The sequence below is a fragment of the Podarcis liolepis genome, assembly GCF_965112155.1.
Source record: "Podarcis liolepis genome assembly, chromosome: 6".
In the NCBI taxonomy this organism is placed as follows: Eukaryota; Metazoa; Chordata; class Lepidosauria; order Squamata; family Lacertidae; genus Podarcis; species Podarcis liolepis.
In genome coordinates this window covers 52491727-53028380 of record NC_139559.1, presented here as the reverse complement: position 1 = coordinate 53028380, position 536654 = coordinate 52491727, and the positions used below count along the sequence as shown (strand labels likewise).

At 43.0% G+C, this 536654-nt stretch overlaps 6 protein-coding genes and 5 long non-coding RNA genes across 20 annotated transcripts in view; 4 read left to right on the top strand and 7 right to left on the bottom strand.

Annotated features, from left to right (window-relative positions):
* The first annotated feature begins 22625 nt into the window (after positions 1-22625).
* LOC310709711 (uncharacterized protein) lies at positions 22626-46835 on the top strand. Of its 2 annotated transcripts, none has more exons than XM_083509761.1 (3): positions 22626-22701; positions 23587-24355; positions 44700-46835. In XM_083509761.1, the coding sequence occupies exons 2-3, from the start codon at positions 23965-23967 to the stop codon at positions 44879-44881; spliced, it is 573 nt and encodes a 190-aa protein (XP_083365887.1). In that variant the 5' UTR covers positions 22626-22701; positions 23587-23964; the 3' UTR covers positions 44882-46835. The 2 variants fall into 2 exon arrangements, with proteins under 2 accessions (XP_083365887.1, XP_083365886.1); XM_083509760.1 differs by lacking the exon at positions 22626-22701 and adding an exon at positions 22839-23245.
* LOC310709746 lies at positions 38394-44781 on the bottom strand. Its single transcript, XR_014527669.1, has 3 exons — positions 44673-44781; positions 44230-44299; positions 38394-38459 (listed from the first exon to the last, which is right to left on the bottom strand). It is a non-coding gene; the product is annotated as an uncharacterized lncRNA (long non-coding RNA).
* A 29370-nt stretch (positions 46836-76205) lies between the features above and the next one.
* Positions 76206-97463, bottom strand: LURAP1 (leucine rich adaptor protein 1). 2 transcript variants are annotated; one of them, XM_083509731.1, is made up of 3 exons: positions 88110-89116; positions 78511-80386; positions 76206-78424 (listed from the first exon to the last, which is right to left on the bottom strand). In XM_083509731.1, the coding sequence occupies exons 1-2, from the start codon at positions 88308-88310 to the stop codon at positions 79685-79687; spliced, it is 903 nt and encodes a 300-aa protein (XP_083365857.1). In that variant the 5' UTR covers positions 88311-89116; the 3' UTR covers positions 76206-78424; positions 78511-79684. The 2 variants fall into 2 exon arrangements, with proteins under 2 accessions (XP_083365857.1, XP_083365858.1); XM_083509732.1 differs by lacking the exons at positions 76206-78424; positions 88110-89116 and adding an exon at positions 97297-97463 and having other exon boundaries at positions 78514-80386.
* Positions 97464-97489: 26 nt separating this feature from the next.
* On the top strand, positions 97490-124959 carry POMGNT1 (protein O-linked mannose N-acetylglucosaminyltransferase 1 (beta 1,2-)). Its single transcript, XM_083509593.1, has 23 exons — positions 97490-97751; positions 100027-100229; positions 104768-104873; positions 105457-105572; positions 106513-106578; positions 107523-107636; positions 108673-108790; positions 109221-109319; positions 109508-109635; positions 110724-110794; positions 111512-111587; positions 112572-112655; positions 113109-113150; positions 113558-113616; positions 114115-114187; positions 114368-114496; positions 114898-115023; positions 116415-116479; positions 117154-117198; positions 117950-118085; positions 118281-118390; positions 119461-121532; positions 121676-124959. Exons 2-22 carry the CDS (start codon positions 100116-100118, stop codon positions 119555-119557), a joined length of 1974 nt encoding a protein of 657 aa, XP_083365719.1. The 5' UTR covers positions 97490-97751; positions 100027-100115; the 3' UTR covers positions 119558-121532; positions 121676-124959.
* A 20342-nt stretch (positions 124960-145301) lies between these two features.
* Positions 145302-165293, bottom strand: TSPAN1 (tetraspanin 1). Of its 2 annotated transcripts, XM_083509733.1 has the most exons (9): positions 165192-165293; positions 164443-164589; positions 160577-160641; positions 154067-154273; positions 153143-153217; positions 150837-150935; positions 148831-148968; positions 147928-148011; positions 145302-146667 (listed from the first exon to the last, which is right to left on the bottom strand). In XM_083509733.1, exons 1-9 carry the CDS (start codon positions 165211-165213, stop codon positions 146614-146616), a joined length of 891 nt encoding a protein of 296 aa, XP_083365859.1. In that variant the 5' UTR covers positions 165214-165293; the 3' UTR covers positions 145302-146613. The 2 variants fall into 2 exon arrangements, with proteins under 2 accessions (XP_083365859.1, XP_083365860.1); XM_083509734.1 differs by lacking the exons at positions 164443-164589; positions 165192-165293 and adding an exon at positions 161607-161755.
* Positions 165294-172559: 7266 nt separating this feature from the next.
* On the bottom strand, positions 172560-178667 carry LOC310709728. The gene is made up of 3 exons (XR_014527642.1): positions 178540-178667; positions 174342-174426; positions 172560-173504 (listed from the first exon to the last, which is right to left on the bottom strand). It is a non-coding gene; the product is annotated as an uncharacterized lncRNA (long non-coding RNA).
* A 765-nt stretch (positions 178668-179432) lies between these two features.
* LOC310709640 (phosphatidylinositol 3-kinase regulatory subunit gamma) lies at positions 179433-428221 on the top strand. Of its 7 annotated transcripts, none has more exons than XM_083509579.1 (16): positions 179622-179773; positions 180471-181227; positions 199492-199587; positions 200114-200191; positions 253450-253581; positions 275501-275702; positions 276725-276810; positions 404970-405081; positions 407563-407661; positions 409962-410142; positions 410830-410955; positions 414538-414680; positions 416322-416498; positions 417745-417816; positions 418380-418550; positions 420757-428221. In XM_083509579.1, exons 2-16 carry the CDS (start codon positions 180909-180911, stop codon positions 420953-420955), a joined length of 2193 nt encoding a protein of 730 aa, XP_083365705.1. In that variant the 5' UTR covers positions 179622-179773; positions 180471-180908; the 3' UTR covers positions 420956-428221. The 7 variants fall into 7 exon arrangements, with proteins under 7 accessions (XP_083365707.1, XP_083365708.1, XP_083365705.1 ...); XM_083509580.1 differs by having other exon boundaries at positions 179767-179936; XM_083509581.1 differs by lacking the exon at positions 253450-253581 and having other exon boundaries at positions 179433-179773.
* On the bottom strand, positions 298833-379724 carry LOC310709730. Its single transcript, XR_014527646.1, has 4 exons — positions 379620-379724; positions 325591-325731; positions 323682-323774; positions 298833-299473 (listed from the first exon to the last, which is right to left on the bottom strand). It is a non-coding gene; the product is annotated as an uncharacterized lncRNA (long non-coding RNA).
* On the top strand, positions 300349-320775 carry LOC310709749. Its single transcript, XR_014527672.1, has 3 exons — positions 300349-300408; positions 318477-318552; positions 320265-320775. It is a non-coding gene; the product is annotated as an uncharacterized lncRNA (long non-coding RNA).
* LOC310709721 lies at positions 407668-424637 on the bottom strand. The gene is made up of 3 exons (XR_014527630.1): positions 424540-424637; positions 412608-412672; positions 407668-408218 (listed from the first exon to the last, which is right to left on the bottom strand). It is a non-coding gene; the product is annotated as an uncharacterized lncRNA (long non-coding RNA).
* Positions 428222-480589: 52368 nt separating the features above from the next.
* The window catches only part of LOC310709805 (microtubule-associated serine/threonine-protein kinase 2-like), a gene marked incomplete at its 5' end in the record, with an annotated part of 57686 nt that continues 1621 nt past the window's right edge, over positions 480590-536654 (bottom strand). The window contains 26 exons of the mRNA XM_083509845.1: positions 480590-486246; positions 486696-486883; positions 487321-487457; positions 488909-489031; positions 490252-490478; positions 492010-492225; positions 493210-493496; positions 495011-495162; positions 496878-496987; positions 499377-499499; positions 499884-499985; positions 500223-500388; positions 500986-501118; positions 501825-501963; positions 503540-503748; positions 505164-505249; positions 505719-505786; positions 506585-506717; positions 510036-510137; positions 513994-514203; positions 515916-515991; positions 519190-519344; positions 520703-520781; positions 523886-523906; positions 527763-527838; positions 534830-535010. Coding sequence (XP_083365971.1) covers positions 484142-486246; positions 486696-486883; positions 487321-487457; positions 488909-489031; positions 490252-490478; positions 492010-492225; positions 493210-493496; positions 495011-495162; positions 496878-496987; positions 499377-499499; positions 499884-499985; positions 500223-500388; positions 500986-501118; positions 501825-501963; positions 503540-503748; positions 505164-505249; positions 505719-505786; positions 506585-506717; positions 510036-510137; positions 513994-514203; positions 515916-515991; positions 519190-519344; positions 520703-520781; positions 523886-523906; positions 527763-527838; positions 534830-535010 — 5604 coding nt within the window. The 3' untranslated portion in view covers positions 480590-484141. The remainder of the gene's footprint in view (positions 486247-486695; positions 486884-487320; positions 487458-488908; positions 489032-490251; positions 490479-492009; positions 492226-493209; positions 493497-495010; positions 495163-496877; positions 496988-499376; positions 499500-499883; positions 499986-500222; positions 500389-500985; positions 501119-501824; positions 501964-503539; positions 503749-505163; positions 505250-505718; positions 505787-506584; positions 506718-510035; positions 510138-513993; positions 514204-515915; positions 515992-519189; positions 519345-520702; positions 520782-523885; positions 523907-527762; positions 527839-534829; positions 535011-536654) is intronic.

The following is a 536654-nucleotide window of genomic DNA, read 5'->3' as shown; positions in this document are numbered from 1 at the left end:
ATAGTGACATTAAGAGTTTCAGAAAGGAGAATCAATTTAGAGATGGAAAACTCTTAGCAATCAGTCTGTATTGAAACACAGATAATCAGGTAGACAATAAAAATAATGGAAGCACCATGTGGGCTTAGCTGATTAGTGGATAAAATGGCAATGTGGTTGCATAAAAATGGCACAAGGCAGGAAGTGGTGTGGAATAGTACAATAGCTGCTTCCTTAAATTTAATAATACTGAAATTCAAAATCTACAGGTATGCATCTTCAGCAATTAGGGGGTTACACAGATACTTGAAACTAGTCAAACAAAAAGCCTGTTCAGAAATGGAACAATCTCCTCTCCAGTTTCCAGTGACCCTGGTTCCAATCTCAATGTATGTGCTGGGACACCTGGAGCCTCTCATCACTCAGAGACTGGTTGCTGGTAACAATCCTTTAATCCTGGGATTCAGATGGCCTGAAGTTACAAGAAGCTACCACCTTGCTGAAGCAAAAGTATATATATATACTACCTCAGGTTCCAAGATGAAAGGCAGAATATAAAAGTAATAAAATGAAAATAAACCCTATGATATACATTTTAAGATATGGACGCACAGAGGACATACATATCCAGCAAGATTCTTATTCTTAAAAAAAAACAAAAAACTCTTGGAAATCACTGACTTGAGACAAAACTCTGTTACCTCCATCTGTCTTGTAAAGAAGGCTGTGACTAAGCTGATGACATGCTGTCCTGTGGCCAATTTGTATCTGTCTGACTGTTGGCTGCGGAGAACAAGGGGAGACATGGAGATTATGTGCTGGCTGTCAGTCTTCATTGCATAAAACTCTGCATCCTCAGATACCCATTCATACTTCCCAGAGGGTTGAGGAGCTAAGCTTCCATTCCTGCCTCTGCTGTTCCTCGCTATGGCTCATATCTGCTTGGAAATGGGTCACTTCTTTTATCCATGCACATATATATGTCTTTTCAACACATACCGTCAAAACAAGTAACTCCTATTTCTCTGTGCACTTTGTGAATAAGAGTTCTGCATTAATTCTGGGCAACTCAAAAATAAAAGTGAGCTCAACATTCTAAGTGATATCAGATGTTAAATATGCAAAATACAACCAACATTAATTTGCTTCCCAAAATTCATATCTGTGCATTCTGATGTTGAATATTCACCAATCTGAATATTCAGAGAGTCACTGTCTATTGTATATGTGATAACAACATTAAACATTCATTGATATTGGATTTAACAGACTTGTTGATGGCTAGCTCACGATAGTCTTTAGTTTTTGATAGCTGAAAGCTTATGGGATTTCTTAATTGGCCGCAGTCAAAAGCACTTGCATTTGGAGATGAAATTGTGAATACACAACCTTAAATTTCACTTTTGAGTGCAAAATTCATTTTGGCTTTGTTGGTACCTATACTTGGGTAATAGAAGAATCACAAGCTGATGTAAAAAGTATAATCTAAGGGTGTTTTGGCAGAGTTCCAAATCCCCTTGATTAGTAGTATATACTGAAAACTTATTAAGGATTTGTAGATTTTAGAGGGAAGCAAACATTCTCAGGTACGGAATATAAGGATTAGGATAAAATAATACAGGGATTTGATCACCATCCTTTGCATGATCAGGACATATATAGTATTTGAACTCCAGACTTATTGAACGCTAAGGAAGGCCCACTGGGACAAGCTGTCCATGCACCTTTGTTTCAGCAGTCTTGGTTGGCCTTCCGTTATGCACAGTCTTCAAGATCCATGGAAGGAAACGATGGGATCTCAAGTAACACAAGAGCATTTAACTTGAAGACAGAAGATGCTGGCAAAGCAGGTTTGTGTCAAGATAAGATGAACTCACTCAGGTTCTCCCAGAACAAATTGTTGAAGTTTAAGACAAATGAAAAGTGGCTGCACCTAGAAGAGCAAAATAGATGCTAGACAACATAACTCTCTTTCTTGCAGTTTGCTCTAAGCACATATGAGAGAGAGAGAGAGAGAGAGAGAGAGAGAGCGCACGCAAGAAGGCCACTCCATCTTCCACTTCCTTATTTAATAATATTTCTGAAGTACATCTCAAGGGAGGCACTGTTGTTGACACGTCCCTTACATTGTCAACTCTCTGAGCTGGGAAAGGCCCACTCCTCGCCTGCTCTTGCCACTCTGAGCGCCATCACAGCAGAAAGAAGTCAGAGAAATTATCCTCCGCATGCTCCTGCAGCGGCCTGGCATTTCAGAAGTACACTCCAATGTCTCCAAAGGTCAACTACATTCGTATTGCTCAAGCAGCACCTTGTTATGTACTTAGAAAACTAATTAGAAACAGAACTGCTACCAAGCAATTACTTGACATTCCTATGCAGCATGATCAGCTACCTTTTTGGGTTTTTTTTATAAACCACTGCAAACATTACTAGTGTGGCCATAGGGTGCAGCAATCTTATGCAAGCTTACTTGGGAGTTCATAAGACTTACATCGGGAGTAAGTTTTGCTCTACAGCAAGGCCGGGATCAAATCAGCATCTGGGTTCCTTTGTATGGGCAACTTTTTTATTTCATTAAAAAAATGTTTACCAAATATCTTTCTTAAGGATCTCTGAAGGGACTCACAGCAAAGGACTCATACAGAGGACCCACATAAAACCCCAAAACAGAACATAAACAAGCTGGTTACATAAATTATATAATTTACGTGTCATTAAATTACAAAAAAGGAACACCATCTTCTAACGGTACAGAGAAAGGAAATGTAAACCATACCTTTGGGTGCTCACAGAGAGCAAATCAGGCCTCTGTTTTTCAGTGTCCAGTTCCAGGATTGCCTGGCTATTGTTTTCATTCACACACATCTTGATGACACCACTTCTAGTCAGGGGACGGAGGAAGAAAGACATGTCCCCTTCAGCTTGCTTCCAGAAGTATCTCCAGCTGCTTAGTTTTAATGGCAACACTTTTGCCCACTCTTGCTCCATGGAAGATGGAGCATGCTTGTTTTCTCCTGCTCTGGAGGGTAAGACCTGAACCAAGGCCTTCAAGTTACAAGAAAGGAGATTCCAACTAAACATCAGGAAGAGTTTTCTGATGGTAAGAGCTGTTCAACAGTGGAAGGCACTCCCTCAGAAGGTCTCTCCTTTCTTGGAGGCTTTAAAGCACAGGTTGGATGGCCATCTGCCATGGGTGCTCTGGTTGAGATTTCTGCACTGCAGAGGGTTGGACTAGATGACCCTTAGGGTCCCTTCCAACTATACAATTCTATGATTCTATAAAATCAGATACTTTACAGACCTGGCTAGACCATTTACTTAAGAAAGAAATTGATTTAACTATTTCAGCAGTCCCATTTTCTGCAAAAAGCCCATCTTATAGTTCCAGAATCACAGGTTTTAGAAAACCCATTAGTCTTAACCCAAACGTATTACAATGTTGTACTGCAATTAGAAAGGCAAATGCTAAATCTTCTTTTCCATGTGGATTACTGCTAGAGAAGCTGAATAATGTGTCAGACAACAAGCAGCAGCAACAGCATGCCAACAAAGATGAGTTTTCTGTATTACCTCAAGCATCAAAATAGAAGTGTCACAGGCAGACCCAAAAATCAATGCATAATGTATAATGCATGGCTGGCACCTGATTTTAACAGAGAAAGGTATGCACAGGTGAGGACATAGCTTAGTTCTATGCAATCTCTCCTCCTGAATCACTTTCTTCTCAACTGGAAATGAACTTGCTGAGGGCAAAAGTGCTGAAGGAGAGAGAGCTGCAGTGGCCAGGAGGAGGGTTATTCATTCCTCCCCCATCTGCCCCTTTAGCTCCTTAAAATACATCCTCACCTTGACTTGTTCCATGATTGTGACAGATGCAGGTTTAAATATGTGAATTGGCCACTATCCCACTACGTTGACCGTGAGAGTCCTGTGTATCTACCTTCCTTCCACCCTGTCTCCAATCTTTCAAAAGCAATCTGCCCCTGCTTTAGGAGAGCCTTTCTCAGCAAGAACCATCTTTAATTAGTCAATCAATAAACTAAAGCAAGCACATCTCAGCTGACAAAACTCCAGATGAGCGGACCAGGGTTTTATTAGCAAAAGCAGACAGTGTCATGGCAGAGTAATTAATCAGTGTCAGGCTGAGAACAGGCTAGAACATGGCATTGTACCAAGGACCTCACAGAGCTGTAAATCACTGACTGGAAGGAATGGAACAGTGTGAGGGCAATCCCGTTCTGGTTGGAGAGTAGCTGGACACTGGACCAGGGAACTATGTGCATGTGTTTGACATCTTTCTGTCATCATGACTATCAGGGACAATCCACTGTGCATTGGACTCACTTAGAGGAGGAGGAGCCATCCTTGATGAAATAAGTGACTCTTCCTCAGGATGCTTCCATATTGCAGATATTAATATTGTGCAGCTTGAAGCAACTGGGTGTATAAAAACTGACTCCTTTTAGAATAAAACATTGCCCAGACCATTAGATGGATTCAAAACCTTACCTGCAGAACCTTCTTCAAAACAGAACAAAAGCACCAAAGATACATACAAATAATTCCATACAATATGTTGTGCATGTCCAGCATCTTATAAGAAATAGAAGATAATTCCAAACACACCTAGAAGCAAAGGTCTCTCTCCTTACAGCCTCCATTTTGCCTGGAGCTGTATTCACTCACCAAAATTACACATCCTTCCCCCAAAGAGCCTAGTAACAAAAGAACAGCCACCACCCTTCCAAGATAGCAATTTTGCAATTCAATAAGCTTCATGTGATTTAAAGTTAAACACCCCATCAGAGCTAGCAGGGAACAATAACAGGTTGATTATCAACCCATCTAGGAGTTCAGAGAGCTTAATATAGCCTCATGAGAAATCTCTATGTAAAAGCCCTCAGTAATACAGTAATACACACAGGCATTCTTCATTTCAGTGTGAATTAAATAATAATACTTAAAATTACTCTGATTCAGAAGAGGAGCCTTCCTTAGCATCTCCCCAGCCCCACAGGAGTGCCAGGTAAGGTGAGGACCCTTTTGCAGCCAGCCAGTCATCTCCTGGCTGATGTTTACTAAGTAAGTAAACCAACATAGATAAGGCTTCAGTTAGGTTCAGGTGCTTGTAGAGATAGCTCCTAGTGCAGCGAACTCTGGAGGACCCTGAGAGTTGTGGACTCCTGACTCAAGCCATTGATGGGGCACTATCTCTATAGCTCTCACAGAACAGGTTGTTCTCCATTCTTCCTGCTTTCCTCCACCTTCTGAATAGCAAATAGCTCAAATTCCTCCTTCAAGTAGATAATTCAAGCTTGGTGGTAGTAGAAAAGGAGTCACAATTCCTGTAACAATAATTTATTTCTATGGATCATGCACATCATGATCAGTACATCAGTACAGCTGGCATATGTATAATTTAAACTTACTCCCCATGAACTATCTGTGAACCTGGTGAAAGCTCCTTTCTCCTATGTGACCTGTACAGAACAGCTAACCTCCTGACCCTAACAGTTGCAGAAAGGATCACAGCACTAATCCTTGTATTTGCCAGAAAGATCTAATTGTCAACCTCCTGTAGGCAGGAACCAGAGTTCACACAAATGAAAATCTCTTTTTAAAGTAAACTTATGATGCAGGAACTGTAAAGACAAAGATATGGTCTCCTGACACTACTGTACCATCAGGTGTAATTTTCTGTTCTATCTATGCTGCTCCAACTTGTAAACGGTCCTGAGCATGTAGGATTTCAACCTCCAAAAGCTACAGGTTTATTTCCTGCTTTGAAAGTATCAGTACAAATATGTTGTTGTTGTTTTTTAAAAATGGTACTGTGTCTCCATCAGGAACTGGAACTGGGAATCAGATTTCTGAGATCATGAGATCACCCTGCACCCAATTCCTTAAAGATACTCTCTTATACACAAAGAGAGAAAATTTCCAGACAAGGTCCTGCTATTTTTTTGGTGGGGGAGGAAGATGTTCCCAGGAAGAAAAACAACACCAACTGGGCTGCTTTATCACCTTCAGCTTCCATCTGTCCTGGATTCTTCTGTTGTGAATGCTTTAGCTGAGATTCCTGCATTGCAGGGGGTTGGACTGGATGACCCTTGGGATCCCCTTCAACTCTACAATTCTATGATTCTATAACTTAGGAAATACCTTAAGATAAACCCTGTGGCTCAAAGTAGTCTGTAACATCCTTGTTTTTATCCCTTGAAGGCTCAGTAACAAGCAGATCACATGCTAAAGCAACCTGTAAGAATATCATAATTTGGGGGCAGGGGCAGGCAAGGGAATGAAGGATATTTTCTTAGAAAACACAGAGGGAGGGAAAGAAGCTGAGAACCAGAGCATAACATCAAAGAACACAGTTCCCATATTGTCTTTGATCGTGACTCTTCCCCACAAGGCAGTAATGTTCATTGCTAACTCGACTTAGGTTTGCATTGGATGTGGGATTGTACCAAGGCTAGGATTCAATAATTTCTGTCTGGAAGGAGTGAGCATGCTGTGTTGAAACTTTGTTTTGTTTTATATGTAGCCTTGGGGGTATTATGCGCCAGGTTGTCTAGTGTGCCAAGGAGAACATGATCAGAATAACATTAGGATGCTTTCCATGCATTGATTTCTGAAGAGGGCTGGAAGGTAGATCTCAAGAAAGCAGGGAATATGTTAAAATTATGGGGCAACTTACATAAAATAAGGAAACAGCAAAAGAGACATCACAGAGCTTTGTAGACCACAGAAGGACTTGAATGTTGGAAACAGAATCCATTACAACAAAAACAGGAAAGATCAAAGGAACTTGGCGTTCTAATCTTACAGGAGAGAAAACTAAGAGGGTAAACAACCTTTTCCATGTATGTAATAGAGTGTTAAAAGAAGAATTGTGGACAAGTGCCAGGTTGCCCTGAGGGCAAGGCCAGTGTGGAATCTCCCACTTACATCTGCAACCACCTCTCAGTTTCATCCTAGCTCCTGAAGAAGAGGAACTCAATGGGAGCTGTGGGTTAATTTTCTGCCTGTGATGAAGCAACTACCAGCTAATTCCCCAGTTACCATTGTAGAAGTTCAGCCTGTTTCTTCTTTACCTCCCTTTGTATATAAGGAGTATATAGTGTCGTTGTATATAGTGTCAAAAAGTGCAGGCCAACACACAGGGGAAAGATTGTGCAGTCCAACACACAATGGAAACATTGTCAAAATATAGTGTGAAAACCCAGATTTCAAACTGGGAAGCTATTAAGATCAAGGATGGATATATAAGGGGGTGAACAGATGGAATGCATAAGAAGAAGCAAAAGAGTGCACCATCTATAATATCTAGTCCAGACAATCTTAAAGAGGAATCTCAGAATTACAGTACTAGTGAAGAGAAAGGCTCATCCATGATATTCAGTAGATGACAACTTCTCATTCCCCCTCTAGTCCTGTGGAGTCAGCAAATGGGGTTGATGGATTGGGGGAGGGTCACCCCATCAGGCATGGTCATGTGAGTATGATATACCTTAATGGAAGAGATTAGGACATGGCAGGTCCAGCAGGCAGGTAAGGAGCACCCAGAGAGATGAGCCACCACACCTCCACAATCCAGGAAAGAAAACTTTTGAGAGATTTCAAACAAGACAGAACCAACCAGCCTGTGTGCATGGAAGATGCTCAAAACACGACAGCTAGGGATGCAATCCTAACCATGTCTGCTCAGAAGTAAGTCCCACTTTGAGGGAAACATCTCCATGTAAGTGGGGATAAGAATGCCACCTAGATTGCTATGTAACGGGGAACTAGGCCGTTTTGCAAAGTACATTGCTGACAGGTAAGTATTTTATTCTTAAGCCTCTCTCAGCTATGGTTACTTGTAGTCTCATTTACATCAAGTTATGTTCACGGAAGAGATTGTCATTTTCTCCAAATGAGCCTCCTAACACCTCTAGCTAGGGTAGCCAACATGGCGCCCTCCCCATGTTGTTGGACTCCAACTCCCATCAGCACCAGTCAACATGACCAATGGTCAGGCATGGTTGGAACTGCAATCCAGGAATCTCTGAAGGGTGCCATGTTTGTTACCGCTGTGCTAGAGGAAAACATCTGATGGGGAGAAAAGAAGAACAAAATACTCCCTCCTAGAAGTGTTTAAGAAAAGAGCAGAAAGATCAGTTGTAATAGGTTCAACTCCACCCATGACTACACTACACAAATGCAATAATAATATATATTTTTAAAGAAAATGAGACAAAACAAGTAATTCAACCTAACCGCTCCCCCAGATCCGGAGTGGGGGGGGGGGGAGAGAGAGAGATAGAGAGAGAGAGAGAGAGAGAGAGAGAAATTAACTAATTCCAGGATCCTGAGACTATAAAAGTGAATAACTAATTCAAGGGCTAATCTTTCTTACAGCTACATACTTACACCTCGGCTACCCACCTGAGATGTTTGTACTTTGTATTTAGCTGATTTACCTATTTGCTTGATTTGCCCTCTCCCCACATACATGAACTGTACTTCTGAAAGAACATCTTTAGTAACACCTGATAGGTTCGGTGTTAAAAGAAAAGGGAAAGAAGGTTAAGATCAAGTGAAGGGTCTGTAGTGCAGAGAAGTAGGACATTTTCTGAACAAGGTTTAATTCTCTTGAGTTGCTTGACAACTGAGTCATGACCGAAACTGATAATTTGTAGCTTGTGCATGTGAGATGTAGGCAGAGTCTGCTATTAGAAACCTTTGCAGCCCTCATCTCCTATTAGAGATTTCATAATGGAAAATTCTCGTTTTCTTGTGAGAGTCAGACTAGCCAGAATCTTGGCAGGTCAACCAGTCAACAACAGTTGTACATTACATATTGCTAATTCAGAAAGAAAGAGAGAGAGAGAGAGAGAGAGAGAGAGAGAGAGAGAGAAAAGAAAGAAAGAAAGAAAGAAAGAAAGAAAGAAAGAAAGAAAGAAAGAAAGAAAGGATCTTCTATGTAATTACAAAGTTTCTTCATTACTCACTGCAACTCTCTTGCATATAAACAACAGTCATTCTCTAGCTTGGGTTTCTGAAGCAGATAGTTATTAGGTAGAAGGACTTGGATTAAAAAAATAAAAATCAATCCCTGTCTTTTCCAGAGAATGTTTTCCTCCTGTCACATTTCCTTTCCCTTGTGAGCAACTTTGATTGGTTATCTCTCATTTCCATACAAAAGCAATAATAAAGGAACTTTTTTGTCTTCTTTTGTTTATTAGAAGGTTGTTAAATGTTCCCAAGAGTCAGATTTTCTTGGAAAGTATCTGGGTTGTTTTGTTTGTAATTTTTAGGAGATTAAAAGCACAAATAATGCTGAGAGAACAGTAAAGCATAGTTCACTTCTTATTTCCTTCAAAATCAGTTTAAAAGAAATCTACCTGGATTAGCACCTCTGTCCAACCAAAGGTTCCTGCTGCAACCCATTCTGTGTTTAACTCAGTGAAATCTACTTCTGGCTCAGTTTTGTAGAGCAATATCTGTGCACAGCAGTACATGTGAAAGGGTTCTTCTACATCTCAGCTGAACGTGAAGTAGCACTGCAATGTGGCAGCTAAAAAGGTTAATGCAATTCTAGGCTGCATCAGTAGAAGTTTGGTGTCTATATCACAAGGAGCACCACCACCATTTTATTTTGCCTTGTTCAGACCTCATCTGGAATCAGTGCTTGGAAAGCTCATTCTAAAGTTCATGTTGTCCAAATAGGAACTAGTTCCAGTTCTAGTTTGTCTTTTTACAAAATGAGCTAGCTCAGTTCAAGTTCAGCCAAATGAACTTTTTAATTCATAGAAAGTCCATCCTTGGCCAAAACAATTGCAGGATTCAGAATGTTACAAACTGCAAGTATAGGGTCCAAAAGTAAACCAGGGGTCACACACAAGTAATAAGATGTCCGACAGACAGAATGTCAACAGGTGAAGCTTTCCCCCTAAATGTATCTTGATATTAGAAAAGGTTGGAAGAGAGTGAATCTTTTCCAGGGGAAGATACAGGAAATCCCTCACATTGCTTCCTTTTGATTTTTTTAGCATCAGTGACTAAACAACCATAGCAGCAGCATCGCCTCCATATCTTCCAAATAAGCCTTAGAATGTCACCTCTACATTTTGCTTTATAGAGGTCTGGTTGACTTCTTGAAATAAAAATTAATGCTAAGAATCCAGGCCTCTTACTGGGTGAGGAGAAGAGTAGATAGGAGGGGATAAATTTGAATATGAACTAGAAATCATTCAAAGTTCTACACCTTTAGTTTGCCTAGCAATTATGGGAATGACTTTCAGGTGTAGTTCAGATATTTTTGAAGTAGTTCAGTGAACTTTGTGCACTGTACACACACACAGCAGGGAGGCAGACTTTCCAAGGGCGGGAGTTCACCTAAGAGAGGCTGAGGAATGGAAGGTAAAGAAGATGAAGCTGGCTTTGGAAACAGAGATGTCAGCTGTTGAGTTTCCCCCACTAGAAATGAGAGGACTACAATTGTGGAAATGCAAATGAATTCTGGTGCCAGCTGTAATAGACTGACTGACTAAACGGCAATGGAAGTCAGCAGCAGACTTTAGTAACTTCACTGCCTGTGCTAAAGGACCGTATTAGAATTGACACAAACGGTGATTCTATAGTAACGGATTTGGAGTGCAGAAAAATGTTCATGGAATGGAGTGTAAGTAGGTACATAATTCTAGAGAGCAAGTTATAGTGTACATTTTTCTGCCTTGGATCCTAAAAAGTTAAGGAAGTTAAGAAAGGAAAGTTTCTTATTCCATGAAAAGCCTCTCAAGATGGACAGGCCCCCTCTTGAACCATGGAGGGTTTTTTTTGTTCACCCAGGCACTTGGTACTTGAAGTGTAGAAGGATTTTAGCAGCCTTGGAAATTGTTGTTGTATATGGCAAAACTATACTCTCAGTAGTTTTATTTTTTTATATCGTTTTTCAGGTATTATACAGTGGTATCTTGGGTTAAGTACTTAAATTGTTCCGGAGGTCCGTACTTAACCTGAAACTGTTCTTAACCTGAACCACCACTTTAGCTAATGGGGCCTCCTGCTGCCACCGCGCCGAAGGAACACAATTTCTGTTCTCATCCTGAAGCAAAGTTCTTAACCCAAGGTACTATTTCTGGGTTAGGGGAGTCTGTAACCTGAAGCGTATGTAACCTGAAGCGTATGTAACCCGAGGTACCACTGTATAGCCATCCTATACTCTCTTGGGAAGAAAGACAGGATAGAAAGTATTATTTTCTCAGTGAGGATTGGAGTACATGACTGTAAATTGGAATGCAAATATGATTCTCCCATCAGTTATCACTGATTTCTATGGGAGAAAGCCAGCCCAAGAAAAGAGTGGAGATAAATCACAGAAGAGAGCAGGGCAGGGATGAAAGTGAGCCAGAGCATGGAGAAGGCAAAGAAGCTGAACTGCTCCTTTCACCCACTGTCGGAGATGGGAAGTGGGGGTGATACACTGAACACAGTCACAGTGATGGGACTATTGGCGTATTCCAGTGCCCTGTAAAATACCCACTTGGTAGCAAGGGAGTTTGCTGCAGAAGACAGGAAAACCCATCAAACCATCCCTCTTCTTGCATCATATCAGAGCCAACAGTACATGACTGTGGCTGCAGTCCTATAGGGACTCAATGGAATTTACTTGCAAGTCGATGTGTAGAAGATTGCTTTGTAAACCTACTTGCGAATTAGGTGCCATGCCCAATCTGAATTCCCAGAGTGAATCTCAGATATTTCACTGGGTGTGTCACTTACATGCCTTATGCAGGTTCATTAGCTAAATGGGTGACTCCTGCGAAGGGGTGGGATCTGGGAAAGAATGCATAATGGGGGAAGTGCATACCTTAAGCATACAAAGAAAAACCAAACACAGCACACATTTCTTCAGAGTGCTAATCATCATTCTGTCTTCTTTGTTGCTCTTCATGCCATCAGTTCAAAGCTGTGCTTTAGCTCCCTGGGGGGGGGGAGTCCCCTTACCTCTTCCTATTCATAGCTGAGGGGTAATCTATTTCCAGTTGCTTGTGCATATGGCACTTGTTCTTCTCTCTCCATCCATTTCCTTAATGTAAGCCTTCAAGAATTCTGTCATAAAGTTAAATAAATGTACCCTTGAGATAGAGGCTTCTTCTGACATATTCAAGGACATTTTTGGCATACAAAAAAAAAAGTCTTCAAGCTTCCACAGGAATGATGTCTTATTAGAATATCCCAAGTTCCCTTGTGAGCTACTGCCAGGGACCACTTGCCAATGATGGGCATGGCCAAAGACAGAAGTGGGCTAGGCAACATTTACTCTTCGCTACATTCCAGCCATGCAAAAATCAGGGGTTTGTATACATACAGCACCCCAACATTCAAGAGATGTTGAAAGACACATTCTAGCCAGGCAAAAGCAAGAATGGCCCTCATCCACTCCATCACTGTGCCCAGATAATGGTCCAGAACATGCACAACCTCTCTTGACTCAGATGTTATAAAGAAGTAGAGCGGCATGTCATCCGTGTTCTCATGGCACTTTGCCCCCAAACTTTGCATGACTATACTCAGTGGCTTCTCTCTTCTGCCCAGCCTCTCCATCTGCACACACCTCTGCCCACCTCACGCCAGCTTGCTTCTCCGAGAGAGAGAGAGAGAGAGAGAGAAGCCCTGCATGCTGGCTCCTCAGAGAAAATGATGTGTGGGGGAGAGAGAGATTGACGAGAAACAATCACATGATCTACAAGTCGATTCCGATAGACATGTTGGACAATGCTGCTTTATGGAAACCTTAGAGAGCCAGTGTGGTGTAGTGGTTAAGAGCGGTAGTCACGTAATCTGGGTAACCGGGTTCGCGTCTCCGCTCCTCCACATGCAGCTGCTGGGTGACCTTGGGCCAGTCACACTTCTGTGAAGTCTCTCAGCCCCACTCACCCCACAGAGTGTTTGTTGTGGGGGAGGAAGGGAAAGGAGAATGTTAGCCGCTTTGAGACTCCTGAAGGGGAGTGAAAGGCGGGATATCAAATCCAAACTCTTCTTCTTCTTCTTAAGGAAAAACATATTTTGTTTTGGAAAACACGTGGTCTGAGGCTTGTTATTCATACCACATCTAATTGCTAGACCTCTTTTCACAGAACTGGGAGTAGATTGGGTCTCTTGAAGTCCAGAAAGGTAAAGGAGCAGCCAGAGTAAATTAAAGATGTCTACTTGGTGACAGCAATACAGTTAACAAATAGGAAGGGTTGTTTGTTTGACTGGCCTACCTTACCTCTCAAGGTGCAGGCTGCAGCCCACGCTATCACAACAACTATCCACCTAAATGGTACAGCACATCATATCTGTGTAACCAAATACAGAAAATACAGAAACCACTTCATAAGGTTTAATAGCCATGGCCAACATCACATTCTCCACATGTTGCGGCACTACAACACACACTATCCTTGATTATTAGCCGTGTTCAATGTGGCTGATGAGAGTACTGTATATTGTCACTTTTTGTCCTATCACATGTGACACTGCTTTGTGAAAAAGAAATGTTTAAAGTAACATTTCCCCCGAGCATTTGTTTCTCCCAGTAATTTGATCCAAACTCACGTTTCTGTTGTAATCAGTGCTTCTGCCTATGCTGGGATTTCTCTCTGATTAGCCTTGATTAGCTGTTGGCTGTTTAGCAGCTTCAGCAGAGTTTGATTAAGAGATATGCTTCCTTCCTCCAGCTCTTCAACATTTTCTCCAAAGCTTTCTAAGGGCTGTACCTGGCTGAACCCCAGCAGAATTTATTAGATGAAGAAATAGGTCCACAGCCTATGTCAATTCTGCCTGTGTACAGTAACTCATCTCCCAAGGGATAATTACAATGGGGAAAAGGTTTCATTAGAATACAGTGGTACCTCGGGTTAAGTACTTAATTCATTCCGAAGGTCTGTACTTAACCTGAAACTGTTCTTAACCTGAAGCACCACTTTAGCTAATGGGGCCTCCTGCTGCTGCCGCGCCACATTCTGTTCTTATCCTGAAGCAAAGTTCTTAACCTGAAGCACTATTTCTGGGTTAGCGGAGTCTGTAACCTGAAGCGTATGTAACCTGAAGCGTATGTAACCCGAGGTACCACTGTAGTGAGTTTCTTGAGGAGTTGACTTTCCAAACCTTACAGACTTGCTTCTGGTTCTGTTTCCCTTAAGCAGGTGTTTCTGTTTGTCTCTATGATAGAGATTTCTTACTGAATCCAGTTTACCCAGTCTCACCAAGATATTGCCAATATCGAGTTGTTTTATACCTCTCCTGCTAGAGCCAGTACTTTTGGGGCATATGGTATCTGCCCATCATGCATGATCACAACATTCAAAAATTTGCAAAAAGCATGTGTACTAAGAATAGTTAGTTGAGCAACATGCAAAATATATTTTAATGTAATCTGGAACAATTTGGTTCCAAATTGTTGTATCCAAGCAAGTAATTCCATTAATGAAAGGGATTATGTCTGTGCAGTGAGCCTTCCTCCCCTGGGCCCCCACAAACAATCTATTCCGTGGTTCCCCCCAATCCTCCAGAAAAGACTAGAGGCCATAGGAATGTGCGGGGAGAAAAGAGGGAATACGTTCTGGTGTACTCATGATTTATATGTGTTTTCTTAAACTAAGTTTATCTCATGCATTGCAACGTATAAAGCAGCCCTGAATCAGACAAGTAATAAGTGAAGCTGGTTAGAGTGTCATAGGAACTGTGTCTTGTTTTGATGTTTTCTTCCTCTTCCTCTCTTAAGATTAAAGTGCCATCATGCCGGAGCACTTCCGACCACTAATGAAACACCCTTTATGGGTTAGTGTATCTAACACTGTTTTTCTCCTTCCTTACAGTGCTCAAGTTTGCTTTGTGGTTTTCAGATGTGTGCAGCCTCCTCAAAGTCGCCTTTCTGCTTGCATATGCCTAGCTCAGGGAGACCACACAGCAACAAATGACAGCTTGTTGAAGACCAATCATTTGTCCTTTTCTTTCCCTACATCCATAATTTGCTTAAGCTTTCTCCTGCTGTTTTTTATGTTTGAACAGTAGCCTGATAATGGGTAGCGAGAACTCCCAGCTGTTCCCCTGTTATTTCTTCCTTCCTTTGACTTTTTCTTGAAGTTATAAGAACAGCAATTTCATCACCCTAGGAGACCTGAGTTCTACTCTTGGCTTAAAAAAAATAACAACCAGCAGTGCAACATTGCTTCCTTGTGGCTTATGCTTCCCTCTTATTGATGGATGGAAAATGCAGAAATGGGTGTGTGCGATTCTTTGTACCACCAAGGTCCCTCTAAGCCCCAAAGCAACATAAGGAAAGTATTTTGCTAGGAATCAGACCAAAGTACTGTGTAATCCCAACACTAAATAATGCAAGTTATCTGTTGCGCTGGGGTCTTCCTCAACAATTTTCTGGTTGATATTTGTGTTGTCCAAGCCAAATAGCTCGATAGAGAGGCCTGGAGACCTCTGATCTAAGCCATCAAAACTCATGCTAGGGGGGAAGACTGGAAGGAGGGGCCAATGCTTAGTCACTAACCACTCCTCAGCAAGCCTTGGTGGTCCCTACTCTCCTTGAAGGATCAGCCATATACTGTGTATGGGGGTTGGCAATACAAATATGATTGAGTAAGAGAAGAAAAGGGAACTTTACATGGACATCCAAATAAAGGAGTAAATTTCTTGTAAATAACATTTCCGTCAAGAACCTCTGCTAATTAGAAGTTGCAAAATGCAATTGCCACTGACTCAGTTAAAATCCACTTACACCTAATTTCCCCCCTTTTTTCCATATCTCTGTTTATTTATTCTGGTAAGAAGCCAAGGTACCACTGAGTACACCCTATAATTTATCTGATCTTTCAGATAAATCCCACTTCACTCATTAACACTTGCTGACTCCCAGAAGAATACAGGCTTGATTGGGATCTAATTTATGGCGTTCATCAACATATGATTTATTTATTTATTATGCAGGAGTGGGAGAGTGACAGCATGTGCAGGTACTCTTCCCTAGAAGCCATGTCCTTTTACTCAGACACAGACAGGAACTACACCCCATAATTCTTCCCACATCTTTATTCTATGCTCAGAGTCTCACTGTGCTGAATGCTGTTGCTGAAAGCTACCAAGTGTGATGTAGTGATGGACGAATCTGTCAGTTCTTCCTTCTCTCCAATTTCTCGTTGTTTTTCCAATCTTAAATTCCGTTTTCTACTTTTCTGCAGCAATTTGTGAGCTGTTGTTTTTTAAATCCTTATGATTTTAGTGTGAACTTATCCCAATAAACACATTTTTTTGTATACAGGGTTGATTAATGTACAAACTTTTACAAGCAATTTCACAAAATGTACTGCATTTTTTGTATGTTGTTTTCACAAATATATGCATTTATATGCACACTTTGCACTGCATTTTTGTACCAGTTGCTTGGCTGCAGAACTGCACCGCAAAATTTAGAAAAGTGCAAATTTCCAAGGATGGCTGTGCTTCAGTTCCTGTATTGTTTTGGATTGTGTGGAGTTTGCCTTTAATTTCAAACTGAATCCAATTTCTCCTCCATCCCTGGTAATGGTAACACAAGTGTCATAAATACAAATTTATCATATGTGGCATTAAATTGGAAGACCCAACTGTATGACTAACTTTAGAATTAATGGGTGGATTTGATGCAGCACAAAATCTTTCAGTCTGTCGACACAAGGATTTCTCCTTGCACAATGGAACTTCCTCTCCCTCTCCTTCCCCCGCGTGTCCCCTAAATCTGTGCTAGGGATTCCACCAACCATCTGGAGCAGATTTGGGGAGTGAGTAGGGTGCACAAAGTGTGAGGGGGAGCCCCATTGTGCAAGTGGAAATCCTTGCCCTGATGGGATTTGTTAGCAGAATACCATTCAATGTTTCTTCTTCTTCTGACTACTCAAAGGTCACAACACTCGTTGAAACAGACAAAGATTCCAAAGTGAAATCAGCAAGAAATATTTGAAAAAAGAATTTATATGAATTTCATAGAATCATAGAATAGAATCATAGAATCATAGAGTTGGAAGAGACCACAAGGGCCATCGAGTCCAACCCCCTGCCAAGCAGGAAACACCATCAGAGCACTCCTGACATATGGTTGTCAAGCCTCTGCTTAAAGACCTCCAAAGAAGGAGACTCCACCACACTCCTTGGCAGCAAATTCCACTGTCGAACAGCTCTTACTGTCAGGAAGTTCTTCCTAATGTTTAGGTGGAATCTTCTTTCTTGTAGTTTGGATCCATTGCTCCGTGTCCGCTTCTCTGGAGCAGCAGAAAACAACCTTTTCCCCTCCTCTATGTGACATCCTTTTATATTTGTTAGATTATATTTGTTATACCCATAATTTGAATCTGATTCTGTTTGAACTAAAGAATCTCTCCGTAGGTAAGGGTTTAAGGGTCAGGATTCAATTTCTCAGCCACAATGAATAAACCAATTGAGATCTGATCTTCTCTAGTTCCTACCACCATTATGTCTTATCCACATTACAAGCTAAGGAATCTACAGTTCCATTGCCTGGAGACAGAACTTCCCAGTTCCCTTTTAATGTTATTCCCACCTGTTAGGCAGAATTGGCAGCTGTCTATTCTTTCCTGGAATCAATCAAACGTTGGCTGTGCTTAGGGATCTAACAGTGGCAGACAGCTTCCTCTTCTCTTATTGACAACTAAATCCACAGGCCTCGTTTATGACAGATAGGCAGTGAAGAGAAAGGAACTCTGTCATTCATCTACTGTTGCAAATGAAAATTAGGATCCTGCTTGCGCATAGCTCATGGGGGAGGGGGGAGGGGGACTCATCCCTGTAAAATCTTGAATGCAGTGTGTCCTTTGTGGTATTTGTTATTATAATCTCGACTTCATGCTTCATTCCAGAGAAAGCATGAATAATCTAGCAGCAAAGGAATGCAGGAAGAGAGACAAATGCACACATCTCCCTTTCTGATTTCAGCCTTTAATGATGTTTTTGTTTTTGTCAGTCCCAAATAGCAAAATGAAATAAGTGAGAGCTGGCTGCAGGTTGTCATTTCAGCACCCCTTTCGTGCAGAAGCCTTCCAAATTTTCCTTGCAAATGTTCAATAGGAATAATTTTGCTTTCCCTTTGAAATAAAAGAGGCTGCCATATTTTGTGATGCTCCATAAACCATTTTAGGAGCCTATGCTCTGAAGGTCAGACAGCCCCACCATTCACTTCAGTGACTCTCAGGAAACATGCCAGAAAATTCATACTGCACTGAACAGGAACTATAACATTTCCCCCTCAAATTACTCCCTTTTGTAGTGATGGAACATCCCCTGCACTGTAAGATGAGCAGTCCAATGGAAGATTTCTCTGAACATTAGAAATGTCAGCATATATGTGACCAAGTGGGTTGTTCTTTAAATCCTTCACCACAAGGAGACCAGAGGAGAGAGACTTTCATCATTTCTAGAACAAGGGCACAGAGAATGGAAATCACATGCTCTGACCTGGAAGTCTTTCCAGATTGTGGTCCACTTGTGATAGACAATATGGCATACTAGTTAGAGTGTTGCATTAGGATTAGAAAGACCCCTGCTCGGCAGCTACCCTTGAAACAGTCACACTTGCAACCTAATCAACCTCACTGGGTTGTTGTGAGGACAAAATGAGTGGGGAGATGGTACGCACTGCCCTGTGCTCCTTAACATAAGGGTGGGATTAACCAAACCAAAAGACAAAGTCTTATGACTTCAAATAAATCATTTGTAATTATCCAGGACTGAGTTGTAGTATGGAAAACAAACAATCAAGACTAAACCGTTTAGAGCCCTGTCTCATACAAAAGTATGCCTTATTACCCATGGGTCATTGCAATTTCTCAGGGTGACCTCTTAACAATACCATCCATGCACACTGTCTGGAGAGCAACGATGCTTAGGGGAGAGGATCAAAGTGGTGGTGACTTCACCATGGCCGAACTATGAGTGTCTTTCATAAAGTGTTAGATAAGATCTTTGTTCTTTGTTGTTGGATAAAGCCAATGTGGTGTAGTGGTTAGAGTGTTGGACTAGGACCTGGGCGGCCAGGGTTCAAATCCCCACTTGACTGTGAAGCTCACTTAGGCCAGTCATTCTCTCACAGAGTTATGAGGATAAAATGAAGAGGAGAACCATATGCATGGGAGAAAACATGGGGTATGAATGCAACTGATTAATCAATAAGCTTCCCAGTCATAGCATCACCATGCTGAGAAGCATAGCTGTCAACATTTCCCTTTTTTTAAGGGAAATTCCCTTATTCCGAACAGGATTCCTCACAAGAAAAGGGAAAAGTTGACAGCTCTGCTGAGAAGCTTTGCCCCACCCCCAAACAATCAAATTTCTACCTGTCACAAAGCTGTTGAATATATAGCTATAGAAAGGTGGCAACCTTATTCACATGTCTGGCAGTCCATTCTCCCTAGCACATACCCCCTCATCAGCTTTTTGCTATAGAGCCAAAAGCTTTTATGTGCAGAGACAATGCAGCTGGTTCCAATTTGCTGTCTGGGGCTGCTGCCTCCCACAATTAAAATCAAAGCAGCAACAATGAGGTCTCTGGTACCAATTTCACCTTGGCCAGGCCCAAAGCTTATCTCATCCTGGTATACAAAAGGCAAAGGAAACCTTTTTCAGATGAAGGTTGGCTGGCCAGAGTGGATGGCATTGAAGACAGACGTGCAAAAACAGAGGTGAGCTTGAAGAACAATTCCATCTATTGAAGGGACAGCTTTCACCTGGGTGGACAGATAGTTATCTCAAAATAAAATTGCAAGAGTAAGGAAAGAAAGCAATTTATGATTGTAACTCCTATCCTTCTTGGCAGTGCTTATTGTTCAGAATCGAGAGACCTGGGAACTATACGCTTGGCTGTCTGGGAGAATTTGCATGCCCTGCAATAATGCCCCTCATGTTTCTGATGGTGTTAAAATAAACCCATAAATCATTATGATGATTGTACAGTGCTGAAGTTATGTCTCATATTTCCTCCTTCCTCCAAGATACTGCAGCCAATATACTAGGCTCCCATACTAGGCTTCTGTACACATGTCTAAACAGGATTGCAGTAGTGCTGGGTATCTCAGAAATGGGTCCTTGGAGTAGCTACCATCAAGCAATGCTGGTGTTGACTACACAAGTGTATTTCTTTCACTGTTGTCTTCTCCAAAAAGAGTTACAGGAACAGTATACAGGTACTCATTATCCTGCAGTGTAATAAGCAAACTTCACTAAAGTGCTTGGTTCAGCTGGCACTCATGGAACATCCCTGGAATACCCAGCTGCCAACAAAAACACCTCTTTGTTGGGTCATTAACTAGCCCTGGTGAGATAAAAGCCAATAGGAGCTCTTAAGAACAGTTGATAGTTCTGTATTTTATTATAACCTTCCTGGGTTTACAGAAAGTTAAGTGCAAGACACCAGGTTCTTGTTTTTTAAACAAACAAACAAAATAAGTTTATTTCCACATGCTGAAATCACCCACATAAATATTGCTTCGTTTTCCATTTCTGCAGGCTCAAGCTTAGTTTCTCCAAGTGCATTTGGAACAGCAGCTAATCCTGAAAATATGTTTGCCTCTGTAATCAGTTCCTCTGTCAAGAGGCATTGGGCAGAATTGCAGTTATGATTATTTTTATTTAAAGTGATTTATCAAAATCAGTAACCATATCCCTGTTAATCTTCCCCTTGACTGAAGCAAAAATGTGAGCTATGATTTTGAGTAATCCAGGAAAGTTTTAATGGAACAAATCTTTTTCTTCCAATACTGTCACCCTACTCCTTTAATGAAATGGAAAATATTCTGATTATAAAGATTTTGTCCTTTTTACAGGAGATGGAGATAGGTGCATGCAATGAATAATTGGGCTAGCTCTTCCTTTATGTTGCATTTGCAAGAGGAGAAATGAAAATGGCTTGCTAATTCTCTTGTAGGCGAAACTCAATGTTTTTCCAGCAGTAGTTCTGAATAGTAAACATAAAGTCATGTAAATTAACTAGTGCTAGGTAAGTAATCACCAATGCATTTTTAATTTTGAAAGGATAAGGGTTACATTCAGCTAGCTCTAGCTATTTACTTACCTGTGAAGTTTTGAATAAATCGCAAACTTTCTGGAGAATTATGTGATTTGTTAGAATAGGATTTGGGGTAAAAGTAATATTTACATTGCTGCAAATTCTTTGAAATCCATGACAGTTTTGTATCCCTCTTTAAACGCATTTCATTTGCTTTTATTTTCCTCCACTGATTGGATAAACTAGGCTCAAGATTGCAGGAAATGAAGGCTTGCTTCAAAAGGTGAGGATAAAGGGCACAACCCAAAGTCCACTGAATATAATGGGCAGAATAATGTAGGATGCAACGGCAGCAACCAAAAGATCTCCAAAAGCAATGATGCCTTCATCCTTTAAAATTATGGATACCCTGTCCTGATGCTGAAAGCTACATAGAACTAACATGGCCAACCCTTTAGCAGGGTAAGAATTTGGCAGGATTAGCAGGGCAAAATCTCCTTTGTGAATGAAGACTTTCTAATTATGTGTGTACCTGCTGATGCTAAGATAGTTTATATTTTTAGAACTTTTTTGTCTGTAGTATACTCACCTATATCCAATAAAGTGGAATGAACAGAAACCTCAGGATTGTAACACACTCTATGTTAGGTTGCCCTTGAAAAGTGTCAGAAAGCTTTAGGTGGTGCAAAATGTAGCTGCAAGGTTGTTGGCAGGAGTGCGGATATTTGACTGTACCATTCTGGCATCATATTGACTTCTAATTACCTTCTGAGACAAGTTCAGGGTGCTGGATAAACAGTTTAGGACAAGGGTATCTGAAAAGGTGTTTCCTCCAGCATGAACCTGCCCACACACTGCCATCAACAGGGAAGGTCTTGTTGCGTTTCCACCAGTTTTGCATGGATTGTCTATTGCAATGTTCAAACTTAAAATGCTAAGATATAAAAGATTTTGAAAATACAGTGGAAATACTTTTGCTGTGATTCACCCTCTCTTCTTACAGTGCAATTGTACACATGTCTGCTCAGATATAAGACCTATCGAATTCCAAGGGATTTATTCCTAGGTAAGTGTGTATAGGATTGCCACATAATTATACAAGCACCACTCTGCAAAAGGTAACGCTTTTTGTTGCTGAGCTTGTTTCAATTGTGAGGAAGAGTTAGCTCTTCTAAAACTGGTCTTTTGTGTTTGGGGTGCGTGTGTGCTTTACCTTTTGAAGCTTCTCCTTGGTTAAACAATAGGCTTGGCTATGAATGTGGGAGGTAAGACCTTAAACAGTTCTCTCACTCGTTCCTTATAATAGTACTGGTCTACCTTACAGGATAGTTGTAAGGAATAATGAGCTAGAGCTTCTTTAAGTGCTTGTATCATTCTAAAGACCTCTATACATGCTGAGTAGAATCATTTGCAGCCCAACTTTATCAATGCTTGGAACCAGAAGTTTAGCACTACTGAGTTCCACACAGTAAATAATAGATCTGTACAGAGTTGCTGTGTCTCCCCCTCCCACCCCCTACAATTTCTCCTAAGAGCCCATGGCTCATAGGTGAAGGGTTTGAAAATCACGTGGTATTTTTTCCCTTCCTTCAGGACAAGGAGCTAGATAGTCTTTGCTTTGCTAGGAGGAATTAAATCACTCTCGGGCATTAATGTTGGGCATCCTTGAACATGGATTGGTAGCGGAGGTGAGATCCAACTTCTTGCTGCATTTGCAAATACAGTCCCCATGTTTTGGCACGGAAAGAGTTTGTGCAGGGATTAGTCGAAAGGGGAGGGAACAGCAAAGGCAGAGAGAGAGAGAGAGAGAGAGAGAGCGCTGATCATATGTCACTGTCTCATTTTTATCTTCCCCTCCCCCGATTTAAGTATAACGGCGGGGTTTAAGTCTTTCGACATCATCAGAGCTCCCTCGGCGGCTCTATTAATCTCGGAGGGAAGCGTTCAGCACCTCGGCCAGCTCCTCCGCGGACGAGAGCCGCTGGGCGTGAGAGGCAGAGAGAGAGAGAGAGAGAGGAAAAAACTACAGGTGGGGAGAAACAGACGAGTCCAGACTCACTCTCTAGACAGCACCACTACACAGGTCAATCTGTGGGCGTCTGGCAGTTGAGGACAGTCAATCGAGGCAGTCGGTTGTTTCTTTTGTCTCTTTCTCCTTCCTCTCCAAGCAAACCTCAAGAGAGATTCCCTGTGTGTGGCAACGAGGCGTCCTTCGAGTCGACCCTGACTTAGGTTTGTTAATGCTTCGTCCCGCTGACCTATGAAGGAAAGGTTGGGGAGCGGGAGATTCTCGGGTTTCAAAAAGTTATTGAAAGCCTTCCTGGCTTATCTGTGTTAGATGCTGTCGATGATGACCCAAACTAGTGCGCTTTGTCCTTTAGTTTGGTCAGTGGTGCGTGCAGACTCTTCTCCGTCTTGCAGAAATGAGTGTGACCAGCTCAGTCCTCGGAAGGTCGCTGTTTAGTACAGCCCCTGACACATTGAGGCTGCTAAACAAACAGTAAGCAACTGAAAAATAAGCCTCATTTAACACAGCTCTGTTTATTTGTGCTTGTGTTTCCTTTCTCTTGTAGGTGTATCCTGAGATACTGGACTCCATATTTTCTGTCCAGATGAGTGAAGCCAGCAGCCAGCTTGTATCACTTTATCTTTTCCCATTTGGCACCAGGAAGAGTTGTCTGGAAAATATCAATGACAAGTGGAAAGGGCAAATCTGCTTCTCTTCCAGGAACTATTCCTTGTTTTAGAATTTGGATTTATACCTTTTACGCTTTAAGGATAATGTGACGCCATTGGATCCACATAGACAATCATGTGAAGTTTGAATGGCAAGTCGCTCTTGGACAGACTGATTTCTGTTTCTTTACCTGTAGGGATGGTTTACATATAGGGGGGGAAGTGCATTGAGCTGCTCCCGGGTTTGTGAAAATCCATTTACCTCCTTTGCCATTATGATCATTTGCAACATCAGTGCAATAAAAGATTGGAGCACATTTCTCTCCCAGATCCTCCCCAGTGTCAACAAGACTCTCAACTTGGTGCAGCAAGTGGAAGCCACCACCAGCTCTGTGGTGAGTGTTCTGCAAGATCCTGATCAAGGCAGCTATTTGTCCAACAGCCAGTCCATGAATTCCAGTAACTTTACCACTGGCCTGGACCACCTTTTCCAATACTCATATTCAGACAATGACCAGCTTTACAAGGAGTACAAACCTCTTCCTCGGGATGCAATCCCTTTGCCCAAAGCTGTGCTCTACCTTCTTATGGCAGCACTTGTGGTGGTGGCAGTAGCGTATGCCATTGTTGGGCATCTCATCAAGGATCTTGTCCATGATTTGATAGGTGAGTGTTGGAGGAACACGTTTTTATATACCGTGTGTAGCACTGGTGACAATGTCCATTTTCAAATGGAATGCTGGAATTGGTTTCTACTCTCTCCCCTCCCCCACCACCACATATCAGTAATTCCAATGTTGATGGGCAAAATAATCCTTACTGGGTTCTAGAGAGTGGCAGAGCCCACACCGCTACCGCCAGTGATGCTCCTCTCTGCTGGTGGAGGATAAGTTCATATATGTCATCCTACCCGCCACCCCACTAATATCAGAAAGTTAGAATTGCAGCCTAACAGTACCTGTCTACTCATAAAGAAGCTCCATTTGATACTATTAGACTTACTCCCAAATAAGTGTGTGTAGAATTATAAACTAAGCATTCATTTGAGTTGTTTGTTGTTGTTTTACGTTGTGCCATTAATGTACATGGTATTTAACAAAGTGACTTAAAAATATGGGCAGGTCCCTGCCCTGATGTGCTAACAACCTTAAAACACTTATAATGTACAGTTTCAAAATTACTCTTTTCTTTTCTATCCCACATTAATTATGGGATAGATGCTCAAAGTTACTTTAGGTGTTACATGAGAAAACACCAGAAAAGAATCTAATTCAGAACAGGGTGGTGTTGATTCAAGTTTTTTATTCTGCTCTGTTTGGATTTGGATCTAATATGTACTGCCTTATTAAATAAAACTACTACAGCAAAGTAATGTGGCTAAGTAATAATGATCCATAATGTTAGAAAGAATTAATGCTCCCTTTATTCAAAGGTAGATCATTTAAAACTTTGCATTGTTTTTATATCTCACCATGTACTCCCATGTAGCATGCCCCATTCATCCCAGAATGGTTTCCATTATTATTTTTCCTGCTTTTCCTGCTGAATTTTTATCCCTGGCTTGCCATCTAGCTGAAAGAACCTTAACTTTTTTAATGGAGCAGCATACAGGTCTGGATTATGCAAATGAAGACCAGGTACTATAGTAATGTTCAGACTTTGAACAGCCACAGAGATTAATTGCTGAAACATTTGTAGAAGCAAAGTGGATCCTTCATAATTTGTGATTGAACTGACACACAACTTCTGGTCAACAGAGAATTCCGAAGCCTAATCAGGTTTCACCATCAGAATAATACTTTAGACAGCAGATCCTTGGGAGCAGGGACTGTTTCTTTGATCCATTGTAAAATATAGGACTACAATCTTTAACTGGGTTTCTTGCTTTTCTAGATGCTGATTAATTGACTTATGGGGTAATATAATGCATGGTAGCTATTCATATAGTCATTCATATCAGTAAGAGTGCATGTGTGTGTTTGTTTGTTTACAGTTAATATTCCAGAAAGGAGTATTAACATGAAACATTACTGCCATATGTGCTGGAGTTAGGGGAATCAAAATATCAAGATTCTGTTTTCAAAGGATCCAAAACATCTACTGTGCAGTGTAATCCTAAGCATGCTTACTTAAAAATACGTCCCCCTCTCTTCAGTGGGATTTACTCCCAGGGAAGTGTGTATAGGATTGCAGTGTTTATAATATGTTTTAAAAGAGCTTTCAATAATCTTGCTCAGTCCTGTCACATTTAAACTACATTAGTTCCTCAGTTTTCTTATTCTGAACATTTTAAGCTTTGACTAGTTAACATCTACAGTATGTATGGATTGTTGGACAGATATAAATCTGCTAAATCAGTAAAGAGGCAGAAATGAGCAGGACAAGTCAATGCACATTTACTCAGAAGTAATTTCCATTGAGTTCAGCAGTGCCTACTTCCAAGTAAGTATAGATAAGTTGTAGGTCAAATTGTATAAAGCGTGTTACAGCCATGTCTCATTTTATTATGAATGATTAACATGTACATCTATGTGTACGCATTTAAAAACACACACATTGTTTTCAGAATCAGATGGGCATAATATTCACTGTGCAAACACAGATGGACATCTGCAAGGCTTGTAGCGTAAGACACTAATTCTGCAAAAACACAAGCATATACTAGACTGGGAGCAATGCAAGAGGATCTTGCATAAGAGCTGTTCGACAGTGGAATTTGCTGCCAAGGAGTGTGGTGGAGTCTCCTTCTTTGGAGGTCTTTAAGCAGAGGCTTGACAACCATATGTCAGGAGTGCTCTGATGGTGTTTCCTGCTTGGCAGGGGGTTGGACTCGATGGCCCTTGTGGTCTATTCCAACTCTATGATTCTATGATCTTACCTGGCAGGATTCCAAGGAGACCTGCTGACATTGTGTGACCTTGATCAGGTGCCAAGATCTCTATGCATTTTCCATATTAATTAAATGGGAATTTAGATTATTTCCAAATAAGCTATGCTATGTTGATGGTGATTATCATAATTATTGATGTAACTCTGGCAAAAGGCTTCAGAACATGCTTAATTTTAATGACATTCATCCGTATTATTAGGTGTAATCCACAACAGGAACAATCCACACAGATTTTATTTGATCTATAATGGAACCACTCAAAGTGTGTGTGGGTGTATATGAATGAGAGGGAGGGAGAGAGTGCTCTTGGTTTGTGCCATTTTTCTAGGTCTTCCCAGGTACTCCCTCATTGCTGGGAGATGGCAACTGTTCTCCAAATCTGATTCATTTCACTGGGCTCACAGATACATCCTTCATCTTGTCAGAAATAATAGCTCTGCTAAAGAGTGAGTTTTGGAACTCACAATCTTTTATTTATGATCAGAACAAAAATTTGTACCTGCTTTCACCTCATGCAAATAGAAAATGGAAATGAGTTTCAGGGGCACCTCAAGTCTACTAAAGTGAAGCACACGCTCCTTGGCAGGCAGTACATGCATTACTCATATTTATATGCTCCAAATTACTGAATTCTCCAAGGAGGGAGAGGGAGATGATGTTTGTTAACATTGTCAGGTGAGTCATCATTTTCCCTTCCTCCCAAGAGGGATCTTCATTTGAATGAGTTTGCATAAAACGACTTCTGGGATCAGACAGAAGGTGAAAGGGAAGTGGGAAGCAACTCTCAGTTCGATCTGAATTCTTTTCACACAGTTGCCATAGTTAGGTCGTTTTCAGTCATGCAGCCTTTCCCTATAATTAATTCCCATTTAATCAGTGTGCTGATTATGAGATGGAAGGTAGAGGACCTACAAGTGCCAGCCCAAGCACCCCGCCCCTGCCTTTTAGCCAATTGATGCACATGAAGCTGCCTTATCAGAGTCAGACTATTCACCCATCTAACCCAGCGGTGGGGAACCTGTGGCCATTCAGATACTGTTAAATCCCACCATTGTCCATGCTTCCTGAGGCTAATGGGAGTTGGAATCCAACACCATCCGAATGGCTGCAGATTCCCCAACTCTGAGCAAATGCAACATTGTCTGTTGTGACTGGCCGGAGTTCTCGACAGTATCAGGCTGGGGTCTTTTCCAAGTGTATTACCTGAAATCCTTTTAAGTGGATATGCTAAGGATTGAACCCGAGACCTTCTGCATCACAAAGGCCCTCTTAGAATTTGAGCTTTGCACCTAATGCTGTTTCTAAATTGTGTTGCTAAAGCATGCACCACTATCTAGAAGGCTACAACGTGTCTGGGTTTTTGTTTTGTTTTGGATTAAGGCATAAATAAATACATTGTGAGTTTATAGACTTTGCTAAATACGTGTATTTCAGTCAGATGGCAGGTAATATACCTGTATGCACAGGTTCTTAGATAATGTCAAAACATACTGCTTTGCTCTTTACAGTGAACATCTCTCAGCAAATGAGGTGAACCAGCTTTCTTCCATTTTCAAGGTTACTCAATTTATTCAGATTGAAAATTCAAAGGGAGTCCAAGTGACATTGTAGCCTTGAGAAAAGTCTCTTTTGAGGGGATATAAAACCTTTTATAATGTGTCTCTGACTTATGGAAAGGGATGAAGGTTGAAAAAGTTGTATTTTTTTATTTTGCCAACAGGGAGTGAGCAGAGTGAGATTGGATTCATTTTTAAAAATGAATGCAGAATAGGATAATATTCCCTGTGAGTTGGGCAAATAAAAGGACACCTCTCATTAAAAAGCATCAGGACATTTTGCTCAGCTCATTTTAAAAACACACCAGAAGGTGCCTAGAGTTGCCAGCAAACTCTGAAGCCCAACTGTTTGCTAGATTTGAGGAACCTGTCCCTCACAGATTAATTCTGGCTAAAGCTCTAGAGCAGGCATAGGCAAACTCCGGCCCTCCAGATGTTTGGGACTACAATTCCCATCATCCCTAACCACTGGTCCTGTTGGCTAGAGATGATGGGAATTGTAGTCCTAAACATCTGGAGGGCCGGAGTATGCCAATGCCTGCTCTAGAGCGGAGACGAGGGCATTGTGGACCTCCAGGTGTTGTTGGGCTCCATCACCCATCAGTGTGGCCAATAGCCAGGGAATTGGAATCCAACATCTGCAAAGCCACAGATTCCCCATCTCTGCTCTAGGGACTGTTTGCTGTAAAATGGATCTGGACTGGGGCTCTGAATAGCATTGGCTTCTAGGCACTGGCATGAGGCAATTACATTATCATTACCATCCTAGTTGTCCCTACTAATACATCAGTCACTCTGTGTATAATGGGGCCTGCTTCCTAGTTGTGTATTTACTGTATTTAGTATTGCAGCCTATATGTTACTCTCCAGTAACATTGATAAGGAGTCATGTGGTGGGGTGACTTCCCATACCATTATTGCCTGCCTCTGTCACCCATTCTTGTCTGGAGGAAGGCAGGATGGAACATACACATACAAACTCTGAACAGCCATCAAGGGTGGTCCATTAGAGATCATGGTACAATGTTCTAGGTATGAACCACATGAAGTATGGTTGCTCTGACTAAATCTGACCTCCCAGAATGTTCACAAACTTCTTGAAGCAAGCATAATTGGTGAAATGCAGTGCTGGCAGGAGCAGTGATCTATGCAGGAACACTCAGAGGCTGCTAACCTGAACAACCCTACCCTACACCCAGGTAGACAATTCACACATGGTCTGAACTGTTGATATGTTGACAGTCTGTTGCTCTGAGCCCTTCTTTCAGAAGCTTGTTTGGATTATCCATAAATTCCATGGGGGAAATATGAAAGCGATTTGCCTTATTTTTGAATGAACCTTGATTGAAAATATTCAAAATATTTGTGTTATGCTGAAGAAATTCAGGCAATGTTGTTCCCGTACTTTGAGAAATCCTAAAGCGGTAGGGAGTTCATCACAGCATGGTTTCCTACCTTCCACAGATGACAGAGCTTTCAGAATGCATTTGCACCTGCAGACTGAAAACAAAAGTTTGTCTTGCAACAGTGAATTTGGATAACAATACAGCTGATCTAGGGAATATGACTGCGTACAAAAGAGAAAGCAGAACCATAAGCAGGAAATTCTGTCCAGCTGAATGAAGCACAAAGAATTTGTAAAGCAAAGCAGGAGAACCATTACTGAAAAACTAATTTAACCTGTAAACACTGCCCCTGTCTTCTTCATCCAACAGCCAGTATAGACATGGCATTCGGTTTATATCCAGATACAAATGCTCAAAAACCTGGCCATGTTTCGTAAGAAATGTATAACTAAACGAACAACCCCTCCTAATAGCAATAATAAATCCAGTTTCTCACTGGCCTCCTTGCTGGATTGTTCTTTTTCTGCCTTATCTCCAAACACCATGTTTTAGGCTTCTCTTTTGCATAAGAAACATTTTCTTTAAGTGAGTGACATTAGGACTGTATTTAGAACTTCTGAAAGCAACTGATAACTGATTTAAGTGGGGTATGAATGAATTTGCAGTCATTCTAATCTGGATTTATGAGAGAGGAAAAATGCTATAACACATCTCTAGCCACTTTTATTTGTTTGTTTGTTTTAGTTATTACTAGCTAGCTTTTATCTTCCAAGCTGGTGTACATGGTTCTCCTCCTCCCTGTTTCATCTTCACAACAAGCCTGTGAGGTAGGTAAGACTAAAAGATGGTGACTGGCCCAAGGTCACCCAGTGAACTTCGTGGCTTAGTGAAGTTTCGAACCCTGCTCTCCCAAACATTCTAACCATGTATGGCTTTATTTTACACTGCCACTGATACTGCAATTTCCCTTAAAATATCAACAACAGAGTGGGAGTGCAATTCAACACTGTGGACCATTCTTGAAGTGAACCATGAGCCAAGGAGGTAACAGAGCCATTTTGTTTCTCCATTTAGCATATCTGAATATTATTTATATGTGCGTAATAGATACAACTGATGCTTTTGAATTATGGTGCTGGAGGAGACTCTTGAGAGTCCCATGGACTGCAAGAAGATCAAACCTCTTCATTCTTAAGGAAATCAGCCCTGAGTGCTCACTGGAAAGACAGATCATGAAGCTGAGGCTCCAATACTTTTGCCACCTCATGAGAAGACTCCCTGGAAAAGACCCTGATGTTAGGAAAGATGGAGGGCACAAGGAGAAGGGGACAACAGAGGACGAGATGGCTGGATAGTGTTCGTGAAGCTACCAGCATGAGTTTGACCAAACTGCGGGAGGCAGTGGAAGACAGAAGTGCCTGGCGTGCTCTGGTCCATGGGGTCACGAAGAGTTGGACACGACTAAATGACTAAACAACAACAATAGATACAACTAGCGGCAATGCTGGAATTTTTTTGCAATGTCAATTTATACATATTTCCAGTGTGAGACTAGAAGTGGCTGGATAGTTTTGTGAATGGCTGCCAATTAAGCTGGGCCTCCATTAACCCCCGATAATGTTAAGCAATTAAGCAATGAAAATGGATGCTCTCCAAAAGTATACACTAATTGAGGGACAAATGCTTTCCTGAGAAAATTCCCCTACATTTCAAAGAACTTGGATGACTTCTCTTTGATCAGATGAGCTTCCTTTTCTTAAGCAGTTTGATTATCACCCTGGGCCTTTCTTTTCTCACACCCTTTCCTGTGTGGATTTGAGAAGAACCTTGGTAAAGCACACGTCATTGAGAAGCCCTGCTCAGTGAGCTTACCTGGTGACAGCAGTGGGAGCAAATAGTCCAATGACACCACCATTTAAATTTTCTACAGTGATCTAGAGTGACACTATATCAGTGGCACTATGGAAATTGCAAATGGTGCCTCCCCTAGGACCTGGGAGACCAAGATTCAAATCCCCACTCAATCCTAAAGCTCATTGGGTGACCTTGAGCCAGTCACAGTCTCATCTATTGTGGGGATAAGATGTGGAGTTGGAGAACCATGTACACAATATTGAACTCCTTGGAGGAAAGATGGAATACAAATTTAATAAATATAAATTAATAATTGCTACTAATAAATCAGTGTATCTATTGAATAACTGGCCAAACATGTCACATTGGCTTAGATCATCCCTGCATGACAAGCTGGAAAAGCAACTCTGCTTCTGCACAGCTGCAGGTTGAATCCAATGCTAGTCCTACTCAGAGTAGATCCATTGAAATCAATGGCCAAGACTAACTTGGTTTAAAAAAAAAAAAATCAGCAGATCAGAATAAAACTCTGTGAAATGTACAGGAAGCCTGTCCTCCTCCTTGCCTCTCACATTGGACTCACTCATTAGAACAGGGGTCAGCTACCTTTTTCAGCCAGGGGCCGGGCCACCGTCCCTCAGACCATGTGGTGGGCCGGACTATATTTTGAAAGGGAAAAAATTAACGAATTCCTATGGCCCACAAATAACCCAGAGATGCATTTTAAATAAAAGGACTCATGTAAAAACACACTGATTCCCAGATCATCCGTGGGCCGGATTGAGAAGGTGATTGGGCCGATTCCGGCTCATGGGCCTTAGGTTGCTGACCCCTGCATTAGAACAAGGAAAAGTCCCAAATCTGAACTTTCCAGGATTTTCAGTAGAGTTGAAGCCTTGAAGTTAGGTGAAGTCACATTCTTCAGATTCAATATTCAAAGTTAATGCCTGTCCCCACCTCTTTCAAAGTTCCAGCAAGGCCACTTTTTGTAGAGTAAAAATCCTGACACCCACAAAGTTGTTGAGCTTTCTTCCCCCTGGCATTTTGCAGATTCGGCAAAATTCCCCCCAATGCCATTTTTACACCTGGAAACCAGGACACGTCAGGAAATTTTCCTGGCAAGCCTGGTTGTGGCAGTACCTGCAAAAAAGATGTGGATTATTTCCTTACCTGCCACTTTGATAAAGTCATTTGTTAAACAATTACAGGACTCCTGGCCTTGCTCCTCAGGAGGACATTTCCCGCATGAGCTGTCACAGCTGATTTTTAAAATGTGCTCTTCACGAGCATAAGGGGCAGCTGCCATCAGTTTCGAGTCATCCAAGAAAGGACTTATAAAAGGGAAAAGGATTGCAAGCTGGGGGGTTTTATTGGGTTGTTTGTATTTTGATTTTATGTATGTGATCCTTTATGTGAACCACGCTAAGACCTTCGGGTATAGGGCGGTATAGAAACTAACTAAATAATAATAATTGTTACCTTTTTATGGCTTGCTTTGGCCTTCGCTCAGTCAGTAATATGATCTGTACCTTAGTTTTTTCCAAATGTATATCCCAGACTTAATTTGAGGCAAAGCTCACCAGGTGAAAAAAGTGAAGGTTTTCTCCTGATGTTAGAGCTCAGCTCACTTAAAGTGTCAGTTTGAGCATCTGAAGACTGTTTTCCCTCTTGCCCTTGAGGAACCACTATCAGCACCTACATACATGGGATCAAGGCCTGGGTATAACTCTGAGACAGGCTTCAGTCATGACCTCTTGTATTTGTGAATTTAATTAAGCTTTAAGCACACAGAAAGGTTTGCAGAAGAAGGATCAAGGCATTTAGAGGCAGCATGGGCAGTTTCAGCAGAGGGTGTGTTGATCCTAAAAATCAGGTAGTATGGCATGTACTGGTGTGTGTGTGTGTCAGTCGGTCAGTGTGCCTCCTTGGACACATGGTGTGGGTGTGTAGGTGTGTGGACAGTCATGCAGTGGCACTCCCAAGTGTGCCACTACAAAAGCTCATTGCTCAGCATGCTCCCTCCCAAGGCCACTGGACAGCTGCTTTTGGGAACCTCAAAAATAGGGTATGATTCAATCTTCTTCATTTTGTTACAGATGCTGACCATTGGGGCTGATAGACCAACTATGCATCTTTTCTTTCTTAAAAAAGCAATCGAAGCTTGTGGCAATTAATTTTACATGTTGATTGTGCATTAAATGAAGAAGAATGTTATTTTCTCTGTTTAGAACCAGTTTCACTGGATGACTCCTAATGTTTTGTAGGTTTGTTCATTCATTACAACTAAACAGAGGCACAAACACTTTACCTGTAGAGGTGTTTATGTGAAAGAATTGACAGCTTGTTGATTTGTATAGCTCAGCTGTTGTGAACACAGACCATGTTGCATGTGAATGTTGCATGTGAATAACTGCATGAGTAATCAGCTCTACTATTGTGTACACAAGTACAGATTTTACACTGCTTGAATGTACGGTTATCTGTGAACACCCTGTGAACACCTCAAGAGGCCACAAAATACCAGCTGGTGGGGAGCAATAGAGGGAGAAGTCTATGATGGTGAGCTGGATCTCATTTGTGGATTTGGTTGCTTGCTGCAGAAAGCAGGCTGCTTGACTAAATGGACCCTTTGAGTTCACCCAGCTGATCTTTTAACATTCTTAATGGCATAGGAGGGTTATACAATTTTCTTTTTACAGATGCAGTGGTTTTTGACTCCTTTATACTGGAACAGGCAAAATTGCAGCATGGATAAAACCCATAGGATTCATAACTGTTGAATCCTGCTTCCGCTGGCTGTTGTCAACTATTGCTCGGTTAAAATATTATTGGTTTGTAACAAAGGCAAAGCATGGCATAAACTCAAAGGCAATAGCCACCAAAGGTTACCATAGCAGGAGAGGGCAGTTAACACTTATTACTATTACAGCATCTAAGGTCACTTTCAGACGTCTGCATTTCTGCAACTATCTCTTCAATGTTTGGATAGATGCCAGTGTACGGCCATTGCACAATAAAAGTGCACCTTCATTAGTCACTGCACAGAAAGTGGGTACATTGTGAAAAATAGCAACAGTGCAACAAATTGGCTTTCAAAAAAAATCAAGACTTGGGAGGGGGAAAGAAAAGTTATGTGAAGCTGCAGCAGCCTATGCATGATAACAACCACTTGACAGTGGTGTTGTATAACCTCCGCACTAAATTTGTAGAAATAGATGAGGACAGTTGCCTGATATATGCTTTGTCTGGAAACCTAAGCTTCCCCAAAGGAAGAGCTTTCTCTGATCTCCCTAATAAAGACCTCAGCCCTGTGCCTGGATATAAGGCCTTGGATGCTAACAAGTCTTAAAGGTACCTTTGCTCTCCTTGCTCATAGAGAAAAATCCTAATAGCATCTCCTTAAGTACTAGCTAGCAACATCCTAATTACCTCTCCCTGCGGATGACATATTAAATCTAGAAGGTCCCAAAATAATCCCCACGGAAACCATCTTGCAGATTAGCCTGTGAAGAAATAAGCCATCCTGTTATTTACTTTGGAATTAGAAAAGGCTTCCGTTATATAATTTCCCCCTGGTCTGCTGTAGTGCACTGTTTATACCGAAATCAGTCTGAATTTCAGTTTGCAAGGCGTGCCCACAGTCTGCAAGGCTTACAAGGCAATTGCCGGAGCTTCTGTGCTAGCTCTTTTTTGCAAGCAAAATTGAAATCTCTTGATCCAAAGTGCTATGGAAACATTTGGGAATGCAGAGGAATATGCTTCTGTCCTTGGCAACCACAGTAATAGCAATTCACATCCTTCTGTGGTCGACCATTCACTGTCTTCCTGCAGATGTTGTGCAAATTCAAATCCAGTGAAATCAGACATGGTGTTATTGTGATCTCCAATCCACTATATGTTTCTAGCATGGAAACTGGCAAAACCCCAGGGGTGTTCACATGGCTTCAGATACAAATTTTAAATCTGAATTTCAAGACTTCAACCAGTTTTGAACATGTGGCATTTTATTTGTTGAGACAAGTGACTGGGAAATTGTCTTATTCTCTGTAGGGACTTTTTGGCTTCTGATCCAGCAACACTGAGTTGTGGTCCTGCTACATTGTCAGCAACCCTCTAATGGGGTTTACCTAGGGCTGGCTTCAACCTATTCTGCAACCTCATTCTCCACACAGGCCTAATGCAATTCCTCCAGGAACAATGTGCAAAATGTTGTTATCAGCATATTTGAGATCCTTGTTGTTGCAGGAGGCTTAGACAATGAGTGTTGTATTTTAGACAAGGTCAGTTCAAAAATATCACCCCCATAATTGCTCTCCAAATTTGATGAAAAAGATATTTCAATGGCCATCATGGTCAGGCTGGCTTGGACTTCACCGTAATGACTACGGCTATCCAAATAAATATGGCTGGGTCACCTACAGACATTGCTTGAGCAAGAGACTAAATTTACATTTGTGGTCCTGTGCCTCTGTCTGTGTTATCTTCGTGTTCCTTAGAAGATACCAAAACTCTTTCTTACACTGGAGATAGTCTGCCATTACTTTCTTCACTCATAAAACTCTCTTACCTTCTAAACCATAGCCTCCTGTTTAGTTAAAGGTAAGGGTAAAGGGACGACTCTGGGGTTGCGGTGCTCATCCCGCTTTACTGGCCGAGGGAGCCGGTGTACAGCTTCCAGGTCATGTGGCCAGCATGACTAAGTCGCTTCTGGTGAACCAGAGCAGCACACGGAAATGTCGTTTACCTTCCCACTGGGAAGGTAATTGCCTTAATGCAGGCATGGCCAAACTTGGCCCTCCAGCTGTTTTGGGACTACAATTCCCATCATCCCTGACCACTGGTCCTGTTAGCTAGGGATGTTGGGAGTTGTAGTCCCAAAACAGCTGGAATCTGTGAAACATTTTAATGTTTTGCATTAGAATGTACATACACTGAACATACAAAGAATGTTCAGTTCTGTTGACTTGTCTTCAACATGTGAAAAGCCTCCTCCATTTAAAATAAAAAGTATACATTGTATGATGTGCGTCTTATGCCAGAGTAGCACAAGGGCTTTGCAAATAGTCGCCGGGTGTCTAGGTCAATTTTATTCAACTGTAGGAAGGAAGAGCCTTACTGAAAAACTAGCACTGTGTTATCTTCACCCCATAAAGGTAGTTTGGGCAGCTGCACAGAATTACATGATCTCCACTAACATTCTGGTCCCTCTGATTCTGGAAAATCCTTATGCAAGTTTCCATATTAAGAACTTTTGAATTAAACCTAGTCCAATGTCTTTATTACACACCTCTGGGCCTATCTTTGTGCCTTCTCAGGTCATGAATTATCTCCCATCACGGTATAACCCACCTGCTCCCAATGACATTTGGCCACTGACGTCAATGAACCTTAATAGTATCTGCAATCTCATTATGATAACACTCATCCTCCCACATCACTTCCTGTTCCTTTTGGAAGCAAGAAACAGGGAGATATAACAGGTCAGAACAGTCTAAAGCCAAGAGGTTCTACTGCAGACTGCTGCAGGGAAGGAGGCATAGATTAGCCAGTAAGAAAATGTCTAACTGGCAGAGTATTTTTGCTGGCAATTTAAGATTGCACCCAGAGCCAGAAAGTATCTAGCCCTCATGACTAGAAAAAGGTTTGAAAACATGACAGGGGAGTGCTAAAAATGCTCAGTATCACTAAACAGAGCACAACTGCATGGTTGTTTTGGGGGTTTTTCCAGACACCCTACCTTGTTAGTTTTGTCCAATCAGGGTTAGAAACAGTGGCATACATATTATTTATTAAATTTATTTCCCATCTTTCCTCTGAAAGGAGCCCAGGGTGCCACCAGCTTTATGTACAATAACCTGCATTTGTACAGTGCAATTCCAGTATATTTCCTGTGATTTCCTGTCCCACCACCTAAGTTCACCAGGGCTTTCCCTTAGCCTTCATGCTTAAGATGCGGCCAATGCTAAAAGAGTCTTACGGAAAAGTCAGGAAGAAGTGTCGATATCTTGTTTAAAAGATTGACCAAATGCCATAGTGATCTCTTTTTAAGTGCACTGGCTCCAACAGGCTCACAGTTGCCCCCCCCCCCATGCCCATTTCCTGGAGTTCTTCCAGACATGAGAAGCTTTTAATCCTGAGCAGTGAGCTGAACGAGGTCAGCTGAGAGCAGCCGCAGATGGGACTTACTTCAATTGGCATTATATTTCAGGGCTTATTCATTCTCAGGATAACACTCTTCAACCCTAGATTAATTAATCCCAAAGAACTAGCAGCAGCCACCCTTTCAATCCCCCCCCCCACCTCAATTCCATCTATACTATAATTACAAACACAAACACTGATTAGAATCACCACTCCGCTCATTGGCCAGAATTGAAACAGTGGGGGGAACCCACCCTTTCCCCAGTTGGACTGTGCATAAGAGAGGATGTTTGGAGGAGTGATAAAGAGTAACTAATCCATTTTAGCAGGCTAATCCTATGAGCTGCTACACTGACACAGTGGCTCATAAGATCAATACGCCTGCACAGGGATTCAGCCTCAACTTCACTGCCGAAGGAGCAACAGCCACGGCCGTTGCAAAGGATGCAGGGCTGGCAACGGCAGTTGGGCCATTTCACAGATTTGGTGGGGCAGAGTAGGAAGAAGCAGGGTGGACAGCACTCAGGGATGGCTGAGAACGGCATCATCCTAAAGACTTTTTGAGCCGAAACCTCGGCATTAACATGCAACAGGTGATCGTCCTTCCCTGCCGCAGAAACTGTGGTCCTCCAGGTGTTGTTGAACTACAGCTCCCAGCACCCTGCAGCATTGGCCATTCTGGCTGGGGCTGACGGGGTCTAGTTCCCCATCCCTGCTGCAGCAGATGCTCTCTTTGCAAGTCAAAGAGTGTGTCCATTTGAAAACAGCTGAAAACAAATGAAGGCGGACTCAGCAATGGAGTGTATATCTCTAAGCCTGCCCAATGACGTTGTGTAAGTCATATTGCAATCTCTACTTCCTTCTTCCTTCTCTTGGGGCACGCAGGAAAGAAATTGTATGGATAACCAAATCAAGGGGAGGACATTCAAACGTGTATCGCATAACCAGAATTACTCTTGCTGACAGCAGGATCTAGAATCCATCTAGATTGAAAGCAGCATGCTGAGGATGAGCATGAATTATTCCAGACTGAGGAAAAATTACATTTTTGTGCTACAAGCAAGTTACTGTGTGTACAGCCTTACATCTTAAAAAAAACCAACTAGAGGTGTCAATGATTGAACCCATATAACACAGAGAGCATTATTTCACTGAACTATGACCTCTACCCTAAGGCTGCCATTTTCCCCACCCTTTCCTGGGAGTAAGCCAAACTAAGTGGGATTTATCTTTGAGTAAATATGCAGAGTCTCCACAACACTCCACTTCAAAGGGCAAGACTTTTGCTACAATAAACCAATTGTTTGGAAGGCAGAAGCTAAACCAGACTCCCCAGAGGATTTCAGTTGTTGAACTGAAAGGTCTTCTGAAAACAGAGAAAAAAATACAATTGCCAGTGTTCATTGATAGGACAGAGAGTGAAAATAATAAAATCTTGTTTAGAAGGAAAGAGTCCTTTATTCAGTTTGGGAGATATGAGTCAGACGCAGTGGGAAACAGGGGTGCCAACTTGAATAATATATTTGGGGGGCCCAGGTAAGCCCTGCCCCATCAATCACAAGACGTGGCTCACGCACATCATGGCAAAGTCCATCAACTTGGCGGGCATAGCCCCCTCTAATATTTCATTGGGGAGGAGCGAAGGGAGCTCAGCCCCTAGGAGTAGGCTCCTATGGTGGGGAATCATGTTGCCAGTCTGTTTCTAACCACCTCCACCCTCCACACAGACACCTTTTCTCTTATTGTGGGCTGAGATTTAGTGGGTAAAATTTTTGTCATAATTTCATCTCCATGCTCGGCGGTGTGGGGGACTTTACCTGCTAAATTTCTATGTGATATCTGGTAAAAGCATAGAAGCTTTTGCCAAAATAAATCTTGACAACCCTACCTCTACCCAATGCATTAATGGAAGTGATATCTATTAAATGATCTAGTTAGAATATGTGTCTTTCTAAAACAGACAGGTTTCATTGTTTGTGGCCGCATGGTAATAATCTCAGCTCTACTTCATTAGCTGAGATTTTGCTTATCAGCCACAGTCTTCTATTTTCATAACTGCTGAGGTGCCCTGACTCTGCTGTACTTATACACAGACAATTGGAACCATACAGCCTTGTGATTGTGTTTTAATGAGCACTGAATATAAAACTGCCATACCACCCCCTATCTCTCTCTCTCTCTCTCTCTCTCTCTCTCTCTCTCTCTCTCTCTCTCTCCCTCGCTCCCTCCTCCTCTCCATCTCTCCCTCCCTCCCTCCCTCTCTTGTACACAGGCTGTGCCCTGCATGTAGCCTTGGTGTTCATGCCATGTATATACATGCATTTGCACTAGATAAAACATGTGTGATATTTAACTTCCGGGGATTCTAGGGAGGGAGGCTGAATGCATAGCATTTTACACTAACAATATCTTAATAAAGTATCGCCAAAATTGGGGGGAGGGACATCTGGCAGAGTGGTTTACCTGAGGGCTTTTCCTGCTGCTTTTCCTGGGCAAAACTGCTCTTTAATGCTCAATCATAGCAAACAGCAATTTGGGATTTCCCCAGATTGCCATTTGTTCCAATCTATCGCTAAAGAGCAGGTTTTCCCTTGGAAAGGAGTGGGGCAAGGGGAAAACCACCCAGACCCATGGATTCTAGGCATGGTGCAAGCGAATGTAAGGATGAACCCTGAGACCCTTTTGAAAAATAGAAACGGTCCCTGGTATATAGGGACCATTAGAGCATATGATTAATGTTGCATTCTTCTCCATATTCACTTCAGAAATTAAGTAGGCATCTTCCTAGCGAATACAGCCTTTGCAAGAAAGATGTAGTGTGGGAGGATGTGCGAGGATGGTTGCATATAAGCAGGGCTGGATTGACACCTTTAGAGCCCCTAAACAGTTTTTTAAAAATGGTGCCCCCATATATAATTCAAAATATAAACAATAATAAACCATATATCATTAAACTCTGTTATTACTATTTCATTATTGTTATGGTGTGTGTGTGTGTGTGTGTGTGTGTGTGTGTGTGTGTGTAATTTTTCCATTTATAGTGGGAGCCTTTTTTGTGGAACCTAGATCAGCTGCACGATATGGTACAGTTTGCTAACAGGGTCTCCCAGAGTGAAGTGTCACTGAATTACATCTAGAGTGAAATGCAAACTACAAAGAGAAAAGCAACTTTTTTTACAGAGAGAACTGTTTGGTTTGTGTGTGTGTGTGTGTTTTCAATCAGAGTGCATAGATATGGAATCCTTAATATGCCTGCCTTTGTGGCTGAGAGACATTCTGCATCTTGTCACTTAGAATCTATTACCAAGTCTACATTTCTGCCTCTCGGGAGCCTTTTCTAAATTGGTGCCTTATCTTCAATGAGCAGACTGAAATATTCCTGCTTTTGGCATTGGCACTTCAGGGCACTGGCTGGAGACCGTTTCCTTATTGGGAACTGCCATGCTCACTCCAGAGCTCTCTCCATCTCTTCTGTCTACATCCTGACAATAATTCAGCTGCTTTTTTTAGGGGTCAGCAAATTTAACATTTTCAGTTTCTCTCCATTTCTCACTTCCCTAGTCTTAAGTTCAGTTCTCCTCATGTCCATATCTGTTTACTATTTGTTTTTTCCTTTTTTAAAAAAAAGTTCTCATGAAAATTTGTCAGTATTTTGGTGCACATTGCTGTATGCAATTTCACCTAATATACACCCACTTTCAAGCAATTCTCCCTAATATAATGCTTTTTTTGTATATTATTTTCACTGAGATATGTCTTTTTATGCACACCATCCTTTAATATGACACTGTTTTTTGTACACATTTGTCAGCTGAAGAACAGCATAATAAAATCTTGAGATTTGTGGATTTTGAAGGATGGCTGTGTTTTGGTTCATGCATTATTTCAGGAAGTGCAAATTAAGTAGGTTCGCATTAAAATGCAAACTGAAACAAGATCCTTAACCATTTTCTCATCTCTTTCATGGGTTTTGTCTTTCTCGGTAGGTTGTTTGCCACTTGCCATTCTGCAACAGTCACTTCCCTTTTATATATGTATTTTTGATATTGATTGGCCATTAACAACATCCTCTGGGCAATTTGCCCAAAATTCAGACAGTATCAACCAAGTTAGAACACTTACCTTCACTACAATACCCACATAAAAACCAGCCTATTCAACATAAAACTATTCTAAAAGCCACATCCCTAAAATAATCTGTCTCAAGAACTAAACATGGTACTAAAAGGCCTGGAGAGATTAAGGTATTGCTCTCTATTGTATATTACTTAGTAACTATTGTAGCTAAGTGATATAGAAATTGCTTAAATAAAAAAAAATACAAAGTATCATCAAGCAAGGCATTCTGTGACTGAGGCACCACCACCAAAAAGGCCATCTCCCTAGTGGAGAACCTGGAGGTTTGGCTTAAGGTCTGGCTAAGTATATATGGAAGAAAACAGATAAGCTAAAGCTTTATATCAGTAATACATATGTTATCTTTGTTCCTGTTTCCTCAATAGTCTTTCTTTTTTGGTACTTCTTCTTGGTAAATCATTGCCTCTATTTTGCCTTTGGGGGAGATTCTGGAGATGCCTTTTCAAAAGATATTTTTTAGTGTGCACAAATAACCTGTATTAGAGTTGGCAGTCTTCAGATTTCTGCTCCCTCCTCCAAAGTTAAAACTCTGCATCTGATGTGGCACAGCTTAGTCCATGAAAGCTTATGCCGTAAGTCTGTCAGTCTTTAAGGTACCACAAGATTCTTCATTGGATTTGCTGTAGCAGGTTAACGTTATTATATGGTGAGCAGCATCACAAGTCATTTTGTGAATGATCAGGACCAGGATACTCTTTTCTCATTTTGACTGTTAATGTCCTTCCCTTCCTAATTGCCTACTCCAGCAGTGGATAGCATGGTGGGGCTAAATCGCTCACCAGCCTCCATCTGGCTGAGTTGCTGCTGCAAGAGAAAGGGAGGGGCTCAGCGGTTTGGCTCCACCAGTGCTCCTTCCCCCTCTACATCTTGGTATGCTGCAGTGACTCAGCTGGATGGAGGTCAAGCGAGCAGCGCAGCCTTACTGTGCTGTTGGCTGCTGGTCTACCCTTTTCAATTCCAAATTTTAGCACCCCATTGCCTTCTCAGCCTCTCTGGCTGAGTCACTCCTGACCAATGGGCACCAAGCAAGTTATATAGAAAACAAACACCATAGTTCCATGTCTGCAGCATCATTCATTTCTGTTTGTGGTGTCAGTGGGCACAAATCCACTGGTCACAATGCTTTAAGGACATAAGAAGCTCTATCTAGTCCAGCATCCTGTTCTCACTGTGGCCAGTCAGATGCCCAGGGAGAGCCCACAAGCAGGACCTTAGTGCAGCCGCATGATCCCTCTGTGACTTCCAGCAAACACATAGGTTGCATTCCAGCACTGCTAAATATTAGGCTACTTCCCAGCAAGGAACACTTCAAGTGGCAAGTCTCTTCTGACAGACCTAATTTGGTTTTATTTCCCCTGGGAATTAACAGTTCGCTTTCATTTGCATTCCGCAGTCTTTCCTCGGGAAGATGAAGAGTAGATTTTCTCTTTCTCAGACAGCCAAGAAGGGCTGACGGGCTGAATAAATGCTGAGTGATGGGAGATGCTTAGGGATCTGGGGATTCAAAATCCCCAGGGATGTTTAATTAGGGAAGAGATTCCAATACATTCTTGCTTGGGGAGATTACAGTAGCTGTAAGTCCCCTAGGAAAGTGAGTGGGGGGGGGATGTGTGAGCCCAGACAGGTAATTATCTCCAGAGTAGACTTGTCTTAGACCTACATATTTGAAACCAAGTGCCATGTCACCAGAGACCACGGAACACTAGTGGGGCTATTTTTGTTCAATGGTCATACAAACACTTTCCTTCAGTAATGAAAGCGGGGAGTTATAAGAACTCCACTTAGTGCAGAGTAGTAAGACCATCGTGGGTGCTATGCCACCACAAGTGGTACTCAGAGGCATTTTTGTGTGTGAACACCCTCCCTTACAGCTGCAATGTAACACCAGCTGTATCTCTTGCAATATCTAGTACTGTTGCTACAGTCACTAGTGATACAAAACTCCCTCGCTGCATCTGAATATTTACAGCTGCTGACTATGACCACTCTGCTTTGTGGTCTGAAATGCACTCCCAACAGAAGAAGTTGGCAACATCTTCTGTTAAAACTATGTGTATCTTGCATTCCACGAACTGCATTAGAGATTGCAAAATGGTTGCTTATTTTTATGAGGCAAACACTGTGTGATAAAGGTCTCCATGTAGAAAAGAAACAGGAGCCCTGAGACAACCATGAGAAAGTGAACATTTGGGGACCAAACAATTCAGTGCTAGGTTAGTAAAGTGTCTTTCTTTTCATTTAAAAAGTATACCTACTAATTTCTTCCATTTCTCAGCATATCTATTTCGTTCAAGTTCCCTGTCCTCAGGCAAATTATTAAAAGACACCTCTTTGATGGATGGAAATTTATCCTTCCCTATGTGTTTCTTAAAATAATAATAGCAATACCAAAATCATGACTGGAAGGCTGTTGACGGTGGCTGTGACCCAGAAAGCAACACCAGCAGCACCACAATAAACGTATCCTACTTTGTTGGATACAGATGCAGAAGAACTAATACAAGAAACTTTGTGACATTAGAATACCCGGGAAGCAATTAGCTATGTGAAACAGCTTCAGGACATATAGATATCCAATCTGGTATAAAATGCCACAGTTGAACCAAACATACTCACCCAAATCCCTGTTCCATCATGAAGCTTCATTGGAGACTTTTAGGCCAATCACGCTCTTAGCCTAACCTACCTAGAAGGGAGGTTGTTGAGAGAATATAGTTAGAAACACCAGAGAGAGAGAGAGAAATTAAGTCCTCCATCCAGACAATCAAGAGGCATTATTAGAGTTCAAGGACTGATTACAACCAGGCAAAAAGCACTTGGAACAGAGCCAGTTAAAGACATGGTCTGAGGAGAGGGGGTGTGGCTTAGGGGGGATTACAAGGGCCAGATAGAAAGGCCTGCAGGGCCACATTCAGCCCCCAAGCTTAAGGTTCCCCACATAAATACCCTTTTTCAGGTAGATTGCTAAATAGAAAGCAAACCCTGAATAAGCTGCTCCTCCTACACATCAACCATACCAGCCTCTCGCTCCCCTTCCCATTTTCATTGCCAGCACTTACTCCTACATTTTGTTGTTCTGATTGCAGACTGGATGTTTGGTCCCAACGCTGATGACAACAACAACAAGAGCGATGTGAACTGCGTCAGCAATAACGTGAATGAGATGGGCGAGATTCAGGGGACGCACAATCACCAGGAGTCCCAGCCTCAGGATGTGGTGATTTCCATCAGTGAACCTTCTTCTTGTCATCTACCCCAGCAGATATGAACAAGCTGGTCCCTGGATATATGCAGAGAGTGCTGAGAGGGTGACAGGTAGAAAGGGAAGGGCTCCCCTTTTTTAAAAGGTACTTTCTCCCCACCCTCAAAATGACTTTGTGACTTTGATGAGGGCTACATTCTCAATTCTTGGCAACCTTGTACGAATACTGGAGTGTGCAATGTCCCTTCCTTTGGGAGCATCCAATGACCAGTGCAACAAGCTAGCACAAAGCAGCTCTATACCAACAAACACTGCAACTTTATACATAAACAGAGGGTCGCAGCTTTTTGAAACACTCCACACAGACTTCCAGAAATCCCATGGGAAGCACAATAAGGAGCGAATCTGCAAGACAAGCCATGGTTTTTCTGATCCCAAAGTGTTGTGTAAGATCTGCTTTCCCTTTTGGGTGGCATTCTCCTTGGGAAGAGGCTATGGAGAGTATTCAGCAGAAGTATTTGATCCTGAGGATAGCATTTCTTGCTACCACAGCACTGCAATGAGCGATCCTGCTTCTTTGGTTAATTCCTGCCACCGCCACTGCACAAATATTAAAGGCTCAAAAGCCTGCTCTGCGTCTGAAGCTGGCAACCTTCAGCACAAGGAGGCTTAGACAGAGATAAACATGAGGACTCTGAGACAAGCATGGGGACTCTGTTGCCAGGCAGAAAAGGAGACATTATCCACAGATGCGGAAAGCATTGCCAATTTCAAATGAAGCCTCACAAAGTGCAAAAGTGCAAAATATATGCACCATCTTTCTAATTTTTGCTGTTAATCCGCCTTCTGGTTAGTTTAATGTCTGCCCTTTTTTTTTAGCGGAACAATGTGTGCCTGGACACACATATTAGCACCATCTTCTCTGTGGAACAATTTGGGGTTTTTTTCTTTGTTTCTATAGGTTTCCACTTCCTGTTTCATTTTTTTTAGTGCAATAGTAAAAAACAAGATTTTGAAAATTGCTCAGCCTCAGAAATGATTGACTCTTCTGTCTTGTCTTCTAAAAATTAGAAGCAGCCGCCACCCTGCACACAATCCTTTTGCATTCTCAGCCTTTATTTTTCATTGCTGCTTCTCCCCATCGTACAGATGTTTCTGTTTCCTGAAGCACTGAAGCAGGGAGGCACAAAACAAATGGGCAGGGGCAGAGCATCTGTTTCCACCGTGTTCTCCACCAGGTTCAGCCTGGTGGTATAAGATGGGCACAGATGCAAGGAGGCCATGTCTCTGCTTGATTTTCCTGGCTGAATTTTCTCTGACGGCTTGCAAAGAGAGAATGGCAGCATTGCAAGCCACCCTTGTATTACACTGGAACATAGGAAGTCAAGACCATTGGTCCATTAAGCTCACTACTGCCTACCAATAACTGGCAGTGGCTCTCCAGGGTCTCAGGCAGGAATCTCTCCAAGCCTTGCCTGGAGACACCAGGGATTGAACCTGGGACCTTCTGCATGCAAGGCAGATGTTCTACTGCTGAGCTAGGGCCTTTAGCTTTCCCTTAACTGTGGAGGAGAGTTTTTAATTATTTGCCCTGATAATTTGCCCAGATATTTAGGGGTGTTATGCTTTTTAAAAAGTGTTACCTGTAAGAATCATCAGGCCCAAGCAAAAACATGAAGATCCTTTGCAGATTCATATTGTGTGATAGTGCCCCACAATGCAAGTGGGAACCCAAACTTCCATGCCTCTCCTAAGCAACCTCTTCTAATCCCATTCTGCCTTGTCAGTTGACTTCCTTGCAGTACTTCAGGCTAAATTCTGTTTCTTATGCTGGTCAAGCTACCAGTTGGCCTGTGTCCTAGCCAGGCCTGCGTCCTGGCCAGGCCATAGCTCTCCTGACAGATGATTTGGTCTGGAGCCACAGTGTGGAAATAAAGGAGGAGATTGCCCACCAGATACCAGGCACTCTACTATTCAATTTAGGCCCCAGTCTTTTTCTTACAGTCCCCTTCTCAATGTGCCTTGTTTGAATTAATCAATTTCAATTTAGCATGTGAATTCTCAAATTTTTCTTATTTAAACATTCAACAACTTTTGTACAACTTTTGAGAGCCAGTGTGGTGCAGTGGTTAAGAGCGGTAGTCTTGTAATCTGGGGAACCGGGTTCGTGTCTCCGCTCCTCCACATGCAGCTGCTGGGTGACCTTGGGCCAGTCACACTTCTCTGAAGTCTCTCAGCCACACTCACCTCACAGAGTGTTTGTTGTGGGGGAGGAAGGGAAAGGAGAATGTTAACCGCTTTGAGACTCCTTAAAGGGAGTGAAAGGTGGGATATCAAATCCAAACTTTTCTTCTTCTTCTTCTTCAATCTTGTTTATTTTCAGTAACCAAAATTATATCAACAGCATATACAAGCAGAAAATTTATTTTCCCATTTTGTAGTTTTTTCCATGAGACATCAGTTGAATTGGACCACATATATCAGGATTAATAAGTTACAAAGGCTCTGTTGAACTTTTCTGGCTTTGCTTGGGGGATAGAAGGTCTTGTTTCCTTCCCCAACAAACAATGTTGACAAACTTCACTATTTAGGTCAACTTTACAAGGTTTAAGTCTTTCAAGATTGGGTTTTTATCCTGAAGAACACAGCCATCCTGGGATTTTCTGGAGATAATTTCTAAAAGCCCAGTGCAGAAACCTAATAAACAACCTTAATACATTTCACATTGGGTTGAGCCAGAAAACTAAACTATGGTAGCTGAAGCCTGCTCTGTACAATACTTAGCATAATGGTTAGCCCAGTCCCGACAGTAGTACCCAAATATTTGCTAACGAAACCCACCAGCCAAGGAGGGAATGTCTCTTTACGGGTAATACAAAAATATTACTATCTGAAAAGGGAGGGAATATGTCAAAATGAAATAAACGTGATACATTTTGCTCTTTTCCTTTGGTCAGAAGACAGGAATGAAAGACAGTTAATAGTGCCCCATCTTTCATTCAAAGTTACTTTTGATTTCATAGAAATGAAATGCATTGGGACAGGGTTAGGAAACATAGCAAATTTAACCTGCTTTTCAACTCCTACCAGATGTATTTTTAAACAAGGGAAGGGGTCTCACCTGTACACTGATGATTGATTGTTCCTGCTAATGCAGAAAAACATAGGGCCTGGTCTTTGTGAAAGAAAAGCCAAATAATGGACTGTTGTGAATGGTACTCCCATAAGACTTCCACTGTCTCATCTCAGTTTTGTTCCTGGTCCTGTTCCATTGCCTCTGACAGGTAAAGGGATAAAATGATGAAGAACAGAGATGAAACTGCATTCCCTTCATTTTTATACATATGTCCGGCTGTTGTTAAACCAAAGGCGCAGGAAAACACAGAACAACAAACTCGACAGCCCTCATATAATTGGCTGCTATTGACCACTGAAGCCCTTAGGCTTTATATAGAGTAAGGCATGGATGGCTGTACAAATTAACAAAAAATATGTTTTAACATTGTATGCATCTGGGACAGCAGATTTCTCCACACTTCATTCTGCTTGTTTTTTGAATTTTTTTATGACGAAAGAAACCAAGTTCCCACTCATTTATTTTACTGCTGTCACTCTTAAAGAATGGTATTTCTTTTCTCTTGGAAGGGACTTAAAAATAGTAATTCTGCTCCAGTCCATGAATGAGTAAATGAACACTTGTTAGCATAGAAATGAGATCCAGCTCATTGTCAGCTAAATGTCTGTAATTGCATGAATGAGAGCCATCCTCTTCTCCTTTTAAAAGCAGTTCTGACAACTGAATAGGCAGTTAATACAAAAAAAGAGATTTCAATACATTGCACTGATATCCATCAAGGAACGATTTAGATCAAGTGCATTCTGCTGGAAGATAGAATGCTGGGAAAGTTACACTGATAGCCATAAGCTTGATTTGTTCCTTTGAGAAGGAGAGGAAAGTTTCAGCCAGGACAAGATCAAGCAAATTTGACACTTCTAAAATAATAGTCCTTTTACTGTTCTAATCTTCAATTTATGGAAACATATAATTCAGCCAGGTGTACCAGGGGGTGTTGGTGGGAGTAGAATCATGAGCAGTAGCTGAAATCCTCTCCTGTACTTGACAAAGGGGCCCTTACCTTTTGGGGCCAAGGAGCACATTAATTTAAGTGTTGTCACAACTGCAAGTCACGATTAATTCAGCACTTGAAGTATATCCTCTGAGAGAATGGCCAGTTGTAGGTTAAGCAAAGCATATCGACCCATGACTGTCACTGAAGAGCAACCCATAAATGGCTAGAATTAATGTATGGGTTCTTGCATGGTCTCTCCCATTGTATGCAGCATTAACACACCACCACTGCTTATTCCTGGGGCACTGGGGTGGATCAATGTGCTAACTCTTCTTGCTTTTTCCCCAACACATGGGGAAGAAAAATGAAACTGTTACCCTCCCCCAAGCAACCACTGGAGGCAACAGTGGGAGGGGAGGTGTCCATTTGAATTGTCCCTAAGAGAAGTCAAGGAAGGAGAAAGGCCGGCTGCTGGCTAGCTGCAATTGCCGTATCAGCTAGGGAATATAGCAGGAGAGCCCCTAAGGCAGCGGTTCTCAACCTGTGGGTCCCCAGATGTTGTTGGACTACAACTCCCATCATCCCTGAGCTCTGACCTTGCTAGCTATGGATGATGGGAGTTGAAGTCCAACAACATCTGGGGACCCACAGGTTGAGAACCGCTGCCCTAAGGGATTAATCTAGGGTGAGAGGTTGGGAAGTGGCAGCTGTTTCAAAGGAAACATTGAGCAGAGAGAGAGAAATGCTTTTTAACAACTAACTGATGCTCCCTTGCTGTGTTCGTTTCATTGGCTGCCTCACAGTACCTTCAAATGGCAGGGGATGCATTTCTGAAAAGCCCATCAGCTGTGATGTGACGGGTGCTGCAGGGAAGGTTTCCAGCAGAGCCCAGTGGCAGCAAAAGAAATAGCGCTAAAGGGAAGGGTGCTTGCATAAGCCAAATGGCTGTGAAATTGGCAGCCTGAAGTTCAAACCTACCTTCAAGACATGAGTTTAAAAGCTTTGGGACCAGAAGAATTACATGGTTTGTTCCCAAATCTATGGTATGTGTAGTGCTATCAGACAAAGCCTCTGGATGTTTTACATCATACTTTGGCATGGAGAATTTATTTTTGTCCTTGGTTATTAATTAGGATCATGAATGGCTGTCTTTCCAAACAAACCTCACGAGATCAGCAGAGAATACCCTGGACAGCTCCAGGCAGGACTTGGGCTGAATACTTCATGCAAGCAGACTTCGGGTGTTGCTCCAGCAGCAGTTAAACAAGCCTTAAACAGGAGTTTGAGTGGGTAGCTGTGCCTTCACTGAGAAGAGCCTTTCATTTAAAGGAGTCCAACCTTCTTTGCCAGTTATTATTGTTGTTTATGTGTATACATAAAGTATATCTGACTAGATTGCTCCAGCTGAGTGGGAGAGACTCTAGTAGTTGCATTTAAGCTTTTGAACTGGGTTCCTCAGAGTCAGAAGAAAGGGATGAGATGTCATTGACCCAGAGGAACACCAGCACTATATGATCTTCTTGCAGAAGTACTTCCTGTCGGTTAGATGCTTCTGGGGCTGCCCCTGACGGCAATTCCTTCTCACACCACAAATCCCCAGCCTCATCCCCTGAAAAAGGGGAGTCTGACCCCAGGGTCAAGACACTTAAAGGTCATCAAGTTCACTGTTCACTTACCAGTTTTTCAAGAAGGGGGTCTTTGGAATGGATAGCTAAAGGCCTGTCTCAGCTGCCTGATTCAATGTCCCTCAAATTCCTATTCCATATGTCAGCAACATTCTCTTCTCAGGTGCGCTGACTCAACACATTCCCAAGGATTTCTCTTCCAGGTGTTTGTACAAGCATTCTGTCCAGCTAGAATCTGAGTTATGAAGGCTCGATCTCAGTCTGTGCTAATTTTTCACTCACAAATGTGTGTGTGTGAAAGGAAGTCTTTGAGGGGTGGGCAGTGTTTCAGAGATGTAAAAGGTTTCCAGGCATGCAAGCAGTCTTCTAATGCTATGGGGGGGGGAGGTTTTAGTTGACTGACTGCACAAATTTATGGTGTGACTTTCGGATGCCTCATTGCATGGATTGTTTCTGTCACTGCCACAGGGAAAAAGGCAATGCTCAAGGATCTATGCATCCAATGTCTGAAAGAATAGGGTAAATGTAGGAAGTAGACCAACCAGGAGAATAATGTTTGAGTAATTACTGAGTATTGGGATTAGGAAATTGGGATAGGTTCTTAGCTGTAGCGAAGAGCTTTGAAACCGAGCTGCTAGCACGGGGCTTTATGCTCACAAACCTTCCTGCATATTAATAGCATTTCCAAGCCTTTCATGAAACTGCTGTTCTCCCACAGTTCACAGATACTAGCGGAGCAGCGTGATCCAGGCTGCTAGAGAGTGACAGAGCCAGAACAAGCTCCATTGGGTCAGCTCTGATAAGGAGCTGGATTTACTAAGGCTACTCTGTATTAAAGCGAGAGGAGGTTCAGGAGGAGAGGCACCAAAAAAAAAAGCATGCGTTGAACAGTAACAGCCTTGCTGAGGAGCCTTTTCCCCAGAGCCAACTGACAGAAGCAAGTTCACATCAAATCCCTGTTAAAAGAGCTTAGAGAGCACAAATCCGCCATCCTGCCTGTTTAATGATTAGTAGGGCAGTCTTCCCAAGTGTCCTCAGTTGGGCATCATGCCTAGGACCAAATCTTAGGCAGATGTAAGGTCAACAGAAGCACATTCAATCCAGGCTGGTGTACCTCTGGCACGTGCTGGCTCTAGCACATATTCCCTTAGAAAGATGTGTGCTGAGCTAGCTGTGTCAGGGAAGAGTTATGAACAGGACCTCCTGTTATTCATTTATTTAAGAGAAGTTTAATTCAAATTAAGACAAGAGTGCTTAGGTGGAGGAGTAACCCTTTCCTATATGCCAGACTTTGCCAACCTGCTGCCTTCCTGGTGCTCTCCAAATACTTGGTCATGTGCTGATGGGGGCTGGTTAAAGTTGCAGCACAGAGCATCTGCAGCTCACCAGTCTGGAGAAGGTTGACATGTGTCATTTTCCCAATGGCAACCACCACCTACCCAACCAGCTGCTATAGAATAAAACATAACAGTGCATTTGAGGTACCGTTCTGCTTTGTCTCTTGGTGAATCTACTGTTTCTGCATGCTTCTCTCTAAGGTGCTAGCAGAAATTTCAGGAAGAGGACAATGTAGAAAGTAGATCAGCATTTTGTTGGAGATGTAATAAGGATAATGCTTCTTTAAACCATGCTTGTACAATGTTAAGTTTTGGGAGAAAGTAGTGAATTATATAAATATGACTGTACGAAAGGAGCTAAAATTTTCAGAGGATAATAATTTTTTTCAACTACATACTTCCTATATGGAGTTTGGCAACTGGCCTAAGTGCATGCTATGTTAAATATACAATGTGTGAAGCAGAATAAGAATAAGAATAATACCCCGCCCATCTGCCTGGGTCTACCCAGCCACTCTGAGTGGCTCCCAACAGAATATTAAAAACACAATAAAACATCAAACATTAAAAGCTTCCCTAAACAAGGTTGCCCTCAGATGTCTTCTAAAAGTCAGATAGTTGTTTATTTCCTTGACATTTGATGGGAGGGTGTTCCACAGGGTGGGCACCACTACCAAGAAGGCTCTCTGCATCTTAATCCAATACATAAGCACAAGGAGCCCTGACTTTCATCAGAATTGTATCATGAGGGAAGGCGAAATTTAATCCTCCCGTGCCCAGCCAAGATCATGACAAAAATCTCTTCCCCATCCTCATATGGCTATGAGGCTTAGGGGGAGAATCTTCCACTAGTGCCAATGGAAGCTTCTTCTTAGTCCCATAGCAGCACAAGGGCATGACTGGAAAGAGAAGGATTAGACATCTTTGCAACCATCAGTCTTAATGCAAATGTCCTCCCTCCATGTAAGCATTAACTTTTCTCTTAAAAAAATAGTATTGATTTTTCTTTTTTAAAAATAGAGAGGATAATGCATACTACAGAAATATCCAACCACCTGCTAGTAATTAGCTGCCACAAAGAGTCATGAACAGCCATTCTGAACTATTATCTAGCAAACAAAAATGTTCCTCAACCAGTCGCTGTAAAAGTATATAGTATTTATTTCCCCCAAATATTTGCCATGTAGTCAGGTTTTCTTGAAGAAAGTCTTGTTTTGCCAGAAAATGTCTTCTTATTTACAGATTCTAATTTTGAAGAACCTTTGAATTTTGGAAGTTTATGTTTTCCCAAACCCAGAATCATATATAATTAAGAGTACTAACATACAAATATTTTATCATTTGTTGACTGAATTCTGCAAAAAGCACACCCGCCATTCTAATATAAAGTTATAATGACAAATTCCCTACAAAATCTGCTTCATAAGCAAACAAATCCCGAATGTGTTCCTGAGTTGTTCAGTCGCAGCTGCTGTGAGAATAACTTGGATGAGGCTGTTCTTAAAAACTGATCCTCTCTTAATTACTGTAAGATGAGAAGCAAAACCCTGAGGATGCTGGGTAAGAATATGCAAATGAGGTTAGACTGCTGCTGTGGAACCAAGATTCAGTTTTGGCATTACTTTCAAAAATGACTGTGAAGTGCTGCCACTGACGCTTTAGCATGACACATTATTCATATCCTCACAAAGCAGCTGGATTCTGGATAGGGAAAACCAGGTAGCTATGCTTAAGTCTCAGGCTGTGCAGAGCAAAGAAACCTTCATTTTAATGCCATTTCAGAGTATTAAAATCAGGGCTTTTTTTCAGCCATTGCCATTCTAAGAGGGGTTGATGGTGAGTTCCGGCACCTCTTTTTCTAGAAAAATAGCACTGATAAAAAGAAAGCACTGATTAAAACCCTTGAAAATTCCATACCCCCATTGTCACCATTTTCCCTAATGAAATGGATGAGCAAATGGTTCATCTTTAAGACTTGAGACCTTACAGCAAGAAGAACCAACCATTCATTCCTTCTATGGCAAATAGTATATTTTATGAAGTTGCCACTTTATTGTAAATCATAAAGCAGGGTGGTGAACCTTAGGCTTGGGGCCAAATGTGGCTTTTCTATTTGGCCCTTAGAGCAGGCTTCCTCAACCTCAGCCCTCCAGAAGTTTTGAGACTACAATTCCCATCATCCCTGCCCACTGGTCCTGCTAGCTAGGGATCATGGGAGTTGTAGGCTAAAAACATCTGGAGGGCCAAGGTTGAGGAAGCCTGCCTTAGAGCTTTCTCCAGGCCACATACCTTCTTCCCCAGGTTCTGCTCCACATCTCACTATCCCAGCTTCACACCCCATACATTATTCCCGCCTGGAACTATGATCACACCTCTTGCTTGTCTGGATGGAGGGCTATGTGAGTGTGCATAGAAACTAGCCTACAAGGCAAATTTTACATTTCTTGCTCCACTCACTTTTGCCACTGGCCTTGACCACTACTGGGTATGTAGCCCTCAGATCAGTGCTTTTCCCCCCTGGGGGTACTCAAGGGTACACAGTACAGGCACCTTTTTTTCTTGGAGAAAAGCACTGCTTCAGATGGTTACCCAGAAGGAAAGAAGGTCCTCAGGCTGAAAAGGGTTTCTCATTCCTGGATTGCTCAACAGAGGGTGCTTCTCATAGCACAGATAAATTGTCCAGTCTATCCATTTGATGATGGTGAGACTGAAGGCTCAAACCATTCTCAAAAGCCAAACTAGGCAATACTGGAAAGGCATGATCTTTTTATAATAATAAAAAATAGCAGGTGCTATTAACGGAGAGCTGTATATCAACAGTTGTATTTGAATTATGTGGAATGTAAGTTTACTGTTTTCTAAGTCCAGGTCTGCAAGGCTCTGTAATTAAAGATCGTGTCTGGAATATGTGAAGTCGGTCCCTTGTGGCCATTTCATATCACTACAGGAATTATTTATGCAGCCCATTAGTCAACACACATAAACACTTGTGGTTCGCTAGATATTGGTGGCTTCTTAGTGACGTTCAGAACCAGTCCTACAATTAAGCAGAGCAAGGCCACAGATTTTGGGTGCTAAAATGGTGACATGTTGCCAGTTTCAGCAGCATTGTAACTTCACCCAAAGCAGTCAAGAGACACCTAAAGGTATCATGGGTGCAGCTAGGATCTTTTTTAGGGGAGGCAGTTAGCTATGTATTTTTATTTATTTTTATTGACTTGGAGGGGCAGCTGTCCCTCCCTGCCGCCCCCCTTGGCTACTCCCCTGAAAGGTATAGAACCTAAATGTAGAGAGTCCTGAAACAACATATTAGAGCAGGGGCTGCCCCTGATAGGGCTATAAACTCTGTCTCCATTGATGTCCATGGCTAGAGGTTTGCTTTTCTCTATTTCACTTAGTATTTCATATGTATTCATATTTTAAATGTGTTGTCGCCTACTTGGAACTATTGAGATCAGGTTGGGTAAAGATATAAATGAATGGGGGGAAAGATATGCAGCAAAGCATGCGCCCAAGCGCTGTGTGAATCAACCCACATTTGCTGCTGGCAATTATTATTAGAATTGATGGGCCTCTTTCTGGTCCAGTGTAACAGTGATCATGTTCAAGATGCAGCTGCTATCATGACCTCAGGTGGCAAAGCAAAAATCTGCTCTCTGCACCAGGTATGTTGAATCCCTGCTTCTCACCAAGGGCTACTCCGAATCACATTTCCCCCCTGTGCATAGTAGGTCAGCCTGACTGGTATTCTGTCTGTGTACCGTATACCTGATAAGACAAGCTGAAAGGCTAGTGTTCCCCAGAAGGTGGCAGGCCTGCACTAGGAATAAGTCATCAGCTTCAGAGAAAACACATATTCCAGATGCCAAACAAATAGACTGAGCTTAGAGGCTGAAAATACGCACACAGGGCTGAGCTTTACCCAATCCAGCTACCAATGGTCTATTCCCATCCATATAACTTTTGTCTTAAGTCCATTCCATGATGTTTCTGCATTAATAATCTGAATATTTTTTAAATTCATATTTAAACAGGTTTTTTTAAAAAAAATCTCAATATGCATTTCTCAGTGTTTTTTCTCTCATTTTAAAAAGTTTTTATAAAAAAGTTGATAATGACACTAGAACGTTCAAGAAGAGCAAACTTAGTCCAAACAATAGTTTGTGAGGTGCAGCTCATGTTTGTTAAAATCAGAATCCACAAAGATCAAATTCCTCAAACACTCTGACCTGGTTCACATGTGATACTAAGCCAAACCATGGGTAAGTGTAAATGACTAAGGTTGCTGGTGTGCAGTTTGAAAATCAAGGCTGCCTTATTCTTCCCCAACTCTTGTACCTACAGCATTACAGGGACCCATGGTTTGGATTAGTATTGTGTACCAATCTGGGCTTGTGGTTTGTCTCACTCCAAACAAGCAACCAATTGTAAACAAGGTTTGTTTTGGCCTTACTTATCATGACTTGTTTGGGGGAGACAAACCATATGCTTGAGTTTACACATAATGCCAAGCCAAACTTTGTATTAGCTCTGGCTAGTGCATGAGGCGCATGGGAGGAGCACAGTGTCCACATTTTTCTAGTTGCACCAGCAGATTTACTCATACATGCCTAACCATGGTTTTGTTATGTGCGAACAAAGCCAGTGCATAGTTACTAATGGAGCTTGTTTCCACAAGATGAGGCGATGAGGGCCATCAACTTAGATGGTTTTAAAAGGGTGTTAGACAAAGTCATGGAGCAAAAAGGTTACGAATGGCTCCTGGTCACAATGACTATATGATACCTCCAGATACAGGGGCAGGGTGCCTCTGAATACCAGTTGCTGGGGATTATACATGGGGACAGTGCAGTTGGCCTTACATCCTGCTTGTGGATTTCTTATAGACATCTGGTTGGCAAGTGTGGGAAACAAGATGCTGAATTAGATAGACCTTCGGTTGATCCAGCAGGTTCTTCTTATGTTCAAATCCCTATCTCCAACTCTAGAGCTCAACACTATTGTTGTGTGATTGGGATTGGGCTAAATGGGTTGGGGGTGTCTTCAGCCCTGTGACTCTGTTTGCAAAAAGAGACTGCTTAAGCAGTCAAACTGCCCAACGGGTCCTGTGATTTGTTGCCATAGGAGCTAATGAATGGGGGTTCTTCTTGGAAAGGGCATGTCTGTCTCCCCTACCCCCTAGCTTGGTCAGAAGTAATGTCTCCTGAAACCGAGGCAGACGAACTTTCAGATGGTAATATTATCATAGTACGTGGGGTTTACTGGAGGGAGCTTGTGAGCACAGACCTTAACAGCTGTCTTAGAAGCGTGCATTTTCAAATGGGAATGATTTCCCATAAATGTTGGATGCCTGAGTCTTATTTCCCCATCCATGGTTTGATCTCAGGGGGAAAGTCCTGTGAAGTTATAAAACTTCCTCCCACTGCCTGTCTCATGCCCCAATGACATCTTCACAATCTAACCGAGGTCACAAGCACAAAGACGCAAGGTTCATAAAACTTCATGGGAACCAAAGCCAAGGAGGAATCTTGCCATCCCAACTCTCAGCCATAAATCGTTCACCAGTGCCCCCGCCTTCCCCATGCAGTGGTTATTAAATGCAAGGGATTGGTTTCTAAGTCTGCTTTTCCTGTCCTAAGCATCTTACAGGAATGTGGGGAGAGAGAAATGCAAGGTTATTTTTAACAGCCTAATCCAGACTCACTGCTCTGTTTGCTACTTCTTTCCAAATCCCAAATGGGCTGAGCTGCCTGTGACAAATAAACAGGGAGCTTTTAATTGAGGTGATGGATGAAGAAAAAGTTTTTTCCTCCCCCTTAATGTTTGGGGTGAGACTTCTTGAATTTATCCCAGTGTTTTGCATTAGGAGCCCCAGGAAGCTCCTCATAAATGCATGCTTGTAGGGACGTGTGGGTCAGGAGGTTGTACTTGGCATCCTTAAAAGACTCCTATTTCTTCCCAATATCCATGAAGTTAAAAAAGAAAAAACTCCATGACAGCCCTTCTCTCTCCAGGTCTGTGATCCAGGCCATTACCCTATCGAGTGCTGGTGTGTACCTCTCTATGGAACCAAGAGAAGGAGCAAATTGCTAACTCACACTTCATTAATGACGTGCAAATTTCAGGAGGTGACAAATAATTACCTTCACCAAGTTGTGGCACATTCACAACTCAGAAGTAGGTCTTATGAAATGAAGAGGAATTGTAATGTTTCTAAAACCGACTAAAAGCCCTTTCATTCACTGCTTGGATTGTTGAAGGATCTTTGATGATTATACAATAGAAGAATTTTCCCTAGCTAAAAGCCATCATTACTTGAAGACCCAGGCCTGTGAAAAAAACTTCTGGGCTGATTGCCCTTCAGAGATATGCACTGTTATTAACCTTAAAAAATGTTAATATAAAAACGCCTACACCTTGAAAGAACCTCCTGCCTTGCTGAGCTACTACATTGCCTCAGACAGACATAATGGCAGTACATTTTCATTTGCAAAATGAAAATTGTAATGAAAATGAATAATGTTTGGGGGGGAAACAAATTATATGGTGTATCCTGGGGAGAAATAGCTGACTGTACAGAGGGATATATCAGTGCTTTTTTTCTGGGGGGACACAGAGGGATGCATACCCCTAAACATTTTGTGAATCTTTGTACTTTTGTCCATTTACTGTATTTATTTTTCCCGATTTGAACTATAAAATGGTGCTTTTCTTGAGTCAGAATGAGAGTAACCCTAAACATTTTTTAAGAAAAAAAAAGTACTGGATATACTGATAGACATACCCTGGATTATCACGCCTCCTGGGTTTCCTTACAAATCAATTGCAACATAACCATCTGATTGTAAGTAACAAGGCAGGCAGGTGGAAGCCATCTGGCCAACAGAGTGAGCTTGCTGGGGCAGTGTTCCATTTGCCCTAATTGGTCAGCTTGCACTGCCCTAAACTCACTTTCTCCTGTCACCTATCCCTTTTGTCTCAGTAGTTTCTTCATCCTCAACTCATCCTTCCTGGCTTCCCCCTCCCCTACTGCCCATTTACTTTGAAACTGCCTCCCTGGAGAGCTCCATGAGCAGGATCACATGACTGAAGGGTGTCATTTTAAAGAGAGAGAGAGAGAGCTGCTTTGCAGTTCCTGCATGCTGCACATGTACAATAATACCATACCCTCCAACATTTCTCCGACGAAAATAGGGACGTCCCATTCCATAATAACAATTTTACTATTTAAACCCCACACATCTTACTGGGTTGCCCCAGCCACTCTGGGCAGCTTCCAACATATATAAAAACATAAGAAAACATTAAACATTTAAAAAAAAACCTATACAGGATTGCCTTATGGTTTGTGGGTTGGATAACTCCATACCCCCCCCCAACATTTCTCCAATGGAAATCAGGACATCCTAATGAAAAGTGGGACATTCTGGGATCAAATCAGAATCTGGGATGGCTTCTCTAAATCAGGGACATCCCTGGAAAATAGGGTCACTTGGAGAGTCTGTAATACATATATCACCACCCACATCCATACCCCAATGTATTACAAGGAAACCATGTATAGTTTCCTTCGTGTCCATGTGCAAGCTGGGTGAGTCACAATTGGTTGCAGCTTCCCAGCATGTGTGCAAACTAGCACAAAGTTAAATACACACAGATGGCATGAATTTCCTACTCCAAAATGATTTCCATAAAGGATTAATATTAGACAGGCGCCTTCACTGTATTTTTTCTGGTGCCTGCTAAAAATTCTTTTGTTTAGGCAAGTTTACAGAAACATGTAATGTTATTCTGTACATTTGTTCTAAAACTATTGCTTTTATGTATAGCTTGATAAAATTTATGTTTTCATTTTTTGGAAATTTGGTTTTATCAGTTTTTTATTATGAACATTTCTTATTGGTTTATGAAAAGGGCTTAGAGCGTTTGTTCTTGATTAAGTGGAATAGAAATCTGGTTAAATAAAATAAAATGTTCATGTTAGAATGGCCTGTTCATTTGGAATACCTGCCCCAAACCATGACAGTTTGACAATGTCAGTGAGCCCAGGAAAAGGCGTGCCTGGAGACCTCCCCCAGCTGCACTCGATTCTCAAAAAATGTAAAGAAAATCCTAAGAGAAATTCTATTCCTGCCACTTTGGCTTGTTCTGTTTCTGGTATCTCACCTGGCAATTAATTCTTGTTGAAATCGTGTTCTCAGAACATGTGTCTGGACTGCAGGGTCAGCACAAGACATTGTGCTCCCAAGGCAAAGAACAAGATGGCGGCCCCACCCCACCCCCACCCTCACCCTCACCATCCCATGTACACAAGTCAGCTGGCAATTGGATCTTGTTTCAGTACTGGCAATGGAAAAGTGTCCCACTAAATCTGAGAGCAGCAGGTTCCTTAGACGCAGGGGACACTGTGTGCCACACACAACTCTGTACTCCGACCTGGCCCCCAGCATCTACCAACATTCTCACCTTCCTGTAGGGCTGGCCTGCGCAGGTTGCATGTTAGAAAGCACTGTGCGGGCAAAATAAGACCACAAATGGATTTGCAAAGGAGTCCTAAGATTTGCTGGAGGAAGTAATGGAATATAATATTGATTTAATAGTTAATAAATCAGCCCAGAAGATAAGCAGCAACAAGCAATGGAGGTCACATCCGCACCATTTCTTTAAAGCTCTTATACCACATTAAGAGTTGGGAGTAGGGAGGAGACCCCTCACTGAGCTACAATTCCCAGCACCCTTGAGAAACTACAGTTCCCAGGCTTCTTTGGGTTTAAAGTGGTATAAGAGTGTTTTTTAATGGGTGGTGTTGATGTAATCACTATGCTGCTACTGTTTTCACACACAGAGGGCTTACCCCTTGTGCCACTGCTTTCTCATGGGGGAAACTGCTCTTTAGCACTCAATCAGAACAAATGGCAAATTGGGTTTTCTCTAGATTGACATTTGCTCCCATTTGGCACTAAAGAACGGGCTTTCAATGGGGCAAGGGGGAAACTGGCCGGGCTCATGCCTAGAAAGCACAGATCAAGCAGAAAAACAGCTCAGACCAGCGCTTTCTAGGCACAGGAGGAGCAGAAGTGTGAACAAGCCACCCCTCTCTCTCTCTCTCTCTCCCCCCCCCCCAACTTACTAATGAGGTTTGTTAGGTCCCTGCTGATCATCTTCTTAAAGCATCCTGGTTCAGCAATCTAATCTTATAATTTTATTTCCACAATCTGGGATTACTGCAGCCTCAGGTTAGTGACATGTGAAGTGGGTTAATTACTAGCAAAAGGGGAGAAAAGAGAGTGGAAAGCTGATGAACAATGGCCTGGACCGAAACATCTGAAGCAAAATACAAACTCCATCTAATCATGCCATGCAATTAAGAGAAGCCAGCAGTGCCCTCCAACCAAGCATCAAACCCCTGCCACATCCTGCAAGTTTCATTACTCATACAATGAAAATATTGCATAGATACACCTCTTTTACTTGAGTCGGTGCCAGCCCTTAGCCCAGTTTAAAAGTTTAAATGGTCCAAGGTAACCAAGAAAGCTGCAGCTTCTTGCATCTCTCACCCCATTCCTCAACTAGTCCAGTGTGGTGTAGTGGTTAAGAATGATAGACTTGTAATCTGGCGAACCAGGTTCGCTTCCCTGCTCCTCCACATGCAGCTGCTGGGTGACCATGGGCCAGTCACACTTCTCTGAAATCTCTCAGCCCCACTCACCTCACAGAGTGTTTGTTGTGGGGGAGGAAGGGAAAGGCGAATGTTAGCCGCTTTGAGACTCCTTAAAGGGAGTGAAAGGCGGGATATCAAATCCAAACTCTTCTTCTTTTATCCATTGTTCTTCCCCACTTGCTGTAGACACCAGAAAGACCTAACCTTTGCTCCAAAGTAAGGGTGGAAGGAAGGTAGCCTATGGAAGATCAGCACAGGAGGTGCAATGGTTGCATCCTTTCCTATTGCTGTAGAACATTTAGGTATTGGATGAAGTTGTACTTAGAGCAGACCCATTGAAATGAATGGAGAAGTCACTTAAGTTCATAGGTTTCAATGGGTCTACTCTGAAGATAGGTACGGTTTCTGGGTATGGAAGATAGGTACGATTTCTGGGTGAAACCCTTACTGTAAACACTGGATTTTCTCGAGAGCAAGGAATACTAAGATGCGAAGAGGTTTTCATTTTAAACTAAACAAAACCTGGAAGCAATGTAAAGATCCCCTCGTTCTAGCTAAAGGGTGGAAATGGCTTCCATATGAAGGATGGACCTTCTGCTGTCAGTCTGGAAAGTTGCCACCAAGAGGACTTGACCTCCCTGCTGGATACAATTTGCTGATATAAACACTTCCTGCTTCTTGCTGTAGCCAAGCCAAGTTTCATACAGGGAATCAGGGAGGAGAGACACCCAATCGTGTGGGACTTTCATTGGGAACTCCCCCAAGCATTTGGAGATGGTGTTCCAAGAATCTGGAAGTGGTTTCATTCATTAACTCCTCCCCTCACCACAGAGTGTGTGCACACATGCAGGCAAGCAGACTCATGCACGAGCACATAAACAACACTCCTTCCTCCCACAATAGCTGCTATCCAGAGCCCAGTTGCTTTAAAATGGCCTAGACTCAGCCTGGCCAGGGGCAAGAAGCTTTGTGCACCATTTAATGGAAAAATTAATGCAACAATTAAGGGAAAGGGAAATTCCAGCAAACAAAAAATGGCAACTTATTTCATACAAAATGATTTTGTTTTGCTGGATGCTTCTCAAACAAAGAACATGACTGGGACCCTCCAACAGCATACACATCTTTATGTAAATATGTTGTTGTTGTTTAGTCGTATAGTCGTGTCTGACTCTTCTTGACCCTATGGACCAGAGCACGCCAGGCACTTCTGTCCTCCACTGCCTCCCACAGTTTGGTCAAACTCATGCTGGTAGCTTCGAGAACACCATCCAACCATCTCATCCTCTGCCGTCCCCTTCTCCTTGTGCCCTCCATCTTTCCCAACATCAGGGTCTTTTCCAGGGAGTCTTCTCTTCTCATGAGGTGGCCAAAGTATTGGAGTCTCAGCTTCACGATCTGTCTTCCAGTGAGCACTCAGGGCTGATTTCCTTAAGAATGGAGAGGTTTGATCTTCTTGCAGTCCATGGGACTCTCAAGAGTCTCCTCCAGCACCATAATTCAAAAGCATCAATTCTTCGGCGAACAGCCTTCTTTATGGTCCAGCTCTCACTTCCATACATCACTACTGGGAAAACCATAGCTTTTACTATACGGACCTTTGTTGGCAAGGTGATGTCTCTACTTTTTAAGATGCTGTCTAGGTTTGTCAATGCTTTTCTCCCAAGAAGCAGGCATCTTTTAATTTCGTGGCTGCTGTCACCATCTGCAGTGATCATGGAGCCCAAGAAAGCTCTCACTGCCTCCATTTCTTCCCCTTCTATTTGCCAGGAGGTGATGGGACCAGTGGCCATGATCTTCGTTTTTTGATGTTGAGCTTCAGACCATATTTTGCGCTCTCCTCTTTCACCCTCAGTAAAAGGTTCTTTAATTCCTCCTCACTTTCTGCCATCAAGGTTGTGTCATCAAAGTTGTGTTAGGATATATGTAAATATATCCTAAGCTAAATATGTTATATGGTTATTTCCCTACATTATTTCATTTAATTGCGCAACATACGTTTACTTGTGACATGTCCATTGAACATGATGTATAATAATATTTTTTTATTGACATACCCTCTTTTATTATTACTATTTGTTTCATAAAATTTATATACCTCTTGACTGTAAAGAAAAACCTCGAAACAGTTTATGTTTCTAATCCAAATGGTTGGCTTGGCATAATTATGCCTACATCTTTATATAATGCTCCTTACATATAATTTTTTCTTTTGCGTTATTTCTTTATATTCCTATGGTATATCCATTTATTATATTCAACATTTTTCTGTGTATGCTGCATAGGTTTTGATGTAACCCATGATGCTTTATCCTGGATGACTTGCTGTCATCTATGTTATATCTTACCATACTGAAAAATTCCAATAAAAATATGATTGGTTGAGTTAAAAAACAGAAAACTATGTACACCCTTGCTGCTATCCACAATGCAATCTCATGATAGTTTTCACTTGCCTGTACTTAGACACCTGCCTTTGGCAATTGGTATGGACTTGCTGAGTCTCTTCCTGTCACTTCTGGGGTTGTGGCGCTCATCTCGCTTTATTGGCCAAGGGAGCCGGCGTACAGCTTCCGGGTCATGTGGCCAGCATGACTAAGCCGCTTCTGGCGAACCAGAGCAGCGCATGGAAATGCCATTTACCTTCCCGCCAGAGCAGTGCCTATTTATCTACTTGCACTTTGACGTGCTTTCGAACTGCTAGGTTGGCAGGAACAGGGACTGAGCAATGGGAGCTCACCCTGTCGCGGTGATTTGAACCGCCGACCTTTTGATTGGCAAGCCCTAGGCTCTGTGGTTTAACCCACAGCGCCACCCGCATCCCACTGGGTGCTTAGCCTTACCCCCCCCCAAAAAAAAGCCTTAAAAATCTTAATTCCTTTGAAAATATCATGCATACAGTGAGCCTTTTAGGAGCAAACTGGGATTAAAACTCTGTTCTATCCCCAAGTGTTTCCTCTGTCACTGATTAACTTAGATGTATCACTTTGTTTCCCGGAGTAGGAGGTCTCTGATCAAATTTACACACAATGTTTCTTTTACAAGCACCTTTTATTTGGGAAGTTTGTTTTTTCTTGGTGCTTTGTTTCCATATACAGTGGTACCTCGGGTTACATACAGTTCAGGTTACATACTCTGCTAACCCAGAAATAGTGCTTCAGGTTAAGAACTTTGCTCCAGGATGAGAACAAAAATCATGCTCCAGCAGCACAGCAGCATTAGCTAAAGTGGTGCTTCAGGTTAAGAACAGTTTCAGGTTAAGAACGGACCTCCGGAACGAATTAAGTACTTAGCCCGAGGTACCACTGTATAAAATGAGAGCAATGTCTTTGGACCTGGTACTCCAGTCCCAAATACAAGAGGGGCTGTTAGGATATCTTTGCAGTGAAGAAAGAGCACTCTAGTCTTCACATAGTCAGACACATTCACTTTTAATTATCACTTCACGTATTCCAAGTCACGGGCCTGGCATGTTCTGCAGCTAAGCACTGGCTCAGATTAAGCCCCATGCTCTTCTAGATCTCTCTTTGGCAGGGATTCATCTATGGAGAAGACTGCAGTGCTCGGTTACCCCATAAGCACGCAAAATGAATTTGGAACTCCATTTTTCTTGGCACGCTGTTGCCAGGATGAACCCTCCCCACTTCATAGTCTCTTTTTCCCAGAAGCTCACCATCTGAATACATGGAGCAAAAAGAGGAGATGGAAAGTCAAAAAGAAAAAGAGAGAGGCTCAAACCTATCCAGGGAAGCAGTGGCTGGTGTGGCAACAGATCCTGCTGAGCCCATTAACACTTTATTGACAGCAGATTATGTGATGTACATCTCCTTCCTCCTTTGCTTTGTTAACCATTTCCTTTTCCACCCACTCCCCTTTTTCCTACGGAGGCCAAACCCTGAAACCACGAAGTATTTCAAAGAGCTGGGGATGTTGAACACAAAAGCAAACCCATGGACTAATTAGTTGATTTTGAACTGTCTCTGCTGCCTCATTCAGCAGCTGCCTGCTCCTTTGCCAAAGTCCTGGGTGACGGTGCCAAGTTGGGCAGGCAAGCAGCTGCTGTGCCAACAAAGAAGCAAAAGAAAGGGGGGAAAGAAAAAACCAAGAGAGCAGCCGAAGCTGATGCCGGGGATCCCAGAAAGATCCCTTGAGATTTCCCACATTGGACTTCCGGTGTCTGTTCCACCAATGATGAGTACATGCACTCTATACACTTGGAAGGAAGAGAAGGCTCCAGTTATATTTTGGTGCCTGTGTCCCAAAACACCTTCCAGTCATGCCTCAGGCAGAGCTTTGCATTGCTCTGCTTATAAAGCCCACTGGGGATTGCTAAGAAAACTTCTACCTACTATGATGAGAGAAGCTAAGGAGGTAGACAATAAACTGCTCATTCTTAATTAATCCCTGGGAGACAGTGAGCAGAAACAGGCTGCTTTTGTGAAGCTCCTGCAAAGGAAGAAGATGTTGAAGTTGTGAAGGACAATGACATCTCATCCCAGCTCCAACCCAGTAGAGTAGCTCACTAGCAATGGGTGGCCTGTCCTACTTATCTCCTCTTGCCACAACTTGCTTATCTGTGACCAAGGGCAAGGGGTGCAGGATTCCCCACTGCCTTCCAGTGGTCTGCTCAGGTATAGCAGGGCTGCCAGCAAGGTCCAAGTCTCCTAACTGGCAACTTCAGCCTATCAAATCTCCTGATCTCCCAGGTACTTTAAGCCAGGGGCATAGCACAAACAGCCCTCAAGTGTATACAGAAATCAGTACAGTCATTTAAGAGGTGTATAAAATGGGAGGGGGAGAGGAAACAGGAATTATTCATAATCAGAAGGAAAATAAAACACAAAACCAGATTATTGGTCTAACTAGTCATGTTTTGGGCAAACTGACATAGCAAAACTAATTCTTATGGTCACCTCTGACACTGGTATACCTCCCAGCTGCCCTTACTCCTGGCTGACGTTCGCCCCCACTTCCCTCCCTCTGCATTCCAGCTAGAGCCCCCACACACCCATGTCCTCAGGCTCGTCTGCTGTCCCCCTCACAACTGCTGTCACCATCCACCTCACCCACTTGCCCATTTACCCACTGCCATCACTGTTCACTGAGCAGCCTGTCATAGGACTCCCCACCCACAGACTTCCATGGTAACCATAGAGAGAAGGAAAGTGGCAGGCGATCACCTGGGCACTGCCATGTTGATGGAGGCAGGGTGGGGAAAGTCATTGTTGCCATTGGCAATGGCTTGTGAAAGATCCCTGGGCAAGGAGCATCTTTCGATTCATGTGAGAGTGTGGGACCAAAAAATGGGACATTCCAGGATCCAATCAGAAACAGGGATGGTTTCTGTAATTCCACTGTTTCCCGCTCAAATTGGGATGGTTGCAGGGTATGTGTAAGACTGTGTACACACCTTTAAAGGACACTTTGCCCCTCAAAGAATTCTGGGCAGAATATTGTAGTTTACCCTCACAGACTTACAGTTCACAGCAACCCTTAGCAAACTACAGTGCCCATAAATATTTGAGGGGGGAAATGCTTTGAATGTGCTTTAAGGGAATAGTGTGTGAACAGTAGCCTGTTCATCTCAAGGAAATGGAAGCTGAGTGAGTAATATGGTATTTAAAGGGGCAGTCTGAGGGTAGGCCAGAGATGCAGTACAGAAGCTGCTGCGTTGAGGAGAAAATGAGCATTGCTAGCCAAGGCTTTTATCTTATTGGCTCCTGTGGAGAAAGGTGAGGTGGCTCAAACAGATTATTATATTGACTCTGGGAAGCTTACCAAGACAAAGACTGAGAGCCTGCTCTCACTTAATCACACAGGCAGGGAGGAAATGGAGCAATTCAAGATGGATTTGAGGCCTAGAAACTGCACTGAGGCTATTTAATGCTAGCACCAGAAGCAGAACTAGTAAATTACATGTGTAAGCCATCAATACTTCCATTATTTTCATTTTATGGTGTTCACCAGGACAGCTCTGTGATGAAGCCTCAAGGGGGTAGGAATGTATAACACCCCTGACACCCCCCCCTGCTTGTTTGCTTCACTAGTCCAGGCAGCCATCGAGTTGTTACCCACCTGGCTCCTGTACAGAGGTGTCTGCTAACCTTAGGCGTACTGAGCTAGTGCTGCCCCTTGATGACAGCATCCATCTCAGAGCTAATCAGCTCTTCAGAGGGACAGCCCTGCTGCCAGGTTACTTGTGGGACCAGGAATGTTGAACACCTGACACTCCAATTGCTATGTGTCTCTCCAATACCCCCAGAACATTTCCAGGACATCCCAAGGAATACTAATTCCTTCCAGTGAGTAATTCTATCAACCAACTCTAGGTTGGTCTGTTCTAAAGGTACAATCTAGTCTAGCATGTAATGGTGGCATGAAACAAGGGCCCTCCCCTAATAACTGGTTTTCAAATGTACATGGTGGTTCTATTTAGATATGGTGGCTAATAGCCCCAAGAGGCCTAAACTTCTATGCAGTTTCCATGCATTCATTCTAAGCATTAAAGTAGTTTTATAGAAAAATCCGCTGCAGTGCTAGACCGTGAGAAATGTTAATTGAACAAAATGTTTAATTGACTATAACGTGAGTATGAGAGCCTTGAGACAAATGCAGCGCTGGGATGGATGCTTTGGAAGGGGAGATAATCCCAGCAGCCCTGTGAACTGTCCCAAGGCTTTTAAAAAACGCCTTGACTCTGATAGAACAATTAGGAAGGGTTGGCTGGTCCCTTGCTATATGCTGCTTGAGTTCCCCCCATGCCACAGAGAGCAGGAGGTGCATTTGCTTGTTTTGAGAGTCGCTGCATTCTTCATTGCTATACGAGACCTCATCTCAACCCATCATAGTAAGGAGGGACAGTATCTATGTGGGTCAGGAAGATTAAACGGAACAGGCAGTTGTGAGCTCACTGGAAGGGAATTCAAGTCAAGAGACTTGCAGGGGGGGGAGCGCCTCTGTTTTCCTGCTGCCAAGGTTCATGCACACACCCTGGACTAGAGAAGTGGGTGAGGTGGCAAAGATATGACCCATATGGTGAGCTGTTTTAAAAAAACCAACAACCTCACTGAATTCTGTCCCTGACAACTAGCATTTATTAAACACATGTTAGTCTTCAACTCGAACATTGTGGTCTCGTCTCAATAAAAGGGGTAGGGGAGAAATTTGGCTCAGGTTACATTGTTATGTTAAGCTGCCTAATCTGTGGTTCGCAAAACAATGAGCGACCCAAAACACAGCTCTCTGAATTTTGCAATGCTAAGCAATGTGTGCCAAAAATAGGTATATTAAAGAAAAGTGTGCATAAACATTTGTTATACCAGTGAAAATATAACAGAGAAACTCATTACGTTCAGGAAATTGCTTGGGGAAAAAATGTGTATAATGGGATAAATTGCATACAAAGATATGCATACTGGGAGAAATGCACAGTAAAATGCTGACAAATTCTCACAATTTACAAATAATAATACTAACTGCAAACTAATCCCCAAAAGTGGACCATTGAATTTAGGTTGGGGGGAAATGATAAGCCAAAATTGACAGATTTGTCCAGCCTTACTCAGTAATCTTGTTTGTAATCCTGTTATCTGAGGCTGTACCTGAGTGATAGTAGCTTGCCTAAAGTGACCTAATGAACTTGTGGCTGAGGTGAGATTTCAGCTGGGATTTTTCTGGTTCACAGTTTACTCTAGCCCTCTGCAGGTGTTCGGCTTGGATACGCAAGGGCAAAAATGCGCAGAGGGATACGGTATGTGCTTGAGCCCCATTTCCAACGTCACCAGGCACGCCCCCTCCACTTCCATCCTTAGTTGGTGTAAGTTGGTGTCCCAGAACAGGAACTTACAAGAATCCCCTTGCAATTGGAAACTTTTCTCCGAGCAAGAATTAATAGGATAGTATTGTAAAAGTAGCCCACTTCAGGTTTTTATTGCAGGGGTATCTAACATTGTGCCCTCCAGTTGTTGGACTACAATTCACATCAGCCCCAGCCAGCATGATGGGAGTTGTAGTCCAGAAACATCTGAAGGACACAGCATTGGCTACTCCTGCTGTCATCTCTTCTTACAGGAATGCTAGAAAATCCACATCAAGGGACAAAACCGAATTGTTTCCTCAAACTCTGAATTTATGCAGCTGATTCCCAGACTTAGGGGCCAAAGATCAGGGAGTTGTTTTGGTTGTGTATTCTTTAATTAAGCAGAATGATGAGTGTTTGTTTTAGAAACGAGACCTGATGTTCTCATTGATGTAATAAAGGATTGGTAATGTCACAAACAGTTTTACGATCCTGGACCCGATTCCTAGGTAACCATTGGGACATTGCTCTGTCCTTGAAAGTCCCCTGAGCATAAGGCCTACAATAACCTCGTAGTCCTTTTTATTTAAGCATTTAGACATATTTGATTGATAGGTGCTGTTGGAAAAGATGAGAACTGCCAAGGCACTCGGATGAGAAAATTATGTTTTCTGTTGGGGTGGCAGTGGAGGCTAGGAAACTGGAGATCATAATCTGTAGGGGGCAGGCTCTATCGTTGCTCCTTGCAACTATATTTTAAGGATTTCAAAGTGGATTAAGATTCTGCTCGCTTAAAAAATAATGAGGCAGCTGGGGACTTTAACCACAGCATGCAAGCAACAAGCTCTGTTGGTGCTGCTAGATCAACATTTAAAATAAAAAGAAGAAGTGGAACCTGCAACAAAATGTTGCAATGTATTGTCACCTCTAAATCAAGTGTTCCTGTTCAGTGTCTGAGCTAGATTTTCCTTCCAACCAGGGCTCGTTTTCAATGGATTCTCAGCTTTCCACAGCTACTGAGCATGCTCAGCCTTATTTGGATTGCTGGGGGGGGGGGTATGCCCTTTGGGGTTGTTGCTGTTTACAGTTGGCTAGTGCCGGTCCCTAATCTGGCCACCATATTCCACATCTGAATTCTAAATGTGTATTCCTTCTAATTGCTCCCACCCTTCCCAACATGATATAAATTGCCCGATATCCCATGGCTGTGCAGGTGTGGGTGTGGGTGTGGGTGTGGGTGGGTGTATGTGTGTATACTGGCTTGGATTGCTGGAGCCTAGGAATCCATTCTCTGCATCAAGGATAATAAATCTGCAAAGCAGAAAGCCAAACAAATGCAGAGGTGATGGGCTGGAATGCTGCTAGGCAACTGCAAGGAACAAGCTTATGCTAGGTTTGGTTTACATTGGTTGCCACGGGCATCCCTGCTGTAGGCCTCTGCTGTGCCAGCCTCTTTTGCCCTATATTGATGTCTTGTCACAGATAAGCAAAGTGTGTTAGAGCCTAGGGAGAGACTGGGAGCTGCCAGAGTTGCACTTTGGTTGTAACTAAGACATATCTCACACCAAGCACCCTGGCTGTGGCCTGCTAGATGCTGCCAGTTAGTAATTCTTTGGGTAGTCTAGGAGCAACTGCATCCATCCATTGCCTTGAGATTTCCTGGGGTGGCGAGGCAAGGAGAGGAGCCCCAAGGATGTTGCACAGCCCAAATAGAGAAGACCCTGAGAAGAGCCTGGAGCCATGCTCAGCCTCGGGCTTTGGTGGGTCCTCAGGGAAACAGAGTCTTACAAATGTGGGTCAGCTACAGAATATGCCTCTCTGCTTTCCCACTGCTCACACCCAAGCCCCTGCTGTCTTCTAGTTGTCTGGCTGGGTGTCTTTCCTCACAGTCTCTCTTTCCTCTATTAGGGCTCTGTTTATAAGCACACTTGCTCCACTGACCTAAGCCCCAGGAGCACAGCCAGGAAGAGAACGGATGTATTCAAACACAAGACAATTCTCTCTTCTTTTCTTCTACTGGTTAACTCATGAGACAGGTGCCGAGGCAGGGGTGGCACAGATCCACGGGTGTGTGGGTGGCCACATATAATGCAATGCACAGCACCGCTTATCACAAATGCTGATTGGACAATCTGTAGCAAGAAAAAAAGAAATTTGAACTATTTGAGTGAGCAGGGGCGGATTAGATGGAATATTGGAGGAAGGAGGGAGGACAGTGTGGGTGTGTTTAGCATGCCAGCCTCTGCTTTTCTTTTGCTGAAAAGAGTTCTTTCAATTGCTTTTCATCCAATTAGCCAGAGACAAGGGGCTTCTGTACAGCAGCTAGGCTAATGCCCACACTGTCAGCACATTAGGGAGAGACTTGCTTCCAAATGTGCCCCCCTCCATTAATATCCTAGACAATTGTCCCCTTTTTATACACCCTGGCACCAGCTTGGACCCAATCATGCAAATGGGACCTTGTCTCATGGGAGGGGGAGACTGCATGCTCAAGAGAGTCACGGTCGGAGGTTGCTTGCCCTGCCCGGGTCTTGTCTCTTCCTTCCTCCCTGGCCAAGTAACAAACCCCTTAATGTTCCCCTGAGGCAGAGATGGCTACAAATGGAAGCAGAATGTGAAACACTCGGGCTGTGCCCACTTTGCTGGCTCAAAACGCAGCTAATTGTTCTTTTTCTCAGTTTGGATGAAAGCAGGTTTGGAGGAAAACACACCATAAGAAACAACAGATACAGGATAGATAGGGATTGTGGCGAATGTCGTGTACACAGCTCTTCCCAAACCAGTACTGTATTGGAGCACAGTGGCTGCAGAGTAACAGCCTCAGAGTCAGTCAGGTCCTTTCTCCCAGACTGCTTGTGATTCTGAGGTTTCTGTGCCTTTGCACCTTCTCATTTGCTTGGGCTCTTTGGCCATGAAACAATTTAGCAGCAGGTAAGATTTTGTTGAAATACATCTTAGATTGCTTGAATGCTTTTATTTTTGTTCAGTAATGCAGGTTCCCTACCACCAGCAGCATGACAGTATGTCCCTGGAAGCATGAAGCGCTGTGTACTGCACTCTGCCAGATACCACTGCACTCTTTCTGCTTTACTGGCCTCTCCTTATTTAAAACATTTTTTAATTTTTTTTTTTACAGAAGGTAAAAGTGAAAGGACTTCTGCCTGCATAACGGGACTTCTCCCTCTCCTCTCCTGGTGTGCATACCCACCAAACCTGCTCTGTGGAGTTTGGGAAACTCCAGAACAGATTTGGGGGTACAGAGGAGAGGAGGTCCTATTGCACAGGCAGAAGTCCAGATGGGGTGTCTTTATTGAATGGCTGTGCTGTAAAGCACAGTGCTAGCCAGATCCAACCCACCACACACATCCTTTCGGGCCATGGGCCTGTGTCCTGAGACTTCTAAGTACCTAGTAACAGGCTGATGGCTTACACCAAGTCAAACCATTGGCCCATCTAACTCAGTATTGTCAACACTGACTGACAGCAGCTCTTTAGGGTTTCAGGCAGGAATTCTTCCCAGTCTAGCAATGCTCCTGAATGTTGCCATTATTTTCAGGAAACTGGACTGTTTCTCTCCATGCTGATCAGCTGGCAAACCATATCTATGGTCCCATGTCCAGCTGCAGCAGTAATTTAGCATGCCAGGAGGTGGGAAGGCTTATTTGTCCCCATCAGTAATGTAACTGACAGCCATAGGCCCACAAGCAGCATTGCCTCTTTTTAATTATTAAATTTTTTAAAATTAAATTTCCAAAAATAAAGAAAAACATTGCATCTTGCTCCCCTCAGCTAAGCCCTGAGAACGTTTCCCTCTACTCTGAGGCTCCAGCTGTTTAGGAACAGGGCTCTGAGAGGAATATCCTGCCCTGTTCTGTATAGAAAAACATCTGAGGCTACCTCAGTGTTCATTTCACCATGAATACATTTCAGTTCCCCAAGGATATGTGGGCGGAATTATTTTTAGCTCCAAAGATAGTGAAGCAAGGCCCCCCAAAAAGGAAAAAATAGAGCGAGGAATTGACTGCTTGAATGGATATTATGCTTTTGAAGAATAGATTCCACAAGGCTACACATCCAAGGAATGCGCTTGCATGTGGTTAATGTGAATCTCCACCAGGCACCTTGAAGGCATTCCTTTTTCTGGTCAGCCCCTGTTATTATAGTGCACATGCTAGGAGCATATGAATGATCTGGAGTATGTGGTTAATTGCTATAGTCTCCTTACTATTACTTACTAGGGGTGTGCATTTTTTTTGGAGGAATCCTTAGCCAAATCAGGCACATATGTATGGGACAGCTACATATTCCTGCATTGCAGGGGTAGGACTAGATGATCCTTAGGGTCCCTTTCAGCTCTATAATTCTAGGATTTAGAGAGATTCAGCAGGGTGGGTATCCTCTGATGTGCCCTGCACACCAAACTGAATGGCTCTCTAACTTTAGGGATGTCTTGTTTCTCCTGAAATCCCAGAGCACTCAGACTGTCTGTCTCTTTAAAATCATTACATTTCCCCAAGTTCTCCATACAAGGGCAAGTCTATGGCCCATAAGCTGACCTGTATACAGTGGTACCTCGGGTTAAGAACTTAATTCGTTCTGGAGGTCCGTTCTTAACCTGAAGCACCACTTTAGCTAATGGGGCATCCTGCTGCCGCTGCACTGCCGGATCATGATTTCTGTTCTCATCCTGAAGCAAAGTTCTTAACCCGGGGTACTATTTCTGGGTTAGCAGAGTCTGTAACCTGAAGCAACTGAAACCTGAAGCATCTGTAACCTGAAGCATCTGTAACCCAAGGTACCACTGTATATGAGGCAACTGGTTGTTTTTATATTTGCCTGCCTTGCTTTTAACTTTGTATTTTGTTGCTGTTTGATTGTATTTTATTATACGTTACCGTATTTGCATCTGAAGAAGTGTGCATGCACACGAAAGCTCATACCAAGAACTAACTTAGTTGGTCTTTAAGGTGCTCCTGAAAGGAATTTTTTTTATCGTATTTGCATGGTTGCTGTTGTTGTTTTTTAATAAGATATTTATTAAAGTTTCACAAATTATATAGACAAACACAATAATACAAACAAGCACAAACAAAACAAAAAAAACAAGTATAATTTCAAACCCTTATTTTCGTATGACTTACTTCTCCGACCTCCTCGTACCTCCCCTTTCTGCATTCCAATTTCAAATTTTAATTCAGCAAATCCTCACGGTTGCTGTTAGCCTCCTTGAGCTCCATTTGTTGGAAAGGTGGAATACAAATGTAACAAAATAAACAAAGTCTTCCATCTCCGATCCCTGCTTGGGAGAAAGAACCCAAAAGAGTACTCTGAGCCAAGCCCTCACTGATGCAACAGGCACAGCTATGAAACCTCTCTCTGCCTTGCTGACTGTATGTTGCTAGTACAACACTGTCTCCTGCCCAGTTCTTAGTCTTGTGGTCTAGCTCTGACTCAATGGCTGGACAGCTCCCCTGATGTTGTAGAAATATTGCTCCTTACTGTGCTGGACTCCTCACTGGTAAGTTGAGGAGCCCAAGGCACACAGCTCAGAGTTGGTGGGAACTGAATTAGGGAGGGGTGAAAACACAATTAAATACATTAGCAATTCAGAGTTTACTTAACATTTTATGGAGTAGTTGTCTTTGCATCCAAAAGGAAGTGGCAATCACAGCTAATTCCACAAAATTTAATATGCTGGGCTCCATCTGCAAGTGATTGTGTCTATATAAGAAAGCAAAGAGACATCACCAAAGGGAAGACTGGAAATTTTTATTTGATAATATGATTTGCATTATCCCCTGGAATGCACTGGGATTTGTTTTTCTCATGCACAATTGTGGTTTTAAGAATCAACCTCAAGAGGCCGTCTTTCCCAGCTATGCAAGAGAAATGTTCATGAGTTATAAAATGCTTTGCTCCCTGCAAACAGCACAATGAATTCTCCTAGGTGAGAACACTGGAAAATCCCATCAATTTTGTTAGGGGAATAAAAATATTTCAAAAAGGGTCAACATCCTTAAACTCCACCTAGTGATGTGTGCTGTAACCAGATGAACAATACATTAATATTCAAGGCAATTTACTCTGCATTCTAACAATTTGGAGAGAAGCTTCCTTCTGGTCATATTGCCTAAAGAACCTGCATTTCTTTATTTGCCTTATTCTGCAGCATATAGCTTTGTTCTCTGTTTTGAATCATTTGAGGCCATTTCCTGTGCAGGCTTTGGTTTTTCCCAGCCGTGCACCTGCTTGGGACATTCTGTGATCTGGATTGGGTATGTTGAAGCAGCTGCTTGGGCTGTCCAGTCTCTGGGCAGGAAGTTGGACCAGATGAACATTGTTCCCTCTCAGTTTTCGAATTCTCAATTTCTGGGCATATTGTCCAAGTTTTGCAGCAAGTAGGAGTGAACTATATATTTTAAGCAAACTCATCCCAAATGTGAAGCGTTCACATTGTAAGCATCTGTTTGTTCTTAAGTTGCTTTGAAAGCAAATGTTAACCTGCCACATTTGTGTGCACTGATTTTGACTGCACATTTATTCGGATGAAATCAAATATGTACGAACTTGTTTTTGAAATGTCATTTTCAGGCTCTGAAGTCAAAGTTTGCTGATATGAATCGTGATGTAGACTTTATACTGGGCTCTGGTTTCAAGTGACAGCTGAAATTGGCCATAGGCTGCCTATAAGTTTAACCAACGTGGCCTGATAAAGGTGGAACAAAGAACAAGGTGCTTATCACATAACCAAAGTGGTGAACTTTGAAAGTTCATTGGAATATTGGTTGTTTGTAGTACAGTATTTGTTGTTGTGTCACCATTGTAAAATGAATATGGCAGCAAATTAAACAAACCGAAACAATTCCTGATTTCCAAGCAACCCATTGTTGAAACTTGGGGAAAGAAGCATAAAGGATTTTATTGTTCTTGGGGTTGGAAACATGGGCAGAGGCATTAGACAACATTGCTTGTGGAATCTATTCATAATCTTCACATCATTCACTGACCCACACTACTGCTGAAAGCTGGCTTTTTGTCCTTTCAAGCCAAGATGTTGGTATACTGACATGCATACAAAAAGCTTTAAGGGTGGATATAACTGACAGATGAAGCAATATAGGTCTCTTCACAGAGGGCAGCCACTGCTGCTGCTACTGCTCTCATTTCTGAGTTTGGATTCTTCATGTTTTTAAGACCACATAGTTTGTACCAACCCACAGCAGCTCAGAAGAGGATAATGGGGCGGGGGGAGGCATTGGGGGTCAAATTAGATTGGCCATCATCAATTGCATGATTGAAATAAATGTGTCTTGTTCTTAAAATGCATGTACTGTAGTTTATCTTTAAACATGCTGTTTAAATTGCACACACACACACACACACACACACACCCGGTGGTGCAATCAGGATCAGGACTCAAGCATGTGGGGAAGGGACTAACCCTTTTCCAGCCCCGTGTCACAGTTTGAATGAAAAAGGCCTTCCTCTCTAAATTTTGCTCCCCACCCCCAAAAGTAGCAGTTTGGGAAGGAATAGTATCAGGGTGATAACATAGGGGGAAAGGATTAAAGTCCCCCTCCCCACCATTCAAAGTCGAATCCTTTTTTTTTAAAAAAAAGTGACAGTTGCTGTTATACAATTAAGGGTTCTGTGTAATTTCACCCTTTGCAATTCAGCATTACATGGGAAATCTGTGTGTTTTCCTAGCGGCCTGAGAAAACAACAAGTCCTTAAGGTTGTTGATGCAACACTTTGAGGTGTTGTGTGTGTGTGTGTGTGTGTGTGTTTTCCTCATTAGAATTACGTTGAAACCTTCAGGAGAGGGCCGTTGTGACTTTGTTGTCAAAACCAGAATTCAAATGCATAGTGAACTCTGTCATATGCTGGACAGATCTACTTTCATCACACGGCATGCATAGCTGAGTGCTGAACGTTGTATTGCAGCTGAGGAACTGGCGCCTTTAAGAATGATGAGCATAACAGACACGGAAAATTTAAGTGAGCCTTCACAGAAAAGATGGTAAGACCAGATTGGCCGATGTCATTTTGGCACGCAAGGTTCTGAAAGAAAATCTAGGGAGAAGATGGATGCTCCTCAAATATAAAACCATGTTTAAAAGGATTTCAAAGAAAATACCATGAGGATTCAGAATGTAGCATGCTGTGCTGTGAAAAATGGTTTTGAAACTTGCAGGATGAAAGTGCACAGTGGCTCAACAGAAGCACTGCAAAATTATGTAAGGCTGACAGATATCTGGCGTTACTGACAGCACCTGTCCACCCTGCTTTTATGAATTTGACATTGTCTACAATGCTGGCAGGTCAAAAATTGCAGCAATGTGGGGCATGGTGCAGCGAGGAGGAGGGAATAGCAAATGAATTGTCAAACCTTACAGGGAAGAGACTGGAGGATTTGCATCAGAGAGAGTCCAAAATTGGTCCTGTTTCAGCCTTAGCCAAAGTGGGTTAAAGGGACCATTAATTTAAACAAAGCCGAAACTACTTCCGCCTGCTCCTTTATTCCCTTTCTTAAAAAAGAGGAAGATTAGATTTTTGCTTTAGCAGGAGTCAAACGTTGGCTTTATGACATCCCCACAAAATCAGGTAATTCCATCTCCCTCTTACTACAGGGTAAATTGCATGGGAGAAAAGCTAGTCAACTTCTTTGAATCCACACCAGAAACAAAGCACATGGGGTTGAGGAAAACCCAGGTCCCTGGATATCAGCCTGAAGGTAGTGACAAAAGCATATCTGTCTGTGTCTGTGTCCCTCTGTGGAGCTGACACCGGAAAATATGCTGGCTCCCGAACATTTGAGCACACCCTCAGTTCTTCTCCCCAGGATTTTCATTGATCAACTTCCCCCCAATCTGGTGCCCTTCAAATGTTTCCACAACAACAACCCTGTTTGCTCAAGCCAGCATGTAGCAAGGGTCAGGGATGATGGGTGCTATAGTTCAGAAACATCTGAAGGGTACCAGGCTGATGAAGGCTGGCCTTGTAAAATGTGTGAACATCAGAGGGAAGCAGTGTCCTGTCTCCAAGCATGATTCCTGCCCCCCCCCTTTAAGCTTGGAAAGAGATCTGGGGCTTGTTTGTGTACCTCCACAGGCAGTACCTCCACAGGGGGAGGTACTGCTTGGCAGGGGGTTGGACTCGATGGCCCTTGTGGTCTATTCCAACTCTATGATTCTATGATTCTACTTGGGCTCCCTCAAAGCATGGAACTGGGGACAGGGAAATAATCCCCAGAGACATGCTACATTTGGAACACCTTCAGTGCAACAGAGGCACTTCTAGACAAACTTCTGGGGGCCACATCTGAGTGGAGGGAAGAGCCAGGGGTAGAAGTGGGCAGAGCAATAAATGTAAATGTTACCATTGTACAGAGTAGGCACAAATACACACACCTCTATCCTCCATCCAAGCAACCAAGAAGCATTTTCAGAGTTCAAGGACACATTCCAGCCAGACAAAAACACCCAAGGAGGATGCAAAGTAGGACTGGTGAGGGCTGTGGCCACAGAGGAGTGTAGCTGGGGGAAAGCAGTCTGTAGGGGATCCCTACAGGCCAGACAGAGAAGTCTGGAGGTCTGTGCTTGTCCCCTGGATCTGAGTGTCCCCATTCCTGCTCTAGCCCTTCTCAAAGTGCCTTTGATGCCCATCAGAACTGTAGGAATGGTTACTGCCCCCCCCCAATTTCTGCTCCAGCTCAGGTGGAGGCAGCGAAGAGTAGAGAGGAATGCTCATCATGGTGAGTGCTGCAAACAAACCAGAATTTGTTTTCCCCATTCCTTTCTCAAACCTGGGACTTTGCTGAGCAAAGGAGGGATAATCTCCCCATCAAAGTGCATAATAATGAAACAGATGAGAAGGGGAAGTGGTGTCAAAGGCGTGACTCTGCTTCCCATCTGAAACCCACGAACAACTCTCTGTTAACATGAACAGGAAGAATAGGGGGCAGAGTTCTCCCAAGGAAAGCCACATGGGTTGCATCAAGGTATGTGCGCCTCGTTGCTCTTAAGATGAAGATGTTTCTCCAAACCTCATGGATGCGTAGAAGCAGTGATGTGCCACACATGACAACACAGCATCTCTCTCAGAGACTAGAAACATTATTGCACAAGACTGAAGGATGCCGTGATGGAAGGCCAAGAACCCCTCCAACAGGTATCGCTCGACCCAAGAGCTGTTCCTAGAGGTGGTTAATGACAAGGAAGAACCATGCAACTCTATGTTGTGTCCACCAGCAAATGCAGCAAACAGAAGCAACCATTTTGGCAAGGAAGACAGATGGTCCAATCCAAAGTGCAAACTGCTGTAGCTGCATGAGGCCCTGAGCCCATAACCTGCTAGCCCAGGCAGCAAGTCTGGGATGCTACAAGAACGTCACATCGTCTTGAGACTGAACCCACTGCCAATGGGCATCATACTCCAAGTGCCTCCTGCTATTCAACTTGCAGTTCTCCAAGTCAACTTTGCTGCTCCTCAAGGCCTTTGCTGCTGGGCTGCTCAACTGCTCGGCAGCTGCCAAGGGTAACTTAACCTCAGTGCTTTGCTCCAGCCCTGGGACATTTCTGCCCAATATCCCATTGGCCATTGGTGGTGACTGCCCAGCAGCTCTGTTTGGCTCACTTGAACACTGGCTTTTAACGGGGACCCTCTCGAGGCACATTTTGCTTTTCTCTGGCTCTTTCTCACCCTTGGCAGGAAAAGCCCTCTCTAGGTCAGTCTTTGATCTTTCCAGCTCGGCTCTGGCCAGTGGCCTGCCCGGGGTGGAGGACATTATGGGTTCCATGGAAGAGCTTTGCCCATACTCATCCATATCATCAGCAAGTGTGTCCAAATAGCTGCCAATGGAGATGCTGTCCAACTTGTCATTGGGGTCTTGAAGGCTGTTCCAGCTGCCCCGCCGGGATGTCTCCTGACTCTCCACCAGGCTGTACTGGCTGCTGGTGAGGCTGCTGCAGCGGCTGGTCAGCGTCCCTTTCTCCTCCAGGAGCCACTTCACTGCCTCTATGCCCTCGTGCACTGCTACTAGCTGCTGTAGGATCTTGATGTCTACTGCTCTCAGGTAGGCCTGTGGGATAGGAAAGAAAATGCAGTATGAAACTATTAGCTGCAGGAGATATGGAATGGAGGACCTTCTGGAAGGTATATATGTATAGCACAGGAACATGGGAATCTAGCTCAGTCTTGTCTGCATTGACTGTTGGTGAGATTCAGGAAGGGGTTTCTCCTAGCATGATCCTAAGTGGAAATGCTGGGAACTGAAATTGTAGCATTCTGCATGCTATGGCCTTTCCCCTTGGTCACTCAGTGCAACGGCCCTGCTTTCATGAAGAACCACCAAAGTGTTCTGATGATGCAAATATAAATAAATACAGTAACAATGCCAACTGGCAAGGGGTGGTTCTTGGCACTGGACTTCTCTCAGTTGGGCCAGGAGCTTCTCATGTGCTCCATGTGGCAGGCAACAATGAAAACGAGGAAAAAACACCAGGTGGCTGAAATGAAATGCAGCAACAACAGAGGTCTCACCAGAATGCTCCATGTATTGTATGAGAATTTACTGCCCCTCAGGAAAACAATCCCCCCCCCGTCAAAGTTCTCCCAGTTCTCCCAGTTGTACACAGCATTTGCTCTTAAGTGCAGCTAGCACAAAACTCCACGATGCTGTCACAAACTCGGAAGAGAGGCAAGGATCTTGAAAAGCTAGCAAATGATTTGTTTAGAGAAGTTTTGATTTATTAGGCTAGATTCAAAGGCAGTGGTATTGGTAAATGATTCCAGCTGGACAAGATGCCATTGAACTAGCTGATGAGGCATGTGAGCACCATGGACAGAGGAGAAACAGTTCCAACAGCACATAGCGAAACGGGAAAACAAACAGCAGGCCTGTCTTCACCTAGAGACCAAGTGCACCACCAAAGGCCAGTGAAGACCAACACACAGAAAGAATGAAAGCCATCAACTAAGGGCAGCTTGACACATTATGATTTCTGCAGGCAACACCAGCATTACATTAGTGCTTCCCACAGCGGATGTCAAAAGTGTAGGTATAATGTTGACCTGCATCTTTGTGTACAGATGTCTAATCCAATCGGGGTGCATAGCATTTGAAATGTACATAGTTACTGCAAGAAGCACCAGTGTGATACTTGTGTTTCCTGCAGCAACTCCAACATGAAGAGCTGCTCTGAAATGTATGTATAAACATTGAAACCCTCCTTTTCTTCTTCTAAAAGAAAAAGAACTTTAACTAACTAATTGATACCAAAAATCAGTACTGGCGATGAGTGTTAGAGTGCCAGATTCCAATGTATTCAGTGGAGAATAATTAGTACTAGACCAGATCTGTTTCAGGTACAGATGACTTGAATAGATGTAGATATATTCTCACATTTTCTGCTCATGAGCTCAGACATGGAATAAATCCTCCTTTTTTGGAGAGCAGAGTTACCGGTAGTTGGCCAGGGCACTCAGTTGGGCACTTAACAAGGAATGACGAAGCGTTAATCGTGTCCACTTTTCCTTCGATAATACCCCATAGCTAGTTTTGGGTTACAGGTTTCAAGCCATTTTACATGGGCTTGAGGTGGCAAAATAATATTTACATACCAGCAGGTTTGCACTTCCATTGCAGCTGGTCTTGGAAAGGGGAAGTCTGAATGAACAGATGGAGGAACTGTGACTAAGGAAATACTTGTCCAGGAAGTGCTTTTTAAAAACCAGGAAAAGACCAGAGAACAAATGGCAGGTCTGCAGGACATGGATCCTGTTGCACTAATGTATAGTTCTATTTTTGAATAAAGGCAAATAAACAGAACAGCAGCTGTTCTTTAAAGAGATGTGACTGCTTTGTAGTGGCAATTCCCAGTGGGCGGAATGAATGTGTTCAGTCTGAAATTGGATGGATGCAGGCAGTGAGCATAGGCTTCTGAATTGTTTTCCAGAGTCTCTGCTTCCATTGCATCTTTTAAAACATGTTAAGACCTAAATTGCTATAGGTTTAAAGAAAATACAGTGGCAATACAGCCTACATCTCTGGGCTGCACACTTAAATAAAAATGGCTCTGACTGTGATGCAGATTGTTAGGGGAACAGTCTAAATATCCTACTGCATGTGGACCACAGGGATACTCTGGATATGTCCCCCTGGACCTTATAAAAACGTCTGTGCTGATGTTCCCATAGGGCAGCCTTCGTCAACCTGGTGCCCTTCAGTTGTTCTTAGGCTACACTTCCCAGCAGTCCCAACCTGGATGGACAACAGTCAGGGTCAGGGATGATGGGAACTGGAGTCCACTAGGACCTGGAAGGCACCACAATGCCTACCCTAATGTGCTAGGAGCTAGCAACATATCTCCATGGTATATCTTCTATGCCCAGGGATGGTAAAATATGTAAGAATTCAATTTGCTTGATTAATAAGGGACAGAAAACCACCACAAACTAAGAAGGAAGACAAATTCCTTTGTGGGCCAATAATTATGTAAACACACCCAGTTTGATGCTGGGAGAAATGTATAGGATGTTCCACTGGATGGCCATCAGGGTCTTAACTGTGCAGCAGCTGAATTCTTTGAAGTCCCTTTCCAGGATTGTGTCAAACCAATTCACAAAACAGAAAAAAACACTTGTTTATTTTTAGTGTAGGGTGTTTAAGGCCACAATTCATTTCAGTGGTATATTACTGAAAAATACCTGCCTCTTAATGACTGCCAAGTGAATGATCAGTCGAAGTATAAGCTCACAGCATGTTTCTTAAACTTATTTGTTTCCATTCATAACGCACCTATCTTTCATCTAGAACCCAAGCAGGCAGGCATGCGATTCCCAGCTAGTCACCCATCTAGGCATGGACCAGACCCAGACCTGTTTCATTTCAGCAGGGAGGTGGCCTCACGTGCCTTCGGAGTACAATGAGACATTGCAGGATTAAGGACGCTAGGCATTGCAGCAAGTACAGGATTCACTAAGGCCAGTATTCTAAATACCTTACTCTTAAGTGACTTACTTTTGAATAAACAGAGTAAGGTCTGGGCTCAAAGACTGCAGTGAAGTTATCTGATAGCGGTGGAGCCAGGGCTGTACGAAAAGCAAGTTTTAACAACCAGCCGCCAAGCGCGAAGTGGCTCCTTGAAATTGCTGAAACCATTGGGACCTGCAGCTTCTTGTACCAATCATGTACAGATGACAAACTCCCACCCCCTCTCTAAGAACTGCATTAATCCACATTTGGGTACATCTGTGTAACATATTTGCATGGCAAGCACAACATGGGTGGGGATACCATTGCCCTGAGCAAGCTTCCACCCACATATCCAAAGACAGATAAGGAGTCTCATGTGGAAACATGTGCCTCACACATTATTCCCTTCTGCCGCTTTCTCTTACACACACACAATTTAGGCTGAGTGGGAATTTGAACCCTGGTCTCACAGGTCCTGCACTCTAATCACTACACCACACTGGCACCAAACATGTGGAACCACGTTATGTAAAGGTAAAGGACCCCTGACAGTCAAGTCCAGTCGCAGACGACTCTGGGGTTGCGGCGCTCATCTCGCTTTACTGGCTGAGGGAGCCGACGTTTGTCCACAGACAGTTTTTCTGGGTCATGTGGCCAGCATGACTAAGCCGTTTCTGGCGAAACCAGAGCAGCGCACGGAAATGCTGTTTACCTTCCCGCCGGAGTGGTACCTGGAGTGGTAACTGTGCAAACAGTTACATTGTGTTGCTTCAGATCTTGGGCTATATATATAGGCCCAAGATCTAAAGCAATGCAGCGTAACTGTTTACACTTAACCTTAGCCTGAGAAAGAAAGGAAGAATACAGAAATTGAGACAACCTGGTGATTCTGAGTTCTGTGCGCCAAGGCCTCTCAGCTGTCATATTTATGGGCATGCTAAGTTCCCCGGCTCTCTTACACTGACAAGTACCATATCTGCCTGCTTATCTGTTCAAAAGCAAGATGCTAAGGAGAGCTTTAGCAAAATGAGCCATGATTTGCAAATAATGTTGAGTAGTACAAAGAATTGGTTGGGTGTTTTTTTTAAAAAAAAGATACTGGGATTTCATTCCTCCCTGCTTGATATCTCTCAAGTGCTGCTGCAGTGGCACAGTGTTCGCCCCAAAGGCACTTGGTATTAATATTAATTAGTGATTAATGGGGATCAAGCAGCACATTTTCTGGTTTGATCCAAATCCCAACTTTCCCAGGGATTAAGAACAGACACAAACTTCCCCTTTGTGCTTGCCGCTAGTAAAATCAGGTCCCTCTGTCTTTTAGGATTGTAACCAAATTGAGAAATCAGTTGTGCAAAGTACAATTAGAATCCAGCTGCACTGGCTGCCAATTAGTTTCTGAGCCCAAGTCAAAGTGTTGGTTTTGACCTATAAAGCTTTAAATGGCTCAGGACCACAAGAACTGCCTCTGCCCCTATGAACTGACCAAACCCTGCGATCATCATCTGAGGCTCTTCTTCATGTGCCTCCTCTACGTGAGATCTGGAGGGTGGCAACATGAGAACGGGCATTTCTGCAGTGGCTCCCTGTTTGTGGAATGCTCTCCCCAGGGAGGTTTGGCTGGAGCCTTCATTAAACACCTTTAGGCACTAGGCAAAAAAAATATTCCTCTTAAATAGACCTTTGGCTGATTAGCATTCAATGCCCTTTTAAATGTATTAAGGGAGGGGAGATTATTGGTTTGCTTTGGTTCCTACTTATTATGTATTTTGTGCTTTTCATGTTGTAATTTTGTGTTTTGACTCGCCCTGAGATCTGTGGATGAAGGGCAGTATACAAATTTAATAAAATGAATGAATGAATGAATGAATGAATGAATGAATGAATGAATGAAAATTTTAGCCTCATCAGCGTATGTGCAACAAACCCCTGACTTCAGTCTAAATAGAAAATATCCCACTTGTTTCAAAAAGACTTGATCCAATCCAGCAACTGGTCTAACTTAAGGGTGAAGAGCAGGAGTTTTGATGAGACAAGAAGTTCCCAGTGCAAGTTACCGTATTTTTCGCTCTATAACACGCACCCAACCATAACACGCACGTAGTTTTTAGAGGAGGAAAATCCGTAGGCATGCCACCCGTAGGCATTTCCTCCATAACACGCACAGACATTTCCCCTTACTTTCTAGGAGGGAAAAAAGTGAGTGTTATGGTGCAAAAAATACGGTATATCTCAGCTATAGCTCACTAAGTGACCATAGGTTACCGTCATTCTCTAGCTCCATCTCAGTTAGAGGATAGTGAAACTGGGCCATCCACAAATCTTTGCAAAATTCACTACTGCAGTTACAGCTAGCTACCGTCTCATGTTCCTGAGGTTAGTAATTCCCCTTTGGGGCAAGTAGCTTACCAGACCCACTGCTTATTTGACTAAGAAACATCTAGGTATGTGCAAATGGATACAGGCAGGCTACACTGATATTTTATTTTATTTGCATTCATATGGAAGGGTGTGTCCCAAGGCAGTGGGACTCGCCATATTTGGAAATCAGTCTCCAAAGTTAGCATTAGCTCTAAGCTAATGTATCCCAACTGTTTTCTTCCCCCATTTCTCAGCATCCTTGCAAATAAAAATACCTCAGCATTTGAAACTGAATGGATGATAAATGAAGCTGAATGCCGCCTTCAACCTCCTCCCTGCAGCCTTTCTACCAGTTCAGAAACCTCAAGAGCATCTTTCTCATGCTGTGGAGCAGATGTATCCCTTAGGCAAAGAGCCAGCCAATCTGTGGAGGACAAGAGGCTGTACCCTTGTATACTATTTTCTCCCTGAGGAAGCAATCTAACAATAAACCACATTTCTTATTGTTCTCTTTTTTATGCTGATGTCTGGGAAAGGATCACTTCCATGCCAAGATCTAAGTGGAAGATAATAAAAGGCTCAGAATAATTTCATCAGCAATATCTATGGATTAGATTGATATTCCTGCCGTTTATTGCATTTTTGTCACATTAACAGGCAAGTTGGAAAAGGCTCCTGGCAGTGGTTTGGGTTCAGTTGTATTTGAACTCACCTGGAAGTAAGCTCCATTGAAGACAATGAGACTCACTTCTCAGTAGGCATGTATATTGGATTGCATCAAAAGTTTGCAGACAACAACATTTAGCATTTGTACTGTGGATTTAAAGTGTTTGAAGCATTTCATAGTCATTATTTTTTAGCAATTCTTAAAACATTCCTGTAAGGTGGACCACTGTTAGGATCCCCAGTTGCAGAAGAGAGGCTGAGGCTAAGACTGAGTGACCTTAGTAAGCCCATGACTGAGATGAGATTTGAGCCATGAGCTTCTCTGTTCATAGTTCACAATCTTAGCAACAACACTTTGCCACACACATTATCATAGAATCATAGAGTTGGAAGAGACCACAAGGGCCATCGAGTCCAACCCCCTGCCAAGCAGGAAAGCATTATATTTATATAGCATGTGTCTGTATATGTGTATATGTATATAGTGCAAACTGCAATCCTACGCATGCTTACTTGGGAGTATGTCCCACTGCATCCAATGGTGCTTTACTTACTCTATGTATCCTTAGCTCTTCAGCATCAGTCCATCATCAAATATCCCGTTCTAGCCAATATCTCAAAAACAGACATTATAGAAAGAGTATGTGCTTAATCAGTCCAGATTCCCAATGAAATCACATTTCCACTGAAATACTGGCTGAATTGACACCATGGGTCCCGAGACCCTCAGTTGGTCTGTGAAACGGGGACTCGGGACTTGAAATGCCTTCCTGCCTCCAGCATCTGAAATGCAGGGAATCACTCCGGTTGTTGCTCAAACCCCATCGCTCCCAACCAGCATGGCCAGTGGTTGGGGATTATAGGAGTTGTAGACCAACAACATCTGGAGGGCCACAATCCCACAGCCACTCTCTCATGGCAGGAGATGGCAGGAAAAACATAGAAAGGGAAAGACTGGTTGATTATTGCTAGAAGCACCGTTCCAGCAGAGTCACTTATGACAGGCAAAACATGGTTTGTGTGCATTAGAACTGGTTTGCTGTGACCTGAGGTTCAAGTGGAAGCAGCCACTTATCGCAGATGCTGCAATACTGGAGTTCCTGCATAAGTAGGGGGTTGAGCTGGATGACCTCTGAGACCCCTTCCTATGATTCTAATGATCAGCTGCTACATGAATTGGAATGAAAAGATGCACGTATAAATGGTTGGGGTGCAGTTAGCAAATGTAATGTGATGCAAATGTAAAGTAACAGATCCTCTGGATAAATGGACCTCCCTCCCCAGCAAAGAAATGATGCACGCTTATTGTCTCCAAACATTTAGGTTTAGAAAACGCAGATTCTCAATCCCACACTGGAAGGCACAGTAGAGGTGGAACTTGGACAGAGTTGCCCAGCACTTCTCTCACACAGGAAAGGAGGACTGTATGAAGAAGTGGATGGTGGCAAATCCTAGCAGTGAGGATGGGGAGGCACTGTCCACCTACCCCCGAACGGCCATGTAGCCCAGTGGGTACAGCATGCGTTTAGAAGGTCCCAGGATCTCTGCCAGAGCTGGGAGGAGACCTCTGCCAATCAGAGGAGGCATGCAGGGCTGGAAGGACCAATGGTCTGAGTTCATGGGAAGGCTTTTTTCATACACCACTGAGCTGTTAGGATGGGAATGAATCGTTACCCCGTTCTACGGGAGCAGGGAGGGCGTGCTTCTAGCTCCATCGATAAAAAGAAAAGAGAGGGAGTTTCGAGTCGTGCTTTTCCCCTGTCACCCCACAGGTAACCCCAAAAATGGGGACAGCATAACTCACCAGCTCCAGCTTCAGTGCCTTGATCTTCTCTCCCAGGCCGTGGCGCAGACCCCGGCTGGGGCTGCTCCGGAGCAGATGAGCGGCGGGATCCTCCCTGAGCCAGCGGAGCAGCCCGTCGGGGGCCTTCTGCCCTACTTTGCTCTCCAGATCCTTCAGGTCGTGGGGCAGCGGGAGCTCGGCGCAACTCCCCGGGATCTCCATGCCCAGGAGACTGGAGCCGCCTTCCGATTGGGGAAAGGGGCCCTGCCTGGAGCAGTAGGAAGCCAAGGACCCCCCTCCCTAACTCCTTCCCAAAGTCAAAGCGGGCGGGCTCTACATGCGCTCGCAAGTAGCAACGCGCCTCGCTGCTTAATCAAGAAATTGGCAGCCAGCGCCTCGGCCTGCACCCCAGCGCACCCCAAAGATCTGGGGCGGGGCTGGGGTGGTTCAGCAGGCAGCAAAGCCTCCCGCCCCAAGGATCCGGGGTGGGCCTCACTCTGCAAACATCTCGGCTCCCAACTCTCCCCACTTTCCGATCTCTCTTTTATCACTGCTCCCCATCTGGGATTTGGCCAGTTATGAAACCCCCTTTGCTTCGCTCTTGCCTTCTCTAGGAGAGGCGGAGGGCAGCTGCCACCCTTGCTTTCTCCTTCCAGGACCTTCGGGAGAGGCGGACACCCACTTCTGGCTTGAGTTGACAGGGGGCTCCCTGCAAAAGTTGCCGCCCCACGCAGCAGCAGCGGGAGAGCGGGGAAAGGGCTGCCGCCGGGAGCTGTGGAGCTGTCTGTTTTCCAGGCAGCCCCGAAGGACAAAAGAGATCCCTCGTCCCTTTAGAGAGTCTCCTCCCGCGCGGGGCCGTCCGGCAAAGGCAGGTCACCCAGTGACGTCCCACGCGGCTCCTGCTGCTGCTGCTGCTGCTGCTTCAGCCTCTCCCACCTGCCCGAGCAGGGATAGGAAAGCACAATGCAGAGAAACAAACTGCTACAAGCCCGGCTACCGTAATGCACCTCGGATAAGCGCATCATGACGCTGCTGCCTTATTTCCCCGCGTGGAGAGCCATGCTAATAAAACACACTGGTAGGCAAAACGGTTTAAAAGCTGAACATCCCGTTTAGCCTCCTCGCTTTCCCGTGCTTCTCCGTTGCGCGCTCGCCCCCCACTCTGGTCTGTCTTTCTTTTATTATTACATTGATATCCTGACTTTCTTCCAAAGTTGAAGGCAAGGTGGCTTGATCTCCCTGCCAAGCACTGACCAAATCTGCTTAGGGTCCTCAAAGTTGATGTTGCGTCATGGGTTGGTCGGGCTATGTCCAAGATGTCCACAAAACCCATCTACTATGGTTTGAACAGAGACCGTGGCTGCAGACAGACAACAGTTTCTAACAGGGAGTTTAGTGTTGCGTTGTGCACTTTCCATCCCATCCTTTGCGCAAACGGAAGAGCGCTGAGTGGGAGGCAGTGGAGCCTGGTGCCCATAGGGCAAAAGACAGGGAGGCCAACAGCAGGGGGAGCCAATGACTGGTGGAACTGGAGCCAATGACAAGCGGAGTCAGCTTCTCCTTTTATCCACACCATTCTCTCTGCTGTGTTCTATTAATTAGGGCAACCCAAGGAGACAGAAGCCTCTGCCTAGACTGGACTTCTCTGTTGGCATGACTATCACCACCCTCAGTTGCTGCAAGGAGGCAGAACCCCACTGACCATTCTATGGTCCTGAGGGCCTTAGTTATTCTCAGTCCAAAACCCACCAGCAGATTCTGCCTCACTGATTTATATGCAAGAAAGAGACCTGAAGGGACGAGGCTGGAGGTCTCTTTGTGATATTACTTTTCTCCATGACAGCTGGAGACATTAATAATAAATCCGGGCAGAGCAGATAGGCTTACTCCAATGGTTTTCAGCCAATGTGCTGTGGCACCCTGGGGTGCCTTGAATAATGGTCAGGGGTGAGGCAGGCAACACCAACCTCCTTCCCTCTTTCTTTCTTTCTTTCTTTCTTTCTTTCTTTCTTTCTTTCCTTCTCTCCCTCCTCGGATGCCCTCTCGTGTCTCTGCCTCTGCATGCAAGGCTGTTTGCTGCAGCAGCCCTGGCTACAAGCTCCCTTGGCAAATGATGCCTCTGGGGCTGGCCAAGGGGTGCTGGTTGCCAGGAGCTGAGGTGGCCTCGGAGTAAGCAAGCAAGTGGACAAGGGAGCCCAGCCAGCCAGTCCACCAACCCTTGCAGTTGGGAATGGACGGACAAGTGGGAGGCTGGGCAGGCAGACAGGTGCTGCGCTGGCCTTTTTTGTGCCTGCTGTGTGCAATGCCTGCCTGGGAGCTGAGTGCCAGGTGCTGAAGGGGTGCTCTTCTGCAATGCAGGCCTGGCAGCACCCACTGCTGCCTCTTTGGGGCAGGGCAGGAAGCCCAGAGGAACCCCAAGGATAGTGGAGGCTGAGGGAACACTCCACAAGAGAGGGTGTTCGAAAAAGGCTTGAGAGGCTGCCAGCTCTGCAGGCAAGGGGTGACATAACTGGGCTCCTGAGCCCCACAGGGGTGCCGCAGAAAGAATGTAGTTGGTCAAGGGAGCCGTTGACGCAAGGGCCACATTTCCTCTTTGGCAACCTTCTGAGGGCCACATTCATGTGGTGGGTGGAGCTAGAGGCAAAAGTAGGCAAAGCAACAGGTATGCCTTTTCCCTTTGTACACAAGTTATGGGTTTCTGTACACACACCTATTCACAAGTACCTGCCTATCCTCCATCCTAGCAATGCAGAGGCATGTTCACCACTCAAGGACATATTGCGCCCTGGCAGAAGCACTCAAGTGCAGCAAAGTGGCCTCCCAGTGGCCAAACAGAGAGGCATGGAAGGCCACATTCAGCTGCTGAATGTATCCCACTCCTGCTCTAATGAATCTTATGGAATCTGCATGGGGCCAAACTGCATGTGATGATGACAGCAGCCTCATCTCATTAAATGCAGGGCCTGCCCCAGTCAGGTGTGCCGTAAAGGAGACAGAGGTGTAATCTGAGGGGTGCAGAGGCAAGGTGGATGACATCTCCACTGCTTTCCTCTCCCTGCCCCACCCTGCTCTGTTCCTGCAGTCTGTGCCCCCAAGGTAAATTTTCTTCAACCTGGACTTGAATACTAGAAGTCAACCTAAATAGGAGAAAAGTGACTGGCGGGGGGAACAGTGGCTGGGAAAGTGTTACACTCCCCTAACCCACATCTTTTTGAGCATTAAATTGCATTTCACCCCTGCTTTATTCATGATTAGAGAAGCATAGTGTTTAAAGCCACTGCCCCTTGTACGTACATAGAATAAAGGTGGTTATTTGGACAATAAGAGGTTTCTTTGAAACTTGTTGGAATATTTCCCAATAAGCATTGTTTTGCACCATTTTGGATTCTTTGTGATTGTGACACGACCCTCCAACACTGGGGGCCCCTTTGGGGAATGATCAACGTTGCCCTTGCAGGGAAATTGATTCAGTTTAGAATCTAGACCAGCAGGGGATTTCAGATCAATGAACCAAATCAGCTATCCCCTTTCATCATCCCTAAGCCAACTCCTTTGACAAGTTAAATAACAAGATTGAGCCATCAAGTGGGGAGTAGGGGAAGGAGGCGTTCTTACTTCTGCATAATTCTGTGCCTCCCAACACAGGAAGAATATAAAGCATTAAATTGGCAACTTTCCCATAATGGATAGCTTTCTGCTCGCTGCACTCTGTGGCTTCATGCTCTGATGAAACCAGCTGGCACATGGCAAGGCACTGCAGCGCTAGCACATGGTTGCAATATCTCATTGATGCAATTTCTGTGGGAAGACATCTAAGCAGCCATGGATCGCCTTCTATCATGCAAACATCCCAGCACCGTTTAAGGCTCCAATTGTATCTGGCACCTTTTTCTGGAAAAATAGTAGTGTGTGTGTGTGTGTGTGTGTGTGTGTGTGTGTGTGTAATCTTCTGAACCGCCCTGAGATCTTTTGATGAAGGGTAGTATCATGTAGGTAGGTAGGTAGGTAGGTAGGTAGGTAGATGATAGATGGATTGCGTTTTAAGTTTGTTATTTCTCTCTTTGGAAGAAAGCAAAGCAGTTTTCCTCTGCATGCCATTGCTGAGAATCACAGATGGGCAGACTGTTGTCTCAAGACTCAAGTCACCTCCTAATATTCTGCCGGAATACCTCTAAGGGCATTCAAAGTCTTGACATTCTCATTTGTTTGTTTGTACAATATGGTAGGCACTTTCAAAATGCTGGTGCCATGATAGGTGTTATTTCAGGGCAGCTTGTGGAGTGCAGACTTCAAAGCCTGGGCTGGTCTCACTCCAGGTACAACAAAAGAGCCTGCATGCACTGGAGAAAGTGGGTGTTCGCTAGATGGAGATCCTTCATTCTTCAATAGAACTGTTCCAATAAAGGAGAGGTATGGCACTGCAATCACATGAGCAGCTACTTAGGACCCCTTCAGACATCCTTTATACTGTGCACTCATTATGACTTGTATTGATGCAGCTATACACTGTCTTGCTTTTAATTCTGTTTGTGCTTGCAAGAGTTCTGGGGCAGACATACTGCTTCGTTTCCAACCAGTGCATGTCCCATAACATCCTGCTGAAATCCTATAACAAATCCTGTAACATTTACCCGAGGTGGTTATCACCAGTGGAGGCCAAGGCTCGAAAAAGACCCAATATGGAGGCCGGCTGGCCGAAATATTGGGAAATAATAGAAAAAATTGGAGACAATTGGAGGCTGCAGAGCTTTGAAAAAATAAAGAATAAGGTGCAAGATTGGTTTCATTATGCTCAAATTCAAGAAGTTTTTAAGTTGGATAAAAAAACAGGATTCCAGGTGGAAAAATCGAAAGTAGAGACAGAACTGTTAGAACCTAAGACTAAGGTACTTTCGAAAATGTATGACTTGCTGCTTAAATGGAACACTCAGGATGAGACAGTCAAATCAGCCACGATAAAATGGGCACAGGATATTGGGTACAACATTATGTTTGAAGACTGGGAAAGGTTATGGACCACTGGAATGAAATTCACGGCATGTAATGCCCTGAAGGAAAACATTATGAAAATGATATATAGGTGGTACATGACCCCAGTCAAGCTTGCAAAAATATATCACCTGTCTTGATAATAAATGTTGGAAATGTAAGGGGGCTGAAGGGACATTCTTTCACCTCTGGTGGACCTGTCCAAAAGTGAAGGCCTTCTGGGAAATGATTTATAATGAGTTAAAAAAGGTGTTTAAGTACACCTTCCCCAAGAAACCAGAGGCCTTCCTCCTGGGCATTGTTGGCCAGAAGGTGCCAAAGAAGGATAGAACTTTTTAATGTATGCAACTACAGCAGCAAGAATACTCATCGCAAAATACTGGAAGACACAAGATCTTCCCACACTGGAAGAGTGGCAGACGCAATTGATGGACTATATGGAACTTGCTGAAATGACGGGCAGAATCCGAGATTTGGAAGAAGAAATAATGGAAGAGGACTGGAAAAAATTTAAGGACTATTTACAAAAACACTACAAGTTGTATGAATGTTAAGAATTTGCATGATTCGGAAATTTTAGCTTCAGTAACTAGATTTGGTGAACAGGAAACTAAGTTATAAGTAAGACAAGGTTGAAATTTAAAGTAATATTATGTTTATTTTAAGGTATAAGTAATTGACAAAAAGTACTTTAAATCCAGAAATACAACATTTGAAAGATACAAGTAAGATATGAAACAAGGTAATAATTTGCTGATATTTTTATTGTAAAGAACGCAGGGTGCGGGAGATGTGGGGAAGTCCAGTTGGATATGTAAAATGTTTTTGAAAGTTGGATTTTTTTCTTTTCTTTCTTTGTTTCTTTGTTTCTTTTCTATGTGTCTTATATTTCTGACTTTGTATCTGAAAATGTAATAATTTTTTTTAAAAAAAACACAAACAAATCCTGTAACATTTATAGCACAAATGTTGCAAGGTGTCCCAATTTTGTTGCAATGCCGTGATAACATTGGAGAAGCAGCTGATAAAGCAGCATGGTGTGTGAACAGTCCACTATAAGTCTACAACTAATGCACTATTATTGTATCAATGACATGTTGCAGAATATACAAAAAGCAAACCAAGAAATGCAGTCCCCGCCAGTCTGGAGGGACCCTCAACCACATTGCATCCTACTCCTTTTTCATCACATATTGCTGTAGAAGCATCAAGCATGCAATTTCCTCCCCAGAGGAATGGGTGGTTACTAATCCTAAGAAGTGTCTAGGCACCTAGTACCAAGATGGGATACTTAGTTGGATGGGAGGACGTGCTTGACCTGGTGAACCTGTTCATACTTTTTGACAGCTGTGGCCTCTTCTTTGTCCTGGAGTTTCTATTTGTCAATTACACCAGTCTGAATGGCTAGTAATTAGCAGAGCGATCTGGCTTCCCTTCTGGGAAATCACCCTGCTTAGTACAGCCAGACACTACAGGGCGATGCCTGGAGGAGCCAGCCAACCATTAAATTGTTAATCTGCTTCAAGGGGCCTAGCAGACTCCAGCCCACCCATGCACAGAGGAGGGGGGTCAGAAAGGACAGAGGAAGGTGATAAGACGCAAAGGAGGCCAAGGATCTCCTGCATTTAGAGGTTGTGTGGAGGCAGCAATTTCAGCAGGAGCAGCTGCACCAGCCAAAATTCCATATACTGCCCCAAATGGGCAGGGGAAGAAGAAGAAGAAGAAGAAGAAGAAGAAGAAGAAGAAGAAGAAGAAGAAGAAGAAGAAGATCCCCAGTCTGCCTTGGCCTGGAAAAGAATGCAGTTATGACCCTGTGCCAAGTCTGGCCAGATGCAAAGGATGACAAGGTGCCTCTATTTTTAATTTCTCCACCCTTGTATTAACTGTTTCCCTCTTCTCAAGGGCTCAGGAGCAGCTGGCCACCCTACCTGTTCTCTGACACAGCTTGGAAACAGAATGAAGTATTCTGATCCCACACTCTGTAAGAGAGACTCTCGTACATGGGCAGCATTCTAGTTACAGACAACTAAATAATGAAGCAGCTTCTCTGTGAACTAACGGAAAGGTCAGATTGAATGTTTAGCCATACCAATAAACTATACCTAAGATCAAATTCATTTTCATGTCTTGATAAGCACTACAGAGGATAATTCAACAGAGAGTCATTGTGCTTCATTCATGCACTCATATACAGTACTGCCTTTCTGCTATGGCACCAAAAAGTGATTCACAATTTTTAAATATAAAAACAAGCAAAAGTTCTCTCTGGCTGGCTGGTCAGGAGCCAATTAAACTTTTTTTTCCTGGTATCTTGGATGCAGCAGAGAACAGACACAGACACTCAAACCTAACAGGCGGAAACGATTTCCATGCATCTGTAAATAAGCTGTAAGACACCAAAACAAAAACTAATGAAACTATTTAACCTTACCTCTGAAGATTTTTTTTCCTTGAACAAGGCTGCTTAGCTTCTGTCCATGTTATTATGCCGCCACCCAGTGGTGTAATGATGCAATCTCCCCCTAATTGAAATTAGGACTGAATCCGTATAGGCTCAACATGTGAAAGCAAGAGGAATGTGTCTGCTTTCCTTGCATCCCACCTCCACCAGTTGCAGTAGCCATGGGTGCACAGAGCCTATAGCCCAATGCATGCATTATGTGCAGGGTATAGTTGCACAGAGAATGGAGCAGGGCTGCACTTTCAACCTACTTCTAATGCTGGCTCTTCCTTCTCCAACAACTAGGTGTGCACAGTTAGCTGCAAGGAAAGCCCAGCATGGGAGCTCCTGCTTAATGGGACTTCTCTAAGTAAACTTGTGTAGGATTGGACAGTAGTGGTTTTTTGACTGCTCCAACATGGGAATTCTTCTGTTATTTGTTTCACTCTAAAAATGTCGGTACGACTATCATATTCTCAGGGTTAGCATTTTTCTTTAAAGACAATGACTTAATAACTATTGAGTTCAATATTTTATTTTAGGAAATTCTAAAAGCTGAAATTATATATTGTGTTTCTCCAGAAGCCTCAATGGGGCTTGCTTCTCAGCAGGCACTTGTAGGACTGTGCTGAGAACCACCTGTAGCTGAAAAGGGCTCCAATGAGCAGAAGTTTAAACCATCACTGCTCCTTGATGGAGCAAGGCAAGGGAGCCTGTGGTGCTTCAAATATTGCTAGACTAAAAAACCCATTATCCCTGCCTATTGGCCATGCTGGCTGAAGCTGGTGAAGTCTAACAACAGTTACAGGACCACGGGTTCCACATCCCTGGATTATGTAAATTGGGTGGGACTTTTGTGTTGTCTAGATGAAAAAAAATAGATGGGGGAAAAAGAAACAGGAGGGGCACTGTGTGAGAGAGGCAATTGGGTGGGATTTCCCCCCCTTTGCATCTCCTTTCCTAATGTCATTTTAAAATAAGGTTACCAGACATCCCCGTTTCCTGGGGACAGTCTCCGGATTTACAAATCAGTTCCCTGACGAAATCCATCTATTTAGTAGGAAGTTGAAAAGTGTCCCCGGATTCATTGAAAAAAATCTGGTAACCTTATTTTAAAAGTTCTACCCTTGAGGCAAGAGCATTCATACTTTCAATCCCTCTCCAACTTTATTCCTCTCTTTGAGCTCTTGGAATAGGACATCCTTAAAGCACTGGATAAACCTATGACATACTAAACACTCGCCTGATAGTTTAGTGTGTCATGGGGTTTTTGTGTGTGTGTGAGAGAGAGCGAGAGAGCGAGCAGAGAACCTAAAAGTGCCACCTTACCATTCTTGAAGAATGCTCTAAGGGTGTAAGTAGCCTTCTGGCCAGCAGAAACGGCTGTGGTCATCTTTTATCCCCCCCCCCCGCGCCACATTCATCCAGAAATGTGGCGCAATCGAGGCTCCCCTTCTAGCTGGGGGCGACTAACGATCCTATGGTGCGCGGTTTTGAAGTCGCACTAGCCTCAGAAACTAACGTGTCGTGTTTCTCGGGATTTGCACCCACCCAGCAGAAGTCGACTTCAGGAAATCTGTCGCTGCCTTTTAGGTAACTCCTTAGTGTACCCACTTGTTACACGTGTGTGCGCGCGCGCGCCCTCCTTCCCTCTCTCTCCCTTTATACACGTGTCCTGGAGAATATGCTGCAGAAGAAGCAGCTTGGCTTCGGATCGAGGTTTTTCGTTTTTAGCCAACCTTTGGGGGAACAGATCTTGGCACGCCTGCCTGCCCTCGCCTGCTCGGGGCTCCAGCCTGCGGCTTGGAAAGAAGACTCCTCGTCCTCCTCGCCTGTTGCGCTCTTTCGAGGAGGGGCCGGCGCTTGGATCGGCGGCCAAGGGGGCCAATGGCACTGCTGCGTCCCTGCCATGCGGCGCCTTCTTCCGCCCATCGACAAGCAAGCCGAAACCTCCGCGGCTGCTCCGCCCCTTCTCGCCGCCCGCTGGCTCGTCTCCTTCTTCTGCCGCAGCCACTGCCGCCGCCGTCTCCTTTAAGAGCAGGCTGCGAGCTATATATCCCGCGCCGGAAGCGGAGGAGCATGTCGGGTTCATCCTCGCCGAGAAGGTCCCTGTGCCTGGTTCGCGACGGAGAGGAAAAGCAAGAGGAGACCAGCAGCTGCCGCCGCCGCCGCTGCACACTGTGAGCGGCTCCTGCTTATGGGGAGAGCGCCGGGTTCGACCCGATGTCAAGGCCGTGAGTAGATCCACATTCCCTTGGAACTGCATGCAGCGTGCTGGAACGAGAGATCCCTTCTGGCAATCCGCTGACCCCCCCCCCCTTATCCCCAGGCGCTGTGATCCATTTTGCACCATCACCATCCACCCGCCGCCTTTCGGTATGCTTCTTGTTTTGTGGAACCTGCCGTCGATCCCCTTCCGACGTTTACTCGGCCTGCCCTTCCTAGCAATCGTGGCGGCGAAATATGGGGGAACCTCCGTATTACCAGAGTTTACTGCTTGAGGCTTATTTTTAAGTCCCTTTCCCAGGATAGCCAACACAGACACCCCGCCCCCTCCAAATGTGTTGCACTCTGTTCATTTCAGGACACGCAATGCCGATTCGGGTTTGCTTTCCGTTGAGGGAGCTGAACATGGATCGTGGTGTTATAAAAGCGAACTAAAAATATCCTTTGTTTTGATGTAGTGTGCCATAAACGATACCCTCTGTGTGAAAAGGAGTAGTCAATAGTGCCCTCCCTTATTCTTTTAATACTTGCCTGGAAGCCGGTCTTGCTGTTTTTTATTTATTTTCAAACACATGTAGCCTTTGCCACTGAAATACAGGTAAAAGGTTACTCGCTGCTCCCACTCCAACAGCAAGCATTCCTTAAAGAAGGCAAAGATAAGTAAGTATATAATCTGTTCAGCTTTTGGCAAGTAGTGACAGGCTTCCATCTTCCCAGAGGAATAGGAAGCTGGCTTATCTGGAATCAGGTCATCCAGATCAGCACACTAGTAGTTTCTTTCCAGAGTTTTGGAGTGGAGTCTCTCACAACCCTATCTGGAGCCCCCAGGAACAGAAGCTGGGACCTTCTGAATGCAAAGCATATGGGAGCTACAGCCCCTCCCCGCTCCTTGCTAGCATTGGGAAAGTTGTGCACAGATTCTGGTTTTAGGCATATCATAGAGTTCAAAGAGGACCTCAAAATTCATCTAGTCAGGCCTTCTGCTAATACAGGAAATCTGCTGCTCATGGGTGGCCGTCCAGCCTCTAACAAAGGAGAGTGTACCACTTTCTTAGGTGGTGTCTTCTGGTGTTGAAGAACTTGTGCAGCTGGGAAGTTTCCCCTAAGAGTCAGAATCCGCTTATGTGTTATCTGTAACAGCTTTCATGTACAGTTGTACCTCAGGTTACAGACGCTTCAGGTTACAGACTCCGCTAACCCAGAAATAGTACCTCGGGTTAAGAACTTTGCTTCAGGATGAGAACAGAAATTGCGCAGCAGGAGGCTAAAGTGGTACCAGGTTAAGAACAGTTTCAGGTTAAGAACGGAGCTCCAGAATGAATTAAGTTCTTAACTCGATGTACCACTGTATTTGATTAATCCACTGGTCAATGTAGTGAGGAGATGTTGCAAGGACCTAGAGGTGTCAAGATGGTCAAGTGTGAGAAACTATGTCACCTCTAACACACCCTTGCTATCCTTAGATGTTGTGCCATCCAAGTCTCTGTCCTGTCCACCTGCAGAAAGTGTTAAGGATCTCTGGTGATAATTGTTTTTTTCTGCATCCTATTATCTTGCCGTGACCAAAACTGTGCCCCATGAGCTGGTTCACATGTAGCGCTAAGCCAAATCATGACTTGGCACAAATCGGAGGGTCCCTAGAGAGGGGATTGCTGCAAACAAAGCCAAGGTTTAGCTTAGGGTGTTGCCCTCACCTGTGTTCATGCATCGTCTTGCTCCTGGCAAACCTTGGCTTGTGGTTCGTCTTAAGTGAAACAAACCATGATCCCAGGTTTGGACAACACGCTAGGCCAAACCACAGTTTGGCTCACACCAGTGCAGCAACAGCAGAATGGGAGGAAGAGCAAAGCAGCAATAATATACTCTCTGCCCCCCCCCCATTCTAAACATAGTTTGACTTAGTGTTAAGTGGCAACCAGCTCACTGCAGCTCTAAAGACCATCTAAGTGGGGCTTGGGCCTGGAATAGGACCACTGGTCCTCCCCTTGGCCCTTTCCTTCCAGTGGCCCCTCATTCCTCTACCCCACAGCTTCCTAACAAAGGAAGACTTCCTTCTATCCTGTTCCTTGCCAAACTCTGACATTTTGACAGCTTTCAAGTGATGTAACAGAATAAATTATGTCAATGAAACACTTAATGCACACTTGCATTTTCTTTTCATTAATGGAGCAGATATTGTGCTGCCTTGACATAGAGCCGGACCTTCAGACCTTTGGAGCAATATTGCATTTGACTCATCCAATTTCACTCCTTCAACTTCTTCTGCTTTCTTTGCCCTGCCAGGTCTTGTTGGTGGTAGAATGCAACTCAGAGAGGCCAGATGCTGAGCGCTGCCTCATGTAGGTGTCCAGTTCCATCCGTTTTGCCCTACTATGATGGATGAGTGGAAGCCCAACCCAGTAGCCAATCCACGGAAGAAACGCAGCTGGTACCTGGCCTGGAAGTACAAGCTGACAAATCAGAGGGCTCTGAGGAGGCTCTGTCAGGTGAGAGAGCAGGTCCCTGGGACTCTTGGTTCTGCTCTGCTTGCTGGAGTAATGTGCTGCATCAGGTGCAATTAGGATTGGCATTATTATTAATAGAAGACTGTTGACTTTAAATGCTTTTGGGTGATGCGGTCTGCGTACGAGTGGAGTGAAGAAGATAAAGTGATTCTTTATAGGTACCAAAGGATATCTCTCCATTGTTTCTATTAAAAGGGCAGGATCTTGTGGCATTTTGAAAGCTAGCTGATTTTATTGTAGCATGAGGTCTTGCTTACAAAAGCCCTGGCCTGTGAAAGCTCATATTACAATAAGTATTGGTCAAGAAGGTGCCATGGGATATCTCTGTTGCTTAGCTTGTAGCAGACGAGTGCAATTACCCTTGACCACCTTTCAGCAAATGGAAAGGGAGTTGCGCTTTCTCCCTCCCTCCCCCATCTAGCTACATCTATACCTATAAACCAGTGGATTTACAGTGATGTGGATAAAAGTTTTTTTCAGACAGATTTTTTTAGATGCACTGATTTGCTCCCTGTTCTCTGTAGCGCAGCTTTTTCAAGAGATCCGTTCATGCAACAGAAGGTTGCTACTAAGTTGCCTGCCCCGCCCCCAGAAGGGACAGTCTTGTGACAATTTGAGGAAGAAAATATTTTTGCAAATTTTTATATACTGAGACGTAGAAGCTGAAGCGAAAGGTGGCAAGAGTTACGGCAAGGACAGTAAACAAAGGTGGGGGGATAAGCCTGAAAGAAAGTAGCTGATAACTTCTAGGGAGATGCTGAGGCTCAAGGCTACCTGAAAGGGGTTTGTGGTGCATATGGAAGTTTTGAAAGCCTTTTCAGTGCTACTTCTTTATATGTTGTTGTTAAGCATTGAAAGCACAGCCCTTGCTTCCTAATTACAGGTGACTAACCACAGAGCCTAGGACTTGCCGATCAGAAGGTTGGCAGTTCGAATCCCCGCAACGGGGTGAGCTCCCGTTGTTCGGTCCCTGCTCCTGCCAACCTAGCAGTTCAAAAGCACGTCAAAGTGCAAGTAGATAAATAGGTACCACTCCAGCAGGAAGGTAAACGGCGTTTCCGTGCATTGCTCTGGTTCGCCAGAAGCGGCTTTGTCATTCTGGCCACATGACCCAGAAGCTGTAAGCCGGCTTCCTCGGCCAATAAAGCGAGATGAGCGCCGCAACCCCAGAGTCTGCCACGACTGGACCTAATGGTCAGGGGTACCTTTACCTTTTTAAGGATGGGTTGGGGTTGAATGGTGAAAGAAATGCATTCTGTTGAGTCTCCAAAATCATGAGGGAGAACAAAATATTGCAGCATGGAATACTCCAGCCATAGTTGCTTCCATGATATTCCACTCCATTCCCCACCCCAAAAGTCATTCAGCATTCTGTAGCCACTGAACATGGTCAATCCTAAGTGGACCTTTTTGCAGGGCTCCCCCTTAACTTTGCTTTCCAAATAATTTTTGAACTTCTGCAAACCATAGGCTGTCCTCAAGCTTGTTCACACCTCCCCTCTTGTGCACAGAGAGTGCAGTTTTTCATATCTAGAGAACCACACTTGGAGAATGAGCTCAGTATTATAAGCTTATAATAACCAATGTCTATGGCATCTTGTAGTGCTTCATAAGCAAGAGAGAGGTGCCTGCCCCAAAGGAGCTTACAATCTAAACTTGAAAAGGGGGGAGAGGACTGGAGAAAATAGTGTGGAGGGGGATATAAATATGGGTAAATGGAGGTCATATTTTCAGAAAAAATTCCAGTGTTATTATTTTTCCTCAGAAAATATTTTTTGAATTCATTTGTTTACAAGTAAAATAAGCATGCTAAAATAGATGACCCTCTAGGGCATCAGAAAATTATCAAATCCAAATTATCCTACACATAATTCGCCAAGGAATTGTTTTTTGGAAGATGCACATCATAAAATGTGCTAAAATTGGGCGTGAGGATTAAGGGGGCCACATGGGAAGTGTGGACTTTGAGGAGGCAGAGAGAGAGTTAGCACTGCATGCAAGTTCAGTGGAGAGCAATGACCTCAAAAACACTTACCGAAATTTTCAGGTGTTCTTGTTTCAAGAATTGCGCAACCTTCCAGCAGCCTTCAAGAAACGTGACATTGCAATAGGCAGAGAGGCATAGCAAATGTGTTCCAATATCTTGTCTGGATCCCATGTCTCCAAACAGCAAGCTTAATACAAAGCTGTCAGTGTTGAGGGGAAAGCTGACACCTTAATTGCACACAGACAGGGCTCTTCAAGTTCGGGTTCCCATAGAAACCCATGTTGCCCTGTATTCCTGCATCATCGGGGGATTGTTCATCATGGCACCCGCTGTGGCAGTAGGCAACAGTTCCATAACAACGTGATGGAGGCAGTGGCGTTGGGCCTCCTCAAAGGGATATCTAAAACTTGAAGGACCTGTCACTGTCTGTTGAACAATCTGAGTCTTGGTATGGGAAAGTTGCTGTGTTCTGAAAACATTTTGCTGTGTCCTACAGGAGATTAGCAGAGTTAGAGGCTACGTAAGCATCTGAATTATGGGTCTTGTGGATAGTGTGTCTTCTGGGATGTTTTCACCTGTAAGGAAAGAGACAGCTGAAATTCTGCACTTCTAGGAGACACTAAAACTTGCAGCTATGGCAACCTCAGTTTCCATAAGTTAAATAATATTTGCAAATGAGGCTGTACTGAATACACTTAAATCTTCCTGCCAGCCATGTGCTACAGAGGATCACCGGAGCAGATTGGGGTGGTGGTGCAGAGACTGCAGAAGAGGGGAGAGGAATGGGAAGTCCCATTCATATAAGCTAACATCCGTTGCACAAGAAGGCTGCTTCAGCTGGATATGGCACAGCAAACTGAAGCGAAGTTTATTTGCAAAAACTTGTGTGGCAAATGCTGCATAGCTCTGGGAACCTTTTCCAGGCCAAGGGGTTCTCTTTCCTGTCCTCTCCCTTTGGAGAGTTGGAGTCCTACAGCATCTGGAGGTTCCCCATTCTTGATTTGGGGGCTTTATCTTGGTGACTATAGGGTGGCATTAACCATTTCTTACAGATATATCACATATTATTGCATAAATCAGCTTTCCAAGTTGTGCAGCCTTTTGTTTCAGGAGCAATAGGCGAGCAGGGGCTACACATTTTATTTTTAAAAAATAATTAGTATTTCTTGACTATTTTCTTGAATTACAAGACAAATAAAAAAGGAAAAGTACATATACCATCTCCACTTTCAATTCATAGTATTTTTTACAGTTCATTTACATTCGGTATGAGACACTAATGTCATAGACATCTTGCGGTTGCGGGAATAGAAAGGGGGGAGATTATTTTTTCATTCTATTGCATGGTGTTAGTGTAGACATTTGTGTCATCATCACATGAGTAGGTCTTTTATTTTACACATTTATTCATATTCCTTGGCATCGCAACCACTTTGCAACAATTTGTGGAGACACAGTGGGTCCAGATTCCTTCCAAGCAGCTGGTTTTCACTGACCTGAAATCTGATGTCACTTATGTCAATCTAATGTCAACAGCAAGTCAACTTGATATTGGAGAATGGCCATCTGATATTAACTACAGATCGTTGTAAGACAGTGCTGCTACACCCTGTGCTAGAAAGCTAAAAACTGCCTGTAATGACAATGGATAGTTTTCAACAACACCCATTTAAGAGGTGCCAGATGTTGGGAGTTGGGATTGTTTGTTTTTTAATTCTCGTTGAATGCCTTGCAAAGAGAATGTTCGTTCATAATGATCTAGCAGTTCATTGTTACTTGGTGCCCTCTGGCTTATCTTCCTAGTTCTGTGGGCTAAACCGGGATTGAGAATTGTAGTAACAATAGCTATTTTTCTTGGATCAGAGTGAAGAGACCGGCAATTGCTAAGGAAGCGTCTGTTTGGAATACAAGGCTACCAGACAAATGTTTCTGCAACAATCAAAATGTCAGAACAGGCTTTTGTTTTTCTGCTACGTATTTTGTAGGTAACATTTGAAATCCTCCTTGCGGCATGCCACTTGGCCTTGGACTCTGCCGAGTGCAGTTTATTTAAAGAATTGTGTGCCACTTGACGATATTGCCATTATCAAATGTTGGAAGGCATGCAGTATCTGTCACATGACCCCAAACTGATTTCCATCTCCAAATGCCAGCAACTCAGTTCTAAGGAATTTAAATAATGTCTGGTTACTTTCGGGAGAAAACCGAATATATTTGCACCTTTATGCATGGGAAAGGGAATGTGCGGTTATGGGTGACAAGCTTTAAGAAGGTAGGAGGGCCCCCATTGCCATATAAGACACTGTAATTTTTTTCTGGGGAAAACAACTCCTTTTAGATGTGAATGGAAGTAGCAAGTAGAGGTATAGGTAAAAGGTACATCAAAATAATTCAAGAGCTATGGTTCTGCTCTTTAGCCAACACTACATTTTTGCTTTCATGTCCTGCTATGCAGGAGATGCTTTTCAAGACAGAAGGACTTCTAAGGCATCAGATTAGTAATACTTATGGTCTGATGTTAATTGCTTTGCAGATGGGGGCTGTTCTCTTTTTGCTAGTGACTGTGATTGTGAATATAAAGCTGATATTGGACACTAGAAGAGCAGCCAATGAAGAGGAGGAATCTTCTCAGGATTATGGTGGGTATGGAGTGTTGTGTCTAGGTGACAGCAGCAGAATGTCCTTTACAGCAGAGGTCAAGCTGGTATCTCCCCTGCTCAGCATGCCCTAGCATGTTAAATCTCCTGTCTAATGGGTAGCATGCAACATTCCTAGATACAATAGTGTTGTTCGTGGTCTGCTGCGGCTTTGCATGAAAAGTCCTTTAAAGTGTATTCTACAGCTGGCTTGGAGAGAGAGAAGAAATTCCTTAGAGAAAGATGTATGGATGTAACTGCTTAATGACACCTTCCAGTTATTCAGATCCATCCAAGGAGACCTCTAAGAACCTCATCCGCATGGTCAAATCATCCACTTGGAGCATTTCTGTTAGATAATGAAACCTTTAAATGGAAGGAGAGAAATATTCAAGGGACATCAAATGGGAGGCTGCCACTAAATATCTAGTTTCCCTGAACTTGGGGGTGAAAACATATGTTGTATTATTCTCCTCTTGGAATCTAGATCTTTGGATTATATTTTCAGGGAGTGAGTTGATTGTGGGGGTTTTTAAAACAGAGTTTATCAGTAGCTTGAAGTAAATGATTTGTTTCCCCTCCCTAGATGAAGGCTTGCAGAACCCAGAGATCCCTCGACGACCTGTCAACAGCAGGAAGGTTCTGGATATTGAGGTGTACTCCAGCCGCTCCAAAGTCTATGTGGCAGTGGATGGGACGACGGTGAGAGACTCTGCTGTAGCTATAAGGGGAGATGCAATAAATGGGGAAACTGGAAGTTCTCATATGCATGGCTTCAGAGCAAAGCACAGCACCTTTTGAAACAGAGAGGCTCATTACGCTTTGCAGCACAACCCCACATGTTGAAGATGGGGAACCTGTGCTTCTCCAGATGTTGGTGGACTATAAATTCCATCACCCCTAACCATTGGCCATGGTGGATGCAGCTGATGGGAGCCGGAATCCAACAGCATCTGGAGAGCTGAATGTTCCCCCATCCCTGCTGTATGTGTTTACTTGGAAGTAAATGGCACTGTGTTTAAGAGGGCTTACTACTTGGTACATGGATTTAAGATTACAGTGCTTACCTACTATTTCTTTCTGCCGGGGCAGGGAACTAATGGCTGATGTTGGACTCAAACGTCCTTCAGCCCCAGCCAGCATGGTCAGTAGCGAAGCATGGTGGAAGTTGTAGTCCAAAATCTGGATTATGGGAGATGCAGTCCAGCATTAAGCTAACCATCTCTGTTTTTATAACTGTATTTCACCAACCACTGTCATCTGATGTGGCATTTGAACCTCAGCTTTCAAGTTCTTCAGTGTAAAGCAGGCTTCCTCAAACTCAGCCCTCCAGATGTTTTGAGACTACAATTCCCATCATCCCTGACCACTGGTCCTGCTAGCTTGGGGTCATGGGAGTTGTAGGCCAAAAACATCTGGAGGGCCGAGTTTGAGGAAGCCTGGTGTAAAGCTTACTGTATTCTCTTGTCTACACTTTGGGTGGTTTTCCTTAAACAAGAAATGCGTTGGTAAACTCTTTGGGGCCACAGGACTTCAGCAACTAGTGGGGGACGTTCCTGCAAGAAAGCTTATTTGTGCCAAAGGGGTGTGGTGGCAGCTAGAGGGATAGAGTATTATTATAGTTTCTTTTATCATAGTACAGGTTTTGGAAGATGAAGCCCGGGAGCAAGGCAGAGGCATCCACGTGATTGTGTTGAATCAGGCTACAGTAAGTGATTAAGCCATAGATTGACTTTCTGAAAGAAGCTACTTTGCATCTCAGAAGCCAGATGTATTTACAATTGTTCGGAAGTGACTGGTTAACTGTAGGGAAGTCGCTGAAATTAGAAATAGCTCTGATTGCATCATTGATTCTGAAGCCTGCTCTTCTAGATTTGGGACCCAAATCCCACCCGTTCTCCTTATCACTGGTGGCATCCTAGCAGGCAACAGCATGACAGCAATCTGCAACAGAGGCCTGCAAGCCACCTGTCTCTTTAACAACCCCACAATGCCCCGTGTGGCGCTACATTTGGGCACCATGGGGATATCCAGAATGGCAGCTTCCTCTCCACCCTCTGCTGCTGCTTGGCAGACTTTAAGCCAAGAAGCAGGGGTTGCCAGGAAAGCCATGCTCAGTTCCCAAGGAGCCTTCCCAGATGCCCAGTCTTTTTTAGCCCCTTGACCATGCCAGGTGCTGCTTCCAGCCCTGTGGCTTGCTTTAAGAAAAAAATTAAGTGGTGTATGAAGATACCTCACTCATGTTGGCGTGAGATAAAGACCAGCCTGTTTGCTCAGACACTAGAGGACGCCAATGTTAGTCTGCTGCTCCAATGGGAAGCTGCAAGTGGCTCTGTGGAGGACTTGTTCTACTTGCTCTTTCTTTTTAACCAACATAATTTTAACAGAATAGCAACCCACCCTGGAATCCTATGATGAAACGTGTGTGAAAAAAATATACTTTAAAAACGTGCGTAGAAGTCCCACCATGTGCTTATATAGAACATGAGGAAGATGCACATTGGCTTCAGTTTTTGGCTGACTCTTTTCCAAAGAAGCAGCTGATTGCGTTTAAAACTCTTGTTGTCATTAGTGGATCTCAGCAGTTGAGCAGGACTCATCCATCCACTGAGGCCATCATCTAATCTGCTTTTGTGTATGAATGCTTAATAGGGTCATGTGATGGCGAAGAGAGTCTTCGACACCTACTCTCCACATGAGGACGAAGCCATGGTCCTCTTCCTTAACATGGTAGCTAGAGGCCGCATTCTTATCTTCACAATTAAGGTAGGTGGGGAGGCTGGAGTTTTGGTTCTTTCTTTTTTTTCTCTGCTCCATAGAGATGAAAAGTGCAGATATGCTCAGTAGCTTTTTATTTTCTTTCAAAGTCATGTGAAATGAAACGCTTCAAAATATTCGGAGTAGGCAGACTTGGACTAACTTTAGCTTTGCAGCTACTGATTTATTTACTTTCCTGTGGCTATAACACAATATGGACTTCTATTTTATGCAGTTGCTGTACATTTACTATTGTGAATGGTATTGTTTTGTATTCTCTTTACTTAATGAATGATATGCTGGGTGGTTCACCCAGAGCGGCAAAAAACTAAAGAAAGTCTAAAGCTTAAATATATTTCTTGATGAAATAATTAGGATTGTATCCTAATCAGAATACACCCACTGAAAATAATGGACCTAAGATAGTTGTGCCCATTAATTTCATTGGACTTTCTTTGAGTAGGACTAGTGTGTGATGCAACCTCTTATTCACAAGATCGTGCTCTGCAGATGTTCTTGAGCCAAACGATTAAGTGACTGTGGTGGTACCTACTAACTTGTTCTCAGCCAAGACAACAAATGCTGTCATGAGCAATGGGCTGCTGGAGTTGGCTTCACTTTATGGTTGCATCCCTGTTGCTCCTTAGAAATCAGGAGGCAACAAAGGGGAAAAGGAGAGAACACTAAAGGGTTGGCCTAGCTGCCAACATCTGTCTTGGGTGGCTGAACTAACTAGTTCCAATTGCAGAAGCTAAGTACTGCTGTTATTCTTGCAGCACCCATTTATGGGTGCTCTTTTATGCTTTTATCTTTCTGTTTAAATAATACAGTTTTTAACTAAAATGGTAAAGTGGTGCTGAGAATAGGCTCTAAAACTCTGGAAATTTATCAAGCACAGATTTTTGACCTTAACTTTTTTTTTTTTTTGAAGTGACATTAGTTGTGCCTCTGTGACAAACTCAGAAGGGAAAAAATTGATTGTTATTACAAAAAATAGAGGGGAAATTCTATGTAATTACAGCCTGGCTTTTCTTCCATTTTTCAGGATGAGGGCTCCTTCCACCTTAAAGATACAGCGAAGAATCTCCTGAAGAGTTTAGGGAGTCAGATTGCGGCTTCCCTCAACTGGAGGGACATGTGGACATTTGTGGGGAAGAAAGGAGGTCAGAATCTGTTTTTTCCCCCTGACCCATATTCATGGGAGAATGTGGGAAAGAAGTTCCTTCTTCTACACCACAATAAAAGCAGAGGTGTCTCCATTCCTCCAGTGCCACTTGGTCACCCTAGATGGGTGCCTTGAGCAGCGGTCCCAGTAGGGCACAGAAAGAGGGCAGGCCTGGCTTGATTTCCTTGCTGAGGGTCATGGATCTTGCATAGAAATGGGGAAGATGTATCCTTCCAGACCTTGCTGGGCTCAGTCCCACCATCTCTGACCATTGGCCAGAAGAGCTGGGAGTTGAACAGCATGTGGAGGCCCAAAGGTTCCCTACCTGTTCTACAAGATGCATGTTGTTGCAGCAGCAGCAGCCTAGTGCCAGGTTGTACAAGTGGTAATTATATTCTGCAGACCCTGACATGCATTCTTCTCTCTAGGTGAGGTTTATGGTGAAAAATACGCCAAGTCCCCAGTGCTTTCCTCTTGGGGAGAGCCTGTCTTGCTGAAGACTGAAGTCCAGCTAACTTCTGTGGAAGGTATGGCCTGCTGGTTCTTCATCGCCGTTCCCTGAGCATCTTCTTAAGGGGGGAGTTGCAGAGGCAAGGGTTGGGATGACCCAGTGACACCATGCATTTAAAGGGTTCTTTGCCCCTCCTCTAAAGCATCTGTAGTGAGAACCTGGTAGAGACTTGTCTCAAAATAACCCCCTTTGTTGTACTCTCAGATGCCGAATGCCACTGGCCTGACACGGAGCTCAACCGGCGGAGGAAGCGGTTCTGCAGTAAGGTGGAAGGGTATGGCAGTGTCTGCAGCTGCAAGGACCCCACACCTATAGAGTTCAATCCGGACCCAGTGAGTAGGCCTGAGCAAGAGCCCCCTTCTTCCCCAACCTCTTCCAGGAATGGAAGTTGATGAGGAAGCACAAAGGCCTTCCTGGGATCTCCTTAACTAAGCAGCCAGCTGAGAGCTCTGTAAGACTATGGATGGAAGTCACCAAGTGACCTGTGAAGACTCTCAAATATGTAAAGGCCTACTGCCCATCATGCTCTGCCCAGTTCTCAGCCACTTCTTCCGCATTATTTCTAATTCTCAAAGTGATATCTCTCGTTCCTTTTGCTTGCATATCTGCGCCTTAAATCCAGTTTTGCTGGATCTCTGCCTTTGATACCATCGACCATGACATCCTTCTGGGGGAGCTGGGGACACTGTTATACAGTGGTTCCGCTCCTTCCTCCTGGGCCGTGTTCAGAAAGCCGGGGGGGGGGTGAGTGTTCAGACCCCTGGGCTCTCACTTGTGGGGTGCCTCAGGGTTCTGTCCTCTCCCCCATGCTTTTAACATCTATATGAAGCCGCTGGGAGAGATCATCGGGGTTTGGGCTGGGTGTTCATCAGTATGTGGATGATACCCAGCTCTACCTCTTTTAAATTAGAACCAGTGAAGGCGGTGAAGTTCCTATGTGAATGTCTGGAGGTGGTTGGAGGATGGAGGATGGAGCTAACAGATTGAGGCTGAATCGGGAAATTTTTAATGCCTAATGTTTTACAATTTTTAATGTGCTGTATGCTGCCCAGAGTAGCTAGGGAAACCCAGTCAGATGGGGTATAAATAATAAAATTATTATTATTATTTTGAGAGCCAAAAATTAATCCAAATTGTGAGGGTCTCTTCCCAGTTCTGGGCTGCTTAATTTGTAAGGTGGATTTCAAGAGCAAATGGGAAGATTGTTTTTTTGGAAACAGTTGAAGGGTACCTGGCTGATGGAAGTGCTCTATTTGGCATGTCATAAGAAAATCTGTACTATGCTAACTTAGTTTACCCTTATAAATGTTCCAGAGCAAGAAATTATATGGGTGTGAATAGGAAGAGGGAATGGGTTTGGGGGACAACTTGTGCTTTTCCTCTGAAACATCTGCTTTAAGGATCTTTCTTCTACTTTTAGCTCAAAGACAACAAAGTTTTTGATGTGCCTGTTGCTGTCATTGCAGGAAACAGACCTAACTACCTGTACAGGTGAGTTGAGACTGCCTTGGGCCCATTGACAGGGCACTTGGCTGGGGTTTCTAAGCACAGCAGTCGGAAATTGAAAATTCAGCTTCAGCCCTTGCACATTTATTGATAAGTGTAGAAACCTCAAGTTTCCAAGTTCCTTTATAAAGACCCATATTCCTGGCATGCATCTCCATGTACCCTTTAGCTGGGTGGTGGAAAGGAGAGAGCAAGCACAAAACAATGAGCCACAGAGCTGACTGCAGAATATCACCTAGGACAGCCTTGTTGGGCTTGGAATGTGGGAGCCTTGGCTTCTAGCCCTCTTCAAGTGTTGCAATTAGGGTTGAGTAAATGCACAGGCAGGATAACAGGGACAAGCAAACTAGCTCCATCTCCTCTCTGCCTCTCTGCTACAACCTTCCAGCTTGTGTAAGTTGATTATCTGATACAGGGAAACTTCTGTACTCATGGAGGATCCCTGTTCATATTCCTGTTTAGAACCCTGATATTCACTGCTTCAGAATAGTGGTTCTGCCTCAGTGTCTCCCTGCAGGCAGAAAACTAGCAAATGGGGAGAAATATTCCAGCTAGCTTTCTGTGTGCAAGACTTTGGAGAGGGGGAGACGTGCCCTCTTGCTGTGTAACAGTTACTCTTGTTTTTATTCAGTCATTTGTTTCTCTAAATTATATAGCAGGAAAGATCATTAAAGAATAAAAAATTGTTCCTCTTTCCCATAGGATGCTGCGATCGCTGCTGTCGGCACAAGGAGTCAATCCTCAGATGATAACAGTCTTCATTGATGGATATTATGAGGTGAGTCCCTTCTTCCGTTTCATCAAGAACTTTGCATCCTTTCTGATCACAGAATAATGTGCTTTAAAAAATCCTTCAGGGCTGACCCAGGAATTGAGCTTGCACCTTCTACATCCACCTATTGACAAAATATCCCATCTAATTCTGTTGAGGTGCTACTTCTGATTTGCTGAGATCTTCCTTTCCCCTTCCTGCTCCATTACTTCAGAGAAACAAGTGTCTCTTCTATCCTCCCTGCCCCGCTCCCAGTCCAGTGAGAAAGGCAAAATGCAGCTGTGGAGCATCAAGTTGTTGCTTGGGCTGCCTTTTAAAGCTTCTTCTGAAACCCCAGCTGCTCTGGAATGCAGCAGCCAAATTAACATATGAAGCGTCTGGTTCATTTCTGGGCACAATTCACAGTGCTCACATTAGTTTTTAAAGCCCGAAATGACATAGGCCCCAAATATCTGAAAGACCGCCCCCTCCCCATAGACCCTCTTGGATGTTGAGATAAGCAGAGGGGGGGCCCTTTTGGTCCTTCTGCCACCCTCTTGCTGTAACCCACCCTGGGACCTTACTGTGAAAGACGGGTAAGAAAACTAATGAAAATAACTTGAGGTGGCAACTTTACCTGGGGAATAAGCTGCGCTAGGAGTTCACTGGAACTTACTAGGGAGTAAATGACAGAGGAGTGCAGCTTTTACTGCAATTACATCAGACAGCATGAGGTAAACCTTAACTTCTTCCTGCTGCTTCTCATGAATGCTGACCATAGACTCTGGCTTACTAAAAGCACTTGGGAACCTTTCTTTCATTTCAAGGGCAATAAACACCAATTGTCTTCCTGTACCTTTGTGGTAACAATACCTTATCGATCAGTCTTTGAAGTCTGTTGTACTCCTCTTTAAGGAGTCAAAAATATATGTAGCCATGCTTTCCTTGCCTTGATAAAAAGGAACCAGGGTTGTGGGAGTGTGAATCTCATATGTTTCCTTTCCTTTCCAGGAGCCAATGGATGTGGTGGAACTATTTGGCCTGAAGGGAATCCAGCACACACCCATCAGCATCAAAAATGCCCGAGTCTCCCAGGTGAGGGACCTGTTTTTCTCTTCTCCCCTTGGAAACCATGCCCATGCATTGGGGCAGCCATCTTGCTTGCCTAGGAGCCCCATTACAAATGATTGACCTGAGTAACCATGCTTGGCAGCTGTGAAGCAACTGGACCACACAGAACTTTTAGTTCAAGTGTTCCAGTCTTTGTTCTCCAGCAATGTGCCTGTGTCTGGGACTGAGCTTAAAAAACCAACCTGGTGTGACTCCAGATGAAAGTTGCATGAAACTCCTGCTGCTATGCCTAAGCGTAATAGAGGTGACCTGCTCTCTGGCTGATGTTACCACCCTAGATGGACCACACTTGTCAGGCGGGGATAGAGACATATGACTTCTGTAAAGTAGTATTTCAGTAGCAAGTCCGAGTCACTGATCTGAATCAGTCGAGTTCTGAATAGTGGTGTAACAGATGGCATCGTCTTCCTCTCACAGCACTACAAGGCCAGCTTGACAGCAACATTCAACTTGCACCCGGTATGTGATCTCCACCACATTTCCCCACTTTCCCCTTCTGAGAGTGACTTCTACCTTTGATTATATCCTTGTATGCAATCGCTGGGGAGGATATTCTGTCCTGAATAAATGATTCTAATGATTACCTGTCATAGAACATGATGTAGCAGAGGCTTTTTTAGTTCAGCAGGCAGTTAACAAACATGCACAGTGACATAGCTGTCTCTTATATGGTGCTTGTGGAGGGGGTGGTACCTTCATGCACTGATCAAGCTGGCATAGTTCTGAAACTGAACTGTTGCTAGGAGCACTGGGTCCCCCAAAATTCCTGCATCCCTTGGGTAAGAACGTTGCTTCTGAACTTTGTATCTCATTGGCCTTGCTCACCACCTTCACTTTTCTCTCTTTGTGCTCCACCTTTTCTGTAGGATGCCAAATTTGCCGTGGTTCTAGAAGAGGACTTGGACATCTCCATTGACTTCTTCAGGTATTATCTGAACCCATCAATGAGCCCTAGCTGGGTCCTGATGTCTTTGCTCATTCTGACCAAAGTCACTTTGGGTCAACTTGCTGCATGACTTAGAGAATGCAACACCATTGTAAAGGGAGTATGAGACTGGTTTCACAAACCAGCCCATCAGGAAGGATTCCGAAGGGCTGGAAACTAGCCGTAATTCAGACCAATCCTTTATGTCAACCTCTCCAGAAATGTGTGCATTAGATTAAAGGGTAAGGTATAAAATAAATAAAACCCTTGTGGTCATACTTAGTATTTACTCAGATCGATCCATTCGCACCACTTGATTTGACCCCCTTGCCTGACTTACAAATCATGACTTTGCTCCATGTGTGATACTTTTGTAAAAGAATGTCACTGACCTTAGGTTGATCAATGATCAAAAAACCTCTTTCATCAACCTCATTAAGGTTGGCTTAAACAATGTTTCTTCTAACTCTTTTTGAATTGTTTTCTTTTGATGTATAGCTTCCTAAGCCAGTCCATCTATCTGCTGGAGGAAGACGACAGCTTGTACTGCATCTCTGCCTGGAATGACCAGGTGGGTCTTGCTTTTGGTTCTTCATTGCACTTTCCTGCCTCTTTCCTTTTTTCTGCATCACCCTCCTGTGATCAACATACTTCTTCCTTCCCTCCCGCCACCTCAAATCAGGGTGAAGGACTTCATGATATGCTCTTGTTATGGAAGTTTGCTTAGGTGCTTCTCTTTTTGGAAAATTAGGGATATGAGCACACAGCGGAGGACCCCTCACTCTTGTACCGTGTGGAGACCATGCCTGGGCTGGGCTGGGTATTGAGGAAGACTCTCTACAAGGATGAGTTGGAGCCCAAATGGCCAACACCAGAGAAGGTCAGTGTCCTCTCGGTTTCCCTTGTAAAACAAGGCCTGCTCTTTCTATTGCCAAATGGCTACCCTTTGCAGTAGGCATAAATACTAGAGATATCCCTTCTTAAGAGCGTCAGGGCTGTAGGCCTTCAGTTTTTATCAGCATTTTAAAATATTTTTAAAGGGCAAGATATACTTGTTCACACTTTCTAACTTAGTATGGAAATAAAGTAGAATGTCCCCCCAAAGGCTGTTAGATTTTGTAAAGTTGAACAAATGGACCAGGTAGGAAAATGGTGAGTACTGAGATGTTTGGAATTTTGGAACCTAGACAACCTTCAAATCCCCTGACCATGTGACCAGGGACTCTCCGAGAAGCCCTTTCTCACAATGGACTCAACTACTTTGTGCTCTCTTCCCTCCAGCTCTGGGACTGGGACATGTGGATGCGGATGCCGGAGCAGCGGAAAGGCCGCGAATGCCTCATTCCGGACGTGTCGCGCTCCTACCATTTTGGCATCGTTGGCCTCAACATGAACGGCTACTTCCATGTGAGTATCAACCTGAACAGAGAAGCATCAGCAATGTGTGCTTCTGCCAAGGGAACCCCCTTGCTGGCTGCCTTCTGCTTCCACATCCACCGGTTGTGGTCTCTGCTAGCTTCCCCTTCTTTGTTCTTCTCAAGGAGGTCATGACATGTGTGTTACTCGGTGACAAGGACGGTTGGAGCAGTCTGCATTTCCCCAGCTGCAGTTCAACCTTGGAGAAAGAAGCTGCTTATTTTCATCATCTGTGCATATTGACCTCCCATGCACCTATGCAAGCGTTTGTAGGCCATGAGAACTCAGCAGAAGTGCAGAGGAGGTTTCTCATAGGAACATAGGACCAATTCAGACCATGGGTCTCTCTAGCTCAGTGTTGTCTACACTGATTGGCAGCAGCTGTCCAGGGATTCAGGCAAGGGGGTGTTCCCAGTCCTGCTTGGAAATGCCAGGGATTGAACCATGTTCTCTACCACTGAGCGATGACTCCCATCCTTGGAACCAATAGAGAAGTCTAAGCCTTCATGCCTAGCTTGGCAGCCTCAGGAGAACTTGGGGGTCACCACTTTCAAGAAATAGAGTGTAGGGCTAGATCATCTTTCATCTGAGCCAGTACAGCAGTTCCATACGAGTCCTGTTCTGATGTTGAAAGCACAGAGCTATCATCATTTGAGGCATGAGAGGAGGTTGCCTTCTGCCCAGCAGTCTCTGCATCTTTGGAAGGATGTCTGCAGCAGGACTGCCTGCCAGTACACAGGGGCTATCCCAGCAAGCAGGAACCCTGAGCACTCGGGGTTTCATCTCATGGGGACCACCTGCCTGGATTTGGGAGGCTGCCCTGCTGCAGACATCCTCCCAAGCATGTGGACAATGCTGGGAAGGGGAGACTGGGCCTGGCCCTGCTCTGTGATAATTGTGTGTCCTAAACGCCCACATAGGATAAATGCCTTGTGTCCAAATGCATTGTGTCCAAATAACTTTTCCTGAAAGTCAATTCATGGAAAATAATGGAACCTCAGTTAGTCAGTGTGGTGACTCTGCTCTGAGTCGGTCTAGCATTGGATACAACTCTGTGTTCTTATGTCGATTTGTGTGCTAGCTCCCAAGTTGCCAGGCTAGTCCAAAATGAACTGATGCCTCCTGTTTATTCACTTAACACAGCTGCATTTCAGGCTTTGACTACTCCCTGTGGCCATTCCCATGCAACAAATCATTTATGGATAGTTGTCTGCCATGGGGCAGTGTTTTTTTTGATGTGGAGACTCAGTATCTGTGCCCATGTGCATCAAGCTAGATTCCCTCCCGAGTGTGCTCCAGGGATATGTGGGAATAAGGGGTTATACGTACATGAAAGGTGACTGATGACACCTAAATATGTGTTTGCCTCTTGGTTTTTCTAGGAAGCCTATTTCAAAAAGCACAAGTTCAACACTGTCCCCAGCGTCCAAATAAAAAATGTGGAGAGGTGAGTGCAGTATGTTCAGCCTCTGCGGAATGAGCCCTAATACACCCTGGGGCACCTGGGACTGACTTTCTGAGCCAGGCTTAGGGCTTCCTGGCTTATGCACCTCTCCAGCTGAGACTCACTCCTTTACCTGAACCAGAATGCCCTAAAAGTTGATAATATGTTGCCTCTTCTGTGGGTGGCCTTTAAAATTCATAGAGTGGTAGTCAGCTAAGCTTTACTCAGGGTAGATGGATTGAAATCAATGAAGATTGCTAAGGTAGGCCTATTAGTTCCAATAGGTCTACTCTGAATAAAACTTACTTGACTATTACTTCTAGGAGATTAATACTAGCAGGAAGGTGATTTCTTCATAAATAGAAAAAAAATACATTTATTTTCCTTTCCAACTGATGAGTTGTGTTTCCTGGAGTATACTATCTTCTTCCCCGTTTTCTAGTTTTTACCCCAACCCACGTTGGTGTTCCTACAATAGGGTCAAAAAGCTGATGGCTATCCTAGAATGCCTTTCATAGTAGCAAAGGTGGACTGTGGAATTAAATAGTGGTTTTATTGCAGTGGATTTACTAAGCAGGATGCTGACACCCAACAAACTGCCTCTAAGGTGTTAAGCATCAATATTTCTCTTCCCCCTACCCCCTCTGACTGTCTGTCTTTATCTTTCCATCACCCAGCTTAAGGAAAGATGCATATGAAATTGAAATCCACCGGCTGCTCAGGTAACTTGAATGCTAGGAAATCGGGCACATGTTGATGGTAAATGATGATATTTTGCAAAGTTTTAATGAGTGTGTGTGTAGGAACTGTTTCATGTTGGAGATGAATACTTGTTTGTCTGTTGTTGGGGAGGGTATTATGTTTTTATTCAGTTTTACAGAAGCAAGCATCAAAATTATGCTGATACATCTATACAGCTCTTAGAGTTGTTTGGATCACGGGCAGGCTGTGTCTGCTGTCGTTGCGTGGATTGATTTTGCTAGCATGCCATGCCTACAAGAGAGGTATTCTAGTGTCCCCATTTGTGGAAGGTGTGGCATCTTGTGTATGTGCTGCAGCATCAACTGTAAGAGGAAAAACAATAAGTGGTAGCCGGGAATTTTGCACAATTGGATCACAATGTTATCAGTCAATCTCTGAAGTGGGTGGGTGGATTTTAACCAATGTCGTTGTGAAGGGCTGGAAGCGTCCCATGTAATACGCGAAGGGGAAGGGTCCCAAAGAACAATGTAGTCACTTTGAATGTTTTGTCCGACGTATAACTACAAAGCTTCAACAATAGGAGCAACCTGAGCCCTTCCCACAAACTTGCGGCCTTTTCTTTTTTACTTTTCCCCACAGACTAATTGGCACTTTAAAAAAAAATTGCTGGAAACCACTGCGTGTGTTCATACATGTGAGTCTTACGGCTTTTATCTCTTCACTTTTTTGTCTGTCCTCACGGTCCCGGATTTATTTTAATTCCTCCTTCAGTGAGGCAGAAGTTCTGGATCACAGCAAGAACCCCTGTGAGGATTCCTTTGTACCCGACACCGAAGGGAAGATCTACGTTATGTACATTAAGATGGAGCAGGAGGCAGATTTCACCACCTGGACTCAGCTTGCAAAGGTAACTTCCAACTTCTTTGCCTGCCCAGCCTGTGACATAAGATGGACGGGGTGGGGTTTCTGTAAATCCAAAGCCAGTGCAGAACGGGAATTGGAAGGCAGCCCAGTCGACTTAGATTCTGGAGCTTCCATCACATGGGTGATTCAACCTTGATGGCATGTTGCTTGTATGATGTCCTCTCTCCACTGTCCTTAGTGTCTCCACATCTGGGATCTGGATGTCCGTGGGAACCATAAAGGACTGTGGCGCCTCTTCCGGAAGAAGAACCACTTCCTGGTAGTGGGAGTGCCTGCCTCTCCTTATTCGTAAGTTTCCTTCGTGGGCAGGGGAAACTCCCCCTGGTCCCCATGTTAGTGCCAGGCTGCTTAGTTGGGGCAGCTTTTCTCTGCATGTTTCTCCCAGAATTTCCTCAGCTTACCCGTCAAATCAGATCCTGCTCCCCAAGCAAGCTAGTTGAGCCTATGTGGTCTCACATGTTTTAAGAAAGCTCAGCTGGTTAGAGTGTGGTGCTGATAACACCAAGGTTGCAAGTTCGATCTCTGTATGGGACAGCTGCATATTCCTGCACTGCAAAGGGTTGCACTAGATGATCCTCAGGGTCCCTTCCAATTCTATAATTCTGTGTCTTCATAACTCGCTGCTGCTGCTGCTGCTGCTGCTGCTGCCGCTGCTGCCACTGCCACTACTGCCACCTGGTGCCAGGAACAAAAATTGCAAGGAGCTTGGAAAGAAGCAGAGGCAACGCCATTCTTCGCCATGGTTGCTTAGCAGTTCAGCTTCCTGGAAAGGTGGCCGTGTGCACCAGGTAGCTACAGCAGGAAGGGCTGCGAGAATAGCTGACTCAGAGCCATCTTGGGAGACCATAGCAAGGTGACTGAGAAGGGATGGGAGGCAGCTTCCAAAGGTGGAGATATATGGGGGGGTGTATTGTGTGTAGTCATGAAGCAGACTTGAAAAGCCAGAATTCCTCTCCAGGCAGTTATTAAGAGGAGAGGCCTTGACTCAGTGGCAGAGCACATGCTTTGCTCTCAGACAATCCCCAGCATCTCCATCTATAGATATTTTTGGCCTACAACTCCCATAATCCCTAGCTAGCAGGACCAGTGGTCAGGGATGATGGGAATTGTAGTCTCAAAACATCTGGGGGGCCGAGGTTGAGGAAGCCTGGATTAAGTGGAATGGGGATGTCTGAAGCCTAGCAATGCTGCTTCCAGATGGACAGCACTGGCCTAGATGGACAAATGGGGTTATCTGGTGCAAGGCAGCTTCTTATTTTCCTCTCTCCATGCTGTCCTCTCTGGCCCGAGACACTTCTTTAGCTCCCCCACCCCTTTCCCTTTTTCGTATCCAGCTCATTTTTTCCTTCTTCTCCTAGATCCAAGAAGCCCTCCTCAGTGCCCCCCATTTACATGGAGCCCCAAGCCAAGGATGAAGCGGTGGGAGCCGTGGGAGCAGGAGCGGAGCAAACTTGAAGCAGGGCTGGGGATTGTTGTCCGTGTTGCCTTCACAGCCTGCTGGGAAAAGGGGCTCAAGACGCCATGGAGCTTCGTGGGAGATTTGTGTGCCGCTTTCTTTGAAGGACTTGGGAAGAGGGGCAAAGACAAGGGGGGAGGGCTCCCCGCTGCCCCAAGGCAGCTGCTGAGTGTGAATACGTTGCACTGGGAAGGCAGGAGCAGGAGCCTTTAATATTTTTCTAAGCCACTGCAACAATACAATTTTGCGGGGTGGGGAGGGGGTTGGCCGGTCCCATTTTTAACACTGACGCTTTACTAACGCTGGCCACCCTTTCCCCCAAATTGTGGGTTAGGCCAGAGGGAGCTGTTTGGAAAGGTGATTGGTTCCCTTTTTAGGGAGCTCTTCTCAGACCACTACTTCAGGATATATACATTTGTTGTTGTTATTTATTAACTCTGTATGTTGGTCAACATCCTTCAAAAGGCAGCTGTCCTGCTTATGTTTCTGGTGGTTTCCAGTTTAGGGGGGGATTGTGATGGGACTCTTAAGCCCTGGAAAGCATGTGGAGCCATTCATTCTCCAGGCAGAGGAACCATCCTGTACATGGCTTGGATTGGTGGCTACAGAGCAGACAGCTCGCCTGAATTTGGAGAATGGCTTTTGTGCTGGAGGATGGAGAAATAGACCTTCATGGCCTTCATCGTCGGGACTTAAGGACACAAACCACAAATGGAACTGCATGTATCGGTACTGTGGGCAACCTAACCTGGATGCTCAGGCCCAGAATTCCTTTCCTCCTGTCTCTGCTCCTGGTGGATTGTGATGCAAGAAGGGAAACATCAAAATCTCTGGCATTATATCTACCTAGCAAGTTCTCCTGGCTCTAGCTGAGGCACCTCTTCTTGACTGAAATGCTCAATAAGAGCCAGACTGGCAACAACAGGTAGAGGCCTAAGGCTGCGAGGCTTGGTGGAGTTGCTCTTCTGTACAATACCCACAGAAAAGAGCCAAGAAGTGGTGAAGGTGTGTGTGTGTGTGTGTGTGTGTGTGTGTGTGTACAAAAAGTGCCTTGAGGGAGTATGTGCTGGCCTAGAAAGCCTGCTCAGAAAGGGAGAGTTGAAGTGAATGGATCAAGCCGAACCTCAATTATGTTTGCTCCATTGGAACAAAGCTTCTGTGAGCTCAAAGATCCAAATGCAGGAACACTTGTTAGTCTGCAGTGTGGATGACCTGTGACAATGGCCACCGTTAGTACCACTAAGCAAGGTCAAGCTCACTCCTGTCCTCCATCCTGTGGAGCTGATAGGCTTTGTGCCCTACCCTGCTCAGTTCAAGCCAGTCTTGCTCTTTTTGAGGCCTAGGTTGCTGAAGCATGTTGCTTGGAAAGGAGGAGCTCATAGGACCTCAAGGAAGTTCTGAAGAGGCTTCTTGGGGAAGTAGGTTCTTCTGGAGTCTGTGTTGGCTGGGCAGAGGTAACGGGGAAGGGAAAGGGCAGAAATTCAGGGACAAAGAGGGAATAGTGGTTTTCCTCTTCCACATCTGGTGCCTTATGAGGTGAGCGAAGTCCTTGGGGTCTAGAATGTAACTTTCTGTACAATGATTCAGGGAACAGCTAAAGGAAAGGGAGCACCACCTACGAGCAGATGGCCAGGTTAAAGTTTAATGTAATCCTTTCCCTTCCATTTGGTGGTTAGGTGTCTTTTTGTTTTGTGTTTCCTCTTCTTTCTCCACACCGCCAAGCTAACCATACATAGTTGATGCTGCCCGAGTCTTTAAGAAAACAAACGAATTAGGGTGTAGAGGACTAGAAAAGGAGAAAGATGGCATTACAGCGTTTAAGATGTCCTTAAGGCAACTGTGGCCTCCATCAATAAGGTACCATCTTCAGCCAACTCCTGAACCTAAGAGTGTCTTGCTTCACCTCACTTGGTCTGTACATTTTCCAAAAAGAAACCCTTTGGCTTCTATCCACGTTAGAGTCTAGTGACTGTGGTGGAGTCTCCTTCTTTGGAGGTCTTTAAGCAGAGGCTTGACAACCATATGTCAGGAGTGCTCTGATGGTGTTTCCTGCTTGGCAGGGGGTTGGACTCGATGGCCCTTGTGGTCTATTCCAATTCTATGATTCTATGACTGAGGGAAGACCATAGGGAATTTTGGATGGATGACTTTGGTACAGTCACTGATTGAATCCCGTTGATTTATTGATTAGTGATGCTTTACTGCAGGGAACCAAGACATCTTGTCAGTTCAGTCCATACCATCTCAGGGGAAATTGGTGGGTGTGTCTGCCTCTGGAAGATGGGCTTCTCTTGGTCCTGCCTGTTGGCCTTGATGCAGATACACTCAGCATATTGCAGCTGCAAGGGGAGCGTAACCCAGAGCTGAGAGTGCAGCAGTTCCTGCCAGAGATGAAAAGGAACGCTTTGGCTGCTGCTTTCATTGATTGCATCGCTTGCCATCACATTGCCAGTGCATCATGTTTCACTGGAGGTAAATGTGGACACAGCTGCTATTTCCCCCAACAGCTTTTGCAGGTACGGTAGAGCTAAAAGTTAGAGCTGTGCTGCATTTTTGCAAAAAGGATAATTTTTCTGTTATGCCTTCCTTGTCTCTCCTTGGCAAGCATTGTGATGCAGAAAGGGAATCTGTTCCTACAAACAGGCACCTGAAGGTTCCTGGATACAACTTTAGCATGCGTTTGCATTTTTAGAAACACGCATACAAGTTTTGCTGCAGAGTCTTACTACTGATGACATATGGAATGATCCTCATTGTGAAGCAGCTAGTACTTTTGCCATTTTTGTGGCAACATGGTATGGAGCATGGTTTTTATGTTGTTGGGTTTTTGGTTGTTTTTGTTTGGTTTTATTTAAGGCGCACAGCACCCTAATAAGGGGAAGGAGCACCTTCTAAGCAGAGTTCAGCAACCTTTGCCCTCCAGAAGCACATTACGGACCTTTCCCTTATTTATTTGGTAACCAGAATAGGGGATGTTTTGAAGCCGCCAAATCTCCAAGGCCTTATTACACTTGACACAAAGTGCAAAGAGTTGGGGCTTCTGCAAATGCACAGCAGCAGCAGCAACCCTGAAGGCTTAGTGATGGCTAACTGCAGCAATGCTGAATTAGCTAATGTGCTTCTTATTAATTTAGAGAAGCCATTTTTCACCCTTCAGAACCAGTCATGGGATTTCAGGGGCATGCCAAGTGGAGATCTCAGGAAGCCTAATGCCTAGACCAGCCTTCTCCAACCTGCTGCCTTCCATATGTTTTGAACGACAATTCCAGTCAGCTCCAGCCATTACAACAGTGCTGGCTGTGGCTGATGGGAGTTCAAAGCACCTGGAGGGGCACCAAGTTGGGGAAAGGTGGCCTGGATCTACAAATACCTTTGTCCCCAAAAGCCTTGATGGAGAGCAGAGCACAGGCCCCTCCAGACTTCATCTATATGTTTGGAGTGAGTGTTTAGTTGCGGCCAGAGGGAGGGGCTAGTTGCTTTTTGCAGCAGAAAGGCATTTCCTACCTATCAGGTGTATAAAATCAGGTCACTTTGTATAGTCATGATCAAAGTTCAGAGCACACTTTCGAAGGGGCTACATCTACCTTAAAAGTGTTCATGAGGTGTCTTCTGAAAGGAATGGTGTTCTGCTCTTGGCACTGTCAATAGACACAGCTCCTGCCCCACCTGACCAAGTGCAAAATATTATATGGTGAGGACATCCCAAGATCCTACGGAAACAGCATCGTTGCAAGAAGATTGTAGTTTGTAACTTTGTGAGGAGGCAAGAAAAGCAAAGATGGGTTGGGGTGGTTTCGCCTGTTCAGCCTTGCAAATGAGTACACTTTTACTGCAGTTCCTGTTCAGATATGTCAAAGGGTAGCTGGAAAAGTTGCTCTAAGCCACTACAGTGGTACCTTGGTTTAAGAACAGCTTAGTTTATGAAAAACTTGGATTAAGAACGCTGCAAACCTGGAAGTAGGTGTTTTGGTTTGTGAACCTTGCCTTGGAAGCAGAACATGTGGGAAAGCACGCCTTGGTTTAAGAATGCTTTGGTTTAAGGACGGACTTCAGGAATGGATTAAGTTTGTTAAACAAGGTACTACTGTACTTGCCCCTGGCAATATGCCAGTGGAAGCGGGAAGAAAAATAGCAAGAATATAAATTTAATTCAGTTTTCACTGTGTGTGACTTTTAAAATAACAAGTTTTCCCTTGCCAAAAGTTTGTCTTCATAAGTTTACCTGTACTACAAGTGCTGCTTCTAAAACAACTGTTTAGGGAAGGGAAATGTTTGATCTAAAGCATTTTAATCTTTAAAATATAGTCCAGCACCATGGACATGAGACTTTTGACTGAAATGGAAGCTAAATGGCCATATGGGGGTTGTGTATTTTGCTGGCATTGGATTTCAGTGAGGTCATCATGCCTTTCTCTGGATTACACCCAGCAGCTGCAATCCTATGCTTGCTTGTTCTAAAACCTCTTGGCTTCTATGTAGCCAGGGACTTGCTTATGAGTAAACCTCCTTGGGATTGACCCAAGTGTGAAACAACTGGAATAAAATGTGTTCACATACAGCTTCAAATTCCCATTTAAATACAAACAGTATTTAATCCCTTTGATTGCAGTGACTTCTTCTCGTCAAACTTTGCAAACAAGTCCAAGGATCATAACCCCTGACCTTGCTCTTTGCAAACTATGCGGGAAAGGATAGCTAAAAGTTCATCAACTGTTCTTCTCTTCCAGTTTATTTCCAGCCAGAATCTTTCTGGTTGTTAGTGACAGCATGCTTGATGCTTTGTCTGATCTATCATGGAAATTACTATTTTCTTGTAGCTTCTGGAGGGTTTGGGGGTTATTCTGGTGGTGGTGGGAAGTTGGAGAGGAGAGGGTTCTGTTGCAAAGCAGCTAACATTTTTCAGACCAACAGATGCCTAGGTAACATGTGATCAGTTGCCATCAGTTTTTCTTGTTTCTGCTGTTCCCCAAACTATCCACTGATAATGCACGACGACATCAGAATGTAAAGCTGTCACACCCTGTGGATGTTGGTACCAAATGTTAGGCTGCTTGGTGCCAGGTGCTTCAAACTGGTGTAACTTAAATGATACCATCTAGGACTGAATTAGACGTTCTTGCCACTATTTGGTTTCCACTTGCTCTTCTATCTTGTTCTTTATTCCTTGCCACCACCAGCACTCTTGTTTTCTTGTAGTTGTCTTTAACTTAATGCAAAGGGCAATGCAGTTTCCTGGGCTGGGTGCACCTTATTCCCTGGACAGACTTGGATTTCATTTGCATGCAGTGACAGGCAAGAACAGAGGCTGCTGTGTGCAGGGTGACCGACTGCTTTTGGGAATCCAGTTTTGCGTGTGTTCGGTTTTTTTTGTTTTCCGAAAATAAAGGTGGCGGAACTACTAGCCTATCCTTTTCTTTTCCCTACTTCCATGGATGGTCATATCTTGCACCGCATAAAAGCCTGCATGTTTTTAATCATTGCTCAGGAAAAATGCTGCCTTCACCCTTAACCAGTGGACACAAATGACAAAACGCTTCCCCAGTTATATAAGGATTCCTGGCTAATCATCTCAAGGCAAAACTTAGAAGTGTGACCAGGTTCATCTCTGTTTAATGGAAGTTGCCCATAAGCATATTTTGAGAGGAGAGAAAGGCCAGTTACACACACACCCCATGGTTAACTTCTTTTTAGAGCCCTGCATTAAAAGGCCTTTAGTATTGAGAGCACAGTTGAGCGTCAGAACATTGGCCTCGAAACGGGAAACGTCTGTTCCAATTTCACCTTGCACACAGTCTCACTTGGTGGCTTCTACAAAGGAAGAACACACTTAAGATTTATAAAGTTCCTGGAACTCTCTGCATGGTTAATAGATAAAAATGAGCTTAAAACAAGGAGATCCTTTAAAGTAGAACATGGGGAACCCTTTTCAGCCTGAGGGTTGCATTTCCTCCTAGGCAAGCTTCCCAGGACTACATGCACTCTTTACTTCTAAAAATAAAGGAAATGCAGCCCTATATCTTTGCCATCTTCTCATTTCTAACAAAAAAACCTTTGGTTCCTCCAACTTTGCCCTGTGATGCAAGATCAGGCAATTACTGTGTGGCTCCACTAGAGGTACTCAGTCTTGCATAATGTCCAAAAGTTAGACTTGAAAAAGTACCATCTATTTGCGTAAACAGGAGAAGGAAGCAACTCCTGCTTTTGAAAGACTGACTTCTTTTTTAACTACCAGGAAATACCACTATACTGCATCATGGTCAAAGGCTTATCAGTGGGATGTGATCATGACATCAGCTGTATGGTCTTTGATCTTCCTGCTTTCCTATCCTTGCCTGCAATACACCAAGAATGTGTGTTGTGAGTCTGGCTGAAGGCAAAATGGATTGATGGCAAACTTCAGTGCAGTTCTTGGAAGTAGATAGAGTAAATGTATCCAAGTGTCTGTGAAAAGTCTCTCTTTCCCCTATCAGTCTTGTGGACTACAAATCCTGGCCATTGGCCATGCTGGCTGGGAGTGATGGGTGTTGTGCAGCTACAACTATTAGGATATGAGTGTTGCTTATGTTCATATTATGGTGCAACATGGTCCCTTTGCATCGTTTATCCGGTCAGCAAACACAACTGTGCTCAAGTTGATTTCAAAGGGATTTACTTTGGAATAATTTAGTGCAGAGATCATATATTTTGGTCCAGGTGGCACATTTTAAATTCTGAGAGAGAGCCGGGGGTGCCAGCCACAACATGGCTGCCATGAGGCGCATGGCATAACACAAAATTAGATAAGAGGTACAATAGCTATGAAGAATGGAATCAAAGTTGGAAGAGATCCTGAGGCTCATTTAGTCCAACTCCCAGTTTTCCCCCTAGTTGTAGTTTCATCTGAGAAGAGGCTTAACCTGTTGAATTTCTGCCAAGAAAATTCGAATCAAAAGGTCAGGTGCATTAAAAGGGAGCAAGGAAGTGCAGCTCTTTAGGACCCATGGGATTCCTATTGCCTGGTGCCCAAACTCACTCATCAATCACAGCTCCTGGCTTTAATCATTGGCAATAAACTACTGACAGGCAAGAGCAGCTAGACTGGCTTATTTCACATAAATCTCTTAGAAGGCTATCTACCCCTTTCAACAATGGATAGCATCCCTTTGCTTCTATCCACTGATCTGACATCTTGGCACAACTCAGCCATAGTGCCTTGCATGACACAATGTAAGGCAATTATAAGGAAAAATATTATTTGATCATATGACAAGTCACCATTAGGGACTTAGGGAAGGGAGGGTGGGAATGGGTGTTTTTTATTTGTATTTTTCATATATATTCCATTAACACTCACACTGTGTGTGTGTGTGTGTGTGTGTGTGTGTGTGTGTGTGTAATATAAGAGGACTAGAGACCTGTTTTTAAAAAATGACAGCTCAGAGTCTGGGGCACCATGGTGCCCATGAGCACTGGGTTGGTGATCCCTGCTTTAGCACTTTCTTGACCATGCATATTGCCCTTTATGGGTTTGTACTAGATGCGACTGGTAAAATTTGCCTACGACAAACGATTATTCTGCCTAGTTGCCCATTCTTATGTGTGTCTCTAATTCGTGCCTTCTCAGAAGTAAGGCTTGCTTAGTTTAATGGGACTTACTCCCAGGGCATAGGATTGCAGCCTTTGCGCTCTTAGGGTTATGACAATGGTCTTAAAGTCCATGTAAATTAGAAACTGGAACAATCTACAGGAAATTCTTGAAGGGGTCAGAGAAACCAACACCCATTTGGCTGCGTGTTTCCTTTTAGAACATTTTATTATGAACTTCCTGTGTTTCTGCTTGTCCCTCACTCGAATGCTATAGCTTCCTTATTGTACAAGGGAGTTGCAGTTTCTACTGACACAGTTCTCCAGCCACTGCCCAGAATAAACTTGTCAAAAAGTGACAGAAAATTCCTGTAGACCAAGGAAGTATACCAGTGATTTACTGAAGAAATCCCCATGTAATGAATGTCCCTTGGGGCTGCTGCAATCCCACAAAGGCTGAATTAACAAAAGTATTCAGGTGCCTTTTGTGGCCCTCCATATATTTCTATAAGATCAAGTGTTTAAATGGTAATACGGTAACTTCTCTTGGCGTTATAGATGCAGTCTGGAAAAGGGGCTGAAATTAGTACCTGATGTCAATATCAGATTTGACAAATCCCCCCTCACTCTCCTAATTCTGCATGACCACAAGCAAGAGAATAAAAGTGCTTGTTTCTTTTAAAAAAATAATAATTAACTGCAGCTTGTCCTTTTGCCTGTACCGTCATTAATTACAGTTTGAAACTAGCCAAGTTAAAACCATTGGTTACAAAGCTGGCTTGTTTCAACAAACCATAGTCAAAATTGCCCCACATTTTAGGATTCAGATATAATACTAAACCACAGTTATACAGAAATGAAAACAAATTTTGATTCCCCTCCTTCTGCATTTGAGATTCACTGTGCCTTGCTCCTGTCAAGATAAGCCATTGTTTGTTGTGATGCTCAAACTGTCCCGTAGTGTGCAGTCAACTTGTGGGTCCAGAGGATTGTGTAGGTAAAGTACCGTATTTTTCCGAGCATAAGACTAGGTTTCCCCCCTAAAAAATAATGTACAAAATTTGGGGGCATCTTATACACAGATAGATCTCCCCCCATTTCCTTAAATCGGAACCCCCCAAAATAGGGGGCGTCTTATACATGGGGGCATCTTATAAACAGAAAAATATGGTATATCTGCTTACTGTGGCATCACGGAGTTGGTTGGGTAGTTAATTAGTTTAGGCAATTCATTTCATTTCATATGTCATTCAGTTTCTCAGTCCAAGGGTGTGTTCTTTTTCCCACAAACACTATCAATACCATTTTTCCCTGTTGTATTTTCTCTCCTACCATTATTACAAAGTGCAAAGCGGCATTAAGAAGCAAAGAACTGTGGGTGAAAAAGGTGATAAGGAGTAGAAAAATCAATATATTGTGAGCTAATGGCACTAGGAGCAAACACCTAAGGGCACTTACAACTGATGCCTGGATAAGATTGGCTTTTGACTGGTGACGTAGCTCAAGGGCACAGCAGCTGAATTTGGTACTGGGTGGCTATTTTCTACTAGGCTGCAAGAGCCTGTGGTGTATGATGCATAGGTGGATAAATTGCTATCTATAGCAGGAACCCAAACTTTTGCTCTGGTGAATTGGTTTTGCAAATTGGCTAGGTCTGACACAGGTAATTCAAGCTGGTTTGCATCCATGATAAATAGACATAGGTTAATTTATCACAGGCTCAAAGCAGGTAATGCCATTGCAAACGAAGGGGGGAAACTACACTAGAAACAACACCATAATACAACTAAAATAGGTCCAATCTATGGTTAATCCAAGTACAAATAGAGAAATCTTAATCACGTCTGGAAAATAATGTGTAGATTGGGCTTTGGGCTTTCAAGAAGGAAGTCTGAACCAGTGCCACTACATTTTGGGGGGTTGGTGGAGGAGAGATGATGGGGGAAGTGTTGGAAACTTCCATGGGAATACAAAGCACCCCAAAATTTTGAGCTTTCATTTAAAAAGCATGGTTGGCTCCAGCCCTCTCTGAGTTTATACAATTGGATCCCTAACATAGGAAGCAACTTTTGAACTATGAGGAAATCAGTTTACCCATTGCACTGTACCTTTGGGGAGCCTTTCAGGAGATTATAAACATCTATAAACCCAACCTTACCTAAATAAAAAAAACAGTCAGCAAACTACATTAATGTGATGTATTAGCTTCTCTATAGTAAATAACTCCCAGACATTTTGTCTTTACTACTGGGCTTTAGTAGGCAATAAGGAACAGTTCCCTTTACACAATAACATCTTTATATAGCTATGTACTTCTCTGTTTACAAAAGCAGTGAATAATGATCAATCTTATTTTTCAAAAGGAACACTAAAGGCAGAATTCAAAGAGCTGTACACTGTATTGATTGATTGATTGATTGATTGATTGATTGATTGATTCATTGCATTGCATTGCATTGCATTGCATTTCCATCCCATCTTTCCACCAAGGAGCTCAAAGTAGTATGCATAGTTTCTCCTCATTTTATCCTTGCAACAACCCTGTGAGGCAGGTTAGGAAGGCTTAGAGTGAGTGGCCGGCCCAAGATCACTCACTGAGCTTCATGGGGATTTAAACCCTGGTCTCACAGGTCCTAGTCCAAACTGCGCCTCATTGGCTCTTGTATAGAGCTTCCATTCACCTAGTGAAGCTTGCCCTCTGTATATTTCTGACACAGCAATATTATGTGGTTGAAGACTGGAAGGGAAGAACACTGTTCCTCATTTCCATTGCATCTCGCTTAGAAATGTGGTAGCAGAAGAAGACAGGAGTAGTGGAAACAGCAACTAGCCAAGTCACAGAGTCAGGAGTGAATTTCTATGCAAGAAGCAACATTTCCTGGTTTAGATTAATCCACGCAGAGCATGATCTTTTGTCCAAACACAGCTAGGCTCACATGTTACATCTGTTGTAAATAAAAAATATGCCCTTTTCCCTTATGGGGTATCCAAGAGCCCATATAGAGTCCTTACATAGGTTCCCTATTGGTAGGAGAAAATAACAGAGGCCAACCAGAGAATATTGAGAAGCAAAGCAGCTAGTAAGCTTGATCTTTATTGATCTGTTGCAACAGGGTACTCCCTCACACGCAGATGAGGAGGAGGACCCCCCAAAATGCCGTGCAAGGGCTTATAAAGACTTTTGAAATTCCCATTCTCTAGATCAAGACCACCCCCAGAAACATTATGCATACATCACAGAAATTTTAATGTTTTTTTTTTCTCCTGTCACAGTTTATCTCCTGTCTTTTCTGGCAAGTTACTTGATTGGATTGCCTGGGGAGCCTGGCCATTCTTTTGTAGTGGTAAAATACTTATTTCCTGGGCCAGGTCACAGGCTCACACCTTATTCAAACAGACATATCCTTGAGACAGGATTTGTGAGGAAAGAGACAATGGGGAGGCTTTTCCAGTTTAACCTTGCAGAGAAAGGATTTGGTCAGTTTAGGAATCAAAATGGTTCCAGGTTGGTCTTCCTGTGTTGATCTATGTATGTGCAGTTATGAACATTGCCATATATCTAAGACCATAAAATTCTTATCACACATCCCACCAACAGCATCGTGTGGGATGAGAGTGGGATTAGATCAGGCATCATCCCTGAATACTGGTCCTGTTAGCTAGGGATTATGGGAGTTGTAGTCCCAAAACATCTGGAGGGCCAAGTTTGCCTATGCCTGGATTAGATCATCTGCTTCTTGTTTGAAAACTGCTCTTCAACCCCAGCAGCTGTAAGATTTCAGTTAACCATGTGCTTTGTGGGTTTTCCTTCCTACATATCAACACAGATTGACAAGTTAGTGACACACTCTGTAGATACCGCAGGAGTTGTGTCATGAGGTCCATCAATATTGTTACGGCAACCTGCATATTGTACGAAACATTCTCGTGCATCTAAGATTTATTTACATTCTTGGCTCCCACTCCTTTTATGATCTGATTTTTTTCATTACATAATGTCTCGAAAGATAATCTGCATGTCACGGGTATGTGGCCTTTTGCCAAGCTCTGTTTTCCAGCATTACACCCCAGCCTTCCAACTACCAGTAGGTAATTCTGTCAACTAAAATGCTGCTTGAATACATTTCTACTATCCCTCTGCTTATTTGCGGGAATGATGCACCAGCAGTGTGGCATAGCAGTTAGAGTATCAGGCTGCAGAGATTCAGGGTCAAGTCTCCACACAGCCATGAAGTTCCCTTACTGACCTTGAACCAAGTGATCTCCACCTAACCTGCCTCTCAGGGTTGTTGTGAGGATAAAACAGAGAGGGAAGGAGCCACATGGACCACCTTAAGCTCCTCAGAGAGAGAGAGAGAGAGAGAATAGAATAGAATCGAAATCTAATAAAATAAATGCCACTAAGAATGGATGGCAGAATTTAAGAAATGAATGTAAATACATAAGCAGAACAGTTTCAGTACACACGGCAGTAAATACTTGGCAAGCAAAGTCAGCCCCTTTGTGAACTATTGGAACTTGCTTTGTGGACATGTGGACCTATCTGCACTCTTCATTTAGAGCAGCAACAAGCATGGCTTCCCCTGAAGAATCCTGTGAACTGTAGTTTATGAAGGGTTCGAGAGTTGTTAGGAGGCTCCTATTCCCCCTCACAGAGTCTCTCTTCCCGGGAAATTCTAAAAAGTGTAGCTCTGTAAAACCAAATTCAAAAAGCACCAACTTTTTGATGCAAAGTTCTGGGGAGTGTAATGAAGAGCACACACCCAGTTCTCCTGTTTAAAAAGTGGACATGGTTTGACCAAAATGGTAGGCAAATCACAAAGGTCTGAAGGGCCAGATTAGATCCGTGGGCCCAGGGTTCCACACCACTGGTCTACACGGACTGATAACATCCCTCCAGAATTTCCATCACAGGTTTCTCCCACCTCTTTCTGGAGATGCTGGAGACTGAATTTCGAACCATCTGAATGCAAAGCAGATGCTCTGCAAATAAGCTTCAGTCCTTTTCCTTAATTATTAGGGATAATGGCAGCTGTGGTCCAGAAACATCAGAAAGACCTTAGGTTCCCCACAGACTGCTACAAGGCATCGGAACCACAGTGTTGTTTTTCTATAGTCCTGCCATAATATTTCTTCTCAGCCTCTTCATGAAAGAGCTTGTTTTCTAAATGGCGAGGAACTGTAGGCAAGCATGAGTTTCAACATCAAACTGAACCGATCCTGCTGTCTCAAAGTGTTTTGTTTTTTAATTGTTGTGTTTCTCGTTCTTGTACCACACAACCGTATCCTTTTAATTAGTAACTTTTTCTGGTTTAATGATAAACCTAATATAGTCAATGGTTGCGTCATGGAGCCTTAATATACTCTGAAGGGCTTGTTCTATTCTGTTATCATCAAATAAAATCCAGCGGGGATTTTGAAGAAAGTTAATGGGAAATTTTTTGTAGGGGTTTTGCAATTTGTGAGTTCCCTCATTTACATTCAGATCCCCTGAGAACTTCTGAAAACTTTTAACTGAGCTTAATGAAAAGAAGTTCAGTCAAACCATGTTGAAACAGACTGTGTGTTAACTGTAACAAGCAAATCACTTGTCGCATAAGGATCTGACATTGCACAGATAATAAACAGAAAAAACTGATGAATAACAAATCCTGAGTAAAATAGAGAATTAAGTGATATTTGAGAAATAAGTACATGATAATTATTCTCATTTTACAGATTGGATATGGCAGGAAGTGATATGCCAAAGGTTACCTAACAAATTCAAGTCTACCAAGCATTAAAACCAAGGTGAACAAGAAAGTAAATGAATAATGAATGATATATTTAATGGGAAATTGAAACAAGAATTGCAAAAAAACAGAGAGCCTCCAAAATGAACCAAAAACCAAAAGAAAATGTGTCTATTGAAGAAAAAGATTGCTTTCCAATTTGCTTTAATGCAATTTGCTTTGAAAATAAAATCCATTTTTTCAAGAATCTTGTGACATGTTCTCTTTGGTTTACAGGAAAAGTGAACCCATTTTCATGACAATAGCTATTCAAATTTATGCTGAAATATTTGCACAAGGAACTCTGTAATTCTATTAGGCATTCAGCTCCATATGTGTGAAACGAAATGTGGTCCCCTTGACAATGATGTTTGTGCTCCAGAAACTATCCCAGCCAAAGCAGTTCACATTGTTTTGGAAAGTGCAAATTAAGCAGGTTTGCTTTTAATGAATCAAATTTCTCCTCCATCGCTTGTTAAGAGTTGCTCTTCTCTGTGGTCATTTGAATTGCATACTATGGGTTCTTGCTTAGCTCCTCTTCAGCAACCTCCTAATAATGTAAAGTTCAGCACACTAATTTTGTGTTGCTAGGAAAGTTTATCACCTCCTGTAAGAAAGAATTAGGTTCCGCCTAGACAACTGAGTTTCCTTCCAAAAGTAGTCATGATTTGGGAAACGTACAAGATAACCTGCTAGTTATTTCTCACAAGGGTCATGGTCCTCCCCACTTTAAACTGGGCAAGGTAAACAAAATAGCAAACATACAGGAACTCGGAGGAAATAAAGGGTCGTATGAAGGAATAAATGTGTTCTGACTCTAATCCAGGAAGACCTTTCCATTCTCCTTAAAGATAAAGGTAAAGGGACCCCTGACCATTAGGTCCAGTCTTGACCGACTCTGGGGTTGCAGCGCTCATCTCGCTTTATTGGCCGAGGGAGCCGGCGTTTGTCCGCAGACAGCTTCCAGGTCATGTGGCCAGTATGACTAAGCCGCTTCTGGCGAATCTGGCGAACCAGAGCTGCACACAGAAAAGGTGTTTACCTTCCCGCCAGAGCAGTACCTATTTATCTACTTGTACTTTGTGCTTTCGGACTGCTAGGTTGGCAGGAGCTGGGACCGAACAACGGGAGCTCACCCCGTCGCAGAGATTCGAACCGCCAACCTTCTGATCGGCAAGTCCTAGGCTCTGTGGTTTAACCCACAGCGCCACCCGCGTCCCTCTCCTTAAAGATACCTTGGTCCAAAACAGTACTTTAACTCCAGAATTTAATGACTGGGTAGCTCACAAGCTTCAGCAGGACCCACGTTTCACCCTATGTTCTCAAGGACCAGCTTCATGCTTTGCTGGACTACGGATCAAGCAACTGGTAAGAGAGATGCTGTAGTCTTGCTGGTGCAGGATATGAATGGAGAGAGCGTAACTCTCACATGGAAGGTACATATCTCTGATCCCTGGCTTAGGTTCCACTAACTTCAGGACAAGGTATACCCTTCCCCTCTTTCTTTCTTTCTTTCTTTCTTTCTTTCTTTACTTACTTATTTTATTCTGTGAACTGCCCTGAGACCTCCAGCGGTATATAAATTCAATAAATAATAAATAAATAGTGTGAGTCTGAGGCCCATTGCTGCACTCACTCTGCAGGCTTTGGGTAGTTAGGGATTCTTTTACTTTTAAGCTCAAAGTATGTCTGTGCTGTATGATCTTCTGCCTGCATGTATGCAATCTTGCTGTCTGAAGCAGCATCCATATACTCTTGTCTACCATATACCATTTACCATTTGGTAAATATACCATATACCATATACCATTTACCATATACCATTTACCATATATCCATATACCATTTGATGTTACACACCAATTTTTATTTCCTGACATGTGAATTTCTTATTGGACATAAGGTTAAGGACAGAAACACATATATTCATAAGGGATGTGTGCATTGACTTCCTAAACCTTTTGGGGGGGTGTTGCATAGGGAACAGGTGGACACCCATGCGGGTTCACAGGTACTACCCCAAGGTAAATGTGTGAGTCAACAGAGCACACAAAATCTTACTCCAGTCTTTTGATGCAGGGTATTACTGTATATCATCGCAGAACATGCAAGTAAAGTTGTTTAAACACATGATCACATTACCTGCTGCTGTTCTAAACCTCCTTTGTGTCGCAGAGCTATTGAATACCAGTTTTATCTTACAGCAAATATTTGCATGGCTTTTTATCTTCCCTCTCTGGGAACATGCTACTCACTATTGCTCTAGTTAAATTGTGATAAGCTCATGGCATCCAGGGTGTGGTGATCAAGTCTTTGAAAAGTCTCAAAGTCTTTTCAAGCGGACTATAATGAACACGGATTACGGATTGATCCACCAAATAAATCCTGTACTCTGAAAGAGACTGACAAGGAATACTTTTTTGTGCTCCTCTCTAAATGTATATATTTGCTCCTTCCCCTGAGGCCAGTAAGTATCCTGTCCTGTCCTCAGTTCCCATATTGCTGGTAGTGTTAACAGCAGTTTGACATCTAAATCCTTGCATGATGGTTTCCCAATAGTAGTCAACAGTATAAGCCAGTCCTTACTTCAGATCTCACCTCAGCAATGTACTGTTTGTGGCAACCCTCCTTTGACAATCCACTCTCTCCCCAAATCTGGGTCATCCATCTGTAAATGGATTTAATAATAGTAGCCTCTAAAAGAATGTATCCAATTTCAACAAGAAAGAAAAGTGGGAGGCATCTAAAAAAAAACTGGTGTGGCTCCATAAAGAGCTTACAAATGAGTTAAGATTTAAGAAGGGCATGCATGTATAAGAAATTGAAGAAAAGGGAAATCATAAAGAAGAGTATATATGAGTAGCCAACAGTTGCAGGAAGGTTGTCAGGCAGCCCAAAACTCAGAATGAGCGCAGGCTTTCAAGAGTGGCTAAAAATAATTTTAAAATGTTCCTTTGGCTGTGTTCAAAGCAAGAGGAAGAACAAGCTGCTTACATGTCGCATTGTAGCCTTTGGAGTTCCTAGTCTCCAAGCTCACAAGCCAAATAAAAGAAAGCGAAAATGTGTGCATACAAAAATAAATCCACAGCCTGACCCCCAAGTCAACCACACCAACGGATAGCTTTCCCTCTCACCCACAGCAAAGTGTGAGGGTCACATGATCGAGGGTGTTTCACAACTCTAGTGACATCACTGACATGCTAACTCCAGTTTGCTAACTATAGTAACCTTTTATCACACTCATTTCCTATTGCAAGTGTCCTGGAAAGGGACCTTTTTAATGCCATTCAAGCTGCTGTATACGTGGAAAGTCCAGTCAGACTATATCCAGTTTCATTTCCTCATACCATCTCATGACACCTCTAGGTTGTCCTAGCATTTGTTGCTGCTGTTTAGATTTCCTCTTGATCAAGATTTTTTTGTTCTTAAGGATTACAAAGACTGCCCTGTCCTTTAACCTCTGTGTGCCATTCTATCTGAGGCAAGGGGTCGGAACAGTCCCAATGCAATCCTAATTGCTACAGTCACTACTACATTGACCTGGTTTGCTAAGCATTGCAGCATTGTAGGAAACGTAACATTGCAGTAAAGTAGGAAAAGGAAACCAGGGGCAAGAAACCTGTGGCCCTCCAGGGGTTACCAGACTACAGCTCCTGGCATTTCTTTCCTTTCTTTCTGTAAAGTTTTCATTTCATTTTATAGTGTATATAAAACGGAGAGAACAATTATAGCAACAGACGAAAATTAAAAGATGAAAAACAAAACTATAAAATAGGCATGGACTCCTGAGTGGTGCAGCTAGCATATTTGCAAACGCTTAGCACAGTCTGGTACGGTTTCAAATTGGATGGGGGACCGTGTCTTGAAGTTAGACTAGAGTTGGTTCCCATCCAACTCTATGATTCTATGACTCCATATCTGAGTGGTGATATTGCACATGGGTTTAAATAACCAATTCCAAGTAAAGACTAACTCCTGACATTTTTGACCATTGGTTGTGCTGCCTGTCTGATAGGAGCTAGAATACAGCAACATCTTGAGGGTCATCTAGCCCCTCCCCATCTGTGAAATAGATCAATGCACATATCATCATAGGATTGTAGAGCTGGAAGGGTCATCTAGTCCAACCTCCTGCAAAGCAGGAGTCTTAACACTCAGTCTCCCATCCAATTATAAACCATAACAGACCCTGCTTAGCTTTGAAAAGGTGCTAGCAGTTTTATTGCTGCACCACCAGGAGGTGCCCAGAATCTCATGTTCAATCCAGTGCTGGGTTTTTAATTTGTGTAAACAGGATGTTGTTAAAAATGCATGTGTATCCTGTAATTTGTTATAAGACACTGTTTCTCAATCCAGCTTCACACAGGTTGGAGTTCTAAAGATGTTCCCAGTTCATCTTTAGCAAAGGTCTTAAGACCTTTGTGTGGGGTAATACATCCCTATCCCAGCAAGACCCCCTGGTGCGAACACAAACAGAAATGAATATGACACTAATGAAGCTGTGCTGATATGAACCGCTCAGTGGGAAAGAGTTGTGAAATAGCGGGGAAACTTCATGGGGTGGGGATTTCACTGCACTGTAAGGCAGTAATGTGGACATACCCCTTGTCTGGTAAAAAGAGAGCATGTCATAGGGTGCACAGAGAGAGAGAGAGAAATGGGTAGATAACAGACAATGGGTTAGAGCAGGGATGGGGAACCTGTGGTCCTCCAGATGTTGGACTACATTTCCCATCAGCCCCTGCCAGCATGGTCAGTGATAAAGGAGAATGGGAGTTCTAGTCCAGTAACATCTGAAGCCAAAGGTTCCCAATCCTTGGGTTAGAAAGGGGTTAAAAGTTGTAACAAAAAACTTTCCCCATGGTTAACATTGTGTGGCCCTCTACAAATTAATATACAGGTATTTGAGCTGTGCCCTCCTGATCTTATTTGTAACCCCCCCTGGGAGTCTTTCCCCCCCTTCACCAGCAGAAGGGGAGAGTAAAAAAATGTTTCGTGTCAGTTGTTTGGGACTACAGCTCCCATCAGCTCCAACCAGCACAACCAGAGGCTACCAGGTGGAAGACGTCAGCTTTAAAGGAAGGGAAGGAGAAGGAAGAAGAATCAGGGTTCAAGGCACTTTGTGTGTTTGCCCTGAGAAGGCAAACAAAACCCTGTTTCAGTTCAAGGTGACTGCCGGGTGAGCAAGCAACCTTCATGACTCCAGGAAATAAGATGTCTTTAATAACTGCTGTGCCCTTGGAAACCTGTTTTCTGTGGGTGGGGTTGAGAACGAGGTAGAAAGAACACTGCAGGAGTTGAATTGGAATAGGGCCACACAGGCTTATAGAAAAGCCTGCCTGCCATTATGGAGATTTCCTGAGGCAGCCTTCCTTTGAAATATTGGGGCAATCTAAGAAGGTACAATATCTACCATGTAAGTCAACTCCATGGCTTGCGACTGATCTGTGACTGGTCACCAGGCTATTTATTGCCCCTTCAAAACTGCTGTTTATTCCACAGGAGCAAAATTACAGGTATATGCATCACATATTTTCTGTATTGGCCCTAACATGTCTTTTTTTGCGGGGGGGGGGGAGGGTTATAACCTCAAGCTAGCGATCAGGAAAGGACAGAAATCTGCATCAATCTGAAATGTGACACAGGGAAACCAGAGGAAAGGAGTGGTGACTCATCACAAGACGTGGCATGAAATCAGCTTGGAACATTGTCTAATGAAGTGTACATGGTCAACATTTCTCTCCTGCCAAGCAGCAGGAGCATCACCCATAACCAATCAATTGAAAAGTGGATTTACCTATTTTTGTCATAATAGAGAAGCAGGTCTCATGCTCATGTTTTTGCAGGCTTTTCATTATCCAGCAGCCATCCTTACCTGATTGTATCAAAGACAATACATTGCAGGGAGGAAGCCATAACAGGGCAATGCCTGAGAGGTGATGGTGGTAGAATAAATATGTTTTTGCAAGTCAAGTGCAGGGTTATTTATCTGCAATCACATCCTGTCCCTTCTTTCTCTCATGCGTGCAATGTGATGTTTTGTCCAAAGATCTTTACAAAACGGGCCTACCACTGATCCTCAGTGGACTCTAGCAAAGCAGGCAGACACCAGCATTTCCATGTCAACACAGCACCATTTGCATGGCTTTGCAAATGTGGTCAGTGCAGGGCAGCAAAAGAACAAATCACCAGCTATGCTGAGGACACAGCTGATATTCTGCTGGTTTCATTGCAGCAGAGTCAATGAATAACTCCAAGAGCAGTGCCACACTAGAGTCAGCTGAGCTCTAACTTCTCCATGGTTGCCACTGTGATATGACACATTTCTTGGCTGCTGTCCTCAGAACCTCAATCTGGGGGAACTTAGTCAGGTCTATGAAATCAACTGGACTTGCTAGTCACAAATTGCTTGCCCCATTGGTTTTAAGAGAACTTAGGTACAACTTGCTTTTCATAAAGCAGCCTTTCCCAACATGGTGTCCTCCAGATTTTTTGGACCACAACTCCCATCATCCCCGACCATTAGCCATACTAGCTAGGGTTAATGGGAGTTGTAGTCCAAAACACTCAGGGGAAGGCTGCTGTAGATAGCTGCCATTATATTTAGCAATGCTCTGTATGCTGTCTATTTCGACATATCACAAGGCTTAATATTCCAGTTTTTTAATTAGCAAAGACCTTCAATGCATTTCCCCACAATAAATGTAAATAGGGTTGTACTTAATCTGAGTTATAATGCAAGTATAAAAGCTACACTGAGAAGCATTTTCCAAGTTAGACTGCTGCAACAACAGCAAGGAAGTGTTTTGTGGCAAGTTAAACATCTACTCTGACATAAACTTTCATGAACTACTGTCTACTTCATCAGATGCATGAAATGGAATCCTGAGATGCAGACACACATATCGGGGGGGGGGGGGAGAGAGACTGTAAAAAGAGAAGTCAGAAGAAAACAACATTCAGAAAAGTACAGAGAGCGATAATTACATATTTAACAGTGACTGTTCTCAAAATACAGTTGCTAACAGTGCAGAAATCCTGTTATCGTTATGACAATTAGCACATATAGTGTGATAAAAATCCACGGTGCCAATTCAATCCATGTACATGGCTAGCAAGTATGTTTGATTACTCTTCCACCATTCATCCTGCATTAACAAAATGGTACAAAAATAGAACACAAGAAGCTCAAAAGGTTTTAAGAGGGGGCACATCTGTAACATGCAATTACATTTCTCAGATATTGCTTTACAGTGTCAGCTCCCCTGCTGTCTTTTGGAGACAATCAGGTAAAGTTGTCATTGGATAACAATAGGGAACATTACTCTGCCTGTTTGTGATAGTATTGAATCTCCATCACACAGAAAGAGTTCAGACCCATATGAGATGGGGTCTGTCTTGTCAACCCATTCAATTTATGATGTGTGATTTGGCTGCAACACCACCCTACCCATCACCCCACATGGCAACGATATGACGTGGACCAACAAAACTCTGTCAAGCATAAAGCTCTTTGAATAACCTTGGACTGGTTGCTATGTGATAGATTCATTTGCCTTGCAAGATTGCAGCCAGGATAAAGAGGGAAACACCTCCCCACCATGTATTACCCTGAGTTCTTTGGAGAAGGAAGTGTTGGCCAGAAATATGATACTTGCTTATAATAATAAGTAAATGAATTGTGGATGACAACCTAATTGTCACTTCTAGTTAGTCAGAGGATCAGGAACATTTTCTTCTAGATTCGTTTGTATGGGACAAATTTATAATCTGTGATGGCATTTCCCCACTCTCCGTTCTTCCTTACATCTACAGCAGAAAGTTACTCACCACCTTTATTTCACAACCTCTGTGGCATATGCAAAATCGGCTTCTCTGGAATGGAAGAAACTTCGAGTTCATTTGCATCTGTAAACACTGCTTAATTTTTTTCAAAGCAATTGCATATCAGTGTGAACCAGATGGTACACAGGAACAGCAGCAGATATTCATGTGAACATAGCTGGGACGAGTGGGTGTTTTCTCTGCACATTGCTTGGCTCATGGTAACATTCAGGGTTGGCCATTCCATTAGGTAGATGAGGAAGCTGCCTCAGGTGGCAGTGAGACAGTGGAAGACCAAGTTGTGTGTGCCTCCTGTTGTGCGTGTGGCTGTATACACACCATACATTTAAAGCAACATCCCACACCCTGCAAAGACTCCTGAGAACTGCAGTTTGTTAAGGGTAGCTATGTCAGGGATAAACTACAGTTCTCATTACTGTATTCTTTTTTGAGGGGTGATTGCTTGGAAGAAGCCCTGAGGAAGGGGAGGCATAGAGATAGATGGCTTTGGGGAGGTGGGGACTTTCAATCTCAGCAACTGGTTTCATGGAGTAAGATCTACAGGACAGGAGCTGCTGTGTTCATTAGGCCTGAAACTCTGTCCAGTCTGTGAAGAACATGTTTCACTAATGAAGAGTTAATTCCAGCTTTGAACTGGGTGATGTATTCATCAACTGGCTCATCTTTACTGAGCAAACCAGATCAGCCCAAAATATTGACAAAGTTGTCTTTAATAAATTTGTAACTTAAAAAAAATTCGTGCGTGGCTGAAGGTCATAATAGTTTGGAGGTAACGGGAAACCTAGGCCAACAACATTCTGCAATAAATTATTATTGCATCTAGCTGATGAGGAAGGCATGATGCAATCTTATTGACATTGACATCTTGCCCAAGCGGTAACTACACAATGCAAAAGAGAACAGCAGCTGCAGTAATTATATCCACATGATTCCGCAAACACAAGTTCTCTGTGAGATTTCTTTTCCATGGATAACTATCTCACACCATTACTCCCACCTGCTAAATCAGTGCTGCAAATACCTCCTAGTCATTGCATAGGAGCTGTCAGCATGCGACAGTGCTTACACTCCAGGAGCGGCTTTTACTGGCTGGCTAAACCAAGGGAGGGTAGCTGATGGGTTTCAACCCTCAGTGAGTTAGGGACTTCCCCTGCATGTGAAGACAGGCTCTGGCAGATTGAGCAGATGAGACCAATAGCAGATACAACAGTCAAGAAGGCAGTTTCTGCATGTGCTATATAGAGGGAAGTAAGGAGCAAATGGGGCTCATCAACCTGGTAAGGTAGCCCATCTAGGAGAAGGAAACCTCCACTGCCTTGCTGGATATCTTTGGGAGAAGAAAAGGCTAAGGAGTAAACCCTACACAAATTCTGAGTGGAGTCCCTAAGACGGTTGGATGGCGGCAACTTATACGCCTCCTTCTGGCAACTCCTGCAGCCAAGCTGGTACCAAATATATTACTCTTCTAGCCTTGGACCACAGCAGAGAGGCCAAGAAGGGGGTCTTGTGCCTTGAGGAGGTCACTTCAGTGCTGCTAATGCAGTGGTTTGATTTCACCCCCAGAGGCCACTCCATTGTCTCTCAAGACAGTTGAGTGCCAACAATTAGTTTTTGGGGGGCAAGACTCCCCTAAGGGTTACAGTTTAAGCCAGGGGTAGGCAACCTAAGGCCCGTGGGCCGGATGCGGCCCAATCACCTTCTCAATCCAGCCCATGGATGGTCAGGGAATCTGTGTGTTTTTACATAAGTAGAATGTATCCTTTTATTTAAAATGCATCATCTCTGGGTTATTTGTGGGGCATAAGAATTTGTTCACCCCCCCCCCCAAAAAAAGAATAGTCCGGCCCACCACATGGTCTGAGGGACGGTGGACCGGCCCACAGCTGAAAAAGGTTGCTGACCCCTGGTTTAAGCAAATCTTTACATTCTTGAGTCTAGTAGGAGCTGGAGTTTAAACCAGTTTTTCCATGACCAGGAAACTGCCTGGCAGAAGAAGCATCAAGAGGTAATCACTGAAATGGCAGCGTCATGAACCCATTAAAAAGGCCATTAGCAGAGACTCTCTGGGCTGGGCAGAAAACGGGGAAAGCTACTTCCTGAGGTGAGAGATAGTAGAGACAAAAGACCAGTGTTTCAGGAGGGAAGGGCAGAATTTTAGTGGGCAATGAGGTAAGTGAACAGGAATAAAAGTGTCAGTTTTGCAAGCTGGAGAGGTGAGGGGACCAAAGCATGAGGTAGGCAGTTTTTTATGCTGCAGAGAGGGTCAGACCCAATGGTTGTGGTCTCTTTACATTGGAGTATGCAGCAATGGAAGGAACAAAACTCTTAAGATGTGAATCCTTTCCTCTCTCCCCATCTAGACACAGGTTGCAAATATGTGTAAATAATTCATGTATCATAAAGGCACCACAGACTCTCCTGTGCCTCTTTTTTCCAAAAGCAAACACAGACCCTGGGTTAACGCACCTGGGACCCCAGTATTTTGCACAGCCAGAGAGACTGCGGTGGCATGTAACAATATTAAAAGAAAAACACTTTCCCTTTTGCCTCTTCTCAAGGAAGGTCAGGAGGTTCAGTCCCTGCACACTCAAAGCAGCTGTGTTTCTGAGGAATAATTCTATGTCATAATATTCTCCCCACTTCTTTTTTTACACACAAAAGATATATTTATAAATAGAACCAATGTGCAAGAGGGGGGCAGGGCCATGCCAGATAGAAACGACCTGATGTTGCAAACATATTGGCCCTGATCCACAGAACCTCGCATGCACCCCAGGTAACAGTTTAGGGAGTGAGGAGGGGAGGGTGAAAGTATATTTCTTCTAGCCATGCTTGTTAAAAAATATCTATAACATATTAAACATATAAGTAACCAAAACACACACACACACAGTGCCAATTACTTCCTGTGAGTTATCAGGGGAGACTGATCTGGTTTCAGGCCTTACCCAAAGGCAGTTGCTGCTATTGATCAATGTTTGTGCTGCTGGGCCATTGAGAAAGAGCATGCAGAAATACACACCCTTCCATAGAACTCTGCTGGGATGACCTGACACTGCTTCTTGTGAAAATAGTTTTCTTGATTAAAATAGAACTTTTCACATGAAGTTGCGAGTGGAGTAAGCATTTCAACATAGAATTTAACAGGCAGCCAGAAAATGAATGTGATGAGTTTGGGAGCACCTTTTGACATTCCACAATCATAATCAAAGTTTGAGAGACACAGTCTCATGTTCACCCACTTACCACAGCAGCTTTGCTTCCTTGTACAATACCACCTTCTCCTGGATACGACGAATCCATATTCACCCCCAGTGCTTTTATTTGGAGGCGGTATGTGCCGGTACGCCTTACCAGCACCTCTTTCACCCCCTGTACTACACCTTGGCCTGCTGCCACTTCCACAGCAGCAGACGCAGCATCTTGGAGGTGCTTCGACACAACCCTTTTACGATCGCCAAAGCACCTTCCAGGAAGGTGCCTGGCGATCAAAAAAAGGTCGTGCCAGAGCAGAGGCACTTTGGGGCAACACTTTTACAATCACCCAGAAGGCACTTTCCCAGGTTTCATCTGAGGTTCAAGTCCCACACCACAGTGCGAAGCAGCAAATGCTATCACAGCACTTCAGACCAACTGGAGTTATTTTTAATTGAACCTGAGCCTCTTTGGTCCAAGTCCAACACTTCACCATCAGCATTCCAGTACATTTCCAAGAATGGTTTTTAAAATATTTGTTTTCATTACACATATACGATAGCATTGCATTCCATGTTTATCAGACAAGGAGTTTCCCCAGGTTCTCATGTCAATATGGTACCTTCAAGTGGGTGAAACTCATTGGCATCTGCACAGCACTGCAGATGGGTATAACTCAGGTGCGATGACTGGCAGGGTCTGACTCACCTGCCTCAGCGGAGATCTTTCCTGCCCCAGCAGCAATCGTAAGCAAATGAAGTCCTCAGTGTTATTACAATGCAAGGGGTACCTTACACCTCCTAAATATAAGCACAAAGTTCCATTTCTGTTGTGCCAAGTATTTCATGTTGAAAAGACCCCCACACAGGACAAAATAGTAAGCCATGGCATTACTTGTGAAGCTGTCCCAAGAACCCACCTTATTCTCCAGTGTGTCACTTTTGAATGTTAGTGCACTAGAGAAAGAAAAGAGTAATGCTAAGAACAAAATCAAATGGAAAGTAATCTGAATGAAAAGAATGAGAAGAGTAATGAACATACCATTTTTGGCTACCCGAGATCATAAAACCTTTTAAAATCAATCCTGAGTTCACTTCGCATCCTCAGTTATCTATTATGATCCTGTCCAAGGCTGACTTTTTGTTTCCAGTGATGTTTATTCAAAGTTGCTTTCCCTCCACCAGCTGGACTGCTCTTAAGCACCAGGAGTAATAGATCAACTCCAGGACCTGAGACCAAGATCCTCTCCCTCCCCATTTAGCCCTTCTAAAAAGGTCTTCAATGGAGAGAAATTCTGTGTTTCTACAGATGTTCCGAATATTTTTTTTCATTCTCTACTGTGCTGCAAAGCATCCATGACCGCGAAATGTAATTAAATAGTAGATTTTATTGCAATAGTCAAACATGCAAAACAAAATGATTTTGTAGTTAGATTATAAATTAAATTGTATCCACAAAGTGTACAAAAATAAAGGGCTAATATACAACAGAGCTAAGTTCTATGGGGGGGGGGGGCTCCTTCAGGTAGAGCCAGCTCAACCAGACACCCATACAGGTTTTGGTAAGTCACACTGATCATGTCAGCATGGAGTGGGGTGGGGTGAGGAACAGGAAAAAGGCAGGCAACTCCCCATATGCACCAACCTGCGGAGAGGGATTGAAGCATCCAGTGCTTTTTTTCTTAAAAAAATGTTTAGGGGTACCCTTGTTTTGGCTGCTCCCCCTCCTACTCACCCCCTTCCTCCCCGAAACCCCCAGACGAGGGACTCAAGACAGTAGCACTGAGAGGACTGGAAGGCCCCCGGCGACGTAGGGGTCGGCTTCAGCGAGGAGGGGCGAGTGCTCACAGGCTGGCTCTAACTCGGCAAAAGGAAGAGGAGGAGCAGCGCCATCGCCTCCACCGCGGCCGCCCCCAGACTCCCCTCCCTGGGCACCAGTGGGGAGAATGATGGTGCTCCAGTCCACACTGCTACTGCAGAGACAGCTGGCATGTCGATTTGTCCGTTGGTCAGTCAGGGCAATGCAAAATGTTTAGGGGTACGTGTCCCCCTCCGTCCCCACAGAAAAAAAGCACTGGAAGTATCATATCACCATTCTCCATAGCCACGCACCTTTTCCCCAGCCATTTACAGCAGCATATGGGTCTTCGCTAGTCTCCTGTGTTGTGCTGGTATTTTGTGTTGTGGAATAAAGGCCATGTTGATTCCCATTTATACTCCATGGAGATGGGAGTCTATTATTTGCAAATGAATGCAACCACAGCCTTTGAAAGCCACCAGCAGCATTCTGGGCCATTTACTCTCCTAGAGAGTATTTCAGGATGGCAGGTATCAAAGTCAGCGGAAAGCCCCCTCAACTCTACTGTGGCAGAGACTGTATTTAGAAGGCAGAAACACTGCTGGTTTTTCTCCCCACCCCACCCCACCCCCAGTCTTTGATTCAGTTATTACCGGCTTTCAGTATAAAAGCTGCTTGTGCTATTACAGAAGCTTCATATCAAACCACTTTTCATTTATGTTCACACTACAGATTCCAGCTCGGTAGAGTCAAAGAGTTAATCACACGGCATGCCTCAGGCCCGAGAAATATTTGATTGATGTGGACACAGGTTAAGGAAAGGTTGCTATGCGTGCCGTTCTCTTGCCCCCTGCCAGGGCGATCCTCCTAGCCATCTATCCCAGTCATTTCTCATCCAGGCGGCAATAAAGGTACATCGCTACAGCCATTGCTGCAACCTGGAAAGAGGAGGAAAAAAGCTTGAGTTTCTACACATCCCATCCAAGTGCTTTACACAGGCATTGTAGAATTAAAGAAAGTGAAGGCAGCTCCTTGTGCTCCTTATTACATCGAAGAGGAAGCAGGATAACACTGTAAACAAAGACCTGGCACAGCCTTAAAAAGAGAGAAGATTTGATCAAATTTCTAGCCTGCAATTTAAGATCTGAGAACCGTCCAATTCAGGATGAGAGGAGCTCCCTGCCCACACATTAACAACCAGTTTCCACCATATGAGAGAGCAATATCTTCCTCCAAAATTCTTGGGGGGGTTTTCCCCCTGGGCCAAAAGAAGCCAACACCATGCCAAGGAAGTCTGCCCAGCAAGGACAATGCCAGGCTCCTCAACCAGGGGCGCCGACTTATAAAAAATATTGGGGGAGCCCGCGAAAGCTCATGAATAATAAATAAGCTCATGAATATGCAGATAAAGTGGCGCCGCCTCCTCGTGAGCGAATAGGGGAGAGCGTGCTGCGCCTATTAATCAGCTCCGAAGGAAATTGGGTGGAGCTTTTGCTCGGGAGGGAGGGCAGGAGGCATGTAGCCCGACCCTGTGCATTTTGGGCTGGGGGAGGGGCGGCGGTGGCGCTCTGCTGGAGGGGCGCCCAAGATTATTGGGGGGCGGAGCCCCCCCAAACGAATTTTTGAGGGGGCTCGGGCCCCCTCAGGCCCCATGGAGTCGGCGCCTATGTCCTCAACACACAGTACAGTAGCACTTGCACATCTGTTATGCAATATGACAGTCACCTGGAAGAGGTTCCTGGTGTGGGAGCTGGAGTAAGGGATCAAGTCTTTAAGAATCCAACAGCACACATGCTCCTCCCTACCCTAGCACTGCTTATTCCTTTCTCCTCTCGCAACTTACAGGACTATTCACATCACTATATATCTAACTGTGAAGAAGTAACATTCTGCCCAGGGTTGTTTGCCATTTCATGTTCTAGAATGAACAGCCACGGGTGGCTCTTTAGGCCTACGCTTCAAATATCCTGTGGCATGCAAGCAAGAAAAGGTGCCAGGATTATAATGGTGGTAACCTTTTCATCATCAAGTGGTCACCAGGTACATGACTAGGAACCACAACCAGCAAGAACATCTCCCTGTTACATCTCATCATTGGAGGCAAATGCTTCAGTACAGAGAGCATCATCATTCGTGGCCACCAGGTCACAATAGTGGAATGGTAGCAGTAGCAGCACAAATCCGATCAGTCAACCTACCTCCAATGCACAGATCCCAGCTGCAACTCCACCTACTACACCAGCATTCTTGCGTATTTCAGACAGCAACTGAGGGAAGCAGCCCTAGGAATTTTTTGAAAAAGAACATAGTATAAAAAATAAGTCAAATCCACTGCAACGCCGTTTGACATGATCAAGCAAGTGACACAAATCAGAAATGAGTAATAGTTCCCCTTAGAGGAATTTCATAGGGAAATTACCCAGATGCTCCAAGACTTTGATTTTTGGGGGGAGGGTGGGTTCAATCATTTGGCAAAAATCACTGACCAAGGCCAAGGGAAGCAAAGAGGGAGAAAAGTATTACCTACCTGCAAAGCTGCAGAGGTTTCCAGGTGCTAGCCAGAGCCAGCAACGACTTTAGACTGTACTAGCACCAGATGGCCCGTCGCCATAGACGACACCAAGGAGCAAGGCCAAAGGAACCCACCCGTCATTATATATTTCAAAATGTTTACACCCCACCATTTAAAAACAAAATACACATTTTAATACACATATTGGGGGCAGCAGTACAGTCCTCTACTAACCATCAAAGGTGGTGAGGGGAAATGCAAAAGACCCACTTAAAATATGTTGTGGTCCTCCAGAAATCTCATCCCCAGAGACTCTGGGAAGTCCCCCAAATCTGCCAGCAAATTCCAGGTCAGCTGGAATTCACCAAAAGTTTTGTGTAGAATGCTTCTCAGCAGTGAGATTGACAGCTTGTCGGAAGATGAACTGTTACCCTCATGGCAAGATGCACTTCCCCAAGACAGAAGCTTCATAAATAACCAGCATCTTCCCTCAACACACAAGAGTCAGCAAAGGTTATTCCCCACTTATTCACCGTCCTTCACATCAAAATGCAGCGAGAAAAACAACAGCACTTATTTGTTTTCTTACTGGCATATCTGTTTTCTCGGCGGCGACTTCAGTGCAAGGAGGCACACTTCCACAGCAGAATGGTGGATACTCGTTGTTTTTCTCAAAGTAGTAGGAACCAGTGAAGTCTGTGTAATTCATTAGGCCACAGCATTTCAACTGAAGAGGAGAATGGAGAGAGAGAGAGAGAGAGAGAGAGAGAGAGAGAGAGAGAGAGAGAAGGGGGGGTAACTCACCACAGTATAGCCTTTACATCCTAGAGTCCTAAATGGCAACTGGTAATCAACTAATTGTCCCAGTGTCTCATTGGGAGAGCCTTTTCTTCAAGACGGAGAACTATGTGGTAACTTAGACAACAATGACCCCTCTGGGACATGAATCTGCAAAGAACTGGAAACGAATGGCTCACACTTACTCTAACACTCCCTCACATTCTTTCTAGAAACTGTAAATACAATGTACATACACAGAGTGCTTACACATCATGCACTACAAGACCCAACATTTCAACCAATTGAGCATGTCTCTGAAAAGTAAGAGAGTTTGTAAATACATCAGCAACAACCATTTTCCTTTCACAATTGTTGTTGTTTAGTCGTTTAGTCATGTCCAACTCTTCATGACCCCATGGACCAGAGCACACCAGGCACTTCTGTCTTCTACTGCCTCCCGCAGTTTGGTCAAACCCTTTCACAATATTGCATATTTATTTATTTATGTAGCAATTAGCAATCATCGCGCCTCAGATTAACCTCATTGGCTATGATACTGCCACTGTGCAAAGCTGCAATATTGCAACTGTATCAAATTTTGTTTCACACTTTCTCTCACGTTTCAAAACTTTATGTCCACATGTTTTGTTCTACCCTTAAACTGATGAGACTCTGCCATTGAAGTGGTTGCTTGATTGTCTTCTGCTGCTTGTATTGGAAGTATACACTTGACTCCTATGTCAGTAAGAATTTTTACATAACATACCAATTCATTACACAGATCTGATATGCCATTATATTCAGCCTCTGTGGAAGAATTAGCTACACTCCCTTGTTTTCTGGGGTTTTACCCAACTAGAGAATTGCCAAATTTAAACACTAACCCAGACACTGACTTTCTGCCTGGAAAATTTGCTCAATCGCTGTCTACAAAACACTTTAGTTACTCTGGTCCTGAGGACAACAACTTAAGACAATAATCACATGTTCCTTGTAGATATATGAAAACATGATTTAACCCTTTCCAAGCCACTTCAGTAGGCTTACTTACAAACCTACTCAATATTCCAAGAGAATAACTGAAAGAGGGATCACTTTGCAGCTTAAAAAAACAAAGAGCAATCCAACAGCCTTGCCCCCTAGGGTTACCCATTCCTCCAACATATTAACAGGCAGCCCTTGCAGCTATCTGACTAGGACAGCAGCCCAAGCATTAGGACTTAGAGTTCACCAAGATTCTTCCCTTGCTTGTTATGTGTCATGGCATTGGAATGGGCCTTTCAGCTAACATAGCAACCCTAGGCTCAAACCTTCTTCTAGGCAACTAAGCCTACAGGAACGGACAACCCAGCTTGCTCCCAATAGTTATTACATATATATATAGTATCTCCCTATTCTCCATGTATTCTCCAATAAGGCCTGCTCCACTGAAATGATAAACTCAGCTGTCCTGGTGGGCAGTTCTATCCTGAACATTCAGGAACTGAAATTACTATTCACCTTCAAAATTGGTTCTCCAGCTTCTGGCATGTATTAAAACCCCTTGTAACCTCTTGCTGCTCTTCTCTAAATGCTCTCTTTGTACCCACTTCATCATTTGCAAATAAAAGCCACACCCAGTAGTTTTAAAAGGCAGGCTGTGTCCAAGAATAAGAATTCCATTGTCCCCTTTGGTATCGTGCAGGCTACTATAAAAACAACCCTGGAACGCACTTGGGTTTCCATCTAAGTCAAGCAGAATACCAAGGACAATCAATCATCACTGCCAGTTTACCAATTCTTCATAGTCCCAAGCTGTTCTGTGGGCCAACTTACATCTGCCATTGTTTTGTTCCATACTGTAGTGAGGTCAGGGGACTTCCCATACTCTTTTTTCAATAACTGTGTCACTGTTCCTTGAAGTATAGTCTCGGCCTGGAAGGAGGTGAGAGATAATGGACAACAGCATGTCAGGACACCCTGGTAAACTCAAATCCCAAATTGCAGGCAGTGCACATCCCAAACAAGATCTGTTGGGAACGGTAACCTGAATTCCTTTGCTAAAGAGCAACATTTTCGGAGCTTTTGTATATTTAGGGTTGTATATATTTAGGGTTGCCATATTTTGAAGAGCAAAAAAAGAGGGCGCTATGATGACTCTCACTTTAAATACCCTTACTATATGTAGGCTATAGAAGCTGTGATATATTGCTGAGGGGGGACAGGAGAAGAGAAGAGAAGAGGAAAGCAAGTCTTCAGCCACTGTTATGTCTATATCTCATCCAGAAAGTATAGGCAGAGACATTTTGGCAAATTTAAAAAATCCACCCGGACAGAAATTTTACCCCTGAAAAGAAGGACATGTCCTGGAAAGAGAGGACACATGGCAACCCTATTAACCCCTAAGCCTTAAAAGCCAGTCTGGTCTAACTCCTATGCCTTAAAGGCCAAACAGTCATGCCTATTTTTTTATCTGCCTGCCCCCTTCTTTTTATGATATGGGGCTGTGGGGTAAGAAGGGCCCCAGATCTTCCCTGCCTTATCCCCCCCAATACTCTCACCCAATTCACCTTTGGAATAGCCAGGTTCGCTTTTGGTAAAACTGCCTGAAGTTCCCCTCATTATATTATTTAGTAGAAGAAGAAGTAGTAGTAGTAGTAGTAGTTGTTATACGCTTCATCCAAAGATCTCAGGGTAGTTCCCAATATAAAAAAAGATATTAAAGTTTGGCCCAGTCACCTTCCATTTTATACATGAGCAAACATGGCTCTTCAGTTACTTTTAGGCTGCATACATCCTATAATTCTAAAGCACATTGGAAGCACATTGTTCCTCCTCAAATAATTCTAGGAACTATAGTTCACCCCTCACAGAGTTACAATTCCCAGCAACCCAGCAAGGAATTCAGGCTATGCTACCTGTGAATAACAACTAATTTTTTTTTTTGTCAGGGATACACACAGCAACAACAGGCTATATTGCTAGGAAAAGCAGGAACTGAAAACAGATCGTTCTGAAAATGGGAGGTTGAAGTGCAAATATTAAACCGTGACAAACAAAGCTGGTCTTTGACTCTTATTTACATTTAAGTTAAAGAACCCTTGCAGGAGGGGGGAAGAGAAGGTTTCAGGTTTCCTTCACCCTTAATTCCCTTTTGATGTTAACAATTAGGATCTCCCTGAAGCTCTTGCAAATTTGCTAGACCCATGATTCTGTGTGTATCAGCAAAATAATCAAAAGTTTAAATGAATTTAAACAAAACAAACATGGTTGTTGACCCATCACACCCCGTTTGTTTCTAGACAGATGAAGGTCCAAACTAGGAGCAGCCATCTCTTCTTATATGTCAAGAAAATCATCCTGGTATAAATTTTAATTTCTAAATAAATAAATAAATAAATAAATAAATAGGAAAGTCTCTTTGTATTGCCACATATGCCTTTATTTGGAGATTTGTGTACCACCCCAACCTAGAAGTTCCAAACCATTAAGTAAATCAAAACCAATTCATTGAATGAAGGTATTTAATGTTCCCAAATGCAACATACAAAAACCATTAAGATATGTCAATGTCCAAAACACTGATGTAGGGATTTTGCTACTTTCAAGAAACTTTGGCTTGAACTACTCTTTGTAGCATTTCTCAACTGCACACCTTCCCCTAAAAGAGCCATGTGATACAGTGGTTGGAGTGTTGTTCAAGGGTTTGGGAGACCAGGGTTAAAATACTGTACCCACTCCACCATGAAGCTCAGCAGGAGACTCTGGGCCAGTCATGGTCTCTCAGCCTAACCTACCTCACAGGATTGTTGTGAGGGAAAAGTGGGGAGGGAAAGGACCATGTCTGTAACCCTGAGCTACTTGGAGGAAAGGCTAGGTTCTAAATGTAATTGTGAATAAATAAATAATAGCATAGCATTATTTTAGCAGAGGCTAGGAAATAAGGTGTGTGTTTTGTTTTGTTTTGTTTCCCCCAATACTGAAAGCCTATCACTCAAAGAGGGAGTGTTTTGAGACTTACAAAGGCACTTTACACCAAATGCTTTGAAGCAGCCGGAAGCTGAAACATCTACAGGCTAGGACAGCTACTTCAAGACTAAGGCACTTGTTCCATACTCATTCCTCTACTCCATGTTACTTACAAGAGAAGTGTAGACCAGGGCCACCACTGCAGCAGCAACTTCTATTATGAAGATGATCAGGACAATTGAGAAGAACTAGGAGGGAAGAGAGAGCATAGGGTCAGATTGTTCACTCCATAAAGTGTCAAATACAAGAAAAAGGCAAGGACTGTTTGGATCGCTTGGACAAGTGTGCTATACAGCTATCTTACCTTTCCAAGGATACCTAGCTACAAGTCTTCAAGAATTTGCAAATGGCACAAAGAGGGACTATCAACACCATGTTCTAGTGGGGATTTTCCACTGCTCTGGACTTCCTAATGTAGTATGAGGAGACACAGACCTGGATCTCCCACAAGAGAGAGACACAAGCACTTCTTCAAATCATAGCCTGGCTTCCTAGATCTTTCAGCATACTGAAAGACATTTTCATCTCAGTGCAGCAGTTCTGACTTTTCTCAGATCACTCTAGAACACATATATAGCCACAACTTCCTCATCAGATGAGAAGGCTTAATATTCACATGTCTGTTTTCTCTTAGCAAGAAGAGGAAGGAAATGGGGATCAAGAAACATGATGGCAACTCCAAGTACTATTCTCTCTATGGGTAAAAGATTTGATGACTTAGGATCCCTTCCTTCTTGAGTCAAGCATTCAGACAGGTTGTCTGACCCAGGGGTAGCCAACCTGGCACCTTCCAGATTGGTTGTTGACTACAGCTCCCATCATTCCTGGCCACTGGCTATGCTGCCTGGGGCTGATGGAAGCTGAGACTCCATCATCATCTGGAGGGCCACATATTAGCCAACCCTGCTATAAAAGGGCAGCTTTCCCCAATGTCTTCAGTGCTCAAGTTTATCAACAAGCACTTTTCCTTAAAGCAACACAACTGTACACATCTGCAGCAGGCAAGAGATGGAAATTGCTTAATGTCTGCATTTTACCATGATGAGGAGGCACTTGCTCTCCTTCTGAGCGCCACAGCATCCTAGGAAGCCCAAGAAAAACAGGACGGCTCCAATGGCAATGAGAAGGTAGCCCACATTCACAAACTGCAGGACACTGGAGGACAAAGGGCCAAACGTGTTGACAAAGTTGCTACTGTCAACACTGACCCAGATCCCAATGCCCAGGAGTGCTCCTCCGCCAATCTAGGAAAGAAAGAAAGAAAATAGAGTTATTTCAAAATGTAGGTACTGGAAACACAGACAGTGACCCATAATTATGACACTTTAGGCTTATGCAACAGATGGCACCCACCTAGCTGCAAACAGCTCACTAGGCTACATATTGTATGTAGCCTGTCAAGTTGAAGCACTAGACACCTTCCCCTCCACCCCATTTTTGCAGTCCCAGGCAGGCAACAGAAAATGAGATTCATGAGACTTTCATAGGTCATCCTACATAGCTGAAGGGCTGCATTTAACTTGGCAAGGCACAAGGTGTGCAGGTTTGCTGTACCTGAACCAGACAGGTTAGTGGAAACAACCTTTACAACTATTATTAGTCGTATAAAAGACTCTATACAACAACAGCTGCCCTTTGAAGCTTTTTCTTTTAAAAAAGAATGAAACTTCTCACAAGACATTAGGAAATGTAGGCTTCTGCCTGCCGGCCATCATTGGCAAGAGTGCAAGCCTTCTCCTATTCATTTTATTAATAAAACAAAGAGCCACCCCAACGCTGAGAGTGCTTAGGGAAACAATTGGGAATATCAGTAGTAACTATTAATTCCAGGGCATTTCCTAATTTTTCTCAGTTCTCATCAACAAAAATGTCTAGTCATGAAGATGCAGGGGGTCAAGAGTCCACAGATCAAGTTTGCATGAATTTTGGCTTTTGTTTCATATACAATTGTACCAGAATGTTGTTAATCTCTATTTCATCACCTAAGGCTATGCTAGGGACATGTGACCAGAATATCCTTAAAAGAATTAAACTGCCAATACAGAGGCCCTGGATCAGTTTAGGACCGTGATCTTGGAAGTGGTGGGTGGGCTGTCTACATGTTTCCCCTGCGGAGTAGATAGCAAACTGGGAGAAGTGGCACAGGCAAAACTTACTGCCCCCCACCACAATCCCATTATGATTTGTGGGTTAAGACAGCTTATTTGCTTTTTTTTTTTTAATGGAACATCCTGATCATAATTCTCCCATATCACTTCTATCTTGTGAAGTACAGAGGGACAATGTGTGTAGGAACTCATTGTTCACTGGTTTCTGGAGTTCAAACAAATAAACTGCTTTTGGGGGAGGGAGAAGCAGCAGAGAGAGATACAAAAAACAACAACTTATCCTTGGTTTTGTCCACATTATTTATGCAGTGCTCTTGGTAGGTATATACTGTACCTGTGTTTTGTATTGCCTTTTTTATTTTGTAAAATGCACTGTGACCATTTTTTGGGGAAGGGCAGTATAGATATCCCTTAATAAACCAACCATCAAATAAATACTGGTGCAGGTGTTCTGAAGGGATTGGGACCTTAATGGGAAAGACAAGTCACACACACCTTGTTGAACAGAGGTTCAACAGGCACCACTTTTGTGTTTTAATCTCATCTATCATATCTGTAACAGCTAGGAACCTACCCTTTTTCACACAACAAATAGTTTTAGTTGGCTCCTATGTCAGGAATAGAATACTGAAATAAACAACTGGAAGGCCAATGCTATTAGGTCACAATCCTATTTAACTGGGAGTAAACCCCACTGAACTGAGCAGGAGTCACTTCTGACTAGACATGTATAGAACTGTTAGTGGCTGAAGAAGCACAGCCTTCTCCTCTCAACTAAGGAGAGACAGGTTAATTCTAAGTTTAGAACAAGGGTGTCAAAACCAGACAGGACTTCTAAGAGCTGTGTGGATGATGTTTCCGCAGGTGCAGCTTCTTACACCTGTATGGCAAGGTGTGCTTTGCCAAAACTCCCTCTTCTACCTAATCATTAGTGGTTTGCGAATTATTTGCAAACGTTCCAAGGTCTCTTGAATTACAGCAAGCCAAGAGGTTGAAGAGTCCCAACAAAACAAGAGTCTTTGTCCACTTCCTGATTCCCTCTCTAGGCAAGTCATATCAAAAACCCGCTCCCAAGGCCTTGGTCCCAGTCCTTTGTTTATTTAAAAAAGTGAAGTATGCATTTGGCACCATGCAGAAATGGTCCCAAGCCATTCAAAGCAATTATCCTTGGCCGGAGCTGCCAGTTTTGTTTGCCCTCAAATAAAAGGGCAGGGCGGGCACTGATTCAGTACACACTGAAGAGCAGATTCCAGGTAGGACCTTGTTAATGAAGTGGAGGAAGAGTCAAGACAGCAGTGTTCCACCTTTGTCCTTTGGCAAAGGTGAAAGAGCCAAAGATCAGCTATGGCAGTGGGGCAATGATGGGGCAGGGCCAGAGGCAAAAATGAGCAGGGCAATGAATGCGAAATTCACCCTTGCACAGAGGCAGTGGCGGATCTTCATGCTCCAGCACCGGGGGGGGGGGGCAGAGAGCAGGCAGGGGCAGGGCTGGCGTGTGTCCTGGGGTGGGGCGTGCCACCCGTAAGGGCGTGGTATGTGTCCTGGGGGCATGGCATGCCGCCCGTAGGGGTGTGGTGCCCCAGCGCAGGTGGGGGGAACAGCCGTGATGGCACCCCACCGGGATCACGCACAGAGGGCTAGTTTCTACCCACACCCACTTGTCTCCATTCAGTCAAGCAAAATGCATTATCAGAATTCAAGGACACATTTCAGCAAGGCAAAAACACTCAAGGAGGATACAAAGCAGGGCCAGTAAAGTGTGTCTCCTGAGGGCCAGAAGGCTTATAGGGCTGTATTTGCCCCCCTCCATGGTGCCTGAGATTCTCCACACCTGCACTTTACTAGAGCAGGTCTTACTTTACACATGAACCCAACCCCATACCATCAGAAGCCCTTGTATATATACAGCTGTGTGTATATATACACAGAGGACTCTGTCCACATCATCAGGAAGCAACAGGTGGCAGGGTTCCTGATCACGTGGAAAGAGCCCTCCATGCTTATATGTACAAGGGTTCTGCTCAGAAACCACATGATCATGCAAAGGGGGAAATGCCATTCATAGTCATTGAGCATGCAACCTCACTGCCTGAATGTACCAAATCCATATTGTCAACCTCTCCCATGTAATTCTTTACCAAGAAGCTTGGTAAAGATTAGAGCAGCAAGGGATATTGTTTCCTCTGCTTTCAAGACTCTGCATCAGCAAACCCCCTTTATGAATCTTCCCTTTAAAGAGGAAGTTGCTCCATTCCAAGAAATCTGTACCCATGCCAGAGTCTGTTGAAGAAGCCCATTCTGGATCCTGAGGACAGGAAATAAGGACCACTTCTCTCATGTGAAGACATCTTCCCTATACAGATAAGAGAAGTGGCATATACACTACCATATATGATTACCATACAAATGGATGCCAGGAAGGCATAGCTGGCACGAACTATCAATGAAGCAATAGAGACAATGTGTGTAGTTCTCATGAGGATGTGCAGAGATGCAACACATGACTGTTCCCCATGTAGACAGCAGCCCCCCAGGGTTATAAACAGATTTTCTTAGATGCCCATAGCCCAATCTCTTCTTCTGCACTACCCCACAAACGTAGTAAGAAAGCACTGAAGATATACCCCCACAGTCTACTATTGTATTCATTATATTTTAATATTCCTGCTTATAAACCCAGCATTTGTCAGCACTTACCGACTGGCCTGCCCTGTGTATTATTTTACTTTTATTTATATTATTTATTAAATTTGTATATTGCCCTTCATCTGCAGATCTCAGGGCAGTAAACAATCTTCCTTTGGGAAACCCAAAGGAGTTCATTTAAAATTGGAGCTAATTCAGGACAAAACTTTTGAGATGATTTGGGTTGTATTCAACTAACTTTTATTTATAGCAAACCCATGGAAATTAATAGACCTAAGTTAGGCATGGCCATTAATTTCAGTGGGGTCAACTCCAAGTAAAAATTAGTTAAATGCAAGCCCTCAGATTTGGTTCTTTTGGAATAAAGGTCACTGGGAGCTAATGGTGTTATCTGTGGTGTGAAATTTACTTAAAGGTAAAGGTACGCCTGACCATTAGGTCCAGTCGCAGGCGACTCTGGGGTTTGTGGCACTCATCTCGCTTTACTGGCTGAGGGAGCTAGCATACAGCTTCCAGGTCATGTGGCCAGCATGACTAAGCCACTTCTGGCGAACCAGAGCAGCACACGGAAACGCTGTTTACCTTCCCGCCAGAGCGATACCTATTTATCTACTCGCACTTTGATGTGCTTTCGAACTGCTAGGTTGGCAGGAGCTGGGACCGAGCAACAGGAGCTTACCCCATCACAGGGATTCAAACCGCTGACCTTCTGATTGGCAAGTCCTAGGCTCTGTGGTTTGACCCCCAGGGAAGGTTCACAGAATTAACACAGCAACAGATCTTTCTCCCCCATTAAGTTTTAGAGGGGAAAGGGTCCAGGGCTTTGGACTCTACACAGGACACTAGCCCCAAGACTGCTGGATTGTTCTCTCTTGCCACCCACCCAGACCCTGAGATCATCACTTCCAGTTGGTTGAGGTGGGAAGACAGACAGTTCTTCAACTCAGCTTCCAGAGCTGTCTCCAGCTAGTTTCTATGGCAACAGTTTGGCCCAAACTTACTAACAAAGTAGATACTTAACAGACCTGGCTAAGCTATTTACCCAACAAAATACAAAAGTTTGGCCATCAACAGTCTCTCTTTCTGCAGAATCCAATCTTATAGCTAGAACAAAAAAGCCGAAAACCTATTTAGTCCAACCGCAAACTTATTACAGAATCTTGCAACACCCCATGGAGCTATTGCTCCGAACATACATACAGATTTCTAAAGCCCTAGATCCCCTCCAGCCTACATAGGGCACTCAACATAATGCAGATCACCTCACAAGAACTCACTTCAGCTAGAGCCCCAGTGCATTTAGGGAGCCACTTGGAAGCTATTCCTGTGGGCTTGCAGGTAGATGAAAAAAGACAGAGTATGCCAAAGGAATAGGCTTGAGCCAACATAAGAGACTTCCTTGAGAGTGTTGCCATTGAGGCACCAGCGGAGTGTGTAGGAGGGCGGCTGCACAGCTTGTAGAAACCCTATTAACAGGGCAAACATGAAACCAACACGACACCCACAGAAACCATAAAACCCACTCAGCCTGTCCAGAGACAAGGAAGGAGGCTTGAGAATACATTTTAATGAGCACTTTGGCTTGCGTCATGATAGTGTTCAAGCTACCCATTGCCGTTTTGTGGGCTTGGCCTGCCATTGCATGAAGGCACACCCGTCATCTGGGATCATAAACCACAACCGAATATCATGGTGCTGCATATGTTTGCCCCATGGGTGTGGCAGCTGAAGAGGCAGCCAAAGTCAGAGGACGTTCCCCACAAGCCAAGCCCCGCATTAGGCAACCGCTCCATGTTGTTCAGTACAAGGTTTATATGTGAACCAAAACCGCTGTAACTTGTGTAGGTGGACAGATTCTGGATTCCTTGAATGTGATGTGCAGGACACTGAAAGGCACAGTAAACCAGGTTCAGCACAGAATCAGAAAAGGCCAGCAGGTCATGTGATACAGGCTCTAGAGATGTTTATCCTGAGATAAAAGGCACACCTAGGTGAGATTCACACAGTTACTTGGCCTGTAGGGGAAACACATAAAGGTAGCCGTTTGGTATCACTGATCTCCAGCTTTATCTGGTTGTGCCCTAAGACACAGGGTGTACTTATGGTATGTCTCAGGCACAGTATCTTTGTAGTTAAAACTCTTCAGTAGCATCAGGGTTCAGCAGGTAAAGACCATTGTCCATCACTAGAATTGTTACAACAATGACGTGCATCTTGTTAACAAATTATATACGGGAAGCACGCTGCCAAAGAGAAAACCTAATATTTCTTAAAGTAAGATTTGTCCAAGCTAAGACTGTTACCAGTCCTTCTGTTTGGGGATCAGCATGCAGTACAGTGCAAAACCTATTTTCTTAAAAAGTAAGTGTCCTTAGGATTGCTGCCTATGTTATATTTTGGCTGTGTACACACCATATGTTTAAACCACATTTCTGCCCCTGCAAAAAATAAATAAATCAGGGGCTTACTCCTCACAGAGGTGTAATTCCCAGCACCCTTAGCCAACCACAGTACCCAGGATTCTTTTTTTAGGGGGGGGGTGTTGAATGTGCTTTAACTGTATGGTATGAATATTGTCTTTATCTCTCAAGATCTTTAAACATCCAGAGTGGGGGCTTTAGTAGAGTTACCTAGCAAGCCTTTAGTAGAGTTTACCTATAAAGTAGGTAAACTACCTATTTAGTAGAGTTACCTATAAAGAAAAACTAGGCATCTTATAGGGTTTGCCTCACCAAGTTATACTTTTACAAGACCAGCTACCTCGTTCCTAGGGAGGAAAGGGTTAATACTTACCACAATGGCCAGGTTAAATAAGACCATCATGACCTTCAAGAAAGTGAAGCAGCTCATCTTGATTGCTATAAAAAAATTAAGGAGGAAGTTAACTAAGAGCAACTCAAAAGCCTCTTAGTTTAAAGAGGTGTAATTCCAACTCATGATCCAGACATTTGGGCACAGGGTTTCCAATGCAAAGCAGGTTCACTAGGAATTCTCACTGGAAGATTCAGTGTAGTAAGCATGCTCCAAATTGCACCTTCAGAAACAGGTGGAACTTATGCAAGAGTACACATAATCAAACATGCCCCTCATGCACACAGACACACACAGAGAGAGAGAGAAACTGCTATGTTCTTCTTCAACTAGATTAAAATCCCTTTCTATCTTGAATCAAATCCTCTTTTAGATATATATTTTAGGAAACTTCCTCCCCACTACATTCTACAGAGCATTAGAAAGATACTTTAGTAAATGAAGAAGAAAGCATACCAGAAATAGAACTTTAAGCATCTCTGGTGGCAACAGCACCTTTTGCCATAAGGGAGGGGACCAGTTAATGCCATTTTGCCAGGGCAGCAGTGAGGGAAACAAACACCTGGTGAACTGAGGAGAGGACTTTGAAAAAGGTCTTTCCCCTCAAGCTCACTTTGCTATCTCCACCTGGGAGGGAATCAAAACAAGGAGCCACAAGACAACATCATTTGGTACCATCAATAGTACTTGGTATTCCTGATCCATCAAAATAGTAGCCTAGTCATTTACTTTTTTGAACCATGTCAGTTAAAGCAGCAGCTTTACAAACCTTGTACGGTCAATTTTAATAAAAGGCAATTTGTCCTCTTCACATTCCTCTGTAAAAAATTTTGGGAAGATTTCAAGGAGGAACTACACTGAAACAAGCCGCCCTTCAACGAGGTTTCTGCTTTAAAGGAAGAGACTTGAATCTACTTCGCACACTGATGCCAGTAAACACAGATCAAACACACATCAGTCTCCTTCTTCAACAACAAAACCTTTACAGACCAAAGAAGTTCCATAGACTCACCTTAAAAGGCAACAACCAACTCGAGAAAAAGACCTGGACAACTCCCAGCTACCTTTCCAGTAGGCAAAGCAGTCAGCTTTTAAAGTAAACTGAACCAGCTGTTGTTTCAGGCTATAATAAATATCCCTTCAGCCTATAAGATGTATCCCTTTTTCAGGCCAATCAAATCTCTTTAAGGGCAAAAACCACACCTCTCTAGCACTTTAATTTTTTTAAAAAAAAAAAAAGCAACAGGGAGTAGACTAGTTTTCTTTATTCTTTACTGCCCTCTGATGGCTGTAGGTGAATATTTATTAATGCATAAGAATTTTTAAATGTACACCGAGGGCAGCAAAGTCCTGCTACCTGGAAGTGTGTGTGTGTGTGTGTGTGTGAGAGAGAGAGAGAGAGAGAGAGAGAGAGAGAGAGAGAGTTTCTGTGCATGCAAGTGCAGTGCCAACAGCAGAAATGGAAACTGCTGCCATAGCAGTACATTCCACACCTAGCCATGGTCCTCCCTGTCTTTGCAAGTGACAGCCTCTGGCGGTGGAATTAAAGGAGGAGCATGACAAGCCATGAGAGGACGATAGACAGTGCTGGACATGCTGGCTTGCTCAAGCCACTCATTCTGCTGCCACTAATGCCAGCAGACACCTTGCATGAGCTTCTCAACCACTGGTGTCAACAAGTCCACAAAACCACCACCAGGCCACAAGAGTATATTCAGGGGCTAGGTACAGTGTCGGAGCTTCATGCTCCAGTACTGGGGGGTGGAGAGTAGGCAGGGGCATGGCACACCGCCCACAGAGGCATGGCATGCCGCCTGCGGAGGCATGGCGCCCAGCGCAGGTGGGAACAGCCGCAATGGCACCCCACGGGATCGCACTACCGGGGGCAGTGCACTCCCCGGCACTCCTCTTCCTCCACCAGTGGCTAGGTAGACTTACTTTCTCAAGTGATTTGCTCTACATGGACTGTGCCCTCCTGTGCTGCAACAGATCAGTGTGTCTGGCTGTTATCCAGAAGGTTGGTAGTTCAAGCCTACCCAGGGGCAGAATTCCTGCATTGCAGGACCTTAGATGACCCTTGGGGTCCCTTCGAACTCTACTGTTCTCTGATTCAATGACTTTAATATTAATGTATGCAGAATATAAATTCAAAGCTATGAAAGCAGTACCTGCACTGAACCACTAGGAGGACCTCTGTCATCGCATAAAAAGCCATGGAGTGCAACGGTCTACATGTCAGACTTAAGCCTTGCTAAATTCATTCCCTGCCATCTGAGACAATTGTCTCCGTTGGCCATAATGGGCCAGCTCTGCTCCCAAGTCAAGAAATTTTTGGTAGCCTTTTGAAGTTAAGGACTGAAGAATGGCAGCTCACACTAAAACAATCTTAAATAGGCATCCCCAAAAGGCAACAATAGGGACTAGACTGGGAGAATGACACTCCAATCCCAGTATATAGGGACATTTAGAGCATACAGATTTTTAGCAGCCTCTTCCTATAAACAAAAACAGCTCTTCTGCATCAGACCAGAAGCTCATCTGGTCCAGCATCTTATTTCTCAACCACAGTGAGCAACCAGATGCTTACAGAATGTCCACGATCAGATCGTGAGCCAACCCACCCACACAGCAAGATGGGATGACTGCAGGATCCACAGGGGCAGCAGATTCGACCTCCAAGGAATGCATCGCCCGCTGATGCGAAGGCTGTGGTGTGCTCCTTGGAGGCTGGATCTGCCTCTTCCTCAGCTGCTCACCCCCATGTGTCTGACGGCAACTCGGGCCTTGCCACTGCGAAGATTTCCTCAACCTCTGCTCCGACGTACATCAGCGACTCAAGCTTACAGACTTGAGGACACTTTACTCAGCAGTGTATACTGCGCAGCAGAAGAGGCTTGAGGCTGTAGATACATACTAAGCTACGTGTTTATTAAACATAAATCAGGACAAAGAAACATGTCTTCTCTCCTTGCCGTCTTCTCAGAAAGAGAGCCAAAAGCAACAGCTATACAGAGCGGAAGTTTCGCTTACGCCAGCAAGCTGTGCTGGAATGTAAACAGACACGTGACACGCAACAATCCCATGTCTGCAGCAAAAAGTGGAATGGAATCCCAACAGTGTCCTCCACAGTGCTCTCTTGGCAAATAGGAGACGCTGCTGGTCTCCTCCCACCCCTAGGGATGAAATGGCAGGGACTTGTCTCTGGGGTCTCCTGGGCTCTGCACCTATCCAGCATGATTCAGAGCAGACCCTTCCACCTTGCCCCCATGGCAGCCTTTGATTCTCAGTACAACCATCAGGTAAGGTTGATCTGATTCCCCTCCTAGTTCCTAATGTATATTTTCAGCCACCTCCTTGTTTCCAATATAGATATTCACTCCCCACCTTATTCCCAATGAAGATCTTCATTCATCCTCTCTTCCCTTGCAAGGAAGCGGGTACCATTTTGTGGTTTACCTCAGGTACTAAAATTACTTGATCAGGCCCCGAATGAAGTCCATAGCCTTCTTCCGCTTTTGTTCCTCAGTAAGTGGTATTTAATGTTGCCTCTGATCCTAGAGATAGTACACATCCATCCTGTTTCTCATAAGAAAAAGGACAGAGGTCACAGAAAGAGTGGAGGCATTTCTGGGCCTCCTGCAAAGAGACCACATGCTTTGCATGCAGAAGATCTCAGGATCTGGGACTTGCCTATCAGAATAGTTAAGATGAAGCTAGCTAGGCCAAATGTGTGGAGGTTCCATATGCATTAATCCAAGTAGTACCGCAATCTTGACAAACCTAACCTGTTTAACAGAAAACACTAGACAGCCAATGGCATAAGATAAAAGTGAACCAAATCCATTTACCTGGGTTTGTGAAATGCAGTTGGTTTTCACTGCATTTCCAAATGTCCCAGACGTGTTGTGACTTCATTTGACAGTCAGCTAGTTGCCCCAATGGTGCAGCTTCCTCTAGATGCTCAGCTTTCTTTGAACCTAAGAAAAATCCCATTTCTACAGAAAGGGGACAGTCATTTTGAGGGAAGACAGAGACTAATTACTTTAAATGTCAGAGAGAACAAGGAAGCAGATTATGTAGAACAGGTCACTACATGAACAAGGTCATTGGAGGTAATGAATCCGGTGCTCCTGAAAGGTGACCCAGGTCTTCTACATAGTTGTGCTGTCTCTGTACTCATCCCTTACCAGACTCAGATACATGTCTGTAGATCACACTGTATGCAGGCTTAAGACCCCCCCCCCTTTAACACTGTGTCCACGTCCATTCATTCAAAACTACACTGACTTCCCTTTCCTATCATTTTCAGGCAGGTGGGAAGCCCTGGATATTCTGTCTCTAGGGCTTCCCAATCAAGTAATTCCCCACCTGAGGTTGGAACAGATACCCCAGTCCTATGGCAGTTCATCTCCCACCCTTTTGGCCAGATAGCCATGGCTCTCCCCGGGTTGACTTTATACAGCCTTCCTTTTGCAACACATCCCATTGCTACTGGACTACTGTATACAAAGTGCTAGTTACAGAATTCAGAAGTGCAGAGGGGTTTTGCAAAATGAAGGCAGTCAGGCTGTGGTTATGTGAGAATCTGATTACTCACCTACCCAACCGAACCAGCTCATGTCGTCGTCTGATGCAAGGCTCCTGCATGGCTAATAAGGAGAAAGGGTTTCATTAGGAATTCTGATTCTTCCAGCCTTTTAAATTACAGCCTGCTGTCGAGTTCTGCTTTCTGTTTCAAATTCCTTTACACATCCAGTTTCACTTTACTGGAAACGGGTGGTTTTGTTTTCCATGACTATTTTCTGGCATGAAGATCTAGGTAAGTCAACTAACTACAAGTGCTTTATCAGCCAATAGGTGTAATATAGCCACTGATGCAGTATAGTCTATTAAGCACACAGAATCTCTCAATATGTTCCAAGCATGTAAAAAAAACCAAAAAAAAACCCCCACCCATTCTTAACCATTCTGAAAACTGTATGGCAAGTGTTGCTTTCAGGTGAAGCAGAACAAGTTGTGGGTAAATTAATGCACAAGAAACCCACTCACTGCATTTGAAAAAGAAAAATAACATCAAAAGGCAATTCATCATTTTTGAGCCCATTTCTCACAAATGAACTTACTAGGTAACTTCCTAACTTAAATGTTTCCACTGTCAACAAGTTGAAAGTTAACTTCGTTTCATTTCAAAGACTGTTTAAACTAAATTTATCTAGCTAAAAACATCATCATTAATCTTTCCAATGGCTGTCACCATCCAGTGAGAGGGGACGGAGGGAGGGCTCTTCCTTTCACTCTTCCAGTTCCAGCAGATGGCACTGAAATATATAGGAAAAAGAGCCCATTTATGTTCCTGTGGTACTGGTGTTATTTTAGCTTCCCTTTCATATAGCTGGACAGCAGGCAAGACTCCAAATGTGGTTTGCAGAACTTTGAAATGAATTGAGCCTCACTGGATTTTAGGAGGACACACGGAAGGAAGTGGTATTTATTTGCTGGCCACAGTTTGAGGGGAAAAACCTGCTGAGCAAGACATCTGAGGTGGTGAATGGAACTGTAAAATGAAGAGAAAGTAGTAGTTTCAGGAAGGATAGCCAACCTACTCAATGAAAGACATTTTGCTGACTATTTCATCAAACAGTCCAGATTTTGGAAGATTTGCACTTCCAGCTTAATGAATGCGTGTTTCATGCCAGCTGATACAACTTGTCAGGCTTGAAACTACTGTGCTTGATTGAAGCACAATGCATGGAGACCCTGGCATTTCAAGATTTATGAAGGCCACACAGGACCACACTTACCCTTAGCATGTGAACTGTTGTCAGATCAGATAGAATTCAGGTTGCCATGGCCTTCTCTCCTCTATTGGGGAGAAAATGAGAGCCTTGCTTGGCCAGCAGGCAGGAGAAAACAGTGGGTATGACAAAAGGTCAGCTTCACCCTGCCTTCCAATAGTAACCACAAAATATGGGTCGGTCTACCCAGAGATTTGCAGGTGCCAAAAATCTGCATCACACCACACCCTCCTCTCCCCCACCCCAACGACTGTGCAAATTGTGATTGGAATATCTGAATTCTCTTCTTCTCTTTGAGAGTTTCCCACCCTCTATAGAAATCATGGAGGTTGCCCTATTCTCTGCCTTCTTCCTGCTGTGGTCAGCAACCATGGAAACCTAGGTGGGTCTCACCCAAATGGTTTGAAATGGAAGGTATTCTGTTTTTTTGTTTCCTGATAAGTAAGTGGCACCTAGTTAAACTGTGTTTTGTTTTTGTTTTGTTTTTTATAATAATAAAAAAATAGTTTCCCACTTCTCAATCTCTCTCTGCTTGGCTCTTCAATAAATGTCCTTATTTTGAACAGAGCAGCTAAACCAATTACCTTAACAAAGGAACTGGTTTGACTGCTTCACAGAATTCCCTTTGATAGATTCTAACGTCTCAGATACAGGATCATAGATGTGAGAAGGGGCACAGGGGTATCTTCCAGACTGACCCCCCCAATCCTATAACAATATATTTCAGACATATTGATACATGCCAGCTTTTCCTGCAACAAAATGTATTCCCCTTATTTCACATGATTTAATGGCAATTATTAATTCTCCTGAATTAACAAGGCTCTGGATAGTTATTTTCATTCAGCTATTTGGCATCAAATGCTTGTATTGCACAATTCTTGGCTTGCAGGGGATTGGAGCAGATGATCCTCAGGGTTCCTTCTAACTCTCAGGTTCTATGAATAACTAAGATATTTGGAAAAGGCATTTTTTCCAACAAAATCTCTCTCTCTCTCTCTCTCTCTCTCACACCCACCCACCCACCCACCCACACACACACACACACACCCACACACACACAGGATCTGGATGGATAAGATTAATAATTTCTACTTTCACATGCAACCAGCATTTTTTCTTGTACAAAAAAGGTTGAGCTCTGTTTTCCAATAAGCCTCTAAGAAGCGGGAAAGAACAATGGATTAATCAAAAGCGACTCCAGACAGAAACGGAGACACTGTTTTGAAAACACAGGCTCAGACTGAATAGTCCTCGCATGCTCTCTCTTGTTGTGAATGTCGGCATTTCTGTGATGAGAATTCAGCCAAAGGAAAATGAACCTGGCACAAATGTTAATTATAACAATTCGGAGGAAGATGAAAATTATAAAAGCTGAGCTTAGCCAAAGAGAGCAACAATTGCATTTTGGAAACAATGGGTTGTCTGGGAACAGATGAGAGATGGAACAAGAAGATACCCACAGCAGACAGATGCAGCTGTGCTGGCACGCTTGCTACCCAGGCTAGCCCAGAAAGAGAGGCAGTGTGGAATATTTGAACCTCCCAAGAGCCAAGGTCATATTTGGCAAGTTCTTTGACATAATCTGCAAAGCAGTTCTTGTAACTGGTAGCTTTATTTTATTCAGCTTTTCTTTTCTTTTTTAAAATGCCCTTTCTCCGTTTTCCCTCCTGTTGGGGCTGCAGTCTGAGGTGAACAGGGAAGCAGGAGGAGTACGATGAAGCCGGGACTGAAGAAATCTTATACCAGAACACTGCAGGGTTCAGGAAGACCCCAGGAAGACTCCAGCAAAGCTAGGCCACAACATGAAGTCCCCTTGTAGTCTGTTCTATCCAAGACGCTTTTATTTTATTTTATCTATTCTTACATTTATATCTCATCTTTCCTCCAAGGAGCTCAAGGTAGCATATACAGTATTCCCTCTCCCTATTCTAACTTCCACAACTCTGTGAGATAGGTTTGATTGAACTGGCCCAAGGTGAGCTTCATGGCTATGGGGGGATTTGAACCCTGGTTTCCCAGCTCCTGGTGCTCCACTCTAACCACTCCGCCACACTATGACCAGCTCGGGATGGAACAACTCCCACACTAGGAAAGGTTATGGCATTTGGGACTGTTAGAGAAATTCTGAGTAAGAGTTGGCGGGGTAGTAGTTTGTTAAATTATTCATAGAAAAGTGGACAGAGAAAAGTTTTTCACCTTCTCTCATAGCACTAGAACTTGGGGACGTCCAGTGAAGCTGAATGATTCAGGACACATAATAGAACAGGCTATCCATAGTCACTAGCCACAATGGCTACGTTATACATCCACTATGCCTCCAATATGCCTCTTGAATGAATACCAGTGGGCAGAGTGCTATTGTGCTTGTGGGTTTCCTGATTGGCCACTGTGAGAACAGGAAGCTGACTGGACGGGCCACTGGCCTGATTCAGCAATTTCTACTTAGGTTGCTGCATTAACTAGACAGGAGGTCACTTCATGTCTTGCTCCCAGAGACAACCAGACAGCCTCTGACAGCTTCAGTATGCAAGTCTGAAATTCTCCTGCTCATACAGTTGAACACTACATACACATACTGTATAACAACTCCTAAGCCCTATCTAGCATTTGCAAATAAACAATAGCTCACCAAATCAGCAGTCCTTTCTGGGAGACTGAGCAGATCTCCACAGGGTCTCAGCTTCAGTCTAACATGGTCATACTTCTCTCTCTTTCTCATGTGAAGAACAAGGGATTTAAATACCTTTCAGTCCAGTTTGTTGACCTGTCCAGTCTAGCTATCTAAACTGTTACATAAGATATTCTGGTTCAGACACTGCAGGGCAAAGACCCAAACATTATACTCCTTTAATTACATCCTTCTTTAATAAAAGTACCACCACCTCACACCCAATTTCATCAAATACATAAAACAACAAGTTTTACGACCAATGAAAACACGATCTTATAAGTAATTATAAGACGGCTTCCTACTGATGAAAACTAGTTAGAAGCTTACAAATGAAACTGGCCACAATTCTCCTTCCCAGTCAAAGCTGCAGCTTCTGCCACCGATCTGTAGCAAAAAGATAAGGAGCTGGTCCCTGTAAACAGCAGCTCCTCTTGAGTAGTTGCCATACTGATTATGTTACAGAAGACGCGGTTTCTCAAAAATATAACAGTACTGTGCATGGACCCTTAAGCCACTGAAGATTGATGTGCTGCATCTGGACATCAGTAGCAGCTCAATAATTAATAACAGCTTTCCTTCCCCCTGCTGATCTAAAAAAAAGCATTGAAGTGGAGGAACTCTAAGTCTTAAGAATTTTGTGAAGGAAGAAATGTTTGGTGTTTCTTCCTGTGCATCCCCACCCCTTTGGTCTTTCATGGAATAAGTTGATACAACATGCACACTCTTCCCCCTCCCACAAGCTGTTCATATCTGTGCAGTTTCAATAGTGTCAGATTTGTTTCTATTTGTGTAGAGACCAGAAGGAAATGACAGGTCATTGACAAAGGTATGAACACCTTTGCAAATGTGTTCACACCTGGCTAGAAGTCTAAGGACTCCAATATTGGTGTGAAGCTCGTTTTGAGAAACAGTGCGTATTTTATAACAAAGTACAGGGTAGTTTAGCATTTTGGATAATGTCATGTGAACACGAATTAAAAACTCAGCACTGGAAATGCATAGTAAACGGGAGTGTGAACACAGCATTGACTGCAGCAGCCCAGGTCCTCTGTACTGCTCTGTAACCTCATGACTCCAGGTATTCTCTCGCTGCATTCAGTGGCTTGTCTAACTGCTGTTTTTGTAATGTCTGCAAGAATACTGAGAAGCTGCTGCAGGCACTTGGGGGGGTGGGCTTAAACTAGCACACACCAGTTATTTGCAATATGGCCAGTTTCACTGTGATTTACAACACACAGCTGCTTTTCCTGGCGAGTTAAGTCAAATTAATCCAGACTTTGCTACTTGGTGGTTAAGAAGCAAAGGAAGGCACTGTGCTCCACAGATTGGGGCACAAATTAGGCAAGGGGAATAGTCGCTTAACATCTCTCCTATGGGTGGAGTATGAAAATATCTTGAAATAGCATTAATTATGAGTAATAAGAAGAAGGGTTTGGATTTGATATCTTGCTTTATCACTACCCAAAGGAGTCTCAAAGCGGGTAACAATCTCCTTTTCCCTTCCTCCCCCACAACAAACACTCTGTGAGGTAAGTGAGGCTGAGAGACTTCAGAGAAGTGTGACTAGCCCAAGGTCACCCAGTAACTGCATGTGGAGGAGCGGAGACGCGAACCCGGTTCACCAGATTACAAATCTACTGCTGTTAACCACTACACCACACTGGCTCTGGGGAGTAAGGGGGGGGGATGCAAGGCCCATTTTCATGACACTATCTCTCTGTGTGGACATGTGGCTTTTCATCAGCTTCAGCCATGAGAACACTGACAGTACTACCCACACAAGCCACTGTAGACCAGGCTGCTCAGCAAGCCATTCTCACAGTGTTCTGTAAAGAAGAATCCACATTGACTTTGGTGCACATTGGTGCATGACCAGTTTGAAACATGTCAACAGGCTAGCGTGACTTTTGCAGCCCTGAAATGAAGCTGGAGATCTGACATGAGGGAGCAAATATACTAGGACATCTTCCACTAACCATAGTCCAAATCATAGTCCACTAACTATTGTCCAAACCATGAATCCATGATAACTGGAACATTTTGGTTTTTTGAGCTTCATATAATTAGGCTCACCAGTACAAAGGTATCCTGCAGCCCCAGTATTGAAGTCCAGCTCTTGAGAACGCCAATCTCACCTTCTGGACCATTACAGAATCAAGCAAATCCTATTTTTTCCTATGATACACTGGGTCTCAAACCTACCTGGCAGATGAAGTCCCATCTCTCAACCCTGGAAACCTTTACTCATAACTCCAGGTATATATGCAAGTGTTTATTGTGTGATTACTCCATAGTAGTGGTTGTAGTTGTGGCAAGCTGTTCTGGAAAAGCATGAATATGTTATTTTTATTTTTACATTCCATGAACTAACTGGGATTGCTCCCTTCCTGCAACTTGAGTCATGGTACTGCAAGCCACTGAGAGGCTCAGAAGGAAGAGTCATGCTCCTTTCCTAAACTCTTCCACACTCTGCTAGCACGTGTCAGGAAACTGACCAAGGCAATTTCCATTTCAAACCTGGGCTAGAAGCCAGTTTATGAAGTACTGTATTACTTAAACACATTCTAGGTTGCATATTGCAGGGGTCAGGGAACCCCAGGGATCAACAAGTGTCAACTTGAGATAAACAGTCTTTCTTTTTTAGTTTAGCTCTCTGTCCTCAGATGGAAAGCAAGTCTGTTAATGTTACAGCCCATATTAATTTAGAAAACACCGTTGCATCCAGTGTTGGTCGTTCTCTCAATCTCATTTGAAACAGAATTGCTGTTTCCTTCTTTCTCCCCTTTCTGTGAAGAGTGTGCAGGGAAGAAAAGATAAAGATCTGTGCTTTCTCACCTCTGCAATGTGATGTGTTTCTACCTTCCCTATACATTACATCAGGTCTACGTGCCCTGCTGCAGCGAAACATTTATGGTGTTCAAACACACCAAGCCTTCCAAATGGAAAAATCAATTGGTGTGATAAATGGTTCTTGGCTGAGTGAATCTAATGAGCGAGTGACAGGTGTTACAGGAGGATTACTTTTACACATTTTCCAGGGCCAACTTAGCCATTCACTTACCATCTTGTCCCAGATGAACTGAATTTATACAACCATGGATTTTCCCTTGAACAGCTTTGCTATGGATCTGTAACATCTTGAGAAGTAAAGCAGTTGCAGAAGCAATACTTTATTAATTATTAAAACACCAAAATGAAATAAATAGCTTGCAGTACAGCTTGAGCAGACAAGGAGTTTTGACTGCTACAGCTAAACGTTTGTTCAGCACCTACAGTGTGCTAGGCTTCTTGGCTGTTAGTGTCCCTGAGCTAAATTGAAAGACAGATTTCAGGAAGCATACACCTACATTGCAGTGACCAAATATCTTGTTAACATATTACTTATAATGCAACTGTCTTTTCTTTTTTAAAGCAAATAATTCATCCCAGTCACGTCACAGGAATGAAGTAAGGAAACTGTGTGCTCGCCTGTTGCAAATTAGAAAAAAAGAATTCATAACACATCTATTAGCCTCTGCAAGAACAACTATTGCTAGGACATGGAAATCATTACAAGTATTAACTATGGGCCAGTGGTATCATGCAATTTGGCAAACAGCATTATTGGAAAAACTGACACAAAAATTAAAAATAGCAAGAGGGCAAAAGGAGCACAACAATTTTCATGCAGTCTGGTGTGACTTTATTGATTACACAAATAATGAGGCATATGGTAGTACAGTACACATAGATTACAGCATGGCCTGGAATGCATGAAGTACATATTTTATTTTATTTTCTCTTCAGTCCTTTCCTCCCCCTCCTTCCTATAAATTCTAAATAAGTAAAATACCTTTTATTTATGGCCACCAATCTAAGCAATACATTTCACTATACATCATTTCATATCTGTAATAATTTTGTATTTATGCTTCGACACAACTTTGTCAAAATATTCAGAAATCTTTATCTGTGTGTTGTTGCCAGTCCAGTCAGCTTTTTGTGCATGGAATGGGAAGGAGCAAACCATTTTGTTCTTCACCTCAGGCGGCAAAATGTCTTGGGCCAGCCATTTTGACAACTTTCATTATATCCATGTGGTGCAAATACGTTCTTATTCTGCTCTTGTCTCTGAACATTTAGCCATGCAGCTTGTTATTTATGACGACACAAATAATAGCAAAAGTAACATTTAATTTTGACCATTTAAAAATAAGTACCTTTATGTTTGTTTTTAAAGTGACAACTTACAGGTTAATTTACATGCTCTGTTGGCCTAAACTGCATCCATAGATACAAGGAGACAAGGGTGTGTGTGGAACAAAGTGTCCCTCATGGTCATCATAGGCAATATCAGGACACTTTGGGGGAAACTGTTGCCCAAGAGCCACTGTTCTCTTCTGTCATTCTGAGTGCCTGAAGATAATTTCTGAAAGAGCACTTTCATCTACCTGCCATATCTCTGAATTGAAAAAGGGAACAAAAGCTCTGAAGGAGAAGCCAACAGAATTGTATTTGCCATGGCATTAAAGCAGCTCCTCTTACCCAGGATGCCTGAGAGCTTAATCAGCTGCAAGCCAAGCACCAGCCCGAACAAGAGAAACTCCACATGAATGCAAAAAGATAGATGAATCTTCTTTAAAGAGGCTAGAGGATTATTCTCCCATTTTTCTCTGCAGATTCTGAATACCCACTAATGTAAGCCACAGGAACGACTTAAATCGGAACATTTTGTGCCAGCCTGAAATGTGCAGCTTGATCACAACCAACAGCCATCATCAGATGCCACATAATAAACCAGAGACCTGGAACTTTTGTTCCTAGCTCTTATTATAATAGAAATAGACTTGATGTGTAGTATCAGTACAGTGGTACCTCGGGTTAAGTACTTAATTCGTTCCGGAGGTCTGTTCTTAACCTGAAACTGTTCTTAACAAAGAACAGTTCTTAATAAAGCACCAGTTCTTAATAAAGCACCACTTTAGCTAATGGGGCCTCCGGCTGCCGCCACGCCGCCGGAGCACAATTTCTGTTCTCATCCTGAAGCAAAGTTCTTAACCTGAAGGACTATTTCTGGGTTAGCGGAGTCTGTAACCTGAAGCGTATGTAACCTGAGGTACCAGTGTATATTCATTTATATTCACACTCCCTCCAGGTGCCATAGGAGCCAAGGGGGCTTTGCCACCTCATAAAATATTTGAGGTGGCTGTGTCCGTCCATCCCCAAGTTGATGGGCATTGCCATTCAAATGGTGTGTGTGCACCACATCATGTGATTGATTATGTGGGGTGGGGCTTACCTGCTGCCCATATTTTATTCAAGTTGGCGTCTCTGCCAGGTGCCTTAAGGCAGCTTACGCGGTCCAGGTGCTTCCTGATTTGTTCCTAATGAAAGAAATGGAAAAGTAATGTTCCAGAAATCAGTTCTGATAGACAACTAAGCCACTCATGGGGTTACAGGGATTACTTGCAGCCCACTTTCACAATCTGTCTGTTGCCTACTCCTACTGTTCAGATATAATGAAAGAGAAACTCTCCTTTTTGCAGTATTTGAAGGTTAGCTCACACTGAGCTAAACAAAAAACATGTCATTATTTGGAGGGGAAATTGAATTTCAAAGATAGGCATATTAAGAAGAAAAATATACTGTTGTCAAAGGTTATATATAACAATTTGAGGAACCATACGAAATTGATAGGCAACAAAATATGCCAGAAGAGATGTTGCATTTTTTTGGATCAGTAAAGGTTCTTGGGTTTCAAATAGCTTCAAAATTAGTATTAAATGGCTTCAAAATGACATTTATCTACATGGGAATATTAAAAAAAATATCCACAGGTGGTAATAAGAAGGCTAGTAAATAATGGTGGTAGGCATGACTAATGAACTCTTTTTCCTACAGATGCCTTTACATTCATTGGCTTATTGAACCCTGTAGCTTTATAAAAACCCATCACACATATTCATGATTAAGAGACAATATTATATATTTCAACTCCAGCAAGAAGCATGAAAGAATGAATTTGGAAAGAAAGGAAAACAGAATTACTTACTTACTAAGATCAGGAATCACTAGTTGTTAGGCAAGCTAATCACATAAAAATAATAATAATAAATGTGGATTTTGATACCACGAGGAATGGATGATCACCAGTAACAGAATAATTGGTAAATAAATTGCTAGTCTCAAATGATGAATACCATTTCATATAGAAATGAAGAATAAAGCCAATAATAAATAAATAGAGGATGCATGTCAATGGATGCAGCTAAATAAATAAATAAATAAATAAATTGTTATTTATACCCTGCCCATCTGGCTGGGTTTCCCCAGCCACTCTGGGCAGCTTCCAACAAAATATTAAAATACAATGCAATATTAAAATTGTATTTTAAAATATTAAAATACAACATTAAAATCTCCTGCACTGTGCATAGGAGAGCTGTGTTAAATCCTATGGCATACATTTGAGACTCCAGTTAAAAGATGTCATTTGGTCCACAGGACAGAGTGTTTACTATATACCTATTACACTATGTGCCAGCGATAGAATGCTGTTCTTTGCTGAAATGACTTTGGACTATATTTTTTTGGTTACCTTCACTTAAATAACCACAAATAACCACAACCGTAAAAACTGGTTGTGCAATTTGGCATGGGGGAAGGACTCACTGTCCCTTCCTTGACTCCTCTCAGTCAAGGAGTGAGCTGCTCTTACAACAGGATGGGCCTTCCAGTAATAGGTACATCTAATATGGTGCTAATACCTGCTCTGGGATTGCAAACCTTGATGCATGTGGTTGCTAAGATACACTTAATGTTCCTTAGAAGATTCACTATCAAACCAGACCTCTGGGTAATTTCATCCCATTCTGGTACACTCTGCTCTGGTCGGGAGTGCTAATAAATAAGTAGCAACTTTAACATAGCTTCGCTTTCAAGAGGAAAAAGGCCCTCCACACCAGGTGAAGGAGCTGTAAAGATGAATATACCTAATTAACTCAAGGCTGAAAGAAAATGGAACACAAATAAATGAGGCCTTCTTCTCTGGGCCAATGCTGGTTTTAAAAGCAATGGCTTATCAAAAGCTGTATTAAGATAAAAATCGTAATTACAGTGGTACCTTGGTTACGAACTTAATTCGTTCCAGAGGTCCGTTCTTAACCCGAAACCGTTCTTAACCTGAGGTACCACTTTAGCTAATAGGGCCTCCCAATGCCACCACTGTGCTGCCACCATGCGATTTCTGTTCTCATCCTGGGGGAAAGTTCTTAATCCGAGGTCCTACTTCCGGGTTAGTGGAGTCTGGAGGCCCCATTAGCTAAAGTGGTACATCAGGTTAAGAACAGTTTTAGGTTAATAACGGACCTCCGGAACGAATTAACTTCATAACCAGAGGTACCACTGTACTGACCATAGGGTGGAAGTACTACATGGCTCCCCAATCATGCCTTCCCTCTGACATCCGCGTGCTGAGTGTGGATATCCGTATAAGAAAAACCTATCTGTGCAGTGTAGATATAGCGAGTGAAAGCAGCTTAGGTGTTAGACCTTTTCTGTACTGTCCATCAGTCTGGAAATTCATCACAGTGAAAATGAGACATGGGCAATTTTCTCTCTAGCTGGCACGTTGCAAAATAAATTGGGTTGTTGGCTTTTGTTTTGTTTTTTCATGGCAGTTTAAATCCAGTAAGTCTTTGTTCATTCTGTCCAACTATAACGTATAGAAATACAAGGGATGTCTCATTTGTTATTCCAAATGTTAAGTTGTTAAAAGACATGCTGGCACTGAAAATTACTCTTTCAGTTCCAACATTATTCACTTGTAAGGAGCCCCTGGGATTAATTGACACCATAATCTCTTCTTGCTCAGGTCTTTCTTTCTCAACCAGAATTTAAAATAATAATAATAAAGGTCCTTGTCAAGGGTCTGACAGTAAAAAGACTAAAGGGGGTGGGATTGGAGAATGGCAAACGTGTGCTCATTCATCCTTGCTTTCTCTACCACCTGCATTCTAATAACCATTCAGAAAAATAATAATAAATAAATAATAAATAAAGCTGCTCAGAGGTTTCAAGCTGCAATGTCAAACATCAGCAAAAGTGGGAGGAAATGTAGTCCATCTGAAGGGCCACAAATTCCACATCACTGGCCAAAGCAGCACCTCCCCACCCACGTCCAATTCATTCCAGTTACAGTGGTACCTCAGGTTACAGACGCTTCAGGTTGCAAACTCCACTAATCCAGAAATAGTACCTCGGGTTAAGGACTTTGCTTCAGGATGAGAACAGAAATCATGTGGCAGCAGTGGGAGGCCCCATTAGCTAAAGTGATACCTCAGGTTAAGAACAGTTTCAGGTTAAGAACGGACCTCCAGAACGAATTAAGTTCTTAACCCGAGGTACCACTGTAGTATTATTTTCAAACTTGCTCAACAGTTGCATAGTAGCAGGGGAACAGGGAAGTAGCTACAATCTGTCATCTAAATCCGTGGAGAAGTATGCTTTTAAATTTAGTTTTCTAAGTTACTGATTTTCAAAGTCTTACTTTTATTATAAGGAGGTAAGGCTGGGCGTCGACATCACCTTGCTGACAAAGGTCCGCATTGTTAAAGCTATGGTTTTCCCAGTAGTGATGTATGGAAGTGAGAGCTGGACCATAAAGAAGGCTGATCGCCAAAGAATTGATGCTTTTGAATTATGGTGCTGGAGGAGACTCTTGAGAGTCCCATGGACTGCAAGAAGATCAAACCTCTCCATTCTTAAGGAAATCAGCCCTGAGTGCTCACTGGAAGGACAGATCCTGAAGCTGAGGCTCCAATACTTTGGCCACCTCATGAGAAGAGAAGACTCCCTGGAAAAGACCCTGATGTTGCGAAAGATGGAGGGCACAAGGAGAAGGGGATGACAGAGGACGAGATGGTTGGACAGTGTTCTCGAAGCTACCAGCATGAGTTTGACCAAACTGCGGGAGGCAGTGGAAGACAGGAGGGCCTGGCATGCTCTGGTCCATGGGGTCACGAAGAGTCGGACATGACTAAATGACTAAACAACAAAAAGGCTGGGTGTGTGCAGGCAGTGATGTGGCCAAAGCCCTGAGAGCAAATGGGGCAAATATTGTTGGTTTCATCCAGCCTTCTTTCCTTTCCCACTAAATCTGCAGAGGGGGGAACCTGTGGTCCTCCAGATGTTGCCCATTATCCCTGGCCCAATAGCCATGATGGGTGGAGCTGATGGGAAATGAAGCCCAGAAGTATCTAGGGAGCTACAGGCTAGCCATCCCTGCATTAAGATAAACAGGACACTGACCAATAAGTGGCTGGGGATGTGCTCTCTGTGCCTACAGCTTGTTCAGGACTGTTGCCCATCGGGGAATTTCTCCAAAAGCGCAACCATGTGCAATTCCACGGTCGTCGTCCCCCCCCCCCCCGCATTTTCTGCTAAGATGCAGCGGCGTGACAAACAAACATTAAAAGCCTCCAAGGAAAGTGACAAACCTGCCGAGTGAGAATTGTATTACAGGAGCCCAAACATAGAATCGTAGAAGTGGAAGGGATCTTGGAGGGTCATCTAGCCCAACCCCCTGCTCCTCCGTGCAGGATCTGCAATGCAGGAGGGCTGCTGCCGGGAGGCTGTTCAGCTCCCGCTTCTTATTTGGGGTAAACATACCCAATCTTATGCAAATAGGCTGCAACCCTTGGGGTTGCGGCAGTCCTCTGCACACTTCCTTGAGAGTTAAGCACTGAAGCCCGACTTAAGGGAGCAGCCATACATTTTTAAATAGCAAACTTGATTGCTACTGCATTCATATTCGCCGTCACTTCCTACAGCAGTGCGGCATGCACACGTGCACATGTCTCTTATAACACCCGTTCACGAGTTCCCGGAATGAAAGGGTCAAGTTTCCCAGACGCGGCTGTGCACAAATGCAGCTAATATCGCCCACGGGCTGCCTAGAATAACCCCCATTGCCGCGTGGCTTCCTGCCCCTAGAGCGCCCTCTTCCGCGCCGCTGAGCAAAGCACTTTTGTTCCACGGGATGCGGACGATTCGCTCCCCACGTCCACTTCGTATCTATCCCTTTGCGCTCGCCCAGCCGACACTGGCGGGGCAGCGAATTAAAACGTCTGTCCGATGCACGTCCGTCCCTTCCTTCCTTCCTTCCTTCCCTTTTCTCCCATTCTCTTTCCCAGCTTGAGACTTCATGTCACCACACAAATCTCCTTTTTCCTTACTCCCATTTTCTTTCCTTCCTCCCTTCTCTCCCCCCCCCCCCCCACTGCAGAGCTGCCTGGGCTCTCTACATTTCAGGCAACCGAGAGGTGTGTCCGCTGACATCACCAAAGAAATCCTGCTCAGCAGTGCAGGGGTGTAAAATTGTTTTCAGGCAGGCAGAGGATGGCGGTGGTGATGCACAGCGTCCGGTTGATACAACTGCCTCGGAATTACTATGCATAGAAACGGGGGGGGGTGGGGGCGGAGAGAGGAGCTGCCCGCCGGCAACTTTGGGCCCCACCCTTCTTCCCCCTCCCGCTCCCCCGCTGCCTTTTGCTGGGGACATCCAGAGATTGCGGGCGGGACGCCGGGCGCGGGACGCGGTTCGGAAGCGCGCCTGCTTTTTGTCCCCTCTGCCCTTCCCTCCAGGTTGCGGCAGCGGGCCAAGTTGTAACAGGTGACACGCATGGAACTAGAGGGGTTCCGGTTCCCAGAGGCTTTAGTGCAGAGTTGCCTGTAAGTGGATGGGTAGAAGAGTATGCTTAAAAATGCACCCCCCCCCCCTGCGCGTGCGCCGCATCTTGCTCCTTTCTGTTGCTTAATCAGGCTGCGCTGAGGCGATTTTGGAGGGATGTGCGGGGAGGGTGGAAACTTTCGTTGAATGAGTCCCTGGACTGAGGTTTGCATGCTCCGCGTAGTAGCCTCATTTGCGCAGGATAGTTTTTTTTTTTTCCTGGCCTCCCAGTTAAAACGCTTCTTCAAAATGCAGCGAGATGTTACCATTTGAGTTTGTTCTATGGGACCCTTGTTTGGGCTGTGGTCCAATAAACCTGTGGAGGTGTTGGTTGGGGTGGGGGAGCTTCTTTCTGGGATTTATTTCAAAAGACGTTCTCTGCTTGCTCTTCGGTGATTGTAGGTTCTTCTCTCAAGCACGCTGAGCTTTTTGGGGTTGGGTCAGAGGTGGGAAAATGCATTTGCACTCTTACAAGGTTACCAGCCGGCCAGAAACAGGTGTTAAGAGACGGGACCATCCTTCTCATGTGCCTTTAACAGCAGCTTCACCTGGCTTTTCACAGCCTAGTGTGGAGAAAAAATCATTTTCGGGAGATCCTCATGAAGCCATCCTTAAAAGGCACAGCTACAGAGACTGACTGAAAAGCTGGCAACTCGGTGTCTTTATGAAATCATTAATGTCACTGTCTTACTCTTACAGCAGAAGGCGCTGCCAAGGAATCTGCTGTTGATACCAGACTTGGAATCTGCAACTGCCTGAACAGAGAGAGGAGACCTGCCGGTTGTTGTTTTTTTGTTGTTGTTTTTTTTTGGTTCTCTGCCTCATTAAGTTGTTCAGCTGGGAACTGGCGGTACTTGTAAAGATGACCGCAGATTGATGGCCTGAGTTTTGCAGCCGGTTGAGCCTTCAGGGTTTGCTTGCTTCTGACATCATTCCTTTGTGAAACAAGGAGTTGTGCTCAGGGAGTTGAAACCAGGGGGAGCCAGTGGAAGGGCTACAAGTTTTTGCTTTTAAAAACCCAGGCAACTGCAGTTCTCTACCCCTAGTTACCTTCTTCCATCTTCTCCCAATGCCTGAGAGGATGCACACGACTGTCAACTTTTTGATGTAACTCAGGAGCCTCCCAGCTTTCTAGCCATGGCCTCAGTCGATGGATTGCAGTACCGTGCTCTTTATGAATATAAGAAGGATCGGGAGGAAGACCTGTCTCTCAGCCCCGGAGACCTGCTCACCGTCAGCAGGGCAGGGCATGCCTGTGTGGACTATAAGGAAGGGGATGAGAGAAACCCCCAAGGCTGGCTTAATGGCTTCAATGAACGTACCAAGGAATGGGGAGATTTCCCAGGCACTTACGTAGAGTACTTGGGTCCTGTGAGGATTGTGGCTGCCACGCCTAAATCAAGGCCCAGACCACTGCCACCAATGCCAACTGGGGCACCTTCCAGTAACATATGGGGTGAGTTCATATATATATATATTTAAATATTTCAAATGAAGTGTTTCTGTATGAGGCATGAAATATAGTTTTCCAGAATTATGGCAGTATTTCCCAACTGTGTGTCCTTCTGCAGCAATCTGAAGAGGGCTGTGCTCTCTGACTAGTTGGCCTTGAGCCATGCACTGAAGTTCATAGGACTTTCTCAAGCTCTACTTCCGTTGTCTGTGCACATCACTCCATTAATGGGAGCAGGGGGAATGTGCGTTCCCAAGAAACTTTCCTTGTTGAAATGTTGGCTTTGCTACTGAAGTGAGGCTTTCTTGAAAGCCCTATGATTTTACAGTTTATGGATGGTGTGGTTTGAGAGCCACGTTCTCCCAGAGCGTGATGTGTGTGAACCACTCGGGAATTTGAAGCAGGGCAGGCCAATTTTCCAGCTGGCGTGTCTCTTTTTGTGTGCAGGGTAATCATTTTCATGTGAGCAGCAAGTCACATGGCTAGCCAGATATGTGGATGCCTGTGCTGATGGTTGGGAACAATGTGTTTATACTGGGATGGGAATGGGGGGCGGGATTAGGAAGCCGCTTCTGGCTTTTGTTTTTATGAGAAATGAGTCTGACATTCTGAAATGTTCCATCTCTTTGAATTGTCCAGATGACTTGTATTAAAAAAAGTCTGCTGTTAATTAAAGGAAGGGCCAGCAGTGCATCTTCATTTGAAATATCTACAGATGATCTTGAGGGCCATTTGAGAAGACAGAATCTGGGAGGTGACTACTTCAGACCCAAGTGTTGCTGAAAGCAGTACTTTGCAGACACATTTCACCCTGGGGGGGGGGCTGTGCTCCCATTGTGTGAGTGTGGGAGAGCTGTATTCTCTCACTCTTCAAATCAGTATTCCAGCCATGGGATTGATAATGATCTATAAGATCACATGCATGAGAGAAAGTAGTTTCCACAATTATTTTTATTTTTTCAATGTATAGTCCAAATTATGATTGATAAGTTGTGGCCCAAAAGCTGCACGCAACTGTAAATTCTCTTTGGACAGGTATAGCTTTTATTTTATTTTTTCAGTATCAACATCTTTACCCTTTATGACTGTAGGAATAAATTGAGTATGTTTGGTGGTAAAGAAAAAAAGCGGGGGGATGGCCTTTGGTGTTAAGCAACAAGTTGCTTACCTTTGTTGGAGCTGAGGGATGTTATGGCAAAATATATCAGGTAATGCTAAGTCTGTGTTTTAACTTGTGGGTTCATTCAGTCCTTTTTTTGCTGCTTGCTTCGTGGCAGGGCCCTGAAGAGAGAGTGAGTGGATAGAGACACAGTTGGGACTACCTAAGGGCATTTGTGGACAGCATGGTCTGTGTTAATTCAGCACTTGGCTCTTTGCTTTTTACTCTCTACTCATGTAAACCAGGTCTAACCCAGGGTTAGGAGACTCCTGCAAATGTGCTGGCAGTAAGCTGCGCACTGTGGCCAATGTGAACACCATAATGCACAGCAGACAGATGGGCAGTTGGCCCAGGCCCACCAAATCCTTTGGAATTGCTTGTATCATTTTTATTTTATCCTTCTCTTCCACCCACTGAACACCCAGAGAGGATTACAAACCGGGGGTGGGATAGCAATATGTTAAAACAATAGTACAATAAAATGCAACATCACAACCACTCAAGGCCCACACGTTTCTCTTCCCCAATTCATGTACACCACACAAGTATGAGACCCCATGGAGCTAAAGTCTATTTCCTGCATAGAATTTCCATGGTAGATGTATATGTGCTTCAGCTACACGCTAGCAGGTGTATAAAGTTAGGTGTTTGTGCCCATTAAAATCTTACATAAAACAGCCTTTAGAACAGGGGTGGTGGTGTGTATGCAGTGACTATGGACTTTCAGGCTGCTTGGTTTTGTATGAAAAATGTACAGTGTGGATTGCTAGGCGGGGAGCGTGCAGAAAGGCAGAGAAACTGTTTAAGCAGGAATATTTGGTGGAGCTAATGATTTTGAAGCGGCTCCAGTATTTAATCAGAGCCATAGCAGCTGTGTTGATCCCATGGAATAAAATACTCAGAGCAGTGAGGCAATACCTTTTATTGGACCAAGGAAAACTCAATATAAGAAACACATTCAGGTTAACACAGCCCTATTCTTCTTATGTAGGCATATAGACAAGAGTGAAAGATGAACATTATACTCCCAGGCTGACGTTAACCCGTTAGAGTTGAGTTGAAAACAAAGGCATAGAATGTTTAACTTTGGAACAGAGGAAACTTTCCTGTTTCTTCACCTGGTTTATAGCACAGTCTTATACCTGTTTACTTATAGGTAAGTCGCACTGATTTCAGTGAGACTTCCCAGGTAAGTGGATATAGGGCTGCAACCATAAATTCATCCTGGGCATAGACCACGTTCATAGACCACGTGTTCAAGGTTCACGGTCTGCCACGGTCTATTCTGTCCGACCGGGGGCGGCAGTTCATCTCGAATTTCTGGCAGAAGCTGATGGGCTTCCTGAACGTCAAGATCAACCTGGCGTCGGCGAGACACCCGCAGACCAACGGGCAAGCGGAGCGGGTCAATGCCATCATGCAGCAGTACCTGAGATGTTATGCGAATCAACAGCCTGCGACGTGGGTGGATTACCTGCCGCTCGCCGAGTTCGCCTACAACAACACGAAGCACGTGTCCACGGGGGTCACGCCGTTCTTCGCCAACAACGGGAGGCACCCCAGAACCTTCCCGGGACTGGAAAGACTGGGGGAGGGGGAGCCGCAGACAGCAGATGCGTTCGCGTCGGAGTTGCAGGAAGTCCACGATCAGCTGCGGCGCCACCTGGAGCTGGCCAAGCACGCATACAAGGCACAAGCAGACAAACACAGAAGGGTTGGCGAAGAGATCCACGTGAGAGACTGGGTCTGGTTAGCAGCCCACGCAGTGCCTGCCAGGTCGTTGGCCAAGAAGAAACTAGGGCATAAGCAACTGGGGCCCTACCAAGTCGAAGAGCAGGTCAACCCGGTAGCTTTCAGGCTGGCACTTCCGGAGGGTTCCAGAATGCATCCGGTGTTCCACAGATCGGTGCTCACTCCCTACAAGGCACCGCACAGGTTTCAGGAACCCGGAACGGCACCGAGTCCGTTCAGAGACAGAACCGGGCACGCGGGAGTGGCACAGGAGGAGCGCATCAACGAAGTCACGGAGATTTTGGACTCCAGATGGGGGGAAGAGGGGGTAGAATACTTTCTCGCCAAGGAGGGCACCCCGGCCAGTGCGAACAGCTGGGTGCCGGGCTACGCCTTGGACGAACCTCTGCTCAAAGACGAGTTTCATGCCCTCTTCCCACATAGACCAATGCCAGCAGACTTTTTCGACGACTGGCTTTTCACGCCCATGCTTTCGGCCAGCACGTTCCGGGGGTTCGACTCGGACGAGGACCCGATACGAGACGTCCGTTCCCCGGAGGGGTCACCCTCGGGATCTGCCTCAGAACCCTCGTATTGGTGGGACGATAGACCAGAGGAGCAGTGGCGCAGGAAGTGGCTGGAAGGTCCAGGACGAGCAACGCCGCCAGGAGGAAGTGAGGGAGAGACGGACATGGACGTTTTCGGGGACGACCCTGGTTTCGAGCACGGCGGCACAGAGATGGAAGCGGAGGTGACCGTCGTCGACGAGAGCAGGGAGGAAGACCCGGGAGACTTCAGATGGAGGCCCGCCACGGGAAGCGAACGATATCCGACGTTCGTCCCTTTGACACAGCAGCACCCAGCTCCCGCACCGGAAGGAGGGGAGGGGGGAATGGGGGGCTTCGAGGGGGGGATGGATGTCAGGGGTTCAGGAGCAGAGGCAAGGGCAAGGGAGGAAACAGAGAGCGAAGGGGAGGAGGCAGAAGAAAAGATGAGTGATGACGACGACCCGAGATCTCCGAGTCTTTCCAGTGAATCAGAAGATTCACAGAAAGGAGCACCAGTGGCCAGGGCAAGGGGGGAGTCTAGGGGGGCACCCCAGGAAGATAGAGCCAGAGGGGACTCAGAGGAGAGCAGTTGGAAATCGGGACCAGCGTCACCGCCAGAGAGCAGGGAAGAGGAAGGGAGCCAGGGGGCAAGCGCTGGCAGCTCACAACAGGAGGGAGGGCATGAGTCAGGAGTGGCCACACCTCCATCGGGGAGCGAGGAAACGGTCAGACGGAAAGTGGAAAGTTGGGCGCGCGCGCCAAGTTCAAATGCACAGGAAAGTGACGCAGTGGGCAGCCCTGAAAGAGAGCCAGGTCCTAAAGCCCGGCGCAAGGAGACAGGAGGGTCCGGGGGGTCGGCGTCAGAAGAATCCAGGAAGGAAGAGACCCCGGGGGGTAGAGGGACCCAGAGGAGAACAGTCAGGCGGAAAAGGTGGAGCAGGGCTAGGATATTAAGTTGGTGCACAAGGGGCGGAGACTCAGACGGAGCTTCGCCGATCTAGCCACTAGACGTAGAGTTGCACGCAGCAGCTTGAGAATGGAAACTGTAACTCAATAAAGACTTTTACTTAATGATCGCTGGCTAGCGTGATCCTCTGTGAGCTAGGATCTGGAAGCAGCTCTGACAGGTGCGTATACTAGCCACATGGCAAATCTCCCTATTGCTGAGGGTGTGAATCTTAAAAAGAGTCTATTGCTTGGCCTTGGACTCTGAATGGGAGGGGGGGCGTTACTGGTTTGTTTGTTTGAGAGTGGGGCCCTAAGCTATAGCTTGTTTATCTTATACGTAAATCGGGCGCTGCATATTTATGTTTTGGGGCTACTTCTGTGTTTGGTGCCACGTGCGTGTCATTTGGACACCCCTAAACCATTTCCTTCCCTTTACCTTTTAATTTGTATACCGCCTTTCTGTATTACTAAACACAAGGCAGTTTACAGCAACAAAATATACAACAAAGAACACACACCTTATAATAATCCCATCCAATACAAAAAATCATAACAAAATAACTTTAAAATGGAACGACTTATATCAAATAAATATTCAATCATCTATTAGAATGTAATAGTACACAGTAAAATTAACTCTCAGAACGTCAGCAAATCATAATTAAACAGAATTTCACTCTTAACAATTATAATAATTACTAAACTATTATCAATAAAAATAACAATGCATAAAATACCACAATGCATACAAAGCCATGTAAAAGGATCAAATTGAGAAACAAAGACATACAACTGATAAAACCTTTTTTTAAAAAAAATAATAATCCCTGAACTCTTCTTTCCCCAGCTGTTCTTAAATCTATGGCCAGCTCAGCTGGGCTTGATTGCAAGTGGGGAAGGCGAGGCTCTTCTTTGCACTTCCTTACTGAGGAAGCTGACTCTGCTCAATTATTTTAGAGTTCTTATAGGGGTTTTTTGGGGTGGGACTTTTCTAAACAACTTCCAGCCAGGAGTACTGTGGACAGCAGGTTTGAGTTCCTTTGTCATTTTATGAAACATCAGTTGTTGCCTGTAATAAGTATGATGCCTTGAACCGATTATTCCTAGTCATGTTGATGTGGCGGAAGAGCAGGATTAGGTCCTTAATGTATGCTGCTTTCAGGAATATGAACAAAATTAGTTGGTCTCTAAGGTGCTACTGGACAATATTTTTTTCCATCCCCCCCCCCACTGCGTCAGACCAACACGGCTACCTACCTGAATTCATTAATATAGTTATTTTCAGATGAAGTGTTGATGTGTATGCAATTCTGTTAAATAATCAATACCACAAACTTAGGGTGCCCTGGGCAGTCAGTAAAAAGATTCAGGAAGTCTCTTATTAGAATATCAGTAGTTAAACAGGACTACAGTTTTGCTCTGGGGTTTTTTCTAACCCTGTAGTTCTATATATACACACATACCTGGGAGGAAGCTCCATTGAATTCAGTGAGGCTTACTTCTGAGTAGACCTATATTGTATTGTTATAGAGACTTTGCTTTGTAAAAACAACAACCCTGTATTAAATGAGACAGGATTGTATTGGCTTCCCAGCTGAATAATTAAATAGAGCAGAATATTGACCTAATACATTGTATTCAGTGTAACATTAAGTGACTATTTTAATATTGCCCATAGATGCCAGTGTCTGTACTGATTCGCATCTAGGGCTTTTAACAGTAACTTCATACATTGGAATTTAGCCAATTAAACTTTCTTTTAGGTGCAACTACAGTGAAGGGGAAAGCTTAATTAATTTGTGCATGTCAGACTGCTGCTCCTTAAAGTTGACAAATCTTAGTCTGCCTGATGTTTCCCCTTCCAGCCAGATATCATCTGGTCCAGAACTAAATTGCAGCATAAGGCCACTGGCTCTGTTGTTGCCTGGGAATTTAAGGATGCTCAATTGATTGCCCGTTTTATTTGCTGGGTTGCTAAGCCCAATATGGAGTGTCTAAAACAGGTGACAGGAATTGATGGACTGCTTTAAGGTAATGGATTCCTCCTTGCGAAGAGTGGAGTGTGTAACAGTTTCACTTTTATAATGCATTATTAATATCTTTCCTATTGCTAAGCACAATGCCGTTGTCTGATCAAAGGTAGTTTGCAGAGGTTTATGAAGAGTTTTGGCCAAGGGGAAGACAGGACAACTGGAAGTGTGTAACCACTTTTTGTTTTCGTCACCTCATTCTCTCTGCAAAATTTTGACTCTCTTGCTGATTATGCATCAGGCACGTGGTTTTGTTGTACTTAAATTGATTTTATTGTATTTAGTTGTTTTTATTGTATTTAGTTGTTTTACCATGAGCTGTTTTGGAGCAGGAGGCTTCCCAGGGACAAAAGGTGGAATATAAGTGTCATTAATATATCTATATCTATATCATATCATCTGTATCATCTATATCTATCTATATCATCTCCACACACACTTATATAAGTTTCTGTTAATTTTTCTTAGTTCTTGGATGCTTTTGCCATACTGCACTCTGAGCATTGATACTTATTAACTGTTTGAGCTGACTGATTTGCACACACACAGGGAACTCAGAGCAGATTGTTTCCTTTAAAGAGCTGCTTGCCAGTTTAAAGAGGAGACTGGGCCTCTGATTAGGAATGGACAAATAAGTTAATTTCTGGTCTGTGTCACTTTCACATGCGTTCTCATAAGTGCATTTCTGCACTAATTTACAAAAAAAAAAAATCACATGAAAATTTGCATCTAAATACATGTTGTTAAATGTGTCTTCCCTCAAAACACACATTTCTGAACAATTTTCCCCTAGAAACAGGCATTTCTAAACATACTGTACCTTAAAATCCACGGGTTTAGATGTACAATAGTACCTCGGGTTACATACGCTTCAGGTTACAGACTCCACTAACCCAGAAATAGTGCTTCAGGTTAAGAACTTTGCTTCAGGATGAGAACAGAAATCGTGCTCCAGCGGCGCGGCGGCAGCAGGAGGCCCCATTAACTAAAGTGGTGCTTCAGGTTAAGAACAGTTTCAGGTTAAGAACGGACCTCCGAGGCATCACTGTATTTTATATTGTTCCTGAGCTGAAAACTGTGTTGCAGTGTTGAGAGAAGTGTAACATTTGATGTGCAGCTATTTTCTGATCCACACCTTAACCTTCAAAGGTGAGGATCAGGTCAGCTTGTATCAGAATGTGTAAAGATTGAAATTCTCAAGCCATCCATTCATCTGAATCATTGCACTTCTCCAGCAGCTCCCCTCTCACAGTGCGCACCCACAGTGCCTTGCTCAAGGCGGCATATGTCTGACACACTTTCTGCCTTGGGCCGTGGTGCTGGTTGAGTCATACCTTTGCTATTGTGAACATATGGAGGAATTCTAATGCTTCATTGGTCACAGAGGTTGTTAATCGAGCTGTGAAAAAAGTGGTTCCTAACTGCAGCCAAAGTGGAGACAGCCACAAATTGACCTCAAACTGGAGCTCTCGTCATGATTTTTTTCTCCCTAGAAAGGGATCACTGAGTTTGGGACCCTGTTCCTCTTTTGAGGGCCATCCAAAAATGTAGGTTTCTTCTGTTCTACACAGTTATTGCCATAGACAGCAAGATGTATGGTGCCAGACGGGCCATTGAGTATATTAAAATATGTGGATAAATAGGCTGTATCCCCCCCCCCCGCATCTGCTCCAGTGGGAGAGCCAGTGTGGTGTAGCGGTTAAGAGTGGTAGACTTGTAATCTGGTGAACCAGGTTTGCGTCTCTGCTCCTCCACATGCAGCTGCTTTGTGACCTTGGGCTAGTCACACTTCTCTAAAGTCTCTCAGCCTTACTCACCTCAGAGTGTGAGTTGTGGGGGAGGAAGGGAAAGGAGAACATGATAAAGCGGGATATCAAATCCAAACTCCTCCTCCTCTTCCTCTTCTCTACTTCTGTTCCTCTAATTCTGTAGTTCTCTTCATCCCCTTACATTCTTTTGCATTTGTGCTCTTAAGAGTTCACAACCAAATTTTGTATGTTGGTTCCTGAAACCAAGGAGCAGGTTTTCTTCTCTGTTTAAATACAGTTGGACTCCATATTGAATCAAGATGGTGGGTTGAATGAACCATTTGGAACTGCACTGATTTTTTGTTTTATTAGAATTCCCAAGCAACACTGATAAAGGCACCTCTGCTTTGCCTTTCCTTGGCTGATTTTTCATAGAATCATAGAATCATAGAGTTGGAAGAGACCACAAGGGCCATCGAGTCCAACCCCCCTGCCAAGCCTCTTCCTTTTTAGTGTGCCTATGTGCACACAGTAAACTTCCCCAGCTTCTTCGGCTCACTTAATTCCTCTGTTATTTACCTAGTAATGTATACAGAAGTTGCTATTTGGGAAGTGGTATGATTCCTCCTCCTAAAGGTTGTGGGTGGAATGTAGTGCTAAGTGAACATCACATCAGTGCAAGGATTTCTGCTTGGTGTGCCCCCTAAATCTGTTCTATGGGTTCCTTTAAGCCTCTGAAGCAAATCTGGAGAGGCCATGGGGAACATCCAGTGGGAAGAGAGAGGGGCAGTGATTTTGTGCAAGCAAAAATCCTTGTACTGATGGCATGCAGTAGTTGAATACCACCCTGTGGGTTGTATCCAACTGAGTTCCACTTAGTGGGCCAGGGTAGACTGAAAGGAATGGGCCTAGGTTAGTCATGCCTATTCCTTTCAATGGGTCTACTTTGAATCCAACCCATAATCTTTAAGAGGTGGGTCATACCACCTCCCAAAGAGGTAGCATCTTCTCTCTACGTCACTTTTCTTACCTGCCAAAGCAGCACATGCAGGCAGGCTGAGGGGTGGGAAGGAGGTCATTTGGCAGTTGTGGCTGACTCCTGTTCCCTGAGCAAAAGGTTTGGAATTCCTTCCAACTAGTCACAGAGGACGACTGCCAACAATTTATGAAGCTGTGCTGTCCCACAAAGAAAGTCTCTCTCAGGGGACTGAGATATGGGTCGTGTTCCACATTCCCACATCAGTTTGCTTTTTGTTTTGTTTTTAAATACGCATTTCTGTCTGTTTCTCTTAATATATACATTTTTGCAAGCAATTTTCTCAATATAATGCATTTTAAAAATTATCTACACATTGTTGTGTGTACTCTTTAATGTACACCCCCCCTTTTAAGCTGGCCAACAGCATTGCAAAATTCAGAGCAATGAATTTCAAGGATAGCAGTGTTTGGGTTCATGTATTGAATCTAGTAGCTTCCTATTAAAATGCGAACCGAATGGATTTCTCCCCTATTCTTGGTTGGGTTTATGGTTTTACCATCTTCATTATCCCTAGTCACCCTTGCACAGATGCAGGGCTAAAAATAATTCCTAATGAATTAGGAGCAAACGTTGTTCATTTCTTCCGTGGCCTTGAAAGCCTCTGCTCTGAGAAGCATTAAAAATGTACTGATTAATTAAATTGAAGAAAAAGTTCTGGGGCTGTGTTTTAATTGACTTGGATAACATTTCAGGAAAGCTTGGTTTAGTCCACAGGCTGCAAGGAGCTCTTGTTGGCTCTTTAGAGACGTAAGGCTCATCCACACTTCCGCTATTTCCTTTCCTGGAAACTGCAGGTCCGAGCCATTTTCCTGCTTGACCTGCACTTTCTAGGCATGGGCCCACTAGTGCCAACTCCAGGGTGCCCAGGCACCTACAAAAAAATTGTTGTGAGTGCCCAGTTTCTGCTCTGCTGCCACCTCCCTCCATCCCTGGGTGGCAGCCTTCAGGCCACACACCCCTCTACTTCCTCTTCCTCTATCCAGGGCTGCCAAACCATACCAGATCTTGACAGAGCCGAAGAACTCATGACACACAGCCCTGGTCAACATTGCCAGTGGTAATGGATTATCAAAGTTAACCTTCCAACAGCTTCTGAAACATAGAGAGCAGCCTTCCACCAAGACACCTCCGTACATCTAGCTCAGTGTTGTCAACACTGACTTACAGCTGTTCTTCAGGGATTTGGCCAGGGATCTTTCCCAGCCGCACCTGGAGATATTGGGACTTGAACCTTGGTCCTTCTGTATGCAAACAGAAGTTCTGCTACTAAGCTACAGCCCTTTTGGACGGCCACAGTCTCTCACCTCAAATTAAATGTTGGCCTTAGGGCAATTCTTACTTTTTATCACCCCTCCAAAGTGCAGGAGTTAAAGGCGCCGCCATGAATTCCCCAGTCTGGTTTCATTTTGTGTACAGAGGAGTGAATAAACCTAGTCAGATCCTTGTTAACAACCTATTATTAGCAACCGGAATGCTTAATTGCCACCAAATCGAACCCAGTAAATTACCTTCTATAATAGAATGGCTAGATAAAATGTGGAGCATGGCAAAAATGGAGAGACCGAAGACTATAGAGACAAAATATTTTGAAGAGAGATCCTTTTAATTTGGAGTGAGGCCTTTTGGTTGGTTTAACATAAATTTAATAAGGGAGCCAAGCAAAGCACTGGCTAGAAGCTGTGCTTCAAAGCCCTCTTGCTCCTTCTGGCCGAGGTGAGAAGATGCATTGGGGTGGCGCAGTTATGTTTTATTTATATGCCGTACCAACTCCACACAGTTTCAGCATAAGAGTCTGAATCATCTCCCCCTCTGGGAATGGGCTGACTCTGGATCTGCCTCCACTCCCGCAACACTCTGCTACAGGGCCTTGTGGGGACTGCAGCTGTTGGGAACACTGCCAGAGGTAACCTGTGCTGTGCTGCTTTCAGCTGGTGCAGCAGGGATCTCTGCAGCGGTACATGAGTTTTTAGGGGATGTTAGAGATGGATGTGCTGATCTTGCTGTTGATATCCCTATTCTCCACAGGGCTCCTTTCATCCTTCTGTCTTAAAAAAAAAAGCCATGCACGATCATGTAGTTTTTCATTTGCATTGCAGATTTATTTTTTTTTAAACCACCACAAAATCTGGGTCAGTTTAATGCATTGGCCAGCTTCTGTACTAGCTGTTTCCTTTGGCCTGTACTGACATTAGGGCAGATTGAAATGTCAGGCTTAACGGTCCATTTCCTGGCTATGTGTGGCTGAAGTCAAAACTCCTTAGTGTTAAGACCTAGGAAGGACCAGGGGGCAAAGGAGGAAGGGGACGCAGTTGCGATGGTTTAATATGCTATTTGCCCAAGACCAATAGGAGCAATCCTGCTGCCTTCCACACCATTCAAGTGGAAAAGGGACGTCAATTTACTGCGAAACTCTCTTATTCCCCATAGTGTCACCTCCTTGGTTGACATTTCTAGATTTTTGCAGCTGTCATGTTAGCACAGAAAATGCTTCAGTGACTAGGCAGCTGGGGAATTAGACCTTATGCTCCAAGGCTCTTAAGCAAACCAGGATAAAAAGGTCCCCATGCACCTCAGGTAAGATGAGGAGGGACTTTTGAAGGTGGGTGTACAACTTTCCTCCAGACTGGCAAAGTTCCCTTTGCCCCTCCTTCTTTACACTGCCACCAACCTCAAATGCAGAGAGTTAAGCTGCATCTTCTGCTAAAGCAGGGATGGGGAATCTATGGCCCTCCAGATCAGTGTTCTTCAACCTGGGGTCTCCAGATGGTGCTGGACTACAGCTCCCGTCATCCCCAGCCACCTCAGCCAATGGTCAGGATGACGGGAGTTGTACTCCAACAACATCCGAGACTCCAGGTTGAAGAACAGCCATTAGCCATGCTGCCTGGGACTTATGGGAATTGGGAGTCCTCCAACATCTGAAAGGCCACCGGTTCCCCATCCCCGGAAGGAACTCAAGGCGGCTAATGGTCAGAATGAACACCAGTTTGTTAAATCAGGGTGGCCAAGCCATTCTCAGGCCAAGGGCTGCATTGACCCAGAGTCAACCCTCAGATGGGTGCTTGTGACTGCATATCAAAATGCAGGTGGCTAAAGTGTAAAAGTGGGCATGGTGAGAACTCCAAAAATCTTTCCCATCACCTACTATATTCGGTCAAAAAGTGATTTCAAAAATCATATTTTTATTTGGTAGGCTGGGGTCATAAACCATTTGGCATCACAGCAAGGCACCCGTGGGAATAGCCAGCAAATTTTAAAATAAACAAAAAAATTAAAAGGAAAAAAAAAACCAGTGTGACAGATGAGGGGGTCTTCCTGGCAAAGCCCCTTTTTGTGGAAGGGTACCCCCCCCCCCCGTATAATCACAATAGGTTGCTATCTTCAGACTGAAGCTCCTAACAAACTATCTGTCCAGCTACCTGTCAGGGAACTCTCTTTCCAGAGCAGCTCTAGGAAATAATAAAAAGAAAGGAGCCTTAGTTTTACTTTCCCAAAGCCCAGAGGACACCAAATCTTATAGAACCTTGTGAATTCTCCCCAGGACTCATGTGGTAGCTTAACAACTGTGCAGCACATACAGAAGAATTTAGCAAGAAATTCTAGGAAATATCCCTTTAAACCAATGAAGCCAGATTGTCAGAGCTTGTAAAGAAAGCAAGGCAACAAAATCAGAGTCTTGCACATAGAAAAAACAACAAAAACCACCAATCTGACTGAGCTGGTTACATTTTAACTGCTTGCCTGGCTGAATTTAACCAATTTCGGCCTCTTTCGTTGTCCCTTCTTTACACTCTCAGATTCACGGGATTGCCCTGGGGGTGGGGGAAAGATCCCTGAAAGATCATTAAATTGCATTTGGGGAAAGAAAGGAAAAACCAGTACAGTGTTGCTTTGCAAATGAAAGGCGTTCCAGTGTGGCTTGCACCCAGGAAAAGGAGCGCTGGTGCTTTTACTGGCCTTGCATAGCTCACGACCCGTGCCTATTTCAGCTACCATGGCCAGGCATCTGACTGTATCCTGCCCAGTTAGAGCTCTCTTTCTGCCCCCTCCTTTCCCTGGGGGCCTGGTGTCCTTGGCAGCCTTCCCTCCCTGCCCAGCTGCTCATGGCAAAGGTGTGAAGAGAAGCATCTCCTTCCGCCCATCCAGCTGTCAGAAAAGAGCCAATGAAACCAAAGAGTACAAACAAACTTGACCCAGTTTTGACAGGCAGGGTTTTACAAGAGGAGTTGCTTCAAACCAACACATAATAAAATGGGGTTTTAGTTCAACTAAAATTCCATCATTAGAGATTTCCCCCATCCTTTTAGAACACACAGCTCCTAACTCGTGAAAAGGCCATTGCTTTAGGCACATGGAAAAATGGCATTGCTGAGTTTGTGTTGAGTGGGCTGCTTGCACACCAATGTGCCTACCACTGTCCCTAAAACTTGCCAGCTCTTGAGGTTTGACCCATTTTTTTTTTAATTTCAGCATTTGATCTTTAGTTTTAGGATTGATTTGATGGAAATCCAGATTCAACCAAAGCTGAATCCTTGGGCCTTGGCCAAAGCCTAATTCATGAGAACCTGGACACATAGCAGCTGGCAGTACACTCTGCACATTATTCTTCTGTGCACACAGCATCCACTTTTCCAGTGTCTTCTCACTGCTGATCAGCATGAAAAAGCCAGTGCTGTCAGGCTATGTGTGGCTGGTGTAGAAACTGGTGACACTTTCCTTTGTGTACGGATTAGGACCACGTTACCAATCTGCATTTCAACATGGTACCAGAGGTACTGTGAATCAACCCTAAGGTGAGCCAGGATCAAGGTTTCATGGAGTACTGTGTGGCATTTGTTTCAGACAGCAAATTAGTTTGTTGGCAAATGGCAAATCTGGATTTTTTAGGGCACTGCAATTAACAGGATTATAACGAGTGTACAAAGGAAGACCTACATAAGAAAAAACACCTATGGCATTCCTGGAGGGAGAGTCATTCCATTTATTTGGTTGCACAATAAAACACCAACAGTAAAAGTACTTACAAACATTTAATATATAAAATGTCAAGGGTGCTTCCCAGCCAAGGCAGATAATTAAGTATTTATTCTCTATAGCTCTGGATATCTATCCACACCAATCTCATGGCTAGGCAGCTATTCCCAGCCCTGCGCTCTAGGGAGCATTTGCAGCAACAGGGGGCCACTCTCACACCACCAGCTTGCGTACCTTCCCCCGACAGATGCACACAGCCAGAAATTGCGCCTGCGTGGAAACTTTCTCTGTGCCTCCCATTTCAATTCCCTCCTGGCTCTGGGAGACAGTGGTGCAGGAATGGTTGGGGAAGCACCGGGCCCTTCACTTGCCTGACCTACCTCTTCCTCCAGCTCTGAAGTTTCCCCTGCCTCTGATCCTTGCCTCCTGGCTCATGCAGATCCCTACAAACCACTGCCCCCCAAGTTAGATTTCAGCCCCCCTTGCCCCAGGGCACACTTGTCAGGGGCCCGCCAGTCCCTCACATCAAATGATGGAAACAGCTGAATTATAGAAACTCTGGGCAGTTGATTGGGGGATATCTTAGTACACTGCAATTCACATAAACACTAGTGTAGCCTGAACTGGCAGTGAATGAGCAGGAAAAAAAGAGCTTGGGGTCATGGTGGATAATTTGATGGAAATGTTAACCCAGTGTGTGGCAGCTGTGGAAAATACAAATTCCATGTTAGGGATAATTAGGAAAGGGGTGGAAAATAAAACTGCCAATATCCTAATGTCATGTTATAAATCCATGGCGTACACCTAGAACGCTGTGTACATTTCTGGGAGCCTCTCCTCAAAAGAGATATTGTGGCGCTGGAAAAGGTTCAGGAAAGGGGAACAAATATTTGGGTGTTTTTAGTTTAGAGAAGAGGGGACATTATATAGGTGTATAAAATTATGTATTATGCTGCAGAAGCGGTGGCAGAGAGGTTTTTCTTTTTCTTTTTAAATATTAAAACCTGGTGTCATTAAGGGAAGCTGAAAGTTGGAAGGTTCAAGTCCTCTTCACACATTCCATCACTTGGCTGTGGAATTTGTTACCCCAAGGCAGAGTGATGGCCAACAACTTGGATGACCTGAAAGGGTGGGATGGACAAATGCATGGAGGATAAGGCTGTGAACCAGACGCAGTAGCATTCTCCTAGTGTCAGAAGTCATATACCTCTGAACGCTAGTTGCTGGGAATCACAAGAAGGAAAAGTGCTGTTGCACTCATGTCCTGCTTTCAGGCTTCCCACAGGCATCTGGTTGGCTACTGTGAGAACAGGGTGCTGGATTAGATGGTCCTTTGGTGGATGGCGCTGTGGGTTAAACCACAGAGCCTAGGGCTTGCCGATCAGAAGGTCGGCGGTTCGAATCCCCGTGACAGCGTGAGCTCCCGTTGCTCAGTCCCAGCTCCTGCCAACCTAGCAGTTCAAAAGCACGAAGTGCAAGTAGATAAATAAGTACCGCTCCGGCGGGAAGGTAAATGGCGTTTCCGTGCGCTGCTCTGGTTCGCCAGAAGCGGCTTAGTCATGCTGACCACATGACCCGGAAGCTGTACTCTGGCTCCCTCAGCCAATAAAGCAAGATGAGCCCTGCAACCCCAGAGTCGTCCACGACTGGACCTAATGGTCAGGGGTCTCTTTACCTTTACCTGGCCTGACCTAGCGTAGTTTCCACCCCCACCCCCCGAAGGTGCTACAGAGAGGAAGCAAAAGTGTGTGTAGAGTAAGAAATGATAGTCAGGTATCAGGTTGCCAGACAGTAGTTTCCTACTACGTGCCAGTTTTGTGGGAAATAAACCCTTATTCATTTATTTTTATTACTTGAAATATTTATATATACACTGTATTTCACTGGGACTAGTTACAGGATGTTTTGTGCTATTAAAATATCAAAGCAACACACACACACACACTTTTATTTATTGTTGATGGCTATTTTAGTTACCTGTTTTTTTCATGTTGTAAGCTGCCCTGAGCATGGTTTTATCTATGGAAAGTCAGCATACAAATAAAAGGATGTATGTATGCATTTATGAATACATATGTGTGTATTCAACTGCAGTGTCTCCTTGCCAGTTCCTTGAAAGCAGCTACTTTGCAATGGTTGACTCTGCAATCATTTATTTCTGCTGGAATTGTTTTCTGGTTTTTAGAGGTAGCTTTCACTTTTGCACTTGCCAATAGGAGACAGCTCAAGTATATTCACAGTGCACATGTTTGTTTAATCTCTCATATTGCTTTTCTGATTCTTTGCCCATTTCAAAGTTGGAAGAATTGCAGCATCCCGTTTTGCAGGGTTGTAGAGAATTGTGCAGTAGGCCTCATCCTTTGCACACTTACCTGAACCTAATTAGACTTAGTTTAGAGTAGACACTGAAAGAGCTTCTTTTACAATCTCTTGCATCATTCACCACAGCAATCAAATACACGGGAATGGATTTGGAGTGACTCAGTGCTGCTCTATGAACACTAAGACTGCAAATTGCAACTCCTTCATTTCCTGATGCAGAAAATGAGGCAACTCTAGTTTTTGCTGACCATTCCCATTTCACTCCTAATGTCCGCTCTTCCCGTACATCATGCTGTTGACACCCACAGAGTCTAGCTCAAGATGGTGATGCACTGAAGAGAGTTACAAATATAAACATGAATGTACAGGGTTTACTTCTGATTATAGTTAATATTTTTGTAACAATTTCTAGAGAGGTAGCCTTGTTAGTTTGTTGCAGCAAAGTCTAGTCTGGTGACACCTTAAAGATTTAATATTTACACATTTAAAATTTATTACAGTATGATGATTTGCTCTTCAAGGTATCATAAGATACTTGGGTATTTTTGTGTACCTGACAGACTCTGTTGTGCAAAGCTGCTGCAGAGATGAGCTCACTTTGGGTTTTATAATGTAAGGATCCCTTGTCCAAGCTCTGATGTCAGTAATTCCAGCTTCAAAAACCGGATGAGATTCCAATGCTGTCCATTTTACCGCTTCTTCGGGACTGGAACAGGACTCTGTTTTTTGTGGTTTTAGAGCCATCTGCTGGCCAGGATTCATGCTCGTAAATGTGCAATAGTCAGAGTTTGGGAAACCTGCACAGGAAAGTCAGGTCCATGTTTTGGAGATCTGGAGCTATGAAACAGATTTTCTGTAGCTTGCTTAAATACATATTAGAATTGGGAGACCATCTGTATCCACATGCATTCTCCCCCCCCCCAAAAAAAAAGTTCATTAAAAAAAAACTACAGACAAAAAAAAACTTCAGACGCAGTGTAGAATTTTCCTGACAACCACAGCAAAGAAAAAAACCACAATATATAGTGTACATAGATTGTTCCTTTTAAGATAAGAGTACTGTATAACAAAATCCATGATAAACAATAGCTTCAAAATACAGAGAACACAGACGTTTTGATGATAGAATATAGTTTAAGAGCACACGTGCCTCCTGAACCAACTGTGAAGTAATGAGCATCTTAGGAAATTACTAAGAGTCTGGGTGGTGCAATGTCATTTAATGTAAAGAATTACTATCTGAAGTTGCTTTTTTCCTGCTTCCTCCTTGACATCATGTCTATTAGATTATCAGCTTGTGGATGGGGACATTGTTGCTTTTAAATTTTTGTACAGCACTTAAAAACTTTAGGCATTTTATAAATAATAAAAAAATAGTTGTTATTAATTTTTTTAAAAAGAGTGATCCAGCAAAGGTGGGGAAAAGTGAGACACTCAAGTGACTTAATGCTCAAACTACATGATTATTTTCTGTTCTTCTAAACTCAATGGCATACAAGTGAATTGTGACTAGTGAGGGATGTTGGGAGTTGTCCATGGAGGAGGGTCACAGGTTCTCTACCTTTTCTTCATGCATTCAGTTTAGTAGCTGGAAGTAGCAACCAAATCAATTTTATTCTTTTTAAAGCCAGTACCTGGCCATCTAGCACCAAACATATCCTGCAAATTTGAGCCTGTAGGAGACTTTGACAATTTTGCTGCTTGACGTTGTGCTGGAATGAGGAGTGTATGAGTTCAACAGTCTTGTTTGCCTCTCTCTTCCTAACAGGACCTCCTGGGCAAATGGAGTTTGTTGACTGGTTAAATCTCCCTGAACAAGCACTGCTGGTTGTAAAGAGACTTGTTGAAGCTTTGGAAAAAGAAGGTATAAGAAAAAACTCTGTTGCTGCTAGAATTCATTGTTGCTGTTGTTTGACATTCCACATCCTAAACTGCTGATCAGTGTATAATGTTTGCTATTAGTACATATGCAAATTCCAGAGAAACAGTGGCCTTTGTAAAGAGGAGGCAGACGGCTCATCATTTCTGCCCCTTCAGACAGTGCCCAGTTGGTTCCCTGCTTTCATCCCAAGGGCCAGGTCCAACCCGGGCCAAACTTCCAGGGGCTGCATTCTGATAGTGAGCAGTGCCAGAGGCAAAAGTGGACGGGGTCAGAATATTGTGACTGAAATGCAGTTGTTCAAGGAAGAAATGATTCAGTTTATAAAGGGTGTGTGTGTAAATATAATTGGACCCTTTCTCCTGGTGATGTAATTTCACTGCCTGGAACTTCTTCAAGGCCCCCTTGATTAGTTGACCATTTTTGAATGGTAAGAAAATCTTACTGTGTTTCTCTCTCTCTCTCTCTCTCTCTCTCTCTCTCCCCCCCCCCATTTCTGTTGCATTTACAGGCTTAGATAACGAAGCCCTTTACCGATCACCTCCCAGTTCCTTTTGCGACGCTCAACTCAAGCAGCATCTGCTGACAGGTAAGACATGGCTTTGGGGGTTCTATGCAGAAAGCAGCATTCAAGCAGTAAGGTTCCAAACCCCCCCCCCAAGTGGAGTTCTCTCCCTGTTGTGAAGAACACAAGCCTTCTGAGTACAGTGGTACCTCGGGTTACATATGCTTCAGGTTACAGACTCCGCTAACCCAGAAATAGTACCTTGGGTTAAGAACTTTGCTTCAGGATGAGAACAGAAATTGTGCTCCGGCAGCGCAACAGCAGCAGGAGGCCCCATTAGCTATAGTGGTGCTTCAGGTTAAGAACAGTTTCAGGTTAAGAACAGACCTCCGGAATGAATTAAGTACTTAACCCGAGGTACCACTGTATAGGGACCACTTATGAACATGGACCACGAGGAGTTAATGGATGTAGATCTGAATTGTGTAGTGCTTATGAAGTCCTCTGCATTGGGTTAAAGGACTAAATTCTATTCTTGGTCCCAGTGCAATCATCAGGGTGATTCTGTCTATTCTGCAGAACCTCTTGGGTCACTCTTGTAGCAAGGGGAGCCCACTGCAGGAGCCAAGGGGAGCCCCAGCTGATGAACCACCTCTTTTTCAGCTGACAAAGCATCAAAGCAAGTTAAGTAGCTGGGTGAGTTTAGCAGCAGGGCAAGGAGGCCAGGACACACTACTCTGGGCACACTACTCCTCTCCATGACCTAAGCTTCTAATAAAGTAACTTAAGAAACTCCCCCCGCCCCCCCAAAAAAGCTAGCAGGTGTGGGCTTTCCAATGTCCTGCACTGTCTGTCATATGTACTGTCATGAGCCTGTAGCCCTGTTGGAATCAGGCTTGGATTTGCTGGCTCAGATGGAGAAGGAAGAAGAAACAGAGGGGAGGATTGTACTGTTGGAACCTGGGTTGGAGGAAGGGGAAACCTCCCCTTCCCGCCCCAATTTCATCCACTTTGGAAAGCGAAGTGGGCCCTCTCCACCGACCCTCCCTCAGTGGACTCTGGGGCGGGTTCTGACCAGCCCATGATGGAGGCTGAACAGGGGGGAGGACTACTGGACTAGAGATAGAATAGGAGTGTAAAGCCTTCACAGATAGGAGCAGACACACCTACCCTGATGCAGTGTGCACTTGCAAGCTCAATATTCCCACAAGGCGAGAGAGTCCCATGGGGAGTGCACCATGCCTTGTCTTTTAAAACTTGGTGGCAGAGGTGGGGAAGCTTATTGGGACATCTTTGTCACTTCCATCCAGTTCTGAACTTCTTGTCCTGTACCTGAACCCTTGAATCCTGACTCCTGAGCTTGGAGTGGTTCAAAAATGTAATATCAGAAGCTCAACTGGAGTGTATGGTTCAGATCAGGAGAGGTACTGCCAGGACCAAGAGGATGCCCTCTTTATTATAATTAAAGGTGTGCTAAAGGGGAAATTGCAGAGAAGCTGAATGAATTTTTTATTGCATCTGTCTTCACAGCAGAAGATACAGGGCAGATAGGGATCTGAACTAACTTTCCAGGAAAGGGAGTCTGGGGAACAGAGGAAAACAGTGGTGGCAAGAGGTGAAGTTGTAGGCCTAATAGAGAAAACAAAAACTGACGAATCTCTGGGTCCAGATGTATCCGCCTGAGAGTTCTCAAAGAACTCAGATGTGAAATTGCTGACACACATACACTGTTTGCTTGTTTGCTGGATTTCTCTCTTGCCCTTCCTCCCGAAGGATTTGGGGTTTTAAAAATCTGTACATACCTTCTTGCTGCATAGTAAATTCTGTTTTTGAATCATTTGGCCACAAGATGGCATTGTGGCACCAGGCAGTGTAGAAGACAGCTCTGTTCCTGGCTTACTGTGTTTGTGAAGGAGGCAGCGTGATGCTTTGTAGCAGCCTGCTGATCCACCCTCCTCTTACCTGCGCTGGTTCCTCTCCGGTCTGTTGCCTTTGAGCGGGTGCTGTTTGCAATGATGGGGAGGATGCGGTGTCAGACTCAAGCAGCCAGGCTCTCTGACAGCACAAGCCCAGAGGCTGTCACGCCAGTACGTGTTGCTATGGAGAGGAATCTGACGGGATATCTATATAAAGAAACATGAGCTCATCCATCCTCAGCAGAACTAAGAAGCCAAGTCCCGAGGTACCTTATTGTCTGTAGCAAGGCACAGTAGAAGCAGCTGCGAATGTTCTCACATTCAGCTGGAGAATGAAACATGGGCAATGTGTCTTATCATCTGCAGGCCAAGCCGCAAAAACAATTTTCAGGCTATATCTGTATCTCAGAACCTTCTAGTCCAGGTACATGTTAAAGGCATGCAGCTGGTATTTTTTTAAAAAACAACAATAACAAATTTACACCCCCCCCCCACACACGTCAACCTGTGGATTCCTCCCAAGATTCAGTAGGGGGAGCTATGACAGTTAAACTGGTGCAAAAATTATGATGGGTTGCATGATATAGGAACACATGCAGCAGTGGGCCATGGTAAGAGCTGGTGGTGTGTGGGACCATACACAGGCAGACTGACACCTGTACACAAAGATCATGGGCACTTGGGGAGAGCTGTCCCCGCCTGCCTTCCTCACCACCACAATCGCACTCCCCACCCCAGCTTGCCTAAACAGCTGTGGGGCCAAGGGATTCATAGCTTACATAGGGAGGAAGACACATGGGCACAGGGGACAATTCGGTGGCAAGAGGGTTTGAGTGGGTACCCATGGCGTGCCACAGTTGAAGGCCTGTGAAAGCTGCATGCAGCCAATGACCTGAAGCTTGTCCACGTGTGGTACCTTGAGGGCAAAGGACCACCCCTTTATGTGCACAAGAATTGCTGAACTAGGACATAAGAGGTTAGAGCTTTATTCCACTGCCCCCAAATTAAATATTGTGAATATTAAATATAAGCTTCTTGTCATTGTGTATCAGTTTGTTTCCTTTTTTCAAAACACCTCCACGGTAGCCACAGAAAAACAATTTGCTCTTATCTGGCTTTGAAATACTATTTTAAACAAAATCTGAGCATCTGGGTGATTGACTGGCTGCTGTCAATGCTGACCTCAAGTGGAAACAAAAGACCTTGTTCCAGCCATTATGGTTCACTCTCAATATAGTGTTTGGAAGCAACGGGATAGATCCTGGACTCATTCCTGTGGCTATATGCTTATGAAAGTGTTTTGTGCAAATGAGCCATCCTTGCAGCCTGCTTTTGGAGATAGTCCTGTGAACCGTGAAAGTATTCCTGACAGTTGGCAGTCTTGGGATTGTCTATGAACAAGTTGCTTAGATGACCAGTTATAAATGCCGTCAAAGTTATGAAGCCACAGAAATCGCTTCAGCTGCAAAATATTACATTAGAACAGGCCTTGTGTTAGTTTTTTCTTTGCTGAAGCTGAATCTCTCAGTTCAGTTGTGCTGAATTTGTGCAGCTGATTTCCACTTTGATATGCAAGGCAACTCGGCTAATTAAAGTCAACTTGAATGAATTCAATGAATTTTGACCTCGTTAAATAAGGAAATTAAGTGTACTCAGCGAAGCCGAGTTATGTGTGAACATTCCCAGGGACAATGCAAGTTTTCCAATGGAAAGTCGATTTAAGACGTCTGGTGAATGAATTTGCAGCTGCAAATTATGAAAGTCAGGGTTTCTGTTGTTGTTATTTTCTCTACATCCAGTCCTCACTCTTGTTCAACCTGAGTGCATTGCACTGACACAATATTTATTCCAAGCTGAGGCCCACACACAAACACTTCCATCCACATGAAACTATTTATCTAAGACCCAGAACAAGAGCATGTGTGTCCAGACTGTCTTAAAGTTAGCACTTTCATGCTATGTGCACAGGTTCCTTGTTAGATTATGGACACCATCTTGATACAACATGATTATAATTCACTTCACTTTTGACATACTTCAGGTACTGGAGACGATGTTTGCCTTGCAAAAGTATGGTTGTTGTTTTTTGTGTTGCCATTAATATAGATTGCTAGAATCTGCCATGAAATGGGATACATTTTTTTGCAGAATAATTTCCCCCTTTGGTTATCATGGAGATAATTGTGTATGTGTTGTTTTCTTCTGTAAGGGAAAAAGTAATAAGTAATAATCCATATGCATAACAGAGGTACGTGCCAAGTTGCCTGTAGAACCTCTAATCTCTCTAGGACAGGCAGGTAGGGAACCCTATCACTCTCCAGATTCCTAACATCTCTGACCATTGACCATTGTACCACAAGTTCCCCTGCCACTGCTCTAGAATAATGGATAAATGTGCCTCTCCTGCCCCAACCACACATGACACTTCACAAGCACCATTATAGTAGAAGCAATCATTTTTCAGCTGTTCACCTTACCTAGCCAAGTGGGAGACTTGTTGTGCTATCTAACATGGCTGCCATTTTGAATAAGGCACATCCTGCTTCTTTGCTGCCTCATTCCAATTGGCAACTCAAAGGAGGTGAGGCAGTCAATGTAGTGTTGTATGAGATGGGGAAATGGAGCTGACTGTCTCCTTCAATTTGAAAGTCAGTTGGGTGGAAAGGTCTTCTCTAACTCCACTATCACTTTTCATACTCCTCCCCGAAGCCCTCAGAAACTGCCTTACCCAAACATAACTAACTAGCAGAGGGATTTTGAGCTGTAATCTGGCACAAAAACTATGTGTGCTGTAGTGTCTGTAATGATTTTAATTCTTCTTCTCCCACCAGCAAAAGGTTGGCTTCTGAGACATCTTGCTAATTTTGGTTACTCTAATTTGACCCTAAACCCTTGTTACCATCAATGTAGGACGAGTTAATGTTACATAGTTGGGCCCTTGTGTGAGAGAGGCTGCCTTGGGTGCATTGCTGGGCCCTTGTGTGAGAGAGGCGGCCTTACTGTCTCTCTGGAATGTGAATTATAGTAATTACTGAGGTCTCCTCTGTCCTCAGTTGGCTGTTGCTGTGATTCCCTAGGACCCTCCTTGTAAAAGAAGCTAGAATAGATGTTTACACTAGTGGCTGATAATGATATGTGTGTAATTGCGGTACATTTTCATATCCAAGTGGCGTGATGCTAGACGCACAAAATCAAATGCCACCATCCAGTAAACAGGTGTGTGTGTGTTGCACCTGTGTAATCCATCCCCAGCAGCTGATGTGTATGGTGCAAATTCTGAAAGAGATGCTTGCTGTCCACTGTCAAAGGTGCTATACAGCAGCTGCATTCACTGTCTTGCCTCTCCATTGCACCACTGGTTTAGTGCAGGTGTTGCAGGGATTTGAGAGAGCCACAAAGATCAGGAAAGCTAGTGCCACCAATGGCTCTCCAACCCAACTTAGTGAAATCTCAGTCAGTCAAGGCAAATGGTTTACAACTTGCCAGGGTCACCTCTTTTGGGAGGAAGGGCATGTAACTACTGTTGAAAGAGAGGAGCATTAAGACAACCAGGGCCCAAGTTGCCAAAACATCCCAGCCTTTTGTGGTACAACTTGGAGGCAGGTTAGAAAGTTTAATTCTGGAGCATAGAGCAGGAGAAGAAGAAGGAAGGATTATTGGAACAGTCAAGCTAATTTTCACTTAGTTTAGCATTACTTCCCAGAAGGGCAATCTTTATCAATATTTTTCCTTTCTACTTTTTCTTTTGCTTGTTATTATTGCCATTTAGTATCTCTCTTTTTCTCCTCCCCCTCCTTCCACTTTTTCTTCTTGTAACTGGTTTGAGATGTGTTGAACTGATAAGAATAACAGGAACATGGTTTCAAATGACAGAGAACAACAGAAAAATTCAGTTAATATCAACATTCAAATACTACTGTAATTAGGGTCATCAGACAAGGAGAAGATTGAAGTCGTCCATAATATATTTGCAAATTGCAGAGTGGCTTGCCAGCTCCCAATCTAGTGGCCGGGGGGGGGGGGTTCCTCTGAATCTTGGCTGACTAATTTTTAAATAAAAAAGATACATTTATAAACCTCATGATTGGCATAAGGGCGTTAAAATGTCCAGGAGGCATGATATGGAGCTCATGAAACAACAGTCCCAATGCATTTCTCTTAACACCCATTCTCCTCTTATTTATTTCTGCACTGTGCCATGTACTCTGTCCATTGTTCTGTTCTGCCTGCAGAGTCCAACAAAAATCCCTACAACCTGGTGGATAAAAAAAAAAACAAATTTTGCAATTGAAAACAGTAGCAAGGCCAGATGCATTTGTGTCCATTTCCTAGATTGCATATCATATTCAAGAACCAGATACTTGCATTCTCCCCTCCCCCTGCTCCTCACCCCAGTGCACAGTTTGGGAGCTTGTACATGTCAGTACCTAGCAGATGGCATCTGGCCTTGCATCCTAGGGATGAAAGGCTCAGCATCCTGTGACATGGTTTCAGAGGCATTCAAGCCAGAGCAGTGGTGTAGAGGAACTAGCAGAATATCAGATGGAGCTTGCAGAAGGAAATGAAGGTTTTAATGAGTGAGTAATGGTTTCCAGAGGCTGGCAAGCAGAGATGTAGTATAAAATTAGATTGGATGCTGGAGGTTGAAAGCCCTGTTCATCTCTGCCTCTTGGGGGCACAACAAGGACAGACTTCATCAGCGTGTTGTCTATAAATACTGTCTCTCTCCCCCACTTGGAGATAAGCGGACCAATTTTCCAGACATAAGCAATTTAATAAGATGCTCTCAGGTTCCATTTAGATGCAAAAGTTAGCCCACAGTGTAGTATAATACGGTAGTAACCTCTGTGAGTGCAATTCAAGTAAGAACCGCCAGCCTGGCCAGGGACAATGATCTGCTTAGCCACCCATGGTTCTTGTCGTGAGAGACTGGTTTTGATAAGCAGGCACAAGCAATTTGGGAAAATTTCCCTCTTGTCCTTTCCCCAGCCAAATCTGCGACTGTAATGCAATGGGAAGGGGGTTCGCCCTTTTCTCTGCATCATTTCCCCAATGAAAATCTCCCCTTCGGTTGCTTGCCCTATTAGTATGAACTAACACAGAGGCAAAACAAGCGTAGAGATGTGAAATACAAGCGTTTCAGTGGAACCATTCTTTCTGCGTCCCCATCGAACGATGAGGAAAGAGGAATGCCGTACACAACACGCTTCACCCCTGATGGGTGTTCCAACCATTTTCCTTCTGGTAGATAATCCATTCTGGAAATGTTTATGAGAATTTGCTTTAGACTGCATTTGAAGCAAAAAACAAACAAACAAACAAACCCTAGAGATAACTGATTTTTTTTCTCCATAGCATGCCACTGCATGAGCCAGAACTTGTGATCCTTTATACTTCAACTTGGCCATTACTTTGCAGCTTGGAAACTGAACAATATAGACACTAGTACTCAGTCTTAAGGAAGAAAATCTGCTCTTCTTTCAGAACATGAATTCTCTCTTAGTTGCAGGCTCTCCACCGTGGCTTAGTAGTGCGACACATGCTTTATGAACAGAAGGTATCAGATTCAATTTCTGGCATCTCCAGTTTAAATGAAGAATCAGCTAGCAGGTGATGTGAAAGACATCTCTCGCCCTGAGACACTGGAGAGCGACTGTTAAGTCAGAGTAGGTGGTAGTAGGCTGAACAGATAAGCAAGCTGACCTTCACAGATGTTACCGATGTAAGGATGTAAACCTGAAATTGTAGAGTGCCTAAAACCATTCCTGTGGGCGGAGGATATATATTGCCATTAAGAAACTTAATAACTCGCCATACTTCTGAACAAGCTGAAAAGGACATACTATGACATACTCATATAATGTTGAGAATTTAACCCTACTTCAGATAAACATCATGTAGGATACTAGAAGACGAACAGATCTTGGCTATCCTATGGGAAGCAAAATGGGAGAACTGTTCTTTGGCTCAGTCATTTAATTATGATTTTGAAGAATTAATATTTTTAACTACTATTTGAGAGAGTGCTTGGCTCCTACAGCTGAAGGATAAGCAAGTGTTTTGAGAGAGGTCACGGTGAATAAGTGTCTACCTGTGTGTGCCTTCAGACATCACCTTTATTTTTGTCCAGTGAAGCAGCCAGTACCATGCATTTATTCATTGTAGCTGACCAGGTTACCTTTTTCTTACAGTGGTAATATGAAGGTGATTTGCCAGCAAGGATATTTACATATAAGATTCTAAGATGGAAGTTACCAATCCTTCTGAGAACCAACCAGCTAAAATAAAATAGAAACTGTATCTTATGAGCACCTAAAGGAGTAGAAATGGCTGGGCTGGTTTCAAATCCTTTGCAGTGACAGAAAATCAAACCATGCCCAACACAGCTTCTTCATCTCTGCCTCTTGGGGGGCATAGCAAGGACAGATTTCACCAGCATGTCGTCTATAAATACTGCTGCCTCTCTTCCCGAGATAAGCAGACCAATGTTCATTCAGAAGCCATTTAAGAAGCAGCTCTCAAGTTCTATTGGAACGTAAAAATTAGCCCAACATTGTCGTTTGTAATCCTGTAGTAATACTAAGAGCAATTTTCAAAAGACAGGTGAGAACTGCCAGGCAGGTGTTAGGTTTCTTTTCTAGAGGGCATAGCAACTTGTAGAAAAGTGCTGCTAATGGTTTTACTCCTGCACATTAGTAATGGACTTGCTTTACTTTTTGCACACACACCCCGGGTAACTATAATCACCAAAAGCACACACAGCTTTTAGTCAGTAATATATACTAGGTAATGATAGCTCACTATGTTAATTGGCAATCTTGGGCACTGCCTCTGAAACATCCAGGAGTGTTCCAGACTGGTGGCTCCTCCCAGTATTATTGCTTTTTTCCATGTAGGCTACAAGAAAAATTGCAATGGATTTTACACTCTAAAGTGGGTATAGCACTTTGTACATCTTGTGAGGTTCTGTCCATGCTACTGGGTGGGACATAGCTGTTTCGGGAGACAGGAGGACAACAACTCTGAATGCACCATTTTAGAAAAAGATCTGTTTTTAAAAACCACTTTTTAAAAAATTTGCACTGTAGTGTTTATATATAGAGAGGGGGGTGCTGCTGCTGCACAATTCCTTTCATATCTTTTTTTAAAAGTAGGCTAAAAATTGTTTCAGTTCTTAAAAGTTGTGTGGACCAGGGATTAGCACAATGCTAAAATCGCACTGACCAGAAAGATAGCATGATACTTATTTAAATCAATTTTTAAATTTGCACCAATACTTTATTCACTGTTGCACAAATATTTTGATAATGGTGCAGGGGGGAGAGCACAAACCAGATGATCAATTTATTTGTTTACAACATTTTAATGCCACCTCATAACATACAGTTCTCTGCATGGCTTACCATAAATAAGCATATAAACAAAGTAAAACCAACATAAATACAGCAAGGAAACAAAACTCTCTGCAACCCTCAGGTTAAAACACAGATGTCTGCAAACTGCAAAGCCCAGACTGTAGGAGTTATTTAAAAGGCCTGGTCCTGAAAAGGCAGAGATATCTGGGAAGACTGTTCCGACCATAACTGAGGTGTCCCTACCAAAGAGGCTGTCCTTCTGGTGGCTACCTGCCTCACTTCATTCAGCTCTGGTGCTCAGAGCAGGGCCTCTAAAGAGGATCTTAAGGTTTGGTTAGATAAAGCCCCTAGGGGACGATAGAGTCACTATTGTATGCTCAATGCTGGCTGAAGCAAAGCTAGCACAAGGTAACCAGCTCTTAACTTTGCTGGCTGAAGTGTTGTGGACCAATGAACTATTGGAGAGAGATGCCAAATGAGCTAGGGATCTTGCTTGATTTATTTTTGGCTCTGACGCTGATTCATCCTTGCAGTGAAATGAAGAGGTAATTAGCTTCGGTCATGTTTGCTTTGGGGCGGGGGCGGAATTCTACTGGAAGAGCTGTGTTAAAATAGGTTATTATTGTATATTAATTAATTTTATTTATTGTCAGAGTACAGAGTACTGAGAACTGTTCATACAGCTTGGTAGTCACTTTCCATGTGGTAGCTGCATAGTGTTATTTAGACATTTCCTCTGTTCCCTTTTCCCCCCTGCTTCTGGTGCTTAATTTCTACTTTGGTGGCATCCAGCAGCTAAATGAATCTATCTTTGTGACACTTTTCCCCACCCTGAAATATGCTCCCTAAAAAGGGATAATCTTGCTGCAATTGGTTTTCATTTAAATGCTGTTTGCTTTGTGATTTCTCATTGTCTTTGCTGTAAGTGGAGATGCTCAGTCAATTGCAGAAGAAGATTGCGAGGAGGCGGCTTCTCCAGAGGCGGTGGCAGGAGCCCTAAGAAATTATCTGAACTGTCGCAACTAAAAGACAAACTTTCCAGTTCTGCTCTCAACCAGCTCACTTCAGCAATTGTTTTACATATGCTTGTGGGGTCTGAACTGTCTGTGTCTGACCAGGAATGAGACCTTCTAAGCTTCTGTACTTATTCTGCATACACTCTTACTATCCCCTGCTCTTGTGAGGATTTCAAAACAAAGTACTGGGGTGGGTGTGTTTTGCAACTGAGAGCTACCTGTCAGCCGTGGCAGGGTCTCAAGTGGTGGTTATTCATTCTTGGCCCAATAAGCCAACAGTTGAAAGAGAACAAGCCTTTAACATAAGGATTGAAGGTCAATGGTGGCTTTCTCCTTGAGCACTTCTCAGGAAATTCCAAAGTAGCCATTTTACATAGTCCTTTCCCACTTCTTTGTGGGAGCCTTAAGGCCCTCGCTCCCCCCCCCCCACATACACCCTTAAATTGGCAGCGCAGGAGTTACTGAAGCTTCGGTCACCCCTTGATTAGCCTTATCATCATCTCAGTGTTGCCACAAGAAGCAGTTTAAGAGTCTTGGCATAAACCTCTCCCACATGGGTCACAGTTCTTCACGTTCCCTCAGTGCTAAGGGAAAGACCTATGTTTAAGTGGCTCCTATGCCATAACGAACATGGCATAAGAAGCACACCTGCAACCTGCCCAAAGCTCAGCAAAATCTACATGTATGCATTGCTATCCCTTTTCTTGTCTTCAGAAGTCTGTATTTGCCAACCTGCCCTCAAAGGCGGATCTAGGAGAACGCAACCATTTTGGTCATACCAGGCATGGAACTTCTGGGGCATTGCAGCAGTCACTGCAACTATGAAGTCCAATGGAAGGCGAAAGGGGGGGGCAGCAGATGTAGGTGTTGCACAAAGTGCAACTGAAATTTGAGATGCTAGAGTTCGCCACTGCTGCCATGTTGCACTGGCCACTTACGTCTGAGACTCCTTCACACTCTATGACTTTCTGGGGGAATGACCATCTTGTGTGCTATTGCCACTGAACTGGAGAGGACTAGAGGTTAGAGGGGGGCACACAAAACAGAGAAATACCAACAGAGTAAAGGAAGAAGTAGTGGTTACACAGGGGCTGAGATACCTGGTCGGGGCAGGGCGACAAAAAATGTGGAGTAATACAGATGAGGATGTATCCTGCAGGGGCGCAGAGAACAAGAGACAAAGTGCTATGGAGTGGAGAGAGAAAAAGAGGGTGGTTTAAGAAAGACTAGCTGTGTTGCAGAAGAGAAATCCTACTGTGAGGTGCAGAGAGAGAAATCAGAATGCTTTAAAAAGAAACATTTGGGTTAAGATTATAACAACAAAAAGCCCCCCCCCCCCCCGCTGCAGTTAGCACAGTGGTGTGTCTCTCCTAGAAGTGTAAAAGTGTCTTTCTGAATGGTTTGTGCACCTGTGGCCTGGCACCACTGCTAGAGGGGGACAGAGGAAGAGTGAACCAACCTGTGCCACTTTGCTACCACAAACACCCCCCCCCCCCGTTGTTTCCTTCCATCATAACTACAGAGGAGCATTGCAGCAAAACCTCTGTGCACATCTGGGACAATTCCTGCTTCCCAATGAGATAGGATTTCTCAAGCTGGGTGTCTAACTTGTGTCTTCAACTCCTATATTCCCGAGACCCACATTCTGCCCCTGATCAAAAGACTGGTGCCAGCCTAGAAATCCCCCCTTTGATTTCACTGAGATTAAGCTCTAGAATTCATCTGGCCCCAAAGTTAAGAAAATAAGCCAGGGGTCTTTGATCTGGGAGCCCTCAGCAAGTATTTTCTTGTGTTATCTTGACTATTTGAGAGAGAGAAAATTAATACTCTCCCTATCAGCCCCTCCTGTCTGTCACCCACTGCAGTACTGATCTTAGACCCATACATGACTTGTGTAAAGCCACTCAGCTTCTTTCTATCTTTTTACCTCTTATTTCATTTGCATAGGAGATGTTGGTTGGCTGCTGGTGATGTCACCGTGCTGGGGAGTCAATAAGCAATTAGTGCTATGGATTTTGCAGTAAAAGGAGTTGAACCGTACACTGCTACTTAAGCCGTTTTCTATTACAGTAATTTACTCTTCAGCTCCCTTTCAACAGAGAGACCCATTTATCAGGCATCTGATGCTGTTTCTCAATCAGAGCAGAGAGGAATCTTGTAAGACTCCGAAGAAGAGGGGTACCTTGATGCAGGCTGCTGTGGCAGACCCCTCCTCTCCCCCCTCAAAAAAAGAAAAAGCCCTGCATTGAGAGCCACAAAAAACCATCCTAATCTAACAGATCTCTATGAAAACTCTATAGCTTGATGACAAAATACACAATCTCCCACTCCCCCCCCCCCCCGGCCACTGCTGCAATTGCATGTTGCCCAACTGCCTCACAACAGAAAGGTAATCAGTCTTTGGGCAAAATGTTTTTTTGTGAACAGGGAAGGAATCTTTCTTTGTTTCACCAGTCCTTAAGCAGCCAAGAAACACAGTGAACTAATAAGTCCACAGCTAAGGAAGTTGCAGCACGCTTGTGAAATGATTTGGGGAGGGCAAGGAAGCCATCTAATGGATGGATGCATGGGTGACAGGCTGGCACTCACATTTGCTAACTCGGGCTGCAAGCCTCACTTTCAGTCAAACATTGGCTGCCATGCCAGGAACCGAACAGGGAAAGGAGCATCGACTCCAGCTTGCTTCCCTTCTAGTGCTGATTTATTGCTTTGTGGGTTCATCACACAGGCCGAACATCCGTGTCCTCATGATGGAGTAGCTGCTTCTTTGTGCTGTCCTCCAAGCACCCACAAAACTGCCTGCCAAGAAGAGCCTCAGTCATGGAAACCTGGGCTGTGGCCACTGATCTAGCAGCTTTTAAAAAGACCTTTCTGTGTTACCCTTTTTCCTTCAGTGTCTCTTCCAGCTGATGCAATATGCAGCATAATTCAGTGGTGTTCCTTAGGAGTGCGTGTCTTTAAAGAGGAGTACAGTGTGCAGGTTCAGAAATTGCTGTGGAAGTGGCAAGGTGTTTTGGGGTTGTTGTTTTTAATAAGTTAGCATGTACAAATGTGCACTGTCAATCCTTCACATAAATAACTTACAGCTTGGCAGTAAGTACGTGTGTGAGTGTAGAGTGTTTGTGAGTCAGCAGACACACTTGAAACATTGCACACCAATGCACTCATTTACGTACCAGTGCCTAGATACAAGCATGTATCTACAGTGTACATAGGCACTGCAAGAGCACACTCCCATAATCTTCACAGTGCTCTCCCAAGCCCCTCCTCTCCGTCTACATTTTCCACCAATAAATTCCTTCTTCACACAGCCAATCAGAGTGCTAGGCAACAGATGATATTTTGGGATGAGGGCTCAGAACTACCTAAGCAGCCTCTCAGGGCTCTGTCTGTGCAGAGAATTGAACAACTCATCTGAATGCCAAGCTGAAATTTTTATTTTTTTTAACCCACCCACCCACTCCCCTGCACAATCTTCTTTTACTTGTGCTAAGCATGTTACATCAGATTTGATCTGAATAAATATCCTCATGCTGGTGGATGGATCTGAGAGGAGAACGCAATTTTCAGATTGAAGCCTGTTGATTTCATTGGGATAAATAAAAGGATGCTTTGTTTGTAGTTTTTGTTTTTGTTTTAGTGCCTTGATACTTTGCTGAATCTCAAAGTGCTTTGCAGATTCCATTTATTTTCACACCATTACTGCCCATGCTAATTAGCCACACTACACAGAGAGGCTTGGGCATCAGCTTCTTGCGACTTTTCTGGGATAACAAGCAATAATACAAAATGAGGGCAGTTCCCAGAGTCCTGACTATTCCCTTCTTCCTTAATGTGAACACTGTCACCTTCAGCACCCTCCTTCTCCCTTCTAATCAGGGGCACCCACCTTGAAATCAACTCTGTACTCCTCCTGACTATCAAGCCACACACACACACACACACACACACACACCCTGTGCCATTAATCCCCCACGGGCCAAGTTTAAACAGTGGGTGGAGCAAGCTACCCATCAATCACCTGCTGTTACAATGATCTCAGGTGAGCCTTTTTTTGCCCGATGTGTTTTGAAATCAAAGTGTGCAGGCAAAGATGTAGCCCACAAAGCGCTGACAGTCAGCTGATTGTCGGGTCTTGCAGAGCCCTCAGTGGGTGCTTGCAAACCCCATTTCAGCTGAGCCAGGTCTTGCTTCATAATGTCAGGTGTAGGTCATGTGGGTATGGTGGGCCTGAGGTTCCCTACCCCTGATCCCCAAGAAAGCTAAATGTTTTGAGAATCTCCGACAGCACCCACTGTTCACTAGGTAGGAGCCATAGTGAAATAATCTGCTTTTCACTGATTTCCTGACCGGTAGCTCTTGTTTGTCTCCAATGCCGCTGCACAGTTCCTGTGCAAAATGCATTTGCCAGGTGTGCTGAATGCTACTGACTCCCCATACTAGTAATTCATAAACATCTCTGTTTATGAATTGTCTATTCTAGTCTTTATGCTTCCCTTTGCAAAGAGAGTCTCTTCTGTGGTTCAGTTTCTTGCTTTACTGCTCTGCTAAAGCAGGGGCATATTTGGATTCCAAAACCCAAATCTCAATGTCAGCAGTGGTGGCCCAATAAATTTCCTTGCCTGAAGTGAAGCTTAAATGGCCTCCAGCCTGTACTAGGGCCAATCCTTTGAAAAGTCTTGGTGCTCCAGTCAGACACCAATCATGGCCTTCATCTTTCACTCCCTCCTGGTGCAGGTTGCTTCTCCATGCTGTGTGGCACTGACAGCACTAGCCCTGGTAACAAAGAAGTTTCTGGATTAGGTCAATTGCTCATACCTATCGTCATAAATTTATATATGACTCTGGGGCATTTCTAAAAACTGCTTCAACCAATTTCTACTTAGTGGATAGCTCAGGCCACAATCCATTATAATGCAGGCACCTAGAGGATATTTGAATGGCATCTGGGTGTGCATTCACAAATACTCTGGTGCATTGTCTGAACATTGACGTGCATCTGATTTTGGTTTCTGTTTCACATCTTGCAAGTGTCAGACAGATGAAAATCTGCTTCTTTGCATGGATCTTCTCAAAACAGGCAAGGAAGTATGGATGGGGTGGTGAAAAGGGGAGAAGATGACAATTTTGTTGCCTTTCTCCTGTCATAAAATGTAAGGTAGCAGTAACTATTTTTCATGGGTCTAGGCTTGTCTTCTACTTCTGATCTTATCGTTTCAGCATCTTAATGTTTAAGCTAAAGCCCTTTATACTGGCAGGCGCCATAAGAAGGGAACTCAGACGTTTCTGCCATTCACTGGGGGAGACGGAGGGACACAAAAAAGCTCTTGTGGGTGTAGACAGTTCTGTGAGCACCAAACTGCCAGGTGAGGTAAATTGCTAAATTTACTATCTCCTATTTGACGCTCACTTAAATGTGGCTGCTGATGGTGTATCGAAAGGGAGAGATGGAAAGCATAATTTGCACTAACTGTGACACATTGGCCAGAGGAGAATTAATTGATGGAGCACATTCCACAGCTAATTTGACTGCTATTATCTATTGAAAAGCACGAGAGAGGTAAGCATATGTATTATGGATACATACAGGCACACACATGTGAGTGCACTGGCAAAGTAGCATGCCATAACAAAGCAGAGGAATGGAAAAGGAAATGTAACTTCAACTTGGAAGTTCAAATGCATTTTGTAGACAAACGCTTGTGGTGCTTGTTGACTGAAGGTGATGCCCTTAGAAAACATCTGCAAAACTTAATCTTCTGTCTTGGGGTGGGATAATAATGTTTGCTTGTTAGAATGGCTTCTTTGATGACCTTCCACCCATGCATTCATAGAGTTATAGAGGAGCAATGTGTAGCTGGATCTCAACAGCTGTGTCAGGGGCTACGTGGTTCAAAATTTCACTCGAGGGCTGCACTCACTCTGCCAGAATATACAAGTAACTTGCATCCTACACTTATTTAACTTACATAATCACAGCTTTGGGGTGGGGGGATAAATAAATGGAGAGCAGAGGAAACCCACTCTCCATTTATTTCACCCCAACCAAGTTGCGATTGCCGGCTTCAGGAAAGCAATGTGGGGGCTCAGACAGTATCCCAGAGCCCTCATACTGCCTTTCCAAAGTCAGGTAAGCAGCCCTCTACCTTGCAAGGGGGCTGGTTCCAGGGTCTCCTGGCTTTACACATTTTTACCTATATGTGTGGACCCCTGTAACCAAACCCCATGTAAGATGCAAGCTACCTGTAGTTTTAATTCAACAGTACAAGGGCTTTAGTAGTGATTCCACCCTCATCTTGTTGATATAACCCAAGGATAGAATCAATCTGAAAGGGGCCAAAATCTCGAGCTGAACTGTATTTCAGTCTAGCAACTCTCATTTTAATTGTCAGAACAGTACATTTAGGAAGTATGAATGAAAATATAAAGAGTGCCTTGCCTTCTAAAACACTGGGACTCGGAGTCAATTTAGAGTAGCAATTAAGCAACTGAGAATCTAACTCACTCCAACAATTTGAGTACGACATCCAGCTTTGCACAAATATTCTGGTGCAATCCTCAGGGTTTCAACAGCAACAGAGTATCAGAAGGGCACCTGTAGACGGTTGTTTTCACTGCATTCCTGATCAGCTGTTTTTGCCCCTAATTGGTTAAGGCTCCCTATTTTAGACACAAGATGGGGCCTTCTCCATGGTGGTGCCCTAACCTTAGAATGCCCTTTCTCAAGTAGGGCGGCCTGTTATGCATCAGCAAAAAAGGACAAAAAAGACACAACGTTTCTTAAAGCAATTTATATGTATTGTAATTTGTATGTGCAATAATTTATATGTACAATATTTCAGGGGGGAGGAAATGCTATACTTTAAATATCAATGCAATCTATCTCCCCATAGTGGGGAAGACGCTAGGTGACTTGTGTGCCTGTTCTTCTCCTGACAAGGTGCTGTTAATCGTTGATAGGCAACTTCAAGTCTCCTCCTCTCCCATTTTATGGCAGCTTATCTTTGAACCAGACTTGGTCTGGACTGTCTCAAATAGAGGGCACCTTCAAGTAGAGACTGTCTTCTGACAACCCTTCAAAATAGAGGCCCATCTCTGTAAAAGTAAGACACAGAGCAATGCAAAGAGGTGTGCTCGGTGCCAACTTAATTGATATTCCACTACCAGACTGAAACCCACCTGGGCATTTATGAATGGTTAGTCGCCACTGTGTTGAATATGCAATGGCCATTATTAGATCTGCCGTTGACTGTCTTTTCTTGTTGCTAGGTGTTTTACTGGCTTTATTACTTGTCTTTTATTTTCATACTTCTATGGTTGTTGGTTTTACTATTGTTGCAGCTGCCCTTGGGATTTATTCGCAGGGCAGGATAGAAATATAACTAAATGGAGTTTTGTCTCTTGTGCTGCTTCGTCTACTGCAGCCTTCCTGACCCGAACTAGTGCTTTGCTTGTGGCATCCTGTACTACTTTCCCCACCATGTTGTTTGCCCATGTTTCAAGATCCCAGCTTGGTTCCAGTATGTCCTTGATATTCCACTTGAAAATATCCTGTGGTTGAGATTCCTAATTTTGACCATTTTCATAAGAAAACACATGAGCGTTGAGAAAGTGTCCCTGCATGAGAGTACTGTACTGGAACCTGGGAGAGCCTTAGCTGTGCTTGCTTTGCTTATCACACTAAACAGCTATTCAGCTGAATATTAGTTTCTATTTTTTTCCAGTTGAAGGAAAGTTCCTAAAGAGGAAGAAGGGAAAAACTCTCCTCCTGCAAGTTCTTCCCTTGCCTTTTAAAAGAATCAGTTTTGCCCAGATATATTGTAATGTGCAGTCATGTACTGTAGTGGCTTATTCCCGGATGTCAACAGACAGAATGAATTACAAAACAAAGGGTAAAATCCCATCTAATCCCATCTGAGATCCTTAGTTAGTTTTAACAACATTTTGATTTCACACTGAAAATTGAGTGGTGCATCTCCTTTTGCATCACCCATTAACTCCTGTTATGTGTTTGGTGCAACCCTGGCCGAAGTACGAAAGGCCAGTCTTGTCACTGGTCTGTAGAAACAGGTGTTGGTATTGTATAAGTAGTAGCCACTTGGGGCAATTGTCAGGCTGGTCAGTGGATCTGCTATTGCTCTGTGCTTACAATGACCTCTTTTTTTGCAATACTTTGCAATCTGCCTAGGAACAGACCTGTATGAACAAGAATTAGGTCATGGCTCTTTAAGGATTAGGAAGCTTTCTAGCAGGCCATTGTCTTTTGAGCTGCAAGGGGATATTCCCATTGGCTTTGATAGCTGCTATAGCCAGGCAGAAGAAGCCTGTGATGGATCCATGGTGATAGGCTAAGAAGAGCCAGCCCATTTGTGCTTGGTTTCTACCTCTGTGTGAGGGAACTCTGGCACAATGAGAACCTCCGGCTTCCTAGCTCATTGTGTAACTGACACTCATCTGACAAACATTTCTATTCACACAAAAGTTGTGTACACACTAACTCATATGTAGCACAAAAATATGTTCTTGTTCAATACTGAATCATTCTCATCCTCAACATGCTGGTTTCAATCTAGATTGATTCCAGGTCCTGCCACCTGCAAGGGCGGATGGGGTTGCCTGCAACATGTTTGAAAATCCTCCCTGTGCATGCCACAGGAGAAAGAAGATGATTGTGATCTTGGCATGTGCATACCCACAATGTCCTTGGGCAGGTGTGGCTACCCTGGTAATTACCAATACCACCAGTGGACACACTGTGGGGTAATGCAGAATCAATGAGCTTTCATTTTTGGAATTGTCAGGGGTTCAGGAGCAGAGGCAAGGGCAAGGGAGGAAACAGAGAGCGAGGGGGAGGAGGCAGAAGAAAAGATGAGTGATGACGACGACCCGAGATCTCCGAGTCTTTCCAGTGAATCAGAAGATTCACAGAAAGGAGCACCAGTGGCCAGGGCAAGGGGGGAGACTAGGGGGACACCCCAGGAAGATAGAGCCAAAGGGGACTCAGAGGGGAGCAGTTGGAAATCGGGACCAGCGTCACCGCCAGAGAGCAGGGAAGAGGAAGGGCGCCAGGGATCAAGCGCTGGCAGCTCACAACAGGAGGGAGGGCACGAGTCAGGAGTGGCCACACCTCCATCGGGGAGCGAAGAAACGGTTAGACGGAAGGTGGAAGGTTGGGCGCGCGCGCCAAGTTCAAATGCACAGGAAGGTGGCGCAGTAGGCAGCCCGGAAAGGGAGCCAGGTCCTAAAGCCCGGCGCAAGGAGACAGGAGGGTCCGGGGGGTCAGCGTCAGAAGAATCCCGGAAGGAAGAGACCCCGGGGGGCAGAGGGACCCAGAGAAGAACAGTCAGGCGGAAAAGGTGGAGCAGGGCTAGGATATTAAGTTGGTGTACAAGGGGCGGAGACTCAGACGGAGCTTCGCCGATCTAACCATAAGACGTAGAGTTGCACGCAGCAGCTTGAGAATGGAAACTGTAACTCAATAAAGACTTTTATTTAATGATCGCTGGCTAGCGTGATCCTCTGTGAGCTAGGATCTGGAAGCAACTCTGACAGGAATGAAACCAGTTTTTCAAGAAAAATTTGCAATGGAACTAGATTGTTTGTGGACTAGATAGAAAAAACAAGCACTGAGTCTTATTGATTCCAGAATAAAATGTTGTGTGTACACAGCCCAACACTAATTCGCTTTCTCCTGAATTATGAATGTAGAGTTATGAGAGCACCAGCTGTTTTTCACCTGAAATGAATCCTTCAAAAAAATAAATAAATGCTAATCTCACCTGCAGCCTGTTCACTCAGTGGCACTCTACCTTAGCCTGGATGTCTGTGTGTAACAATAGTATGTTGTTAACCTTCCTGAGTTATCATGTTAGCCTGAACAGGAACAGGGTCCTAGTGCACACATAGCACTTCAGGGCCAGATGAAATCTGGCTGGAGATAACACTGGGCTGTAGGAAGTGCTCCAACCCTGCTTTAATGACTTCCGCCTTGGCATTGTGTCATTTGCCTTTCTATCTATGCAGCCATCCTCGCCAAAAGACAAGATTCTCTCTTGTTTGAGCATTGGGGCATTCATTATAATGACCTTGCAGAATCTCAATGGCACTGCTACAGCAGCCCATATGTATGATAGAGCACACAGTTATCTTTCAGTATATCCAGTGCTATTAAAAATAAAAATGAAAAAAATGAAAATTCTCTTTCTTGTGTTCTTGCATTCTCCATTACTCCACCCATAATGAAACTAATAGCTTGAAATCCAGTGTGCAACCTTTTTAATATTTGCATTCATAAAGCTCACATTCTTAAATGTATGCTATAACCAGAAACATTTGAATAGCTTCATATCACCAAGCTTTAAAGCTGGGCAGAGGACCGCAACCTTACCTTGGTTGTAGATTGTATTCTAGGCACATCCTTGGTAACCCCGCCTTCTGAGTTAAAGAAAAGCAGCTAAATAAGAGATCATTAACCAACACTGTATGAAACCTGAGCTGCTAGGTTGCTTCTTGCAAGATCTTAAACTGATTAGAATGATTTAGGGAGGTGTTTGAATTGCAAATTTAAGCTTGTTTGACACTGGCCGCTGAAGTGCTCAGCTCCTCAGATTAGAGTGTGTAGCTGGAGCCTAGCAGTTTTTCAAACTGGTTTAACCTGACAGATGGCTGCCAAGACTGTTAAAATACCTCCAGCAAAGGAGAGCCCACCACCTCCTGAGGCAGTCTGTTCCACTGTCAAACCGTCTGTGCTGTTAGGAAGTTGTTTCTAATGTTTAGTTGGAATATGCTTCCTTGCAGTTTCCACCCATTGATGGAATTTGCCCTGCGCTTCAGAGTAACAGAAAACAAGTCGTCTCCATCTTCTTTGTGTTAGCCTTTCAGATACTTGAAGATGTTTAATCTTGTCTTCTCTAGCAAACAGGAGGCAGATCCATGCCATATAACAGTCAATGCACATTTAAAGCACATGGCTCCCCCCCCCATAAAATCCTGAGAACTGTAGTTTCCCCCCTCCAAACACCCTTAACAAACTACAGTTCCCAGGATTCTTTGAGGAGACGCCGTGTGTTTTAAATACCATATGTGTTGAATGTGCTTTAAATATGGGAAATTCTTATGTGGTGTGGACCTGCCCTTTAAATTCACGCAACTGTTTCGACCATCTCAAAAGACTTTGTTTCCACAGCTCTCAGAATTTCAGCATAGGAAAAAAAGGATACCTGTATTTTCAAGGTATCTCTTTTGCTCACTTATCCATTTTCAGTTCTGTATTTATCTGCTGGTGGGGATGGAGGAATGACAAAGGAAATTACTGTCCAGGTAGACTTTGGGATGCAAAACACATGATCGCAGGTATGTGTAGAGGTGGCAGGGGAAGGAGAATATGTTTTCAATGAAAAGACTTTCAGGGAGTGATGTTTGCCTTTGTGATGATGGGCTTCAACTGAAATTACTTAATCATTCAGGTAACAGAGAAGTGATGATGATGATGATGATTCATTTCATTTTTATACCGCTTCATATTTTAAAGAAAAGATCTCAAAGTGGCTTACAAAACATTAAAGCATCAAACAAAACAATCCAGAATTTGTCTGTGTAGCAACTGGTATTTGCATTAGTGTCCTGATGGTGGAAATTGTGTGTGGCTCCTGGGTTTCATGTCCCTGGATTATTTACTCAGTCTTCAGGTTTGTCTGCCAGGGTCACTTAGCTCACTATGGGATGCATGGTGGCCCTGTGTCTTTGCTGTCTGCTTTTTTATTTATACCTGCCGTGTAAATAAAGCCCAAGTCCGTCAGAGTCATGAGCTCATCTGTTATATTTGGTGGTGATGAGAGAAGGGTAAATAAATGGAAACGCCTTGGACTCATCTCACAGACACAATGGGGCCAGGCCACCACTCATGAGTCATGCTTTCTCCTTGTCGTTCCTGGAGACAAAGCCCCCCTGAGGTCCCTGAGACAGAGCTGGCATTTGGAAGCATTTACTTTCTCCCAGTTTAAGGAGCATTACATCAGCCTGAGCCCCAGGTGCTAACATGAATGTCATCTGGAAAGAACCTACCTATGTCAGTCAACTTTTCATGAAAGTGTGATTTCCCTGTAACATCAGCAGACGCCTCGTCCCTTCCCACCCACCCACCTCTTATTTTAATCTCATGAACAGAACCAGAACTTGGCCTTGAGTTTCAGATTCCACAGTGACAGGGCTCTGTGATGTTCAGATCTGAGATCAAACACACCTCCAGACCTCCTCATCTCACTCCCGGCTTTGAGTGGGTGGCACAATTTTTCAAGCTAATTTTCTGTGCTTAACATTTGGACAGCTCTGTTTAGCTTTGTCTTTGCTGACGTTTTCTAAACATTGCTATCAGCATTAAACTGTCCAAGAGCAGTGGTTGCACTTCAACAACTCAGCGTCTCTGGGGTGAGGATCAAATTCTGACAAGTCCACGAGGTGGCGAGGTTGGCGCAGTGCAAATGAACTGGCTGAGCCAAACTGGTCTCCTGCCAGCTCCAGTTCATTCCCCGGTTTGAGGGGGGAGGAGTGTTGGGGTACCACAAACTCTATGGATCCTTTGGATCCATAACTTTCCCATAGTCTGTTCCCAAACCATCTCCACATCCCTCTTTTTCCCCAGTCTTACCGACATCAGAGCTCTTGCAGAGAGAAGTGGCAGTGAGGAGGGGGAAATGTGACATTGAAATCGAAAGAGTTGAAGCTCTTTCTCCATCTTAGTGAGGAAGATCCAGTGCACTCTGTGGTTGCTGAGATACCATCTGAGAAGCCATAGAACTGCAGGGTGAGATTTCTTTCCTTAGGGCATTGTACCCAAGTGCACCAATTCCTAGTTTAACCAGTTGTCTACTGAATATATTCAGTGTATGCATTCCCACAACTGAGGACTGCAATAAAATGGCACCATGTGGGAATGCTCCTGTTCAAGCTTTCTGTCCTGCCTCAGGCTCACCGCCCACAGACAGCAGCTCTTTCTTGTAAGTAATAAAGATATCTTTATTCACACATGCAACAGTACAGGCTTGGCTGCATTCAGGAGACACAATTCAGGATTTGAGGAAACAGGCACAACATTCAGACCTGGACTGAATCCAATGAAGATATCCAACAGTTTCCATAGCCCACCCACCAAACTTTTGAAGATGAGGTGTGACACTCTCTTCCCCCTCGCCCAAAGAATGCTGAGAACTGTAGTTTAGCCCTCACAGAGATACAGTTCCCAGCAGAACCCTAAATACACAATACTGTCCCCGGGATACTTGGGGAGTGCTGTAAAAGTATAGTGTGTACACAGCTTTAGGATCAAATTATTTGTTTTGACTAGGGCTGGAGAGGGAGGAGGTGGGAGTAGGCAATGATAGTCTGTAGTCATCTATAAGTTCCAGTGGGAATGCATTCACTTGTGTCACCCCTTTTGCAAGCATAATGGTATGATGTCATGATTGACCCCTCAACAAGGCATAGGTTTCTGACTGATCTTTATTCTTCCCCCACCACACCCCAAACTCCCCCCAATCTTTCCTCTTTCATGGCACCAATAGTAGCCTTCCACCAGGGAAAGGGCATTCTTAGGCCAGCATATTTTAATAATAATAATAATAATAATAATAATAATAATAATAATAATAATAATTTATTTGTACCCCGCCCATCTGGCTGGGTTTCCCCAGCCACTCTGGGCGGCTTCCATAGAAACCAAAAAAACACTAAAATATCATACATTAAAAACTTCCCTGAACAGGGCTGCCTTAAGATGTCTTCTGAATGTCAAGTAGTTGTTTATCTCTTTGACATCTGATGGGAGGCCGTTCCACAGGGCGGGCGCCACTACCGAAAAGGCCCTCTGCCTGGTTCCCTGTAGCTTTGCTTCTCGTAATGAGGGAACCGCCAGAAGGCCCTCGGCGCTAGACCTCAGCGTCCGGGCAGAACGATGGGGGTGGAGACGCTCCTTCAGGTATACTGGGCCGAGGCCGTTTAGGGCTTTAAAGGTCAACACCAGCACTTTGAATTGTGCTCGGAAACGTACTGGGAGCCAATGTAGGTCTTTCAAGACCGGTGTAATGTGGTCTCGGCGGCTGCCCCCAGTCACCAGTCTAGCTGCCACATTCTGGATTAGCTGTAGTTTCCGAGTCACCTTCAAAGGTAGCCCCACGTAGAGCGCATTGCAGTAGTCCAAGCGGGAGATAACTAGAGCATGCACCACTCTGGCGAGACAGTCCGCGGGCAGGTAGGGTCTCAGCCTGCGTACCAGGTGGAGTTGGTAGACAGCTGCCCTGGATACAGAATTGACCTGCGCCTCCATGGACAGCTGTGAGTCCAAAATGACTCCCAGGCTACGCACCTGGTCCTTCAGGGGCACAATTACCCCATTCAGGACCAGGGAGTCCTCCACACCAGCCCGCTCCCTGTCCCCCAAGAACAGTACTTCTGTCTTGTATAGTCATAGATATATTCTGCTGATGTTGCATGGTGTTCTGCCAGTGCAAGGCTGTTTAGGAGCAACCCTGTCCCGCCCAGCAGACATAACTCAAAATGCAAAAGATTCCTGCATTGCAGGGAGTTGGACTAGATGATTCTCGTGGTCCCTTCCAACTCTACAATTATGTGATTCTGTGAACAGGAGTGTTCTGTTAGCACAGAGTTGGGGTAAGAGATGAGGACGTCTAAAAAGTGGGTTTTGAAGACATAACCTGTCTTTGAGTGTTGGAAAGGAAATCAGGAGTATATTTAATAAAGGTGAGTGTAGTTGGAAAGATGCAAATCCAAGTGTGGGCGTCCTGTCATGCTGTTGCCTTCCAAGAGATTCTCCCTGCAGCTGTTCTGCTCCTCTACCACCTTCTCTAACTAAACATCCTCCCAGGTTACTGAAAGTAATGCTGGGCTCGCATAGCTACCCCTATTTTTGAGTGAGTCACACAGCAGCCTCCTTGCTTCGGCCCCTGTTTTATTTCAAATTGATGGTGAAGGTTTAATACCATTTCCTGTCTGGCTTGAGTCAGCTGAATTCCATGGCTCACAGCCCCCATTCATCCCATGAGGCAAAGGAAATAGCACTAGAGAGGTTGGCTTTCCTGTTCCATTTGTCAGACTTTGCTCAGCCCGAGCTCTGACGCTGGCCTTCCCGAAAGACCAACATTGCAGGCAGAAATGGCAACCAAGACTTGGAGGGGCGAAGGGGGTCATGCAGGTCCCAAAATGAGGATTCTCTCTGGCAGTTCTGACTTTGCCCAGTTGCTGCCTGTTATCTGGTTACCCTTCTTTTTCCTGCTAGGTTAACAAATTGTCCTGCGTTGGTTGCTCTGAACTTTTCCATTTAACACTTTTATAATTCCTCCATTGGTTCTTGTTTCTCCATTTTGTAAGACCTGCCCCTGCAATCTGACTTTGATCTACATATCTTAGAAGCATGACCAGGTCTTCAGAATAAATTCACCCAGCCAAAGTGTATGCATAGGTTATAGCCTGCTTTGCAGTACTTTATTCCTTCTCATGCAGTCCTGTGCAACGAGCTCTTGATGTTCCCACTTCTCAGATGGCAAGTTGCGGCTGTGAGTGTGTGGCATGCCTAACATCAACCAGTGAGGGTATGAACCCACCCACCCACGCCGGGCACAGATTCTGGGAACTGTAGCCCTTACAGAGCTACAATTCCAACACCCATAACAAACTACAGTTCCTATGATTCTTGGGTGGATGTTTCAAAAGTACTTTAAGTGTATGGTTTGTATGCCGCCTCAATCAATGGCTCAGCTAAAATGTTAACTTAAGACTTCTATATCCTATTTGTTATCCAGGTGTAATATGCCTACTAAATTCAGCTTAGAGTTTTCGGGGAAGAATCAAATATTTCTGCAGGAGTAGAATCTTTCTTAGTCTTTCTGTGGTAAACTTTGAATTTCTTATTTTGTGAGGAGATAAAGAAATATTATATTTCCAAGTGTTTACTGGTAATCAGGGTATCTTGTATGCCACGTGATGAAGTTTTAGGTCTCTGTGTTGTGTGGAAGTAACAAGCTTTGATATTCCTATGAGTCACTTATGGTCAGCTCGAAGTATCTTTATATGTTTGTATGGTATCCCAAGGCCTCTCACAGGTTTCGGTTTACTGCTGGCAGGAATCCTGTACCTTTAACAGCTGCAATTCAGGCAGAAATTAAATAAGTGTGGCTTTCTGAGGCATGGGGAGATTGCCAGTTGAATTTCTGCCAGTTATGCACCCATTAAAGGCACAAGAACTCTGCCAGAAAAAAGGGTGGCAACTATACCTCATAATCCTCATTTTACAGATGGAGGGCCAAGGCCTACAAGTGACCAGGGAGAGGAGTGTGGGTGAGGCCATTCAGTGAGATGAAAATCAAACCCACTTTTTTCTCAAAGCACTGTGTCATTTCTAGGTCACTCCCTCACCTGTTCTTTGAACCCAAAGTACACAGGTATGTGCGTAAAAGGGGGGTGGCATATTATGAAGTGGCAGCATTGCCTGTTTCACCACAACTAAAAGTGCATGAAGTGTTTTTTCTCATAACAGGGCTGGCTCGGTGTCTGAGGGGACCTCAGGAAGCTGGGGCCTCCCACTGGGCTGCTACTTTTAAAAATCTCCCACAGTTCTGCAGTACCCCAGAGGCAGCGTTTATTATTTAAAATGGCAGGTCGCTCCCACACACAGCCACCAACCATCCAGCAACAGTGGTGGGGCCTGCTTAGGTCCTAGCAGCTGCCTGGTGAGAATGTCACACGCTGACAGCCATATAACACACCCCTGACTGAAAGCAGAAACCAGAGTATACAGGTCACCCTGGACATGCCCCTGTCAGCCATACAGAGCTGGTGTAGTGCCATTGTGAGCTGTGAACTCCTTGGTTCAAGTTTCATTTTCGTCACAATCTTACTAGGTGTGTTCAGGCAAACCACTCTCTGATTTGGCTTCTGTGATGGCCTGGGATTCCGATTCGGAGGATGAAACAGAGGAATCCCAGCCTGCACAGGAGTCCCCGCCTCCAGGGCCGGCTGAACTGGGGCAAGGCCTAGAGGCTGAAGAGCCTGCACCTGTGGCAGTGCAGCAGGAGCTGGGCCCAGGTGAAGCCCTCCTGGCCCCAGAGGGGCCTGATGACTCAGTGGCCACAGGTGAGCCTCCTCCAGGGCCCAGTAACCCTTCGGCCTCTCCTGATCTGCAGAGGCTTAGGGCAGAGAGGCGAAGGGAACTAGTTGCCCCCAGGAGGAGTGCTCGCCTTAAGGCCATAGTAGGCGGGGCTCCTGGGGGTCGGGACCGCCCCTGACCTTAGAAGAGGATAAAAGCCCACTCATCCCGGCCCCAGGTTGCGGGAGCAACGTCGTTGTTGGCTTCGGACCTTCCTGTGATCCTGATCCTTGCTCGGCCTCCTGTTCCTGACTAACCGGTACTCCTGTTCCCTGCTCGGCTTCCTGTTCCTGACTATCCAGTACTCCTGTTCCCTGCTCGGCCTCCTGTTCCCGACCATCCGGTGTTCCTGTTACCTGCTCAGCCTTCTGTTCCAGCGTTCCTGTTCCCCGCCCGTCTCTCTGCATCGGACCTCGCCCCGCTTCGTGTGGACTCTGCTACACTCACAGTACCTTACCCCCGGGACCAGCACAGTTTGCTCCCGCCACACCCGCACTCCCCCTTTGTAGGGGTGCGTTCGGGAAGAGCCAGAGGCCATGGAGGACCAGGCGGCTGCACTGGTGACTTTGGCCCAGGAGAACCAGGCCTTAACTCACACCGTGCAACAGCTCAGTGACGCGGTCGTGGCACTCCAGCAACGCTTAGAAGCCCTACCGGCTCCTGGGGCCGACGCCCCGACTCCTGGCAAGTACCCAGTGGCTTTGCCTGAGAAATTTGATGGAGCCCCGGCCAGCTTTCCTATGTTCCTGGCCCAGGCCAAGCTATATATTCAGGGGCGAGCCCGGAACTTTCCTGACGACCGCACCAAGGTGCACTTTTTGATTAGTTTGTTAAAGGACCAGGCGGCCAAGTGGGCGTTGCCGCTACTCAGGCAAGACTCCACCTTGCTGGCAGACTATACGGGGTTTTGCAATCGTTTGGAGGCCGCGTTCGGCAACCCCCAGAAAGGGAGTCAAGCCAACCGGGCGATTCGGCGGTTGAGACAGGGCAAGTCCACGGTGGCCGCATACACCACAGAATTCCGGCTGCTGGCACAGGACTTGACCTGGAACGACTCGGCTCTCCGGGACCAGTATCTCGAGGGGCTTTCAGATGAGATACTGGACCAGCTGGCCACGATGGAACGCCCCACCACGCTAGACACCCTTATCCAATGGAGTCTACAGATTGACGATCGGCTAGAGGACCGGCGTCAGGCTCGGGACCGCCGGCACCTCCAGTTCTTGGCCCCAGTGTCGACCAGCAGCCCCACGGGTCCAGCTAAGTCATTGGAGGAACCTATGCAGCTTGGGGCAGTGCGGCCACGCCTCTCCCCCGCAGAGAAGTCGCGGCGTCGGGAGGGGAATCTTTGTCTCTATTGTGGCGGAAGCGGACACTATGCAAGGTTCTGTCCTGAGAAACGCCAGCCGCAGGGAAACCACCAAACCCCAGTAGCTGATGGCCCTGGCTATCGGGGGTCCCAAACAGCACAGAATGGGGCCGCACCAATTGAATTACAACACCTTATGGTTCCGGTACATCTATACCCTCCAGGAGGGCCATGGATTCTTACCCATGCGCTGGTGGATTCGGGCGCAACCCGCTCTTATATGGACGCTGCTTTTGCTGCCCAGCATCGGGTGCCACTGCGGAACAAGCCAGAACCGGTGCAGGTGGAGGCAATCGACGGACGGCCCCTGCGTTCGGGTGCCGTCACTCAGGAGACCCAGCCCCTGGTCCTGTGCCTCCAGCAGCACCGTGAGATGCGAACTCTGGATATTGCCTCCATGCCCCGGTTCCCCCTGGTGCTTGGGATGGACTGGCTGGAGGCTCACAATGTGCGGATTGACTGGGTCAAACGGACTGTACACTTCCCAGACCCCAGTTCTCCGGCTGAGACTGAGATGCTAGCAGCTGCGCCCACTGAGGAGGTTGCTGCAACGCTCCCCGCTGAATACCGGGACTATCACGACGTGTTTGAGGAACGGGGGGCAGACCAGCTGCCGCCGCATCGGTCCGTTGACTGTGGCATAGACCTCCAGCCCGGAGCGCCTCTACCGGTGAGTCGCTTATACTCGTTAACCGAGCCAGAGCGCGAGGCTTTACAGGACTTCTTGCGCAAGAACCTGGAGCGTGGGTTCATTAGGCCTTCTACCTCGCCCACTGCTGCGCCAGTGCTCTTTGTTAAAAAGAAATGTGGGGAGCTCCGCCTTTGCCATGATTACCGGGCCCTGAACAAAATCACCATCCCGGACCGGTACCCTTTGCCCCTTATTTCGGAGTTACTGGAGCGGGTGCAAGGGGCGCAGGTGTTCACCAAGCTAGACCTCCGGGGTGCCTACAATTTGATTCGGATCCGCGCCGGGGATGAGTGGAAGACCGCATTTGGGACCCGGTACGGACAGTTCGAATACCTGGTTATGCCCTTTGGTTTGTGCAACGCGCCTGCTGTGTTCCAACGGTACATCAACCACGTGTTCCAGGACTTGCTAGACAAGTATGTGGTGGTGTACTTGGATGACATTCTGGTTTACTCCCGTGACCCGGCGTGCCACGAAGGCCATGTCCGGACCGTGCTGCAGCGCTTGCGCGAGCATCGTCTGTATGCAAAGCTCAGCAAGTGCGAGTTTCATCAGCGGTCAGTGGACTTCCTGGGTCACCGACTCTCACCAGGTGGGGTGCAGATGGATCCTGGGAAGGTGGCAGCGGTTCGAGAATGGGCGGCACCTCGGAACCGCAAGGACCTGCAGCGTTTCCTGGGGTTCGCCAACTATTACCGAACCTTCATTGCGGACTATGCTCACCGCACCACCCCGTTGACCCAACTACTGCGCCCCAAGACGCCGTTTTCCTGGGACAAGGAGGCGGAGGAGGCGTTTCAAGGGTTGAAGGCCTGTTTCCAGAGAGCGCCAATCTTGCAACATCCGGATCCTTCTCGACCCTTTGTGGTAGAGACTGACGCCTCCAGTACGGCTCTCGGTGCCGTCTTGTCTCAGCAGCACGGACCGGAAGCGCCACTTTTACCCTGCGCCTTCTATTCCCGCCAGCTCCTCCCAGCGGAGCGTAACTATACTGTGTGGGAGCGGGAACTACTGGCCATCAAGGTAGCCTTTGAGGTCTGGCGCCACCATCTTGAGGGGGCACGACATCCGGTGGAGGTGAGAACCGACCACCGGAACCTGGAGTACCTCCAGACCACCCGCAAGCTGAACCAAAGACAGATCCGGTGGGCGTTGTTCTTTTCCCGGTTCCAGTTTCGGATCCGCTACATCCCTAGCTCTCAGAATCAGAAGGCGGATGCTCTGTCCCGGAAACCTGAAGACAACGCAGACACGGTACAGCAAGCAGAACCCACCACGATTCTACCTCCGGCTGCATTCCTGGCCACCCAGGAGGCGCAGCCACTGCAGGTTCGGGTGCGGGAACAACAGCGGGTCGACGCTTGGGCCCAGGATCGTCTCCGGGAGCTGGCTGAAGGGTCCAGTCCACAATATCCGGGGCTGGTCCTGCATCAGGGCCTGCTGCTGCACCACGGTCGTCTGTACGTCCCGCCAGGGCCACTACGGCTGGAGGTTCTCCGGATGGCCCATGATGCCCCAGCAGCGGGGCACTTTGGACGGTATCGGACCACCCATTTGGTCAGTCGGGAGTTTTGGTGGCCCCGCCTGAAGGCTGACGTGGCTCGCTACGTTGCTGGTTGTGATGTCTGCCGTCGCGCCAAGGGTCCTACCGGGCGACCCCCCGGCCTACTTCAGCCATTGCCAGTTCCACCGCGCCCTTGGCACACGGTTTCGTTGGACTTTATAGTGGAATTACCCTCGTCTCGTGGCTGTACCTGCCTTCTGGTTTTCTCCGACCATTTCACCAAGATGGTACACTGCGCTCCCTGTCCATCTGTACCCACAGCCAAGGAAACTGCGCAGCTGTACCTTCAGCATGTCTTCCGCCTGCATGGACTACCTGAGCGCGTGGTGTCCGACCGGGGCGTTCAGTTCACATCCCGGTTCTGGCGAGCATTACACCAGACCCTCGGGACAGAGGTCTGCCTCTCGTCAGCCTACCACCCACAGACCGATGGCCAGACGGAACGGGCGAACGCGGTGCTAGAGCAGTACCTCCGGTGTTACTGCAGCTACCAGCAGGATGACTGGGTCGACCACCTGGCATTGGCGGAGTTTGCCTATAACAACGCGGTGAATGCGTCCACCCAGCAGACCCCGTTCCAGGCCAGCTATGGTTATCATCCACGGCTGTTTCCAGAGGTGCTGCCGGCATCCGCGGTCCCGGCAGTGACGGAGTGGCTTCAGGAGCTCCAGTCCCAGCAACAGCTTTTGGTGGAGCAACTGCACCAGGCCAAGGAAGCGTACAAAGCCCAGGCCGACCGCCACCGCCAGGTGGGGCCGGAACTTCGCGTCGGTGACCTGGTTTGGCTCTCCACTCGCCATCTCCACCCCTCTCGACCTTCGCGGAAGTTGGACGCCCGCTTCACCGGCCCGTTCCCTATCGTGGACCAAGTCTCTCCTGTGGCATTCCGTCTCCGGTTACCCGCAACCCTGAAGGTTCACCCGGTCTTCCACAGGTCCCTTTTGAGTCCTGTGGCCCCACCCGACGAGTTCCACCCGAACCATCCCCAACCGCAGCCAGTGTTGGTTCGGGGAGAGCCTGAGTACGAGGTGGAACGCATCCTGGACTCCCGATACCGCAGGGGAAAGCTACAGTATCTCATTGACTGGAAGGGGTACGGACCGGAGGACCGTTCCTGGGAACCAGCAGCCAACGTCCACGCACCTGCCTGCCTCCGAGAGTTCCATGCGACGTACCCCGGCAAGCCGGGTCCGGACCCTCGGTTGAGGGGGGGGCCTGGGAGGGGGGATGGTGTGATGGCCTGGGATTCTGATTCGGAGGATGAAACAGAGGAATCCCAGCCTGCACAGGAGTCCCCGCCTCCAGGGCCGGCTGAACTGGGGCAAGGCCTAGAGGCTGAAGAGCCTGCACCTGTGGCAGTGCAGCAGGAGCTGGGCCCAGGTGAAGCCCTCCTGGCCCCAGAGGGGCCTGATGAATCAGTGGCCACAGGTGAGCCTCCTCCAGGGCCCAGTAACCCTTCGGCCTCTCCTGATCTGCAGAGGCTTAGGGCAGAGAGGCGAAGGGAACTAGTTGCCCCCAGGAGGAGTGCTCGCCTTAAGGCCATAGTAGGCGGGGCTCCTGGGGGTCGGGACCGCCCCTGACCTTAGAAGAGGATAAAAGCCCACTCATCCCGGCCCCAGGTTGCGGGAGCAACGTCGTTGTTGGCTTCGGACCTTCCTGTGATCCTGATCCTTGCTCGGCCTCCTGTTCCTGACTAACCGGTACTCCTGTTCCCTGCTCGGCTTCCTGTTCCTGACTATCCAGTACTCCTGTTCCCTGCTCGGCCTCCTGTTCCCGACCATCCGGTGTTCCTGTTACCTGCTCAGCCTTCTGTTCCAGCGTTCCTGTTCCCCGCCCGTCTCTCTGCATCGGACCTCGCCCCGCTTCGTGTGGACTCTGCTACACTCACAGTACCTTACCCCCGGGACCAGCACAGCTTCCCACCAGCCCCTGCCTGCAGTAGTAAGATAATAATGCTGATCTACCATACAGGGTTGTTGAAAGGATTACTGAAATAATGTGTCTAAAGCTCTTGGGTATTTGACTAAAGCAGTGTATCAGCACTATGTACAATGGAGGAACAGTATGGACTGCACGTGTGCCATGCAGGGGTTGTGTGGAGGACCGCTGTATCGCCCTTTTCATATTGTTGTTGTTGTTATTCATACCTTCCTTCAATAAAAATTGGCAGGATGGTTTACATAGGAGAGAAATATGTACCGTATTTTTCGCACCATAGGGCGCACCGGACCATAGGGCGCACCCAGTTTTTAGGGGGGGAATTCAAGAAAAAAAATCTTTTTACCCCCCGCAGCCCCAAAGAGCAGCGTACAGGCTGCACACAACCTCTCCCTGCCCGAGGGGTTGCGTGCAGCTATGGATCAAGCCAAGGCAGCGAGCGGGATGGATCCCGCTCGCTGTTTTGGCTTCCCCTTTAGCCCCGTGCAGCCTCTCCTTGGCGGAGGGGCTGCACAGGGCTTTCCTGGTTTACTGGGAGGTGGGGGGATTCCCTCACCTCTCCCAAAAGCCCGCAGAAGCCGTGCAAACCCTTTAAAGAGATCGCGGCTTCTCCTGGCTTTCCTGGGAGGTGGGGGGATTCCCCCACCTCCCGCAAAACCGGCAGAAGCCGCACGCCTTTTAAAAGGGCTGCACGGCTTCTCCTGGCTTTCCTGGGAGGCGGGGGGATTCCCCCACCTCCCGCAAAACTGGCAGAAGCCACGAGCCTTTTAAAAGGGCTGCACGGCTTCTCCTGGCTTTCCTGGGAGGCGGGGGGATTCCCCCACCTCCCGCAAAACCGGCAGAAGCCGCGCGCCTTTTAAAAGGGCTGCATGGCTTCTCGTGGCTTTCCTGGGAGGCGGGGGGATTCCCCCACCTCCCGCAAAACCGGCAGAAGCCACGCGCCTTTTAAAAGGGCTGCACGGCTTTTCCTGGCTTTCCTGGGAGGTGGGGGGATTCCCCCGCCTCCCGCAAAACCAGGCTCCCCCCCCGCCAGCCTTCTAACCAAGTCGGGGGACAGCGGGAAGGGCGCGCTGCGCCCCTGCCGCTGTCTCCCGAGTTTGCGGGGCTGGCGACGGGGAGGAGCAGGCTTCTCCCCCCGCCAGCCTTCTAGCCAAGTCGGGGGACAGCGGCAAAGGCGCGCTGCGCCCCTGCCGCTGTCCCCCGAGTTTGCAGAGCTGGCGACGGGGAGGAGCAGGCTTCTCCCCCCGCCAGCCTTCTAGCCAAGTCGGGGGACAGCGGGAAGGGCGCGCTGCGCCCCTGCCGCTGTCCCCCGAGTTTGCGGGGCTGGCGACGGGGAGGAGCAGGCTTCTCCCCCCGCCAGCCTTCTAGCCAAGTCGGGGGACAGCGGCAAAGGCGCGCTGCGCCCCTGCCGCTGTCCCCCGAGTTTGCGGGGCTGGCGACGGGGAGGAGCAGGCTTCTCCCCCCGCCAGCCTTCTAGACAAGTCGGGGGACAGCGGCAAAGGCGCGCTGCGCCTCTCCCGCTGTCCCCTGAGTTTGCGGGGCTGGCGACGGGGAGGAGCAGGCTTCTCCCCCCGCCAGCCTTCTAGACAAGTCGGGGGACAGCGGCAAAGGCCCGCTGCGCCTCTCCCGCTGTACCCCGAGTTTGCGGGGCTGGCGACGGGGAGGAGCAGGCTCCCCCCCCGCCAGCCTTCTAACCAAGTCAGGGGACAGCGGGAAGGGCGCGCTGCGCCTCTCCTGCTGTCCCCCGAGCTTGTGGGGCTGGCGGTGGGGCTCTCCTGAAGCCTGGAGAGCGAGAGGGGTCGGTGCGCACCGACCCCTCTCGCTCTCCAGGCTTCAGCGAAAGCCTGCATTCGCACCATAGGACGCACACACATTTCCCCTTCATTTTTGAAGGGGAAAAAGTGCGTCCTATAGTGCGAAAAATACGGTAATTCAGAGATTGCGAGTCCCGCATTGGTGCATCTAAGAGTCCCATAGATGCCCCCTGAGTGTAAGCCAGGCAGGCAGCAGCTATATTCACCCTTGTTCTGGCTTCAGGGCAAGTGTGCTGCTTTGTTCAGATGGAGATGGGGGAAGAGCTTGGCATATGTTCATTTATTTACGCATAAACAATTCAAAATAGCTTGGGACTGAGGCTCAGCTTTAAAAACCCAACCATAGGACAGGGCTGGGCAGTGCCAAGTTCCTTAGATCTTTTTTGGGAAGCCATGCGTGTTTAAGGCTATGCAACAAAGCCCATCTGTCCCTTCCTTGCCCTGTGCTGCGGAGCACGGTCCAGTCTTTCCCTTTGAAGGTCCTGAAATGTTTCTCAGAGAAAGGCTGGGGCAGTTTGGTTTGATTTTCCTCACCATAGGTCATGTCCAAAGAGCTGGAGTCAGCTTTAAACAAAGCCGCCCTTAAATCCCAAACAAGACGGCCAAGCCAGCTCCCTGGAATCCGTAGCATGGAGAGCATAATCAAATCAAATTCATCTGTGCTTAGGGCTTATCTCCTCCCACTACACTTGGCTATTTTGAGCTGCTCAGGAAGCAGCGCTGCCCTTTTCATCTCTTTGTATATGTGAGTGGGGATTTTTTGACTCACTCCTTCCAAGTTGCATGATGCAAGAAGCTGCCTTTCATTCTGAGACCGGACAATCGGCAACTTTAAGCTGCTTTTACGAGAAGGGAGTGTGGAGGGTCAGTCCTGACTGACCATTTTGAAGTCATGTAAGGACTGTACTGATCCATTCCACACTAGGCCAAATAGCAGGGCAGGGGCCAGACTAACAGCAGGGCTGGCCTAAGACTTTTTGCCACCTGAGGCAGAGAATAAGGTGGTTGGTGCCTTCCCCCTTTCACATACAGAGGCTGGCTGGACTAAGAGATGGATCTTACCTCAATGTTGGTGGCAGGGCAGCATCCTGCACCGCACCTAAGGTCAGGCCACTAGCTTAGGGGGTGCAGGGCAAGCTGCAGGGCACACACAGTTCTGCCCCACAACACTTCATTGACGCTGCATGCCCTACAGCATTTTCTGCTTGAGGCAGCTGCCTCACTCTTCCAAATTGTTGCTCCAGCTATGGTTAACAGGAATGTGGTTCAAAAATAACAATTTATGCTAGTGTGCACTATCTCTTCTTTCAGTGTCTCCTCACTGTACTTCACTGTAGGATGATTAGTCAGGTGGGAAGTTGTTGTCTGGACAAGTACTAAGGGGCTATTACCAGTGGCGTAGCGTGGGGGGTGCCAGGGGTGCCGACCGCACCGGGCGCAACATCTGGGGGGGGCGCGAGTCCAGAGGGAAGGGACAAGTTCCTTCCTCCGCCGGGCTCCCCGCCGCCACCGCCAGCCTTGCGCCCTAGCGCGCGCGCCCCCCGCCGTCGCTGTGGCTGCGCTCCGCTCACTGCTCGCAGGAGGAGCAGCCGCTGCAGCAGCGCCGACGCCGCCACCGACGCCTGGCCGGGCACGGGCAGCCTCTGCACCCTGCCGCCACCGCCATCCCCTCGGCCCAGCCACAGGCGGCGGCTGCTTCTGCCTCCATCCTCCTCCGGGCAAGCAGCGTTGTTTGCACGGCAGCGCCAGCGGCAACTCGCACGTTAGGGGTTGGGGGGGGCGCAAATTACTTGCCTTGCCCCGGATTAGGGGGCGCAAATTACTTGCGTTTCCCCGGGTGCTGACAACTCACGCTACGCCGCTGGCTATTACAGAAGTCAGTACATATACCCTAACTGGTATGTTTACTTCAGCACGAGCTGAAGCATCCCTAGATCTGCTGCATCACATTCCAAGAGCAGCTCACCCCACATTTAACACACCACCACAGTGTGGAAAGTGTGGGTCAAAGTCAGATGACAGAGTTAGTACACTGTGGATATGGGCTGAATGGAACAGTGCCAAGCAAAACTCTTATGTGCTAAAGTGGTTGTGGGATTGCTCCAACTCTATTACTCGATCCACATTTGGCAGCTTTGCCATGGAGGAGCAACTATGTACTGAGTTGGGCATATGCTGGAACAATACGCGATGGGGTGAAGCTCCTGTTGTTCTGTCCCAGCTCCTGCCAACCTAGCAGTTGAAAAGCATGCCAGTGCGAGTAGATAAATAGGTACCACTGCAATGGAAAGGTAAACGGCTTTTCCGTGCGCTCTGGCACTCGTCACGGTGTCCCGTTGTGCCAGAAGCAGTTTAGTCACACTGTCCACATGACCTAGAAAGCTGTCTGTGAACAAACGCCACACCCCATAGTCACCTTTGACTGGATTTAACCGTCCAGGGGTCCTTTACCTTTACCTTTACCGTTATGCTAGAACAATGAAAACCTGGACACCTGTTTGTTACATTTCATTTATTTCTCTCCATCACATTTTGAACGTTATTGTGTAACTTTAAAGCTTGCTTGCATGGACAATTTCTAATCTGAATAAGGATGCTTCTACAAATGGTAGCTACAACCTTGAAAGGAAAATATGCCGTGCCTGGTAGAAAAGGAACCTGTTGCCATGTGATTTTGTGCTGTTGTCACTGGTTTTGTATGACTGGCTCTGTTCCCCCAAGGCTGATTAGCAAAGCTGGTGTCTGGCTGGTAAGCATCTAGCATGCAGACATGTCAATTTGTTGGTCCCTTGCTTAAAGATTGTCATCAATAGATAAAGCCAGTACAGTGGTTACAAACACTTCAGGTTACAAACACTTCAGGTTACAAACTCCGCTAACCCGGAAGTAGTACCTTGGGTTGAGAACTTTGTCTGAGGATGAGAATGGAAAATGTGTGGCGGCGGCGGCAGGAAGCCCCATTAGCTAAAGTGGTACCTCAGGTTAAGAACAGTTTCGGGTTAAGAATGGACCTCCGGAACGAATTAAGTTCTTAATCTGAGGTTAAGAACCTGTATTGGGAGTCACCATGCTCCGACTTCCTTTCTCATCTTAGTACTGGAAAGGCTGCCAATAGCACTGGCCAAAGACAGCAATCGCAAACCAGCAGCAGTTTTCTTTATTTCTCCCTGAACCCTGACATGAAAAGTTGCATCCAGCATTTTAGAGCAGTTTGTCTGAGTCAGGGTAATTGTCTGACTTGCCCCTGGTTGCTTCTCGTTTTGAGAGACCAAGCAAACATGACTGTAATGCAGGGAAGGGGAACCTGCAGCTCGCTCGATGATGCTGGGACTATAGATCCCATTATTCTTGACCGTTTGCCACGGTGGCTGGGGCTAGTGGGAACTGGAGTCCAGCCACATCTGGAGGGCCACAGGTTCCCAGTCCCTGGCTGCAGTGTCTTAACAGCGAGGATTTAGAAGATCAAAGAGGGGCTTTTGACGCTTTAAATAGCAAAACACACACGCACTAAGGTAGCCAGTTCTGTTCTGTTCATTGTTTTTCTAATCCAGCATGGTCTGAATTTAGCATTTTATTTTAAAAGTTTGCACAAATCCTCTTTCATAGGCAGAGCCAAGAAGTCAGAAATGGAGTGGCTATGCTGGAATATTATATGGGATGACCCCCTGGTGCAAGCTTTGTTTTTCTAAATCCTAATCACTATTGAACATAAGTACTTTTATGATGTTGACTTGACTGTTCAATTTTTGTCGCTAGCACAAGTACTGAATAGAGCTCAGAGGCTGTCGCCGTGTGGTTTGGAGAGAAAAATGCTAGGTTGTCAATTCAGGGAGCTTTTCTCCTTCAGGAAACATCAGTTGTGTTTAGCTGGCTTCTTTGTGTGACCTGAGGTAGTTTTGAGACTTGAATGGGAAACTTTTAACTCTTCGCTTCTGCCCTTTAAAACAGCAATAAAAATAGTGGCACTTAGCCATCCCCCTCAAGGCTGAGTATTCATTCCTGGGTTGCAACAAGAGATAGCTCTTGCAAGGCAGAGAGGACAGCTGGGGTTTTTGGGTTGGTTTGAACAGAGACATAATCAAAACAGAGTAAAAAAATAACACAGTGAACAAATTTTGTCCCTCTTATCATTTTGGGAAGGGACAACGCTTCCTTAATGGAAATCTACAGAAATGAGTGGTCTTCCCATGACACCTGGTTAGCCATAGGAAAGAAGTGACATCATTAACTTATTAGAGATAGGTATATTCTTAACTTGATGTCTGCAGGGGGCAGGGGGACACCCTAGGCCAGTAATTGGATGGGGCAGGGAGGGAAGGCTTCCAAGGTCAACTATTCCACTCCAGCTGGAAATAGTGCAGGAGGTCTACTAGTGGGGATTACACTTGAGGCCATATTGAAGTCTTCACTTTTGGGCTAGCTGTAGGGCAATTTGATGAATTCCAGTTTGAGGGATTCCAGCCTTCCTAAATATACTTGTTGACTTTTACCTCCTTCTGAATGCTACAGCTCAATTCAGATGTAACAACCAACCATGGCTTGTTGTTCCTAGATCAAGCAGCACTATGGGCCATAGATCAGACAAGGACAAGGTTTGAGAACCTGTGGTTTGTGGAAACTTTCAATTTCCTTCCCTTGAGCATAAAGTGATGGGAAGGAGGGAACATGCAAGTCTAAGACTTGCTGCATATTGTTCTTATGATAAACCATGATTTGATGTTTCATCTGAATTGAGCCTACGTTTGTAGCTTCCCACCTCAAGTACAATACATACCCAGAGGCGTCCATCCTTTTACATGTCTAGGTAGGTTCATATGGAAAGGGGCGGTCCTTGAGGTATTGAGGTCCTAAGCCGTTTATGTTGTGTGATGAGCATTCATGTGTCTATTTCAGACAGAACACATAATTGGGAAGTGTTTTTGGCCCAATATGTGCCCAGTTGTTACATGTCACAGATTTTAGTTGTGCTTAGATTTAACGCAATGAGATCAATGAGACTTGAATTAAGAGGAAATTAAGTGCCATTAATTGCAGTAGTCTATTGCACATAGGACTAAGTCTGGATCTGAACCGCAATCTGCACATGCATTCCACACATTCACCTACAACTATGTGCTTCCTGTATAGGGGATGCTTAATGCTTGGGGTCAAATGTGATTGAGCCCCAAATTGCTGAAGCTGTGACTGCTTCCTGCCACCTAATGGTAGTGATGACACTTTGTGTGAGAGGCCTTACTTTGGAATGTGTGTGTGTATGTACACACACACATACAAGTCTTTGCCTTTGAAATCCTTCCCCCAAAGCCTTGTTATGAAGAAATATGCAAATGATCCAATTAGTTGAGGGAGGGGGTCCCTAGGGCTAATAGCCTAAGGCCTGTACCAATTAGGAACAGCTTTCCCTAGTTCAGAAGCAGATTGCTGCTGTTTCGTACCATCTAGTCAATCCTCATTAAAGCCAGGGCCCAGTGGCAAACTCTCTACCAACATACTGGATGAAGAACCATCCTGCCATTTCCCCCTCCATGTGGCTCCTGCCTGAGGATTAAGTTGTTATGTAGGAAGCGGAAGGGGCAGCCTCAGTTATGCTGTCCTTCCAGAAGAACTATCTGAAATAGCATAGAACTTCCTTTTCATGCTGTCACACACCCTTTCACCCTGGCACCGTCCACCCACAACATCATTACATGAACTGGTTAGCATTACTGTCTGGAGGTTGGTTGGTATTTTCTGGCTTATTTCCCTCCTTGACGTTGAGGTCAAGGCTGATGGGGAAATCCCTCTCTCCTGCTCTGGATCACACCAAAGACCCTTCTAGTCCCGCATCCTCCTCTCCTTCTCGCAGTAGCCAACCAGGTGCCCACAAGCAGGACATGAGCGCAATTGCCTTCTTCCACTTGTGACCCCAGCAACTAGTATTCAGAGGCATTCTGCCTCATTGCTTGGAGGTAATGGTACCATCATTGCTAGTAGGCATTGCTAATTTTTTCTTCTATGAATTTATATCATCCCCCTTTAAGCCATCCAAGTTGGGGGTCATTGCTGTATCTTTTGGCAGGGAGTTCCATAGCTTAACCATGTGCTTTGTGAAGAAGTGCCTCCTTTGGTCAGTCCTGGCTCTCCCAGCATTCAGCTTCATTAGATGAACCTGAGATCTAGTTTTATAAGAGAGAGAAAAACTTACCTTTCTCCACGGCAAGCATAGTTTTCTAGACCTCCATCATGCCCACCATTACTTGCCTTTTGTCTAAACTAAAAAAGCCCCAAACATTGTAGTCCTTCTTCAGAGTTTCTCTAGTCACCTGGACATTTGGGTTTCCCCTTGCTGCACCTTTTCCAGCTCTGCAATTTCCTTTGTCAGGTGTAGCAACCAGAAGTGAACACTGTATTCTAAGCATCCCTTTCCTAATGACCCTTAATGTGGAATCCACCATTGGTGCCAAGACCCCGTGACCCTGCAGTTCCCTAAGGGTGAATAACCAGACAAGACAACAGCATATGGTTTTATGGGATTAAATAGGCCACAACTTTTATTGATTACAGATGTGAGTGGTTTGACATAGGCACTGGGTGAAGCCAGGCAATATCAGATGATATCACTGCAGCCCATCTGCTGAGAGTGCATGTAAGGGCAAGCTACCATTAGGGGGAGTCCTTTGACCTACATCAAATAGGAGTACCCCCTGAGGGGTTCCCATTTGAGGAGTGGTATGGCCCTAGCCCCTGTGTGGGTGTCGGACAGAAGCCACTCCCCCCAAATCCCTTAACCAAGGATGGGCAGGCAGCAAGTAGAGAAGGTTTCCCTAATCCCAACAAGTGTGGCAGTTGGTGGTGTGATTGTGGGCAAAGGCTTGTTCAGTGACCATTGGCAAGGAATGAGAGCTCGGTCATAAGGGCCCTGTCAGATGAAACACGCAGTTCTGCAACCAAGCGGGCTTCAAACAGATGAGAGTAACCCTCAAAGCCATTTTGCACAGAGGGATGATATCATGAGGCTTCCCTTGTTTTGACTTCTGAGTCTAGATGTCAGTTTAAAAATCAGATGAAAGTGTGACTCATCACGTTGTCTCCCTAAGTCTGGCGCTGGCAGCACTGAGCCCAGGGCAGCGTCAGGTCACCCGATCGCAGAGTCACACCGGCGCAGAGGCCAGCAGAACAAAACACTTTCTGTACCAATATGACTTCATTGGTCATCCTTGCTGGCTGGCAAAGCATGAATGCTGCCCTTTGTCTTCTGCTTGCTACACACCAGGGATTGCTGCCAAACACAACCTTCAGGTCAGGGACTGGATCAAGATCTCCAGGGAAAGGGAGGGGATCCATGCCGCCCATCTGGCTTGGGACAGCTTGAGATCTAAGTGAATCCATTCCAAAGTGCAGAAAGGTCATTCTGCTATGTGGCCAAGGACAGACCACATCCACAATAGTGACCTGTGAGGAAATGTATTGGTCCCAGTAGTAAAGTCTCAATATAACAAAGGAGTTGGGCAACTGTGCTTGGAGAGGGTATTGCCAATTTATTTATTAAAGCGTTAGTTAATAGCCCTCACCAATCTGGTGCCCTCTGGATGCTAATAGGAGTTTTATAACACATTGAAACACAGAATTGTAGAGTTGGAAGGGACCTTGAGGATCATCTAGTCTAGCCCCCTGCAGTGCAGGAATATGCAGCTGTTTCATACGGGGATTGAATCTGCAACTTTGGCATTGCAGTCCAAAGCATCCAGAGGGCACTGCGTTGGCAAAGGCTGATGTAGAAATGTAGTTTTCTGTGTTACCTTAGCAGGGCAGCCTGGGGGGGGGGGCACAGTAAACCACATCCAGAAACAGATTAAATGACATCTTCAGAGAGAGGATAAAGAAACTAAGATGTAGACAATAAAGACCTAGCTAATGGAAAAGTCCCCTCAAAATTGAAAAAAATATAAGCTTAGTGTAGGATTTAGTTTTAGGTCATAAAAGGCAGCACACAAACTACATGTTAGAGCAGGCCTCAATCACGGCTGGTACAGAGAACCAGCAGATCTTTCTCTGCACCCCAGGGCAGCCATTTTGTGTTGGCACCCGCAACATTTTTATCAATATATGATCTCTCTCTTACAAAATAAATAAATAAAAAGCATTGGCCTCAGTCTAAATTAAAAGTTTCAGCTTTTAGTTCAGTTTAATAATAATAATAATTTAATTAATAATTTCCCCCAGCCACTCTGGGTGGCTCACAATTGAGTGTTAAAAGCAATACAGCATAAAACCTGTTAAAACCTAGTTCCATTTTAAACAAGAGCAAACTTAGAACGTCAGCTTTCAGTACAGTTTTCAAAACTAGAGAATAAGTTAAAAGTAGCATGTGCTTTTAGATTGTATAACATCTCCTGATATTATATATGAAATGTGCAGTTTATGCATATTTTAATTACATAAAATGATGGAGCAAAGGACCCAAACCCAATAGGTTCAAATTACTAGAAAAGGGATTTCAGCTAAACATTAGGAAGGCAGGAAAGGCATAGACCAAGAGAACGGCTGTTCTAGTGTTAGCAGCTCCTGACCTACAGCTGTAGTTTATTTCTGATACCACCATATTTAAGTTATTAACACGTAAGGAATATCAGCCATTTGACAATGTAGAGTGAGGAGTTCTTCTTTGTTGATGCTTGATTAGCTTCTGATTGGTCTTCATATAATTCCTTCTTTTTAATTATATTATTAAAGTACAATGTTGAGGTTGAACCTTTCACCTTCCATAACCTTGGAAGTTAAAAGGCAGGCCCTGGCAGAGGCCCTGTCATAGTGTCCATTGGTCTCTGTTTAGCTTGTTCACCATCTGATGGGAACTGGAACATCAGGGATTAGGTTTGTGGGGAAAGCTGCTTTGTGAATGTCAGAAAAAAGATGGGTTTGATTTATTTGAAATCCTACAACCTTTGAAAAGTGCCTTGGTTAGTGTTTTCAGAGCTCGTACCATTCCTTCCCAAATGGTGCAATCTGTGCAAAGGTATGTCGGGCATGATAACTGAGGCATGGGTTGGGTTTGGAGGGAATATAGTGGAAGCATATGTGCTCCACAGCAGTCTACATGTGCTGTAAAGAAGAAAAGGCCTTAAGAGCAGTGTTTACCAGGAAGGGTGATCTGTACAGGCAGGAGGCAGCCCAGTTGCTCAACTTTCTTTCACAATGGAAGCTCAGGCAAAAGATGGTCAAATGCTTATCCAGAAGTGCCCTTGTCGAGATGATGCTGCAGCTGTTAGAAGATAATTTACCACAAGTTTTCGATTTTCACATATGATTTCCAGCTAAGGAGGGGAATAACTAGTGCTATGCTGAAAATCTATCCAACCTTTCTCTATCAATTAATGAGAAAAGAAATTGCATTCAGAAATTATCAAAGGGGAGAGAAAATATTGGTGAAATTCTCATCAGGTGAGATGCAGCATTTTGGATGTGCTAACCTTATTTTTAAGGTGGTCAATGGGTGTTTGTGAGTTCCTTCCTTCCTCACCAGTGAGCTGCACTCTGCAGCCTTTGGGAATGCTTCAATCAAAGTCCAGTGGAAAACACTCAGAAATTTGGGCAGCCAAGAAGATTGCAGAGAGCTAGAGAAATGTTTACTCAGAAGAAAAAAAGTACGCTTCGTGCCCTCAACCACCTCACAACAATATTGTAAGCTCAAAGCCCTGCACTGACCAAAATTCTAAAGAAATTCTCAGATGCCCTAAGAATGGAGCAAATAAAGAATTGAAGTTGAAGCTTTTTTTTTTTCCACAGAGGAAGAAAACTTTTGAGAAACTGGAGGGCAGATTTCAGCACAGTGCTAGAAATAGCTGCTGCTTTATTTTTATGATCTTGTACTTTCAAACACAAGGGCCAGGCTGATCATTCTCTTTTCAGTTCCCCACAATGGATGCCATTTATGCTAATGGATAACCGTAACTGTGCCTCCATTAAGAACTTGCTTCAAGAAAGAGTTCAGGTGTCTATAGGCAGCACATAAAATACAGTGTGTCTTGTGGGGAACAGAGCTGAAGACCTTTTGGTCCAGAAATGAAGCAATTGTAGTAAAAAAGAAAGCTGCCAACACAGAGGTGTTAAGGGCTTTGCTGTTGTTCTTCATCTGATGTTCCATTCTGCACCATTATACCTAATAGGCAGATATTCTGGGACTTTATTTCATGCACTTGCTAATGTTCTTTGGAAGGGACTTAACAAAGACATAGTGAAGCAAGCAGAAGTCCTTCATATTGTTGATGTTATCTGATGGGATACTGAGAGATTATTTGGCTTCAGGTCATCATATCACTTGAAACTTGATGATCACTGATCCACAGTTGTTTCAGGCAGTCTACAGTAATTATTTCAAGTGTAAATTCAGAGGAGAAAATGGGAAATTATGCACAAAATGACTACCCAGGGGAGGAAGATAAATAATTGCCACCCATTATTTCCACATCGGGAGACCTGGTCAAAATTACTGTGTAGAGCAAAGAAAGGCAACATTTCTTCCTCCTCCCACTCTTGTCCAGAGACAAAGAAAAATAGAGATCCCATAATTAAAGGTACCCCCCCCCACTCCCACAAGAGGGATGTGCATGAAAGGGGATTAGGAGAAAAATAACAGGACTTGTTTTCTCATTTTTTGGCTAGAGGAATGGGGAAGGAAGGGCTCTAAATCAAATATTTAAATCTGAAAGCTGTTGTTTAGACCAACGGGGAGTCCACTGTTCTGAATGCAAGAGATCAGGGGCCCATGTAGAGCAAAATTTCAAATATAAGGGGTACCATGGAGTTGTGGCATCTGTTCCACAGTTTTATAGAGCTTTAGTATTCTGAAACAGGCAACAGCAGTGATAGTGTAGTAGAACTTGGATATTTTATTATGAGAGTCACTAAATTTTTACCTTTTAAGAAGTACCTGTAAAATGTTTATGTGGACATCTAAAAAAGTAATGTGTAAATCATAGACATGCCAGGGACCCAGGATTGCCTATGGCTCCCTACTGCATGTATCATAGAGTGGCAAACCTTAATTTACTGCTGTATAATGTGAGCTGGCCCTTAGAGACATCTGATAATCTTAAAGCTGCACAATCTTGGGATTGTTAAACACTTTGGACACAACCCAGCCGTTGTTAAGCACTTTTGTGCCACATAAGAGAATTATGCACATAATTAACTCATCTGTTGAAATCAACGGGATTTAAAGGTGCTTTAATGGATGTACTGAGCAGTGTGTCGTTTTCTCCCCAACAAGCAGCCAAAAGGAATCCAAAGTGACAACTGTTGCCATCCTTACACACCACATTTGATAATATAAAATTCCATCCCTTAGACTTTTAATATCTTTCCTGTGTTCCTGCAGCCTCAGAGCAATGAGAAACATCCAACTTGGCAGCAATATGTGGAGAAGGGGGAACATTTTAGAAAGCTGTGATTATTCTGGTGTGTTTATAGAGGCATAAGGGTGGTTAACCATGGCAGACAGGTCCAATGTAAGGTTGCCACTTTTTCAGTTATTAAAACCATTTAATCAACTAAAAGGTGCCCCTGTTTAATCAGACAGCAGGCTTTTCAAAACATGTCCCCATACAAATACTTATGAAAACTGCAGATAAGGAAAAGGCACACCCCTTTTCTCTCACGTAAGAGGGAATGCCTCTTCTACAACGATGCTGCCTTCAATACGTGTGTGTATTATCTAAAGAATGGTAGGGGGAGGAAGTATGCTTCTTTGCCTCAGAAATATTGGATGGTATTCTGCCAAGAAGTCCCATCAGAGATGGATTTCCACTTGCACAACAGGGTTTCCCCTCTCTCTTTCCCTCATGTGTGCCCCATACCTTCCTCAAATCTACTCCAAAGGGAACCCCTAAAGAGATTTAGGTGTGGAGTTTGGGGACGAGAGTGGGAGAACATTCTACTGTGCAAGCAGAAATCCTTGTGCTGACGCAATGTTCCCCTTAGCACTATCTTGGGTTCTACCCACTGTTTTTTACCCAGATGCAACTGGTGTAGTGGCTATAGAGAGAGTGTCATACTAGGGCTGGGGAGATGCAGATTCAACCTCCCCTCATCAGCCGTGAGGTTCACACTAGGTGTCTTTGACAATAAATGTAATTAAGAAAAAGAAAGAAAGAAAGACCCTCTAGGGCTGCTTCTAAATCGGTATTTTCACCTTGACCATCATGTGGTGTGCAGAGACAATCCTCATTCTTCCAAAACCTCAGTAATTTCCAGTGCATTGGTCCGATGCTCAGGCCCTTGGTTTAAGCCTCTAAGTCATCATAGATCTTAAATAATATATATGATAGTGACCTACATCACACAACAATTTGCATGGCAAACATGATGGCAATGAAGATGCTGTCTAGGGGAGGTACTGCATTGTCCCATATTACACTTTGGGATATATCTTGGGGGGGGGGCGCAGAAATACTACCTTGCTGGGAGACGTATGAACTTTTTTGTGCCAAAAGCTGATTGAATCATGCAGAAAGGGCCTTAGGGATACCACGCCAGATGGGATCAATAATATTTTTCATTCCTTGCTGGGAAGCTACATATGCCTTGGTTTCTGCCTCTCCCGCATTAGAGATTTCTAATGTTTCGTGGCACTTGTTTGAACTCTAGCAAAGGCAGAGAAGGGGAGGCATTTGGACCACTGCTGCATCTTGGCTTTTCTCTTTAGAAGCCTTGATAGACCATGAGTGGATTCAGATGAACAGCTAACCTCAAGGAATGACTGCTAGTATGGATGAGTTGACATGTTTCTGTATCTCAGTACAGTGGTACCTCGGTTTACGAACCTAATCCATTCTGGAAGTCGTTCTTAAACTGAAACCGTTCTTAAACCAAGGTGCGCTTTCCCTAATGAGGCCTCCCGCCGCCGGTGCCCTTCCACTGTTCGGCTTTAAAGTTTGCAAACTGGGGCACTACTTCCGGTTTTGCGGACTTTGTAAACCGAATAGTTCGTAAACAGGGCTGTTCTTAAACTGAGGTACCATTGTACAGTGGTACCTCGGGTTACAAACGCTTCAGGTTACAGACTCCGCTAACCCGGAAGTAGTACCTCGGGTTAAGAACTTTAGTTCAGGATGAGAAGAGAAATGGCATGGCGGCAGCAGGAGGCCCCATTAGCTAAAGTGTTATGAACAGTTTCAGGTTAAGAACAGACCTCTGGAATGGATTAAGTTCTTAACCAGAGGTACCACTGTAGTGAGATTGTAGTTCTATTGGTCAGGTATGCAGGTAGCAGTAGCCGTGGCAACCCTTAACTTAAGTTGAAGAGTAGGGGATTAGTCTTCACAAAATGTGAAAGACATTACTTCACCTCATGCACACACAGAATTTCTCTGTGAACTACTGTTCTGGCCCTTTTGTCTAGTATAACACGTAAACACGATGCTTCTTGTTTTGTTGTTTCATACCCACTTCCAGACTTCTGTATTTTGCTTCTGGGAAAACAGCTCAAAAGCAAAGCCACATTGCTTAATCTGTGCCATACTTGGCCAGGGCAGGCCAGTATCCCCGACGTGACACTGCTGCAAGCTTTCTCACGCTCTATGAAGAGAAAAAAGCCTGCCAAAGTTTGCTGTTTTCCCAAGGAGACTGCAATGAGGTTCGTGGTCACACTTGCGGGAACCCTAGACTATAAGATGATGTATCCAGCTGCTGGGTTAGAGGTTTTACTGCTGCAGATTCAGTCTGGGGTAGGGATGAGAGGAAAATGGATTCAGTTCACATTTAAAGGCAAATCTATCAAATTTGTGCTTAACGAAGCAATATGAGAACTGAAACACAGCAGTCCTTTGAAATTCAGACTTTCAATTTCAAATTTTGCAATGCATTTCTCCAGTGAACCAATGCTTGTATAAGGTAAAAGTGTGCATAAAAATGAAATAACATACAGAAATAGATTTTATTAGGAGAAATTGCTTCCAAAAATATGTACATTATTCAAAACTGCAGACGAAAACATATTTCTAGCAAAAATTCACACTAAAAAGCTGGCGAATCTTCTTAAGGATTTTTTTAAAAATTGTGGATTGCTTCAGAAATGTGGAGACCTGAATTTAAGATTGGAAAAATAAGAAACAGAAGTATCTGAAATTGGTGGCTCGATCCATCCCTAGTCCGGGATATTTGCTTCCCCCTTTTTGTTCAGCACTGTCTGAAGGGGTGGGGCAGCAAACCTTTTTAGACACTTAGAAACGCTGACTTTTTCTTCTTCAGCCCCAACACATTTAACCAGCTACCTTTCAGAATGGAATACTGAAGCTGTTGTCCAAATTTTACTTTGGCAGCCCACAGGGGAACATGAGCAAATTAGTTCCACCGTCAGAAGACTTCATTTATACCAAAGTCAGGATTTGTTGTCCTCAGCCTTCCTCTGACCCCAGCGCTTCCCTGTACTTTCCATGCAGGTGATCCAGCTTATTAAAGTACAACCAAACAGTCAGCCTCAAGGAAATGGACAGAGTCCTTTCTAAATACATTCAGGCTTTGGCCAAAGAAATCAGCAGTAAGAGCCACAGTTCTTCCTTCAGTCCCTTTCCATGGGAAGTATCTTTAGGCCTGGAAAAAGGGGGGGACAAGAATAATGCTGAGCTGCAGCCTCTGATTCCCAAACCAGGAAGATTCAAAATAAGGTGATTTGTATGCAAGATCTTGAAAGTGAAGCAGTGCTATCCATTCTTAAACAGGAGTTTTGAGATTTGGTTGCTAGATTTCCCACTGCAGGTTATTATTATTAATATTTCACAATCATCCATTGTATGCTATCGGTGACATAATGAGAGATTAGCTACTGATGCTAACCCAAGAGAAAACCCTCATGTCCTTTTGCTGAAAGGTGTGCGCAACAAAAGATAAGGAACCAGTTATACTGGCATCTTATTTTAAATTAATACTAGCTGCCTTTAGGCATTTGGAGGTGCCTCAGTTTTCCTATGAAAATCTGGGTGCCAGAAGTGTTTATAATGGAGCATTTAAACATAGGTTGGCACAAATGACTTAAATGAGGGATAGAGAACCTGGGGTTCCCCACATATTGCTAGACTGCAGCCATCATCCCCGTTGACTGACTGTGCTGGCTGGGGCTCATGGGGGTCCAATAATACTTGAAGGGCCACAGCTTCTCTATCCTTGGCTTAAAAACATCAGCACAATAATACGTTTTTTTAAAATATAGGGGGAAAAATCAGTATCATGTGAGATGCACACAAAAATAAACAAAGAATATTAAAAATCTAACCAAGAGATCAACTGTGTTATCAAATGGTAGAAAGAAGCAAGGGACGTGTATCTGTAATTATAGGGTACTAGATTTTTTTAAGCATCCATTTTTCAGAGCCATGTTTGGGACATCAAATACAGGCCATCAACTCTCATCTGCTTCAGCTCTATTGATATCAGGAACCAAAGCGTCTCACAAGCAGGTCCATAGAAGGAAGCAGCTCTGGGGAACACCAGAAGGGAACTGAAATGCAGGGCAGCAGCAACCATGTTGAGATCAGTTGCAATTAAGGGTTGCACAGTGTTAAGTGAAGTTTGTTCCAGATTCTTATCACATCATTTTATAAAGTTTGCAGAGGCAAATATGCTAGTACATGTTCTCTGAGAGAACAAATGAAGCAGAATAAAGAAGTCTATTCCATTATTATAGCAACACATAGGACACAAGCTGGGTCAGCATATGAGAAGCTAGAGTCCTGGTTTTTTAAGGAGTAGGTCAGCAAAGGGTTTCATCACCCACAGTGATTTGGACCAAAAGTTAGCTACAAGCCTTCCCAGAAGTTTTATGAGAGGGGAATTGTGAAAAGCCCATCAGAGAAACTATGCTAATTTAAGAATTCCTTTGTTTCCCTGCAAATGAAGTGTACTTTGAACCAAGATGTTACATCGCTAGATGATTTTGAGCAGACTAACAAAAATTTCAGACTTCCAGTTGCATAACTTTAGAAGCAACACAACAAAAACTCATCCCCAGATACATTATGCTATTAGAAACCCTAGTCTGTGGTAACTCACACAGAGATTTGGCGCTGTGTGTGGTTTTATGCAGTTATCTTGGTGTATGCCTCATGGGGTGCAGTAAGTAACTGGCTCCTCCCCTCAAACCACCACTTTGCACTTGACTCCAGTTAGTGAGAAGAAGGGAGGTCCTAATGGAAGCATCTGCCCACAGCAACTTACCCTAAACTGTGGAGTGATCAGGTAGAACCAGAAAGGGCAGTGGCTGCTTGACACCCTCCATGGGATCGTTTGGCAGGAACGAAGAAATTTGTCTAATATTCACAATACTTTCTAGGCTGATTTCAGCAACAAATAGAAACTAGGGTGGGGATGAATGGTCTTTTGCAGTGAAGAAGAGAAATATCTATAAGCTTAGATTGTGACCCCAAAGGAAAGTTCTGGAAGCCTGTTACAGCAAGCTAGACAAACTTTAGCAATCAGGCTAGTGGGTCACATTGCTTCCCCAGGACTATTGTGCAATGGTTAAAAAGTGCTTCTGGCATTCGAGGGGTAGGGTGATTGTGTCAAAAGGCTCTAAACATCTGTGGAGATCATTGGAATGGAAATCCCCCTGCATGGGCGGTATGCAGTGGCTTAGACACATAAATGGCTCCACGGAACTAGTGGCCTTGAGGCTGAGTTTTGCGTCACACCCCTTTTCCAAGGGGTGACATGTAGGACACAGGGGATATAATTAGGTGTCCCCATGGTTTGTGGTCACTTGCCATTTCTAATTGTCAGTTCTTATTTTTGGGCAAATTATAGGTTCCTCTCTAAGGAAAAAGAGCCAGTCTTTGTTGATACAATCCTTTTAATATATATATATCCCAAAATTGCTTTTCACAAATTTTGATATCTTGGAAATGGCCCCTTCCTGTTTTCAGTAATACAGTGGTACCTCAGGTTACATACTCTTCAGGTTACATACTCTTCAGGTTACATACGCTTCAGGTTACAGACTCCGCTACCCAGAAATAGTACCTCGGGTTAAGAACTTTGCTTCAGGATGAGAACAGAAATCATGCTCTGGCGGTGCAGCAGCAGCAGGAGGCCCCATTAGCTAAAGTGGTGCTTCAGGTTAAGAACAGTTTCAGGTTAAGAATGGACCTCCGGAAAGAATTCAGTACTTAACCCGATATCTTGGAAATGGCCCCTTCCTGTTTTCAGTAATACAGTGGTACCTCAGGTTACATACTCTTCAGGTTACATACTCTTCAGGTTACATACGCTTCAGGTTACAGACTCCGCTACCCAGAAATAGTACCTCGGGTTAAGAACTTTGCTTCAGGATGAGAACAGAAATCATGCTCTGGCGGCACAGCAGCAGCAGGAGGCCCCATTAGCTAAAGTGGTGCTTCAGGTTAAGAACAGTTTCAGGTTAAGAATGGACCTCCGGAAAGAATTCAGTACTTAACCCGAGGTACCACTGTATATGATAGGTAAGAAATGGTTTCTGTGGCGAATACCTAAAAATAAGTGGAGGCATCATTAATTTTTAATGAATGATGGTTAATTATAATTAGCAATCTAATTACAATCGACCACCTGAAATTTGCTATAAAATTTGAGATTGAATGAATTTGTATTGAAAAGTAAGCCATTATTTTACAGGGGCATATTACGATCATCGGAAATAGGTGGAGTCATTTGTCCTTTTGTAATTGCTCGTGCTGTTTATTGCAGAAGCTAGAAAGAGATACTTGAGACAACACACACACACACACACACACACACACACACACACCTATCAGGTGACTACAGCCTCGGTCCTGCTGGGACCATCCTTGGTCTTTAAGGCTACAATCCCAAGTCTGAGGACCAGAACCTGGCAATCCAAGATGGATTGTACTCTGTGTTTGCAAAAAAAATATAGAGTTTAAAGTCAAGCTTTTTTAGAAAGTGAGCAAATTCAGTGATTTATATGACATTTGGATCTCTGTGTATGTGTATACCAAGAAAAAGTATATGTGCAGCTGTAAAATAACACTTTTCCCAGTTGTTGGTGAATTATGTTTTGTTACACATAATAATCCTCTACGTTTGTGAGTTATGGTAGACTGGAAAGTGATATTTTTCTAGTTTTATACTAGTTGGGGAGACTTTTGTTTCCTTCCATTCTGGTAAGTCAAAACCACACACACACACACACACACACACACACACCTTTTAAATTGAGATATATTGTGTCCATTTATATGAATTAGTGGTATATTGAATAGGATGCTTGTTTCAGCATTTTTCTCCAGAAAGTGCAGGATATTAGAAGTCCTTCACATCCTTCAGTGCTTTTCAGATCTCTGAGTATCCAAGAAGCAGCCCAGTACAGAAGCTCTTGATGAGTAAATTCAAAATGAATGCAGAACAAGGCATTATTGGTATACGGTTCATGTTGTTCTCCAGCATCAGGATTTGCAATCCAAAGCTAGGTTCCTTCTGTACAAACAGCTCAATTTCCTCCCTACCCTCAGTTGCAAGAGCGCTCTGTAGGATAACCTGCCCTCCTTTTCTTCTTCCAGACTTGGGATCTGTTGATCTGGACCAGTTTGATGGGCAGATATTAGGTGAACTGCTCAGGCACTACCTTCAGGAGCTCCCTTGCCCCGTGATTCACCCAGCAACTTACAGTGAATTACTTTACATAGTTCAAGGTAAATCCCTGCTATTTCCTTTCTACCATTTTAAAAGCTTCATATTCCAGAGTTCTGTTGTGTCACACTTTTCAGGAAATAAAGGAAAAGCTGCCTGACTAGATACATCGGACTCAATCCTATTTTATTTTCAAAGGGGCTGCAGTTGGATAGTAGTGTTATAACTTTATACGTTTCTCTCTTTAAATATTGCTGTGATAATTTGAATTAATGTGTGGAAGCCTGTTGTGCTCTTGTATGCATGGATCAGTGAGGGCTGTTGTGATTGAGGCAGCAACACTCTAACTAGTGGTTTTTAGTCTCTGGCTGCAGTAAGGATGTGGTTTGATGAAGGTGTTTTAATTTATTGATCACCTTCCTTTTAATGGATTATCTTATTAATTAATCAGTTGCATTTAAATAAAACTGCATAAAACACAGTATAGGTATATTTTACTTAATGTAATGTAAGAAAAATTACAATCTACTTGATGTAATACAGCGTAAGATAATTTACAATCTAATAAACAAAAATCACCACTCACTGTTAAGAAGGAAATACAGTCTTAATGTTTTTAAACCCATAATTGCAAGAAAACACCAAAACAAAAGTAACATAAAAAATAAACCAAAGAGCTTTAGTTTTCAGAACCACTAGTTAAAGTTAGCTCCCACTGATCAATCAACTAAAGCTTGAGATGATTGATCTGCCAGTTAAAATGTGAAACTCTAATGCTGACTTGTATTAAAGTCACCCCCATCCCAAGCCAACTGATAATGTGGATTTGGCAGATAAATCAAAATGAGATCTAGGCCTGTCCTGTACAGAGTTCATGCTGCTAATGAAATGAGATGGGGAGGGGCTTTAACAGATGCAGTAGTAGGAATGCTGTGTTTTTCTTGGGGGTGGGGGTGGGGGGCAGAATGAGGATCGAAGAAGAAGAAGAGTATGGATTTGATATCCCGCTTTATCACTACCCTAAGGAGTCTCAAAGTGGCTAACATTCTCCTTTCCCGTCCTCCCCCACAACAAACACTCTGTGAGGTGAGTGGGGCTGAGAGACTTCAGAGAAGTGTGACTGGCCCAAGGTCCCCCAGCAACTGCATGAGGAGGAGCAGGGAATCGAACCCGGTTCACCAGATTACGAGTCCACTGCTCTTAACCACTACACCACACTGGATTGCCCTTCCTTCCAACACATAGCTTGGCTCAGTTCTTAAACAATTATAGCTCAGTGATAGAGCATCTGCATTGCAAGCTGCACGTCCAAAGCATCTCTAGGTAGGGTTGAAAGAGAGCCCTGCCTGGAGAGCCGCTGCCCCTCAATGCAGACAATACTGAGCTAGATGGTCTGGCTTGGTATAAGGCAGCTTCCTAGGTTTGTTCCTAGAATGTTTTGTTGTTCTGTTTATCAGGTTGCCTGGGTAGGTCCACCTCTCGTCTACTCATAGGAAAATATATTCTGAACAGCAAGGGTTAATGCATGAGATGTGGTTGTGGGTTAGTATATGGAGGAGCTTACCTTAAGGTCCAAACTAGTTGGGACATGCTATTACATGTATCCTTCTTCCACCTTTGTAAGAGAAAAAGAAGCAGGGGGAAAACAAACTTGGGAAGTTGCAAGTTTAAGCAGAATAATGGCAGGAGAAGGAGGGCTGTTCCACCACTTCTCCTCCGGCCATTTCTCTGGTCAAACTCCCAGCAAGGTATTTATTTTCCCCCTGCAGAAGAAAGTGCTGAGCTTTCCATTGTAGGAGGCAGTGCATAAATTCCCTTTATTTTCCTTCGCCACCAGAAAAAGCAGCATGTCCCAATGCACTGGACTCTATTGACAATTCTTTCTTTTAAAATGTGCCAAATAGCTCCCTTCAGGTGTGGATTAGATAACTTTTTGCGTGTGTTCTAAGAACAAAGGATGTGGTCTTGGCAAGCTTTGACGGCTGATTTACCTATTATTTAGATTTGCACCACACTTTCCTGCCCTGATTCAGTTTCCATTTATTGCATCATCCCTGCCCTTTCAAAGAAATGAGATGGCAAAAGTAAAGTAACAAGGTGGAGGCTAGGCATGTCTCTCGTTCCAGTTCCATTCAAGTTTAATAGAATTCCTGTGCTACAAAGAACCAATAAAGGCAAAATCAATTTATTAAATGTAACTCCCCTGCCTGAAGCTTCTGTGCTGGGTGCGGGGCTGTGCAGGTGTTGGCTTCAGACCAGTGTTGTGTTTTTCAGCTTGCCTGTGTACATGGTGGGTGCATGAGCATGTTGATAAGTGGTGGTGGTGGTGGTGGTGGTGATAGCCAACGGCCAGCTGAACATCAATGTTGTTGTGCTGGAGACAGCCAGGAGTTTATAGCGTTGGGAGAAATTAAGAAGGAGACTGGAAACTGTAAAGAGCCCTGTCCAAATTCCAGTTCACATTCTTCCTATTCTTAGTAGTCCGGACACACCAGGAGACATGGTGCTGCTGCCTCAAGCACTGAAAAGGATATAAGCTCAGACCGTGTATGTTACTCCAGGCCAGAAGCCCAAGTGGCTGCCAAGTCCCTGTGATACTGGCCTAGAAAGAAAGTGTTATTGTAATTTTTTGGCTGAGCTGCCTGGTAGGGTTTTAACTGCAAACGAGTCCTTTTTTGGCTTTATATGGGCATAGAAAAATCTCTGGGGCCTTTTTTAGTTTGACAAGTTGGAAGCCCCTCTTAGTTCTTGGGTGTTTTTTTATTCTCCTCCTCTTCCTCCTCCTCTTCTTTCCTTGGCCCTATATATAAATAAGTTTCTGTGTTTAGATTTAGATTTTACTGGAATTATTTGTTGGAAGCATCAGGCCAAATACTTGAAACTGTGAAAGTTAAAAGAAGCAGAACTCAGAAGAGGAGACTTTGACTTTTCAGTGATCAGCAGAAGAATCTCAACTACTTGATTCCAAAGCCCCTGTAAAATGCATGCGTTTTTAAAAGAATGCTATAAAAATAATAGCTAATAATAATGCTTAATGATACTTTCTATTACTGTAGACCTATAAGCAGCAAGCCTCCTAAGCACCCTCGTCTTCATCTATCTTATGTGCTCTGCCTCCTGAGAGATGCCAAAAATAATTCTCCAATTTACAAACCGGGAACTTAGACCCAGTATGATTAATGACATCCCCACATAAAATATGATGAGAAGAGACAGTTTGCCACTTACTTTGTATGCATTACTGGTAACCATCTCCTAAAAATGCAACTGTATTGTCCATCAAGCATTGATATAGACAGTTCTAGCTCACACTGCTCTGTATAAAAATCTACATGCGTGAGCCCACCAAACCAAAGAATCATAGAATCATAGAATCATAGAATCATAGAGTTGGAAGAGACCACAAGGGCCATCGAGTCCAACCCCCTGCCAAGCAGGAAACACCATCAGAGCACTCCTGACATATGGTTGTCAAGCCTCTGCTTAAAGACCTCCAAAGTAGGAGACTCCACCACACTCCTTGGCAGCAAATTCCACTGCCGAACAGCTCTTACTGTCAGGAAGTTCTTCCTAATGTTTAGGTGGAATCTTCTTTCTTGTAGTTTGGATCCATTGCTCCGTGTCCGCTTCTCTGGAGCAGCAGAAAACAACCTTTCTCCCTCCTCTATGTGACATCCTTTTATATATTTGAACATGGCTATCATATCACCCCTTAACCTCCTCTTCTCCAGGCTAAACATGCCCAGCTCCCTTAACCGTTCCTCATAAGGCATTGTTTCCAGGCCTTTGACCATTTTGGTTGCCCTCCTCTGGACACGTTCCAGTTTGTCAGTGTCCTTCTTGAATTGTGGTGCCCAGAACTGGACACAGTACTCCAGGTGAGGTCTGACCAGAGCAGAATACAGTGGCACTATTACTTCCCTTGATCTAGATGCTATACTCCTATTGATGCAGCCCAGAATTGCATTGGCTTTTTTAGCTGCCGCATCACACTGTTGGCTCATGTCAAGTTTGTGGTCAACCAAGACTCCTAGATCCTTTTCACATGTACTGCTCTCAAGCCAGGTGTCACCCATCTTGTATTTGTGCCTCTCATTTTTTTTGCCCAAGTGCAATACTTTACATTTCTCCCTGTTAAAATTCATCTTGTTTGTTTTGGCCCAGTTCTCTAATCTGTCAAGGTCGTTTTGAAGTGTGATCCTGTCCTCTGGGGTGTTAGCCACCCCTCCCAGTTTGGTGTCATCTGCAAATTTGATCAGGATGCCCTTGAGTCCATCATCCAAGTCGTTGATAAAGATGTTGAATAAGACCGGGCCCAAGACAGAACCCTGTGGCACCCCACTAGTCACTCTTCTCCAGGATGAAGAGGAACCATTGATGAGCACTCTTTGGGTTCGGTCAGTCAGCCAGTTACAAATCCACTGAGTCGTAGCATAGTCAAGACCGCATTTTACCAGTTTCTTTACAAGAATATCATGGGGCACCTTGTCAAATGCCTTGCTGAAATCAAGGTAGGCTACATCCACTGCGTTCCCTTCATCTACCAGGCTTGTAATTCTGTCAAAAAACGAGATCAGGTTAGTCTGACATGACTTATTTTTCAGAAATCCATGCTGACTATTGGTGATCACAGCATTCCTTTCTAGGTGCGCACAGACTGTTTGCTTAATGATCTGCTCCAGAATCTTCCCTGGTATTGATGTCAGACTGACTGGGCGGTAATTATTTGGGTCCTCTCTTTTCCCCTTTTTGAAAATAGGGACGGTTGCTGCTGTTACTTTTGTCAGAGCAATTCACCTGTTGGAGGGGGAGCCTGGATTCCTTCCTTCCTTCCATTTTCTAAACAGGTAACTGCTGCTGGTCAAAACTCACAGAGCCGATAACTTTTACTCAGTGCTGGGCCTGTGGCCCTGATCCAGCAAACAGGAACTCTGTTTATGATACTAAGTCCTGGATGCAGAAATACATCATGAGCGCTATGCCAGCATCCATTTGCAATCAACAGGAATGGATCCAGAATCTGGTAAGCATGCAGACGCCTGCTTTTTGCCTTACAGATTGCTTATTTTGGATCATTTCCTTGCCCTGAACCAGTTAAGGGCAAATGGGTATCACTTCCAGCCCATTGTAATTTTGTGATCATTACTACTGCCAACAGATTCAGATCAAATTTGACATATATCATCTTTGTTCTTCACCACAAGTGCACAGCCATTTTAAAGGTTTACCTTATATATTAGTTATTTTGGAAAAACTCTGCCAGAGCATAGGCATGTTGACTCAAGCTCCATAAAGATGAGAAAGTAGAAGCTAAGGCTGACATCTTGGGTCAGTGATGTTGTCAGAAATGGACAATGTCACTTCAGCTTCACACCTTGTGCTGACTGTGGTTGGTAATAAAGTATATCTCATCAACTGAATACATACCATACAGTTAAAACCCATCCTGCCCCACTACTACAATAATTCTGGGAACTGTCATTTGCGCACCACACAGTTACAATTCCCAGCACTCATAACAATCTACAGTTCCCAGGATTATTGGGGGGGGGGGCGTGCTTTAAATGTATGGTGTGTACACAGCCTGTGTCTAATCAGAGTTCCTTAAAGTTCTTACAGCAAGGTGGAGGAGAATTCCAACTGGAACCCTACAACTGCATGCATGCAAAGTACTGAACTCTGATTGTCTTCCAAGTTGCAGTATGTGTCTCTGAGTCAAGACAAATACACATCTAGTGATGTGAAGCTGTTGCAAGAGGTTAGTGCTCTTGCTGTTGCAGGTTTCAGGCATATGCTCAGCCCATAAATTTGCTTTCGGTGCCAGAACTGAGTTTCCAGGTCTGTTACACAAAAATTCAGTCCTGGATTATTATTATTATTATTATTATTATTATTATTATTATTATTATTATTCCCCATCTCCCTCCCCCCTCCCACCAAACTTTCTTAATCTCAGCAGCCTCATTCTGTTCCTTTGTGGAGCACCACCAATCCAATGCACGATTCCTGTGTGGAAGGAGAAAGAGAAGAACATCACTTCACAGACCAGCAGTAGGACTGGCTTACATGGTTACAATTTGTTCCATACCACCGAAAGCTGCAGTTTTCCTCCTGCATTCCCAAGGTCTTTCAAAGGCAGAATCCTTTCAGCTGGGTCCAGCCAAAATACATTCTTTTAAAAATCTGGTTCCAACATCCAAATGTATTTATATGCACCTAAGCCAACATTTGGATACAATTTTTTTTCTTGTCCAGAATTTTCCTGCTAAAATTGTCTTAATTATTGTAATAACAAGGCTCCCAAGGAAGATGAAAAACTGTTCCTTCACAATATCCATTAAAGATCCAGTCAGATGAAAGCAAATGAGCACAGGGAAATGCTGTGTGAAGCATTTGCAACGTGGTACCACTTTTGTTTCCTGAAAGAAAAGCTGGCAATGATTTAAGCCAGCAGACAAATCTGCCTATAGTTGGAACCCCTGGATTCTTTAGCCAACCCGAGAAGACTGTGGGTTTGCCATGTTAACTGGGGCCGAACTTCTGGCTGTAGGTCTTCCCAGAGCACTGCCACCTGCTGCCTTCAGGAAAACCTAAAGGGGTCTACCAACAAAGGGGGGGGGTGACTACCAGAGTTCACTGCCTAAGAGCCTCTCAAATGTGGAGCCAACCCTGAAGTTCATGGTCAGCCAAGTACTCCCATCTTTTTGACCACATGCTGAACAGAAGCTTCTGCACTTCACCACGACAGAGCTGCTGTTCTGTTATTTCTCTAAAAGGGAAGATAGCAAAGTTGATTAGCTATAGATTTTATTTTATTTTTTGTTCTTGTTATCTTATGCAGTCATGCGCTTCTCCCTACCCCCCCCCCCCTTGACGCAGAGAAGTTGTGAAACTTCCGTAGAACTATGGGGTTCTTTTCTTTGGTAATTCTGGAGAATTGAGAGCTTCATGCCATGGCATGTCTCAAGTGAAGCTTTCACAATGGGAGTACTAGAGGCCAGACTGAACTCAGACAAGCTTTGGGTTATTCTTCTCCCTCCCCCTCTCCCTTCCTGGCTCAGCCAATTTGAGTAACACAAGAAGTGCACACAAGGCAGGGATTTCCCTTCTGTTGGAATAGCTGGCACCATAGGCTATTGTTTCACCCTTTAGCCTAGGGCTGAGCCCAACCACTGTGGTCTGGAAAAGTAACCAAAACCTCTTTCCCAGGAGTGGAAGTTGTTTATGGCAGGGTGATCACAGCTCTCTCATGAGAGTTCCTAACACAGCTCCTGAGAGCCAAACTAGACACGATGATGGCAGTTCCATGTGATCCAAGCATGGCATGGAATTTGCTCCAGTCATGCAGGAAGAAAGGTTGGGTACAATTTGAATAGCAAAAAAGGGGGCATGTGGATGAGACAGCACTGAACCCTGCCCTCCACATGCAACTTGGTTCTCCACAAGCCCTCTACTGCAAAAGTTCTAGTATCAGAATTTTAGTGACGAAAACAAGTCACTTGGGGTGAGAAACAAGGTGAATTAAGTGACAGGCAGGGAGAAGGTTCTGTGTTTCTCATCCATCCACACCTTCTGCTAGTCAAACCCAGGGCAGACCAATCCAAAGGACAAGATGGCAGCCACCCACCCAGTTCCACATGCAGAAGTTGACTCGTCTGAACATTGAATGTTACTTCAGCACTGGCACTAGGATGGCATCCCCCGAGGTTCCTGAAGGTAGCAGGGGCTGCGGGACCCTCTGTGTGGCACAGAAAGCTTCATATTCCAATGGAAGGGGATGCTGCTTCCCAGAATTTGGTACCTGAGGTGGTTGCCTCATTCCACCTAATAGTAAGGCTGGCCCTGCTCAGATCCCCACCTATTTCTGTGTAATTGGGGCAGTTCTATATGTTTCAGCATACATGACTTGCCTTGGCACGTGTCATTTGGCCTGCTCTTGCTAGAATGGGATAGCTGGCAATTTGTGTTAAGAAACAAACAGTACCTGTCAGGGTAGAAATATGGACCTAATTTATTACCTAGTTTGGCCCTCAGCAGGTCTTAAATGTAGGCAGGTTGTGCAGCGTGGCTGGTTGCAGGAGACTGGAAAATCTGGTACCCAGGAGGCGGAGAGCAACATGGACATAGTGTTTCAAGTAGCCTCCCAGCCTTATTGCTGCTTTTCATAGACTTTGTTGGCTCACAGCGATGTTCTCACAATGAGGTGAGAAAATACTGCAAATACTGAGTATCTGGAATTCCCCTGGCGGGCCACAAATAGTCCAGGAACAGCATGTGCACCGTACGTTATTCAGGTCTGCAAATTTGTGCAGTCCCTTTTTATCCAGATCAACATATTTTGTCCTATGCCTCTTTTAGCCATAGTTACACAATCGCTTTTGCTTAATGCATTGTTTTGGCCTTCTGCACTTAAATGTCCGGTGTCAGCTTCCCTCGACCTCCCACATTAGCATGGGCCAAATTCCACCAAAACCCACCCACCCACACAATCCACATTGGAAATAAGTCTTTTCCCTGCCCCAAACTTTTCCAGAGTCAATCGCTCCATTAATTTTTTACATTTCATCCTGGACCTGCCCTTGAAGGGAGTGCAGCACTGGGATTGTGTATCTCTGCTCCCACATTACTTACTCCAAAGGAAATCAAAGGGTGTCTTCTGCCCAAGCAAAAAAGGAAAAGGAAAAAAAAGGACTTAATTAGAAAGCAATTAGTTGGCCTTGCTCATTAAATTACTTCAAAGCAGAGCCATCTCCCCCTGCCCCTTCTTGCTCTCCCCACACCTCTCAGCCAAAGAGTTCCTAAAATTCCACGGTGGCTCTGATCTCTGTTCTTTTTGGAACGCAGGAAGGACGCCAGAGCCAGCAGAAAGGGGAGTCAAACAAGTGTTTCCAGCCGAGGCATTTAAAAGTGTCCTTTCGGGAGAGAATTTGAAATTAAACTGGTCTTTTTAATCTTCTGCCATAGAGACTCGGGACTTGGCTGCTGCCTTGCATGCTTGGGTAATCGCTTGGCCTGGCTAGCGTTGTGCCTTGCATGTGGGGCTGCCCTTGATAACAGTTGGAGATTCAATAGATCACAAGTGGTTCAAAGGGTTATTTATTTTATCTTTGTTTTCAGTGATGATGAATTTATGCATCCTTGCTTTTTGATTGGTTTGTTGATTTTAGCCATATTTTTTTCTCTCTCTGCACCACCTGGATAGTTTTTTCCTTAATCAGTTGGTTTATGAAATTTCTAAATAAATAAATAGCTGCATTTGACCACAGAAACCATATCGCAACAATCCTGATATTTTGACCTAAATTCAAGGTGCTGATTTTTCCTTAAATGACTTGCATCTAGGATACAAGGCATGGCCCAGTGTACCTCGCTGGCAGCTGCCGCCATTTTCATTGGTGGGGAAATATTTCACGTTCACCTGCAAACATGTTTCCTGAGCCAAACAGCTATTATACAACTGCTGTCCCCAGGGGCAGGACGAAGCTAGGCCATCGAGCCTTTTCCTATTTGCTGTAATCAGGTAAAATACGGTAAAATAAGGAAGCAGTTCAGTACTAGTGTATCTCAGCTAGCAATAATTGGTGTTTGTGCAGCCATGTGATTGCACAAAATTGGAAACATGCAAGCAGGACGCAGACATCATTTTAGCACGCAGGGCATATTAATGTTTCTGTAAACAATGACCCTTATCTGTACAAGCCCCAGTGGGAGGAATTGGAAGAGTGTCTTCCTTGCAAAATCTGAAAAAGCTTTGGTGCTTATACTTTTAACCACAAATAAAAGTTGAGAAAGAATGGTTTGGAACTGACCTAGAAAGACCGCAGAACATCTGGCCAAATACCCAGATTTTATGAATAATGCCTTTCCATTGTTAAAAAAAAACACCTCTGAGGAAAGTGGTTGGGGATCATCACTTTTCTGCTTCTGATTTTAGATCAATCGTATGACACACACACACCCCGCACCTCCAGGCATCCACTGTATTGGCACCGTACCAGTGAAGTATTGTTACGGGGTTGGTCTAAATGTCCTCACAGCATCCCTTCCAAACTAGTGACTCTGGCTGTAAAAGATCCAAGATTAACAGTATAAGGAACTGGTTTTGCAAGAGCTTTGCCGGCGGCTTGTCTGCTACATTTGTGTATGGGCCAGAAAGATGGGAAGATGACTCACCCCTTTGTCCTTTTCCTGGCCAGGGTGTGTGTGAGAGAGAGAGTGTGTGCGTGCATACAAAATCTGCAGCTCTGGAGTTAGACCAAGTTGATCCCGAGGAACCAACGGCAGAGGGCTGAGCTGCTCTCTGTAGGAAATTGTGATGGTGCTGGCAGGAGTTTGATGGTGAACAGTGAATTTAGGGGACCTGTTGGGGTCTCTCATGCTGAGAACGTCCACCTATCATCATCTTGTTTGTTTGTAAATCAGTGCAAATGCTACAAAACCCCTGAAGTCTCTAGTTCCTGAGGAAACAGAGCCTGAGTTCACACAGCACCCCTGGTGTTCTCACCACTCACCCTCAGAGAATTGGGGTAGGGCAAGCATAACGGTATATTGTTACATGCACCCCCCACTTTCCCCCAATTTCAGGGGGCACAGTACTTACTTACAGTACAGTACTTACACACAGGTTTGGTTTCCTTCGGATGAAAAGATCACTGGAGATTTATGGGGTGGTGTTTTGTAATATTTCTTTACAAATATGCCACATTGAGCTTAGATGGTAGCAAACACTCCAGCAGCACAATCCAGTGTCCCAAATCAGAACTGCAGAGAGAGAGAGCTTTGAAAACCAGGGCTCAAATCTAGCCCTCTTGCCTCTTTCTCAGACCTCTTCAAAACTGCAGTCTTTGTTTCTCTCACAGACACTGATCTTGCTTACATCATCCTTAGCTGGGAGTGGGGGTGCAGAGGGAGAGAAAGCTGTACGCTTTTTGCCAAGATAGCTCTCACCTTCCGGAGGAATCTCCAGCTGCTTCTTTGTCATTTTGGGCCATTTACCTGTAATTTTCCTTACAAAAAAAAAAAAAAAAGAATGTGACAACTTTGCCACTGACTATTAAAGAAGTTTCAAGCAGCGCTTCCAACTCCATTAACTCTCTCCTGTCCGCTCATGTGACCTGCTCTCCCAGCAGCAAAAAATCAAAACCACGAGGACAGGAGAAACAAAAACTCACGTAGCAAAACCGACAGTTACTCTCACTATCTCCCTGGCAACTCTGCTGCCACGCACCAATTGCAGTAGCATTCGCTGCTTTAATTTCACCATATTGGCCGTGCAAGCAAGGCACCACCCAGCCAGCATGTGGCTATGGCCAGAAGGTCAGAGAATTCACCCAATGCCCCCTCCACCACAAAAGACATAGGCAGGCTGTTGGGAACAGTCCGTGTGCCTGGTCATGGGCAGGAGGATTTGTATGTAGAACACGTAGTTGACCCAGGAGAAAGGTTGGGGTCCTGCTGTAGTAGCAAGGAATCTGCAAAGACGTAGCTTAGGCTACTGCACACAACACGTTTGCACTGGGTGTCTGTGCAAAGGTAGTAAGGGAGGGGGATGGTGTGCTGCCACATTGCAAGGGCAAAGCAAACAGCTCTGAAATATGGCTGGTAAATCCAGGAGCAGGTAAATCCAGGTTGGCCCCTGCCAAGGGTGTGGAATATTCAAGGGCAATCAAACCAAAAATTCAATGTTTGGTAGATAGGCAAATGATAGGAGCTGAAGCTCTCAGAGTTTTTCTGTAGGTTTGCTAGAGAGAACTCTGTGAAACACTCCCACTGTGCCCTGACAGGCATAGCCATATTTAATGTTCTTACCCATGTGGGCACACTCCTCTTTTTTTTCCCCCTTTTCACTCTTACTTCTTCATCTCATCCCCAAGCCCAAAATGTGAGAACTGTTAAGTATGAGCTACAGCTCCAACGCCACCTTAAGCTAAAGCATGTCTTTGAAGCAGGCCCAAGAGGGGTTGGGCGCACAAAAGTTGTGCCTCTTTCCACTCTGGCTCAGAGTGGCTAAGAGCCTATCAGCGTGCTCCTTGGGCCACTTCTCTGCTGCCCTGGGTGGCCAGCATCTGCTTGCCAAGGACAGAAGGGACGTGTGTGTGCTGATACAGCTCCTTGCTAAGGGCACAAGAGAGCCTAGGTAACTCGGTGGGGACAAGCAATGGAATAGGAAATAGGAGGTGGGATTGAGTCCCAGGCCTGGGAAATGCACTTATATTTTGGCTTTTCTGCCAGCAACCGTAATTTGGGAGGGGAAAGGAACTAGAACTTAGGACCCCTGTTCCAAAGAGCAACGCCTTAACACACAGCCACAGAAGTCACACCAATGAATTCTTTGAGGTCCCTAGGAGCCTTGGCATTTGCGAGTTCCCTTCCATAAGATCAGAAGAAGTGCCTGCTGTATCAGGTCAATGGACCCACTAGTCCAGCATCATCTTCTTCGCCTCATAGGGGACAACCAGAGCACAAGAGAACTCTGCCCTCCCACAGTTTCTGGCAACTGGTATTCAGAAGAATTACTGCCTCTGGGAGTCAGAGCATAGCCACCAGGGCTAGCAGCCAGGGTTGACCCACCCACAAGGCAAGTTGAAGCAACCAAGGCAGGTAGCAGGATCCACGGGGCAGCAGATCCAGCCACCAAGGAATGCATTGTCCGCTGCTGCTCCTGCCATAGTGGCAACAACGACTGCAGCATATTCCTTGGAAGCTGGGTCTGCCTTTTCCTCAGCAGCCCTCCAGTGCTGCCTCTACAATGGCCTCTTGGGGAATAGGAGGCACTGCTTGTTCTCCTCCCACTTCTAGGGAGGAAATGGTGGGGGCTGCCCTCTGGGGTCTCCTGGGTTCTGCACTCAACTGGTGTGATTCAGAGTGGACCCATTCCCCCCCCCCTCAGCCTTTGATTCCCACCTCAACCATCAGGTAAGGCTGATTTGATACCCCTGCCTTGTTCCTGAGGTAGCTCTTCACTCATCCCACATTCCCTGGTGGAGGAGGTGCCATTTTGTGGTTTGCCTCAGGTGCCAAAATGTCTTGGGCCACCCAGCTAGCAGCCTTATCCTCCGTGGATCTGTCCAGTCCTCTTTCAAAACCATCCAGGTTGGTAGCAATCACTGCCTCTTGCGTGAAGAAATATATATTATCAAGATGCCAAATCAACACAAACAGTGATCGCACATAGGCTGGTGTTTCTGGTGGCTACCTGTCTCACAAATGTGCAACCCCTATTCCTTAGATGCTCATCAAAACCAAAGTCTGAAAAACTTGCTGAAAATAGTGCTGAAAATCAACATCAGTGCTGAAATTTTAAAAAGAAAGCACCAAAATTCCAGTAAAATACTGAGTTAAACATGGTGGTGGCTAGTTTAAACAGTTGTGTTTTTGAAGGAATCATGTTTCCACCCATAGGTTTTATGTATTGCTATGCCGCCAGCAATCTCATACCAGCAATCTCATACTATTTCAGTCTTTTTCTCTCTTTTTTTTTGAACTAAGAATTCTGCATTCTTGTGATATTTTGACCTGAGTTCCCCCTTCAGACTGGTGTTTTATTACGGGTGTATCCTGTAGGATGTTCTCACCACAATAGCAGTCTCCCCTTCCAAACGCTGAAACATACAACAACAATCAAAATTTCATGTTGCACGCTAGTAGGACAGAAAAGGGATGTAGTAAGTTGAACGGCACGTGCGCGTCTTTGGAGCCTGAATTTGAGATTTTAATTTACTTTGCGTATTGTATTTTATTTAAGGCATTAATGGATCCCCATCCCTGCAAACTGCCTCCAGGGAATGTATGATTCAGACGCCTTCTCTGTGCTCCCCCACCCCTCCTCTCCAGGTCGTGAGCATTTTGCAGCAAGGGACATTTTGAAAAGTTTTTTTAAAAAAATCAAGAGACAGCTGGCAACTCTCAGCATGTTTGTCCACAGTGGTAGATGCTGCACCGTAAAGGTTCTACGGTGGAATGTTCTTTGTTGCTAGGGCTTCTTTTTCTTCGCCCCTTTAAATCAAATGAGCTCCTTGAATCCTTTGCTAGAGGAAAGGTCAGGCACACAGAGTGTTGCTAATGCTCTAATGAAGAGCTGGGGAGGGGGGGTGGGGGCAGTGAGACATCAAAGGAGCCTTTGCCAGTACTGGAGGGTCTGTGTGTGCGGAGCAATGCATAGCTGCAACGGCAACACAAACCCCAGCCAGCCCGAAGGCTTTGCTTTCTCGGCTGCTAAGTGGATTTGCCTCGATCCTATTTGCTGGGGAAATGTGGCTGAGCAGATCTCAGCTTTACCCTGGCGTTTAGGAGAGCTGCCTGTGAGTGCTGCTGGTATTTATTTATTTCATTGAAACAGCTTTGCTGAGTTTAATTACTACCCAGCATGGTGTAGACCACAAACTGGGGTAGGATGGCAGGGGTGGCAAAGGCTGCTCTTGCCCTGGTCACGACATCCACACACAAGGGCTTATATAGCTTAACAAAACCTTAACGGGATTTGCTTTCCTACCTGTTCTTACTGGAGGGGAGGGTTAACAAAGCGAAAGAAGGAGCGGGAGATTCGAGATTTTTTAAAGCATGGATCGTGAACCCACTGCTCCTGGACTGTTGGTTCACAAAAATGTTGCCATAGAAGAGCGTCTTCCACCACTCCTTTCCAGTATAAGAAGTGCAATGGGAGATAATTTCAGGTTGCCCATTCCAACACATCACCTTGAAGCAGTAGTGCTGGAGTAATGCACATGCTCTTGAATAAACCCTATAGAAGTTCTGTTCTCTTCGTCAGTTATCACAGATGACACCAGATCTTGGTAAGAGTTTTTGAGCAAAAACCAATAAGCCTCTGAATATGCTTTAAGAGTCCAATCGAGAGCAATATTTTGGCAAAGCAAATTACATAGGCAGCCGATAGACTTTTCAATCTGCATGCAAAAGGTACTGGGTTCAACAATGCCTGGCACAGCCAGCTGAAATGAGATGGAGATGAAAAGGCCCCATGTCTGAGATCTTGGAGATCTGCTGCAAGTCTCAATAGGCAATGCTGGGTTCGATGAGTCAATTGTCTGGCTCAGGATAAGGCAGCTATCTGCATATTCCTATATGGAATGTCGGCAGGGTTTTCGGTCCTTGGGGCACAAGAGGCAAAGTGTGTCTGAAATATTGCAGTAGCACAACCTTCCCATTTCTCCGATGAAAATAGCAATGTCCTAAGGAAAAACAGTACATTCTGGGATCAAATCAGATGGCTTCTGTAAATCTGGGACTGTCCCTGGAAAATAGGGACACTTGGAGGGTCTGCCTTCCCTCTCCGGTGTCAGAGATTATGCTGTCTTGCAAGATACAGATTTACCTTCCTCCTCAATATTAAAAGCTGTGTGGGGCAGGTTGCTAGGGGAGAAATTAGAACCAAACCAAGCTTTTTACTTCTGTTTCAGCCAGTTTAATGGGGGGGCGGGTCCTAAAACTGGTCCACATGCTCATGACCCCAGCTCATATACAAAAATAAAACAAAACCATCAATGGAGTGTAATGGAAAAAATGTCAGGAAAGAGGCACTTATTGGCACATTTGGTGGAAGTACTCAGTGTTGGCAAAGTTTTGAGCCATAGTCATTAAATAGATAAGCATTCTTACCAAAAATAAAATTGAGAGGGATCCTTGTCCGTGCCTTCTCCTGATGACTGCCGGGGATATTCTGAAATCCTCTCAGAAGGATTGATATTATTTATGCTGCTTGCTACGTGAGAAGATGTGCCTAGTCTTACTATAGGTGTTAGGTATAAAAAAACCTCTTGTTATTGCAGTATCTGAAAAGCTGATGCACCAGTTGACCATATTGCAAGGAACATCAAATCTGTTTATACTTATTGTATTATAATGTATTTCCTACACTTTTTTTTTACCCCTCTCACTTTTTTCTCACTCACCCCCCCCCCTTTTGTCAGTCTATCTTCTTATAAATGAAATTCTTCTAATTAAATATAAATAACAAAATGGTTTTTTTGCTGTGTGGCAAGATTTCATTTTTATATTAACAGAGCAGACCAAAGCAATCATATTCCTAGATTAGCCCTTATGTATACCTGCCATGCAGCCACTATGTTAAGACTGTGGTTAACATGTTTCATGCTATTTATATGTTATTGTTTACTATAGCATTAATAATTTTAAAAATAAATTGCTAGATGGCCATGCCACTAGCATCATTTGTTGTAAAAGTCTTGAGAGCAAGTTTCAACTCTTCTGTGGACGGATTATTAACAAACCAGCACCACTAGTCTGAAGCATATTGATCTGACTCTAGTTCCCTACACAACCAGGGGTGCTGGTTAGAGATGAGAATTACAGATAGTTCTAGTTCATATATTCACACCTCAACCCATAATCCTCTTAGTGTGACAAAATCAGGTGAGACAAGAAGACCAATCTAATGTTGCTGTTTAATTTGAATCTCTGGATCAAATTTAACATGGTAGCTTTAGGCAGATCACTCTCTGGTTCTGTATATGCTCCCATTTGCTCAGCTTACAGTATGCTCCCACCACTGGTTTTGGAACCAGTGTACACATAATTATTCTGTTGCGTCTTATGAAATACTGTGGTTTTCCCCAAGCCAGCTTCCAGCCAACCTAGCTGCATTTTAGGCTGGTAATGTGTATATAGCCTCCCTCAGCCTCTGCTTCCTGTGGGAGACCCAGACTCAAGTCGTGTGTTTTTATAACCTCTTAAATTTGTGCCCACAGTAGATTCTCTGTTTCAGATTTTTAAATTCCCCAAACCTCAATCATCTGCTACCTCCACAGTTTCTTTCAGCCTCCTAGCCATTTGAGGAATGTCTCAATTCCTTATATAAAACCAGAATATCTGATTATCAGGAGAGTGTAGAACAGCAGAGTATTTGGCACATAGGGGTGTTCAGATCTTTAGCCATATTAATACAGTAGACAAACATAGATTAATTACAGCATCAGGAAATCAAATCACGGAAACATATATCATAAACATAACAGAAAATAAGTTGTTTCTAAAATGTTCTCTGCCCAGTTGAGGGCAGCTACATAATTGCTTGAGTTGGAAGAGTCCATTCCCCAAAGCCAAGTTCCATGGCAAATGTGCATTATCCCAAGTAAAAAAATGAGGAACAGGAACGTTTTCCTCAAGCAAGAAAAGAGGCTTAACCAATCTGAATTTGAAATCTGAGCCACACGGGCACAAAGGCATAAAGGATTTTAGCACAGCAAATCCTTCAGGATTGAGCAAAAGGATCTTCTTGGTTCCCACCCCCCACTCGCTGGACAGTAGCCAAGCAATATCTTATAAGACTACATAAGGCTGGGCTTGTGAAAAGTCCGTCAGAGCAATGGAAAGCATGAATGGAAAGCCAGGGCAAGATTCTCCTGCACGGTAACAAGCTGGTTCACATTTGGGTTGGAAATTCCAGGAAGCATAGAACCTGATGCCAATCTGGGCAGCCGGTCGAGTAATTTGGGAAATTCCTCACAGGAGCACAGGACACTTAAAAGATTCGTAATGCAGCCTGCATCAAAATGGTGGGCACCGAGTTTCCATGCAAAGTGTTAGGCCATGCAAAGGTTATGGCAACACTTCACCTTCTGTGGTGCCACCAACCTGTGGGCAGTGCGACATGATTTGACTTTCTTGACTAAGTCATGTTAAGTTTCTAGTGCCGTCTCCAGCTAGGGGTTGGCTAATTTGCTACTACTGAGATGAGCTGTTGGAAGGAGTTCTGCTAAGTCAGTAAGTTTAGCTGAAGTGTTAAAGACTCTTATATAGAAGTCCAGGCAGGCTCTACATTCACTACTGGTGGCACCTTGAGTTATTGTTTGTCATACCAGAAGCTGAAGGGCAGTGACACGTACTGGAGCAACTCTGTTCAGATCCACCAGAGGGAAGCATCATGCACATCTTTTTGCTGGCTCAAAAGCATAACAAACCTGTACCTTGGCATACCACCACATGAACAATAAGAGTGATTTATGCTACAAAGAGAAAAAAGTGTACATGGAGAAGACAATGCACTTCAATTTATTACACATTGAATCGTTTTGTACAAACGCTCTAGTACGGATATGCTGGTTCAAGGGAAGTTTGCATATCTGCCTTTTAATTTAAGCTGAGAAAAGATGTGACATCCAAGATTGGCAGTGGCTACCATTTTATTAGCAAAGAGGTCCTTTGTTGGTCCCCAATATGGTTCCAAGCCTTCCCCACATCACATTGCAGATATACACTTCATCCTCCCCCATAGGCATTTAGGGAGCTATAATAACCCAGATTTTCTGAGGCTGGAGCCAGTGCACTCCCCAGCCCCTAACCACATTCGTCTTTGATTTGATTCTCTCTTTGTCTGCCTGCTCTTAATTGCAGCTCTGTTTCCTGTAGTTCTGCTGCCTCCCACCCTCTCCCAACAGTCTTGTTTGATGGGCCCTTGGGTCAGAAGTCTTTCCCCACTGCCTCATTAGTGATGCATAGCCCAGCCCATTTCACATCCCAGCAGCCTCGTTAACAAGCTGCAGCACCACACCATCAAATCCTGCTCGCTAATTATTATCATCAGCCGTTCGTGTTGCAGATGTGGTAGAGCCAGTGGTTGCTGAGTAAACTTTCTCAAGATCAGTGCTTTTTTTTTTTTTTTTTTAAGGAACAGGTGCCAGCAACCTAATGAGAGTAGCATACAGGCTACATTCAGAGGGCTGGAAGAAATTTGACAAATTTGTGCCAAGGCCCATCTGAAGAGACCCCATAGAAAGAAAGAGTTTCCTATCTCAAAAGTGGTGTCGTTCTCAATAACCATCCACATTAGTAGTCAGACTACAAGCTTTGGGCTGGAATCTTGAACAGGGAGGAAGTCCCATTGAAATTAGTGGGACTTATTTCTGTGTTTAATATTATGTTCTTGAACACACGGTCTGCCAAGTCCACCAAGCAAATAGATAATCTCACAAAAAGAGATGAATTTTATGTCTCCAGGACCATTTCTCTTCTCTGATCAAATGCTTACCACAATATCTGGTGTGTTATTTCTAGAGTTGTGGATTCAGGCCGCATGTTGGGGAGGAGAAGATTCCCGCACTGCAGGGCATTGGCTTAGATGACCCTCATGGCCCCTTCCATCTCTATGATTCTATGAGAGGTTCTATGGAGAGCCAGTGTGGTGTAGTGGTTAAGAGCGGCAGCTGCTGGGTGACCTTGGGCTAGTCACACTTCTTTGAAGTCTCTCAGCCCCACTCACCTCACAGAGTGTTTGTTGTGGGGGAGGAAGGGAAAGGAGATTGCTAGCCGCTTTGAGACTCCTTCGGGTAGTGATAAAGCGGGGTATCAAATCCAAACTCCTCCTCCTCTTCTTCACACACCTTGCAAGGCAGGATAGGATGAGAGCTACAACTTGTGACTTGTTCAAGATGACAGAGGTTGCCAAGGAAAAAGCTGATCTTCAACGCTTTAAAGCAGGAGTGGCCAGCTGGCAATGAAGGGACTAGATCCAGCTTACTAAGCAACTGTATCTGGCCCCTAGCAGCCTCAGCAAATTTTAATCAAGCTTGCGATAAATATTTCGCCCATCGTTTTGCTTGTAAGGAAAATGCATATGTTTACAATGTTGTGAGATGCAGATGTTTCTCATTTCACTTTTACATCTCTTTGGGTTTTGTATATAATATTATCCTCATCGTGCCTGTGCATCTGGGCTCCATAACGCCATAAAAGTTGGGTTTTTCCCCTGCTAGCTGGCATGTCTTTTATTATAGAACCACTAGCACTAGCAAAGGGTCATGTTGTGCAGCAAAGTAGGATTCCCAGTCCTGGGCCACTGGATGGAATGACAGCACTCCACCCCCAGGACACAGAAGGTGGTTGTGCCTGCTTTAGATCAAGAATGACATTTTGGTCATTACACAAATAGCCAGGTGTATGTGTGTGAGAGAGAAATAGTGTGTGCAAAAGAGAGCATAAGATGTAGTACTACATTATAGATTAATACCAAGAAGTAACAACTGCAAAAAGAACTGTTACAGTTCACAGAGGCCATTGCTCTCAGATCAAAACAGTTTTTAAAAGTCTGTGTTGGTGGAATTTAAAGCCATTTTACTTTATTCTATAGATCCTATTACCTGAGGCCATATGAGAAGATTCTGGTTGTCTGTCTGTCAATGTATCTACCACCAGTCTTTTACATACAGTGGTACCTCGGGATACATACGCTTCAGGTTACATATGCTTCAGGTTACATACGCTTCAGGTTACAGACTCCACTAACCCAGAAATAGTACCTCGGGTTAAGAACTTCGCTTCTGGATGAGAACAGAAATCGTGCTCCGGTGGCGCGGCGGCAGCAGGAGGCCCCATTAGCTAAAGTGGTGCTTCAGGTTAAGAATAATTTCAGTTTAAGAATGGACCTCCGGAATGAATTAAGTACTTAACCTGAGGTATTTGCGTCCTAAAACCTTGCAAGGTCTGTTTAGAAGTTCCCAGGGAAGACCAAAGAAGTGCCATCTGTTCCACTCCAGGGACAAACTTGGATGTTTCCCCATATCGTTGTCTCTAGACTTTGTCGCGTCTGTGGGTCCCAGGAGAAGAGACTTCCGTCTGCTATTTTATTTGGCTGTTCCCATGATTACAACAGGGCAACTGGATGGAGGAGCCAACTGCTACTCCAGCAAGATAGAAACTACTAAAAGGATATCTAGGAATCTTGTAAGGCTAAAACAAATGACACGTATTTATATTAACTAGCTCATATGTGTGGAAATCCACCAAAGGCTATATCACAAACTGATCAATGACTAAAAGAGTAGTAGGTATCTGCTCTTTGCAACAGCATCTACCAATAAAATATTGATTGGTAAGCAAAATACATCAATTGGTTGGCAGAATTTCTAGTCTGTAGGTTTGTGCACGTAATCTTGAAAACATAATGGTAGTTATATGTGCTGGATATTCCTAAACCAAAAAGAAAGCCATAAAAAGAATGCAATCAGCTTTCAGTTTCTAAGGCCATTTCCTGATTTTGAGAGGTGGGACTTGGTTTGTTTTCTTGTCTGTTTTTCCTTCAGGTTTGATGTTTCCCAAAGGGAAATACCACAGGAGTGCAAAGTATGCACTCCTTGTATATTAGCATGCACTGCTAAGTACATCAACACAAGAAGTGTGTGCACTAGGGCAGCTTTTCATATTATAATAGGAGTGAATATGTCAGGATGTAGCTACTCCAATCACCCATGACATATGAGAATTAATGGCATAATCTACCCCCCTACCTCCTGGCTGACTTTTGCTGAGCCACTGTCACACCTGAAACCTGAGTGCTCATGACTGCCACACCAGAAGGCAGAGGGTCAGGACATGTAGCTGCTTCACAACCTACTGGGTTTTAAGTGTGTGTATATACTGGGTTGGATTGGCACTTTGCTTCCCACTACTTGAAGGGCTCCAACTGGCAGAATGGGAGAGGAGGCAAATTTTCATCAATTCCCCTTCCCCTGCAGCCATCTATGCCCCCTAAAAATCTGCTTTGGTGGGCCGGGGGAGCATTCCAAAACAAGATGGGGGGTATTGGGGGCTGCAGGAGAAAGGGGAATTGCTTTCCTCACCACTACCTTTCCACCGGCAGATGTATGCTGAGTATATTTACACTCAAGCGATGCCAGCTGTAGTAAACTCACGATCCAACCCACTGTCTGATAGCACTTTTCCCAACATGTATGTGTGCAAATTGAACTGGAACTCTATAAAACTGGCCCATGGCAGATGTCAACAATGAGCAAGGTGCCTCCCAAACCTGAAATAAACTAGCCAGATGCTGTTCGGCCAAGATGGACTCTGCATTCTAGAGGTTTCTCCAGGAAAATGCCAGCGGGGAGCTGTGGAAGCAAAACCTGGAGAATGGAGAGTTGAGATTGTGAGTGAAGACAGAAGTTACCTGTCTTGAATTTTTACCTGTATATAAAAGCTATCTCCTTTTCTCCTGTCTTTCTTCTGCAGAAACTCAGAGCCCAGAGGAGTGTGGTCAACAGATAAAATTGATCCTAGAATCTCCACGTCTCCCTCAATGGCACAGACTCCTCCTGCAACACCTGACCAGGCATTTCTGTAAACTGTGCCAGAATGGCAGCAAGAATCACTTCACACCCAGGATGCTTGGGGAGGCCTTTAGTGACGTGCTTTTTAAACCATCCCCATCAAGGTGAAACTGCTGGACTATTTACCAGAAGCATCTTCATTTGCTCCTCCTCATCCCTCACATGACTAATCTGGAACTCAATTTTAAAACTAAGATGTTAAAAATAAGATTTGGTTCCTGCCCACTAGCAAGAAGAGTTCCAATTGCACCTGAATTTCAGAAATGCCCCAAGTTGAAGCCAATTATATTTCTGTTGGAGAAGTTTCCAAGACTCCAAGACAAAGGGCTTTAGACAATGGCTTTCAGTGGACCATCATACATATAACTGCTGCCTTGAATATTTGGCAGAAAGATGGCATATCAGTGAAGTAAATAAATACATACATATAAACAAAAAGGAAGAAATGTAAATCAATAAGGAATCATAATGTAATGAAGGCAAGCCTAAAACTGTGGCAGCTATTCAAGTAACTTTTAAACCAGGCACTGAAGTTGGGAGCAGCACTCGTAGACCATAAATCTTTGTTTCCCATGAAGCTTGTGCAATGCAGGGACCCAGGTTGCAGAGATTCTTGGATTGGCATGTCCAAGGGATCATTCCAAACCTCTGCCCTTCAGCAGTGGGGCTTAATGGAACAACATAGCCACCATCAAATCCACAGTCCCACTGCTCATGCCAGCCAGGGTAGAAGGTGAAGGCAGGAAAAGTAGCCTCTTCACTTGGTCATCTGCCAACCTGCCTCGGTGAAGAGGTCTGGATCAAGTCCATTGTAGTCACATGATCCTGTTTCCATCCCGTGACCTCAGTGCCTGCTCAGTTTCACCTTTTCCCCTAAGCACCCTAGTTCTTTTGGTTCTGCTCACTATTACTGGCAGTGGCCTGGGTGGGTGCATTGGGGTACTCATCACTGGCAGGTCTGGGCAGGTAAACACCTCCACCTCATCCAAACTGCTTGCAGCATGGCGGATTATGGGTTTGGATTTTTCTGGTCTCAGTGTCTGATTCCCTCTTCTATTGCAGGCAAACTGAGCAAGCAGAAGCCATGACTAACATTGTACTAAGTTCTTTGTCCTTGTTTTCCTAGCATGGAACTGAATCCAGAGCACCATGTGAAGATTATTGAGGCTCTTATCATCGCTGGTGGAGTGTCAGAGATCCAGGCAGCACCAGGTAGGAATTCATTGAACGTACTGGCTTACAAAACATTATGGAATGAGATCAGGCTGACTGTATTGTGTGGCTAATAATATGCTGAATCTGAAAACTGGTCTTTGCTACGAGACTATCTGTGCAATGCATTTGATTCATTGTGCTCCTAAGGACTGGATTTGGGGCACATGAAATTGGCCCTGAGCCTTTATGGAGTGGCAGGAAAGAAAGTCTGGAATGTGCATTCCTTTTGATGTGAATAGTCTCCTTGTGTTTCACTAGCTTCGTGTATTGTGTTCAGCTGGGTTAGGTTGGAGTGCTTTTATTTCAGTTTGTACATATGGAATGTATGTGACCATAATTAGTGGTATTGGTGAGCAGACCTATTCTACAATTGTGACAGAGAATGGTGAGGGAAGTATGATACTTTCTGGAAGCTTTGCACCAACTGTTACCTGCTGGAGGGTCAGCACTTTGGTACTAAATTGGAAGCAAAGTAACTTCTTAGAGAGCCTCCAGGAATAACAAGATGCTTGTCCCTTCAAAGCTTGATGTGCTAGATGTGCTACAGCTTCAGTGCTGATGTCAGACTGATTTGCTTTAGGACGTACAGGAAACTAACGTCATATCCTATCTATGTGCATGTAATGCAGAGTGCAAACATTCATATAGTACTGCACCAAAGCTTTGCTGTGAAAATATTCTCTAGAAAGTCCTGCTGGTCACTATCTTCATAGCTTTTCAAAACTTGTTTGCAGGTCTGATCAGCAGCATTTTCATTGCCATTATTTTTCTGACCATGCATTTCTTGTAGGATTACATGGCCAGGACAATGGCGCCATGTATACAATCAGGTTTGTCTATGTGGCAATATCACAAGGTCAGTTCAGAGTAAAGGCAGTGCTTTATGCCCTCACTCTGAATTAGCCCCAGGACAACACCATCAGATTTGGCTGTGCAGCATCATAACATCATTTCACTGAACATAATTATTTCCATTTCTTTGGGATAATGTAGCCAGAAAGAACATACACATTTAGCTAAGTGATGAAGTTGCAAAGTCAGTTCAGTGTGAGGGCATAACACATTGCCGTTGTGTGGAATGTGTACTTAGTAGGGAACCATTCTGCAAGCATTTTCACCCTTGTGTGGAGACACCCCCCCCAAGAATCCTGAAATGGGGGAGAAAAATGTTCACCTCTCTTCTCAACACACACATTCATTTCAGTTTAGCTCTAACAAAATGCACTCCAAAATCTTTTAAAAACTAAGGATAGACATGTTTAGATACAGTGGGTGGGATCCACATAACAAACTTCTTCAGCAGAAGGCCTGCATAAAGGCTTCCAAATGTACAGTGAGAATTACCCCCTCTCCTTCCCCCGCTTGCACCTATGCCCCCGACAGCTGGCTCTGCAGGGGTTGGGAGAACCCCCATAACAGTATGCGGGGGGGGGGGGGGGAGGTGGGATTGTTCCATTTGGCAAGCTGGTGTGCATGTGCAGATACAATGTTTGCAATAGCATGATGTTGAATTCCACCCAGTAAGCTGGAGGAAATTATGCTGGGTATATTCAGCTAAGTTTTACTCATGTTGGACCCATTTAAAATAATAGACCTGACTTAGTAATTAATTTCTGTGGATCTACTCTGAGTAAAACTTAGTTGAATATCACCCTCTGAGACGAACTACCACATTGCAACTGGCTGTGCCAATATATTGTGGTTCAAGGTGAACCAAAATAGGCTTGGGGAGTTTCCCATTTGTTTTTGTTAATGGGCAGTGGAAGGGGAACCCACCATTTTCTATGTACTTCTGACATCTGCATTAAAATTTTGTCTATTATTTGACTAAGTCTTTGATACTGGAAAGGAATTCAGAAAAATCCCCAAAGGTTCTTTTATTAAGCTTATAGGGGATTGTGCATTCCCTGTGGTAGGTCAAACATGTAAATGCAGACAAGGTAGAGAATGGGCTAGACATACAGGTCTTGGAAGAAGCATAAATGAGCTCTGAGTAGGGTTCAGCTGGATTTGGGAGCTTTTCCAATCTTAGCTAGACAAACTCAAGAATGGCACAATTCCCTTGCTCCCAAGTTCCCAGTCTCTGCAGCCACAGCAGGAGCTGTGATTCTCCAGCAGACTGACTTCACCCCTAGAGGTGCACTCCATTGTCTCTCAAGGCAGATGGATTTTTATTTTTTATTTTTAAGGCATTGCTTGAAGCAATCCCCAAGTTGTGCCCTATGGGCTGACTCAAGGACTGCAGTTGCCTAAAGTTTAGACTGTGCTTTTGTATCGCACAGTCTGCATTGCAATTTGTGTTCCAGACACGGGGGAAATATATTTATTTCATTTGTTAACTGTCTGATGAAAATCTCTCCCCCGTCAGATTGCAAAACCAAAATGGAAATGCATGGAAAATTGTTGTTTCAACTATTAATGTAATGATCTGTAGCAGCGTGTGAGTCTGTTGTGTCTCTACCGGCTGTTGTCAACAGTAGACCCCTATTGGGAGGAAGGGAGGAAGACTCTTTTTTCACACCAGAGTGACACCTGCCCTACAGCCTTCAGGTCAGAGGTTCACTGAAGTCCCCTGAGGTGGACCAGTTAAGACACTATTATGTGGCTTTGCTAAAGCTCCTCTCACAGGCTTGCTTCTGATAATCACAGAGGAAGGAAACAGAGGAACCCTAGGGAATTCGCCACCCAACTGTCAGTTCTATGGTCACTTTCATGGCCCTGGTGCCTTCCGTCTTTCTGGCAAAAAGGTGTTCACCCTGCCTGGGGCAGGAATGGAAGATCCAAGTTTGTCTCGCCTCCTTGTCTTTGTCCATGGTCGTTAGTTTGATCGGCAGCACAGCTGGCAGCTGGGGACGGTTTAATTGCTCTTCAGGGAATCGCTGAGGTGATGTTACAGGAACGCCTTTGGTGAGGGTTGACTTTGGGAAGAGTCCAGCACACGGAAGGGAAGGGGAAGGGAAGTTGTGTTTGCTGTATTTTCCAACTCACTGTTTGCTCACATGAAGTTTATTGGCAGAAGCGATGGCTCCTGATCCTGTTTGCATTTATCATCTGACCAGCTAGGTTCAGCAAGGTTATGAAGAGGTAATTCTTGAGGCATATGACAGGACTGAGGTCTTTCCTCATGACTACTCCGTATCCTGAAGCCCTATTGATTCACCGTCTTGCTAGAGAAGACATTTATCAATAGAGTTATAACTTTCAGATGTACCAAATAAACTTGCTTAACCTATGAATTTCTGATGAGTGGTTTTTCCCCACATGCAGAGATTGTTTCCATTTGCTTAAAGATGGGAATTTAGCTAGACTAAACCATCCTGTTTGATGGTTTTTCAGTCCAGCAGGGATTAATTACCAGCACTGGTGACTTCTGTGTAGCTAAATAACAACAAACTAACTACTGGTAGTATTTAGTTGAGGCGATGGTGCCTATCAGAGGCATATCCTTCTTTGTTATGCTTGTGTCTCAGTACTATTAACCTGTTTTAGCAGAAAAGAATGCAGTCAATATTTTGTCATTTGGGGGCTGAAGAAGCTTGCACTGTGGGCAGGCCGTCAGATCAACAGTAGGTGTAATATCTGCTGCTAGAAACTTTGTGAAGTGATGCCACAGGAGACTGAAGTGTGGAACTAGGCTGCCTCCTGTGATGGCAGAATTCAAGAGGCACAACTAGGCCTAATGTAAAGCATGAGCTTGGCTATCACTATGGCGTATTTGTTCCCTAGGTGAACTGAAGAGTTTTTCATTTCCTTTGTGTATTTAAAATGTGGCTTTTCCAGTAAAAACAATCTGCAAAGTAGGCTCAGGTATGCTCTGCAAAATTCTGGGACACACGCTCATCCTAGATAGGGACCTTCTTGCCTTGCTTCCAATCCTGCCCTGCCAAGAGTAGCTAAAATTTATGAGCCATTCCATCTACTTCCAGATGTTTTTAGTAGATTCTCTGCAATGCCACTGAAGACTAACAGCACAATGCTACTCATGTCTACTCAAACAAGTCTCACTGAGTTTGGCTTACCACCAGATAAGCGGATATAGGATTGTATCAATAGGATGTACTTTTGAGTAGAAATGGATAGGATTGCACTGTAAATTAAGTAGAAATCCACATGGACCAATGGTAAGTTATTAGCATAAGCAAGACTTGAATCAGAGATGCTTGTCCAGTTTAACCAATTGAGTTTAGACATTTGTTTGCATGAGGTTATACAAAAGTTGATTAATGCGATATGCAAATTGACCTGGGGGGGTTATTTTTAGGTTTGATCTTCCACTTATTTAAGAGTTCCTTTCAGCTTTCCTTCTACACTGACATGTTTTACTTTGGACATGTACATCTTGATTAGAATTGGCTTTTTATAGCTGTTAGACTCATCCTTCTGTGACAAAGAAAAAACTTTGGACGTTGACTCTCTATTGCTAAAGATACAGCTTATGTTTATATTAACAGTAAATGCATCCAGAAATGACCACAAGTATGTACTTTCAAAATCATTCAGGCCAAATTCCTGCTTCAAGTTGCTGGCTCACATTGCTTATAATATGTTTATATTTGGTTGTCTGTTTCTTCTATCACTCTTGTGTTAAGAGAACATTCAAGATCTCTTTTAAAAGTTTGAAGCTAAGGAATTAGCAGGTTGAATCATATTAATATCTGAAATTAAGTTCTGATCTACCTCTCTCGTTAGCTCCTCCTTGTCTCAGTCTCCATTTTCCTCAGGCCAACTTCTACTTCAGCTATTTTCCCTCAGTTTCCTCTTCCTGCATCAAGTCAGGAACAAGAAGAGCCTGAAAAGTTGTGTCTAGGTGAAGCTGTGGTCAAAATAAAATAAAGCAGTCCAGGATTAAGCACAGTCTGAAAGGCAGAATTGTTGAGTAGCGGTCCAGAGAGTAGGCAGCGCAGGAGAGTAGACAGCGTAGGTCAGTCAAGAGATGGAGCAAGGCAGGTTAGCCAAAAGTCTGGTAGCTGAAAGGCATACATCATGGGTAGGCAAGCTAAGGGTCAGGGGCTGGATCAGGCCCAATCACCTTCTAAATCCGGCCCACGGACGGTCCGGGAATCAGTGTGTTTTTACATGAGTAGAATGTGTCCTTTTATTTAAAATGCATCTCTGGGTTATTTGTGGGGCATAGGAATTCGTTCATTCCCCGCCCCCCCCAAAAAATATAGTCCGGCCCACCACAAGGTCTGAGGGACAGTGGACCGGCCCCCTGCTGAAAAAGTTTGCTGACCCCTGGCATACATTGTTTTAGTAGCTACGAAACCTCAGCTAAGAATTGGTGTAGTTTCTGCCCAGAATCAGATGAAAGCACTTAATCCTGCTCTTGAGCAGTGTTAGAAACTGAGATATGAAAGCTAGGAGCTAAATGGCACCTTAAACCTAGGTTATGGGTGCGACAACGGAATGTCTAGGCATGCTTTTTTATAACAAGAATACGAAGCTGAAAATGAATGAATTTCAGCTAAAATATTATGTTCATTTTTCACATGGTCTAGTCCTTCCCCTGCAACCCCCCCCCTAACATTCTTTAGAAGGTCTCTTCTCCAGTCTTCAGAGAGTAGCTGGAAGTGGGGAGGCAGAAAAAGGTCCTCCTTTCCTTCCACTCTGTAGTTTTAATCTGAAATCTTAGATGCAGGACTGCGCCCAGACCTCAGAAACTGCTTGTGCTAATGAAATTCCCTGTCACAAAATGCGCCTAGAACAATGGGAGTTTCAAACACTGCTCTTGAAAAGCCCTTTACTCCCCAGGAGCCTCTTAACTTGGGAGCTGCTCTGTTCCTATGGGATCAGGTACATGCTCCTTTGCTGAGTGGCTGTCTGAACCTGGACTTTCTGGCATCTAAACTTTCTGGGGCTGGGAAGCCATTTGGTTCCCCTCTCTGTTTCAAAAGCAGGCTTTGTTGCATGACACCTTTCCAATCAACAGTCTTGCATGTCCCATCCAGAATTAACAAGCACTGATTATTTACCTTCCCGTGAATGCAGGTTAGACATACGACACCCAAACATGCTATGGCAATGTGGAAAAGATTATCACAACTGTGCTAACCAAGTGCATCTGACATCTTCCCCATATTTTCATACTTCAGAACAAAACTGGATTTGTTGGTGCCAAGGAAAAAAGTGTGTTATGCATCCTTTCCCAGGGAACACCCCACCAGGTCCATTATTACATTTTAAAAATCAATTTCCTGCCCCTCCTTTTTTGTCCATAAGTAGACGTCTCAAAAGCGGCCCCTCATAACAGAACCATCTACTGCCAAAGTGTGGTGAAAGAATATCTCTCTGCTGATGCCAGTCCCAGAGCACATTTACGATAGGGCAAGTATAGCACTAAAAGTAAAGTACAGTTTGCTAATTGCCTTCAGAGGCCCAGAGTTGTTCTCTCTCTCTCCCTCCCTCCCTCCCTCTCTCCCCTCTTAGTCATCCTATAGCCATGCAATATCCACATGTGTTTCTTCTGGTAAATCCTCATAAATCAACCTTCCCAGCCTCTATCTCACATTTATTGCTCTACTCAGAGCTCTCACCAATCAATTAAGCAAAGTTGGTATGCATCTTTTCTCTCTGGTTCAGCCATGTGTTAGGAAATCCTATGTCCCCATCTCCTCTTTTTTTTTTACTACAGGTTGGTATATGATTAAGCTTCAAATCGGGTTGAGAGGCATTGCCATATTCTCTACTATAAACCTCTCAGATTTGCTTATAAGAGATGTTGGGGAAACAAGGATAAAGGGTCATGTAAAATGGAAGAACTGGAGGAGAAAGTCCATTTATTTCCTACTGAAGGTTATTTGCACAAAACTTCAGTGGAAATGTAAATTGAAATGAAATCTCATTGCAAGTGAGACAGGCATTTCTCTGGGTGGGTAATCACAGGGGCAAGTCAGTCATTTTGTATTCACTTTGATAAGATTCTGCACTTTTAGGAAGTTGTTATGCCAAGTCAAATCATTGGTCCATCTCAGTATTGTTTGAACTGACCATCAGCAGTCTCCTAGGATTTGCCTGGAACTGATTGAACCTGGGAACAGCTGCATCGAGAGCATGCGCTCTTCCACTGAGCTGTGGTCCTTTTGAAGAATCCTGTGTCAATAATCTGCATTTATAAAATGCAGATTGTTCTTTGTTCATCCAGGCCTTAGGCTACCTCCCTGCTGAGGAACACATCTTAAACTTGCTCCTGTGAATGAATGGGCCATTTAAATATGAAAACTTAACTCATTCCAATGTTTCAGGTTATGAGTTTGGGAAATGTTGATTAACTCCCCATTTCTCAGCATGTACACACACACACACACACACACACACGTGTGTCTGTGTGTGTGTGTGTGTGTGTGTGTGTGTTTATACCCAGCAAGCCAAGAGAGGTATGGGCTATCTGGGTTCATAGGGATGATGCTGGCATTGCTGCTGACTGACTGTGTGACCTTAGCTTGCCATTTTAACCTTCTGTATGTCTAAATTATTTCCATCACACCTTAGTGGTGTGAGGTTTCACTCCATAATTCTAAAGTTCTTTGGAGACCATGCTTGGCTGTAGAAGTGCTATATAAAGCTTCTGGTGTTAATATTAGTCTGAGAAGTGGATGCCCTAACCACTTTGCTATATCCTGTCCTATTCCCCACATACACCCTTGTCCCACATTCAGTCTTGCCTTGTAATTACACCTATATAAAATAGCTATAAATGCCTGCAATAACAGAGACCTCTGTGCAAATAACCATATAAATAGGAGTCACTAGTTGATACCAGGGGAAAAGAGAACATGACCTTGCTTTGACACAAGAGTAAAATAGTCTTCTTGCTTAGTTTTTGTATCCCCTTTCGGAAGGCAGGAAGAGAAGCATTGTTCTGTGTTCCTATTGCTGACGTGTCTACTGCTTCTGGCTGTGTGCATTCACATAAACAGATAAAGTCAGTAGTAGTGCAGCTCAACCTTGAATACAGTTTGTGGCCATGACCAAGTGGCTGTTCTTCAGCCTCAGAGCACTAGCTGTAAAATGGCGAGTCTAATGATCTGCCATTTGTCACAGGGCTGTATGTATGTGGGAAGGAAGAATGAGGTGAGGAGTGCAAAAACAGGAGAGGCCATAACTCAGTGGCAGAGGTCATGCCTTCTTCCTGTATTCTTCCTTTATGGCCCAGTCTTTACTAGACATAGAAGGATCTGACAATTTTTGTTCTCTCAGCCTCTCTTTTTTCCAGTCTTAAATTCAGTTCTCCACATTTAAGCAGCCATTTGCAAATTTTTAAACAGAGAAGGAAATCCTCATGAAACTTCTTCAGCAGTATAGTGTGAATTTTGTATCCACTTCTGACTAATGTACACATTTTTGCAAGCCATTTCTCCTAATATAACCCATTTTTGCTTGTTTTCACAAATGTATTCGTTTTTATGCATACTTTAACCTAATGTATGCAGAACCTCACCACAGAATTCAGATAAGTGTGAGTTTCAAAGGATGGCTGTGTTTTGTTCTCGTATTTAAATGCAAAATGAATCAAATTCCTTGACCATTCCTAGTCCTTACAATTAAGAGGGTTATTGCACATGTCATTTACCTGAGAGATAACAGCAGCCCAGTGCTAGAACATATGTTTTGCACACTGGAGATACCAGTGGCACCTGTATCTCAAAAGTGGCAGGTAATGGGACCATGAAACGCTGCTGCCAGCTGGAGTAGACAGTATTGGGCTGGAGAAACAAATAGTCTGATTTGGTATAAGGCGGCTTCCTGAGTGTGCCAACACTATGTAAGTAATAAACAAGAATTTTCTACCTATTCCCATCTCAAATCATTTATGGTCCATTTGTACAATCACACTGATGTGCTGGCAATCCTGGCCTGGCTGATCTGTGCCAGTTACTTTGCCAGAAGAACCTTTCAGAATACAACCCACATCTATGGTGCCAACACGCAATCCACACCCAGCAGCTATCGCGACAGGTGGAGGGGCAGTGGGCACACCCTGGGGCAGCCACGTGACTTCTTCACCCCACATGCTCTGCATGGAAATGCTCTGCTCCTGTTTTCAACATGCTGGGTATGGAGCTGTGTATTTGATGCTATGACCGAAAAAGTGGGATTACGTGCCAACATGCTGGATTAAGGGTGGCTGCATGTAAGGGGTGGCCCAACTCCTGCTTACTCCATTTCCAGTGCTGAGGCAGGAGGAGAAATGAGTCTGTGTGGAAGAATGGATAGAAATACCAGCTTATGTAAATGTGGATGACATCATCCCTTCTCCATTCTCCTGGTGCTATTTATAGCTACTTTAATTTACTCCCCTTTGCTTTATTATCTTTCCACAAGCTCTTTATCCCCAGCATTTAGCATCTCAATTGGCAAGCAGCGGCCAGCTGCATGATACAGCAGGATGCTTTTTCTCCTGATGCAGTACAGCCTGCCTGTGTGGTGCAAACAGGGAGGAAGATGAGGGAAGGGGGAAGGAAAGCTTGCCTCCTCCTCTCCCTGTGTATTCCTTAGCAGGGAGCATGTTCTGCTGGGTCCTGGATGGGGTGCAGTTGGAGACCCTGTCATAGTAATCAGGGGTTGGGCAATTCCCTGGCCAAGGGAGCAACTGTTAGGCACAGCAGGAGCTGGAAGCAAAATGAGCAAGTCTAGATTAATGGGTACTAGTAGCGGCTGATTAATTTTGATACAGTCCTATATAGCTGCCTCTTTGCCCTGCTTCTGAAGGCTTGTCTAAGGTTTGATCTGGTATAAGTCCAAAGTAACACAGACAAAATAGATAAGACGGTACATGTTGAGTGGTCTAGGGAAACACACACACATCATACCTACATTAATACAGCTTGATACCTAAGGCAGAGCAAATTAAATGTGTCCGAAGCCACCATTAGAACACGAAACTTTTCACAGTCTTTTTAGCTTCTTGATGTAGCTCAGTCAGTAGAGCATGAGGCTCTTAACCTCAGGGTCATGGGTTTGAGCCCCACGTTGGATGAACTAGATGGTTGGACTAGATGAACCTCTTGGTTCCAATTCTACAGTTCTCTGATTCTATGTGCAACTATTACACCCCACCACACTAAGTATTTTCTAAATTCTAATTTCTCCTCCTTTTTATTCCAGTTCCTATACAAGAATGCCCTCCCCCTAACTTTTTCCAGTCATCTTTTAAGACAGGCGTAGGCAAACTCGGCCCTCCAGATGTTTTGGGACTACAACTCCCATCATCCCTGACCACTGGTCCTGTTAGCTAGGGATGATGGGAGTCGCAGTCCCAAAACATCTGGAGGACCGAGTTTGTCTATGCCTGTTCTAAGACCTCTCCCTTCTCCTTCCACCCCAATTTCAAGGTTGCAAAGAAAAGTAAGAGTTAAAAAAACAAAACAAAAAAGGCCAAATGGCAAGAAGGACCTGGTTAGAATGATTAAAAGACCTATAGTGGGGAGAGAAATACAACCAGAGATGGTAACTACTAACCAGTATGGAACTCTGATTTGGAGAGAGTAGGTTGTTTTGTATTTGCTCTGCAATGATGTGGTCTGGGGTGCGGGAGGATGCTCAGAAGAAGGAATGGTGACTACATAAATCCATATATTGGATGCAGGTCTGCTTTCTCTGAGACCCAGGTACCCAAATCATCATCCTCTTGCAACTCCCTACTGCTTTCAGCCAGGAACACGGATAAAGTGATTTGTTAGAGCCATGAAGACCACAGTATGAATTGGTGGAACAGCTGCTGTGAAAAAGAGGCTGCCTGTAAATTTAAGAGGCTCTTTTATTTCTTTAGCTGGAATAGAAGTAGAGCAGCATTTATGTCCTAGGAAAAACTTGATGTGTTGAAGATGACCAGTCCTGGATGCCACTCCTTCCCCCAATGGCAGACATTTGTGAGAAACTAGTTGGCTAAATTGCACCCACACCATTCATGCACCCATGCGCGCGCACGGCTCTTCCCAGAAGAGATCCTGTGAGGTCATGGGCACCAGCTTCCCGTTAGCTTCAAACATACAACAGCTGCTATAGTACATTAAAATTAATTCGGCAAAACCAGGAAAGAAAGGGGAGGGGGACCATGACTGATGTGGATTCCCGCTCTCTGAACAGGCAGCTTTCGGTCATTATGGATGACACATCCCTCATTATAGCAGGAAAACCCCATGTTTTCTTCACATTTAAGTGGCTTCCATTGACTTCTGTCTGCGGAAACCCAAATGAAATTCTCTTTGATACAAACAGAACCCTTGTGTACACGCATATGTACTCATGAGGATGTTTGTGTCATTGAGATCACTGGAATAGACCCACTGAATCAATATACACTCCCATGTAAATTTGGGGGCACTCAGGTGCTTTTAAAGGGAAAAAACATATTGGGAACTCTGGTCACAGATCTGGTCAACCTAGATTCTCCTTCAAAGTCTGCTCTACGTTTTATGATGGTGTCACTGGTGTGATAGGAGAACTGAGTGTACATTCATTTTGGATGAGTTCCATGTTTCTTTTAGTGTATCATTTTATTCATCCGTATTTTTTCTTCTTCTCCAAAAGCATCTGTGGCATGTTCCACCTAGTTCTCGTCTTCTCTCTTTCTGCTCTGTATTTGTACATGATCGTGTATGCTTAGGTAAAGGTAAAGGACCTCTGGACAGTTAAGTCCAGTCAAAGGCGACTATGGGGTTGCAGCGCTCATCTTGCTTCAGGCTGAGGGAGCTGGCGTTTGTCCACAAGACAGCTTTCCAGGTAATGTGGCCAGCATGACTAAACCGCTTCTGGCGCAACAGGACACGGTGATGGAAACCAGGGCTCATGGAAACTCTGTCTACCTTCCCGCCACAGTGGTACCTATTTATCTACTTGCACTGGCATGCTTTCGAACTGCTAGGTAGGCAGGAGCTGGTACAGAGCAATGGGAGCTCACCCCGTTGTGCGGATTCAAACCGCTAACCTTCTTATCAGCAAGCCCAAGAGGCTCAGTGGTTTACACCACAGCACCACCTGCATCATGTATGCTTATGTGATAGACACAAGGCAACCTGTCCCACTCAGTGCAGGGGACTGAGCTAAAGAATTCCGGATCTAGGTTTATGATTGGTTGCTGTAATGAGTTCCATTCTGAAACAAGTGCCTCCAGAGTGTCTTATCAAAACTTTAGCAAGTTCTCATGATACCCTTTGATACTGGTTGGGAATTCATGCTGTGTATGATTTATGTTGTCATTGGCCAGCCTCTCCCATAGGGGCAGCTGCTAAATTCTCCATTTATTTCAGCCTGCAAGGCCTGGATTCAAGTGTTTCCCTGCTATGTCCAATTCACCTCTACATCCCAACTTCTAGTAATAGCTCAACCTTCTCTTCTTCCAGATTCCCAGACTCAGGGGAGGAAACAACCAAGTTCTACAATAAGTGAGAGAATGTAGTGCCCCCCCCCTTTCTTGGATCACAATGCAGCGCAGCAGCAAAGCTTTGCTGCCCATTTCCTGTCAGAGACAAATAGCTTCCCTTCCGTTGATAAGCCATGCAAGACAACATTAAACGTATTCTCAATATTCTGCCAGCCTTCCTACTTTTTGCTCCCTCTACTCTCATATTACCCTTCTGGTTACAGTGTGTTACACTCCTCTTTCTTTAAAAATATTTATGTGTCTCATTTGACAGTAAACTCTTTCAGGGTGGCTTACAATAAAACACAGAAATAATGGTTAAAATGTTGATAAATAAAATATTGGGAGGGTACCAGCAACAGATAAAACAAGCAGCCCACCCACAATCACAACAATAGAATCAAAGCCAAGAGCAAAAGCATAATAATAATTGTAATAATAGTAATGATAAAAATCTTCAAAGTAAAGCTTTGGGGGGGGGCAGGGTAAAGTCTTAGGGTCTTTTGAAAAGGCCTGCAGTGTTGTGTCTGGTGTAGCCCAGTAGGCAATTAATTCCAAAGCCATGGAGAATTCCTTCTGACTTATAGACTTCTGGGGTCCATAATGTGACTGTACGGTTCTTGCCTATAGCCACAAAACCCAGCATTGACACTCAGAATGTAGGGGCTTCTGCATCTAGTTTTCAGTGTCTCTGATGTAATCCATTGTTTATCAAGGATGTAGTCCTAGGCATCCTCTGACTTGGTCTTTAAAAAAAAAACATTTGAAGGGCATTCATCAGCCTGAAAACTCACAGTAAATATGTGCCCAGAAGCCCTGATCAATTGTGTTTACTGTGTTATAACGGATATGCAAATACCCTTCAAATATAAATGCCCTTCAGAACAACAGAGGCATCATTACTGATGAAGCACCTAGCAGCCCTTGTCTAGAAAGTAAATGTACTTAGGATCCTGGCACCAGGTTCCTTTCTTGTCTAGACATATAGACCCACATGCATTATGCTCCTGTTCCCCTTCACAAGACTAGGGGATGGAGACCAAGATAGGTGGAGTCAGGGCAGAACCTGGTAGGTTGGGTAAGCTTGAGTCGCCCCACTTCCCACTGTTAGGTTTCCGGGGCAGAACAAGGTTTTTCCCCCTGGTCCCACTACCTTCAAGAGAACAAAAAAAATGATAATATGGCATTTTCTCATCTGTATCACTTAAAATGTATTTCCTTTCAAATTTGGCCACTCACTTCCCTTGATCTTGCACCCCTGGCTTCTGGCATGGCTCAGTGGTAGAATATCTGCTTGCATGTAGAAGGTCCCAAGTCCATTCCTTGCCATCTCTAGGTAGGGTTGTGGGCTTATACATAGTATAAGGCAGCTCCGTATGTTCCTACCTGCCTGAAATGAGGTGAAATAATCCAGTTTAGAAGCAGTGGTGTAGTAACTCTACTCATAGACTACAGTTGCCTGGTTTTATAATAATTTAAGGGTTAAAATTGAGACCCATGATTCCTGGCCTTCCCCCACTTTTGTGCTCACGGCTGATATTTGCTTTTCAGATTTTGCAAAGTAGAGAAAGCAATGCCCTCTGGCTGGAAGCACAACACTGTAGTTGATAGAGAAGTGTGTTTTCTTTTCCATTGATCCCTCCCTTTTTGAGAAGGTGGCCTGGTTAAAGGCTGCTATTTTTTAATTATTTTTTTAGCCAAACTGTGGGTCACCAGATGTGGGACGTAACAACATCAAGAGGCTTTGATGCTTTCTTTCCTTCTCAGCTGCCATGCTCTTTATCAGGCTATCCAACTGCCCTCCGTTGATCTCCCGGGGACAGTGGTCAAAACCTTGGCCTGAGATCATAAGAGAAATATGCACACACCTCACCCACTGTCCTGTCTCTGATCTCAGGAAGTGCTCAGTAAGGTTTTGGGAAAGAGATGGAAACATAAACATGCTATTACTCCCAAAAGTAGTGAAGTTGCTAATGCTGAAACGTTTACCTTTTAATCCTCCAGAGATGGAACTGAGGCGTGTGTGTGCACGCGCGTGCACACTAAACCACTTGGAAAGCTTTCTTGAAGTTCCAAAAACACTTTGAATTAGATCTGAGAAAGGTCAGCGGCAAATGTGTGTGCTCATGGCTTCATTTTCTCCATCAAGTCACTGCTTACTTTATTTCCATTTTGCTTTGCTCTGGTTACAGTGGGTAGGAGCACAGCCTAGCAGCATCTCATGACTCAGCATTTGCATTGGCAACAGAGGCATGCAGAAGGAACAAGAGACCATAATCTTGAATTGGCACCATCTGTTATCAACACATGCACTTTCTTCATTTTATTTGTTAAGAGATTTATTTGCTGCCCTTGACCAAAAACAGTCACAGAGTAGTTTACCAGGAAAAAAGGCTTAACGCCCCCCCCCCCCAAAAAAACCACTTGGTGAAGGGTGGGGGACATCTTGTCCCTTTTCTTAAAGCATTTCCAGACAACCTCTTTATTGAGCATTCATCATGATTTGTTTGCAGGGAGATTAGGCAATGCTGGCTGTTTAATGAACATTTATTCTGATTTGTTTGCAAGGAAGTTAGATGACGTTGTGTGTCAAAACAAGTAATGTCTCACACCTTCCAGTGCATTTGCCCGTCACTTTTACCTGCTGCAAGAAAGTCTGATCATTTGGGGAAGCGGGCTGATTGTGCATGAACTCCCAATCAACTATGGTTGCATAAGCTGAATTTGGCTCCTTGGGGGTCGTTCTGGCAGTGCTGCTGCCACCTCTGGTCTCTGAGATGCCACCCACCCCCCACCCCACCCCAAAGAGAGGTGCCTCCCAGAGGCCCCATTCACCTGTGGAGCTTATAGCCAGAACTGCATAATAAACAGCTGTGCAAGCCTTTGGGAGGCAGAGACGCAAGAGGGCATCAGAGGGAGGGAGGGAAAGAAAGAGGGATACAGAGAAGTGTTGACCACGGCACCCCTGATTCAAGGAACCCCTAGGTGCCACGGCACACTGGCTGAAAACCACTGATGTAATCAGTTTTGATGCATTTCAAGGAAGACCCAGAAAAGAGATCACACACCATTTCAAACAGCCCCCACCCATCCAGCAATCATGACCAAGACCTCTAGACTGCAAATCATAAAGTCCTTCATTTGGTAGCAAGAGGTTTCACCATTGGATATTGGGCATGTACTCAAGGATGAAGTCATAAGCTTATATTATTTTAGAACCAAGCTACACGTGATGCTCAGTTACATGTACATGCTTCCTTCCTTCCCTTCACAGAAATACAGACACAGAGGCTGCCATCTGCAGCAGAAAACTCATGCAAGGGGTTATTGGCAATTCTTAGTCCTTTCCTGACGCGCAGTTTTTCTGCTAAATATGAGAAGCTCAAGTACTCATATATCTTCCCCTGCTGGTGACAGAAACAGCACAGAGGGCAATTTTAGTAGGAAAACCACTGGAAGTGGAAGGAGAAAGCTCAGAAAGCCCCTCCCCCATGTGAGTCTTCCTCTACAAATTACAGGTTCCAAAGCTGCGATTTATAAAAATAATACATCCGGGGGGGGGGGGGACTACATGTGACTGATGGTGCATGTGTTATTTGGCCTGTAGGAGATTTTCCATGTAATTCCAAGCAGGCAATTAGAACCCCACATCCTGTAATCTAAATGGGAAGACCTCTAGCTCCCAGAACTCATATTTTGGGAGCAAAGGCAGATAGAGAAAATTCAGATGTACCTAACTACAGGAGCCAGTGCATTGCTTTTTTCTCCTGTAGGCAGGGTCTACACATCTCTGCCTTAACTCCTGTGATTATGCATGTGCCAGACACAGATTTTCTGTCTTTCCCCATGCTTTAGGCAGGCTCTCTCTCTCTCTCTCTCTCTCTCTCTCTCTCTCTCTCTCTCTGTGTGTGTGTGTGTGTGTGTGTGTTAGGGGCCTGACATATTTATGAAGTTAAACATTTATTTGGCACTTTTTTATTTTTAAACCAATCCAAGGTGGTTTCTACTTTGAAACATTGGGGAGTAGCTTCTTGATTACCCAAAGGCCCAGCCAATCATAATTGTGAATAGCAGGCTACAGTGGGAGGAGTGGGGTGTCTCTGTGATGGTCACAAGGGTCAGCCAGTTGGCACTCTGTACAGCCACTTCTGCTGGAAACAAGAAGAGACGTTGGCTTCTGAGTTTAGTTTTCTGAAGAACGTCATTCCTCTGACCAAAAACACAGGGGCTGTAGAGCCGCAGATTTATTGTTTTTCTGATATAGTTTAATGTAAACCTTTGGTATGAAATGCTACATTTTCATTTTCAAAAACTGGCTGTAGAAACTTCCCTCAAATAGACATTAACAATCTTGTGCACTGAAACCCAGTATAGCTTTGATTGTTTCAGTTTAAAACATTACAGGCCGACTGTATTTCTTAAACAAAAACACAAGCAGGCCCTGAGTGAGCACCCTTTCCTGGGCACTGAAGTCACCAGGAAGGCAATTCCATGCCCCTCACTGAGCCAATCTGCCAATTCCTGGAGCAGCCGCAGTGGGCGAGCACCTTTCCGTAACCTATCAAATGCAGGTGAGCCTTGGCCATGCCTCCCTCAAGTCCCCCTGCTTGAAAATCCAGAACCATCTGTTTCAATTAAGTCATCCTGTGCACCTTTCCTTCATCTGCTGGTCAGCCGATCGGTTGCTAAATTGTTCCTGACAAATACCGCCACTCCGAGAACTTCTCAGACTTCAGACCTGATAGGGTGAGACAAGTGGAGGAGCTGAGGAGAAGGAAAGGGTTGAATAGGAATGTGGGCATTCTCAGTGGGAATCTCCATCTGCAGCTGGCAGTCCAACTTGCTAAGCAACCAGAATATTTTGAGTGGGGTTTGCATTGTTTGTTCTTGATGACTTTTTGGTCCCTCCGGGGTTGTTTGTTGTTGTTTCAGTTATTTATATGCCACTTTTCCAGATATAAATCCTACCAAGGGTGGCTTACAAGTAATATTCAGTTCTGTATTTTTGAATTGCAAGAATTAAAATCCTTTCCAAAAGGCGGTTGATTGTAGAGTGGTGGTGGGTGTTGAGAAGCTGCCTCTCCCTCTCTCCCCATTGGAATCCTTCTCACAGAGCAGTTGTTGGTAGATCACTCTGTTTTTTGGAAGATCTCTATACATTTGCAGAACCATCACACCCATCATAGTGGTTAGCTGACACAGTGTACAATGTCCTATGAATGACGAACAAGATTGCTAATTTCCTAAGTAACGTGGCATCTTGAAGTCTTTTCTTTGGAAGTGCCTGAAAGCTTCTTCAGAAACCTTGGCTGCTTACACTCCTTAAAACCCTAAAGTAATAATATCAAACAAGCAAATTAATAATAGTGAAAAGCCTATGTACGGACTTGCTAAAAATAGCATCTTCTGAAGCATAAATGCAAGCTACAGAAATATGGGTAGTATGGGTCAGGTCACAGCAACACCTCTTGTTTATATAGCCAGGTGGGAGACTTTAATACAGCCACGATAAGTGAGGCAGGAATACGAGACGCATGTACTGCGTGATGCAACTCTGTGCTTCTAAGTCTTCATCTCAAAGCGGCTGAGATCTGGACCGCACCTCGTGTTATGCAAACGGATTGGCAAAAAGGCCAGCAACAAGACCTGCAGTGAGAGCTAAACAAGTCAACTGGCACCTTCTTTGTTTCTCTGTTTCTTTTATCTTTCCCAGTGATCTTTTATTTACATTTGGGCGTTAGCTGTGGATTCCTTTCAAGCCAGCGAACACTCTAGCACCAGGTGAATGTGTGCTTGAACAGTCACTTTTGATCTGTTCTGCACAGCAAGGAAGGCAAAGAATTTTCTTTATAAAGGAAGAGAATAATGCCGTAAAATACATGGTTGGCTTGGGCATCGGGTGGTGGAAAGCAAGTGATCGGGTGGTGCATTTGACACCTGTGGGGCAGCTGCTGGAGGGAGCAAACAGATATTTATCCTTCAGGAAACTGTTAAATTGTTCTACACCAAAATAATTGTTGTAGGTGCAGATTTACGGCATGAGAAATGGAGGTGCACAGAGTCAGACCCAGTACCAGCAGTCAGCAAGGTTGAGCACTGGTTGAGGGCACCAGGGTAATGAAAGAGCCCTCCGGCCCCAGCCCAACCCAGCCACACTGCCATTCACTGCCATCCCTACCAGCTCCCTCAGTGCTTTTCAACAGTGGGGCCCATTTTGAATGGGAGCCAAGCAGCTTCCACCCACAGTGGCCACCCACCATTTTTAAGCTACCCAAAATGTAAACGATGTCATAGATCTATGGAGACTGCTGAGTGGCTCTACCACCACTGCCAAAGCAGAAGCAGCAGAGAAAATGTGGGGCAGCTGACACTATGGGCACCATAAGCAGAGCTGGGCTCAGCTCCATTTGGAGGGGTGAGGGCATTGTTTGCCCTGTGCCAAGAGCTCCCTGAGGACTGGCCCTGGCCTTGCAGGGATTGTTATTTTCTTTTATGTGAAGAGACAATAATGCCACTGATAAGATATATTTAGGATCATTTAATCTATTGAATTAAGCCAGATTCAACTCTTTGTCCTGGCTCTAGCAGTAATATTGCCAATGTTGTGCTTATTTGTTTATTACTCACCCTTAAACCTAAGGCCCCAGGGTGGGTTACAGTATCAAAACACCATATTGAAAACAATTTAAAACAACTTACCAGCATAAATATAAAAATAGTTAGTATCCATTTACTCAAGAGTAGTTCCCACTAAAACCAGAGGATATTAAATTGCAATAGTATTATTTTTAAAAAATGCAAAGCACTGCTTGTGTTTTTAAAAGTGGGCAAAGATTAAGATAATTCCACCCCTCCAAAAGTATTTTGGGGGCACAAATGCATTTTAAAAAGGAATGATACCCATATGTTGGGATGCTGGAGGACGCAGACAGCACTTAGTGAAGGAAAAGACAAAACTGAGCCAAGAACTGAGCCTGCCTGAAAACTAGCCAGAACTGCAAGGTCCAGAAGTCTTGTGATTTTCAACCCAAATGTATGCCCATGGCAAGAAGTCCAAAGCCTGTTTTTAGGACTCACTTTATTCTCTCTGCTTTAACTGGTTACCCAGCCACTGTTATTGATCTGTTTTATAGGGGCTGCACCTCTATTTGTCTCCATACTGTTACATATTTTACAGGATTGCTTTCATTTCATTTTTTAGTTATTAGCCACCTTGGGCACTTCTGTGTGGGAAGGCGGGATATAAATTTAGGTAACAGGCAAATAAATGATGTCAAAAATTAGGCACATGAAGCATTCATTTGGGGTTTTATATATATATAGGCGGAGCTCACCAGCTCTCAAGACCTAGAACCTTGCTGCCATGCTCATGCCTAGCCCTGTAATAGGGGAATAGGGGAAGTAATATAAAGAAGAAAGCTTTGGAGCCTAATAATAATAATAATAATAATAATAATAATAATAATATTTATTTATTATATATGCCCCGCCCATCTGGCTGGGCTTCCCCAGCCACTCTGGACGGCTTCCAAAAAAAAATTAAAATACTGTAATACATCAAACATTAAAAGCTTCCCTATACAGGTCTGCCTGGTTTTCTAAACATCTGGTTTTCTAAAAGTCTGTTAGTTGTTGTTCTCTTTGACATCTGGTGGGAGGGTGTTCCACAGGGAGGGTGCCACTACCGAGAAGGCCCTCTGCTTGGTTCCCTGTAACTTGGCTTCTTGCAGTGAGGGAACCGCCAGAAGGCCCTCGGTGCTGGACCTCAGTGTCCAGGTAGAATGATGGGGGTGGAGACGCTCCTTCAGATATACTGGACCGAGGCCGCTTAGGGCTTTAAAGGTCAGCACCAACACTTTGAATTGTGCTTGGAATTTTTGACTGGGAGCCAATGTAGGTCTTTCAAGACCGGTGTTATATGGTCTTGGCGGCCGCTCCCAGTCACCAGTCTAGCTGCCGCATTCTGGATTAGTTGTAGTTTCCGGGTCACCTTCAAAGGTAGCCCCTCGTAGAGCGCATTGCAGTAGTCCAAGCGAGAGATAACTAGAGCATGCACCACTCTGGCGAGGCAGTCCGCAGGCAGATAGGGTCTACGTACCAGATGGAGCTGGTAAACAGCTGCCCTGGACACAGATTTTGACCTGTGCCTCCATGGACAGCTGTGAGTCCAAAATGACTCCCAAAGAGAACTCTGCCCTCATAACAACCACAATTACCGGTAGATGCGACTCATCTGGAATTTGTGAATCGGGGCTTAGAGGGCAAACTCCCCTAAAGGCTCAAACCTCAGCACCTCTCTTCTTAGGAATTAAACACTGCACATTGCTGAGAAATAAATCCTCCCTGAGCACTGCATTCCCGAACACTGCAAACGTGGGGCGGGTGGGGAACAAACAGATAACTGAGGAGCTACAGCTGAGCTCACAGCAAAATCCCTTTCCTGCTTGGGTCATGTGGCTGGTGCAGATATGAGCCCAATAAGTCACAAATCACTGCTTCTAGAATTCTGGCGTTTGTGAAGAGCCATTGTGACATTCAGCCTGAAGGGAATGTTGCATGCTAAATTAATTTTTAATTTTTTAACATTCTTTTTTGTTTCTGCACAAGGCTTTGTATAAGATTGGCCTCCAACCTCAAAACACACACACACACACACACACACACACACACACACACACAGTCACACAGCTGATCCACATTCTGAGCCAATATTTTGACAAACTAGAGCAGTACCCAAACCGGAGCTACCCGATTGACCTGCTGCCACCCAGATTAGAATTTTATCCTAGCCCGTCCCTTTTCCCAGGATCCCATCAAAGCCATGAAATTGGCAGGATTAGAAGTTTGGCTTGTGATCTGGTGTCTTGCAGCAATGCCAGGTTTCAGTCCTCAGCCTCAAAGTGGGACTTGTGTGGTGCACTATGAGCCACGTGGAAGGAGCGCTGCAGGGGAGGGGAGGGGCTTTCTTTGGAGAGAAACACAGACCGAGTGACAGAACATTTCTGTGAGAGTTTTTTTATTATCATTATAATTATTTAGCAAGATTTATATACCACTTGATGATGATGATGATGATGATAAAACAGCTCCTCCTCGTGACCTATTTATTGAGCATTTATCCTGATTTTAATGGAGGTTAGATTGCACCCTGCAAACAAAACCAATAATGAGCATCCATCCCAATTTGCTTGCAGAGTGTTGTGTGAACCCCACACATTTCCGTACATTCCCTTGTTGCTTTCCTTGTTGCTTTCTTAAAGTGGATTTGTTGTGCCAGGGTTGTGCAAACCAAACAATGCCAGTGTGTGTGCTTCAGTCCCTCCCACAAAATGATGACAGTCTGGAAGGCGCCCAATCTCTAAGCAGCTTACATAATACTGGTATAAAATATTAGTACATACACATTATTATTATTCATTTTTAATATTACTTCCTTTATGTGTAAACTTACACCTTGCATGCGACTCAGATGCCGCACACAGCAGAACTCAGGTTTTTAAGTGCTCTGGTGAAGCTGCAGCCACTGTGCCTCTTCCTCCATTCCTCTACTTGCCCTTGCACTTTGAGATAACAAGTGGACCAATGCAGAAGGGTGCAGCAGCTGCAGCTTCATTGGGGGCTCTTTCAGGCAGTCTTTTTTACTGAGCATTCATACGATACCTGCTCTTCATTGAGCTTCCATCCTGATTTATTTGCAGGAAAGTAATATATCTTCCAGTCAATCCACCATTTACCCACACGTTTTATTGCATTTTCTCCTCACTTTCTTAACTCCAAAAAGTCAATTTTTAAAAATGTATTGTTCCTCCAGAACAACAGGTCTTTAATCCACTTTAATTGTGCAAACCTGAATTTCTGGTATGCAATCTAATCCCTCCTGCAAAATCGTGACAGTCTGGAGGTGACCTTGGCGCCCTGGAACATATAAACCATGCAAGATATATACCCTGGTTAAGAACCTGGCAACCTAGACTGTGGAATCTAGTTGGGAAGGGAAAGGTAGAAACATGGGATTAGGTGAAGATCCAAGCATCCAAACCAATGTTAGGTTGAGCTGAGCAATGCGAAGAAATGTCATGGCTGCACAGAGATCTTTTTGAGTGCCCATGAACCAGTGTGGACCTCCCAGCTCTCTATATGGTAGACAATCCTGGGGTACATTCCAAGTGAGGGAAGGCATATGCTGATGCTGTACAAAAACAAGAGTTGCCTGATTCAGTACAGGACTGGCCTTTCCAGGGTGCTTCCAGATGGAGGGCTTCATGATGGAACTCACAAGCTGCATATCTGTGAGCTGGTCTGATTGCTGCTAGTCCAAACAAACCAGCAACGTAATCATGGATGGGCTATTCTATGACTGTAGAGCTGAAGCCACAGCTGTAGCGCACAGGTTTTGCCTTGGAGGCACAACCCCCAGCTTTAGTACCCCAGGAAGCACCACTGGGTTTGTGAAGACCAGATCACTCTTTGACTGTGTGTGCAAGAGAGAAATATGCAAAATTCAGCTAAGCATGTGCAAGAAATGTCCCATTTTTGTTCTCCAATGAGCTCAAGGTGGTCTACATGGTTCTCTCCCCCTCCTCTTTTAATCCCCACAGCAACCGCAAGGGGCAGGTTAGACTGAGAGGCAGTGACTGCCCCAAGGTCACCCAGTGACCCTCATGCCCAAGTGGGGATTTGAACCCTGGTCTCTCAGGTCATGGGCCAACACACAAACCATTACACCCCACTGGCTCTTGTTAAGGCACATGCAGAGGGATAAGCTTTTCAAACACATTTACACATATAAACCTATTCCATTGTTTGATATATTATGTCACAAAAATGTCTGACCGTACAAAAATAAGGGAGGGGAGGAAAAAGACATGAATAGCTTGAAAGTTTATGGTTCTCCTTCATAAGTTATATGAAGCAAAGTTTTAATTTAGAGTTCTCACTACTGAAATAGCAATAATTCAATATAATATGGATATATTATATGCTATTGGTGACATATAGGATAGTTGTGCATAGTAGATTTTGTATTGTGTGTTTGCATGTCTATTTTTAAAAGTAAAATATATATGCTGCCCTTCATTGTAAGATTCCAGGGCAGTTTACAAAATTAGGAATAATAACATTCAATGTAAAACAGCAATAGGATGATTGTTTCCATTTCAGAGCATTCCAGTTCTGTGGCCTCTTCAGAACTGTGCCCAGACTCTAAGACAGGAGCCTCTGCAGCCCTCCTCACAGTGAGTTGTTTGCCCACACAAATTAGTCCCTGTTTCGTCCTTGAGGTATTTTTCCTTCCCCACTCACCCCACCTTTCTAGTTTAGTGCTAGAGTTACTGCTGGAAGCAGCTGTCTGGATACAACCTAATAGTTGTGTAGGAGGGGAGCTTTCCACCAAGGAGGCCATCTCCCCCCACCACAATGCCATGGAAGGAAAATTTCCAACTGCTGAACATCTCCTCTCCCACACAACTATTAAAAGCACAAAAGGGCCAGTCCTGTATCGTCAGGCAACCCTAGCAAAAGATAAAATAAAATCCAGGCTGCCCATAGTTGCCTTCCCCCTACCTAAGATTCGGCTTCCTCCCCGCCCCCAACCCCTTCCAGGCTTAGTGTAGGGTGGTCACCACTTGTAAATGCCATCAGGGGAAAAGGAACAGCAAGAATAGTTGAAACAGGCTCCAGCTCTAACCTTTCTGCGAGCCTCTATACATTCATTGGGAGAAAGTCTCATTGAATTGCATGCAACTTCATTCAGAGGATTGGGCATCATGTAGTAGAAGAGTGAAAAGAGAGCGTGGCTGCTTCATATTTCCTCTTTGGTCCTATTTTTCAGCTTAGTAATCATCAGCACCACCACCACCACCCCAGCTCCCCATCCCCTGAGATTCCCCCCCCCCCCAGGAACAGGAAGGAAAAAAACAGGATCTCCAAAGCTTTTCTGTATCTCCCCACCTTGTCAAACACACATATGGATGAAAAAGTATGAGCTGGAAAATGCCTAGTTGTGGGGATTAAGCAGCCTCCCCTCAAGCAACCTGCCCTTCCACCACACGGGCACAGTCTATCCACACTGATTTGGTTAAAAATAAAAGCAGAGAGGAGAATTTTAAAAATTCTGCATGGCATGTCCTAAGAACCTAGGAAACCCAGAAATGGGAGCACTAATAGGATCAGAGCACAAGATGAGTGGCATGTTACATAAGCTATTCCTAGTGTTTTATAAGATAATGATAATGAACCGGGGGGGGGGGTGTTGGTGTTGGTGTGTGTTTCCCCAAGACTTGGCCATCGTACTTGGTAAGTAAAACTGTGGTGCCAGAAACCCACTGTCACCTTCTTCTCCTTCTTAGAGCTACCAGTTTATGTTGTGAAACAACAGGAGTACTGGGGGTGGGCAGTATATATTAGCATAATATTAAATGGTTTTTATTGCAAAATTTAAGTGTCCAACTGGGAAAATAAGCATCTGGAATGGCTACTGTGACAGCATGGCTCCTTCCCCTTTACTTATCCCACAGCCTGCTTTCCCTTCTGTCAGGTGGATCTGAGCATAGTTTGAGTAGTTTTCGCCATTGCACAATTAACCAGTGCTATTTCCAAACTATGCACACACCTAAAGAGCAGTACTTGTACAGACTTGGGCAGAAACAAAATAGAAAACAGCAGCAGCAGCTGCCCTCAGCACGACAGCTCCAGCAACCAACATTTCTGCTTCACCTGGCCTGTCTCCATTGTTTGGTTGGGATGCTTGAGCATTTATGATGATTCTAGTTATCTCTTTGCCTTAACTCACCCTACTCAGCAAAGCTCAATTAGGGGCTTCTGTGTCATAGATGCTAGGATTACGGGCCCTCTGAGCCATCAGCTAAGCAGTGCTAATACCCATGAGTTTGCAAACACGGCTTATTTGCATGGGAAACCCTTTGAGCTAAGGGTCAGCAGCTGTCAAGCTTGCCCAACAAGAAACAAATGTGTGTTTTCCAAAGAACTGGGCTCTACAGCACACAAGAGGAACAGTTGTTTTGGGTTGCTCCACAACCCTCCTTCCATTGCTCTGCTCTACATATATTGCCGAGAGAGAGAGAGAGAGAGAGAGAGAGAGAGAGAGAGAAACCAGCATGTCTTCCTAAGAATAATGTGGAGGACTGTAAACCTGTGGAAATGATTGTCATGCCACAGAACCCCTGCAGACTTTGGTAATAGAAGAAACATCTTGCAAATATACAAAAAGGAGAAACTTGGAGAGTGACCCTCAAACACAGGCCAGTGGACAGCATGTATTTAATTTTGCCAAGTATTCCCTGAGCTACTGGGGATCTTTCAAACCAGTAATGCCAAATGCAACACTCAGAAGGCAGTCCTACCCCCATCATTTTCATAGTGGTTCTCAGAAAAATATATTGTTAGGCTCATTTCACTTCATTGCAGAGGTGTAGCATCTGCCCAAGTTTGATCCAGTTTGGAAAGAGTTCACTGGAAGTTTAGTGGGATTTTGTAATATTTTCATTTATTTACAAGTATCTTCCAGATGTTGTTGGAATACAACTTCCACCATGCTGGCTGGGGCTGATGGGAGTTGGAGTCCAACAGCATCTGGTAAGCCACACATTCCCCACTCTTAGATTAACCTATTAGTAGGTGCCAAATGTCCCAACTCTGCATAAAACCACAGAGCTACTAAGATAGTTATGAGACTTAAAATTGTATCCCACTCTCTTTTTCCTATTCAGGAGGCCTTAAATGGTATACAAAGCATTGGCATACAAAGCATAAATATAAGAAAAACAATTATCTAAAAAAATCACTCCACTGAAAACTCATCAATGGTATTTTTAAGGCAAAAGAGTCCCCCAAAAGCCTACAATAAAAGATGTTTCTATTTTCCCCCCTTTACCATTTTAGTATTGTACTCAGGTGAGGTTGTTGTTGATGGGTTGGTTTTCGTGGAAAGAAGTTGCATAGTAGAATTGCCACAAGCAAGAAGTTTCTGCTCTAGTGTCTATCCTCACTGGTTTAGTCTTCTAGTGAAATAGATCTTACAGTAGAGAATATCCAAAGTTTTAAATGGATGGGGTATATGGGGTCTTATGGGAAGGGTAGTACCTCGGTTCTGGGACATGTCATGCTCCTTCTGGGGTATGTCTGCCCACCTTTGGTCCCCACCCTGAAGTCATCTCTCACCTGTGGCTCAGCATGTGGCAGCGGCCCCACCCCAGGAACAGCCTCGACTCGCCGATTAAACTAGGTGAGGTTAGCCAATGGGTCTCAAGCCCTTGGTGAGTTATGGACTCCCCCTCCATGTAAGGCTCCGGTGGATTGAGCAGACAAGACCAACAGTGGGTCTAGCAGTCAAGGTGGTTTCTGCACATTCTGTAAAGGGAAGTGAGGGGCAGGTAGGACTTCTCTTTCGAGACAGACAGATGCCAACGACAAATGGGTGGGCAGGTTCACAAGGCAAGAGTGCAAGTAAATTCAGCAAGAAATGGATGGATAAAGATTGCCTGCATTAAACTCTTCCACCTTTCAGTTCTTTTTAGAGAAGATACTCCACTGAAGCATCCAAAGGGGAAAACACCATCAATTTGCCTGGTAGCTAAAATGTTGGGAACTCTTTTAAATTCTGAAAGCAAATGGCAAGTTGCATTTGGCTTTAACACCCATGGAATGCATTTTGAAAAGCAATATTGCAAATGCATAGTTGTGGGAGAGTTGACCCTAAGATGATCCTGTAACCTTTCTGGAGATCTGTCCACAGTTCTCTTATCTCCAAATTACAGGGATCATCCATTCCGGAATACTTATTCCACACACAAGTGCAGAAACACAGCAGATTTGCAGCCTATGAATGTGAAACACCAGAACAATCCCTGAATACAGACCTCAATTTTTTTTAGCCATTACAACAGCCTGTGACCCTTTGCTAGCTGAACAGTTGTCATTTAAAAAAAAAACTGTTCAAAATGTACTAAATCTGAGAACTCTAGATTGGCACTTCTAGATAACTTTGTTATGTATGCAGCTTTCTGTGAAAGTTCTGTTTCCATCTCATTGTTTCCCTATTACACAACCAGTGGGTGGTAATAGCCCCTGCTGTGACTGTTAGGCTGCCTTCCCCTCCCCTGGGAAAATGCTGCAAGGGAGCCTCGGGAGGTTAAATTATTGGTTGTTAGTAGTGATTAGCACCCACATTGCACTTTCATCTCCAGACTGCTTTATGAGCAGTTAATGAATAAGAAAGTGAGAACTGGGTGTCACTGCCCAGGGTGTGGAAGGCCCTCCAGGGAAAAGGATAACATTCTATCAAACTGTTTATGTGAGTGGTTCTTTGTAAGTTATACTGGAGTCATTTGTGCTAACCCCATTGGCTAGACAGCTGATTATTTTCCCCAAAGGCTCAGTAGAAAAGGAAGGTACAGTGAAGGAAGAAAATCCAGTAAGGTGGGGCAGGGGCAAGTGCTACTAGTCTCTTGTAAGGTTAGAAATAGTTCATCTGTGAGTGCTTGCTCTGGCAGCACATACACTAAAAATTGGAACGATACAGAGGAGAAGTAGCTCATCTGTGCATAGAATGCTCCATCCATACTGCCACTTGTTCAGTAACTTAAGCATGGGGTGGGGTGTTGCAACAGATATATTTGGTGTAGGATTGGATGGATCCACTGAAGTCTGGTCAGTCCCAGGGCCAAGAGGGGACAGGACTAAGTCCATTTCCAGGGGGAATCTTTAAATAAATGCAGACATTTTTCATAAATACATTTAAAAACAATTTAGGATGTGGTATGTGGATTCTCTCTCTTTCTTAAAAACTGCTTGGACCAGTTAGAAAGTGAAGTGCTTGCTGCAGATCTTTAATATAAGGCATGGGTTACAATGTGCTGCCAGTTCTTGGGTAATTGTATGGAGGAAAATATGGCTTTCCCCATAAGGTGTTTTTTTGTGTTTTTTTAAGGTAGGAAGGAATGGACTGTGATCAGAAGGGTCTACAGACATTCAATCTGATCCATGTGCCTACTTCCCCCCAATTTGATACTTATCAGTTCATCAGATGTGGGCTGGGGAGATGTACTCCAAATTGCAGAGTGAATCAAAATTCTCCCCCAACCTTAGTTCAGAGTCAGAGAATCAGGAGTTATGAGGCTATGTAATGGTGTCCCAAAGCCTCCTGTGTGTTGCACCTGTAATTTCCATGTCTTCCTCCAGTATGGAAGAAACACTCATTGCACCTTGTCTGTTGGCAACTGTTGACCATAATGGAATAGCAAGCCCTTTCTTTCCATCGAGGGATGGATACATGGTTGAAAGAAAGTAAATGATCAGAGTGTTTTAAGGGGTCTCCCTTCAGATATCAAATGGCAAAGTTTTTTTGTATCTCTTCTCCCCGCAATAAAACAGCTGCAGGGGTTAATTTGGTGTTCAGTTGAATACCACCCAAAATACGTAAGATGGCTCAGAAGTGTAGACTGAATGTATTTAATTGGGGGACACAAACATGTTTCTAAAATGATGGTGAACAGAAAGGTGTTATTTATTGGCATTATAGTTAGAGCACTAGCACTCTTTCTCCAAAGCAGTATTTTGCTAATATTTTGAGGAGGCTTGTAAGTATGTAGGAAGTCCCCTTCAGACTTTTGTGGTAATTGTGGGAAGGTTGGAGGTACAGTAGATGTGCCCGTTGACACTGGGGGTGCAATGTGAACCGAAGAATTACGTTCAGATCGGCCACATCAGCTTTCCTTCTGATAACTCCCATCTTCAAAGAAGATATTGCATTGTAAATTTTCATATATGTTAATAGAAATAGGAATTCTCTTCACGCTTCCTTTTTGGTGTTTTGAAAGCACCATTCAATGGAACAGTTAAAAGCCTCCTTACATTTCACAATGCATTCCTCTTGCCTCATGTGGAAACTGAGAGTGCCTTCTCTGAGAACCTGCTCTTGGGGAGTGCACATATGGCAATGATTTAACAAATACAAATGCTGTCTGCTCAGAGTGCAGGTATGGACACTTGCAAAGCGATGTCTACAAAAGTGCTTTTAGAAAACCCGCAAGCCACAGAGCTTCAAAGGCTGAAGTGTGTACACAGCCTTAGAAACAAATGCAGTGCCAAAATCAGCAAACGAAACAAAGGCTTCACTTCGCTCAGACAACAAATGAAGGCACCTTAAAGTTAGGCTTTTCTGTTTTTGTCTTAGGCCATTTTCACATAACATTAAAAGTGCCTTTTAACCTCCCACACACTGTTTGCATGGATGTGTGAATATTAATTGGGATAGGGACAGGACAGAGAGAGAGCTAATTTTTAATTGTTTGCTCATTCTGTACAACATAGCTTTTGCATTAACGTGAAAAATGCAGGCTTTTTACTGTCGCACGTAGTTGTGCACATATCGGCTGATTCCATGCATATTTACTCAGAGGTAAGCCTCACATAGATCAATGGTAGATGTGCATAAGACTGCCACCTTAGAAGCTTGGTTCCATGTGCCTTTACTCAAAAGGAAGCCTGTGTTCTATATGAGACTTACTTCCAGGTAAACATCAGCCTGAAAATCTTTATTGGTTTTACACCTTCTTACCTGCTGAGCAGTTGTAATAATGCCCCACCCCTGAAAAAAAAGTCTCCTTCTCAAAATCCTTGGCGTTCTCAATATGAGTGCTTGTTGAGAGCTATCAAGTAAAAGAGGGCATTACAATTGCCACAACAAGCAGAAAAATAATAATTAAGTGGTCTGCCAAGACCCTCAACAGTTTTCATGGGGGGGGGGGGGTTTGGGAACTACTGCCTTAATGGTTTCCCCCCTAAAACATTGTTACGCCAATGCAATGTGCTTTTTGAGTTTTTGCATGTTGTAACTTGTTTCTGATAGATAGATACATGCATCCTCCCTTTATAATCTTTAGTCACTTCTGGGCATTATGCGAGTGAATCTAGTTTTATAAAAAAAAAAAAAAAATCAGTCAGCTTTGTACGTCCGATAAACACAGCTAATTTACCGGGTAAAGCAAAATCCTATAATCTGTGGTTTTTCCAAAAGAGGATGGTGTTTGGAAAATTGGGGGGGGGGGATACAACTAGAGAGGTGAGTAGACAGATATGCACACAATTAGATGGGGGGGAACATACCGTAAATATATAAAATGTTTCATGGAGTATGCAGTCTGCACTTCACCCACTGCAGCTTCTGATCTATAACACATTGCTGGACAATCACATTTTTCTAGGCATTTGCAGACTGGAAGAGCAATCTAACCACCGCCACCCTTTGCCTTGTGGTTTGGATTGGGCAGAAGTGTCCTCTCTGCCCAGCCCTGCCAGTCTCCATTGGCCTTTCACTGGCTGTGGAGATCCCAGTACCACTCCAGTGGAATTGACTGTCCCTCGCTTCTACCAACCAAACATGGAAGTGAGTGGAACTGCTGTCACTTGGATCTCCACCAGCTGCAGCCAATGCAAAGCCCCCAATGGGCTTTCCAGCCCCAGAGCTGTGCCAACCTAAGTCAGTCTCATTGACATCAGCTGACAGGATCAGATCCACTCCGGCCACTATGTGAAGCAGGGCAGCAGGTACAGCAGTACTTCATTCAAATAATAATATTGTATCCATGTTAACTTTCCTGATAAATCCTTAAATTCTTTTAATTTAAACTCTCCTCCCACTTGTTTTAATAAATTTCTATAAGCTGTCCAACCTTCTATCATATTCTTTTTCATTACCGCTATGGCTTCCAGCAGTGAGAGCCAAAGTGGTGTTTCTTTCTCCAATAACTTTTGGTATTTATCCCATATTTTATACAATTTTTTCTGAATTATGTGATTTGTAAATCCTTTCTGTACTTTCACCTTTTCATACCACAAATAGACGTGCCAACCAAAAATATTACTATGACCTTATAAATCTAAAATATGTGGATTCTCCAATGTCATCCATTCCTTCAACCAACAAAGAGAAGATGCTTCATAATATAATCTCATATCCAGAAGGGCGAAATCTCCTCTCTTTTTTGCATCTATCAATATTTCATATTTTATTCTCAGGTTTTTGCCCTTGCCAGATATATTTAGAAATATCTTTATGCCATGTATGGAAACAATCTGTCTTGCCAATCACCGGAATTGAGAGAAACAAAAACAACATTCTTGGTAATACATTCATTTTTATAGTCAACACTCTACCTAACAGTGAAAGTTTCATTCTGTCCCAAATTTGCCAATTTCGTTTAATATCTTCCCAGTATTTTAAATAATTATCTATGTACAAATTTATATTATTTGCTCTTAACCATATACCTAGATACTTGACTTGACTTTCAATCTTTAGACCTGACATATCTTTGTTTTTACTCTGATCGTTCATATTTTTTACCAAGAGTTTGGTTTTGTCTTTATTAATCTTAAGACCTGCTACATCTCCATTTTTTTTATCTCTTGTAATACTTTTGGGATTGACTCTATTGGTTCTTCTACAGATATCACCACGTCGTCTGCAAATGCTTTAATTTATATGGTCTCTGTCTCACTCTTATACCTTTAATTTCTTGATTACATCTTACAACAAGGGCGACAACGGGCAGCCTTGTCTCGTTCCTTTAGTTATTTTGCAATTCTCAGTCAATACATTATTTACTATCAATTTAACATACTCTTCAGTATATATTGCCCAGACTCCATTTATAAAAGTGTCTCCACAGCTCATATATTCCAAAACTTTAAAGGCAAAATCCCAGGAGACATTGTCAATCTCAGCATATCTTTCATGTCCAGTAGTCTTCCATGACTGTTCCAGTCCAAGCTGCCTAAAGTAGCTTTGACCACATGGATTTCCTGTTTCGTGACGGTCTTCTCACCAAATCAGAAATGGGTTTTGCAACACCCATAGTCTAATTTTAGAAGTGGTCACTAGAGCAGGATGGTTACATTTGGTTCCTGTTCTCAAACCCAGGCTCCCCATCACTTCTTGGCACACAGAAGAGACTGTGTTTTGGATCATTGACACTGCAACGTGTTGAAAACCGAGCTCACATGCTGTATAAAATACCAGTACAGTAGGCATCCAGGCTGTTGTTTAAGGGCTATGCAACCCTCTTTACAATGTCAGCAATTCATTTTATGTGGCATGATCTCATCATTAAAATGTATAGCAGGTAAAGTGGTAAGAAGGCATCTTAAGCCTTCCCAATTTAAAGTAGCAACCTGAAGATTTAAGTTGATAGGGGTGCCTATCAACTCTACAATTCTATGATTTTATGTTGCCGTTTTGAGAATGGTAACCCATTTTTACCTACCCAAATTAAAGGAAGAGGCTGATTTGTAATGTAGAGTGTTAGTATGCCATTAAGGAACCCAGTTAGTTACATGTTGCAAGCATTCATGAGTTAATAGATCTAGGCTTCTCAATTACAATACACAAAACAGGGTCCATATTACTTTATTTTTATTGTAACTATTTCTGTTTGACTCCAGGCATTATGGGGCTGGAGTTATTTTCATCCCGCCAGTGATGACATGCATCTAATCCCAGGGGCTGCCAGTCAGGATAAATGAGCCCTTCTGTAAGCAAGAGTGTATCTTTCTGCTGCTGTTCCCATGCAGAATGAGGGCTGTTCTGAGAAGGAGCAGCTAATTCCATTAGCTGGCATATTTGCCAGCCAAATCTGGGTATTCCCTAAGCAGCATCTAACAGTACACTGGCTTGGAGGAGCAATAGTTGCATAAGCTTCTTTAGTTAAAAATGCAACAAATCCATTTTGAGACTTCAGATAGTCATGTGAATGACCCACGTTTGCAATACTTGTGTTTGTGTGTCCCCATGCAATCAAAGTTCTGCAGGAATTCTGCACATTTTGGGTGCACTGTCATGGTCCTAGTGGGGAGACCTGAAAATGTTACTTAACAGGTATGCATCTGGCTGTTTCAACCACTTCTGCCAATGCTTTGACATTTCTGTAAAGTTTGTACACGGATGGCATGCATGTCCAGTACTAATAGAGCACTGCACAAACATGTAACAAGCCAACATGCTAGCTTCTCTAAACGATGGGTAAGCATGCATGCCCACACTGTCACTATTAGAAGAGCGGTCACTGATTGTGCCCAGTACTTCATTAAACATTTTAGACATTAGACATTTTAGAACTCTGAAAAACCAGGATTCTAAAATAGACAGGGAGCCTCCATGAATACAGGTTTGCAACCTAACACAGGTGTCCCTGGTTGTGACAAGAAAGATAACAGTGGCGGTGTCATCTCTTACAGCCCACTACACATAGTTAAAACATCACAGTTATCACTAGAGAAGCTATCTTTGTCTAAGAACTGAACCACCTTAGAGCTGAAATGGCATTTTACAAATAGTGAAATCTGGTGATGTTTCAGAAACCAAAATTTGGATATTTTTCTCTTTCTTGGCATGCAACAGTCAAATTTCAGAAATGAAACTTGAGGTCAGATTTGGAATTCATGGTTTGTATCCAATGCAGATGTAAGTAAGTGCCCCATAAGTCACTGCCCAAAATGGCATCTGCCTCCCCTCCAGGGAAGAAAGAGTGAGGGAGGGTCTACATCAGGAACTAGGGTGGAGGAAAGAACAGCATTAGGATATGCTGTCTCAGTGAATCCTGCCACCTGAGGCAGTCATCTCACTGTGCCTTATGGGTGGGCCAGCCCTGCAATCAGCATAAGGATTTCCACTTGTGCAATGGGACTTTCTCCCCTTTTTCTGCCCCATGTGCCCCCTAAATTTGCTCTGGGTTTCCCCCCAACCCTCTGGAGCAGATTTGGGGAGAGTGCAGGGGGGGGGGGAGAGCTGGATATAGACAGAGGATGGAGAGGATCTGAAAGTTTGATCAGAGCGCTACATGAATTTGCTTCCGCTCTACGCAACATATGCATAGTGTGTGCAAGGGATTGTGGCCAATTGATTTTTCCAGTGGTGTTCTGCAGAAAAAGTGATCAAAACTGACACGGTTTCTAACTCTCTATCATCTACATTCTGAACTGTAGTATAGCCCACAATGTGTGAGAAACATTGAACTTTCATAAATGAACACTAACTAGCTACTACTAGCTGAATAACAAAACATGTCTGCTGTCCAATATGACTGTTTGGACATTCAATATCTTCATCATTCTGGAGAACAGAAGTCTTCTTTTCCCTAGATCAGGAAAAAGCCAGCATGGGCATAGAAAGAAGTGAGTGGCATATCCTGGGTTAAAAATCATGGTCCTGATCCGGGCATTGTCATGACTTAGTATTGCTGGAGGCAATGGAATTGAAGCTAGTCATAGCTTTAGCTGAATCAGGTCCCATATCTCTCACGGCAGAGGCCTTCCTGTTTAACCAAGGTCAGGGAGTCTTAAAGGCAGCATGCTTAAGACATGAACTGTTGCTAATGGCCTGGATTCTTAGAATTGCTGAGTGTATCAAAAGAGACTTCCTTAACATTTCCGGACATTGAGGAGATGTTGATATGGGGGGGGGGGGATAAATAACTTATTTCCCCCAAGAGTACCCCTCCTAATTAAGTTATGTGGGTGCAGGAAATCCCTCCACCGTTCTGACCCTGATGAAGTTGAAAATCTTCTACTGCAGCCCTGGAAAAGGACAGTGACTCAGATGTATGTATCAGAGTGCAAGGCCAGTCACACAAGGCTGGGCAGGAGCCAGTGCTAAAGCAAGGGACCTCGTCGTGGTCTCTCTGGGGTGCGTTTCCATAAGGAAATCAGAAGTATTTACAGACGATAAAAGAGCGCAGTGCTGCCAGGAACAGTTTAAAAGCAGAATCGCCTGCCTATAAATTCTCTCCTTTACTGCAAGCAAATAGGAATGAGATCCCAGCAAGCATGTAAAGGCAGCTGCACACTGAGGGAAAGGAGCTCCCACGCTGCGGGATGTTTCTATATTTGTCTTTTTAAACTGATCATTTTAAATAGGAAGTGATTTTAGCACAAGCCAAGAGCGCCTTGCTGCCTGCTCAGGCTCCCGGTCTTGCATTAAGGGATTTGAATGCATGAGAGTTGTGCATAGCAAAGAGACAGCCTGATCATTGGCTCCAGAATCCTCCACTAACCACCACTCATTCTGCATCCATAAATTTGATTAAATTATGTATAAATCTATGTAATTTTGCATATGATGCTGGACTGGGAACATTGGTGGGTAAATTCTTTTTTGAAGGCAGGCTCATGTGGAAGGATATAGAAATAAGTAAAGGAAGGAGAGGCTAGCCACTGGGAAGCTACATGTGACCTCAGAATATTGACTAGGCACTGCCTTTATGGTTTTCAAAACAGCGATGAGGATTAGAAACCTTGTTTGCTTTAAAATTAAAGTAAATATTCTCAAGATTTTAAGGGGCATAAGAATCTAGGTTCTGTAAATGATAGCTGATGCCTGCAAATGCCTTGTATCTGTAAACACTTGTGCAAATCAGAGTCCTGAAAGAAAGTTGCCACAGCATTCCCCCCATTTCTCTCATGGGGGAAGCCTGTTTCATGGACCCTCTTACATTTGTCCTAACAGACTTCCCTAAATTTTCTTTTTATTTATGTTTATACTCCTGACTTTATTGACATTCCAGTAAAATGATTCTGTAGGGCATCTCAAAAGAGACATGACAAAATCCAAACATGTTTGCTAGGAATCTATTGTAGAGTGTTGGTCATTCCTATTTAGCTTTGAAAATAGGTTTCCAGCTAAAGCACGTTTGAAGAGAGTGGAACTACAGGCAGCAGCTTACAATTCTATAGAGCATATACATACCTATTCTTTAGAGAATATACATTTGTTTCTGAAGCAAGTGGGCTAGAACTGAGTTCAATATTTTTCTCCCTGAGACTTCAACATAAAACACTCCCTTTGGTTTGTATAGTCTCAGCTTCCATTATCAGGGGGCACAAGTTGCATCACAAGGCTAGGACATGAGCTATGGGTGCCCTTGGAACACCACAGAAACACCTATCTTACCTAGGTACTTGCACAGCCGCCCACAGATTGGATGCCATAAATAATTTCTGTCTCATCTGCCATGGTGTTTTTCTTTTCAACTGGGAGCTCAGCTGAGGACAATCCAAGGATATGCCTGCACATGCAGCTCTTCCATTTCTGGGCCAGCCCAAGACGTTTTTCCGCCTGAGGCGGAGCAACAAATGGAGCCTCCCTGCCACCAACGAAAAAGTCAACATGCATAGTTCCCAAGGTCAGCCAAGTTATCTTGGCACCTGAAGCAGAAAATCCCACAAGTGCCTCACCTCTCCTTTCTGGCAGGAAAACTAAAATAAAAATAAATTGAAATAACTAACTGTTAGCTGCCCTTTCATCACATCCCAAATCAGACTGCCTGAGGCAACCATCTCAGGAGCCATCCTCACTCATGCCCTCCTGGCTTGACAGTACCAAACCAAAGGTCTGTACCATGTGGCACAGAAAGCTCACATTGGCTCATACAAGCAGTGGGACCTTCATTGGGTCAACCTTTGTCTGCCATGGTAGAGGAACACATCTCTGCTCATGATATTGTAGTTTGGATGTGATTAATAACCTCCAACCCATGGAAAAAGTGCCATGCAGACTGTGGTTGAGACTTGGGCTGGATCTAGACACATCAAAGAAGTGTTTATGGAAAACATGTGGTAAACTTTATACAGTGGTACCTCTAGTTACCTACTTAGTATGTTCCGGGGTGCTGTTCACACCCTGAAAAGTCCACAACTAGAGTGCCGCTTCTGTGCATGCACACGGCATGATAGAGCACCTCTGCGCATGCGCGCACGGTGAAACGTGGTGAAAGGCCTTGTTCGTATCCTGAAAAAACGCAACCGGAGACTGACGTAACAAGTGGTACGACTGTATGAGAAATTGTGTTTGCAAAAACGGAACTTCACAGCGCCATCTGGTGTCACAGTGCTTTCATACGTATACAACGCATATAAAACGCTTTTTCTTTACCAATCTAGCTAAGTCCTTGGAGTTAATATCTCAGACAAAAGAAGTGACAAGTTCAACTGAATTAACAAAGCCATTCTATGAGGATGCTCTTCCTCCCTTCCTCCCTCTCTTCCTTTAAGAGCAAGGAGGTGATTGCTTTTTATGCAAACTCTTCTTAACAAAGTCACACTAATCCCCACACTAATCCTTAATGCTTCTTGGAGAACCCCACAAAATAAAGGAAGCACGTCTGCAACTGCAGAAGAACCCAAGAACCTTCTGGGAGCACAGTAGTATCTCAGAGATGCACAGCCAGGCTTTTAATGGAGGGCTGGATAGTTTTCCCGCCTGCTAATTAAATGACTCTGGATCATTAGAATCTTGTAATTTAGCTGTTCAGGGAGGCAGATGCTGGCATATCAAAGCAGCATGGCCATATTTTTGAAGAGTATTCCAGTTAGCTATCTTTACTAAGATGGATCCTATAGTATTCATGTTGAGGTCATTCATACTGTGTGAAATACAAGAAATCCCAAGTTTAAAAAGGTCATCTATTGGAGCAAGCTCTGTTTCAGAATACTCTTTTTTTTTTTTTTTTTTTTGTCAAGCAGGACAGTCTGAAAGTTCCTCTTTTACTGTCTTGTGCACTATTAGAAATCACAATATATATTTACTTGAAATATACATTTGTCTGGATGTGTTGAACATCACACATACAAAAAATATATATACACAATAAGTGTACATACAAAACTATCCTGAGTAAGAGTGGAAAAGTCACACATCAAAGGCATAACTGCTTCATAGTGTGAGAGAGTGGCTGGTTTGGGGGGCTCATGTATACTTGACTATGCTATGTGATAGGTTAATGTGGCAATTATTTGAGCTTCTAAGTAAAACTACTGATAACTCATTGTCAAACTATTTTCTTTAAACGTTTATTCTAAAAAGAAGCCTAATTTTCAGATGTAGAGAGAACAAGGTTGCTCAATATTTGATAATCCATTTCACCTATATAGCATGAAAATTGAGGTAAGATGGGAAAGCCACAGGGATTGTGTCAGATCGTGGGCCATCCCTGTCTTCTTCCTTAAGTTGGTTTGTTTGGATAGGGCCGTGGAATGGTTCCTCCCTGCAACTTCATTCCTTAAACCTGGGATGGCATCCGCAATTCTCCTGGGCTAGCAACATGCCTCACCAACCCTGTGCTCCTTCTCCAGTTTTCTGATGAATGGCACGTGTATCTCTCTGCATAGTGTTAGCCTAGGATATTTTCCATAAGAAACAGAACATCAAAATACAGAATTGACTTCCATTTTTTAATAACATGCAAAGGGCCAGGTTGCAAGAAGTGGAGCCACATCTGGAATCTGCCACCTAAAATGACACCTAAAGGTTGCTTAATGGAAAACTAGCTTCATATTCCAGATGGAGAAAATCTCTCTCTTTCTGTTAATGCTGGCTTACCATCTTATTGCCCTTTAATATTTTCTCCTCATTCATTTTTTCTTCTGCAAAATGTGTATTTGTTCATTGAATTTCCTAAACAAAGTATAAGCAATTAAGGTAAGCTTTGCAAGAGATGAACTATTGGGACAAAACAGAACTCCTTGCAAAGTCATCTTCTGTCCAGGGTAGCTTGACGTAAAATGGCAGCCCAATCCAAACTATGCTTATTAAGCTCCATTCAGTTCAGTAACATTTTATCCAGACTAAATGTTCTTAAGATTCCAGTCTCAGTTTTGCCAAGAGCTGAATTGTCTGGTGCAACCAAGAGTCCAGGCACAATTCTGCTCCCATGCAAGTTAAAATAACCAAGACAGACTAAACAGCTTAAAAATAGATTTCAACAAGGAACTAACTGTAAAGCCAATTCCTGAAAACATAACCTTAAGGCAATACTTACTAGAATCGTAAACCTGCTGTTCATCCCTAAATGCTTTTACTGATAATACTGTATATACTTAATAATGCAGTATGATGGAATGTTGGAATATTGCTTTTACTTAAAGTAAGGACAAAGGGTTGTGAAATCCAACCCCTCATGTTTTTCCTAGTGCACACAGTTTTGCGGCAGTTAAAGGCACAGGAGCTCTGCCCTCTGCCCCCCCTGCTCCCCCCCCCCCCAAATAAGCAAAGGGCCTATTTTCAAATGTTTGCTATCATGGGGTTTTTTGCATATGGCCCCCTTTGGGGAAAATTTTCAGGGAGGGTGCAGCAACTTCCAGCAAAATTATTGCTGCCTCCAAATAGATAAAGCATTAGATCAGATGGAATAAGGCAGTCACTGCAATAACAAATGGAAGCGATAGACCAGCTCTTCAGAGTGAGGCTCAGGCTTCTAAAGCTTAGAAGCAAATCATTGGATATGGAGGGTAGATGGGGAAGAGTAGCATTTAGACTCCCCTCTGCCACCAGCCTCAAAGTATGACCTCAAGCAAATTGATTAATTTCCCCTTTGGAAGGAACTCTCATTATTCAGTTCCCCAAGCTCCGCAAGGACATTTGCTGCTGTGACCAGCTCAGCTGATTAAGGGCTATGAAGAGGTTGGTTTCCTCCCCTCTGTCCACAAGTAGGCAAGTAGGGTCTGGTTTGTTGCAACGAAGGTAAATGCAGGTTTGGGAAAGGGGCTTAATCCCTGAGAGGTGTGCATCACATGGACTGGCACTATGCCGAAAGAGTATGTTGGGGAGTCAAAATAGGACATTAAGCAAGACAGGAGCTGGAAATGCTAGGCTCTCCTGGTAGTAATTTAAAGTTGGGTGACAAGATGCAAAGGAAGGAAGGATTCCTGTACCTTTTAAGAGTATTATAGAAACAAGAGATTTTGCAACAATAGCTTGTTGTGTAGAAACAAGAAAAGCTATGTTGCTGAAATTGTTTCTGTAAAACTATTTTGGTTTTCTGTGTTTGGTGTATTTATTACAAATATATATCTGCACAAAAACAGACATCAGCAATCAATAAGTGCTGATGATGACAGAGAAAAACTCTTAAAAATTTATACCTAAACTGCATATTTTCTTCATAACTTTGATAAGCTTTGCTGTGTGCTATCGCCGTGTCAAATATGTTCTGTTAATTTTGAGATTTCAACTAACTTACCACTTTAACTCACAATATGCATCACAAATCATTAGATCAAATTAATACTTATAATATGCAAGTAGGAAGTTAATAACCAAGATAGGTGGGAGGATGGGATGGGATGGCATCAAGGAATCAAATGATAATTTCACAACATGCTGGTTTGGGGGCAATATTGATGTAGTTCATAGGGTGGGAAACCCATGGCCAAAGACCCAAAGCAGCCCTCCCCACCTCCACATTGGCCCTCTGGAGTCTCCCAAGGCACCTTCCTCAGCTACACCCCTCACTGGCCCTGTTTGCACGTAACTTGAGTTAGAATGTGTCCTTGAGCTCTGATCATTCTTCTTGCTTGCCTGGGAAAATGATTTTTGTGTAGAAACAAGCCTACTGTACAAAGGTAAAACTAACATCAGTTGCTCTGCTTTATTTTACTGCTGGCCCCACCCACCATGGTTTTGTGCTCTCCCCCCCCCCCCCCCCACAAAAATGGTTTTCTGGAAGGGAATGTTGCCTTCAGGCTGAAAAATGTTCCCCACCCCTTTAGTACCCAGAGCAATCCAGAAAGCACATCCCATTTGTTATTAAATTTGCGTAAGGTGTTCCTTCATATGTAAGCCACTCATCCTCAAAATTTCAGTTCTAAGAGTTAATTCAGACATGCATTCTCATCGTTCAGTGAATATAAGATGGTCATGCCTTGTATGTATGAAACAGCCATCACAGATCAGTTACCATAGAACTTTCATAACACCTCAAAGATGAACTTTTTCAATGGAAGCCATTCATATATTCAGCTGCAAGTTATCAATGGGAACAGTCATCTAGTAACGTACATACATAAATGAATCAGCTCTTAGCTCGTGTCTCTGGGATGCACAGCTGTGTTATGGTTGGCACAGAAGAGGTAGGCACTGATCTTCTTCAGAAGGTACCACACCCACACTTCTTTGAAAGCAGTGGGGATCATTCCCTCCCATAATGAGCCACATGCTACTTCCTGAAAGTATCTAGTGAATTGCTTCCTGCTATATGTCACAAGCCAAGATGGGCGACCATCAAGAGAGCAGATGGTCAGCCTAAACACTGCAACCACCCTCAGGCCACAATAACCGAAACTGTTCCCGTAAACTATTTCAGATGGTGCTCTAAACACTTCAATTGTGGCATCCAGTATGGAAAGATGGGAGCAACTTTACCTTCAAAATGTTTCACATATCCATTGTGGTGCACCTCTAAGTAATTAGCTGTATCTACCTCCAGAATTAATGTAACCTGCATTTCCTCTCCAGGGCTAGATCTCAACAGCCCATTCACCACTCAGTAACCACTGGATGGTTCAACAAGGACTGCTGCCACTGCCACATGGTAGGCACAATTATGTCTTTAAGCCAAGGAGTCTTCTGGATCATTATGTTGATAGCGCTACACATCTCACTGTTCCACAGCAAGACAAGGGCATTGACAGGAGTGACAACCATAACATCATTCCATATGTCTCCAAGGGTGGACTATCTTAATGATGAGTGACACTTACCATTGTAGGGGACTCAACCACAGCCAATCCAAACTTAACCAGGTGCTGTCCATGAACAGACCACCTGCCCATAACAATGGGGCCATTCCCACCTTTTGAAGGGCTCCCAGCCCACTCTGTAGTGAAGACCAGATTGAGCGTATAACCTGCAATGATGAGGCAAATGATCACAAGCTAACAAACCCTAAAAAACTATAGAAAGCAACCTTTTTGCAAGATGTTTCATGTTGCCGTAATGTAGTGTCACTTTTGCAAAACCAATATGTGAATGTTGAGGTGGTTCTTCCACTTTTGGAGGAAGAAGTTGTTGCAAGTCTTGGCCAACACAAAGCCCCTCTTTAAAACAAAACACAGCTCAGCAAAAACAGATCTAAAACGAGCAGGGGTGTTTGCATCTGCTACCCATTCATATTTTTTGTAGCAGTTCCCCTTGACCATCATGAGAAAATCAATCTGGATTAGCAGGCAATGACCCATGTGAACATGCCAGTCTGAATTTTGTTTCCAGATGCTTTGGACCTTTACAAAAGGGATGAAGTCACACCTTTCTGAGAGACCTGATCTCTATGATGAGTGACACTTCTAAAGACATTTCAGATGTTCATTTCAACCAGAGTCAAGATTAAAAAGATAGCCGATGAATAATCCAGCCAGGGACTGCCTAGAAATGGAAATAACAGGGATGGGTGACTGATCTGCTTGCAGTGAGGCGATGGGATGATGTCATCATAATGCAGCCAGGCAAAGGATAATCTGTTCCATGATTGGCTGTGATGAAGTTTTGTTCTGAGATCCTCCTAGCCTTTCGCTGCTTCATTAACTCTCACAGATTCCTCCTGTCAAATAGGATTGGGTTGATTCAGGAGGAAAGCAAGGAACAAGGTTATGGATCAGCCTGCACTTTAAAGACTTGAAACCTTTTCCATGGTGTTAACTGAAAGTTAACCCTTTAGCTGTTGAAAGTTTAGCAGGAGGGGAAGTTCTGCAGGGCCTAATACTACAACAGCAGCTCTTGTTGGCCTGCCTTGGGAATACACTGCAAGGCTGTATATCCTGAAGTCTCCTCTTTGAATGGAGGGCAAATTCAGAATATTTACATGGGGGAAAGGATGATTATGAGTTCCAGCAAAGAGTCATGATAAAAATGCAAAATTGATAGTCATCTGTTTGACTTCTCTTCAAGTCCCTTAAATAGAGTTGGGTGTCACTCTTTTACTTGGAATGATAAGCACCAAATATTGCTATAGTTCAGATGTGGGGGAACCTTGGGCTCTCCAGATGTTGTTGAACTACAACTTCCATCAGCCCCAGCAAACATAGCCAATGGCCAGAGATCCCAATGCTTGCTATAATTCACGTGAAAACTTCTAAAATTCTGCACTTGCACACATTTTCACAGAATTTAGCACTTGGAAGTTATATATGAGAGCAGAACTGTAGCCAACCTATCCTTGTCCAGAAAAGGTGGAGTTTGGTCAAATTCCTCCTAAGATTTATGCCAGCTGTGCTCTAGCCATCATCCTTCTTGCTTCATTACCTGCAGCTCCCAAGAATACCAGAGTACAAAATCAGAAGAGGCCCCAAGGAGTGATACTGTTAAGAGTCCTTTCCATATTCCTATTCCATAGTGAGATAGAGCATCAACAGGAGTGGAAACTATGTCAGTCAGAAAATCTCTGAGAGTATTCAGGAAACTGCCATAAGTCTCCAAAGATGGACCGTCTTAATGGCTCCCCCACCCCTGCAGGGTCATACTGCCATTATCAAACCAAACCTCACCAGAAAATGGTTCGTTCAGGACAGCAGACTCACCAGTGGGATACTGCCGTTAAACCTTGTTGCAAAAACCAGATTAAGAATATGTCCTGCCACATGAGTTGAGTTGTTTATGTATTGAGACAGCCCTATGACTGCCACAACTCAGGAAGCCCCAGCGTGAATGCTAAACTCCTCCAATACCATGATGAAGGAGTTCTTCAACACACACACTCCAAAACCAGCTTCACACCAGCTCAGCCAGGAAGGCTGTACAGAACAGACCCAATTCAGCCTCAGAGCAGATCAGCTTCCTCGTGTGGTCATTATCCCCTTCTCCCACGATTAAAGTGCCTTTTGGCCTAACACGTTTGTTGTCTAGCTGGTTTTCTTGTTTTTGTTGTTGTATTCCCCAGTGTCCAGGCTTTCTGCAGTACTCTCCCAGATTCCACTTTTTTCCTCTCTGACTCTACTGTATGTAATTATTATGAGTTCATTTTATTATACCCTCCAACCCCCAACCCAGCCACACACACAAATATATATACTCATATATATCTTTTAAGGCCATCATTAACTATAATTATCAGTCTCTGTCAGTCATCTTCTGCAATTCACAATGTGCCTGAAGCCATAGGAATCACTTATCCAACCATGGGTAAAATAAGCATACTTCCAAACATTCTGGGAAGATAATAGGCCTTAATTGAAAGATTTTTCCCACTCCCTTCTCTCTCCAGCTTCAAGCACCTCACGTCTTTCGCATTTCTTTCTTGAGGGGGTAGAATGTATCTAGATGAGAGGCTTGGTAAGAATACACAGAAGATGGAGCCTTAGATAAACTTGGAAAAGCTATTTGTATTGAATAGCCTGAAGTCAGTAAGCAGAGTGACCTTACAAGGATGCTGTCTGGGAACCCTTCCCCATTGAATCATTTCTGGTTGTGGAGAAGATTTGTGGCTTTGGGCTCTGAACTAAAGTGTAGCATTTGGAAGGTTGCACATTAAAAAAAAAGTTGCTGCTCTTCATGTATGGGAATGATGTAAATGAATTAATGAGATCAAAGCAAAGCCTGTTCGCACGAAGCTTTTTGCCTTTGCAAGATTGTGCGGTCTGATGGCTAGCCTAGCAAGAATGTCTATGGATCAGGAGTTCTGAATTCACTGTCTGAACTTGCTCTCACTCTTGGTCATCATGCATGGATGAGGAAGCAGTTTTGGTTTCTGTTTCTCCAAAGGGTAGGATCCAAACCAATAGGCTCAAATTATAATAAAGAAGATTCTGATTAAACTTTTTGAAGAATGTTCTGATGGTGTAAGCTGTTTAACAGTGGGGCAGGCTGTTTTGGAATGTAGTGGACTTTCCTTCGTTACAGCTTTTTAAGGCTGGGTGGCCAGCTATCAGAGATGCTGTAGCATTGGATTTCCCACATCAGCAGAGAACTGGACCTTGTCCCTGTTGCTGGCATGGCCTTGGCACCCCAGCCTGTCTCCATGCCTGGCTTGCTGGAGAACAAATGGAGAGTGGCCATAATAGGCATAAGCTCAAAGGATCGTTTTTCTTGTTGCACCAAAGTCCACATCCAGGGACTCTGATGTTGTATCTTTCATGCTAGTAAGTGAAAACCACAACATTCCTAAGTCTGTGATAGTAGGTGTGTCTACTTGACAGTAAGTCCCCATTGAATTCTGCAGGACTTGCTTGTGAGTACTTACACATAAGGTCTGACCATAAGGCTGCAGTTTTGCTCCTACTCGCTTGGAGCCCCATTGAGCACAATGAATTGCTTTTGCATAGATACATATAGACTTGCACTACTCTAATACAACCTCTAAGATTAATAGCCCTGCTGAGAGGAAAAAACAATGAAGAGTCTTGATAGTACCACCCTTTCACCAGATTTGCACGTATGGAAGCTTGCTACTCCACCATAATGAAACCCCCTGCGAAATCTTGCCAGTATCGAAGCCTGAGCATCTTTCAGACGTGCTGTAAATGCAGCCCGCTTTCTAGTGACTGGGATAGGGAGTTAAGTCAGCATGGGGTACTTTTCATCTTGTATCAGATTTCGCTTTAGTGGATACTAGGATGGAGCTGGTTTTTTAAAAATCCTAAACACAATTGATCGATAAACATTATGACGGTTATTTCTAAAACACTTCTCCAAAGTACAAAGTGCTTTCCCTGCAGAGCTCAAGATGCCCCCTTTGTTGGATGTGCATATTGCTCAAGAGGCCTTGTCATTCATCTCTTACTGCTTTGAAAGTGTCTGTCTCTGGAAGGGAGGCTCTGCGTGTGCTGTTGTAAATGCCTGTCCTTAATGAGCAAGCTGTAGAGTCCTAGGTCCACTATTGTGACCTTGCCTCCCACCTCATTGCCTGCTTTTCATGCAGCCACATAATAATGAACACTCCAGAGGAGCCAGAGAGAGGGAGAGGGAGGAAACATTGTCCCGAGAACAGTCCAACTACTTAGACCACAAATTAAGCCAGATAATGGGATGCGTTTTAAAGCAGCATGCCTTACCTTTGGGGTATAGTCTGATGGCTGGCTGTGAGTAAGAAAAGAAAAACAAAGCACAGAAAACAATGCTGGAGCGGGGGTTGCACTAAAAATGGTTAGCTAAAAGAAATCCAAATGTGCTTTTGTGTCATCTCTCTCGGAGCGCAAAATTATGCTTTCCCCAAAACTCCTTACACAGAGCAATGCCCCATTGTTGCAGATCTTAACCTGTTTTTCCTGTTCTCTTTTCTCGCCCATCGTTTTGCATTTCTGCCATCCATATGTGATCCTCCTCCTCCGCCTCTCATGTTTAGTGGGTTATTCTTTAGTTTTCTACAACGGGCTTAAGGCTCAGGTTGTTACTTCTTGTAGATTTGCATATCACCAGCTGTGTATCCCCCACTGACACTGCACATTTTTGTTGGGAGATGTAAATTGCACAGGGGTGTGGGGAAGAGAGTCTGCAAACTAGGTTCTGAAGTAGCCAAGAACTTTGCTGAGAATGTGGGGGGTGGGGAGTGGAAACAATGAATGGGTGCATAGGTGGAGGTGCACATGATCAGTTTTAAAAATAAAAACTTTTTAAAGGGTAAGAATCATAAAAGAATATATAGAAAAGTAGGACATTTGGCCAGAATGAAGTGTGTTGTTAGGTGGGATCCTGGAAGAATGCAGTTTATGTGAATTCTGATACAAAACTGACCTGATCTGCAGCTCCCAGAGTAATGTGCAGATTAAAACATAATTATCCTTAAGATTTCACACTTCTCTGAATTTTCTGTTGTATAGTTCATACCTGAAAAATTATTCAAATGCATATTTTTAGAAAAAGTTCATTTAGAAATGCGTATTTTTTGAGGCTACATATTCAAAAATATGTATTTAGATGTAAATTTTCATGTGGGATTTTTTAAGAGTTACAGAATAATGCGGAAATGGGAGACTAGACTAATGAATGTAGGAATGCCAAAGTGATATAGGCCACAAAGAAACTAGTCCAGTCATCCTGCTCACATTAAGATACAACTGATAGAATTTCCTTAGGCAATGATCAGTGCTATTCTCAAATAAATAAATATATTGAGTCACTTACATGCTTATGGTTAGCAATCCTACATGCAGTTTATAGTGCAATCCTTTACATGTCTACTCAGAAGTCAGCACCACTGAGACCAATGGGATTCATTTCAGCCTTACTCCCCTGAAAGGCATCAATCCTAACCATGACTACTCAGAAGTCCCATTAAATGTACTCCCAGGTAAGTGGGGTTAGAACTGCAACCTTAAAGTGTGAAAGACCACATTCTAATAATATTCTAAAATGCAAGACTAACTAAATCCGCATGTAATACTAACTTGTATCATGTTTCTTCTTTACTCATTCATCTCCATTGACTTGTGGCCCTTGTCAACCATGGTTATCCAGAGACACATTGTGAAAATGCGAGGCTAACCAGATTCATGTGTAATACTAATCCAAACTGTGACCTTAGCACGAACATGTGAATGTGCAGGCTCCCCAGTTGTTCTGCTGCTGTGCTGCTCTGTGTTGAGCTAAGCCAGGCTTCCTCAAACTCAGCCCTCTAGATGTTTTGAGACTACAATTCCCATCATCTCTGACCACTCATCCTGCTAGCTAGGGATCATGGGAGTTTTAGGCCAAAAACATCTAGAGGGCCAAGTTTGAGGAAGCCTGAGCTAAGCCATAGGTTGGCTTAGGGTGCCATCCGAACCCAGGCATGTGAAGTAGCTCTCCCGGATAAACCACAAGCCATAAACCATAGGACAAATCTTGGTTACAGGTTGTCATTAGTCTGGAGAGAGCAAAACCACAAACCCAGGCTCAGTTGAAGAACTAAGCCAAACCATGGCTTAGCACAGTGCGACAGCAGAATGAACAGGAAGGAGTAAAATGGCTTCAGTCTCATTTCCTGAGGCCTGCACACCACCATGGCTTGGTTTAGTGTGATGTGTGAACCAGGTCGGTGTCTTACCGCATCCCTTGCTTCAAGAGTTAGAAAGTACCCACAGTGAAACATTTCCAACATTCCTAAGGAAGAAGCTCTGTCGATAATACACCCTCGCTACCCATCCAAGACAGATTAAACTTTAGCATTTGTCAACAAGAAGCAAAAGTCTTCTGATGACACATCATCCTCGCAAGAGAACTTACTGAGTCAAAATTGTATTTGATTTGGCAGAATAGGCAAATTATCAGTGGGCAAATGACATCCCCCAGTCATTTGTCTGATTAGTCAGCCTATTCCTCAGAAGCACCTCTCGGACGAACTTGCCTATAATGTGATTCAAGGCACAGGAGGTAAAAATTGGTCCTCGGCTCAGCACTTGGCTAGCTGGAAAGTGGCCAGTTTAGGTCAGCATATTTTAAGAATGCAAGCAAACTGGAAAGGATTCAGTAGGGAGCAACTAAAATGATACAGAGTTTGCAATACACATACAAGGAAAGGCTGAAGCAACCGGGTATATTTAGCCATCAAGCGTGGGTTTTAAAGCTTAAGACATCAGATCAAACATTTTGGGTGTGTTTGGGGTTTCTATTCCCCCTTTCATTTTCTAACTTGGGTTAGTGTAGGAGTGAGAAAGCCGTTTACCTTGACCAGGAAGAAAGGTTATATGAAAGTCAAAAGCTTGCATGGTTCTTCTCACCAGTCTTCTGTAGCATGAAGTCCGCTTCTGATAGCAGTCAGCAGGGGTGGTGAACCCGTGGCACACATAAACCCACAGTAAGCCTCCTTTAGCAAAGGGAGAAGGACAGTTGACAAGTCAAGTAGCAGTTGCTTCCCAATAAGCAAGTAAATGCTGCATTGGCTGTCAGCTGCAACAACAGAGCTTCCAAAAGGAGGGAGCCACAGGCCACACACAGCATTGGGACATACTTGGGCATGCACATTTGAGCTTTTCTTGACCGTTAAGCCACAGAAAGTCACACCTCTCCACCACATTTGTCCTGTGAGAATTTTTGTTTAATAAAAAAAAAACCTGCAATTATATCTCCTTGTGATTTGCTAAAATGCATTCCCACAATCATTTCCCCCCACTTTGAGAGGCCTTTTTACAGTGACTACATGGGCCACATACATGCTGAAATTGTGAATACCGGGATGTGTATGTGGATTCCAGGCCAGTATGACTTGGCCAGACTTAAATTTAGCATTGTATAGCCTAAGTTTGTGTGTGTGTGTGTGTGTGTGTGTGTGTAAGTGTAACTTAACTTGTTTCCCACCGTAAACAGAAGAAAGCCAAAAGATGTTGGCATACTTTGGGCATTGATTACCAGTCTGCTAAGAGCCTAGCATAGATAAAATGGTGGCAGACCATAGAATCATAGAATAGAATCATAGAGTTGGAAGAGACCACAAGGGCCATCGAGTCCAACCCCCTGCCAAGCAGGAAACACCATCAGAGCACTCCTGACATATGGTTGTCAAGCCTCTGCTTAAAGACCTCCAAAGAAGGAGACTCCACCACACTCCTTGGCAGCAAATTCCACTGTCGAACAGCTCTTACCGTCAGGAAGTTCTTCCTAATGTTTAGGTGGAATCTTCTTTCTTGTAGTTTGGATCCATTACTCCGTGTCCGCTTCTCTGGAGCAGCAGAAAACAACCTTTCTCCCTCCTCTATATGACATCCTTTTATATATTTGAACATGGCTATCCCTTAGCCGTTCCTCATAAGGCATCGTTTCCAGGCCTTTGACCATTTTGGTTGCCCTCCTCTGGACACGTTCCAGTTTGTCAATGTCCTTCTTGAATTGTGGTGCCCAGTATGACCCAATATGACCAGTAGACATATTGTCAATTGCGTGGGGATAAGAGGTTGGTGTGAGTTTTGAATCCTCCCCTCCTGCTTCCCAGTTTCCTCTGCTGCAAAGAAAACCCTCCTCCGCAGAAAGCTTTTCTTTCAGTCAAGCTCTATGATCAAAAGTAATGCCTGCCAGAAGAAAGGCAGCTTTGGGTGAGGCAGTTTTGTGGGTAGAGAGAGTGTAGGCAGGCCTAGGTCTTGGCATCCTCTTCTAGAGTGGTCACATGCATTACCAAGAGAGAGGGGGGGGAGAAGACACTGGTTTACATTATATTTGCATATGCTGGTTTATATGTGTAGGTGCAAATTTAGAAGTAATTGCTATCTTTGAAATATAAATACAGTACATATCACTGCAGTGGAAAAGACTGTGACCAGCTGACCTGTGTGCCTGCTGAGTCTGCATTTCAAGGTCCTTCCTGCTGACCCATCTAATGGTTCATTTAAACTTGGACTGGACTGTTATGTACTGAAGTTCTCACCCTGGGCCAGCAGGGGGATACTGTAGATAGTTCAGGTCCACATATGCAAATAAGGGATCGAAAGTGACGTTCAGTGATTGGATAGTTACAGAAAATGGTTACTGTTGCATTCTAGTGGAGCTCTATATAAGCAGGCTGACTGAACCCTTCAGTTCAGTTCTGTTCTGTTCTGGCCTGTGAATAAACAAGAGCTGTTTGAAGAATCGTTGTGTTGTCTGATATGTTCACCCACAACTTAACATGGACAGCCTTTCAAATAGTGGGCTACCTTCCCTAAAGTCGGCCACATGGCCACCCTACCCTCTTCCCTCCTGCTGCTTTCCCACTTTTAAATCACAGGTTCAGTTTGTGTGTTTTTTCATGGGATTTACACAAGTCCACATTTTCTAAGTGAAGTTCTGCTTCTGTAACTCATCTTTCTACCAGCGGGCAGCTTTTAAGTTGAAATGTTCTGCTGTCCCAGAGCTGTTTTCATTTCCTGACCTTCTCCAGTTGTTTCTGCTTTTTAGCAATTCCAGGAACTGGCAAAGAATTTTGGTGCAAAACCTCTTTGCCCCAAAAGGTGTTTTTCAAACAGAAATCCACTTTCCAAAACATCCAAGAGAAGGGGAATATTTCCATTTCATGTCCTTTGAAAGAGAACCATTCCTCACATTATGAACGTCAGACTCTGAAACAGAGTGAAAAACAGTCCTGCCAGCTCTCCCTTTTCATGCCTTCCCAGCTGGCGGACGATCGGACCAGCCCAGCTGTGTCCTGTTCCCACTTTGTTCCTACTGCAAGAGTTTTGGAAACATTCGACACAGCAGAGGATTGGGAATTGAGAACACGCCGCATGCCTGTAGCACAGTTGACTCTGCGGAAGAGAATTTGATGGTTATAAAATTCCCTTAGTAGTTCCTTCTGGGGGAAAAAAGCTGCAAAATGGGCCTAGTTTTGCTAAACAACATATGAAGGACAGGCAAGGCCAGCTCCAGGTTTGAGGGGGCCTTTGGACCTTCAGACTGCCATTTAAACCCAAACCCCAACCCTGGCAGTGCTCCAGAGCACCAGATGCAGTGTCGTTCCGTGCTATAGTGAGAAAGTAAAATGGAGGCTCACAGAGCCAATTACCCTATGTGGAAAGCATGGGGAAGGTGACAGTGCTGGCGGCACAGTAGCTGCCCTAGGATGCTGACCTTGAGCCTACACTGAGAATAGGCCTGTTTCTGGGTTCTATTCCTTAAGAAGGCAGGTGAGGGCTGAAACAACAGAACTCTCTTCCTTACAAATAATAATCCATTCTCTTTATTATATTAGGGCTGTGGGCTCCATTGCTTGTGCGGCCAAAAGGGCATGGCCCAGGGCCTTTATTCTGCCAGAACTCACAGGAACTCAGTTCCAGCCCCTCTCTGGTGGGTGCCATTGCCATCATAAGAGAACAAGGGAGGCGTTCATGGTGAGTTCTGGCATGTATTTTTCTAGAAAAATAGCACTGGCATTGCCCATTTACTGTTCTGGGAGTTCTCCCACCGCCACCACCCCCTCGAGCCAGTTTTGGGGGTGTGCAAGGCCTACCACTTGTGCAATGGGCCTTGCACAGGGCTTTCACTGACGTGGCTTATTAGGTGAATCCTACCCATAAAGGCTAAGTCTCAGAGGCTCTTTGAGGCAGAATATGAACCACCACGTCACTGTGAAATTAGTATCTACACTGCCTTTTCTTAATCTGGGATGCAAGAAGAGCCCTCTGAAACATACCAATGCTCCAGGCATACAGTGAGTATAGCTTTCTTAATCTGCTCAGTGTCAAATTCTCTTCTCCGAAACCCTCACCAAGCTGCAATTTTCTGGGTACAGTTCTGAACATTCCAATCAGCTGTGGAAACTGTGAGTGACGTGTGCTGTGCCAGCTGAATGCAGGGTGCCAAGGTACTCATTCATGGGTTCGATTCCCTTTGGCAAAGCCCACACTAGCTTGGTCTTAAAGGGGCAGAACTAGATCAAAACGGGAAATGTTCACAAAATCTCATGTCATAATTTCTGGAAATTCAGGTGAAGTGCACTATTTCACTTTACCTGAACAAAGGAATCAGAAGAAGAAGCCTGATATAAATGATATAAACATATAATTTTTCATGTGTGTCTTAATCATAAATTTCTGTGGATTCCAAAAAAATATTCTAAGCAAGTACAGTTTCACTGTTGTGAAGATGTAAGAGGCATCAATGGCTACAAAAGGGGACGTAGTGCATGAATCACAGGCATCAAATTTCAGTTCCATTAATGCATATTTGTACTATAAAAGACCATGTTTTTTGCCATTCCTTCCTTGCAAATTCGTATAGCTTCAAGGCTTCAAGGAATATTAAATTGACGTGTTTACTGTATATTTTAAATGCATAGGTCTCACTTGCGCCCAGTTTGAGCTTACTCCCAGGTTAGTACGTATGCACAAAGGATTGATTCCTAGGATTGATTAACTTAGGCCTGTAGCCACTGGGCATAGGGGATTGTGGAAAGCAGTGTGAACTGCTTTCGTTTTACTGATGATTTTACTCTTATAGGTAAAATAGTAAGAAAAAGCACAGTCAGAGTTTTCCTAACTTCTCAGTACAAAAAAAGACAAAATCTGTTTCCACTTACTAATGTTCTTTCCCAATGGCAAAATCACTGAGATAACGAAAATGGATTTTTAAATGTTATGGAATCATTTTTATTCTATTAATAATAATTCAGTTGTGTTGGAATTGTTTGATTTTGCAATCCTGTCCTTCCCTACGTCAAGCTCTACTAAAGACGTACTGTGGAGCAGTCATGTTTACCATTGCATTGTAAGTTAACTATATAGTGAATTCTTAATGATTTCCTGGAGTTCATCTTCCACACAGCAGGAGACATCTCAAAGCCTCTTTCCACATTTTCACATTTTGCATTTGCCATTTGTGGGGAAGGAGGATTATTTAACACCCATTTGCACTATTGTGCAATAGTATTTGCTGAAAATATAGGGTGTATGTGATATCAAATGAACCCACCACAAGACATGTGAATTTGGTTGCTAGAAAGGAAGGGCAAACTACAGCAGTTTCAAGGACTGGAAAATAAGCAGGAAGAGTGCACTAAAGAGCAAGGGAAATAGCAGCTCTTTAGGACCCTGGGGATTCCTGTAGCCTGGCATTCAAACACTCATCAAACATAATTCAGACTTTACTCACTGGCTTAAAACACTGAAAAGTATGAGCAGCCAGGCTGGCTCATCTTCCAGAAATGGCTTCAAAAAGTTGGCTGCACATTTTGCTTCATAACTTTACTTCCTGGAGATCTAGAGACTTACTTTCAAAAAGCAGAAAAGATATAAAGTTCAGAGTCTGCAAGTATGGTCTCTTGTGTAATCATTCCAACTGCCCTATTATAATCTGGCCAAGTCTACCCATTCTGTCATTCAGCCCCCTTCCTTGTGATCTGAGCTCACAGACACCTATTAGGTGGCTGGTAAGTGCCCAATTTTTTCCATTTATCAGCCTTACAGGAGCATGGTGCTGGTATTGGTTAATTTACATACATTCCCTGCTAGCTGGAGGTAGAAATGCCAGCAGCTATCCTTCCTTTCGGTTTCATTGTGGAGGCAGTAGTTGTGGTTGATGCAGAAGTCAAAGTCGTGATGTTGATTCAAGCTGACATTGCTAGAACTGTACATCGAAACACCCACCTGCACTGGAGATTTATCATGTCCTTGTAAGTGTCACTTTACTGTTTTAGGGAATGTACAGGTTGTGCAGGCCTTATATGGACACAGAAGGAATTGCATATGGGCCAATGATACTAGTCTCAGAGCAATAGTAGTTCTGACTCTCAATCCAAAACAGCTCTTTCCCAGCTAGATCCCAGTTGCTCCCACTGGTTTTGAACCCTTTGTCCTGGCAGATTAGTGTGTCTCACAAATCCAGTCATGGTTATATATCCAGCCATCTATAATTAGAGAACACTGAGCATAATATAGTTTATGGACTAGTTCCTACAAATCTAGTTAAGTTGGTCCCCTGGTTTCATAGGGTTCTGGAGTGTGAGCCCACCATACTATTCAATACCTAAGATGAGACAACTTTATTGGAAAGCTGATTGTAGGATACCTCTGAGCATGTTTGGAGTGCCTATACCTCTCCACCGAGTCACTACAACTAGCTCCCCCATATCTGGAATGAGGGTCCAGTGATTAAGCCAACAGTAGTGAGATAACTGTATGATAAACTACAGCACAAAATAATCAGTTACTGAACTGAATGATCAATTATTTCTACCTGCTCCCTAATCAGTCTCCCTGGGACTAATATGCCAGATAATTAAGCTTCCTTCAGTGATGACTTGTTTATTTGTTTTTTTGTTTTTATGTACCATTTGTAAGAGAAATTACTCTCTTTTTCTTCCAAAAGTCACTGCCACCCTCAGAATCATGACCATCTGTAGCACAGAATCAACCAACAACAAATATCATTGTACTACATCAGCCTCAGCATCCTAACCACCTGTAATGGCAAGGTCTCACTTCCATTGGTGACAGGTGCCACAACTCTCCTGACAATATTTCCCCCCCCCCCCATCTCAATCCTGAATCCTTTCTACCAAATCTTGGCTGAGCCACTTCTTGTCATTCCCTTTGGGTGGCTCCTGAGAAGCAGCCAAAGGCAAGATGGCAGAGGTGAAATCAAGTAATCAAAGCTCCTAGGAACACAGGAAGTTGTCTTGTACTGAGTCAAGTCCATCTAGCCCAATATCGTCTACACTGACTGGTAGTGGCTCTCCAGGGTTTGGGATAGAAGTGTCTCCCATGCCTACCTGGAGCTGTCAAAGATTTAATCTGGGACCTTCTGTACACAAGGAAAATGCCCTGCCACTGAGATACAGCTCTTCATAGCCAAGCTGTGACATGTCATAGCCAAAGTGTAAGAACACAACTTTCCTCTTCCTGCCAGACCACACACCTTGCAAAGGAATTCCAGGAGGTGTTGTTTGGTAGTGCCAGGCAAGTCAAATGGCTGGTTCCCACACTCAGTGACTGCATCACTCAGATGTTTGTCTGAATCCTTCTTTTACAGTCCTAGTAAAGAGCAAATATGCACACCCCCACACACTCTTTAATGCACGGAACCGGTCCAGCCTTTGGGAGAGCCACTGTGATGTAGTGCGTACCCCTGTCTGAAATCACTAGTATCCACACATTTTTGTACCAAAGTGTTAACTGCACGTCCTTCAGTGTTTTCCACCGTTCCACTATCGAGGTTTTGGCTGCAGCCAGCATCCATGTTAGGAGGTCTTTTGAGCATGAATAGCCATTGCAGAGATTTAACAATGAAAATTGGGCAGGTCATTACAATATCATTTCTACATATACTGGAGATCTCCCTCTAAACGTTAATCCAAATATATAAATCAGCAGGCAATCCCAGTATAAACCAGAGGAAATGTACCTCTGCCCCCACGCCAGTAATATGGCAAGTGTCCAAATGTTATTTTAGAAATCTGTATTGGTGTGATGCCATTTATGTGCTATTTTTAATTAGCATTCCCTTATATGTGTGGATACTGATTTATACTGTTATCAGTGTTGAAGTAAGATTCGTCTGTGAGTTCAGTTGACTTTCGTGCATTGAACGGAAGGGGGGCACCATCTTGTTCTTCACTTCAGGCATGAAAATGCATTTGTCAAAGTTTGATGCTACCTGTATGATAACAAAACTGCCCCCTTGCCCCCCAATCCCTGTTGACCTCTTCTTCTCATACAGTGTGCATGTTCTGTTTGATGCTTGTTTTTCATTCATGGCTTACTGTAATAAATGTTACAATGCCATTGCTCTCTCCTCTGTACATGTATGCTAATCCACGATGCTGTGTGCTATATAGATTTTATCAACAATTCATGTTCGGGTTGACCTGCACGGCTTTCCCTTATCTTTGACTCTCAGGGGTGATGTATATGCCAAGCCAGCAATCACTTCATATTGGGGCGGGGGATGTATGCTATGCTTGGAAGAATTTGCCTAGATATGCATCTGAAACTGAGCTTCTGCTGCCATTAAATAATGATTGTCTGCTCCCTCTAATTTCCTGCTCTTGTGAAAATGTAAAAAAAGAAAAGAAAAATAATCTAAACATTGACAGTATGTCAGATTTATTTATTTCCATATATATGTGTGCGATTCTAATCGGAGCTCTAAGCATCTGCATTCTTACAATAGAGCAAAGTTTTGTTTTCAGTATGATCCTATGGTCCCTCTATGCTAGGGCTAATGTTGGCATAGCATAAATGTGGTCCTATGTACTCTCAGCAGCAAATTCCATGCCACAACAATAGCTGTAGAAACAAAAGCTAGCACAGCACCCAGCCAATTCCACAGCCCTCCAGGGTGGTCCCAATTGGAGGTCCTCCAGGAGGTCCGTGGCACATATCTATCAACTGTCCGGGACATCTCACATGAGAACACAGAGCACCAAACCATGTGAGATTGCAGCCAGATGTGCATCTTTTGGGTGCCATGCTCTCATGTGGGTCACATAACTCACATGAGAGCACAGCCCAATTTTGCGCTGGCACATGTTGGAGGGTATGGTGGCACCATTCACAGAACAAAAACTAGCACAGAGGTATCAACATTTTCAAAAGTAGGGGGTCCATGGCTTGGCTTTTGGAAAACAGTACTTAGCTAATTGGGAACCACTGTTCTGTGAGATTGGTTCAAGTCCTGATGCAATGTCAGTGCTCCCACAAAGGCAGTCATCAGGATATTCCTTTTGCATTAGCCCCTGTATGGGGTGAACCGTCGGCCCTGCTGCACTACCCAGGGCTAAGCCATGGTTTGGCTCAGAAACACCCCCAAGTCAATGCAGTCTGACAATCAGTCAGGGGATTCAAATATGCAGTTGCTTCATTCAGATAAGAGTTGGGCCCAATTATATTCTAATATGCTTTTCATTATGTCCAGCCTTTTTCATGCCATCCAACTCAGCTTCTTACCATATTCATTGGTTTGGTGCTAGTGCCTGCTTAGTTTTTCTTTATAGCAGCTTTTAACATCAATCTCCAGCCCCACCCTACACATAGCAGAAACGCTGCTTGGCTTGCTACCATACCACCAGCAACTTGGGGGTTGAGACATGAGAATTGTGAACTGCAAGGACCTCCTCTTCTCACTCGCTCATGCCCTAGTTGACAGGGCCTTGGCTAAGATGCAGACCACCTGAGCCAACCTCCATGCTCAGTTCTCCCTCCAAGCTTTTTACCACTATAGCATCTGGCAAATAAATACACACATATAAAATTTAAAACTCCATAACAGTGTACAATATTTACTGTTTTCTTTTACTTTGAACGCATGTGTGCGTAATATATATTTGGTAGAATGATATAATTTCATACAATGGTGACCCATCAGAACAGCAAATATTATTCACTGTCAAATCTCCTGGAGTGTCCACCTCCCTCTCTCCTCTATCACTTTTCTGTTAGTTCAGTCTTCCTTATCTTACTCTTACCAGGTGATTCCCTAAATCCAATAAAATGTGATTGAGTTGCTGTCTCAATGAAGTTGACACTTGCAGCAAACCTCAAGGTTTCACAGCAGGTCCGTGAGCATCCTTCAGATGAGTCAGCTACCCACTTGTCATATCCTCTGGCTGCCATTGGCTGAATTTCTCTGATGCCATAGGGAGTAATGTGCTGTGGTGTGGTCACACGATATCTTTGATCAAAAGGCTTTCAAACAACCCTTTTCTGGTGCATTTATTGATTGAATGAACTGAGACATTGGCCAGAAATAGAGAGACTTCTCTAGCTTTTTGCAAGGGACAGTATGGCATGGTCAAAGGAAAGCAAAAGCCACAGCAGCTGTGGATATTGTATAAAGGTACTTGGGCCTCATTAGCTGACAAAGATGTAAACATGGCTAGCATACTTCCTCAAATGATAGCTGAATTTGCCACTTTTCTCGTGCTCTCTGCTATAGCCAAGCAGGTTAAAAAGGGAAGGTCATGTAATGTCACAAAGCCTGTTGCCTACAAATTTCACTGGCCATCCCCTTGGTCTTTTTATGTGCTGTAAAAGTAAATATTCTTATCAGTTATTGTTTTCTTCCCTCCTTCTAACCAATCCTAGATTATTTGCCTTCTTTCTAAGATATCAAATTGACATCGCAGGTGGCAGCAAGACTAGATAAATCAGGCTGGAGTTTGTGTTCTGGTCCAGTCTTGTTTTGAAATTAAACATGCTACAGTATAAGCAAAGAGGAGGTTAAGCCGCACTTTCCTAGCTGAGTTCTCTAATGAACAAAACAACAAAGTCTTCCTTTTCTCTCTCCCCCACCCCCATGACTCTTTTCCCAGTACGTTGCATATACCCCATCAAATATTCTTTGCTAAGAACAAAACTCTTTGCTGTTAGAAGATGTTATAAATCTATTTGGCTCCATCAAAGGCAAGCCTGGTGTCCTCCAAGGCCCACCTTGACTTTATTAAGTTTGAACTGCTCCAGGGCATGTTGCTGAAACCTTTCATGTGCCCCCAGTATGAATAGCTCCTTGGTATATTTTTAATTAAAATGACGTGGCTACAGAATATACCATCTTGTTTGAAAAGGCTTGTCTTGGAGAGGCAAAACCAATACATTCATCTACTGATACAGACATTGATTTCTTCAGATGGAGAAAACGGACATCAAACGCATCAGGTATTGGAAAAGAAAAGAACTTGTGGCAATTTTGCATAGCAGCGTTGGCTAGAAACAGGGGAGTAAAAACACTCAGAAAAGCATTTGAGAAACAAACCATTTGGATTAAGTCATCAGTCACCGGCTTTAAGAGACTTGGGCTATGTACACATTAGCAGCTTAAAACACAGCGAGGTCAAACCCCACCCCACCCCGGCCGCCTTCCCAGGCTGCATTTCAGGTCACGTTTGCACATTTCTGTACACCAGAGATGAGGCAGAAATGTCTTCACTTGGTGCACATTATCTCTTTGGTTTTCCCGCACCTGCAGCTCCCCAACTCCTATTTATGAAGTTGTCATCTGAGAAGTGAATGTGGCTGTCTAATCAGGTGGAAGGTAATTTGAGGGGAAAACATATCAAACAGCAGTATTTCTCAAGAAGCTACAGGTTTGTTGGTAATATTGCGTATACACAGCTCCAAACACCAGCAGTGGGAGTGCACTGGGGCCAGAGTGTAAGTGGCCTTGGAACATGCCACCTTGGAAGAAGGTAGTGCCTTTGTAATCCTTTAAATGGACACTTCCTAGAATTCTTCAACTGACCATTGTTCCTACTCCTGCCCACTAACTGTCTGCTTCAAGCCCAACTTCCTGGTACGCAGAAATCCATGCTAATATGCAGCAACAAAGACTAACACAGACCACTAAACCCGAAATCAGTGCCACCCTAATTCTGTTACCAGAATCAAAGCAGGAAGGGAAATCCAGACTCCATGCTATAGTGTAGGTGCTCAAGCTGATCTGCATTGATTAAGGGCTAAACTAGGCATGACATTAATTGCATGAATGCAATTAAAATACTTTTCTAAAAAATAAAAAAGGTATAGCAGCTGTAGGCGAGTCCTGACATCAAGAGCTCAGAGTGCAGAGGAAGAGCTTAACCCTTTCCTCCCCTGCCATAGTCTGGAAAAATTGCCACCCCTGCTGCTGTTTGCAAGTCTGAACGGGATGATCACAGGGGAGAGGGAGCTAATGTCTCCCTCTCCTTTTCCTGTAGTCCTGATGCTGCTTGAACTCGTTCTTTGCTGCTATTAGGCATTTTTAAAAGCTTTCATGTTAATTGTATTCACATTTAGTTTAGCTGGAAGTATAACACATTCCAACCATTCATACAATCAGAGAGCAGTGTATTTATCAGCCTTCTGATGCACTCTGTCAGACATATTCTGACAATCCAGCATGAGCCTGTGTTGATTCTATCAAGTTCATTATCCTGGAGTTTTGTCACAATGGCCAATGCAGATCAGAAGATTTCTAAATCTCAGTGAGGTCAAACATTTTAAATGGTCTTTCTCAAAAAAAACTGTCATGGGACTCATTAGTTTTTAAACTAAACCATGTTGCTGCCTCCAAAACTGAAGCAACTTTCAGAAACATCCTGCTATGAGGCACAAAGACCTGTTGTCAGGAAGAAGAAGAAAGTGGGAAGCGCTGCTGTGTACACACAGGCACCTTAAAAGACGCTCTTTGTAGGCACCTGAAGAAGTTTGGATCCCAGCCATTGTGTGGAATTACTTGTATCAGAGGACTAAAAGCCTGTTATCACAGAGAGACTGAAAAGCAGAGCTGAGCAAAAATGGCCCCCCAATTTTGCAATCACATTTGTAGGCAGCCTAATGGGAGAGTAAGCAATTTAGGGGGATTGAAATTGGGAGGTGGGGGACTCAGTGTTGTCCTCACAGCTCCCCTCCCTGAGCAATTCACGGCAACTACCAGCTGATACCTTAATTCCTACATTACTCTGCCAGGGGATTCTTGTTGGGGAGGCAGTGGCTCAGAGCTCGAGGGGGTGGGCAGGGCAGCACGAGGGCAGGGATGAGTTTTGCCCACACCAGATTTCACCTCGACAGGGAACTTTGGACCCCGTGCTACTGAAAAGTCCATGACTGAACTCCACTCTGGGATATGGAGTGGCTAGTGGCTTGAGACAACTTCTGCTTTCTCATACTGAATATGCCAAAAATTGAGTCATTTGGATTTATTTTACTGATCACATTCCTTACTTCGGACACATCCCTGGCATGACACACCTTAGTTGCTGTTGTCTAATGCACTTTTATTTCTTTTATGAGAGCTAGGCCAGCAGCTAAAACAATGCAGAACTTACAGAGACTCCCCCTGGCAGTGGCATAGTGTGTGTGTGTGTGTGTGTGTGTGTGTGGCCATGGCCCCAGGTGCAGAATTATGAGGGGACGCAACCCAGTGCCCCCACGACAGGATGATGATGATGATGATTCCTTGCTGTTCTGCACTCTGGCTGTGACAACCTGCCTCTTGCTTCGGTCCATCTTCCTTCCATTGCTGAACAGCATCCCTGCCTCTCTTGGGAGCCTGTGAACTGATCCACTCAGTTGTAATGGTGGTGCATTCCTTTTGTCTTCTATTCAGGCACTACCTAACACAGAGATGGTAGAGGGCATGCATACCTGGAAATCATCACTATCTTTACATTGCTACGTTTACTAATCTTACTGGACTTAAATATTTCTATGCCACTCATTCAGCATTCAATTCACTGTACAAGGTTTAAAAGTACCACTGAGAAATAAAACCGTAAAACAAAACAGCAACGGCTCTTCACCAACCCAGTCACCAGGACCAACTGCTCTAGGCACCAGTTGTTTCTGGCCACCTAAATTTTTGCTCCCTTATTATAGGAGATCTGGCTTTAGAGATACCCATGATTTACCTCCTTGGTTAATTGACCGAAGCAGTGGCTCACATGTTAAGATGAATGCCTTGCAACTCTGGCCATGCCTGGAGTGTAGTTAATCATGCCTCCACTTGGGTTGAAGCAGCAGCAATGGGAATAGAACATGTGGCTCTTGCTTAAACAGAATGGTGTGTGGCAGCTATAAGTTGATGCTGTTCCTCAGGACTCCCCAATGTGCCAACCCTGAATCCGAAAATGTCTGTAGAGCAGATGAAGACTGGGCTGGTGCATGGCACAATGCAGATTGCACGTTACCTGCACATTAGAGCATACCAGATCCCCAAATCTGTAAGGGACAGACATGGAAAATCACCTGCTGCATCCTGCAGAGAACATTAGTGTATATACAGTGGTACCTCGGGTCAAGAACTTAATTCGTTCCGGAAGTCCGTTCTTAACCTGAAACTGTTCTTAACCTGAAGCACCACTTTAGCTAATGGGGCCTCCCGCTGCGCCACTGCTGCACGATTTCTGTTCTCATCCAGAAGCAAAGTTCTTAACCCAAGGTAATATTTCTGGGTTAGTGGAGTCTGTAACCTGTAGCGTATGTAACCTGAGGTACCACTGTGTAGCTCACCAACCTTCTGTTGACATTGTTCAGAAACTTATATCCACATAAGAAAGGAGTGATGGAAGCCATCAGGATGGCTCCCCTTGTGGTGAGCCACTGAACTGCATGTGAATAGCTACTCAGTGGAGTACCCTCAGGCCCTGAACTCAGTCTGCCCACCCAGGTTGGCCATTGGATCTTCCTGAACAGGCAGGCGCAGTCCTTGCTGTGCCAGTTGAGTCTTGCTTGAACCTATTTCTGAGCTCTGGTGTGTTCATATATTGTCCTTTGGTTCTGACCTCTGGCTTGCATCTCAATCCTGTCTTCTGTGTCCTCCAGTTCTGACTTGCTCTTCAGTCTTGACACCTGGCTTAGCTCCGTGATCCTGCTTACTGATTTTGTCCTTTGCTCCTGGCTTCTGGCTCATCCCATAGTTCCTGGCCCCCAGCTCACCTCACACAGCTGCCCACAACCCGGCGCTGACACATGGAGATCAGTGGCTGAATGGAATCCATGGAAGCAGGGACAGTAATTAGAGCTGCTTTTTAATTTACTTATTTTTTTAAAGGAGGAAATCAGAGAGAACTAGGGGCAGCGAACAAGCTGCTGAGGCCTTGGGCAACACATGGGAGCATTTTCTTTATGAGACATATTAATGCTAAAGGCAACGATAATGAATGTGCTGCACTGGAATTGATTACATGGAGCAGTAAGTGCTGTGCGCTTAGCTCATCTCAGCGCTGGATTACAGCCTAAAGAGGCCACATCTATTTAGCTTGCTGCTTAATAGTTTATGCAAATGGATGATGGTGTATGTGTGGAGACAGAGCGGGGAGTTGTGGGTAGGCGGGTGGAGAGAATTTCAGCCTCACCATATCCAGATTGCAGTTGCTTACATTCTATTCTCTTTCAATGAATTTGGTGCAGGTATCAGGTGACAGGAATGTAAAATGTAGGAAGGCGGGAATAGCAAGGAGGTGATGTGGCAGATACAGGATGTCTGCCACTGCAGAACAGGAACCAAATTGTGGATGGGGAATAGAGCCCCATTCTCTTAATGGCAGGAGTCTTGTTGGAGGCATGGGGCGGCTTGATCGATGCCATGGTGTGTAGCTGATGACTGGTTAGTAGCTCCTCAGACAGGTACATTCCATTAATATCATTAGCAAGTGGCTGGAGGTATTACTGGGGTGAGTCGTCACCTGTGCATCATCTACCACCATGCTCATCTCCTCTGTTGTGCCTTAACTGTCAACTACCCAATGGCCTCTGTCCGTCCCTGTCATGCTTGGCTATTGTAGGCTGCAAGAACTCTCAGCAGGCTCTGTATAATTTCTGTGTTCTGCATAGTGCCTAGCACAACACTGATACGAGATGTTAATGAGGAGAAGTATAGTGAAAGCACTAGCAGAATTCAAGTGTCCTCTATGTTTTACATTTTGATTAGTCTATCAGAAGGTCTCAGTGTTGTGAAGATACTGTGCCATTGTGGATTGCCAAATATATGCATACACACCCAGATGGCTGCTCTTGTGATTTTATCGCAATCATGTGAGGCCCAAATCACAAGCTCTGCAATGAAATGGTGAAGCTGTGTGCTAGTATTGTTAGGCAGCTGCTGCCCTCACACTGTCTTGCATTACCTCCTCATGCTCTGCTCCTCTTCTCCTTCTGTCCAACCAACTCGTGATCTAACTGCAAGAATAGGTTATTACTATATTTTTACAAACAGGCATTGGGAGCCACAGAATAGAATTACCGGTGACTGATTGAAATATATATATTGTATCTCACATAGGTGTTCTCTATCACCATCACGTTTGCTGCGAATATGAAGCTATTCATGTTCCGTTGGCCACCCTTAGGAAAATACAACATTTCCTAGTGCTAGAGACCTTGTCCAGTTTTGGATAAAGTCAACAGAACTTTCCACTGAGAGTGCAGTGATGACATCATCAAACCTTCGGAGACAGCATTTGTCAAATGCACTCCCTGAAGCATAAGCAAAACATTCATGCTACAGCAGCCTTCCTACAACCTGGTGTCCACCAGATGTTCTGGAATACAAGCCCCATCACCCCCAGGCAGCATGGCCAGTGGTCAGAGATGATAGCAGTTGTAGTCCTAAATATCTGTAGGGCGTCAGGTTGAGGGAAACTGGGTTAGAATGTTGGGTGTACACTCAGAAAACAACAAGATTTGTGGTGGTGTAATATTGGAAGCATAATCTACGTACTTTAGAATTCCAGAGAGAGTAAAGTGTGAGCATTCTCTCAAGAGTTTTGCCATATGGACATTGTCTAAGGCAGACATACGTTATAATTCTTATGCAATATTTTCACAAACCTCCCAGAAAAATATATTTGTGTCTTTCAGAGGTGGCTCTATCACAGATTTGATCATAAGAAGCTCAGGTTCAATTCCTTGCTCATGCAAGAAGCTCACTGAATGACCTTGGGTAAATCATTCCTTAGACTAACCTTCATTGCAGGATTAATTGTTAGTCTAATTTCCTCGGACTAACCTACATTGCAGGATTGATAAAATGAGGTCCACATGTGAGCCACCTAGGGGCAGAATAGGATACAAACTACATAGGCAGACAGCTGGGAAATTACTTCCCCTGAACTGCAGGGAAACAGAGCAATTTTTCCCTGGCGTCTCCAAGTATGACTGGGAGAGACCCCGATCTCAAATCCTGAAGTGCTGCTACCAGTCAGTATAGACCGTGCTTTGCTAGATGGTCTGACTTGGTATATACATAAAATCATATAATTCTAGAGTTGGAAGGAACCTTGAGGATCATCTAGTCCAGCCCCCTGCAACGCAGGAATATGCAGCCTGCAACCTTGGTGCTATCAGCATCACTCTCTAGCCACCTGAGCTCTGTCTAAGGCAGCTTCCTATGCTCCTATCAAATAAACAGAGCAAACTCAGTAAGAAGCCCTATTGGGAATGCATGCATTTTCTTTAGTGATTAGCACAGTAATCTCAGCTGCTATTTAAAATAAAATGACCAGGGCAGTTCATCAGAATAAAAAGGTGCAGCCTTGCCTTGTATGCAGGCTTTGTCCGGAGGAAATAGGCTCCTGTAACAGAGAAGAGGAATCTTACGTTACTTTCTTGGGGGATTGCTTCTGCAGCTTGTGTATAGTATTTTGCATCTGACTGTAAATGCTGCGTAGTGAAGAAGTGTGGGGATGGGTCCATCCACTAGATTTAGCTAATGTTTAGAAATTCAGGCTCCCAATCTTTTATCCTTGCCCGAAGGAGAATCTTGGAAGCAAGCTAACAGCAGCTCCTGCACAGAGGGGGAGGGGGGAAGAAAAAGGCTGTGTTTAGTTAAGGACAAATTGTTCTCCTGGCATTTTTTTTTTCTCCCATTGAATTTCAATCAGGCTCATCGGAGGGAGAGAGGTACTTTGGGTCAGTATGCAACAATAAAGATGAATGCCTGCAAAGATGGATTTGTGCAGCACGCCCTTTGCTTTCCTGAGTGCCAACAGGGAAGCAGCCAGGAGCACAGACGCCTCATTAAGGGAGTTTTGCACAAGGCCAGGAGGGGAGGTCGCATTGCAGTTGAAGATGACATCACTGAGTTGGCAGCAACCAGGGTAGCGCTCCATTGCCGGCATTCGCAGTGAAGGAGATGGGCAGCTTTATTCCCCACGGTGTATCGGAGCTAATGGAGCGAGAGCATAGCTGAAACCTATTCCTCTGATAAGAATGAACGGCGCAATCCCCATCAATAAAGAGAAGACAGCATTCTTGGAATGGAGTCAAGAGAAATCGTCATCCTCAACCCAGAGAAGTGGGGGACGGGGGGGTGGTGTGGAGAAGATCAGTGCATTCTCAAGGTTGAAATTAAGTAAGGAGAAAATAAATACGCTTGCCTTGTCCCTGAATAAAGGGCTCCCACCAGAAGTGCTTCGCATTCACCCTGCATCACCCAGGCTTGCATTCGGATCCTGCCAGAATGTGGATTACTCTAAAACAAATCCAAAGCATGGATAGGAGACTTATGTTGCTACTGTGAGATTTGTCAAACAAGAAATGGGCTGAAAGCATGTTTCACACTGAAGCCACAGCCTTTCTGCTTGGCTGGTGTGTGCAGGACCAGCTCTACCATTAGGTAAAGTGAGGCAACTGCCTCAGGTATCCAATGCTGTAGGAGGAGCAGTGACAGCAGCCTCCTAGCTATTGGCCACTAGCTTTTCCGTTACCTTGAAGGACAAAGCTGTGTGTTACATTGTCAGTCCCGACTCTCCTATATTACCCTGCACCCTCAGGTGCAATGGAAGTTACTGTGCTGGGGACAAGGGAGTGTGTCTGTGTCTCTGTGAGTATGTTTGTTCACTACTTAAGGTGAACATTGCAACACTGCAATCTGGATCTGTCTCTGAAAAGTATGGTGCTCTGGAATCACCACCTTACAAGCAAAATGCCTCCATTTGGCCTTTTAAAGCTAGATGGGATATAGCAGTGAAGCACATATGCAGCTAAGTGGAAGTGTACTGATTTGCATGCAAGAAATTCCAGGATTGACCCCTGGTGTCTCCAGTTAGGACTGGAAAAGATTATCATCTGAAACCCTGGAGAACTGATGTCAGCACCTGCAGACCAGGGACATAAGAAGAGCCTGCTGGATCAGGCCAGTGGACAACCTATTCTAGCACCTAGTTCTCACAGTGGCCAACCAGATGCCTGTGGGTAACCTGCAAGGAAGATTTGAGCACAAAATACTGGTGGTTTCCAGCCACCAGTATTCAGAAGCCTTACTGCCTCCAGCTGTGGGGGCAAAGCATAGCCATAATGGCTTGTAGCCTTTGATAGCCCTCTCCTCCATTAATTTGTCTAATTCTTTAGGGCAGCAATGGGGAACAAGCATCATATTCACTGGTAGGTGAGTGCCCATCCAAAGAAGCACCTACTGTTCTTGAAATCTCTCTACTGTAGATTATTTGAGCAGATTTAATTTGTACTTATAGGCATGTTAGATGGCTGTCCTCAGTCCTACCCTCCTGCTTCCTAGATGTTGCATAAAGGAATTTCCAAAACAACCCCCTGCCTGCTATGGTCATAGGGGTGAGTCCATACAGCATGCATTCAATAGCCACATGCCACATGTGTGTCATGATTGGCAATGTAGTGTTGGACGAGTGTGTGTGATCACATCTTCATATCCATGGAGAAACCGCTCCCCACCCCCAATACCTCAGAATGTCATTGCTAAATCAGGAATTATTTGGGCTGTATGAAAGCACCCTTCGTTCTCCACCCCCTTTGTTTGTACAGGGCAGCACTGAGTAATTCTTTCGAAACAGGCAGTAGTTATGGTGGCAAAGCCTGGCCTTAAAATACATCTGTCTATCCTGAGCAGGGAATCAGCTTCATTATTTTGGTAAGGTGTCACTGCACATCCCTGCAGTGTTACATAAAGTAAAACAATATCAGCCAGGAAGTGCTATGTTTTCATTTGTGGTTTGTAGTGATGAGGAGGTGCAGAGATGCAGGGAAACTGGTCCACATGCCAGGAAAGGCAGAAGTGACTGTCATCACAAGCAACAGTGGTGGGATTGTTTGACAGGATAGAGAAGAACTTGCAATTCCTGGAGGCGTAGAAAGACAAGGGCTATGAAACAGGCTGGAGCAAGTCCTCTGGGAGAGTCATTTTAACTGGATGGAAAAGAAGCAGTTTTACAAAGGCACTGGAACAGTAGCATGAGAGTGACCTGATGGGTTTCAGTGGAGTGGTATCATGGTAACAACAACAAAATCCCAGACTCGTGTCACTTTCAGAACATCGCTGGGGCTAGATAAGCAATCCTGAAGGTTAAGTAGCATTTCAGAAGAACGGATTATTTCCAGTCTATGATACATGCTCCACCAAACTAATCTGCAGCTTGTCCCAATGACAGAAAACTTTTTTCTATATAAATATAATTGAATGGGTTAATGAATTGTACTGATGAAAGATTTGAAATGGGGATGCTACTTGGATTTCAGCTAGAGCTTCAACTCCTGAAACTGTAGTTCTACCCCTAGAACTGTATTTTAGCTCAAGGACAGAACACATGCTTTAAATGTAGAAGATTCCAGGTTCAACCCCTGGCTCCTCCAGTTGAAAGGTTCAGGTAGCAGGTCATGTGCAAAGTCTTCTTTTGCTTGAGACCCTGGCAAGCCGATGCCAGTATGAGTAGACAAAATGGGGAGAGGTGGACTAATCGTTTGACTTGGTGTAAGGCAACTCTGCTAGTGGGAGAGGTCATTCTGGGGTCATTCTCTCCTTGTTTTGGGGAGTGGGGAGAACTATACATAGGACAATGATGGCAAAATTTTAAGGAAAAAATCAAACTCATAAATAAATGTAAAAACAAACACAATTTCAGGTTATAAAATTAGCCTGTTTTGAATGCAAAATAATAATGATTCTGAATATATATACACATCAAAAAAAATTATTTGCCATCAGAAATATAATTCAGAAACTTGAGGGAGAAGACTAGCATGTACACAGTTGTTTCAAGCACAATACAGATAAAGTAAGGTGTGCTCAGTGGATGAGACTTTAGCAGGACTAACTATCTCTACGACTGAGGCTAAGATTTATTTTAAAAACATGCAAACCGCAGTCTTTTCTGTAGGGATAATCTGTGGCAAATGTTTCTAGTGTAACAAAGTTAAAAACAAATACACGGATTTTTAAAACAATTCTGGAGGTAAACCATAGTTTGCATATAATGCAGCCACCTTGAGTTCTTAGGAGGAGAGTGGAACAAAAATGTGATGAATTAATATGGGGGAGGGGTGCAGCTCAGAGGTAGGGCAACTGCACTGCATGCGGAAGGTCCCAGGTTCATTCTCCAGTATTTTCAGGTAGGACTGGGAGATAAGCCATTGCGTTCGGCTTGGGCACCCTGCAGGCCTGCATTGATTTTTCAAGGCGGGCAGCTGAGGGGGAGGCAGCGGCCAAAGCCAGCCCCATGCTGCTTTTTCGGGCGGCATGGTGCCTGCAAGCTCCTGAGCATCACTCCCAGGAGAGACACCGTGGCTCAGGCGCACTGTGCAGGGCCAGCGCGTGCTTGTTATGTCCTTTTCAGCCCCCCTCTGGTGGCTGGGGGGGACGCAGCAGCTATGCGCCCTGTGAGCACAGCCCTGGGCCGTGCTGCTTTGGGGAGCAGTGCAGCGTGCTCTGGGGCGCCTGGACTGGGGCATCACCTTGGGCTCTGGCGTGCCGCCCCCAAGGTAAGTGCCGTCCAGTGCGCCCTGCCCCCTAACTACGCAACTGCTTATATAATTTAATAAATATTGGAGTGTTTGCTCCCTCCTCCCACATCCTGTCTTCAGACTGTGACTGGGTGCAGACTACATCAGGCAAGCTTTTCCTTCCCACCGCCCCACACTTGCTAACAGTTATATGGCACAGATGTTGAAGTGATCTTCTTGTCTCTTTGTTGTGCATTTACCCCGTCTATGTGAGGGTTACTGAATTAACCAACCATTTATTGCAACACATACTGGAGTATTGCAACACATACTGGAGTACTGTGTCCAGTTCTGGGCACCACAGTTCAAGAAGGACACTGACAAACTGGAACGTGTCCAGAGGAGGACAACCAAAATGGTCAAAGGCCTGGAAACGATGCCTTATGAGGAACGGCTAAGGGAGCTGGGCATGTTTAGCCTGGAGAAGAGGAGGTTAAGGGGTGATATGATAGCCATGTTCAAATATATAAAAGGATGTCATATAGAGGAGGGAGAAAGGTTGTTTTCTGCTGCTCCAGACAAGCGGACACGGAGCAATGGATCCAAACTACAAGAAAGAAGATTCCACCTAAACATTAGGAAGAACTTCCTGACAGTAAGAGCTGTTCGACAGGGGAATTTGCTGCCACGGAGTGTGGTGGAGTCTCCTTCTTTGGAGGTCTTTAAGCAGAGGCTTGACAACCATATGTCAGGAGTGCTCTGATGGTGTTTCCTGCTTGGCAGGGGGTTGGACTCGATGGCCCTTGTGGTCTATTCCAACTCTATGATTCTATGATTCTATACTTCCCTGGTCTGTTTTCCCATCAAGATCAGCCTCAACATTATTGTTTGGTTGTGGGTGGAATTGGATGCCCCCCGCTGATTAGCACCTTTCTGTCCAATATAAAACCGGGGCTTTTTGCCCAGCCAAAACTCGCGGGAACTCAGTTCCAGCACCTCTCAGGTGGGCACCATTGCCATTATAAGAGAATAAGGGAGGCATTCATGGTGAGTTCCGGCACGTCTTTTTCTAGAAAAATAGCACTGCATAAAACCATTCTACTAACACCACCACCATGATTTTCCTTGTTCCAAGGCTAGTACTTAAATAGTATGCAAGGCAGCTTTGTCTGGTGTTACACAGATGTTGCCCTGGCTCTGTGATCGTAAACAGGGCAGATGAACAGAGATGTCCAGAGAATGGTCTGAAGGCAAGTGTGTAGCTCAGTAAGGGATAACCATGACCAGTGTCTGTTTGGGACAATATCCGGTGACCATATGCAAGCCACTCAGAGAGAGAACATAACTGTTATATTACTCTGTATTTATATTATCTATCTGCACACACCTATGTACAGTCACTTTATAAAATGAACCTATGAGTGCAAAATGTTATTATCTCCTTCCGTGTTTCATTCATATATGCAAGACAGGGAACACACCAAGCATTTGTTTTTTCTAGCTTTTTTCAAAGAAGGAAGTCCTGAAATTTGCAGGATGACAGGAAAATCCATAACAGTCTGCCGATTCAGTTACCCACCTACACAGTATGAAGGTCTTTTAATCTTTCTCTGTTCCCAAAGTTGAACTCAGAACAACCCAGAGATGGAGATCTCAGACTGACTGGCAGCAGCAGCCGGTCAAACCCACTGGTGCTGGCAGCTGATCCGGAGACACATTGTTTGGCCGAGTTCATTTGCATTGAGCTGAGTTTCCGTCCATTGTTTCAGGAGGGGGATACAATGAGGTGTGTGACAGCAGAAAATCAGCTGAGTTACATTTTAGCTGCATTCAGTATTCTTAGTTGATGTTTAGCTTAAAGATCATGTGAGGTTTTCCTCCTGATGTGCTAGCTAATGAAATGAGTTCTTGGAACACCAGACTAGATACTTTCTTCTTCTGTTACTCATTAATATCTTACAAATGAAATAATTCTGATCAGAGGAATGGATTTATTTTATCCTAACTGTGGCTTTTAAAAAGTTGAGTACTGTTACACGCCACCCCAGTCTCCACAGCACTGCGAGATTCCACGGGTTTAGGTGCTTACTCCGGGTTTGTGTTTCCTTTGCAAATGAGGCACAGTGGAGACTATGGTGTCTTTATGATTTATGGTTTATTTACACACACACATATAACCGTAGCCTACAAAAGAGGGGCTTATAGCATTACCCTCCAAGAGGAATCTGCTTCTCCCATTCCTACAGCCTTGGATTCCAATTGTTAGCCCACAGTGTGCTCTGACCCTGCCCTCTTGCTACATTTAGCAGACTGACACCTTTTTCCCATAGCCAACTGAAATCCTAACAACTACAGTGGTACCTCAAGTTACAAACGCTTCAGGTTACAAACTCCGCTAACCTGGAAGAGTTACCTCGAGTTGAGAACTTTGCCCCAGGATGAGAATGGAAATTGTGAGCCGGCAGCACAGCAGCAGCAAGAGGCCCCATTAGTGAAAGCATGCCTCTAGTTAAGAACAGTTTCAAGTTAAGAACGGACCTCCGGAACAAATTAAGTTTGTATCTAGAGGTACCACTGTACTCTCCTTCTAACTCTACTTCAAGGGTTTTGCCTTTCTAGCTGATTCTGAGTTTGCCCTCTGGCACAGAGCCACTCCCTTTGTTCCAGCTAATGACCTGTCTTTAGGGGGCCATCACAAGGCTGGTAACTGACTTGCATTTTAACATGCTAAATCCAGTCTCTGGCACCCAGGAATTAGAAGGGGAGCCCAGGTACCCCACAAACTCATATAACAGTACATTCATGCAAATCATTTGCTGTGGAAAGCCTGGATAAATATTAGGACAATACCTTTATTATCAGAAGCAGACAGCTTGGTGGGGTGGAGGTGCTTACCTGACCTAGTCACTGCCGCTTACTGGGACAGGAAAGGGGAGAGGTGAGGTGGCATGGAGGACAGCACAGTGCAAACATATCAACAGGAGTTCTGGATTGGCTTTACTGTTGCATTTACACTGCAATGACTTCACTGCTGCCTTTCCCCTCCCATCCTGATAAGCAGCAGTGACTCGCCTGCCAAGAGGTCTTACTGGATCTTCTACGGTCATTGCTCGTGCATTTTCAAAGGTTCCTTTGAAGTAATGGGGGCTAAAAACATAAAGCAAAATATACGAGGAGTTATATTCTTCCATACCAGGTTGCATATTCTGCATGTGCACGAATGAACAGATCGTGCACAGTTTCCCTGCAGGGCCAGTTCTGATGTAACAAGCTTCATTCATAAATTCCCATTATGTTACATATGTAAAATGCAAATATTACATGGGAACTAGTCAGTGCTATTTTTCTGGGGGGACGCAAACCCCTAAACATTTTGTGAATCTAAGTTTGGCCTCATTGAGGGGTAGCATTTCAATATGAGTAGGAAAATGAGAGTACCCCTAAACTTTTTTTTTAAAGAAAAAAGCACTGGAACTACTTATCTACACAACTGTTTTGGAGACAAATACATGAATAATATACGATGTGGCTGTCAAGTGGTGGTGGTTTTGTGTATGTATTTTTTTTAAGCAGATTTGTTGCTTGGGAGCACTATCCAGCCGCTGCTGTTATTTGTAGTATACCTGTTTTTTGCAGTGGGTTATGAAGGTGCAGTCATATTATGCAAAGGGCATATACTGGCATAAAACTGATAGTGTGAGAGATCCAGACTGCATGCACCCATGTAACAATTTCCATGTAATCAGTGGAGCTGTTGCCTGTTGGGACAGAAAACAGGAAGACCCAACAGTAGGTGGAACTAGAGCTAATGGCAGGGAGGCAACTAATTTTGTCTACGTGAATCTCTCTGCAGTGTTCTATGAGGGCAATACTGAAGCTAAGGATGAGAAAGGTGTCAGCCAATGCCACCCCTTGAGCTGGTTATAAATAAGAGGGCAGACGAGTGGGAAAAGGCTGAGGGCAGAGTGAGGTTGATGGGGCAATGGACCAGCCTCCACTGCATGTAACTGTTCCATCTTTTACATCTCCTCTTTGAATGATAGCAGACTACGCTTTGCATTTCAAGTTGCTTGCAAAGACTGAATGGACACATCCAACCCGCTCTCAACAATGACACATGCTCTCTGGCTCAGTTGGTACTATTGGCAGGTCAGATCGGCCTAGGAATGAGATCAGATAAAGCTCACCTTTCTTATGCATATTATTCCCATTGACTACATTCGTTGTTCCACAGTTCAAAATAGATGAGTTGCTATGGGTACCAAAAATGTAACAAGATTAGAAAGACATTCCTGTGACAAATTTAAAAAAGAACATTTCCTTGCCAAAAATTGCTTCCTACTTACCTTTCAAAAAGCACACTATGAGACTGTCAGGTGTTCCAACCTCAGCATTTACATAAATGCTAGGTGAAGGTGGGAGATTTCTGTGCTTTGTCAGGGATTCTCAGTTTCACTTTATTTGGCCCTTGTAAAAAAAAATCCCCAATTTGCAAAGATTCAGAGAATCGGAAAGGAGAGCTGTGTTTTGGCTCATGTATTGGTTTGGATACTGTAGGTTTGCATTAAATGTTAACTAAAAAAATTCCTCTCCATTCCTCATGTCAATGTGTTTCTCAGCCAAGCAATACCTCATGCAGTGTCTTGGCATTTCAAAGCTAGCATCAAAGCCTGTTGGGGTAATATTGTGGGGTATGGAAGTGGCAATGCAGCTGCCTGATCAGAATATCAAACTAAGCACTTCCAAAAACATTCACAGCATCAGAATGCTTCATACTTTGCTCATCGTGTGAAACTGCAACAAGACATGCCATGTTTGAACTGACCCCAGTGAGGTAGACTTTGAGAATATTCTAATACTAAGTCCTCGTCCCTAATAAAAATGTGGACCTTTCATCACACTAGTCTTTGAATCCTTGTTCTTTGGACCTTCTGAGCTCTCAGTTTCCTGGAAACATTTATGTAACCCCATCATTGACCCCATTTTGTCAGCTGATTAACTTATTACTGCAAAATTAGTTCTGCGTCTCCTTATCTATCGCCTTGAACTGCTATGTTGCCCTTGAGAAGATGGAGTGGCAAATAAGTGATATCTCCATCCCAGGATCTAGCCAGCACCCTGGCAACTAGCCAGGAACCCAATGGCTGCACCGGTTTGAAATCAATCACAGGTAGACCCAACTTTTCATCTAGAAATGCAACAGTTTATATTCCACCTTCTACTTCCACACTGCTTCATGTAAAGCCAATAGAACCAGCTTTGACTGAAGGCTGTGGCCCTCTTGGCATTTAAAATAATGTATGGAAATTAAAAAAGGGCTGCATATGAAAGAGTAAGGCCCAACAGAGAGGGGGTAAATTTAGAGCAAAGGTGTTCAGATGTAAGAGGGCTTCCGCACTCTTTTCAGTTATATAGAAGGGAACACTTTACAAAGTCTTGTTGCAGTGGTCAAAATCTTGTCTTCGTCCCCCATCCCCCGTCCCCCCGCGCAAGTAGCCCAAGATGATGACAGGATAGGGGACCTTGCTCTTTCTAGTTCTATAATGTGTTATTAATCTGGATTATCATGTTTCGCTATACGGGCTGTTTCTGCTCTGTGAGACATAGCTGCTCTCAAATTCTGTTTAATTTTTTTTTTTTTTTAATTACCCGTGATTCAGTCTCTGCAAGGCCCAGGCTTGTACACAAGGAATAAAGACTTTTGGTAGAGCAGGGGTCAGAAAACTTGTTCAGCAGGGGGCTGGTCCACTATCCCTCAGACCTTGTGGGGGGCCGGACTATATTTGGGGGGGGGGTTTGAATGAATTCCTATGCCCCACAAATAACCCAGAGATGCATTTTAAATAAAAGGACACATTCTACTCATGTAAAAACACGCTGATTCCTGGACTGTCCACGGGCCAGATTTAGAAGGCAGTTGGGCCGGATCCGGCCCCCGGGCCTTAGTTTGCCTACCCATGTGGTAGAGCAACCCATGTGTCTGCCAACTTTGTGGGTCAGGGCATAGGACAGCATGAGATAAATTGGAAATATGGAAATGGAAGGGCAAAAGGTGTGGGAGTGCTGTGACTCTTGAGACCATCTGGTGTCCAACAGACTGCCAAAGTTATCTGGGCTTATTGGCTCTGCTGTCATTATTTTGTAGCACATTTGACTCCCTGACTATGACATGTAATGATCTAGATTGTGGGGAGAGGATCTATGGGATGGTCTAACAGGTGGCAAGTGTGGGCCTCTTGGTTGGTTCTAGCTCTTGGTCATACTGCCAAGGAGACTGGAAGACACAAGATTTACCCACCCGGGAAGAATGGCAGATGAAGCTGATGGACTACATGGAATTGGCGGAAATGACTGGCAGAATTCGAGACCAGGGAGAAAAGTCGGTGGAAGAAGATTGGAAAAAATTCAAAGTATATTTACAGAAATATTGTAAAATTAATGAATGTTAGAAGGATGCTGGAATGAAGTTACATGGTTTTAGCAGAAATGTTATAAAGAACTAAGTAAAAATAGGTTGTTAATGGGCCAAAGTGTAAAATTTAAGGTCAGATTGTGTTAAGATAAATTATAGAACAAAAATTGAGAAAGATGGAAAGGATTTGCTGAAATAGCAATTGAACAAGAATACAAAAAAGGGAGGTGTGAGGAGGTCGAGGATATAAGTAAATGAAAGGTAGAGATATAGAGATATTGGATGTGTTTTTTAAATGTTTTTGCTTTTCTTGTTGTTTTGCTGTACTGTTGTTGTTGTTTTGTTGTTTTTTCTTTATTTTTGATGTATTGTGAACTTTTTATTGTTTTTTTTTCTTCTTTTTTCTGTAACTATTAAACTGTTAATAAATATTTAAAAAAAAACATACTGCCAAGAAGATGGGCAGAAGGTTGCATTTGTGGCATGATGGATTGAGACCAATAGGCTTTCTTTGATTGGCTAACTACCGTATTTTTTGCACCATAACACTCACTTTTTTCCTCCTAGAAAGTAAGGGGAAATGTCTGTGCGTGTTATGGAGCGAATGCCTGCGGGTGGCGGGGGGGATCTGCTGCAGTCGTGAGCAGAGGATCCATGGTTCCCCTTCCCTCCCTCCTCCGTGGTTACAAAGCATGGATCCACATGGATCCTCAGGATTTTTGCATTGGGCTACCCCAAACTCACTGTCAGATCACATGTCTGTGGCCACAGCATGAATCACAAAAATCATATATCCACTATTTCGTTTAGAATATTTTTTTTTCTTGTTTTCCTCCTCTAAAAACTACGTGCGTGTTATGGTCTGGTGCGTGTTATAGAGCGAAAAATACGGTATATAGCACAAGAGAGGAGGAAAGCATAGCTTTCAAAGGAGTTGCTGACAATTAATCACTAAAGAAGTACAATATAGCAGGTATTAGTAGCTTTGCTGCTGATAGATGATAGATAGATGATAGATATTGCTGGACTCCGCACTGGAGTGACACAGTGGAGAAGTTGAGGGTTAAACAAATTATTTTTTGACATTAAAATAATTATAAAAGACCTCACAAAATGTTGTAGGCACAGTAGAGGGCTGTATGGCTCATCATTAATTTCATCACTGGAATATGCAGTAGGTCTCACTGCTAATCGCAATAGCAATTAATGTATTATCTGGGGGAAGCCTTCTACTTTCCCAGGTACAAAATACCGTGCTTTCAGTGTCCAGAAATGTTATATCTCCACAACTGAAGATTTAAGAGAAGATATGCTGACTGTGTTCAATTATTATAAATGTGCAGAAAGGCCAAATTTCAGCCATAGCCATTGGCCCAGTCAGTTACATGTCTCTTTCCTTGTTCATCTCTGTAATTGCTCTGGGTTCAATACAGTAGCCACAAAAAGCACAAATTCCATCTCAGTAAAAGCTCCTCTCTGTCTCCTTCAGAACACACACTTCAGGAAGTTAGAAGAATGCCTTGATTTGATTGGTCACAACCAGCTTTTCACAGTGCATTAGAAGTACTGATTTCAGCTGTCTTCACTATTTCTCACGATAGTATCTTTCTTAATTCCACTTACAAAGAAGATGAAGCTAATTGAAATTCCTTGTGGCGGGGGGTGGGGTGGGAGTTGATATTGACAGTAATGTGTAATAGCTATTCCTTAAAAACACACTCAGACAACTGCTCCTATTTGAATATGTAGGCTGAGGGGGATTTCCCCAACCAAATTCTCACAATTACTATGAATATATAAATACAAAGTTTAGTGCACTTTTGCACCATTCCTAGGCCTACTACATGGAAATATTTTCTACAGCAATGAAGACTGATGCAAAGAATTTACTCAGCTTCTCTGTTATCTCCACATCCTCCTTCAGTAACCCTTTTGCATTGTTGTCATCTAACAATATAACCACTTCCCTGACTGGTTTCCTGATCCTTGCGTATCTAAAGAAATGCTTCTTGTTTGTTTTAATGTTTCTAGTGATAAGTATTGCCAAGGTTTGTGCTTCTTTTTATATTCCATATTTGGGCAAGATGGACACTTCTTCAAGAAACTCACCTTCCCTTTTATGGCACGTTAACCATAATGGCATCGTCTTGGATATGACTCTGTTTTTCTTAATCTCTGCTGGACGTTCTATCTGAACTTTGATGGTTGTGGTTTTAAATAACCACCAAACATCTTGAAAAGCTTTGGCTCTTTTGATTCTTCCTCTCAAGTTCCTTTTCACTAAATTCTTGTTTAAGCTGTTCTCTTGCTGTTTCCGAGCAGTTTGACAATACTTACATCCCACACTGGATCCTGGTCACCTCTCGGGATTAAATCTGGGTTTGTCTCCTCTCTGGTCAACTCCTTGACTACCTGTTCCAAGGGATAGTCATTTATCAGATCTATAAGCTCTGTCCATTACAACCTGAAAGGTCATTTATTCAATGTGAGAGTACACCAACAGGAGTGGGGAAGGTTTAGACTCTAGCACTCCAAAGCTTTGGGCTGATCTGTGCTGTGATTCTCTTAAAGCCAGTTTTACACTTTACTTTTCAATCTAGGGTGCAAAAAAGTAGCAAGTTTTAAGGATATCTGTGAATTGTATCATTGTGAATGGTAGCATTTGCATTTCATACAGTAAACACAGAAGCAATAGCTTGACCCTTTCCTGATCGGCACTAATACGTTTCATGACAGAGAAACCCAACCATTTGCATATCTGGGCACTATTCACAATTCTGGTATATTGTCCCATAAGTACTTTGTGTATACCTACTTAAAAATAAAAGTGTAATTCAAACTGAGTGCATGGATAGTCTCTACCTGGAGATCGTTGCTATTCTGCAACAATGGCTTTCTGTGTTGTTACAGACAAAAATGGAACAACTGTAAGGGTAGCATATATAAGCCATTTTTGTCCTTTTCTTTTTCCTGGTGTGATGTTCATTCCCAAATAACTTTTGTCTATTATACAATGTTTCTTTTCCTTTCTTACAATGGCAATAAACCACTAATTCTGTCCAATTCTGCTAAAATGTTGTAAAAGGCAATTATAGGTATTCTGTTCTTTCTACCAAGGCACCTGAGAAAGAGGCAAGACACATTAATGAGAAGTAATGTGGCGGAGTCTAGATGGCCCACGTCTTAACCTGAACCCCCTGTGCCATTTAGGAACCAGGCCAACATGACTCACTTAGCCATTGTTAAGGCAGAACAAGTATTTTTTTCTGTTGGCAGCAGAAACATAGAGGGCACAGCTGCAATTTACTGTAAATCCGCAAGTCTTGTTTGAAGTACCGTAGGCGGAAAACTAACCATATCCCACTGAAACAATTGGACTCTGCTTCCTGTGCCTGCATGTGCTCTCCGTGAAATCTCCCTGAAGCCTGCCTTGCCTTGCCCTTTGTAGTTCAAGGACTGTTAACACTGTGCTGATTTCAGAACTTGTATCCTATATTCCCAATGATGTATGGCAATTGTGTTACGTTCTGTAATATAAGTAACCATGATCAATGGTGTCATCATAATGCCTCTCAAGTGCTTATTTTGAAGTTACCTTTCTTGTCCCGTGATAGCTCAGGCCAGAGGCGGATCCTCTCAGTCACATGTGTAATTATCACATGACAGTGACTGTAGGACTCTAATAGCAACCCATGTTTCTTCCAGGTATTGTTGCTCTTTATTCCCAGATGCTGAGAGTTGCTTATTTCATTATTTGTCCATGGTAGATTCCAGGCCTTCCAGATTGAAGTCAAGCTCTTTCCTCCTCCTCCTAGGTTGCAATGCCTTCCTCATCTGTCTCTTGCCTCAAGGGAGGGGGCCGCTTCTTACCACTTAGCCCTTGTAGGAAACACGTTGCATTCTTAGGAGAGTTACCACCTCTACTAATGCAGAATAGAATGTTGGTCAGGGCACACCTAGAATTGCCAGAAGTCTTTTTGCAACATTAACAGTATTCAAAACTGGCCACACTTTCCAGATTATATATAAATGAAAATATTGGATATTCCAGAAAACCAGCAAGCAAGATTTACATAATGCTCAACATGTTCCACCTCCACAAAAGCTCCTACGCAGTTATTGAACCATTGCTCATCTTATTTTTAAGAGTTTTTCAGTGGCACAATAAGTTTGCCAGCTAGGGCAGAAACAGTCAGCCCAGACAGTTTGGGAACTTTGCCTCGCTCATTCCCAGAAAAGTGGGGGGGGGGGGAGAGATGCTAGGTTTCCCATTCACAGTTCATTTTCCTCTGCTCAATTATTATTATAATTATTATTTTGCAATAATTTACTTTTTATTGCTTTGGGGCATGTGAGAGCTGCTCACATTTACTCTAGGCCCTGTGGGCTGTAGAGCACCAGCCAAGAAAATATGTGCCAGATGTATGGGAGCGTTTGCTTGACCAATCAGGGCTTGCCTTCTTCGTCAGTCTCTTTGGAAAATCAGACTGTTATGTCACCTACTGATCTGTTTAGCTTTGGCTCCAGCTTCTGTTTCACAAACTCATACTTTGCTCAGGAGGACCCACTGGGAATTGCTGATTATACCAACAGATTTTTTTGCTGTGTGCCTACTTCTGCTGTTTCAGTGGAAGCCAAGTCATGGATTAATTTTGAAGACTCAGCAATGTTCAGAAGCTGCCCCTCTGACATGGCAGATCAAGTCCCCCTTTCCCAGTTGCCAGCAAGTCTATGTAACACATTTAACAACCAGAAGAGTATCTACATAAAAAGCTGCACCAGTTCAGTCACTTAAACAATTCTCTTAACAGCTGTCTGCATTTGATATATTGGGCCTGGCAAAATTCCGTTCTGTTTGCACGTGCTATAGATGAAAGGAAAGCATTGTCTGAAGATTTCTAATGACTCCAGCTATGCCAAAGCATTGGACTTGGTTTTTCTGTTCTGCAAAATCACAGCCACAGATCCAAAGCTTAATAAAGGTTTACGTGGAATGAAGACCACAGGAAAGTTAGTGTGAGATATGAAAAACTTACAAAATTATTTTTTGTTAGCCACTTTTCATTAATGTTGGGTCCATTAAACCACAAGAAGAAACACAGAAATCCATCTCCACATTCTCTCTCCTCCACACTTCAATGTTTAGCTCAGAGAAACTAAGTGGCTAGGCTTGCCATGTTGTAACCTGGAGATTTCCTCCATAAAATGAAGTTTCTCTGTTAATCTGAAGGTGAAGCAGCAATAACACCCCCCCCCAATTTTCCCTCCCCTTCCTCACCTAACTCCTGTGTGGCATATCTGAATTCCTGAATTCCTACAGCAGGTAGAGGAGATGAGACATGAAAGAAGTGGGGGGGGGGAGAGATGCCACTACTGCAACAGAGGATAAAATGAGGAGTCCCTGGAATTCAATCTGGGATCTATGATGACTCCTTGTAGCAGGCAAATTGGAACATAGATTTCCTGTTATATGGTGGTGACAGTCAAGCAAAGCAATTCATTTGCATGTCTTTCAAATGGTGTGTGTTCTTTCCATATTTTCTAGAATTTTGGTTAATAAAGGTTATTGGTTTACTTTTAATTGCAAAATAGGTGAGTATCATTATGTGATATTGGAATTTTTGAGCAGAAATGGTGGGAGCTGAAAACTGAACAGTTACACAGTAGTGCTTACTGCTTGCCATGCATATGATTTGGAGAGGGGATTTTTCATACCGGTTTCCCCTTGAGATCCTTTGTAGAGTATACGTATCGAGTGAATCCTGCCTAGTGTGGTTTTGTAGGAATTAAATGTAAGCAGTTACTGTCCTCCACCCATCGCAAGAATGGGCAAGAGAGCACCCTCATCGTAAGCTGTCCCCTGAGTGCAGGGAAGAACCACAGAGGTCTACCCTGAGTTTCTTATAACAGAAGGAAAACTAAGCCGAAGAAAGGCTTCATAGCCCATGGCTGAATAAGAGGTTAAAGTTGAACCAATTAAAATTATAAATCAAGTATCTCTTAAGCATTTTGTATGAGATTATCCATAGGAGACACAAATAGGAGTGAGAGAATTTAGGAGACACTTAGATTAGAAGCAACATTACTGTATTGTTAAAATTAAACAGAAAAAGGGTCCAGGGGGGGAGGGGAGGAGTTGACATATCAGAGAACACGGAATGCCAGATAGAAAGGCCATGGAGATGCCATTTAGATTTTAAGATAGCAGATCAATAGAACTGTGGATAGCACCAGCGAGACATGCTTGAATCCCCATTGTATCTTCATTGAAGAAGGGTTGACATCAGGCTACACAGCCATTGCTTTCCATGCTCGGGCATTAGGTGTGCATTTGCCTTATGTATTGACATAATTGAAGGGAAATCTTTGTTATAAGGCAGCATCTGTATATATGGGTCAAGTAGGTTACATGCATATTATCCTGGACTATGAAGATTGTAGTTAAAATTTCTACAGCCGTTTTAATTTCATTATCCTCCTTTGTATGTCTGCACTGCTTTGAAGCCCTATATAATTAAATCCCTTTCTTCTGGTTCTTTCTCCCAGTTTTCTCTGTTAAAAGAACTAGGCAATTCCATTTTTGTTTTAATTTGTACAAAGGAAAGCTTACAGCTGCTGCAGCAGGAAATGCCTAGATTGTAGCTGAGATGGTGCCTAGTCTTGTTACTGGAGGATTTGTAAAGGGAATACAAGGATTTGACCCCTTCCCTCAGGCATATTACAAACTAAGCCTGGGGTCCTCTGAGGACTGGGTCCAATTAGTCATGAGCTTGAATCAGAGCCAAATCTTCCTGTTATCATACTTCCCATTCCCAAACCTAGTCTTGCTAGGAGGATGGGTGGTCAATACTGGGAGGCATCACAGCAGCAGAGGTCTCAGGTTTAAACTCTGAACATTCCCAGTGCCACTAGGAAACTTGTCCTGCCTTGGTCTGGTCCTGGCTTGACCCTTGAGCTGGAGGTGAGAGGGAAGCTAGGCCCCAGGACAAGAGCTGGCCAAACTCCAGAGGGTTACAGTATTTATTTGTATTTAACAAAATGTATAAACCACTTCATCAAAAAAGAAAACTCTCTAAGCAGCAGCAGGGAGATATCAGGGCACTTAGAAGCAGAGCATGCTGCAAATTTTTATCTCAGCTTTCAAGGTTCCTTTACTCCAAAGGAGGCCCCTTATTCCAGAGGAGCCTAGCATCTCTGGGCATGGAAGCATGCAAACTCTCAACGGGTGTCTGCCTGTGCTTGCAGTATCTGATGCCAACATTCCCTGGGGCTGAGAGTTGGTTCACCCTCCCTCTCTGATTCCATAGGCAAAGCAGGAACCTCATTCATGGGTCGCGTCAGGTCCTCTGCTGCAGGTAGGCCTGGCATCACTTCTCCAGAGATGCTGCAGGTGTCCAGCGTAGCGCTGGGGTCAGGAGGCTCCATAAAGACGTTATGCATCATGTCAGTGAGTTCTTCATCTAAGCGGGTCATGCTGGCTCAGCCCTGGCTTGGACATGACAGAATCATGGAAAATGAGATCTGGTTCAATCTATTTCTCATGCTTCCAGGCAACAATGGGAGCCTCCAGGTCTAAAGTTTGAGGTCACTGCCTTGATACCTCCCTGTTGCCATGCACCCTCTCTCCTCACCAGGGTATGTCCACCAAAGGAAACAGCAGAAAGAGCTGGTGGTAGAGAGGCCTTGCTTGGAAATTTCCTGCCAAGCTGTATTCTTACTCACCAATAGCCTTTTTTTCTGGGAGGAGAATAAGGTGCAAATGGCTATGAAATACCATTTTTAAAAAGAGTATTTACTTACATAATATTTTTATGGGCAAGCTCTCATACGGTGGCTTTCAAAAAAGGAAATACACAATACATAATCAATAGCTAAGAGAGAATATCTTTCTGAGGAAGAAATACAAATAAGACTCCCAATTGTCTTCCTTTACTGGACTCTGATTCTTTGAACCTCCGTTTTAAGACGCTGCTACCATCTTAAGTAGTGTATTATAATGCATGTCTTCTGCCACTGTGTTGACTGCGGGGTAAACTGGATATACCGTAGTTGACAGAAAAACTACATAATTGCTCTGATTTTCCCAGAGGAAGAGTAGGATATAAATAAATATATTTTTCACACAACACATTATACTGGACATATAAATCTAAATGAGTTTGCATGTTGTATTCAGCTCACACTGCTGGGAGGTTTGAAGTTTCTGCATAAAGTAGAAGAATATCTGTGTCCGTGTACTTTTATCAGATATCCAAAGTGATATTTCCACTGAACAGTTATGAAATCACTTTTTCACTTTGCACTGCCAATATGTCATTTGGAAGTTCATGTCAGGTAGAATATACTTATGCAATCTGATTTACCAAAACTTGCTTATTGGCCTTGTAGTTCAAATTTTAAGCTTTTCAAAGTCAACCTTTAGTGTTCAGCTCCAAGCTTATGGCTGCCCAAGCCATCTCTGACTTCGGAGCAGGTAAACTAATGGTAGCCAGAAAGTAGACAGCTTGGGTACCCTCTGACATAGCATGCCAGCTTGGGTATCCTCTGACATAACAGAATACAGTGGTACCTCGGGTTAAGAACTTAATTCGTTCTGAAGGTCCATTCTTAACCCGAAACTGTTATTACCTGAGGTACCACTTTAGCTAATGGGGCCTCCCACTGCCACTGCGCTGCTGCCGCACGATTTCTGTTCTCATCCTGAAGCAAAATTTTTAACCCGAGGTACTATTTCTGGGTTAGCAGAGTCTGTAAACTGAAGCATCTGTAACCTGAAGCGTCTGTAACCTGAGGTACCACTGTATTGGCTACTTGTTGCTAGATAACACTTGCAACTTGTGAGCTAAGTACATGCTAATAAATCCATATATGGAATGTGCACATATCTGAAACATCTGCATGTTACCTTTCCAAAATTAACTTTCAAAAAACTGTACGTACGGCCATTTTAAAACAATAAATAGACTTCCAAACTTTCTCTCTGCCCTTGTATAATTTCTGCATAAACTAATCTGATTTCAGCCATGATTGGAAAGCAGCAGTATCTCCACTTGGGTGCTGAGGTCAAAGAAGCCACTTCTCTGAGGTCTCACAGGAAACTCATTATAAGACCTGGTTAAAAGATCTGCTCAACCAGCTTTGGGGACATTTGCTTCAAGCAAAAAGCTGCCTGTCCCTTTCTTTTGCTTGATCCCTCTATGAAACAAAGAAAACTTTGATCTGAGCTGCTCCAGAGGAATTAACTCTACTGCTAGCACTGACATTAACACCCTCATTAGCTGGATTAAGTCTGGAGTTGCCAAACATTAATCTAGTTAATTAATGTATATTTTCCCTGCCACACATATTAGATTGGCATTTTTTAGTTGCTGCCGTGAAGGCTGTGACCTGGTGACTGGGGTCCTGACTCACATGCATCTTTATTACATTGCTACCCTACTGATTTTGCAAGGCACCCCAAGGCGGTTAACATGAGACTTCCAGAGGACCTCCCATCCAAGTGCTGGCCGGCTTTCAAGCTGTTTAGCTTCACAGATTGAACTACAGCAGGCACCTCCCAACTATTGCTGTTGGCTGAATGCTTTGCAGGTTATGCATGCTTTGAACTTCTAGGGCTTGAGCTTTTACAGTGAGTAGACATCCAGTGCAGGAATGAGGAGATCCCTCATACCCTCCTTTAACATGCAACACCGAAGAATGACAGACCTCTAGATGTCCTATAACCATAGTCATCACATGTTGAAGGCTTTGGATTGCAGAGGTCTCCCCAGATGATTGGCTAAGAAGTTAGCCTGCTTAGCTGTTGGTTGCTTGTTAACTGTTTTGCACCAATGATGGATGAAAGAATAGGAGTGGGCGTGCTTGGGATCTATGTGCCCTAATAGAGATTCCAACACTTTCGTTCTGTTCCCCTCAGATATTACAGTGGTACATCGCAAGACAAATGCCTCGCAAGACAAAAAACTCGCAAGACGAAAGGGTTTTTTGTTTTTTGAGCTGCTTCGCAAGACGATTTTCCCTACGGGCTTGCTTCGCAAGATGGAAACGTCTTGCAAGTTTGTTTCCTTTTTCTTAACACCGTTAATACAGTTGCGACTTGACTTCGAGGAGCAACTCATAGAACGCGGTGTGGTAGCCTTTTTTGAAGTTTTTAAAGACTTTGGTGATTTTTGAAGCTTTTCCAAAACTTTCCCGACACCGTGCTTCGCAAGACGAAAAAACTCGCGGAACGAATTAATTTCGTCTTGCGAGGCACCACTGTATATGGCTGTATCCATCTCAATGCACCTGTCAAATTTTGTGCCATTTTACCTCTTTTCCTTTTTTTGCTGTTCTGACATAATAATGGTGCATTTTTCATAGATATGTTCTCCTCCCAGATTTCCATGCTGAGGGTTTTGATTCTTACTGAAATGCTGGATTTTCCTAATTGCATCCAGCTCTCTTACGTTTTGTGCTCAAAAAGTAATGGGCCTTGATCCAGGAGGCTAAAGTAGCTGATTTCTGAGACAGTGGACTAGCTGCTGTGAGGAAAACCAGCAAGGTTTCTAGCTGAATAAGTGCACAGAATCAGTGGTGCAAATTAATTAGCGCACATTTTAAGGGGGGGGGGGGAGAGATTCAAACTGCACCAATCACATCAAATACATATGCCAGTTCAATGTTGTATGTTATTTTGCACAAGAACAGCAGATGTAGACAAGAAACCCTGAGAATTCATGGTCTGCAGTGCAGGATACAGCCCTCCTTACATGAATATCAACAATGGATTACAGGCCTTATGTTCAGTGTGGCAGCATTACAACCATTGGTCTGCAGAGATCCCTGTTCCCTTCCCCCCACCCCGCCATCTCTCAGCTGTTCAGGTCAGTTCAGTTATGACCTGAGCCAGGCCTTAACTCGTAGGACTCATCCACACTTCCTTTTGTGCTGTGTTTCTAGGCATAGGTCCAGGCTTTAAAGATTCAGGCCCAAACATGTTTTTTGAGTGATATTTGGTGAATATTGGTTTTCTAGTGGTCAAGTGATTTGAAAAGTTCAACTCTAGCATGTTAAAAACGTTACTAGCTGGATAAGCGCTTTAAAAAGTGTTTCGAGTGAGGATAAAGGCCGTAGGTAGGTTTGTGTTTCGGGAAAAGTCCAAAAAAGAAAGCAGACAAGATAGTAAATTACTATCTTAGCCTATTCTCGCTTTCAAGATCACTTGCTGTTTTTTAATGGGATGGTTATCTAGAGATGGTCACACATTGTTTTTTGGTGTCTTGTTCTCATTATTGTAAGCTGTTTTGACAGAGAGAGAGAGAGAGAGAGAGAGGCAGCAAACAAAGTGATGGTGGTGATGACATTGCTTTTATTGCAAGTGTAGCACTCATAGAACACAATTAGGAATGTCAATTTGATGAAAAACCACTTTCTTTTAACCAAGTATTATAGTGCTTAACCACTTAAAATTAATATTATGGTGTCTTAATGTGATAGTTTTAATACTTTCTACAAATAGTAAGTTTCTGCTAAATAGACATTACAAACAATATATTTTTGTTCATAGTGCCTAGTCAAGAGATGTATAATGATGGACATCGGCAGCAGCTACTTTATAACTTCGTGACCCCATGGTCCAGAGCACGCCAGGCACTCCTGTCTTCCACTGCCTCCCACAGCTTGGTCAAACTCATGTTGGTAGCTTCGAGAACACTGTCCAACCATCTCGTTCTCTGTCGTTCCCTTCTCCTTGTGCCCTCAATCTTTCCCAGTTAGGTCAGAATATTAGGCTATTCAACCTAGTATTGTCTACTCAAACTGATAACAACTCTCAAGTCTTAGGCAAAGAAAGGTATTTCACATCACCTGTTACCTGATTTTTTTACTGGAGGTGCCAAGTATTGAACCTGGGACCTTTTGCATTCAAAGCATGTGCCTCCTTAGAAACTTTATCGGTAAGATAATGAATAAAAAACTTTTATGCAGTAAGCTAATGCATATCTTTTCACGGTTAGAAGTTCTAGAGCAGAACCCTCATTTTGAATCTTGGTTCAGTCTGTGCAATTCATTACTCCATTCAATTTTATTTATATATTAAAAATTAATTTTCCATGATTGGCTCAACATCTAAAATTTAAAGAGTTTTTGATTTGAGCTGGTGCATGCTGCAGGCTTGAAATAGTCTACTGTCGTATTTAAAATCCTCTTTAAGCAATCTGCTGCTGCTGCTGTAGATTGCTTATCCATCCAAAGTGAAAGTGGGCTTTTTTAGTTGTTGTCACTTGAAAACCATCAGTTCATTCTCATGCTGCTATTCCAGTGCCTTTGTAAAAACCTTTTCCTTCCAGCTAAAATGACTCTCCCAGGGGACTTGCTGCAGCCTGTTTCCTAGCCCTTGTCTTTCTACGCCTCCAGGAATTGCAAGTTCTTCTCTATCCCGTCAAACAATCCCACCACTGTTGTGCATGATGATTGTCACTTCTCCTGCCTTTCCTGGCATGTGGACCAGTTTTCCTGCATCCCCGCACTGCCTCACCACCTCCTCATCACAAGAAACCACAAATGAAAACATAGAACTTCCTGGCTGATAATTGTTTTACTTTATGTAACGCTGCAGAGATGTGTAGTGACACCTTACCAAAATAATAAAGCTGAATCTCTGCCCAGGACAGACAGAAGTCTTTTAAGGCCAGGCTTCGCCACCCATAATTCATGTTGACTGCCTATTTCAACAATGTCAAAAGAATTGCCCAATGCCATGCTACTATACAAACAAAGGTGTTGGAGAACTAAGGATGCTTTCATACAGGCCCAATAATTCATGGATGTAGCAATGACATTTTGAGGGATGGGGGAAGTTTCTCCACAGATATGAAGACAAGATTGCACACACTCGACCACTGGCACTACATTGCCAATTATGACACACACAGCACATGGTTATTGAATGCATGCTGCATGAAATCAGCCCACAGAGGACCTCATTTTCAGGTGATTCAGGATGATGCAGAAAAAGGTTTCATATGTCATAGTAACACAGAATTTGTGAAAGTTGGCATGTTCAGGACAATAGCCTTACTTGCTGTTCTTCAGGGATAAACCAATGCACATGGCTAAACCAAATCTCCATCTATCTCAGAATTTTGTGTCTGGCAAAGGATATCCAAATACAGTACTGTGGGAAGCTCTCAAGCAAGGCAAGGAGGCGAAGTCTGTCTTTTACCGCCATTCAGAATGGTGGGTGGAAATAACCTTCTGACCTTGTTACTATTTCCATTGATCAATATACAGTTCTGCTGAAATCAGTAAGGATATTGTGATTCTTGCTTTGGCTTGAGAGCTTGGATTTTACTGCATTTTGTGTAATTTTAGAAGGCTGCTGCACATGTGCACATACTACATGGAAGTGTGCATGTATAGGCATGCCTGTGTTCCTCACCGTGCACACAAGTGCCCCCAGGGGGTACTCAAGGGTATGCAGTACTGGCACCTCTTTTGTTGTTGTTAAAAAGTGTGGCACTTACTGTAATGACTTCATGGGAGTACCGGCACCTATTTTTCTAGAAAAAAAAGCACCTCTTTAGTGTTGCAATTTAGTAGTCATCACCTCCATCCCATGTGCCCTCTGTCATCTCCCATCCTTCCCCATTGTTTTTTTTTTTTTAAAAAAAACCTGTGTAGTTAAATTAACCCTAGAAAGCACAGGTTGCTTGCCTCCAAGGTGCTATCAATGCAAAACCTGTATTGTTTGGATTTCTGTTTGACTAGGAAAGGTAAGAGTTTGGGAGATCTGGGTAATAAAAGTTGCTTCTTCAGGAGCTGGCAGCTTTTACAAAGCTCTTACTGTTTCAAAGGGGGAGGGGGAGAATTATGTGTTAACCTAGTCACTGTGATTTGCATAGGAACAATTCAGGTTTTCATTTTGTGGCAGGTTCTTGGCCTAGAAACTGTTGTTATTAAATGTTGCACTGGTATGTTGGTCCATTAATCAGTGCTGCAGTATTTACCTTGCCTTTACCCGCTAGACAATAAACATCTCATGATCACTCAGTGCAGTGTAGAGCCAAAGCTAACTTTTTTGTGGTTTCATAATCCTCTAAAACCATAGGTCTAAAAGCACGAGGTAGCCCTTCCTACTGGAAGTGTCAGCAAGGTGAGCTCCTCTCTTAAACACATGCACTCATTTGCTCTTCCAGTAGCCATCTGGTAGCCCAGGATGAGAACTGGTCATCGGAATAGTTTATCACAAGCTGAACCCAATCCACTTTTTGAAGGATTGCACTATTGGGCAAAATTACAGCCTCTCTGCTGATGGCAAATGGTTCAGGTGGGTCATCTGCCATGCTCATGGAAGTGCCAGAAGCTAGGGAGTTGAGCTAGTGGCTGCAATAGGAAGAGCTACCATGCGTGTGTATCATTACCAATTTAATCTGAGAGGGTCAAATGAATCTCGAACTTGAGCTTACATGGCCTAGATTTAAATCTAGCGTTCTGTCTTCTGAACCATTCTGGATAGTGTCCAGTTTCTAAAATGCAAGGTTTTAAGTCTGTATCAAAGCAGCACCATGCAATCTGGAAACTTGAGTCCCAAACATATGAGGACTGGCTGTGGTTAATTCAGTAGCAGAATTTACAAACCCTTCATGTGATCTTAGAAACAGGTTCTGGGGTCTAAATGATTCTTGCACTGATAACAGTGACTGATTTGATTAGAAACCCCATTCCTATATGCTCCCTGCCCTTCTAACATGTTTCAGGTCCTTAGAGGAAGAGAAAAGAGAGGCCGTCATTCTCTTTCCACACCATCATCCAATTGATATATGATTTGAGGTTGTCTTTGGGATATTTTATCACTTCTATAGTAGAATAAGAGCAAGGAGGAAAAAACTGAATGGAAACACACCATATATATTTTAAAACAGCTGTGTAGGAAAGCTTGTCACACCTAGCTAAATGCAACCTGCTTCTGTGTGAGTCCTACATTTTATTTTATGTTTTAGAAAAGTCAAGGGATAAACTGAAAATGGAGGGGGGAGAGAGAGAGACAAAAAGAAATAACTGCTCAGTGGATTTCATCCTGTAATGCGCAATTTTTCTTTGTAGAAAATGTGGAATTTAATCGAACAACTAATAACAAGTTTGCAAAGTTTCTAATGAAATTTTTCTGTTTGAGTTTTCAAATTAAAGGTGCTGGTGCTCAAGTCTTCCTGCAGATTATAGTGCATCCCCCCATTCCCAAATGAGAGGAGGCTGGTTGTAGCGCCTCATTGGTAAAGAAAAGGCACCCAGTATTTGCTTACTTTTATTTAGCATTAGGGCACATGTGCCCTGGGGTGTCTCTGTTAGTGGTCCCCCATAGCTCAGATGCATGGCTTGTATCCAGCAGAAACCCTACATTCAGCATGGTGGACCCAATTCTGCCCCCCCCACCCATGGCATTAGACATGCCCCCTCCTTGTTGAACTTGAGGCACTTGACAAAGAACTTTCTATTTAAGCAGGCATTTTAAATAAGTTTTCTGGGGTTTTGGATTAATTTTTAAACATGGCTTAAAAACTACAGTAACTAAGCAGTATATAAATAGCATAAATAAATAAACAAACACTTGCATTCAATCTTTTCTCCTTCCCCACCACTGTCTTACCATTAAAGTGGAGTCATGTTTTCATGGCTGCTCTTCAGACTAAAAAAAATAAATAAACTTTCATATAGCAGCTGCAATTTTTGCCTGATGCTAAGAGGTTGCTCTTGTCCCGTGTGTGTCCCTTAGGGAAGGGAAGCCAGGAAAAAGCAGCGTCTTCCAAGCAAACATAACCATGTTTCCATCTGAGAAAATGTACAAGGAGAGCGAACGTAGCCAAGCAACCATGCATTATGGTAAAATGGGTCATTTTGAAGGCACAAATTGCATGTGTGCTATTGGAGGGAAATGATACCCCCAACAAAGATTTGTTTGTGGTGTCTGCGTCTGAATGTTTAGTTCAACTTATTAAGAAATAATGTGGCCTTTTTAAATTTTTCATGCCCTCAAGGCCTCTCCTTCCTTTTCTCATCTTTGCAATCCCCCTCCACAGCTCTGAGTCCTAGATCATAGTCACGCACCCTTTTTGCTGGTGAAGACAACAAGATTACAGATCTGTCAGTGGGATCTGCGTGACACTCCTCCGTTCCCACACCTCTAGGGAGACGAGAACTGCCTCAACAACATTCCTAGTTGGGGCAGGAAAGCCCCCAGCCTGAAAATCTCCAACAAGGCCATAGAAAAACCTTTCTAATTTTCACTGAATTTTCGCTTCCTAAATACAATATCCAAAATGCATTATTATTTAGGAAGTCCATATCATCCTATTTAAAAGACAAAGTCACACCCATCAAACCTGGACTCTAAAATCAGATGAAAGAACCATCAGGTGTAGAATGAACAAGAATAGCCCTCCTTGAAATTAAGCACAAAAATGAACTTTTTATGGAAACAATGAATTGAAGCAGCATATTATAAAGAAGTATAGATCTCTGCATATATTGCAGCCATAGAAGCCAACTCCTAGGGATTGAGGTCCTTTCGACCCCCCACCCTAAAATATTTGAGGGGTCTCCCCTCAAAGTGGGCATTGCCATTCAAATGTTGTACATGTGCTACATCTTGTGATCAATTATGTTTAACTGCTCCCCACATATTTTACTCAAGTTGGCACCCTGAATTTGCAAACTCCTTTCGAAGAACTGAGCATGTGAAAAAGTCAGAGTGCCTACAAAATTTAACGTGCAAATGGGGCTATTTTTTATTCTAGAATAGGGAGTTTTTGAAACAAGGAAGATTTCCTAAAAGCGTGTGATTGAGATGGGGTCATGCAGTAGTTGGGGTTCCTCCAATGACCTTTTTATTGAGTATTCATCCTGAATTGTTTGCATAAAGCTTACATGGAGATTATATGATTTCCAGTCTTTATTGAGCCTTTGTTCTGATTTGTTTTGGGGGAGGTTATAAAACAATGAGCATTCACCTTGCATTCACCCCAGTTTGCTTACGTGGTGGTTACACACCTACCCGTTAATCTGTCATTTATCCCACACTTTTTAGTGTATGTCCTCTTCACTTTCCTCACTGCAGAAAGTCCACATTTGTAAAAGTGGATTTGTTGCGCCAAAACACTTTAATCCATTTTAATTGCAAAAATTTACAGTATGAGATTGAATCCTTCCCACAAGTTACTGACAGTCTGGAGGCAACTTTAGTGAAGAAACTAGGCGTTTTTATGAGACGGGAGTTGTAGCATTGGGAAAGAGATGACTGCTTGTTCCTTATAAAATAGCAGAAGGAATGCAAGGTTTCCTTCTCTATGTACCAAAATTATGCTGTCAGAATTTTGTTGTTTTTTTTACTTCTGCTGCAGCTTCTGCTTGTCCTGGTCTGTAAGATTGAACTGAGAAAAATAGCTAAGCAAAGATCTCTTCCCTGTTAAATGAGTTACTCGCGGACATATGGTGAAAGTCAGGGACTTTGCAAGTACAATCAAGGATGAGAGACAACATAATTGGTTACAATCTGTACACAAGATGAGGTATGGATAGAGCAATTGTGGACAGGGCAAGAGCTATACTTAATAGCCTCTAGCTCTATGGACATACTCTTCCAAAGACTGCAAGTATTAACACAGATTTTAAAGAAAGGTCCATGAAAGTTCACCCTGTTCCAAAATAGATTGTAATTCCATATTTTAATGATAGTATAATTGAGCTCATAGAATAAGTGGTGACTCAGAAACTTATCCTATACTAAAAGAAGACACGTTTGGTGTTTTTGGTTTTTGAAATAAGGGATATCTGGCTACATTATTCATCAGGCCCACTTAATAAATATACATAAATACATTTCCCCCATGGAAGAGAGAGGAGGAGATAAAATAATGCATGTAGCCTAGCCCAAATCCTGCTAGATTCTTCAAGTTTAGTCAAACAAATTACCATGACTGCTTTCATGAGACACAAGATCAGGCCCCTCAAGGAACAGGGGTGAGGGAAGAAATAATGAGGAAACTCCTCACACAGTAGAGTATTAGCCAAGTTGAACTCTCCAATCCAGCACTTGAGGGGTGGAATATTTGGCTTGCCCTGACTGTATAGGAGAGTTCAGGAGGAAATTGGCATCAGGGGATGCCTAATGCTGTACCTTCCCCAGTATCTCCCCTCTCCCAAACCCTTCAACCTGTTAGGTGGCATGTAGCTTTTATAGTTTAAATAGTCCTTTGTATGAGTGTATATGGGGAAGAGTTAATTTGGATCAGAGGAAATATTTCCCTCCGAATCAAATTAATCACTTCCAATAGACCCTTTAAGCTGCAAATGGGGTGTGCTCCATAATAAATTAAAGGAACATAAAAAGAATCGGGGTTCAGTGATGCATTAGCTCTAGGTCTGATGGTCACCCAGCACAGAGACTGGTTGTTCCTGCACTCTGCTCTCATGCTGTCAGGGTTCTGTGAACAATCCTCAATCTTCTCATTTTTTTTAGTTTGTTTCTTTTTAAATGGGGTTTTTCTGCAAACCGAAGATGTCCCCTCAAGGATCCAGGAACTACCATCACCTGACCTTGGGCAGCTCTGTTTCACTGCAACATTGGTTGATACAAGACAGCTGACTTTGCTGTTGTGACAGTCTTATGCAAGTGATATTGTTCCTTTTAAAGGTGGCCAGTCATCTTTATGTATTATGTTTGCTATCTGTTGGGAAAGGGGATGGCAGCACTCACCGTTGGAAAAAGAACACTCTGCCACTGCCATCACTTTGCCGCACACCAGCCAGCGGCAATTTGGGAGTCTGATAAATTCCAGTGAAACTATGTCAAGGAGGGCCACAAATCAAATTAAGTGAACAGGCTTGAAATCATTTCGGCTACTCACTTGATAGGAATATGTCCCATTGAACTCAGTAGGGGTTACTTCTAAGTAGACATGTATAGGATTTGCACTATTAGCACCTGTTTTGACTAAGGGTTTGTTTTCCCATTTCATTTGCCTTTATGAACCATGTGTGGCTGTTTCTCATTTTATTATACAATCTGCAGTCACAAAATATATGGGTACTTCACTATGTAAATACAGTTCTCTCTGTGCTGGGTGGCTAACAGGGCATGGTAACATTTCATTTGAAGCTTGGAGCAGAGTGAACAAGTAAGACTGCCATCTTTATTTAAATCTGCCAAAAGGGGAAAAAAGGAAGTAATAGAGTCACTCCAAAACTTGGCTATTGCCATTCTCTTGATAAGCCATGACAAAGGCAGGCAGCTATTTCTTCAGAAAAATTACTTGCTTGTGCTCCTCACCACTACCACTGAGAAGACGACCATGGATGACACTGTTGGGGACTGCAGCTAGAACTGCAGTTGCTGAATGAGAATAAAAAAGAAAGCTTTTTCCACATATCCTTAACAGCTCAGAAATGCAACACAGAGCTTGTTCCCACAGAATCTGCTTCGTCTTCTCCCCCATACTTCCCAGTGTTCCTTTGCAGTGCCACCACTGCAAACAGAAATCTAATACAGTATTGGAAGATCTGGACCATTGTTGCTGTACTGCTTTGAAAATTTCCACTGGGGATGCTTAACAGTCCAGGCTTACTTTCACATTCAGAGTCTGATAGCCATATTTGTACACAGGAAGGAAATTTATCTGAGATCAGATCAGTTTGGTCTGGTCCTGAGGGAATTTTGCTTTCCTTTGTGGCGTGTAAAATGGTTTGTCTCCTTGGTGGGTCAAAGTTAGAGTATTTTTACTGCAGCACCACTGTGAATGTAAGGCAGATTGTGCTGGAGTTTTTCAGAGAACAGGAAGGGGGGAAAGTTGAGATCATGACTGGACTGTGTGTGTATGTCTATCAAAGAGATGGTGAATACATTGCATATATGTATACATATTCACACACTCATACTAATGCATAATAACTGCAAACATGTAGGCTGACCAAATTTTGATTAATTGCATAAGGAGATTAATTTTAACATCTCTCTCCAATTTTTCTCACCGGAGTGGTACATGCTCTGGTTATTTCCTGCTTGGATTACTGCAGTGCGCTCTACATGGGACTACCTTTGAAGGTGACTCAGAAACTACAACTAATCCAAAATGCCTGCTGCAACTAATCCAAAATGACTGGTGGCTGGGAGTGGCCACCAAGACCATATAACACCAATCCTAAAGGATCTTCACTAGCTCCCAGTACATTTCTGAGCACACTGAGGTCCACTTCCAAGGGCCTTCTGGTGGTTCCCTCACTCACCCTGTAAGTGAAGTTACAGGGAACCAGGCATAGGGCCTTCTTGGCAGTGGCGCCCCCTCTGTGGAACACCCTCCCATCAGATATCAGGGAGATCAAGAATTAAACAACTTTTAGAAAACATCTGAAGGCAGCCCTGTTCAGAGAAATTTTTAATGTCTGGCATTTTATTATTTTTTATATTTTTCTGGAAGCCGCCCACAGTGGTCAGATGGGTGGGGTATAAATGTTGTTGTTGTTGTTGTTGCTTTGTTGTTGTTGTTGTTATTCAGTCTCCAAAGGGATCCTACTGTTTCCATGGTGGGAAATGTCACTTCGGGGGGAAATGGACACAAATGAGGAAGGAGAAAGCGGCATTCAATATAAAGATAATGTTTCATTACCCACCACCTCCCCAAGAGGTTAAATGAGCTGCCCACTGAGATCAGCTATCCCAATTCTAGTTCTGAGGTTTTAAATGGGTTTCAGCAGGATAGGACTCAGGGCTATTCAGAGTTGCAGTGTTGAATGAAGCTTGATCGACCTTCCACCTTTGCAAAGTTGCAAAGGGCACAACCCACGTTCTGCAAGCTGTGCCATTTATGCCAAGGAACCCAATCTGGAAATGAAAGGACTTTTGCTCTCTTTTGTGCTCAAGAGAGGCTACACAACCCATATCTTCTCCTATCAAATGTGTACTTCTGCTGTGGGCTCTGTCTTGATATTTTTCCACCAGTGCTAGGTGAATTGCAGTCTCCATGGAAGTGGTGATTCACCACATACTCTCTCCCTATGTAGCTGTAGAAGCATGCTGGAGCCTAAATCAGGTCGCTGGTTATCACGTTTTCATAGCATTGCCCAAAAGAAACCCAGCAGATTGGCTCAAATGGCTTTTCTGTGTTCAGCATATTCAGCTGGAAGCTCTTCTGGCTTTTTCCAAAACACATGAAAACACTCGGGTCTTTAATATTTAATCCTGCCTCAAAGTACAAATTGTCAAACGCAAGGAAATGAAAGAGAGTTTATAGCAGTTGCCAATGTGAACCTTTGTTGCATTGGAGAGCAGGCAGAGTGTTGGTTTCTAAACTTTCTAGTGTTTTAAGATTGTCATCATATCATCACTTTTATTATATGGGACCAAAGATCATGGGACCCATGAAATACTGCTTGGGCTAAGAGGGAATATGGCATGTTTGGGCTGTGTATAGGACACATGGAGAAAACCCTCTATTAATCTGAAGGTTGTGCAAAGTTATCTGGCCTAGCTATCTAGCTATCTCTGTACAGTATCTATATATAATGGAATTGATGGAGGGGGTTTAATTACAATAAAATAAACTTGGGTATACCTCTCTGCATTTAGTTGCAATTAATACATACAAGTGGGACCTGCAACACAATCTTGTAGCGTGGAGTGCCCCTTTTCAGAATTCCAGATGCTCTATTCCATCCTTCTCCCACACTCTATTAGTCAAGATTACTTGCCAATAGAGCATGCTCAGTCTGTGGGCTTTTTTGCCACCCTCCCTTAAGTTTTGTTTTTAAATGGTTTTTTTTTTGTACTTCTCAAAACTATTTCTGAGTAGACATGGTTAGGATGACACATGATTCCTACACACACTTACACTGAATGTCAATGTCATTGCATTAAATCGTGGTGGGGAACCTGTCACCCAACAGGAATTGCTGGACTCCACTGGCCATCATTCCTGACCATTGGTCATGTTTGCAGCAGGGCTGGATGGAAGTTGGAGTCAACAAGATCTGGAGGAAACCTCCCCCCCCCCCCCAGTGTTTCATAATATTCTTCTGGGATTCACTGTTTCTGTTAGAGGGTGTTGAACAGAAACATACTGAAATAATTTCTAATATTTTTTATTTAAAATGTTAAAAGAAAGGGGGCATATATTCCTATCATAGATTAATCAGAGAGTGAATATGGATATAAAATTAATTTACCTAGAGTGAATTACTTGAATGAAAGCTACACTTTTATACAGCGCTCTCCCTCCCTCAAGGAATCTGGTTACTGTAGCAGCAGCTTTCTTTCAATTACTTCCTACAGAGATTATTCAAGCAGCAGCAGTAAACTTAAAAATCTCTATTGCCATACTTCTGTAAAGTGAATGTAGGCTTCTAATTATTCAACACCATTTTATTCATTTTTAGTATTCACCAAAACCCCCATCAGCAGGGGGATTGGTTAACTGAATGTATAATATGTGTTGCTATGGATGGAGAAATTATCAGTTGCTTGGTTTTCACAGCAATGAAAAACACCTTTAAAAGAAGAAAAGCAGTCTTTTTCAATCCTGCTTCCAATGTTACATTTGAAGCTGTGGTTTAATTAAGCTCTGTGTCTCAAAATGTGTGCTGAGTTCACGGAGGAAGGGTTACATCATGAACATTCATCAAAACTGTGAAAGTTGTGAAGAGAATCAGTGACATTTTACAGGCAGAAATAGATAGTCTTTTTCCGTGAAATAGATAGGTATATAACAATTCTGATGTCAAATTTGTGTGTAACTTCAAGCATCTATGAGCTCCCCCACATCACCATTTGACATCAAATTAATTCCACCCATCACCATTCAAGTAAATGTGTCCTTCCAAGCCGTGCTCCTGTGACCCTGCCATTGTTTTAAAATTTCTAGAAGACTCTTGCTTTCTTTACTTAAAGAGATACTCCTTTTCTCTCAAAAGCTGAACTTTGTTGAGGCCTATCTATTACACTGACTAAAGGTAGTTTCAAACATCTTGTTGAAAAATGATTGCAAAGTGCTGTTTCTAGTTTTCTTGGCTTGCAGCCTGACTACAGCATCACATTACCTCTGGTTTTGGGTCAGCTGCAACAAGTACAGTAGTGCTGCATAAGCTGCAAATTGTCCTGAGCCTACTTCCTCAGAATCAAGCTATATTGAACTCAGGGCGACTTACTTTGGTGTAAAAAGACTCAGCATCTGGTTATGAGGAAGCACAACAATGTAATTTAAAGGTGTGTGTGAGAGACTGCAATTCTTGACTTTCTAAGAGATCATCCATCCCAGAGAATGCAGTAAGCTTTACTTCTGAGTGAACATGACTAGGATCATGCTGACAGTCACTGGAGTAAATCTCAGTTCATATCATCTGGACCTGTATAATAGATATTTAAGACAGAGTCAGGTAACTTGTGGCCCTCCAGATGTTGCCCCCCAACTCTGTAGCCAATGGTCAGGTATAATGGGAGTTGTTGTAGTCAAGCATCTGCAAGGCCAAAGGTGCTATTCCTGATTTAGATGCAGCATAAAGTACAATCTCTGCTCCCTTTTAATATTTGTTTCCCAATTTCTGAAGGTTGCTCTAATTACCTCACTATCTGTACAATTGATAGACGCTATTTCTCAGCTGTGGCCAGGTATCTCTTTAGATCTGACGTTCATTCAAAAGGAGTGATTAAATAGGAACATGTGCCTTAAGAGGAATAAAGTGCCTTAAGAGTATCTGACTAGAACTGAACTCATTATTACTATTATTTGTAAAGTCACACGAAATCTTTTGAGTTGTACGTTGAAGTGTTAAGTTCCAGCTCGCTTCCATCTCTCAAAACAGCTGGAAAGGGCACCGGGGTTACTGGGCTGAACGCCAAAACAAGGAAGCAAAGCGGGTGAGGGAGCAGAGCAGCGGACGTTGTGTGCAGTTTTATCCACGGTGCGTTTGAAACCATAGCTCTCCTTACTGCTGCGTGTTGCCTCTCAATTATTTTCGAATATTCTGTATGGGACGGCTAGATCTTGAGACATCTTCAGCCGACCCAGGAGGTGCCCAGATTTCATCGGTGGCATTCGTAATGCATCACTTGTGTCTATTGTTCATGTGAGTAGTAAAACAGCATTTAGCGAAAGGAAGAAGCGGGGGGGGGGGGTGGAGTCTGATGGGGAAGAACGGAGGTGGGCACTGCAAGCTCTTTCATTCTCCACTCCAGCTCCCCCCTCCCTTTACCCTCTTTTCTTTGTCCCGCTTAGTAACTGAGGCTCCCAACCAATCGCCATCCGGCCGGCTGGATTTCTTTCCTTCCTATTGGGTAGTTCTGCCGAGGGCCGTTCAGCCAATCCTCAAGCTCGATGCTTCCTCTCAGACAAAAGACAAGCAAAGCGGCTCTCGCAAACTGGGCTAACTAATCCGCGTTCTCCTCCCCACCCCCGCCTCTTTCTACCCGCCTGCCGAGCTGGCGTGTATCCTGGCAGCAAGCCAAAGACGTAATATGCGACTTCTTGCCTTAAATAAGGAGAGGAAAGGTAGAATTGTATGCCTATATTTTACACTGGCAACAAATAACACTTCTGCAGCTATCCTAATCAAAGCACTCAGTACCTCTCGTGCCACAAAGTTCAGAAACATACCTAGACCATTTATTTGTCTTGTCACTTTGTCACCTGCTTCAATAACTTGCCTTCATTTGTGGCAGGGTAAAGAAGCTCAGCCTTTGAACAAAATACGCAAACTCCTGTTCCCAAAACTCTAAACCAGTTACGGTAGTTCTGTCTTTGAAGACAGACATTGAAGAATATCCTAAAATTACTTCACCATTTTCACATGTGCAAAACTTAAGCTGACTCATCAAGATAACATGGGTAGCTCCAAGCACAAAGCATGTTTTAACTAGGAAAGTGAATGTAATGGTCTTGTCTATTTATTAAACCTCAGTTTGTAATTAAAAACAATGGTTGCTAGATCGAGGCAGTGGCTTCTCCACAGATGTGAAATCAGGGAATGATTGGCTATAGCTTCCCCAATATATGTACACAACATGAACATGCAGCAATAAGGAATGTGTGCAGTCATCAGACTGTACATGGTAGTGTACAGTTTTTTCCAATATGATATCCCTAAGGACAACAAACAATGTTGTATGGCTAGGATATTTAATCACAAATATAATTGTGAATTACCATTCACATAGGTAGATGCTGCTTAAAACCAAGTTTTCTCTGAAAGTATTCATTGATTCCACGTGTGCATAGTATATTACAAACATTTGGAACCAGATTATCTAGACTATCCTGAATATTATGGGATAACTCCTTCAAAATGTTAAGGACTGTGTGAACACCAGTTTCTGTGAATAACTATCACACATGAACATGTTAGATTTTGAATACTGTAGTTAGAGAGGTGGGAGCAGAAATAGTACTGCAGCCTAGCATTTTACAATCAGTATTTGGCAAGGATGGGCAACAGACCCAGGTTGTTTCAGACTTCACACGTAAGACCTGATCCTAACTAGACAGGTTAAAACATACATGTTAAAAGTATTAGATGAGCAGCTAATTCTACGGGAGTCATTGTCTCACATGTCCTGCCAACAAACTACACAACATGAATTTTACAATTACAGTTCCTCCATCATGAAATGCATATAAAATAACATTGATTAAGCACTCTTCCAAATATTACATCACACCGAGGCACAAACACCGCATCACCCACAATCTGCCACATACATAAATCTGGCTGCAGTCCTATGACTTCATACTTGGAGAAGTAAGCCCCTGTGACTCCTAAGTAAACATGGCCACAATTGGATTGCATTGTCACAAACTTTCAGTCAGTTGCACATAATTAGCCACACCACATTATATGCACCATGCCAATATGATTAAACACTTCCCGTGCACTCAGTCACAGATGTTGTAATATTCACCTATAGAAATTTCACTGAGTTTAATAGAGTGACTGGAGCATATTGCTTCTTATGCATGTAACAAATGTACACAACCAACCAGAATTAGATGTGCTTAGCCACTGCTATATAGAAGGCACAGATAAACTGGGCTTGGTACAGTTTTTTTTTTTCTCTCTCTCTCTCTCTCTCACACACACACACACACACTCCTATTTTCAGGGTTCCCTCCCCCAGTACATGCAGCACCCTACATTTTTGTTCCCTGTGCTTCCAGTAGCCAACCCAATTCATGCACATGTAGAAGAATTTGCTGTGCAGGACCAAGAATGCATGCACTGATTCCTTGCTTCCATTCAAATTAAGTTTTTGTAATGTATTAGATACTAAAACAGTTATGACTCTTATATCCAAGTTGGCCATTTCACATCCCCACAAGTTCAACCATTGTATATGTGCCCATTCACAACTCTCCATAAACCAGATCATGTACACATGACTGGAGTCTCCACATCCCACCAATTTGGAGTAATCCCATTGGAGACACTGGAACTGCTCTGTAGTTGATGGGTTGCTGATTATGGCTTCAGTTATGTTCATACACACTTAGCATATTATATGGCTGCACATCAGCACAGTGAAACACCATGCACACATTAAGTCAGACGGTGTCAGTTTCACACGCATCACACATTAAAATATATAGTCCCTTCGCACAACACAACCGCATTATCCACAAACGTTCATCGTCCCAGTGCAAGCAAATCCAAAGATGGACCATACCAACAAAAAATGTAGGAAGTATGTGGTCAACGGTAACATACCGCTTACTCTCCTGTGCGTTAACCCATGTCAGTCAGCAAGTAAGCACATACTTTCTTGTGCATCGTCTCCTGTGTGCCGTTAGGGAGGGAAAGGGGGATATAGACGGGGCGGGGGGAGTCGATCCTATCTCTGAATGGTCTCTGATGCTGGCGATTTACCTCTGTGCACCGTGGTCTACATTCACAGGGTGCAGGCGAGCGATTGGGCGGCCGGGGGGGGGCACCTATCCATCTTTTGCTGCTCCAGCGGGAGGCTATCTCCCTCATATCGGTACGCTGCCCACCCCACCCTCTGCTACTTTCAGTATGTGTGTGGACTCTTAGAAGAGAGGTGGAGGTAAAGTTGGAAGCAGAGTCTCCCCGGCTCCCGGCTTCGGTTTCTTCGCACGTCCAGACTACGTAGGTGAAATACCCTTTCAGCGCAAGCATGAAAGGGTTAACCGAAGTGGGGGCGGGGTTCTTCCCCCCCCCCCCCGCGCGCGCTCTGCCCCTCACCCACTTCTCTCCCCCCCTTCGGGTAGGCGGAGCTTCATCCCCGGCATAGAGGCGGTTGGCGGCGGTTGGGGCCTCCTCAGAGCGTCTTTAAAATGAATCCGAGTGGGGTTGGGAATAGCCGAGCACCAGAAAGCGCGCGGGGGCCGACGCTGGGCTTGTGCGCGGCGGGAAGCGGGTCGGGAGCTGCTGCTGCTGCTGCTGCTTGCAGCAGTGAGCGCTGGGCTTCGAGGGGGGCAGCGGTGCTGCTGGACTGGCGGCGCTGGGCTTTGCTCTGAGGCGACAGAGAGAAGGGAGACGTTCCCCTTCACTGGCGCACACTCGCTTTGGGGGAAGAGCAGAAGGATTGTTAATATTTTAATATTTTTTTTAGAGAGAGAGAGCGACATTCAGTTTCCTCAAACTTTTCGTTTTAACCAACACAAAACAAAACAAAAATTCTCCTTCTGCCTCCACGCACACGCTTTTCTTTTTGCATATTACGACTAAGTGGCTTCTTTCCACCCTCAGTATCCTCGAAGCAAGGAGGGAATTAAAAAAAAGAGAGAGAACATTTCTTTTGGTTCCTCTCGCTTCCTGAGAGGGGAGTGGTTTTCCTGAAGAGGAAGCCATCGAGTTATTCTTAAATAAAGTTTCACTCCCACTCACCCCCTTTTTTTGTACGTGCTATGGGCGGTTAAGCTTTATTTTGTGGTGTGCTGTTCTATTTATTTAAAAGAAACGAAGCTCACAAAGAGGGATCCCAGAGATCGCCCATCTGCCTGTTTGTCACAATGTACAATACAGTGTGGGATATGGATCGCGATGACACGGACTGGAGGGAGGTGATGATGCCATATTCAACTGAGCTGATATTTTATATCGAAATGGACCCACCAGGTAAGAAGCAACACCTACTTGGTTTAAAAAAAAAGTTTAATTGTGTTTAGGTTTACAATCGTAGTGGTTCTTAAGTGTCGGGCATCTGTATTAAAAGTTTATTGTTCTTCCCTCCAGTGGGACAGGCTTTGGTTCTTCTCTCATTTTCTCTCCTGGAGAAGCAAAGAACAGTACTTGGAGGGGTGTAAACTTTTGCTCTTACTGTGTTCAGCTGTGCCCATTAAGCGAGTCGTTTTCATAAGGCTCGTTTTTGTTAAGAATCGAGAGCTACCTGCTATTAGGCTGCAGAATCCAGAACACACGTTTTCCTTTCCCTTTGCTCCTATTGTAAGTTCTTTGTACCGTGTATCTGTATTCGTAATCTCACCTAAACTCATTTGTTTAAAAATGTTATCTTCTCTATCACTTTCTGACACTAAATGTTTGGTTAATGTTTTTGGTCCTGATGTTTTTGAACTGATTCTTTTAGCTTTTGATTCTATGTTGGCTTCTGTAAGAAAACTTGCAGCCCAGTCCTTTGCTTGTGTGCTCAGGAATAAAATTACACAGATTTCATTTCAGCTTCCTATCATAATAAGCATGCATAGGATTGTAGCTTAAGTACTATGCATTATTTCCAGTGCTGAGAGGTATTGTCCCTACTTCGTTCTGGCGTAGGACTTCTTTTGTTTCTGGAGAGGAATGAGATGTGAGAAGAGCCAGAAGTTAGGTGAATCAGAAAAGGAAGCTGGATCCATTTGACATCACTCCTAGTGAAATTATAGTGGTTGGTGTTTGAAATTGCTGCAGGCTTGTGATTCTTAAAACCATGCTGGTGATGGTTTTAATAAGGAAAAAAGCTACATTACATTTTGGTTAAATTTAATTTGAGATTGTTGTGAGGTGTGTTTTTTTTTATGAAGTTCAGAAAATACACTCCCTTCCATTACTTCAGAGTTCTGGTTGTCATGCAGATATGTGATTCTTTGTGACCTAAGGTGTTTAGGCTGTACCAGCTGAATAATAGAAGTAAAAGTAACCTCAGAGATAATCCAGCTCAGCCAGATACAATAGCATGGTTTCTTGGACTTTATCCACACCAATGATGCTCATTCATGCTTCTCTTAAATCTCCAGAGTGTTCCATAACTTCTTAAGAAAAATTATCCAAGAGTCTTGTCGCATTTGAAATACTAACAAATTTATTATGGCATAAGCTTTCATGGACTCAGGCATACTTTGTCAGCTTGAGTTCACAAAAGCTTATGCCATAATAAATCTGTTAGTAAGGTGCCACAAGATTATTTTGCAAGAGACTAATATGGCTACTCCTCTGGAAATTCTTCAGAAAACTTATTGCTGAATGCATATTGATATTGGCAGCTTCAAACATCAACCAGAAGTCTGTGAAACTGCAGTTGAAATACTTTTTTTTTAAGTTCAGTCCTATCTCTTGGTGCATGTAGCAACCATTCTCTGTTTCCTTTATGATAGCAGTTTTCAATAATCCAGAGAACTATCTTATTTCCTCTTAGGCTGCAATCTTCTACTCACTTACCTGGAAGTAAATCACATTGAACTCAATAGGACTTACTCCCAAGTAGGGAAAGGATTGAGCTGTATAATCTCTAAGCAAAACATGTCCAGTGTTTTTTTGGTTTTTTTTAGTACCTCCTGTGTTGTCATGACCTTCTAATGGCTATCATATTTGTTTTCTGAATTGCTGAAGCATAAGTTAAATTAAAAGTTGGTAATGAAAACTGTGAGCATTTCCTGTGAGGAAGACTGAAATCTGATCAGGACTATATGCTATGTGCACAACAGAGAAAAAAAGAAAATTCTGTACTTTGAATAAACTATGCAAATGAAGCAAACTGGTATAGGTCTACTTTGCATAGTTGTGAACCCAACACTAAGGCTTTCAAGGATTTATAATGTTTGCTAAAGAGAGAGAACATAGAAGCTGGGGATGGAGGGTGACATTAAAATTAGTAATAAGACGATAGTAGGAACATGATAAGGTTAATAATACAGTAGTTATACAGTAGTTATAAGGAGGGGAGCATATGCAAAGCATTAGACCTCTCCTCATATCCATTCAGATTTCTGATGCTTCATCAGACAGTTAAACTTTTTATCAACCACCATGAAAGCTGGGAACTTGATCTGGTGTAAAAAAAAATTAAAACTGACCTCTGCGGATCTGATGTATGTATAAAATAGCATGCAGTCCTTAATACATAGTTATTTGTACTTTTATGATTTGGTTAGCTAGCTGAAATAAATAAATAAATAAAGTATGTATGTATGTATGTATGTATGTATATGATCACGTGTGCATACCTATATCATTTTAAGCTTTTTAACTTGTAGAATATATTTTAAATTCTATTTTTCTTACACATTTCTGTTGTCAGTATCTGTTTAGGTATATCTGTTCCATGTAGCCTTTTAAATTTTGAGTTGTTTTTGGATTGTATTCAGGAGAATGCTACAGTAGATACTGGCCATCTTATTCCAATAGATTGAATTACATTAGATACATTTATCAAAGAACATTTGTGGGATGTGGGACCCCAGAATTTTCCATTCTTGTTCATTATGTTCCACAGTATTTCCAGGAAAAGTGTTTATAGGTTATGTTGGAATGCTTTCTCTAAGACTTCAAGTATGTCTCTTGACCCTACCAGGAACTCTACACCCTGTATTTGAAAACCATTGGAGTTCACTCAATTTTTAAAGAGACTTTCCTAGGTAGTATAGTGCAGGCAAATTCACAAATATGGAAGGAAGACCTTCATGACTCTTACCTCACCACAAACTTTCAGAGTGCTTAGATGTGAGAGAGATATCAGAAGCAAGTGTAAGGAAAGAAAAACGGTTCAGAAGTGATAAGTCTGGCTGTTGCTAAAAATTGAATTTTCATATGTAAAGAATGCCAATGCAATAAATCTTGTCAATTTAATATCCAAACTAGATGAACATTGTTTCATTTTCACCAAAATGTTTATTATAATAGTTGTCATTATTGAGTTCCTTTGCAGAACAACCATGTTAATGCAGTATAGCACTGAATTGATGCAGGCCTCCTAATAGCTGTTTCCAGGATTTTGTTTGAATAACTTTTGGGGTGTATGAGTAACCTACTACATCTAGTGTTGATCAAGTATCTCCATTCACTTCAGTAGCCTGCTGCTAGCATAAATGATTTAAGAATAATAGTCTAGATTGCTGCTAGTTTACTAAATCATAGTTTTTTGTAGTGCAATTTATGGGTGTCAGTCTTAGTCTTCAGTTGTCTAAATATTTCATATTGATAGATTAAAGGCATAGTTGGCTTGGCAGGTGGGTGAAATCTGCATGTCTTCCTCATGAGGGACTTGGATCTGGAAGTAACGATATTAAGCAACGGGCAAGCATTTAGTGGAATAGGTTTGTTTTTCTTATGATGGTCAAAAGCCAGATTTCTATAATATGCTTTTTAAATTATTAAATATATGTAGCTAAATCTTACAATGAAAATAAAAAAATAGAATGGGAAGATAATTTTTACCCCATTATGACTCATTTAGACATAATTGAAAATTGTATATGGGTACTTTACCAATGAGCTCTTACACTTATCAGAGTATATTTAAATAGAGGTACATACCATGGTTTCTCTGGAAAGCTCGTGTACATACTGAGGGCTCTTTCTTTCTTTCTTTCTTTCTTTCTTTCTCTCTCTCTCTCTCTCTCTGTATGTATGTATGTATGTATGTATGTATGTATGTATTTGCAGGAGCATAGGAAGCTGCTTTATATCAAGTAAGGCCACTGGTCAGTCTTGCTCAGAATTGTCTACCAGTGACTGGCAACAGCTCTCCAGGGTTTCAGTCCGGAGGCTTTCCTAGCTTTGTCTGGAGATGCCAGGTTTAAACCCAGGACCTTTTGAATGCAACGTGTGTATTCTGAGGTACAGTCTTCATGTATGATAAAGGGAAGCTACCTAAATTGTCAAGAATATCTCCTCTTGCTCTGCTAGCATTTAATAAGAGATCACTGGCATAATGTATCAGCATTGTTAATGTGGTCTGTGGCAGTGCACATTAGTTGAGTGAGTAGATTACATCATCTCCAGTGTCAGTGAAGCACAGTTGTGGAATGTTCAATAGCTTAGAAACCTATTACCTATTATATGTGAGAATGTATAAATAGGCAAGTTGGTCTGCAAATTTTTAGATCATGTTTTTTCTTAACTAAGTTTAAAACACTTGCCAAGAACCCATTAATAACAATTTAAAAACCGTTTTCAATTGTTAATGGCAACAATTTTCAGCATTTTGTCTAGGGAGAGCTTTTGTGTTGCTTAGGAGTGCTAGAACATTATTTTATGGACTACATTGCCCTAGCTGTTCAGACTTAGCAGAAAATTAACGTCTAGCCAAAGTGTAAGATTTTATACGTGTGTCTTGTGCTGATATCAAGTTGTTGAAGCAAGTTCTTTAAAGATGCAGTAGAAATAGACTATATAAATTCAGAAATACATTAGTGACAGAACTTTATGAATATGAAACTTTATATTACCTCTTCAATCAATTATTGAAGGAATATTGAAGGAATCTTCCCAGGGTGAAAAAAACAGTCATGTAGGTTGGATTGTCCTGAAATCCTGAAATCCATCATAATTATTGAATATTTATTAATTGGATGTTAGTCAATTAGATCGATATGTATTCAAATTAACATTGTTGAAGTTGGCTTTTTTCTCCTTTAAATTTACTGTGCTTCAGAGGTATAAGCTGTGATGCAATAGTCTGTATTCTCAAACACCGCCCCCCATACTTTGCAGTTAGTTGTCAAGTAAGCTCACTTGACAGTGTTATTCCAAAGTGGAGAGGAGCAGGTTTATAAATTCTTGAAAATATTGTTAATGTTTAGCTTTTTAAAATATGATCCTGCAACATCTGAGACTTTGTAAACATTCCCAGTGAGCTCTTGCTTTTAACATGAAGTGCTGCAGTAACAAACTTTGCATTAATGGATTATATTATGTTGAATCTGATTTTGGAGTGGGTCCTTCTAAAGGACATTGACATCAGTTCCTTTTTGACTGTCCATTGAATTATATGACACACTTTTTCTTGACTAGCAAGGATTTGAAAGAATATGTGCTTTCCTTGTCTTCATTTCTGTAGGGTGTTTGTTGCCTGCTTAAAGTATTTCCAACATGCAAATGATAATTTTTGTTGTTGGAAATCTTACGCAAAGGGGAAGGGCTGTAGTTCAGTGGTAGAGCATCTGCTTTGCATGCAAAAGGTTCCAGGTTTAATCTCTAGCATCTTTGCGTAGGGCTGGAAGATACTGCTATGTGAAACCCTGAAGAGCCACTGCTAGTCAGTGTAGAGAATACTGAGCTTGATAGACCATTGGTCTCACTCGTCGTAACTCAGCTACCTGTGTTCTAATGTATAAAAATTAAATGGTCACACACTAAACCACATTTGGCCACAGCTTCTGAGTGTATGCACTCAGTATAAAAGATACATCTGAATTGTCTCATAATCATTTGTATATATGTGTGCTTATGCATGTGCATGTACACCAATGTTATTACAGAGCAATCCAGGCATCTCTACTGCCGAGGACCTCTCCTTGTCCCCTTCCATGGGTCATTTTCCCTCTTAATAGCAAAGTGTTTATCCAAGGACTAAATGTGGAGCAGTTTACATGGATTTGTAAGTAAGCAAGTGACACAAAAATTACCACAAGGAGAAAAAGAAGCAAAACAAAGTGCAGGCACATAGGCAGCTTTCGTGCACTAATTTATATTATCCAATGTCCCTGAAGGCATAACATAAAAGGGCTCCCCCCCCCTTTCTTAAGATGCTCGCAACAGAGGGGCATCAACTCTTCTGCATCGGAGACTTAGGAAGTGACACAAGAGTGCAGGAATGGGCAACTTGTAGTAGAAGGTCAAGAGAAAAATTTTAGAGGTGCCATAGGTAGGATTTTCTTCATTCTTATGAGTCATATTGGTAAGGAGAAAGGAACTCTTTTCTCAGACCGGCTGTGATCCTGTAAGGTCTGTTGCCTTCTTGTTGCACCCGTCTCCCCCACATGTCTAGCATAAGGTGTCTGAATTATTTTGCTCATTATTTTTCTCTTGTCAACAAGTGCTTCTCACATGGGTCATTTTGTTAGATTTGTTTTTATTTGCTACTTTCAGGCCGTAGTATAAGAGGATTTCCTTAGATGAGGCAGCTATGACTTAGCTACTGTTGAGACTTGCTAGCACATCTCTAGCCACTCCTGGAGCCATTGCCCATATGTAAGTGAAAAGTCTGAATGTAGGGCTTTTCCATCGAGCATCCTAGTGCAAATGCTGGGGGGGGGGGTGTGCCTTTCAATATTCTCAAATGCCATAGAAATAGTTCTGTGTGCCATATCTGGTGCATGGACTAAGCTGGAAGCAGAGGAAATATGTGATGTGTCGATTAGTACTTAGAGGGTTCTGCTCTGGAACCCCTTGGGTTAGATTCGACAACTTTAATATTCTGTTTGTACTTGATGCTATGAGTTGTAGGAGGAATAGTTGAGTCTTAGCTGTTTTATCTCTTTAATACTGAAAATAAGAGTGCTAGAGTATATTTATATTGTGGAAGGAACTGTCGAATGCTGAAGAAAACAACAGACTTCAGAACTTAAAATGCCATGGGCTCCTTAACAAAACTTAATTCGGGTCATGAAGGCCTATCAGTTCTGGTACTTCATCTTTCCTTTCTGTTGGGGTTTAAGAGGATATAGTGGGGAGTGTCTGCACATTTCACCAGAACCCCTCTGATATGGCAGAAATGAATGGAAGGGTCACTAAGTACTTTGTACCTCTCGAATCAGGGATGCTATAGGATGGGACACCCTATCTCTGATGCTGCTTTGAAATTATGCACATGCTGGGGTAGAAATTGCAGTAACATCTCTGTGCTGCATTGCGGGCCTCCTGGCTCAGTTGCACATCAGCAAAAAAGATCATATGGATCAGTTGCACATCAATGTGCCGTTGCTCTTAAAATGGATATGTATTTCTGCACTTGTATAACTTGGCCTAAGTGAATATTTATTTTTTTACTAAGTTCTCAACTGCTTGTTCTTTAAAAGTTAGCAATGGTATATTCCATTTGATATGTGATAAACTAATGTGTTTGATAGTTCCACTTCCTTATCTTTGAGGTTTCAAATGGCAGAATCAAAGCTGGTACATTGTACTTTTCAGGCTTAAGCTCATAGTAATGTAATAGCTATGTGTATTCTGTTGGTTAAATAGAACATTCATAAGTGCATGTGTTTCTGAAAAAAATAATGTTGTTGCAGTAAGAACCTCTTCACATGTTTACTTAAAACAGTCTTCACAAGCCTGGTGCCCTCCATAGCAGTGCTGACTGGAGCTAATGGGACTTATAGTCCGAAACATCCGGAGAGCACCTGGTTAGTGGAGTCTGACTTAAAATGTTTTGCGTTGCCTCACTGTACCTTGCTATCAATTAAGCTTACAAAGCTTACAGCAGGGATGGAGAACTTGTTTCAGCCTGAGGGCCAGATTTGACTCTGTCCAACTTTCATAGGTCTGCATTCCAACCTCTGAAAGAAAAAAAAGAAAAGTATCTACCTCTTTTCCCTCCCTCCATTGCCAAACACACTGCACAAGGCATGCAACACACAGTATTCCGTACGTACCAAACAAACACTCAGCAACACACACAGAGAGTCACTTAGTCTCGCAGACTGGACATATAGACACACAGGCAGGGTGTGTGCACACACATACTCAGCATTTCCAACCCTTACTCTCCATTGCTAGGGTGAAGGTGACTGGAAAGCTCTCCCTCTTTCTTTCCTTTAAAGAGGATCTTTAAAGCACAGGCATTTTATCTCCCAATTATAGCATTAAATAGCAAAGTGCTAAGATGGGTTGGGCAATGGGAAATACTGTCTTTTATTTATAAAAGAGGCAGAAAGCTTATTTCTGATCTTAGTGCTATTGTGTTTAACGCCAAGATCATCCCTCTAACTTCTTTTTAAGGGTTAAGGGTTTTTAAGGTTAAGCCCTACAGTTTCTGATCTAATTAATAGATTCTAATAATCAGAATATAGTACAGGGGTCGCCAGCCTTTTGGGGCCCATGAGCAGATTTGTAAATCAGATAAACTGTTGTTGGCAGCACATGTGAAGGAAGTTGAAATGACATGGGATGATTGGCAGGTGGGTGGGGCTTGCTCAGACAGACCTGGTTGGCCAGATTAAGATTAAAATATATTTTCTAGAAGTAGTGAAACAATGTAAACAGAACATGAAAATGAGTAGAAAATATCTACAAAAATACCTTACCTTATACCTCATCTTGCTAAATCGCTGAAAATCCATTTTCTGAAGACTAATAAAGAAGTGCCTATACATATTGATAGAGAGTGCATTCCATAGCCAGCGGTTACAGACTTAGGTTACAATTTGGGACACAAAATGAATATATGTACACTTATGTTTGTAGTATCTCTTCAGTCATCTGCATGTAGCAGAGAATTGTGTGTGGGGGGGTGAGATAGGTATGTTTAGCTATTTTAGTGGCACTCCTGATCTTTAATATAAGTTTCTTAACTGAGTGAAATTAACCATTTGTGACACATTCAAAACCACTAACAGGTATACCCGCGTTAAGGCAGCCAGTCATCTTTGGTACTTTACATGTGGTAAAGCTTTAAAATAAAATGAGAAGTAGCAGGTTATAGCAAAGGTCTGTGGTGAGTTAAGTGATCTTATGTTGGAAACAGTTTTCTGACTTCATCTGCATAAAAAGTTAAATTGACCTACCTATAGTAGTTGTGGAGTTTTATTTGGGGACATATAAATATATTAGGTAAGGGGTTGCCAATGTAGTGCCCATCACTAAGGCCTCCATTGGCACCCATGGGCAGGGCCCCAGACTTTGAGCTTTCATTTAAAAAAGTAAGTCTCTAGCCCTCTAGAAAGAAAGCTGTGAAGCAAAAAGTGGAGGTACCTTTCCAAGTATTTGCTAAATACGTGCCCCCATACCTTTACATACACACCTCAAACCAGCAGTGATGGTAGTGTTATAGCAGGTCCCATTCATATGTGAAGACTTCAGAAGGTTAAACTTGTTTAAATAGGCTTACATTTTTTTCAGAAAAGTGACAAGTTTTGAGAACAGTATGGTTTCCCATGTCCTTGGCCCATTTTATCATAAAGATTTCCTTGATATTATTGCATTACTGTGATGTTTGTATACATATTTTATAACTGATGCTGGCCAAACCATTACTTTGAGGTTTCATTTCTGGATGGTAGCACAGCTTACCTGGTATATGCAAACTTACAGGAGGAAGAGTTACATTTTGTTAGAGGGAAAATAAGAGAAACTAACAAGGACTGTAAATGTAGAATAAATAATTAAATTCTGGAAATCATGGGTTGTATCCATCTGTGTTGCACAGATTGGGGGGGGGGGCGGTGGACAAATAGTGAAAAATTGCTTCCATCCCTTTTCTTACAACGGAAGCTTTATTGTCAGTTGAGCAATGCTGTTGAATACATGCAACCCCTTATCTACACGTCTAAATGACGTAAATTGTTGGCAAACTGGTTTGAAAAGCAGGATATAAACAACTTAAATAAAAACCAAGTTATTGAGAGTTTTTCTCTCTGGCTAAAAAGAATGTAAATCCTGTTTAGAACTCCTTAAGCTGAGTTTGGGCAGCTGCTAGTGCTGGGCCTGAAGCTTCAGCTTCTCAAGCAGAGAGCACAAATTCTTACTCAAGTGTGACATGGACATCATAGAGCTCCTTCAACCCTCTCTGATAATAGCAAGCCCTTCTGCTTAAGAAATATCAGGGAACTTCCTGCTATAAGGTGTATTCTGGTTGTGATTTCTGTAGCAGTCTTACATTAAGGAAGTTGGTTTTGGTGCATGAGTGCCATAGAAAAGTACGTTACTTATTGAAATGTTTGGTACAATAGAGGAGACGGTAGCTGTGTGGTTAGCCAGCCACCTACTTGGTTGGCTCAAGTAGATTAGTGAGTGTCAGCTTCCCTGCACCCCTTAACCCTGTAAAGCAGGGAGAGGTAGCTACAATTGTGCTGCAGCATTCTTCCTGCACACTGGGAAAAATAATGCTGCAGTGCTGTTATTTTTGCCTATGTCACTTGGGAGGGGGGTAGCAGAGCAGAGGGAAGAGCCAGTATGTACAGTAGCAGTTAATATCGCAGCACTCTGCTATGATACTAACTTGACTCTTGATGGCCAGGTACTGCAGAAGGAAAGGAGACCTGGCTGGAAGGAGTGATGAAAGTACTATTGGAGCAGTATGTTGGCGGCAAAAGACTGAGAGATGAAGCTGCAGCAATGATGCCCCTGTATTGCATCGCTGCAAAAAGTGTTGTGGAGATGGGAGGGAAGTGTATTTTTCCTAAACTATTTGTAAGGTTATTATAGAATAATGTGGAAAACAAAATAAAATGCACAATATAGAAAGGAAGAAATTGTGGTTTTATTAAAGATTTTCAGAGTCAACTGAAATAAAGAAGGATTCTGGGTAACTGCAAATTAATGAGACCATTGAAACTGTTCTCTTGAGGTACAACAACTGTAGTTCTTGGCCTCGTTATGCCTTTCTGTAGCAACATTTTGCTTCTTATTCTGAAAATGTTTATAGAGCTATCACTTAAGAGAACTGGAATATGGCTTGTACGTATGACATATTATTTTGTAACTTGTAATAATTGCTTTTTAAAAAAGTGGTATATTAGCAGTGCAGCAGATAACAGACTTTCATTTATATGCATGTGACTAAATGCTGTAGGCTTCACTTCAATGCACACTTATCTGGTGGGATTATTGATTGTGTATATGATGGTTGGTGGTGAATCTCCTTGACATAAGGTGCATTACTGTATTTTTAAATAAACACGTCTTCTGCACAGCTCTTCAAATAGCTACCATTCTTTATCTTTGGGAAACTAAGGGTGCCTACGGGATGCATATAAGGGTGCAGATCTGGAGGAAGAGGCTGAGTAGAACTCACAGCAGTCTTGCCACTCAAGCTAAGCGCCAAATTATAAATTACTCAGGACGTCTACTATTGGCTCTCCCAATGTTTTCTTTACAAATGAAATGCCATAATGGGTTGTCCATTTGATTATAGCAGTGTGTGCATTTAACAATTCCGCATGCCACTAAGCCTTCCAAAATGAACGTCCCAATTTAGATTGCTCCTCCCCAAGCACCTCTGCTGAGGTAGAGAGGAAAATGAAGTAACATGCAGTTTTGCCCTTATAGGCTTACAATTTCTAAAGATACAGGCCTCTATCTAGCATCCAGATTATTTCTTTCCTCGGGGGGGAAAAAAGGCAGTAGAGACTAATTAGTATTATTCTAGATACTCCGGTATCTCCTCTTCCTCATTCTCCAAGGACTTTCCGCTTTACATGAAAACAAATTACAGCATCGTTCAATAGAGATAGAGAGTGTAGATTCTAACTGACATGTAAAGAAGATGCTATTTCTTATGGCTGCTGCAAAAATTGGTTAGTTTTATAGGTCTTGGGTTCATAGTCTACATGTAGTATTATCAAGTTCTTCATCACCTTTGCTGCCGTTCTGGTCAGACACTTGTTGTAGAAGAATGGGGTAACAGTCTACCAGTAAGAACAGAACGGAATCATCCCCACCAAATGCTCCTTTCAGTTGCAAAAAATATAAAAAAATCAAAGCAATGGAAAGAACCCAGCTTGATCTATCTTAGAAGGACACAGAAATAAAAGAGAATGGTTTTGTTTATGTAATGGAGAAAATGTGCTTCCCTGCTGGAAAATTAACTTTAAGATGAGTGTTCAACCTGATAACTGGATTCCATCCAGTTAGTCTGCCTGTAACCATCTGATCTCTTTATTTCAGCTTAATACTCATATGAGGACTTTGTCTCCGGCTTCATGTTGTTCTGAAGGCAGCCCTGTTTAGGGAAGTTTTTAATGTTTTAAGTTTTATTCTGTTTTTAGTGTTCTGTTGGTAGCCGCCCAGAGTAGCCGGGGAAACCCAGTCAGATAGGTGGGGTATAAATAATAAAATTGTTTATTATTATTATTTTTATTAATTCTTTGTATCCTGGGCTTTAACTTTTCTCCTCAGACACATTCTGATTCTCAAAAGTCCAGAAAGCATCAAAGACTTTCAAAATTATGCAAAGAGCATCAAGAGAGTCAGGTCTTGGTGTTCTAACATTTTTTCTTTAGGGGAGAAAAACTATGAGACTGTATGGCATTCTACAAATTGAAAACAACCGACAGACCTTTGCTGCAATCCTATATATTTATAGGATTGAGCTGGGAATAAGCTCAACTGAACATACTGTAACTTCTTGCTGGGGTGGGGGGACGGACATGTATAGAATTGCTCTGTAAGAATGCTCCCATCCCCTAATGCATTCACACAGATCTAGCAAGGGGATTTGCCTGATTTGTGTTGTTGTTATTGAACTGGTTGGTTGTGTCTTTTGATGGGAGATACACCAAAGCTAGTTGCACATGATTACAACTAGAATGTACCTGTGAGTCTTACTTCCTGAGTGGTTTGGGCCGCTGCTGCTGCTGCTGCTGCTGCTGCTGCTGATTTTATTATTATTATTAGAATTTATATACCACCCTAGACCCAGAGGTCTCAGGTCATTTCTCAGAATAAAATCAAAATATAAAATCACAAAATACATAATCAGAATAAAAACAACAACCCAATAACACCCCCCCACACACACACATTTTAAAAGCATATAAAGAACACAGCACTTTGGCGCTCTTGGAAACATGGTTACTTATGTTGTAGATATTGTTGTAGGTTGGGGTGACCCCTCCCCCCTAAACCCTAGAAAATAATAAATGGTAAGATTTTGACTATTTGGGATATGATGGGGAAATACAAGCAGCATAGGAATTCCTCGGCAAGCCTGTGCAAAATGATGTCGCCAAGCTAAGGCCATTGCCAATGCAAGAGAACTGTCCTTCCCTCCTGCCCTGAGGTGTGAACAGACATAGGGGATTTGGAAAGTTGCCAGGGTAAGTGGGCATGATGTCATAGGAAGAGTGGGGCCTTTGGCATGAAGCTTTGGAATAGCTGAAAAAAAGCACAGAACAATCTTGGTTGGCTGGCTGAAGGCAGTTAAGGAGTGATTCCTTGGACTCCAGGGCTGCACTGCTGTGGGGAGCAAGCCCCTCTTAAGATGACCATGTGGTAAGATAGATCTGGATTCCCCCCATCTAAATTCAGGTGTAAATATGTAAATAAATCATATTTATTAAAGATATGACAGCCTCTGCCACATCTTCAGTTCTCCAAAGGAACACAAGACTCTGGTTGAGGGCCAAGACCCCTAGAATCCTGTGCACGGCTTGCAGGGATTGGGGTGGCCTGTAACAGTATTAACAATTGAGCATGTATGGTACGAATGAATTGATATCTTCACACAAAGATGGAGAAATTAAAAAACAGCCATATTTCAATTTCCTTTGTGAAAGCACTGATACAGCTTAGTGCTGATTTTACTCTGCCTAATGCTTATTTGGCTCATCAAACTGGAATTTCCATGAAAGTGGCATCTTTTGTGTGGTTGGTGATATCTGTCAAGTTTTGTGCCTTGGTGTTTGAACTAGTAAAAGAATGCCTGCCACCTGTTGATCAGCTTTAGGATTTCAATTGCTTTTCCGGTACAGCCAATGCTAAATTACTGGGATGAAGTAAAGAAGACCTGTCACCTTTTAAAAAAAGCTATAATTCCTTCAATTCAGTTTTGTTGAGTTTTATTACTAGAGATTAACAAAGCTACAGCACATATTGTTAGCCCAAATTAAACATTACATTTTAGATTCTTCTAGAGAAGAACTGCTCCCTCTTAGAATGGGGAGAACATGTGGGTGGTGGTCTGAGTCCCCATTTTTTGGATCTTAACACAGAATTATTGTTAGATAATACTTCCTACTGAAACAGCTGTAGACATTTAGGGTGAGATGTCTTTGTCAACTTAGCATTACTACCTGGCATGAGACTTGGTTTTGCAGTGCAGGATTTAGGGTGCAAGAAAAGGAATTACAGTAGTACCTCCTGTTACGTAACCCTCTGGTTGGGTTCTTCAGGATGCGAAAACGGCAAACCCGGAAGTATTTGACCGGGTTTCGCCCCACACGCATGCACAGAAGCGGTCCTCAGGTTGCAGAAACCTCGGGATCCGACCGAACCTCCAGAATGAATCCTGTCCGCAACCGGAGGTACCATTGTACATAAAACCATTGAAGTTGCCATGTTTAGATGCATGTACAAAATTAAACTGGGATTTGAATATGCTTGTTCCGAGGGGCAAATTATATTTCTGTTCACACATATTCATCTTAAAGCTACATCCTGCTTCAAAAAAAAAATTTGATCTGATCTGCTCAGTCCATCTAACCTTTATATAATGCAAAATCTTCTTCTAAAGGAGCCTCAGCTATTCAGCACCCCAGGAAAATCATCCTTGGGTCTTGCTGCGACGACTGCTTCATGATGTCACGGTGTGCTTTTAGACTATGCTGCTTGATAAAGGTTGAGAAGGCATGTGAACAGTTGCTGGTCAGTGCTTTAGTACTACTGAATCCTGTGTACTTACCGTACTCAGATATGATCAGAAGAGAAACCAAGCTGATAGTTTTCATAATAAACGATCTAATGTTTTTTCATCTTGCAGATGTTCTAAAGCAAGGCTGCAAGCATATTTCTTTTCTGCAGATAATTGTATTTAGTGATACAGACCCTAGCTTATGAAATGTACTGTAATAAATTACTACTTCAGATATTACAGAACCTCTTGTCTTTGCATTTAAAGAACCATCTAGGCACAAAACTGACAAGTAATATGGGAGATAGTAAAGTTTTCACCACCTTGGGAGCTTTCTTGTACCATTCTAATGTATTAGGGCAGTTCTCAAAATTTTTATTTATTTATTTAATTTCTATACTGCCCTATACCCGAAGGTCTCAGGGCATGAATTCAAATCTGAAACTAATACTGTTAGTTTGGGAACAAGCGGGAGGAGGCAGAAATGGACATAACAAAACACCACTGTGAATTGTTGCACAATGTTTTCCAGAGATCCACAACCAATAACACCACATTAAGTGAGATAAGCTCTTAGATGTAGCATAGCCATGCCCGGTACAGTTAGAAGCCCAAATAGATATTTCTTGAGTTAAGGAGGCTTGCTGTGCCAGTGCTTTAAGAATCTGCTCCAAGAAAAATGCATATATTAAGTTAAATTAACTGGACCCTTTTTATATTGTAATCAAATACTACAATCAGACATGCTGGCTAAACAATAAATAGTCATTTGATGTAATACTGCACAAATGCTTTCAGTTCCCGTGTGTTTTGCTTATGCTATGAAAAAGTTCTGAATAACAGCCAGGCTTTATGTTTCCAGAAATGGGGATCAGCCATTGCCTGTGTATCTCGGGATTATAGGTGCAACCTGATATCCACCTTAAGTTTCATATTTATTTTTAAATTCCCCTCCCTGGTCTTTCTCATCCCCTGCCTTATGTAATAGCTAACCTGACAGATAAGAGAACTTCTGGAAAATTATTCTGTGAGATTTTTGTTGGTCCTAATAAAAAGTATTGCCCAACAGTGGATTTTGGAGTCTTAACTGTTGAAAATAATGTAAATTGCATTAGAAAGAATGTAACTGAATTGCTTCCACTGTCTTGTTATGGATGAGTCATGTCTTTTTCTTTTCATTGCCTTACACATAACTCTGAAGCTTCAATTTGTAGTGTATTTTGAGACATAAAATGTCTTCACACAGAGAGAGGTTTGGAATTTTGTAAAGCAGAAAAGGAAAATCATTTGCAAAAGCTGAGCAGCTATACTGAAAGTACCTGCTAGAAACTCCACAGATACAGTCTATGTACTGACGTCACCAACGTATGATCTCAGTACTGTGCTTTCATTGGCTGAAGTGCTATTTCCTTTCAGAGTCCAGTTTCTCAAATCCCAATCAGAGTTAGCTGAATTCTGAATGCAGGTTGGTCGGTGGTGCTGGCTTAGAGTGGGAGTAGGGTTACTAATAAGCAGGCTTTCGAGAAACCATTCCACTGTGAGAAATGGTGTTTATCTTTGCCTTTGTGAGAAATTGTGTAACTTAGCAGTGCATACCAGCTAGCTATTGAAGTCTAGATCTGATCATGCTTATGTACAAATACAGAAGAAAGGTTTTGTTGATTCACTCACTTTTTAATCTTGAGGAAATGGCTAAACATAGTTTTTTGAACTGCCATTAGTAGCTGTTTCTGCTTCAGTGAACAAATAAAATCTGAGCCTTCTGCGAAATCAGGATTTTCTTTTCTTTTTGCATAAATATGGTTTGGGGTAATTCAGGGGAAGTGCAACTTGCTTGACAATGAAATATTGAATATCAAACATAATTTTATGGAGGAAAAGGCTAAAAGCAATATTTTGAAAAATGAAAGCTGGGTTTTCTAGGATTCTATCAAGAGCACACAAGAGGCAGAAAATAACTTAGAGGAGTAAAAGGTACCCTTTAATTTGTTAGTGCAATTCAACACTAAGTTTTCTAGGTGATTTGGTAGCTGTTGTATTGCTTCAGTGAAACATGGGGAAATCCTCATTTTCATAGTGGACTGTTTTAAGTCTTTATCATTTTATTCCCCTCTCCACAGTAACACATTAAATTATGTTATGCTTGGTGGCTGTAAAATTAAATTTGGGAGCTTATTCTAAAGTCCATGTGCCTATGTACATCCTTACATAATGTTATTTTGGAATTGTTTGAATTTCCTTTTTGTATTTTGTTTATACTATAAACCACCTTGTGTGCATTATATCCCAAAAGGCAGCCTATAAAACCAATACTAAATAAAAAATCAACCGTTATGCTCCTGCATCTCTAGCACTGTTTTAATACTGTCACTTAATTCTGTAATTTACTATTATGCTAGTACTGTTGGAACAGGTGTGGATAGTTCCTGCAAGTGACCAAAGTGACTTGTTAAATCAGAAAATTAAATACTTCACCAATTATGCTTTATAGGATGAAGGATTTGCATTTTTATATTGCAGCTTCGTTCCAAATGGATACTAATTTACCAAGCAGATGCTGATTGACCATAGAAGCTATTGTGTTATATTCGCTGTACAAATAATATCAAAAGGTACAAATGCCTTATAAATGTGAGGACCTAGTGCCAGTCTTGAGGTACCTTCATGGGACTGTTCCATCTTTCCATGAATAGTACCAGTGATTTTAAGAGAGCTTTCAATGTAGCAAATAAATTAAGATATTTTAATGTTAAGAAAATATAAGCCTTTTGCAACCAGTTTCCCACTCATTTTCAACAAGATACATTCCTTTATAAACAAGTATTTTTCAAGTGCAGAATCATTTCTCATTCTTTCCCTGTGGTATTCCCCACCTCCTTGCTTTGTGGTGTGCAGACCACCAAAAAAAGGAGGTGGTTTTGAGGTTCCTCCCACTCCCAATATACAAAATAAGTCTTACTTTGCCTTATTTTGTCTAATGTCTCTTTAAGTTCTTAATATTTAGGATTGGTCTTCTTTCTGCCCTTGTAGGTAGGAAGGCATTCAGCACTGGTTTGGGTCCACCACCAGGGGTAAAAGGCTTTTTCTGAGAGGCAGAAACTTCCTGCCAGTCCCTGCTGTTTCCAGCCTGGGACAGTGGACAGGCTTTTATGGAGTCCTGAAAAGAGAGAGAGGCAAGAGCAAAGAGGGCTTTCTAGCCTCAGAACTGTTGGAGCCTTTTATCACTCCTTGCGGTTTACTCCCTCTGTGCCAGTTCCGTAAGAAAAACCAAGGAGGACTGCAGGAAGCTGCTCTCCAGCACCCTTTTTGTGCCATAGAGACTAGCTGGATTCCTCAGCCTCCACCGCATCCAAAGGCAGGGACCACGGGCACCAGTCTGGCAATATAGAAGAATGTTTGGGTAGGAAGCTTCATCTCAATTTGCTTCTTGGGGAAATGTGCTACTGCTGCATGGCAACAATGGCCAGTGGGGAGGGGATTTAAAACCATTAAATTAACACGAGGTTTTATTTTATTTTTTTAAAAAAAACCTAGAATATCCTGTAGAGCTTAGAGAAAAATAGGAATACGACAAAGCAAAAATGTGTGGTCCTTGTATTTCCTACTTCCAGTAAAATGGCAATTTGGTAATTTCGAGCTAGAAAAGGTCTTGGGCAGGAGGGTGAAGCAGTGACCTCGTGACCAACTGTCCATGTAGACTACCCAGTCTGTTTGGTTTGGTGTTTGTTTTTTTTAAGTATAGGGAAATATTTCAGAGTCCCATGGTGTGTAGTTTACACTTTGGTTCAATATGTTTGTATTCTGTTCAACAAAATAGGGATGTACTTTTAGGTGCCCTGGTGGGACATTTTAATTTGGAGATATAGGGAATGCTTCCCTTCTGATTGTCAGCAGCATTTGTTATTGTGGACCATAATATCTTACTGCATCATCTGGAACATCTAGTAGATGTTGGCATCTCACTGATTTCACTCTGTGTCATTTTGTTAGAACAATCCCAGATGGTGGTTAGTATAGAAGCCAGCCCATCCTCTGGGAGATGTAATAGTGGGTTCCATTGGCATCAGTTTTATCACCTATATTACTTAATATATCTATAAAGCCACCAGGAGAGATAATGCAGAACTTTGTGGTTAGGTATAATCAATATACTGCTGTCACTACATCAAGCTTTATTTTTCTTTAAGCAACTTCTCTGAATTGGTTGGTGGAAGCTCTCTTAAGGTAGATGACAAGTTAACAAGCAAAAGTTGAATCAAGACAAGGTGGAGATTATGTTGACTGGGAGGCTTGAGGCTCTGAGAGTGTGAAGTGTACCTATTATCAGTAGTATTATTTGTTGCTTTATTGGAGGAGGTATGCATCTTGAATCAATTCCTTCCCATGGAAAAGCAGTGTCCTTTCCAACCACCCCCAGTTGCATCTGATATGCTGCTGTTATGCTTTTTTAGTGGAGGTAGAGAACTTGCACCAAGTTATCTATACCTTTGTAATTTCCAGGATTCACTACTGCTGTGTGCCATAAGTGGGGTTGCTGAAGACTATTCAAATACTGTACTGCAGTTAGTGCAGAATGTCATATGCCTGCCTGTTTGTGGGGGATGGCAGATGGAAACATAATTGACTCTATTTTGCCAGTTGCACTGCTGCTGTTGAAGTTCTTGGCCCAATTTCATATGCTGATTTTTGAATTTATGTATTTATAAATGTATTTGCCGTTATTGGTTGCAGCTGGAGAAAGAAGGGTTAACTGCCTAATTGTTGCATGGGTGATTTTCCTAAAGGGTGCACCTGGAAAGGGAAAAATTAACTCTGTCTTCCCCAGCTGCAAACTCCTCAAGCTCACCCTCCAGCAATTGGACTTGAAAAAGACCACTCCACATTAGAGCCCATTAACTTTTTAAGATCTTCATTGAGAACTTCCCTGTTGCTCTCCTACCAGGGAGGTTATTTGTTAATGGTAAGCAGAGTGTTATTTGGGCTGCACCAGCTTTGTGAAATGAATGAACACACCACCACCACATATGATTTTTCTTCCTTCCTTTCCTTTAGATGCAAGTCCCATTTGTTTGGGAATATTAGATGGGGGGAGGAATTTGATTTGGTTTTGATGTTCACTTTGAATGAAATGGTTTTAAACTGAAGTTGTCAGTGGCCTTAAGCAATTGTAGAAAGGTAAGATATAAATATTTTAAATTAAGAAATAACTTGTGTCACAGAATGTCCAAGTAAAACAGTGTAGAGTAAGGGAGATTGACTGAACTAAACCCTTATTTGTGTGCTGCTTGTCATTTAGGCCATCTTCCCATTCTTCCACATGGAGTACTTAGCACATCAGGCTTGTACACAAATATCTTATTCAAGTTTCTGGGTGTGCATAAACTGCACAAATAAGCCTGAGTTGCTAGGTGCTCTGTAAAGTGGAGCAGAAAGCCTTAGGTTGCCTTCTGTTCAGCTTGTGCATCTAGCGGAAATGCAGCATTGCAAGAGCAACATGGATTGATCCTCCAAAAGGTCTAGCACTCTCCTCTCCATATGTGTGTGTTCAAATTAACTGTTGGCAGGTGTACCTGGCCTTCTGAAAATGCCCAGCTGCACACAGGTCCACTCCTGAGTTATTCACAAGCTGCCAGGAACTCGGGAAGGACTCTCAAACATGTGAAGGGGATGAGCCGTACACAGCCAGTCTCATCCTCAGGCAGAACGAAATACTTAACCCCAGGCAGCAGGGGCAGGAAATGGCAGCCTGCCCTCCAGCTCTTATGCTGGCATTCTGTCCTGAGGTGCAATGGAGGGTCCACTTTTGTTATTCTTGAAATGAATTATTATTATTTATTAATTTGTACCCCGCCCATCTGGCTGGACCTCCCCAGCCATTCTGGGAGGCTTCCAACAAAGATTAAAAATATATTAAAATGTCACACATTAAAAACTTCCCTGAACAGGGCTGCCTTCAGATGTCTTCTAAATGTCAGGTAGTTGTTTATCTCTTTGACATCTGATGGGAGGGCGTTCCACAGGGCGGGCACCACTACCGAGAAGGCCTTCTGCCTGGTTTCCTGTAGCTTTGCTTCTCGCAGTAGGGAACTGCCAGAAGGCCCGTGGCGCTGGACCTCAGCCTCCAGGCAGAACGATGGGGGGTTGAGACGCTCCTTCAGGTATACTGGGCCGAGGCCGTTTAGGGCTTTAAAGGTCAACACCAACACTTTGAATTGTGCTCGGAAACGTACTGGGAGCCAATGTAGGTCTTTCAAGATTGGTGTTATGTGGTCTTAGCGGCTGCCCCCAGTCATCAATCTAGCTGCCTCGTTCTGGATTAGTTGTAGTTTCCGGGTCACCTTCAAAGGTAGCCCCACGTAGAGCACATTGCAGTAGTCCAAGTGGGAGATAACCAAAGCATGCACCACTCCGGCGAGACAGTCTGAAAAGCAATATATAAATTCTTTTAATAGTGAATAAATAAATATTTGCAAGCTGACCTATGTGTAACAAAAACTAAATCTCACTGACAAATTTAACAACTCTAAAACTGAACTGGTCCCTCAGGGTAGAACTGCATGATTCAGGGGTGCTCTGTTAGAGTGCTGATTGTATTTGGTGCTGACTGTTGGATGACTCTGTCTCCCCCCCTCTATATGAATGGTTCCCCCCATGTATTGTCAGAATAAGTCAATCTAGTGGGTGTCAGCACCCCTAAATGAGAGGTAGTATTGGGGTTATAGTACCCCAGATGAGAGGTAGAGTAGGCTTCCTGAGATTTACCTTCTCTCATTATCTTTTCTCTATCCCCTCCTTTCCTCTGCCTTCCCCTATGTAGTTTTCTTTCTTTGTGTACTGGTTGGCTGATTGCTATATGTTGAATGTTCTGGCTTTTGCTAGAACTCTTATTAAGGTGGCTTCCTTACTATCTGCAGGGTTTTGCCCAAAGAATAGCACTGAGAGAGTAAGCTTTGGCCCTTGGTGTTTAACAATCTTGTGCTGGCTTAGGGTGCCTTCTAAGCCCTGGCTGGGGAGACACACCCACCCACATAGGACCACTGTCCAGCACAGGAAAGTCACAGCTTCTAGATCAGTCATACCTCCCATTCTCAACATCTGTCTTGTCTAGATTTGGCTTCAGTTTATTAATCATTATTCAGTCCATTACAGATGCCAGGATTCCACTCAACCAGCTCACCTTGTTTTTCTGGAAAAGGATACTGATAAGCTCAACTCCAAATCCTTTGATAAAATCTCCAGTAGCTCTGAATATATATTTAAAGGGTATGGAGAATAAGGCTAAACCATACAGCACTCCCTAGCATAGGTCTAGCCAATGTGGTGTCCTTTAGATGTTATTAGACTACAACCACAATCAGCCCCAGCCAGCAGGTCCAGGGATCAGGGATGATGCAATCTGCTGTTCAACTGCATCTGGAGGACACCATATTGGCCAGCCCTGCCCTAGCACAACTAAAAGGCAGGGGTCCTGACCCAAGCACTACCTTCTGAGGTCTACTCAACCAAGAGTGGAACCAAGATGCAATCCTCCTATCATGCATCCTTGGTGGACGATAACATCCATACCATCTTTCTTGATTATCAAAAACGGCTTATAGGTCCAAGAGAATTAAAAGGTTTTAGTCTCTACATGTAGCTCCCAGCATAGGTTCTCCACCAGGGTAAGAGCAGCAGTTTCAGACACAGGGATTTGTAGATTTGCTCTAGCCTCTCAGGAGAACACATATGTGCAAACTCTTCAAGCAAGATGTGCATATATAGCACCTTCATTCATAATTATATGCATGTGGTATATGTTCTTTATATATATGTGTGTGAAGCAGTCTGTTATTCTTTTGTTGATGCAATCTTATATCTCTGATGTTCTTTAAAAAATCTCAAGTAAACTTGAAGAATAATTCTTAATATTGATACTTTTTTCACTTGCAGTCTCAAGTCTGTAGTGTAGTAACAGGCAATGTTTTAATTTGAGGATGTTGCTAAGTCCAGTAGATAATTCATTAAAATATTCTTCCTGCACACTTTTTTTCCACAGTGCTGAGAAAGAATAGACCTTTAGAAAACTGAACAGTATGTTAGAAAAAATGTGGATTGATACTTTTTTACAAATGAAGAAACAATATTTGGTACATCATAGTACTTTGACACAAATTGAAGTCCTGACACTTTGTCAGTAGTCCAGTGGCTTTTATGGCATGGAACTGCAGTGCAACATAAATTGCCAGGGTGGCTACACAGACATATAAAGCCAATCCAAAAATGCCCTGGTCTTTGCAAGCATAGCCTTAGGCTAATTTTCAGTAAAATAGATTAGAGCATGGCCAGTCAAGGGTCATGGGCTGGAATTTGGATTATGTACTATTCTCCTTATATATTTTGGAGGGCCAGTCTTCTCTGGATGCAGAACATGGTAGTACGTTGCTGTAGTTTGAAAAAAGTAGGATGTGTTCCCGAAGCACTTCACAGTCAACTTCAGAATTGTTGCCAAGCAACAAAATGTGTTACTTTCCATCAGCCCCACGCTCTCATGGTTCTGGGCTCAAGTATTGTATTGTCACTGAAGGCAGAACTGTGACTGGTGCCCAAACTTACAGTGCCTTCTGCAAGACCAGTGTCCTACAGGTGCCCAATAGATGGCCCAATCCATAACTTTTTTCATGCTTTAAAAAAAAATAAAAGTTCCAAAATCTGTTCTAGGTGTGGTTTAAATTTTATGGCGTCCAACCCACATAAGCAAACAAAACCAAAAACTCTGTAATCGGTCTGGCATTGGGCACTGGCTCCTTGTGGTTCCATGATGGAAGAAAGGTGGGCTATCGATGTGAGAAATGTGAACGTGCACAATTTGAGGAGGATATAGCAAAAAAAAAAAAATCTGTCCTGGAATCTGGCTGTTTTGTATGCTGCCAACTGAATCTGATGCTTGATCAGCAACTCAGAGTTTGAATGACTAGGTTAAAGTATAATTTAAATTAGCTTGATTCAGCATGTGCAGGAACAGTGAACTACTGTACTTAGGGCACTTAAAAGTAGCCTTTGAAACAGAAGTCAGTGAATCATCTTAACTACTTTAGTGTGGTAGGCATTGTAGAAGTAAATAGAAAAATGTTTTGAGTAATTGATTATTCCTTGCCAAATCATATTTCATTTAAACCAGACATTTTTTAAAACTGAATTTTCTGTTTTAGTACCACAATCTCAGATGAAAAGGGATTTTTGTCCCTTTCCTTTTCTTTCTCTTCAGTTCTCACAGGTCTTTAGTACCATAGAATGCTTTACCTAAAATATATTATTTCCTGGTTGAATCCCTTATTTAATATTTTGAGATATCGTTATAAAGCCAAAAAAGTAAACCAACGAAATCTCTCTTCCAGCTCTTCCTCCAAAGCCCTCCAAACCAATAACTCCAGTAAATACAAGTGGGATAAAAGAGAACTGCAGTTCATCACTGCAGGATGCCGAATGGTACTGGGGAGACATTTCAAGGTAAGATTTTTCTTTTCCTGGAGGAGAATGTGGCTTACTTGCAGCTTTCCTTTATATCATAGGTTGGGTACATTTCTCAGCCCAAGGGCTATGTATCCTCTTGGCCAGCCGTCTGGAGGCTGCATGCCTTCCCCACATGCATACCCCACATACCATACCCACAATCTTATATGTGCATCATTTTAACTTTATTGAAGCCTTATTTTTTTGCAGGGGGTTTTGGAGAGGGAGGGAATTGGTTGCACTCTCTGGGAAGAATGTCCCACATACGCCCTCTACATACCACTTTTCGACAAAAATAGACTTTTAATTGCTCCAATAGAAGGCATTTTTGAAGCTTGATTGTGATGTGTGGAGGGCTGCATCACACATGGAGGGAAAAGTCCCTGAATAAAGCCATTTTACACATAATTGCAGTGGGAAAGGGACAGAGTGAGGTGGGGGCAATGCAGGCAGGATCCAGAGGCCCTATGAGTCACATCTGGGCCAATGTTTCTATACCCCTGCTTAGTATGTACATATTAAAATGTATTATTATTATTCAGGTAACATTGTGAACGGATTAATCTTAAATTTAGTGCACATATATTATTTTCTAGACTGTGTTGTCACCATTTAAAAACAGTTAAGAAATCTGTAATAATTTTCACTATGAGGCTGGGGTTAAGAACATAAGAAGAGCCTGCTGGATCAGACAAAATAATAGCCAACATCCAGTTCTCATGGTGGCCAACCAGATGCTCATGAGGAGCCTGCAAACAGAATGTGAGCACAATAGCACTCTGCTCACCTCTGATAACCACCAGCTGCTCTTCAGAGGCATACTGCCTACAACAGTAGAGGCAGACCCTAACCATCATAACTAGTAGCCATTGATAGACTTATATTTGTCTAATCATCCTCTAAAGCCATCTAAATTGACCACCACTTATGAGAATGATTTCTATATGATTTTTTCTATGCACTGTGTTGTCTGTCCTGAATCTTCCAACATTAAGAATTGTTGGATGTGCCCGAGTTCTAGTGTTATGAGAGAGAGAGAAATCCCCCCCCCGTCTACTTTCTCCACTCCTCTATCATGTCTGCTTATACTTGTCTTTTATCTGAACCAAAAAGCCCCAAGTAACCTTTCCTCATACTAGAGTTGCTCCATCTCCTTCATCAATTTGGTAGCCCTTTTCACAAACTTTTCCAGCTCTACTACAGCCTTTTTGAGATGAGGTGACCAGAACTGGTACACATCATTCCAACTGTGGTCACACGAAAGATTTGTATAATGGCATTACAATATTGGCAATTTTATTTTCAATACTTTTCCTAATGATCCCTAGCACGGCTGCCTCACACTGGGTCAGTATTGTCCACTATGATGCCAAGGTCTCATTCCTCGTCAGTCACTGGTAGCTCATATCCCATTGCCATATATGTAAAAATATGGTCCCAATGTGTACCATTTTAAACTTGCTCATAATGAACTGCATTTGCTATTTCACTGCCTGTTTACTCACTGCAGAGAGATCCTCTTGGAGCTCTTCACTGTACCTTTTTGGTTTAACCACCCTGAACAATTTGGCAATTTTAAAATAAAACCATTTATATTAAATGTCACAAATAAAAGGAAACCTGAGTTTAATTATCTTTTCATATTGAATCCATGAAATTATCTTTTCATATTGAATCCATGACCATCTGTCTAACACATTTCAGTTTAACAACCTCTTTTCTATGTAAAAGGAGAAACCAGGGATAAAAATGGCACTTTTGAGAACAAACATTATAAATATGATACTCAGGGCATGTATTGTGCAAATTACAAATATTTTGACTCTGCTAGCCAAGCAGCAACTTCTTTTTATCTCATGAAAGAAATTCTTCTGCCCAGTAACTGCCAAGCATTGCTTTTAGAAAGTTATCAGTCTTTGAATAAGTGATCTTTCATGGTGCCTTTGGATATGTACAGAGAGCCAAACAGAAATCCTTAATTTCACAGTTGCTCTCCTGTCTCTAGATAGATAATAAACCTCTAGTCTTATTTTGAATATCATCCTAGGCAGTATAAAGTTTCTATTTACTTGTAAACCAATAAATTTTAATTGTTTATAATAAAGAATTACTATCTTGTTATAAAATAAATGAAATACAACTTCTCTATAGGACATTAGGGCGGTATGAAACAGCCCTTTGTTTATTTAATCAGATACAGTTAAGTGTTGGTGCTCAACTATTGGCCTCCATTTAGGAATGAGGCTTCAGGTGCAGCTGCTTCCAGAATCTAAAAGTTCAAATTTACCTTTGAAAGTTCTTAAAACAGATTACAGATACTATGTATTGGTCAACATAAAACTGGAATGAGACAGTTTTAAAGAAAAATAATTTCAGAACCAAAGTAAAGGAACCCCCCCCCCCCCACACGCACACTTGTAACAATGAGTGGTGCTGTTATGAATGAGTAATACTTTGATCTACATTTTGTTATTCCAGGGAAGAGGTAAATGACAAATTACGAGACATGCCAGATGGAACATTCCTGGTGCGGGATGCATCAACAAAGAAACAAGGAGACTATACACTGACATTACGGTAAATAATTTTGACTTTGCCCTCTCTATTGTCCTGCACAAATTGTAGGTAGTACCTGCTGATAAATTTGTCTAGGTGTTTGTAGCTAGTGTAAATACAAGCAACATGTTTTCATTATCTTAGAACTTTGTTTACATTTTCTGCTAGGCTATACAAAGAGAGCGCAGAATGAACAACTTTATGCTGCATCAAATAATTTTCAATCTGTAGTGGACTTTGGCATCATGAGAATTATTAGCTTTTTCTGTTTAAAACCAATTTTGTGTTTAGGGGTAGCTCTCCATATATTTGGGACTACAATTCCCATCTTCCCGACCATTGGCTATGCTGGTTGGGGCTGCTGGGAACTTGTAGTTCACAAAATATGGAGGCACCATGTTGGCTACTCTTGTTCTAGCTTTTTGACACTACAGAGGCTTCCGTCTGTGAAGGTAGAATAGAGTGGGCAAGGGTAATGTGGCTTCAGGACCTTGCACAGCTCTTTGTTGAACCCTACAACTTCTCTGTAGCTCTTCACATTCTTTTCTTGTTCTCTCCTCTCCTGTCCCCAGTTCTTGCTAAAAGAAAACTTGAGTATTTCAATTCTGAAGGCAGCATAAAATAAGCAAACTAAGGATCTCAACCCCTCTTTTTGAGGAATTTGTCTTTCCTTTGCAGGACATTTGGAATGTCTTAGTACAAAGTGTATATAGCCATCCCCATATGCTGTAATTTCACCAATGGCTAAAAGATGGGAAAGGGAGGGATGAAGAATCTCAACCCTTTCCCCCCCCTTTACTTCTCTCACAAAGCTACCCATCACTTAAGACTGTTGCTTCTCCCATGTCAAATCTTAATCCTCTTCCCAAAGTTATTGTAGGTAGAAAGAAGTAAGGAACACTTTCCACTTATCCCAAACTGGAAGGATTAAAAATGTTGTCATGCTTGTACCTGCATCCTAATCAGATGGGAGATGGGATATCATAAACTTTTCCTCTCCCCAACAAGCCTAGTCTTGCTTTCTGATGGAATTCTTAATGGCTGTATATGTTTGGTATTGGGAGTGATAGGTAGGTTTTAGCTTCCCTATAATGTTGTCCCCAAACGTAGTGCTTTATTTTTCTCAGCAGAAATTAATAGCATTTATCATTAAGTAAATGTAGGCTGCCTCTTTTTATTAATACATATTTCTGCTGTGAAAGTGCCTATGGAGGGAGTGCACAAGCCCAAGGCTTGTTCCTGGACTCATTCTGCATAGAAACTTAGGGTAAATGGTGACCACATTGCACAAATCAAAAGTTTGGTTTAGTGATATGTGAATGAGCCCAAGTAATGCATTCGGCTCACATACTTATGCATAGTCTGGAGACTATGAGTTTCATTTCATTTACAGGGAATCTTCGCTGGTTATAACATTTGAATTGGGTAACCTGGCTTAAAAGAAATTCTGCTTAGTTTTACAAGTTAGCTTTGTAACACATGTTTTTACTTAAAGGTGGCTGATTATGGAATTTACCAGAGTTTGTTTTATATCAGGATTCTGGGTTTAAACATAACAAGCCAGGACTCCCTGAAAGTGAATGTAAACACTGCTGAAGTCTTCCCTCAACTTCATAGGGGAGATGTGGGGCCCAGCATTTCACTCCAGCTCATTCACATAGTACTAACCATGATTTAGTTTAAGTACCAACATTGTTGTTACCTGAGTAACCACAGATAGTCAACATGCTGCCTTTCAGATATTGTTGGACTCCCATCAGTGCAAACATCATGGTCAGTGCTGAGGAATGGATGGGGGTTATAGTTCAGCAACATCTAGAGGCCCCCACATTCGCTAACCCTCAGTAGCCCCTATGTACATGTAGGCAAGACTTATGTATGCAAGACTGAATCCAGGACTAGCTATGGTGAACAAACTGGTGAGGTATATTAGTGGCCACCTAGCTTGTTAGGCATGAAGTTTTGTAGGAAACAAGTACTGTCAAAGTAACTGGACCATATGATGTGCTAAAAGGTCAACTATTCCTTTATACAATTCCTCAATACTAAAAAAATGGTAATTCTTGAACTTCCTTTGGAGAAATTCTAGTTAATCCTTTTACAAATTAGTGAAGCCTGTGACAACTACAGTTAAGATGTTTTTGACTGAATATTACTCTCAAATTACAGTATTGCATGGGATGCTACATACAAAGTCAACAACATGTAGTGCAAAGTAACTATGCAGGAGTTCGTTTGACTTTTTGATTTAGCATGCGTACAGTATGCAACATGAATGCACATAATGATATGCTTGTTTTCTTTAATTCTGTCTATTGCAGAAAGGGTGGCAACAATAAATTGATAAAAATTTATCACCGGGATGGGAAATACGGTTTTTCTGATCCACTGACATTCAATTCTGTTGTGGAACTGATTAACCACTATCACCATGAGTCTCTTGCCCAATATAACCCTAAACTAGATGTGAAGCTTATGTATCCTGTATCCAGATACCAGCAGGTGAGATTTTCAAAGAACCCTGTATTACAATTTGTATTACCATTAAATGTGTTTTTATTGAGTTTTAATAATAAAAAAATTTTCTAAAGACAGGGTTTTGTATGAGAACACTAACATTCATCACTATATTAGGAAGTAGCTGGTCCCTAATTTGGCATACACTCCTTTAAATTCATGCTTGTCGTAGTCTCTCATTGGCTGTATTATATGTGCATAAAAGCTTTAATCTTGCAAGAGAAATGAAGATGAACTGATTCTCTGCTTTTTAGTAAATCTGGAACTTTGCCCGCTATTTTTTCCTGTCATTATTGGTATCTCTTCCAAACTATAAAGTTTACAAAGGCAAAATAGTATAAATATTTTTTTTTGTAGAAGAAACATTAGAGTATTGAAAGCCTACCATGCTCTCTTAAAAAAATATTGCTGATTAAGCAAGTGCTTGCTCAAATAAAAGGTCCCAAAACTAATTTGTTAATTCTACAATCTCAAACATTTATACGTATTTCCTGAGTAACAGGAATAGTCATTGTTCAGAAGTTAAGGATAATGTCTTGGTAGATGTATAGAGAGGCTTTGTTGTTCAGGCTAAGACTGTCTTGTGTTTCCATAAGGGTAGTTCTGCAGATAGGTCAGCACTGGAATGTCTTTCAGAGAAAAGTATACTTATTTTCTTTTTTATGTATGCAGGATCAGTTGGTAAAAGAAGATAATATTGATGCCGTGGGCAAAAAGCTTCAGGAGTACCACACCCAGTATCAGGAGAAAAGTAAAGAATATGACAGACTATATGAAGAATACACTAGAACATCACAGGTGTGTTGTTGCATTGTGTTCTTATGGTTACTTGGGCCTGAACTAGAGTTTAACAGCAAATATACAATCTCCAATCCAAATTGGGGGAACAGTGTTTGATCTGTGCTCTTTTGCTCACAGTACTGAGAAACCTGGTGTTGGAGCCAGCCTGGAGCAAAAGCAGCTAGGAGGAGAGGTTGCACAGATAAAGTAGCTGGGATGAAAGCTAAAGACACACTTCCCACCTACCTTTTATCCCCTGCTTTGTATGTTAGAGGCCAGCATAGGAAAAGGAATCTGCTCCACATCCAGCAGAAGGGAACTGTTACAGATTTTGAATGAATGGCATTCTTGAGTGTATAGTCTTGGATGCCAAGCTATCAGGAAGATCATGCTCTGCTGTGGAACATTTCAGCACAGCATCATGAATCTGCTAAGTGGTAGTCTAGCAGAGAAATGGCAGCGGGTGGGGTGGGGGACCTCCTGTCTTTAAATAGTACAGCTTACCTCCTAACAAAATTTTCCATGAAAGCAAAGCATTTTGCGCTAACAGAAACAGAGTTCAAACTTGATAGAAAGTGTTTGCACTGGGTAATATTATGAGTAAAGAACTCTTTATGTAAGCCATTATGCTGGTGTGCATTGCACAATAATTTGTGCAAGACTGGCTTGATTCTTTGAGGAGCCAGTCTGTCTAATAGTTACTGCTTCTAAAGCTGTGCTCACAAATGATTATTTCATCAAATAAACTGCACACTGAGCATTGGGTAATATATACCGTATTTTTCGCCCCATAGGACGCACCTAGTTTTTTTTGGGGGGGGGAATAAAGAAAAAAAAATCCCCCCCAGGCACGGGGCTGACGCGGGGGAAGCCCGAGCTCCCCGCGACCCCAGCCCCCAGAACAGCCTGCTATCCGCAAGCCTAGGGAGCCGGCCGGTCTCCCCAGGCTTGCAAAGAGCTGCGCGAAGCCCGGGCGTGCTCTTCAGCGCGCCCCAGGCTTCGGAACTCAGGCAGCTCTGTGCAACCTTTGGTAGCCCGGTGCGGTATTCGCCCCATAGGACGCACACACATTCCCCCTTCATTTGGAGGGGGGGGAGTACGTCCTATAGGGTGAAAAAAACCGTATAGATTTAATTAAACTGAAATATTAAATCAAATAGTATTGCAAACAAATGAGCCTGCAAACAAACAGGAAAAAACTGAAATGCACCCTAGAAAGTCTTTGAGGCATGTATCCCATCACCATTGACAAGAGTTGGCATGGTGTGTTGTGTAAGAATATTTGATTCATCTATTTGGAATATATTTTGAATGTACTGGGTCTCTGTGTTGGTTTTTTCTAACGTCAGCACAAAGAGTTATATAAAATATGGATTTTGGTGTTTGTATGAAAATATTCTAAGATGATGTAAATACACTGTGTAAGGCTGTGTAATATTCCTGTGAAAGGAATATTTCTTCCCGAGTCTCTGCTTGTGCAGTCATTACTGAAACACTGTAACCTCTTGTTGCATTTAATGGGTCTCAGGATCCAAGTCTGTGACTTGTACAAACTGCTTTGGCTAGCTAGGAATTATGTCTGAAGCCATGGTTTTGCAGATTCAGGGCAACAAAAAATGACATGTGCATAGAGGTCACTAGCAAAATCACCACAAGTCTCCCCTTCATACCTATAAATATACTTGCATGTGTGTAACTTTGCACTTGAAATCCATCCATGAGTGCTCTCAGGTACCTGTATTAGATAGAGTAGATGGTTTGTATAAATGAGGCCCTGGCTTCAATCCTGACACTGTAGCTGATCACCAGGATTGGAGCTAGTTTCTCCCAATTCTGTATACTGTATGAGTTGTAATCATGTTGTTGGACTCCCAGTTCCCATCAGCCCCTAGCCATCATAGCCAATCCACAGGAGTGATGGGAACTGGATAGCCACAGGGTCCCTATTTATGTCCCCAATTCTTTTTAACATCTGTATGAAGCCTTTCAGAGTGGGCATTAAGGAATTTGGAGCAAAGTGCTATTAGTATGCTGATAACACACACCACTGTTTTTATGTAACATCTGACGGAGTGGCTGTGTAGGCTGGACCAGTATCCGTCTGCAGTGGTGGGTTGGATAGCAGCAGATAAGCTGAGTTTAAACTCTGACAAGGCATAGGTCTTGTGGGTGAGTGGTCCCCATGTCTTGGATATAGGTCAGTTACATGTTCTGAATGGGGTTGCACCGCCTCTGAAAGAGCAGGTATGTTATCTGGAAGTGCTCCTGTATCCATCTTTGTCACTTAAGGTATAGGTGGCCTTGGAGGCTAGAAGTGTCTTCTACCAGCTTCAGTTAGTAAGACACCTATGACTTTTCCTGGACCAAGATAGCTTGGCCACTCTACTAACCTCAAGGCTGCATTCCTGCAACACACACTCTATGGGGCTTCCCTTGGGCTTACTGTGGATCTTACTATGATTTAATGTGGAAATTGTTAATTAGGTTGTGTACTTTTTGATGAGTTTTAGATATTGTTAGTGGCTATTTTTGTTATATTTCTAATTACACAATTTTTTTCAAGTTGTAAGCTACCTTAAGCATGGTTTTATCTATGGAAAGGTGGCATAAGAAAAAAATGATATGTGTATATGCCCTAGAGGTGCACTTAGTTTGTATTAGAAACTGCACTTTTAGTGTTGCAGCTCTAGCTCTTTAGAATCTGTTATTAATATTGCACTTAATTTATTAAAAGCCTTTTAAACCACCATCTCAGGGTGATTTACACATAACATAATTAAAAACAGTTAAAAAGACAAAGTAAAAAAATACATTTTAAACAAGATTAAAACCCTAACAGATAGAGACTCATGATAAAGACTTGTGTATACAACTGGGAAAGCTTGTTGGAACAAAAATGTCTTCAACTGTTTGCAGATTGTGGGCACCTGTCATATCTCGGTAGAAATGGTCTGGTAGAAATGCTATTCCACAGAACAGGGGCAGCCACACTAAAAGCTTTTCTCTGAGTTACTGCATAGTGGGCTTCTGAGATGCTGAAACTTGCAGGACCCTCCCCTAGACAACAGCAATCTGCTGGGTGTGTTTGGCATAAGACAGTCTCTCAAGTAACCTGCCAAAATTAGACAGGTGCCTTGTGTCATACCGTGTAGGCATGTATTGAATACGTTTTTGTTTAAGGCGTTCCCTGATGTGTGTAACCAGTCATTTATGAAACAATTGCATATCTTTAGAGTTTGTTGAAATGATATTGTTCTTAGAACTTGGGTTGTTTTGTTTTGTTTTGTTTTGTAAACTGCTTTAATAGCTTTATTTTGTGAAATGCTCAGTAAAGTTGTACAACAACATGATCCCTTTTTTTCTCAAGGTGAAAGAAGGCAAAGCAGGTGTATCTGACTAACCAAGAGGGTCTTGTAGATTAGATACTTTAAACTGGTAATTCACTCAGTGTTTGGATTATATACTTTCCAATACAGAATCAAATTATATAGACCTATAAATTATCTGCTTTGATTTATGTAAAAATAATAATCAAATAGTTCTACAGCTTTGTGCTTCTGGTGAGTAATGGTGATTTTTGAAATTGGTTTTTCTGCGCAGGAAATTCAAATGAAGAGAACAGCAATAGAAGCTTTTAATGAAACAATTAAAATATTTGAAGAGCAGTGTCACACCCAAGAGCGATATAGCAAAGAATACATTGAACGATTCAGAAGAGAAGGAAATGAGAAGGAAATTGAACGGTAGGTCTGCCCAAATGCCACTTCTGTTGCCAGTCCTGGCCTCAGGTAGTAACTGTATTTGTGTTCTCCATAATTATAATTTCTCCCATTGACCTCCACTGTACACTATATCATCATACAGTGGTACCTTGCAAGACGAATGCCTCGCAAGACGAAAGAGTTTTTCATTTTTTGAGTTGCTTTGCAAGACGAATTTCCCTATGGGCTTGCTTGGCAAGACGAAAACGTCTTGCAAGTTTGTTTCCTTTTTCTTAAAACCGTTTCCTATGGGAAACTGTGCTTCGCAAGACGAAAAAACTCGCAGAACGAATTAATTTCGTCTTGCGAGGCACCACTGTATTTAGTTACATAACTACTGTGCTATAGATCAGACACCTTTGTTGTAAGCAATTTCCGCACTATATGAAATTTACAAGGAAACTGACTGCATGTTACCTGGTGTTCTGTTGAATTTAGATAGCAACTTTTTCCATGTTTAAAATTTAGTAAATCGTGGATTGAGTTGAAATTACTCAAGAAGTGCAATCCCAAGCAGGATGAAGAGCTCCAGATCAACTTCTTCTGAAAAAGGAATGACAGAATTTTAATAGAGCTGGAAAAGGTTTAGGAAAGGGCAGCTACCTAAATGGAAATATGGTTGATCACTGTTGGAGACAGTTTGCTAGACTTAGGTGGCTATTCTTAAGAGTGTTCTTAACAGCATAGATTCTCAATTAAATAATTTGTTAGATAATGAAACAACATGAACAATAGTGTGGATGGTTTTTCTAATAACTGTGAAAAGTATTCATGTGAGGTATCTTATCCAGGCAAAATGACTTCTAAAGTTCAAATGGTAGTAGTTGGGCAGCTTGTACTAAACAATATGGTAACTTATCTTCATTTTTAAAATTAATTTAAATCTTTATTCTCCTTAACAAGGCCTCTAATACAGCTTACAGGGCAATTTTCAGAAGTGTTTTCATAATGAAAACAACAAATGGAATAAAAAAACCTAGCATTATTATATTAAACCAGCAGAATCTACACAGGAAAGGCAAATTAAATCATGCCCAAATAAAGCAGACTCTGCAGCACATGCTCCCTGTTTTATTCAGCAACCTCTATGCCAATATGTAAAAGGTCCTGTCTGCTGTGGCCACCTACTTTATCTCTGAAGAAGGAGACAGATGCAGCAGGGTATCAGTGGAGGATTATAAGATGCAGCTAGGATCATATCTGATGCATGTGGTCTCTTTACTTTTGAGACTGCTCAAACTTTTCCATTTTTTCTTCAGTTAAGCTCAGATCAAGAATCATGTTCTGTTAGCATAATTTTAGTCATGAAAGTCTTCGTCCAAATAATATTTAGATAATAGAGAGGAAGAAGTGGTATTGTCCAGGTGCTTTTGCTAGAATGTCCTGTTCTACAGCTTACAACTGCTATTCCAAGGTAGACTTTCTGCACCTGTGGTTTAGTGCTTAAGTTGTAAAAGGATCAGGAAGCTCTTGGGTAGCTACACTTTTAGTCTGAAATGAATGAATGAAGCCAATGTCTTCCACAGTGCCTAATACAGTCACTATGTACTATTTAGTTGTAGATGAGAGTGGTTATTTTTGTGTGTAACTTTTACCCTTTAAAAACTAGTCACTTCTTTACAGCATTGCAATGAATTATGAAAAATTAAAATCACGTCTGGGTGAAATCCATGATAGTAAGCTGCAACTGGAACAGGATTTGAAGAAGCAAGCTCTAGACAACCGGGAAACTGACAAGAAAATGAACAGTATCAAACCTGATCTTATGCAGCTGCGCAAAATCAGAGATCAGTACCTTGTGTAAGTAATAGTCGGTCTGTGAGTCTCCAGTATTCTGGTTAGGGTCATTCACAGAATTAGCAATTGTGTTGGTGTCATTTTAGAAGTAAATAGAGTGGGCCTGATCTAGATTAAAACCCTGGTGGGGATGGGAGCTTTAACCCTCCACTTGTGTCCCAATCCAGATTGGGCTCTTCATGTCACCTAATGATTAAAGACCCCTACTCTGGTACAGATGCAGATCAGGTCTACTGTACTTATTCACTTATTTGCTTTATTTATAACCTGCCTTTCATCCCAAAGGTTTTCTAGGACAGTACAATAACTAGTCAGTAAATATACTCAACAACCATAAAATCATTAAAATGCATAAGCATCATAAAACAGTCAGTGGCTAAAAATAAAAATCCTTCATGTTTGATATGACAGGTATGTCTTAACTTGGCATTTGAGAATAGATAACATGGGGGACAACAACATCTCCAATGGGAGCGAGTTCCATATTCAGGGTGCCCAAACAAAGAAGGTCCTGCTTCTTAAAACTGACTTCAGCTACTGTTGGAGCTACAAGCAGGCTTTAAAGCACAGATGGGGGATATGTTCTTTCAAATTACTTACAAGAAAAATTCACACAATTCCTATTAATTGTATGAATGGTGTCTCATCTAATTTGGCCCAAATATATTAATGGAAAGAAAGCTGAGCACTTAACATGAAAGGACGTTAACAGTTGGTTAGCCTTTTCAGCACTCATGTAATAAGTGCTTGGCTTAATAATAACTAATCCATAGCATGTCTTGTATGGAACATTTCTGGTTCCAGCTGAATTTTCTTGTTAGCTTTGAAGTGAAATAGAGCCTATACTGAATCCACACTGGGTGTACCAAGTCAGCAGATAACTAACCAGCGCCCTCGTAGATAAGCTGCTTTTCTGAACATTAACTGCTTACCCACTAAATGGAATTGGGATATCCAGTGAGCAAATCCGGTATCTTGCTAGGAGGGGGAAGGAAGGGATGTGAGTGAAAATCTTACATAGAGGAGGTCAATTTTCCAAAAGGCTTAAAATGTTGTACAATGTGCAGCCATATGCAGTAAGTACAACTAACTATGCTTTTTCTAATTCAGGTTTTGATATATTCCTTCAGTAAGGACACTGCTATAGGAAGACCAATTATGGCCTCAGAATGTTATGAATTGTTAAGTGTCCTTTTTGTAGATGATATTAACTATTAGACCGTATTACAGTATATTTTCTCTCTGGCAGCTGGCTTAATCATAAAGGAGTGAGGCAGAAACGAATAAACGACTGGCTTGGAATAAAAAACGAAAATATTGAGTAAGTGTTTTTGTACAACTACTCTGAATTTTGCAGTATGTATGATTAAAGTGTATAGAAATAGTGCATGACAGGAGTGTGTAGCTCTGTGTTGGTGTACATGCATGTGGCTGTCATACCATGTACACTTTTTCCTAATCATGTGACAGTATCTGGTCATGCATATAGATTTTCAGATAACACCAAGGGATTTTTCTCTTCGTGGTGTACAGTTCCAGAAGAATCATTCAGAAAAAAAATAACTCTATCCATCCCTCTAACATATTTACTACTAGTGATATATAACTAGTACAAATTAATTTTTTTAAAATTTTAGTATCTATTATCTTGCATGGATGAAATGTAAGCGTCTGAGACAATGAAAGTGTTTTCTTGTGCACCATAAAACTACTGCTGATTTCTCCAGGGCTTGGTCCCATATACACAGGAATTAACAGTGGTATAAAAATAATGTGAGTTAGGCCTCTGTTGTTGTTTGCATGAATTGCTTCATGCAAGAACAAGTAATCCTAATACAGAAATATTCCTGCATTAAGGAAATAAGATTTGTTGTCTCTTCCTAGTACATACTTTACAAATGAGGAGGATGAAAATCTGCCACATTATGATGAAACATCTTGGTTTGTGGGAGATATCAATCGCATCCAAGCAGAAGATTTGCTTTGTGGGAAACCTGATGGAGCATTTTTAATTCGAGAAAGTAGCAAGAAAGGCTGTTATGCTTGTTCTGTGGTGTAAGTAGTGATTCCCTGGATTTCTTTTAGGTCAAGTCCTCTATGTGCACTTACAGGGGAGTCAGCCACATTAGACTAATAAATTTGGTGGAACTTGCATCAAAATAACCCTGTATAGAATTTGGCTGCATAACTTGGATAGCTTTTTGCCTTATATTTTCTTAATTAAAAATGGGTTTAACACGAAGAATGCAACGTAAAAATAACTGAATGCTTACTTGGTTAGCTTTCTACCGTATTTACTTGAGTCTAACGCGCCATTGAATCTAATGCGCACCTCAATTTTCGCAGTGTAATTTGCCCCCAAAAGGTGAGCATTAGATTCGAGTAAACATGGTAAATTAAATGGCACAGCACAACCAGTACTAAGAGAACCAGACCTCAGTCCCATAATCTATATACTGTTTGTGACTCTCTTGTATTTGCATTCTTTGCCTAGTCCTCTTGACAAAAATATTCTAAAGTGTTTTTAAGCTTTCAGTGTCATCATTATATACACTCAAGAAAAATACTGAGTGCCTTGATTTGCCCATGTGAACAGCTACTTAGAGCCTACTCTTCTGGTTCGCTATTGCTTCCAAATCATGCAGCCAGATCTTGCTCAGAAATGCACTATTTTAGTGAAAAAAATTGGCATCTCTTCATGGATACAATAGTGCAAAGGACTGGTGTCTCAACATCTGCAATTAAAATAGCTTTGGTAGCAGGAGTGAGAGAAATTTAATTCAGTCTCTGTTCATCATTAGTCATTTAGTTGGGTCAGTGGTCTCTTAAAAGATGAAGACATTTCTTAGCATTTAGATTATAACATGGCATATCAACTTAAGCAGTCCTCCCCAACCTGGTGCCCTCTGGTTGTTTGGATTGGTATAGGAACTTAGGAAGCTGTCTTATACTCCATCTACCTCAGTATTGTCTGCTGGCAGTAGCTTTCCAAGATTTCAGACAGGGTCCTCTCCCAAGCCCTACCTGAAAGTGCCAGGGATCAAACCTGGGACCTTCCACATACAAAGCATACAAACACAAAAGCCTGCTGGATTGGCCAATGGATTGGCCTATTCTTACAGATACCAAAGCAGCAACAGAACTCTCCCTGGCGTTTATGGGGATACTGTGTCTCCAACCTTGGTGGTAGACCACAGCCATTGTGGTTAGTGTCTAATTCTCTTTTAAAGCCCTCTGGCTATCACTACTACTTGTGGAGCAAATAATAATAATAATAATAATTTATTATTTATACCCCGCCCATCTGGCTGGGTTTCCCCAGCCACTCTGGGCGGCTTCCAAAAGAATATTAAAATACTGTGATACATAGTTTAACTATGCATTATGTGAATTCCATAGTTTAACCATGCACTATGTGAATAACTTTCTTTTGGCTGTTCTAATCTTCCAACAGACGCTCTACCACTGAGCTAATTGCCTTTCCCCACCTCCATTCAGCTCCAACCAACATGACCAATGGTCAGGGATGATGGGAGTTACATCTAGAGGGCACCATGTTGTGGAAATAATGTGTTGGGAATTGTCCACAATCATATCTTTTGTCAATAATGTTAGTGCAGTCAGTAAGTTAAATTGTTTAGTATCTTCCTGCTCTTGTGACATAAGCAAAACAAGTTTCTACAAGAGCTAGAGGATGTACATTTCCATAGATTATGGGTAATTTGTAGTTCTTGAAATGCTTCGCAGGTTGGGTATTTATTCTGCTTACATGTGTGATAGAATTATATGTGCTTTAATACTGAATGAATGTTTGCCCTATGTATTCTGGTCAAATGAGCTCCTTAGGATCTGCCCAGGAATAGTACTGGAACCTTAAATGCCACTTACCTGAACTGCTTTAATTTTTTTGAAATGGATTTACTGAAAGTTAAGTCCAAAAGCAGGTTCTCTGGCAAAAAAAAAAATCTTTATTGTAAATATGTTATATATTGTATAAAGCTAAGCTGTAGAGGGTTTGGAAGATGAAATTCAGGTAGAATAGGAACCTCTGTCACAACCTGAAAGGCTTTTTTAAAAAGCCTTCACTGCACCGTAACAAGCATTCATGAGACAGCAAGCCATTCTAAACATGAAAATCATTACAGGAATACTGTTGTATCCAAGGTTCCTTGATGTTTATCATGACTTTTCAGTATCTCACTTGTTGTAATCCTTCTAAATTACTATCATGTTAATTTTTAATTTTCTATTTTTTTAACAGAGCTGATGGTGAAGTTAAACACTGTGTGATTTACAGCACTCCAAGAGGTTATGGGTTTGCAGAGCCATATAACCTTTACACTACCCTAAAAGAATTAGTCCTTCATTACCAGCATACCTCCCTTGTCCAACACAATGACTCCCTCAATGTCCGGCTCGCTTATCCCGTCAACGCACAGATGCCCTCCCTCTGTAGATAAATTCTAGGAGGGTGGAGTATAGGTGAAGTGTTGGTTCCCGGATTTCTTTTCTACAGTTTTTACTAAAACCCAGAGGGCATTCTTTCTCCTTAAGACTGCTTGTTTTGCACAAGAAATGATTTGATGAATGTGAATTGGAGACCTAGCAGCAACAAAATAATAGCTTTGGGGTTGGTGCCCTGGTGCTACCTGGAGATCAGCTGTGTTTTTATATAAGGAGACTCTCTCATTTTCCCTATAAGGAACAAGTTATCTCTTTAAAGATGCATAAAGAAAGAACTAAAAGCAAAACTTTTGCCAGGCACCATCAGCGGAACTTCTACTTGGATTTTGTTTTTCTGAGGTATTAGTAATGTCTTTCAGTCTTAAGCTCCAGGAAAATGTAGGGAAAGTCTCTACTCCAGAAACTTCCCTGTTAATTTTAGCAGCTTGGCTGCAAGTCAGACAAACTTACACATGAGGGCTCATCTTGATGTAGCATGGTATTTGGTGAGAGGAGACCAAAGGAATTATGGGGAGAGTTTCAGGTTCTTATTTAAAAGAATATCCTCAAGGAAATATTGCTTTATATTTTACCAACATAGCAAAACATTGGTTTCAATAGTACTTACCGGTCTTCAAATAAAAGAAACCAAATTGAACCCACCAAAACTACTTTCATTGCTGGATTTGGGGGGGTGGGTAGATTGCATTTGCAATCACACTTGCCAAAACTTGAAGAGAGAACTATAAAAGCTAAAAAGTCTTCTGTTGTTTTGAAAACTAACCTGACCTGATGTAACTGCACCACTTCCCCCTTGATTATTTTCAAAATGTGGTTCCTTTCTTCCAAGGATGTCAGATTTTGTTTTAAAAAAATACTAAGCTTTGGAATGTTAAGCAGAATGAAGCTGGCACCTGGCATGTTTATAAGATGCTAAACAATGAATTTTCTGTTTTAAAAACATTTGTTGTTGTTGTTTTTTAAAAAAAAACTTTAGAAGTGCAATGGATTGCTTCTCAATGGCTTGCTAAACCAAAAAACAAAAAAACAAAAAACCCCTATGGGTGCAGTCTATATACTGTTGAAACTGGCTACAAAACTGTGTTTATAATGCATTTGGATTGCACCCTAAATCACGAAATCCATTGTACAGGTTGTATAACCTTAGAATTCATTGCTGGCTTACCATAAGACAAATATTTGGGTAGCTGAATTCAATGGGACTAGTAAAGATATAAAGTGGTAGAATCTATCAGTATGTAAACAGCTTTGCTTGGTCATCTGCCATCAGATTCATCTGGATTATATGTAACATCAAATAACGAAATTATAGCAAATAGTGAGAACTGGATCCACTAGACTGTGAGAATTTGTGCTCTGACAATGCTGTATTTACCTTTTTTTTGTCACTACATGTATGCCCTTGTTGATTTATTGTAATTTCTAAAGATTATATTTGAGCTAGAACACTTGCTTACACAACAAGGACAAATCGGTAGTTTCAGCATGAAGTCTTTCCTTTTTCTGTGTAGTATTTGAAGTGCATGCCAGGGAGTTGGGACATTTGGATCTTTTCTGGCTCCAACCTACCTTCAGTGCCACCTTGAACCCCCAGACTGTTAGATTCTAATGTTTACACAAAGCAGAATGCACTATAAGGGAGCTTAGAAGTATTATGCAGAATATGAAATTGCTGAACAGGAAAATGATAAAATTTGAGCACTAATCAGCAACTGGAGGGGCTAAACTAGATTGCTTGACATGTCCCAAAAGCACTTCTGTTTTGCACTAATCTACTGCCACTTAAGCTAAGTGCTGGCTAACCAGCTGGAACATGATCTTCTAAAAATGGAACCATGGTTGTAAAAAAAAACCCCATCCTGTAGTCTTTAAATTTGTGAGACGATAGTTAATAACTTAATGTGCCACCATCTCTTCAGTCCCTCTCTTCCCAGGCCTGTCCACCCCCACATCCTCTTTAGCCAGCAGCAATATGCTATTTTTATTAAGCGTGGCACTGGATTTTGCCACTTTTCAGAGTCATCAGGTTGAGACTTTATACCTCCTCTGGAAGCCTAACCAGCTTGCACATTCTAATTTGGTACCTGCACATTGCTTAATACTACTCTGTCATTAAATCTAGCCTAGACCATAGAGGCTTGTTCTGACTTACTCAGAATCAGTGGAATGTTTTCCCACAACTACCAATTATAAATCTTCACATTTTAATGTTATAACCAAACAATGAGCTAATTGGCAATTTAGGCCATACCACACAGCCTCCACTGTTTTGCATTAACTTCATTTGGGTTTGCCCCTATGAAGTCACTGAGTCCAGTGCTAGTCCCTCTCAAAAAGACCCACTGAAATTAAATGAACCCAAGTTTGTCATGTCCATTGACTTCAATGGGTCTACTCCTAAGTAGGACTAACATGGCCCTGGGGATACAATCCTTTGGCTTCTGTTACTGTATTCAGAGTATCAGTAAATTCATATGCTTCCTTTAGGTTCATTTTTTAAAAATTTACAATTAACTTTATGTGTACTTCATCTCACAAGGTGCCTTGATTTACTTCCCTTTAAACTGGCACATTCTGACACATTTAGATTAGAATTTTGAGGAAAGTAAACATATATACATGGCTTCCTTTTGGCTTATAAATAACAGCCAACTGGTGTTCACATGCTTGCAATGCCTCTCACATTGAACATTTTTGGATGGACTTTGCAAGTGAAAAATCATTTTGCAGTTTACAAATGAAAGTTTGTAGAAGAAATGTTCTTCTACCACCATTCAGCTTCCATCAACATTTCTTGATTTAATGTTCTCATGCCTAATTTTTCACACCAGTTAGCTGACCTCAAGTGGCAGCATTCCAAATTCTCAGAGTTCACCTTTGTTAAGATCAGCCCCCTAGCACAACTTGCTGTCTTTCTACAAATGCACCAGAGAATGGCAAAATGGAAGGTGAGAAGAGCTGAATGTGTGGGGTTTTTTAAGCCAATGAGCTAGGCTTATTTTAGTAGAACATTTTTTTAGAACTTTCTTTTTATCTGCTAGATGTTATACTGATTCCAATGACCCAACTATGTAAATGTTTTTTGTTAAGCAGTAAACTGGTTGGGGAGAAAGGCTCTTAATATGCAGCTTATCTGAAGTGCTTTAGTGGGGAGGATTCAGTATTTTCCTTTCTCACAAGTAGAAAACTGCATATTTTTCTGTAGCTGTTGCAGTAGCTGCAGTGCACAATAGATCAGCCAAGATTGAAAAGTAATTGAACTGCTAGTACTTCTGAGGCTAATTTCTTTGCCAGTCACATATCATAAGAACAAATACAGCACTGTTAAGGAGAAATTTTGGGAAGAATTCATAAGGAGGTTACAACATAGTTTTTCCTCTGTACCTATGTTGTACAAAGCAGTATCTTGAATATCCTACTTATGAATGTAGGAATAAATCCAGCCTCACTGGGTTACTTTTCTAGTCTGTGCGCTAGATTGATTTTTTGTGCACATTGGAGCTCTGATTACCTTTCACTAAACAACAGTTCTTTGCTCAACAAGTCACTTTTAAAACTTGGGAGAGTTCAGAAATTATACCTGATGCGCTGTGTGGTGTTGTTAGCCGGATACAAACTTTGAAAAGCTCCTGTAGTTAAAATGTAGAGCTGGTGATGCAATTCTTAGGATCATGGCCTAAAATGAAAAGGAGCAGGGGATCAGCCAACACAAGCAACATAAAACAATCATACAACCCAAATTTAAGTTTATATCTACCTCCAGCCACTGAAATCACTTACAAATTAGTATGCATAATCTCGTTAATTCCAGTACTCTTCCTCCCCCCACCCCATAACTGTAGGTTTTTGGTTTACCCATACATAAGCACAGTTCTCATATATTCGCTCCCCCCCCCCATCCAAACCCCCGGTCTGCACAAGCTCAGGAATAGGGATAGCAGCAATTCTTCAGTCTTTCTTAAGATCAGGCACACAATAGACTGTAGAAGCCAACCTGGACACATGTAGGACACATATTAAGGGCTTGAGGTGGTTTGGTTCTGTAAATATGTTGTCACTTGGAAAGCCATGACAACATGTACAATGACTTAATGGGTTCTCTTCACATAGCAATTTTCCTGTTTGGCTATCATATTTCCAAGTCTACAAAAGCCCCCTCTTTGGTACTTGAACAATATTTGTTTGAATGTGTAGTTTTTTGGTTTTGGTTTAATTCACACTAACAGGGAATAAAAATCTGAAGTGGTAACATGTATTGTGTGTATGCAGATGTAAGACAATTTTTGTGAGATGACAGAGTATAAATGCAGATCTGGGCATAATGTATGCTCGAGGTTTTTCTTCTACCCATTTTTATCTTTTTAATGTGAATTCATAAATATATACTTCATGACTTGAAAAGTTTCAGTATGCTCATGAAGTAAAGATTTACATCCAGTTTGTTTCACCCTTTAAAATACTTGCACTTAAAAGCAGCCAGACTTGGAGTTTTAACTTATTGAAACCTCCATTTTCTGATATGCAGCAATTGTACTTTTAGACATGAACTCTGTTCCCCCCCCCCCATAATAAGAATTACTTTATTTCCTGAAAATGGCAATTTTCCAGAATTTAGGTGTTTTAAGGCATTTTGAGATAGGAAGCACATCTTAAAAGAAATGGAATAAGGATGTGTCCAAGGGCTGGCAGAAGCAGTGGACATGGTCAGGTACTTCTTGGGACCCATACCCAGGCAGCTGACCCATAACCAGTCTCCAACTGCTGTACTTCTCTTTCTCAGTGACACCTCACCACTCAACTCTTCCCTGCCTGCTTAGGAGACTCAGGGATGTGAGGATGTGCACTGCACCACAGTCTCATGACTCCCCTTAAGTCAGGAGAGCTATTCCCTGTCACCACAGCACCCTTGCTTCATCCAAGTTGACAGGGGAAGTCACACAGGCAATGGAGGCAATACCTTTCATTGACTCCACACACTTGCACTAACCAAGGCAGTGCTTTCCATCCTAACCTGCCCTAGTAGTTCTTTCTCCTTGCTAGCTGTAGAGGTGTTGACCAACCCTGGCCTCTCCTTCCTGTCCATGAGACACTGCACCCCACATTCTTTTCCCTGAAGCCCACAACCTGCTCTTACACCTCACCCCACCCCCCAGTAAAGAGATGTGGGAAGAGGCATTTTGCTTCAGCTGTTTGCCATCAACCAAAAGCTCATGCATGGAAGGGGTAAATGGAGCCCACTCTGACTCTAAGGATTACAGGGTGACTTTAACATAAGATGGCAGTTGCCTAAAAGCTAAATGCTGTTATTAAGCCAAATTGTACAAACAGTTGCAATGTTTCTACACTCCAAGATAGCTCTGGGTGTGGTGGTTGAAGCTTTTCCCCCTGTGCCATCTTCATGAGCTAAATCACCATTCTGAAGCTATTTGGTGTGTTATGGGAAACACATACAACTGGGTGCTGCCTGTGTTTTCTCCCCAGCCCCTTGGGGCAGATATTAAATATGAGGGATGATTTATTTTCAGCAGGGAGAAGAGTTAAAAACCCACTGTCCCTCAAGCACTATTCTTCTGGTATGATTGGGCTATAAATAATACACAGGATCTCTCAACATCCTATCTACTCTCAGCCCTGAGCTAAGAGCTTTGCTTGGCTGGAGTATGTTTTGACTGAACAACAAATAGTGGAAGTTTAGCAAATCAGTCTAACTTTTCTAGGTTTCAAGCACTAGCATTTTTGCTGGCTCCATAATTTTAATGCAGACCTTTATACTATACACTATTCTTCAGCAAAATCCCTTACTCCTGTCTTATTGCTCACAGAGGTTGAGTATTGCATATAGCAATGGCTCATAGTTAAAGTTTATTCTGTTTCACACTGCTTAGTATCCATTGAGAGCCTATAACCATTGAGAGCCTTGCACTTTTCTCCAATCAGCCCCTCAGGACACTTTTTTATTTTCAGACAGGCATTTACAGTGTGTAAAGAAAAGCTATTTAAAGACATTTTCAAGGGTCAACATGCTTTCTCCTCCCCCATCATAGGCCTAGTATGTTCAGTGGTATTGCACCCTTGTATGCCAGCCAGCTGTGTGTTGTCTTTCTTGGAGTGTAGAGTGTTCGGTATTTGCAGTGACTGACTACAAAGAAATTTAACTCAACCTGTTAATTTTTGCCAGTTTACAGCACCATTGGATTGTACTGGTCTGCAACGTGTGTGTGTGTGTGTGTGTGTGTGTGTGTGTGTGTATGTGTGTGTGTGTGTGTGCTGTATGTATATAGATATATGGAAAATAAATTCACATACATATATCTAATATGCATTGGCCATAACTAGCCCTGGCCCTCTGAAACTCCACATTCACAATTTTCACTTGCTTTACCCACCTCACAATCTGAAAGTTTGGATCATTTTGTTCTCTCCCCCCCCCAAAAAAAGTGGGGTTCCTCACTAATACTCTCGATGTGCTTTTAAATTTCCGATTTTTTAAAAGTGTTTTCCTTATTTGCTTCAAGATAAAGCATTGTAGTTTATTCAAAGCAAAGTGGTTGCATTTTATATAGACCTCATTTCCTTTTGAGAGACAGTAACAGTTGCAGTTCTTAAATATGGGAAAACCCCATCTAGAACTAATGTGCAAAGGAGAATAATAGCATTAATCACTGTGTATGGACTCATTTTACAAATACGTGTAACAATGAGTAGATAGCTTCATTTTGTATTGAGGTATGCCAGGACTGTGCACTCCTTCTGTACATCCCGCATATGAACACTACATTCTTGAAATCCATTTTGGTTTTTCTTTTAAGGGATGCTATTTGTCAAAGGTTGCTTCTCATGGAGCAAAGGGGATTGTTTTTGTTTTGTTATTTTTTAAATATAAATTCCAGCATGTAACTTGAGTAGTCTTGTTGGTATGTAAAACCTGTTCTTCTGTCATTTTATGGTGTAGTCAAATTCATGTAGTTTAACTTTAAAAAAGAAACTGCTTCATGAGGAAAACAATTGTATGTTAGTCATATTGTAGTTTCTAGATAAGTAATGCAACATTGTACTTGTCACCAAATGTGCTATGATCTTACTGTATGTTTCTATTTTTTAAAATAGGTGGTTGAGCTTTGGAATCCCAGACACTAAGCATTCTGGCCTACTTTGCTTTAGAATAAAAATGCAATAAAAGATTGCAATAAAGCACATTTACATGTAATGTTTTAGAAGGATGTACTGACCGCTGTTTCTAATAAATTGAGAAATACAGCCTAGCTGGTATGATGTGGTGATAAAAATGTGTTTACTCTGTTTTGAAATTTTAAATACAAGATCAAATAAAAATTGGAGCCTCGCTTGTCAAAATATTGCTGAAATTCCCAACTATTACTTTAAAATCCCAGGTGGAAAATTACTTCAGTTCATCATAAACTGTTAGTGAACACTGATTTACATCACTCAATGATCTCATTTTCAGTTACAGTCACTGGACCTAGTGTGCTCCATTCAGACTTTGGTCAGAAGAACCCATCTTTTAAATGTCATTCATAACTGATTGCTTTGCTGCTTACATTCTGAAGCAGGGACAGACAATATGCTGACTGAGAGCAGATTCTAAGCCAGCAGTAGACTGGGCCAGAGCCAAAAGTAGCTATGACCAACCTATTCTCTCTCTCTCCCTTACCAAGCTGGAGAGAAAGGGACTCACTGCTCTTGCTTTTCAAATTATGCCAAGGGGCACAAGCCCATCCATTCAATAGGGTTAGGGTATTAAGCATGAACAAAATGATCTACATGCATACCTCACTTTATTGCACTTCACAGATATTGCTCCTGTGGGTGTAGTTGCAGGCCGCCTAGCTGCTTCCAGGAGAAGGAAGACACCCAGTGCCCCTATTCCTGCCACAGGAGTGGAACTGGCTAGGAACCAAGTTTTTCTCCTCCCACCCCTGCAGCCAGAGGGGACATGGCTTAACAGTATAGTATAAACACAGTATAGTATAAACATAACTTTTACATGCACTGGGAAACCAAGAAAAAAATGTGTGACTCGCTTTATTGCAATATTTGCTTTATTGTGGTATTCTGGAACCAAACCTACAATATCTCTGAGGGATGCCTCTACTATTGTTGATTTTAATGGGTGTGAATTGCACCTACAGCATTGGGGGAGGGAGAATTAGAGATGGAAGAACTGCAAGATCCAGAGTCTGACCTGGCTTGTGCCTTTAGGGCAAAGGAGGGTGGGCATAATCTCTTTCTCCATTTTCTAAGGCCTATTTTTTTTTAAAATAAATAAGTACACCACTTCCCAGGGCCACTGCACTCCCCTCCCCCCCAAATTCTAGCAGTGCTTTAGATCCTGTGAATCCCAATACATCCCGATTCAACCCCCCCCCCCCGAAAACACACTTTTTCTCCTCCCATTGAAGCATACAGAGTGAAAGCTTCTGAGGACAGACCTGCAGAGAAGGAGATTGCAACATTCTACCATCCCTGGGGACATAAGACTACCGTTAAAAGGTGCAAATCCTTAAACTGATTTTTCTGTTCAGTACAACTAAGAACTAATTTTTGATGCAATTTATAATGAGGCAAATCCTGAGTTCATGCTACTTGCATTCAGTAGTGTATCTATCCCCATTTTTGCAGATAGTAACTACCAAAATAGAAAACGTGGCAGGGACATAGGAATGGGCCAGAGGTATCTGCTGCAGCTTGGCGGTACTGAGCTAAATAAACTATTGCTACAAGGTACTGCTGACATTTTTATTTTCTTCTTTACTTTTAAAAAGACCCCGTTTAACAAGACAACTGTCATCTTAGGGAACATAATGTATTATTTACGGTCTCGATGTGAGTCTGCCCATTTTTATAGCTGGAGAAGGAAGAGCCAGCATCAATTAGAGCTTCTCTAAGAACCTGAGTGTGTCACTGATTTGACTTTTTAGGGTGAAGAATTATTTTATGTTTACAAACTAGGGTCTCATCCAGACCAAAGCCTAATGTGGATTTGAAGCTGCTTTTGCCTCTCTATCTTTTTGCAGCTTCCACACAATGTCCTCATCCAAGTGGCAACCCACACCATCTCCTGCTAAAGTCTCATTTTCCTGCTCTCTGGATAATCCAGTATAAAATCACGTGTTACTTGACTGTGAATGAACTAAAGCACATTATATGAGCAGGTTTATACACATGTGTAATGATGTTTTGCTGGGTGCAGGAAAGGAAAAGGGGAGGAATGGAAGTGTCAGTCTTTCATTCCAGCAGCTCTCAATCTTGCCTGATGTGAAGCAACACACATTTTAAAAATAATGTTTTTACTGCTCTTTTGTGTTATTTTGGAAAACTTGTATTTCAAAACAAAAATGTTGAAAGCTAAACAAATATCCACATGAAATGATTTGACAACACCACAAAAAATCAAGCACTGGCCACGAGCGTGGACAGGAAACATCCAGGTACATTTTAGAAGCATAAAACTGAAAGTGCTTGTGTGGATGAAGGGACACAAGCACAAGGAAACAGCAAAACATACATGGAAATGCATATCTACACATTCATGTCCTAGTTTAGACACAACCAAGGTTGACTTCCAACTTAAACAGAGGTTTCTACATTCTGGTTTTGGTTGAAGTCATGTGGTAATAAAGCAAGGTATGCCTGTAAGTCATTTGTGCATGCTTAATACCCTATTGGGACGCGGGTGGCGCTGTGGGTTAAACCACAGAGCCTAGGACTTGCCAATCAGAAGGTGGCGGTTCGAATTCCCACGACGGGTTGAGCTCCCATTGCTCAGTCCCTGCTCCTGCCAACCTAGCAGTTAGAAAGCACGTCAAAGTGCAAGTAGATAAATAGGTACTGCTCCGGCGGAAAGGTAAACAGCGTTTCCGTGCGCTGCTCTGGTTTGCCAGAGGCGGCTTAGTCATGCTGGCCACATTGACCCGGAAGCTGTACACTGGCTCCCTCAGCTAATAAAGCGAGATGAGCACCGCAACCCCAGAGTCGGTCACGACTGGACCTAATGGTCAGGGGTCCCTTTACCCTTTTTAATACCCTATTGCCTTAATACTTATCTGTGGAACTTACACTCAGTTCATTTCTGAGCATGCACATTTTTTTTCTTCTCCAGTGGCAAGTAGAACTTGTCAGGAGGTGTTGTGACTGCATGAGTAAAGTTCCAGAACTAGGCCCTCACCATTAGTTCCTGTTTTGGGAGACCACTGGACGAGTGGTTTTCAGGCAATAATTCAAATGAAATCATCAAAATTTCTTCTTTCCTTTCCTTTCCTTTAACTGCAACACAGTCCGCACTGACCATGCTTTCTAAAGGACATAATGCCACAAAAATTTCACAAGTGTAAACTGTCAACAGATTTTCTTCAAATTACCCTTAACTTAGTTTTCCATCTCTACAATAGCAGTCTCTGACTTGTTTGCTTCTGAAGTGTCCAAAATTTGAAGCAGTATACTTCTGTATGCCTAAGATTTTGGATGACCATCTAATCTGACTGTCTTGTTCAAACGATGCTTTATTCGTTTTCTTTAAACTCTCCCTAAGAAAAAACATTCAAAAATACTATGCAGCTGCCAAAGATTTAGCCTCTGGCATTAAAGCAGCTGCAAAAACCTCTACAAAATTTGAACTGTGGGCAGCACATAAAGATCTGCTTTAGTATTCCAACCTATAACACATTTATGAATACCTGACACGTTTGCTTTATCATCACATAACACTTGGCCTTCGTGCTCCCAAATATACAAAAACCTCATCCTGAACCTTGATCTGGTCTGAGCCACAAACACCTCTATGGCCCCACTCCTCTTGTTGTTTTAGGCTAGTTTTCCCAGTTTCCCTTGCTCACAGCGACAAAGTGTTGAGGAACTGCAGTATATTTCTGGGTCACTGGTATGGGAGGGAGAAGGGGGAATATGTTAGTGTATGTAGCATTACACTTTCATAGCAGGAGAAATCAATGTGGAGCCCTCCAGATGCTTTGGACTACAACTCCCATCTGGCCATGCCAACACGGCTAATACTCAAGAGATGGTAGGAGTTGGGAATTCACAACATGCAGAGGGCACCATGTTGACTCTCCCTGCTTTACAGAAACATGAGATTGTAGGAGTGTAGCTCAATATACGTATGGAAGAGTCTTCTCCCATATAAGCTCACAGGAAGCTGCCTTATCCCAGTAGTGATTATACATCCATCAAGCCCAGCATACTTTACTCTGACTAGCAGAAGCTCTGTCTGGGGTCTTGGGCAAAGGTTCTTTCTTATTAGCTATCCTTTTAAGTGGAACTACCAAGGATTGTATCTTGGACCTTTTGAATGCAGAGCATGTGCTCTGCCACTAAGCTATGGTCTCTCTAGTTCCAAGAACCCAGGCCCTAAGATCCCCAGTGACGGTTCTGCTGCAGATTCTGGGAGTTGTGGCTATGCAGTGTTATGAGTTTGGGGGAGGGGCAGACTCGCCATAATCTGTGGATTCAGTAAAGAGCTAGAATTTGAGCAAACTCATAAATTCATTAAGTAAGCAATGCACCAAGTAAGCAATTTGGCTAGTTAAAACTAAGTCAAGCACTGTTAAATACAGTTTAGGAACACAAACCCAGGCAGCTTCACATAGCTAGCTAGGGATAAGCCATGTCGTTAGCATGACAACATGTGTTGATGGCCTATCTAGGAGGAATCCTTGGACCTGGGCAGACAGAAATTGCCAAGAGGGTGGGGTAAGAGAGAGAGGGGTGACAGGAAGAGAGTGATTTTTATCAAGGTGTGCTGGGAAGAATGGGGAGAACAGAGGGAGAACCATCTTAGCAGGCAGGCTGAAGAGAGGCTGGGAAAGATGCCTTGGGCTCCAGTGCTGCACTTCTGTGAGGAGCAAGTTCCTCCTGAGATGACCATGCTGTAAGATCTGGACTAGCAAGACAAACAATACGCAAAACACTAAGAATAACGTATAAAGCAGACAGTATCCTAAACAGCTCTATCTTCCTTGTCCAAAAGCCCAACTACTGCCAGAAGTAATCTTTAGAGAGAGAACTCTGCATAAATGCTGCTGGCCTCCAATGCAGCTGCAAGGGCACTGGAAACTTCCATTTCCCGTTTTTTATCAACTACAGTTCAGTGGTAAACACAAACTCAGATAAAATGTGGTTTGTCTTTACTATGGTTCAGGCCTCTTGTTAAACCTTTTTTTCTGTTGAGGTCTGCATTACCTGGGAGATTATTTTGATGGGCCACATGCTGTTGAGTGACTCAGTGCCAGAAGGGGGTGAAGCCTGCCCCTTTTTCTTATTCTCTTTTCTGCTACATCCTTTTTCCTTTCTGCCTACCAGGCCATTGGAAGAGAGACAGATCTCTCTTGCCAGAAGTCTGTATTGATCAGTTACAGAATAATTTCCCCTCCTATTCCATTGTTTGATACGTCCCTGTCCCCCCAGGATTTTCCCTCTTGCCCTCCTTATCTCCCTCCAGCCATACAAAATTAGGCAGAGAGCTACATGTTGCCCTTGGGCCACAGTTCACCTACTCAGGGAAACAAGCCAACTTCAAGCCATGTTTTATGGATTTGGTTTGTTTCAAATAATACAGTAGTTTAGATTAACTACAGCAGCATTGTACTGCAGTTACTTGAAAATAAAAGTGAAAGCTTCCGATCTCACGACCACACTGGAGAAGAAAAGTACAAAGTGCAGAAGTCTCATGTGTGCAATGCTAAAGCAAAGTTTACAATTTCATTGAAATTTTGCCATTGTGTATGGACATAATAGTGTTATGAGTTTGAGGGGGGTGGGCTGTATGCCAAGACCCTTCTATTTCCTGGATGCAGCTAGTGTTAAAAATCTAAGCAAGGATTCAAAAATCATATAAAGTTTAAGGATATTAATAGATAGTTCAGCAGTCCTTTCAGCTAAAGTGCAGAAATGCAATCTCTCAATTTTGATGCTTTCCATTGCGTAAATTTCTGAGGCTCTTCAGATAGGCTGTGAAGGAATGTGAGATACCAGCTCAATCTAACTGGAGTACTGTTGAGTGCCTGGTGATCCCACATGCCTTAATCTCATAGACAACCACTGTGGAATGTGACAATCTTTAAGCTAGTCATGCACTTGCAACCAGAGTACACTTATTCCTCCTTCCCCCTTAACCACCCCTCACTCATGGGTTGGCAGGCACATGAGCAAATGCTTAGTGGCAAAACCCAGCATCCTTCAGGACAGGACGCTACAAGACACAGAATGGGAGGAATTCAACATAGCATTATGGTAGTCATTCTGTCAATGCAAATGTTTCAGTTTGCCAGATGGGATCCCCCCCACCCCTCCCCCGTGCGCTGTTCTGGGGATTCACCTGACACACACACACAAACACTGAGCCAATGCAGGGCATGTGCGCTAGTAGAAGTCCTTAATTGGGTTTCTGCTACCGGGACTCAGCTGAATCTGCCCCTATATATCTGGACTGAGGGAAAATAGCTTCTCTGTCTAAAATGGGAAAGGAACACTATTTTGAGCTTTTGGCATTAGACACAGAAGAGCATGTTGCAAAGCCCTATGAGTGCATAGCTAACACAGATTTAAAATGCCATTCTTCACCCTCACAGAAAAGGAAGTCTGCAGACATGTTAGCTAGTGAGAAGTTGAAGCTGCTGGTGCCGAAGAAGCTGCCATCCTTCTTTTATTAGAAGCTGGGCAGCAACCACAGCAGACTGTGAATTAACATTTCCTAAACATGATGGGCAGACACAATAGAGTTTGGGTTAGCTCTAATCAATATATGCAAATGAAGACCCCTCCTGGCGTCTCTATTCCGTCAGTGGGCACAGATGAAAGTGCAAGTAATTAAGAGCTTGCTCTAGTGATACTGAATCGAAATCAGCTTAATGAGAAATTGTCAAACTTGAAGTCTGTTGGGTAAACAGTGCATGAGAGAGAGTGGCCTAGCATACACAAAATGAGCTTTTCCACACTGACGCCTTCCCTGTGGGGGCTTCTGTAGATGACAAGCAAGATAACTTCTGAGGTCACAGCTACTGGGGAGTGGTTGCATCCTCCCTCTTGAAAACTGATAGGGATAGACAAGCTATACAGAGCTAGTATTTAGTCAAAATTTCCTTTGTGGCCTGTGAGCCAACAGGACTAGGAATGGGTTGAATAGAAAGATACATCTACTGGGCAACCCAAGGCCCACGTCCAATCTCACTGCCCCTGCCATGCCATCCCGCAGTCCCCAAATAGAAGCAACACACAATAGGGTGACTTGTTGAGGGAGAGATTTGCTTTTGTCATGGCCACAGGCCAGAGAGTGCATAAAAGGGACTACTGTCAACCCTATTATTTATATAATAGATACTATTATCTCTTTTCAATGGCATTGTAAGCATTCCTTAACCTACACGTTAAAAGTTGGGACAGCATCTTTTCTAACCAACAAGCATCAGAAGCCAAGTTCTCAGAAACACTAAATAAGAACCATGGAAGTTGCCTTATTATACCAAGTGCTTTGGCAAAGGCAAAGGTTCTTTTGGATTCAATGGCAATAATACCACAAGTGGAGGGCAATTCGATGTTTTCCTTAAATAGATTGCACAAAAAACAATATTTAAGCAAAACAGCACAGCAAGAACAAGATAAACTACTTCCCCATTCTGTTATAGGGAGCTCCAGGAAACAGTAATGAACAGACTCCAGCTGGCCATTACACAGCAGCCTCTCAGTCCAGGCCTATGCTGAAGTTCAAGAGTCAGAACCCATCTGAGAGATTTAGATATTCCAGCTCCTTGGTGGCCACAAGCTGGCCAGCCTTATATCTCAATTCCTCCCACCTGGTAAGGTAGGCCAGTTTACTGGGGCCAGCATAATTTATCTGCCTGCAGGCACTCAGCCTACAGTTGGCCCACAAGTGGATCTTCCCACATCCTGCTGCTACTGATCCCTGGAGTCCAAAGCGTGAATTAAACCCAAAATCATTGGCAGTCCAGGGGTGCCAACTTGAATAAAATAGGGAGGGCAGATAAGCCCAGTGCTGCATAATCAGTCACATGATGAGACGCACACACACAATTTGAATGAGATTTTCCTTCAACTTTGGGGGCCCACCCCCTCAAATATTTGGGGGGGGAGTGACCTTGGCCCCTAGGAGTTGGCTCCTATGTGTCAGTTCCGAAGGTGACAATAAGAAGGGAGGAAGTATCATGCAAACCAATATCTCTCTCCTCAAAACGCAAAATTCGCCCACAGTAGGTTTCCCCTACACCAAGTCAAACCACAGCTCAGTATTGTTTTACACTGACCAGCAATGGCTGTCAAAGATTTCAGATGGGGTCCCTCCCAGCCCTACCTGGAGATGCCAAGTACTGAAATTGGGACCTTTTGCATGCAAAGCCATTGCTTTGCAACTGAGCTACAGTCCATTCGTAAATGATGGAAGATGAGGAGGTAAACTTGTGTTTGGATTAACAAACAGGTGTTCGTTAACAGGTGCAGCTCACATGATTTAATCTTCCTACAGACAAAAAAAAATAGAAAACATGGTTGTCAGGAAGAATTCCAGGCCAAATCCTTCTCATGAATACGGTAATTTCTATGTGCACTGTAATATAGAGGAACATCCATTAGGAAAGCCGCTACTTACAAGGTGGTCTGGTCCCACTGTTGCTGCTTTATTTGTGGTTTTTAATGACCTGCTGCTTTATCATACCATTTGATATTAGCTAGCCTACACTGATACCGTGTTTAAGAACAGTTTAATTACCGGGGGGGGGGAGGTAATAAAAATTATTACTTAAGAGGGTTACGCCTCATTTGAGGAAAGTGGCAAATCAGGTTAACTAGGAAACATTTCACACAAGCCTAGCAACAGGAGGGATGGGTGCATAGGACCAGTGTTGGCACCTGGCATGCTTGGGCAGCTGCTAGGGCACCCTTAAAAAAATATATCAGAATGGCACTCGAAACAGTCCCAGGCAGCTGTGGCTGCCTGTCATTTAAATTTCCCACAATGTGCCCAAGTGAGCCTACAGCAGGGTATTGTGGGAAGTTAAAATGGTAGCTGTTCCTAGCAACCTGGCCCTGCTCTGAGCACTCCTGCCGCCAGAGCTTCTTTTGGTAAAATAAATGAATGAGATGCCAATAGGTAAAGGTAAAGGTACCCCTGCCCGTACGGGCCAATCGTGTCCGACTCTAGGGTTGTGCGCCCATCTCACTTAAGAGGCCGGGGGCCAGCACTGTCCGCAGACACTTCCGGGTCACATGGCCAGTGTGACAAGCTGCATCTGGCGAGCCAGCGCAGCACACGGAAACGCCGTTTACCTTCCCGCTAGTAAGCGGTCCCTATTTATCTACTTGCACCCAGGGGTGCTTTCGAACTGCTAGGTTGGCAGGCTCTGGGACCGAGCAACGGGAGTGCACCCCGCCGTGGGGATTCGAACCGCCGACCTGACGATTGGCAAGTCCTAGGCGCTGAGGTTTTACCCACAGCGCCACCCGCGTCCCTTGAGATGCCAATACTCCTATATTAATAAATGTGCTGTGGGTGCTGACACAAAATGGCTCCTGTGGGCAGCAAAAGAAGAAGAGGAGTTGATAGGAGTACCAGTGAATACCATCACCACGGCAGTCACGTAAGGCTTTCAGGACCCGGTGACAGAGGAAGGGACCCACCAGAGAGCACTTTGCCCACCCAGGACTCCCTCAAACCTGGAGCCAACCCTGCATGCACAGTGTCTCACAAGACTCAGCAGTGCAGCCAAGTAATGTTAGTTCCTGGACTTGAACTTGCGGAGGTGAGCAGGCACTTTAGACAGCCACGCGTATTAAATTAGAAGCACACAATCAACATTTCTGTTCTTCCCTCCCCCACTGCCGTTCTGGGCCTTTCAATTGCTTCTGCATTCCTAATATGTACAGTTCGTGCAGTTTTGCATTTTAAACTCACTTAAATCACAGCACCATTGTGACTACAGGACTAAAACGAGCATTGCTTTTGCTACCCTACTGCAAACTGAATAAGCATCATTTCGTTACCAAACAAAAAACAAAAAAGGATAGTAAGTTTTTGAAATGGAAATATCTGTAATCATGTACATGCCTGGCCATCTGCCATAAAATAATAAAGACTGCTAGGATGACCTGTGGCAGCCCTAGTGGGGTTGATTTGCTCATGCTGATTGGGGGGCAGGGGGCTTTTTGCCACTGCCTGCCTCATCTGCTGCTCTCTGAGTGGTCATCTGGAGGGAGGGAGGTGGGCCTGGGTAGAATCTAAGCACATATAAAAATTGTTCTGGAAACACTTTTAAAAAAACTTTTTTTAAAAAACATTGAATTTTCCATAAGGCTCACCATCGCCATCTACATTCTGTATTGCACTTAAAACACTTAAAACACACTTAAACATTTTATTTGCAGCTGTAATAGCTGAGTCCCTGGACTGTGGGCCCTGGCACCAAGGTCCATCCATAGATGCACTGTTACAAATTATGACTGCAGGTTTTAATTAAGAGATTTAACATTTTGCTCAGTGATGGGTGGAGGACAATTTTAATAGATGGATACAAATTTAAAACAGTGACACTAAGAGCTGAGGGGACACTTGTTGGATGTTTCAAGTTATTTTGGTTCTGGTGTGCTAAATATAATAGGACAGTGAAAAAGACAAACATTAAAAACAGCTGTTCCTTCTAATATCTTCTAAAATACTGGATACGGTCCAGTGGTATAACAGAAAACAAGAAGCAGCTTAAAAAAACTAAATTCACCTAGAAGAAAAAGAAGGGCAAGCACCTAGCAATTTCCTGAAAAGATGGGAGGCATTTGAACAGAACATTCGGGACTGTAGCCCAGTGTTTCCCAACCTTTTTTGGGCAAAGGCACACTTGTTTCATGAAAAAAATCTCGAGGCACACCACCATTACAGCCCCGTGACGTCAGCGCGCAGCGTCATGCCGGGAGGGATGCACGAAAGTGTAAGTTTCAATTTTTTCCCCTCCCCCTTCCCTTCCTTCTGTGCCAACCGCCAAAAAGCCAAGAATCGCAGGACCGCCGGCGGAGGGGGGGAGGGCGAGCGGAGGCAGCGGCGAGCCCCGTTCCTCCCCATCCGCCCCATTCCGTGCAAGGAGCGCGAACAGGTGTGAGAAGGGGGTCAAACCTGCGGGTTGGCGCCGGGGAACCTCCAAGCTTTGGGGGTGGGGGGGGGAGGAGGCAGCAAAGCGAGGCAGGAAGGAGAGCACGCTTGGCTGGGTGAGCTTTGGCAGGGGCAGGGAATGAGAGCCGCGAGGCGGGCGCTGCGGATGGAGGCGCTGCCCGCCGAGCTCGCAGGCAGCCAGGCAGGCAGACGGCGAGAGCCCTGCGCTGGGCGGCCTCTCCTCGCCGCCGCCGCCCCGCCTCTTGCCGCCCGACTCCCTCCAGGCAACATCTCGCGGCACACTAGTGTGCCGCGGAACAGTGGTTGAAAAACACTGATATAGCCAACACTAGTCCTTCTAAGAGTAAACCCACTGAAATTTAATGGGCATGACTAACTTAAGTCAATTACTCTCAATGGGTCTTAGATATTAATTTTTAAAAATGTATAGTGAAATTAAGAAAAGTAAAACTGTCATACTGGATCACATGAGAATTATTCCTTCTAGCAAAGGGGCTGGAATTCACAGAACCCCAAAAAGTTAGACAAAGCATTTTTCATAAATGGCACCTATTAATAATGGTGTTTCACCTTCTTACATTTGTAAATCAAATGAAAAAGGCACATTGGTCAAATCAAATATTTGGTTTTAAAATAGCTCTTTACTATAGGGGCACACTGGACATTAAGAGGCATTTTTAGCATCACTTAAAATATCAATAAAGGAGGAAGCAGCAATGTATACAATTGGGTCACTTTGCAGAAATAGAAAAAAACCTAAACTGACCTTTTGAGTTTCATTAATCACTTCTTCTGACTAAAATGACTGGAGCACAAACCAAAAAAGGGAAAGGCGGTCTGAGCAGAACTGGATGGTACATCAAAGAGAAGCAAAGTATGTTAGTTTGGGAAGATCAGATAATAACATAATTAAGAGCAATGGTCTGTGCCTGCCTTTGCAAGAGAATATGACCTTCTTTATTAGGCAGATGCTTCTTTTGCTCCTGCCCTTATTTGAACTCCACAGAATCCTGATTTTCAGTAGAATATGGGGAAAGCCACAATAAAGCCATTCACACAGGTGAACAGTACACAGAGGAGATAATTAAACTGTAATTTAAACAGTTGCAGATGTGTGGTTTGGAAAATATCACTGTGCAAGGCCTTCCACTAGACAGACTTGCACAGTCTACACATCCCAAGTTAACAGTTGATCTAGTAAATCACTAGTCTACCAGAGAGGTTGGACTGTTACAGCAGAAACCACTGTCTTGTAGACTAACAGATTCTTTACTAGGACATAAGAATCTGATGAAGTGGACTCTACTCCATAAAAGCTTATGCCCTCATGAATTTATTAGTTTTTAAGGTGCTTCACAAAGCTTCAGTATTTGATTTTATTCTACCAGAACCACCTAGGATAGGGCTTAACAGCCAGGTGACAGTGCAGCTGACGGTAGAACAAAGTGACAGTCCATTGAACCCTGAGACTGCAGTTCCTTTTCCATGAACTGGGCAAGAAATCAGCACATGACAATCTTCCAGCTTACAGAAGGGAGCAGGTGATCTTGAATGAGTTTGCTGCTCTCGTTATACTGCTCACAAAAGTAGGCTGCTTATGGAAACGGTGTGTGGGTGTGTACGAGAGCAGCAGGCTCATTATCGGAACAAAGTCTCATCTGCAAGATCTAAATGCTAAGCAACAACCTCTTGGGGCCTGAGGACCAAGTACACCGAGACAAGCAAAAGAGGAAGAGACTAAAGATCCACAACATAGTGGTTGTCTACAAGGTCAGGGCAGTAAGGGGGGCAGTGAATCTGAAATCGTCACGATGCAGTGCATGCAGAGTGCAGATGCAACTAGTAGTGTAGTAGTCAGTTCTGCAGTTCAGTCACTCATCATGATGACCGCCCCCATAGCCATATAAGCCTATACAACAAAAATGAACTTTTGACCAATGAAGACACTATGGCCTCAATACTAGTATGTCAACTTCCCCTTCTATCCTGCTTTAATTAACATCTAGCCTGATGAAGAGTGTTGGTAGACTCAAAAGTTTGTTCATTATATTCTGACATTCTGGTTGGTCATTAAAAGTTTGGAATTCTTCAAAATAAAAAATCCAGTTTAATCCATAGTTGTGCATGCTAATGCCAACTACCTATTCCTCTGCTTAGGAGATTTGGTGGGTTTCTCTCTGAGAAATGTTTCTTTATTTGGTATGCTGAGGACTGGCAAACAGTGCCTCCAGGAGATGACAACATTGTCCCCACTGTGAACTGAATGGTGACGCACGGTCCCTGCCTGATGCTGCTCCACTACACCACTTTTGCAACCCAAATCCAACCTTGCCTGCATCTACTGCATCCTTCTCCCTCCCTCTTTCAACAGACACCATGGTTGTGTACATATTACCAACTTAAAAACACAGCTAGATCATTCTTTTTCTCAGTTCTGATTGAAGCTGGCTTTGCACATATATTTCATATGAAACAAAACAGCAGATACAGATTAAATATGGATTGTGGCTACCGTTGTACGTACACCACTTCCCAAGCCAGTGGTGGGAGTGCCCAGGGTGCAGAGTGAATAGGAGTACACAGCCCAAGGCAGCCACTCAGTATCTTCTTATCCTAAACAACCAGCCAATTTTATTCTGCAGTTTCTCCTAGCAAGCTGTCACTATACCTGCCTGTTCTGCTGTTGCATTTGCCAATTTTATTAAGTCAAAAGATGGTGTAAGAGACTGGGCAAGTTGGAAAGAAAACACTTCATTCTAAAATGTCTAGTCTCAAAGGGGCAATGTGCTATTTAAAATGGGAATAAATTTGCATAAGACTAAATACACAAATTAGGGTGCCCGAATATCCAGTTTGCAAAGGTGGGCACCCTACCAAATGTCTCTTATTTTGAGAAAGTGTCCCTTATTTCAAAAACAGATCAGCCACAGAGAGTACAATGTATGCCCTTTACCCAGATTCCAAACAGCTCTGCAGAAGAGACTAAAAGCAGCCATGTGTTTTTGAATGGTTAATCTGGCAAGCCTAACAACAGGTTATATTTATAGTCCCCCAGCAAGGAGCATTTGTTGGCCATTTGCCCAAGAATCTGGATACTAAACTGAAAGGAAAAAAGAAGCCTCCCCCTCGCCATACTTACCCCCCTCCATACACACAACCCCCACACAATGCAACTGGGAGGGAAGCATGGGGGGGAATAGCTGACACAGCACAAAGAACTGCTTTTTCATCAGATCCTGTGAAAACTGCTTAGCAACCTGGCCTGTTGGCTGCACATGGCCCCAGTCACTGAACACTGAGGAATCCCTGACGCCCATAGCCTCCAGCACCTAGCAACCAGCCTAGCCAGTGACTGTTCAGCACGTTGAAACCCCTTCTCCCCCCACCCTAGTTTCAGCCTACGTGCCAGACACGCCTGTATCTAGCCAAATTAATCCCCCTTCTTGGAAAGCAGGAGGCTTTTGAATGACAGCACTGGAACAGTTTCCGTGTGAACAAGGCAGGATTGCCTCTCTCCCCACCTCCCCTCTCCCTCTCTATACGCTGAAAGGAAAGGAAAACTATAGGTGACTGAGGAGATGGTAACAAATCCAAAAGCACTGCGTGGCTGTTGCTGTGACCACTCAGAAAGCCATGGCAACAGCAGAGCGAAACCCAGCTCAGGCAAGCGCTAGGGAGAGAAAGGCAAAGGGTGGGGGGAGAGGAAGACAACAGCCTACAAGGACCACGTTATTAAGTGTGACAGCTTTGAAAATTTACTCACTCAGGACATGAGGCAAGAACAGAATGAGGGGAATAATTTTTCCCCCTGTGTGCCAACAATGGCTGAAATGATACACATCCAGTCTGGGCACACAAGCTTTATGGCACACAGAGACGGGAAATGTTGGAGCAAATTCAGAACGTACATTGGGGGTGGGGGGGCAAAGCAATGAGGAATGCCTTCAGATAACCAGAATAAAGGGCTAGGGCACGATTTCAGAAATATTCCAAGCCCTGTAGCAGAACTGCGGGGGAAAGCCCCACTCATCCAGAAAGACACAAAGCAAACTTTCCCACATGGAGAGGGGATTCTGAGAAAAAACTTCAGCAATGCTTCCAAGCTTGACATTTTAAAGGCACCAGCTGCAAAATGTATTGTTACTTGCTCTCCCCACTTTTCAACACAGTGAAAAGTTCCAAGGGAAGTGCTACAGAGTTTAGTAGCTGACAAGTACACTGGAACATGGTCTTGAAGTTGTTTTTTTATACTAAGGCTACGGCATGATATAAGATTTCACTCAGCAATGGTGATCTGATATATGGTGTTCTGCAAATTAAGTGCTGTTATTTCTCTTAGGCATATGCATCATGTCAGGCCTCTTACTGGATCAATTTGTTTTAGATACAAAATAGTCTGTGAACGGAACAGATGGCTGAGCTTCCAGTCATAGAAGCAGTGTGCTGTAACCAAAAGGCAGATGAAGCACGTACCCTGAAATGTTGCCTACATGTTTCATAGTCACTATCCCTGTCACATGCCTATTGTTCCCTAACTTGATTCCTAGCCTCTTGTTCCCCTCCTTGGATTGCTTATGAAAGTGAGAAATGAACTCACACCACTTAGAAGTGACTGACAGACACGGAGCAGTTTCTGCTAATTTCTACCTTCCTATCATTGGACCAGGAAGGGTCTTTTGCTAAATCATCTCCTCTTAATCTAGTTATACAGATATACTAAGACAGGAAAATGGAGTTTTCATCCTTTGCTATCATTTAAATCATTAAAGCCCTATCTCAGGCATTAAAAAATGCTTGCTTTCTGAACATGCAACCCAGAGACCTCCTTTCCCTGCACAGGAACTGTCCTGTGGACTCCTCCTCCAGGGTTTATTCACACTTACTTTTCCTCTGCTCTTTCCTGGCATGGTCTGCACTTAAAAGCTCTGTGTCTGAGCGCCCTTTTCTGTCATTGTTCTGGAGCTTCCTCCATGAAAACCTGCCCTTTTAAGCTGAATCGGAGCAAATGGTAATCCGAGGAAACCCAAATTGGTGTTTGCTCTGAGTGATAAAGAACGGGTTTTCGTGGGGAAAGCTCCATGACAAAAATAAGGAAACAAACAGACCCTTTAAGTGTGGACCTGTGCCTGGAAAGAAGGGCAAAAGCTAAGTGTTGATGTTGCTGAAGACATACCCATACCTCCAGCACATCACAGAAATAAGGACAGGTACTAATCCCACCTAACTCTTTCCTCCCTGCAAGGATCCCTTCACGCATTCAGTCAAAATCTTTCCCCAACCCATCATTTAGTTGCAGTCAACATCCTTCCCCCACTCCAGTGGCAGAGGAAGGGGCGGGGGGGGGCATTTGCACCAGGTGCCATCTCTGAGGGGGGTGACAAGCAGGCATCCCATGGGGGGGTTGCCCTGCTGCCCCCATGCGCAGTGGCGGGAGCTGCCGCCAGCGCCCCACCGCAGCCATGTGCAGAGGATCCTCCGCTCGTGGCTGCACCTTCTGCCACCATCCGTATGGCGCTTGAGCGACACCGCCGGTAAACCACCAGGCGGCACATGCATGGCGGCGCTACATACAGTGCTGCGCATGCGCACTACATGCTGTGTGCGTGCATGCGTCATACGTACTGGCGCATGCGCAAACACCCTACGTAGCGGTGCCACGCATGCGTCACCAGGCAGTTTGTCCCACCCCGACACCCTGCACCAGGTGCTGGTTCTCCTTCCTTTGCCCCTGCCCCACTCCACTCTTTCTCTCACCAATTTTACTGCATCCTAATTTTCCTAAGTGAACCTATGACTTGAAATAACAGGACAAATGGAAGTGTGGAGGTCCCCACTTGGCATCAGGACCGCAGTTAAAGAGCTAAAGCCACCCCTGCACCCCACGCCACCCACATATGCCTGGGTCCCCAGCCCAGACTGGTCCCCTGTACATGTGCAAACTGCTTGCTTGGATGCTGTTTCGTTTAGACCTATAGCTGATGGTAGCAGAGGGGCTGCGATAGCTTTGCCTGCACAGCAAGAAAGGTGGAGCAGACAGAGATGAAAGAGGGAACAGCAGGGGTGAAAAGTTCAGAGGGCAAGGAGGATATCCCAAGGCTGTAGTAGGTGGTTTAATGCTGCTCACAAATTGTGTAGCAACAAGGAACAAAGAGAGAGGCAATGGCTTCTATTGACTCAGATAATTTTCAAGCTGTGATGGGTGTGAGTGCAGGATCTGCTCTCTGTGTTTTTAACAGAGAGGAGTAGGTGGACATAAATGGGCACAACAGAGATTTGTTCACTAGCCCATTTCTCCATTCCAGTGTGAGACTGTGTTCCTATGGTAGTAATGCTAAGGGGTTGAACTTATGCTGACCAACCTCAGAGCATAATAATAAATGTATGAGGCCAACCCATAATCCTCTTAAGAGCATTGTCTTGTTTGCTGATCCAACACTCAATGAACTCAACTTTGCGCAAAAGCTGGCTTGGTTTGAGTACCTTACTGCTGACACCTCCCGTAAGCAAGTAACTTCCGTTGTCACTTCCGTGCAGAGCAGGTATTTCACTTGGAAAACATAGGAGGGGTATCATAGGGACCTATATATTTGTTAATAAAGGAAATACCATATACAAAGCAAAAAGTTAATTGAGGCAATAAGAAGAAAAGTTAAATGGAATGGGGAGCTGTGACTTAAAGGTAAAAATAAGCCCATGATCAGAAATGTTGTGCTGAGGGACAATTTTGCAGTGGTAAATTTTGAAGTGTGTGAGGTCATCATGATAGCCCAAAGGCAAGTCCAAACATGCAGGCAACTGTGATGATCCAAATACATAAATCCAAAAAGCAGCAGAACATAGGAAAATACCCAAATTATTAGTATCAGATAGGAGCTGGGAGACAGTAGTGTAGTGGTTCACATGTTGGACTTTGGCTGGGGAGATTTTGGTTTATAGCCCTGATCAGTCAGTTCACTGGTCAGTCACAGCCAGCCCTAGGCCCAACCTTGCTCACAGGGTTATGATGGTGGTGGTGGTGGTGATAAAATGGAGGAATCCACAACCAGGTATGCCATCAATGGAAGTAAGGTGGAATATAAATGTAAACCACATTATTATGAGTAGTAGTAGAAGTAGCAGTAGTACAATTAATGTTCCGTGTAATACACATGCTAGTAAGGCTCTTTATGGACTGTTTATAATCAATATCAGGATAATTGTGTTAGCACAGGAAAGGCGGTTGCCAGATAAATTAATGAATACAGGATGTCCTATCCTGTATTACAATCAACCTACCCCACTCCAGACTTGCAACACTGGCAAATGCAGCTGCTGCAGACAACACTACTGCTCCTGCTGCAAAAAAGTACCAGAGCTGTGAGTGTCTACATTCCTGCTCCACTGCACAGGGGTCCCATGAGTACATGATGTTGGCAATTTTATCAATACAAAAGAGCCAAAGCCTGCATACAAAGCCCAATATGTTTAAAATTATTAAGTTACATTGTATGTTGAATGGTAGATAATGTACTTTCAAAACAATGCTTAGTCGTTTTCTTATTATCCCAGCAAATTTGTACTCATTGGCCAGAACACAGGCAGGCAGGAGAGCAGCTATCCTTCTGCAATCATGAAGAACACTGCTTGCACACTTTACCTTATATTTGACTTTTAAAAAAAAGAAAAGTGGAAGCTGCATGCTCGGGGTGGAGCCAGTAATAGTCCTTGAAGGGCCAGGTCCCTCCATTGCTGCGTTTCTGTACACAAAAAAGTTTGGTTATGCCTGGCAACAGGAGGTGACATTCTTTCCTTGGACAAGTACCAAAGGCTCATCATTGCCAACACTGCTACCCCAGGGAACCTTTCCTGGCATTCTGATGGATGCTGGGTGGCTGCCATTATAATTGCCCACAATGTCCCACAGTGACACTTCACTGCTTTGGAGCATTGTGCACAATTGCAATAGCAGCTGCTTGGAAGTTGGCACTCAGCGAAGGAGCGCTGCCACCACTGTTGACATTGTCCTCTGCATGCCAAGATGCTGTGAGTGGGAGAGATGCAGTAAAGGATCTCATTCTGAAGACCCACTCAAACCTAAGTGAGGTGTTTATATTGTGGTCCTAGTGCAGTAAGAGTCCGTTTCAGCAGTGTCTTTCAGTTGCAACCTTCAGCCCACTGCTGCTTCAAGCTAGGCCTCCCTCTCTTCATCTCCCTTCGCTAATGCCCCATATTCCATGCCTTGGGTTTCATCACATTACAGCCTAGCATAACCAAGAAGTAGAACACAGAATGGGCTATCTGTACAACAAAGGCAGAATCAGCATCTCCAGTCACACCCAGACAATCCGTTCATCCCGATTTGTTTGCAGGCAGGTTACATGAAGTTGTGTCAAACTAAGTGTTATTCCACACTTTTCAGTGCATGTCCCTGTCACTTTCCTTAATGCAAAAACTCCAATCTATGGAGGAAGCAGTTTGTTCCACAAGATGTCCAAATCCACTACAATTGTGCAAAATGCATTTGCCGCTAAGTGATTGAATCCAAATCAAAATTAGTGCCAATCTGGAAGTTCCCTCAGTGGCTCCCAGAGAGTTCCCTGTGATAAAGTCCAGAATCTATAATTTGAGGGAGGCCAAAACAGAGATAGGCTTGGTCTTTACCCCAGCACTAGGTCCGAGTGTACCCCTTTAATTTCTCCCATGCAAGAGAATGCTTGTCACCAATTTCTATGGAAGCAAGTAAATCACTGCATTTAGGACCACCCCTGCCGTTCCCAAACCTCTTTTCACACCTGAAACTGCATCACCCAATCCTGTCATGACAGAGACTGTGACTAATGGCTGAGCTTGTGCAATCCATCCCTAATTCCATGGTCTGTCACGGATTGTCCCAGTTTAGTGCTCACACTTCCAGTTCATTTTTGTGGGAATATTAAAGAGGTACCAACTTTCGACTTTCAACAGTGCAAAAAATTGATCAGTCTTGGAAACTGATTTTATGCAATTTACCATTACTCGTTCACTTGTTCCCCTTGTCTGAGGGGATTTTTTGGATGTTCCACACATCACAAGGCTTTTCCCTCTTCCCCCTTATTTATTTGGATCCATTTCATAAAATGGATAGTACTTGTGTTCACATGGGCGCTTGGTTGCATTAAATTCATAGCCTTCCACTGATCAAAATCAAGTATCCTTTGTGGTGGCCCTTGATAAATGTCCTTCTGCTTTAATCTTGCTAGAAGCTAGGCAAGAAAATATTGTCAGTGTCCCCCATAATACATTCCCCTTAGCACTAGCAAGTTAAACTTAAGGTTTAGAACACAGGTTTTCACACTTGCCTAGGATGGATAAAAAAAATGTCCACCATGCTCTTTGAGCCTTCCATGCCCCTTCCTCACAAAAACCTAGGCATTTGGTATACTTTTAGCTGGGTCCTTTGCACTGGTTCCCTGGCCTGACTAATGAGGTAGCATTACAGGAAATGTGTCAGTCACTAATTGACTAATAATATTCAGGGCTTTGACATCTGAGTTATGAAAGCACTGCAGGGGAAATGGGGAAGGGGGGCAAAGAGAGGGTGGTGTTTGGAAATTTCCATGCATACTGTCACACTCCAAAATGACGCATGCTTCAGATGTCTTCTCACAGAAAGGGCAAAGACCTGGTGCTTTTTCCACTTTGGCTTCTTGAAATCTCTAAAAGACTAACTATGGCAGATAGAAGCAAAATTGAAGGAGTTTTAACATGTTAGGACGACAAATGCAAAATGTTGAACTAAATTGAACCTAACCCCATCCCCAAAACTCCAAATTAAAATCTCTCTGCTACCTTGAACCTGAAGCACAAGAGAATCCTCTAAAGGAAGAACTACTAACCAGTTCTGATTGAGTTTATATTCAGGCAGTTCCTATTTGGACATAACGCAGGAGCATGAAAACCTTGGGTTTGCTCACTTGTACTTCCATTCCCATCTGAAACCTAATCCTGTCCCTGCAGTGGTCAAACATCACTGGCAGAATTCCTGAGGTATCTTGCCAGTAAATAAGACTCTTAATCCATCAGGTCTAGCAGCCTCTACTAGTTCAGAGAGCTCCATTCACACAAAATGCTAAGCCACGGTTTGTTGCAAACATGGCTTGTTCAACAAATCACAGGTTGTTTCACAGACAAGCAAACTAGCAATGATTTGTTTCCTTAAAGCTTGGTTTGCTTTCCATCTGCTCTTGCCTTGTACTTTTGTACCTTGACAAGCACCTGGGTGGGATGCCAAAGCAACTTAGTTAAGCAAGGTTGTTGGGCTTAGTCAAAATACCAAACAAACCATGGTTTGTAAGTCAACAGCTAGCCATGTCTTAAGTACAAGCCAGGCCAGTGCCTCATCTTGTAGCCACCTCCATAACTACAAAACAAATACATCTACGCCTCTACTCAGTTCACTACTAGCAACCCATACTTGCAGGGGAAATGTTGCCCAATTACCCAGGATAAGCAAAATTCACTGGACTTGTGATAAGGAGCTGGCATCCTGTGGTCCTTTATCAACTATTTTGTCCCATGTTAGTTGTGATTATTTCAAGTACTGTAAACAGCCCATTGTTATTGTTTCAGGCAAGTGTTAGCAGCACATGAAAGGCTGCTCTTGCTCCTCTTGGTTTTACTGGGTTCATTCACAATTTCAAGGGCTATTTATACCATAAGCATATAAATGGAACTGTCTGTCCTTGTTCTAAAATGGAAACTTGAATCAACTGTGAAAAATTTAGAAGTCACTTTCTCTTAGATTCATTTCTTCATTTGCAAAAACACAACAGTAAAAAAAATCTTGTGAGAGTGGTGGGTCCTCTGACAATTCTTACATATTTGTGTTAAAAATACCTTTATCAATGATTCTATAAGAATTAGGGACACAGCTCCCTCACTTCCTGAGAAGTGCCCATGAAGCCTGATGTGGCTTTTCTAACACATAGGTAAAGGTAAAGGGACCCCTGACCATTAGGTCCAGTCGTGGCCGACTCTGGGGTTGCGGCGCTTACCTCGCTTTATTGGCCGAGGGAGCCGTCGTACAGCTTCCGGGTCATGTGGCCAGCATGACTAAGCTGCTTCTGGTGAACCAGAACAGCACATGGAAATGCCATTTACCTTCCCGCCGGAGCGGTACCTATTTATATACTTGCACTTTGACGTGCTTTCGAACTGCTAGGTGGGCAGGAGCTGGGACCGAGCAACGGGAGCTCACCCCGTCGCGAGGATTCGAACCACCAACCTTCTGATCGGCAAGTCTTAGGCTCTGTGGTTTAACTCACAGCGCCACCCGTGTCCCATTCTAACACATAGCACCTCCTTTATCCAATTTGCCTAACTGGTAAATAAGAGAAACAAAGACTCTAGAGATGACAGAGCCAAAGTCTGTTGCGTGATAGCAATTCTTTAGCAAGTGATCTGCTGATGGTGTTATGTAACCCCTAGATGCAGCTTCAAAAGATGTTTCTGCTCATCAATAAATAATTGGTTAAGAAATACACTTAAGGGCACATGGAAATCTTATTGTGCCTTTAACCCTCCTACATGCAACTTCCAAGGAAGGAAAAGAATTTCACAAATTGTCCTGACAGTTCCTCTCAGCTCTTCCGTACATGAAGCCCAAAAGCATCACAGCTATCACTATAAGTGCAGGAAGGGACGTACGTAGATTCAAAAGTGCTGCTCCCTACCTGCTGTTCAAAGTGGGAAGAGGACCTGGCCATCAGCCTTCCTAAGAAGAGAGTCATCAAGGAACCAATGCCAGGTGTGGCTTCTTAGGCCAAAAATGGAGGCATGAGTTTAAATCCCACCAACAAAAATTAGTCTTTCCCTATGGCCTGGGATTTAAACTCATGCCTTCATTGTTGACCTAAGAGGCCACAGCTGGTATTGGCTCCTTGTTGAGCCATTACACCTCAATGTGCCAAGCGCTATCCATGCCATCAGAGCAAGTTACCCAATAGCATCAGAGGTGGAGGAAGCAAAGAGCCAAGGGGAAGTTGGCAAGAAGTAAGAAGAGCTTGTCCGCCATGGGGAGGTCACATGTTTTCAGTTTAAGTAATCCCTAAACTTTCCCATTAAGCAATAACACACTTGTATCTTGTTCATTGAAAAAATATGTCTCTCATGATCCCCACAGCCTGTGAGATATAGCAGGAAAGCAGGTTTAATAAATGCACATTTAGGCAGGCTCTCCATTCAGACACAAGTCCAAATTTGATCGTGTGATGGTACAGCTCAGTTGCAAGTTCAGCGCGCGCGCACACACACACACACACACACACACACACACACTTAATACACAATTTTGCTGATTTCATATTTCATTTATTTTCATTTTCAAACTTTTCTACAACTCATCTCCTCTACACACACTTCCCGCTCCCTCCTATCGGGGCTATTGGAATTTGTTACCTAAAATTTCTGTTCCACTTTGCCACCAATATCTTTTGCTCTGATTAAGCAAGGCACCCACGGCAGCCTCTGTGCACTGACATGGGCATGATTCCAAAGAAACCAGGGAGGATGCTGTGGGTTGCTGCTGTTAGCATTCTGATTCTGGATACTGCAGCAGGGCTGCCTGGTATCCAGGCTTTGTAACCAAGTGGGGGGTTTGTTTCACACGTTATTAAAAGAAAGTGAAACCCACACAGAGGCCCTCACCCTCATCTCCTTCAGCTGCATCTATTGTCCCATTCGCAGATAGGAGCTTTCCCTGTTTTAAAAATAGCACAACTGGGCAGCAACACTTGGGAGATGAAGCAGCCACTTCTTGCGAGTGGCGGGTTCAGCCAATGCCAACACACTTTCCATGAGTTGTCTAGCAGCATTCATTTAGCTGAGGATTGGAGTTATTTTGGGAAGCTGCAATAGCATCCAGGGAGACAGCCTGTCACCTTTTCATCCGTCATCAGAGAGAATAACTTGCTTTTATTTATTAAAGACAACAACAAAAATCCCATCATTTTCTATGATTTTGAGCTTGAATGTGAAAAAAGAAAAGACAGGCAAATTGCTTTGACCTCACGGTAAAGCGCTCTCACACAACTTCCCTTTTCTGAAGCTGGTGAGGAAAATATGCATTATCATAACTCAAAGACTGCCAAACGGTGGCACTGTCAGGAATGGGCAGGTCGATCTGTAGTTAGATTAGCATGGACTTCCAACTCTGTTGTTTAACAGAAGGCTTTTCCTCCCTAAATTAGAAATAAACTGATATGTAGATCTGCACCTGTATAAACGGGTCATTCCAGTCTACATTTTGTGAGTCAATTGGCTCCAACCCAAGCCACCAGATTGCTTGTGTTTCTGTTTGGTAGAACTTGGTGTTCTAGCAGATCCCACAAGCCTGAAGCCTACCAGCACCTGACTAGCAATCCAATCCAATATACAACTATTCATAAATAAGCCCCACTGAATTCAAAAGGACTTACTCCCAGGTAAGTGGGTACAGGATTGCAGCCTTAGAGATTCTTTCTCATCGTTTTATATACAAATAAATCTTTCTCACTCACCCTTATAGTGCCCACCCATCACACAGTGGTCCACATTCAACCACCCTGGTGCGCTACTGGAAGCCAATGCAAGACTGCTGCTAGTGCAACAGGGCTTTCCTCCCTGCACCTCCAGCAAATCCACTCTGAGAACTCCCAGAACAGCAAATGGAAATGCCCATCATTTCATCTGGCAAGTAGAAATGCTTGCACTGACACAACTATTGTATTGGTGTGATGCCAAATTCCACCCAATGCTCATATTCCCAAACAAGCAAGAACGGATGCTTGTTCTTGCCATTAATTAACTGCAGGAGTTTGGACAGTACCAAGGTTGTTTCTGTTGGGAGTAAAGCAACAATGTGTCTAATAAGTTACCTGTACCAGTGGGTAGGTGGGGTGCATGATAGAAAGGCAATCTATTCTTCCCTTGCTGATTTCTTGTTCAGTAATTACTTGCTGATATGTAGGTTGTTTCTCAAACTTTAGTTGCCTCCTTCGCCTCCTTCAGTGTTAGTGCTGGTTCTCTGAACCCGATGACTCCCCAATGACTACATGTAAGCCTAAATTCAGAATAGCTTTGTTTGTCAAGAGTAATAAACCTTGTTGTTGTTGTTTAGTCGTTTAGTCGTGTCCGACTCTTTGTGACCCCATGGACCAGAGCACACCAGGCACTCCTGTCTTCCACTGCCTCCCGCAGTTTGGTCGAACTCATGCTGGTAGCTTCGAGAACACTGTCCAGCCATCTCGTCCTCTGTCGTCCCCTTCTCCTTGTGCCCTCAATCTTTCCCAGCATCAGGGTCTTTTCCAGGGAGGCTTCTCTTCTCACGATGCGGCCGAAGTATTGGAGCCTCAGCTTCAGGATCTGTCCTTCTAGTGAACACTCAGGGCTGATTTCCTTCAGAAATTTGATATTCTTGCAGTCAAGAGTCTCCTCCAGCACCATAATTCCAAAGCATCAATTCTTCAGCCTTGTTGTGGTGAAGGGGCTTGAACAACTCAGAGAAGCTATGAGCTATGCCACCCAAGATGGATAGGTCATAGTGGAGAGTTTTGACTAAACATGATCCACCTGGAGCAGGAACTGGCAAGCCACTCCAGTGTCCCTGCTAAGAAAACTCCATGGACAAATACAACAGGCATATAAAAATAAACCTTACTTTTTATTATTTTAACCAGCAGTCTCAGGCTATTTCTTCACTCTGTTGCAATATACTCCAACAGTTTCCATATGTAAAGTAAAATATGGGGCGAGAAAAGAATTGCCATTCCAATCTTTTTTCTGATATTGTGACTGAGCTCTCCACTGGCACTTAAGGGGTATTCTGAGTATTTTAAGTGCTTTGCCTATTTTGGGCTGCAATTATTAACCAGACTCACTTGTATTGTAGCTCAAAGTTCAGGGGTAGCATTTCACAGGCAGTCTTCTTCCTTATGGAGAAACAGTGTGCAAGGACAAAGCATCCAAGTTAGCAGGTCCCATACACCACTTTCTCAAGGAAATCTGTACAGTAATATTTTCGGTATAAGAAACTGATGTTATGTATGTGCTTCTTCACTCACTACCAAAGCTACATCAATACTTTTCTTTATATTTGCCATCACTGGTTATCTATACTCAATGCAACAATGCTGACAAGGGCAAATCAACAGCTCTCTGCTTCTTTCCTCTTTTTCCCAACTGTAAAATGGACATTCTACCAAAAAAAATGAAGGGGCACTGAGGTAGACACAGTCCCAAACTCACATAGTTTTTCTCCTGTTGAGAGGGCACAATAAAACAGCAGCAAAACTAAGAAAAGCTCCCACTTGTGGAACACCCTCCCTCTGAGATCTGCCTGGCATCATCTTCATTGGCATGCAGCCATCAGGTTAAAACCTGGTTATTTACTCAAGCTTTTAGTCATTCTAATCTCACAATATAATTTTGTAATCACTGTCACTAATGTTTTATGATTCTTTATTGCTTTATTGTTTAATCTACTCCCAACTTCGAGCTGGATTTGTTGTTTTAATGATTGGGAAAAGGGCGGGATACACACACACACACACACACACACACACACACACACACTTATCCTCCCAGTCTCAAAACTTCCCTGTTTCTGCACAACAGGTTCAAAACTGAAGGTTATTTTGATATACACAAGGAGGACAATGCATTCTCAATGAGCAAGTCCAAGAGAATGCCTCTGATGCTTTAACTTATCTGAGATGAGCATTGTACTGTGATTTCTGATGGAAGTAACTACACAGGATAGAATTTATCCATGTACTATAAACCCATTGATAAATAAGGGCTCACTCTAGTACAGCTGCTATTCCAACTAAGAGGCCAGGTGGTTTACTGGAGATTCAATTTGGATCTGGTTTATGGTGCTGTGGGACGAGTTGTTTTTTTAAAATAAAAAAACCCTCTCCCCCCTCACAATTTTTCTGATCCAAAAGTTATTAAAAGAGCCAGAAAATAAAGAAAAGAAAAGCTCTGCTGCCTCTGGGTTGTGGAGTTGAGTGAAGATCAACAAATGTTGATTCCAATGGCAGGGAAAAGAAGGAAAGGAAAATGTCTAGAAAGCCACCAGCCAGCCAGCCAACCAACCAAACCATATTCCTATATTCCTCAAGTGTCCTACACTGTTGCAGGGCAGGGGCAGGCAAAGAGAATAATATTCCACATGTGCTGTTCCTTCTCATGTAGAATTTTCTACTTCTACTGTGCTTTGAATCCATGGTGTCTGGAGAGTTGAGCTCCTTTCATTCCTTCTGTGATTCATCCAGGGCTTCCATGCCTCCCACCACCCCATATTCCTAGAAAAGATAAATCTTTCTTGGCTCAGTGAAGATGGTGGAAACATACCATCAAGCCAGCCAGAATCATTGCTTGCAGCAGCCAAGAATCCTCTGCCAAATGAGGAGTGTGGGTGGGCTGCATAGGTGTCAGATCCAGGCATTCACAGATCCTGGCTTTTCTATGTATGCTGCCTGTACTAAGACAGTATTCTGGTGCATTCCAGACATTTTGGACTACAGCTCCCATCAGCCTCAATCAGCACTTCCCCAGCCTTCTCCCACCCAGATGCATGTCTAGAAGGCATCAGATTGGGGAAGGGTGCACTAAGGCAAGTCACAGACCAGTGCCTGAAGTTTTAAAAATACCTGTCAATGCCCTCCTCCCCCATTTTGAAATGATGGGGCCATTTTTCTTAGGAGGAAGCCCACTGGCACCTAACACTGTACACTGCAAGACTGGCTTTCTAGTACAGAGAGAATAAATCATTAGCATAGAATCCTTTCAACAAATATGGAATCTCTGTCTCCTCCCCCCCTTCCCTGTTCAACAAAATTATTTTTATTTATTTAATTCATTTCTATTTCACTTTATATTTAAAAAAAATAGCTCAAAGCAGTTTCCAATCTATCTTAAAACTTCAAATAGAATATTTTAAAATATCAAAACATGTAAAATGAAGGTCAAATAGAAAATACTATATTAAAGCAGAATGGTTAATGGGATAACAAAATGTTATTTTAAACATAAAAAATAGATAATAGTAATTTAAAAAAACTTCACAGAAACAGTATCATTAGAAACAAAATAAATGAAATAGAAGTTGCGTACGTGCGCGCGCGCACATACACACACACCATACCCTGCTACAAATGCATTCTTAGCCATCTTCAACACACATACCTTACTCTCAAACATTCCCGCCACCCATACAGATAACACAACTAATCCCCAGCCAACCATTTGTTGCAAAGCGTACAAAAAATCTCTGGCAGCATTAAGCATAATTTACAAACAGCTCATTCAGCCACCTCAATCTAGGGCAATACAGTATCATACAAACAGCAACACTGCTGTATCCTCGTAACATTTCAGTCACTGGTATTCTCAGTTTATTGTGGTTATACTGTGGTCTGTGACAGTATAATGCTTTGGGATGGCAGTGGGGTGGGAGCCCACAAAATAATTTAAGGTTCATCCCTCAAGTCCATAATAAAACATGAATGTTCTCCCCTTTGCCCCCAAGCACTAGAGGCCAGAGAAAGCCATGGAGACCTATTGGCTTCAAGCCAGACCTAGCCCACCATCTTCTGATCTTTAGGCTCCCAGCCTCTCTGTCTTCCCTCCTTTACAGAAGGAGAATTGTTGGTACTATTTTCCACAGCACTCTTGGCAGCCACTCGGCATTCTGGGAAGACTTTGCACCTGTATATATAAAGCTGGCCGGCACGCAGTGGGTGTGGACAGGGAGCCTCCTCAGGGTGGGCCAGTAAAAGCTACACACACACCCTCCATTCGCATCCTGAATAGTTTTGACTTTCGTTCTGGCAAGCAGGAAATGAGACTTGTAGTGATGCCAGCAGTAAGAGGTGGGGGTGGGGGTGGGAGAGAGAGTGAGAGAGAGAGAGCAGGAAGAGAGGAGAGAGAAAGGAGAAAGATGGAGAGGAACTACTATGGGACTTCTGTGCTGCAAGTAACCAGGCAAAGGAATGAGATACCCAAAGCCCCTCCAGACGGATGTTGGCTTTGGACTGAAAGCAATGTCAAGCCACAGCTGCTAAGCAAATGCAACAAGAGAAGAGACGCACACACATATCCATACGTCACTGGGGACATCTGGAACTAATCTGCAGCACTGCCTCCCACCAAACTCCCCATTTGCTATTTAGTTAAAACACAGGCCTTTCCCCCAGGCAAAAATCGCAATATAAGCAGTTTGCGTTCCAGTTGGCTGTCAAGCGTTGCCCAGTTCCCCATCTTCTGTGCCAAGGCAGGCCTGAAAAGTTGCCATGGTTCAGGTGTAGCCTGCTGTGTCAAAGCTATGCCAGTCTGTATTTTGGGTGGATGGAGGGGGAAAGGCCTTATTTTGTTAGAGTGACAAAACCAGTTCAGCCCAGGGCATCTCTAAGTCGAGCCTGACCATGTCAACTCTGTCCCACTCCACTAAAATTCACCCTTCTACCAGCAACACATTGTGCTGTTTCAGTACACACTTTCCCATTCATATGATAGGCCAGACAAAGGATCGCCTTTAAGGTACCATTGGCAGGGAGAATTTGAGCGGAAACAAAACAGGATATTTTCTTGAGTCGACATAGTGCCCTCTGGTGGGGGCTACTTGCTATTGAAAGGAGTGAAGCCCCAGTTGTGAGGTAGCACCCAAGGGTGTGAAGAAGTATTGGTTTAGTGGAGATGCTGGTGTAGAGATGCAGGGTGTCAGGCTAACCAGAAACAAGTGGTTTAAGGAGTGCCGCTTCCAATCTGATCATTTGGAAAATTCAGGAAATTAGCTGAAGGAGGAACTGAGGTCATAAACTCACTTCAGCAAATCTCTTTGATTTACACAGCTGGGATTAGGTCCCAATCTGAGGTTTGCTTACCACATGAATAGGGAGATAGAACCACTGTCAGGGAACACAAACCTTTATGCACACTACATAGTTGCTTCGAACATTGATGGCTTTCTGTTTCCTTTGCTGTTCCATCATGTTAAATTAACAGCCTCCAAAACCACTGCCGAAGAGGTTATAGAAACTCGAAGAAGAGGAGGGAGGAGAGGTATATTGGATTCTAGTCAGAAATGTTTTTGCTATTCCTCACTTTCCATGAAGTAACATCTCTCTCTCTCTCGTCTTTTGGCTCGGGAATTGGAAAATAAACTCATCTAACAAACGGTGCCTTAATTAGAACCTGTTTCCAAGCAAGAGCAGGGGAGGGGGAAGGAAAGGAGAAACAAATCTGCAGTTTTCAGCAACCACTGCTATTATTTTATTAACTCATTTATTTTGCTTCATTCTATTTCTACACAACAACCATAAACCCATTTTCACATCACAACTTCTGAATGTTCTAGGAACTTAGATGCACTTTTTTTTTTGAAGAGCCATAACACACCTAACTGTGCAGTCATTTATAACAGACATTTTACGTTTTTAGTAATCTCTACCAGTCTACCAGGGACGCGGGTGGCGCTGTGGGTAAAACCTCAGCGCCTAGGACTTGCCGATTGTCAGGTCGGCAGTTCGAATCCCCGCGGCGGGGTGTGCTCCCGTCGTTCGGTCCCAGCGCCTGCCAACCTAGCAGTTTGAAAGCATCCCCGGGTGCAAGTAGATAAATAGGGACCGCTTACCAGCGGGAAGGTAAACGGCGTTCCGTGTGCTGTGCTGGCTCGCCAGATGCAGCTTGTCACGCTGGCCACGTGACCCGGAAGTGTCTGCGGACAGCGCTGGCTCCCGGCCTCTTAAGTGAGATGAGCGCACAACCCTAGAGTCTGTCAAGACTGGCCCGTACGGGCAGGGGTACCTTTACCTTTTACCAGTCTTCATAACGCAGTACGTAAGCTTTCAAGTGGCACAGAACTCTTCTAAGGATAATTGGTCAGGTGGGCAGGGGTATATGTTTCCAAGCAAAAGCAAAGTGTAGGTCTTGCTTATATTTATCTATAGATTATTCCAGTCTCAGGATAGATGCCCTTGCAAACCTAGAGTGCAATCCTATTCATGTCTATACATGTTCACTAGATCTTACTTCAAGTGTGTACATTGCATACAGGATTGCAGCCTTAGGCAGACAGACATAAATAAGATTTTGGTGTTCCATTAAATTAGAACTTAGTTACTTAATATCTCTGAGAACGCTGGAATGAAGAAAACTTGGTAATATTACCTAGTAGTTACTATAAAAAAATTCCTTCCAGTTGGTCTTTAAGGTGCTACTGGAAGGATTTTTTTTATTTTGACTATGGCAGACCAACATGGCTACCTATCTGTAACTAGTAGTTACTGTATCACATGCTGGCTTGTGAAAATTGATTGGTTTTTACATGTTATGTTATTGTGTCTGGGAATTTTATTCTACTAAGCCAGCCAACATTTAAAATATGCAGTTTTGCTCTTCAAAAATCCTGCTTGGTCATCCAGTCCGAGGAAGAGTTCTGTATTACCTAGAAGCTTATATAGTGCTTTGCAAACATTGGTTGGTCCCAATAAAAGGCATTTAACTTATTCTGTAGAGATGGCTATCTCATTTTAATTTATATTTCCAGATGTTAATATCAGCCAGTCTCAGCTCCAGCAGAACATGTTCAAAATGTCAGAGTTCAGCTTCTAAACATGCAACCATCAGGAAAGTATGTCTGGAAGCACAAGCAGAGTGCCTTCCCTCTATCAGGTAGCCATATCTCACTGTTCCTTGACATTTCACATCCAGGGGGTTTTTTTATGCCCCCCCCCCAAGCAGCTCACGACACACAACGGAAGAGAGCAACAAAACATTAACATGCAATAAAAATCAATCACAAAACCTCATAGCCACCTAGAAAGATTAAATATTACAAACACGTCCTATGCTTCCCATAGCGATGGGTGTATGTAAAACAAGAAATCAGTCTTTTAATCCATAATTAAATCACAGGTGTTCGTAGTTTTGGGGGTTGGATTTTTTGTTTTTGTTTTGGTAAGAACTAGACTTGGCATTCAACAGGAGCAGAAGGTTGGGAGACAGCCTAGAAGAAGAAAAAGCTCTTAGCTATCTGATCCTAACCTCCCTATTTTGGCACAACATCTACCCAATGGTGCCTGCAGATGGAAAGTTCTCTCCCTAGGGAAGCTTGCTTGGCGCCTACTTGGTTATCTTTTCTGCACCAGGTGAATACTTCCCCCCTTCCTCCAGGCTTCTTAAAAATCTTTCGGCTCTGAATCTGCATTGTCTGCAGTTTCATTTTTTATTGTTGTGTTTTTAGTACTTTAATGTAATTGTTGTGAGTTTAGGGGAGTTAGGTTGTATACCTTTAGGGGAGTTAGCCTGTATATTCTAATTCCTGGATCCAACAAGGATTACGTAAATATCAGGAACGGTCAGGTCATCTTCCTGGTGAAGTAATAGCCGAAGTATGGGTAGTTAAGGTAACAGATGAAATGGCTCTGGGCCTGAGGACAAATGAGTGAGCCCCCACTTCAACTTGCTGTCAGTTAGAAAGACAAAAGATCAGAGTTGAGGTGTGTGAGCTAGAAGGAAAGACTGGACAGCTGAGAGACAGAGCCCTGCCTGATTTCTGCTGGGATCCAAGGCTGTGGCTATGGGAGAAGCAAGACCTTCTTGGGGTGTTAATGCTGTGAGGCTCTCCACTGTAGGCTCCAGTTATATATACGTGTAAATAAATTTTATATCATAAAGATACCATAGTCTCCACTGTCTCTCATTCCTATTCCCTGGAATCTCGTACTGCTCTGAGATTGGAATGGTGTGCAACATTATTTTAACTGAACATTATAAACTAGCATTACTGGGGGTTCTTTTGAAGGGCAGGGCATGATTTAAAAACAAAACTAAATACTGAATAAACGCTGCCGCCTCTGAATTAACACTGATTATGAGATATATCTCCAAAAACAATGGGGTCCATCTTCCAAACTAAGTCAGTAACTCATCATGCCAACAAGCCAGCAAAAAATCCAAAAGATTGGCTGAACCTTTCCCCATTCTTCTGTCAACATAAAAAAATAATAACCACCTTCGCTCTCACAGACAGGGAATCAAGCATAGTCTGACTTTGTCTTCACTGACATGGTTATACTCTTAACTTGGCCAATATATCACTCAGTCACTTTTACTGGGAGTCTGAATCATATGTATGGGAGAGAAAACTGGGCAGACATGATGACCCTACAACAAACTAGCATAGGGTTAAAAACACAGGTGGGGCTCATCAAGCTCAGATAAAGCAGCTGATATTACTTCCAGGCTGAAGACTAACAGCCTACCTCCAACACAAGCAAACACTAGTCCAAATGCAGGCCTTGTAGGCCTCAAACATAATCAAGGAAACTGGGGGCCAGTTTTTAAGGGCTGTAATATTCCTGTTGAGTCCTTTTGCAAGCGTCAATCCTAACACTACTATTTGGTCCTTTGATAATCTTTACAAATACAGTTGGGTAAAAACATTTCAATAGCTTGTTTGTGCATGATATCAAGGTTTTCTCCAACTTCAAAATATTTTTGAGAGCAGCTATAAGAAAGAATATTAAGTAAGCACACAAGAAAGACCAGGTTTTTCCTGGTTTCTACTATCACTGGATAATAGAGGAGCAAGGGGGTGTTGGAAATTGCTGCTCTGTGAGTAAACTACAGTTCCCAGGAGTCTTTGGGGGAAGCCATGTATTAATTAATAATAATTATTATATTATTAAACTTACCATATTTTCTGTGTATAACACATCCCAGTGTATAAGACACCCCCTATTTGGGGGGGGCCCTCAAATTTAGTAAAATGGGTGATGGCCCAGAGTTTTTCAGCTTTTGGGGGGGAGGATTGCCCAAAGTTGTCTTTATTTTCCCCAATTTCAACTATAAAATGGTGATTTCTTTTGTCAAAATGAGAGTACCCCTAAACATATTTTTTTGGAGGGGGAACACTGCTTAGGACCTTTGTGGTCTGCAGCAGGGAAAAATCAGGCAATAGTAACAGGATAGCATTGAGGTAGCTTGCTGTATTTCCCTTTTCGCCCAGAGCTGCCACACTGTCCTCAAGAGAGCTAGTGTTTTAGGGCTCTATCAAGAGTAAATCAATTTCTCAGCCATTGTCTGTGGCTGCTTCCACACCAAAAGAGTCACACTTTGCTTACTTACTTTTTAGAGGGCAGATCCACAACATCATCCACAAAATACCCCCTCTTGTGTTTTCCTTCTTCAGTTTTCTTTCTAGAGCTGAAACAATCCAGCTTTTTAAACTAAATGAAATTGATGAGCAATTTCCCCCAGGTGTAGGTGGTTTATTCTGGCCAGTTACCACCACTAGAGATCTGCCTCTCTAGGATTCAGCTCTATTGCTTCAAATCTTCCCTATTAAATAGCATTGCCTTTATGTTTTGTTTTTTGTTTTGTTTTGTTTTTTGTTTTGTTTTTAAAAAAACAAACAGTGGGGAGGGGACTAACATTACAAAAGCACAGAGGGGAAACAGAGCATTTAACCCTTTCCTGATGCACATTGAACCCCAGTAAAAATTGCAACACACACTTGACATACCTACACATCACAGCACCCTTAATAAACTACCGTAGTTACCAGGATTTTTGGTGTGTGTGCTGTAAATGACATTTGTGAAAGTGATATGTTTGGTTTGTGTGTGTGTGTGTGTGTGTGTGTGTGTGTGTGAGAGAGAGAGAGAGAGAGAGAGAGAGAGAGAGAGAGAGAGAACAAGAATCCACTTGTGCGAAAGTGTGCATGGGTCATATACATATAGCCATATGTTCCTAGACAGAACGTCTGATCCTTCTGCCAAATGGCCCTCCCAGAAGAAAGTACTTCCTTAGCAATTGAGTTCCAACTAAATGTACCTGTAAACTGAGAGCAGGATATGCAAGTATTTGTATGGTTACTCTGGGTTCTGGCACAGCCAGAGAGCTGACACAGAGCTGTGGAAAAAGAAATATAAACCCAGCCCATCCTAGATTGAAATCTTACACCAATTTGCGCTGCCAAACCAAAGCAACCCCAAAGTATTTCCTGAGCAGTCTAATAGCATTTGTTTCGCTTTGACAAACACAGTAAATTTTGCTATTTCATATCCACTCAAAGCCTAAATCAAACTTGCTGAAAGGTCTGGAAGATCCAGTCAACATTTTTTTATGTATACCCAGTTAAATACATATGCTTCAACTGTATATGTGCCTTTGCTTCTGGTGTACATAGTCTTCATAAACTGCCTCATATTCAGTCAGGTGCTAATGGAGTTATTAATAATTGAGGTTTATTCCAAGCAGAAAGTTCTAACTCTTTTTAATTTTAACATACTGTATATGGGTAGTCCAATCCTCTAAACTGTCTGGCACAAATTTCCCCCCACTAGCTTTATACAAGGCACTGGGAGAGGAAAAATTGCACCAGTATTAGTCATTGTTGAAATCGGTGTCACAGTCCATGTATGAATCTTAGAGATATGCTTTATTTGGTTGGAGGCAATTTTGCATACTGTATTTGGTTTCTGAAATCATTACTCTTTTTATTTTGAAGTTTTATAGTTTTTAATAGTTATACAGTATCTTTATCTAAAAGAAAAATGTCTAAATCATGAAACAGAAGTCATTTCCATCACTGCACATTTCCTCTAAAACCAGTAACTTATATGAAAAACAAACTTTGGAGTTAAAGTGTGCAGCCAGCAGTAGGCAGAAGAGGGAGAATGAAAGGAGGCTAGATTTAACGTCCCTCTCTTTTCCTAAATTAATACACTGGGCAACTTTTGAAAGGTGTTTCAGACCAAGGCCCTCAAGGAATATACAAGTGCTGGAATTTAATGGGGTTTCCCTTTTTCCAGAGGCCCTCACTCAAAACAGCTTTTGCTGGAATGTGCTGACATTGCAGAGTTTCAAACAGCAGGGCCAAAGCAGCACCAGGGGCTTAGAGGGGTGAAAGGGCAACAGAGCCTAATTAATTACAGCTTCCAAATGAATATCAATATGCCAGGGATGGGGGAGGAGCCCACTTGTGAATATCTTGAGGTTTTTGGTCCTGCTGTGAAAAATGCAAGGGCTTGGCAGCGAGAGTTGAGGAGAGGTGGAGGCCCTCCAGGAAGCAGGCAGAGGCCCAGTGACAAGCTTTTTGAAACTTTGGCCAGTTTCAAAGAGCTGAAATTACTGAAGGATGTCTGAACTTTTTTTTAAGCATGCCAGATCCACTTGGATCCAAGTGAAAGAAAAATACAAGGAAATTGATGTTTAATGCAGTCATCGTCTTTGCAGGAATAGCGTTATCCTCTCCCACCCACTCCTCCTTGGGGTCTAATTTAAACTGCTCAAACATCAAGGAACAGAAGTCCAGTATTTTGAGTGCTCCTGGAGGAAAGCAGCAGCAGCAACCAGACCAAATGCTGTTGCTTTTCAACATCTGTATTTTGGAACGCTTTGGTGTTTTGCTTAGCTCCACATCCTAGTGCTTGGATTAGCAAAGAACAGAAGCATAGTTTGGGTCTAGAAGAGAGTTTTTGGTGTCAGGCACAGGGCCCCAAAAGCCTGGACCTTTGATCCTCCAGGTTAGCAGGCAAGGAGCTGCCAGCTGCAGAGCACCTTTGGCTGTGCTTACAAAAGGAAACAGAAACCTTTATATGAAGTTTAACACCAGCAGGGGCTATTTTCTCTACTCACAGACTGTTAGCTAGTAACGCTCAAGAATGACTAGCAGACAGTACAAGAGAGACCTGTGCTATGAAATGTGGAGCGTTGTTTTTTTATATATATAAATATATTTATTGAAGTTTTAAACAGTAAAAAAAACCTTCACACACAGAATAAAACAGAAAAATACATTGAAATACATTAAAAAAGAAAAAAGAAAAACCTAAAAAAGATAAGAAAAAAGGTGAAAAAAGAAAAGAGCATAAAAAAGACATAAAAATCCAATTTTTTACTTGTTATTTTCATAACCCTTCTTCCTGACTTCCTCACATCTCCCTTTTTGTATTCCTTTTTACACAACCAGATTCAGCAAATATCTTACCCTCTTTCAAATCTTGATCTATATTATAGATTTCAACCCAATGTGTCTCCAATTCTTCCTTTTATATCCTTTTGTTTATATTTGACACAATGTAATCTAAAAAAAAAAATTCACCCTTGTCTTTTGAAACTTTTGTTACCTACTGCTTTTACCTATATCACTGATGCCACATTGTCTTAATATCTTGCATCATTTTAACATTCCAACATTTTAACATTTTAACACTCTGATATTTTACAATGTTTTTGCAAATAGTCTTTAAACTTCTTCCAGTCCTCTTCCACTGACTCTTCTCCCAGGTCTCGAATTCTGCCAGTCATTTCTGCCAATTCCATGTATTCTATCAGTTGCATCTGCCATTCTTCCAGGGTGGGTAAATCTTGTGTCTTCCAGTACTTTGCGATGAGTATTCTTGCTGCTGTTGTCGCATACAGAAAAAAAGTTCTGTCCTTCTTTTCCAATTCTTTTCTCAATTTCCCATTCTACCTTACCTTCAATAGTCAGCCAGAAGTCCTTGCCTACTGAGTATGCTGAGAACTATGTAGTGGGTTTCTTTGGGAAGGGGTGTGTCCCTCTGTAAATTTTCTTCTGAAATGCTATTGTACTTTTGTAAGCATGGGGGTCCTCCTGAGACTGCCAAAAGCAAGCTACGGTAATTGGTAGCTGTGCATGTGGTGGGCCAGTACTCTTGTTTAGGGGTGGAAGCTGCCGTGCACAGAATCAGTGCATTAGTGTCAGTATTGTTGACATTGACTAGTGACTGCTCTCCAGAGTTTCAAATAAGGAACATTCTCAGCACTACCTAAAGATGTTGGGGGTTGAACCTGGGACCTTTTGCATGCAAAACATGCGCTCTACCACTGCGCTATGGCCTGCCTCTGAGGTCGTCCTTGAAGATTTTAAGAAACCAGAATGAGTACAAAATACAGTAATAAGTTTACTAGCTGAGAAAAGGCATATGAAACACACCTTATCTATATGGGCTCCCGGTCCACTACTGAATCCAATTCAAGGCATTAGCTCACACTGTTGCAGCTAGGACTTAATGGTCTTTAGACCACCATCTCTGTTACTTCAGTTGTGAAGCACACAATTAACATACCTCTTCTCTATTCCCTGACATTTAAAGCCCTAAACAGCTTCAGCCCTGTATACCTGGAGCATCTCCACTCCCTTCATTTAGGTCCAGCTCCGGTTCCCTCATTGTGAGAAGTGAAGTTACAGGGAACCAGAGAGAGGGCCTTCTTGGTAGTGGCACCCATCCAGTGGAACACTCTCCAGTCAGATGTCAGAGATAAACAATTATACAACCTTCCATAGACACCTGAAGGCAGTCCTGTATTGGGACGCTTTTATTGTCCGATATATCATGTGTTCTTTATATTCTATTGGATGCTACTACTCTTAAGAGTTACACTTTGCCAGACCCAATTAAAAGTAAACACTCTAAGCATAAGTTTAAACTAACTTAACTCATAGTGCTATCATTACTATAGAAATAAAATGGAGTTTGTATCTGCCAGTTGGACTGATACTAAAAACACATTTACTTAGGAATAAGCACTATTGTGTTACAGAAAAGGATAATATATCTTTTAAATGGTAAAATGAGTATTTGTAACTGTGTACATACCCAGCCGCCAGATCCATGACTATAGTGGAAGAAGAAGAAGAAGAAGAAGAAGAAGAAGAAGAAGAAGAAGAAGAAGAAGAAGGGAGTGCAGCAAGCAGTGTCACCTCTGGTGGTGGCATGCTCATACCATCCTAGGTACTGACACCAAGACTCTTTGCTTCTGCCCCCATCCAGGTAACAATGTCAGATTATTCCCATAATGTCATTATTAAAAATGCATAACCTGAAAATTATTATTATTTTCTAAAATAATTATAGTTTTATCAAACACTGCAACATGAAGGAGACATCTCAATCATGTAAATATCCAATTATTTTACATAATTGTATCAAACTATATGTCTAGGCAAGGCCCTAAAACTTTTCAAACCTATCAGGCAAAGGTCACAGTATTAAATCAAATTGGGGTGGGGGGCAGCATGGTTTCAATATTGACATTATTGTAGCCATTCTACTCTTTACAAATTAACAATTCACTGTATGTTTGTCTCATTGTTGCCTGTTATATGCAACTGCTCTCCTAGTTAGATGCTGGGGTCTGAAGATTTTCAGTCAAACCTTCAGATCTCTGTTCTTGGTGGTGTCATGCCTCAAGACATGGAGGAGGGTGCCACCTAGTGTACTTCTGCTTAGGACTTCCTTATGCCAAGATGGTGAGAAACATACACATTTGGGACTATTAGCCTTTTCCCCGCCCCACATTATAAGGATTTTATTGCTTAAGGAAAACCACATTATTTTAGAAATATGGATGCAATCTCTTGGTGGACAAAAGCTCACAAAGCATTATTTCTTAAGGGGAAGCTAGGACAACAAAGCAGTGTTTCTGCCATTAGGTTTATTAACCATAGCCTAGATTCTGAAATAGGCTACGGTTGTGACTCTTGACAGTGGTCAGCAACTATTGAAGGGGGATTCCAAAGGACAAATCCATTGGCACATGAGCCTCTGTATGGGAGGGAAGACTGCTTCCAGTATGCTAATGGAAAGCTTTGTTGAAACTCAGGAGCCTGTTGTCCTTTAATAGCTGCTTTTTTCAGAGCAAATGGCAGAGATGCATTTATGAAAGAGAGGCCTCCAGTAAGACATGTTTTTCGCTCTAACCTAAAGAGAACAGATTCTGAATTATTGTTGCTGGTGTGGGAGAATGCTTTTCCACTCAGCTTCTGCCTGTGAGCTTTCCATAGGCATCTGGTTGGTCACTGTGAGAACAAGTGACCTGATCCAGCCGGGCTCTTTTTATGTTCTTATAAGACAACTTTATTCACTTTCTTAGTAAAAGACAGTGGAGCTGAACTGTCTTATTTTAGGAGCAAAGCTGGGAGCCTAAAGGTTCTCTCCAAATCTTGTAATTTTTAAGTTTTGAGAAATAGCACTATATTGCAGTTTCCAGAAAATTCTGTCAAGCTGAAGCAGAAGCAGAACACCAACTCTTAAGGTATGTCTACTCAAAAGTAAGTTCTGTTGCTTTCAACGGAGCTTAAAGCATAGGATCACACCTGTTGAAACTAAGGGTACTATCCACTGAGAAGTTTTCCTGCACCAACAGTGTGGAAATGAAATGGAACTGTACAAGAGAAAAACGGCACTCTCACAATAGTGTCTGCCATGTGGAGCTGCCACAGGAGAAAATGTACCGCAAGTGCTTTCCTGTGTCATGAACCCTCATGGCAAACAACCTGTTTTATCAGCTTCCTGGAGTGACAAGCAGCCATCCAAAGCAGTTAAAAGTGAAATGGAAAATATTTTAGAACTTTATGCTACAACACTTAAGAACAAGAAAGGTCATGGCTCAGTGGTAGAGCACATGGTTTGCACTCAAAAGATCCAGCTGGCAGTCTTGGCATCTTCAGATACAGCTGGCAGTCGTAATGAGTTAGATCAGGGTTTGCCAATGCCACTCCTGTGGAGACATGTGTACCAGCAGAGGCCTTCACTGAGGCTAAAAGAGTACCCACCCCACCTACTGAAATTCAGCTTTTAAGTATTATAATGTAGTTAATAGACTAGGTTGTAGTCTATGTGAATGTGGAGTGCCCATGACAGTTTCACCAATTTGAAAATGTGCCCACAGGCTCAAACATGTTGGCAACCCCTGAACTAGACAGACCAATGGTCAGACTCAGTTTTAAGGTAGCTTCCTACATAAGGGACCACTAGACAAGTGCTACAGGATCAGCAGAAGAAAGATGAGAACAGACTGTAATTCTTACAATTTCCACAGCTGGGACTCCAAAGAAATACTCAACTGGTCACCCCAGATTTTTTTCTCTCTCCCTATGCAACTATTGACAAGAGCAAGACAAGAAAAACAGAAAGTGAAGGCAGAGTGGCCACTTTCTGTGGGATGTGGGGGAACTGCTGCACATTCCTAAATTAGGCGAGCCAGTGTCCAAAATCCAGTGGAGGTGGTGGATTCCAAGTGGTGGGGAGGTCAGCTGGAGGAGGATAATATTGGTCACATCTCTCCCTCTCCCAGTGGAGCTGGCGGGCATTTAGAACATTGCTTTGTACTGGAACATCAGAGGAAAGCTACAAAGGCAAACAGCAGTAAAAGGAAAAAACAGCAGAGCTCCAGGAACAGATTGGGAGTGATGCCTTGCTTTGAATGTGTTTCAGACGCAGCATCCTTATGTAATAGCTGCTCCTGGTTCAGTGTACCCTGCCATGCTCCAAAGGCAAACAAACCCTTAATTGGAGCAAAAGGCAAAGGAAGAGAGGGGACAGAATGAACTCTGGAACTGGAAAGGGCTCAATTCTTTTCTCCGCTGGTGGAAGCTGCGTCATGTGACTCAAGCTTTTGAAAAGGGGCAATTGCCCTTGCTAATTACAATACGGAGATGTGTGTGAAAACAAATGTGCATTAGCCCTAGGCGTGCTTTGTCATCATGGTTGCCTCGTGCAGGGTAAGTGGTTTGCCCATGTGGTCTCCTTTTCCCTTTGCTCCTGCTGAAAGTGGCCAAAGCCCCTGTTGCATGCTGCCCACTCTCCTGAACAGTAAAATGTTTCGGGGCAGCACGATTGAGTTTAGCTTCCTTTGGATGCACATACTGAAGGACTTAAGGTGTCTTTGTAACATTGGTTTTTCTTACAAAGCGGAGCATAAGCAAATGTAAAACAGCAATATTACAAGGCAGGAAATCAGCTGTTGCACATCGGATGCCCAAAGGCCTGCACACCAAGGTGCTTTCAGTCAACTCACAACCACCTCTCTCGCTTTCATACTCTGATCTTATGCCTCCCTCCTCCCTCAGCTGGAGGAGTGGTGCCTCTATGACAAGTAACAGAGATTGCAACTATGGTTGTTGTTTTGTTGTTGTTGTTGTTTTCTGAAAGAGAAGAGAGACTCCAAACATGTGCAGAGTCCTTCTCTTACTCCAAATCCACAACCAACTCCCACATACCACAGATTAGGGCAAAAAGGTCTTCCAGTGTGTGCATTTAAATACCAGCTCGTGCCCTGGGATGTTTAATTTTAGAAAGTAAGCAATGTCAATGTTTCAAAAGTTCATGTCTGAATCTTTGATGCAACCCAAGGCCTTCTCCTGGTACAGCTCCTACTTCTGGTTTTTGGTCAACTCAACCAGAGACCTCCAGTTTGTCCTCACTGCTCACCTTGGGTGCTTCCAGGTGGGGGTTTGATATTGTAAATGGGGGCAGTGAGCTATCACAAATGGGCAATTGGATACACTTAAAGAGAGAGAGGACAATTGTATTTCCCCTGAAAAGGTAAGTCCAGATTAAATTTATAAATATACAGACTGGTATTTTGAAGACAATGGCATCATATGAATGCTGCAAAATATTTTGGGAAGTCCTGCAAAGAGGGAATCTCTTAATAGCTGGTCTGCACTTTCAAACAAGCCCAGGGCTATTTGGAAGGAGCCCAAGACAATAATCAGGATTTGGTTCCATACATTTGTACCTTCTACATGTGCTCTAGGGGCATCAACCTTTACCTGTCCTGCACAAGGGTCTTCAGACTGAAATAATGTGATATTAGCAGTATTGCAGAGTTATCAAAGTGATGGAAAGAGGCCCACAGCTAAGGACTATGCTAGCCGTCCAAATTACCTAACTGGTAAATATGCCTCTGCTTTCCCAGGCTCAGGGAGCTACTGCCGCAACCTGGTGCTCCCTTTTGGAAACCAAGAGTGACAGAAGCCTGAAAAGGCTCCTGAAACCTGCCACATGCAATCAGTAAAGCTCCCATCACACAGCACAGCTGAGAATTAACGCTTGTGGCATGTGGCTGCTTCACTCCTGGGCGTTTGGCTAATGCTTGAAAGGAAAGCTTGAACCAGGAACAGAGTGTCCAAAATTCCACAAGAAAAAGAAATATGAAATCTACTACATAAGAAGGCTAAATAAACTCTGCAAGTTACTTCCCTTCCAAACAGTAACACCAGTCATGGAGTGGTTTAGGATGCCATTGAATTTCCTAGATGCTTCGTATGGAGCAAGGCAGTTCCACTTAAGATACCTCACTGTTTTCCCTGCCTCCACCTGGGCCTATTGACTGCTTTGGAAGGAAAGGCCTGAGAACCACATGAATGCAAGCTACTGTTCAGGCGCACCACCTTGTCCCCGTGACAGAGGGGGCCTGGGGCATGCCGACATCACTGCAGCGTGTGCACATGACAGCACACTCCACGGCATGGTGACATTACTTGCGCATGTTGCAGGGGCGTGCTGACATGTTGTGCGGATGCCCCATGGCGTGTATGCGAGCATGATGTGCATATGTCCCACAGTGTGTGAGTGCCACCATGTAGAACTTTAGGGATTCCCAGGCCCTTCATTGAAAATCTGTGGGTGCCTGGGCTCCATAGTCCCACATAGATGGTGCCTGTGCTCCTGTTAAAGAGAGTTCCCGAGAGGAAGACCAGAGTGTATTTCTAGTGTAACACTAGCAGTATCTTAAGACTTAGTATACACAGATCATAGTAACAACTGTAAAGAGTGCCATGAAACAAAGTATATTCTTAGGTCAGAAAAGGTAAATACCAGTATATAATTATTATTACAGTACTTGGATTTTTATCCAGCCCTTCCCCCCACTCCAATAAGGCTAGGGAGGCAAACAGAAAAACAATAAAAATAATACAAACATTTAAAAAACACTTTAAAGGAACCAAGTATCATCACAACTAAAAAGCACAGAATACAAAAAGAAGGTGCAAACTGACTGGGTTTGAGTAATCAGTGTTTGGTCTAGCCAAAGTACACAAATTGAAGCTATGGTGTTACAGCAGAAGTCTAAACCCAGGAGCAAAGCAATGTGTATGAGTGTGTTGTTTTGAAGCTAGGTGTGGTTATCTGTGTGCTTCACAGTTGCCTTGTAAGGAGGGATATTTGAGCACATTTAAAACGAAACCAAGAAACCTGTGACATGGTAGGGTCACCCTCACCAGAAACAGCAGTGTCATTCCAATAGTCTTTCTTTTCCTATCCTTGCTGCCACACTCAGGTGGGTGCCCTCGGGAGCTGGGAGCCAGATTTCACAAGGTATAAGCCTATCAAGCAAAACACTCACCAACAAGGACAGGGTTGTAGCTGCAGCACAGTAATCCAGAGGCAAGGTAAAGCAACAGTGCAAGGTCAACCTCACAGGGACTTCAAGTAAGATACCATAGTCTACAGCAAGGAGTGGGGACTCAAATTAGAAAAAGGCACCAAAGACCTGTGTTACTTCCAGTACATGGAAGGCTCAAGAGTGTGACTGGCTTCCTAGATCACACCCTAACAGCAGCTGCTGGTACTTAGAAGAGTGATTTGGTGATTTCTTACTCATGAGTAGATCACTTACTATCTGTGCAACAACTCTGGGCCCACTGTCACATGCTATGTTGTCGCTCTTTGGCCTGGACCTACAACCTTTTGGTACTATCAAGCCCAAGGACTGTGGGGTGGCTCTACATCTTCCCTGACAGCTCCAAGGATCTTTCTCTGGAGCGCTCCTCTAGGGCAGGCTTCCTCAACCTCAGCCCCCCAGATGTTTTGAGACGGCGATTTCCATCACCCCTGACCACTGGTCCTGCTAGCTAGGGATCATGAGAGTTGTAGGCCAAAAACATCTGGAGGGCCGAGATTGAGGAAGCTTGCTCTAGGGGATCCTCAGTGCTAGTTTCAGAGGACCACGCCTGCTTCTCAAAGGTCCTCAACCTTTTGGGCACCTTGTTCATTCTCTGAGGACCCCACGCCACATACCAGGTAGGGGCTAGGCATGACCCTCCACTTATAACCCACAAAAGCTTCTCTGCGTATGTCCAACACAATGCAGTTTCTTTCAGTTTTTGAAGATTTCCATGGGAATGTGTGTGAATGCATGAGCCACTCTCACTCTCATTTCAAAGAGAATAAGAAAGTGGGGGTGGGGTGGGGAGTATGCCTATATACATTGATTCCAACACTTTCCCCACTTGAGGGGAGCTACGTTTCTGAGGAAGGGGCTTGCTGTGCATTTCCTACACTGCTCTGCCTGCCCAATCCCTTGCTATTTCTAATTAGGAGCAAGTCTGCACCACTGGCACCACTGTTGTGAGACCTCTGCCAGTCCTCCTCTCTTCCTCCTGGTTGAAAAATGAAACATTTATAGGAAAAGTAAATGAAAGTTATGAAAATAAGCTGCAGCATGGGACTTTGCCCCCTGTGTTATTATCTGTTTATTAGTCTGTGCCTGAAGGCAAAAGTCTTTCATAACACAGTGTGAGAAACCAATACTTGAAGGACTCTTTAGAACAATCTGCCTGATGCTTCATATTTATTTTTAAAATGTAGCAAACAAGAAGGGGAAAGGGAGAAGGGAAAAAATATTTTCTGGTCCCTTGGGAATGACAGACGGTTTTGTTTCAGTAATTTTCTTGTTGGGCACCTTCCAGCTGGCAACTTAGAAAGCTGACAGGGAGGGGATTTTTCATAGATTTTAAGCTGAATTATTGACCAGATTGTTTCTCTAATAACTTTTTAATTTTGGAGAGGGTGACTACTTACAGAGACGAGAAAGTGAGCAGAATTGTTTGTGTGTGCGGCAGCCCTGATTTGAAGCTAATTGTGCAATATAAGACAAGTGGTGGGACAGGGTAATTTGCAATATTATGGAAAGGACTTGAGGACTGAGGCAAGGAAAGAGTGAGTAGGTGGGATGGTCAGAGCAGGAACAGGAGCAGCACTGTGGGGTGTGTGTGCCTGGGGAAGACTGGGTCACCAGATACATGCAAGTAAAGCATAGGGGAGCCCCCACCTACCATGAACTGCCCAGAGTAGGGGAGATTTAGCATCCACCCTTTCCCAAAATCTTAGGATGAAGGTCAAGCTTCCAATACTTTACATATAGCCAAATACAATAAAAGAAATTTCTTAGCAGGGACCACCCACAAACTGCCACCCTGGGGTTTCATATTTCCCTTAAGCATGCCATATCACTCCCAAAATTTCTCCTCTTTCTTGCTACTTCTGCTTGTCTCCGTTTCCCAACACATTGGGGCACATGGAAGCCCTCTCCTAGTCCCTGAATTTAAATCCCAGTCATCTGCCACAACCACAAAAGCCATTAAAAGCCTCAAAGCTCCCTTCCTCCCAGTCTCTAGCTGCTTTTTTTCCTGAATCAACCCACCATCAAAATGTGCTCCAGTTTCAGACACAGAGATAATTTATGAACCAGGCCTGTTACTGGTCATCATAGCTATGTACCTACTAGACGTTATAGACTAGTAGGGGGTATACTACAAAGTACCAGAAAGTACTTGACACTGCTGCCCACTGCCATCTTGTGTGCGTACTTGGCTATGCCATGTGGCCAAGAGAGGCAGACAATAAGGAACAAGGGGGTGTGGCATGGTGGCATATTTAATATAGGAAGCAACTGCCACTCACATGCCTGTTTGCTTCATTACTTGTGACCTAAAGAACTTGGGCACCAAGCACTAGCCCTACAGCAGCCACTTTGCCACTCCTCCAGCAACGGGGGCCTGCTGCAGCAGAATGCTACCTTGCATGGTGTGGGGGCACAGGGAAGTGGTTTGTGCACAGGGAAGGAGCACAGGGAAGGAGGAGTGGTTGTGGCAGGTGCCTGAGATAGGTAGGTGGCGCCTGCAGGAAGTGGGAAGTACTTAGAAGTGCAGGTCTAGGTGTTGGTGGTAAAAAAACTCTGGTTTCAATGCTTGCTCGATCTTCGCGTTTTCAGCTTTCCAAAAGGATTCGTGACATCTTCATTTACGGAAAAACCTGAAAACATTCCAGCTGGGCCTGTTATAACTGCAGTTTCCTCCCTCTGGACATTTCCCAGCGTTATAAACTTCTATTCCTAAGGATGATGCTCATGCAACTCTAAAGATTGTGCCCTTGATAATTAAGAACAGTAAACACCAAATAATGTTCTATAGAGTAGTTAGTTACTGCACCCTCCTTTCAAGAATTGTTTCTGAATTTGCCATTTATGGCTACCTTCAGTAATGACTATATTTATTAAAATATGTTTGTAAATGTCATTGACACCCATGTGGCCCGTTATAACTGTTGACATGTCAGAGGCACCATGTTTATTTGTAGCACTGTATACATTTTTTTCCAAATGCATTCCAGGATATTTAAAATATCAGGATGATAGCAACAACATATGACCGCATAACTCAGATCCTGCTTACAGGCTTCCTTCCCATAGGCACTTGGTTGGCCACTGTGAAATTAGGGTGCTGGACTAAGTAGACCTTTGGCCGGATCCAACAAGACTTCTATGCAGAAAAAAAGATGTGCATTTTAAATCAGTTGGGGTAATGAATTTGTATAACAATTTTTTTTTTACTACATTACTAAATAATTTAAGACACAGTACATTCCTTAATAATTTAATAACTTTTTAAATTCAGAAAGGGGGGCTACTTCCAGGGAAGAGAGGGTGGAGTTGTTTGTGTGTGTTTCTTGTTAATATGGTAGCCCTAATTCAAAGCTAATAATGCAATTTGCTTATTTTTATTATTATTGTGCAATCTGCCTATTATTGTACAGCATTAATTTAGAAAAAAAATAATCACGTTATATTCAAAAGAATGTCAAAGTGATGTAAAAAAGAGAAATAAATAAAATATATTAATAATCAAGTAGAAACCTATTTAAATACAATTTTACTATTTCATAATTAACCAGGCCAGGATTATCCTTCTGGGAGACCTAGTGGACTAAAGATGTCTTCCGATTTTTATTTATTTATTTCCCACTCTTCACTTTAAGGTCCCAGTCCAGGTTACAACATCAAAACAACATTAGAAACAGTTGAAAACAACTCAACAGGTGCTGAAATCTCCAAAGGGTCAGTGACTGTCTGATACCCACAGCCAGTACAGTACTTCACAGCACAGACTTATTGAATTAGCTGCCCTATATAAAACAAGCATAAGGTGATTTTCTGTTTAAGGAGAAACAGTTGCATCAGCAGTGGGCTATGCCATACCGTGATGTCACACATGATGGATCTAAGTACAGTGGTACCTCAAGTTACATACGCTTCAGGTTACAGACTCCGCTAACCCAGAAATAGTACCTCAGGTTAAGAACTTTGCTTCAGGATGAGAACAGAAATTGTGCTCTGGCGGCGCGGTGGCAGCAGCAGCAGGCCCCATTAGCTAAAGTGGTGCTTCAGGTTAAGAACAGTTTCAGGTTAAGAATGGACCTCCAGAACGAATTAAGTACTTAACCCGAGGTACCACTGTAATGGCACCAGTGGTCATATTTAACACAGAAGAGGGGAAAATCCCCAAGATTTAGCCTATGCATTTTATTCTTGTGCAACAATGCTGCCCTCTAGTGGAAGGCTAGTGGCAATTTAGGGGAACCTATTGATTTCAGTGGAGATGATTCAGCCTCCACTGCTGTAGATGCAGCAACAGATCAAGTCTGCAGAGAACTCTTGTAACAACAGTGGTGGGTGTTGCCCAGTGTAGCTGGTAGGGTGGGAAGCAAGAAGAACAATAGGTGGAGCTAACTGTATTTCCAGTTTTCTCCCTGTCCTCTTTTCTGCTGAATTCTTTGTTTATTTATAACTGGAACATGGCTGCAATATATGGGGAAAGAGGAAACTTTCCCCCATCCAACCTGCATAGCCTGTTGATTGCTATTACATTTGGCAAGTGAAATGACGTCATACTAACATTAGGGTACCCAACCGATATACTTTGTGACATTGTTGGTGTCCAGCAACATCTCTCCCCCCTCTCCACTTCAACCAATCATACTCAGTACTTAACAATGCCTCTTAAAACTGAGCATAAAACAACACATGCACAATGCAATGTTTGAAGTATGGCATAGCTTTCTCTTTCTGATGCAAGTACACAGGATTGGAAAGCTGAGCATATACTGAATTCCAACACGTAAGATCTCCACTGCAGTTCCATCAGTACCATACACTAGACAGTTTGAGGGGTGGTGTTGTGGATCTAGTGTGTGTGTTTCTGGCACTGGGCAATCAGGACTACCTACCCAGCTTGCTGGTGTGTACTATACTGTAAAGCACAAAATCAATCACACATTTAATTACCTTGTGACCAGAAAAAGCAAGCTTCTTACAGTAAACTCCTATTCCATGTCTCCTGGCTTGTGGAGCAAGATCAGGTCCTCTTGGAGTTATTAAATTGGGCAAGGTCCCAATATCACACAAGGCATCTGATTTTCTCCCACTCTAGACCCTGAGCTAATACACGTCACAAGAAGCGCTTCCCCACACTTCTCAGTTGAGCCCTATTAACCAGTAGGCAGTACATTTCTGATGTGGCACTATTTGAGCTTTATTACAGCAGTTTATTTCTATTGGAGGAGAAATACACCACTTGGGATGTGCTTTGGTTAGCACTTCTGAGGAGAGGCAGCGTTCCTCTTCTGACACAGCTTGCTGCACTTCAGCTTTTCCCACTTACACGAAGAGCAGGAAAGCTGAAGTGAAAAAGGCTTGCAAGGACCTCTTTTCTGCAGCACATCTCCTCTCACATACTTGCCTTCTGGTCTGGGAGGAAAGCAAATCAGCTGCTCAGCAGGGGCAGCCCTACCATTAGGCAGAATGAAGCAACTACTCTGGGTGGCAGATCTATATGGGACCATCCACACATCACTTATTAGTTGTTCCATGATGCTTCCTCAATGCTACCACATTATTTCTGCCTGGAGATGTACTTTTGTGGCTATAATGCAGCAGAAGTGGGACCAAAAAAACAACAAATGGAATATTTGTGGTATAAAACATTACAAGATTTTAGCACAAAGCTGTGGGACATGCAGTATGGGACATGCAGGCACGGAGTATTGAAAGTAGGATTGCGTGTAGCCACCCTAATACCATAATGAATGGAAATCATAATGAATGTGAAATTAAAAGGACCCCCCCTCAAGATTCAACGTTTTATGCATGCGGAAGGCGGGGTCCACACACCATCTTTGTTTTAGGCAAAAAAAAAAAAAAATGTCCTTAGGCTGCCCTGTTTAACCTAGCAACCCATGATTTGCCTAACTCTGCCACATCCCATGACATTTTGCAGTGTCAACAGCTACGCTTGATTTCCGTTTGGTGTAGTAGTGCAGGCATAACAAAATATTGAATGTCTATTTGAGCAAGTAACCTACCTTTGTTATTGCATATACACATATGTATTCGGTTTTTATGATAGTCAAAATAACAATTATTATTAAAATATTTACACTTGTACATTTTCTTTTGAATACTGGTTCTTTCTAAGATTATAATGATATTTACATATTGTTTATGAAGGGCTTCTTTATACAGTGTTCAGTTTGGGTAGTCACTATTTTTTCGTGTATAAGACTAGGTTTTTCCCCTAAAAATATTGTCAAAAATTAGGGATCATCTTATACATGGATACATGTTCCCCCATTTTCTTAATTCAGAGTCCCCCAAAATAGGGGGCGTCCTATACATGGGGGTGTCTTATAGACGGAAAAATACGGTATATTTTTAAAAAACTATAGTTTCCCTAAGGAAGGACCAGAGTGATCTGAAGCACATAGGACAATATTCTTTTTTCTACTGTGTGGTTTTTGCTCCTTTTCCTTACCTTTTGAAATGTGGCCTAGTTCCCAGGTGACATTGATCATAATCTCCATCATAGAGGCGGCCAGCACTGCATCCCTCACCTCAGCAGGTGTAACACGGCATCAAGCAGCAACTAGAGCTATGTCCCATCAAGGTGCTATAGGCCTCTCCTGCTTTCCCGCCTTTTTTAACCTCAGGGCTGTCATGAGCAGTGTGGCTGCTTTGGCCCATTTATTCTCTACCCCAGTGCCTTACAGAGGCAGGCCAGGCCTATTGAAGCCCTTAGCTTTTCCTCTTCTGAGCAAACAGCTCTCAATTTCCTTCAGGAGTTGCAGGATAGGTGTGTGTAAAGAGACAAACAGCAGTGTGAAGGCCTTTCTATGTGGTGAAAAATATGCAAGCCATGCCATTGGTGAGCCAAGAGCTAATGTTGGGAGGAGGGACCACCTGCCTCCTAGAGCAGCTTGGAATCTGCCCCTTGTGGTTGTGCTTAAGATGGTTGTTAGCCTACGTCTAGGCTGCACACGCAATATACCTTTTGACCATATTTGAACCATGTGCCCCCCCCTTTTGACCACATTTGAACTGCATGTGTGTCCCACCCCCCAAAGAATTCTAGACACTGTAGTTTATCCTTCACCAAGTTACAATTCCCAGCAACCCTTAACAAAACCCAGTGCCCATAATTCTTTGGGGGCAGGGCAGGGAATAAGTATAAAACACGCTTTAAAGCAATGTAAAGGCCCTGGTCCCCAGTTGCTTTACATCCAGAACAAACAGCTGGCTTACTTCATAAGAAGTTGGTGTCTGCTGAAAGCTGTAACTTCATTTCAGCATTATACAGATAGGAATAGCTGTTGTCTCCCTCCTCTCTTGAGCAAACAGTTCGCTTTCCCTCACGAGGTGCAGGAATGGAATGTGGCAGGGGCTAAATTGTTGCACAGCGGCCTAAGCCTTTGCTGCAGGAACACAATGGAGAGAGGGTGATAGCTCCCAGGCACTGCCCTCTCTTAAGGTTTTTATAGCTCTACATTTATTTCTCATGTGGGTACATGTGTCTGGCTGTCTATATCACCACAAGACTATGGAATCGCAGAGTTCATTTTACATGATGCCCAAGCATAGTACTTGTATGGAAATATGTTACATATTAGTGGTAGGAAAGCATAGGATGACTGCTCAAATAAAACTGCACCCGCCACCCATGGCCATCTTCTTCCCAAGCTGCTAGTATATTGAACTATGTTATGATGAAACAACTAGATTTCATGGAAGAACAGGAGTGAATGCAGGTGACCACTTACCAAGTGGCAAATTACCACAGTACATATAACACTGGCGCGCAGTCTACAGTATCAAGAAGCAGTTGACATGAACATTGAAGTACATTATCAACTGGCAAGTCTTATATGCATCCACCCATTGGTTGCATTTGCATATCATAAAACAGAGTTAAGAGGGGACCAATGAATCACAATACCTGGCTTAGTACTACGTTTGTTTTGCTCCAAACAAACCATGATACAAAGGTTTCTTCTCGGCTTACCCATCATGGTTTGGGGAAGGGGGAATTCACTGGCTCAGGCATAATGCCAAGCCAGGGATGATGGTTTGTAGCTCCCATTAGGGGAGGAACTAAGTGGAAGCAATCTTTGTGTTTACAGTAAACCATTAAATATAGTTTGCTACAACATGTGAACTGAACCACTGTAACAAAGCCCATTAGGGTTGTTGCAGGACACTCGGCATGGATCAAGTGAAACACAGGATTAATGCAACGTATCACAGTAAAACCTCTGAAGAGAAATAATTAAGAAATGGACACGGGTTTATGTAAAAAAAATGAAGTGTATTTCAGGAGTATTTGAACATCAACATGCAGGTACAACAGGAATAAAAATTATTGCACCTCTATTATGTGGCAATTGTTCAAGTTTCTAAAAACACTTATATCCCAACTTTATGTTTCTGCTAGTCAGGTGCTGATTGGCACCAACTTGAAATTGAAAGGTGGGCTCACAGCCTCCAGAATAACAAAAACCAAAAACACAATGTAAACACACACACAGCTGTAAAATCACCCACTAGAAGTACGGCATCATCCTTCATGTCCAGTAAGAGAAAACTGGAGAAAGACACAATCCTCCCCACAGGAAGAAACAAACAAAAACCCCAAAGAACACCTTAATTCAGTGCTAATGAGGGAAAAAAGCCCCACAGGTCATTCCTTTTACCCTGTCTATGTTGAGTATTCTTCCGTAGCATAACAAACACCAAAAAGTCTTAGGCATTGTTCCCCAGGAGTGGTTTTTAGGCAAGGCGAAAGTCTAATATTTACACTTAATATCTATTTGATGGTTTTAGATGCACCATGTAATGGTGTGAAGTATTGCTGAGAAATGCACCAGCTGGATATTGAAAGGTTTAAAGGCTGTATGTAGGAAACTAAAGTTGAAATTCTAGACACCAAACGAAAATAAGAGAAAGTAGGAAAGCAACGTGCTAAGGGGACTGTGTATATTGCATGCCTAAACAAAGTTATCCAATCACCCCCATTCATGGAACATCATGGAGATCAGTCTCAGCTAAGTGGATCAACACTGTATACATATAGTGGCTTAACTAGACTATAGTTATGCAAACACCTGTCTCCTCAACATGGTAACATCAGTTCAACTCTCATCACATGCTGCCTCCTTATAAGCACTTAAAAATATTAAGCCTAAGACCTTAAATTTTTCCCTCAGAAACATCATGATTGTCTGAACTCTTCTATATATATATATATATATATGAGATGTCCAAAGAATAAATCTGATTTACTGCCATGTGGTTTCGATGCAACGATTTTTTGTGGCCAATCATTTTTACTGAAGTGGGACAACAGTTACAGGAATATATCAAGTAACATGAAAAATGAAGGCTTCTGCAGGCTTTAACAATTACATAGGTTTCCTGGTAATGGTAGAATGAATACATAAAAAGGTAATATCTAAGTGGCATCTATACAGAAATGAGGTGGCCCAATATGCTTTATTTGGCTAAACTAGAGATATAAATCCTTTGGCTGCCATTGTGTAAACAGATGCTACAAGGTATGTTTGAAGCTACATTATTCATCCCCGGGGCTCAAATTCACACAGTGTAAATCAATGCATTTAATATTTTTACATTATTCAAGTTAATGTGCATTTCTGAGTGGCTATGCCATCAATTCCCTTTCTCTGAATGTATATATTCACTGAGGCCCCAGTTGCCTCTGTTCTGAGGGCAACACAGCAAACTGATAGGAAAGGCTGGTAAGATAAAGGTGTGGCTCGATGGAGGAAAGCCTAATGGTTTATTTTAAAAATGTTAATGCATAAATTTAGCTATTGTGCACTGGTGGCAGGATTAAAGAGATTAGCAGATCTTAAATCATTGTGGGGAACTACTATTGAAGTTTTGAGTACTGAAGCTTCAAGTTCTATATGAGAAAGCCAATGGATCGTTCTGCAGCATTACAACACACACACACACACACACACACACTATTCCCTTTATTACACACACACACACACACACACACACACACACACACACACACACACACGCTAATATAAAGAAAACCCCAAATCAAAAATAAATTGGTCCAAAACTAAAACCAAATAATTGGGTATGTAGTGGGGAGAATCAGGGAGTTTGGGCAAGACACACTTGAAATGAGATTATAATAAATTAAGGATTTAAGAGAATATTCCTAGTCAAAAAGTACATGTAGGCTCTTGTAAGGAGAAATGGTGCAGGAAGAGCCTTCATATCAGAAACCTGGCTGAGCAATAAAGCTGTGTTGTAATGAATTGCAGCGCTTGCCCTGGAGAGCTATTAGTCAACATGTGATCACCTCTGTAGGTAGAACAGCAGACTATGCAAATAATTACTTTCTCTGCTCACACAGACACACACAGATGCATTCTGTTAGGCAAGGCTGTAAGTATTGTGGAGTTTATGGAAATAGTTACTTTTGCCTATAAACTGTAATTAGATTCAATAATATACTTGAAATGCTGCTGCTAGTGCTATACTGTATGTATCAGTGCAGTATCATAGACTCAGATGTCTTTAAGCAAAAAGCACCAACTCATGTTGAACTTTCAAAAACATTCAAAAGGTTACTTAGAAAATATAGACATTTAAGAAAGGTAGAAGGTGGATTAAACAATGGAAGGGACCGTTGAATTATAATAAACTTACTATATGACTGAAGGGTCAATTTACTGAATTACCTACTTACACTTGGGAAAGAGACACTAATGCTAACAGGACTATTTCACCTAGACACGGTTTGGTCTTAGCTGCCTCCTGATGAATCAATGAAGATCACTTCTCTCACTCACAAAGTCAAATGAGAACACTTCACTGGATTTTAACTTTCGTCCACAACAATCAAGATAGCTCCATAAGACTGGGGGTGTGATAGTCCCAAATGTTTGCGTCTCACAGCAACATGTCAGTAAAGTAAATTAGCTTAGCTTGCTAAAGCAGGGGTGGGGAACCTGTGGCCTCCAGGTGTTATTGGACTGCAACTCCCATCAGTCCTAGCCAGCATGACCAATAGTCAGGGATGATGGGAGTTGTAGTTAGCAATTACAGTGAAAGCCTACAGGCCCCTTACTCCTGAGTTAGCATAACTGAAGCACCATGTGCCTCTTTTGAGGTTACTGACTACTTTGAGCAAAAAGGATTAAAAATTCTAAAAAGGGAGAAAAAGAAGTAATCTTCTTTTAAATAAAAGCCTTTTAAAAAACAAAAACAAAGATAAACTAAAGATTTTATTTTGCCGTTTTGCTTAACGTTCTTTTTAAAAGGAGGGTATTGCCCCATTGCACAAGCTGACACAAGGTTTCCTCACAGATATACATAAATTGGACGTCTATGATATGTAAGAAAATATGTGAGGTGGCATAATGATTCAGGACAGTCTGCCATCAAAAGTGTTTATTTTAATCCTTGCCAACTTAAAAGACATGACCTAAAATTTTGGAAACAAGGACTAAAATTTGGAATTTGTGCTCAAAATGTGCCATTTCCAAGTGAGCGGTCTAATTTGGCAAACGTAATTCCCTGGAATTTTGAAAGAAAATAGATATTTAACAGAATGCTTCAAATTTAGGGCCAAAAATGTTGTGGGGGGGGGGGGGGAGTTTGGAAATCATTTTTTTAATCTTGCTTTAAAGATACCCTGCTAAGAGGCATCAAACGCTGAGTACAAAAATAGAATTGCAAGAATGAAAAAGGCAAGAGTGTGAAAACACAAATCAACAAAAAAAGTTGCACAAGTTTTGTGTTTTATATTTGTGTTCTACTAATGTTGTCTTTGCTTCTGAATGTAGATATGTTGCTATGTTTTCTTCACGACGTCACCATCTGACAACAGGAAGTCTCTTGTTTGTGATTGACCTCCAGTCTCTCCGATTTCTCCTGGCATCAGAGCAGTTTCCTTTTTGGAATTCTGGCTAGAATCTGGTCCAGATGAAACCCCTGTGCTCTGCCTTGCTGTGCCATCTGCCTGTTTTTCAGGTGGAGGCAATTGCCACCTGTCCTCCAAAATTTCAGGTACCTTAGAATTACCAGTCCCTGGCTTCTCTTTTGCTCCCACTGAACACTCTGGCTCCAAAGACTCTGCTAGGCTTTCGGACCCAATATGGGAACCACATATTTTAATGAGACTACCTATGCTGAAAGGTTTGGCTGTTACTGGGCCTGGGCCTTCCTTTAGTGTTTCCTGCATTTCTTCCTTTGGCATACTCTCTTTCATATGAAACAGTTCCTTCGGGGGGAACTCTTCTCTTGTTCTTTCTAGTTCTCTTGAGCCAGATACATTAATATTTCCTGGGCACAACATGCCTTTTGCATCTATTGCTAAAGGAGCTGGGCAAACTGATTTTCCATTTTCAGCTGCTGCATCAATTGTGAGACTTGGTCTTCCTATAGGACAACTTAAGTTTGTATCACTTGCATGACTTTTGTGTTTTGAAACTAATGCTGCAGATGACAAACCTTGTGATTCTTCGGCATCAGGAGACCTTTGTGAAGATGTTTTGCCACTGCTTGTCAGGTTCGGAATACTGGTGCTTTCCTTGACAGACTGGGCTTCCTGTTTCTGAGGTGCATCTTTGCAGTCCATTTGGCTTATTAGTGGAAGAGAGCTTGTGCTAGTTGTGCAAGTAGAAGAAGAAAGTGCTAACAAAGGCTTAATATCATGAGACAACATATAAGTAGTTTCTGTAGAAGCAAATTCCTTCAGGTTATCTTTGCCACTTGCCAGCCCTGAACAGTCACCTTGACCGAGCTGCAGATATCTCACTGGTAGGCACTTCACCTGTTCTGGGCAGTCTATGCTTTCCTGGATAATCAGAGTTTGTTTAGGGTCCTCAGCATCTTCGAAACAGGCACATTTCTGATTAGCAAGTCTGAGAGTATTGCCTTGTCCTGACCCTAATTGGGTTTCAGAATCTGTTAGCTTAACTGCTTCACAGTCACCAAATTTTTCAATAGGAGAAGTTCTCACACAAACTTCAGATTGTGACTCATCTATACCGGCCAGTGGTGTCCTTGCAACATCCTTTGGTTGGTGTTGATCTGCCCCTTTCTGCAAACTGACAGTTTTTGGTTCCTCAGGAAGAAACGCATCGTCCTCCATACTGTCTTTGCTTTCCAACTTGGAAGAACGCTTCATATCCTCAGAGAAAGGATCAGAAACTTGGTGGTCTCTACTGAAGGCTGGCCTGTCCATTTTCTTTCCATCTTGACTATCTTCTGATCCTTCGTCAGTTTCATCTTCAGAAGAATCTACTTCTGTGATGGCCTCCTGCTTCTGTAGAGACTCCCTTCGCTCCACCCTGTCGTGCCGAATAGGTCCCAGTTTTCTGGAAGAAGGTTTCTGCAGGGTCCCTTTTTCTGCAAGTCCAACTTTGCCTCCAGTTGTTTCACTCATGGATTCCTGCCAACTTTGGAGGCCAGGATCTCTCTGGAGCATCTCCTTTTTGAATTCTGAATGGGAGATGTCCAAGCTATGCTTGCGCGAAGACGGCATCTTTTTTTCTGAAGAGAGAGAGGAGGTAAGTTTTTCAGCTGACTGGACTCTCTTCAGCAAAGGGGATCTTGGTGGCTCAGCACTCTTGGGCCTTGAAATCTGTCGGACGAGAGGTGGGGAGGAGTGTAACTTGACAGGAAATGATTGCATGATGCCTGAACTGCCAACTGAATGCCCTGGCAAAGGAGAAGGGGAGCGCTGAGGCGACGTAGACTGTGGGGTTGGCGAAGGAGTGTGAGCTAGTGGCGAGAGAGGAATGTTCCCTGCAGATTTACGTCGTGGAGATCGATATTGCCGTTGAAGCTTTGGTGCTAGTCCATGCAAAGAGCTGGGTCGGATATGTCCCGAACTAGCAGGGGAGTTGGGAACACTCGAACTAGGTGAACTGCTCTGAGAAGAGTTTCCACCAACTGTGAACATAAAAAAGTAGGATATTTAAAAAAAGCATGGAAATACATTGAGAAACATTAGGAACTGCTATAATACGAGCATCACATTTGAAATAAGTTGGCTACTGCAACCTGGCAAAGGTGGGGTTGAATTTAGGCAGTTGTGGCCCACTGCAACAGAAAATATCAGTCAGCTACACCCTGTCTCAACTGTGCTGCTTTCCCCCACTATTTTCTACACCACATTACCATTTTTGGTGCTTGGCCACAACACAGTGAGAGAATCAAGTTACAGCAATCAAACCCTTTTACCTCTTCCAAGAGGTTCATGCTTCACTTTGGGAACCCTGATAGTTTGTAAGACATGTCTCCTTGTGCCCTTCAGGCTGAGAAAATGCTACATTATTACTACCAAGTCCGAAAGATTTGCTTAAGGTCTGCCGCTCTCTACTCCCTGCTTCCCCTTTTACCTGAATGTGCAGACTCAGGAGTAGATCGGTAACTCTGTGTTGGTGAACGAGGGGAGAGGTTTTGAGTAGGTGAACCAGGAACACTCTCTCCAGATGACAGAGAACGGTTGAGAGAAGACAAACTCCTGCTGGTGTGAAGCAGAGAAGCCTGCTTGGTAATCTTCCTGAACAGAGAGCTCTTCTTCTTACTGAGAAAGTGAAAGTGAATACTATCATTATTTGTAAAAACAAATAGGATCAGCATCTTTGATATGCATCTTTTCCCAGCGAAAACTTGGATCCAGAAGAGACTTCTGTAGACAAGGTGCAGGGGGGTGGGCAAATTTTGCCGGTTTCCCTTTCTCCCGGCAACCCTACCCTGTGCTATTCCCATGCAGAGGACCCTACAGGCATCCAGAGTAGATTTTTTAGAAGGTGCAGATGGAGGCAATTCTGAGACCACCCTGTTCATAAGCAGGAACTTCACTTATGGAACTCTGGGTGCAACCCATAGCTTACTAAAATCGTCTCTCGCTGTGTAATTCTTGTGATATAAAACATTCACTAGCAGAAGATATTTCTGCAATTTTCCTTGGCAACTGCTATCAGAGCATAATTTCATTTCCTAAAAGAAAGTATCACTAACCTTTCCTGTCCATCTTTTGTTTTGCTTTTCTTGTTCCTCCTTGCCATCTTTGATTTATAGCTGGCCTTCCGAGCTGGCCCCACTTTAATTGATGTGTTCTCAAAAGGTGTAGTAGATATGGACACTTTATTTCCACTCTGCCAGCAAGAAAACACACACACACATTTTACTTATCTCTTTATCTCTCATGAGTATTTTGGTTGGGCTGGATGTTAATACTAGGGGAAATGCCAGTCTACCACTGTGTGGCTTAAATTAGCCTCTGTGATTCTGTTTCCTCTTCTCCAATATGTATTTATTCATTTTGTCTTTAGAAAATGCTGCTAGAAAGTCTTCTTGAGTCACAGGTTTTTCAACTAATTAAGCAACATTTTTTCTAGTTGAAGGACAGCCACAAATAGTTTCAACACTGTGATTCCCATTATGCAACATAAATTTGTTAAGGTAACCAGAAGACAATCAAATAAATTACATGTCCAGCAGCTTCATGCTAGAAATTATTTCAAGCAGCATTTCCCAACTCCAGCACTTCTACTTGGTTTTATCTTTGATATTCCTTCCTCTTCTAAAGCATGGATGGATGACCTGTGGACCGCCATATGTTGTTGGACCAATTCCTATCATCTTTCACTACTGACCATGGTGGCTGGGAGGTTAAGAGACCTACAAAAACAGGAGGGTCACAGTTCCCCATCCCTGCTCTAAAGAAATATTTATTCAAATTACTCCCCATTCAGGCAGCAGGTTCAAAGTGCATTTGCTCCTTGCATTTCTCATGCAAGTTCCTTCTTTGTCAACTGAACTCCACTGCTGCTCCATAGCATAGGAAGGCTTGCAACTTCTGTGGTGTCACAGGCACAAATCTACTTGTGAAACTGTATTCCAGAAAGCACTCCAAATGCTAGCTAGATAAAACTTTTCGCCAGCAACAATATATTACTGTCTGATGTGTGAGGAAAATGAATCAGAAGCACTACCCTGAAGAGAAGCATTTGGACCTTCCAAAGAAATCATTTCACATTTACCATGTGGAAAAGCCTTAAGACAAATCAGAGCAAAATGCTTAAAAAAATAGTTTTCAATCTACGATGAGAGCAATAAGAGAAAATAGTGTTTTGCAGCTTAAAAATTAGAAAAATAATTCAAATAGCATGTTCCTTATGGTGAAAAAGGATTCATGTTTTAGTAATGCCGCTATTAATGCTTTTGGTTCATCTGCCTCTATTTTTCTAGTACAATATGCTAGGATCTGTATTGCAGAAGCCTTAACAACACAAGACTCCTTGAAACTTTTACCCTGTCTCTCAAAACCAAACTTCAGGACAGTGTACAACATAGTAATCAAAATACAAATAAAATAATTAAAACTAATGAACAGCATACTAAGAGCAACATATAAGAGCAACATAGATTAAAATCATCAGCAAGATAAAGCAAAGTCTGGGGAAATAAATGGTCAGACACCAATATGACACAAAGGGATACTCCAGGAGAACCTCCTTGGGGTAAGCATCCCTTTTTTTATTAAGTATTTATGTTTATGCACATTGCACTTGTCACACAGCACGTGTGTATACTCCATCTTTACCTTCAAGACCAACTCCACCACTTCAGTATGAACCAGTCCATGTACAGGCTCTCCATTCACATGGGTTATCAAGTCCCCTTCTCTCAGACCAGCCTCACTTGCAGGGCCACCTTCTTCTACATGCTGACAATATAGAGACAATACATCAATTTCAACAAACAGAATCATCTGTTCATGTTATCTGCCCCTCAACTCTACATACAAACCAGTCTCAGAATTTCCGTGCACTATATGCTAGAAGGCGATGCTATGCTCACTACCAAGTTTTTTATTTGGACCTTTGTGAAGATATAAATGAACTGCCTCATACCAAGTCAGACCACTGGCTCATCTAGCCCACTCATCTATCTAGCATACATTCTCTGGGGTCTCAGGCAGAGGTCTTTCTCAGCTTATCTACCTAACTGGAGATGTCAGGGACTGCACCTGGGGCCTTATAGCTGCATGGCATGTGGTGTGGTTCTGCTACTCATCTCTAAGTTATTAATAATAATTTCTCTCCCAATACAAATAGTTATGAATATTTATGAGTCAAGATGGGTAAACAATCAATTGCAAGCATGAAAACAACCCAAATGATGACGTGTTCAATTTGTGGCATGTGATCCTGTGCCTTATGACAGCTAAGTCTTCTACATAATGCAGTCCTTGTCAAGGTCAAGCAGAATAAGGATCAGAAGCAGATTTACAAAAGCAATTATTCTATTCCATATTATTATTGTATCACTGATAATTAGATTCAAACAATAATCACCATTTTGATGAGGAAACCTTAAGTGATGTCTATAGGGAAATTGGGGCACTCTTTCCCCTCCCATTTCTTTTTTTCTTTTTAACCTGTGAGCATCATGCAATTAAAACTGAGAAACATTCTTTGTGGGGAATGGCTCTGGCAAACAATCGCATATAAACTTCAAAAAGAGAACACATATACAAGACAGGCTGTCTGAGAATACGGGTGAAGGAGAAACAGCAAGCACACACAGCAAGCCCCTTGTATAATTCACAGCTGAACTGAATTCCAAATCCCTAGTCGATTCAGTGGGAAGACAGTGATGCTTTAAGACATGTAATCAACTCCAGGCAGATGTGTGAAAAATCCTAAGGGAAGGAGATGATCCGAAGCAGACCATCATTGTCAACACAGCTCAGAAGGAATTAAATGTAATTAACCCAGGGGTTACAACTCTGATAGAGAGCTTCCCACCCCCCCACCCAATATATTTCTGTAGAAGAGAGACACCGTTTCTGGAAAAACAAGGGGTTTTACTGGGCCCAGTTAATTAAAGGTTCTTTCCAAATTAGGCTATAAGCGAGTCATATCATGACTGAGACGAACGTACCCAGACCATGTGTTGCACTGTGTAGACATCACTGTTCCCCATGTAGACTCTAATAGCACGAAGTGTGAAGCCGTATTTCTTCCCAGCTCGGTGGATGATGATTGGTGGTTTGGGATTCATGACAGCAGGAGAAAAGTCCCGACTTGGAGATGAGTCTCTTGAAGATGGATTGGAGGAGAGAGAATGAGGTGACATTGGACTAGCCAATGGAGAACATGTATGGTGCTCTACATGAAAATAAAGAAGGACTGCAAATTAGAAAGCCTGGTTTTCATAAGAAAATACAATGTGCATTAAATTATGAAAGCGGAACAAAATATCTTGATTTGTAACACTTGTAGAATTATAGCACTTGCATTTGAAAAAGCCTAGTGACACTTGATTCCTCTTTTCTTGGCCACTGAAAATATGTTTTAACAAATCAACTTCAGAGAAACGGAATATCAGGATTGTGCATTACTTGTCACCGCTAACCTAGCCAAGTTATACTCTTATTCTGTAACTGACCTGTAAGCATGTCCTAAAAATTATTCTGATTTCAGATCTGAAGCTATGGGTTTTTCTTCTTCTATAAAATCACCTGTCTCAAAAGGAGTGATTTCACAGGCTTAACATGATCAAGAGGTTGGAGCACCTTCCTCGTGAAGAAAGCCTGAAATGTTTTGGCTGTTTAGTTTGGAAAAATTACAGAAAGCATGACAGAAGTTTAGAAAAATATTAATGGTATAGAGAAATGTTTCATATAAACAAACAGACCCTAGGAACATGAAATGAAACTGATGGCCACTTGAATCAAGAGTCAGGACATTAAAAAGAAGCACTTTTGCACACTGCCCATAAATAAGGCATTTAATACCATAGGACGATGTGGGATTAAGCAACTTCATAAAGGATATTCATCCACAGCCACTGGCTGTGAACTGAATTGCCATATTCCCTATTCACTGTATAACCACACTGTCTAGTATACCAGACAATGGGAGCAAACAGCAGATGGTCATGGTTAAGTAAATGGGAAATATTGGCCCACAATGACTCACCTCTGGACATAAAATGCTGAACTTGACCACAGAAATGAACCAATACTGTCTATGGCAGGCAATGAGAAAAAGGGCAACCCCACACAGCGAATTTTACCCATTTGAAACTCATTCTCTTGACTTAAGTAGTGAATTCACCCACAGCTAGTTCTTTCAATGAATGTTAGAGCTAATGACATGCCGGGAGCAGTGCACAGCTCCTTAAGAATGAGCCGTCAGAAGAGGGTTATATGCAAATAGCTGCCTAGGGCCATATTGCAGCCACATTGAGGTTAGATTTCTATTTCTATGGTTCAAATGAACTTAGTAACTTGATCCATTGCAGCATTTTTTTTACACCATCTCAGCTGTTCATGAAATTCTTGAAATGCAGTAATGTCAGTAGATGCCTGCACAGCTACAAGACACCTACATTTTTCTCATGCTTGCAATTTTAACATGCTGCTCCATAAACATCTACAAACAAAAGAAGCTGCATTTTAAGAAACTATAATAAAATAGCTTATGGTAGATGTAGTTAAAAAGCTGACAAATAAATTGCTGTCCTTGATATATAATTGAGTTATAAATGGCAAATCATTACATCTTCACCACCAGAACAACATGACTTTAAATGAATCTTGGCCCAACTTGAAATATATAAAGGTATTACTTCAAGTGCTTAAAAGTCCTCTGGTTTTAAGCAAGTCACCCAAATAATACTCTTTCCGTATCTTACCTGAAGGAATTAGGAGAGAGAGGGCTGTGGCCGATGCTGACTTAATCACTTTATTAACAGGACGTGTGGTCCGTTTTTCCCCAGACTCCCCAGAGAGTAGCCTATGTCGGGCTCGCCGCACTGCCAAGTCACTTGTGGCTTTAGGAGTAGTAAACTCTGGGCCCTCGTTGCTATTACTGCGAGTGCACTGATCAGAGAAGTCTGTAGTGCTTCCAGCTACAGTATCAATTAAAATAGATTAGAACCATAGGGAATTTCTAACAGTCTGTTCCCCTGCAGGCACGTATATGAAATCAAAGTCATGTTTACACACAGCCCGACAGTGAACTTTCCTCAGAAGCAAACCCAAGCCCTGAAGCCTTATTTATAGATGCATTTAACTAGGGGTGTTATAATCTCAACAAAATTACCATGTTTTCCTTCTGCTACAAAAACACATAATTAAGCCAAAGAAACTTCACCCCAAACACCCTGAATAAAGCTAACTCTGCTACTGTGTTGGAAGTAGCAGAAGTCTGAGATTTTTTGGGGGGAGGGGTGGTATTAAACATCCAAACAACATGATGAAAAAAGAAGACCAGTTAATCTATCAACAAAAGTTGGGGACAAAGACCACAACCTGTTTGTTTGCTACTTCTAAACAAGATGTTCTGTATTATAGAAGGCATTATGACATAGCTTTTAATATTTTAACATGGACCCGACAAAAAAGCAGTCCAGTTTTTTTACGGTTCCGAAGTGAAGCCAGCTGTTGGCCCTGTGGATCTGTGAAAACTTGAGTAACAAGCTTCTTGAGAAAAAATCTCCTTACCTGCGACAGGTGAGCAAGACTGCAACTCCCTGCCACCCAGGTCTATCTATATCACCTCAGAGAGATCACTGGACATCTATGTGTGGGTTAACATCTGAATATGGTTTATGAATGTAAAATCCAGTGCATGTAGTGCCAAATTGCATTGTTGATCCCCAGACTGTGTGTGTGGTATCACCCACACTGTTCAGATCTATGTGACATTTATGCACATACTCCCTGTTCAATATGACGCCTATGCATAGATGCCTAACAGAACAGAAGCATCCAGGGAGGCAAAATTTTTCTACCCCATATTGTGTAAGGAGATGTTTAGAATGACCTGCCCAGATAACAATAAGCTTAGTGAACCTAGCGGAGACAATGCTTCCATCTTGAAAGGCACATACCTGTCAGTGTTGAGCTGCTCATATTACTGACAGTTGAAGAGGGTGTTTTTAACCCATCCTCATCATCCAGTTGTAGTTCTCGCTCCACAGGTTGTTCTGGAATTGGAAGAGGGTGGCTTTCCCGTGGCTGTGTCCCATCCAGCTGTTTCTTTTTACCTTCTTCCTCAGCTGAAATTGCAAAGCGGGGCATGTCTAGAAGCCCAGAGCATCGCCGGCGGACAGTCAGAGGTGGACTGGAGTCACTCTCTGTGTGAGAGGATTCAGACACTGAGAGATGTTTCCGCAGTCTGTAGGGAAGAGAACAGAACAAACCCCAGATAATTTATTTTTCAGGAAGTTGGTGATTTCAAGATGCAGCTACTGTTAATGATATACAAGCATAATAAAGCAGAAGTCAAGAATGAGCGATCTAGTTGGAGCAAACTTTGACATGCTTATAAAAAAGGCAAGATAATTTGGTGCTATGATTTGTTAATCAAAGTGATGGTATTTCAGTCAAGACAGAACTGAAATTAGATGATTTGAAAAGACTAAAAAGCCACTACTGAAGCCACAAATTTCACAAATATGTTAGGCAATTTTTCAAAACTTTTAATCTCAAACACACCACGCTCCCTATCAATATAGGTAGCTGTGGTTGCATTTCTTTCTATTTTTCAGTACACCAAAACCAAAGTATAAGTGGATATTATATTTAGAAATAAAGCTTTCAGAAATCTAAAACCTTTTATACAGAAATTTTATACACCAATCGCAGAAGAATTGATATAGCACGATTTGAGGGTTGTCCTCTATATTCCATTATCTCAGTAAGGCTAGGAGATGGTTTCACTTGCCTAAAAGTCACATTTTGAAGCAGGAACGTACCAGCTACCGTAATTCCTCATACTCTTTGACACTATGCTACATAGCACTACCAATGAAAGATCCAAGTGAAGCAATTATTTGCATTGAATACAAGTCATAAACTACTGTTTTTCCATTTAGTATCAAAAAAGGGGAAGGCATGATTAATGGCCACAATAGCTGTATATATGTTTCCTGCCCACTCTTACTTTTAAAGAAATCATTCCTTTCAGCCAAATTAAGCATTTTGGTAGTTGAGTGAAGGCATTTTATTTTGATAGAACAGTTTTTTGGAGAACAGTTTAAAAACAATCTTTACTGAAACTGCATATTGCTTTCCACTATCACTGAGATTTAAGCAGAATATACAGAATTGCAGCTTGAAATATTAAGCTACCAAGTCCACTATTTAGACGTGTATTAAAAGGGAACATTGGTATTCAGCATAATCAAAAGTACCAATACGTTTCTTTAAATACATGACTGTAAAAACCTCTACACTGGCACTTTATTTGGATGTTCATGTGAGCATCCCTTTCAGACAAAAGGTAGCCAACATGGTGTCTGTCATTCAGATGATATGGAGTACAATTTCCATTAGCCTGAGCCACCACAGTCAACTGTCAGAGATAAGACGAGCTGTGGCTCACAACATCTGGGGAGCACTGTGTTGATTAAGACCCCTCACAAAATACTTTTTTGCTTAACAGTAAAACTCGTTGCATTATATTTGTTGTGATAAAAGTCTGGCAATGCTTCATGGAATATTAGCATATAGAATCAAAGAATCATAGAATCATAGAGTTGGAGGAGACCACAAGGGCCATCGAGTCCAACCCCCTGCCAACTTATGAAGTTTATCTGTTCATACACTGCTTCTTTGCCCCCACAAACATTATTTTAATCCAGAGGCAGGGAGAAAAAGTAAAGGACACCTAGCATTTGTTACGCTCACATTTCAGGAGACCCAATCACCCAGCTGCGGTCTCGACACTTCAGGCCAAGGCTTTCTAGTCTGTCATCTTTTTCCTCACTCAGGCTACGCTTGGTAGGCGGTGGCGTTTTCCTCTCTTCATGGATGGAAAGACGTTCCATACTGCTGTACACCTATAGGTACAATCAAACTGTATATTAGAATGACAACGGTCACTGATAGACTCTTTAAATCACAGGATATTTCAGAATTCCAATTTTTAAACTGAAAAGATGGAATTGGCAATGTCCTTTAATTATCTGCTGAAGCCAACAAGAAGATGTAGGTGCCCACAAATTGCTGTTATTTCTGTAAAGTGATTTTAAGTTCTATGCTTGCAACAGAGGTTTTGGAAAACAAAGCTTCACCGGTTTAATTAATGGTGAGGGTGTTAAGATTTCCAACCCCAGAGATAATCTATTTCTAGAAATTCTGTAGTACAAGCTTAACCAAGAGAGATTTTTTAAAAAAAGAAATCCTACACCCTACTGACTAATTTGCTTAGTCAATCATGCCTCAACAACTGCTTTACAATGACATTTTAAATCATTGAACAGTTAACAGGAGAGAGAGAGAGAAATCTGTGTTTATAAGACTGAACTCAACTGAGAACCTGATTTGCATATGAGACTGATGAAAACAACATTATTAAAAATTCACAACATCAACAGGATAGCTATTAATAAATTATCTGGATGAATTGTCAGACAACATTTTCAAACTATAATGAGCCTTTCGTGCCACCCACATGATGAATGCTGTATTATTTTTCAGAGCTCAAGACACAGGCATGGCTCCATCAGCTCAGTTTTGCACTGTGTCCCCCCAAATACTGCATCTGTACCTCATTTTGTGCCTCATCACTGAGTATTCTGGTTCAGAAGTCAAATTTCAAAATCCATTTGGATTTTTCTAGAGAGCTCCTTGAGCAGGACATAAGGCGCAGGCATTCTGCTCATGCCTATTAGTATTGCTAATTACTAAGCAACCATCATGTTCTAGGACCTTTTCTGAAAATCCTGCTATGAATTTTCAATTTCCTCCTAACGTCTTGTATATTCTTCTACTGAAATAATTCCCAAAACAGGCCTGCTTATGTGTGTCATCTCTAACAAGTTCCTACCCCCACAAAAGTTGACACAGCAGGTATGCTGCTCTGTGGTTAATTCAATCCCATCAATCACAGCACAGAACTCTGTTGGGCCCAGAGTCCATTTACAAATGGGCAGCTCTTGTACAGGCAAGTAATTACAGTGGTGCCTTGGTTCTCAAACGCCTTGCTATTCAAACAACTTGGAAGCTAAAACTGCAAACCTGGAAGTAAGTGTTCCAGTTTGCGAACTTTTTTCAGAAGCCGAATGCGCTCCGTTTTGAGCGCCACGATTCCATTTTGAGTGTTACTCTGAGTTCTGTCTGTTTTGCTATTTATTTTGCGTTTTTGTTTTTACGGCTCTTTTGTTTTTGTGACTGTGTGGAACCCAGTTCAGCTACTGATTGATTGATTGATTGATTGTGTGACTGCAGTACATTGTTTATTGCTTTCATTTTATGGATCAATGGTTTCATTACATAGTAAAATTCATGTTAAATTGCTGTTTTAGGGGTTGTTTTTAAAAGACTGGAACAGATTAATCCATTTTGCATTACTTTATATGGGAAAGTGCACTTTGGTTTTGAAACACTTTGGTTTTGGAACGGACTTCTGGAACGGATTAAGTTTGAGACCCAAGGTACCACTGTACCTCCTAAACAGCCTAGCTTCCATGTAAGTTAAAGAGATCATACAGCTGTTCATACTGTTTTGACCACAACAGAGTTCAAATCCCATATATTTATTAAAAATATATACCTTGCTAAACCTTGGTGAACATGAGGAAAACTGCCTAAGTTCCACATGATCATCGTCATTCGTGTCATCCTCTTCCTCAGAATCTAAATGCTGATATCGCTCGGTGCGAGCTGCAAACGAGAACACAAAATTGAGGTCATGTATTCAACAGGCAAGGAACAGTTGGCACTCTTGGGATATAGAAAGAAATATCCTACTTGAGATCAGGGACTTTCCTGAGATTCATCAATTATACAAGTGGAGTACAGTGGTGCCTCGCAAGACGAAATTAATTCGTTCTGCAAGTTTTTTCTTCTTGCGAGTTTTTCGTCTTGCGATGCACGGTTTCCCATAGGAATGCATTGAAAATCAATTAATGCGTTCCTAGGGAAACCGACTTCAGACCAGGTCCGGGGACAGTCTGTCCCCCGACCTCTTCTGAAGGCTGGGGGGGGGGGACAAGGGCTTTTCTTCCCACCCCCAGCATTTAAAAAAACCCCGGGACAGCGGAGGGCTTCTCCGCTGTCCGAGGCGATCTTAAAATGCTGGCGGGCGGCATTTTAAAATCGCCCCGGGACAGCGGAGGACTTCTCCGCTGTCCGGGGCGATTTAAAAGCCCCTGGGAAGGCAGGCAGGGGGGACAAAGACTTTTGCCCCCCGCCAGCCTTCAGAAGAGGTCCTGGACCTCTTCTGAAGGCTGGCGGGGGCGAAAGTCTTTGCTCCCCCCCGCCTGCCTTCAAAAGCTGTCCGGCCAAGGCTTCGCGGACCTCTCCGCCAGCAGCGGCAGCGCTGCCGCTGCTGGCGGAGAGTTGCCGGCATGCCGAAGCCTGCGCGCGCTGACATCAGCGCGCCCAGGCTTCGCGGACCTCTCCTGCCTTCAAAAGCCGTCCGGGATAGCGGGAAGCGCTTCCCTGCTATCCCGGACTGCTTTTAAAATGCTGGCGCTGGGGAGCAAAGCCTTTCAGCCCCCGCCAGCCTTCCTGGACCTCTTCTGAAGGCCGGAGGGGGGGGGAGGCTTTGCTCCCCACCGCTAGCATTTAAAAGAGGTCCCCGGAGATTTCCCTATGGGCTTTCGTCTTGCGAAGCAAGCCCATAGGGAAATTCGTTTTGCGAAGCGCCTCCAAAACGGAAAACCCTTTCGTCTAGCGGGTTTTCCGTCTTGCGAGGCGTTCGTCTTGCGGGGTACCACTGTATAATTTGGCTTGATTCTTAGATAGCAGTCATTTTTTTCTTTCACCATCAAATTTTCATTTCTCCTGGCCATAAGGTACACAAAGTTATCAAAACGAATTACAAAAGTACAGCTCTTTCAAACTTTTAAAACCAAAGATTCAGGCAGTTCTCCTGTCAGTCCACCATGACTACAATAAAAAGGCGGAGTTTCAATTATTAACATCATGGTTGTAGAAATCCTGTTAGCCTGGCTGTGAACATTCAAATTACTTTTAATATAGTTTTGCTACAGCAAGAGCCACTGAAGCTACTTTTACTGTTATACCTCTGTCACACTTGCTGAGTAAAAAACAGATTGTCTGTTAGCTGCACTAATATTCACATCCTCAAGTAGCTGAGACAATAAATGTACTCAACGCATCTTGACAACAGAACGGTGGGACCGAAAAGTGATAACTTTTCTTAGCAGAAACCAATTCAATTGTAATTGGTAGTTTTCATAGCCATGATGGAACTTAATCATTGCATATAAGGAGCAATGGGCTAGCAAGACAGAATGACAATTAGTCTAATTTTAAATTCTAATTTTGAAACTGACATCTCAAAACAACAAACCAAAATACTTAATGGAGCTGCTTGATGCACATGCTGTGCTGCAGAAGCAAATAAAATCCACCTTTTCAGGTGCATATTGATTATAGTTGGCCTCAACACCAGCTGCATGCTGTATAGGAGACAGAAATGACAATTCCTATCTGGGAGGCTTAGCTTGAAAGAAAACCTGTATCTGGGTAAGGCAGACTTCTCAAGGCCTTTTGTCAGCTTTCTCAGATTCGAAGCTCTCTCTACAATAGTCTACAAATTGTCTTTTATTTTACTATGAGTAGTTTAGTGCAAACTTTATAGATCAGTATGTGCAACAGATCATCCTTAGTGGTCTTGCCTATTTTATAGCATTCCCCCTGTTACTACTTCATTTCCTCATATAACACCAACTTACAATGCACCAAGTTTTACTTTCAAATCCAATCCAACTAAAAGCTTATCATGAGTTTATCTGCACAATGCAGAAGAACCTTAATATAACTCAGACTTCTGAACATTACATTGGAATCTGAACATTGGAATCCCAGAATGACATTTTTTGCAAGGCGTAATGCAGTATGAGGCTGTATGAGTGATTTCTGAATCAGAAGTTTGAATGGGTTTTGTCTGAAAGCTCAAAATATGCTCATAACTCCCTTTCATTAACAGGTTTGCAAGCTACTCACGTGCACATCTTAATACACAATATTAACAATAATACTGAAAATCATCTACAGTTAACAGTCAACTTTTCCCCCTTACTGTCAAAGTAGCTTGTGTCATCTTCTGATTCTAACTGTGGAATAAATTCTGCCTTTTGTCGGAGTAATCCATTCCAGTCCAAATCCTTGAAGAATCTGTGTTGCTTCACCTCAAAAGCACTCCCTGAAATGACAACATTGTTAGGAATTCTTAAACCATGTCATAGTAAATGAAGCCAGGAAGTCTACCCTTCGAAAAATGTTTAAACATCAGTCTACTGTTAGAACAAAGTAGAGCTCAACTGCAAGACCCAATTGCTATGATGGGAACAAGTCAGGGAATGGGGGGGAAATTGCACCATTCAGCTCTTGCTCCCCATTTGTAAGGACATATTTCTGCTGCAGAACCCTATGTACTTTTAATGGCCATTCTGCCAAAGACTGAGGAAACAGCAGATCACTGAGAAGGTTAACTGCATGGCCACCATACTCCCCCCTTGCAATTAGCAGGTTTGGGGGTTGTATTTCAGAGTTTCCCACAACCGTTTTGATAAAAATGAGTTTGTACCTGTTCCCAGCCTTTCCATAGGATTTTGTCGGAGAAGTTTACCGATGAGGTCCTGCGCATCTAGTGGTAAAGCATCATCTCCTTCTGGCCAGGCAATTTCATCTATATAAATTAGTTTGATAGGATTAGAATAGAAAAATGCAGTATTCTGCTCAAGGAATGAGACTTTTATTGCCTTCTCTGCCCCCTACAAAGATGCTGCTTTCTGTGCCCAACAAAAGCTGTTCCTGCAGGGGCAGTGGAACTTCCCAACACCTCCTGAGCCAAATAAGTAGGCTTGGAGCCATTCACCAAATACAGAGAGACAACACTTTCTGCTTATAAAGGTAGGATACATACCATGGATAACTTGTCCAAATAATTCTTCCGGTGTGTCGCCAAAAAAAGGAACACAGCCAACTAGAAACTCATACAAGATTACTCCCATGGCCCACCAATCCACAGGCTTTCCATAACCCTGCCGCAAGATCACTTCTGGAGCAATGTATTCTGGAGTCCCACACACCTGAACAAGAGGGGGGACGGGAGGTAAATGAACTATTGCATTCAAAATCACTCTTGTTCCACATAACTCATGGAATGAAGATTATCTTTCCTACTGGAAGCATCCCAGAGAATGGAACTTCATGTTAGAAAACTTAAAACCCCACACCGAAGCCAATTAGGAGTTACAAAGTTACTGCAATTATCCTGAGACGGTTCAGAAGATTTTAAAAACAAAACTTTTGTCCTTTTATAGTTGAAGCTTTCTTCATAAATAAAATGCATCCATGAAGACAACTCATATTCCTGTTTTATTTCATTAAGAAGTCCAATAGTGCCACGGCTTTGAACAAATTATATAAGGATTTTTAACTTTCAAATGTTCGAAGATGTACACAAGGGTCATCAGCATGAATGTAGCTTTGCAGTCCAAATGGAACTGTATCTGTAACTGCCCTATACTTAGGAATCTTTAATAAATATGGATTTTATTATACCACCTGTGGATCAAAGAGATACGTGTCACAAAACCTGCAGGGCACATACTTGCTACTGGCTTCCTTAAAGAACAGCATGTGCCATTATTTATAGATGTTTCAAAAAGAAAACTTCAAAGTACCTGCTTATCCAAGAATTCTCTGGCATCTTTCTCAATGTGTCCTTCATATAGGTTGGTTGTCAAGCTCATTAAGCCAATTTTAGAGAGGCCAAAGTCTGTCAGCTTGATGTGACCCATCGATGTTATGAGAAGACTGAAGCAAAAATATTGTATAAAAAAAGTTTTATACAATGTTATACTATTTATGATCTACCAAAACACTTGATAAAATGTCCTTAATTTATAGTCTTGACTGCCACATAGTATAGAGGCAAACTTCCACAGGCAGAGAATTCTACTCTCTTCCACAATGAAGGCACACTCTTAAGTGAGGAAACACTGACCAGGGCCTCTCTTACTGATCTCAATGTGATGACTTTCAGGCCACACAGGACTGTAAAGATCAGCATGAGTATCTTTAGCTGGGCATGAAAGTGATCAGCAACATTTTAATGTCTTACTGATTCAGTTCTGAGCAACTTTGTACACAAACATTTAAAATTAAAGTTTGAGCCAAGATATCTGCTATAAAGTTGTGCCCTTTCTGCATTTTTAGCAGCTATTAAAGTATAGGCACTTCTCACTGCACAGGGACAATGGGACCCCCCACTTTGTTATATTTAAAATCTAACTCTCACTTCAAATTTAGGCAATCATGAATTGCCTAAATATATTTCAAATATATTTCACTAATAAAAGCACAGAATGACATCTGTAAAGAAAGAGCTCAGTAACAAGAACATTATAATAATAAAAACTTGCCATTGCAGGGGGGGGAAATGGCACACATCGTTCCTATAACTATTTTTAGCATGGACAGCTGCGACTACAGGTCCAAACATGAGAAGCTAAAAGCGTACTTGTCAGGCTTTAGGTCACGGTGGACGATGCCATAATTGTGGAGATATTCCAGTGCCAGAACAGTTTCTGCAAAATACATTCTTGCCATATCAACAGGTAAAGCTCCAATATTCTTCAAGAGAGTTGCACAATCACCCCCTAAGACAACATGGTAAAAAAACAAAAGCAGCATAAAAAGATGAGAAACATTTGTGTCAAGTAACTGTCTGTCAGCCAGATCTGATGTACGCAACTTGTTATAGCAAAATCAGATACACATCTATTCAGAAATAAGTTCTATTGAGTTCAATGAGGTTTATTCTCAGGTAGGTGGCTATGGGTACGAGACTGCAATATGCCAGTGCAACATTTTAATAATATCCTCCTTTATACTGGCTAAGATTTGCTCCAATACACTGCTTCTGGCATAATGTTCTGAAGTCTTGGGCTTGTAACCCTTTTCCCAGTATGAACGTGTACTACTGAGGAGCAGTTCCCATGAGTACACAAAAAAAGAAAAGGGGTGAAAGAAAAACAGTGGTGTATTGCTGGTAGAGAGAAGGTAGTAGTGTATGTATTTACATTTAGGTGAGCACTCTCCACAGCAATGGGTATCCTATGTCAGGCTTAGCTTCTAAAGACTTTTCAAAATAGTAATACACAACAGTGAAAGCACAGGAGGATGACTGATCTGTAGTGCTCATGGCACCACCAGCCACAATAGCTGTGCTTGTTGGGTAAAATATGACAGACCTTGCAGTGCTTAAAAACGAAACAAAAACCACTGGCTTTTGCAAGTCTCCAAGGACAAGGAGCAGCACAGAAATGGAGCAACAGACTTGCAGTAGCTTTTCTGTTCGCACTTTACACACAAAAAAGCAATGAGGATACTTCTGGTTCATCAAAAAGAGACATGAACCTCTGCTAAGAATGCTGGGGTCCAATCCACCAAGAGTTGTGCAAGTCAAAATTTTGACCTTCCCAAATAAAAAATCTTATACAGGCAGCAGAAGACTGACATTGTATCCTTCTAGAACCCAGTCTATGAAGGGGTGAGAACCTCTCTCTGCACTAGCTAAAGTGTCTGGATAGTGCCCCACTGTGAGTGCACTCGTGGGTTTTAAAGGCATGAGTGGGAGTTGTCGTGTGAGTACTCTCAAATTAAATATAGTTAGGTAAAAACCCCTCCTGGATGTTGCACAACTTGGAATTTTAGAACACTACAAAAAACTGCAAACCTAAGAAATAAGGGGACACTGATTGCAGATATTTGACTAATTTTAATTATTCCTCAAGTGACAGACTCTGCCAAGCATCATTACACTTAATTCTGTATGGATAGTACTATAGTTATTAGCCAGCCTCAAATTCCATGGCTGTTTCCCTATGGAAAAGAATATAGTGTAGGAGTATATTCAATTCATTCCGCTGTGAACATTCTGCAATTTCTTATTTCTTTCACATGACCCTTAAGTCAGATACCAGTACCTATGGTTTCAAGAGCAAACATGGCTAACTAGTCCATGATGAACAGGACCACCTCAAGAGAATGCCCATCTCCACTCAAGGTTAAAACCTTTGTGGCACATAGTGGATTTATTATTCCATCCTCTAAGATGGCACCTATGGGACACTTTTGAGAATACTGGAAAGCACCATGCAAGTCTACCACTTTCTGGTCAATATGTAAGATCATTATTGTGACAAGATGAATTCTATGGTGGTGAAACAATACCTTCCACATACTCCATAACCATGCATAGATGCCTCTTGGTTTCGAAAGAGCAGAACATGCTCACAACAAAGGGATTCTCTGCAAATGTTAGTATGTCTCTTTCCACAAAAGCTTGTTGAATTTGGTTCCTCAAAATGAGATTCTGCTTATTGATCTTCTTCATGGCAAAGCGCTGACGGGTAGTTCTGTGGCGCACCAAGAACACTGCACTGAGACAAGAAAGTTGCACTGCATTAGTGCTGCCATGAGCAGACTCCAGGAATTCTGAATCCTGCTTCTCTTATTCAGGATTCACTTATTGGATTAGATGATAAAGATATGAAGAAACAGAAAATGAAGCACAAGGAACAACTAATTTTTCTTGCCGTGCTCCTTCTGCAATGATAAATATATATATAAGATCTCAGTTCTGCCTCAAATTAATAATGGGTGAGAGCAACAAGTCATAGTTTCTGTCTGATCTTTGTGTAATGTTCATCTATAAGAAACATGACTTCTATAATCAAATGTGTTCACACTTATCATTATAATATCAACATTTTCCAATTCTTTTGAATAATCAGGCCAATTTCCTTTTCTTTCAAAGAGACTGCTGTGTCACATTACACAGAGAATATTTCACAAGTAACTGGGGGGAAATTATCAGCACAGCATAACAAGAGTAGCTGATCAACTCATCTCCAGTCCTTTATAAAATGTTTAGAATGCAAATATATATGAAATCTTTTAAAATCTTACCAAGTTAAAAAACAATTATTGAAAGTGTCAGGGAACTGACATCGGAGCCAGAGGCGGAGGGAAGGCTCCCAAGTGATGCTGGAGAGGGACCCATCAGGAAGAGAGGCAGCTTGTCAGCTGGGGAAGGAAATCAGCGCAACACCAGGGATATAGAGGGGCTGATGGGGGAATCGGCGAGAGGGCTCCAGGACTCTTCACTGGACGCCAGTGGGGAGAGCACGGGTCCTCCGCTACCCACACCCTCCCTGCGCAGAAGACTTCTGCGCAGGGAGAGTAGGAGGAGACTTGGCGTCAAACAGCTTTTATGCTGGAAAAGGTTTAAGAAACGCCCACTGACGGATTCTGCTAGCAACTGAGGCAGCCACAAAGTGAAGGGCTGTCCAGACAGAAAAGGTTTAACAAGGCAACATAGCCAGGAGTGGCGGCAACTTACGCACGAGCAACCCCTATATTCATTACAGAAAGGTTTCAAGCAAAACTGTTGAATATGTCCCCCCTCCCAAATTTAGTGATCAAAATTAATTTCATACTTCCCCCCTATTTTATTCAGGGCCACAGGGAACAAAGAGTAGTGGAACTTCTCAATGTTTGAGCTGAAACAGGTGCAATATGGGATCTTCAAACATGGTTGTTTAACTTTAAAGCAGTTGGGGGGGGGCTGAATGTGCTTCTACTCTGGGGATACCACAGAGAGATCACGAAAACAGCACAGTGGGGCAGCATGGTTTCAATCAAATCTGACAAACTTACTTTCCCTCAGCAGTGGGTTTAAAGTACAAATATCAGGAGCTATAGCTACAGATCTCCTGAATCACTGTCATTTATGACTCACGGTTAACTTCAAATGAATTTCTTTCAATGGCTAGACATAATCTTATATCCTTACCCATATGCACCATTACTGATTAGCTTAATTGTTTCAAATTCCTCTTCAGATGGAGTTTTCTTGGCTTGCACAGTGGCTCCCCGACTCTGAAAACACCAGAAATACTTTTCACTCTCCTTTTAATGTTAATCTTTTAAAAATACATCTATTTAAGTCCAAAGCCAATCACAACCAAATCTGCTTTGGAAGCATCTTTAAATGGTTTCACTGTGCTTCTAAAATCTCTATTCTTAAACTTTGTTCTACCCTGTTTTATCTCAACAATTTAACATACACTTTTGTAGCTCTTTACTGATATTATCCAGAGAAAGACTGGAGCAATTCTTACTGTTTCTGACTGAAACACATCATGTATGTCCATGCATTGGGAGGCGGGGCAGTAGAAGAGTTTAAAATTTTAATCTCCTTTTTAAATATAGAGCATTCAGGTATCTTCATGAACAGAAATGATTACATCCATACACAATTTAGACTTTAATAATACCCTATTAACACAGAATGACTATATTACAGACCTGCTATTATATGATTAAAAGTGATCCTTTAACTCAGTACCTTTCCCTCAGTAGAATCATCTGTCTCTGGAGTGTCTGGACTATCAAAGCTGTTCAGCTGGGCCATTTCTGGGGGGAAACCAGAAATGCACACTCTTAGTCTATAATAGTATGCAATATGGTGATCACATACCTAGTTTCTTCACCCACATGCAAACTAAGACACACGGTTCTCCATACTCAAGAGTATGTGGCCAAAATCTGAAGGCGTCAGGTGGAAGAAGGTGGTGGTTCATAATATTTTTTCATAGCAGGATTCTTTAATCAAAAGTTTCTCCAGAACATTTAAACAAACGAATTGCAACATGTGTGTTTATTTAGGGTTAAAGCAATAATTTCACAATTTTACAAAAGTGTCCATTTCATCTCAAAGATTCTGATGAGCAAACAGTACATCAGAAAAGTCACCATTTACCTGGAAGCTGGAGAGCACTGAATGCTGAAGATGGAAAATACGTCAGTCAAAGATGTGCCACCCAGGGCCATGCTACACATTATGATGTTACTGTGTACACTGCATGCACCCCGCAAAGGAAACCACCTTTTGAAATACTTTGTGGGCACCTGGTGATAACTGTAGCTCTCACTCACTATGCAATTACTGTATATAAACATTTTTTAAAAAAAAACAGTTTACCTCTCACACTTAATACACAACCACTGTATTTCTTAATGTGTGAATCAGCCCTCAGACTAATCTTGCAATATTATACTCACAAACACAGAAGTAAGTTCCATTGAACTCAGTGGAACTTACTTCTGAGCAGACATGCATGGGATTGCGACTGGAGGTAACAAGGAGGGCTTCTGTTTCTTAACCTACTTGTGCTCTATATAGTCCTAAGAAAGCAAAGTGAAAGTCCTCACCCTCCAGGGGATCCCTGGTGAGTCCCAGCTGGCAAATAATATAACGAGGGATGTCACATTTAATTCCTTCCCCTTCCTTGGCATGGCCTTCAGCAGCTTCTAGCAGATGGTAGAACTCTTCAGGATCAAACTCCTAAAGCAGAAGAATACAAGAGGAGAGTGGTTAATTCAGTTCCCAAAGCAAAAGACTATAACTCTGGGTGGTGAGATATTTTAAGAATGATAAGAATAAAGACGCCATTTACAAACACTTTTATAAACATGTGGGTCCTTCTACATTCAAGTTATGAACTGAATTCAGCAGCCCACAGCTCATCTCACACTAGTACAATATGCACACAGTACAATATGTAAAAAACCAACCCCAGTCAACGATTATTGGGGATTACTGTGATTTTTTTACTTTGGAAAATTTAAGGCAACACAGAAAAGGGGCAGGAGGAAGAAGCGATTATACACATCAGAATTATAACATCACATCGAGTATTTCCTAGCATAATAAGCAGGGAGAGCAAATAATGTGAGCTTGACATTTTATCTTTTCATAATCATGGTAACATTCATTTCTCACTCTATTCCCAATAATTAGAAAGAAAAGAGACAAAACAAGCCCTTTTATTCCCATTCTGTGGATGGGGAACAGTTACATAAACTTGTCCAAGCCTTTGCAGGAAGTGTAGCAGGCTGAGATGGGATTTTAGTCCAGGCCCATCTTTAGCAGTGCTCTATCCACTGAGAAATGTGGATAGACCTCAAAGTGCAGTGTTTAATCTGAAAGCATAAGCCAACAAGAAAGAAGGGTGGTGCACAAAACCCGTAAAAGGACTGTTAGGACATAATATACAGTGCAATACTAGGAGTTTATGTATAAATCCCATAACCCAAGATTCAGTGATGAGAAAAGATATCTGAGGATGAAGAAAAATGACAATACAGTATATCAGAATAAAGCGAGTAGTTGACAAAAATCAAAGATGGAATGAAGAGATTAATTCAGCAGATTTGTGCAAATTTAAAATGCCCATATAAAAATACACTGCTTTTAGAAGTGCACAAATAAATGATTAATATGTTCAATAATTTTATCTTGGAAGTCAATCACATTGCTGATAGTGTATCTTTTGTAGGAAACAACCTGAAGTAATCAATTCTGGGCATTTAAGAGTTCATCTATCTGTCTACGGTGCCCATAAAGTTAAGGCAAATAAAACCAGATGCTGTTTTGTTACAAGAAATCAATAGTAGTGAGAGTAAGACACCTACTACTAAATTTTATATTCATAATAGATAATGTGAAACTATCACTAGGCTTACATGGTAAAGTAAGCCACAAAAATTATGGATATATAAAAGAGGTTGGATACTAGAGCAACAGCTAAATTAGAAACGTCATGTACTTTATAATCTGGGATCTTGCCACATTATTTACATGACTGTCACAACAGCCTTTGGAATTTATTACTCAGATCTCTGAGATGTTACTGCATACACCTGCTTCCATTCTCTTTTCAAAAGGATGAGGGAAACTGGTACACATTGCAAACCTTATCACCTAATTTTAACTAAAGACCAGTCCAATTAAGAACCTTCCAGAAGCAACCTTGTTTAGACATTGGGGGGGGGGATCAAATGGCAGAAGAACAATTATTTATTTAAATATCACTTTTCAGATGGACTTCACAAACAAGCACCATGATATGAACACATCATAGTGACCAACTTTTTGAAGAAATGCATTACATTTTGTTCCACGTGTATTACTCTGATAGTGCACTTTCCCCCAAATGTTTAATCAAGTAAACAATGCTTTATTTTTTCTACATACATTGGATTTTTTGTAATTGAAAACTAATAAAAATTATATCTATCTATATATAGAGATATATATAGATATATAGATATATATATAGATATATATAGATATATAGATATAGATATAGATATAGATATAGATATAGATATAGCTCTGTTCAAATAATGTAGTCAGGATCCAAAGATTTGTAAACTGGCAGACAGGTGGGCTATAAGTGAAATAAATAAATTCCATGCACCAAGACGACTTTTGGCAAATACACAGCAGTCCTCCATACGACAGTCTGCAATATGAAATGGTTGTCTACCATTCAAAGCCCGCAGTTGGGAGTCAGCAAGCATTGTTACCATTACTCACATGTATCAAACATAAACATCAATAAACAAATAAAATTTCAGATGAGAGAAAAGGCCCAACAAGTACAATGGCATCATAGCTAAACAAACATAATGTTCTTTCTTATTATGTGTCAAATATGGAAGACAATGATCACTGCTACAACATTAATAAGAGGACCTTAAGGCAGTATAAACTGCATTAACTGATGATTCCCCAGAAACTACTTGGAGGCACACTCACCACAGATGAATACTTGCCCTACTTGCCCATAACTTCTCCCACTGTTGCATGTAATTGCCCTGTTGATTGCCACCTCACCTGGGAGTCTGCAGGCCCAGAGCTGATTTTAACTGCTTCAGTTCAAGCACCCCATTTTAACAGAACTTCACATATTGTTAACTGCGGAAGCTTATCAACTCAGCTAAACTACAGCCATTACTTACATTTAATATTGCAACCATTGCCTAAGTATGGTAGGGGCCGGCATGCAGTGGGAAACATGTCTAGCAAACATCTAGAGTCTGCTTCCTTGAAGAATTCAGACCTAGACATGCACCTGGCAAGGGAGTCTTTTAAGTATGAAATATACTGCATTTTAAAGACTGCAATTGGACTATAAAGGCACTGCCTGCTCTAGTTCTAAAAATGTAAATTTCTAAGCTGCTTAATTAATTAATGTTGCTACATGTTGTACAAGGATTTTTTTTAAGAAGAAAATTCCTAACAATGAAACTAGTTGGCACAGTTAGTATCTGTTGTGAAACTTAGCAAGTTTTCCTGTATCACCATGCTTCTATGGGCATGATCCACAACCTACAGAGACCCTTTATGTGCATGCATAAATTTGCAATACATTCCAAAACTTGCAGCTTCTCATCCTAAACAGCTTCTCCAAGGCCACAGCCTAACACATGCTTGGAATTACCCATGTTATCCAAAGTGACTTGCCATGATGCTGTTCCAGGAGAGAACAATCAAATCTCCTGCTGGACATGAAGAGTCATTCCACGGTCTTCTAGTCTGCATCTATTATCATTACCTGTGCATAATGACTAATTAAAAACTGGTAAGGTCTATTCTGCAGAGAAACACTTAAAACAACGTAATAGCCAGTGTACTTCTATAGAACTATGTACTTCTCACAGAACCACCAAGTCTTTCCTAATGTATGCTCTTTCAGAGCCTATCTTGTTGTATGCATTATCAGTTGGTAAAATCTGTTAAGAGTCCACTGGAATTACATTTCATAGTCATCAAACAATATATTGCTACACCTCCTAAAAAACACTTTTTACTTACCAGACATTCTAGCAATCGTGCTGGCCGTGCAATGATTATCATCAACTTCTTCACTAACTGGGTAACAAATGCCACTTCTGAGCTCTCTGATCGCTCGTGAGCCTGTGGAAAGGATGTCACATCATGGTTTAAACAAAGAATTGGTCCCTCATAAATCAAGTAGAGTAGCTATCATCAGCTATTTAGCTATAATTCACTGAAGGCATGATAGAAGAAAGGCAGCCTTTTCCTTTTTTCAAGTTCTGTGTTGCCAAAGTTTTGACACTAAAATATTCTCTGCCAATTCACAAACAATATTGCAGAAGGTTTATTCACAGTAAACTCACTGGAAACTTTTTAAAGGGTTATCTTTCTTTCAAAAAAGAGTGTTAATTAATTATACATTGATTTTTTTTCTATGCCAAAATAGGTTTTTATTTCAAGATTTACTTGACATTGACTTTTCTTTGTGTTGTTTTTTTCACTTCCACTCTCAAAGATACTCTATTTTATAATTCTTCCATGAAGACATTAAACAAACTGCAGTGCACACAAAAATAGGCCCAAAAGGAAATAGTAAGCTGAACAAGGTGTCTATAGAGTTGCGTGCAGAATGCCATCAATATTTTATTATTAATGTCATAGTACAAATAGTATCTATACATTATAAAGCCACATGGACTGGTTCAGTCGAATGTTTTTATTTGTTGATTGATGACATAATATTCAAACACTGGGACAGTCAGCATTTTGTTGGTCCACTAAATCTTCTGTGCACATTTTACAAGAAAAGAAAAGAATGTTTTTTTCCATCACCCTAGCTCAATACAATAATAGCTATACAAAGAACATGTAAGACATAGTATTCCAGAGAAATTAAACAGAACTGCAGGTATGTTCACTGGAATGATAACTAATACTCAGAAACAGGTTTCAAAGACCATATGGGGGACAAAAAAAAAAAACAACCTGAGCTTTTTAGCAGCTTGCAGACACAAGCATTTAATCAAGAAATGTGCAGGTAACTACAAGTAACAAAGAAATTGCTTGCTAACGTTTACTGAAAAGAAATGAAAATTCATACACTGGCAAGTACTAAGAAAGCATTGGCATCACTAAGGAATGTGGAAAAATAAGATTGGCACAAACTGCAAACAGAGACTACTGTATGCATTTAAGAAGAGACATACACACCCTGTTGTTTATGGGGAAATTACCAACTACTTAATTTGGCTCACATATTAGAATGACTGTTTGGTATATAATTCTTTTTACAAATTTGGATCTAATTCTGCTTACAATATCTGTTTAGAGTATGCATGCACAGTACATAAGCCCTTCACTCAACATGTCACAGGAAAGATTTCAAATCTCTTAAACTAATGCTATATATAGATACATATTGCAATGCCAAGTATTTCAGAATTTGTAATTCACATTCCATTAAAGGAAACTGTACAATTCCTTTAATTGATTTAGTTTGGATTTTGTAAAAAAAAAATTTAAAAGTTTTTAAAAACCATTCCTCCTAATATATAAACTCATTGAAACATAATATGAGGTAGTATGATTATTCAGAAAGGAAACCAATGTTTTAAATACTGAAAACAATTTTCATAGACCAACAAGGACTAGCTTTATTTAAAACAGATTTTAAGAAGTTTGCCATGCGATCATGTCCATTTACGTTAATAAAAACGTTCACCAACTTTTAAAACTGCTATATCTAGAATTAGATTGAAAGTTTTACTACAACTTGTAATTTGCTCTGAGTATTGAAAAGTTAAGCTATGTAGAAATTAAAAACACAACAATTAGAAACAAGATTACATAAACACAAAAATGAACACAACTTGTAGCAGCCACTCAGCCATGATATCTGCACAGTGCTGCAGCTCCAGAGTCCTTAGTAAAATCGTTGTTTCTTGTTTCCGTATTTCACACAATAGCCTCGACATCTCTCCAAATGTCTTGTTTAGAAGACATCCCACTTTTATTGCATCTTCAGTGAATAGGTTATATGCCAAACAACTGCCTATCGTTTGCCTCCCTTCCCTTGGTATGATGCATGCCATCTAATTAGCAGCTCCCAATGACAACATGCTTGTCTGAAGGTTGCGGGTGTCATTTCAGGTCCCCCCGCCTCCTTGAGGGAAGGGGGTGGGGTAACCACAAGGGCTATGGGCTGAAGCTTGTGTCATTTGTTTATAGAAACGAAGTCATTTCCAGTGACATATGTACTGGAGGTAGCAATGGGCAATTTACAAAGTGATTCCCTTATCTGAAAGACTCATCCGTCACTAACTGTAACCACTGGGGCATGAAATTAAAATCACTGTCCTCCCCTGGGGTTTAGCAGGACCAACAGCAGTGATATTCAAGTCACAACTCTGTAATTGAGCTAATATACTGATATAGATCAAGCCAGCCATACAAGAACCAATGCACTTAAACCCTATTAAGAACAGCAACTTTAATCGGGATTTCAGGTTAAGTGGGCAACACAAGCAACTACTGATATAAACTTACTAACACCTCTGTGGCTTTGCTGTATCTGCAAGTTTTTCAATTGTTTCTTCTTTGTTTGTTTTCAAAGTCAAATGTGTATGCATTTCATGCTTTCTAGTAATTCAGTGGGAAGGTTATTACTTTTCTTAATTCTCAATTTTTATTATCCTTCAGTTAACAAAGCTAATTTCAATGCATATATAGTAAGTTTTTGTTTCCAAAATTCTGACTCATGTGTTTTCATAAAATATAATCAAATTCTAGTCGCATTTCCCCAAACTTTCAAATAAATCCTATATAACAATACAGTTTTAGAAGAAAAGGTTAACTGTTCAGTCTAAATCAAGCAGGGCTTGAGAACTCATGACCCCCCTCCCCAGATTTTGTCAGACTCCAGCTCACATTAATTCCAGCCAGCATGGTAAGAGATGATAGTAGTCCAACATTTCCATTTGTAGTAAATGGTGTTTGGGAGATTTTACAAACGCTAGATGCAGTCCCACCACAATCAAGTGCTTTCATCTATGACTGATTTCAGCATATGTTTAGGCCTTTCAATGAGACCTACAAATTAAGAGTGCCTAATTGGACTGTATTCGTACATCTTCAACCAAGAATATAGTACACCTACATGGCTGATTCTTTCTACAATTGACTGGTTTAAAATAAACCCTGAGTTTGTGATAAACAGAGACTTTGTTATGAGAAATCTGGGATGTATCCAGTCATAACAGAAGGTAGACTATGCAGGAGGGTATGTACATAATAAACTTGGAGGCCAGTATTTTTAGAGCAAAGAAAGAAGAGGAGGGAAAATAGGAGTGTCTCGCTTTTCTTTGTAACAGGAATCCTACAGACTCTCCTTTATCCTGCTCCTTTCAGGTACATTAACATTTATCCCAAATATATTTCTTCCCACTACCTAATCTTCATGCCTTCTTTTGTAGAGGTGGCCAATTTGGGGGGGGGGGGGTTAGCAAGTAGCAGCTCCCCCTGACAACTCAAATCTCATTGGCTCCCCCTGTAGAAGGACAGTTCAGAAACAAAGGGAGGTTAATAAATATAGATCTGAATAAATGTGGTAAACTCTACTCATTTATTTATGGCACAACACCTCATTACATAATATTCACTGGGTGCCTCCGATAGTTAAAATATAAACAATTTAAATACAAAATAAAACCATAGCATCAAAAGCTACTTAAATCTAACAGATAAAATTAATTTCACACATTAGGTATAAATAATCCTCTCACTATTTGAATGAAGCAAACGTTTTCTTCTCCATTTAGATGGACTATGGCTTGAATTAACTGGGGTGGGGTGTTGCTCTGAAGCACCTGTATGGTGCATCCTGTTTGCCCCTGTGTTTTGTGGATGTAGCCTGCACTATGTGGAGGGTTGCCATGTGAATTATTTCAGGTTACAGCAAGGCAGGCTGAAGCTGATAGCCTGTGAATTAAATACTTACATCTTGTAGGAGCTTCTCAAGGTTTTCCTGCAACTCATAAAAGTACCGAGAAGTAATAAGTCCTTCACGTGATTTATCCAAGCAGTCTCTGGCCAATTCAATAACTTGATGGTGAATGAAACTTAGGACCCCATCTGCTAGTTGTAGAACGTTCTCTGGTGCGCTGGATGCAATAAACTCGGCCAGCCGTTCCTCCATCTGGGCTGTGGCCTAAACAATGTAGAAGAATAGTTACAGGCATTTTGCTACGAAAATATCTACATTTGAACTGAAGTAAACATATCAAATCTAACTCATGGGTTTTGTTTGAATGTTTAGGAATTTTGGCTACAGAGACTGAACAAGCGTTGTCCTCCATCACCACCATTCCTAATTTGAATGCTTCAGTGTAATGAAGTTGAAGCAATTTCTAGGTGAAAGGTGCACTAATTTAGAACACACACAAATAAATTTCAAGTAAACTAGAACACCCTAGGTGTAAAACTGGTTGAAATACACAGGCTAAACTACATATTAGGTGGAGGAGATGAAATGGAAGTTTTCACAATGTGTAATTTGGCCCTTTAGATGTTTTTACTTCAATATAACCATGCCTTGATTTCGATCAGAGCAGCAGCTATGAAAATAGGAAGTGGGGTGTGGTTTTTTCATAAAGAGGAAGAGGGAAGTTTAGCCTTCCCCCTCATCTCTATCTCCCCAAAGTTGCTATTTGTCCTCAGTAGAAAAACTATGGGTGGTATTCAACTATCTTTTACACAGAGTAGACCCACTGAAAGTAATGGATAACTTGGTCATGTTCATTAATGTCAACAAATCCACTCCAAGTGGTTGAATACCACTTTAAGTTCTAATTAATGAATGTCCTACGAATGTGTGGTTGGCTCCATACATCCTTCCTAGGAAGGATGATGTCCATAAAGCCACAAAATGGTAAGACCCTCCTGCAATTTGTTTATCTTATACATTAACCTGGGACGCGGGTGGCGCTGTGGGTTAAACCACTGTGCCGCTTGGGCTTGCCGATCGATAGGTCTGTGGTTTGAATCCCCACGACGGGGTGAGCTCCAGTTGCTCTGTCCCAGCTCCTGCCAACCTAGCAGTTTGAAAGCACGCAGTGCAAGTAGATAAATAGGTACCACTCCGGTGGGAAGGTAAACGGCGTTTCCATGCGCTGCTCTGGTTGTTCCATAAGCGGCTCAGTCAGGCTAGCCACATGACCCAGAAAAACTGTCTGCGGAAGCGGACAAATGCTGGCTCCCTCAGCCTGTAAAGCAAGATGAGTGCCGCAACCCAGAGTTGTTCGCGACTGGACTTAATCGTCAGGGGTCCCTTCACCTTTACCTTACACATTAACTTAGATATGTATGTTTTTCTATACACACAAAATAGTCTACAAAGCAACTGGCAGAACGTGTTTTGTAAGGAGTAAAATAATTTAACTACATTTAAAACAGCAAAACAATGCTCCAGCCTACAAAAAAATTATGCAACAATGCACTTAACAGTCTCTACTGTGCCGTATGTGTTGTTTCTTTCCAGCTTAACCATGGCACCAAAGATATGGCCCTTTCAGATGCAGACCATGATAGGAGATTATATTTACCATTAAAACAAAACAAATGTTTTGCATCACAAGTCATTAAAACTTTAAAAGTTTCCCCACATATATGAGGGCAAGATGACAGTGTTTTGCTAGATTTTTTACATAACACCTACAGTTTCGGTATAAATGCAATATAAGTTTGATTTCATTCAATATTGATTGCAAAAATGATTGGGGTCTGTTTTTTAATTTTAATTTTAAATAAACAGGGCCATTTTCCTTAAGAATTGGAAGACTGAAGAATGTCTTTGTATCAGAAATCTGCTCTTAGTGCCTCAATAAATGGACTGAAAAATAAATTTATGAAAATGGTTCTTACCTTTGGAAATCTTTCTTTGTATACATGGTTCATCATTACTATTTCACTATCAAAGGACACTGGAGAACGGCCAGGACTAGGGAGAAAGTTAAGAATGTTAAAGAATGTGGTAGGTAGTGTGATTGTGCCATATGTGCAAACTACAGCCTTCACTACACTGATGTAATTACACATGAATGTGTGCACAAGCACATAAATGGTTAAGGTATAGCCTTTACCAAAGTTTCTCTCTTGCTACCTTGGGCAAATATAAACAACAGCAATGCTGCTATTGCTGAAGAAAGAATATGCCCACCCCTTAGTTAAGTATAGGTTGGAATATTATTAGGATTTTTTTTTGCAATCTCAGTCATCTGTGTGAGGCCAACTATGCACAAACAAATAGTGTGTACTTGTGTGCATATTTACACTGAAAATTCACAAACAGTAAAGACTCAATTATTTAACCAGCTGGGGAAAGGAACATTGGTTTCTGAGCTATTAGAAAACACCGTTGTTAAAATATGTACTATGAAGTTAATGTGAGTTACTTTGAGTTCATTGTATAAAAGGAAGATTAAAGTTTCTAAACTGAAAGTGAATTTACATGCTAGCAACATACTGGGTTACACCACTGGTCTTCTCAGCTCAGTACTGGCAGCACTGACTGGCACTTCTCCCATGCCAGACTAAAGAAACCAGACATTGGCTTGTCATGCTGTCCAAACCCAGGCTTGCGGTTTGCTTTCCTTGACTATGGGCTGTAAGATATGAACAAACCTTCATTATCATTCGTGGTTTGTTCAGATGGGGAAGAACAAACCATGAGCTCAGGTCCTGATTTTCAGGACAGATTTCACATAACCTGTTTCCTCCTTAAATGAGAGTGTGGGAGGATTACTACTGAGGCATTTTACCCAATGTGATTTGAATTTTCCAGTAATTTTGCATTGTCTCCAAAAAATAGTGGAGACAGGAGTCTGCTGTGAGGCCAAATGTGTTCAGAAACCACTGAACATGATGGATAGATAAGATAGAGAGTTATTTATTTAATATACCACCTTTTTCTTCCAAAGAGATCAAGGTGGTGTAAATAGTTCTCTTCCTCCCCATTTCATCCTCACAACAACGCTGAACGGTAAGGTAGGCTAAGAGATGTTGACTGGCCCAAGGTCACCCAGTGAACTTCATGGCTGAGTAGGGATTGGAACTCTAGTCTCCCAGGTCGTAGTCCAACCCTCTAACCATTACGCCACACTGGTTCTCAGATTAGAGATTAACATATGTCATACTGGCATGTAAACCAGGCAGGTGTTACAGCAAGAAAATTCTGTTGATCATCTTGAATATAATGTTACGGAACCATACCATTGCTTGAAAAAATATATTTTAAATTCTAACAGGGTACACAAAGAGCATGATTTCCTTTCCTTTCATCATCACAGAACAGAAGCCAGAATGTAATGCTATGACTCATTCTATCGTTAAGTAGCCTTTAAGGGAAAATAAGGTAATGCAGATAGAAATTACACTTCATTCCTTGATTAACTATAGGAAATTAGAGCCACGTTTTCCCTTTTTGGTTTTATATTTATAATATGTTGCCTTTTCCAGTCCTGCATAAATGTAAATAATAATTTAGTAAACTATAATGTTGACAAACGCTTCATGTATAAAGCATAAAGACAAAGTATTAGCATAATTTATAAGATTTCAGCTAATGGTTACATCTATCATGGGGAAGGCAATTTTTAAAATAAAAAGTACACAAACTAAACTTCCACCAGCTCTTCAGTTTATTCTCTGAGGGCAAGGTTGTGGGTTCGAGCCCCATGTTGGGCAAAGAGGCTCCTGCATTTCAGGGGGTTGGAACAGATGACCTTTGTGGTCCCTTCCAATTCCACAACACTATGATTCTTATGACTACCCTGGATTAGAAGCATAATTTATACAATAATTATCACTATCAGCTGTCTTTGGAAAAAGTTATAGAAGCAAAAATAGCTTACATTTTTAAAAATACCAATAGGTTAAATTTACAAAGATTAATGTCTGACATGTTTCAGAACTGATTTATCAATCAAATATAGTACTCTACCTACAGACTCGGCAATAGTCATAGGAACAGTGGAAGTGTTAAAGATGTAAATAAATAGATGGACAAAAGAGTCTCTTCTCCAAAACATAGAACAGCTAAACATACTAGTAGCTTTCCAGGCTAGCAATAAAACTGGCATTAGAAATAAAACTTGCCAAATCTTGATTGTGGAAAGAGTGTGATGAAGCATATTGCATGATTGGCTTTAGCCTGGGAAACTACAAAGAAGTGTCTCATCTGTAAGAAGTGTCTGATCCCTGGGAATGAGTGGTTCAGTGGCTTGGGGGACAGAAATTAAGATGGCGGGGAGGAGCTGAGTAGGTTGTCAGAGAAGCATCCCACCTCTGTGGCACTGGATAGCCTTAGCCTAACACCACCTACTATGGAACCACTTCTCCCTCTTAGTGAAGAGCCTTCCCCTTCTGGAGTGGCAACTGAGAGTAAGTCTGATGCTGAGGGGGTCTGGACTCCTCCTCTATTTCCATGGACACAGACACCAGCGCAGATGCAAGCCAACTCATTCAAAGGAATGTCCGTTCTTGGGACTCCAGCTGTTTGATGAACTAATTGCTGTGGCTGCCCTGTTCTTCATTAGGAAGGTGCAGAGGGCGTGTTACTTGTTGGATCAACATATTGGCTTGTGTTTATTACCTTATGTACTGATCTCATTTGAGCATTAAAGTCTTTAGCATAACCACAGCTGCCAGTTAGAGCTTTTCCATCTGGCAGTGAGGGCCAAGACCATCATCATTTGTGCTGTACTTTTGTACTGTTTTATTGTTGTTAGCCGCCCTGAGCCCGGCTTCGGCTGGGGAGGGCGGGATATAAATAAAATTTATTATTATTATTATTATCACTGCAAGCAGGTTAAAACAGGACATGCAGCACTTCTCATCAGTTTAGAAGAGTGGGAAAACAAGACATTTTCTTTACCCAGTACTGGGACATAAGGGAACTTTCAAGTGAAGGGTACTGCATCCTAAAAATCCTTAGTTTGTACCAGCAAAATGGCAACTGAGAGGTTTCGTGAGTCTAATGTGGCTGTGCTGGGAAGCCATGTTGTGCTTGGTTTACACAAGGAGTTCCTTTAGCTGTTTTGTTGCTGCTGCAGTGGAGTCGTTATTCTTGCAAGTGTGAAGCAGAAAACTAGGCAGGTGAACCAGATTGCTGATGCCAGAAGTAGAGTGTGAAGCTCACCTGAGGCTGCGAGATCGGGGGCGCATTGCTGGAGAATGCCGCCCTTCCTCATCAGTGATGCTCTCTGTGCTGAAGTGCTTTGTCAAGAAATGGAGTTCATCTGGTGTTGGCTGATAAGGCAGTTGGTGCAGCTTCTCCTGAGATGAACATGATGACTAAGAACAAAGTATATACAAGGGAACACTTAATGTGAGGCACAAGACTTAACATAGATGAACACACTTCACGAGTTCTTTCGTTTCAAGAGGTAGAAGAAAATGCTTATGAATCTTCAAGCTGTCATTGGTGAATTCCTTTAGTGAATAACTATTCCTGCAAGAATTAACCATTTTTCTTCACGTGCTTCATCAAACCACTTGCTGGCAACCCCTGCACTGAACAACTGAATGTAACAAGATTTATGTTTGTTCACCACCCTGAAATCATAATGGGATGAAGGGAGGCATAAAAGTATAAATATTAAATTAACTGAAGTTTTCTATAAAAAGATGAGGCTATCCATAAAAAGTGGGGGATTACTAATTTGCAGTGCTTTTCTTTTGTGTGAGCATGCAATTTTTTATGAATAATATTTTCAAAACATGCTCTTAGTAGGTTATTACTGTCTCACTTAAGACAAATTACATAAAAACAAGGTTTAGTGATACAAGATGGAAATGTGGGATAGAGGGTGTGGCTGCATCTATGCTGTAACTGTCACAGGATTAATAGCTTTTAAGTAAAGGTGCAAGATGGCAGTACTGGCAATTAAAACATCTGTTAACAACTTTCAGCCTGAGGTACTAAGTGCCTCAGAAAACCCTGCATTACTGGAGGACTTAAAGACTTCAGAACAACGCTTTCAACTAATGGTATCTCTTTACCAAACTCTTAAGGGACAAGTCTAAACCAAATCTGGAGGGACTCAGGACAGAGTACAGTGGCAAATTTAAGCATCCACTTCACATTTGGTAATGTAAAAAATATTAACCCGTCAGACTGATTTCCATATACATGTGATTCTGTTAGACACAGAAAATAATAAAATAAAATAAAATAAAATAAAATAAAATAAAATAAAATAAAATAAAATAAAATAAAATAAAATAAAATAATGGCAGCTCACTGGACTCCACAGTATCTTTTTAGGAAAAACTTAACTAGCACTGGCAAGTGCTGGCACTGTAATGCCTTGCATGCAACAGTCTGTCACATGGTTAGGTTCAGTCCTAAAGTCATGGTCTTTCAGAGGTCATCAGCTGCATAAATATGGTTTAGGACACCTCTTTGAGATTTGAAGATGTTTAATCTTCCACTGAATTATGTACCATTCCTTTGAAACCTGATAGAGGGAAATTTATTTGAAAAACTTTTGAAGTCCCACTACAGAAGAGTTACAAAAACAGTGAATGTCGAATTGACAAGTTATAATGCATGTAGTAAAATAACAGGTAGAAATCACCATTAACTATTGGAAACAAGAAGAATTACAAGTACTTTACTAATTAACTAACCATTGTGAAAATTTACTTACTGAAACTGTTGAACTGGGAGTGTTTGTTCCATATCCAGATGAGGGGAGGGAGGCCAGGGACCAACGACGCCCATCTGTCCTAGAAAGAGATGCAAGCAACATTACTAAAACTTTGCACTGGTGTTTATAAGCAACAGATCTCTTCTGCTTTAATAACCCATATGCCATAGGTGAGTAACAATGTGTTTGTTTATCTGACACAACCTCTTCATTTCTCCGTGAAATTGTTTCAAGCTGGCCTGAAGCCGTGACAGAAATGATTATGTAGCGGAGAATCCAGCTCACAAATGACCAGTTGTTGACCTATGGTATAAATGTCACTACCCACACCCAAACAAACCCATGAAAAATTGCTTAGAGCTCCTCTAATTACCTGAACCCATTTTTTACATATCGGTGTCATGTTATCATGGCATATATGATAACATTCTGGATGCCATAAAAACGGTTTCGGATTCTCAAAATTCACAGCATTTCATTGACTTACAAAATCTGTGGTGAAAAAATATGACCAGTTCACCTACTGTTCTGACTCATATTAATATTTTTGTAGACTCAGTATTTATTGAAAATAAAATCCCCATTCCCCATAGGCAGATGTTCCAGAAGCAAACTGCTTTATAATCTGATTTAAATAAAGGTATGTTTTCACAATCTGTATATAACTAAGGTGATTTTTTTTTAAAGACAAATGGCTTTCTAAGGCAACATTACATAGTTATTCCACAGGATATCCCGGACATTCATCATACTTTTAAGATAATCCACAAATTTAACAGATGTAATATGGAGGGTTTTTCTTTTTCTATTTTGCAATTTGATACTACAAACACCTACTTTGTGCCCTTGAATATCTGACCTGGGCAATCTACCTCCACTCAGGTCTTCATGCCATACTGATCCTTGCCCAATGACATTGTAGACAATAGTGACTCATGCAATACTTGCATGAGCTGAACATTATGCAGGACCCCACAATCTGCAATGTGAGCACAGGGCTCTTCCCACTGGTACTGGGAAACAGTAGTTTCGTTGGTACAAATCCCGCTCTTCTATTTAGCACTACAGTGCCATGCAAAACCATGAGAGTCCTATACAGATATACAATGTTGAATAAAGCTCTTTACACTTACCCTCAACACCAATTTAACAGGCAAGCCATAGGTTTGGTTTGGTGTCTTAGCTCCAACCTGATTATTGTTTTTTAATTTAATAATATATATATTATTTATACCCCACCCATCTGGCTGGGTTTAAAAATGAATAAACCAATGTCACAAAATAGAGTTAAATTTAAACGAGTGAGTGAAACACAGTTTTTTGATATTTAATGTGAAATCTGTGACTGCTATCTTAGCTAGAAATAACAGGTCACATTTTTTTTCTATAACACGCTGAGAGGGTTTAGACCAACAGTGCCCTGAACAGATCTTTTGCAAAGCTTTTGAATTACCTTTATTCTGCTTGATGTTTCAAAATAAAATAAAATCAGGTCTACTTTGAGAAAGGTGCAAGCATCTCATTTTACCTACCAGATTCAGGAAAACAACTGACATTTCTACCCCCAATATCTCTCTTACAATTAAGAATTAAACAGCACAAGCATTTAATAAACAATGTCTTCATGCTTCATGCACAGGATCACAATGTTTTAAGCTGCAGTTACTGAATCCATGCTATAATTACAACCCCATTAAGGCAATTGTTTAAAGAGAATGACATTCAAATGTCACTGGTATCTACATGTATATATGTCTATATATTTATCTCTATGTATGTATCTAGATAGATAGATATGTCTAGGAGGACACTGTAAGATGCTGTTTAAAACAACATTTTATTTTGGAGGAAGGCTTCTTCATATGCCAAATACACTGCACACTGATTTACCAGAACAACCAATCAGGGCTTTAAAAATTATTTAGAAAAAGTTGAGACAGCAACTGCATGCCCATTCTCTCTGAATGGTGAACTGAAAAATAATTCAACTTCCATGAAACAGTTGGTTACTCTTAGAATATATATTTTTCAAAGAAATCCTGAGGCCCTTTCCAAAACAAGTAGAAATACAGAGAGCCACCATAAGCTATAGGTCTAGCAACCTCAGGACGGATTCTCCTGTGGCTGTCATATTGAAGGTGCTTATAGTTGATTCTGTTTTACAACTGCTTCATACAGCAGGCTGTTCCCATATGGGCCAGCTTACCACATAGACTGGTCTCCACGCTACCCCCCACCTCTGAAAAAAGCATTCCTGGAAGTAATGTGAAGACACCTATGCAGTACAGCTAATATATTTAACAAAAGGAAATGTATGATTTAGCTCCTTGAGAGGGAGCAGCTGCCACTCAGAAGTTTCAGGAAGCCTTCATATGGCAAATGCATCATTAAAGGTGCCTATTAACAGCTATTAAAGATTTATAACCTTTTTTCTGTCCCCAAAGTCCTCTCTAGCTTAGCACTGCTACGAGGCACAATGTTCCAGTTTAGGCACAACAAGTAAACACCCCTGTGTCTTGCATAGACGCTACACAAATGCAATACACATTATATTCTAGACTGATATTTAGATTATATCCTACTGAAATTTTCAGAGAACAAAAAGAGCTAGAAATAACTTTGCCATGCAGAAAGATGGATTTTGAAGTTCAAGTGAAACTGAGGGATTGTCAGATTAGTTATTTCATCATGTTCAGTTCTTTGAGGACAGAACAACATGTTGGATGTAAATAATTGGGCATGTTCTCTGCAGCTCCAGTCCAGAATGCTGATCTGGAAAATAAGAACATTATTGGATGCAACATAAAAAGCTGCACACCACTAAAACAAATTGCTGAAGACATGGGATTCTTTAAATCCTGGTCCCTACCTATCTTTAAAAAATAAGTTTAAAGCTATTTTATACTATCATGCAGCAGAACTAGACCAACTTCACTAAGACTGCAGTTCTACACAGAGTTACCTGGAAGTAAATTCTGCTCAACAGAACTTACTTCTGAGTAGATATATCTAGGATGACGCTTTGAGATAATGTTTAAAAAACACTTGCTGCTCATTTTAATTGACAAAGTTAGCACCAGAATGCCTAAATGGGGTTATAGCAGCATATAAGCTCACTAGGACAGTAGCATGCAGAAGCATTCCATTTACATTCCACATAATATATATCTGATGCACCATTACCTGTCTGCCCTGTGTCCATGGCTATATAAAAAAATAGTACCAGTAATAAAAACAGGGGGGAAATTGTAAACATAATCTGCTTCTGAAAAAGTAATAAATTGTTGTTTTCATGCTTGTAAATCATCCTGGGAATTTTTATAGATGGAGTGGCATATTTGTTTATATTTGTAGATAAAAATGAAACTGCATATGTGAATGTGGCAAAATTCTGTAGTTTGAAAAAGATAATCCTTTCATTTACATTGCCATAATTCTAATATCACTGAAGCACTCTATTTTGAGAATGGTTCATCTTTGTTTATCAGGTTTTAAAAGCACTCAGATTTTTTATAGTAACAAAATAAACATTCACAAAATAAAACAGCTTGAGAATTATTACAAAACACAGCAAGCCAGAGTGGCAGTATCAAACAAAATATCTAAGCGCATTACCCTATATGAAAGGAATTCTAACCAACATATTTGCTTAGTGAAGCAGCACACTGGTTGTCAAGGCATTCTTTTTCTTTGGTGATCACTCATAGCCTGGCTAAGATTGTCTTCCATGAACACGGTCTTAACAGTGAGTGCGTAAGTGACTGTGGAGGCCAATTCTGGATCCACATGTCCTTCCACAGTGGGGACATAGGTTTCCGGGTAGGAATGGATCACGGTGAGGGTTTCACAAACGTGCCTTCCTCTTAGCATGGGAGCCAGTGTGGTGTAGTGGTTAAGAGTGGTAGACTCGTAATCTGGGGAACCGGGTTCGCGTCTCCGCACCTCCACAAGCAGTTGCTGGGTGACCTTGGGCTAGTCACACTTCTTTGAGGTCTCTCAGCCCCACTCACCTCACAGAGTGTTTGTTGTGGGGGAGGAAGGGAAAGGAGAATGTTAGCTGCTTTGAGACTCCTTCGGGTAGTGATAAAGCGGGGTATCAAATCCAAATTCTTCTTCTTCTTAGCATGTTTCTCCCTTTCGTCCTGAGTCCGAGCATCTTCAAAGTCCACAACACCTTTGGTAAAGGCTGTTCTCCAATTGGAGCACTTGCAGGTCAGTGCTTCCCAGTTGTTGGTGCTTATATTACCTTTTTGTAGATTTGCCTTCAGAGAGTCTTTAAACCTCTTTTGTTGACCACCAGCATTACGCTTTCCATTTTTAACTACGGAATAGAGTAGTTGCTTCAAAGACAATAATCAGGCCTCTGAACAACATGACCAGTCCAATGAAGTTGATGCTGAAGAATCGTTGCTTCGACAATGGTGATATTTGCTTCTTCCAGTACACTGGTATTAATTCGCCTGTCTTCCCAAGTGAAATGTAAAAATTTTCAGAGACACCATTAATGGAATCTTTCAAGGAATTGGAGATGGTGTTTATAAGGGGTCCATGTTACACAAGCATACAGTAAGATTGGTAGTAGAATAGCTTTGTAAACACGCATTTTGGTTCTCCTGCGAATGTCATGGTCCTCAAATACTCTGTGCTTCAATTGGGAGAAAGCTGCACTCGCAGAGCTCAGGTGATGCTGGATTTTGGCATCAATGTCGGCCCTTGTGGAAAGATAACTGCCCAGGCAGGAGAAGTGATCAACACTTTCCAACATTACACCACTGAGTTGGATTTGTGGCATTGCAGAGAGGTTGTTTTGTGCTTGTTGGTGCAGCACTTTAGTTTTTTGGATGTTGAGTGATAGGCCAAGCTTTTTGTAAGCTTCTGTGAAAATATTTCGGATACTGAAGCTCTATGACGGAAGTTATGGTAAGCTTACTCTTTCCTTTCAGCCTACTCAGATTAAAGAGCTTTCCATCTGTTTGATACATGACTTCTACCCCGGTGGGGAGTTTCCCTTTGACAATGTGTAGGATCATGGCAATGAAAATAATTAATAGAGTTGGAGGGATAACACAACCCTGTTTAACACCTGACCCCACTGTGAATGGTTCACTTTGAGAGCCATTGTTATATGTAATAGTTGTTGTCATATTATCGTGGAGGAGCTGAAGGATGTTCACTCATTTATCAGGGCAGCCAATTTTCAGGAGGACAGTCCACAGGGCATTATGATTTACAGCTTCAAAGGCCTTAGTCAGGTCAATAAATGCCATATAAAGGGGTTGGTTTTGCTCTCTGCATTTTTCTTGAAGCTGTTGAGCAGTGAAGATCATGTCCCCTGACCCAAGCAATTATTAAAATATTCAGGAGGGAAGAAAAATGCCACCTAAAGAGGATAAAAGCACAGTCTCCAGTCTGGCAAAGTTTTCCCTGCCTCCCAATTTCACTGAAGTGGCTTTGCCTCACACTCTTTTAGATCATGGAAGTTGGGGGAAGGATCTCATGTGCCATGATCCAGTGTAGGTTGCCTCATGTAGCATAGCTATTTTGTTAATGACATAGGACTGGCCTTTATGGTAGCTGGCCCTCCTCCCATTATCTGTCTCCTGTGAGCACAGCAAGAGAGAAGGTGAATAACTAGTCACAGATCCTGTGAGATAATGCACTACTGTATTAGCAACAGCTGAAACAGTAAGACCACTTGCGACTGAGGAAGACCCAGGCTTTAGGAACAGTTGTAAAGGCACTGCAACATGGCTTAAGTGCCTGGAACTGTGTGTGTTTGCTGTAGGTTGGAGAGAGTTGGGAAAGCAATTGATGAAGCAAGGCACAGGCTCACCATTTGCATAATGTATTGAAGTATAAGCAAAGGGTAGTATTGGGTGTTATTCAGTTATCCTTGAAAAAATACACTGATGCACTGAGGAATGGATGGGAATTGGCATTGTTTGCTTCCCCCTTTTCCCTTGTACCCAGGGTTTTCTTTGGGGGGGGGGAGAGCTGCTTCAAACATCCAAGGATATTATGGATAGCCTGGTGTTATTTTGGGCAGCCAGATATTTTAAAAGTCATTTCCGAAATAGATGATCAAAAGATAAACGCTTTCTTTCTAAATAGCCAACTCACTCGGTCTTCCCTCTTATGAGAAGGAAGGCCTTGGTATCAGGAAACTCATAGACAGAATAGAAAGATAAAGGCAAGCAAAAGAAACCAGGTGTTCCAGTGCAATGAACCATTGGGAAAGGATGACAAATGCCCCACAGCCCAAAAGTTAATACCAAACAACTATAAAAAAATCTTGCTAACCAAATCTATGACCTGAAAAAACAAACAGGCAAGCAAACAGTGCCATCCAATAATGCAAAAGCTATTATGGGAGTACCTGAGCCACATACAGAAGCTGCATCTTACCCACAAAAATGGGCTGTCAGAGGTAGGTATTGATTCTCTGACTGTTTTGCCAATCAGCGTTTGTCTGTAACTTACAAGGGCTGACTGGGCAGGGTTCCACGCTGGTAGCCTTTAAAGCACTTTATTTCAAACAAGCATTCCCCATATGGTCTGTGAACAGAATTGGCAAAGGCCATTTTCATCTGTCCCAATCTGGAAACAGCATGAGTGGAAATGTGATCATAACTTTCACTTCCCCTTCTCTCCCACTCTAACACTGCAGAACACAAGGCATACCAACTCCACAACTCTTTGGTCTACGGCCATACTACCCTGAACACAACTCTTTGCATCTCCTGTCACATATATTCAAATATTGCCACAGGAATCCACTTTCTCAAATATAAGCACAATAATAAACATTTGCCTAGGCCAGGCAGTCTTCATGTGTGTACTTTTTTCTTTCATTTTTTCCCCTTTAGCTTGCTTTTTTGCAATGTCTCACATTCTGAATGAGAAGCCAACAAATTTTTTTTAAAAAAAATATTCTTGAGAATTGAGTTAAGTGAGTCAGTCAAGAACACAACACCAAATTACTTTAAGCAACAAGCAAAAAAGAATTGCCTCATGAGGCTTTTACATGCAAATCAGAACTAAAATGTTCATGCATACATACCTACGGGCAGGAACGAAGGAAAAGTGAGAGGGTGCATTTGGGGAGAAATTTCTGGGACTGTCCAACGGACTTCCACCTGTTCAGAAAATTACAAAATGTTGACATTTGCTATGCATTCAAAACTATTTCTGTTATTGTAATTTGATGAGTGCCTCAATGCTGTACAAGCCACTGAGATTTCTATGTTCAGATGACAGTAACTAATTTTTACTATCTATTTTTACTCTACATCAGTTTAAAGGCGCTGATCTTTCATTGTTTCTATAGCAGCATATGTAAAGTTATCTGAATATGGGAACTGATGAATTAGCATTAAAATAACCAGGATACCTGATTAGAGTAACATATGATTACCTACTTTTGCAGTGATCTAATACATTCAAGATGTGGCAGCATTCAGTAGAAGATTGACATTTTAAGCAATAGATGTAGCCTGACCCGACAAATGAGATTAGTAAAATGTTTATAAACTGGTGGTGTTAACAAATGCAGCACAGCACATAATCTGCTAGATAGCACACTCTGACTTCTCAATAACAGTTTGATAGGGCTTTCTGTGGCACATCCCCCCCCCCCCATTCTGGAATTTTAATTAGATCCCAGGTGAGATATTTCCCAGCTCAAGATGAAAAACAATTAGCAGCCCTATTCTACTTGTCAAAGTGAAAACAGTGAAAACAGAAGGGAGAAGGGGAATGTAGGAACTGTAGTTCAGTTCGTCCTATGTAGTGTTATTTCTTGTAATATTCTATGGGTTGGACCCATACTTGCTCATTCCATTTATGGAAGGAACCAGGATCCTGTAGAGGCTTCCCCACTGGAGGAAGGGATTAATTTTTGTAGATTCTCTATGCAGTCCCCACAATCACCTCCCCAACTCTCCAGAGCAGCTTTCCAGGGACACAGGGAGCTACAGGAGGAGGAAGGAGGAATTGTCAAAAATAACCTCCCCTCCCTTCTTTCTCAAGGATGAACAGAACTGTGCTCATTACAAGTTTGAATCCAACCGTATGTTTTAAAGAACTCATAAATCGGAGGGGGGCGGGGATAGGGGGCAGGCAGGACCATGAGTGGCAGCAGTCTGAGGGTTAGGCAATGAAGATGGAGGGACGTTAGAAATGAGTGAAAATACACTATCTGCACTTCCCTACATCAATGTACCTCTACAGTTGTGGCAAGCAATATGCCAGCATAAGCTTGCACTCTATGAAACATGAGGAAAACAGTTCATATAGTAGGGCTTGCATAACATTAAGAATATACTGATAGAAATACACACCAATTTGCTGAGATAAAATAAACTAATCTCCATTGTAGGAGTTTTTGTCATGTGACATACATGAGTCTTTGTCTTAACTAAAAATCTAAATAGCAGCATATGTTGTGAGTGTGCATTTTATTTGTATAAATGATTTTTGCAATTGGTTGGATTTTGACAGTGTTGCTCCCACTGTCTGTCAGCCTTAAGATCTGCAGGAGAGGCCCTGCTTGTAGTTCCGTCAACAGCTTGGTCTTCTCTGTTATGGCCCCCTGGTGTATCCCACTGGATACAGTTGCCCGCCGTTTTAAATAGTTTTTCAACATTAAGATGTAACTTTTCCTTCATACCTAGAGAGGTGACTAATTTATAGAATCCATTCCTATTTCATGCCTACTTTGTTATTACGTATAGATTTCTAGGTTTCTATGGTTTACATAATATATTGTATTTAACTGAAATGTTGTGAACCACCCTGGTGGTTGAACAGTAGGCTATAAAAAATAAAAAAATAAAGCAGGGTATGTCTCTCCACGATGGATGTTTAAATTGTGATTAGGTGAAAGCCTCTGAATGAATATGACAATTTTAATGCTTTATAGTGAGGAATTGTGTACTGGGCTCCAAGACTCAAATCTCTTCAAATTCTATGGCAACATGTGACAAATGAATTTTTAAAAACAACAACAACAAAAACCTTGGCAGCAGTGCCAATCATCCTAAGAGCTTTAAGCAACTCTCCATGAAGCATTTGATTAGGACCATCAATCTCTAAAATCCTATTAGTCTCAATCCAGATATCACGTTCTCTAGAAAATTCATGTTGTGAATTTCAAATTAACAATTTAATCAAGCTGGATACATTATGGAAAAGTTAAAAAAAATATATTTGAACATGTAAAATTAAAGTCAAGCTAATCCACTACTACTCATTAGGACAACACTAGAATTTGGTAATCTCTGTGTGTGCACGAACATAATGCAATAGTGCCAGATATTTATAAGCAATTGTTATTATCAAGGCAAATGCCAGAGAAACTGCTCACAAGACCCCCATAAAGATCTGAACAATTCCTCACTGTCTATACTACAAAATAAGTTGGTGTTGGAAAGCCTGTTCTCATTGATGGTGTCATCTGTTTGTGATTCTGCATGTATTAGAAGAAGCAATCCAAGAATACCCTCCTGTCACTAAGGAGTGAATATGCAATAAATACTTAAATTACATTTCACAGCAGTAGACCATAATGAGACAGTAAGAAATGCACAACTTTTAGCAGAAATACTTCCCCCCCCGGCCCCCGTTTACGTTAGTACCATCTTGCCCCTGGGAGACAGATGTCTATGGAGAAGAAAAGGGCACCACTGCTGGAACACCATTTTACTGTGCAGTTACCAAAAGTGGAGTGCTCTGTTTGGTCATTAAAGCTGAAAGGCAACAAGGTGGTGGTCTTGCTGCTCAAATGCTTACAGAGATTTAATGATCTGGTGGCAAGGGATCTAGAATCAAAGGGTTCTCAACACCTTGCAAGTTGCTGCTTCTTATTTCTTCCATATATTGGTGCTGCCCTCTATTACTCTTAAGCACACACACACACAAATATCAAGCAGCTCCAGTAATTGTTTGCATCACTACTTTGAAAAATGATGTACAATGAAAACATCCATATAACAGTGTATCCATTTGAAAGCTGAACTATTACTCATTTCACCTATAAACCTTTGAGGTTATTTCCAGTGAAATTATTTTTGGAAAATGTCCATTGAAACTTCTTGGGAAATGTGTAAATTCTATTTTTATGATTGTATGCTGTTCTGATTTGTTTTTAATGTTGTGTTTTAAATGGTTGTAACCTGTCCTGGGACCTCAGTGTGAAGAGTGGGTTATAAATTTATTGTTGTAACTGGGACATCTTTTCATGCATAGTGGGAGTGTGGAATAATAAAACATATTTTGGTCTTGGGTATCCGATACAATTTAATCATTAACTTAAAATACCTTGCCTATCCAATCCAGTGGGAGTAGTCATTCAATCAAGTGAATGTCCTCCAGTTAACTCTGACAAACTTGTAGTGACAAAGATAATTTAATCACTTCTGTGATCTAATTTGACTCTGTACTAGGTATTCTGTAATCTGTGTTTGTAAATGGATTATGTTATGAAATCAACAAAATTATTAGAACATCATAATAATTTCTTTTACAATTCTCAGCTACAGGATTCTGTCTTTAGAAGAGAGTGCTTCTTAGAATTCTGAAATGCTTGTTCTAAGGTCAACTCTCCTCTGAGAACTTAAGGAAGTTCTTGGATACCAGTAAGATAAGCAGCTCTTAAATCAGAGGACCAGATGGCTCATTCTAGTTGAACTGCTACTATTCCTTCGGTTTTGCTGTCCAAAGAGGATATGGGGGATACACTTTGAACAGAATGAACTGTAGCGTTTCATTAAAAACATGAAAGCCAACAATTCCCACATTTTCAGTATCTATTCATACTTCTTGGCATTTCTTGGCAGGATAATTATAGCATCTGGAGTTCCCCAGGAGGACTGGATCAATGCCAACATTTAGGGCTGTCTGGGTCAGTATCTCCAGAAAGAGAGATATCAGCTCTCTTAGCTTTTATGAAGCAGAGAATACTGAAGTTTAATTGGAGATACCCTGAAATATTAGCAGCATTTAAATGTACTTCCAAAGCACCATTTGGTACTATCAAGAAAGAGCCGCAAAGCAGACACACCCCTGAAGTGATTTTTTAAACATTGTTAGAAACCCACGATACATAAGCTAGGTGACAAATAGCTCCTTAAACCAGGGTTACAGTCGCCAAAACAGAATGCCTGGTTGCCATTTTTGGGCCAGACGGCTCAAAAGTCTTATGTGTTGCTGGTGTGCGACAATGCTTTTGCCTGGTGCCTAAAGATATGTAACAAAGGCACCAGGTGAACCTCCCTGGAGAGAGCATTCCACAAGCTGGGAGACACTGAAGAAAAGGTCCACTCTTGTGTTGCCACCCTCTGGAGCTCTCATTTAAGAAGCAAATGAAGAAGGGCCTCAGATGATGATGATTGCAGAGTCCGAGTGAGTTCATATGGGGAGAGGCGGTCCTTGATGTACTATGGTCCAGAACCATTTAAGGCAGGCACAGCCAAACTTGGCCCTCCAGATGTTTTGGGACTACAACTCCCATCAACCCTGATCACTGGTCCTGTTAGCTAGGTATGATGGGAGCTGTAGTCCCCAAACATCTTGAGGGCCAAGTTTGGCCATGCCTGATTTAAGGCTTTATGAGTCAAACCAGCACTTTGATTTGGGCCTGTAAACTAACTGGCAGCCAGTGCAATTTGGCCAGGAATGGAGTTTTATGTGCAAACTTTCTTGCATGGTAACCAGTCTGGCCGCTGAATACTGCACCAGCTGACATTTCCAAATCATCTTCATTGCAGTAATCTAACCTTAATATTACCAGAGCATAGATGGCAGACATTAGGCTTGTTGGGGGATTGATCATTCGTTTTGCAGAAAACTGAGTAAGTTTCTGTTAATTGGAAGTAGAGAATGTTTCAGAAACTGACCCGAGAAGCCTAACTACTTACACTGGTGCAAGACAAGGATCAGGAGTTAATTGGTTTCCTTTGCACAGCCAGGAACCTGTAGCCTTAAAAGGCTGGTCTTTACTTTTCTTTCTAGCTAGAGAGCTAGAGAGCCAAAGAAAGATTCAGTGAGAGAGTGTGTGTTAGTTTCTCTCGCTGCCTGCAATTGATGAAACTACAACTGCTGCTGGTATGGATTAATGATGTATTCTGCTGTATGCTGTATGAGATGTCTGGCTGCTGGGATCAGTAGCCTAAGCGGACTATTCTGCATATATTGCAACAGTTACGCTTAATGCTGGCAATAAAGAGCGAATTGCCTGGACTGCTCCTGTGTCTTGAGCGTTATCTATCAGGGCAACTCCCACATGCAAGAGCACGTGTAAACTAACTCTGCTGGAAGTGTGCTAGGCATTTGATTTATGCCAAGAGGTGAAGGCCACAAAACCTGACAAGGCTATCCCGGTCCAAATAGTGGCACAGCTGAGCCACCAGCCCAAGATGATGGATGGCACTCCACACCACTGAGGTCAACTAAGCCCCATATGATAGCTATGGATCCCGAAGTACCCCCAAGTTACCCACTCCTTCAAGAGCAGGCAGCCTCCTCTTCATCTGGTCTAGTGAATCACCCACTAAAAGTGCCTCAGTCTTATCTGGATTGAGTTTCAGTTTATTGGTTCTCATTCAGTCCATTACTGTGGCAAGAAAATGGTCCAGTACATCCACTGCCACAGCTGTATATGTAAAGGAGAAGTAGAGTTGTGCCTCATCAGTATATTGCTGACAATGTACTCCAAAGCTCTGGATGGCCCCACTCAGCGGTTTCATGTAGATGTCAACAGCCTGGGGGATAAAATTGAACCTTGAGGAACCCTACACTGAAGGTTCCATGGGATCGAAGAGCACGCCCCAAGCATCACCCTCTGGAAACAGTCATCCAAATAGGACCGGAATCACCACAAAGCAGTGCCACCCATCCCTAACTCAGACAGCTGCTCCAGAAGGATACCATGGTTGATAGTATTGAAAACCGCTGCAAGGTCAAAGAGAATTAACAAGGGCAGATTTCTCCTGTGTCTCTCCTGAGGTCATCATGCAGACTGACAAAAGCAGATTCCGTGCCATAACCAGGCCTAAACCCAAATTGAAATGGATCTAGAAAATCAGTTTCCTTTGAGAGCACTAGCATCTAGTCTGCAATCCACCGGCTCAGGAACCTGACCCAAAGGGGAGATTGAGAACTGACTGGTTCCAGTAACAACTTCAAATCACTTTCTATGGACCTTGGGATTTTGAAAACAAAAACAGCTGTTGCAGCATGTATTGTATCAACTAAAGCAATAAAACGGTGCCTTTAGAAACGGGGTCAATGCAAAGGTCGATGGCATGTTCAATATGCTTTTAGAGCAAACTCATTTAAATAGACCATTTTCTATTATTAAAGAACAACAGGTGAAAGTTCATTGGACTGATCTGATTTAGGGATAATATGTTTTAGAGGGATTTTGTAGGAAATAGCTCTGGAAATATTTTCAATAAAATATAAATATTTTTTAAATGAATGATTGCAGGGTGGGTGATAAAATAACAAGGAAAGATGTGGTGTGGTGGTTACTGAAATGTGCCCGGAAATGCTATTCAGGGGAGTTTGCTGGTTACTCTTCCAATGTGGTTTGCTGCATCTTGATCTTCGTTTCCCAACTGTAACTGAGCTCACAACATGTTTCCCTATCATAGTGAAGTGCTTGTATGGACTCCTGCCCAAGACAAAGGGCTCTAATAAAACACTTTTTAGATGAATCAATAGAAAAATAAATGAGAGAATTGGGAGAATTGCTCTGGAGAATGAATAACATGAAGCAGAAACCGTCTGTCTTAGAGGTAAGAGAGAAGTTAACAAAGCATAAATGCAACATTAAAAAGTCTATACAAAAAGTAAACTTCAGACTGTTTTTAAAATGCTTTGAAACTAAGAACGGCAGTCCTTCAAACAGAGGTGATTAATTGCATTATGACATGATGCCCAAGCTACAAACCAAAAACAGATGCTATTCCTACTGTCAAAATTAGGGACACAAATTATTCATGAGCTCTGATTCACTTCAGTCACAAATACCAAATTCACTTCAAAAACTGATGCCCAGCATCGTGAGAACAATAGCTGCTCTGTCAAAACAGATTTACAGAAAAGGGGGGGGGGAATTGTCATTACCTGCATGGCCATGGAGTGGAGAATGTGGTCGAGGAAGTGTTGGAGATGTGCTGGAGGTTACAATCAAGCTCTTTCTATTACTGGTCCTACAACTGAAATGAAAGGCAAAGAGAAGCAAATACTGAAATAATTTTGTTAGGGCATTTACAATGACTCTAGAGGAATAATATTCAATTTTACTCTAGATTTAAAGAAATTGATGTTTCTTGATTTTGATTTACTTTATAGAAATCTTAGATACTAAAAGTAGAAAATTGTATCAATAACTGTCCGTGAATTGCATTATCCAAAGAAAAAAAGAACTTTGATAATTAAGGAGGAAACTAATATAAGAAGCATGTAAGGTACATATATTAGCCAAGGTATTTGGTAAAGTTTTACCAAATGAGATTACATGAAGTATTCCTAGTTTTTGGAAGGAAGGAAGTCATGAATGGCTATACGAAAATTGGCTGTAATTAAAATGCTGCTTCTTGTTTCAAGTAGTACCAGTAAAGGTCAAGGATTCCTACCTAAGAAAAGCATAGCAATTAAAATTTTCGAACACAGGTTAAACACCTCAGCACCAAGGCTTCTGTGAGGAGTGGATACATTTGAGGAGCTGGTTTGAGTTAAATGACAATGACACTGGGTGAGCTTTATTGCCCACGTCGGTCTTTAGAAGTCTCTCAGTTTAGTATATTGCTCAGCAATATAATAGGTTTTATAGGTACCATACCTGCAAGAACACTTTTGGCAAAGCCCCACCCTTACCTGCCCCACATTAAACATCATACATGACATCAGGTGCAAGGTAGGTAGTGCAGCTTAGCCACAATGGCCTCACAAGCCAAATGTGACAGTGGTGGGGGCCTGCAGGCTGCTGTTTCACACCCCTGATTTTAAAGAGCAAGTAAAGAGCTATATGATCAGATGGGAATAAAAATCTAGGAAGATCTATAACGTTTGATATTTTCAAGTTTACATTGGAGGGTTTTTATTGGTAAGTCAAGGCACACCATTCTAACATGTTTACTTAGAAACCGAAAAAAGGAAACAATTTCTAATTTTGTATAACAGTTACATTTTTTTAACTTTTCATCAAAAAGGGATACCAGTTATATTGAAAGCACAGATAATAATACTCTGTTAAAGTAATTTAAACCATTGTGAGCATCTCTGATAAGAGTGGGTAGAGAAACAAGAGAAAATTAATGTACAGGGGGGGGGAATCAAATGCTGGCCCCAGAACACAATGAATTTGTATCCTTTTGTTTGAAGACTCAATACTTCGACAGAAGGCACATTGGGATAATACATGCAAACGAAATGAGCTTTTAAACACCCCGATAATCATTTGTTGTTCTTTTGTGTCTCTGAATATTTTTATTTAAAGACAAGTTTACTGTTATTCAAGAGAAGCTAAAGCACATTAAGGAAAATTGATCGAGCTAGCAACCATAACCTAAAGCACCATTAAGTTGCTGTTCTACCTCTTTGGTATACTTAAAATGTTCAGTAAAGTATCCAATTGCTCTTTTGAGTAAGAGAGTCCATTCAAAATGTGTCTGCTACACCACATACAGTATGCAAATGTTGATCTTCAGTCTTGTGCTGTTAAGTCTCAGTTTATAAAATATATTCACAAAGTGTCTTCAAGTTAATGCTCTGATTCAGATTCTCCAGAAACAAATTTAAGAGATTAGTTGGGGGCAAAGTAATCACAAAGAAATGGGGGGAAGAGGCCGATTTCAGACTCAAGCAATGAAACTGACAGTTGTGCCCTGAATATAGGATGGTCCAAGTAATAAACTTATTAGTGAACTATTAGTTTTGCTGGAGGACT

Coding starts and splice junctions, on each gene's coding strand:
- LOC310709640 (XM_083509579.1), top strand. CDS start 180,909: ATGGCCTCAGTCGATGGATTGCAGTACCGTGCTCTTTATGAATATAAG. Junction 253,582..275,500: donor ATTACTTTACATAGTTCAAG/GTAAATCCCTGC, acceptor TTTCTTCTGCAG/AAACTCAGAGCCCAGAGGAG. Junction 417,817..418,379: donor ATAAAAAACGAAAATATTGA/GTAAGTGTTTTT, acceptor GTCTCTTCCTAG/TACATACTTTACAAATGAGG.
- LURAP1 (XM_083509731.1), bottom strand. CDS start 88,310: ATGGAGATCCCGGGGAGTTGCGCCGAGCTCCCGCTGCCCCACGACCTG. Junction 80,387..88,109: donor AGGCACTGAAGCTGGAGCTG/GTGAGTTATGCT, acceptor CCTATCCCACAG/GCCTACCTGAGAGCAGTAGA.
- POMGNT1 (XM_083509593.1), top strand. CDS start 100,116: ATGATGGATGAGTGGAAGCCCAACCCAGTAGCCAATCCACGGAAGAAA. Junction 116,480..117,153: donor CAAATAAAAAATGTGGAGAG/GTGAGTGCAGTA, acceptor TCCATCACCCAG/CTTAAGGAAAGATGCATATG. Junction 118,086..118,280: donor CCTGGACTCAGCTTGCAAAG/GTAACTTCCAAC, acceptor CACTGTCCTTAG/TGTCTCCACATCTGGGATCT.
- TSPAN1 (XM_083509733.1), bottom strand. CDS start 165,213: ATGAGCTGGTTCGGTTGGGTAG. Junction 160,642..164,442: donor ACTGCATTTCACAAACCCAG/GTAAATGGATTT, acceptor ATTTTTTTATAG/CAATCAAGATGAGCTGCTTC. Junction 146,668..147,927: donor CTGGGATCTGTGCATTGGAG/GTAGGTTGACTG, acceptor TCCTCTTTCCAG/GTTGCAGCAATGGCTGTAGC.
- LOC310709711 (XM_083509761.1), top strand. CDS start 23,965: ATGATCATTTGCAACATCAGTGCAATAAAAGATTGGAGCACATTTCTC. Junction 24,356..44,699: donor TCTTGTCCATGATTTGATAG/GTGAGTGTTGGA, acceptor TTCTGATTGCAG/ACTGGATGTTTGGTCCCAAC.